The sequence below is a fragment of the Dromiciops gliroides genome, chromosome 6, assembly GCF_019393635.1.
Source record: "Dromiciops gliroides isolate mDroGli1 chromosome 6, mDroGli1.pri, whole genome shotgun sequence".
Classification (NCBI taxonomy): domain Eukaryota; kingdom Metazoa; phylum Chordata; class Mammalia; order Microbiotheria; family Microbiotheriidae; genus Dromiciops; species Dromiciops gliroides.
Genome location: NC_057866.1, coordinates 84,877,464 through 85,438,802, shown reverse-complemented (window position 1 = coordinate 85,438,802; position 561,339 = coordinate 84,877,464). Strand labels below are relative to the sequence as shown.

The 561,339-nt window shown below is 39.9% G+C and overlaps 3 protein-coding genes and 2 pseudogenes across 6 annotated transcripts; 1 reads left to right on the top strand and 4 right to left on the bottom strand.

The window, feature by feature from the left end:
• Nucleotides 1–79,032: 79,032 nt before the first annotated feature.
• Nucleotides 79,033–389,329, bottom strand: SLC2A9 (solute carrier family 2 member 9). Of its 4 annotated transcripts, none has more exons than XM_043972628.1 (13): nucleotides 389,041–389,329; nucleotides 382,548–382,625; nucleotides 358,800–358,898; nucleotides 345,092–345,252; nucleotides 343,980–344,104; nucleotides 340,963–341,108; nucleotides 293,310–293,442; nucleotides 253,836–254,023; nucleotides 234,927–235,037; nucleotides 192,008–192,109; nucleotides 178,673–178,748; nucleotides 115,449–115,576; nucleotides 79,033–80,355 (listed from the first exon to the last, which is right to left on the bottom strand). In XM_043972628.1, the coding sequence occupies exons 2-13, from the start codon at nucleotides 382,608–382,610 to the stop codon at nucleotides 80,101–80,103; spliced, it is 1,587 nt and encodes a 528-aa protein (XP_043828563.1). In that variant the 5' UTR covers nucleotides 382,611–382,625; nucleotides 389,041–389,329; the 3' UTR covers nucleotides 79,033–80,100. The 4 variants fall into 4 exon arrangements, with proteins under 4 accessions (XP_043828563.1, XP_043828562.1, XP_043828564.1 ...); XM_043972627.1 differs by lacking the exon at nucleotides 389,041–389,329 and adding an exon at nucleotides 386,525–386,602; XM_043972629.1 differs by lacking the exon at nucleotides 389,041–389,329 and adding an exon at nucleotides 382,704–382,728.
• Nucleotides 247,746–248,280, top strand: LOC122732464 (annotated as a pseudogene).
• A 65,837-nt stretch (nucleotides 389,330–455,166) lies between the features above and the next one.
• Nucleotides 455,167–508,308, bottom strand: WDR1 (WD repeat domain 1). Its single transcript, XM_043969843.1, has 15 exons — nucleotides 508,039–508,308; nucleotides 507,254–507,375; nucleotides 499,737–499,827; nucleotides 493,903–494,050; nucleotides 491,920–492,100; nucleotides 475,389–475,466; nucleotides 474,689–474,769; nucleotides 473,636–473,869; nucleotides 470,918–471,005; nucleotides 470,316–470,472; nucleotides 467,773–467,860; nucleotides 463,673–463,783; nucleotides 460,728–460,901; nucleotides 458,902–459,046; nucleotides 455,167–455,942 (listed from the first exon to the last, which is right to left on the bottom strand). Exons 1-15 carry the CDS (start codon nucleotides 508,052–508,054, stop codon nucleotides 455,836–455,838), a joined length of 1,821 nt encoding a protein of 606 aa, XP_043825778.1. The 5' UTR covers nucleotides 508,055–508,308; the 3' UTR covers nucleotides 455,167–455,835.
• On the bottom strand, nucleotides 481,920–482,691 carry LOC122730646 (annotated as a pseudogene).
• A 36,613-nt stretch (nucleotides 508,309–544,921) lies between the features above and the next one.
• LOC122730466 (telomere length and silencing protein 1 homolog) lies at nucleotides 544,922–545,780 on the bottom strand. The gene has a single exon (XM_043969603.1). It carries the CDS (start codon nucleotides 545,778–545,780, stop codon nucleotides 544,932–544,934), a length of 849 nt encoding a protein of 282 aa, XP_043825538.1. The 3' UTR covers nucleotides 544,922–544,931.
• Nucleotides 545,781–561,339: the final 15,559 nt, after the last annotated feature.

Here is a 561,339-nt window from a genome sequence, read left to right as displayed (position 1 = left end):
GGCCATGAGAAGAGGAGGAAGGGGGTTGGTGATCTTCCCTCAGATTTGTTGTTCAGTTGGTTTTCAACTGTATCCAACTCTTCATGGTCCTATTTGGAGTTTTCTTGGCAAAGATCCTGGAGTGGGGTTTGTTATTTCCTTTTCCAGTTCATTGTACATATGAGGAAACTGAGGCAAACAGGGTTAAGTGTCTCACCAGGTGTCACACAGCTTGTAAGTTTCTGAGGTCAGATTTGAACTTAGGTGTTCCACACGCCAGGCCCGGCTCTCTGTCTACTGTGCCGCCTGGCTCTCCTCTTTTTTGTCACACCAAATTGCATCATGCTCTCCATCTCTCTTCCTAACCCTTGTGTGGGATACCTGGCCTTTTAGTCACCTCCACACCAGGGAAGCTCATTCCTCCATTGTGGTCATTTAGAAAAAAATTAACTCAGGGAACCATTTCTAGTTAATCGATCAACAAGCATTTTTAAAAGCACCAATCACGTGCCAGGCACTGTGAATACACAGAAATCTGTCAGTCGCCTGATTTCAGGGAGCTCACCGCAGTCTAGTTGTTTTCATGCTGACAGTATCAGCACGGGAAATGACTGGAGGTCAGTAAGGGTCCAGTTCCTATATCTGAGTCCTAGGCTGGAAACAGTTTCGAGGATGATTTCAAAAGAGTGTTTGCCTTGTAAGGTGTCTGCATGGTAAGACAGAGGTCAAAGAAGTGAGAAGGGAAAAGGGGAAGTGCGTAGAGGCCTCACTGTCTTGCAATACTCTGTCTCAAGACTAATCTAGGTTACTTCATAATCCAAACCCCTTATTTTACAGATGAGGAAAAGGAGGCTCCATGAGGTTAGAAGGTTCTTCCAAAAACAGACAAATTGCAAATAAGAGAGTCAGAATTTGAGGGGCAGGTATATGGAAGAGGGTTAAACTTTTTCTGATTGGCCCCAAAGAAGACTTGGAGCAAAGTTCCCACGGGACTCAGTTAGAGGGGAAAAAAGGGAAGTTACAGGGAGGCAGAACACTCAAAGTGGAACCCTTTTGTCAAAGACTGTCCCATGACACGCAGGGCCCAGGTATATTTGGGTGATTTTCTCCCTTTCTTGCTTGTTGTCCCCACCCAGGTAAATGAAAGAAATGGTTTTGCACTTATCACTCACTGCCCTTTCCCCATTTCTCCACAAATCATCTCCTTTCTTGTGAGTGATCAGTTCACACAATTGAGAAAGAAAGGTTTTATTAACAGGTAGAAGAAAGCAAAACCAAAGTTACAATAGGACTTTTGGGAAATAATAGACAATCTCAAGTGAGTAACCCTCTTCCCAAAGTTTATATCAAGCTCTGCCCTTGCATAGACAAGGTTCAGTACTGGGGATTGACCCCAAGGGGATAATTTTCTCTTTTGTTCATGCTCTCACTCTAAAACTCTAGGAGAATCTCTAAAATAATGCATAATTATGGCTCGTGTCTAACTTTCCTCCAAATTGGGTAACAAGGTACCTGACTCTTACACAGGCACTCCCTGTATGATATATATATATATCTAGGGATGGGACAGCCTTTATTTCACTCAGTCCGTGAAGAACAGATAAAGAACTGAGAGGTGGTCAGGAACAAATAGAGGAATATAAGACAATTCAATAGCCTGTTACATTTAGACTCCAACTGTTATTTGTCCTTCGTTCCCAAAGAGGACCAGGACATCAGGGTGATGCCATGACTCAAAAAGCAGGTGAGGAACCTTTGTGGGCTTAGAGATCAAACATTTCCCCTCCATCTTCCATCTGCATAGTCCAAACAACTCACCATTATATCATGAAAGGTCAGCAGAGTCCAAATGTCCTTGCCCCTTTCTGGCCTTTTGTTCCCTATTGAGGTAGCCAGGTGGCACAGTAGATAGAATACCAGGCCTGGAGTTAGGAAGACTCATCTTCCTGAGTTCAAATTCAGCCTCAGACAATGACTAGTTCTATGATCCGGGGCAAGCCATTTAATCCTGTTTGTCTCAGTTCTTCATCTGTAAAATGAGCAGGAGAAGGAAATGGCAAACCATTCCAGTACCTCTTCCAAGATAACCCCAAATGGCATCACAAAGAGTCAGAAATGACTGAATAACAACTTTATACTCTATTAAAGATTCACTCCTCTTTTCCCAAATGCACCACTGTTAAAGAAATCTCACTCTGGAAATCCAGGACCCACTTCTCAAATTCAGAATTGCCCATTAGGTTACCCCCAAGGCTGGAAATGTCCATTCTTAGGATCAAGAGTCTCTGACATGCTCAGAAATAAAAGAAAAGGGAAAAGAAAGAAAAGACTAAAGAAAACCATGAGGAACTGGCAATTCAGATTCTCTAATGTTTGCATTTCCTCAAGGCCATACAACTCATTAAGGTAGGGGTGGGTGGAGAGAGTCCCCTTATGGGCTTCATCAGCATTATGATGGTACATACAAATCAGTTTGGTGAACTTTCATCAAACAATGTTTTTAAGGCAAAAAATCATTTTTTCCCTGAATTTTTCATTTTTTGACAAGTTGTTTTATTACTGTAGTTAGAGTTTGTGCCTTTCTAACATACACTGCATACCACTCATCAAAGGTTTATATTTAGAGGGGTGTATAAGAAATGCTTTTTGATTTTAAAGGAATAATGGGAAGTATAGTATCTCTTTTGATATCACTCAACGCTGTATGTATATCTTCCTCCAGTTTGAAATCAGGTGGCTACATGTTATGCCTTCACTATACAATACTGACATTTATAGTGCCTTATGGTTTACTCAACCATTTCACATCCCTTATCTCTGTATCAGCACAGTATTGTGGTGTGGGGGGATTCATCATCACTCTAATTTTACAAACAGAGAAATTGAGGGTCTGAGAAGGTAATGGTTGGTTCAAGGTCACAAAGTAAATAAAAGGCCAAACTCAAGCTTGGATCTAGACCTCCTGAGTTCTTTCTGTTACATCATACTATCCCCGATCCATTCTTTACATTCCATCTCTTTCAATAAACACTCTTTGCTTCTTAAAAGGAAGCCTTTCCTTTAAAGGTTGAGTTAGCTGGTATATTTGTAGAAGTCCCAAGTGATTAAATACATGACTCTATAAAAAAGAAAGAGAAAGGGATTCAATTCAAGAATATTTTGTGGCCCTGGGCTATTATTATTAGACTTTCACTGTATTGAATATATTTTCATTCACATTCTGCCGTCTTGGCCTTGTATCATATGCCCGTGAGACAAGTGCAGAGAAAATGGGAGTCATGCAAGTCTTCCAAATGCCATGTGGGCTACCAAAGTCAAGTGTTTTCTTTGAATTGTTGCCAGTTAAGGATGATTTTATGTTTGCTAACATTTTTAGTGAATGGTGGTTGAAAAAAGTTGAAACTTTTCCACAAAGAGAAAGTTCATTCATGAGACAGCGAGATGGTGTGGTAGATAGAGTGCTGGACCAGGAGACAGGAAGACCTGAGTTAAAATACAGCCTCAGACTTACTTGCTACATAATCCTGGGCGAGTCACTTGACCTCTATATGCTTTCCTCTGTTTCCTCTACTGTAAAATGGAGATAATAATAGCACTTACCTGCCAGGGTTGTGAAGATTGAATGAGAAGATATTTATAAAGTGCTTCTACAATGTCTGCTATATAGTAGCTACTTAATAAAAGCTCTTTTTCTCTTCCTTCCTCTCTCCCTTCCTCCCTCCCTTCCTTCCTTCTTTCCTTCCTCCCTCCCTCCCTTCTGCTCTCCTTCCCTCCCTTCTTTCCTTCCTTCCTCCCTCCCTTTCTCTGCTCCCTCCCTCCCTCCTTCCTTTCCTTCCTTCCTTCCCTCCTTCCTTCCTTCCTTCCTTCCTTCCTTCCTTCCTTCCTTCCTTCCTTCCTTCCTTCCTTCCTTCCTTCCTTCCTTCCTTCCTTCCTTCCTTCCTTCCTCCCTCCCTCCCTCCCTCCCTCCCTCCCTCCCTCCCTCCCTCCCTTCCTTCCTTCCTTCCTTCCTTCCTTCCTTCCTTCCTTCCTTCCTTCCTTCCTTCCTTCCTTCCTTCCTTCCTTCCTTCCTTCCTCCCTCCCTCCCTTCCTCCCTCCCTCCCTCCCTTCCTTCCTTCCTTCCTTCCTTCCTTCCTTCCTTCCTTCCTTCCTTCCTTCCTTCCTTCCTTCCTTCCTTCCTTCCTTCCTTCCTTCCTTCCTCCCTGCCTGCCTTTCTTCTTTCTATTAATAGATGTTAAAAGCATGCAGTATAAAAATCCCTGGGTTAAATATTGGTGAACAATAGTGAGAAAATCTTATATTTCTATGTCACGTAAAGTTTATAAAGCACTTTCTTCATGACAACCCTGTGAAGTAGGTAGTACAAGTTTTATGATACCCATTTTATAGAGGAGAAGGCTAAAGCTTAGAGGGGTTAGGAGACTTGTCCAAAGTCTCATTGCTAGTAACTGGCAGAGTCATGATTTGAATGTAGTTCTTTTTTTTCTGTTTAGAATTTTATTTTCCAAATTATATGTAAAAACAAATTTTGACATCAATTTTTTAAAACTTTGTGTTCCAACTTCTCTTCCTCCCTCCCTTCCCACCCCCACCCCCAAGAACTCAAGCAATTCAATATAAGTTATACATGAGTAGTCATGGAAAACATCTCCACATTAGCTATGTTGTGAGAGAAAACAGATAAAAACAAAACTTCAGATTAAGGAACTGTCAAAAAAATTATGCTTCAATCTGTTTTCAGATACCATCAGTTCTTTCTCTGTAGATGAATTGCAATTTTCATAAGTCCTTCAGAGTTATATTGGATCATTGCATTGCTGAAAATAACCACCTGCTTCCCAGCAGATCATTTTACACTATTGCTGTTATTTTGTATACAGTACATTTCACTCTGATTCAGTTCATGTAAGTCTTTTCAGGTTTTTCTGATAGCATCCTGTTCATCATAACTTTTATATAGTACCTTAAACTTGACAAAGAATTTTCTTCACAACAGCCCAGCAAAGTAGGTACCATATGTTTTGCCATTATAATCAATCATCATAACTGTTTCCCTCCATACTATTCCCTTCCCATGATATTTACTCTATTTTCTATCATCTTTTACCCTGTTCCTCCTCAAAAGTGTTTTGCTTCTGACTGTCCCCTCCCCCACTCTGCCCTCCCTTCTTTCACCCTTCCCTCCTTATCCTCTTCCCCTCCTACTTTCCTGTAGGGTTAGATAGATTATTCCTCCCAATTGGGTGTGTTATTCCCACCTTGAGCCAACTATGATGAGATTAAGGTCTTTGAGCTAATTCTGTGTTCTAAATTTTCTTCTTCCCTGCCTCCTCAACCCTCCCTATGAAATCAAGTAATTCAATATGTCTTACATGTACAGTTATGCAGAACATCTTCACCTTCCTCAAAAGTGTTTTGCTTTTTATTGCTCCCTCCCCCAATCTGCCCTTCCTTCCCCTCTTCCCCCCACCCCCATCTCCTTCCCCACCCACTTTCCCTCAGGGCAAAATATATTACTATATACCACTTGAGTATGTATATTATTCCCTCTTTGAGCCAATTCTGATCACAGTAAGGTTCATTCACTCCCCCACCCCTTCCCCCTCTTCCCCTTCCCTCCATAAGCTTTTTCTTATTTCTTTTATGTGAATTATTTTCCCCCAGTCTACCTCTCCCTTTACCTTTCTTCAAGTGCATTCCTCTTACCCCTTAACTTTATTTTAAAGATGTCATCATGGGTTACCTAGGTGGCACAGTGGAAAAAGTACCAGCCCTGGACCTAGTGGGCCCCAAGCCCAAATCCGGTCCCAGACATAAGCTACCCCACCCTGTCTGCCCCACAAAAAAACCAAGAATAAAGAAAAAATAAATGCTTTACAGATATCATCATTTCATATTCAGTTCAGACCTATGTCCTCTGTCTAAGTGTATTCCTTTCAGCTGCCCTAATACTGAGAAAGTTATTATGAGTTAGAAGTAGTATCTTCCCATGTAGGAATGTAAACAGTTTAATCTTTTAATATCTGTCATGATTTCTTTTTCCTGTTTATCTTTTAATGCTTCTCTAGGATCTTGTATTTGAAAGTCAAATTTTCTATTCAGTTCAGGTCTTTTCATCACAAATGCCTGAAAGTGCTTTTTTCATTGAAGTCCCATTTTTAACTCTGAACAATTATACTCAGTTTTTCTGGGTACATCATTCTTGGCTGTAGTCCCAGTTTCTTTGCCCTCTGGAATATCATATTCCATGCCCTCCAGTCCTTTAATGTAGATGCTGCTAGATCTTATTTTATCCTTATTGTAGCTCCACAATATTTGAATTCCTTTTTTCTAGCTGCTTGCAATATTTTCTCCTTGACCTGGGAGCTCTGGAATTTGGTTTTAATATTCCTGGAGGTTTTCCTTTTGGGATCTCTTTCAGGAGGTGATAGGTGGATTCTTTTAATATCTGTTTTACCTTCATCTTCTAGAATATCAAGGCAATTTTCCCAGACAATCTCTTGGAAGATGCTGTCTAAACTCTTATTTTGGTCAGGGTTTTCAGGTAGTCCAGTGATTTTTAAATGATCTCTCCTGGATCTATTTTCTAGGTCAGCTGTTTTTACAGGAGATATTTCATATTGCCCTCTATTTTTTTTATTCATTTGGATTTGCTTTACTGTGTCTTGGTTTATCATAAAGTCACGAGCTTCCATTTGTTCAACCCTAATTCTTAGGCAATTATTTTCTTCTGAGAGCTTTTGTATCTCCTTTTCCATTTGGATTTTCAAGCTGTTTACTTTTTTCTCATGACTCTTCTGTATCACTTTCATTTCTCTTTCCATTCTTTCCTCCACCTTTCTAAATCTTCCTTCTATCTCTCCTACTTTCTCTTCAAAGTCCCTTTTGAGTGCGTCCATGGCTTGAGACCAATTCATATTTTTCTTGGAAGCTTTGGATGTAAGGGCTCTGAAGTTATCCTCTTATGAGGGTGCACTTTGATCTACCTTGTCGCTAAAGAAACTTTCTATAGTTCTCGACTTTCTTTGCTTGCTCATCTTGCTGTCTTTTAACTCCTTCTTACAGTGAGGCCCTACTTCCAAGCTACACTGTTCCAAGCTTCAGAGGGTCCCCAGTGTTTCAGTTTGAGGGAGGGCAGGTTTTTCTCTCACCTGGCATGTTCTTTGGTCTGAAAGTAACCTCAAGCCAACCAGTCAGCAAAAGTTTTGTGCTGTGGTTCTTAGCTCCAATGCACCTCCACCCCTCCCCACACCTGGGCCTTCTGCTACTCAAGATTTCTTTCTGGTTCCCTGCTGGGGTGGGATAGCCTAATTCTTCCTTAGGTACTGCAGACACCCCTGTATCCCCACCTCCCCCTCACCCCCCCACCTAGCAGTTCAGCCCTCTCACCCGACCATAAAGTTAGTTCCAGAAGATGCTGGTACTGCAGCTGATTTGGAGGCTCGGGGGTAAGTTTCTCCGGTGCAGCCTGCCTGGTGACTGTGTTGGTGCGATCACAGGGTCAGATTCTGTTTGTAGCCCAGCATGGCCCTTTCTAAACTGTCTTTGACTGGAAAATAATCTCAGCCCATCTTTTTGTGGGTTTTGCTGCTCCAGGGATTGTTTTATTGCTGTTTTGGGGGTAATTGTGTCAGGAGCTCTGTGCATTTCCTCAGCCATCTTGGCTTAGTCACCCAAATGTAGTTCTTCTGATTCCAACTTTATGGTCCATTCTCTCTGTCATAGAAGATATAGTCACTGGCCCATTGGAGCTGGCAATGTAGCAAAGAAGATAAAATATATATATATAAAAGTATAGTACTGTGAGATTCAAAATTGGATATATGGAACATTAAACTCCCTCTTTTAACTTTTCCCTTTTATATATATATATCTCCCACACCACTAAGAAAAAGAAGCCTCTGAGCTTTAATCTGTGAGGGATTAGTTTTTATTGCTTGGGAATTAATTAGACAACAAAAGGTGACACCAATTAGGGAAAATAGGGAAGTAGAAATACAGATGAATGACCTTAGATCTAAACTTAGTTTATTTTCCTTTATGAAACACCAAATTTCAAACTGCCCGCCAGGCCAAGAACCAGCACATCTAAAACCAAACACCAACCACGTGTTTCTGAAATCCTCTTGCCCGTGCACACTGCCACGGCTAAGTTTAACAGCCAGAGAACCCCAACTTCTGTTCCTGCCCTCACTTTTAAGTCCATGTACTGGAAGTTCCTCGCATTCTCCTCCCCAAAAAAGGAGGTCCTTTAAAAGCTGCTTCAGTAGCATATACAATCTCTCAAACGATTCAGCTAAAACTTCCAATAAGCTGGATTCTCTATATCTTTATCACAAATAATTTTTACCACAATACAAAAATCAAACCTGGTAAGGAAACAAGAGAAATATGACAAAATGATATGAGATTTGACATAAATGAGAGTGGAGTATGGAGAAAGGCAGGCAAGAAAGAGGAAAATACAGAAGAACATGGAAGTTTTCAGGGAAAGGGTTCCCACAGGAGGCATGGTAGGTGCCATAGTGGATAAAGAATAGGACTTATAGTAGGAAGACACAAATCTGAATCTTGCCTTATACATTTCCTGGCCGTATGACTCTAGACAAGTTTCTTAACCTCTTTCCATCTTGATTTCCTCATCTTCAAAATGGGGATAATAACAGCTCCTAACTTAATAGGGTTATTGAGAGAAAAAAAAGAAATAATTTTATAAATGAATCTTAAATGACTATATAAGTGTGATGATGATGTCTTAAAACATGGGTAGGCAGTGCTTTAGGAAGATCTTTCCATCTATGTGTCTTTCTTATCCTTTTCCTACCAGCTGCTCTAAGGCATGAAAAACAAGGAGAGGCTGTCACCCTAGTTCCTTCAACTAATCTTATTAAGATCCTTCCCATTCTTGTTAATCCTATCCTGGATACTCTCCATCTTATCCACACCATTCCTAGCCTCACTTCTCCATGATTCTTTCTCACTTATTAAGCCTTTTAGAATCCCTAGGTTCCTTTCAAGACTTTTCCCATACTCCTCCTTATATATGAAACCTTTATAGATCCCCACACTCCCAGCTGTTAGTGCCTCCTGACCCCCTTGAATTTTGTTGTTGTTTAGTTGTTTCAATTATATCTGACTTTTCATGACTCCATTTAGTGTTTTCTTGACAAAGATACTGGAGTGGTTTTGCTATTTTCTTCTCTAGCTCATTATACAGATGAGGAAACTGAAGCAAACAAGGTTAAATGACTTGCCCAGGGTCACACAGCCAGTAAGAATCTGAGGTGGAGTGGGCAGCTAGGTGGCACAATGGATAAAGCACCAGCCCTGGATTCAGGAGGACCTGAGTTCAAATCTGGCCTCAGACACTTGACACTTACTAGCTGTGTGACCCTGGGCAAGTCACTTAACCTTCATTGCCCCAAACAAAAAACCAAAAAACCAAAAAGAATCTGAGGTGTTATTTGAACTCAGTTCTTCCTGACTCCAGGAACCGTATTCGATCCTCCATCCTCTGTGCTACCTAGCTGCCTGCCCTTGAATTACTTTGTATCTATTCTAGGTATGCTTGTGTGTGTGTGTGTGCATGTTGTTTCTCCCTGATGAATTGTAAGCTCCTTAAGGGCAGTGACTGTTTTATTTTTGTTTTTGTATTTCCAGAGCCTGGCATTGGTCCTCTTACATAGTAGGTCCTTAATAAATGCTTCTTGATTGGTTCCTAAAATACATTGCTCAGAACTGAACAGAATATATGCAATCAGACCAAGACTGAATATAACAGGACTATCACTTCCCTAGCCCTGGATGACAAACCTCTCCTAATACAGTCTATGAATGCATTAGTTTCATTGACTTCTTATCAGACCATTGAATCAGACTGAGCTTGTAGCCAATAAAATGACTTTATCTTTTTCAGTCCCTGCCTCCCCCATATTGTGCTTGTGAAGAAGTTGTTTGTTGTTTAGTTGTTCGGCCCATTGTTTTAGCCTGGAGTGACCATTTAAAATCCTTGCTCTGTTATATAGTGTGGTAATTATACTTCCCAGTTTCATGTCATCTGATGACTTGATAAGAAAGTTATGACTTTTCCAGGTCCTTAATCAAAATAATATACTACACAGGGTCAAGCATAGATCCACAGGGCACTCCACTGGAGACCATCTTCCAAAATCAACCATAAACTACCCAGTTTAGGATTGAACTAATTGCATTATTGTCCAGATTGCACCTCTCCATTTTTTCCACAAAAAGAGCAGGCTTAGCTAAAATCTAGGCAAACTATATATGCACAGAATTCCCTGATTTATCATTTTAATATGCAAGTACCCCAAGGATCTGTGATTTTGATAGAATGGGGAAAACTCCTGGTGTGAGAACTGTTGACATTAGTGCAGATCAAAACCCCTCTGTGCCTTCATAGTTAAGTCCTAGGAAATTACTTGAGGTATGTGGAAGGTAAGTGATTTGCTCCCTATTGTAAATATAATAAACATCCAAGGCTGGATTGGAAGCTAAGTCTTTCTGGCACCAAGCTAAGAACTCTTTACACTATACTTTGTTGCCTCTTTACCACTTTATTAACCATGTCAAAAAAGACAACGAGGTGAGTCCCTCATTACCCGCTGTGGTTCAGTGATGCTAGCTCTTTGGGATCACCATTTTCTTATCTGGAATTTTGCTAACTATTTCTCTAATGATATTTTCTAGAACTTTGCCAACAATCAAAGGTACACTGACTTGCCTATAGTTTGAAGAATTGCCATCTTTTCCTGTTTTGAAAATCAGGATATTTTTGTCCTTCTCCAATCTGAGGTACTTCTCCCAGACTCCGTGACCTTTCAGAGTTCACTGATAATGACTCAGCTATCACACCTGTCAGTTCCTTCAGTATCTAAGGATGAAGTTCATCTGGATCAGGTGACTTGGAATTATTAAGGGTAGCTAAATACTCTGCTACTATCTTTACTTATCTTGGTTGTCAACTCCCTTTAGTCATTTTTGTTCTTTCCTTTATCATCCAAAGATCATTTTCCTTGGCAGAGAAACAAGAAAAATGGCCTGAGTAGCTTTACCTTCTCTCTCTTGCCAATTATTATCATCCCATCCCACCCTTAGGTGAGGTACTAACCTTCCTTGATCTCCCTATTTTGATGGTTTTTATTAGAGATATATTAAATCAGAAGGAACAGTGAGAAAACCAGGCAGTAGGTGGCACCATGGATAGAGCACCAGACTGAGTTCAAATCCAGCATCAGACACTTGACACTTACTAGCTGTGTGAGCCATTGCAAGTCACTTAACCCCAATTGCCTTATCAAAAAAACAAAAACAAAAACAAAACAAATGGGCAGCTAGTTGGTGCAGTGGATAGAGCACCAGCCCTGGAGTCAGGAGTACCTGAGTTCAAATCTGTCCTCAGACACTTAACATTTACTAGCTGTGTGACCCTGGGCAAGTCACTTAACCCCAATTGCCTCACTAAAACAAAACAAAACAAAAACCCCCAAAATAAAGCAAACCCCAAGTGGAAATAGCCTGTAGATAGCTGGAAATATGGAAGTTGAGGTCAACATGGCAGATTTTTATTTGGGAGTCATGTTTAAACTATAAAAGCAGATGAATTTTAGGAGATCATATCAAACTTAGATAATGAGGGCAAATGAGCTGGGCATGGCTTCCTCAACACCTTGAGGCAGTGACAGACAGGGCAAAGAGATAATAATGGGATGGATGGAACAGAGGGAGGAGAGAGGGAATTAAGGAAAAAGACATCAGGGAGAACAAAAAAACGATAAGGGAAGGTAGAAGGGAAGGAAGTAAATGTGAGACAGAGCTGAATGATAGCTTCAATAAGGCTCTGGAAAATATTTACTTTTTCTTCTGTTTCAAATGTCATCTGAAATGAAGTGAACATTTATTTCACTTAGGCAGATTTCAGGTCAATATAAGGAAGTGGCACCTAGTCAAAATCCCCTGCTTAATAGCTGAATTCCCTCTATGACATCCCTAGTCATTCAGATACTGAATCACTCTGGGGATGGAGAGCTCATTATCTCATAATAAGCTTGTAGTACCTCAAGGTGATTTTCATGTGAAATTATTGTATAAGTGACATCTCCCCCATTTTTAAAAACCAGTGCAGTTGCTTTTTTGAAACTTACTATATTTATCCATTTAAAATTTCATCTTGAGAAAAATTATTATTTGCTTCTCATATTAATAAAATTGGGGAGTCCCAAGCCATTTCCTCCCTTGTCCTATTTCCTTGTCTGAAGCCTAGTCTCTCAAGGACAGGGCTGATGGAAGAGCCGATTAACATTCTCCTCATTCTGAGTATTGCTACTCCACCCAACTAGATAGGACTTCTAATCAAAAGTGGATTCTTGCCCATTGTGTGCCACTCAAGCTAATTTGGGTAGAGGTAGATCCTCTGTCTAGGTTGCTCAAGGCTATGGGTGGTCTGGCTGTAGAGGTAGTTCCTTTGTCCAAGAGTGACATGATGTGACTCTCCCAGACCCTTATTAGAATAGGTCAACCTATCATTAATTGTTAACCAACCAGAGTTGATTGCCACATTCTGAATACCTACCCTTTTAAGGGCATATAAACTATGAGCCCACTAGCACGACTGGTCTTTGGCATTCAAGAGTGTCACTGACCTTTTTATTAATAAAATGCTAGCATTGTTAATAAAATGATTAATTACCTAGAAATTTTGTCTCTTGAACTTTTAAAATGTCACAGTCTTAATAGATTTTGCCTATTTATTATCTTTCAACTTCTCTTTGAGATCTTTACTTTAATTATCCTTTTGTAGAATATTCCATGAAGATAGAAACTAGGTCATGGCTAACCTTTGCATTGCTCCCAGAACCTAGTATAGTGGAGTGCATACTGTGCTTAATAAATGTTCACTTAATAATTTGTTGTTGAATATTTCCTCCTGGATGTCCCTTTTGCATCTCCATAACAACAGATCTCAAAAAACCTTATTAACTTTCCCCTAAAATCTATTTCTTCTTAACTTTTTTCTTTCTCCCATTTACCTAGACTTGTCACTTTGAAGTCACAATTGATCCTTGCCTCTACTTCCCCTCACAATCCAATGACTAAATCCTACTCAATCTGTCTCTGCTATATCTGTCATATTGGAAGGATATTCATTCCCACTGCAATTGCTCCAGCTCAAGTCCTTATTTTTTAATCATGATTGAGAAATATGCCCAATTCTCTACTCTGATGGTCATACTTCTTCTCAAAGACCTTCATTGGCACCCTAGTGTGTACTGAATAAAGTCTCAAGTACTCATCCTCATGCTTAAAATGGCCTATAACAATCTAGTTCCAATTTACATGCCCAACTTCCATTTTTATTTTCCCTTTCATATACTTTACATTTTAGATACATTGGACCAACTATACTTTGTCTCTAGTTCTTACCATGCCACCTTTGATTCCTGTGCTTTTGCTCATGCAGGTATCCAAGTATTATTTAAATCCTTCTCCGCTGATTGTAAGCTTTTTCTTCTTTCAGGTCCCATTTTGGGTCCTAGTTCCTTCATGAATTTCCCTCCTCCCCTCCATCATGCTGACAGTGATTTATTCTTCCTAAAATTGACTGTAGTGTGTTCCTCAGATCTCTGTCTTGCACTTTATCACATTTTGACTTGTGTATTACTTTTCTATGTGTTCTCCTTCTTTTAAATTGTAAATGAGGGTAGGGTCAATGCCAAATCTATCTTTGTATTATATGTACCATATGCCTTATGTGCTTAATACTTCTTCAGAAAAAAAGGAAAAGGGGGCAGCTAGGTGGCGCAGTGGGTAAAGCACTGGCCCTGGATTCAGGAGGATCTGAGTTCAAATCCAGCCTCAGACACTTGACACTAGCTGTGTGACCCTGGGCAAGTCACTTAACCTTCTTTGCCCCACAAAAACAACAACAAAGAAACCAAAAACAAAAAAAGAAAAGGAAAAGGAAAGGAACCAGATTTTGTGTCATTTTTAGATCTGATTAGCATGCTATACCTTCCGTCAAGTTTTGGTTAAAATTGTTGAGTGGAAACATGCCAAAAACAGATTCCTAGGGTATTCCTTTAGAAACTTCCATGGGAGTTATCATTTCATTAATACCACTTTTTGAGTATGATTATTCAACCAATTCTGAATCCATCAAACTATACTATCAATTAGCTCATATCTCTTTGCCTAGTACGCAAGAATATTGTGAAAGACTGTCAAGTGTTTTGCTGAAATCAAGATAAATTTTCCATGGAATTCCCCATATCTTCTAGTCTAGATATGCTGATGTTAGTTCTTTCAGTATTAAAATATCTTATTTTCATTACCATTATTTGTTTTACACAATCTTCATTTCTGAATTCATCTCTCATTTCATCACCCACCCAGCAAATCGTCCCTTTTAAAGAAGATTAAAAAAGAAAGAGGAAAAAAAAATGCAGTTATACAAACCTACCAAGTCAATCGTTTCTGACAGTATATGCAAGTTTGTGCAATCATAATCTTCCACCTCTGAAAAGCAGGGAGGGTGCATTTCCTTGATTTTTCTTTGGGGCCAAATTTTCTCTTTATAATTACATAGCATTCAGTTTTATTTTTGCTGTTCTTTCCATTTATGTTGCTACTGTCACTGGGCATAGTATTTTCATGTTTTTGTTTCATATTCACTTTACTCTTCATCACTTAATGTGATTCTTTACATGTGTCTCTCTGAATTTGGCATATTTGTAATTTCTTATAATACAATAATATCTTATTAATTTCTCATACCACAATTTACTTAGCCATTCACAATCAGTGAGCATCTACTTTGTTTCTTGTTCTTTGCAACCATAAAAGTATGGTCATGAAAATTTTTTGTGTATATATCACCTTCCTTTCTTTTAATCCCTGTGGCATATGACTAGCAATGAGATTCTGGGTCAAAGGATAAGGGCATTGTAGTCATATTTTTTTGGCAGGGTAATAAGGGTTATTATATCTTTTTGTTTTTGTGGTGAGACAATTGGGGTTAAGTGACTTGCCCAGGTTCACACAGCTAGTAAGTGTCAAGTGTCTGAGGACGGATTTGAACTCAGGTACTTCTGACTCCAGGGTCGGTGCTCTATCCACTGCGCCACCTAGCTGCCCCTTTTAAAAAATATCTTTATTTTCGTTAATAATCTCTTTGGGATATATTGCATTCTGACAGAATTTTTCTTTCCTTCTTTTTTTTTTTTTTTTTGCAGGGCAATGAGGGTTAAGTGACTTGCCCAGGGTCACACAGCTAGTAAGTGTCAAGTGTCTGAGGCTAGATTTGAACTCAGGTCCTCCTGAATCCAGGGCTGGCACTTTATCTACTGCACCACCCAGCTGCCCCTATAGTCATATTTTAAAAGCAAAATTACAATTTGCTTCATAGAATAATTGGACCAACACATAGCTTCATAATCAGTGTATTAATGTGCTTTGTCTTTTTTGGGCCTTCAAATATTGACATTTTTTATCATCTTTGACAGGTTAATGGGTGTGAGTTAAAACTTGTTATTTTTTATTTCTCTTGTTATTAGTGACTTGGAGGAGTTTTTCATGTACAGTTTGAAATTGTTTATTTATATCCTTTGACTGTTTATCCACTGGGAATGGTTTTTGTTCTTTTATGCTTCTGCTAATTTTCTCATACTTTTATCAGAAATAGTTGATGTCCACTCCCTTTCCCAGCCCCACCAAATATATGCTTTCTCTTCTTATCCTGGCTGCACTGATTTCATTTGTGCAAAAGCTTTCCAATTTCATGCAATTTTAATTCTTATATAATTTCTTTTTTTTTGTCTTGTTGAGAGCCCTTCTTTTTCTAAGTGCCCATAAAATAACTCTTTAATTAAAAAGTGCTAGAATTTTATCAGGAATTGAAATCAAGCTCACCAGCCTACAGTTTTTATGATTTCTTCTCTCCCTTTTAAAAGAAAACCTATTTATTCAAAATTTGCCTAGCGGTAGTCCTGTGACATTTCTATTATCCACATTTTTTCCCCAAAGATTACTAACTATGGCTCAGTACTCAGATTAAAACACCTGATATGTAGTTATTCAGGACTAGTTAGATAGAATTCATTGAAGTTATGTTGCCATTTTTTCATTTTTCTTGGATTTTAATTTCCTTTTATTTTTGTTCTGTTATTTCCAGCATGAAGATCATTCTTTTGGCAAGATAAGATTTGAGTAGTTACTGCTTCTCTGTGTTTTTCATTTTTATTATTTCATCCACTTTAAGCCATGGTCTTATGCCTTCTTTGAATTTCTTTTTTTCTCCCATAATGCCTAACAAAACCTTTTATGTTGTTCTTAGTATTTACCAAAAGCCTATTTGGTTGAGGGATTTAGTATGTCTAGCATTATTTTTTTAAAAATAAGTTTGTATTGATATTTTCTGTTTTTTAAATTACTATACTATCTCATGTATCTCTTTCCCTCTGTCTGCCAGAGAACCATCCTGTATGACAAATAGTATTTTGTTAGAGAGAAAGAAAAAAATGTCAGCATCCCTGATCAATACATTGAAAAAAAAATCTGAAAGTCTGAAAACATGTGCAATGTGTAATACCTGTTGACCTACCGTCTCCATGAAGGGGTAAGTTTGGAATGTCTTCTCAAATTTCTTCACTTGAGTTCCATTTAGTCTTTATAATTTTGTAACTTCACTTCTAGTTTTTTGGTGTGCCATTGTGTTTTTCCCCCATTAATGTTGTTATAGTTACTGTGAATATTGTTTTCTTGGCTCTGTTTGCTTCACTTTACATAAGTTTCTTTAGATCTTTCCATGCTTCTCTGTATTCATCCTACATATCATTTTTTATAGCACAGTAGTGTTCTATTACATTCATGTACCACAATTTCCTTAAACATTCCCCAATTGATGGGCATATAACTTTGTTTGCAATTCTTAGTTATTGTAAAAAGTGTTGCTATAAATCTTTTGGAGAATATGGGGACTTTTTTCTTATTGATGGCTTCCTTGTGGTATAAGCGCAGTAATTGTCTTTCATTCAAAGAATATATATTGACACTTTAGTTACTTTATTTGCATAATTCAAAATTTCTTTCCAAAATGCTTATACTACTTCACAGTTCCACCAGCAATGTATTAGTGTGCCTATCTTTCCACAACCCCTCCAACATTGCTGCCATTTTTTGTCATTTAGGCCAATTTCATGGTTTAAGGTAAAACCTCAGGTTTGTTTTAACTTGAATTTCTCTTATCATTAGTTATTTGGAGCATTCTTTTTATGTGGTTGTATTTTGTGAGTTATTTTAAGAACTGTTTATTCATATTATTTGACCATTTATCTATTGGGGAATGACTATTAGTCATATCTATGTTGATTATCTATCTATCTATCTATCTATCTATCTATCTATCTATCTATCTATCTATCTATCTATCTATCTATCTATCTATCTATCTATGATTATTTATCTTGGATACCAAGGGGGCAGTTAGGTGGAGCAGTGGATAAAGCACTGGCTCTGGATTCAGGAGGACCTAAGTTCAAATCTGGGCTCAGACACTTGAAACTTACTAGTTGTGTGACCCTGGGCAAGTCACTTAACCCTCATTGCCCCCCCCCCCACCAAAAATCAATCATATATCTTGGATACCAAACCCTTATCAGACAAATCTGACAAAAAGATTTTCCCCCATTCAACCACTATTCTTTTTTTTTCTAGATGCATTAATGTTGTTGGTACAGAAGCTTTTCAATTTCAGATAACTAAAGTTACCTATTTTATCTTTTGTAACTATGTCTATTTCTTGTTAGATTAAGAATATATCTCTTACCCACAGCTGTGAAAGGTATATGATGTTTCTCCTCTATTTTTTAATGGTATGATCTTTAATATTAAGTCCATGTGTCCATTTAGAATGTATTGTGAAGTGTATTGTAAGATATTGGTCCAAGCCTAATTTCTGCTTTTCAGTTTTACCAGTAGTTTTTATCAAATAGGTATTCTTTCCCTAGGTAATTAATGTTTTCACATTTATCAAGTTATTGAGTTTTATTGTTTCTAAATTTCTCTTGTTTGAGCTATTCCATGGATCAATTTCTCTATTTTTTAACTGATATTAGCTAGTTTTGATGATTGCTGCTTTATAATATAGTTTGAGGTCTGAAAGTGCTATTCCCTCTTTGTTCTTCTTTTTGTAATTTCCCTTGGTATTTTAGATGGTTTGTTTTCCAAATGGATTTTATTTTTATTTTATAAAATTCTAAAAGTATCCCATTGGAAATTTGATTGTTATAGCATTAAAAGTATAAATTAATTTTGGTAGTATTGTTATTTTTATTATATTGGCATGACCTAGTTTTGAGCATTGAATATTCTTCACCTATAACGTTGTTCTTTACTTCTTAAAGGAGCCTTTTGTAATTGGATCTAAGCAAGTCTTTTGTGTGCTTTGGTGGTTTAACCCCCCAGATTAAAAAATTCATTTTGGGGGGCAGCTAGATGGTTCAGTGGATAGAGCACTGGCCCTGGATTCAGGAGGACCTGAGTTCAAATCCAGCCTCAGACACTTGATACTTGCTAGCTGTGTGACCCTGAGCAAGTCACTTGACCCCAATTGCCTCACCAAAAAAAATTCATTTTGTAGTTATTTGGAATGGGATTGCCCTTTCTCTTATTGCTTCCACATCCAGGAGCTGGGGTCTCCATGGCACAGGATGGAAAGAGGGATGTGGAACCAGGGTGCAAGGGTAGGTTTTGATGTAAGCCTATGTTGAATCCTTGGGTCTGCTAGTGCAGCTACTGCCAGTAGCAAAGGAAGTAGGGAATGGATATTGAGTTAGGTAATGGTCAGTGAGCATTAGTTCCTGAGTTTTGATTTGTTTTGTTTTTACCCTCTTTTGAATTCTGGATGTCCTAGACCATGGAAATAGCTGAAGTTGCTCTATGTTCAGTGCGTAATTTCTGTTTTGCAGAAGTTTTAGAGGTTATGAGGTTTGGGAAAAATCTGTAGTCAGCCATCTTCTTTAGTATGATTCTTAAAACAACATGCTATTCTTTATATTTATCCTCTTAACTGATTCTGTTTTTATTTTCTCTATATATCTTCTTAGGTCTGAATTTGTCAGTGAGGTCCCTGTGTGTCTATAGAACTCTGTTTAGTCATCTCTCCCTTCTTGCCTTGATATGGGAATAATTTGTTTTCATATTTTGCAGTAGAATTTCTTTCTTGAGAGTATACTGTTTCTCTTTAGCTTAGACTTCCCTTATAGAATATTGGACTTGGAGAGCCTTCAAAACCCAGTCTTCAAACTTTCTACAAATGGATTGAAGTATCTGACTTAAGTAATCAAACTGAATCATACATTTTGATACTGATCAGGATTATATTCTAAATTGGAACGATATATTTTGCCACAGTCGATTCTCAGTGCAAGGAAGAATATCCATCAGACTGAGCTGTCCTCAATATAAGAGTTATGCTACCTTCATCAACTGAGGGCAAGGCAGGAAAAGAAGACTTCTGTCACATGCTCCTTTCACTCCATTGAAGGAATTTTGGTCATTTGGAATCTCAGCTCTCTGTCATCTCAAAACTACAGCACTCAAATAGAATAAAAGCAGCCACCCACATGTATTTTAGAAAATAAATATTGGTCAATGAATGCTATTGTTGTGTATATTCTATAAAAGACCCTGCAGCCTGATGATGTTCTATTTTATCAGCTGACAGTAAAAAAAAATCTACATAAACCCATTATCCATCCCAAATATCCAATTTATGTAAAGAATTAAGTACTGTTGAATTATAAATGACATCTTCCCAATCATAGGCAGGCAAGATCATTTACAATATTAGCCATTTTCTAACAGCAAAATCCACATAGGGAGCAAACCCAATTTATGGTGTAGGCTATTTATAAAGATCTTAAAATGGAAGCTACAAAGTAAACAAGGGATAAATCTCAAGGATGTAAATTTATTCATGTCAATTAAGAGGTATCCATGGAATGGCAAAAGGAGCTTTGCATTTGAAGTCACAATATCTAGGGGTTGGTTGCTTGGCTCTGTTACTACACCTGTGTGATCTTGAGTGAGAGCCACTTCCTTTTTCTGGGCCTCAGTTCTCCCATTTATAAAAAGAAGTTGGTTTAGACAATCTCCATGTTTCCTTTCCATTTTGACTCCTACAATTTTATAATTAGTCTGAAGTATGAATATGAAGTTGTTAGATGATGAAATAATTCATAGACTATGGAACAGAAATTATTAGAGGTAGAAGAGACTTTACACTGTAGAATGTTAGAGTTTAAGGGAACTTAGATAAGTAGAGGGAACTTTGAGATAACATATTTCAACACCTTCATTTTACAAATGAAGGTAAAGTCTAAAGAAGTAAAGGAACTTTCCCAATGACACGTAATTGGTTATTGGTAGAGTAAGGACTATTTCCCAGCTCTTCTGGCTCTTTTGTCTGTTATTGTTGAGTCATTTCTATTGTCTCTGATGCTTGTGACCCCATTTTGGGGTTTTCTCAGCATAGATACTGCAGTGCTTTGCCATTTCCTTCTTTAGTTCACTTTACAGATGAGGAAATGGAGGCCAGTAGGGTCAAATGACTTGCCCGGAGTCACACAGCTAGTAAGTGTCTGAGGCCATATCTGAACTCATGAACATTAGAGGCCCAGCTCTCTATCCAATGCACCACTATTCCAGCATATTGTACTGTTGTACAGATGTTCCAACATCTGAATTATTATAAGAAACTGTACCTCTAGATAGGAGAGAAGAAAAAAGGCAACAAACTACTCACAGAGAATATAGAATTATTGAGTTATAGAAGATAAAAAACATCCCGTGTTATCCCTGTTCAGATCATTATTTCCCACTTGAAATTTCTAGATGTATAGTCCCTTTCTCTCTTATCTCAAATATGGTCTAACAAAGATATAATGTGGCCATTTTGTCTTGGGGAAAAATCTCAATCAGGGGCTTTTAAACTTTTTTGTGTCATGGATCCCTTTGTTAATTTGGTGAAGCCCACGGACCTTTTCTTGGAATAATATTTTTAATTGCCTAAAATAAAATACCTTGGATTACAAAGGAAATCAATCAAAATGTTTTTTGAAATTTTCACAGTCCCCAGTTTAAAGAACCTTTGTTCTACATCCATGAATACTCCATTTCTCCTTCTTTCTATATAAATCTGGTTCACTCATTCAGTAAATATTTTCTTGGTGCCTCTTGTTGTGTTTGGCCTCAGAAATCTGAACCAGGAAAATAAATAGAAGTTGTAGGAGGAAGATTTAAGAATTCAGTTAGTCAGGGCAGCTAGGTGGCGCAGTGGATAAAGCATCGGCCTTGGATTCAGGAGTACCTGAGTTCAAATCCAGCCTCAGATACTTGACACTTACTAGCTGTGTGACCCTGGGCAAGTCACTTAACCCCCATTGCCCCACAAAAAATAAAAATTAAAATTAAAAAAATAATAAAAAAAAAGAATTCAGTTAGTCAAGAAACATTTTTGAGTACCTACTATGTGCCAAGCACTGTGCTAAGCTCTGGAGATGTAAGGAAAAACTTCCTAATAATTAGCAAAACCCAAAGGTGGGACAAGTTCTGCCTCAAAAGGTAGAAGATAGCCCAAACTTGGAGTTTTTCAAGTCTACAGAGGCTCGATGACCAATTGCTAGGGATGCTGTAGACCAGATTCATGTTCAGGCAGTTAGAGGTTGGATGAGATAGCCAATGAGGTCCTCTCCAACTCTGAGATTCTGGGATATCCTGTGCAGAAGCTTTGGTTAGGCACTGGGGGAAAAAAAAAACCACAGTTAAAATAATTAGCCGCCAACTGGTGTTGATGGTCAAAAATGTAATCATATTTAACAGGAAGGATTAGAAGTTGGTATATCCCCAGTTTGCCCTGGGTGGTTATGGTCCCAGGGCTTGATGGTGAAAGTTCTGGGTACAAGTATTGAGAAAGGACTGATGAACAAGACAATGCCATGGAGGACAATGTCCTGCCCCTCATGGAACTTACAATCTCATAGGATCATGATGCAAACAGTTAGCTAAAATATATCATATAAGATGATATAAATGGATTTAATTAATATTATCAGGGTATGAAGTTAGTCAGGGAGCTAAGAGGTCAGTGATGAATCTGTCATATGTTCTGAGAGTATATTATGTGAGTCGTGATGCAACTGCGATACTCATAGTGCCGAGGTTCTACCTAATAATAATGATAATAATAAATGTAAATAATAATAAAATGAGTACTTACAGAGCACTTGAAGGTTTGCAAGGCTCTGTTCATTTGTTATCTCATTTTGAGCTGAGTGTGTTACATTCCTGGGAGTCTGTGTTTAGATTGAGAGGGGAGTTAGAGTTCATACTCCAGAGCCTGGAGACAATATACACTGTAATGGGTGGCTGGGACTAAGGCTTTAGCCTCAAGCTGCCTATCTGATTGTACTGGCTGAACCCATTCTCTCTCTCCCATACCTAGGCTGGGCATTAAGATCTGCTACTCTAGGATCTGAAGGAGTCCTGGATTTTCCATTTCTTTTCAATGTCACTTCTTGTTAAGATGTGACAAGTTGTGGTTCTGATACCCTGCCTCATGAGGGCAGATTTGATCAGTCAGAGACCATTAGAGAGAGCTCAAAATAGCAGAGTGTGTGTGTGTGTGTGTGTGTGTGTGTGTGTGTGTGTGTGTGTGTGTGTGTGTGTGTGGAGAGAGAGAGAGAGAGAGAGAGAGAGAGAGAGAGAGAGAGGAGGGACCAACAATATACACAACAAAAAAGCTGAAGTGGCAGCAGATGGGCTGTTATACCTATTCTCCAAGGGCTGGGGAAATGGAAATAATTACTTAATACCATTTCTTTTTTCTCATTTTACATTCCCACCTCATTTGTATTCCAATTTTTGCACTTATTAGTATTAGGATGTGCAATTGCAGGTTGAGAGCAAGGAGTCAATAGTGATTCTTAACCAAACAGCTCATTGCTTGTTTCCTGGACGAAAAGAGGCCGATCCTCAATGGCTTCTCCCAGAAGCTGTCTGTGAAACAGGAAGCAGGGCTGTCCACACACACACAGCTCCAAGCTAATTGGCCGGTAGCTTTGATTGACATGACTACAGGTGATTCTATAGATGTAACTTCCAGATGCCAAGTCACATGGTCTCTAAATCACATGCTTTCTCCTCATGGCAGAGCTTCCCTACAGTATCTCTCTAGCAGGGGTGCCATTCCAATTCTCACAGATAATTAATGTTTTTCCTACTAATTAGGTCTGTCTTTGTTTTTGCAATGAGTGTTTTATGGTTTTATTCATATAGTTCTTGGTATATTCAAATAGTTCTTGGTAGATAAACTCCTAAATGTTTCTTCCTAAATCTTCTTTTTGGTTTTTGTTGATAAAATACAGGAATGCTGATGATTTGTATGGATTTTTTAAAAAAAAAATCTGCAACTGTGCTGAATTTAGTGTTTCAATTAATTTTTTTTCTTTTTGCAGGGCAATGGGGGTTAAGTGACTTGCCCAGGGTCACACAGCTAGTAAGTGTCAAGTGTCTGAGGCTGGATTTGAACTCAGGTACTCCTGAATCCAGGGCCAGTGCTCTATCCACTGTACCACCTAGATGCCCCTCAATTAATTTTTGATAAACTCTTTAGGGTTTTGTAAATAAATCATATCATCTGAAAAGTAATAATTTTGTTTTCTCTTTGCCTTTGATTATTCTCTTGATTCCTGTTTCTTGTTTTATTTCTCTGTCTGGCATTTCTAGACCTATATTAAAAAGTAATGGTGATAATGGGTACTGTTGTTCTATCCCTGATTTTATTATGAAAGTCCCTAACTTTTCTCCATTACTTGTAATGTGTGTTTTTAGATTTAGGTAGATATTATTTACTATGTTAAGAAAAGGCCCATTTATTCCTATACGTTCTATCATTTCTAATTTCCAATATTTATTGTTACAAACATATGGTTTTAACTGTTGGAACTAGAAGCAGGGGATCTGGGTTTGTATCTTAGCTCTGCTCCAAACTCTGCAATCTTAGGCAAGGTATTTCACTCTTGTGGGCCTCATAAGTTTCCTTATCTGTAAAAATATTAGTTTAGTCTTGACATCTAAGGTCCTTTCCAGTTTCTAGTCTATGTTTCTATGTTCAGGACTTGGTGTCAGGACACCAGGTTAAAATTGTGCCTCTATTTTCTAACCATATAGTGTCCAGCAAATGTTTTTACCTTTCTGAGCCCCAGTGCTTTCATCTAGAAAACAAGATTGACTGCTTGATTTACTCTTCACCATAGTTTTATTGTGAGCATAAAATGTTTTAAAGCATGTAAACTTTTAACTGCTGTGTAAACAGAAGCTGCTATCATTAGTATTTCCTTTCGAGGCAGACCACTCCATTGCATTTCTTAAGAAGAAACCATATCAAAAAGGAAGCTTCATTGGGGGGCGGCTAGGTGGTGCAGTGGATAAAGCACCGGCCCTGGATTCAGGAGTACCTGAGTTCAAATCCAGCCTCAGACACTTGACACTTACTAGCTGTGTGACCCTGGGCAAGTCACTTAACCCCCATTGCCCCACAAAAAAAAAAAGGAAGCATCATTTATAGAAGTTACTCTGTGCAAAATTCATCCAGCTCTATTCTGACAATCAAGAAACACTTCAATGTGATTGAGTGTATTTGCCAAAAGATGAAATACTATTTTTTCCCCTGTAATTCACAGGTGCTTTCCAGAAGCACCTAGGGATTCCTGGAATGTCAATTAAGAAAGACTTCCAGATATTCCAACTATTATATTCAATCACTATAGTTTCTGGTTTAAAAAATGTGTTTTCTTTGAACAATAGGCCAGGTTCTCTCAACTCTCCTGAATAATACAACCCTCTTGGATAGGTAAAGGAATCAGGATGCCTCACTCTGCCTCTCATCTCACTCCTCTAACATTCTCTTGTTCTCTTGGTGTCTCCCTCTGTGCTTCACTCTTTGGGTAAGAAAACCTTTTAATAAGGAAAAGAATTACTATTAAATTTTTTTATTGATATATCTTGTTTTTATATCACCTACATTTCTTCCATAGAGACATCTTTAATAACACAGAATTAAAAAGGAAAATAAAACAGCTAAGCAAAAGCAAACAACTTTTCTTTCTTTCTTTCTTTCTTTCTTTCTTTCTTTCTTTCTTTCTTTCTTTCTTTCTTTCTTTCTTTCTTTCTTTCTTTCTTTCTTTCTCTTTCTCTCTCTCTCTTTCTTTCTTTCTTTTTGAGGCAATGAGGGTTAAGTGACTTGCCCTGGGTCACACAGCTAGTAAATGTCACATGTCTGAGGCTGGATTTGAACTCAGGTCCTCTTGAATCCAGGACCACCTAGCTGCCCCAAGCAAACTACTTTTCAACCAGGTTTGACATTATTATATGCAATGTTCCATACTTGTAATCCTCTATGTATATAAAGAAGGGACGGGAAGAGAATTATTCTGCTCTTCTCTGTATTATTAAAACTAAATATAAGCCATCAATCATTTTGGTTCAGAAAAGATATGTAGAAGATGAAGTGGGAATGGGCAGCAGAATAAATATATAATATGTATTAATAAATATATAATGATATATGAATCCCTTGTAAAGATGTTGTCAGGAATGAGAGCTTTGAATGAGCTGAGGAATGCTAAGAATAGCAAAGAAGGCTCTTTTTAAATTTTTTTAAGGTTGTGTTGGAAGGTAAGAGAGGCTAATAGAAGGAATAGGAATACTGCTCGGGGTGGAAAATGTAGCCAGGGTAGCACATAGATAGAACCCATTGGCTTGCTTGTATATGACTGCTTGTTATCTCTCTCATTAGATTATGAACTCCTTGAGGGCAGGGACTTTCTTTTGCCTTTCTTGTATTTCCACTGCTCAACATTGTTCCTGGCACGTAGTAGGTGCTTAATAAATGTTTATTGGCTGATTGACTATCGTGACTGCACATGTATAATCTACATCAAGGAAGGAAGAAGGTGGTGGGAGAGGGAATTGGGAACTAAAAATTTTTTTTAAATGTTAAAAATTGTTTGTATATATAACTGAGAAAAATATAAAAATAAAAATAATCTTTAAAATGCAAAATAAAGCTACAATTTGTTACATTAGAAAGACAAAAAAGAGGTCATTAGTGACCTTTGGAAATCAGAAAAATTAAATTGAAATATAAAATATTAAAATAATACAGGAATCAGCTCAAGTGCCATTTCTTCTATTAAGCCTTCCCTGATCCATTCAATGGACTATATTTTTTAATTTCCTCTTAATATAATAGTGTAGTATAGATTAAGATGTAATACTGAATTGTATTTTTTAAATCAATATCAGATGTCATGAAACTGGGAAGCATAATCCGTTGAATGAGAGAATTCTTCTCTCCCCCTCCCCTACCTGATAGGAATGATGAGCTGAATTTTAAAAAATGAGATTACTATGAATAAATGTAAAAGGGTTGGGTTAAAAAATCAATTGCACAAATAGAGGATACAGCAAGCATGACTTCATATAATTCACATGAAAAAGAGCTTAAAGTTTGGCAAACTACAAGTTTAATGAATCAACAGTGGGACATGGCAGGCAAAAAGCTAATGCGATATCAATGTGTCCTAATAAAGGTATAGTGTCCCAGGGTAAGAGTTGTTACAGTCCTTCTCTATTCTAACCTGGACCACATCTGGACATTATGGCTTTTTTTAAGCATCATATTTCATGAAGTACATGGACAAACTAAAGCAAATTCAAAAAAGATGAACCAATAGAGTAAGAGGACTGCCCAAGTGAGTCTTGTTTGTTTTTTTGGTTTTGTTTTGTTTTTTGTTTGTGGGGCAATGAGGGTTAAGTGACCTGCCCAAGGTCAAACAGCTAGTGTCAAGTGTCTGAGGTCTGTTTTGAACTCAGGTCCTCCTGAATTCAGGGCCAGTGCTTTAACCACTGTGCCACCTAGCTGCCCCCCAAGTGAGTCTTGGATGAAGAAATATGATATGTGTAGCTTAGAGGAAATACATGATAATTAACTTTAAGTGCTTAGAGGGCTATGATGTGGAAGATGGCTTAGACTGGTTCTATTTGGCCTTTGTAGGGTGGAAATTAGGAGCCCTGGGTAGAAGTTATAAAGAGAGAGATTTGGGTTTTAATGTAGGAAGAAAATCTATTGACCTCCTTGATCCTGTCTTTGTCATTCTTTGTGTCCTTGGCATATAGCATGGCATTTGGTCCATAGTAAGTACTTAACAAATATTTATTGGCTGCTTGACTAACCCTGGCAGGATAGTACCTTAGCATCAATTATAGTGTTGGTCATTTTTTGATAATTCCACAGTATGTGAAGTCGGGATGGGCATGAAAAGTTCTGCATCCCAGGGATGTTGGAGTAAGCCCTTCTCTCCATAGTCATTACTTTCCCACATGTTCTCCCTTTGAGCTCCTTTGGGCAAAGTAATCTTTCATATCTTGACTGATGAATAAATATTTTCCAGCCACAATCTGGGACTCTTTAACTTTCCTTGTTGTGATTCTTGCTCTATTTGTATGCAAAGCATCAACTCCCCTGCCCAGAAAGTCAGTATCTTATTGATTAACTATAATGGCCTGGTACAAATGGTTTATTAAATGAAGTGATGTTCTTAAAAGCTGACCTGACATTTATGAATAAGGTGATGGGTTCCAAACCGGGGTGAGGTAAAGTGAGAACACATTGCTATGCATAAGGCAGGTGATGGAAAGAGCACTGGACCTAGAACTAGGAAAACTGGGATCAAGTATTTTCATAAGTGAGGAAACTGAGGTCTACAGAGGAATGTTACTTGGCCAAAATCACAAAGGGAGTGGCAGAGTTAGGACTAGAAATAAGCCCTCTTGACTCCCAATCCGATGTTTTTCCCACTACAGAAGAGTTTGCTTTGGTTGGTGGTGAAATCATCATCTCTCTTCTGTTTGGAAAATACTGAGTTGTTTCTTGCAAAAGCAATATTGCTTATTTTTCAGTTAAAATGGCCAGGCTCCCAGAGGAAGCTCCTGAGGCCTACTGTTGGCAGGTTCCTAAAATTAGAGCAGAAATGGGTGGGCCTGTTGCCAGGCTCTGTGCTACTCATTGGGCATTGACTGGACAGTGCCTTGTTGTGTTGTTGGTTCACATGTGCGGGCCTCATGTCCTTGGCGGGACTGTGAGCTCTTTGAAGCCAGAGACTTTATCTGGGTCATCCTGCAGCTTCTAGCACTTAGAGGCTTCCCTGGCCCACTGGCATGGGCATTTTTCAGGAAAGAGAATAACCCCCAAGGAGTGTTTGCCCAGGTATGCAGCAAAGCTGAGTCTAGGACTACTTCATTTACCGCTTCCTTATTTGGCAAGAGCATGGCCAACAGAGGCAGAAGGTGGGGCATATGAGGCATATGGGGTTGCCACTGTGCTGTGGGTAGTGAGCATGGCAGCCACTGGGTAACCCGATGACAAGTGGGCCCTGGGAATGGGAATAGCGAATTCTTTGGAGGAGAAAACAATGGTTTCTACAGTATGAAAAGTGTTTGTATGTGAGAATAGAGTGAAGGAGGATCCAAGGAAAGCTTGGAAGTGCCTGGACAGCACAAATTCTGTGGTCAGGCCAATGGGAATGTCCCATGGATATGTTTATGCACACTCCTGCTTGCCCACATTCTGGGCACAGGGGCAGGGGAGTTGTGGCATTTGTGCCTGGGCTACCTATTTCCTAGGAGCTTATATATCAGTACCAACATCGTGGTGTGATGGTTCAAGAGCTCATTAGCTGCATGATCCTGGCAAGCCACTGACATCTCTTCTCTGGGATCATTTCCTCATCAATAAAGTAGGGGCAATAATACTAAATCGGGTCTAGAACTAGAAGAGTCCTTAGAAATAATCTGGCCTCACCTCATCTTATAGATGAGGAAACTGAGACTCAGAAAGGGATATCACTTATCTAAGGTTATACAGCTAATAAGTATCCAGGTCCAGATTTATCTCCCAACATTCATTCCACTGAACCACATTACATTATCAATCTCATAAGATTATTGGGAGAACACACTGTCAGACTTAAAATATTATAGAAAAGTGGGTTCCCTCTGGGGGAATGTGAGGAAAAATCTGTACAAGACATACCCAGGATTATCTCTTTTTCAGACAAACTGCTGTCCAACCATATTTCCTTCTCCCATCCTATAATTCTAAGAATCTTTAAATCAGCGGTGTCAAATTCAAATAGAAATGAGGTTTGTCATATATAAGGATTCCTGGGGGCCACATATTGACTTGGAAAACCACATATATATCTGTATATACATACATATAAATGTACACACACACACACATATATACATACATACACACACACATATATATATATACATACACACACACACACATATATATATATACACACAAACACATATATAAGGGAAAAGATGGAGTAAGAGAAGGGGGTGTCAGTGCATGGAGAAGGGGAGTCTTGAAGTCTTCCCAAGAAGCCTTGAGAAGAGACTGGAACCAGAATGCTATGATGTGAGAGATTTAATCTACTGGATAGGAGATGCCAGATGCTCTTGGAGGTCAGGAACCCAGAAGATCAACTCCAAATAGAAGAAGCTGATGGGGAAGAGCTGGAGCTGAGGCAAAGGTAGCCCTGGGGGGGTCATGATACACCTCCATGCTGACTGTGGAGTATGCTCAGAGGAAACAGGAAGATGATTGACATTTTCCTAATTCCAACTACTCAGATGCTAAATGATTGTTTCCTTATAGTTTCATAAATTGTCCCTGGGAGATTTCTATCCCATCTACCCCTTTGAGGGGTATAAGAGATGGCACTCATTTGTGAACTGGGGGAGACAATGATTCTCATGATGCCATTTTATTATTTGCATTGATTTATGCCTTGATTTTATGTTGGATTGGTGACTCGAATGGTATATCAATTTAAAGGTTTCACTTATTAGGGGCTTGGTCCACGATTAACAGAATTGGTTATCTCCCAAAGCCACACTGAGCTTGGAAAAAGTCTTCAGAGCAAGAATTCTGAGTTTCCAGGAGGTTCCTGTTACAAGTGGAAGGTGATTTGATTATAAGCACAGATGGTTTTTCTTGTGTTTGTTTGCTGCCCCCCCCTCAACAGAGTAATTACTTTGGAGAATGACACAATACAACAAAGTTTTCATGGGTCCAGGCAGGACAAGAGAGATCTGGAGTATGGGAGGATGCCCAGATAGTCAGGGAGGTCTGGGGTCCTAGGCAGTTGTGAGTGGTGGAAGAAGAGAGGGAGTAAGTCTGGGACTTTTGGAGATGAGGTGGAAGGGGAATTGGAAAACAGATTTCCTCTTTTTATTTTTACCAAGAGAATGCTTCTCTTAATTACTTCACTTATTACTAAAAAGGACAACCAGTTGGGAAGCCCCATATTTAATCTCTCAGGGTTTTAGTTTCCTCATTTATAGAATGAAAACTTGTGACTAGATGACCTCCAAAGTGCCTTCTAGCTATCTGTCTTGTTATTCTGTTATCCTTGTGAACAGAGAAACTAACCAAGCTTCAAGAAGGACTAAAGGTTTTTAGAAAGTAGTTGGTTCAGTAGCTATAGGACATTTATTAGCTATGAGACCATGAACTTGTCTAAACCCAGAGTCCTCTTCTGAATAATTAGAATAATAATATTTTTACTGCCTCCCTCACAGGGTTATTTTGAGGAAAGTATTAAAGATATGTGAGCTATTAGATTTTAAACCTTGTAAATGCAGGAACCACGCCTTAATTGGACTTTTTATCTCCTTTGTTGTTTGTCCTCCATTCTCGAAGGGAACCAGTGACATCAGGAGGCTGATGATGCCTTGGCTTGAGTGTGAATTGGACTTCAGTGAGACAGAGCTGAGCAGAGTCATCAACGTCACTCTTTCCTCCAGAGTCATTGAAGTGCAGGGGCAAGACAGGTCAGGACAAATGGTGATGGCCTGGGATGAAGTGGGTGACCCTGACCAGAGCAATAGCTGTAAGCTCTTTGCATGGTGCCTCACACATAGTAGGTACTTGGTAAATAAATACTTTTGTTGATTGATTGAAAAAAGTTCACCTCAATTCAATAACTAAGCATGCAATATGTAAAACATCCCATACTATGTCTTCAGGTGATAGAGGTATAATGTATACAGGTTAATTGATTAGAATTCTAACTTCCTCTCTCTGGATCATTATAAGATATAATGAAAGTTCAATCCCACAATTTTTTTTAGCCATTTACTTTATTAAATTCTTTGGTGGGCATATTGGGGAAGTCTGAGAATTTCAAAAACCTTAGAGACATCTAGTCCAATCCCATACTTTAAAAATATCAGTTTTATCAGTGCCTTTCATTTTTATGCCATGGGAATTTCCAGATATTAGCAGGTAGGATAAGCGACTTATTCAAGGTCACACTGTTACTTGTTGGTCTAGCCATGGCTAGAATCCAGCTTACTGGCTGCCTGATCCACTGCTCTTTTTTGCTGAGCCACTAAATGGTAATTTAGGCATTTATTAAGTACCTACTATATGTCTGACATTGTGGTCAGTGCTGGGGATACAAAGTCAAGAATGAATGGACCTTGCATTCAGCTGGGGGAAACCGACATATACATAGGTAGCTAAGTATAAAATCCATGCAAAATAAACATGCTGAGGGAGGGAAAGGGAGTTGGCAAAAGTCTCTTGTAAGAGGTAACACCTTAATTAAACTTTACTGGGAACTAGTGATTCCAAAAGATGGAAGAGAGGAGGGAATGCCTTCCTGCCATAGAGGACAGCCTGTGCAAAGTCAGTGATGGAAGGTACTCGGATCAACAAGGAGTCTAGTTTGGCAGGCACACAGAGTACATAAGAGTAAGTAATGAGAAATCAGTCTGAAAAGATAAGTTGGAGTCAGACTTTGAAGGGTTTTCAATGCCAAATGGGGGTTTACATTGTATTCTAAGGGCAATAGGGAGTCACTGGAGTTTTGGCAATGGGATGGGATGGGGGCAAGTCGGGGGGGTGATATGATCAGACCTGTGATTTAGGAACATCAATTTGGCAAATGTGTTCAGGATGGATTGGAAAGGGGAGAAACTGGAGAGAGAGAGAATAATTAGGAGGTTATTTCCTTTGTTCAGCTAAGAAGTGGTGGGGGTTTGAATTGGGGCCATGGCTATGAGAGAAGAGGGAGAAGATTGAGAAAGGCTGTGGGGTAGAATTGACACGGCTGATCAGATACAGAGGAGAGGGCATGGAGATGTAACAATTGGAATGATGCCACCTGCTGGAGAGCTACTGTAGGAAAGCTCCGCCATGAGGAGAAGGCATCTGAGGGCAAGCCATGCTTTCAGGTCCTTGGCGTCAGGAAGTGATGTTTGCTCGAGGGTACTGTCGATCAAAGCTATCAGCCAATTAGCTTGGAGCTGGGGGGGGGGAACGGGACATTTCCAGTTTTCACAGGAGGCTTGTGGGATTGAAGAAGGTGTGTTTAGCTCTATCTTTTGTGAGGACTCTCGTGGAGAGTGGAGCTAAAATGCACTCTCCCTTTGATAGATGAATCTAGGCCTTTTCCCCTCTCTTCACCAAATTCTTATTCTCCTTAATAAATGCTTAGAAGTCTAACTCTTGCTAAAGCTTATAATTTATTGGCGACCACTCATTAGATATTTTAGACAGACGAGCTAGAATTTTAGCCCCTTACAGAGAGTAACTCTTGGTTTATGAACCTGGGTGACTAATGGTCAAGACAGGATCTTAGGATGTGTGTGTAGAGAGAGGACAGAAGACTTGGCTTGGGCAAGTTCCGGAGGTTCTGAGAGGTGAACAGATTTGCCCTTGATCACACATCTTATGAAGTCCAAGTTAGCAGTCAGACTCTAGGTCCGATACTCAGTCAACTACACCAAGCGGCCTCTCAATGGCTACCTGCCCTGGAGGAGCTGATAGCACATAGTGGTTTAAGTGTTTTCACATAAGGGTTAAAGCCCTTTATTTTATATTTATGAAGACCACTGAAATCCAAGGAAGGTGCTAATTACCAATCAAGAAAGCTGAGCAAGAAAAGCAGAAAAGTGAGAAAGCTTCTTTATGAACAAATTATACCATACATAAACTAGTCACTCCCTTCCCTTCCTCCACTGACCCCCTAACCCCAGATAAGGCAACCAGGCAATACTACAAGTGGCCACAAGAAGATCTCACCACAAGCAAGGATAGAAAGAGGAAAGTTTTTAGTGACCAGTAGAGAGTGTTTTATATTCATCTCTCTCTCTCTCTTTTTTTTTTTTTTTGCCAGTACCAAGGAATGTATTTGTAGGTGCAGTGTGTAAGAAGGTGAAAAGACAGAAGGGACATGTCAGCTTGTCATGAATGGAGGAGCCTTTCTTAGACAACTAGAAGAACTTCAAGGAAAGAATAAAGAAAAAAAAGAAGAAACTCAAGACACTTCAAGAGAAAGTGCATCAGAGAGGTTGGAGTTTGGAAGCATGTGACACAGCGAGAGAAGAGAAGGACTACTGACTTACCAATTAGAGCTAAGTAAATGGGGTGAAGCTTCCTCTGTAGAGAAGGGAGCTAGATAGGCTCAGGAGTAAAGAGTATCTCATGCCCTATTGAAGAGAGTTGATCGTTTTTTTTTTTTGGGGGGGGGCAATGAGGGTTAAGTGACTTGCCCAAGGTCACAAGCTAGTAAGTGTCAAGTGTCTGAGGCTGGATTTGAACTCCAGGGCCAGTGATTTATCCACTGTGCCACCTAGTTGCTCCCAAGAGTTGATCTTTTAATGAATAGAGTAGTGGTCTTTGGTGACTTCTTGCCAAAGGGTAGGAAGGGGGCTATTTATTGACTTAACAAAAGAGAAATCTGCTGTCTTTTTCCAGACAGGTATCAGTGATTTGATGGGAGAGGATTTTGGACTCGTCAGACCTGTAAACTACTATCCACTCCTGGTGATTTCCATTAATTCCTGAGATTTCCATGAACTCTAGCAGCATCTTGACTTGTCCTTCATAATATGTCTTGACTGTGTGTCCTCTTGGTGGGAACAAATGGAATCGTCAAAAGGAAACTAGAAAACATTGTTAAGGATCATGAAATCCTGAGTGAGTGACAACTTGGAGACATAAGCATTGTTTTCATCCCAGCTGTAGGATGAGATTAGAATTGTCTTTCTTCATCCCAGAGAGCAGTAGTAGTACTGGGTGGAGATAGTATAGTCTAATGGAAAAAGCACAGCCATTTGTTCTCAGAAAACTTGGATTCGATTGTTACTCGGGTGATCTCGGGTAAGTCGCTTGACCTCTTCGGGACTCAGCTATGTCATCTGTTAAATGAGGATGTTGGAGAAGGTGACCTCTAAATTTAAGGAATACATATATGTATACATGTATACATATACATATGTACACATATACAAATATTCCTAGCGTATATAATGCACATACACACAGACATAAACATATTTAAACACATACATACACATATATGGGTCCTTCCAAATGATTGGTATATCAGGCCCTCCAGGGTGCAGAGTTCATTTCAATAAGCAATCATCACATGTGTGCCTTATGAAATATTCTTTCTATTACTGCTAATAGAAATAATAGCAAAACTCACTCAGATTTATATAGTGTTTTAATGTTGAAAAATGTTATTTGTTTTTTCATAACCGAGGCCTTGGTAATGCTTACCTGCATTATGTATACTAATATTCTTCAGCTTAGAGATATCCTCAATCATCTTGCTTTTGCTATGTACATAGTGTTTGATATTTTCTTTGTCTCAGTCTATCTTCTAAAGGGTCAGGAAGTTGTCTATTCAACTTTCCCTTGCACCACAAGAAAAACCAGTTTGTCTAAAAAAATGGAACGATTTGTTTTATTTGCAACACTAGCAGTGTATGTGGGGGTGATTTCCACTGAGAGCAGAAAAATGAAAATCAGCTCTCTGCCTAAATCTGCTTTACAGACAGGGGTCCTTCAGAAGCCACAATTCAGTACTGAGTGTAATCATCTTGAAGTATTTGAAATGCTTATCCTTCCCCGGGAGAAGATAGATGAATTATTAAAAAGCCCAATAAAACATCCTAGTTCCCCAATTCATATTTTGTCTCCCTGGAAATGAAACTGATTTTTGTCAGAGTTGGAAAAGAAGGATATTTCAGTCACACTTGCTGAATTCTACAATCCACCAGAGAAATGTTGGGGGCGGGGTGGGGGGGAATCTATAGGTCAGAGCTTTGTGGGTAAGATTTGGCAAACTGTACCAAATGCAAATGGTACATCATATTTCCAATGTATTAGGACTTCTTCAGGAGAAATAACTAAGAATTTTGTCTCGATTTAGTTGTGTGCATTCTCATTCCCTTATAAGGATTTCAGGGAAGCAGCATGGTGATTTTCCAAGAGCACTTCCTTGGGAATCAGGAATCTAGGCTTTGAGAACTATATTTTTTACTGCTTTGAAGTTACCCTTCAGCCAATCATTTCCTCTCTGTGGGTCACAATTGCCTCATCTATCTGTTTGGCTTGATTATACATATTTGTAACAAGAGTTTTGTTTTTCTTCCTTCCTTCCTTCCTTCCTTCCTTCCTTCCTTCCTTCCTTCCTTCCTTCCTTCCTTCCTTCCTTCCTTCCTTCCTTCCTTTCTTTCTTTCTTTTTAGTGAGGGAGTTGGGGTTAAGTGACTTGCCCAGGGTCACACAGCTAGTACGCGTTAAGTGTCTGAGGTCGGATTTGAACTCAGGTACTCCTGACTCCAGGGCCGGTGCTCTATCCACCGCGCCACCTAGCTGCCTTTTCTTTCTTTTTTTCTTGGGGAAGGTTGGGGATGGGAGGGGAGAGAAAAAAATGCTTAATTGAATATATATATATATATATATATATATATATATATATATATATAAAATTAAAAAAAAACTTTCTTCTTGTTTTGTTTGTTTTGGGCAGGGCAATGAGGGTTAAGTGACTTGCCTAGGGTCACACAGCTAGACATTTTTTTAAAAAAGTAAAAATAAACAGGAGGGGTTGGATTAGATAATCTCTATGTCATTCTGTGATTCTATGAAATAGGAAAAAAAAACCACCATGAGAGAATAGGAATTTTGCTAAGTGTCCAGTAAAGGCATAAATCACCATCCCCAAGTTTGAGAAAAGGTCAATTGGAGTGGAAGGAATAGGGCCAAACTTCTGTCTAAGCTTTCTTCTTCAGTGGGAGGAGGTCCAGTGCTTAGTTTCAAAGGAATGAGGAATATAGACTTTTGCTTCCCTATTCCTACTCTGTGGCAAGGACCTGAGGGAACGGGGGAAGGAGGCAGAAATATTACCTCACATTCAAGTAGTTCTTCATAGGTTTTTTGTTCAGTTGTTTTCAGTCATGTACGAAAAAATGCCTTATTCACATAAACTTTGTGAGGTAGGTTGGATAAGTATTATCAACTGCACAAAGAAAATTGGGGACTGGAGAGTTGAATTGACCTGATTAAGACCTCGTAGTTTACAAGTAAGTAGGGGACATGGGACCTGAGCCCAGAAAGTCCTTGGAATGTAATAAAAGCTTAATAAATTTCTGTTTATTGATTGCCTTTGACTCCAAGTACAGGGGTCTTCCTGTTGTCCCGGGCTGCAACCTGGTGTTACCTCCTGCCTAGAATTCTCTAAGTTATACTCATAGTTTACTCCAGTCTATGACTCTGCCTGTACCGTGGTGGTAGGGGTGGGGGGTGAGACAAGAGGTTGACTCTCACTAAACTGAATGGGCACAGAGGCAAAGCAGTTTAATAAGCCCTTCAGATAGACCCATCACCTACATACAGGAGGAATACAGCTACAGAAAGGACACAGAGGAAGATTTTTAAAACAGGGGACTTGACCTTAAATGGTTATACAATATTCCAGATGGACCAAATTGTATAATCCTTTGGATCACACTTGGGATTGAGAGGCAGCATGGTATGGGAAAGTCAGAGGACCTGTGGGATAACTGTCCCCCATCATAAATAACCACCCCTAGGCCTGGGAGGTAGAGAGCATCAACATATTTTGTTGGTGTTGGTGACTAAGATGGCTTTGGTGTGACATCAAGAGCTTAAGATCAGAGAGATAGAACTGCAAGGAATGTTAGAAGCCTTTCAATCCAACCCTTTCATTTAACAAATGAGGAAAAGGAGGCTGAGGGAGATCAGGGAACCTGTCCAAAGTCTATTGATAATAAGTGTTAGAAGTAAGATTGGAACCCATTACCTCTGATCCTAGAGACAATACTTTTGCCCTCGTGCCATGGTATCTCTCTGTGGCTTGAATGTGCTTATCATGACAGTGTGTGGTATGTATGATCTGAGTTCAAATTCGACCTCAGACACTTAACACTCACTAGCTGTGTGACCCAGGGCAAGTCACTTAACCCTAATTGCCTCACTAAAAAAAGTGATGGCTCTTTCAAAAACTATCAATAAAATTTTTCTTTTTAACAAATGATACTTTGAGGATCTATAATTTCATTGGCACAAATATTCTCTTATCAATGAAGTTTGCCACTCTTCCATATCTTAGTACATGGTTTTCTTGCGTTGCTTTGGCTGAATAATTTCTGGCCCCATGGCCAGCCTGGTAATAAGTCTCTCTGAGTTTATCTGGGCTGACCTGCAGAAGCAGCCACATGGTGTTTCATGAGGCTGCTCTGGGATTCTTGGCAGTTTAACAGAACCTGAAAGAGCTTTTGCTCAGCAGGCATGAAATTAAGGGTTAAGAACCAAGAGTTGCCTCCATTGCACAATGGAAAGTCACTTTGATGGATAAATAATAATATAGTACTTTCACCCTATATTTGGATAGCATTTATGCTACAAAGAGCTTGGTGGGTACCATAATATGGAAGAAAGACTGTTGGCCTTGGAGTCTGAAAATCTGAGTTGGAATTCTGACTCTGTCACTAGCTTTGTCACTTTTTCCTCTCAAAATCTGTTTCTTGTCCTGAAAATGGAGATACTCAATATGTGAAATAAGAGATTTGTGAATCTCAAAGTGCTATGTTAGTAGTATAACTTCTTATAGCCAGTAGTGGGAGCGCTTGGTCCCAGGGTACAGACATGGTGACTGTGTCTTCTTTGCACAATTCCAAACTGTTTTCTGCAATGGCCAATCCATTGGCTCTGCCAACAATGATTACTATAATCTTTTTGTCTTTTCCAATTTGTGGTGGCAGGGAAGCCTCAGAGGTTTGTTTTTTTTCAATTGCATTTCTCATATTTAGTAATTTGAGGGCATTCTTTCAGATGTTTATTAATAATTTGTATTTCTTTAAAGATTACCATTATAAGGATAGAATTTGAAGAAGTATCTATTGGACTCCCTGGGAGTCCAAACCACAGACCAAGCTTTTCATAATTTGTTCTCATCACCAAAGCCCCTCTTATCCCTTTAATTAAACATGTTTCAGATGTTACAAAGCCGTCTCTAAAACCTGCATGTTCTGCTGGCATCTTTTAACGTACAAGAGGTTTTTATGGGAGTTTATTTTCTAGTTATTTAGTAACAGTATGGAATCAGGCCTAAATGCTCTTGTTACTTCTTCATTTTATGCTTTATACACTCTCTGAAAAATGCTTATAATCAGAACCCACTTTAGTATCAGAGGAAACTCTTGTCAATACAACAGCTTTCCCAGAAATGACTTGTAATAACGATAAAAGTGCCTCATACAAATTTCAAACAAAGATGTGGGGTGAATTTTGTTTCTTTCACATTTGGATAAAACATGGCATCATTTTTTTAGAATGACAGGAAGGGCTTCTTGTTTGTTTTCCACCAAGTGGGCAAAAATAACTATTTTGGTCAATCCAAAAAAAGAGATGAAAAGATGGTTCAAGAGGGAATACAGTAAAGATTTTGAGTTTTTTATGGGCAAAGACTGTGTTCTCTTTTAAAAATATTTGTCTGAGGGGGCAGCTAGGTGGCACAGTGGATAAAGCACCGGCCCTGGATTCAGGAGTACCTGAGTTAAAATCTGGCCTCAGACATTTGACATTTACTAACTGTGTGACCCTGGGCAAGTCACTTAACACCAACTGCCTCACCAAAAAAAAAATTGTCTGAGGGGGCAGCTAGATGACACAGTGGATAAAGCACCGGCCCTGTATTCAGGAGGAACTGAGTTCAAATCCAGCCTCAGACACTTACTAGCTGTATGACCCTGGGCAAGTCACTTAACTCTCATTGCCCCGCAAAAAAAAAAGAAAAGAAATATTTTTCTGATCACATTATAAATCAATCAACAAGAACTTATTAAATTCCTACTGTGTACCAGGCTCTGTGCCAGGTGGTAGAATTGCGAAGACAAAAATTAAACAGTTTCTGCCCAGCAGGAGCTTATACAGGGAATTCCCAAATCTTAATGTTATTAAAACTTTAAAACTGCACTAAGACTTTTGGGAAATCCCATCTTTATTGGGGGGAAATGTACATGATAAATACATTGTTATATATTATAACTCTATTTAAAATTGAATTAATATCTTGAAAGTACACTAAAACTTTTGGGAGATTTTATATATATATATATATATATATATATATATATATAAAATTATTTAAAAAGAGAGGTACTTCCCCCACCCTAGCGATTTGCAGTTTCATGTGTATGATGATGATACTATGTTTTGGAAATGCTTGTTTTATTCCATAAGTAAAAAATAAAACAAATTTTAAAAGGAGGCACTAAAAGCTGTGGAGATCAGAAAAGACCTCAGGTGGGGGTTCTTACTCAGATAAGAACTTTGAAGGAAATGAGGGACTTTATGGTAGCTGTGAAGAAGGAAGGAAGGAAGGAAGGAAGGCCTTCCAAGCCTGAGAAAGTATGCAGTGATGTGAGGTGGATTGTCAAGAGTGTGGGGACCAATTTTTAATTGGGGAGTGCTAACTAAGCGGCTCGCCGCAATACTGGGGCAAGGAAGGAGACCGGCAGCCTCCCTCAAAACAGAACAAGATTTATTTTAACAAGAATGAACTTAAAAAAACAAAACAAAACCACAAACAGTAGGATCAAGGGAAAGGAAGTAAAATGGGGAAAGGGAAATTATAATACCTGAAAAAATATCACCGCCCAGGAATCAGCTGAAAATACGCAACAGAACGCCTGTGGATTTTCAGCTTCCACCTAGAATGCCCAATTCTCCTCCCTCAAACCTAGAAACACCCCACACAGCCCCAGCCAATGGGATAGCCGCTCTGACGGTCACATGACTGCCCTCACTAGGCTTCCAATCATTATAATTTTGCCAGGCCCATGTAGGCATCGGCGAGTGGTGATGAGGTGAGGTGCCAGAGCCTTGGCAACGGCTACAACCAGTGGGTGGAGCACCCTGCGGTTTGTGGAGCCCCAGGCCAGTGCACACCGAGGCATAAAAACCTCAAATAACAATTAATTCTTTACACTAGTCAAGACCAGCAAGGAGCTCTTGACTCTCTAGAGCCACATACATAGAGTACCAACACTTACATTTAAAGTTCAAAGAAGGTATAACGGGATTCCTACTCTTTTCTATTCTGCCAACATCAGAAGTCCAAGAATTCTCCATGGGCATTTTAGTCTGTTCCATGAGTTATTCTGGCCAAACAATTCCTCATTTGGAGGTAAGGAATCTTCGCCCACCTGTACTAGCCATTGGCTGGTAGGCTCAATTTTCCCAGGCTCATACTCAAAATCAGTCAGAGCCCATGTCCCACCAGTTTAGCCCTCAAGACCTCAGGCAAGTTACTGCACTTTTCTAAATCTCAGTTTCCTCTTCTGTAAACTGCGGGGTTGGATTAGATCTCTCTAAGTTCTCTTCTAACTGTAAATGGATGAGCTTTCTGAACCCAAGGTCATCTCCATGCCATAGTGAGGAATGCAAAAGAGTATTTCAGAAGCAGAATAATACCAATAATTCACTTTGCTAACATGTTTTGCATGTTACAAAATGATTCATCTCAAGTATTCTATGAGGGAGGCAGGGAAAATATCCCAATTTTATAGCTGAAGGGTCTTACCCCCAGGTATAATCCCTCTTCCTTTTTCTTTCTGCCTTCTTTAACTAGGATGGCCTTCTCTGTTCCCAAGGGTTTGGTTGTCGTCTCTAGGCAAATCTGTCTCTCTCCCTCTTTTTTGGTGTGCAGGCATTTTTAAATTGTGTTCAACTCTTCATGACCCTATTTGGGGTTTTCTTGGCAAAGATATTAGAGTGGTTTGCCATTTTCTTCTCCAGCTCATTTTACAGATGAGGAAACTGAGACTAACAGGGTAAAGTGACTTTCCCAGGGTCACACAGCTATTAAGTGTCTGAGGACAGATTTGAACTCAGGTCTTCCTGACTCCAGGCCAAGACTCTATCCATTGTACTACCCAGCTGCCCTCTCTCTCACTCTAGTTTCTCTCTCTCTCTCTCTCTCTCTCTCTCTCTCTCTCTCTCTCTCTCTCTCTCTCTCTCTCTCTCTCTTTTTGTTTTTGTTTTTTGGTGAGGCAGTTGGGGTTAAGTGACTTGCCGAGGGTCACTCAGCTAGTAAATGTCAAGCGTTTGAGGCCACATTTGAACTCAGGTCCTCCTGACTCCAGGGCCAGTGCTCTATCTTATCGTTTCACTTTTGACCTCAAATTCTGCATTATTGACCACTGGATATTTCAAAATGGATTTTACATAGGCATTTCATACTCATATCCAAAATGAAACTCATTCTCTTTCTCCTCAAATATACCCCTTTTCTGAATTTTCTTGTTTCTGTTGAGGACAATACTATCTACCTCATCCCTTAGATTCACAATCTTACCATTGTTTTTAATTCCATTGTTTCCAAATCACTATTTCTACTTCCACAACATCTCTCTCATCTGATACCTTTTTTTCCTACTTATGTAGCCTTTCCCTTAGTCCAATCCTTTCCTGTCCCTCATGCCTGGAATTCACCTCTTCCTCATCATTACTGCTTAGAATCTCTCATTTCCTTCAGTATGCAGTCCAAGCCCTGACCTTCCACATAAAGTCTTTGTTAATTCCCAACTCCTAGTGCCTACTCTCCTCAAACTATCTATTTATTTTGCATACTTATTTATGTAAATATTGTCTCTCCGTATAGAATGTTCCTTGAGGGCAGGAGTTGTTTAGGTTTTTTTGGTTTTTTGTTTGTTTTTTGTTTTTTTTTTAGTGAGGCAATTGGGGTTAAGTGACTTGCCCAGGGTCACACAGCTAGTAAGTGTCAAGTGTCTGAGGCCAGATTTGAACTCAGGTCCTCCTGACTCCAGGGCCAGTGCCCTATCCACTGCACCACCTAGCTGCCCCAGGAGTTGTTTAGTTTTTGAATTTGTATCCTTGGCATCTAGAACATCTTTGGTACCTAGAACATAGTAGGCACAGACTTTATGTTTGTTGTTTGAAGAAACTAAGACCAATGAAATGTAAGTGACCTCCTTCCCCTTGTTCCAAAAATGGTCATTGTTAGGGCTGGCATTTGAACCCAGATTTTCTAGTTTTTAAGCCTAGGGCTTTCCCTGCTGAATTAAAGAACCCATTTAGAAGGCAACAAACCACACACAGTGTGTGGGCATAAAATCCTAGATCAACAGAGGAAAATGTGCAGAATCAGAGGATAAGTCTTCCTGAATCTGGCAGCTTTGTGCATCACCCTCTACCGATCTCTTAGTTTCCTGAGCCGCAGCTGCTACTGCAGGTAGCAGAAGATAGAATGCCTAATTTTGGAGTATGGACTCTTCAATGGATAATGGGCCTAGGTGAGGCAAGGCAAGGAAGTCTTCAGGCAACTGCTGGTCAACCTGAGGACCCTGAGGTATTTAGGTTAGGAAAGAAAAGGCACTGGGGAGTTTTCATTGAGTTGTTTTTCAAGCATGTCTGACTCTTCTTTTTTTTTTTTTAATTTTTTTTTTTTAAAGTGAGGCAATTGGGGTTAAGTGACTTGCTCAGGGTCACACAGCTAGTAAGTGTGTGTTAAGTGTCTGAGGCCGAATTTGAACTCAGGTCCTCCTAACTCCAGGGCCGGTGCTCTTTCCACTGCGCCACCTAGCTGCCCCCATGTCTGACTCTTCTTGACTCTATTTGGGGTTTTCCTGACCAAGATACTGGAGTGGTTTGTCATTTCCTTTACCAGCTCATTTTTACAGATGAAGAAACTGAGTCAAAAAAGGTTAAGTGACTTGCCCAGGATTACACAGCTAGTAAACACTGGGGAGTATTGGGGGAACAAAGAAAAGGAGAGACTTGTGCACAAAACAAAAGTCATTCACTCTTTGCCACTGTCAGTGCCCCCAGGCAAAACTGAAATGTTAATAATCATAGCATTTGTTTGGATTTTAAAGTTTGCAGATTACTTTACAGATGTTATCTCATTCCAGGCATGGGAAACATTTTGTGAAATACCTGGTAAAGATAGATTTATGAGGATCCTGACAACTTTAGGAAACTGAAGCTGAGAGGTTAAGTGACTCACCCAGGACAGTAAATATCTGAGGCAGGATTAGAATTTAGATCTTCTTGATTCCAAGTGCACTGATCTATCCACTGTGACACTTGGCTACCTTGGTGATCCTCTGATGCTGCAGAATTATCTTTGATAGTTAAGCAGATAATGATTATCTCTTCTCTTCTGTGGGAGAGATACTATGCTAGGTGCTGGGGATGAAGGTGGGAGTGAAACAAGGGAGACTGAAACACTGTCCCTGATCTCAAAGAGTTTACAGTTTACTAGGGAGGTTAAGAAATATACATGGATAGTGTTTTCTTTCACAACATGACTAATATGGAAATATGTTTTGCACAATTGCATATATATATAACCTATATTAAATTGCTTACTGTTTCAGAGAGGGGGGAGGGGAAGGAAGGAGGGAAAGAATTTGGAACGCAACATTTTTAAAAATTTATTTTTGCGGGGCAATGAGGGTTAAGTGATTTGCCCATGGTCACACAGCTAGTAAGTGTCAAGTGTCTGAGGCTGGATTTGAACTCAGGTCCTCCTGAATCCAGGGCTGGTGCCTTATTTACTGTGCCACCTAGCTGCCCTTGAAACTCAACATTTTAAAAATAAATGTTAAAAATTGTTTTTTATGTGTAATTGTAAAAAATAAAATTTTTTTTAAAAAAAGAAATAAACGGGGCAGCTAGGCAGCACAGTAGATAAAGCACCGGCCCTGGATTCAGGGGGACCTGAGTTCAGATCCAACCTCAGACAGTTGACACATACTAGTTGTGTGACCCTGGGCAAGTCACTTAACCCTCATTGCTCTGCAAAGAAAGAAAGAAAGAAAGAAAGAAAGAAAGAAAGAAAGAAAGAAAGAAAGAAAGAAAGAAAGAAGGAAAGAAGGAAAGAAGGAAAGAAGGAAAGAAGGAAAGAAAGAAAGAAAGAAAGAAAGAAAGAAAGAAAGAGAAAGAAAGAAAGAAAGAAAGAAAGAAAGAAACACAGATTGCTATAATACAAGATAGAATGTGAAAAGAGCTATAGGAGAGGAAGTCATGTTTAATGCTGGTTGAGGGAGGAGAAGAGAGGAAAAGAACTTCTAATTTCCTCCTAATGGACAATCCCCAATGGTGCCAGTAATGTTGGCATCTTTGCAGGCATTCTCCTCTGCCCTACCCCAGACTACTCTTTCTTGCTGACTTCTTCCTGGCTGCCTCATACTAATAATGCACCTTCTTAGGGGGTGACCTGGAGTCAGCTACTATTCTCTCTGTTGCTCTCCATTTTTGAAGGAGCAATAGTTTATGCAGTCTCTTGTTTGATTCTTTCCTTGAAAAACAATGATCATAGCATTGTAGTTTTAGAGCTACAGGGGACCTTTGAAGTAATTGAGTCCAACCCTCTCATTTTACAGATGAAGAAATTGAAGCTTAACTAGAGAGGTTAAAGTGATTTACCCATAGTGTTACAAATGTTAAGTGTCTGAGTCAGCATTTGAACCCAGACCTCTTTGACTGCAAGGCCAGTGATTTATGCCAATAGTGGGGAATCGTTCTGCCTCAGGTAGGAGTCTATGAATCAGGACAACCAACTGTTGGTGGCTTTCTCAGTAAAAGATCACTCCCTAAGTGAAAGATCACTCCCTTAGTGAAAGATCACACCGCACACAGCACAGTGTTGGTTTAATGAAAAGAGCCTTGAACTCTCAGCCAGTCGACTCCTGGTTTTATCATTTATTTGCTAGTTGTGGGACCACATGTTGACACTCCATATTACTTCTTGGAAAGCTTCTCTACCCCTGATGAAGAAGAATTTGGAGCAGAAGGTCAGGGTCTCAGATGTTACCATCATCCATAAAGCTGGTGATCTGTGGAGCTGTGAGGCATCTGCTCTTGTCAATAACAATGACAAGAGAATCAGCCTCTACTTCTCTTTGAGGCCACCAAGGGTCAGGCTATAAAAGCAGACCTCACCTGGGGTTTTAGACAAGTGCTGGAGGTGTTGATACAAGGGCGAGGACAAGAAAGACAGGTGAAACTTCTATGTGAAAGAGCAGGATAGCTCTGAAGCTTCTGATGACTTGGGAGACTTTCCTACAAATCTGGTTTTTCTTTTCTTTTGTGATGTGTATCCTCAGGGAGAGTTTTATTCGGTGGGCTATCCCAAAAGCTGCTAGAGGTATTAAAGGACATTATACACCCGGAGGGGTAAGTGCTGATGGTAACATGTCATTGTCAACACCTTCTGAGCTCTTCCTTATTCTTTCCCAAGAGCTAGAAGTCTCAGAGTCGTAACCTCAGCAAACAACCTGGAAAAACCAACAACCCTGGAGCAGAGTAGCTATGGCTGGCAATGTTTCAGCCTTCATCATAAATGACCACTAATATCACACCCTGATGGTGCCACAAGGGAGTTAAGTAGCTGTTGGGGTTTGGAGCAGCCATTGAAATGTACATTGTAGATCAAATCTCACCCAAAACATTCTGTTCTTGCCTACAATCTTCCTCAATGCCCCAGTCATCTCTTGGGGGCATTGTCTTCAATCATATGTTGTGAGAGCATCCTGTTAACAGAACCACCATCTCTGTGATCCAAGGAAATTGTGCCCTCTTTTGTGACCGTGACTCGCTATGCTATTATCCTCTATTTGCTTCTATTTTGGGAACTGTCTTCCAAGTGCCTGTCTCTTCCCTGAAGTCACCAAAAATGGGTACCAAAAATGGGGGATGATAGAAAAAAGAGCAACCCTCAGGGATGTGACTAATATACAAACACAAAGATGATGAGGGTAGCAACAGTCACACTGGGTTGGCTTCCTATTCTTCAATGTACTAGTAGGCATATTTCCTAGGGACTGGAATGACTTACAAAAGCATTTCTACTTATATTACAGGGGTCAGAGTTTGAAATACTTCTCCCCTGTACTACTTTAACTCTCCTATTTAAAAAATAAACAATTAATTTTGATTTTCAGTTCCAAATTCTCTCCTTTCCTCCATTCTCTGTCTCCCACCCATCAAAAAGTCAAGAAATAGGGGCAGCTAAGTGGCACAGTGGATAGAGAACTGGCCCTGGAGTAAGGAGGACCTGAGTTCAAAGCCGGCCTCAGACACTTAACACTTACTAGCTGTGTGACCCTGGGCAAGTCACTTAACCCCAATTGTCTCACCAAAAAAAAAAAGTTAAGAAATAACCATTGTACTTACAAAGTCATACAAAACATATTTCTACCTTAGCCATATTGAAAAAAAAGAAAAGAAAAAGAAAAAGAAAGGGTGCAAAAATACACTTCATTTTGCACTCAGTTCATCTCTCTTATTATTTCTTTAAAGGAAGGTAGGGTAAAAAAAACCTATATGAGCATACAGGTATACATGCATGTATAGCATCTTCTAGACAAAGCCTAGAGAGAATATGGGAGGATAATTTTTATTGGTGAGTTATGTCTGACTCATCATGACCCCATTGGGGGTTTTCTTGGCAAAGACTGCTATTTCTTTCTCTGGTTCAAGTGTCTGAGCCTAGATTTGAACTCAGGTCCTCCTGAATCCAGGGCCAGGTGCTTTATCCACTGCACCACCTAGCTGTCCCTGGGAAAGAACTTTCTCTTGACAGAGTATATGGTCCAAGGGTCTTCCTCCTTTCCACATTTAATCCCTGCATTTTATGAAATTCAGACCCATAGAGATAAAGCGATTTGCCCCAGGTCACAATGACAGTTAGAGCCACAACAGCATTTGAATTTAGGTCCTGGGACCGTCAATCTCATGTTTTTTCCACAATTCCCCACTGTTTGATTCAACCAGAAGATCTCGGAGGTCCCTTACACCAGTGAGATTCTATGAATCTGTATGCTTACAGCCTCATTTAAAATTAGGTCTGGGAAGGAAACTTAGTTGTCATTCAGTCCAATTCTTTCATCTTCTAGATGAAGAAACTGAGCCCCAGTGATAGACTGAAGTAACAGGCCAAGCAAGCTGAGTGTTCTGACTCCCAGGCTGTTTAACTTTCCACTGAGGGGAGCAGTAAGTAAATTCCTGGATCGCTTGGTCCAGGCTGGGTGTGGGAGTTCAGCTTCAGCCAGTGGCAGAGCTCAGCCTCTCCATCCCACTTCCAGGATCCCTGCTATTCTGTGTCATGCTTCAATTAAATGTCAGCGGCAAACAGGCTGACTTCATCATCCAAAGGAGGACTGCCGAGGGTCCTTCTAGGAGAAAGCAATTTCCATTTGGATTAGGTGCTGAGCAGTTGGACTTTGAAGTTCAATCACTTCTTACAGTTGACTCCTGAGGGGAAGTAATGGTGAACAATGGCTGGGACCCTCCTGACCTCTCTCCGTGTCTGCAGTAAATGTGACAGTATAGGGCTGGCTCTGAAGTTTTACCTTCTTTTTCTCTGTCCTCATACCCCACACACCTCCATCTCCTCCAAACACCCTACTTTAAAATGTCTTTAGGGCAATTAGGTGGCACAGTGGACAGAGTCCTAGGCCTGAAATCAGGAAGACTCATCTTCCTGAGTTAAAATCTGGCCTCAGACACTTACTAGCTGTGTAACTCTGGGCAAGTCATTTTTTTTTTTGCTTCAGTTCTCTCATTTCTTTGTAAAATCTACTGTAAAAGGGGGCAGCTAGGTGGTGCAGTGGATAAAGCACCTGCCCTGGATTCAGGAGGACCTGAGTTCAAATCCGACCTCAGACCCTTGACACTTACTATCTGTGTGACCCTGGGCAAGTCACTTAACCCTCATTGCCCCACCAAAAAACAAAACAAATCTACTGTAAAAATTAATCCCTCATATGTTTGCCTCAGTTTCCTCATCTGTAAAATAAGATGGAGATGGAAATGTCAAACTGCTCCAGTATTTTTGCCCAGAAAACCCTAAATGGGGTCATGAAGTGTTGGACATGACTGAAATGATTCCTCATCAACCACCACCAGAGCAGCAGCAGCAGCAGCAGCAGCAGCAGCAGCAGCAGCAGCAGCAGCAACAACAACAAGAAACTGGTCCAGAGAGGCTGAAAGTTTTGCCTAAAGTGACACAGGCTGCAAAAAACAGGGCAGGATGTTCTGACAGCAAATCCAGCATTCTTCCTACCATATCACACATTATCTTGAGTTTTGGCGGCATTAGCCAAATCCCCCATGATATCCATGCTCCAAATCAGAGGTAGTTTTCTAAGTCAGTAAGGTGGCCTGCATAGTGGTCCCTTTTTCTATTTGAGCTTGACACTTCTACTTCAAAGGATAGTCCCCCTCTGGCAGCTGGTTTTTACTTTTGCTTGGGGTAAGCGATGGTAAGCGGGTGGGTTACATCTCTTGATGGGCTGACGCATACAATTAAAGGCAGTCACCTTATCTGGCTTTATAAACTGACTCAATAAACAATGAGCTGGGCATATTTCTCTCCCGTTCCCACAGAAGTAGGCTGGTGCTTTCCTTCTTCCTTAAACCTTTGATGAATGACTCCTTTTACTGGGGCATATAGAGAGGGAGAAAAAGCTTTGCACCAATGAATAGGCTTTGTTATCCTGAAGAAGAGGGAGGCTACTCTTGCTGAGAACTGAAGGACAAAAGGCAGCTTGAATATGATCATGCTGTCTTTGTTGGGACAATACAGAACAAAATGCACATACATGTATAAATAACCATTTCTGTGAGACTGAGCAAAGTTGTTCTACCTCTTCTCTAAATGCATAATAGCTTTTTCTTTTTTTCTGGATTTCTTCAAGGGGATCCTCCAGTCCATGCAACACATTAAAGAATGTAGCTGCTGCATGTCGTATGTAGAAAGAGTTGGAATGGCTTTAGAAATCATCTGAGCCTGCTTCGCTCATTGTCCAGTTGAAGAAATTGGGGCCCAGAATGGTGAGAATGATGCTTTCAAAATTCCACAGTAGCCCAGGCTAGAATCTCCTGCCTTCCAGTATGGAAGTGGGGATCCTACTGTTAGCTTTTCCCTATGGGCATCCAAAGTATTCTATTTGTCTGCCTGTGTCTTTGCTAGCTGAGAAGGAGAGGGGCAGCAAAAACTTTCCTCCTCACAGAAGTCATGAGGGATGATTTCCAAGTTGTCCTTCTTTGGGCCCCATCAAAAGTGCTCCCATTTACAAAGATTCTGCCATAACTGAACCACAATAACTCCTGGTCACTGTGAATGGATAAAAGGGGCTGCCTCCAAGAAAGGTCAGCTTGAGGGTATGGAGGGGCAGGGCTGTCTTCTCTCTGTAAAAAATACCTCTTGAAATCTCTGTCATTTTGATAGAGAGGTAGCATGGTATGGTGGCTAGAGAACTAGCCTCAAAAACCAGGAAGACCTGAGTTCAAACCCTTCCTCTGATGTTGACTGGTGACCCTGGGAAAGTTACTTAACTTCTCGGTGCACTAGGCAACCTTTCAGAGACTCTGAATTCCATATGGTAGAGTACACATGTCCTTTGAAGGCTGGTAAGGTCATTAAAACAAATTGTGGAGGACCTTCAGCATCAGGCTAAAGCATTTGGACTTTATTTGGTAAACAATGGGATACTAATCAAAGATTTTGATGGGTGGAGCAGGAGTGAAGGGATCCAGTATTTGGGGAGAATCTGGTGCCGGTGTGTTGTTGAGTGGAATGGTTAACGTGGAGGCCAAGGAGATAAAGGAGAAACACCACTGGATTTCAATTTGAAACATCTGTATTTAAATCCTAGCTCAGCCACTTATTAACACTGTAACAATGCTGGACTGAGAGTCAGGAAGACTTGATTTCAAATCTAGTCCTAGCTATTTCCTAGGCATGTGACCCTGGGAAAGTCACTTGACCTCTGTCTGCCTCAGTTTCCTCATCTGTAATGGGGAATAATATAGTGCTTACCTCCCAAGTTTGTTTTGAGGATAAAAGGAGATAATTTTTGTAGAGCACTTTTGCAACCTCAAAGCACCATATGATGATTATTTTATATGGCACTAGGCAAGTCAAAATGGGGATAATAATATCTATACTACCTATATCACAGTATTCCTGCCAGAACCAAATGAGATGGTCTATACAAATTTGTTGTTGTTGTTCAGTCATTTTCAGTTGTGTCTGACTTTGTGACCCCATTTGGGTTGGAAAAGATACTAGAGTGGTTTGCTATTTTCTCCTCCAGCTCATTTTACAGATGAGAAGACTAAGGCAAACAGGGTTAAATGACTTGTCCAGAGTCACACAGCTAGTAAAGTATCTGAAGCTAGATTTTAATTTCAGGTCTCCTGACTCCAGTCCCAGTACTCTATCCACTGCACTAGCTAAGCTATCTATCTATATGTTGTTGGTCAGTTGCTTTCTCTGTGACCGCATTGTGGGTTTTCTTGGCAGAGATACTGGACTGGTTTGCCATTTCCTTTTCAGCTCACTTTGCATATTAGGAAACTGAGGCAATAGGGTTAAGCGCACTTGCCCAAGGTTGCACAGCTCTTCTGAGTCTAGATTTGAACTCAGGACCATGAGTCTTCCTGACTCCAGGCACAGTGCTCTATCCACTGTACCACCTAGCTATCCCTCTATCTATAAAGTACTTTATAAACCATAATGCTATGCAAATTTCAGTTGTATTTCTGAATCATTTAAATTACTTTTTTCGTTGGTGTTTTTGTGGGGCAGTGGGGGTTAGGTGACTTGCCCAGGGTCACACAGCTAGTGTCAAGTGTCTGAGGCCGGATTTGAACTCAGGTTCTCCTGAATCCAGGGCCAGTGCTCTATCCACTGTGCCACCTAGCTGCCCTAAATTACTTTTTAATGCAGATTATAAATTCTTCAAGGGTGGCTGCCCTGTTCCGTAATACATGCTGAAACATCTGGTTATCCTTGGAGGTATTAGTAAATACTAACTTATCAAATCCTCCCTTTCGATGAACCTGGTTTTTCTAGGGACCACTAAATCTACCGCTTTTCCCCCTTCCAAGTTTTTGTTCAAATCTTTCTGCTAAAATACCCTGTCCTCCCCACTGTCCCTCTGGCAATCCAAATCCTATGTTCAAGATCCAGCTCAGATCCCTCCTTCTCTAGGGAGTCCATAGGGATAGCAACCTTTCTATTGGTGCCTCCCCCATTCACTGGCTGTGTGAGACATTGGACGACCACAAACAGCCTGGTGACATCTCCATTGTCTTCATTGAAATCAGACATTTCATGCATATGTTTTATCTACCCAACAAGACTTTAAGGTCCTCGAGGTCAAGGCTTCTGTCTCCCTTTTCCTCTCCACCCTTTACAGTGTCCAGCACAGAGCAATATTTGCCCAAGTATTTGTCGACCAATCAATTGATGCCATAGCCTATTTCTCATTCTTGGAGATGAAAGGACACCTGTCTTCTGAGGACCAGCCTAGCTATGGACAAGAGACTCATCGGAAGAGGATGAATTTTTTTTTTCAGCCAAAGAAAACCAAGATGATCATCCCTGAAAACAAGGAAGGGATCTGTCATCTGCACTTGGTGGGAGGAGGAGGAGGAGGAGGCATGAAGATTAAATCAAGGAGCCTTGAAGTACAGAGAAGGCAGAACAATGTGCCTTAGAAGGACATAAGGGGATAATGGTGTGAGAGCCCCTTTATCTGTTCAACTGCCATTTTTTGCAGCTTCTTTTATGTGCAGCGCAGTATGCCGGCTCAGGGCGAATCACCAAGGACTGACTATGTTTTCTCTTGGTGTCTGTGATCTTGCATTCTCGTGGTCTTTTCCTAGCACTCTATTTTCTTTTCTGCCTCTTCATTCTCTCACTGCTTATTATTATTATTATTATTATTTTTTGACTGGGCAATGAGGGTTAAGTGACTTGCCCAGGGTCACACAGCTAATAAGTGTCAAGTGTCTGAGGCTGGATTTGAACTCAAGTCCTCCTGAATCCAGGGCCCGTGCTTTATCCACTGTGCCACCTAGCTGCCTCCCTGCTTAAATGTTTTGTACCCAAAGTTCTGCTTTAGGCTTTCTTTTCTTTTCTTTCTATTTTCTCCCTTAGTGATTTACTTTACTTTGGTGGCTTCAAAACACATTTCTGTATACCAATTGACAAAAGCATTTATTAAGCACCTACTAAGCGTCACACTATGGATACCAAGACAAAAATGACAAAATGACATTATATTAGGTGATAGAGTATGTACAGAAAAACATATAGAAGATGGAGAGATAGGAATTGAACTTGAATTTCACAGATATAGGGGAACTCCAGATGAAGAGCCCTCCTCTACCAATAGCAATATAGGCCCAACCTCTGCATCATAGTCTTCAAGAATTGCTTAGGGTCAGGTATGTATCAAAGGCAAGATATGTATGTATGTATTGCATGTACAAACACACAATGCAGTAAAAACAAGGCAATTTTGGAGGAGACACTAGTAGCTGAGGATCATGAAAGTCATCCTGTAGGAGGTGACACTTGGAATTTGCTTTGCAGAAAGCTAGGGACCCTACAGAAACAGAAGTGAGAAGCCCGTGAATCTCAGGAATGGGGGGATGTCTGTACAAACATATGGCGATGGGAGGTGGAATGGCAGGGCTAGCCTGTGCCTTTGGGAGGTGCAAATGGCATGTTCAAGGCTAGTTTAACAGGAGCATGAGGGTTTGTAAAGAGTAATAATGTTGTGACAAGCCTGAAAGGAAGGCTGCAGCCAGACTTTGAAGGGCTTTAAATGTCAAATGGGCAGAAAGCACCTAAAATCTTCACCTCCATCCACAGCCTCCCTGGTGAGTTCCAGGCTGGTGTTTTAATTTGCACGTTGGCTCTCTTTGGTAGGTTGTTCTGCCAGCACCTCAAACTCAACATGCCCGGCTGTGGTCCTTATCTGCCCCTCTCCCTGACTTCTCAGTATCTCTTTTATTTATTTATTTATTTAGTGAGGCAGTTGTGGTTAGATGACTTACCCAGGGTCACCAGCTAGTTAGTGTTATGTGTCTGAGGTCAGATTTGAACTCAATTACTCCTGACTCCAGGACCGGTGCTCTATCCACTGCACCATCTAGCTGCCCCCCTTCTCAGTTTCTCTTCATGGCACCACTATCTGCCAGCCTCCCTTGATCATCTTTGATTCTTTCTTCTCCCTTACCCAATGCACCTGATCACTTAACACAGTCCTGTTACTTCTGTCTGCAATATACCTTGCATTAGGACCACTCCTCTCCACTCCCACTGCATTAATTTTAATTTAGGCATTCATCTCTTTTACCTGTATACTACTGTAATAGCCTCAGAACCGACTTGTCTCTAGCCTCTCCCATCTTAATTCCTCCCTAGTTGGTGCCTGAGTCATTTTCCCCTAATGTACCATTCTAATCACATGCTCCTCTACTCAGAAACTTCTAGTGGGCTCTCATTGTTTATAGAATCAAGTATCAAGTGTTCATCCTGGTCTCAAAGGCAGTGGGGTAGCTAGGTGGTGCAGTGGATAGAGGGCTGGGCTGGAGTCGGACGGACTCATCTTCTGAGTTCAAATCTGGCCTTAGCACTTACTAGAGGTGTGACCCTGGGCAAGTCATTAACCCCTGTTTGCCTCAGTACTCCCTAACTGTAAAATGAAGTGGAGAAGGAAATGGCAAACCACTTCCAATACCTTTGCCAAGAAATCCCCAAAATAGATTCACAAAGAGTTGAACGTGGACTGAAAATTGACTCAACAACAAGAGAGTGAAAAGGCATTTATTAAGTATTTATCAAACTGTGTTAAGGACTGGTATACAACTAGAAAAATGGGGAGATGACAAATACGGGAGGTTCGGTGGCAAATCAGAGAAAAGGGCCCTGAGGCAGCAGCAAAGCAGATGGCATGAATCGTCTTCCGTGACATCCCAATGATAAAATCATACATGTTTCTGATGGAACCATTTCACAGTGACAAGGACACTGGTGGCAAGAAACTTTCTTTCCTGGGTCTTTCAGGAGCTGCGGTTGTTGAAAAGGTGGAGGCTTTAGTATCTGCTATAGCATTTGCCAGTTTCACCTCTTTGGGGGTCATTTTCAAGGGTGAGAAGGCTGTGGGGGTTGCTTATTCTGGGGTACACTGGCAGTGCCAGGGCTCTTGGGCTTACCTGCCACTGGGCAGGTTGGTGGTGATTTAGAGGAAGGGAGTTTCTTCTCCATGGGGAGTGTTACCCCTCAATCATGACTATGGAGGCTATATTGGAAACAAGGCTAGTGGTCTGTGGATGGGGCATTGTTAATTTCAGGACTTGGTATCAAAATCTTGGGCCATCTCCATTAGGGTCTAAAGGAAGATGGTGGCAGTGATTTGATTACCTTACCCCCTCCTATTTCTCCCTTTCAGCTTCCTTTTACGCGTTACCTTCTCCAGGGTGTAAGTTTGTTTTGTTTTGTTTTGTTTGTTTGTTTGTTTTTGTGGGGGGCAATAGAGGTTAAGTGACTTGCCCAGGGTCACACAACTAGTAAGTGTCAAATGTCTGAGGCCAGATTTGAACTCAGGTACTCCTGAATCCAGGGCTGGTGCTTTATTCACTGCGTCACCTAGCCGTCCCCCGGGATGTAAGTTTTTTTAAAGCAGGGACTCACTTTTTGCTTGAGTTTGTTTTCCCAGGATTTAGCACAGTGCCTAGCTCAGTAAAATATTTGTTGCCTTGATGAGGGAGGAAGGGGAATAAAAATAAGAAAAGTCTTCTGAGAGGAGATGATGATACTTCATCTGGGCCTTAAAATATGGGTAGGATCTCAGGAGGGAAGAGGGCATTTTAGGAATAAGGAACAAAGGACCAAGGGTAGGAAGGTGTGGGACGTGGTTGGGAGTCGGAGAACAGTCGGCTTTGGGTACAAGACAAAGTAATGTGAGATAGATCTGGAAAAACAGGGTAGTTGCATGATATATTGTGGCCAGCTTGTACCAATTCACAAGATCCAATTTTCAAGGTTTTCAACGTAATGTAAGCCTTCCACCTTGGACGCTGGGAAAATACTACCATCTGGGCTTGATTTATGTGTTTTGTGGATTAATTGACCAGACTTTTAGAAAGTTATAGACCAATGTTGACAATACTGATTGAACTTTAAAGTGTGTCTTGGGTCTTCGTAGAGCTGCTTGTTAAATATTTTCCAGCATAGTCCTGGATATTTCTATACCACAGAGAGTCTCGAATGCATGGCTAAGGAATTGTTTGGATGCAAATGGAATAGTCAGAGAGAAAGCTAAAATGAGTTCAAACTTGGGTGGTGGCGACAGGGGAATGATAAGGAAGAGACAGGAGAGATATTGGGAGGTGGAATCAATAACAGTAGGAAAATTCTCACTCTGGTAGCACAAACTTTATCTACTCCGGGAGGAGTTACATAAGTTGAAAATTAAAGAGCCTAAAAGATTCATAAAAGAACAATTGTAGTCTGCCCAAGGCTTGTGAACATGTCATTATTTCATTTTACATAGGTGGAACCTTTTTTTTTTCATTCTGGGAAGATGTAAAATAGCTCATGAGGATTTTTTTTTCTTCCCCCTTTTTATAGAACATATATTTCTTTGTATAATTTGGGATGATTCATCAGTTGGAAGAATGTCTCCGAGGTATCTTATCACCTCTCAACAAAGTGGTTTGTAGGGCAAAGAATGTTAGAGTTGGAAGGGAAATAGGGATGAGAAGAGATATGAGCCTTACAGATCATTTAGTTTAATGTTATTTCACAGATCAATGAGATATTTTATGTACAAATGCTCTGCAAACTTTAAAAGCTCTTTGCAGATGTACATCCTCCTGCCTCTCCATTTTCAGAAGTGACATGTACAAGGTCACACAGTGATTTGTTTAGAGGATGGGGACAATCCATTGTTTCTAACTCCTGACTTCATATTGGGCTAGTTTTGAAGCAGGTGAGATTTATTTTTAGGGACCCTCTAGTCTACTGTGGGTTATTTCCTCTTAGTTTTTGTGTTCTGTGATCCCTGTGTAATGGCCTGTAGTGTCAAAGGGACAGCTAGGTAGTACAGTGAATAGAGTACCAGGCCTGGAGTCAGAAAGATCTGAATTCAAATCCAGCCTTAGACACTTACTAGCTGTGTGACCTTAGTCAAGTCGCTTAACTCCTATTTGCCTCAGTTCTTCATCTGTAAAATGAGACCACACTGGAGAAGGAAATGGCAGACCACTCCTGTATCTTTGCCAAGAAATGCATGGGGTTATGCAGAGGCAGATATGAGTGAATAACACCCTAGTATCTAAGTTCCTCTACTGCAAAAGCCCTCTAGGGGGCAGCTAGGTGGCACAGTGGATAAAGCACTGGCCCTGGATTCAGGAGTACCTGAGTTCAAACCCGACCTCAGACACTTGACACTTACTAGCTGTGTGACCCTGGGCAAGTCACTTAACCCCTATTACCCTGCCCCCCCCCAAAAAAAGCCCTCTGGACTTGTCATCTCCTTGGGAATTCCCTGACCCTACATCTGACATCCACATTCCTTTCTCAGCCAATCTAACTCAATCTGTCCTTTGCCTCATCCCTAAAGTGACAACTGGCTAAGTAATGTAGAGACTGGCAACCCTAATGGGACAAGAGCCATCCCCCACCCCACCACAAGAATATAACATTTTGAGCTTTGTTGTATTCTCTGTATAAACGTGTGAATATTGTATATAGGCAACACATAAAATATTAGAATACACATGATAGCTGACATTTATAAAGTTCTTTTATATTTGCAAGTGCTTTCCATAGATCATTTAAATAGAGTCTTACAATACCTGGGAGGTAAGCAATTGCCAATCTTATTGCTACTTTTAGAAAAGGAATTTGAGACTCAGAGGGGGTAAGTGCCTTGTCCATGGTCTAGTAGAGGGGCTTCTTTTTTTTAAACCCTTTTTGGGCGGGTCACAGACTCCTTTATCAATCTGGTGAAACCCTTCTCAGAACAATTTTTTTTAACCATGACAAGTACATATTTTACTTTATTCTGCTTGGACTTTTAAATTATTACATATTACCATATATTATAATTATGTTATATATGATAATTCTTACAAATTTTCATCTTTTCCAATGTGCCCAAGACCCTCTCTGCAGAAGGTCACTGCTGAGCTTTGTCTGTTCACCCCATTTAACTACCCTCTTCTTTCTCCTTTATATATTGCTAGGTCCTATGTCAGCTCACCTCCTGTCCAAAACTTTCACATTGGAAGCTATTGACAGATTGTATTATTTATCAATTATTGCCCCCCCACAAATGGCATACAAACTAGGTGAAAAATGAAGGTGACAGTTCATAACATTGATGTTAGAATGTACACTTTTTCCATTTTTTTTTTCAGGGCAGAGTGTTAAGTGACTTGCCTAGGGTCACACAGCTAGTAAGTGTCATGTGTCTGAGGCTACATTTGAACTCAGGTCCTCCTGAATCCAGGGCCAGTGCTTTATCCACTGTACCACCCTAGCTGCCCCCAATTTCAAAGACAACCAATAGTTAATCATCAAAAAGACATTTATTAAGTGCCTACTATGTTCCAGACCCTCTGCTGAGCACTGGTGATACATATATAGAAAAGGACAGTCCTGTCATTCCCAGCTCCTTATTTTGTAAATAAGATAATTGAGTACCAGAGAGGGGAGAGGGGAGTTGCCAGAGCCACATATTATATTTCGCTCATGTAAAAAAAGTCTACTGAGTGTGCTGTGTGTGCCAGAACAAGTGTCGTGTTCCCAGAAGAAAAGTGATTACACAGGGTCTGATGGAGCAGAAATCTAATCTGTAGCAACTGAACATTTTTCTTTTGTAAGAGTGAGGAGGGCCCATCTCCAGGCAGGACTGTCTTAAAGCATGAACACCTTGTTGGTGTCTGAGGCTTTAGGATGAAGTTGGCTCTGAGGGCTAGGGGGCACAGTGTGCTGGATCGCGCATCAGTCACCCTCCCTCAGCAGCCTTCTCAGAATTTGCCATGGCCTAGGAAAGTCTGAAGCATTTCAGAATGAGTAACCTTGGAATTGTGAAAGAGAGAATATTAGAACAGGAAGTAACATTTAAGAGATAAAATATTAAACCTGTAAGGCATCTTAGAGAGCAGGAATTTAGACCTGGAACTGAGGCCCAGAGGAAGGGAAGTGACTTGTCAAGGTCACATAGCTAGAGGAAAGAGTTAGATAGGATTTGCTTGTAGCCTTTAGAGTTATTACTTTTCCCATTATACTATACTGCTTCTAACTAGTGCCCTAACTAGAGTGGAAGCAGGTCATTGGAGCTTGGCACCAGAGGAGAAAATTAGTGTTTATAGTACCATCCAGAAATGTTCCCTAGTGCCTACTTTAGCTCTGGTGGGTGGGGGCAACCTCATCCTAGACTCCACTTCAATGGGTGTATAAAGGCTTCATGTTGTCCCAGAGAGTGCTTTCGCCTATGACAGCTGTTCCTGGGCCTTACTCCATGTCTTGTCCTAGAAACAAAAATTGTTATGGGTCTGTCTCTACCTTCCATGTAAAGTGTGACATGACTTTAAAAAATGTCAGTAAAAAAAAAGGGGGGGGGCAGCTAGGTGGCACAGTGGATAAAGCACCAGCCCTGGATTCAGGAGTACCTGAGTTCAAATCCAACCTCAGACACTTGACACTTACTAGCTGTGTGACCCTGGGCAAGTCACTTAACCCCCATAGCCCTGCAAAAAAAAAAAAAGTCAGTAACTAGGGCTTGAGATAACCTTGAATCTGCCTTGCTTTAGAAAGTTCTGTGTGACTTGCTCCTAATTCACTCATTTATGCCTTCATTTAAATGGCATTTATTTAGTAGGTCACATGTGCTAAGCACTGTGCTAGAATGCATGTCCTCAGGGAGGACAATCTGGGCACTTCAGTTTTTTCATAGGTAAAATGGAGATCATATATTATTTTTTGTTTGTTTTTGTTTTTGTTTTTGCCAGGCAATGAGGGTTAAGTGACTTGCCCAGAGTCACACAGCTAGTAAGTGTCAAGTGTCTGAGGCTGGATTTGAACTCAAGTTCTCCTGAATCCAGGGCTGGTGCTTTATCCACTGTGCCACCTAGCTGCCCCGAGATCATATGTTCTTAAGGGCTATTGTAAACTTCAAATATGATTACAAATATCTAATTAGGTTTACAGATTTTTTCTTTTGTTGTTGTTGCTGAATTGTTTCAGTTGTGTCCAACTCTTTGTGACTCCGTGTGGGGCTTTCTTGGCAAAGACCCTGGAGTGGTTTGCCATTTCCTTCTCCAGCTCATTTTACAGATGAGGAAACTGAGGTGAACAGGGTTAAGTGACTTGCCCAAGATCACACAGATAATAAGTGTCTGAGACCAGATTTGAAGTCAGGAGGAGAACTCCAGGCCAGTTGCTCTATACACTGTGACCAAGTGCCCTACAGATACTTAAATGCTATTTAAATCATAAAACAATGGAATTCAATGTAACCCATGGAGCAGTTTGTTCAAAACTTGAGTTCACATAAACAGGTCTGACCTTTGGGTTCTCCTCCAAAGGGTGATTTTCTCTTTGGTTCTTTTGGGAAAATCTTCAAGTATAACTTAGCTTATGTTTAGATTGCCACAAATATAGGTCAAAGGGTCACCAGCTCCAGCACTCAAGGAAAAAAAAATGTATATTGGGCATAGGGAGCCCTTATTTTCCCCCAGCAGAAAATGCAGAAAACAGAAAGGACTCACAGGAACCCATTCACAGCTTCAGAAAACACATCAGGTATTCAAAGGACTGAAGGAGGCCATAAACACCCCCAGGAAACACATAAAGCATTCACAATAGTCCCCCTCTGAAGGAATTGAGCTCAGGGTTGCTAGTGGGGCAACACTACATCATTTTAATGGATTTCCAACTCTGGCATGGGGTTCTACAGAGTTCCTCTCAGACCTGCAGCGTACCCTAGGCAACTCATAAAGCAAATGTACACTAAGATAGCAGGGGGGTGGCAAGGAGAACAATGTTGACTTATAAGTAAATACGAAATATGTATAAAAGTAACCTTGAGGGGGATGTAGCACACTTCACAATTATCTCTCTCTTGTGCTGGGGACAGAGGAGGGAAGGAAAAAAAAGGAAAAAATTACATGATGTCTATTATATATTTGAGGAATAACAAGGTATACATAATAGATTTGCTGCTTCATGTGTGATCATCTTTTTTATTCTACTACTTTATGGAAATGCTGGTCTTATTTCATAAATTAAAAATAAGAGGGGACAGCTAGGTGGCGCAGTGGATAACGCACCGGCCTGCATTCAGAGTACCTGAGTTCAAATCTGGCCTCAGACACTTGACACTTACTAACTGAGTTGACCCTGGGCAAGTCACTTACCCCAATTGCCTCACCAAAAAAAAAAAAAATTATGGGAATTCAAGGACTTATAGTGAGCATTATGTGGTGCCTTAAGATTTGCAAAATGCTTTACAAATATTGTCTCATTTTATTCTCATAACAACCCCTGGTGATATTCTTTATTCCCATTTTACCGATGACTAAACTGAGGCAGCAGGGGCTAAGTAACTTGTCCATGTTCACACAACCGAGGAAAGGTTTGCACTCAGTTTTTCTGACTCCAGATCTATCACTTTGTCCTTTGAGTTGCCTAGCTGCCTCATGGAGAAGTGGTCGACACTTGAAGAGAATTTCTAAGGGAGTTGGTTCTCTGTAGGCAAGTGAAAATTCCGGGGTCTCATCACCTGAATCGCTTCCCTGAGGATGTGGGATATGTGACAGTCAGCTTGTCTATAGTTTAAAGACCTGACCAGTCTTCACCCAGAACTGGACATCCTTGTTTGGCCAGGGCCAGGGTACCACAGGTACTGGGTTTAAGTCTTATCTCACTCTCATCTGCTGTCTCCCAAACTAGCGTCTCTATTTGGACATGAATGGCTCCACACATCCATCCTTTTTGGTTAGAACGGAGCTTATGAGAAGAGCAGGAAAGGGTAATATATTTGAAGATTAGGCTAAGGCCAAATGCACAGGGCAAGGAATTTGTATTTGATCCTTCTACCTTTTCCCTCCTTGGTTAACAGTTTCAATTCTAATTCTAATCATTCTGATTTTGCTTGAGCACATTTTTCTATTTTATGTAATTGAAATCATCTGATTTATTTTCTCTCTTTTGTGATTATCTCTATCCTTTTTTTTAAAAAAATAGATTTTTGTCATATCCTGTCTCAATTTTCCACTTTGCACACTGGACTCTATTCCCCAAATAGCTAATAATTTCCCTTTCATTCTTTTGATCATTTAAATTGTGTCTGAGTGGGACAAAATCATAGCCATGATGAAAAGGTAAATGTTTTCTTTTGATGCTGTTGTAGAAAGAATTATAGTCTCAGAGTTGGAACAGACTTCATAGATTATCTAGTGTAAACCCTGCCTAAAGCAGTGATCTTCTCCATGACATCTCTGGTGGGTAGGCTTTCTGCTGATTCTTCCATAGCTTCAACAAGGGGGAGCCTGCAGCATCACTAGGCAGACCATGCAATTGTCAGCCAGTTCTAATTAACTCTTACTTCCTCCTTACTCTTTGATACTTCAAAGGCTCTGTGATCTCAATCATGTAGGTGATTCCTTCAGTAATGCAGATTGCAATCCACCCATTCCCTTTTCATCCAGTACAACTCTTGTTCATGTTCTTCTGGAAACCCTCCACAGGGGGATTCACCCAACATGCAGAAAGGCTTCCTCTAGTTCATTAATCAAAACCTGACCAGGACCTCTCGTTTTAAGAGAATGAGTGGATCAGAGAGAAGTCAAGACAAGTTAAGGTCACAAAGGTAAGTGGGATTTGAAATCAGAGCCCCTGGCTCCAGATACAGTGCTCCTGCTACCATACCATGCTGTCTCCTTTGACACTGGGTGAAAACAAAACAAAACAAAACAAAACAAAACAAAACAAAACAAAACAAAACACCAAACAGACACTGGGTGGATACCAAGGAGCATGTGAGTTGTCTTTCAGTTATCCCTTACTCTCTCTCTAATCATTTACTTCACCATTTTTTGCCTGGTAACATTTCTTTCATATTCTCTCTCTCTCTCTCTTTTTTTTTTTTTTTGCGGGGCAATGGGGGTTAAGTGACTTGCCCAGGGTCACACAGCTAGTAAGTGTCAAGTGTCTGAGGCTGGATTTGAACTCAGGTACTCCTGAATCCAGGGCCGGTGCTTTATCCACTGCGCCACCTAGCTGCCCCTCTTTCATATTCTCTTGGACATATGTCTCTTGGAAAATTTTTTGGCTGAAATGTGTTGCTTCCTACTCCCCCCTCTGCCTCTCTGTAATTTCCACCATTTGTTCTAGTTTTGCCCTCTGAGGTCAATAACATTAAGTCTAATTCTTCTTTTAAATGACAGATGGGGTAGCTAGGTGGTACAATGGATAGAGTGCTGACTCATCTTTCTGAGTTCCAATCTGTTCTCAGACACTTACTAGTTGTGTGACCCTGGGCAAGTCACTTAACCCTGTTTGCCTCAATTGATCCTCATCTGTAAAATGAGCTGGAGAAGGAAATGGCAAAACACTCCAGTGTCTTTGCCAAGAAAACCTCAATCAGTCACAAAGAGTTGGATATGACTGAAACACAACAAAATGATAGACTTTTACATATTTGAAGATAGCTGTCTTGTTTCCTACTACCCCCACTATATCTGCCCAAATTGTCTGTTCTCCAGTCAAAGTATCTGTAGTTCAACTTTTCTTTATATGAAAATTTTCTGCTCTTTACTCTCCTGCTTGCTTTCTTTTGTACTCACTATAGCTTATTAATATCCCATTTCTAATGTCTTCTAGAACCTAATACAATACTCCATGTAATGTCATTATTTACAATGCTTCCTTTGGGAGTTATTATATTGATTATTGCTTTGTAATTGTACTCTACCATTTGGTATAAATTGATAGTGCAATGTAATGCAGTCTTTTAGAAGTTCCTTTATTCAGCAATCCATGTTACCAAAGGTGAAGTATGGCTAGATTATATAACATCTATGTGTTTGGCAACAAGAAAAATTGCTTTGTCTGAACTGAAGTCACATTAGTCACTGAATAGAATTTGGAGACCTCACCTTCCAGGCATATGGGCATTGAAAATGAAAGTATTTCAGAGGATGAAATTAAAGTAAGGTCTGTGCTTTTAATGGAAAGAGGAATGAATGAAGGCTTGATGGATGAACAAATCTGCTCTGAGCCACAGTAAAATGCAGAAATATTACTTAGACTAATGAATTGCACCAAAGGGTAGAGCAGTGCCTGGTGAGGTAGTCTTGACTTTCATTTGACTGGTGATGGAGAAAGGAATGTTTGAATTCTTTATGAGAGAAAATTAAACAAGCAAAAGTCTATAGAACTTCCTAGTTCTATAGACGCAACAGGTCAGGGTTTGGTCCATGAATGATAAAGACTGGGCTTCTGTGTATTTTCACTGGCCATATTCCAAGGGTTTGTGATGAGGTGCCCCTTTGGGAGGGGGGGCAAACATGTTTAAAAATAAATGGGGGGGGGCAGCTAGATGGCGCAGTGGATAGAGCACCGGCCCTGGAGTCAGGAGTACCTGAGTTCAAATCCGGCCTCAGACACTTAACACTTACTAGCTGTGTGACCCTGGGCAAGTCACTTAACCCCAATTGCCTCACTAAAAAAAATAAAAATAAAAATAAATGGGGGACAACACGGCCTCAAGCAAACAACTCTGATAATTTGTTCAGCAGCCTCCATTAGTATGAGGATGAGCTCTCCAACTGAGAGGAGGTGGAATTTGTCACTGGCTGCCCATGATGTAGCATAAGAATATACATGGTCCCACAAGTTGCAGTGAGACAACCTGAGCTTATTCTGGTTCTAGTTTGGCACCCTGTTATTTTCCCACACTCTCCTATCGCAAGTGGAAGCCTGGAAGGTGTCTTCTGTTTGTCCCTTTAGAGCCCTTGAGATCCCTTACCTTGACCCTCTTGCTTTGAATGCTGTCTCTCCTTCTGGCCTTTTCAATTCCATGAGCCAGATGCTAGTTCTTCATCTTGATTTCTTCACACTAAAGTTCTGACCCTACTCTGGTTCCAAATTCCAACCTCTCTCTACTGGATTCTAAGTCCAAACAGAGGATTTTGATCCTGGGAGTCACTGCCTTTCCACAGATCCCAAATCTGGTCTATTCCAACCATAACATTTCTCAGAAGTTTTAATAGGCAGGGGCAGAGACTTGTATCTCAAGCAACAGTAACATCCTAGTCTTAGTTTCTATTTGAAATGTTTGTTGGAGCTTCTCCCTTTTGAAACTTCAGTCTACAATCTAATATTAGTGCTGCCACACCCTTCACCTGTGAATCTGCTGCTGCCCATGTCATTCCCTCTTCTGATCTTTGTGTCCTCACAACCAGAAGACACAATACTGGACCACATCTCTCAGAATCCCATACAGGTACTCTCTGGGATCCTTATTCTGTCTACAGGGATCTTTCTCTCTAGCATTCTCTTATCCTTTATTTATTTTTTAAGGTTTGGATGTAAACCAAAAAAGAAAAAAAAATATCAGCCTTGTTATTTAAAACTATTTATAGACTTTAGCAGGGACACATTGAAAATTTCTTTTGTAATGAAAATGTAGTTTACCCAGAGAAACATGTTTTCTTATCAGTGTCATGAGAAAACCCCCCTAAATATAGACTGTCTCAATATGGAGGCCCGAGAACCACTCTTTTCTGGGATGTGCCAGGTCTTAGTCCAACATGGTGAAAGGACTTCCCCAACACTATGGGGAGATCAACTTGAAGGAGTTGGAATATTTCACCTGGGCAAGAAAAGTCTTGGGAGGGGATGCTATGAGAGTGGGTATTGATATGGTAGCTGTTATCAAGTATTTAATGGTTGATTTATAGCAGAGTTCTTAGACTGATCTGTTTGGTGCCAGAAATAAGAAGTAGGAGCAATGGGTGAAAATCATACAGAGGTAGATTTGGCTTGATATAAGGAAAAACCGAATAATTAAGGCTTTCTCAAAGTAGAAGGGGCTTTCTTAGAACATAGAGGGCTTATTCTCCTTAGAGGTCTTCAGGAAAAACAAAACAAAACAAGACAAAAACCCTGGGTATTGAACACGTTGTATTCATTCAAGTATGATTTAAACAACATGATCTCCAGGAACCCTCCCACTCAAAGATCCTCTGATTTTATGATGATGGGATTCAAATCCACTTCTGCCACTAAATGATTGTGATTTAGGAGGCAATCGCATTCCTTTTTCAAAGCCTCAGTTTCCTTATTTGAGACAAGGAAGAGAAAGATGGATAGGTGATATCTATGGCCCCTTTGAAAATCTAACATATATTCCCAATGGCCTCATTTTAAAGATGAAGAAATTGAGGCCAAGAACAGTGAAATGACTTGTCCAAGGTCAAAGAAGTAATAAATAAATAGCATCTTTCAATGAAATAAGATAAGTTACACATTCTCTAAGTGAGAAATGATATTTTATACTGGAGTTTTTCTCTAGGAATTCATTCAACCCCAGGATATTTTTTTTCCTTTTTCTAAATATAAATAACAAGGTGTGAGTATTCTAGACTTTAAAAAAGGGTTTAATATGCAAATGAAACTCACACCATTAGCTTATTTTTAGGACTTAGAATACAATTATGAGTATACCCCTACCCCCATTCTTCTGGCACAAAGTCTATAGTCATCAAGAAAAGATGTGCGCTGTATTTCTAGGATTTAGAAGGATGAAACTGCAAGTACTTAACTTGTAGCCACGTCCATTATTAATACTTTCCTACTAGGCTGTGAGCTCCTGAAGAGAGGGAATTGCCTTCCTTTGTAACCTCAGTACTTAACACAGTGCCTGACACATAGTAGGTGCTTAATAAACAGTAGTTAGCTAATTATTTTTTCTTTCTTTTTTTTTATTTGTCTTTTGTAGGGTAATGAGGGTTAAGTGACTTGCCCAGGGTCACACAGCTAGTAAGTGTCAAGTGTCTGAGGTTGGATTTGAACCCAGGTCCTCCTGAATCCAGGGCCCGTGCTTTATCCACTGCACCACCTAGCTGCCCCTAATTCTTTTTCTTATGTTATACCTGCTGATCTCTCTCAAATCTGGTTTGAAAATATATATATAGGCAGTTGTTTTCTTCTCCTATTTTCATAATAAAGCCATCTTGATATAACTTTTGCGACTCTAGGAAAATATAGGGTATTCTCAACAGTCTTAGTGCATTTATTCCAAGATTTCTCTATTCTTTAGATTGTTTATAATTCCTGATTTTTCTAGTGACTTAAAAGCTGTCTTTCTCTTGATATAAAATTATAACTGTTCATAACTATTTTTTAAAGTGTGTGTCCTTAAGCATGACAAGGTGGCTGGAAGGAGTGAGTGAGTGAATGGCTTGTGTTATACAGAGAACCATTTTGCTTGAAACATCTTAGGGGTAGGATCTTCATTTTTGTCTTTCGATTCCCATCCTGCTTCATAGTTCTTAGCACAAGGGATCAGAGACTTAGAGCTAGAATGGTCCTTAAAGGTAATTTAATACAAGCCTCTAATTTTTACATATGGGGAAATCAAGGCCAAGAGAAGTTAAATGAATTGCCCAAGGTCACACAGGTAGCGGATTAAAGATTTTAACTCAGGTCCTTTAACTGCTAATTGTACACTTTTTTTCATTACACCATTCTGTTTGGGAGAGGCAGTGTGGCGTAGTGTTTAGATTGTCATCCTAGGAGTCAGGATGACCTGCTTCTGACATATCCTGTCTATGTGACCCCTTGTGCCCAGTCAGATCTCAAAGACTGTGCTTTTCAGTACAGCTTTTCATCTGCATTGTTAGAAGGTTTGCCGTCAGGAATTCCCAACACCAATGAAATCACAGGTCTGAACCACTTCCCTGCCCCATGTTCTAGTAGATGGTTAATAAATGCTCATTGAATTGTGATAAATTCCTGTTAAAAACCCAGTTTCCTCTTTCCTTTTGTTACTTCCAATTACTTGGCCAGCTCATGGCTCAGTTAGAGAGCTGTGATTTAAAAAAACAAAATTTGAGCCACTTAATGTGCAAATTCTCTAATGAAAGTACCCTAATTCTAATAAGGATAATTACATCTTGGCCTTGGTGCAGATGATGGTGAATATTTGAAAGCACTCTCTGACAACTGCTGGGCTCTTGTCACCCTGATCCTCTATTTTTCAGGGGTTTAGACAAGTAGTCAATAGCTCATATTTGTAACATACTTCATTTATAATTTACGAGTTACTTTCGTAATTTGTAGGGACAGTTAGGTGGCACAGTGGATAGAGCACTGGCTCTGGAGTCAAGAGGGCCTGAGTTCAGATCTCACCTCAGACACTTACTAACCGTGTGACCCTGAGCAAGTCACTTAACCTCAATTGCCTTAAAAATCTGGGGCCATCTCCAGTCATTCTGATCTATATCTTGCCACTGGACCCAGATGGTTCTGGAGGAGAGAGTGAGGTTGGTGACCTTGCACAGCTCTCCCTAACATAAATCCAATTCGGTTCAAGTCATGACATCACACCAATGTCATGGTCCTCTTTGGGAATGAAGGACTAACAACAACAACAACAAAGAATTCCACCACGTTTCTGTGAGGCTGGGAGATAACAACAACCTGTGATTATAGAGTGCTTTAAGTTTTGCAAGGTACTTTACATAAATTATCAAATTTAATCATCACCACAATGCTCGGAGGTAGATGTGATAGTTATTAATATCCTCATTGTCCATTGGTTCGCACACCCAGCAAGTACTGCAGCCTGGTTCTGAATGCAGCTGTTGTCTGGTTACAAGTCCAGTGTGCTTTTGGACCTCAGAAAACCTCTAGGTCAATCTTCTCTTTCCATTCTATATGAAGAAATTGAGGTCCAAAGAGCAAAAGTTGTTCGTGTCCAAGGGTCACAAAGCTAGTTAGCAGCAGAACTGGACTAGAAGCCATGCTTCCTATGTTTCAATCCAAGGAGAATTCTTGGCTACTTTTTGCATTTAGCGATGAGTATCATAGAATCCAAAGATCACCTACTGCAACATCTCCATCTTGCAGATAGGGAAACTGAAGCCCAGATGGGAAAGGACCTTGCTTAAGGTCACATGGGCACCAAGTAGTTGTGATTTGAAACTAGGTCATTTGATTCCAAATGAAATGTTCTCTCCACTACAGATTACTTTTCATTACTCTCAGTATTATTACCCTACCCTCATTTTATGCAACTTAGCCACTTGTAAATGGCAATGCCTGGATTTCAACCTGGGTTCACGGATCTCAAATCTACCATTTTGCTACACCATGTCATCTTTAGTATGAATGCTCCCATTTTGCAGATGGGGAAAATGAAGCTGGAGATGTTCAAAGGTCTTACTCCTCACTGACCACCTCAGTTTCTACTCAAATGCAGCTCAGTGCTGGGGGAGGAAGTCACATCACCTTCCTGATTGGGTGCCCCACAAATTTACATTATCTAATGGCATTTTGGGCTTCACTGATAAATAGCAGCTCTTTTGCTTTTGTGTGATTGACTCTCAATCAGTGCGTTTTCCAAATTTTCACTTCTCTTTTCAAACCACCTACATCATCTCTTCCCTGTACTTTTCAGAAGATGACTTTGCCTCATACTTTGCTGAAAGAAATTGAGGCCATTCATTATGAACACTCCTCTCTTCATTCATACCTGAAATGCCCCAAGCATCAGCTCTCATCCTCTCTTCTTGTTCTCTAGTCTCTGAGGAAGAGGTGGCCCTTTTCCTTGCTAAGGTCACCCATCTACTTGAGTACTCGATGCTGTCTTCTGTCTCCTCCGGGAGTTCATCCTTTGTTTATCACCGTGCAAACTACTAATGTTTAGTGACCTTTCCCTGCTACCTACAGACATGTCAATAGCTCCCTTATCCTTAAAAATGTAAACCTTCACTTGGCCTTCCCAGCCCCTCAACCTACTGTAATATATGTATATTATACACACAAACACACAGATACACACAGACACACATGCATATGTGTGTGCGTCTCTATCTATGTGGGAATATACATACATATATATGTATATATGTGTCTGTCTGTCTATCTATCTATCTATATCTTTTTTCCCTTTACAGCCAAGTTTCTCCAAAAAAGATGGATAGAGAATTTTAAAATTCTTTCTTCTTTTTCTATTACTTTCTCTTCTGCATTGAAACTCACTAACTGAAAAACTGAATTTTGCCTCTCTTCCCCTGCACCTCTCATCTGAAAACACGCTTTTGAAGGTTACCAAACTGTCTTTTTTTTTTTTTTTAGGGCAATGGGGGTTAAGTGACTTGCCCAGGGTCACACAGTTAGTAAGTGTCAAGTGTCTGAGGCTGGATTTGAACTCAGGTACTCCTGAATCCAGGGCCAGCGCTTTATCCACTGTGCCACCTAGCTGCCCCCCCAAACTGTCTTTTAATGGCTAAATCTGATGGTCCCTTATCAGTCCTCATTCTTCTGTTAATCGAATCCCTCTTTTGGAAACTCTCATCAGTCTTGGTTTTCATGATACATTTCCCTCTGGTCTCTCTTTCTGCTTCTTTGACTTCTGCAGCATGTTCTGGTGAGAGTCAGTTTGCTGTAGTGAATAGAGTGACAGATTTGTAGGAGGGAGCACCTGAATGCAAGTCCCACATTGAACACTTACTCACTGGGCCTCAGTTTCATCATCTGTAAAATGATGGGTTTGGACGCCATGACCTCTGAGGTCCCATCTAGCTATAATATGTGATCTTTTTCTGCATCATCATTCACACTCCTACCAGTAGTCATGTGTATACCAAAGGGCTTTGTCTTGGGTCTGTCTCTCCCATGGGTTCAATGATCATCTCTTTGTCTATATATCTAGTCCTCATTTCTCCTGAACCCAATTCCTAAATCTCCAACTCCCTTCATTTGGGCATTTCAAACGCAACATGTACCAAACAAAGCTCCTTATATTTCTCCCTAAACTCACTTTATTATCTAACATTCTTGTTTCTGTTGAGGGCACTATCATCCTTTTAGTTACCCTGTTTCATAACCTTGGAGTCATCCTTGACTCTACTCTCCCTTACCTCCTAAGTCCTACCCTGCTCCATATCCAACCAGTTGTCAAGTCTAATGACCATCTCTCCTAACGCAGACCTGTCTCTGCATTCACAGAACCATTGCCCAAGTTCAGGCCCTTATTAACTCTTGTCTGGCCTCCTTCAATAGCCTCCTAATTGGTCTCTCTGCATCATGTCTCTGCTTTCTCCAGTCGATCATTCACGTATTGACCAAATTGATTTTCCCAAAGCACAGATCTGATCATGTCATTCCCCTGCTTAAAAATGCTTCAGTGATTCCCTATTGCTTCTAGGCTAAAATACAAACTACTTTGTTTGGTAGTTAAAATGCATCATCATCTGGCTCCAACCAATTTCTCCACACTTATTTTACAGGATCTTCCCCAATCCACTCTATCTTCCAGACAAACTGGCCAGGTTGCTGCTCTTCATGCACAATATCCCATCTCCTCTTGTCTTTGGGCCTTTGAGTAGGTGTCTTTCTTCATTTCTGCCTCAGTGCAGGTTTGACCCCCGTGACCTCTTCAGTCCACCCCCTTCCCCAAATCTCTGTTCATTTGCTTTTTATATATTTTATACTGATTAATCTATGTTCTGGACACACAGAGATTACCTCAATCTATTTCTGCAATTTTTTTTTTGCAATATAATCTGGGTGAATGGGGCTCTTTACCTATTTTCCCTCCTCAGGGCCAAAATTTTAAGTACCACTTAGAAAGAATGACTTTCCTCATTCTGACTCCTCTGGTCCTGGGGATTGTGTTTGAGGAGAAACTCCGTGACTTCTACATTTCTGAAGAAAAGAACTTCAATGAATCTTGGTCTGCTGTGTCCTACTGCAAGTTTGGAAAGTGCTCTTTTTAAACAAATGATGCTTTTTCTTTTGTGAATGCTTATGGTGAGACTTTTATTTTGTAAAGAGAGAGAAAATGAGAAACATTCATATATCAGAGGCCATTAAGTTAAATTCAATAAATATTTACTAATATTTTATATTTTATATAGCGCCTACTATGTGCTAGGCACTTTGTCAAGCATTGGGGATACAATTCCAGTAACCTGAGGAGACTGGAGTTGGAGGTCTGGCTGCTTTTGGAAATGTTCAAAATGAGTCAGATGAGTAAGGGGCAACTAGTTCTGAATGAAAACTCTGGCTTTAGGAGTTGCATAAAAAAAAATTTAAGTGAAAATACCATGCTATACTCTTTTTGAGTTATCATCTCCCAGAGCATATATCATGAACAAATAAATGAGCACTGCGGATAGAGAACTGGACTTGGAATCAGGAAAATATGAATTTCAATTCTGCTTCAGATCCTAGGAAAGCACTGTGACCTTTCTCAGCCTCAGTTTCCTAATCTGTAAAATGGGGATAATAATAATACCTCAAGTGAGAGAGTAATGAAATTAGTATGTTAATCACTACTGCTATTACCACCACCACTACCACTAAATCACTACTGCTATCACCACCACCACTACTACTACTACTACTACCACCACCACCACCACCACCACCACCATCTCTTCCAAACCCTTAGTCAGGTTCTCTTCCTCTTGCATGAATACCCTCTACAACATCTTCTACCTTGCTTCTAATTGGACCCTGCAGAGATGAGGAATCTCTACCTTATGAAACAGCACATTTTATTGTTGAATGGTCTAGTGGGAGAGGCAAAAAGGACAAAGTGAAAATAGAAAGAACCCTCCCCATTGAGCGCCGTAAATGTGGAAACTCCCAGGAATGTGACAGTCAAGCTCCAGAGCTTCCAGGACAAAGAAAAAAATAACACAAACACCCAGAAAAAAAGCACCCAAGAACCAAGGAACCACAGTTAAGAGCATACAAGACTTAGGAGCTACCACTCTAAAGAAGCAGAGGATAGAGTGTGATACTCCAAAGGGCAAAAGATAGAGACCTACAACCAAGAAGAATTTATTCCGCAAAACAGCATATAATCCATGGGATCTGATATATAGTCTTCCTGAACTTTCTGACATCTGACTTACTTAAATCTAGAATATATGTTGGAATATCACACACTCTGGGATGAAGTAGTCACTTCCCTCCAGTGTTCCCATCATTCCATCGGAGCTGAAATAGTTCCTCTCTGTTGGTGAGAATCAGCATCTTCTCTTGTTGTTTCCTCCACCTTAGGAAGGATGATATTACCACCAAATGAAGGAAAGCTGTTTGTAGCTGCTGTACTATTTTTTAGGAAGAGCTCCAGCAGATGTCTGCATAATAGAAGTCTTTCAATACAACCATATTATATATCTGTGAAAGACTCATGACCTGCTTCTTGAGCTTCTCATCTATTATCTTTTTCTATCCAGGTGGGTTGTGGAATATACTGATAACAAAATCATTTCTGTATATCCCTTCAATGATCTGCACATATATGCTTTCCACTATACTGCCTCCTTTATATTCATGGTGGAGGGGTTTAACCTCAGAACACACACAGAATATTGTGTTCAATTCTGGAAAATACATTTTTGAAAGGACGTTGGAAAACTGCACTAGCTCTAGGAGAGGATGGTCAAGATGTTTATGGGATTGGAGGCCATGACAAACCAGGATTATTGAAAGACCTGGGAATTTTTAATCTAGAGAAGAAAAAGTGTGTGTGTGTGTGTGTGTGTGTGTGTGTGTGTGTGTGTGTGTGTGTGAGTATGTTGGGATGTGAAGGGCCTAATAATTATCTTCAAGTTCTTAAAGGGTTTTTATGGGGAAGAGAGATTGGGCTTGTGCCACTTGTTCTCAGAGTCAAGAACCAGAAGACTTGACTGAAAGTTGAAGAGAGACACATTTCAGTTCCATAAAAGGAAAAAAAACCTAACAACTGGAGCCACCCAATAATAAAATGTGATGCCTCTGGAGGGAGGCCGCTGTTGTTCTTTAAATCAAGGCTAGATGATTCCATGCCAAGGATATTGTTGAGTATATGTCTGTGTAGGTAAGGGCTGGAGTAGATGACCAGACTAAGAATGTCTAATTCTATGTTTTAGCTCTTCTTCTTCTAATTCTTCTTCTTTTCCTCCTCCTCCTTCTCTCCCTCTCCCCTTCCTTCCTTCATCTTTCCCTTTCTCTCTCCCTCCCCTTTCATCTTTCTTTCTCTAAATAAGTAAAATATAAGGTAGGACCTAAGTGCCATAAATGTAATATAAACAAAATGCTATCAAAAGCTTAAAAGAGGAAAAAATTACTTCTGGCTCTGACTTTGGTGATTAGCTGTTTCATGCAAGACATAACATCGGTTACGTGGAAGATGAGTAGAAATCTTGTAAGGTTAGAGATAAGGACTTTGGGTGCCTGTCAATATATATGCCATGAAAGCTAATGTGATTTAAAAATAGTTATCTTTTTTGAATTGTTTGTTTGCCTCGTGGCTATCTTACATCATCCTGAGTGTCTTTAATCCAGGTCTTATAATGCTTGAATCCCCCCTGTGAGGATTGGTTGTGATTAGTTATGATCTAGAGTTTTACCCCATGAGGCCATTCTCTAATACTATGAACAGATTGATGGATTTGTTCCAACTCATACTGCTTATTGTTTAAATGTCCCATACCGGCATTTGCCCCTCAGGCTGTCTCATCTGTTACTGGTGGCCCAAAGAAATTTCCTTCTATCTTCTAGATGGCAAGTGATCCAAAATATATCCCAGATGTTGGGGATCCTGGGACTTGGGGGGTGTTTGCTTGGCAGAAAGTGTGCATGGTTCTGCATTTATCCTTCACCTAATGAATAGCTTGAATTGATTTATTAGATTTGTGTGGGAGTATATTCCTGGGCTCAACTCTGATACTTGAGAGACAAATTGGCTTGATCAGTCTTGGGCGTTATACATATGGAGGTGATGAAGCGAAGGGAAGTAGATGAAATTACCATGCCAATAGTTTCATTTTTGTTCCCTACCATCCCCCTTCCCCCCTTCACCAGTTCCCTTGCTTCTCCTCCATATCCTCAATAGAAACATTAAAACATATATAAACAATAATAAAACATTAATTTGTTAACTTAGTTTTTAAAAGCCTATTAATACCTTTAACCATAAAGTAACAAAAAACCCCATTCATTGCTATGTTTCCTTCTGAAATTTTTCTTCATTATTTACCGAGGTGGACCTTGCTTTTACTGATCCTAAACTTCCCATAACAGAGGAATTCCATCCTTTTAAAAAAATTCATTTTTACTTCAACATTCATATTGTAGTTCTGAGTTCGAAAAACCAATTTTCTCTCTCCCTCCAGTCCCTCCCCACCTATCAAGAAGACAAACAGTATGATACCCGTTATACATGTGAAGTCATGCAAAACATTTCCACATTAGCTATTTTGAGGGAAAAAAAAGCAAGAAAAATAAAGCAAATAAAAAATATGCTTCAGTCTGCACTCAGAGTCCATCAGTTCTCTTTCTGGAAGAGGATCGCATTTTTCATCATAAGTCCTTTGGAACTTTCGTGCATCATTATACTGATCAGAGTAGCTAAGTCTTTCATAATTGATTATCATTACAATATTGCTATTATGTGTACAGTGTTCTCCAGGTTCTGCTCGCTTCACTTTGCATTAGTTCATATAAATATTCCCAGGTTGTTTTTTTTTTCCTGAAACCATCCCCTTTGTTGTTTCTTAAAGCACAATAGCATTCCATCACAACCATATAGCACACTGGTTCGGCCATTCCCCAATTGATGAAGGCCCATCTTTTTATAAATAACTTACTGTGTTTCTGCATGTCACTGAGATCTAAAATGCTATGCCTCCAAAGATGAGCATCACATAGAGGGTGATGGTGGCTGTGAGCAGGCTGCAATATACATCTCACCCCATACAAGAACAGGAGTGGAGAATGTCATAAAAGAATCATACGATAGAAGGAGAGATCAGTGGTCAGGTGGTGAGAATGACAGATGACAGGTGCATGGCCAAAGAACTCCCCTGATATGCTTGCAATATCAGAAGAAAGTAACGAGGGTCTCTGGCATGTTGGGTAGATCCCTTGTGGTGAACTTTGGGTAGTACATGGAAAAGAGGTGCACAGGATGAATAGGCATGGATAGTTTTTGATCTGCACAGTTGGAAGGAATTCAATTCAACAAACATTTATTAAGCACCTCCTATATGTCAGGACTTTGCTGAGCACTGGGGATACAAAAAGAGGCAAAAGACAGTTCCTGCCCTCAAGGATCTCACAATCTAATGTGGAGGTGGGGTGGGGAACAACATGCAAACAAATAGATACAAAACAAGCTATATACTGGTTAAATGGGAAATAATTAACAGAGGGAATGCACTGGAATTAAATGGATTTCTCTGATTAGTATAGAACTAGAACTCTCTTGGTGCTCTCCCTCCCCACCTCCACCCCCACCCTGCCAGATAGTTAAGGGTAATATGTGTTTCTTTCATGTGTTGCCACTTGTAACCTTTGACAATTTACTTCTTGGAATAATGGATCTTTCTCATAAATTTGTAGCAGTTTCTTATAGATTTTGGAAATAATATTTTTATTAGAAATATTTATGCCAAAGATTTTTTCCAGTCTATTTGTTGTCTTCTTATTCTGTAAGTATCAGTTTTTGTTGTGTAAATACTTTGTTTTTATATAGTCAAATCCTACAAATCCTTCTATTTGTTGGGTAGGTAGGAATTTCCTCTTTTTAAAAACTGTAACATTTATAGTTCCACTTTCTTCTAAAATTTTATGCTTATATATGTATATATAGATCTATATAGAACATTTATCTATTTGAGATTTATTGTGGCATAGGGAATGACAGATCTAATCAGATTTATTATACTCTTTGCCTATAATGGAACCATTCTTGCGTTTCTGATATAAATCCCAATTAACAATAATAATGAATATTTGGACATATTGCTATATTCCATTTATTAATATTTGGTTATTTGTGAATCAATATTCATCAATAATGTTGATGTATCTCTTTCTATGAGACAAATGTGGTTCTGTTCCACAAACTTTAAAAGAATAATATAAAAAGAACTATATTTAAAAATGTTTTATATATAAATATTAAATTTTTGAATATTTGATATCATTCACTTATGAGACTTAATGCCTTCTTATATGGCGGTTTATTAATGACATGGATTTCTTCTTTTGAGTTGGATTTATTTATGTTATCCTTATTTTGTCACTTTTAGTGTTTTACATTTTTATAACTGTTCATCTATTTCTTTTGCAGGCAGTGAGGGTTAAGTGATTTGCCTAGGGTCACACAGCTAGTGTCAAGTGTCTGAGTTCGGATTTGAACTCAGGTCCTCCTGAGTCCAGGGCATGCTTTATCCACTGTGCCACCTAGCTGCTCCTACATCTCTTTCTTTTGTACTTTCAGTTTCATTGGCATAGTTTTGTATAATGCTCTGAGAGTTGCCTTTATTTCAATTGCATTCCTTATGATCTCTGCCATCTCATTTGTGATTTTGATAACTTGATTTTTCTTCTCTCCTTGTTTTGATTAAATTTGTTAATGGTTTGTTGATTTTGTTGTTTTTCCCCCTAAAACAATCCATATATTTGTACTTATTAATTCCATTTTCCCTTTCTTTCCAATTTTATTTCTATGTCCTTTGGTTTCTTGCTTTGGGCTTAGTTTTGATGTATTAATTTGTTCATTTTAAATTAGTTTATCTGAGAACAATTCATCAATTCTCTAAATAAAGAGTATATGCTTTTTTTCAAGATGCTGGCATCTGGTTCCATACTGCTTAGATGGTCAATATATTTGCCTTGTGTCCCCATCAGCCAGTCATCAAATGAAACACAACTTTCAAAAGCTCAGCTTAATATTTACCACTTTATTTGGTTCCATTTCAAGAAACTGACTACATATATCAATTTATTTGCATATTAGGAAACAAAGTACAGCTTTACTGGCCAAATAGGGTGTGTGTCATGAAGTGGAATGTGTTTGTATGTGAGATAAAGGTAAGCCTATCATCAGAACAGTTTTTTTAAACCTAATACTGACCAGGCAAGAATAATCATCAAATTAATTACTTAGGACTCCAATATTTGAAATTCAGATCCATGGATACTTTTAGTTTTATGAAAAATAATATGGGTACATTTTTCTTTTTTACTTATGGAAATGGAGTTCTGGGGACCTGTCTGTAATTCTAATCAAAGATATAAATCACCACTGCAGGTTTTTAGGACATGGAGATTTCATAAGTGGAGAATTCAGAATGAAATTATTCTTAGTTTCTGGGAAGTCTTTGAAGTCGTTTGCCCTGAACTATTACAAGACCATGCCAAATATGTAGGGCCATCAGGCATCAGGATTGAGGTCAGGGTCAGCATCATTTCTATTAAGGTAATTGAAAGTACATCTTCTTCCTCAGAAAGAACACTCAACTCCACCAAATTGAAGAGTTTGAATCAGAATTTAGAATCTATGGTACAATATTTGCTTGTGCAATCTAAGACTGTATTAATAGGAGCATGATGTCAAGAACAAGGGACACAATAGTCTCTATCCCTGGTCCTGGCTACATCACACTTTGAGTACTGTGATCAGTTCTGGACACCATATTTTAGGAATGTCGTGGATTTGCTGCAATGCCGCCAGATGGGAGCAATAAAAATTTTGATTGTCGTGGAAAGATTGGTCAAAGGAAAGGGGGATGCTTAGCTTTTGGGGGCATGATAGCTGTTGTTAAGAATCTGAAGATCTGTCATGTGGTAGGACAATTAAACTTGTCCTTCTTGACCTTGGTGGACAGAAGTAGGATAAACAGAGGGAAATGGCAGAGTGACAGGCAAATATCAGATAACATATAGAACACTTACTATGTGCCAGGCACTGTGCTAAGTACCCTACAGTTATCTCATTTGAACCTCACAACAACAATGGGAGGGAGGTGCTATTATTATCCTCATTTTACAGATGAGGAAACTGAGGCAAACAGGGTTAAATGACTTGCCCAGGATCACACATCTAGTAAGTATCTGAGGCAGAATTTCAATTCAGCTCTTCCTGACTCCAGGGGTGGCACTCTATGCACTGTTCCACCCAGCTTCCCCTTAATAGATTCTTAACAAGAGGAAATATTTGTTAAGTGCCCACCATGTACTGGGCACTATGCTAAGTACTTAACAAATGTAATCCCATATGATCATCTGAGCTGCCATTTGAGTTAGTCTAGCAGAAACTAGATGATAATTTGCCAGAAATGTAGAAGAAAGGACTCAGGTTCAGGTAGGACACTGGGGGTGCCATCAACTTTGGGTTTTTGAAATTGTGTGAAATAACTTCTCCATTGGAGTCTCTGTCCTGTGGAAGCCCCTTAGAAATGGATGCCTGCTGGGGCAGCTAGGTGGCGCAGTGGATAGACCACTGGCCCTGGATTCAGGAGGACCTGAATTCAAATATGACCTCAGACACTTGACACTCACTAGCTGTGTGACCCTGGGCAGGTCACTTAACCCCCATTGTCCCACAAAAAAAAAAAAAGATAAAAGAAAAAAAGAAATGGATGCCTGCTGATCTTGCTGATTCACAGGGAAAATATTGGGTCAAAACTTATATTGACGAAACCACATGCTGTTAGACACACACATTCACATAAACACTTCTCATTTTTTATTCTAAAACATTCTTGCATATATGCACATGCATATGTTTATACACACATATATATTCACAGAAACATCTTACAAATATCTGCAATAGTACAATTGAAATTTTAGTAATATTTTTACCCCCAACAAAATCATTTTCCTGCCTCTATTTGGGAAAGGTTGGAATGAAAGTGCAGGGTGAGCTAGGCTAGGTGACAAAGCTGGGTTCAGTGGGTCTGATCTAACCACAGCCCATGGGAAAGCTGCCTCCTTTGATTGTCTGCTGTGGGACCTCTATAGGGGATTACTGTGAATCAGCTAATGGAACATGGGATCATCGTTCTTCTATCCACACTTAATTTAACTTTTGTTCCAAGATGTAACACGCTCTTTGCTTTCTTTAAGGTCCAATTTGCCACTTGGCACGGGCGTCTCTGTTTGGACAAGCCCGGGAATAAAAACACAGCTCTCCGAGGTGACTGGAGGGAGCATCGCCCATTCCAGCTTATCCCCAGGAACAAACTGATCACGGAGCATATTTTCTGAAGCTGCTATCAGCTAGCGAGAGAATATTCTCTGTTGACCCAAATTTTATCCTCATTTCACGTGAAGGGGACTTTCTTTAGGAACTGAGTGCCCAGAAGTTGACTTCTTGTTCTTATTCTTATTCTTTGATTCTTATTCTTATTTAGTGTTCATTTTATTCATTTCCTCAATTTTGCTTTGAAACCAAGCAGTTTCCCCAGAATAATTCAAGGAACCTCTGTTTGTGGCAACATGGGGGTGAGAAAAACTACATCAAAGGAATGGACTGTGGTGGGGGGGGGAGAGGATAAGAGTGGAGAGAGATGGAGGACTTGCTTCACTTTCTAGCCTTCACAAATTCAAGGATTAGCAGTCACCATCAAGTAGAAGAGTTTATGGTCATTCTTTCTCTACAGATGAAAATTTTAAAATCTCCAAGAGCAGAGAAGCTTCATTACTTTGAGCATTTGGGGAGGACTTTTTGAACTTTGGAAGGTATTTCCCTTCTAGCCCCACTCCCACCCATGGAGAAACTGTTCAAGTTAAATTATCTTATTTTGGATGCAATTGTTGAGTGTGGAAGAAAATTCTAGCTCAGACTTCCCATTGGCTTGTCCATTGTCTCCAACTTGCTCTATTTTCTCCTCTGGGAGGTTTTCCTTGTTCCTTTTAGCGAACTCCTGGCTGATTTCTGCATAAGTCTTGTTTTTGGTCTCAGGCAGGACAAAATACAAGAAGGTCGCTCCTGCTATGCAGATTGCAGCAAAGACAAGGAAGCAGTATGTTTTCAAACCTTCCTGTAGGCAGATAGAAAGGAAAGTTGCATTGAAAACATCAACATATTCAGCAAGAGATCATCACGATTTTGGATTTAGGAATGGGTGGAGATTCAGCTGGTTTGCAAAGTGACTAACATTAGTTCCAAAGACCATAATGATTTTGAGAATGTCATGGCCAGGAAGCACCATTATTCTCATGACCATTTATGTAAAAAGGCTAAAAAATGCCTTGAAAAGATATTATGAAGTTTCTGTGATTTATTTTCCATATATTCATTCCTGAAAATAAACCTCTATGAAGACAAAATGTAGATTACAACTATAAGCTATCCTCCTGAATGCACACTTGTTACGCACATTCAACAGTTATTAAGCACCTCTTGTGTACAAGGTACCGCAGACCATTGATTAAAAATCACCCAACTCTTGGGGGCAGCTAGGTGCGCAGTGGATAAAGCACTGGCCCTGGATTCGGAGGACCTGAGTTCAAATCCGGTCTCAGACACTTGACACTTCTAGCTGTGTGACCCTGGACAAGTCACTTAACCCCAATTGCCCCGCAAAAAAAAAGAAATCATCCAACCCTTGATCTCAATAAGCTTACCTTCTACTAAAGAGAATATGACACATACACAAATAAGTATAAAAACAAAGTAAGAAGTGATGGGGGCAAAATGGAGATCCAAAGTGTTCTTGAGAAACCTGAGCAGAAGAGAAGAATCACTTTTTTTTGGTGGGGCAATGAGGGTTAAGTGACTTTGCCCAGGGTCACACAGCTAGTAAGTGTAAAGTGTCTGAGGCTGGATTGAACTCAGGTACTCCTGAATCCAGGGCCAGTGCTTCATCTACTGTGCCACCTAGCTGCCCCCTGAGAAGAATCACTTTCAAGGAAATATTTATTAAATGACTATTACATGCAAGGCCTGTTCTAGGTGTATTGGTAATGCAAAAATAAATAAGACATTGTTCCTACCCTGAGAAGTTTATAGAACTATGGGAGATACATTCATTTATTCATTCAACAAATATTTAGTTACTGACTCTTCTGTGCAAAGCACTGTGCTATCAGTCAATCTTTAATCGATCAACATTCTTCAATGTATTATTGGGGGTCAGACACTGTGATTAAATGCTGGATATTCAAAGAAAAATTTAAAATAGTTCCTGTCCTCAAGGAATTTACATTCTTTTAAAAAAATATAGAGAAACAGAGCCCTCGGGGTTACACCTACAGTTAGTGAAAGGGACATGTTTGGAAACAAAGAGACTGGGAAGGAGTGGTCTAGTAGGAGGAGAGCCAGAGAAAGCAGTGTCATGAAAACCCAATGAGGAAAAGGTGTTATATGGTATCAAATGCTGCAGAGAGGCCAAAAAAGTTAACGGGACCACAGGGAACAGCCTGGTGCAGTGGAAAGGGCGCTCAATTTGGAGTTATCAGACCGTGGATTCCACTTACCTAGCTCTGTGTTCTGGGGTCATTCACTTAATCTTAGTGGGCTTCACTTTCCTCACCTATAAAATAAGGGGCATAAGGAATTAATCGTGATTTGAGGTTTCTATGACCCCATCTTTGGCTAAAATTAGAAACCCCAGCATGCACCCATGCGTGCTGACCTCACACCAAACACCCGCATGCCTACATGGGCCTGGCCAAATTATACCATAGGGAAGTCCTGCCATGACAAGAAGCCTGGTGAGGACAAGTCAGGTGGTCTTTGGTGTCCGGAAGCTGCCGGCTTACATTTGTAAGAGCTGCCTGTTAATTCTGTCATTCAGGGGCTGCCAGTCAATTAGCTTGGGGCTGTGTGTGTGGACAGCCCTGTTTCCTGTGGGAGAGGGGGCTTCTGGGAGAGAGAAGGGAGGAGAACACTCACTTTGGTACACAGAGGGAGAGGGACGCTGCACAGCATGTTCTCTTTGGAATTGCAGATTCTGGGTGGTGGTGAGTTTGTGTTGTTGAGCTGAGGTTAGCTGCCTGGGGCATTTTAACCCCAGAGATTCAGATTCTAATCATCATTTCTTTCCCCTATTCTGTTTCTCATTGTCCCTAGTTCTATTAACCTTACTTGTGTTTTAAATTTGTTCCCATTGATAAAACCTGTTTTGTTTTGTTTTTTGAAACATGCTGTTAATCTCCTTTCTTACCCCAATATTACATCAAGCTGCCCAATGAACTTTCCCCATACTAAATTTGGCCATTAAAGGGGATGGTCTACATGATCTCTAACTTCTATCCCAGATCTAATTCTATATTCCAATTGACCATGGGGCGCTCTAAGATATTAAAAGTTAATGGAGTTTCCAAAAAAGACAACCTTACAGTTGGAATAACTTCAATGTTGGGTAAACATTTGAATAGACATTAGCTAGCAGAGGTCCACATTTGCCATACAACATTCTCTAAATGTATCAACATACAAGAAATCCCTTTCTCCTTAGGCCCCATCTAGTAAGTTTATAGATCCAGAGCTGGAAGGGCTCTTAAGTCTATCTCAGATTTATTTAAGTTTATCTAGTTCAACCCCCAATCAAGTCATATCTATTTTTTCTCTATCACATCCCAGAGGAGTGATGAGTGGGACTCTATTTGAAGACTGGAATATATCTCCTCCATGGCAGCCTATCCATTTTTGTGAAGGTCTAATTAAGACTACACTGGGGACTTAATAATGCTTGTTGATTGATTGATTGATTCTGTGATTCTCTTTGGTACTTACAGTCTATTTTATAGGATAGTTATTTGTTTAGCAGCTTAATAAAAGTTTGTTTTCAATTCAGTTATGCACTTATCTTCCTCTAATATATTTAAAGTCCTTAATGGTAGAAATATCATCTAATTTCTCTTTGTATCTTCCCTGCCTTATACAGGTGCAGCTGTCTGAGAGGTAGATAGTGTAACACCACCACCACTATAGCATCTTGTTGAATGATTTCAGCTCTGTCAACTCTCCATGACTACTTTTGGGGTTTTATTGGCAAAGATACTGAGGTATTGGCTATTTCTTTCTCCAGCTCACTTTACAGATGAGGAAACTGGAGGCAAATAGGCAAAGTGACTTGGCCAGGGTCACACAGCTGGTGTCTGAGGAAAGATTTGAACTTGGGTTTTCCTGACTCCAGGGCTTATCCACTACACTATCTAGCTGCCCCCAACAACATCTAGAATTTACAAGATGCTTTAAGGTTTATGAAGCACTTTACATATGTAAATATAAATAGGAAGCCAGCCTCAAAGCCAGCAAGAATTGGGTTCAGGTCACCCCTCTGACTGGTATTCAGTTTTCCACTATGGACAAGCCACTTACTTTCTTAGTTCTCTAGGAATCTTTTGTCTAAGTCTCTGTCTGTCTTTGTCTCTGTCTCTCTGTCGGTCTTTCCTTCTCCCTTTCTGACCCAGTAGTCCTATTTCTACAGAACCAGTCGAATCCTCCTCCAGAGAACAGCTCTTTCCATACTTAAGAGTACACGTTGCTTCAGAAGTCTGTTCTCAGGAACCAAAGTATTTCACAAGAATTGGACACTAGAGTTAACTCAGAAGGGCCTGAGCTCAGTGATGAATCTGGGCCACAGGCTCCTGCAAAATAAGAAAGCTGTTGACTTCCCCCAGTGAACAGGGAAGCCAAACCAGTTTCAATTCAGCATTTACAAGACAACTGCTGTATGCAAGTGCCTGGGTCTTGTGAGGGTGAATACAAAGATTAAAAAATGCTGGTTCCTGCCCTTGAGAAGTTTGCAATCTCTTGGGAGGATACAGAATAGCAGAAACATAAATTTGATAAAGGCAGAAAGGATGTGAGGAGGGCAAAGGGAAGATTCTTAAAACAAAAATACTTTAGGAAAATTAAAGGAGAGTTGCTTTCAGTGAGAACAGTGAAGGTTTAAAAGTGACCCCTTGAGGTGAGCCTTGAAGCAAGCAAAGGGTTCATCAAAGATGACCTGAGGGGTGGGGCTGGAGAAAAAGCACTGGCTTTGGAGTTAGAAGACCTGGGTTCAAATCCCACCTCTGATGTGACCCTGGATAAGTCACTTAACCTCAGAGGACTCAGTTTTCTCATCTGTGAAATGAGAGAGGTTGGTTTACATAGTGGGGGTGGGGGGGGAGGCAGGGAGGAGGACTTAACTGTATGAATGCAAGAAGATGGAAGAAAATGCATGAAGAGATTGGGGGCAAGCTAGACTCTTGCCCCTAGATCCTTGGGTACTCTGTTAGGAAGGTTAGTTTTTCTTCTCTCTCTCCCCATCAAAACCTAGTATCAGGAAAGGATCTGATCACAGTCATTTACACCTCAGTATAAGCATTAGTCACTGTGCTTCCTCTCCCAGTATTTTCAATAGTTTAAGCATTGTCTCATTTTTAGAATGAAAGCTTGTTTCCCGTGAAAGGAATTTCAGGCATCCAGAGTAGTCTGGGTAGGGGATCTGTAGGGAATATCACTGGATGAGGAATCAGAAAGCCTGGGTTCAGATTTTGGCCATGCCACTGATTGACTATTAGATTTCATACAAGTCGGGGCAGCTAGGTGGCACAGTGGATGGAGCACAGGCCCTGGAGTCAGGAGGATCTGAGTTCAAATCCAACCTCAGACACTTAAACACTTACCAGCTGTGTGACCCTGGGCAAGTCACTTAACCCCAATTGTCTCACACCACACAAAAAAGATTACATACAAGTTACTTGATCCCCAGGCTTCAATTCCCCAACTCCTTATAATATCTACCTTTCCCCAACTCCTTATAATATCTACCTCACAGGAGTGTGCTAAAGATCAATGAAATGACAATTGAAAATGTTTTATCATTTGTAAAGAAGTAGGATACAGTAACAGAGGGCTATTGGAAGGAAGCCATAAATGGATGATGATCAGGTTCCCAGGCTTTTTTTCTCTGTCTCTCATGTTGTTTTTCAGTCTCACATCTGTAAAATGGGAATAATGATAACTTCACAGGAATATTGGAACAACCAAATACTCTAATTTTATCAGGTTGTATCATACAGATACTTTCTCCTCCTTGCTAATTTCACTTGCTCTCACCCCTCACCATGCATCTAGACCATTTTAGTAGCCTTCTCTTAGATTTTCCCACTTCCACTCTCACTCCCCATTTTCCAATCCATCCCTTTGGCAAAGGTCTACTCATGTCGCTGCTTAATAATCTTCAGGAGCTCCCTACTACCTGCTTAGTAAAGCACAAACTACCTGGCATTCAGGACTCTCCATAATCGGGTGTCACTTTACCTTTTGGGCATTGTTTGGTATTACTACCCTCCACAGTTGAGCTTTATTATGTATTAATACATTCCACCATAATTGGGCTACTTCCTGCTTCTTCTATCCCTCCTCAGCATATCTAGCATTCTCACATTTCTCTGCCCTTGTTCATGGTTTCCTCTCCCAGGAATGTACACCCCTTACCTCTTTAATTGTTGAATTTCTACTTATTCATTACTTGAATGTTACTTTGTCTGACGTCTTCTCCAATGACCCTGGTGGTTACCAATCTTCCTCCCCCTCCTCACACAGTCCTTCATTTTTCACCCCTTAAATTAATTTAGCATATAAAATTGTACATTATAGGTATCTGCACATATGCATTTTCTTCTTTTACTGTTGTTGTTTAGTTGTGTCCTATTATTTGTGACCCCACGTGGGATTTTCTTGGCAGAGGTACTGGAGTGGTTTGCCATTTCCCTCTTCAGCTCATTTTACAGATGAGGAAACTGAGGCAAACAGATTAAGTGACTTGTCCAGGGTTATACAAGCTAGTCAGTGTCTGAGGCTGGATTTAAACTTAGGAAGATGAATCTTCCTGACTCCAGGCCCAGCACTCTATCCACTGTGCTACCCAGCTGCCCTATTATTTTACTAGCTCATGAGATTTAAGGAAGGCAGGGATTAGGTCTAAACCAAACTCTGTAGCTCCCCTCTGCCCCAGCATGTAGCATAACTTCCAAGTGGATACTATACAAAAGCTGTGCTTGTGTGTGCCATTGTTGATAATGGCAAAGGCAAAACTCATCTCCCTTGAATGATTTAAGTATGGATTTGTCTGGAGGGGAGTGGGCAGAAGATGGGATGTTATTTTGAGTACCTGTAGGATTCTGTGGGACAAGTCTGAGATGGAGCTGACAAAGCTGGATCCAGAAGATCTCAGAGCTAGTCTTGGAAACCTCAGACCTGTCACCTAGTCACCGAAAGAAGCACAGTCACCTTTTCCAATGTCCTTTTACAAACTTACATAAATGCTCTTAGAGGTCTTCACACCACATCTCTAAATATATCTCTGAGAGTTATTAGAAAGGATCATGAAAAGGTTCGGAGGAAAAAACGATTTCTTTTTCAATCCCATAGTAATCCCCAACAAGGCTAAAAATAAAGCTTTTGCTTTGGCAAAGGATCCTTCTCGGGAGAAGCAGTAGGTTCTATTGTCCCTTATGTTTTACTTAGTGATGACAAATTAGTTCAAAGTACAGTTACAAAGTACAGTCAAAGAAGAGCCAAATGCACAGTTTAACTGTTCTGAAAGCAGCTTTTTCCCTCATCTGATCTCATAGGATTCAGTAGTTCCTTATATACTTTGGAGATTTAGAGATAAAAAGGACCATGGAGGCTCTTGTGTTTCATCGTCCTCATTTTAATGATGGGAAAACTGAAGCACGGAGAGGTTTTGGTCACACAGCTAATAAATGTCTGGGACAGGATCTGAACTCAGGTGTTCCTGACTCTAAGGACTGTTATTCCTTCCACATTGTGACTTTCCCCATCACAGTTTCTATATAATATAGGTTGGCATAAGAGATTAAATGGGAATTATTTGGGAGTTTTGTGGAGGCCACAGATGACACACCAGCAGAAAACAGAGAAAAGGTTGAGAGACTCAGAAATGCATGCATATGTGCATAATACTGTATAATACCAACATACTTTATCTTTTAATACCATGATAATTCAGACTTCTGAAAGGAATGAAAGCCTACCCACAACAATGAACCACCCCGGTTTCCTCTTGGGACTGGACCAATGTCTTACATAAGGACCCATGTTTTCAATAAGTGGTCTGTCTTGGCAACAGGAACCTTTAGTGGGGTCCCAACTGATGTGTTTGCTAACTGTCCTCGCTTGTTGTGGACAGATTTTGTTTTCTAACTCTGACAGAACAAAGCACATCCTTGTGAACTTCATGAGATCAGTCGGATGTTTGAGGCTTGACACATCCCAATTACAATGTTTTCACATAACCCCAGGATCCGTGTCCTCAGTCTTCATGCACCCAGTGGCAAACAATTGTTTGAGAAAGTGAACTGGGGAATGTTGATTCCCTGTAGACAAAGTGTACCCAGCTGATGCATATCCCCTTAGACAGCTGTGTCCTAATGTATTCAACAACAAAGAAACGTTTAATGGAATGTTCCCCCTACCCCACACAAGCTGGCATATTGGTTATTTGGCATGGAAGACAGACATAGCAATCTGTCCAATGGAACAGAACAACAACAATTTACTTATATAATTTTCTGCAATATTTTCGACACACTTATTTAATTAGCACAATAGTTCTGGGACGTAGGCATGGAAGTATCATTATTCCCATTCTACAGATGACGAAACAGAGGTTGAGAGGCTAAGATGGCTGAAAAGGTCACAGCACTACTAGAATGCCCACTGTCACACCAGTCCTTCTGTCAGAGAGCTTGTGGGAGAAAGCACTTTGTAAATCTGTTGTTCAATCATTTTAGTAGTTTCTTGACTCTTGGTGACCCCATTTAGGGTTTTTCTTGGCAGAGGTACTGAGGTGGTTGCCAGTTCCTTCTCCAGCTTCATTTACCGATGAGGGGAACTGAGGCAAACAGAGGCTAATGACTTGCCCAGGTCACACCGCTAGTAAGTCTCTGAGAGCCAATTAGAATTCAGAAGATGAGTCTTTCTGACAAACAGGCCCTGCACTCTAGCTACTTCTCCACCTGGTTCCCCCTGTAAACTCATAAAGACCCTATAAATGTGAATTGTAATCAATACTTCAAAAGATAAACAATTTCTTTGGCATCAGTACTGCCTCCACCCTACGTAGACTGCAGCTGTTCCATGCTTTAGTGGAATGTTTCTACAGATCATCATGGCCAGAAAAATCCATCACCTGGTGACCAACCTCTCCAGACTTAGGCTGGTTCTTGGACACGTCACCCAAAGTCCCATACTCAGAGTATGAGCACAAAGTCAAAGCCTTTCCCATTAAAAAAAAAAAAAGTACCTATCAGATCATGCCTCTTTTTTGGGTGTAGCTGTTAAGAACCCAGGGTTACGTCCAGGTCATGATGAAGTATTAAAAAAGACTTTAGGCAGATGATGCCAATGCTGGTATTTAGCGGCAAGGCTACGACATGAGCCAGGCCTTCAAACTCCAAATCATATATTTTTTTTAAGCGATCCATGCTGCAACGCCCAGTGTCCTTAACTGAATAAGGATGTAAAATAATACAGCAAACATTTAGACAGGCACTTTTGGTCTGCAAAGTACTTACCTATTTAATTCATTTGATCTTCCCAACAACTTGGTGAGGCGTGTTTAGTATCTCATTTTATAGATGAGGAAACTGAGACTGAGGGATTTAGTGATTTGGCCTGGGCCCTACAGCTGGTAAGTTTCTGAGGTCAGATTTGAACTCAGGTCTTCTTGGCTCTGAGGTTGTTACTTTGATCTACCCTACCAACCGGCCATCTCTATCATTTAATCAGATACCAAATATAGTTACAGGGCTTCTTGGGAACATACATGATGACCATATGAGTTAATATGAACAATCACAGAAGGAAAAGTCCTCACAAATCATATGGATAAATTCTCTCTACAATATTCCCAACTAATGGTTATCCATGGGTTACCTGAAAGAAGTCCTTTAATGATAGGAAACCCATTTTCTCTGGGACAACTAGCTCATTCCACTTTGAGGCAGTCTAATTATTAATAATTTTTTTCTTATATTGAATTAAAACCCATTTTTTTGCAATGTCCATTCATTGCTCTCTGGTTGCTCTCTGACACCAAGAATAAATCTTCTTTTTTTTTTTTTTTAACATGGCAGCCCTTCCAATTCTTGAAGATACCTCTCATGTCCACCTATAGTCTTCTCTAGATGATGATGTAAGTTGATCCCAGTCCCCATGCCCCACAATCACCTTTTTAGGCTCATGTCTCATAGTGAAAAATAGCTTCGGATGTTTGTCCATGGATTAGAACAATAGATTGACAGTAGTCCTATTGCCTCTCTTCTTGAATATTCTTTTAACTTAGTTTATCATTGGTGAGGGAGCACTTCATGGGACACTGCCTTTTTGACCCTCATCTAAACATCTATTCCTATTTTATGGAGATAAGTTTAAAAAAAGGAATGAATCAGCTAGGTGGTGCAGTGGATAGAGCACCAGGCTTGGAGCCCAGAAGAACTGAGTTCAAATTTGGCCTTAGAATCTTACTAGTTTTGTAACCTTGGGCAATTCACTTACTGCTATTTGCCTCAGTTTCCTCATCTACAAAATGAACTGGAGAAAGGAATAGCAAATCACTCTAGTATCTTTTCCAAGAAAAAAGAAGAGTTGGACGTGACTGAAATGATGAAACAACAGCAACATCGATAACAAAAAGAACACAAAAACATTAATTGCTTTAATATTAAGTTCTCTTAAGACAACAAAGGAGTCAAGGAAGATATCATTGGTTACTATCATTTGACATGAGGAAACAGAGGTTCAGAATGGCTTAAGTGACTGGTACTTGTGCATCTCCCTAGCCTACATCCTTGGTCTTCTTTTTTCTCATGATAGAGCTCCTTCCAAAATTATTTTTCCTAAGTACAGATTTGACTATGGTGCTTCTGTACTTAATAAGTTCCTGTAGCTCCCTCCCTCATCATTAAAATAACAATAGCTGTAATTGTAGTAATTAGAATTTACATAATGCTTTAAGATTGATAAATTTCCTATTCAAATATTATCCATCTGGTCCTCACAACAACCTTGAGAAGTAGGTGCTTTGATTATTCCCATTTCACAGGTGAGGAAACTGAGGCAGACAGAGGTGGTGACTTGCCCAGGGTCTCCCAGTGAATGTCTTTATGCATTACTCCCTATCCCTCACACTATGGTCCAAAATGGGGTTGTGAAGCATTAGACATGACTGAAATCATTCAACAACAACTTTCTTAAATTCTGCTATGTATGATAAACATGTGTGATAGACAGTCTCTGTACTAGATTGTAAACTCCTTGGGGTCAGGGACCTTGGAATTCCTAGTCACTTTCACAGAACTCTGTGTATCGTAGGGAAGTAGGAGATAGGACTGAATGTGTGTTGAGTTTAGGTCACACTCTAGGAAGTGATTTTTAGACTAAATTCATGATAAAAAGACATTTTGTCATCATTTACTTCTCTATCCCTAAAATCAAAGGACAGTCAATTGTTTTGCTTCAGTTTTGGTTAATTGATGCCATCACTCCCCAGGACCACATGGAATTTATTTATTAATGGGCCCCTAAAATAGACATGGGGTACATACAAATAAGTCACTGTACAGTGGAATAATTATAGCTTGGATCCTAACGTCCCCCGAAAGGACAAATACCTTCTTTCCCAAAGCTCTAAGTGTAGAGATGATTTTTTGTAATAGAAGCCTTTTGTGAAGGGAATTGAAGGTTAAGAGATCATAGGAATTAGATTCCTATAATCAAGTTAAAATATGACTCCTTTTGTCTATTTTTAGCATTCACCGACACAGTGGGAGTTGTAGCTCACTGGTGATTCATAAGGAACACTGTGGTGAGTCGATTGGAAGGCTTTGTATTTAAATTATGCATGTGTAATTGGGTACCATATACACTGATGTTTTGTAAGGGAAATGTGTGAAGGATTCTCAAAAGCAGTAAATATTCCATTTTGCTCACTGAAACCAAAACATTGTTGAGGGGGAAGAATAGAAATATACAGAGGGAGGCCCCTCCCTCTAGAAGAAAAAGGGGAAAATTGTTGTTAAAGTAACAAGGTGAATTATTGAATCCCCAAATCTAAACTTCTCTATCTGCCATTGAAGGTCCTTTAAAATCTTGTCCCTCCTTCCTTTTCATCTTAATTCCCCCCATCTAGTCTTATGCATGTTCTCTGTTCCAGCCAGATCAGTCCCCTCACTGTTCAATGTCCTCACCAGTCTCATTTTTCCTTCTGTGTCTTTTCATAAGAAGTCCCCACTGCCTCTGGAAGGACTTCTCTCCCTTCTTTTCATTTATCAAATTCTATCTCTTTTTACGTATCAGATCCTGCCCTCATTCATGGTGGTTTATCCTCTAGCCTGATACCAAGAAGTCTTCCTTGACCATACTATTATTGTTGTTGAGAGAGTTCAGTCCCCAATTCTGCGACTAACTAGGTCTCCTGGAAGTGACGTGGGGGACTCCTGTCACTTCACCTACCTGACATCTCTATAATGGGGTTTAGCATTTGCCCACTTCCTGTCTTGCTGTGGCTTTCTAGAGGAAGAGCTTTGGACACCTTTAAGTACTTTTGAAATGTGAGCTGTCATTACTGATCCAGCTGTGAAGGCACAACTCATAGACACAGAAAGGGGAGAAAAGGGATAAGGAGATGCAGGGAAAGGTAGATAAGAATTTTACTAATATTCAATGTAATTAGGTGATGATTCAATTCCTTCATTGGCAGCTATCTTCCTTATTTGCAGTACCAATAACTAACAATTAATAGTTGCTTTTCAAATATCTCTTATGATCTCAATCTTGTGAGGTAGGTACTATAGATATTATCCTTTTATATGAAGAAATTGAGGTTCAGAGAGGATAGTGACTTGAGCAAGGTCCCATAGCAGCTAAGCAATGCATTGGATAGAGCGCCTGTCAGGCCTGGAGTTGGGAACACCTGAGTTCAAAATCAGCCTCAGACATTTCCAGGCTGTGTGCCTCTGGGCAAGTCACTTAACTACTGTTGCCTCAGTTTCTTCATCTGAAAAATGGAGATGATAATAGCACCTACTTCCCAGGGTTGTTGTAAGGATCGAGATCATATTTGTAAAGCACTTTGTATAGTAGGAGCTATATAAATGTTAGCTATTCTTATACTTCTTCTTCTTATTATTAAATATCAGTGGCGGAATTAGACCTCAGAGTCTTCCTTCCATTGAAAATCCAGCACTCCATCCACTGTGCCCCAAGGCCATATGCCCATTTTAGACACAGTTATTGAATCTGCATGTGCCGAGGGAAGTGACAAAGAAATTCCCTAGATAATTCAGATAAGAAAACAGCTTTATTGGAAATATCCAGATTGGTGAAATGACAGTGGTTCAGTGGTTTAATTTTGTTTCTTTTATAAGATTATCCAAATAATTGCATCGCATCTCCTTTGATTTAATGGAAACACATGGGGTTTCAGCCAAAATTTTGCAATTTAAAAAGAACTTTTTTTCCCCATCCAACCTTTTATTAAATTCAAGCAGAATGTTATGATTCAAGTCAAGGAGAGTGGGAATGAATCACTATGGGTACTGCACTCCAAACTAGCTAACACGAATGGGAAGTTGAGAGTCAGAGACAGCACACATGCTGACCAAATGTTTGAAGGAAGGAAAGAAAGCCAATGGGAAATTGTCAGCTTCCTTTGTACATTTCAGTTTGAGAGCAAAGAATGTGGGACAATATATGGATGAGTGTTCAAATGAACTTCCCAAGAGTTAGGTATTTCCTTTTAAATTTTTTGTTCTTATGCTTTAGGACTTTGTCTAAATTAATACATCTTCACCTAATACCCATGGTTCTAGACTCCTGGTTCTGATGAGATCTCTAGCACCCATAGCTAGGCTGGTCCTTTGAACAAGAAAAACTATCACTAAACTGTTGGTACTATTAATGAAAGTTCACAGCTAGGTGGCACAGTGGAATTCCAGACCTGAAGTCCTGAAGTCAGGAAGACTCATCTTCCTGAGTTCAAATCTGACTTCTGATACTTCCTAACTGTGTGACCCTAGGCAAGTCCCTTAATTCTGTTTGCCTCAGTTTCCTCATTTGTAAAAAGGAAATCGCAAACCCCTCCATTATCTCTGCCAAGAAAACCCTAATTGGAGTCACGAAGAGTCAGCCACAACTGAAAAATGACTGAATGACAAGAAAAATCATTTCTATAAGCACTTTAAAGTTTACATAGCATTCTTTACTTATAGTGACCCTGTGAGGTGGGTTGTAGAAGCATTATTATCTCCATTTACAGGTGAGGAAACTGAGGTTCAGATAAGGGGAAACACTGATAAGAATTGTGCAATAGAGAGGAATAATCACATACTGATGAAATCCTGAACCTGTCAATTCAGTATTATGAAAACAATCAAGATGATTTTTCATCAAGCATTTACTAAGCACCGATGCTACCAGGGAAAACAGCTTCCAGTCCTGTAAGCCAGTCTGGGAAAGAACTCAAATTATAACTGTAAATTATTGAAAGGAGATTTGGGTTCTTTCCCAAACTGGCTACTTTCAACCTATAAGACAATAGGTGTGACTGCCTCAAAAGGCAGTGAGTTCCCTGTCACCAGAAGTCTTCAAGAAGATACCAAATTACTTAATTGGGAGGGATGCTTTTTGGATTAGAGGTTTGAATGACAAGGTCAATGGGGTTCCTTCTAGTCTGAGAATATGATTCTATTCCAATGAAAGCTTCCTTTAGTAAGTGATAACTATCACTGGGGGGGAAAGGTGATGGCAATAATACTAATACTTTAAAAGTTTAAGTATTGTATACTTAATATAGTAGATATACAATTCTATCTAAATATTAATTACAAAATTCATAAATTGACTATTTAAAAATTATAAAAAAACATTATCAGATTTGATCTTCCTACACCTGTGGGATAAAGTACCTATTATTAGCTCCACTTGACAGATAAGGAAACAGGCTGCAAAGTTAAGTGATCTGCTCACTGTCCCACTTTGGTAGAGCTGGGTCACAAATCCTGACCTTTTGATTCCAAGTCCAATGTTCTCCCCACTACTTCTCCCTTCCTCCTTCTCCACTCACCCTTCAAGGACCAACTCAAATCCCACCAGATAAGATCTTTTTCTCCTCAGAGCTCCAATTGCACATATTGTTTATATAGCTCATTTTACACTTAACATGCTTAACTTAGCTACAAAACTGGATACTAAGTTTCTTGATGGCAGGGATAGCGTCTCATTTATAAAAAAGCATAGGTTTCAAACTGGAATGAGGATGAATCTCCCCCAGTGCCTAGCACAGGGCCTTATGCATGCAAAGTAATAGATATTAATAAATATTTGCTGAGCGATTGATCATTAAAAATTACTAAGGCCATACTACTAAGTTAACGATTTAAACTGAGTAAGATTCAGGTGGCTTATTATTAGAAGCCACAAAAAGTGCTTTTCACTTGTCCCTGGCATCCTTGTTAATGTGAAAATACATCTATATTCCTGACATTTAGTACCATTCCTGGATTACATTTAAATTCATTATTGGCACTGGTTTAAAAAGTACTGTCCAGCATTTTTTATTAATTCTAATAATGGATAACATTTACATGGCATTTTACGGTTTAAAAAGTACTTTCCCCGTTGTTATTTCCTGTGTTTTTCTCAACATCCAGGTAGGAATAATTAGTATGAATTCACTTAGCTATATTCACTTTGCTTACAAGGGTAGTACATCTTACTATCCTCGTTTCATCATTGAGGAAACTGAGCTAAGAAACAACAGTGAGAGAGATTTGCTCTCCTTCTGGGGGGTTTCCTTTTCAGGGAGAGGAAAACACCTTGTTTAAGTCCTTTCTTGTATAGAGAAGCTAATGGATCCTGAGGGGTAGTCTTCATCTTCCTTTGTTTCCAGCTTCCACTCAATCATTTTGACTCCCCCACCCCACTCCCATCAGACTCCCACAGGTGTGGTTAATGGGGCTGCACTTGCTGTCTGTCCCTTCCTTGCTGTTCCAATCCCTCAGGGAGCCATGACTGTTCACAAGTGGGTAGGGACTCTGGCATCTCCAACACTCCTTTATCATGTTGACTCCAAGACTGCTTTCCCCTTTTTGCCAGTGCGGAGTCCCCACCCACATCTTGTGTCCTATCTCTGCAGGAGCTCAGGGGCCACTCTAAACTATCAGCATTTTCCTTTTCTTGTTCTTGTGTGTGACTCTACCCTCTCTAGACTGTAAAGCTACTTTTTGCCACGTGTTCCCCAATCCCTTCTTTTCTCTACCCCATGTTGAGCCTGGAATGTGTCCCCACCTCCCTGCTGCCAACAGTAGAACAGGGATTCACTTGAAGGCACATCTCCTAATTCCCACTCCAGTGGGACTGACAATGCAAGTCAAATCCTTTTAAACAGAATAAAGGGCTCAACAGACATAATATTATTAATATTATTATTATTAAGGCTTACTTGATTTCCTTCTATCTGGATGGAAAAACCATATGGATTTGATGACAATACCTATAGGGAGATTCATAGAGTTTTTCCCAACTGGAAAATGAAGATAAGTTCTCTTCCTGATCTCTAGGCTTGTGAGAATCAAATCAAATGAGATAATGGATTTAAAAGCTCTTTGCAAATTGTTTGGGGCTAAAGAAATATTGAGCAATGATATTCAACCTATTGTTCTTTGAAAGTTGAAGTCAATGTCAAAGCATGGGCACTCTCTCCCTCCTTTCTTCCCTCCCTCCCTCCTTCTTCTCTCTCTCTCTCTCTCTCTCTCTCTCTCTCTCTCTCTCTCTCTCTCTTCTGTCTCTGTGCCTCTGTGTCTTTCTCTGTATCTATCTTTGTCTCTGTCTCTGACTCTCTCTCCCAATTAATTTTGTACCTTTTTTTGTACCTCAAGAGTGCATAGACAAGAACATTCAAATGAAAGTCCTAGGTTTAGAGAGACCAGATCACTCAATTCATGGTTTCCCACTTACTGGTTGTCATGTTAGTAAATTTATTTCATATTCTTTGAGCCACTGCATTCTTTTCTATAAAATAGGGAAAAGAATACTTTCATTTCCTATCCTTTCTCTGAGGGCTGCTGTGAAGACTGAAGAAAGACCAGGCATGAAACTGCTTTGGACCATTAAATGTTATATACAAATAAGGTTATGTCATTACTGTTATTAATCTACTAGTTTAATGCCACACTAGAACCAGAATTGTAGAGTCATTCGTGAACTATCACGGACATCTGCATTCTTGCTTCTAATCCTCTGAATGGAACCTAATGACTGCATAATCTGAATGTGGGGAAACCCAGTTGCCAAAGTAGCTCACAGGAAACCTCAGCCTCATACCATTAAAACATCCGTACTGTGTCGTCCTAGCTTAGATTCCTCCTTTTCCATAAAGTCACGCCTAAGTGATACCCTCAGCCTTCACCAATCCCCCGTATTTCTGGGTTACCAAAGCATTTATTGCCTGCATTACACAACTGAGCACTAGGTCATAGATGGCCGCAGTGAATGGAGAGCTGGCCTGGCTTCTTAACACACACCATGGCTTCAGGACCCTATAGACACAGCCTTCTTGTGCTCTAGCGGCTCTTAAAGACTGTCAGAGCTCCCATGCTTCATCCCTTTCACATTTGGGATCTGGTTTAACTGGTCTCCCTGCCTCCTACCCTGAATTATCTTCCCAATTCACATATCTGATTGCATTAAGCTGCCAAGCTTCAGACCATTGCTAGTCTTCAGTCTACCATTTTCAGCCTTATCTAATAGTACTCTTCATGCACTATATTCTATCCTACCTGGAATAAGCTCCATTTCTAGTCTGATTTTGGTATCTCTTACCTCTGTCTTTGCTCACCTCTGGAGACAAATCCCTTCCCATTTCTTCCTGCTGACATACTTCAAGGCCAAGTTCAGGTGACACCTCCCTGAAGCCTTCTCTGATCCCCTCCTCAAGTAGGATGTGATCCAGAGGAATGCAGTTTCCCAAGAGGGATAATTTCCTCCTTAAATATTCCATAACCGGGGGCAGCTAGGTGGCTCAGTGGATAAAGCACCGGCCCTGGATTCAGGATGACCTGAGTTCAAATCCTGCCTCAAACACTTGACACTTACTAGCTGTGTGACCCTAGGCAAATCACTTGACCCTCACTGCCCCGCCCCCCCCCCCCAATTTCATAACCCTTTGTAACTCTCCTGTACACACACCACATACTAAATGATATCAGATTAGTCTTGTTTTATCTCCCTGACTAAACTATAAGCTTCTCTAGGGTAAGGACTATGTTTTATACATGCCTGTAGTCCACCAAAACCTTATACAATGTTCTGCATGTGGTAGGTGCTTTAAAAATATTTGTTGAATAAATCAATGAATAAATATTGACTTTATTGTATTCTCTTTCTCATGTGTATATTGTGCCTCCACTGTAGATGGTAAGCTCTCTGAGGACAGGGACTATACATTATACTGCTTTGTGTCATCCAAATACCCTAAACACCTAGTACAAGACTCAGCATATAGTGGGAATAAAATGAATGCGTCATTCAATTGTCACGCACGTCCATTGGCAGAACACTACTAAGCCCCGGAACAAATAAAAAAAATGTGGGTAGTCTCTGTCTTTATGGAGCATATAAGCTAGTATGAGGATAGGAGACAAACATTAAAAAATACTCTTCTAATACACAGTCCTATGTGATGAGTTTATTACAGAGGTACAAACCAAAGGGCTATGGGCCACTTTCTTGATTGATTAATACCATGGGACCAGAAATTGTATTTTGAACTAGAAATTAGTTTGAGGAGCATTTCAGTCTAAATGTTAAGTCATTCCTTGATGGTGGTATTAAATTGGTAATACAGGCTTGATGTCAGTGAGGTCAGGATCATGACTCATAGGAGAAAATACTTCTCTGCTAGGCTATGCGGTTTGGTGTTTAATAAGTCTGTCAGGAGGGATATGATGTAGAATGCAAACATGACATCTTCCCAGTATCTACCGAGCACAGAGGCAGCAGGAAAAGGTTATACCAGGAGCAAATCCTTTGGTGATCAGAGCTTACTTTTTTAAAGCATTCCTCATTTCTAAACATAGCCTAGGCTGAACTGATCACCTCTCTCAATTGGTAATTCTGGCTCTAGAAATGTAATTAATAAGACTCGTTTTCTTAAGGTTTGGCTTTGGCATGTAACATTTTACAAAACATCAAGATGAAGACACCTCAGCCATCTTTCAAAAAATGCACTTAGCCATGTCTTTCTTGGCTTCACTTAAGGTCAATGTCAGGGTTTTCCACTGTGTGACATAGCAGTAAGAAAAGAGGCATTAAGGGGCAGCTAGGTGGCGTAGTGTATAGAGCACCAGCCCTGGATTCAGAAGTTCAAATCCGGCCTCAGACACTTAACACTTACTAGCTGTGTGACCCTTGCAAGTCACTTAACCCCAATTGCCTCACCAAAAAAAAAAAAAGAGGCATTAAAAGAGGCACAATATCCAGGATGAGAGTGGTCACAGTAGTTCTGGTGTTTTCTGCTCTGGTCACATCATATTGAGAGTATTGTTTCCTGTTCTATGGAAAATAATTTAGGAAGAACATTAGCATACTAGAGTGCCTTTGGAAGAGAGGAATGAGGATGGTGGAAGGGCTGAAGGCCCCGCCATGTAAGGATTGGTTGTAGGAACTTGGGGTGTTTAGCATGGAGAAGACTCAAGGGGACATGATAGTTGTCTTCAACTATCCTATACAGGAGGGATTAGACTTGCTCTGCTTGATCTCAGGGGGCAAAACTAGGAGCAACGGATAAAGGCTGAAGGGAGGCAGGTGTCAGCCTTTTATAAGGGAAAACCTCTTAACAATTTTCCTAATAATTAGAGTCAATGAAAGACAGAATGGGCTGCTTTGGGAAGTAATGGATTTCAAGTCAAGAAGCAATTATGAAGTGCCTAGCATTGTGCTGAGTGCTAGAGATACAAAGAAAGGCAAAAACTATTCCTATTGTCAAGGAACTCACATTCTATTGGGTAAATTGGAGATAATCTCAGCTGCAAGGCTCCAGCGGTGGGGACAGTGGTAGGGAGGAAGTAAATAAAGGCCTCTTACAGAAGGTGGGATTTGAACTGAGCCTTGAAAGAAGCCAGGAGGAAGATATAAAGAAGGAGAGTATTCAAGGCATGCTGGGCAGCCAATGAAAAGGCAATGAGTCAGGAGATGGAGGGTATTAGGAATGGCAAGAAGACCAGTTTTACTGAATACATAGAGAAGTGTTAATGATAAGAAGACTAGAAGGGTAGGAAGACACCAAGTTGTGGGGGCTTTAAAAGCCAAAGGATTTTATATTTGATTCTCCCTAACATGGGAGCCCCATCCCTGGAGTGGGTCGTAGAAGAAATATCTGTTCAGTTACAGGTTGTATTGGAAGAATTCTGAGGCCTCCTGAGAACCCAAGATTCTCTGATTCATAAAGACTTATGAATATGAAATATGAAGATGAAAAATAGCAACATTACACTGGACAGCTCTGTGATGATAGCCCCCAAAACGTTCTTTCTTGATAGACTTTGAAAGAACTGCTTTTCTGACAACTCTCATGATATAATGGAAAGGACACCTGACCTAGCCTCAGGAGGCTCGGCCTTCACTGTACAACTTTGCTACTTCCCAGCTTGGTGACTATACAGGTAAATCATTATCCCTCAGCTCTCGCATCTGTCAAATAAGGATATTACCCATATAAAGCACCATTCAGGGTGATGAGATAAGCTATTCAGAATGGGGCTTGTAAACATAAAATGGGATATACAGCTCAACTAATAAGTGGGAGGTCGGTATGATTGCATGCAAAGAGCACTAGTCTTAGCCTCTGAAGACATATGTTCTAATCCCATTTCTACCACTTAGTAGTGGTGTGGCCTTGGGGAGATCACTTTCCATCTTAGTTTCTTCATCTTCAAAATGTGGAAGACGTCAGAAAAACTTGAATTAGTCTGACTATGAGATTCAAATGAGATCATGTATTGTCAGGAATCACACAAACTTTAAAGTACAATATAAATGTCCCCCGCACTTTGCATAGTGCCTAGCACATGGTAGGTGCTTAATAAATGTTTATTGGCTATTGACTATTATTCAGATGACAGAAAAAAATCCCATTTGGCTCCTGAGTGTAAAGAGAATAGACGCTAATTATATATATGAGATGGGGTTGGAAAGATCCAGTAGCACTAGAATAAGGAGGACTCGGGTTATAGTAGCTACACTGCCCTGGCTTTCAGGGTCATCAGAAAGATGGGATGAGACCACATTTGGAACCATTAAGTACTAAATACAATGTCAGCTATTATGATGATTATTATCCAGTTTCTTTTCAAACTCCAATCTGGATTTGCTTTGAAAATGACTTTAGTAATGACTTTTCCCACAGAAATTTGTGGGCATTATGAACAGTTATGGCAAATCAATACCTAACTCTGTGATTGGTTGGGAGTTTTGGTGTTGAAAATTATGACCATGTGTGCTTAGAAATGGATCAATGTTCCTAGTTTATTCAAGCATGGTGGCATTACAGACTGGCTATTCCCTGAAGAGACGTGACTTGAATAGAATTCAGCAGCCTAACCAGCAATTTCACAGAGAACAAGTCTGAACAGATTGGGGTTGGGAAAATTCACTTGTTTATTTGTTCTTGTGATGATACCTAAATGGGCCCTCTCATCCATTTCTTAGCAAGGTCAGAAACCAAGGCCTGTGGGAGGTAGGGGTGGTAGTGGGCCTAGGGAGAATGATAGGAGATGAAGAGGAGGAGTCTCCATTGCCAGATATGGTAATATTGGCCGCAGCTCAGAACCTATGGTAGGAGTAAGAAAAAGGTGCTATTTAACCCTCTCCATGTCATTCAAGCTGACCAGGTTATATCTAAATCTTGGTCAGTGGGCCATGAGATAGAAGTGCAGTTTAAGTCTTATGGCTAGAAGACACCCTAAAATGTGGAATGTCAGAAAACCCAGAAGAGATCTTGGAATATCAGACCATAGGATACCAGGGCTATAGGGAACCTCAGACATTATTTTGTTCAACCATCTGGTATTATGGATGAGCAAAAGGCCCACATAGCTTACAAGACTCACCCATATGACCATCATTATCCAAATCCCATTCTCTTTTCCCCATGGCTTGCTCTCCTAATTCTCCTTCAGAGTGTCACACACCCATTTAACTCTGCTCCCTGAATGCCTGCTCCACAGGTAACAAACCTGCTTTCCCTTTCAACCTTTTCCTTTCCTACTCCTTCTATCTTTTGACTCACCGAGACCTGGCTCCCTCCAGATGACTCAGCCTCCTTAGTTATATTTTCCAAGGCTAGTTGCATTTTCACTTACTCCCCCTGACTGACTGGTCAAGGTACAGAAGGTTGGAATATGCTTTGCTCCTCTTTGATATTTCTAGATTCTCCCTCTACCACTATTATTCAGTAATTTCTCCTCCTATGAGGTTCACTCAATCTATATCTACCACCTAATTGCCATCTACCACCCAACCAAAATTCTGGAGCTGTTGTCTACAGGCTTCCAGGATTCTCACCTTCTTTCCTCAATGAGTTCAGTGCTCAGCTTACAGCCCTTCTCTCCTTCCCAACCCTTGCCCTCATGATAGGAAACTTCAATGTATGTACCAAGATTCCCTAAAATACCCCAACCTTCCAATCCCTCGACTTCACCCCCTATCAGCTACACACAGAGATGGTCATTGCCACCACTGACAAATGCTCCACTTTCATTTTTGTGAACTTTGACGTTCCCTAATCTGATCACAAACCATTGTCATTCTACCTCTCCCTCTCCCTTGCAACCCTGACCCTGTTCTTTGTCCTAGATGTGACTTCTAATTTCTCTTCCAATTTTCTCTAGGGAAGAGAATGGGGAGGAATGAAAAATATGGATGGGATGATGAGAATAAGGATAAGGATGGAGATGAGGATATGAATGTGGATGAACATGTGGATGGATAGAAGGATGAATTGTGACCCTGGGAAAGTCATTTAACCTCTTTAATAATCAGTTTTCTTATCTGTAAAATGGGAGTCATAATTTCACCTACCTCACAGGGTTGTTGTGAGATAACATATTTAAAGAGCTTCGAAAACCTTAAAGTATCATTTAAATGCCAACTCTTATTACTCTTGGGGCAGCTAGGTGACACAGTAGATAAAATGCTGGGCCTAGAATTGGGAAGACCTGAGTTCAAGTCTAATTTCAGATACTTATTAGCTGTGTGACTCTGGGCAAGTCACTTAACCTTGTTTGCCTTAGTTTCCTCATCTGTAAAATAAGCTAGAGAAGGGAATGGTAAACCACTCTGGTATCTTTGCCAAGAAAACCCCAAATTGGGTCACAAAGAGTTGGACACAACCAAAAAATTATTCAATGACACGATTACTCTTATAATAAGTACTCCATTTGAACAACTGATATTGCAAGAAAGCTGTTTACAATGGGTCAAGATCTATTACTTTGACCAAAGTTAGGTGGGCAAGGTAGGAGTGGCCATTCTACCCTCTTTGTATTGGTGATGGGGGCAGAGAAGGGCCACTTGTATGTGTGCGTGTGAGCAAAGCAGGGAGGGTAACTGACTTTTCTCTCCTCTTCTCTGAAGTCTCTGCCCAGCTCCAGAAATGCAGGTGGCTCCAAAGCTTAGGGCCCAAGGTGATAGGACATGGGCAATTTGGCCTGAAAAACAAGGTAGTGGCACCATGGAATCACTAGAAACTAGAAATGGCAGGAGAAAGAAGGAGATATGGAAGGGGTAGGGAGAGGCAGACAGACACAGAGAGAAATAGAGACAAAGCAAAAGAGAGAAGCAGAGAAATGTGTCTCAGACACATAGACAAACAGAGAGATAAACACAAAGTCAGAGGGAGAAACAGAACTAGAGAGAGGCAGAGAAAGAGAGAGAGGAAGAAAGATGGACTTATGGATAGATAGACATAGAGAAGAGAGAGAGGGAGGGAGGGGGAGGGAGGGAGGGAGAGAGAGAGAGAGAGAGAGAGAGAGAGAGAGAGAGAGAGAGAGAGAGAGAGAGAGAGAAACTGCCTCTACCAATACAGATCAGCAACTACTCTAATTTATAGTCTCAATTGACTTGCTTAAAGATGGGACTTGAACCCAGGTTTTCCTGACTTGAGACCAGGCTTTCTTCTCATAATTCCAGGCTGCCTTTCACACATAATTTTCCCAAAGTCTTAGTGTATCTTTAAGCTTCAAAAGGTGAGGTGTCAAATGCATAGCCAGGGGCCACAGGCTACACAATTCCCCAGTGAGGCCTGGATCATATTAGAAGGGAATCAGGAGATATTTAACAAAATAAAAATACAGTAGAATATAATATTAACATGTGGTTTTCTAAATCAACTCATGGCCCACAGGGAACCTTACATGTGGATTTGTGGTCCTCGTCTGTTTCTGTCCAAATGGGACACTATTGGCTTAAAGTTTCTAAGACATTTGGGACATCCTATGTGGGGAACTGCATTAATATAGCGCTTCCCAGTGAAAAAGCACTACCTCACCCAAGCCTCCAAGTCTGCTTGTGAGCTAGGCAGGAGAAGTTCTATCATGCCAGATGAGAAAACTAAGGTCATCAGAGGATGTGAGCTGTCTGTGCTCACACAGCTACTAGTGAGTAATGACCCTGGGACTCAACCCATATTGATTCTGACTTGAAATTCAGTACAAGTGTTTAATCGATTGGGTCTAGATTTGCCAAGTGATTAAACGTGCATCCTAAGAACCATCTTTGACAAAAGCTGATAATCGTGTAAACACAATCATTGACTGAAAGAACAAATGAGCAAAGGCATCGATTCCTGAAGCATTCCCTTCCCTTCCCTTCCTTTTTTTTTTTTCATTTTGCATGAAATCATTTTAACCTAATTTTTACTCTATGACGTAAATAGCCTGGGGGGATCTCATTCAAAGCTTAATTCTTTTCTGAAATGAATGTTTAAGTAATCTCTAATGGTCCAAAAAAAAAAAAAAAGCCAGGAGCTGGTTAAAAATCAGTCTGATTTCTAACCTATATTTTGTGTCATGTGGAGAACTTACAAAAAAGCAATTACAAAGTATTGAACAACACACGCCCACCGCCTGGCAATGTGCAAAAAGATAGATGAGTCCCATGCTCATGCCTCCACCCCGACAAAATATCGGTCCTCCTCACTTTTTCAAATTGTCATTTCCAAGGGTGGCAGGGTAAACATAGTTTCCAGGAAGAGTGCTGATTCTGGAATGAGAAGACCTGGGTTTATGACCTGCCTCTCATACCCAGTGCCTGTGTAACCTTGGGCAATTTACTAAATCTCCCTGAGCCTTGTTTTCCTCATCTGTGAAAAGAGGGGCCTGCATAGATGAGATCCCTTTCAGCTTTAGATCCATGATCCTATGCTATTTATTGTATTAAGAACTTTTGATCGAAAGTCAGGCTACCTGGGTTCCGGTTTTGGCTCCTCCACTCACCAACTGTTTGGTCTAGGCTGTGTTGGTGGATCTCTTCATCTATAAAGTGAAGAGATTCCATCCTGCTCTAGCATTCAGTGAAAAGCAAGGTGAGATCAAGCAAAGGAAACGAGAGAAAAATCTAGACACTGAATCTGACTCTCTTCCATTTTCTGTGTATGTTTATGATATGGGTGAAGAAAAGGACTTCTCTGGGCCTTGGTTTGTTGCCTTTCTCACCTTCTAAATGGGGATAATAACGCTTGCATTGTCCTCCTCACAGAGCAGTTGTGAGCTAATTTCTATGTACGGTGGCTTGTAATCATCTAACAGTCGGCTCAATTTATCCAACATTTACTAAGCACCTATTATGGGTATTTTTTTGTGTAAAAGACTATTTTACAGTGACCTCACACAAGGCAAGTGCTCATGCGGAGGTCAGAAGAAGTGATACAAGGACACCCTCAAGTCTCTCTGAAGAACTTTGGAATCGACTGTGAGTCATGGGAGACACTGGCACAGGACCACCTGCTATGGTCTGATCAGCCACAGTCAGATGCTCTGTATCGTGCCCAACACACGGTGATGTCATTTTGGTCCTCTCTGAGCATGAAGGACAGCTGCCATTATGTGTAGGAGGGCACTGTACCGGGGGAAAGATACAAAGCTAACAATAGAGGACACTAATTAATATCATACAAAGCAATATGCAATAAGCCCTTTGGGAGAGGTGAGCCTATTGTTAGAGAGCCAACCTTGGGGCCAGGAAAGCCTGGTTCAAACAGATGGGCTGGCCAAGCTCTCAGCCCTCTAGGGAACTCCCTCAGACTCTGAGTCACAGCGTAGGTACTGACCCTCTTGGATAGAAGGCGTTTCTACAACTGAGTTCACTATATTGGTAAAGCCACCAGTGTAGACCTTAGCTCCAAGTACATTAGAGAGACACTAAGGAGGGGCTGTGAGAGAGGTCTAAGGAAAGATTATCAGCTGGATAGGCTAAATAGTATAGTAGATAGAGTAGCAGGTCTGATGTCAAGATCAGACCTGAGTTCAAATCCAGCCTCAGACACTATTGTACCCTGGGCAAGTCACTTAACCTCTGCTTGCCTCAGTTTCCTTATCTGTAAAATGATGATAATAGTGCCTACCGCCTAACGTTGTTGTGAAGTTCAAATGAGATAATACTTAGCACAGTAACTTGCACATAGTAAGTGCTATATAAATACTAGCTATTATTTTTTTTATTATTATTATTTCCTCATCTGTAAAATGGGGGATAATAATAACATCTACTTCTCAGGGTTTTTATGAGGATCAAATGAGAGAATTATTGTAAAATGCTTAGCACAGTGCCTGGCACATAGTAAGCATCATGTAAATGTTTGCTATTATTCCTTATTATTCTTATTATTATCATATGCTACTTTTTATTTTGGGTTGGGGGGCTGGTGGTGGTGGAAAATCAGGGAAAACGTCCATCAAAGGTGCCATTTAACTTCAGCTCTAAAGAATGGGTGGCATTTCATCAACTAGAGAATTGTAGAGAAGAAGAGCTCTTAAATTATTTTTTACTGAACCCTCCTTAGGAATCTTGCATGATCCTCCATCTTGGTGGTCCATCTTTCTGTCCATATGGTGTAGTAGTTAGAGTACAGTGATTCCTTGGAATCAGGAAGACTTGGGTTTTAATCTTGAATCAGGCACTTCCTAACTATGTGACCCCAGACAAGTCACAACCTCTTCCTGCCTCAGTTTTCTCATCTGTAAAATGAGGGGGGGTGTATGGACTCAATGACCTATGAAGTTTCTTCTAGCTTTATTGGCCCTATCATGTTACTTGATGACACTATGATGAAGCTTATTAGTATTTATAGAGTCCTGGTGTTGTGAGCTCAATCAGCATTTATTAAGTGCTTACTGTGTACCAGGAACTATGCTAAGTGCTGGCATTGTCACAGACTTCACTTTGGTCTGTCCCAGCTTGGAGAGCATAGAGAAGAGGTGTCCCCCAACATGTTGCTATAAGAAGCCCTATTTCTGGGGGAGCTGCCAAGATTCATGATGCAGGACAGTGGAAAATCTGTGGGCATAAACTGAGCCCAGGAGCCAGGAAACAGAGTCAAAAGTATATGTCCTGGACTGCCTATCCTATCAATATTGATAAAGGATAATCTTTCTGATAGTAGTTATTCAGTCTTTCTCTACCCTGTCAGCCATGAAGAAGGATCTGCCATCATTTTTTTTTTCCTTTGGTGGGGCAATGGGGGTTAAGTGACTTGCCCAGGGTCAGACAGCTAGTGTCAAGTGTCTGAGGTCAAATTTGAACTCAGGTCCTCCTGAATCCAGGGCCTGTGCTTTCTCCACTGCGCCACCTAGCTGCCCTCTGCCATCATAAAAAAAATTCATTAGGCACTCCTCATGGGGAGCACACCAGCAAGGCTGCCTTTACAGTTACATCACAGATGCTGGAAGCATGGGTGGGGTGGGGGTGGGGGGGGTCAAATCTAAGAGTCTTGCTGAAGGACATGTGATGAGGCATTTCCCTGAGCAGTCAAGTTACCATCCTGTTCTTCAGTGAGTCATATTATATTACTTACTTTCCCAGGACCATTACTGAATGCCAGCTGCAGTTAATGGAGATGTCACATCATCTTGAAGGCTTTCGGAAAACTACTTTGTGTCCTGGCCCACCATCTTCCCAAACTCCTGTTTTTTCCCCCAGACAATTGAGACACCTGAGTATCTCCTATCACATCTTTCTTTGGGAAATTTTGCCAAGTGACTGCAAAGAGAGTGGTAAGTGACATCCTTTTCCCCAACAGACTCCCCGCTCTTGACAAGTCTTGGAGGAAACAGACGAACTTTGCTCATTGCGATGTTCTAAAAATGAATATGAGACATAGCGCATTCCAGGCTTATTTTGGATCTCAACAAAATTATCCTGAATGTTTATTCTCTAAAAGCCCTGTCTGATTCTTGGAGTGTGGCTCCAAGCCTGTCTGAGCTTCTTTCTGAGTTTAACTCCATTTACAAAGGAAAACTCAAGACACTGAGTTATTAAGGATCTACTATCCTTGAAGATCTATCACAAAAATCCTCTCTACAATATCCCAGAGATGTGGTTGTCCTATCTCTGCTTAAATACTTCCTAATGGAGCATCAAAAGCTTTTGTATTACAGATTGAGAATGGACAGTCTAGAAAAGAAATTAGGGGAAAAAAAGTTCTCTGAGTCATCTCACATCCATATGTTTATACTGTTCTAACTTGAGTTGAGAAACCTGAATGAAATGTCCACATAGGTCCATGCTCTCTCTCCTTTTTTCTCTTTCTTCTTCAGATGTTGAGCTCCTTGAGGACAAAGGCTATTTCACTCCTTTTTTTTTTATTCTCAACATCTAGCATAGTGCTTGGCATACTGTAGGAGTTTAATAAATGCTTATTAACTATTGGTTGAGTAACATTCATAGACTCATTGACTGACAGAGGTAGAGGGGATTTGAAGAACTGTCCTGTGGCATCATGGAAACCAGCCAGTGTTGGTTCTGCAGTTAGAGAGCCCATGTTCATATTTTGGGGTCTGTCACTTCCCAGCTGTGTGACCTTGGGGTAAATCCCTTGGTCTCTGTGCTTCTGCTTCTTCAGCTATAAAATGAGGGGTTAGGACTAGACTGGCTCTAAGATCCCTTCCCACTTTAAATCTCTGATCCTATGAACTAATATTCCCAGAAGCCTGCTGAATACAGGTAAATGTCTAAACCAGTAAGTAAAGTTTTTTTTCCTCTTATTGAAATAATCTCAAGACACTGGGTATTCCCAATGAGTAGCCCTTTCCCAGAGGAATTCATCTGAACTATCCCAAAGTTCCAATTTTTGTTGTTAATAAATTGTTTTTCACTTGTGTCTAACTCTTTGCAACCCCTTTGGGGTTTTCTTGGCAAAGATATTGGAATGGCTTTTGTTGTTGTTGTTGTTGTTGTTGTTTTATATTGGAGTGTTTTGTCGTGTCCTTCTCTAGCTCATTTTACAGATGAGGAAACTGAGGTACACAGGGTTAAGTGGCTTGCCCAGGGTCACACAGATAAGTAAGTATCTGAGGCTGGATTTGAACTCATGAAGATGTCTTCTAGACTCTAGGCCTCTGCTCTATCCACTGCACCACTCAGCTGCCCTAACAAAACTCTTCAGCTTCAAATTAAATCTACTGGCCTTCCACAGATAGTCTGCATGACTTCCCTTTATTGAATGGTGCAACAGACTTGGAGTCAGGAGATCTACATTCAAATCCTGCCTCAGATATTTAGTAGCCCCCAATCAATCCATCCTTCCTTCCTTCCTTCCTCCCTCCCTCCCCCCCCCTTTCTGTGGGGCAAAGGGGGTTAAGTGACCTGCCTAGGGTCATACAGCTTACTAAGTATCAAGTGTCTGAGGCCAGATTTGAACTCAGGTCCTCCTGAATCGAGGGCCAGTGCTTTATCCTCTGTACCACCTAGCTGCCCCAGTAGCCCATTTTGGAAAGCTTTAACAGTAAGAAGGGTTTTTTGTTTTGTTTTGTTTTGTTTTAGGTATCTTGCACTAAAATCTCTCTCCACAACTTCCAACCATTGATCTGAGTTCTCCACCTCCCTCACTCCCCTGAAGCTATGTAGAACTAGTTCAGTCTGTCTTCCACATGATTACCCCCTAAATACTAGAAGACAAATATCAGGTCCTTTCCGCAGGCCAAGTCCTCTCCTCCCAAGGCTGAACATCCCGTGTTTCTTCAATTAAATGTTGAGTGGTGTGACTTTTAGCATACTTTTGTTGCCACCCACGTCTGGGTGTGCTGCAATTTGTCAATATTTTTTCAAAACAGGACATTCTAGATATAGGCATACCTTGTTTTATTGTGCTTCACAAATATAGAGAGAGATAGAGATAGAGATAGAGATATATAGATAGTGGGGGGTTTTGTTTCTTTTTTGTTTTGTTTTAAACAAACTGAAGGTTTGTGGCAACCCTGTGTTGAGCAAGTCTATGAGTGCCATTTTTCCAATAGCATGTGCTCACAGCATGTCTCTGTGGCACATTTTGGTCATTCTTGCAATGTTTCTATGTTTTTCATTATTATCACATCTGCTCTGGTGATCTGTGTTCAGTGATCTTCGTATTACTATTGTAATTGCTTTGTGGTACCACAAACTGTAAGACAATGGACTTAATCAACAAATGTTGTGTTTGTTCTAACTGTTTCACTAACCAGTCATTCCCCATCTCTCTCCCTCTCCTTGGGCTTCCCTATTCCTTGAAATACAACAATGTTGAAAGTAGGCAAATTGATAACCCTTCAATGGCCTCCAAGTGTTCAAGTGAAAGGAAGAGTCAATCCATGTGGCAAACTTCACTGTTGTCTTATTTTATGAAATTGCCACAGCCCTGACCAGTCAGCAGTCATCAACACTGAGGCAAAAACACCAGCAAAAAGACCGTGACTCACTGAAGGCTCTAATGATGATTAGCATTTTCTTCTTAGCAATGAAGTATTTTAAAATAAGGGATGCACATTGTGTGTTTTTTTTTAGATATAATACTATTCCACACTTGATAGACTACACTATAGTATAAACATAAATTTCCTTTGTACTAGGAAACCAAAAAATTCATGTGACTTGCTTTATTGTGATATTCATTTTTTTCTTTTGGTTGGGCAATGAGGGTTAAGTGACTTGCCCAAGGTCACACAGTTAGTAAGTGTCAAGTGTCTGAGGCCGGATTTGAACTCAGGTCCTCCTGACTCCAGGGCCAGTGCTTTATCCACTGCACCACCTAGCTGCCCCTGTGATATTCATTTTATTGTGGTGGTCTGGAACTGATTTCACAATATCTCTGAAGTCTGCATGTATCAGATCCACGATAGTGCAGGGGAACCATAATTTCTCTCCTTCTAGAGATTATACTGCTTTTAATACATTAGCTATTTACAATATCATGTCACTCTGTTTCTTCATACTGAGTTTACAGCTGACTAAAACCCTCAGGTATTTTTTTTCATTTTCACCATTGTTTTGCCACATCTCTGCTATGCTCTAGATATGTATAATTGATTTTTTTAACCCATGTATAGGGCTTTACATTTATCCCCAATAAATTTATCCTACTATATTTTTTCCAGCCTTCTAGAGCAGAGAATTTTTTGTGTATATGTTAGAGACTCATTTAACAATCTACTGAAACTTATGAAGTCCTCAAATGTCTTTAAACACAAAAAATAAAATACATATGATTTCAAAGGAAACCAATTATATTGAACTATTATCTATGTATCATATCTATCATATATCACATCAATCTATCATCTGTCTACTATCTATCATCTATTTATCTATTTATCATCTATCTATCTATCTATCTATCTATCTATCTATCTATCTATCTATCTATCTATCTATCTAAATTTCATGGATTCCTCTTAAGAATATCTCTTCTAGAATCAGATAATCCTGTCTCTGACATATACTACTGTGACCATTAGCAAATGTGGTAACATTCCCTAGTTTCAATTTTTTCATCCACAAAATGGAGGTAATAATAACTATTGTACCTACCCAACAAGCTAGTTGTGACAACCAAATGAGTTCATGTATGGAAAGCATTGTGAAAACTTTAAAAAGGTTATATGAATTCAGACTATTATTATAATTTCTAGAATTTGACAGGTATTAGAGTCAATCAATCCCATAGCCAGTAGTCTGAAGCATCTACTTTCCCCCTTATTTGGAATATCAGAATATTTGCTAATATTGTCACTCACCCATTTTTTTCAAAGATCAATGAAAGCAATTATAACCATCAGTTATTTTGTGTTGTTGTTGTTATTGTTGTTTTTAAAGAACACTGGGATATCATTTATAAGGGCTTGGTCATTGGATATCAAAGGGCAATTACATATTCTCTTTTCATTCCCTCATTAATCTTAGACCAATCACTTAAGCTTTTAGAGCCTCAACCCTTTGTCTGTAAAATGGGGATAATATTAAGTGTACCACCTACTTCACAAGATCATTGGATAGAAAGTTCTTTGTAAAAATTAAAGGACTATAGAAATATGAGCATTACTAGTACTATATTGGATTTCAACTGCCTAATAACCACTTTTGGTCCATACTTCCCAACTTCGACATCGTTCTCCTTGAGAGGGCAAACAGAAAAAAAAAATCCAGTATTTCTTCTTTCTTTTTATCCTCCTATCTATCTCCAAGTGATGGTTCAACTTATAAATATGGCATAGTTATAAATAAATGGAAAGAAATGATGGGGGCAAAGGAAAAATCCATAAAAGGAAAATTTAAGGAGAGAGATGTTCTGCTCATACCTACTTATAATAATAGCTAACATTTCTGTAGCATTCTAAAGTTTGCCAAGCTCTTTATTAATATCAGTTCCTTTGAACCTCACAATAACCTCATGAGATTGTTGTTGGTTTTTTGTTTTTTTTTTTAGTGAGGCAATTGGGGTTAAGTGACTTGCCCAGGGTCACACAGCTAGTAGGTGTTAAGTGTCTGAGGCCGGATTTGAACTCAGGTACTCCTGATTCCAGGGCCTGTGCTCTATCCACTGCGCCACCTAGCTGCCCCGAGATTGTTGTTGTTGTTGTTGTTCAGTTGTTTTAGTTGTGTCTGACTCTTTGTGACTCCTTTGGGTATTTTCATGGCAAAGCTACTGGAGTGGTTTGCCATTTACTTCTTTGGCTCATCTTACAGATGAGGAGACTGAGACAAACAGGGTTAAGTAACTTGCCCAGGGTCACACAGTGTCTTAGGTTAGATTTGAATTCAGAAAGAATTTTCTGACAATTCTGGCACTCTATCCACTAGGTCACCTAGCTGCCCCACCCTGTGAGATAGGTGCTATTATTATCCTCACCTACATATAAAAGAACTGAGGCATATAGAAGTTAAATGGCTTGCCTAGGGTCATACTGATAGATAGTAGATGTCTGAGGGAAGATTTGAACTCAAGTCTTTCTGATTCCAGATCCAGTGTTGTGTATGCTATGCCACCCAACAGCTTACTTTCTTCCCCATCCCATCCCTTTATCTACCATGTAGAGAAAAGGAACAGAAGATGTGATAGTAACTTGAGAATGATTTATAACCACTGAGAAGTGAGCACATATTATTACTACTAGTGAAATAAAGACCACAGGGATAATTTTGCTCATCACTCCCCTAGAATTGGTTATAGTTGTGCATGTTTTCAAAAATATCATTTGTGACTGAGGTACATATCTTTAAAATATGGTCTGATTTAAGGTTATATATATATTTTTTGAGGTCTTTTTTTTTTTTTTTGCAGGGCAATGGGGGTTAAGTGACTGGCCCAGGGTCACACAGCTAGTAAGTGTCAAGTGTCTGAGGCCGGATTTGAACTCAGGTACTCCTGAATACAGGGCCGGTGCTTATCCACTGCACCACCTAGCTGCCCCAAGGTTATATATTTTTAAAATTGCCTGATAAACCACTTTAATTCAGAGAATTTTAGAGTTGGAAGGAAATAACCATCTTGTGCAAAGGTGTCCATTTTATAAATAAAGGAAAGTGAGAACTGAAAGGTTAGATGACTTATCCAAAGTCACTTAGCTAGTTGAGCTGGGTTTCAAACCCAGGTGTCTGAGATCATTGTCCAGGATTCCATTACTCTTTCCAATAGAAGACACCTCATTGCCACCCCTCTGGTGAAACATATTGCAAAAATATTATTAAAATCATAGAGGGGGGACGGCTAGGTGACACAGTGGATAAAGCACCGGCCCTGGATTCAGGAGTACCTGAGTTCAAATCCGGCCTCAGACACTTGACACTTACTAGCTGTGTGACCCTGGGCAAGTCACTTAACCCCCATTGCCCCGCAAAAAAAAAAAAAAAATCATAGAGGAACCATAGCATGTTAGAGTGGAAGGAGACCCTAGGAATTATTTAGGAGTCTACCCTTGGCATTTAAGTGACAGACAAGGAAACAAAAGACTTTCTCAGTCTGTCCTCAGCATACTTAAAGACTGGTGATGTTACATGTTGCAGCCAAAGAAAGTGTGGAAGAATGGATTGACATTCAATTTAATTCTTGGGAAATATTTGAAATCTCAGCCTGTAGGTCTCCCTAAGCATTATGGGTATTTTACTGATTCTTGGTTGTATTAAGTTTGTACACAATTTTCAAGCCTGGAAAAGTCATTTAAAGTTTAAATTTGACTGAAAAGACAATGTACCATTTTATGAATTCAGCTCAGAGAATTCGTCTGACTCCTGATAAAATATTAAATGAAATTTGTGACTATCTGATTCCACATTCCAGGCATGTACCTAGATTATATGTGTGTCAGTGATAGGTCCACTTAAAGCCTCTAAAAGAAATTAATTTAAAATCAGAGAATGTCAAAGCTGGCAGGGGCTAAAAAAAATGTAGATTGTTATAATTGGAATTGAATTTAATTCAGCAAAGATTTGTTAAGGGGCTGCTGCTGCTGACAAGGTTATCTGCAAACCACGCTGCCTGCCCTACCGCCATTATCTTCACTGTCCTCATTCCCCTCCCATTAGAATTTTGGACTTTGTCTTGGGATGTTGGGGTATGATAAGGGAGATTTCTCTTGTAGTCTTTGATCCTAAGAATATATTCTCTTTGAGGAAGGAATTATTTTGCTTTCTTGTATTTGCATTCCCAGTGCTCAGCATAGTGCCTGGCATATGGTAAGCCTTAATTAATGCTTTATCAGTCACTCAGTCAATGGCCCTATACCAAGCATGAATGATAAAAAAAAAAATGACAAAAATGGCAGCCCCTTTCCTCAAAGAGTTTATAATTAATTTTTGGTGGGGGGAAAGCATATAGACATTCATATAATAATATATGATTAATACTCAGGCATAGAGCTGCAGAAAATTGGAGGAGGGGGAGAATACTTTTATTGGGAAGGAACCTTAAGACAGGATAGACTGTTAGGAGTCTGAAGGGGGCTTAATATAATTTGAATCTTTCATTTTATAAATAAAAAACCTGAGGCCCAGAGAGATAGTTAATTTCCAATAACAAAATGGGAAGTGAAAAACAGAATCATAGATCTGGAATTGGCCATCTAGTCCAACCCTGTCTTTTTCGGGGGGGGGGGGCAGGCAGGGCAATGAGGGTTAAGTGATTTGCCCAGGGTCACACAGCTAGTAAGTGCCAAATGTCTGAGACTGGATTTGAACTCAGGTCCTCCTGAATCCAGGGCCAGTCCTTTATCCACTGTGCCACCTAGCTGCCTCCTAAAACTGTTATTTTATAGATGAGGAAGTCAAAGCCCAAGGAGGCTGTGATTTATTCAAGGTCATACAAGCAACAATTATCAGAGGTGGAATTCAAACACTGGACCTCTAATTCCAGAGCCAGTGCTCTTTCCACCATAACATGCTAAGAAGAGATTTTTCTCTCTGTATTTAGCATTAAGTTCAAATCACTCTCCTCTTGATATGAGATGAACAATTTGGAAAGATTGATTACCTTTCTCCTAACTTCTTTCATCATTATGTAGAAGGGTTGTTTGTTCCTCACCCCTGCTCTTAGAGTTGCAAAGATCTTTAGTAAAAAAATGGAAGGAAAATAGCAAGCATGATAGAACATACCACAATGTATGGGAAAAGGAGCCCCACTGCAAAATTGGAGAGCCAGTTGACTGTCCCTGCGATCATAAAGGCAGCCGGCCGCTGAGTTTGCTGGAAAAACTCTCCAGTCAAGATGAATGGGATTCCACCTGAAATGGAACAGCCGAGATATCACATTAATAAAAGCCCAGTGGTTGCCATTCCTATAGTATCAACATTCAAATGTCAGTCTTTGGCAAATACTCATGACATGCATAGGATCCTCTTATGACAAGAACCAGGTCTTCATGTTTGAGTGAAAAGGGGATGATGGGAACACTCTGAAGTCCTGTTTCCTTTAAATCACCTTTATGTCCTGAATGTTTAAATAGTGCTTGGTGTGTTCATCACAAATTTCATTGCTGTCCAAATAAAATTTGCAGTGCTCCCTGACATACTGTGGATTTTGCCTAGGGTGTCACCAAATAGATATTAAAAACTTGATGGAAGTTTGACTGAAAAATATATTGGGGGGCTAGGTACAGTGGAATGAGGCAAGAGCTGGGAGACAGGACCCTTGGATTTGAGTCAGTGCCCTGCCAACTATGAAGCCTTAAACATCCCGCAGAGCATCTCGGGGACAGGTTCCTTGTCTGTAGTATTTAGGTGGTCAGATTATCTCTAAAGTCCCTATCAACTCTCACTCTCTGTTATCTCAAAGTAGGGTTCACTGCCTCCTGAATGACAGTATGCTTTATTTGGCCTCTGGAGGGGCAGGTTAAAGCAAATACCTGTGTTCAGGTATTTCTAGGAACACAATCACCAGCTTTTAACTAATAAATATTTTAAGGACCAAATAAACATTCATCAGCTCATGCAGAATGTGTTCTAAATGGCATGCATCAACCTGATTTCTTTAAGTGGTGAATATGGATATTAGATACATAAAGCATTCATAATAGTGATTAAGACATTCTGGAAAATAGGTAAAAATTTCACCATTAAATGAAATTTATGATTAATTTAGGGCTGTTCGTTGTCACAGTGGAAAAATTCCCTGTCCTAGAGTCAGGAAGATGGATCTTTATATCAATGAAATCATAGGTCAAATACCTATTGCATCCCTATCCTACTGTCCAGAACAGGGCCAGTTAGATACACCATGCACACTACAGATATGTTGGGCTTTTTTCTTTTTCTTTTTTTTTTTCTATTTTTTTTTTTTGAGGGGCAATGAGGGTTAAGTGACTTGCACACAGCTAATAAGTATCAAGTGTCTGAGGCTGGGTTTGAACTCAGGTCCACCTGAATACAGGGCCAGTGCTTTATCCACAGTGCCACCTAGCTGCCTCCCCACACCTCTGATATATTGTATCCCATTTTAGGAAGGACAGAGTATGTCCAAAGAAGGGCAAAAAGAAGACCTCAGGGCACTAAGAGATTAAGTGACTTATCCAGGGACATACAGATATGATCAGAGGCAGGACCTGAACCCAAGTCTTACTGACTCCAAGGCCAGCTCCCGGTCTATTATGCCATGACTGCTTCCATGTCCATTCTGGCCATTAAGCTTTTCTTAATGAAAACTAAAATGATATTAGCGTTATTTTTTTCCTGAGGCTATATTATGCTTTTGCTACATACTGAGGTGGTTGTTAAATAAAACCCCAAGATTGTTCCATGTGAAGTTCTTCTAAGCCCCAAATGTTCATGTTGTGCTTGCCATTGATTTTTCCTAAATGTTAATATGCTTTCCACCTTCATGCCTTTGATCAGAATACTCATACTCTCCCTCTGTACCTATTGAATTTATCCCCACCCATGAAGGCTCAACTCAGAGGTTACCTTCATCATGGAGCCCAGTAGAATATTCCTGGCACACTTTTCTCCAAGATCACCCACTGTTAGCAATTATTTAATATACTTATATAATATATAATACCATGTAGGTTTGTATCTTTTTCTCCTACTAACTATAAGCTCTATTAAGTCAGAGACTATGCTTTCTCTAAAATGTATTAATTATCTTTGTCAAATGGGCTTCATTTCAAAGGAATCCTTTCTTACTTTACTATCATACTTTACTTTTAACTATCTCTTACTTTACTTTACTGTTACTATCATATCTCCCATGAGTGGTAATTTTCTCTCTACCAATTGCTCATTCCCCTGGTCTGGTTGCCAAAACCAAAAACCCAACACACACACACACACACACACACACACACACACACACACACACACTCAGCTGGAAGACTAGAGACATGGATTGTAATCCTGACTCTGCTAGTAACTTGTTGGGCAAGTTACTTCACTTGACCTATCTGAAGGTTGTGATCTATAAATGATGGTGGCATTGAATTAAATAACCAGTAAGATCTTCTCTGGCTTTGGCATTCTATGTTTTAAGGCGGATTCTACCTCTGGTAGATGGTTTTAAGAACCTTTTTCAGATCTGGCCTTCTAAAATTCTATGGGCTTGGTTGTTCCTTCTGCAATATGTGTGATAAAACTGAGGTGATGAGAAATCATATTACTTTCCCTAGGATTTTGCAATTTGTACTAGAAATTACATTGTTGGCTCTGTCGCCATGTACATTAATTTATTACTGAGCCATTGTGATGCCATTCATTGTAATAAACTAGATATCTAGAATCAGATAGAGTATCTTCTCTTTCCAGAGTCTGGTCCACTAAATAATTCTCCTGGTGCCAGACAGCCTCATTAGTGAATGACCCCCAGACAAATAGGAGTTTGCTTTTTATTGCAAGAGAAACAATGCCCCCCTGAGATGTGGGAGACCTCAGGAGGCTGTGTGAGGCCAACAGGGAATCTACTGTAGCATCTCACACTCAAATAGCAGCCTGAGGCATGTATTATGTATTGAACTTCCCACTTGGCCAATTAAAAAAAAGGTAGCACAGAAAAACTTTTCAACTCCTATGTTTCAGAACATAAAGAACCTTGGGATTACCTAATCCAGGCCCCTTTTACAGATGAGGAAAGTGAGGTCCAAGGAGTTAAAAATGATATAGCTCTCATCTATATAGAGACCTTCAAGGTCTACAAAGTGTTACAATTACATTATGTTGTTTGGTCTCTGCAACCACCCTGTGAGGTTGGTGTTATTATTATTCTCATTGTATAGGTGAGTAAACAGACTCCCAGAGATTAAGAGACTCCCCCAGGGTCATATAGTCAATAAGGGTCTGAGTCAGGATTTCAAAACAGATGTTCCTGCTTCCAGGTCCAGTTTTTCATGTGTTAAGCACTAATGCTTTTGAAAAATAACTATGGCTAACCAGATTCAGTTAATGGTGAGACTCTCATATACCTTCATTTCATTTGGTTTGGGAAATAGAAATAACCAGTGGCTAATAAGTGAAACTTTTAAGATTAAGTCTTACCAATGGGAGAGAAAACAACATCAGCAACATGTTTTCAGACCAAAAGGATTGAAATGGATCTCAAGTCTGTGTTCCTCCCCACCCACCCCCTTCCCTCTGACAGATAACTGGGTCATCTCACCCTCCTCAGCGAAGAGCATGTAGGGACATTTGTACGGAGGAGAGGAACCTCTTCTAGTTAGGAAGCAGGTTTCATTCAATCAGCAAGTATTAATTTACTCATTACTTTGTGCTCAGTATTCCGTTAGGTGCTGGGAAAAGTGGAGAGATATGCTACAGAGTTCCAAAAAAGATTATGGTCCTGATGGGGAGACGACACAAAATTGAAAAGTTAAAGAACATCAGAACTGTAGAAGAAATGACACAGGAAGCCCAGAGTAGTGGGGCAAGCCTATAATCCCAGCTACCCAGGGGGGCAGAGGCTGGTGGTTCACTTAAGTTTGGGAGTTCTAAGCCAAAGTGGCCTATTCTGATCAGATGAGTGCACTACCTTCAACATTAATATGGGGAGGGAGAAAGTGGAAAGCTCATGATATTAATGTTAGACCAGGACAGAAATGGAAAGAAGGGAGGAAGGAAGGAAGGGAAGGAGGGAGGGAGGAAAGAAAAAAGAAAGGGAGAAAGAAAGAAAGGAAAGAAGGAAGGAAGGAAGGAAGGAAGGAAGGAAGGAAGGAAGGAAGGAAGGAAGGAAGGAAGGAAGGAAGGAAGGAAGGAAGGAAGGAAGGAAGGAAGGAAGGAAGGGGGGGGGGAGAGAGAGAAAAAAAAGAAAGATCACAAGAATCAGCTAAGCACCAAATGAAAGAGACAGTACTAGTTTAGGGGAGAAATCCTTTTAATGGTCTTCCGGGCTCACCTCACAAATACCTTCATATTTACCTATGTTTCTAATGCATATCTCTGGTTTTTGTTTTTGTGAGGCAAACAGGATTAAGTGATTTGCCCAGGGCTACACAGCTAGTAAGTATCAAGTGTCTGAGGCAAGATTTGAATTCAAGTCCTGACTCCAGGCCTCATGTTCTATCCACTGCACCACCCTCATATCTCTGTTCACATCAATCTTCTGCTCAAAAATTTTCAGTGGCTCCCCATTGCCTACTGAATGAACTTCAAACTCCATAGCCTACAAAACCTTCTATAGCTGGTTTACCTTTTCAGCCTTATCTTAACTTCTCTACTGCCATACTTCACCCATATTCTCCTGCCTAGTTTTGCCATGTTCTTCCATTTATCAGGAATGACTTTCTACCCTGCAAACTGTGCTCTGTCCTCAAACCCAGTTTGTTGTCATCCTATCTATTATTTTCCTGCTTTTTAATCTTCATCTTTCCCTCTGTTTATTTTAAATTATTTATTTAGATCACATTTCTAGATAGGTCCCTTGCCCCTTGGAATTGCACCTCCCTTTATAATGAAGGTACAATTAAACAAAAACAACCAATATAGGAATTGTGCCTGAAAATGGAGGAATCATTCTGCCCCTGTCATCCCCTGACTCTCTGGAAGAAACAGAGGGGCAGATAGGTGGTTCAGTGGATAGAGTACTGGTCCTGGAGTCAAGAGGACCTGAATTCAAATCTTACCTTAGACACTTAATAGCTGTGTGACCCTGGGCAAATCAGGTAACCCCAAATGTCTTAAACATCCAGAGCCATTTCCAGTTGTCCTGATAGATGTCTTGCCACTGGACCCAGATGGCTCTGGAGGAGAGAGTGAGGTTGGTGACTTTGCCCAGTCCTCCCTCACTTAAATCCAATACAGTGCAAGTCAGAACATCACCCTGATGTCATGGTCCTCTTGGAGAATGAAGGACAAACAACAACAACAACAAGAGGAGGCATGCTATCTGGTACTATTCTTGGTTTTTCTGTAATTCAGAATCTGGTTTCCCTTTAGTGGTCTTTTCCTTTATATCGTTATAGTCATTGTATAGATATTTTTCCTCTGGCTCCATTTATTTCATTTGGCATCACATCATATAAATGTTCACATATTTTCTGAGTTCTTCATAATTGTCATTTCTTACTGCATAAAAAATATTCAGTTGAATTCATACCAGGATTTATTGTCTGTTTAGTCATTTCCCAACTGACAGACACCCATCCTACTAATTCTTCAATGCTATCTCTTCTGTGATTCCCTGAGATGGAAAAAATTTCTCCTTCATCTGACCTCAAAGCACTTTATATTTATCTTATGAACCTATCATATTCTAATTTGTTTTATATACATCCGTGTATATGTCTTGCTGCCCCTATATCCAACTGCTTAGCAATGTTGTCAATGCTATCTCCACTCTTGTATATAACACCTTCTCTGTATTCATACAGCGACCAGCTTAGTTTAGGGCCTTATTACCTCTCCTCCAATTTGTTATAATAGACTTCTAGTTGTCCTCTCTTCCTTGAGCCTGTGCCTACTTGAATCTATCTTCTCCTTTGTCGTCAAAATGATTTTTCTGACCATCTCTCCCTGATCAGTGAGCTTGAGTAGTTCTTTATTACTGCCAAGACTTAAAAACCAAACCCCGAACTCTTCTATATACCACTTAAAGGTCTTCGTAATGTGGCTCTTTCCTACCTTTCCAGTCTTCCTGAACTTCACTTCCTTCTATGAACTCTGTGGCTCACTGAAGCTGGACTACATGCCTCACACATAAGTGTCCATCTTCTCTCTCCATGCCTTTGACTGCCTTGATGCTCTGCATCTCTACTTCCTAGCTCCCCTGCCTTCCTTCAAGTTTCAGCTCAAAGTTCATCTTCTGTGGGAGTCCTATCCTGGTCTGGCTCAGCTGCTAATACTCTCCTGTATGAGTCTCCATTTGCTTTATACTTACTTATCTTGTATATTTAATGTCTTATTTCCCCCAATGGAATGTGTACTCCTTGAGAGTAGGGACTGTCCCTGCTTTTCTATCCCTGGTACTTAGCACAGTGCTTTATAAACAAAGGAAGAGGAGGGGAAGAATAAGTATTATGTAGATCCTGGGAATTGTGTCTCTCAGTGAAGATCATGACCGCTTCACAATCTCTCATCCTCTTTTTTATGTCTTTCCTTAAGTTCTACCTAGAGGATCCTCCCTACAGAGAGGAGATTCTTTAATTACCTTGGGTTTATCAGTGTGGCATCTGGGCTACCACATAGATATACACAGCATGTTGGCATACTCTTTGCCACTGGTCTTTTCTTTCACCTCAAGTAAAGGAAACACCACCACATGGTATCCTGGCACATTCTATGGATGCCCATAGGCTGTTTGCTTTCATTCTTCCCTCCCTTTAAGATAATTTGGAAATTGATTCCTGAGTGTCTTTAAAATTGTAGATCCTCAAGCATGGATTACTTCCATATGTAGTTGATCAGGTATCAGGTTCTATCCCTATTTTTTTTCTTAAATGCTATCGTCCTTCACATCATCGTTGGTGTTGTTCATCCTTTGTTTCTGAAGAGTAACAACAACAACAACAACAACAGTTCCTCACATAGTGCATTGGGTAATGAAGTGATGAGTTTGAATATGGTGGTTCCACTACTGTCACTTATGATAATGGATCACAAGAGAAACAGCTGATCTGTTCCATTTTGCATCTCTTTTTTGTCCTGTCTTTTGGTTTCTTCCATACATGATTTCTGGATAATCTGATTTAGTTGGATTCCATGATAACCTTTCTGTAGGTCTGTTTTCTTTCTACTGTTTTGTGATGTTTTACTACTTATGATACTCTCTCTCTCTCCTTCATGTTTTCTAAATAAATTTGTATTCTAAAGTTCTTAGCTGCCATGTCTCTCTACTTGGTAAGGAGATTAAGTGTTGATGGCTGAGATGGTTTCTTACCTCTTTTAGACTCCTTGCTGTGGAGATTGATTCAATTCAATAAACATTTATTAAGCACAAACTATGTTCCTAGGCACTGTCCTAAGTGCTGATTATAGGAATTCAACAGAAGTAATAGTAGGAGGAAGGCATTCCAGGTATGGGAAGCAGTCTGCACAAAGGCATGAAGGGTGAAGAGAGTAGTCCAGTTTGCTTTGAAGTATAGGGTACATAGAATGGGGTGTCATGAAATAAAGCTGGAAAAATAGGGATGACCCAGGTTTGTTCAAAGTTTTGAATGCCTTCTATTGATAGTAGGAGCAGTAGCAGAAGCAGTAATAAAAACTAACTTTTATGCAATGCTTTAAGGTTTGCAACATGCTTTATATATGTTAATTCATTCAATAAATATTTATTATCTCAAACTAAATTAACTGTGCCCATGCTTAGGTGAGTATGAAGGAAATGTTCCACTGGATAATATGGATGATACCTGGAGCTTGCTTTGAGGTATTGTTTTTTGTTTTTTTCAGTAGGACAAGAGAAAAGAAAAAACAAAACAAAACAAAAAAACTCATTGCAGTTGGAAGAAAAAAAATCTTGTGTTTCATCTTCTCTCCAAAAGTTATTAGTTCTAATGTGGGGAAATTAATTTAACTTTTTTGGGTTTCAGAAGCCTCATCAAAATGAGCATAATGGTACATTGTGTGCCTGAAGACAAAGGCTAGACTATTGGATCTCTTGAGGTCTCAACTGGCTATAGAATTTATGATTCTGTGAATTCCTTGGAGGAAAGCTTCCTGTAAACATGAAATATTAGTTACTCTGAAGGTTTGGACCAGAGATGTAATGAACAATTTTTTATGCCATAAGCAAGCAGACATAAAATATGTCCCAGGTGACTGGCACAAAATGTGTCCCTGAAATCAATTTTTAAAGAAACTCCTACTGGGGAGAGGGGAACAGTGGGTTGGGAGAAGCTGGGGAGGAGCTCAAATTGGGTCCAACCACTGGGAGAAGGAAGCTGTTGTTAGCTGTGCCTATTTTAACTAACTATTCTTGCTAGCTATTAGCTGCTTAATTATTTAATTAAAGTTTCTTGGGGGTAAAGCTTCAGTTATTCATTCCTAGTTAAGGTTCTAGGCTGAACTAAGTATAGAAAACAGTGGTTTTATTCAAATGGACCCCCAAGACTTGAAATTAGTTTGAATGCTTGTTCTGAAAGCAGGGTTGATAATACTTGTGAGACTCTCACAGTCTGTTTCCAATAGTTCCAGATAAAATTAGGCAATATGTAATTTCAGCACTAAAATAGAGTAGGCAGAAGGAAGTTCTCTTCTGGATATAACCATAGGATTATAGAGTATGAGAGATGAAGAGACCTTAGCACAGAGAATATAGAATGTTAGAGGCAGGAGAGACATTAGAACATGGACCATAGAATATTAGGGTTTTAAGGGACTTCAGAGACATGTAATATTTAGACCTCTAACTTCATAGGGCTGTGATGAGGTAAGTATTAAGCAAACTATGAAATACTATAAAAATATGAGTGATTGTAACAACCTAATTTAATCCCTTCATTTTATAGGTAAAGGAACTGAAGTTCAGAGGAATAAACTGATTGGCCTAATACCCCACAACTAGTTAATAGTAGATCTGTTGTTGTTGTTGTTTGTCCTTCATTCTCAAAGAGGACATGACATCGAGGTGATGTCATGACTTGCAGTGAATTGGATTTAAATGAGGGAGGGCTGTGTAAGGTTACCAACCTCACTCTCTCCTCCAGAGCCATCTGGGTGCAGTGGCAAGATATAGATCAGGACTGCTAGAAATGGCCCTGAATATTTAAGGCAATTGAAGTTAAGTGACTTGCCCAGGGTCACAGAGCTAGTGAGTGTCTGAGGTGAGATTTGAACTGAGGTCCTCCTGACTCCAGGGCCTGTGTTCTATCTCCTGTACCATGTAGCTACCCCAATAGTAGATCTAGGATTCAATTTTCAGACTCTCACCTGAGTCATCTTTTCCTTGCAGCATTTAGTGTGGCATATTGGAAAACATCCCATTCTCGAATTTGAGGCAGGATCAGCGATTTCTTGAGAATGGAGAACTCCCTCCTCTCTTGAAGATTGAAATGCATAAGATTCAGGAGATAAGTCCCAAGGAGTTACCTGAGACACTGAGGAGTTAAATGATTTGCTCAGAGTCATGCAGCTAGTAAAGATGGCAGAGGAAGGGCAGCTAGGTGGTGGAGTGGATAAAGCACTGTCCCTGGATTCAGGAGGACCTGAGTTCAAATCTGACCTCAGGAACTTGACACTTACTAGCTGTGTGACCTTGGGCAAATCACTTAAACCCCATTGCCCTGCAAAAACCAAAACAAAACAAAACAAAAATCCCAGCAGAGGGGAGATTTGAATTTAGCTCTTCCTAATTCCAAATCCAGCATGCTATTCCATCAGTCAGTAAATATGTACTTATTAAGCACCTACTATGTGCCAGGCTTAGTGCATTTATTAAGCACCTATGATGTGCTAGGCTTTGTGTTAAGCACTGGTATAAAAAAGAAGCAAAAAACCAGTCCCTGTCCTCAGACAGCTCACATTATGGTGAGAGAAGCAACTTGCAAAGAATTTTGTACACCCAAGATTGATACCGTGTAAATGGGAAGTAATCTCAGAGGAAAGGCACTAGTGATAGGGGCAGTACCTGGAAAAGCTTCTTGCAGAAGCTGGGATTTTAGCTGAAACATGGGGGAATACAGGGAACCCAGGAAGCAAAGATGAGGAGGGAGGGCATACAGGGAGATCATTTCATGATTTCTCTGTACTCAGGTCATTCAGTGCTGAATCATGGCTGGAAGTCAGCCAGCAAGTCTGTCATCTCTGAGATATCCACATGCTGAAGCACTATGTCTCTGGAGTCTCCAGGAATCTTGATGGAATCTTTGGCACAAGCTTCTTACAATGGCCCTGACAAGACAATTCACCCTATCCTTCATACAGATGAGAAAAGTAAGATTACAAGAGAATAACAGGCTGAGCTAGAACTGATTCCAAATCTAGCATTTGTTGGTTTGTTTTGTTTTCCCCCTGATATCTGAGATATCAGAGACATTGCACCAAATGATTATTATTAAGGTCCCTTCCGGTGAAGCAGTAATAGTCTTCATGGTTTAGTACCATATTTGAAGTCAGAGGTCATGGATTCTAATAATTTGTCTGCATGTTGGCCAAATCTTTTTATATTCTGGTCCCTAGCTTTTTTATCAATGCAAAGAGGAGGTTGATCGTTATGATCCATTGAAGTTCTAGATCCAATAAAGAATTCCATTGTTTTTACTCCAAAGCCTTCCTCCAGGACCCCACAGACAAAGGCACATCTGTACATGGCTAGAGAAAGCATAAAATGCCTCATTTCCCCACACAAGTAATTTGTAACAGCAGTCACGACTGCAACACCAATCAGAAAGCCCATTATGAAGTCTGTTATAAACATTTAAAACAAAAATAATCAGCTGGGGTGCCAAATTGATTGGCGGAACTCATTACCATCTCTGAGCAAACATGTCCCCCATGCAATCGGACGTCAGGTTTGTTTTCCCATCATTACTGAATAAGAGTTGTAGACAAGCAGCTCATTTCTTCCAGTGTATAAGATGAGAAAACGACGAAGCATTGTGTGATAAGGTGTTTAAGAATATGTTAGCAGCAAGGTTCCCCCTGGGATTTCTTTTCACAGTGAGGCAGTGTCATGGATCATCTGGATTTGAAGCCAGAGAGACGGTGAAATAATCGTAGCTTGTATTTATACAGTGCCCTGAGGTTTATCAAGTGCTTTCCTCACGAGAGCCCTGGGGTAGGGGTAATGTAAGCACAATTTTCATTCCTAGCTTTCACATAAGGAAAATGAAGACCAAAAAGATTAGGTGGGAGGGTGAAATGGGCAGACATTTCGTTTATACAAGCACATGGGTAAACCAATTACATTAGTATTAATTGAAACTTTAAATGATTCTCTTCCTGCCCCTCCAGAATGACCCTAGAGTTATGAGGTAGAGGAGTATTATGGAGCAGAGTGGTGGAAGAAAAAAACTAGAAATAACTTCTTTACCAGATATTCTTTTGCTAAGTGGAAAAAGCCCTAAATTTATGGTCAAAGGATCTGGTTTTAGGACTTAGAAACCATTGAGTCATAGTAAATTTCATCTTTTTCCAGATATCGAATAGTTAATTTTTCCTCAAAATAACAAAAGAGATGCTTACAACATAGAATACGTGTAAGCACACACTGACAAATAATTTGGCATACAATAGTAATCTATCACTTTTATTATACTTTCCCAGGAGATGGATACTTAAACATTTAACACTTTGTGGGACTGCTAAACAAGCTTTTCAATTTTGCCTTTGGTTGCTTTGTACAAGTAACTTAATTGGGGTCTGTAACTTCTGACCAGTCAGGGATGCATGATTCATCCTCCTGTCAAAGGTCATCTCATGGGAGAGGCCATAAATACAGGAAGCACCTTCTCCTATTAATGACTTTGAACCTACTGAACTAAGAGGGAAGGGCTAAGGCTAGTAACATCCATTGTAGGATCACTCTTTGGTCACCTCTGCTCTGAGAAAGATAAAACGAAGTGTTAGAGGCAGTCAAGGATGCAAGATCAGTCTCAGGCAAGTGCACATGCTTGCTGCCATGCGCTATCCCCAACCCATTCCACAGAATTCTGAGGGAGAGGATGCCTTTGTAGCAAGCAGTATGATCTGAAGAGAGAATATAGATTTCATTGTTTGAGTTACAGTTTAATGCTTATCATATCCAGTGCCTTCTGACTCTCTCCTTGAAGAAAATAATCTTAGTATATAGGTAAGAGATGTTTCTATGGTGTAGAAGTCTTTGGAATCTTTCTTTTATTAACCTTGACCTATATTTGCCAACATATTCTCACCATTCTTTCCTTTGCTCACTTTTGCATTGAGATTCCTGAGGATTAAGGCACATGCTATTTTAATTTGGAGGATCTCCTCAAGTTCTTCTTAGAATTTCTCTATCTCCTCATCTTCCACAATAGAAGTTTTTTGTTTATGTGCATTAATCACTGCAAGTCTCCCCATAAAGTACATTTTCTTGTTGCCTTCAGTTGTACTATGAAACCAAGTCTTTCAGCTCCTTTATTTGCCTCTCCAAAGGGAATTTCATGAGCCATCCATCCATTTAGCTAGAATTTGCTTATATCTTCTGGCTTCTTTTATGAGAGTGTCAATGTTAATATGGTGGCAAGGTATAGAAGATAGAAAACTGGCTTCATTGTCAGGAAGCCCTGATTTCAAATACTGCCTCTGACACATTCTGGCCACATGACCCTATGTTTGAAACTCAACCTCTAAGTCCCTCGGCTACTTTTAAAGACTCTTAAATCACAGAGCATTTGCCAATCTGCTGGGGTTTCCTCACCAGGAGCTCCCAACACCAGTGAAACCACAGGTCTGGACCTACAAGATACATTGGTTACTGAATAGAGATCTTATATTTAGAGTTCTAACAGTTATATTAGTGTCTGGATGGCTTCTAGTACCTCTGCCTGCTTTTCTTTTCCATTACTACCAATGTGGAATTGGAAGAGAAGGGTTCCCTTCTTTTTATATTTTCCTTGTTTCAGAAGTTGCCTTGACCAATTAATTCAGCAGGGTAGTGATGATGACATGCCTCTTGGCACTTGGTCAGTATCATGCCTGCTGACTATGCAGCTATACAGAAGGAGATACAGCTTGGACTCCTCTGGTACAGGCTTCAAGAGTCCAGGGTAACCTCCCTGCCTTAGAGTAGGGTTCTTGTGAAAGAACCTTTGTAAAGTGCAGATAATCATACTTATACTCTTTACCTCATAGGAATGTGGCATAGAAAGCCCTTTCAAAGTATAATACACTATAGAAATGTGAGCTATTATACGAGAGATTAAACCAGGTGATTTCAAAGGTCTCTTGAAGCTCTAAGGACCTGTTTTGATCTTGGACTCTCAAGTCCTCGTGGCACATTCATTTCAAGTTTGAAAAGGGGCCCTAAATCCAAGAGAAAAGCTTCAGATATGGAACAAAGCTTTGAAAGAAGAACAAACAATTCACAAGGAGTTACGGTACTGACCCAAAACTTGTGACAAAGTTGAATGCAATCAAAGGACTATATACTTTGATGCTTTATGCTGTGGAGAATGCCGTGTTGTTTTCTGATCCCCAGTTTCACAGCTTTGGAGCTGTCAGGGACTTCAGAGGAAGGTCACCTAGTCCAAGCCCTACATTTTACAGATGAGGAAACTGAGGCTGAGAAATGTTAGGTGACTTTTCTAAGGTTGGACAAGGAGAAAGTGACAGAAGCAGGATGTGATCCAAGTCCAAACCATAGACTCTTCCACTACACTAAGTTGCTTTTCTACTTCACTGACAAAACAAAATGTAGAGTGAATGGATAGATGACTCAAAGCACTGTGTTAGCAGAGCCATTCAATTATTCAACAGACGTTTATTAAAAATCTAATGTGTATAAGACACTGTGCTTATAAAAATATAATTAGGACATCATAGACTTTTTGATCCTTCAGGGCTGTAGGATATGACTGTATAGGCTTATAGAGCTGAAACATACCTTAAAGGATATAGCTCAACCCTTTCATTTTTACAGATGAGGCAACTAAGACCCCAAGAAGAGAATGACTTCCTTCTGGTCATCTAAGTAATAAATAGCAGAGCAGGGATTCCAACTAAGGCATAACAACAACAACAAAAAGCTAGACTTAATATGGAGTTTTAAGGTTTGTAATGTGCTTTATATATGTCACCTCATTTGATTCTCACAACAACCCTATGAGGTAGGTGCAATTATTACCGGTGATAGGTGCTATTATTAACCCTGTTTTACAAATGAGGAAACTGAACTTGTTCAGGGTCACACAGCTAGTGTCCAAGGAAAGATTTGAATTTAGGTCTTCCTAAGTCCAGAACTCCATCTACCTAACTATTTAATTGTTCCAAATCCAGTGTTTAAGTGTTTATATCAGGCTATAAAATACACACACACACATACATGAATGCATGTATATGTATGTATGTACATATGTATACATTTATGTGTATGTGTATATCTATATCTCTCTATCATGTCTTTATCATCTATCTAGCATTTACCTACCTACCTATCTCTCTCTCTCTCTCTCTCTCTCTTATTCTAGTCTTTTGAGCCCCTTTGATTTCATCAGTGTGGGCATCCCCTCATCAACCATCTATTCCCTTTAGCTGTAATTCCCTTATATCTTCTGGCTTCATGTATAGTGAGAATGAAGATAATGATATGGCAGATGGAAAGCTGGCTTTGTTGTGAGGAAGACCTGAGTTCAAATATTGCCTCTTACACATTCTGCCTATGACTTTGAAAATTGGGGCAGTCTGAAAACATAAATAGAATTTTTTAAAGTGTCAATAAATTCCTAGATAACAGGCCCAACCTAATTAAGACAAATGAGACTATTTGGTGTCCCTTTCTAATGTCTAAGGTTGACAATGTATAGAATACCACATCATGGTAATTATCATTCACATTTGTGTAGAGCTTAAAGTCTTACAAAATGCTTTTATCACATCAGATCTAAACATAATTCAAGCACCATTATCTTAATTTCACAGATTAGAACACTGAGGTTTAGAGATGTAAAGTCATTTTTTCAGTTATGTAGCCCGGAGGAATGGGAGCTATGGTATGAGCCTGTCTTCTGACTCTGAGTTCAAGTTCTTCCCTCTTAGCTATATTGGCTGGCCAATGACTCTTCCTTATACTGAAAATATCTGAGCTCCTCAAAACTCTTTTGTTCTGATGTCAACCAGCAGTTACCTTTCAGTTCTCTTTATATATCACTGCGTTTAAATAGTCTTATAACCTATCTCCAGAAAAAAAAAGAAAAAGAAAAAAAATTCTATGTTTGTATCTGTGAAGTAGTGCAAATGCACAGAGATAAGTTTGGAGTCATAAAGACCTAGAAGTAAATCCTATCTCTGACAGATACTAATTGTATGATACTAGATAAATTGCTTAACCTTTCATTACTTCAGGTACCTTTCCAAGACTCTAATGTGCAAACTAGGTGCTTAAACAATAGCTGATGGAATTTCTTATGCCAATGTAACCAGAGGTCTTCTGTCTCCCCAAATATCTATATCTATGACTTTTTAAAGCTCTTTGTTTAGCCTTTGTTCTTTTCCCATTTTACCTTACACAGCTTATATATTTGATACTGGACTGTAAGCTCCTTGAGGACAAGAACTATGCTGTTTTTCACCTTCGCATCTTCAGTACTGAACTCAATTCTTTTCACAAGATAAATGCTTAAGTAATAGGGTTATGTAAGATGACCCATTTCCTACAAACGATTCTCATGCGCCTTCGTTTCCAGATTTTTTTATCATTCTGACCACTCTTCCCTAGAAATGCTTTGTTCCTCAACGTCTCTGCTAAATGGAGGTTCCTAGAACTGAACACAATATTCTAGGTGGCCTAGTCAGTAGAATGAACCAAAGGGATTCATTCTCAGCTTAAACTGCTTATCTCTTTGTAGGATCATCTGGATACTGTGAGAAAATAATGATTAATAATGCATTTCTAAGAGAAACCCAGACATTAGTTTAAGTTGCTCTCTTCCCCTCACCCCAGAAAGTTCAATTCTTAGGAGGAAGTTTTAAGCCATACCTGAGATGAGTTCAGGTGAACAATAGGAATTCAGAATGATTCTTTTGTTTAGCTAGGGGAAGACACAACTAGGTGCAGGAACTTATCCTCTCTAAGACCATTGCTCAATTCATGTCAATCAGTGGAGCTAAATGATACTATGATCAATTAGCTTAGGTCAATGTATGGTGACCCGCCTCTATATAAGGGGGATAAAATACCTGGGCAGACCAGGGTCAGTTTCTCTTTTACTCCCCACGTGCCCTCTCTCTCTAGCTTCTCACCCTCTTAGTTCAGAAGGCTGTTTCTTAGGGGTATGTAATTGTTTAGGCCTATAAGCCTATGGCTAGTGAGGAAGTCAGGGAGACATGTGGTCAATATGTTAATAATATGTAATTTTAGTTTATAAGCAGCAATAATTTTAGAAAGTATAGCTTAGCAACAAATAATTTAAGCTAACACATGTAATGATTGGAATGATGCCACCTACTAGAGACTTGCTGTGGGAAAGCTCCACCATGAGGAAAATGCCTCAGAGACATTGTGGCTTTTCCTTGGCATCAGGAAATGACGTTTGCTCATGGGTGCTGTCTATCAAGGCTACCAGCCAATCAACTTGAGGAGCCTCCTATTTTCTGGGAGGAGACAGGAAGGAGGAAAGGGAGCCTGTGGGGAGAGCTCTTGGGGCTTTTTCTACCAAAAGGGCTGTGGCCGCCACTGCTCTAAGGGAAGGTGGCGCTCCAGCCGCTACAGGGTCCAGCTGAGTTGAATAGTAGGCTATAGGGTGTTGGTTAGGCCCCAGTGATTGAGTCAGAACTCCAGAAGCCACCCCCCTTTGTTCATGCACAAAGAGAGTGAAAGGCTTACTATAATCTGGTAGTCCTAGGGCAGGTGCTGATAACAAGGCCCACTTTAATTCTTTTATGGCTGAGAGATGCTGGGGATCCAACTGTAAAATATCTGGGACAGAACTTTTTGTTAGAGCTATGAGAGGTTTAGTAATTTCACCAAAAGAGGGTATCCATTGTCTACAGTACCCAGCTACTCCCAGAATGGCTCTTAATTGCTTCTTAGTAGAGGGGGCAGAAAGTTGTTGAATGGCCTGGACTCGCTTAGAAGAGACAGAGCGAGTTCCAGCAGCCAGAATAAATCCTAAATATTCCACCTGGGGCAAACACCATTGTACCTTTGACTTGGACACTTTGTGGCCTCTCTTGTGCAGCTCTAGTAGTAAGTGACGGCTATCTTCCTGACAAATTTCAGCATTAGGGGAGGCTAAAAGTAAGTCATCAACATATTGTACTAGTGTGGAGCCTTTAAAGGTAAAGGAGGCCAGATCCTGCTGTAAAATTTGGGAAAATAATGTGGGACTGTCTACAAATCCCTGTGGGAGTCTAGTCCAGGTCCACTGTCTATTTTTCCAGGTAAAAGCAAATAAATATTGAAAGTCCTCATGTACTGGTATGGAGAAAAAGGCAGAGCAGAGGTCTACCACTGTGAAGCATGTAGATTCACAGGGAATGGAAGAAATTATGGTAGAAGGGGAAGCCACTATAGCATGTCTAGGGATAACATAATTATTAATTGCTCTAAGATCTTGCACGAAACGATAAACAGGTTTACCATCTGGCCCAGGCTTGGGTTTTTTAACTGGCAAAATGGGAGTATTGCATGGAGAGTGATGACATGGAATAATTTTTCTCATGAGTTCTTTGGAACTATGATTGTTCATTGTGTTGATCAGAGTTTATTATCTTTACAATATTTCTGTTATTATATAAATTGTTCCCATAGTTCTACTCACTTTACTTTGATTATACAGGTCTTCCTAGGTTTTTCTGAAATCCCATTCATTATTTTTTATAGAACAATTGTATTACATCACATTTAAAAACAATAATTTGTTTAGCCATTCCATAATTGATGGGCATCCCCCTCAGTTTCAAATTCTGTTAAGGGCTAAAATTCTAGCTAAACTGTCTAAAATATCTAGTGAGTGGTCGCCAATAAATTATAAGCTTTAGCGAGAGTTAGACTTTTAAGCATTTATTAAGGAGAATAAGAATTTGGTAAAGAGAGAGAGAAAGGCCTAGATTCCTATCTATTAAAGGGAGAGCACATTTCTAGCTCCACTCTCCACCAGAGTCCAAAGGAAAGAGAGTGAGACTGAGCGCCAGTCTCTTCCTTTTCTATATTGTTGTTCGCATATTATTAGTTAGCAATAGTTATATTCTTTTTACTGTTCCGTCAAGGAAACATTTTGTTTCTTGAGGAACAAAAGGGGGGACTGTAATGATTGGAATGATGCCACCTACTAGAGACTTGCTGTGGGAAAGCTCCATCATGAGGAAAATGCCTCAGAGGCATTGTGGCTTTTCCTTGGCGTCAGGAAATGACGTTTGCTCATGGGTGCTGTCTATCAAGGCTACCAGCCAATCAACTTGAGGAGCCTCCTATTTTCTGGGAGGAGACAGGAAGGAGGAAAGGGAGCCTGTGGGGAGAGCTCTTGGGGCTTTTTGGGTTCCTGACTTGATGGTGGTGGCGGCAGAGGACTTCACAGGAAATTTGAGGAAAGATAGGAATGCCAGGCTGTTGGAATTCTGTTCTCAATCTTTTTCTTTCTACTTTTCCAATAAACCCTTAAAAACCTAAACTCGTTTTATCAGTAATTTTAGTCAGTTTCCCCCAAAACTGGGGGAACAGATTAGAATCCACATTTAGAATCTTAAATTACACACACAATACATTCAAAAGGGAAAAATAATCGGCATATGTGTGTATACACATGATATACATATACATACATACATATTATATACATGTCTTTTAGGAACATATATCTCCCAGGAACAGTCATATTCAGGAAATGAATGAGACTATCTGTTGTGGGCCCTCTAGTCCTCTGATTATAAGAAAAGACCGCATGGATGTTTCTGAACTGGACTTCTCTAAATTTGAGTCACCCATGATAAGGCTACCCAAGATATTTTTCTATGAAAAAGCCTTCAAATTCAAATTTTCTTACTAGATTGCCCTCCCCTACGCAGGAGAGTTTCAGATGGAATATCACGATGCTCTGAGGTTGGAATAGTAAGCAAATCATGAAAACTTTATAGATGGTGCAAACAAGAGATCTAGTCCCTGTGATTTGCCAGCAGATCAGTAGCTGAGGTCAGACCAGATTTAGGATCACTCAGCCAATAAGCATTTATTGGATGGTATGTGTTCTATGCTTTGTATACATTTGCTTTACTTCCTATCTAGTGCTGAGGATCCTAAGTGATTCTTACTTAATGGTAAATCATTGTCCCATCTGAAGCACCTTTATATAATGTGTGAGCACCATACTAATCTATCCTCTGGAACTCAGAATGTTTGGACATGGCATAGAGTCTTCCAGGTGAGAGTGTAATCCCTGGTGTCAGTTGTAGGTTACTATTTAAACTTAACCTGGTTTTGAAGACCCTCCACAGTCTGGCCTTAATTTATCCAGGCAACCTCATGTCCTTCTCCGTGTGGTGAAACCTATAGATCCCTTCTTAGCACAGAATGTTTTAAAATACACAATATAAAATACATAGGATTGCAACAGAAATCAAATATATTGAAATACAGTTTTAAAAATATAAAAGAAAGATTGAATTTCTGATATAGTAATTAATATATGGCAGGACAGCTAGGTGCTTTAGTGAATAGAGTTCTGGGCCTAGAGTCAGGAAGACCTGAGTTCAAATCCAACATCAGGCACTTACTAGCTGTGTGACCCTGGACAAGTCACTTAACCCTGTTTGCCTCAGTTTCCTTACCTGTAAAATGAGCCAGAGAAGGAAATGGCAAAGCATTTTAGTATCTTTGCCAAGAAAATCCCAAATGGGGGTCACAAAGAGCTGGACATGACTGAAAACGACTGAAAAATGTATGGCAACGAGAATAATGACTAGAGCTATTTCAGAGTAGTGATAAGTATAAATTATATTTTGAAATAGCTACAACAATTATAAGGTGATATGAAAACACTTGTGATTTCTATTGGTGGTAAAGTCACAAGAACTGCTTATATTGTGTTTTGTTGCCTCATGTTCACAATGAAAGAAAATGCTAAATTTCATTTAGAGATTAGTGAAAAATGAAGATATAATTTTTCTCATCTAAGTTCATAGACCCCCTTGAGGGAAGGAAATGGCATTGGGATCATGGTGAAATATGAATGTCGAGTCGTCAGAGGAAGGAATACAGTTCAGAGACCTTGCTACTCATTCTGCCATTGCCAGTGATTCGCTTCAGGCAAACCACCTGATAGTGCAGGTCCAGTTCCAATTAGAAAGTCTCTGATTCTTCTATCAATCCACCATCTCTGTGTGTGTGACTAGAAAGCTCCTATTTGTCAATAGATAACTCCCTCTCTCTCTTGCTTTTCACTTAAACATATTCTTTTTTCTCTTCTCATCATCCTGCCAGAAAATTACACCTCTAAAAGCATTCCTTTTCTAATACAGAATTGGGCACTTAGGACCATCCAGATCAATGCCAGAAGAATGAGGCTGTAATATAATGCATGATAATAACAATACCCACTTAACAATAACAACTGCTCTTGTAGACTCAGAGCCCTGATAGACTTTCCTAAATCCTGATGTTCTGCCACTAAGGACTGGAGATCATAGAACTTCAGAGTTCTGGAACCTGAGGAAGAATTCTCAGAAGTCACCAAACCCACACACTGAATCATCATGGCCTGAGCCATCAGGTTATTCCCTAAATGGGAATGTAATCGCTAATGATAATAGCAAACATTTACAAAACACGTTAGGGTTTGTGAAGCATTTTACAAATATTACCTGACTTTATCTTCACAACAACCCTGGCAGGTTTGTCCTGTTTTCACCCCCATTTTATAGGTGAGGAAACTGAGATAGATAGAGGTGACAAGTCTTGTCCAGGGCCACACAGCTAGTGAGTGTTGGAGGAAATATTTGCACTCAGTTCTTCCTGACTCCAGGTTTAGAATTATATCCACTGTGCCACCTAGCTTCCTAGATAGTTTCCTTGAATATGAACTTTACTCAGTAGGAAATAGAGAACTATGTAAGAGTTTTGAACAGAAGGGATATGCACATATAGAATACACCTATGTATAATTAGAGGGAAGAAGACATTGTCTTGATATGAGGAAAAAAAATTCTAAAACATTAGTTGCCTAAAATGAAATGGACAACTTCTGAAGTTGCAGACCAGTAAGTAGAAGATGGTAGATTCCTTCTTAATGAAGGTCTTCAAGCAGATCACAAGATGATTACTTTGGGGGCTGTTGTAAGGGGGATTGCTATTCAGGTAAAGGTTGGTTGAGATGCCCAATTCTGACTTTTCCACCTTGGCTTCTATGATTTGGTGATTTGCTCACAGTCATCTGGTAGTAAGTGTCAGAGTGAAGACTTGAATGCAGGTCTTCTGAATTCTGGCGAATCTAGTGATCTGAATTCTGATAGGCTAGAAAGCATTCCTAAGAAAAGCAGTTCTCCTGATGCTGAGAGCATGCATTTGGAGGTTGGGTTGGGGGTGGGGGAGGGATTAGGTGCGGAGAAATATTAGAACAAAATAAAATGAATAATGTTTTGGAGAAAGAGTACAAAGTGAGGTACCATGGGAAAATATTATTATTTTCTATTTTAGCCTATGCTCCTATGTAATTGAGCACTTCGGTAAATGCATATATAATTAAGAATACCAGGGAAAAATGGAAATATTTATGAGAAAAAATTCCTCTCTGCTTCATTAATTAACAAACAGTTAATAACCCACATTTTGTGTATCTAACTTCAATTTGCTCAGGATTAATCATAGCACTTATTTAAATCATCTAAATGAATTCTTCTTCACTGAAGTATAAAGCAATCCCCTTCCTTGAATACTGATTAGCATATTTTGATACATACTGAATTCCAATGTAATTTCTTTGGCTGATGCTTTTAGAATGAGTTTTTTGAACAGTATTATGCTATTTAGACTTTTCCATGCGGTACTTTTTATTTCTTCCCTCCAGAAAAGCAAATGTTTAGAAAGGATAAGAAAAAGAAAGCGATAGTTTGACCCTGCTAATGCCTATTAAAAACAAATTTTCCTTTTGCCTACTGATGGATATGGAAAATAAATGAATGGGGCAGCTAGGTGGTGCAGTGGATAAAGCACTGGCCCTGGATTCAGGAGGACCTGAGTTCAAATCCGGCCCCAGACACTTGACACTTACTAGCTGTGGGCCCTGGGCAAGTCACTTAACCCTCATTGCCCCACAAAAATAAATAAATGGGTTAAAAAAGACAGTTAAAATATGTTAAAGTACATGTATTGGGAATCTGTCCTGTTCATTTGTTTTATTTAGAGGTATTTGCTATAGCATTATATATCAAAGGAAGAGATCAAACATCGCTAGAGTTTGTTCTATAACTTATAGTTCATGAGAGAAGAGAGGCAACGTTGGTGAGATATCACTGTAGACATAGAGCTAGAGTTTTGATTCTTCTCTCACAACATGATAACGTGGAAATGTGTTCAACATGACTGTACACATATAAGCTATATCAGATTGCTTGCTCTCTTGGGAAGGGGGGAGAGAAGGGTGAAAAATTTGGAACTCAAAATCTTACAAAAATGAATTTGAAAACGATCTTTACATGTAATTGGGAAAAACAAAATACTATTAAGATGGGGGAAAAATAAAACAAGAGCCAGGCTGGGTTGGTAGCAGAGCATCTCATAGCACTGAAGTCCTAGGTTCAGAAATGTAGGTACTCAGCCCAGAATTTCTGCTGTACCTTATTAAGTGGAGAAATGTAGGTAGACCTGGGAAGTTGACCATTCATGTCTCAACTTGCCTTCTCCAAAGTACTGATATTTTCTGCTCTGTCTATACCCTGTGCTGACAGTTAGGGATGAAGTTTTCCATGGCTCCTCATCATTCAACTATACTTTTCAGGATTGGGGCCCCAAGGTCCTTGGAGAACAGAGCAAAGAATGCCCTAAGGAGTCAGAAAGCCCTTGTTTTCCAGAAATGCCAGTGAGTAGTTATGACAGTACAAAGTATTAATAGTAAAACAGGTGTCTCTTCTCAAAGCATATATGATATAATATGAATTTTGGGAAATTTGACCAGTTCTGGTCATTTGATCTTGGACTTCAATCTGCTATTCTTATCATTGACAAGTATTTCTTAAGCCCTCAAATCATATCTGTGGGGGATGACAAAGGAAGAATGGCATCTTAGCTACAGAGATACATGGCTACCTGACCTTAGACAAATTGCTTAGCTTCTCTGAGCCTAACCCTAACCCTCACCCTAACCCTAAGCCTAAACCCAACCTTTACTCTAACCTTATTCTCATCTATAAAAATAGGAATAATAACATTTTCCTATCTACTTGACAGAGAGCTTGTCCAGGGGAAAAACTTTATAAAGCTTTAAATACTATATACATGTTAATTATTGTTGTTGTTTTTATTTTTAATTTGTTTGTTTTTTTGTGGGGCAATGAGGTTTAAGTGACTTGCCCAGGGTCACACAGCTAGTAAGTGTCTAGTGTCTGAGTCTGAATTTGAACTCAGGTCCTACTGAATCCAAGGCCAGTGCTTTATCCACTGAGCCACCTAGTTGCCCCCCATGTTGTTGTTTTTATTGTTATTACCAGGTGGAAAATACTGTGCTTAAAACTGTCCATACAGAAATGAAAAAACCAATATATTTTCTACTCTTAAAAGCTTACAATCTGATGGTAGAGAAGGAGAGGTTATGGCAAATGCCCAAATTAAATGATTCATGATCAGAGTATATGTCCCATAGAGGGGCCACAAGAGATAAGTGGCCAACATGTTTGAAAAAGTAGTTCTCAAAAGAAGAATCATAAGCTATTGATGATAAGAAAAAGGCTCAAAATCACCTATGGGAAGAGAAATGAAAATCAAAGCAAGCCTGGGCAGCTAGGTGGCGCGGTGGATAGAGCACCAGCTCTGGAGTCGGGAGGACCTGAGTTCAAATCCGACCTCAGACACTTAATACTTACTGGCTGTGTGACCCTGGGCAAGTCATTTGACCCCAATTGCCTCACCAAAAAATAATAATAATAATAATAATAACAAAGCAAGCCTGAAGTTTCACCTCACACCCAGAAATTTGTCAAAGATGAAAAAAGATGGAAATAGTTTAATGTTGAAGGGTAAGATGGACTCACCAATGCATGCTTAGTAGAACTGTGAATTGGTTCGACGATTAGGATTGTGCATAGATGATTACTAAAATGGCCATACCCTTTGATCCAGAGGTTCCACTGCTAGGCATGTATCACAAAGAGGTTAATGTAAAAAAGGAAGATCCCATATAGACCAAAATGTTTATGGTAATACTTATTGTGTTAACACAGAACTTGAAACAAAATAGATGCGCATCAATTGGGAAATAGCTACACAAGTTGTAGCATATGCATGTAACAGAATATCACTGTGCTGTAAGAAATGATGAACATGAAGAACACAGAAAAGCATGGAAAGACAGCCAAACTGGTGTGAGGTGAAGGAAGCAGAACCAGGAAAATAAAATATGCAAGGACAGCAACAATGTAAATGTAAAAGGGCAAAAACAAAATTGGATGCTTCAAAACTGTAATGACCAAACTTGGCCCCAAAGAAGAAACATAAGATACCTCTCTTCTTTGCAAAGGTGAGGAACTGTGGATGATTGTAGAGTGCTGAATATATAATTTATTACTGTATATAATAAGTATTACCAAATATGTAACATGAGACTTTTTTGATATGTCAGTTAATTTTATTCAATTTTTTTTTCTTCCTTTTTTTCTTATGCGAATAAGCAATAGCTTTCTGGAAGAAGGAGGGGGAGGAATACAATGGGAAATGTAGGTAACATAAAGTCAAAGAGCTTAATTTTTAAATTATTTAAAAACAAAAGAAAGTATAGTGATAGGGGCAATGGAAGGATTCAGACAAAATGCTCCAGAAGGGAGAGATTGCAATGATCCTCTACTTACAAAGTATTTGCTAGATTTTATTGAATGTCATTTAATTGATCCGCTTAGTTCTGCCTTCTGGAACAGAATATAACAAGTCTCTATCTTCTTCTATATATTAACCTTTAACGTAGCTGAAGACCACAGTGATATGGCCCAGCCTCTTTTTCTCTAGGCTCAGACCACCCAGCTCTTTTAATTGTTCATTATCAAACATGGATGAAGAGTAAAAGGAGCCTCGTACCTTTTAGCTTTCTCTGGGCATGTTCCAGCTTATCAATATCATTCTTAGAATTGAACAAAATACCCTAAAAGACAAATTACCAGCATGGAGAAACCTAAAAGGAATTTCAATTCCAGCCCTTCATTTGTCTGTGAGCAATTCCAATATACTCCAAACATAAAAGTAAGGATGCTTTTATAATGGACAAATATTGAAATATAGCCAGATTAGTCATATTTTGCCCGACTATTTGCTAAGGACCTTTTAAACCCTCTGATTCTAAGAAAAGATTCCCATCTACATGATAGAATAGGACACTGATTGCTCTGAAGTAGTTACCCATCTAACAAAAAACACTGGGATTTTTTTTCCTTTGAAAATGCCTTGTATTTAATGTCTTTTGCTAATCACAGAATATGGCATTAAGAGGGGTTTCAGAGATCACAGAGTCTACCCCACACCTGAAAGAGAATCCTTAGTACTATGTCCCTGCAAAGGAATCATTTGGCCTCTCTTGGAAAACCACTAGTGATAAGGAACCAGTGACCTTCTAAGATCAGCCATTATCCTTTGTGTCAACCCTGTTAAGGAGTGTTCTTTATACCTTGCCCAAATCTGCTTCTCTGAAGCATCTCCCCTTTGGCTCTAGTCCTACCTCTGAGATCAAGCAGATTTAAGAGCCTTCAAGTTCATTGTATTGTGTCTGCCTTCAATCTGCCCTTTTCCAGGGTCCTGGTTCATCTGACCTATCCTCATGCAATTGCCATTCTCCGAGCCTGCTTCATTTTCATAATGTCCATTCTAAAATTTAGTCCCTTGAACGGAACATAATGCTCCAGATGTGGTTTGCCTGGGGTAGAGTATAGTCTGGATGTAACTGTTACCTCCCTTGCTCTATTAATGTAGTGTGTGGTAAGGTAATGGGGGTGGAGGGGTAGCCTTTGAAGAATATGTAGACATAACTGTGGGGACCAATTTTTAGAGGCTCACCGCAATATTGGGGCAAGGAAGGAAACCAGCAGCCTCCCTCAAAACAGAACAAGATTTATTTTAACAAGAACGAACTTAAAAAAACAACAACACACAAACAGGATCAGTAGGATCAAGGGAAAGGAAATAAAAATGGGGAAAGGGAAATTATAATCCCTGAAAAATACCACCGCCCAGGAATCAGCTGAAAATATGCAGCAGAACATCTGTCACTTTTCAGCTTCCACCTAGAATGCCCAATTCTCCTCCCCCAAACCTAGAAACAGCCTACACAGTTCCAGCCAATGGGATGGCCGCTCTGACAGTCACATGACTGCCCTCACTAGGCTTCCAATCATTATAATTTTGCCAGGCCCGTGTAGGCCTCGGCGAGTGGTGATGAGGTGAGGTGCCAGAGCCCTGGCAACGGCTACAACCAGTGGGTGGAGCGCCTTGCGGTTTGTGGAGCCCCAGGCCAGTGCGCAGAGAGGCATAAAAACCTCAAATAACAATTAATTCTTTACATTCCCATCATAGTTTCAGTCCAAGTAAAGTGAACCATGATGACTCTGGGTCATCTATGTGGTGATGATTAGTTTTCTAATTGGCTGCTGAAGCCAAAAGAAGTGATGATTCAGTGGTTCCCGACTTAGAAATAGTTGTATGTATCAAAAAGGATCACCTTCGCTTATGTCTATCTGCTCCTTGTTTTGGAAATGGATGGACTATATTGGATTGCCTCTTGAGATACAAAAAAGGGCAAGTATGGCTGCCTGGCCTCCTACTTGGCCTAATGGCAGCCTCAAGCACCAGTCCTGCTGACTGAGATAAGCCTGTAATTAGGGTAAGATTGCTTCTCTTTAATATTTGTTCCTTCCTGATTTGGGGTGAATGAGTATTCCAAGGAGGGAGTGCTCAGATGAGCACATTGGGGAGATCCAGAGGTTCCATTAGATATTCAATTGGTGTTCAGAGCTGAATGGCAGCTGAATGGCAATAGCTACTGTAGCAGGAGAGGCTACTGGTGGTGGAAGTAAGTGCCTACAGTAGAGGTGGTAAGAGTTACTAGAAGATGGTCAGTAGCTATAGGTATCCTGACCTTTTGGGTCAGAAAGAAATGGTGGTTATGGAGTCTAGAAAGGCATTGATCCTTTGATCACAGCAGAGAGCAACAGAGGGCTGTTGTCTACTAAAACAAAACTAAACTAAACAAACAACAGCTTTCCCACACAGTATTTTGGCTTTAATCCAAATGCATGGAGTTTTACCTTTATCCTTACACACACACACACACACACACACACACACACACACACACACACACACACACACACACACACACACGATCAGCTGTTGCTTTTATTAGTAGACTACAGTAGTAGTCTTCCCTGTAGCTCTCTGGCGAGACCCAAAGGTCACTTCTTTATATAAAGGATTCAGAGGGTCCCCAACAAATAGTTCTGCAAAATAGGACTATTTTGGCTATATATTCTGAAATATATATTTCAATATATGTCACTTATAGAAGCATCCTTACTTTTACTATTTGAGTATATCAGAATTGCTCACAGAAAAATAAAAGCTTGGGTTTCTACATGCTGGTTATTTGTCTCTTGGGCTCCTCTGTTCAGTTCTGAGAACAACGCTGGCATACATAATTTATATTTTATTTACAAACAAACAAATTATATTATCTATATATTTCTAGAAACTGTATCATGTATACATATTTATTCATTATTGTTTTATCTGTAAATTTTATAATTTTATCTATAAATTAACTAATTATATGAGGTAATAATAACTAATATTTATAGAGTGCTTTAATATAGAACTTTAAGTTATTATTGTTGTTGCTGTTACCAAGATCACTTATTTTAATTAGTGTCAAGGTAAGCATGTGAACAAAGGCAAGATATCTTGGGTTCATATGACTTCAAGTCTAATATTCTTTTTACTCTGTGACTTATAAATTCTTATCTGACTGTGAGACCTGAATTATAGAGTGAGTTATAGAGTTTGAGAGCTGAAAGAGACCTTGCTGGGCATGGATGGGGGTGGGGGAGGAAGTGCCTCTATGTTTGTTACATCATCACATGAAGAAACGGAACCTACACAAAAGGATATTGGCCACCTCCAGTCTTACTAGAGTTTTCTAGATTTTCACTTGATCTCTGTTGAGTTACTGGGCATCTTTGCTAGTTTCCATATGCCAATTATTACATGTTAGGGACAGACCAGGCCACAGCCATTTTCGCTGCTTCTCTCCCAGCAGTTTTTCTCTCCATTCCATTTCTATCCTTATATTTTCAGGTGTCTTTGGGGTGTCTATCCTCCTGTGTACAATCCAGATCTTGCAAAGCTAAAAACTCCCTCTGGAAGTCTGTTATCACTTTTTTCTCACTGCCAGGTTGTCTCAGCTGGGATTTCATTTTTCAGGCTGAAGGTAACTCACCAATCCTGCCTGGGGCTTAACAATGTTGAAATTAAAAGACTTAGCCCTTTCAGGTTCTGTTCATCAGCCATGCCCTGAGAATGCAAGTGGTGGGAACTTTCATGTAGTTTTTGATTGAGACTCCATCAGAGCTAGCTTTAGGAGCCTTAACTCCTTCCTGCTGGTCTCAATTTTGGTTTCTCCCCTAGAAAAAATGAAGCCTTCAAATCAGAGCACAAAGAGAAAAATAGTCAAGTAACTCATCCATCCACTGCATCCTGGGCCATCGCTAGTCATCTTGACCTTTGTCCTGCCACTGGACCTTGATGACTCTGGAAGAGTCAGTGAAGCTGAGGACTTTGTGCAACTTTATCTCATTTAAATCCAATTCATACACACATCAAGATATCACCACGTAATGTCATTGGTTCACTTTAAAAAACAAAGGATGGGGGGCAGATAGGTGGTGCAGTGGATAAAGCACTGGCCTTGGATTCAGGAGGACCTGAGTTCAAATCCAGCCTCAGATACTTGACACTTACTAGTTGTGTGACCCTGGGCAAGTCACTTAACCCTCAATGCCTTCCAAAAAAAATAAATAAATAAAAAACAAAGGACGAACAACCACAGTTCACATAGGATCATAGTTAGAGCAGAAAAGGGTTATGGTTCATATCATCCTGTTCTCCCTTTTAAAGATAAAATTGCCAGTGCCTGCCCTGCTGGTGATGGACCTCTCTATACTCATCAAGGCTGACCCTCAGAAAGTAGGCTCAAAGTAAACTGAGGTTAAGTGACCTGCCCAAGGTCACATGCATGTAGCAAGCAGCAGAACTGGGATGTGAATTTGTGTTCTCTGACTCTTTCTACCCTACCACCTACTATGTTTGAGTATGGACACCATATTGCTTGTGTCAGACCTCTCATAATGTCCCTCACTGATACACCTCCTCTTCCTGTGCCCACTTTAATTACTCATGGTATTAAAGAATCTCATAATTGGAAAGGACCTCAGAAATAGTTTATTCCAGACCACACCTAAAGAATGACTCTCCTTTACACTACCCCCTTCAAATCAGCAAAGTGATTCAGTGGAAACATTAATAGGATAAGTCTAGCTCTACAATTTACTTTAATGGATATAATGTCCTTGAGCAAGTCAACCTCATTCTTCTGGGTCTTGTTTTCCTTATCTGTAGAATAAAGGGATTGGACTTGATGGCTGAGACCTCTTTCAGCTCCAAATCTATGATCTTATGCTTATCTAATCTCTACATGAGTACCACTGGAGATGGAAGTCATTTTCTTTGTTGGATAGTTTTTGTTAGCATAATTCTTTTCTTTAGATTTCCTTATATCATTTCTTATATATTTATTTCCTGATACAATATTGTGTTTTCCTATAACTTCCATTTATTGGTCCTAGTACTGACCACTGGGGCCAAAGAGCTAGCTTGGTACAATGGAAAGAACCCTGCCTCTTGAGAACGAGAAACAGGCTTCAAATCCTGCCTCAGGTCCTACCTCTGTGACCTTGTGCCATCTTTGTGCCTTATCTTCCTTGACTATAAAATGGAGAATGTGGACCAGGTGACTTATGAGGACCCTTCTAGTGCTTAAACTGTGGCTCCATGACTTCATAGAATTCTCACATTCTTAAAGCATGAATATTTTCTTCCAGAAAAGAATAAGTAGGTGCTGTATATTCTTTCATTAAAGAATAAAACTGATTATATTTGTGCATATGGCTAATGACTCATTACTATTGTGAAGAGTCATCGCTGAATCAGTTCTCTGTGCACAGTCAGAACACTGACCTGTTAGTGTAAAGATCAAAATTTGAAAAATAGAAATGATAAAAAATATGGTCTATAATGAAACAACTCAACCCTGACCTATTCAGATAAGTTACTGATAATAAAAAATGGGTAATGGACAAAAGGAAGAATGTAATTACAAGTTATAATAATTTAAAACAGAAATCTAACTGATGCAAATCAGTTACCATAACAAGGAGTTCAAAAGAGCCAAAAAAGAAAGTTAAGCAGAGAGAGAGAGAAAAAGAAAGAGAGAGAGAGAGAGAGAGAGAGAGAGAGAGAGAGAGAGAGAGAGAGAGGGAGAGAGAGAGAGAGAGAGAGATGGATGCCAAAGGCAATAGCAGTTTAGGGCATAACTGCACATGTAAGATCTTATGGATAAGGTTGATAGATGGTTAGAAACAGTATCAGCTCATAAAGAGAAACTAGAGGGCAAAATAAGTTAAAAGAAAGCTTGGGAAAGTTATGCAGAAGGCATTTAAAGATGAAAATGAGAGCACAACAAAAAGAAGAAAAATGAAAAAGATTTTCAAGGATTTTTAAAGCAAAATGTTTTTCCCACAAAATATAGTAGCGTTACCATACATGGAGTCTAATATGAGAGCCTCATATCTACTTTATAGAGATAGAAATGGCCCTGAAAAGAATGAGGAAAGTAAAACTAGTCAGATATAGAAAAATATACAGAAAAGAGATCCATACTGTAGGTAACACAAGTGGGAGGACATTGATCAATTGAGTGATTTACAAGTTATTGGAAGACACCAAAGAGGGGTGGGGGGCAGTGGCAATGATCTTATTAATATGAAAAAAAGGCAGCTGGGAGAATGATAGCTACCAACCAATATTCAGACTTTATTATCTTTCTAAATTATTATTATTTACTGTGTATTTGTTAGAAGCATCTACACATACATTGAAAACATTTGTGAGGATGTAAGCAGTGTAGTAACCATTTGGGGGGCAGGGTAGGCACATGTTATAGTTGAGAGCAAAACTTCCTAGTTTTTCTCTGGGACAAGCACAACAAACCTCCACCCTTCAGATTAATATAACAGTCCAGGATAGCAGATTTTTGTGAGTGATATTCTATACTAGACCACATCTTCATCACTGTACTCTTCACTGAAAGGTGTAGAGAATTACACAATTGCAATGTTCTTGTTATTGACTATACAAAAGTACTTTATTCAATAAAGCCAAGTATCACATTAAAGGTTCTTTTCCTACAAGGTGATTCCCATTCATATGTCATTCAAGATTACTTGAAAATATAAGAATTATAGATAAACTTGTTCAGTGACTGAAAACATAGGGGAGGTCATAAATAGGGAGATGTATAATAAGGTGATGAAGGAAGTGCAGTAGGGAATCTGAATTGAAATGGGATTCCTTTAAGGATGGTGATGTTCTGGATGATAATGAACTGGTTACATCAAAATCTACAACACTGCAAAGTTTCTTGGGAGAGATTAGAACTATTTAAAAGGGTTTGACCTAACTGTTGACAGAAGAAAATTTGAGTGAATAAAAAAACCCTTAATGTTCATATTATGACATGCAATTAATTGGACAACTTATAGAGCTTCTCTCTCTAAATACACACACACACACACACACACACACACAAATACGTACTTTTTGGTTTTGTTTTGTTTTTGTGGGGCGATGAAGGTTAAGTGACTTGCCCAGGGTCACACAGCTAGTAAGTGTCAAGTGTCTGAGGTTGGATTTGAACTCAGGTCCTCCTGAATCCAGGGTCAGTGCTTTATCCACTGCACCACCTAGCTGCCCACCAAATAAGTACTTTTTGATGTATCTCTCTCTCTTTCTATATATATATACATATATATGTGTGTGTATGTTTCTGTTTCTGTGATCTATGCACATCTGTATGTATAGCTGTATTTAGAAATATATGTGTATGCCATTGTTCAGTCCTTTCAGTTGTGTCTGACTCATCATGACCCCATTTGGGGTTTTCTTGGCAAAGATACTGGAGTGATTTGCCATTTCCTTCTCCAAATCATTTTACAGATGAAGAAACTGAGGCAAAGAGGGTTAAGTGACTTGCCTAGGGTCACACAGCTAGTAAGTGTCTGAGGCAAGATTTGAACTGAGGAAGCTACATTTTCCTGACTTCAGGCCCAGCACTCTGTGTACTGTGCCACCTAGCAGTCCCAAATATGTGTCTGTATATGTATATGCATACATATATACTTATAGACAAGATATGTGTGTGTGTGTGTGTGTGTGAGAGAGAGAGAGAGAGAGAGAGAGAGAGAGAGAGAGAGAGAGAGAGAGAGAGAGACAGAGTCCTATTTATCTGGAATAGACAATACAACTGGTCAACTTGGACCCAGAATTACACAGGAGGAGAACAGACTGCCATCAGGAAATTGCACAGCTCCTTTAGAGACTCAGAATTTCTCTCCGCCCCCAAACAAATACCCATCTTCTTTAACACCACTATTGTACCAGTGTGGTTATGTAGCTGCAAGACATCAAACACAATAGCGGTCTCTGAAGGACTGAAAATACTTATCACACAGAGAGCACTGGAGATTCACATAGCAGGCACAAGCAGGCTGTAGTACCTAATAAATAAGGAATGTTCAGGAAGAGGAGTAAAGGACACCATCAGGGAAATTCATGATTAAAAAAGAAGAGTTTCCCATGTGACAAGGGAAAAGGAAAGCAAGTGCATGGTCTAAGAGCTCTGTGGGCATACTTAGCCAGTACTTTCCCAGATTTCAGGAACCCTGATTCTCTTCTCCACCTCCTCCTTTCTCCTCCTCCCCTCACTCCAAATCTCCTGGCATGGACACTTCCCATTCCTTTCTTAAACAGGGGAAGTTATTCTTGTTTTAAAGTTCTCCTCCCAACTAAGTCAGATAAAGAATTATCAAACAAGTTTCTGAAAAATAGACTTGGCAAGATACAAGCAAAGGCTCTAGACTTCTTTTTCAGTTAAAGCAAATTTTAACAGCTACCTCTCTAAGTTACAGAGAACTTTCAACCTAGGTCACTGAAGAGAAAATCCCCATTGGTGAGCTGAAGAGTACTGCAGTTGGCCTTCCTCCCCAACTAGACTCTAAGTTCCTTGAGGGCAGGAGACATCTGGGCTCTTTTTCACTTAAATTTCTTTTTCTTGGCTCCTTTTCACTTAAATTGCAGAATCAGGCAATGCAGTGCAAGGAAGGCCCTTGGAATTACCCTAGTTCAGTCTCCTCACTTTACAACTTCATAAAGGACACATTTGTCTCAGTGTCACAACAGTAAGTGGCAAAATTGGGACTGGACCCCTGGGTTTTCTGACTCCTGGGAGGGAGCTCTGTTTCCTTGGCTGCATCTTTCTGTCATTCCTCTCTGGTACAACCATTCTAATGTAATAATCACTGGGTCAAAACTTTCTGCCTTACTCTTGCTATGCTGTATCACATATGTCATATCATTCATTTTTAGAATTCTGGCCACTGAAATGAGCCTGGCACATTATGACACTGACATTTGCCTAGAATTAAGGGTATGTGTCAGCTTTTTATACTGTTAAAAGACCATTGTGTAATGGAGAACACACACACACACACACACACACACACACACACACACACACACCCATGGTGCAAGTCTTGATGAGCTTTGACAATTTCTCACTCCTGGAAAAGTGAAGATTTCACACAACGTTGATTTTCAGAAAGCTGTCCCCAGGGAACTTGTTTTAATGTTAGAGTCAGAGCAAAGGGATGCTTTTGATAAAAACCAGTTCCCAGATGAAGTGCAGTGAGGCAGGCGAATTGAAGGACAATTGAAAGCTTCTCAAACCTTTGGCCAAAAGAGGTAAGAATTAGCAGCTCTGCTACTTGCTAGCTGTGTGATTTGGGGTAAGTCATTTCCCCTCTTGGGCCTCAGTTTCTTCAGCTGAAAAAATGAGGAGGCTGGATTCTATAATTTCTAAGTTCCTTTTTTATACCTCCAAACTCTATAACATTATGAATATGACACATTTGGGAGCCATTAACTGGGAATCTGAATCCTAACTCCTAGCTCCATCCCCCCAAAATATACTCAGAAGAAATGGGACATGTATAACCCCTGCCAGTTTGGAAGGAAAGGCAATTTATTCAGACTCTCTCTCTGGATTTCTTGTTTATCCAAGAAATCAAATAGGCAACTCCACAATGGATCTCTTTCTGAGCTTCTATTATTCAATAAATGTGATTTCAAGAAATTCAAATGAAGCATAGGCATTTAAGAAAAAGCGATATTGCCATCTGTGAATACTAATTGTGGAATTTCACATGCTTGCCTTTTTGCTTTAGCTTTATTAGAAAACGTCGAGTAACTCAGGTACCTGCAAGTGTCTATTTCTGGTTCCCTCTTCAGATTTCCTCTATTCTGACTGATGCCTAAACATCCCATCATATGTTGGAATCAGTCAATTTTCTCCAGTTCCCACAATGTAAAAACTACTTAAAAATAGAATACCTTTAGTCAGAGGAGAGCCTTGGAAATATATTATATTCAGATAGACCCATCCCCTCTGCTGCTTCTGGACACTGATACTGGTTTTCCCGCCCTCTGTAAAACTGAGAGTAATTGCAGCCTCTTAGTGTCACCTCTTAATGTCACATATCTGTAACTAAACATATATTTAATAACCTTATAAATACAGAGGCAGCCTGGTGGAGTGGACAGAGAGTTGGCTGGCCTCAGCACCAGAAAATTCTGAGATCGCAGTAGGCAATGAATAAGTATATCTTTATTGAGCAAATGAAAGAAATGAGCTTGACAAGGGGGCCAGCACTATTTTAGATGCTGATGTTCAGATTTGGTTCTCACCTAGCAATGTGTCTGTATCTCTCTAAAGCACTTTTTATATAATATATTCTATTACAGTTGTATATAATTATGCCTTCTCTAATAGACTCTAAGCTCCATGAAGGCAAAGTCCCAGAAAAAAAAAGTGTTTAATAACTGTTTTCTGAACTCAATCATCTAAACTTCGTATCATTCTCTTGTGTCTAGGAAAATACTTTGCATGTAGTAAATGTTTAGTAAGTATTTTTTAAATGAAGTGATAGCTTAGAACAAAAACCACAAAAGGTTAAAGCTAGAAAGGACCATAGAACATTGAATGTTGAAATAAAAGGAACTTTAGAGATTCTTTGTATCCTTAGCATGTAACATGGGTAGTAGGTTCCTAACCTTTTTTTCATTGATTAATGCCTTAAGTGAGAAAACTAAGTATCACAAATAGAAAACAACAGCTTTGCAAAATTGGATTGTTCTGCCTTCCTTCTATTTTCTCCTTCCTGCCTCCCTCTCTTCCTTTCTTCCTCCTTCCCTCCCTCCTTCCTTCCTTCCCTTCTTCCTTTGTACTGACCTGAATGTCTTCAATTACCCTAGCATTGTGTAAGGTACAGTAAAAAATAAATATATATATATGTATATGTATTCATTCCTAAGGGTCCCTGATTCCTAGGAACTTTTAATCAAGTTAGGGTCAATACCTCCATACAAAATAACAGCATTTGTATAAGATGATTTTCTGGGAAGCACATGGTTGTTTTCAGTAGGGTAATGATCCAATATAACTCTAAATAACTTATGAAAATTACAATACACCTACAGAGAAATAACTGATGGTATCTGAAAACAGACTGAAACACATTTTTTTTGACAATTCCTTAATCTGAAGTTTTGTTTTTATCTGTATTCTCTCACAGCCTACCTAATGTAGAGTTGTTTTTCATTACTACTCATGTATAATTTATATTGAATCGCTTGAGTTCTTGGGGTGGGGGTGGAAAGGGAGGGAGGAAGAGAGGTTGCAACACAAAGTTTTAAAAAATTGATGTCAAAATTTGCTTTTACATGTAATTTGGAAAATCAAATTCTAAAACAAACAAACAAAAAACCTCTCACATCTAATGAATTAGTGATATCATCACTGTAAACCTATCCCCTTGGTTCCACTCATATTCCTACTACTAGTTCAGACTCTCCTTACCTTTTTGTAGGATTGTTGGAATGGCTTCCTAACTTGTCTCTCTGTAGCTAGTGTTTCCTCTTACAAATTCATCCTCTACAAGTCTGCCAAAATAATCTTCCTAAGCAACACTTCTGACCATATCACTCCTCTGCTCAAAAACCTTCACTGGCTCCTTATTGATAGTAGGATAAATAGAAGCTCCTCAACTTATCATTTGATGTCCTCCATAGTCTTGCTCTAACCTACCTTTCTGGTTTTATTTCACATTACCCTCCTGTCAATACTCCAAGTTCCAACTAAATTGGACTACTAGTTGCACCTCAAACTTAACATTCCATCTTCTGTCTCCATGCATTCACAGAGTTCTCCTATACCCCAAACCCCACACTGGGAATGTACTTCCTCTGCATTTCTGTTTGGCAGAATCCTTATCTTCCTTCAAAAATCAGTTCACTGGTCCTGGATTCAGGAGGACTTGAGTTCAAATCTGACCTCAAACACTTGACACTTACTAGCTGTGTGACCCTGGGCAAGTCACTTAACCCTCACTGCCCCACAAAAAAAAAAGAAAGAAAGAAAAAAGAAATGATGCCAAAGAATGAAAGGAAGAAATATCAATAAAAATAGTTTGGGAGCAGCTAGGTGGTGCAGTGGATAAAGCACTGACCCTGGATTCAGGAGGACCTGAGTTCAATCTGGCCTCAAACACTTGATACTTACTAGCTGTGTGACCCTGGGCAAGTCACTTAACCATCATTGTCCCTCAAAAAAAAAAATCAGTTCAGTTCAGTTCTCCTCTGCAAAACATTCTATGGCCCACCATTTCTCTTCATGTCACCCCCTACCCCCACCCCCAAACTCTTTGCATTTCATTATCTATATAAACCCTATTTGGGAGCATCTAGGTAGCACAGTGGATAAAGCACTGGCTCTGGATTCAGGAGTACCTGAGTTCAAATCCGGCCTCAGACACTTGACACTTACTAGCTGGTAGCCCTGGGCAAGTCACTTAATCACCATTTCCCTGCCCCCCCCCAAAGTAAACCCTATTCCAGTAGAATGGAAGCTCCTTAAGATGTAGGTCTAATTCCTTTTTCCTTACCAATATCTATCACAGTGCCTTGCACATAGTAGGCATTTAAGTATTTCCTTAATTAAATTCATTCATTCATTTATTAAAAAACAATAGCTAAGCACCTCTTCAGTGCTATCTTATCAATGGTGTTTATTAAAGATGAATATACACAGTAAATAAAGCCTTCCTGTGGCATAGCTGCTTTGTGGGTACAAAACTGTTAGGTCTATATAACCTAAGACAGTTAACTTCTAAGCTTACAGGAGGAAGGCACCCTGAAGAGCACATGGTACCAGCCTTGACTGTATAGGTCAAACAGGGACCATACCCCATTCTAGTGTTATCACCTTGTTTCCTTCGGTAATAGTTGACTCTCCAGATGGAATAGTGTCAGGGGTGAGTGGGAAGGAGTATCAGCTAACCAAGACTTCTTTTTCTAAATGTCCATTCTTGTGTTACTTGAATGTGTAGGATTTAGTCCCTGTCTCTCAGATAAGCCTAAAATAGCCAAGAGCACTCATTCCCACCCTGCCAAACGACATTTGTCTGGGGATTCTCTTGGTTGCAGTTTATATAATAAAGTCTTTTTCTTATAAACTGAGGCACAACAGAATCTTTATGGAGAGAATCCCAGCAACTCTTCCCAACAGCTCTCTGATGCAAGTAGATGATACTTAAAATACACATACACAAAGCTTGGACTTCTCTCTAAAATGTGGGGGTAATGAGAGACAATTATAAAAGTGTGGACAAGGATAAAATAAACTAGAAACACATGGCTAATGTGAACCCATCTTGGCAGATGTATGCCTTAAGTAACAACATACCAAAGAAGGCTATACTATCAATATGCGTTCTACGTCCATATAGTTTGATATCAGTCTGACTGGAGGTAATATGCTTCATCCATGGTGTCTTTCTAATACTGACAGAGATAATTAGAAGAGGCACTGCTCTGGAGTTTTTGAGGGGAGATCAAGAGGTTCTTCTTTGAATAGAAGATTTATGAAATCTTGAAATATACTTAAAGGCTCATCTTAAATGGAGAACATTCTAGGATAAAGAGGTGATTTAAAAAAAATAGATCTTTATAAATTCATTTTCTCTTGTTAAAACAGATATTTTAATCAGTTATACAATATATATTTGATGTATCATCCTAAAAACTGGTGTTCAAAATTGTTTCAGGGCTCTTTTTTTGGGGGGGGGGGCAATGAGAGTTAAGTGACTTGCCCAGGGTCACACAGCTAGTAAGTGTCAAGTGTCTGAGGCCAGATTTGAACTCAGGTCCTCCTGAATCCAAGGCTAGTGCTTTATCCACTGTACCACCTAGCTGCCCCCCAACCTGTTGTTTTGAAAGGAATCTTGAAACCAAGTTATTTATCCTTGATATGGTGGACAGAGCACTTGAACAAAGAAGCATAAAGTCATTAATTTTGAGCTGGAAGACATGTTAGAAGATAAAATCCTGGATTTTTATAACCATATTGCAATATACTTGGTTTCCTATGTAATTTTATATATTTTATGTTATGTATTTAAAACATTCTGAGGAATCCCTAGGTCTTAAAACAATAGCAATAACAACTTGACTGCCAGAGGGGCCAATGACATACAAAAAAATCTCAGTGAAACTTGTGTACTGTTGGTACCAACAAGGGGCATAAGAAGAGGGATTTGATGGAAATCTTGAAGAAATGAAATGTTACTTCTACCATCATTTTCCATCACCACACTCACTCCTATAAGTGTTGTTTTTTTGTTTGTTTGCTTGTTTTTTGCAGGGCAATGAGGGCTAAGTGACTTGCCCAGGGTCACACAGCTAGTGTCAAGTGTCTGAGGCCGGATTTGAACTCAGGTCCTCCTGAATCCACAGCCGGTGCTTTATCCCCCGTGCCACCTAGCTTCCCTACTCCTATAGTGTTGAAATGAAATGTTTTACCTTTTCTCCATCCTCCACAATAAGTTTTCAGGATGATATTTTCGATTCACTGAGAATTGAATTAATTAGTATGCCGGCTCAGTTGACCTGCCCCTTGGGGCCATGGTAAAGGTTAGTTTGACCCATAAATGTTTTGGAAATGGCAAGGAATTAGCATTGTTGAAATTATGTCCTCCACATAATCTGAAACCAGCTGACATGATAATGATCAGCTCTTTCCTAACTAGAAAACAGTTCTGCCTGGACCTGTCAGGCTAACAAGACCTTCTTTCCCAGGTCTATGCCTATTAGAGCTGAGTGGCAATTGAAGGCACATGTGTTTGCTTCTGCCTGGTAGCTGGTACCTTTGTACCATGGACTATTCTTTTCCAAGACATGCTAAGAAATCCTTCAAACTCAAGGCAACTCTCTAATGAGTGGCTTATATGCAGATGATGCATGATATTCACCACCTTTTCAGAGAAAAGCCCAATTTCCTCCTGTTCTAGAAGTCATACACCCTATGCTCCAATGCCACTGGGATTTGCTTAGAACAACTCTGGTTAGTTGAACAATTATGGGGCTCCCACATGGCCTACCAGCATCATTACCCAGATGGATACAGGAGTATGTGAGAGTATTGCAATGTGCAAAAGTTTAACTGCTCAGATAACTTAAGACCATTGCATATTGCCCCATGGTTTTACAAGAGTTGGGGCATCCTTTAGGGGCAGGGCAAAAAGTCCCCATCATCACTGGGAATGTCGAAAGGAAATCTTTTCTTTCCTGCCATGAAAAATGCAAAATAAAATGGCTCTGTTTGAGTACTCTCTAGTGAGACTCTTTTCCAAATTGAATGGAAAATATGTAGCTTATGAAAAAGAAATAACAGACCATCCTTATCATTTCAGTGTTTAGAATCCCATCTCTGACACTACTTGTGTGCACTTGAGCAACTTCTCTGGGCCTCTGTTTCCTTGACTGAAAAATGAAGTTGGACTTGAGAAGTTTTTAGATCCCTTCCAGTTCTCAATCCATGATCCCATCAATTACTCTTTTTTTTTTTTTTTGGTGAGGCAGTTGGGGTTAAGTGACTTGTCCAGGGTCACACAGTTAGTAAGTGTTAAGCGTCTGAGGCCGGATTTGAACTCAGGCCCCCCTGAATCCAGGGCCAGTGCTATATCCACTGCGCCACCTAGCTGCCCCTTATCAATTACTCTTACAAGAAGTGTAGTATCCTAAACAGGGGAAGTAATTCTCCTGATGTTCAGATCACTGCTGGGGTACTGTATTCTGGGAACCACATTTTAAGAAGGATGTTAACAAGCTAGGAAAAGTCCAAAGGACAACAACTAGGATGGCGAGGGCACTGGGCAAAGGGAGTGGGGATATTTCAAGGCTAAAACAACCCTTCAAATTCTTCATAGAGAAGAACTAGACTTACTCTTTTGAGGTTCAGAAGCCATATCTAGAAGCAATGGGTAGATGTTTCAGAGAGGCAGATTTCAGCTTGATTTAAAGAAATGTTTCCCAATAATTAGAGCTATTAGAAATATAATAGTATACCTTGATAGCAATTTTCCTGAAACTGGAAGGTTGGTGAATTCCATATTTAAGTAAGGATTTATGTGTGTGTGTGTGTGTGGGGGGTGGTATTGCTCAGGGTTGAGCTAAATCACCCTTGAAGTACCTACTAATTGAATTTCTATGATACCTTCATATTCTAAATGGAAAGTAGACTTCAAATCAGATCAGAGAATTTCAGACTTGGAAAGTTCCTTTTCTGGGTCATCAGGGATCCCTTTAGCAGTCTCAGAATAATGACTTTAAATGAACCAGATAAAATATTTAGAATTATGAAGGAAACCAATTTATATTGGAAGGCAGTTATTGAAATATCTTTTTATGAAGTTCATAGACCACAGGTTAAGAAATACTAGTTGAGAAACTGTCTTGTCCGAGCCCCTCTCAGAAGCATGAATTGTTTCTGCAGAATCCCTGACAAATAGTTATCCAACTTCTGCTGTTTCCTTTAATTGTTGGGAACTCATTATTCCCTGAAGAATCTCATTTCACTTTTGGATGGTGCCAACTATTTGAAAACTCTTCCTTATATTGAGTTAAATTTTGTCTCCATGAAATAATTTTCTTGTATTGAAAGTAATCATAATCTCTTACTGGGTGCTAATAATAGGTTAGGTCACCGTGAATCATTCCTTTCTTTCTCCAGGCTTCCCTTTTCTTGTTGAGGACAACATGATTTTCCCAGTCCCCATTATTTGAAATCTTAGGGGTATCCTTGACTCTTTTCTTCTCCCTCATCCTCCCTATTCAGTTACCAAATCTTGTCAAGCCTACATCTCCAGCACCTGTGTCCTTCCCTCCACTCATTCATCTGCACCCTTGTTCGGGCTCTCATCTATCACACCAAAAAATGCAATACTTTTGATTGGTGCCCTTGCCTCCAGATTCTGCCGTCTCTGATGTACCCTTCACATAGTCACCAAACTAGTTTCCTAATACAGACATCTGTATAATAATACCATTGAAGTCTGTGAACCAGGCACTTTGCTGAGTGGTGGGAACACAAATACAAATGGAAAGAAAGATGGTCCATGCCCCAAAGGAGCTTCCATTCTAATTGGAGAAGACAAACACATAAAAGGAAGCTGGAAAAGCAAAGAGGGGAAGGTACCCTGCTCTGGGCTATTGTAGAAAAATTGAGGGAGGTAAGTCAGGAGAGCAGCCTGGAGAAAATGGAGATATAAAAAAAAAAGAAAAAAGAAAATGGAGAGAGAGGTGCTCTATATCTGGGTATCCTCCTTGAAATGGAGGTCCTAGAGGGAACTAGATAATCAGAGAGAGGGGCTATTTAATAATGCAATGGCTCCCTGTTCCTTCTAGGATAAAATACAAAATTCTCATGAGGTCTGACATTAAGGCTTTCAGTTACCTGGATCTCACCTAGCTCTCTAGTCATATTTTATGCTACTCCTGGACATTTTCTGTTCCCATCAGGCTAGTTTGCTGCCTATTTTCTATACCTGGCAGTCCAACTTCTACTTTCATGCTTTTATGTGGTCCATGTCTCTGGAATGTATTCCTCACCTCTGCCTGAAGTAGAGTCCCCCCCCCCAACTTGCTTCAAAGCACAGACTAAAGAAACAGATTCTATATGAAGCCTTTCCTAAACACCCCATTCTCCATGTTTTGTATTGTCTCCCATTGAAATACTTCATATTGCTTGCTTATTTCCTTCTAGTATCCCCTTCTGCTAAAATTCCTGAAGGACAGGAATTTTTTTTGCCTATCTCTAGCATCTAGCCCATGACTGACATGTAATAAATGTTATTGTTGTTTAGTTGACTTGGAAACCTTTTAAGGGCACAGTCATAACAAGTAACTACAATGAGTGATAGGGCATTGTGCCAAGAAGCCATATTTAGAGGGTTCTACAGCATTTATAGTTACAGGGATGGAAAAAAATCCCCCAAACAACAGCTCATCTTGGTACCTCCACAGAGTAGCCCCATTTATAGTGATCTCTAGGCCTTTCTTGATCTCCATTGCCCTTACTACTCTCCACACTGTCCCTAAATCTTCTGTAGAGAGAGCAAAAGAAGGAACTGCTATTAAATCACATGGTGTCAACTATGTTGGAGGAGTGGAACAACAGCATCTTACAATGGGTTTATTGGTCCTTATGGGATGAGGATAGTAGGGAGATGGGGGGGGGGTGCTGTGTTTGCTTGTGAACAGAGAAATCTAACACACTTCTCTACTTAGCCACAGCTTCTCCTTTCAACTACTGTTGTCTATGCATGTCTGCAAACTTGGGCACCGATCTCTCACTCTCTACAGTGGTGGTGAATGAAACTTGGTTCCAGGCGGGGGATGAGAAAGGAATGGAATCCTCTGTTGAAGTGTGAAAGTATTTAAAGTGAGAATTTTTTTTTTTTTGCAGGGCAATGGGGGTTAAGTGACTTGCCCAGGGTCACACAGCTAGTAAGTGTCAAGTGTCTGAGGCTGGATTTGAACTCAGGTACTCCTGAATCCAGGGCCAGTGCTCTATCCACTGCGCCACCTAGCTGCCCCAAAGTGAGAATTTTTTAACAGTGTCATCAATCCAGTCTGAGTGTTTCTAACTAGTACTCCTGGGGACACACACACACACACACACACACACACACACACACACATACCTCATCTCACCTGAAAGGGAAAAGAAGTCACCATGATCTTGTCCCCACTCTGTTCATATGTGTATATGGAAAGTGTTAGATATGGGGAGGGGGAATGGTATCTGTCCTTCCCCCTGCCAAAAAACCTTTAGATTTGAGGACACGTTTAACCCTCAATGTTCTACCCGGAATGTGATTTGTCCTGCCCTACATACAAATCTCCTACTCAGTCACCCAAGTATTTATTAACTGCTTACTATTAGCCAGACAGCGGAGATAGTCATTCTCTCCTCCCCACAAAAGGCAAAAAACACTGTCTCAATCCTTAAGGAGTTCACATTCTATCAGGGGAGACAACATGTAAATAAATATGTACATGACAGAGATAGATCAGACAGACAACTGCATACATATCTCCATTTATGGGGAAACATAGTAGATAGAAGGAGACCTCAGAGGGAAAGACATGGGAGTGACCTGGGTACTGGCAAAGGCACCCTGGAGAAGGTGGGATTGGAGGTAAGTCTTGATCCAGGGAAGTTAAGAGACACAAGTGAGGGGGCAGGACATTCCCGGTCTAGGGGAGGGCCAGTGCAAAGGGACATTGTTGTGTGTACATGAAGCCAGGCTAGCTTGGATCATAACATATGTGGAAGGGAATAGAATGTAAGAAGGCAGGAAAAGTAGAGGGGAGCCAGATTGTGAAGAACTTCACACGCTAAACAGATGACCTTATACTTGATCCTGGAAGTAACAGAGAGTTAATTGGAATTTATTGAGTATAAAAGCTACATGGTTATCCTATGCTTTAGAAAATTCATTGGTAGTTGAGTGAAAGACGGGTTAGAGTAGGGAGAGACTTGGGACAGGAAGAATAATATGAAAGTTATTGTGATGGTCTGATGGTCACTAGTCACAGCTTCCTGATGGTGTCAGACTGAGCCTTACACCCCTTAGAGAGCCACAAACCTTCCTCTCATCAGCTTTTTGACCTTGGACAAGGCATTTCATTCTCTGACCAGATTAGATGGCCCCTGAGCTCCCTCCCAGTTTTAGATTTGTGATGCTATGATCCTCCTTCCAATTCTTCATCTGCAAAATGGGCTTTAGCATATTTGCATTACTTATCTCATAGAACTGTTTTGAGGAAAAATGCAAAATGCCAGATAAACATGAGACATTCTCAGTATTTTTTCCCAGACTGTTGGGGATGAGAATTCTATGTGCTGACCTAGCTCCTGTGAGTGAGGGATATTATGCAAACACATACATCCATACAAACATACATGGGATCACACACAAATTACTGACCCCATGTCCAACTAACAAATATTCCTTATATTCTACCTTGGGATACATATAATTGGGGCAGCGAGGTGATGCAGTGGATAGAGTGCTAGACCTAGAGTCAGAAAGACCTGAGTTCAAATCTGACTTCAGACACTTACTAGCTATGTGGCACTGGGCAAGTCACTTAACCTCTATCTGCCTCAGTTTCCTCATCTATAAAATGAGCTGGAGAAGAAAATGGCAGCCCACTCCAGTATCTTTGCCAGAAAAAAAACCTCAAAAGGGATCACAAAGAGTTGGACATGACTGAAAAATGACTCAACAACAACAACAGCAACAACACCACAACAGGTAATGAATAGGCATGGCTTTTTAGTATGAAATGGCTAGACATGACATGTTTGGGGCTGGCCCAATTGCAAATGACTCAGATTCTATAGAGTAGAAGACATTCTAAATGATTATTTAGTTTACTCTCTGTCCTTCAGAGGAGACCACAATTAAAGAATCTTAAACTGATTTAAAATCTCATTTTTTATAGACAGGAAAGGTAAGTCCATATCTCCTTTTGGAAACCCTCTCAATGTCTCTTAATCATAAGCTTTAGGAAGCTTCGACTGACCTGAATTTCTCATTTTGCAATCTGAGACTACTTCTTATAGCATCCTTAGCAGAAGTTTTCAACATTCTTTCATATACCTGAAGGCTAACTTTGATCACAATTGGGCATATGGGTTGAAAGGTTATTCATCTGAGGTAAAATACAATAGCTTCAGACCCCTCCCACTTTTTGCCCCTGCCCCCATGTACACACAGGAATCACCCCACATACAAAAAAAAAAATACCAGTTGGAAAGGAACCAATCTCTTTGAAATCATGTCGATAGAACCTCTCTAAGGGCAGGGAAAGATTTGATTACAGGCTTGAGAAACAATATAGTTACTTTATTTTAAAGTACACTCTTACTGGGGTTATAAAAAAGGTTAATAAAGCACTACTTTCTGAACTTGACATTTTATTTATTTCTTAAAACTTTCTTAGTAACTTAATAAAAGGTTTTTTTAATTATACTTTGAGATATCAATCAGTTAAATGTGTTATTTTAATAAGTCCCAAATCAAGATTTTCTCTGCAGTCTTATTGCAATTTACCCCCTTACAAATGGCTCATCTTCTGCATGTCAACTATAACGTCTATATATTGAAATAGACAGGCAACAATAGTTACCATTCACTTTGTGTCAGGCCCTGTGCTAACTAAGCACTGGAGATATAAAGAAAGGCAAAAAAGTGGCCCCAAATGGCCCTCAAGGAGCTGAAAATATTTTTTAAAAAATAATAAACATTTTTATTTATAGTTTTGAGTTATAAGTTTTATCCTTCCTTCCCCCCTTCCCTCCCCCTTCCCTGAGGTGGTAAGCAATCAGATATGGGTTATACATGTGCAATTATGTAAAACATTACCATATTAGTTATTTTGTATAAGAAAACTTGAATAAAAGAAAAAATGAAACAGTGAAAAATAGCATGCTTCAGTCTGTGTTCAATCAATATCAGTTCTTTCTTTGGATGTGGATAGTATGCTTCATTAGTCCTATGGGACTGTCTTTGAACATTGTATTGCTCAGAAGAGTTAAATCATTCACAGTTCTTCATCAAGTAATATTGCTGTCACTGTGCACAATATTCTCTTGGTTCTGCTCACTTCACTATACATCAGCTTGTTATGGGGTAGGCCTGTTGAAGTTTGACCTGGCCAGCCAACATGGGTCTGCTTCTTGAGACACACCTTGGAGCAGGAGAAATAGGCCCATTGGGTCTGGCTGCTGCCTTTGTGGTATGATGACTCAAGAGATCGTAGCTGCCTACTGCAGAACTCCCAAACACCACCAGTGGTGGACAGTCCTCCCTTGGGTATACCCCCAATAAGGGAACTTTCCACAGTCAGATGATCACCCCATCAGACCACCATTGGTCCTCTATAAAAGTATTTGCCTATCTCCTGCTTCAGGAGATAGGTATCTCAGAGAACCATGCTCCTGTGCCATGCCTTCTCCCCATGAGAAGTCCAGGGACTTCTCTCTTGGTTTCCTTTCTCTAGTGCCCAAATAAAATATTATTTTATTCTAATTGGAATTGTGTGCAAGAGGCTGTAATTCTTTTTTTGTTTGTTTGTTTTTGTGAGGCAACGGGGGTTAAGTGACTTGCCCAGGGTCACACAGCTAGTAAGTACCAAGTGTCTGAGGTCAGATTTGAACTCAGGTACTCCTGAATCCAGGACCAGTGCTTTATCTACTGCGCCACCTAGCTGCCCCCTAAGGCTGTAATTCTTTAAAGAAGAATTCCTAAGAAACCCCAACACCCCAACCCCAACTCCTCATCAATTTCCCCTATAATAAGCTCATACAAATCTTTCTAGGCTTTTCTGAAATCATCCTGCTTGTCATTTCTTATAGCACAATAATATTCCAATACCATCATATACCACAGCTTGTTTAGCCATTCCCCAATTGATGGGCATTCCTTTGATTTCCAATTCTTAGCCACCACAAAAAGAGCTGCTATAAATATTTTTGTACAAATTGGTCTTTTTCTCTTTTTTGGGATGTCTTTGGATTATAAACCTACCAGTGGTATTGCTGGACCAAAGGGTATGCACAGTTCTCCTTTGGGCATAATTCCAAATTGAAGGAGCTGAAATTCTGAAGGGGAAGACAACATGTGAATAATTATGTATAAATAAGATGTATACAAATAGAAACCTAGAATTCCAGGGTTGGAGAGGATCTTATGGGTCATCTTAGTTCAACTTCCAACCAAAACATAAATACTGTCTACAACATCCTAAAAAATACTTTCTACAACATCCTAACAAATGGATCTCCAGGCTCTCTCTAAACACTTCCAGTAATGGCTAACTCACCGCCTTATGAGGCACATCCAGATAACAACTCATTCGGAAGAGAGGGGAAAAATAAGACTGTGGATAGGAGTGTTGTGGGAATTACGAGAGCAAAGTGGGGCTTGTCTTGGAAGATGGATTTCAAGAGGACTTGAGTGATAAGCAGAGTTTTTAATTAGGAAAGATTTTTCAAAAGAAAATGAGCACATAATGTCAGTTAAAGTATACTGCAAATGATTAGGGGGAAAAAAACCCGAATGCTACAATACCAGCAGCAAGAGATTGAGTCTTGTAGCTAGTTTATTAATTGCAAGGAACAACTGAGTGATAACTCTCTGGCTCTTCTATGAGGTATTTCTTAAGTAATTATTAGGAGCATAGCATCTGTTAGCCACTGAAAGGGATCTACAGACTCAGGGCAGTTTGAATTATATTCAGAGAACACAATTAGTCATGTTGTAAAAGAAAACACAAGGGGAAGCTAGGTGGTGCAGTGGATAGAGCACCAGCCCTGGAGTCAGGACCTGAGTTCAAATCCGGCTCAGACACTTAACACTTACTAGCTGTGTGACCCTGGGCAAGTCACTTAACCCCAATTGCCTCACCAAAAACCAACCAAACAAAAAAACCCCACAGACCAAAAAAGCAAGAAAAAGAAAAAAAGGAAAAAAACAAAACAAACACTATGCTTTGATATGCATTCAGATTCTATCAGTTCCTTCCCTACAGGTGGAAAACATTTTTCATCACATAAGTGATAGAATATTTCAATGGCTTTTCCTTTTACATTTATGTCCCTTTAATTAAGTATTATATACTGTTTATATACATATAAACACATTTGATTGATACTCTTTGGTCTGGGTCTCTTGGATGTGGGTGCTCATGCATACTTTCTCCCCTATCTCTCTTTCCCTACCACCACCACTCATTCTATGTCTCTGCCTCCATTTGTCTAACTTTCTTTTAGCCTCTTTTTCTGTTTCTATCTCATCCCAATTTCTGTTGTCCAGTCTGTCTAATTCTGGCTATTTTTCTGTCTCTTATCTATGACATATTGGTTTTAGCCACTGTAGTTTAAATATAAAGTGAAGCTGAGAGAACATTATTGATATACGTATCACACCACCAGCGAGCAGAGTCAACTCAGTGGTGGTATAATGTCCATGTCAATAATGCTTAATTTTCCACTCAACAGTTAAACCAGAATTGTTTGCACTAGCTCAATTCATGCAAATAGATATTCAAGGGGTTCCGCAGTCCATCCGATGATGGATTGGGTGACTAGGATATGCAATCATGAGCCTGATTCCCCAGTCAATGCACTGGTAATCAAGCCAGCATAAATCTAGAAGAACTGACCTCTGCAGGTTCAGGTGACAGACTTAAGTGAAAATTCTAACACAGATTCTGTTTCCTCACTGGTCCAGAGCCTCTAACAAGCCACTTACCTTCCTACGTCCTCTTTTATTTCCTGAAAATTTGATGCAAAAAGTCAGACCTGGAGGGAACAAGAAGAACTACCCAGTTTCAGCATCCTTACTGAAGACCATAGCAATCCTCAGCAATTTGGACCTATGTTGGCAACCCAGGGCTCACACAACTAGATCTAGACTCAGGCTGCATATCTGGCCCTCTCCTGCCACTCCCCATCACATACACTTAACAATTCCACCAAACTGGATTTATTCATCATTTCCTAAACACTCCCCAGGCTTTCCCACCTTTGTTTTTGGCTCACACTTAGTCCCTTCTCTAGCCTCTCTGTACTTCTTTAAAAGCCCTTTCCATTCTTTAAAATTCAATATAAAGGCCAAGAATTCTTCTCTAATCAACCCAGTATTCAAAGATCCTTCCCTTCCCCAATTCTCGGAGCATTTTATAACTTTTTTCATGGTCCTTAACACATAGGATCAGTTAATATGATTGATTAAGCACTTCTAGGCACTGTGCTAAGGGCTGAGGAGGATACAAAGAGAGGCAAAAACACTGTTCCAGTTCTCTAGGAGCTTACATTCTAATGGGAGGGGGGGAACAACATGTAAATAAATACATACATGATTTACATGTATAAATATATACATACACACATGTTTCTATAACTTCATTCTAGGTTAATCTTAAGAGTGCCACATAAATAACAGCTAATAATATGGTCTAAGTTCACTGAAGGAATGAATGAAAAAGCACTTGTTAAGTATTGACTATTTGTAAAGCACCATGCTAAGTGCTGGGGATAGAAATAGAAGAGCAAGACACTCCTTGCCCTCAGGAGGCTCACATTCTAATGGGGATCAATCCATTCTCTTCAGATTCAACAAAACAGCTTTTCATCAAAGACAAGGCAGCTTTTAGAGTCTTGCATATGAAACTCAAGGAATTATCCATAAAGAGGGAGAGGCTAGTCCCATTATACTTTGTCTTAGGCAGCCCTACGCATAGTAAAATACTGTGTTCATTCCAGGTTCCCTGTTTTAGTATAGATATTCAAGAGCTGGAGGAGGTTGACCTGGCAGGGACAAGGCATCTTGTAAGCATGGGGAATGTTTAACCTGGAGAAGCCTTGGGAGTCAGGCTGGGTAACCCTAATAGCTCTCTTGAAGGATCTGAGGTGCTATGCAGAAGATAGAACAGACCTGATCTGCTTGGGCCCAGAAGCTAAAATAGAATAGTGGGTGGATGTTTCAAAGAGACAGATTTAGGTTCATTATAAGGAAAAGCATAACTAAGAATTGGAATTATCCCAGGTTAGACTAGGCTACCTCTCCTTAGGCAGCTAGGTGGCTCAATGAGTGGCCCAAAGTCAGGAAGACTCCTCTTCAAGAGTTCAAATCTGACCTCAGACACTTAACTAGCTGTGTGACCCTTTCCTCATATACAAAATGAGATGAAGAAAGAAATAACAAACTACTCCAGTATCTTTTCCAAGAAACACCCACCACCACCAAAAAAGGGGATCACAAAAAGTTGGACATGACTGAAACTACTAAACAACAACTAGAGGTTGTGGGGACCAATTTTTATTTGGGGAGTGTTAGCTAAGTGGCTCGCCACAATATTGGGGCAAAGAAGGAGACCAGCAGCCTCCCTCAAAACAGAACAGGATTTATTTTAACAAGAACAAACTTTAAAAAAACAACACAAACAGGATCAGTAGGATCAAGGGAAAGGAAATAAAATGGGGAAAGGGAAATTATACAACCTGAAAAAATACCACTGCCCAGGAATCAGCTGAGAATACACAGCAGCACTCCTGTCCCCTTCCAGCTTCCAGCTAGAATGCTGGGGAAAAAAAAAAAACAAAAACAACAACCCCAAAACTTCCTTCCTCCCCACACACTCCACACAGCCCCAGCCAATTGGATGGCCACTCTGACAGTCACATGACTGCCCTCACTAGGCTTCCAATCATTATAATTTTGCCAGGCCCATGTAGGCATTGGCGAACGGGGATAACGTGAGGTGCCAACGCCATGGCAATGACTACAACCAGTGAGTGGGTGGAGCACTGTGCGGTTTTCGGAGCCCCAGGCCAGTTCGAGCTGAGGCATAAAAACCTCAAATGACAATTAATTCTTTACAAGGTCTTTAGAGGGAGATAAGATAACTGGTGGTGGCCATTCTTTTATTGGTCAGTTACAGAGAACACTGAAATCTCTTCAGACTCTCATATTTAGTGCTTCTTCTGTTAGGTTATTTACCCACTCCATGAACTGTCTTTGGCAAATTCACTTTTTTTTTTCTCTCTCAGCAACAGGCGTGTCCTCAACATTCAATAATTGGAAAAGTTACTGCTGTCCAGAGAGACAGTCACATACAGTGGAATGAGAACTTGAAGCCAAAAGACCTGGGTGTGCTTCCCACCTGTATAGTTGCCTGCAATTTAACTGTGAGCAAGAACTTTCACTTTCTTTGATCTTTAGTTTTCATATGCCGTTCCAGGAAAACAATTTGCCCTCGAATAACAACATTGTAAAAAACAAAGAACTTTGAAAGACATGAGAACTCTGATCAATGCAATGACCAACTATGGTTTCAGAGGACCAATGACAAAGAAAGCTACCCATTTCCTAGACAGAATAATGATGATAATAATAATAATGGTTTACATTTATATACTGCTTTAATATTTGCAAAGTATGTTACAAAGATAACCTCATTTTATCCTCACAACTTCATAAGTATTATCCCCATTTAAGTTAAATGACTTGCCAGTGTCACACAGCTCATAACAACATTTAATGTTAACATTCATATAATGCTTACTATATGCCAGGCATTATGCTAAGCACTTTACAATTATTATCTCATATGATTCTCACAATAACTCTGGGAGGTAGGTACTATTATTATGCTCATTTTACAGATAAAGAAACTAAGGCAAGCAGAGGTCAAGTGACTTCCTTAGGGTTATACAGCTAATAAGTATCTAAGGTCACATTTGAACTCAGGTCTTTTTTACTTTAGTGTTTTATCCACTGCATCACCTAGCTGCATTGGTAATTAAATAAATATTTAAAATGAGACATACTTTGAATATGGATAATTCAGGGATTTGTTTGCTTGGCTATGCATATTTGTATGAGGATTTTTTGTTTCTTTTTGTCTTTTCATGGTGGGGGGTGGTATTAGGAAGGAGATAAAATAGACGCTTGTTAATTTAAAAACTACACAAAAATAAATCAGAATCCAAATGGAAATTGGATTGTGACTGGAATATATCCCCTGACTCCTAGAAATACATGACTACAAATGAATTTTTCTACTTTTTCTATAAATGAAGAAGAATGAAACTTTCCTCAGAAAGCATCTAGTTAACACATTTCTTTAGTACAGGGGGAACTGAGTCAGAACCCAGCTGCATTGTGAAGATGGGAAATCTAAATGGACAAAAACTACTGCTTCTAGCTGGTCTGAGCTTTGGGGAGCCAGGTGGCACCATTGTTCTTCATGCAGGGGGAAATGATGGAGAGAACCCAATGGCTATATTGTTAGAAACCTTAAAATGGTCTTGGGACATAAGAAAGCACTGAGTCTATTATTCATCAAGGGATGGAGAATGATAGGGATTGGGAATAATGAAACACAGGGCCAATCATCACTTGTTTGCTTGAGAACACTATTGCTCTCTGACAGCATTTCTTCAGTGCTGTCATTTAGCTGACTTGGGCAGAAGGATTAGAAAGTTAACCATCCAGCTAAGTTATAATGTCACTGCTTATCGTTATCCCCAGGGGAAGAAATGCTACAGATGAAGATGGCATAAGATTCAAATCACATTCAGTCTCAAATGAAGAAATTACTTCAAGTGACTTGCAGATCATCCATAAGCAAAATCCTATGTGTTTGTGTAAGAGGCAATAAAGAATTTGAAGAATACTGAACTTGGAGTCCAAAAAACTTAGAGCTGATCCCTGACTCTGCTGTAGCTTTGGGATCTTGGAGTAGTTACACACACACACACACACACACACACACACACACACACACACATTTACTCTGATGGGGAATATACCAGCTTCTGAACTACCTCATTTCATTTAAAAAATTTCTATAAGTTCTTCCTTATATCAAGCTAAATTCTTTTTCTCTGTAATTCACCCTTTTGCCTCCAACTTCTGTCTTTGTGGCCAAGAAGGAAATAGATATTATGTATGTATGTATGTCTATGTATACATACACACATATATTATATATGTATATATATAATTCATGTACATACTTTATCACTCTCTAAATTTTTGAATTGAGAAAAATCTATTATGTATTCCCCAAATTATCTTTTCTGTAAGATAAATATCCCCAGATCCATCAGTGATTCCTAAGTTTTTCTCAGTCTCAATTTTTCATCTATAAAATGCACTCACAGTGTTGCTATAAGAATTAAATGATTTTATGTGTGAATGGATAGATATGTGTACATGCACACACATATATACACATATGTGTGTATACACATATAGATATGGATATGGGTATAGGTATAGATAGATGATACGGATATAGATATATCTCTGTATTTCTATCCCTCTCTGTCTCTATCTCTGTTTCTGTCTCTGTCTCCATTTCTGTCTCTCTCTATAACAGTGAAATGGCTCAGTGAATAGAGCTCTGGGCCTGGAGTTAGGAAGACATGAGTTCAAATCCAGTTTCAGACACTTAATAGCTATGTGCAGCTAGATGGCTTAGTGCAAAGCTACTTAAACTGTGAGTCGTGACCCCATATGGGGTTATGTAACTGAATGTGGGGGTCATGAAAAATTTGGCAGTAAATATTTGATTCGTATACCTATTTCATACGCCTATATATATGTGTATGTGTCTATGTATACACACACACACAGAATTGCATAAACATTTCTCGGTCAAAAAGGGGTCATGAACGTAAAGTTTAAGAAGCCCTGGATTAGTGGAGAGAGTGCTAGGCCTAGAGTCAGGAAGACCTGAGCTCAAATCTGCCCTCAGACACTTACTAGCTATGTGACTTTGGTCAAGTCACTTAACCTCTGTTTGCCTTAATCCAGGAAGGGGCAAACCACTCTAGCATCTTTGCCAAGAAAACCCCATGGACAGTATGGTCCAGAGAGTTATGAAGAGTTGAGCACAACTGAACAACATACACACACATATACATGTATATATGCTAAGTACTCTATAAAACTTAAAGTTCTATGTAAATGTCAAATATCTGTCTATCATCTACCTTTCTATCTCCCCTCATATCTTTCTATTAAATTGCTTTGTAACCTGCAATGCTTTATACTTCTTTATTCAACGAACAATTAATAAACACTTAGTATGGATCAGAACCTGTGCTAGGTGCTAGAAACACAATAGACCCTGATCTCTAGGAATTTAAAAATTAAGGAGGATATACTTGGGCAAGTATACATTCAACTGTGATATAAGAAAGTATGACATAAAAGTGATAGAGTGTAAGCTTCTTGAGGCAGGGTCTATCTCACTTTTATATTTGTAACTTTAGTCCCCAGCACCATGTTTGAAACATACTCTAGTAGAAGCTTGAAAATAAGCAATGCATGCTTGTTGATTGATTGTTAGTTATATGTAAAAAAGAGGTCCAAACAGCATGATGCAAGAAATTTGAAGAGGGAGAGAAATTTGAGAGAAGAGTTTATAAAATAGTTGTCACCTGAGCTATTAATTATTACTTGTTAAGGGCTAAAATTCTAGCTAAACTGTCTAAAATATCTAATGAGTGGTCGCCAATAAATTATAAGCTTTAGCAAGAGTTAGACTTTTAAGCATTTATTAAGGAGAATAAGAATTTGGTAAAGAGAGAGAGAAAGGCCTAGATTCCTATCTATTAAAGGGAGAGCACATTTCTAGCTCCACTCTCCACCAGAGTCCTCAGGAAAGAGAGCGAGAGTGAGCACCAGTCTCTTCCTTCCTCCTCCCACTAGCCCGTGTCACTTCCTGACGCCAAAGAAATGACTCCTGGTCTTGCCCTCAAAGACCTTCACTTCATGGGCAGAACTCTTCTACAGTAAGTCTCCAGCAAGTGGCATTATTCCAATCGTTACATACTGTAAGGGTGGGTTCAAAAAACCACCCCATCTGATTCTAGTCCCTTGACTAATTGCTTTTTATTAATACTTTTTTATTAATTAAATCAGATTATCAGAACTGAATGTGACCAGGGCCTGTATACCTCTTTGAATCAATCACAGTCACTCTCTGAAAGACTGGGTCATGTCCTAAGGAATTTTTATAGAAGGAGATGCTGTCTCAGAATAAGGGAAGACGAGATTCTGAATATCTGGATTTGAGAGGTTGGAGTAAACATGGAACAAAGAGAGGACTGATCTGTAGCAGAAAAGTAGGCTATCTAGGAGCACCTTTGGCTCTGTGGACAATCTGGAGTGGAGTATCCAGGTTGAGGGAAGACTCAAGAAAAAGGTCGGCTCTTTCTTCAACTTCGCATCCCAATGCCTATCTATCCACACACATTATAATGTTTTCTGCTGTGTAATTACTCAAGTGTTTCCAGTAAATTGAATTTTGCCTGAAGCACAAAGAGTCCAGGTGTTAATTAGAGATATAAATGTATGGTTAGTCAGAGAACTCAACCTCTGTCTAGGTGTTGGGAATTTTTCCTAAATGAGGGCCAAGAGCAATTATGACTGCATTGAGAACTTTTCATCTAAAATAAACTCCCTAAAGCTAAATAGAAAGAAACTAAGTGGACCTTAGGGAACGCTGCATTTTCTCCTGTACTTAAAATGAGATAATTATTATAACATGATGATGTATTACTGTTATCATTTTCTACTTGACTTCTGTGCTAATGCAGTGAGGAATTAAGTCTAACTGCATCTAGGATACAAAGGTGCAGGATTTTGTCCGAATGAATTATTTTAAATAGAGAAGAAACACCAGAAGAGAAATATTTTCTTTCATATTCCTTCAAATAAATCTGACAACCAGATAAAAAGGGAAAATGGTATCTTTTCACTTTGAGATGAACATAATTTATAAATGATCAACAGCAACCTCACTCTCGGTAGCTAAAAATACACACTTCTCTTTCCTAATCTGTTGTGTTTAGGGGGAAAAGTGACTTAACAACTTTTCTTGGTTAAGTTCTTTCTTCTTGTTAATTGCTTTGATCCCTGGAAGCCAGTTTCAAAGTGTGACTAATATCAAGGAAATCCCATCAAATCTGTGAGAGGAGAGGGATTATTTCACTCTTTGCATTTGTATTCTCTACACCATGACTATGATATGGATGCTTATTGATGGACTGATGGATGAATGAGACTAAAAAGCTATGGAATGCAACAGGGTCTGTATGACTGACCAGGAACTCAGGGCAGGGAGTTAGGAGATCTAGGTTGGAATCATTACAATGCTATTTAACCTCCTTAGGCTTCAGCTTGTCAAAATGGGAATCCAAATATCTGTCCTACCCACCTCAAGTTTTGCAGTAGGAATAAATCAGATTATAGACCACAGAATATTGGAGTTGGAAGGGTCCTTAAAGGTCATCTGATACAAGTCCCTCATTTTATAAATGGGGTTATATGCCTCAAAAAAGTAAGTAAGGGGCAGCTAGGTGGTGCAGTGGATAGAGCACCAGCCCTAGAGTCAGGAGTACCTGAGTTCAAATCCGGCCTCAGACACTTAACACTTACTAGCTGTGTGACCCTGGGCAAATCACTTAACCCCAATTGCCTCACTTAAAAAAAAAAAAAGTAAGTGATATGTTAAAATCATCCAGCTAGTAAGTAGCAGAATCTGACCTAAAATATTTACCCAGCCCTGGGCCCTTATAGGCATATATTGACCATGGTTCCTGTCTTCTGGGACCTGCCTTCCCCCATTTCCCTATTGTTCCACAACTTTCCTTACTGCAACCTTCATCCATGCTGTGAGGAGTGCTAGCCACGCTCTAGGAAACAGAAGAAGTGACCCTAAGACCCCTTTTAGCTTTATAATTTAGCTAAAGTGACAGTTATTCATATTAGAATAGTTAGGAGTTAGAATAATAAGGTACCTCAGAAATGATTTAGTCCAACTTCACTTTACAGAATAGAGCACTGGAAACCCAGAGACCTTACGGAAACTCGCCTGACCATAAGTAGTGGAGGCAGGATTTGAACCCAGTTTGTTCAGTTCAAGAATTACTGGTTTGGGGGTTTTTTTCCCCCATTTGTTGTTCAGTCATTTTAGTCATGGCTGACTCTTCATGAACCCGTTTGGGGTTTTCTTAACAAAGCTATTGGAATGGTTTGCCATTTCCTTCACTAGTTCACTTTACAGACGAGGAAACTGAGACAAACAGGGTTAAATGACTTGTCCAGGGTCACACAGCTAGTGTCTAGAGCCAGATTTGAACTCATATCTTCATCCCTCAAGGCCTGGCCCTCTATCCACTGTGCCACCTAGGTGCCCTCTCTTTCTGTCACACCATAATAAAGTTCAAGGGGGCATCAAAAGCACATAATCTAGAACTGGAAATAGAATCTGATCCTCACATTAGATATAAGAAAACTGAGGTCCAGAGAGATTAAAGTAAATTGCCTATGGTCACCCAGGCAATCATCATCAGAGATAGGATTTGAACCCAGGCCTTCTCACTTCATATTCAGTGTTCTTTTCACCGAACCATGCCACCTCCCCAATCTAATGAGAATCTCTAATGAGGCTTCTGAGAACTTTCATACACTTTCACCTTCTGCTTTGTCTTGGAATTTTTATTATTCTTTTTCTACCATACCTTACCTTCTCTACCAGATGGTACTATAGGTAGATGAGGATCTTGTCATATTCAGTCTTGTAGTGCCACCCAGCACCTACCACTGTGTCCTGCACACAGTAGGCACTTAATGACTGTTCAAATTGAAAATTCCTAGATCAGGTGTCAGCACCACCTCTTCAGTCTTCCTCTCAAACCCTACAACAGTGGATCAAAAACATGCATGCCAAGCCCTTCACGTCTGGGTTAGGACTAGTAGCCATTTCTATCTCTTGACCCCTAAACTTGGCAAAGTTGGCTTAGATGGTAGCAATACATAAGAATTTAGATATAAGCTTGAATACAAAGAAGCATTTTAGGCAGCATGTAAAACTCCTTCTGTGTTTAAGAAATATTATCTTTGTATTAGACTACATTATGGAAATGCTTGTGTTATTCCATAAATTAAAAAGAAGATAAATAAAAATTTTAAAAGAAATATATATTCTCTGAGTTGAAGGGGAGAATCAAGTTTATTCATTACTGCATTAGGAATAATAGGTGCTGTGTTGGAATCCCGGCTTTTCCTTTGTCTACCTGTGTATCATTAGGCAAAGCATTTTCTTCCAGTAGGCCTCCCTTTTCCTCTTTTTCCAAATGAAGGAGTTGGAGTAGCTGATGTCTAAGGTCCCTCCCCACTCTAACATCCTGAGATTTCATGAGAAGTGACATCGTGTGTATCTCTGTGATACTAATTAGTCTTTGCCTTAGTTTCACCAAGGAAAAATTTTCACACTGCCAAGAATGTGACAAAAAGAGTCTCCCCCTCAATCCATTGATGGCATGCTTGTAAAAAGTAAGAGAAAAAGGAAAAAAGGCAGATAGAAAGAAGAGGGGAAAGCGGTGTTAAGGGCTAAAATTCTAGCTAGTCTGTCTAAAATATCTAATGAGTGGTCGCCAATAAATTATAAACTTTAGCAAGAGTTAGACTTTTAAGCATTTATTAAGGAGAATAAGAATTTGGTAAAGAGAGAGAAAAAGGCCTAGATTCCTATCTATTAAAGGGAGAGCACATTTCTAGCTCCGCTCTCCACCAGAGTCCAGAGGAAAGAGAGCGAGAGCGAGCGCCAGTCTTTTCCTTCCTCCTCCCACTAGTCCGCGTCACTTCCTGACTCCTGGTCTTGCCCTCAAAGACCTTCGCTTCATGGGCAGAACTCTTCTACAGTAACTCTCCAGCAGGTGGCGTCATTCTAATCGTTACAGTGGGGGAGGGAGCATGTCTGCCAACTTTGGCAAACAACTTTTCTCTAGACCCACTGGGGACAAAAGTTTTCTGGAGCAGCCTGAATAATCTTTCCCTGTTCCACAAAGCCCTACATATTAGGGACCTCTAGGATGATTTATAACACAGGTACTGGTTGTTCCTTATGAATATCTTGAAATATTAAAACAGTTTCTTCTAGGCTCCCAGGTTCATGACCAGTGTTATTTTTGACCCTTCATTCTTCCTCACTCCACAGAGCTGATCAATTGCTAAATCTTACCATTTTTACCTCTTTATCATTATTCATATCCAACCCTTTCTCCCTATTCACACAGCCACCATTCAATTTCAGACTCTCATCACCTCTCGCCTCTACTATTGCAAAATCCTCCTAGTTGGTTTCCTTGTAGATCCAGTAGATTCCAGTAGATCCTCCACATAGCTCCCCAAAATGATTTTCCTTGAGCACAGATCTGACCATGTCACTTTCCTACTCAAACTCCAGTGACTCCCTATTGCCTGGAGGATAAAATACAACCTCCCCTACTTAGATTTTTAAAGCCCTTCATAATTTAGCCCCACCTATCTTTACTATCCCATTTTTCAGTACTCCTTTCCCTATACTTTATGGTCCAGCCAAACTGACTTTCCCCTTGTTCCTCACACACCCACTCTCTTTCATATAGTACTGGCCATCTCCTAGGCCTGGAATGTGCTCCTTCCTCACCTCCATTTCAAAGAATCCCTCTCCTCCTTCAAGACGCAGACACTATTGGACATGAAGCCTTTCCTGATACTCTAACTGCTAGCACTCTGCTAACATCTTCTATTTGTTCTCTTTATATTTATTTCATATATGTATGTATGTATGTATGTATGTATGCATGTATATATATATATATATATAAAAGAATATAATTAAAATGTAAGTTCCTTGGGAAGCTTTATATTTAAATCCCTAGGATATAGCACAGTGCCTAAAACAAAGGAGGTTACTAATTAATGGTGGTTGGTTATTTGATTGAACTTGATGCTTTGGTTTGTTTGTTTGTTGTTTGTTTTTCCTGGGCAATGAGGGTTAAGTGACTTGCCCAGGGTCACACAGCTAGAAAGTGTCAAGTGTCTGAGGCCAGATTTGAACTCAGGTACTCCTGAATCCAGGGCCTGTGCTTTACCCACTGCGCCACCTAGCTATCCCCTGAACTTGATGCTTTGTAGAAAGCACAATATATTAGAGAATAAAAATGGAATGGTCATAGGTCATAGAATATTAGAGCCGGAATAACTATGAGAACATAGAATGTCTAAACTGACAGGGCCCCAAGAGTGTAGGAGACAGAACGGAAGGATGAATGGGACTTTAGAACATAGAAACGTAGAATTGGAAAGCAATTTAGAACATTGAAAATAGAATATTAGAGCTGGACAAGTCCTTCTACATTAAATAATCCAATAACCTCATTTTATGGACCCAAGTCACTTACCCAAAGTCCCTCATTGAGTTCATGGAAGAGCTACGACTAGAACCCAAGGCCCTTGACCCCTACAAGAATTGTGGGAAGATAGCCATGGCACAGTAGTGGCCAGTTTTTCTTGGATGCTGGGTATATCTCATACTTTTCACAAGTAGTGAGGAATGTTTTTTAAAATGCATTGCCTTTTTGAAGTGAATACCTCCTGGGAACCCATCTTAGCTTCATAATCAGAGAATCCTGCTTATTATCTATATCGCCACCTTTGCACAAGGACATTAGTGGAATAAAAAGAAAGGCTTGGAGTCAAATGTGGACAAAAGATGTGATTGAGAAAACTAAGGTAAAGATTTATTAAGTGGATAAAGCACCAGCCCTGGATTCAGGAGGACCTGAGTTCAAATCTGGACTCAGACACTTCACACTTAGTAGCTGTATGATCCTGGGCAAGTCACTTAACCCTCATTGCCCCCCACACAAAAAAAGATTTGCTAAAAGGAGATGTAATTGGTAGATTTTCATTCTATACTTTTTACAGGGGATATAGTTTAAAAAAAACACACACAGGAGTTAAAACTGAAACTGAAACTAAGTATGGACAAAGTTGGCAGGGTATGGGGCAGGAGAAATGAAAGATGTCAATATTTCAATGCTTCAAGAATCTCTTTGAGGGTGTATGTTGGATTTGGGGTCAGTACGGCATTCCCTTCACTGATCAATCAACAAATACTTATTAAGTGCAGGGCACTGCATCAGAAACTACAAAGATAAACTATTTCTTGGCCTCAAGGAACTTATGCTCCATTGGGGAAGATATGTACACATGTAAGAATATACAAAATATGTACCAAGGTAATGTACATTACAACTCCATGATGCCTTTGTGTATGGTCTTTATGAGTTGCTGGGCCCCAAAATGGCCAATGGCCCCAATGGCCAAACTTCTGATGATGAGACAACCTTCACTTCTTTGAACCAGGGCTGATAGATACCCAATCCCTTTATCTGGCCCATACACGAAGCTTTCCCAGCTTAGCAGAACCTGCCATAACTTTTACTTCATAGATTAAAAAGCCTTTGAAAATCCAGTCACCAAGATCAATTTTAAATGGATACATGACTTAGACATAAAAAGTGTTATCTGAGTACCAAGGAAGAAATAACCTTTTAGACCTATAGGCAAAAGAAGAGTTCATGACTAAATAAGTGACAGATAGGATCACATAAATGGACAATTTTGTTTATATGAAAATGAAGTTTTTTTTCCCCAAACAAATTGAAGGTAGTTTACAGACGACTGGGAAAAAATCTTTGTAGCAAGTTTCTCTAATAAAATTCTTATATCCAAGATAATATAAAAAAATGATTAGAATTTATAAGAATACAAGCCATTCCCCAATGGACAAATGAACAGAGGATGTGAATAAGTAATTTTAAAAGAAAGAAAACCAAACTAACAACAACCATATGAAAAAATGGTCCAAATAATTGTTAACTAGAGAAATATAAATTAAAGGAACTCTTATGTTGTACCTCACACTTATGAGATTGGCAAGGATGACAAAAGAAGAAAATGACAGATGTTGAAGAAGTTGTGGGGAAACAGGCATGCTTATGCACTATTGGTGGAACTGTGAATTGGTCCAGCTACTCTGGAAAACAATTTAGATGTATGCCCCCAAAGTTACTAAATTGTATACATCCTTTGACCCAGTGATACCACTACTTGTACTAAAAAAGATCAAAGGACATAGATGTATAAAAATATTTATGGCAGACTTTTTCTAGTAGCCCCAAAGTGGAAACTAAAGGTGTACCCACTGATTGGAAAATGGTAGAATATTTTTGTGCCATAAGAAATGATGAAATGAAGTTTCTGAGGTAACTAAAAAGACCTCTATGAACAAATGCAAAGTGAAGTAAATAAAGGAAGGAGAATAAATTATATGACACCAATATTATAAAGAAAAGTTACTTTAAAAGACTTTACAACTGTAATCAATGTAATGACAAACCATGAGTCCAGAGGACTAAAAGTGAAACATTTCATTGATTTCCTGACAGAAAAATGATGGACTTAAAATAAAGAATGAGATACATTTTTGGACAGGGCAATGCCAAAATTTGTTTTACTAGACTACATATATTTGTTATGAGAGTTTTCTTTTTCTCTGATTATATTGTTCAGTTAATGTGGTAGTGAGAGGGAGAGTTGGTAAATGCTTGGGTAAATAAATAGATGAATGAATAAATGAATACATTTTTTAAAAGAACCCAGGATCCCTTAAGCAAAGCTTTCACTGGTCCTCTCAGTTGTTAGTGAATTTTACACCTCAACTTATTTTACATCGACCTTTCTGTGCACATCTTGTATTCTCTTGTTGACTACAAAGTCCTTGAGGTCAGGAAATTCCTGTCATTTTTGTCATTGTATCCCTAGGACTCAGTATAGTACCCAATATGTCCTAGATAATTAATAAATGTTGGTTGAATTGAATGGACTGCTTCATGCTTTTATGAACTCTGGGGCTGGTGCTGAACAATATCAGGGTTTATCAGGAAGCAAGCAAAGTACCTTACCTGGACCACTGCAGAATGAGGCAATTATACTCAGGATACAGATAATGCTCAGGTAGGGGATCCATGGAGCCTTGTCCTGAAAAGAAGCATTGATAGCATTACCCAATGAGGAACCAATGAGATGAAAGAAGATGCACCTGTTTCTTTTCCCACTATTCTGGCAAGATTTTTACTTAGGTCGTATCTATGTGATGCCAAATTGTTGATTTAATGGAAAAATCACAGCACAAAAATCAGTGAAAAGACTAATGAGTCAAATGGGTGGTTGGCCATCCTATAGACAAGGCATTTCAGATTCTCATTTTTCAACTTAAAGAATATGGTGAAGACTTTCTCCACTCCAAAATTTTCAAAATATTTCACTAAGCTCCTTTGATTAGGTACATTATTACAATAGCTTATATTTCTTTGGAAATCATCATTTTCACAATGTCATTTTGTTACTGGTACAAATCTTGGTCATTCTCCAAGTCCAGCTCATCTTATCTGTTGGAATAAACCTTCCATGCCCAACCCATGACACATTGATCTCCCCTTTCTCTGAATTCTTATTAAATTCAATTTAATATTTTGCTTGGTCAAAGCCCTCAAATACTGGGCTCCACTATGCCTTTCCAGTATAATCATATGTACTCCTTTCCAACACTGTATACTCTGGTCAAACTGGACTTCACTCTATCAAACACCCTGTGTGCCCTCCTGTCTCTATATCCACATGTATACTTTTACTTGTATCTCCTTCTATCTGATTTACATGATGAATTCTCACTCTTCCTGCCTCATACCTCACTGTGATGTTTAAAATCTAAATTGTGGTCGCCTTAAATTAGAAGGTTTAGCACCAGTCCTTGGGCATTAAACATTTATTAAAGCATACAGATATTCCCATGGAGTTAAGAAAAAAAGCCTATTTAGCCTAGAGTTCCAGCCTGGTCTGGTTCTTCCTCAAGTCCTCTGCCACAAGCCTGCTTCAATCACGAACTCTCTCCAGAGAACTAATTGTGGAAGCTTTTTATAGGTGTGGAACAGAGGCGGTCCTTACACACTGCTTCAAGCTGATTGGTTGGCATCATCCAGATCCATTGGTTCTGAAGGTGTTCTCAAGGTGTGATTACAATCCAGTTAACTTGAAGTAGGCTAATCAGCAGTTAATCACTCTCACTTGATTCAATCAGTCTAGATTAATCTCCAGGTGGGTCTTTGAGTATCTGCTAAATCTCATTATTTCATCAAATCACCTAACATTTTGTCATGTACTTCTCTGATGTATAAACCATGTGCTATTGGGTATTATAATTAAATATGATTGTATCTTTATATCCCTCCTAGGCTATAAGCTCCATTAGGACTGGGGCTATATCTCATTATCTCAGTTTCTCCCCTGCATAATACAGTGCCCCAAAGACTGTAAACCCTTAATAAATATCCTAAATTGAATTTTTAATCATAAAAGCATTTTATTATTTTCCAGTTACATGTAAAGATAGTTTTCAATATTTGTTTTCATAAGATTTTTAGTTCTAAATTTTTCTCCCACCCTCCCCAAGACAGAAAGCAATCTGATATAGGTTATACATGTACAATCACATTGAACATATTTCTGCATTAATCATGTTGTGAAAGAAGAATCAGAACAAAATGGAAAAGCCTCAAAAAACAAAAAAACAAAAACAAAAGTAGAAACAATATGGTTAAATCTGCATTCAGAATCCACAGTTCTTTTTTCTGGATGTGAAGAACATTTTTCATCATGAATTCTTTGGAATTGTATTCCTGAAAAGAGCTAAATCAATTACAGTTGATTATCACACAATGTTTCTGTTACTGTGTACAATGTTCTCCTGGTTCTGCTCACTTCACTCAGCATCAGTCCACTTAAGTCTTTCCAGATTTTTCTGAAATTTGCCTGCTCATTATTTCTTACGGTACAATAGTATTCCGTTGCATTCATATACCGCAGCTTGATCAGCCATTCCCCAATTGATGGGCATTCCCTCGATCTCCAATTCTTTGCTACCACACAGAGAGTTGTTGTAAATGTTTTTGTACATATGGGCCCTTTTCCTTTTTTTATGATCTCCTTGGGATACAGACCTAGTAGTGATATTACTGGGTCAAAGGGTATGCACAGTCCCATAGCCCTTTGGGTTTAATTCCAAATTGCTCTCCAGAATGGTTGGATCAGTTGAATTGAATTGTTGAATTGAATGCCTTTTCCTCCTTCCTAGATTATAAACTCTCTGACCAGAGAGATGTCACTTCACATTTCTGTTTTCCTCATAAAGGAGGAATTAATTCAGATCTGGGGACAACTGTCTCCCACTCCCACTCCCACTCCCACCTCAGGTTGTACTGAAGGAACTGGAATATTCTTGCTCCCTGTTGCAACTTCCAGATTCTCCCTCTATCCCCATCACTCAGCAACCTCTACTCCCCAGAAGTTTGTGTTATACAAATTTACTTCCAGGTCAGTTTCTGGCAGATACTACCTATTGCCCTTAGGTCATTCTCTTCCTTCTCTCAATAAATTCAATGCCCATCCTTCTCTATAACCCAAATTCTGCCCTCATGCTGAGGGACTTCAACATATAGATTAATATTTTCTCAAATATGCTAACTTCCCAATTCCTCAATCTACTTAGTTTCCTTGACCAATTCCCTCACTCCACCTCAGTTACATGCCAAGATAGTCATATATTTGTTCTTGCCATCACCCACAATGGTCCACTTCCATGTGAATGAATTCCAAAATTCCTTTATCTGATAATAAATAATCTTTTATCATTCCATATTTTCCTATGCCATTAGATCTTCATTGTCATTCAGACCTCCACCCCTCAATATTTTCCCAGGCCATCACTCCCAAACTAACTACCTCTATTCTCTTACTAGTCTCAACCAACCTCCTAGACTATTGATTTTCTTTTTTTTCCCAGATCCCTTGTCATGCAGTGCTAAATCTCAATCCTGTATTACTTCTTTCATCCATTGCCTTTGTTCCTATTCACATGTTGCTGAACAGAGTGAGAGTCACAAAATCATGCTGATTGGATACGTTAAAAATGTATGTCAGGGGCAGCTAGGTGGCACAGTGGATAGAGCACCAACCCTGGATTCAGGAGGACCTGAGTTCAAATGCAGCCTCAGACCCTTGACACTTACTAGCTGTGTGACCCTGGGCAAGTCACTTAACCCTAATTGCCTCACCAAAAAAACCAAAAAATGTATGTCATCTAGTCTCCCCTGGGAACTCATGGTGTAAAGGAAATCCTTCTGCTCCTTACAGTGTCTGTTCTGAACATTTTCATCATTCTTCAAGTCTCTCACAGGTTTTTCCCCATTCTTTTAACTGAAGATCTCATACTTCACTGAAAAAACTTAGGGCCATTTGCTAAGAACTCTCTCTGCTCCCTTTTTTCTCATCTCACATCCCTCTGACAGTCTCTGATGAAGCCTCGCACATACTTGAGAACCTTCCTTTCTGTCTTCTTCAGAAGATTGCCCTTCTTGTCATTCTCATTCTCTCTCTAATGTTCACTCTCTGTCTCTTGGCTACCCCCTCTTGTCTACAAACACCTTCATGTGTTCCATATTCTTAAAAAGCCCTCATCTACCATCTCTAATAGCTACTGTCCCTTATCTCCACTTCCTTTCTCTGCTAAACTTGAAAAAGTCATTTATAATCAATGCTTCCACTTCCATTTTCTAAATCCATTATAATCTGACTTCTAACCTCATGATAAAATGGAAAATGTTCTCTCCAAAGTTACCAATTGTCAAATCGAATGGTGCTTTCTCAATCCTCATCCTTCTTAAGCAGCATTTGATGGGGTTGATCAGCTTCTCCTACTGGATACTCTCTTCCTCTCTGGGTTTTGGTGCATTGTTCTCTCTTTGTTCTATTTATTTGACTAAACTTTCTCATTCCTTTTTTTTTTTTAAAGTGAGGCAATTGGGGTTAAGTGACTTGCCCAGAGTCACACAGCTAGTAAGTGTTAAGTGTCTGAGGCCGGATTTGAACTCAAGTCCTCCTGACTTCAGGGCCAGTGCTCTATCTACTGCGCCACCTAGTGGCCCCTTTCTCAGTCCCTTTTGCTGGACCTTCAACCTTGTCATGCCCCCTAACTCCAGTTTTCCTCCATGGCTCTCCTAGGGTCTCTTTTCATTTCTCTATAGAGCCTCCCTTGATACTCTCACCAGCTTCCATGGGTTCAATGATCACCATACAAATAGTACCCAGGTCTATATGTTCAGTTCATCTTCCATCCTCATGCCTTTGCTCTGGGCCCTCCTCAATGTTACCTCTTGAGAGCCCAGGCTTCTTTTATGACTCAGCTCAAATGTCACTTTCTGCAGGAAGCTTTCCAGCCTCCCAAAGCATTCGAGCCTTCTCTTCTAGGCTTCCTTTCCTTCTACTATGTTTGTAGCTTACGTGGAACTTTGAATTTCTATGTTTACCTCCCCTATTAGTATGTAAGCTCTTTAATAACAGGAATTGTTTTTGCTTTTCTTTGTATCCTCATCAATTACCACAGTGGCTGACACAGAAAACAATAAAAGCTTTCTGATTAATCCATGTGTTGAATTGGTCTTGGGCCCTGTAAAAGTCACCAACTGTCAGAGATCTTCACTCTATTCTTCCAAGCAAGTCAGGAAGAATGAGGCAGAAGAATGAAAGATGGAGATAGACTCAGAGGAACTAGTTTAAAATCTCAGCTTTATCACTTGGGCAAATGACCTGAGCAAGTCACTGAACTTTCTGGGCCTTGGTTTCCTAATCTATAAAATAACAGGGTGGGATTAAATGATCATGGAGTCTTTTTTTTTTTTTTTTTTAGTGAGGCAATTGGGGTTAAGTGACTTGCCCAGGGTCACACAGCTAGTAAGTGTTAAGTGTCTGAGGCCGGATTTGAACTCAGGTACTCCTGACTCCAGAGCCAGTGCTCTATCCACTGCGCCACCTAGCTGCCCATCATGGAGTCTTTTAAGTTCTAAATCCTATGATTTTAACCTGAATTTAAGGATCAAGGGTATGGCAAAAGATTTAGGCCAATTCCCCATACTCATGTACAACTAACACAAACAAAAATGCCTTATTTTACTGAAGCCTTATTAGTAAATGAAGTCTGAAAAAGTTCCTATTGGACCCTGATGGTGAGAGCAGTTTTGCAAGCAATCATATCATGGTATAAAGGAAAGAATATTTGACTTGGGTTCTAATCCCTTGCTTTCCTCATCTGCAAAATCTGAATGTGGGACTGGATATATTTGAAGTTCTGCACAATCCCACATTCTATGTGAATGTTTGAATTGGAAGTAGCACTGGACTTACAGTCAGTATGAATTTTGACTAGCCAACTTAATAGCCGTGTGACCTTGGAAAAGTCATTCATTTCATTCTCTTTCCTCATCTGCAAAGCTTTACATAAATATAAGCTATTCTTAACACTCAATAATAATTATAATTGCACCAGGTTTGGAAGCCCACAAGAACCACTTCAGCCTTTTAAAACTCATTTTTCAAAGAACTGATTACATGCATCAGAAAAACAAAGTCCCAAGAGATCACCATCTCTTGTTGATTTTAACCTCCCATCTCAAATCCTGTGGGTCACAGCCGCAGGGAAATGAAAATTAACAAAGTTGACCTCAAATCAAACTGTGCTTGATGATAACCTTTTATGTCTAATAAAATCAGATGGTAAATCTGACACATCACATTACTAACAAGCAATAGGTTTCTGCCTCATGCATCCCTGTATTTTTAACTATATGATCACGATGCTTCATGACTTCCATTCATTAAATAGCAATACTATATTTTTTTTCATCAGACTGCTGCATGACTATTGCCTTTTCCTGAAAACATTGAGTACCTGAGGGGCATTCGGCAAATGAGAAATAAACATGACTTTCGTTTTAGGGATTTCTAGCTCAGTTACTGAAATCATATGTAGACTACAGGGATCCTATTGTATATTTTTCTTTTCCCCTACAGTGTCCAGCAAAGGGCAGAGCACACAGTAGGTGCTCCAAAAATACCTTTGGTTCCATTTAATTCCACAAGCATTTATTAGGATTCTACCATGTTCAAGGCATTGTGCTAGGTTCTGAGGATGCAAAGACAAAATGAATAACAACTCAATAATCTCAATAATCAAACAGCAATGCATAAGACATTTTTAAGAGCCACATTTAAGCCATGCAGCAAGGTCATGAGGTAGGTGCTATGGATATTAACATCCCTATTTGGTACATCAGAGAAGCTAAGTGATTTGCTAGGCACACAGGTGGTAAATGTTAAAGACCAGTTCTAAACTCCAATTCAATCTTATCTACTACCACAAGCTGAAGAAGCTTACATTTTACTGGGGAGTAGTGTGGAACCATTTAAAAATTAATTGAATCGAAGGCAGCAAGGTCTTGGTTTCAGTTCGACTTCTGGGCATTCTGAATTCATCTCTTTGTTCTGAGATAGCTTTCAAAGGATTTGACTGGTTTTGACCTTGTTGTATGCACTACTAATAGGCATCATGACTGCCTCTGTCTCATTTTTGAACCTCTGCAAAATTTATGGCCTTTGTGGGGAGATGGCTCTCTCTCTTCTCATTCTTAAATCATTCTCTTTCCTGTAGCTGTCTGAGTATAAATGTTAGCATGGTAATTAGGGAGACCCAGCAGAGAGAGGGAAGTGAGTAATTGCATTGCCAATCGGGCATACGGAGGTGGCAATTAATTGGGATGGTTAAAGAGAAAGTGGGGAGGTTCCTCCTGCTGGTGGATGGAAGACCAGCCACAATCCTGGAAGAGGATGCAAAGCAGTGTTTTTCAAAGAAGGGATGACTTGTATTCCCAGCAGTGTGGTGCAATCAATATGGATTTGGTGTCCGAAGAACTCATTTTGAATCTCAGCTCTGCCTTCTCGGATATGTGTGACCTTGGCCCAATTACTCACCCCTGTGTCTCAGTTTCCCCATTTATACTATGCAGATAAAAATCTCTTCCTTGTTTCCTTGGCAGCCTATTGTGAAGAGAGTGCTTATAAATTATGATACAAGTCTAAGCTGGTATTATGAGATTCATCTTATCCTTCTACCTCATCTTTCTCTCTCTGTCTTATTTCAAACTCTCCCCGATTAATTTTCCTTATGCAAAGACCTGTTCATGCTACTTTAAAGCCTCCAATAGCTAGTTTTTGCCCACAGAGTCAATTTAAAACTCATTAGGCTGCCAATCTACTGCTACCTCACATTTGCAGGCTTCGTTCATTTTGCTACCTCCCAGATGCCCTATACTTTGGCCAAAATGACTGTATCGCATATACATACTCAATTCCTTCCTGATTCTAGACTTTGCCCATATGGTTGGAACTGGTAGGAATGGACCCCCCCATCTCTCCCAATCTCTGCCCTCCTTCCCATATTGAAATGCTTTTTAAAGCCAAAATTTAAATTCACTCCCCAGATAAAACATACATCTTTCTTTACATTTCACAATAGCACTGACTGATATTTGGAGAGTATGAAGGTATTCTAAGTACCCTCCTCACACCCACCCTGTGAAAGAGCTACTGCAAGGATGATTGCTGCTATTTTATAGATGGGGAAACAGATTCAGAAAAAATGAAAGTGATCTGATCAGGATCATGTTTCTGGAGAGTGTTAGAGTTAAGATTTGAACTTAGGTCTCCTGCTTCCAAATTACTTTCTTTTTCTACCACAGTGCTTCTCGATGAACTTACTATGATATAGTTTATGTTATAATTATCTGTGTTTCAAGAATCACAGATAATTGGGTTGGAAATGGACCTGTGGTTTCTCTGGCATAGGAAACTCCAAGGTGAGAAAACTCCTTTTTCCCAACATGTCAGTACTTATTTTACAAAGTATAATGCTGGAAAGTTAGCTGGGGAACTGACTCAGATGTCAAGGACATGTCAGAAGTGGAACCTGAGCTCAGGTCTTCCTGAGAACAGCACTTTGTGCCACACTGATTCTCACAGACAACTATAACACAAAATTATATGATATATTCTTTTTGAAGTTATCTGTGTATGTGTTATAACCCCTTACTAGACTATAACCTCCATGAGGGTAGGACCTATGCCTTTTTTTTTTTTTTGCAGGGCAATGAGGGTTAAGTGACTTGCCCAGGGTCACACAGCTAGCGTCAAGTGTCTCAGGCTGGATTTGAACTCAGTTCCTCCTAAATCCAGGGCTGGTGCTTTATCCACTGTGTCACCTAGTTGCCCCATGGACCTATGTCTTTTTAAACTCTTTCATTTCCCTAGCATCTAGCACAGTGCTATGCACACAAGAGGTGCCTTAATACATGTTCACCAAATCATTCAACTAAATTACTATTATTAATGATAACTCAAAAAACTCATAGCAAGTTGGTGACAAAACGGCCTTTGGCTCCAGGGAAACACGAGACTTCCTTATGTCAGAAACCTTGAATATTTTCCTAAACACAACAAATATCTTCTGTGTGGATAGCATTTGTTCATCATAGCTGAGAAAGAAGCTGTGAAATCAACATTTAAATGACAGGGATTCCCCTGTGCCCTTCCCTCACTCTGAAGAAATCAAAGCACTTGACTGATATTGAGTCAAGTTCTCCTAGCACCTGGGTTACTCCTTGTGAGAGAAAACTCTGTGGCAGGTGGAAATTCCTTGTCTAGGGTTCCTTTCTCCTCACCTTAACCCCCGGGCTCTGGACCACCTCCCATGATGAATCCTGGCCAGCCTGACCAGCAATAAGCACTACCTTCAAAAGCCTTTTGGCTTGGCATCAAGGACTCCTCTTGTTGTTGGGGCCATGTTAGACAGACCTTTCACCTATCTCTTGACCTCATGTTGTCCAAACACAGACGCTGCCTCAGGAAAATTCATGTTTTCTCTCTTAGCAAAAGGTATATGATTCCCATTTTATAACAACAAAAAAGCACTTCAGTCCTCTGGAATAATGATGATCATGGAAAGAATCACAATTATTAAATCTTTCCAAGTTGTTTGCTTTTATAATGTTATTTTATAAGTGTTTTCCTGTTTCCTTTTTCTGAGGGTAGGATTAAAGGGCAGAGGGAGGGAAGATGAGAGGGAGGAGATGAGAGAAAGACAGGGGCAGGGAGGAGAAAGTGCTTGTAAATTGAAAAAATAAAGTTTAATTTGAAAAATAACAAAAGGCACACAAAAGGAAAAGTACCATATTGCTAAGACTCTTTTACTTGAACTCCTGAACACTGACTGTCTAATTTTAGATATCTTTTCCTCCTCACTAATAGACCCTTCACTACAAGGGAGCAAAATGCTTCAGTAGGTGTTCATCTTAAGCTAAGTCTCAGGACCTTTTTTATCAGAGTTTTCTGAGTGAGAGTAGCCTACTCTATCTCTTCCCCAGTCTCCTCTTGAAATTTACAGATAGATAATGTGACTAAGGGTTAGCTTGGAGATCTCTGACATATTCACAGAGAGGCTCATGCCCTAGGATTCCAGTTTCATGAAACAAATCGCCCAAGAGCCATGGGACTCATCCAAAAGGAAAATAAAAGAACAGAACCTGACATCATCAGAAGCTGTGCTCACAAAATTTGGGGGCTGGATCAGCTCCTAATTAATATCTCTAAACAAATTGATGCTTCCTCACGTAGTTGTTCAGTATAACTATTGAGGCTAACCAACAAATCACTAGTGCTAGTGGGCTACTCATGTCACCTTCAATTCAATTCAATACATCAAAAATTCATTGAGTTCCTATTCCTATTATGTCCAAGTTATTTTGCTAGGCACTGAGGACACAGATAAAAGGAAAAAGAGTTCCTTCCCTTAAGAAATTTACATTTAATACTCTGATGGATTCACAATCTAATTGGTCTTCCTATCTCAAATCTCACATCACTCTAGTCCATCCTACACATTAATGGCAAAGTAAATTTTCTTCAAAGCAGATCTGACCCTGTGACTCTCCTCCTAAACTAACCCTCTTGGAATCATTTGACAGTGTGGTCCACTCTTTTTTCCTGGATACTTTCTCTTCTCATGTTTTTATTACAGAAAGCTCTACTGGTTCTCCTCCTATCTGTTAGATTATTCCTTGATAGTCATCTTTTAATGACTCATTACTCAGATCACGCCCTCTAATGGCATGTGAATATAACCCAAAGCTCCCTCTTGGGTCCTCTTCATTTCACTTTCTACACTGTCTTTCTTGGTGAGAGCTATTATGAATTTAATGATCATCTCTATGCATATCATGCCTACATCTCTATATCCAGATCCAGTCTCTCTCCTGAGCTCCACTCCAGTATCAACAACTGTTTACTATACACATTTCAAAGTGCATGTCTCATAGACCTCACCATGTCCAAAACAACTCATTATCTTGTTCCCAAACCATCATGATTCTTCCTAACTTTACTTTTCTAAAATTGAGGGTACCACCATTCTTCCAGTCTTTCAGATTCATTACATTAACAATATACTCAACACCTCATTCTGCTTCACCCCACATATCCAATCAGCTGCCAAATCTTGCCTTTTATTTTTAATGACTACACCTCTTCTATCTGATCTCTGCTTACACAGCCACAATCTATTTTGTCTCTTCATCCCTTTTCTGGACTAATGCAATAGTTTCCTTTTTCTTTTCTTTTCTTTTTTTTTTTTGGCCGGGCAATTAGGGTTAAGTGACTTGCCCAAGGTCACATAGCTAGTACGAGTCAAGTGTCTGAGATCAGATTTGAACTCAGGTCCTCCTGAATCCAGGGCCAGTGTTTTATCCACTGCTCCACCTAGCTGCCCCCCATTTCCTAATTGTTAGCCTGTCTCAAGTCTCTCACAATTCCAATGCATCCCCTATACAGTTGCCAAAGTGATTTTTTTAAGCACAGACCTAACCAAGTCATTCTACTATTTAACAAACTTGATTGGCTCCCTAGAATATCTTGTAGTATAAAATGGAAATTCCTTTGTTTAGTTTTTCAAGCCCTTTACATTTAACCCTGAACATAATAGACAATCATAGCTATGATTGCACCAGGTTTTGAAAACCCCCATGAATGACTTTAGCCCTTTGAAATTCTAATTTTTTTCAAATAAACAATTATATATAATAGTAACAGAAGGATTAAATTACTCAGAAACAGTCTCTTGAGCCTATTTAATCATTCCAAGACACAAAGTCCTAAGAGATCTTCATCCATTGTTGCTTCTAACTTTCCATCTCATATTTTATACAAAATATATTTAAAATATATTTATTGTATAAAACTCATTTTATAACATGTGCATGTAATATGGATATGTATATATGTGATTTAATATTACATATGTGTATGTACATATATGTACATATGTAGTGTGTGCATGTGTTTATATATCATATGCCACCTTTTATATGGGACTTTTCCTAACCTGATTCCAAGTGCTTGAACCCTTTCTCCCTAACCACCTCATATTTCTCTGTGTATATGTATGTAGGGGAATATATTAGAGCAGCTGGGTGGTACAGAGGATAGAATGCAAGGCCCAGAGTCAGGAGGACTCATCTTTCTGAGTTCAAATCCAACCTAAGACACTTACCAGCTGTGTGACCCTGGGCAAGTCACTTCACCCTGTTTGTCTAAGTTTCCTGCTCTGTAAAATGAGTTGGAGAAGGAAATGGCAAATTACTCCAGTATCTCTGCCAAGAAAACCCCAAATGGGGTTATGAAGAATTGGACACAACTGAAATTACTGAACAGCAACAACAAAAATATGTGTGTAAGTATATACAGTTGTCTTCCCTGATAAAACATAGGTTCTTTGGGAACAGTAACTTTCTTTCTTTCTTCCTTCCTCCCTCCCTTCCTTCCTTCCTTCCTTCCTTCCTCCCTCCCTCCCTCCCTCCCTCCCTCCCTTCCTTCCTTCCTTCCTTCCTTCCTTCCTTCCTTCCTTCCTTCCTTCCTTCCTTCCTTCCTTCCTTCCTTCCTTCCTCCCTCCCTCCCTCCCTCCCTCCCTTCCTTCCTTCCTTCCTTCCTTCCTTCCTTCCTTCCTTCCTTCCTTCCTTCTTTCTCTTTCTTTCTTTTGTTTGGTAAATCCATGATCTGATACATATTAAGCACTTAATAAGTGCTTGTTGACTGATTAATATTTATATTCCCCACACGTGGGTTATCTCCCAGGTGTACCCCAGGCCTGATATCTTAGTATATAATTACTGGGTTGCTATCATGTGTGAATTCAGTCTCATTCCTAGAAGCCCAAATACCATACTTAAAATTCTCTGCCACTCCTTCTCCTAGCTCACCAGCATTTGGAGAGAACTAATGACACATTCTCCCAACATGGATGTGAAGGGCCCCAGTCAGCACATGCCTATGACCAGTAAATTCCTCTGATATCAGCAATTCAAAGTTATCATCTCCAAGAGTGAAAGCCCTCTTCCTCTGCTAGCTCTCCCCCTACTCTTATCTCCATCCCATTTAATCTTACCATTCCCCAGTCTATTTCCTCTTTTACCTTCTCTTCCATCGTTAACAAAATTTCCTTTATTTCTGATCTCTACTTTGTACCCTTCCCAGCATCCCCCCACCCCTTCCAGAGATTGTTGTGCATCACAGAATTCAGAACTAGAAATAAATTTACAGGTTATCTAGTTGTAGCCCTTCATCCCACAGTCAAGGAAACTGAAGCCCAAAGAAGGGAAATGACTTACCCAGCATCATTAAGGTACTAGCAGAAGCAGAATTGGGCCAGGGAAAGGAGCTAGCACAGCCCTTGATCTCTACTGCCCCTTTCAGGTGCCTCTGCTGCCATTACTCAGAAGCCTCTCCTTTGAAGTTTACTCCATCTGTTTTATCACCTGGTCCTTTTTGCTATGATCTATCATCCTTCAGGTGACTCTCCCTCCTTTCTCAAATAATCAGTGCCTTGCACAATAACCACCACACCAATCCCATTGGGTTAGTGTCAGTGTTTGGTAAACCTTAAAATGATTTATAAATGTTTATTATTCCTACTGAACATGTAGCTTCAGAAAGCACATTGCTGTGATCTGGAGATGATTAAGCCTGACATTATTATTTTGATTTTTAAGACTCAAATAAAAACACACAGAGTCTATTGTGTGAACTATTAGATTAAAGAGGCCATTGGCAGAGCAAAACAAAACAAAACAAAACAAAACCAACTAAATCCTTTGACTCCAGCCATATAATATAATATAATTTGAGGATGACTGAAACAAGAGTTATGAGTAGGCTGTATATAATAGAACAAGTCTCATATTCCAAAGGGCTAGGGGGAAATTACCAACCCCAGTGTTGATATATAGCCACAAACAATACCTGCATACCTGCAGTGTCAAAGTCACAGTGAGGATTCCAAAGAAGAGCGCCATGAGACCAAAGCCACCAACGAGGAGAGGTCTGCGCCCCAGACGTTCAATGACCAGGCCCTAAAACATATGGGAAAAGAAAGTGATTTTGCTTTAAAGGAATTCATCAAGAAGAGACATTTTCATTGAGGCTGGAGAGGCCAGGCAGCTCCAAGGTCCTAGTTTGTGCCAAATACGGTAGATTCCCAAGGAAGGAAGATTAAAAATCTTGTGTTCTATTACTTACTACCCATGTGATCTTACAAAAAGAAAATCACTATCTCTCTTTAGGCCTCCGTTTATTCATTTAGAAAATGAAGAAATTTCACTGGATAATTTCTAAGGTCTTCTGTTCAAATCTATGACCCCTTGAAAAGAACAAAAGAGTATTAGATCTATAAGGGCTATTTGAGCATTGTAAATAAGATGCTAGTGCTTTTCTTTAAAACACATTCCAATGTGTTTATTGAGAACATTGGAAGGATGGGAGCAGGTGGAGGATGGCAGACTGGTAAGGAAATCCTCTTTATTAATGGTATAGATCAGAATTTTCTCTGCAATTTATAATCTTAGAGAGTTGTCCCAGGGTCACTGAGAAGTTGAGTGATTTGCAAAGGGTCATTTAACTTGTAAGTGTCAGATGAAGGATCTGAACCCAGGTCCTCCTAATGCTAAGGCTGATTCTTTATATAATTCTCAATGATGCCTCTTAGGAATTTCAGTGGTATTAAATTTCAGAATAGTTAATGAAAAGCTACACCATTTTATGTCTCTAGCTAAATAATGAATGATTTCCCTTTCCCTTCCTTCCTTGACCATTGGTAATTAATGCTACTCAACAATACATGACAGTAGAATGATAAAAAGAATGGTTAGCAAATATTCTAGTCTTGACTTACAGTAGGCTGACATACAATTTGATTTATATATATATTTAATAACAAATATTTTTATTTATAGTTTTGAGTTCCAAATTTTATCCCTTCTTCCCTCCCTCCCTTCTCCCTCCTTGAGGTGGTAAGCAATCAGATATGGGTTATACATGTGCAATTATATAAAACACAACCATATTAGTCATTTAGTATGAGAAAGCTTGAATAAGAAAAAAATGAAAGAAAAAGAAAAATCGCATTTTTCAGTCTGTGTGTTCAATCAATATCAGTTCTTTCTTTGAAGGTGGATAGTATGCATCATCATTAGTTCTTTGGGATTGTCTTGGATCATTGGACTGCTGAGAATATTTTAAGTCATTCACAGTTCTCCATCAAACAATATTTCTGTCTCTGTGTATAAAATTCTCTTGGTTCTGCTCACTTCACCATACCTCAATTCACACAAGTCTTTCCAGGCCTTTCTGAAATCATCCTGCTTGTTCTTTCTTTCTTTTTTTTCTTCATTTATTTAGAATTTTATTTTTCCCCAATTAGACATAAATACAATTTTTAATGTCCATTTTTAAAATTTTGTACTCCAAATTCTCTTCCCCCTCCCTTCCCACCCCCTCTTATGAAGGCAAGCAATTCAATATAAGTTATACATGTGTAGTCATGCAAAACATTTCTATATTAGTCAGAGTGCGAAAGAAAACAGACAAAAAAAACTCAAGAAAAATAAACTAAAAAAAATTATGCTTCAATCTGTATTCAGACATCATCAGTTCTTTCTCTGGAGATGGATCACATTTTTCATTATAAGTCCTTCAGAACTGTCTTGGATCATTCTATTGCCAAGAATAGCAAAGTCATTCACAGCTGATCATTTTACAATATTGCTGTTACTTTTTATATAGTACATTTCACTTTGCATCAGCTCATGTAAGTCTTTCCAGGTTTTTCTGAGAACATCCTGTTCATCATTTCTTATAGCATAATAGTGTTCCATAATAATCATATCCCACAATTTGTTCAGCTATTCCCCAACTGATGGGCATTTCCTCAATTTCTAATTCTTTGCACCAGAAAAGAGCTGCCATAAATATCTTTTGTACATATAAGTCCTTTAAATTTTTTGGTTTTTATCTTTTTTTGGATACAGACCTAGTAGTGGTATTACTAGGTCAAAGAGTATGCATGGTTTTATAACCCTTTGACCATAGTTTCAAATTGCTCTATAGAATGTTTGAATCAGTTTACAACTCCAACAACAGTGCATTAATGTCTCATTTCCCCCATATCCCCTACAATATTTATTTTTTCCTCTGCTGTCCTATTATCCAATCCAATAGTTTTGACTTTCATCTTTCTAATCCATAGTGAGTTAGAGCATTTTTATATGACTATACATAGCTTTGAAAAGATATGAAAACTGTTCATATCTTTTTATCATTTATCAATTGGGGCTCTAATAAATTTGACTCAGTTCTCTATATGTTTGAGAAGTGAAGACTTTATCAGACAAACTTGTTTCAAAAATTTTTCACAGTTACTATTGTTAACTGTATTTCTCCCCATCCTATTCCCTCTCCATGACATTTACTCTATTCTCTATCTCCTTTCACCCTCTCCCTCCTCAAAAGTGTTTTGTTTCTGACTTCCCCCTCCCCCAATCTGCCCTCCTTTCTTTCACACACACTCCCTTATCCCCTTCCCCTCCTACTTTCCTTCAAGGTAAGATAGATTTCTATACTCAATTGAGTGTGTAAATTATTCCTTCTTTGAGCCAATTCTGATGAGAGTAAGGTTCACTCACTTCCTGGTACCTTCCCCATCTATCCCTCCACTGTATAAGCTTTTTCTTGCTTTTTTACGTTAAATACTTTACCCCATTCCACCTCTCTCCTTCCCTTTCTCCCAGTTCATTCCTCTCTCACCCCTTAATTTTATTTTTTAAAGATATCATCCTTTCATATTCCAACTCACATCAGTGCCCTCTGTCTAAATATACTCCATCCAGCTGTCCTAATAATGAGAAACTTCTTATGAGTTACAAGCATTATCTTCCCATGTAAGAATGTAAACAGTTTAACCTTTTAATATCCCTTATGATTTCTTTTTCCTGCTTACCTTTGTATGCTTCTCCTGAGTCTTGTATTTGAAAGTTAAATTTTCTATTCAGCTCAGGTCTTTTCATTGAAAATGCCTGAAAGTCCTTTCTTTCAATTAATTCCCATTTTTCACCTTGATGGATTATACTTAGTTTTTCTGGGTAGGTGATTTTTGTTTGTAATTTCAGTTTCTTTGCCTTCTGGAATATCATATTCCATGCTTGCCAATCCTTTAATATAGAAGCTGTTAAATCTTGTCTTATCCTGACTGTGGATCCACAATACTTGAATTGTTTCTTTTTGGCTGCTTGCAGTATTTTCCCCTTGACCTAGGAGCTCTGGAATTTTGCTTTCATTTTGGGATCTTTTTCAGGAGGTGATCAGTAGATTCTTTCAATTTCTATTTTACCTTCTGCTTCTAGAATATCAGGGCAGTTTCCCCTGACAATTTCTTGGAAGATGATGTCTAAGTTCTTTTTTTTTTTTGATCATGGCTTTCAGGTACTCCAGTAACTTTCAAGTTATCTTTCCCGGATCTATTTTCCAGGTCAGTTATTTTTCCAATGAGATATTTCATATTGCCTTCTATTTTTTCATTCTTTTGGTTTTGTTTTATTGTTTCTTGATTTCTCATGAAGTCATTAGCTTCCATTTACTCAATCCTAATTTTTGAGGAGTTGTTTTCTTCAGAGAGCTTTTGTATCTCTTTTACCATTTGGCCTAGTCTGTTTTATAAGGTATTGTTTTCTTCAGTGGTTTTTTTTTTTTTTTTTGGTGTCTCCCTTACCAAGCTGTTGACTTTTTCATGATTTTCTTGCATCACTCATTTCTCTTTCCATTTTTTCCTCTACCTCTCATACTTTATTTTAAAAATCCTTTTTTAGAGCTTCTATGGCCTGAGATAAATACATATTTTTCTTGCAAGTTCTGGATGTAGGAACTTTGACTTTATTTTCTTCTGAATTTTGATATACTTTGTCACCATAGAAACTTTCTATGGTCAGAATTTTTTTCTGTTTGCTCATTTTCCAAGTCTATTTCTTGACTATTAACTCTTTGTTAAAATGGGACTCTGCTTCCAGGGTGGAAGGCACACTGTCCCAAGCTTCAGGGGGTTTGTGCAGCTGTTTTCAGAGCTACTTCTAGGGATTTGTAAATTTTTAATTCTTCCAAGGTGGTGTAATTTAAGGAGAGGTATGTTTACTACTCTCCTGGCCTGTGCTCTAGTCTGCAAGCAACCACAGGCCTGTTTTTCTGCCCTGGAATTGTGAGGAGGGTCCCTGCTTCACTGTGGCTGTAAGTATGGTATGTTTGTGCTCCTCCCTAGCCTGGGATGGCCACAGAAGTCTGTGACCTGGATGATAGTATGGGCAAAACAACAGAGTCCTGCCTCAGTGATAGCAAAGAGACCCCTGCAATCTCCTTCTGGCCAATTGTTTGACCCCTTTCCCATCTGTGGGTTGAGTTCCAGAAGCAGTTGCTGCTGCTGCTGATTCAGAGGCTCCCAAGGCATGCTACTGATTGGCTGAAGCTGGGTCTGTGCTTTGCACAGCCTGTACTGGACTGTTCTCCATTCTGATCCCAGTACAACAGACTTTTCCTGCCAACCTTCTAAGTTGTCTTTGACTGGAAAAGTATTTAACCCTGCCCTTTTGTGGATTCTGCTGCTCCAGGAATTGTCTTATGGAATTATTTGAAGGTATTTGAAGGAGTCTTGGGGGGAGCTCAGGCAAGTCACTGCCTTTCCTCTGCCATCTTGCTTGTCATTTCTTGTAGCACAATAATATCCCATCACTATCATATACCACAGCTTGTTTAGCCATTCCCTAATTGATGGGCATTATTTTGATTTCCAATTCTTAGCCACCACAGAAAGAGCTGCTAAAAATATGTTTTTACAAATAGATCTTTTTCTCTTTTGGGGGACTGACATACTATTTGATCAAGTGCCTCTGATGCCCAAGATGCCAGGTAATAAGAAGTAACACCTGCCATTTTTGTGAACTTGGCAATTCCACAATACCTAATGCAAACTGAGCTCCTAGAAGGCATGTGCCATGGGATGCTGTCTCTTGCATTAACCTTTTGTTTTATCTGGGCTGAGACTGGAATTAGCCAACATTAAAGGGATAACAAATGTTAGTTATTATTATACCATTTTTGTAAGGAGATTAGGTAGTCACAGATAGGGGAAACCTCCATATAAAGAAATACCTGCCATTTTCTTTCTTTCCTTTTTTAAAAAATTTAATTTTTTTGTGGGGCAATGAGGGTTAAGTGACTTGCCCAGGGTCACACAGCTAGTAAGTGTCAAGTGTCTGATTTGAACTCAGGCCTCCTGAATCCAGGGCCAGTGCTTTATCCACTGCACCACCTAGCTGTCCCAATACCTGCCATTTTCAAGAAACACTTGAGAAATACCAGTGAAACCAAACTATTATGACAGCAATATGCTTAGATTTATATAATTCACTTTTCATACTCAGAAGTGGTAGAAATTATAGCAAGGTAGGGTGGTGTAGGGGGAAAAACACTGGCTACTTAATTATTACCCATGGGTTCTAGGTTTGGCTCTGTCACTGTTAATGCAATGGAGCACAACATTTATTAAGCACCTACTGTGTACAAAGCACTCTGCTAGGTGCCAAGAGAGATACAAAGTTTAGATATGCAATGGTTCATGATAGTTTTTATTTACAACCTAGTAATCTAAACTACCTGTGTAACTGTGGACATTTCCTTTCTAAGTCCTAGTTTGCTGACAATATTTTAAAACAGGATCCCAGATTAGGTAATCTCTAATATATCTCATAGCCCTAATGTCTTAAAACTCCATGAGAAACACATGGGGATATAGAAAGAGAATTTAACTTTGAAGACAAGTCTGTAAGTTCGGATCCCAGGTCTGGTTCTACCTATGTGACCAGAGGTAAGTCCCTTACCCTTTCTAGGCCTTAATTTTATTAACTATAAAAGCAGGGATTTGGACTTAAGGTGTCAGACAAGTGAATATATTGAGACAACACTATCTGTGGCTATTGTATAGTATCAGAATATAGGATCTGATACTATTTAATTGTAGGCTACAGCTTTAGAGCTTTAAGGGGACCTTTTGGGTCACCAAGTCCAGTGCCTTCATTCCATTCTGGGTCAATTAGAAGAGCCACACAACTAATACATGTCTGAGAATTTGAACTCTCTTTTTCCTGACTCCAGGCAAACCTTCTCTATCCACTAGGCCACCTATCTGTATCAATAAATCCACCTGTTGACAAATACTGGATGTATGACCTTGAGCAAACTATTTAATCTCTCATTGCTCTAGGCAATTATCTAAGATGCAGATAAGGTGTTGACTGGCATTGGTTAGAGGGAATTTCCTCATCTGAATGTTCCTTATACCAATAAAATCACATGCCTAGGCCCTGTCTTCTATTCCTACTATTTGTAGCATATTGAGTGAAAGTGCTGAGAAGAGAAAGTCAAAAAAATTTTATAAGAAAAAAGGTCCTACTATCATGGAGCCTAGATCCTACTAGAGAGATGTGGTATATAAACATAAGTAAATGTCATGTAATTAAAGGAGGGCAAAAGCTTTAATAGCTGAGGGATGCTGGGTAGAATCAAGAGAGTGTCCTATAGGCAGTGACACCTGAGCTGAAGCTTAGAAGAAGCTAAGGGTAATCCAGTGAAGCAGAGGTGAAATGGGGTAGTTCATCCCAAGCTTGAAAGATAATCTTTGTGAAGGCATGTGGGTAGGAGATGGAATGGGGAATTCAGAGACCAGCCAATAGGCTAGCTGGATAGACCATTGCCCTGGAACATGGAGTGCCCAGAAGGCAGTAATGTGAAATGAGACTGGGAAGATGGCTGGAGACTTTGATTCAAGGGAAGAGTGCAGAAGACATTCCAGGTGCAGGGACAAAGTTTAGAGCATATTCAGAACAGAAAGTAAATTAGTTTGGCTGGAGCAAAGAGTAGATGGAGATGAGGCTGGAAGATAGCATGGTGGTTTTAGATTGTGGATGATATTGCTGAATTTGGGGATTTTGAGAGCTAATAAATGCCTGATTATATCCCATTATTCCACACAAATCTTTTATGTAACTAGGTATTTAAATGTTATCTCCTCCCTTACAGTCTTTGAGGAAAGGAATAATTTTTGCCTTTTTTTTTGTATCCCCAGAGTTTAGCATAGTGCCTGTCACATAGTATTTCATAAATATTTATTGACTGACTGACAGAACTGGGCCAGGACTTTCTCTTGTTCTTGAAGCTATGGATTCAGTAATACTTCAGTATCCTTGGTAGGAGCGCTTGCTCTCGCTCTCTCTCTCTCTCTCCCTCTCTCTCCCCCCTCCCCCCATCCCTTCTTCCTTCAGATGCCAAGGTTATATTCTTGATCCTCTTTTCTCTAGTCCCTTTTCCCTTCCCTAAAACAACTCTTTGGGGGAGTGGCAATATTTGGAGCTAAGATTTTGGGGCATCCTAAACTCTAGTAGAACCCCTGGCAAAATATCATGATGCCTTTTGTTTGGGGAAATTTAATTTATGTGAATGGATAATCAGAATTTTTACCACAGATGAAATTTCCCCATGCAAATAAATTACCTAGTAATTGATAAAATTGTCAAAAATTTCCTATTTTAATTCTGAAAGGCTTAAAAAATACTGCCCTTTATCTAGTTTTTAAAGAAGATCTGTGAATTATAGGGTGAAATGGGGCAAGTGATATATTGCTTCTAAAGTCAAAAGATCCTTGGGTTTACAAGAGAGTTTTGCTAAATAACCTAAGGAGAAGAGTTCATTTTCTCCCTACATAGATCTTTGAAGGCAAAAACTAATTCTTATCTCTCAGCAATTCCTACAAAGTTGGCCATAGAGTAAGCATTCAAAAATACATACTGAGTTGAATGCCTAATAGAAAAAAAGTATCATTATTTTGAAATGCTGGGGACCATTTAAAAATAAAAGACTTTTACATTAATTAGGACTGGATTCTCTAACATTTTTTCATTTGAGGGCAATAAGTCACAGTCACCTAGGAGCAGCAGCAGGGTACTGTGGCAAGACCCCTGAATTATGATTTAGAGGATCTGGTACCTGTGTGACCTGGATCAAATGATTTTCTTTCTCTGAGTCTCAGTTTCCTCAGCTGTAAAATGAAAGGGACTATTATCTAAACTCTAAAGTCCCTTCTATTTATCATTTAAACGATACCATGAAATAGGGGCTGCCTGATTTAATAAACTTTTTTATTGGATTGTTATTGTACATTTTCTTCTGTCTTTGAGACATTTAAATTAACTCTCATTGCCCATTTTCCTGATGACCTGGGATTTCTAAATAAGAAAAGTGAATCTTGCTTCCATCTTTGTGAAGGGATAAGGCAGAGAAGCATTTGCATATCTTCTTCAGGATTGTGTCCCCTATTTTTTAAATTATATTTTTTTCAGTTACTTTCTTTTCCTTTCCCACTGGGGGAGAAAGACACATTGCAACAAACATGCACAGTTAAACAAAACAAATTAGCATATTGACCACATCAAAAAATATGTGTTTCTCTACATATTTAATCCATAAAAGAGCAGAGAGTGTGAAATATAACATTCCAAAAGGCAAAAGACATAGGCTTGCAACCAAGAATAATTTACCCAACAAATAATCCTATGTGGTGAAAAAGCTGTCTCCTATTTGCATTCAACAGAGACTTTGAACCATGCCTAGATGACATATGAATTGACTTATCATAACTTTACTCAAGAGGTGGCAGAGCTTTCCAAAATCCAATGTGAATAAATTTAATGAAATCTCCTCATATTGTACTCTCTCTTTCTCCCTGGTATGTTCTATCCTGGGCCTTGCCTACCCTTCTACACAGCTCTGCTCATTTCATCTCCAGTGAAAAATGCATACTTGAAGGGAAGGACTGTTGGGAGTCTGGCAAAAGCCAGTTAATTATCTGTTTTCTGACAACTTGTCGGACCAAGTTGGACAAAGAAAACTATCTTCAGTTACTGGCATTGGGCTAGAGGGTAGTGAAAAAGACTGTCTAATGGAGGGTCACTATCTGGACCCTTAGGGAACATGGTCCCATCAAAGTCAGTACATGTGAAAGACTGTCAAGGCTTGACATGAAAAATTAGGCATAAGGAGAACCAACCTCATGTGAAGGTCTTTATAAGCCTGTGGGAAAGTAATGGGAAAGAGAGCAGAAGTATCTAGTGGGCAATGAGACTCCTCTAAAGTACCAGAATGGCCAAGATGTACTACACTGGAGATTCACTTCATCAGTGAGCTTTATAGGTATTAAGAACTTACTACAGGGGCAGCTAGGTGGTGCAGTGGATAGAGCACCGGCCCTGGATTCAGGAGGACCTAAGTTCAAATCTGGCCTCAGACACTTGACACTTACTAGCTGTGTGACCTTGGGCAAGTCACTTAACCCCAATTGCCTCACCAAAAACAAAACAAAACAAAACAAAGAACTAATTACATTCCAAATGATTTTTGCATCTATTATCCATTTGACACATATGTCAGCCTTCCAAGGTAAATATGATAGATAGTATCATCATCTATTGACTTATAAAGAAACTGAGGCATGCAGAGGTTAGTTGATTTGTTTAAGGCTAGTTATTTAAAAAGTTGAAAACAGAAATGCGTCTCATGACTCAGAACTCTGTATTAGTTCAATTATGCCATCTTCCCCACCCTCATCCTATGTATGAATTGTTGGTTTTTAAACTAGAAATTTGCACCTCTCCCAAAGTCTCCCATAGTGTCTATCACATAGTAGATTTACATATGTATGTGTATATAAACATACACATATATGTGTATATAAACATACACATATATGTGTATATAAACATACACAATAGATTCATACATATATTTGTAGAAAGAATTAATTCTCTACATCTGAAACAAACCTATCATGTTCAATTGAGAAATGATATGAAGGAGAGTCAGGAACATGAAACCAACAAAAATATTTAAGAAAAAGTAAAATTACGATGTTTAGATCCTCTCCATTTCAATAGGTAATTGCATTATCCTCTAATGAAGCTTTCTCATTCTCCTTGTCATATCAAAGTTTATCATGTCAAAAGGGATTAGAGTAAAGGCCTCATTTCAGTCACTATTGAAATATCGTCACAGACATTAACTCGAGATGAAGGTTATTAATGTAAACTGTAGGCTAAAGTCAGACTCTGTATTTGGTCCAGGAAATCATGGGAAGGGTGCTAGATGTAGAGTTAGAGGACCTAAGTTCAAAATCTCACAAAACATATTGAATTCATAACAATAATAATAATAATTATTATTATTATTTTCACTTTTCTGGGTTTTAGTTTGCTCATTTGTTAAAATAAAGAGTTTGAATTGAAACACCTCTGAGGTTCCTTCTAGTTGAAAAATCTATGATTTTATAATGCCCTAAGTCCATTTACAAACCGGACTTCATCCAGGGGTTAACCAGGATAGAGAGAAGACTGAACTTTATAGCATTTAAGAATAGCTTGAAAGAACTGGGAAGTATTTAGCTTGGAGAGGCGGGCTCCTAGATTTCTCATATGACTAGATCTTCTTGATTACACAAAGCTACCTCCATCATCCCTTTTTATCTATGCTTTTTCTTTTTTAATAAAGTATGGTCTTCCACAGATACATTTTAGTCATGAGTTGCATCCTCAGTGATTCCTTACAGGTTAAATATCTTATTATAGCATGATCTCTCTGCAAACCCTGATTTCCTCTGCTCCAACTACTAACCTCTCTGGCTTCCTTTAAGTCACAACTAAAATCTGACCTTCTACAGGAAATCTTCCCTAAATCCTCTTAATTCCAGTGTCTTCTGTCAGCTGATTTCCTGAGGGACAGACACTTTGAAATAAATGAGAGGCTGATGGAACTTGAATTTGAAGAGGAAGAAGGTCCCCTCTGTTTTATCTGCAGGGATGAGGTCCATATGTCAAACACCATTGACTGTGGGCACACTATTTTCATGGCTTGTCTCAAGAAGAAAGCCTTTCCATCTTCAAACTGCACCATGAGCTGGGAATTTTTCCAGATGAGAACTCTTCAAGATAACATTCTCATGGGGCAGCTAGGTGGTGAAGTGGATAAAGCACTGGCCCTGGATTCAGGAGGACCTGAGTTCAAATCTGACCTCAGACGCTTGACACTTACTAGCTGTATTACCATGGGCAAGTCACTTAACCCTCATTTCTTCACCAAAAAAAAAAAAAGAGATAACATTGTCATGTACCCTGAAAGTAAAGGCATGTGTGAGATGCACCAGGAAGACCAGAAGCTGTTCTGTGATAATAACAAGACCCTCTTTTGTGTGACATTCTCTAAATCAGAGAATCATGAGTACCACCTACATTGGCCCTCTGCAGTGGCTACTCTGCACTAAAGGAAGAAGATCAAAGAAAATCTAGAAATTTTGCACCAAAATGCACAAAAAGTTCAAATGCTTCTAATGTTAGAGAAAGAGAGACCTGTAGGACAGGCTGTGACATGGACTGACCATGAAAATTAATCCACAGAAATATCTGAGAAAGAAAGAAAGAGGGGGCAGCTCAATGGTACAGTGGATAAAGCACAGGCCCTGAACTCACACACCTGATACTTACTAGCTGTGTGGCCCTGGGCAAGTCACTTAACCCTCATTGCCCCACCCAAAAAAAAAAAGAGTAAAAGGTTAAATTCATATACCTTGTTTATATACCTATATACATTTCACATAAAAATTTCTCAGGTGAGGAGGGGTTGTGAGTGGAAAAAGTTTAAGAAGCACCCTGCTCTATATTATGCTGCTATAGTCACTTAACCCTCATTGAAAGAAAAAAAAAGAAGAGAGGGAAGGAGGGAGGGAGAGAGAGAGAGAGAGAGAGAGAGAGAGAGAGAGAGAGAGAGAGAGAGGGAGGATGGATGAAATACAGGAATACCTGTTGAGTAAGAAGGACAAGGCTGAGATAGCACAACCAAGGAGAAACTCATTGTGGGGAAAATGAACAAGAAATTCAGGGAGCTCTATCAGAGGCTGAAGGAGGTTGGGGCCACACAGGAATGTTTGGTAATGGAACAAAAGAAAGAGTTGAATGTCATGATGTCCAGGGAAAGCAGATTTCTAACAGATAAAATCAAAGAGTTGGAAGAAAGGATACAGATACCAAATAGGATTGTAGATACATTGTCAAGGAGTTGCAGACACCAAATTTGAAACCTTTCATTCCCAGATTTTATACTTTGTTTTTAATTGTGGCAATCAAATTTTTACAACTCTTTCAAATGTTTTCTCTCTCTTTAGCATCGGGACTGTGGCACAGCTACCATCTCTGCAATGTGTCTGAAGAAAAGACAATATCTATCATAATTGCCCTTGGCATCTCAGGAAAGACAAATACCACTTATATAACCGGAAGTGTTCAAACTGAGGCCATCAGGCAAACAACCTTCTTTGTGAGGATTTAATGCCTATGGGAGAATGGTTTAAGAGGGATGATGTTGTCAGAAAACTTTGTTTGAATCCATCTCTGGATGGCTGAGAAACCAGACCTGTTGCTTAGAGACCAGATTTGTTTAATGCTTAACTGAGGACCTATGTTATGCTTCCCAGAAACTCAGTCAGATATGAATATTGATGCAAGGAATGTGAAGTGTTTTCTCCCATATTTTCTGTGCTATTGTTAGGTTTCTAATTTTTCTTGTATTGAGATTATTTTGGGGCAAATCATTGAATAAGAAATGCTGCCCATTTGAAAATTGCTACTCAGGGGGTGATACAATTGTATTGTTGGAAAAATTACCTCCCCCTCACCTTGATAGAGACTGTGGTCCATAGAGTTAAAAACAAACAAACCTGTTAAGTATTTAATTGGGTATATTTTACTTAAAATAAAGGATGGAATAATTTAGAATTGGGGAAAGTACTGTAGACTTTGCAAATATCCAAGAAGTTCTTCAGGAATTTGCCAGATTTTAAGTTCACTGGACCTTCAGCCGTGGCAAGGTCATGAATCTTATTAATTTTGTGAGAGCAGTTGCTGAAAGAATGTTGTGATGTTCTAAAATAATGAAGGGGGTTAATGAGAAACTAGGATCTCCTATAATTAAAGTAAAGAAGCTTATGAGTTTATTTTATAGAGTCATTCTCATTTTATAACTTGTTTGACCATTGCTTGTGAAAATTATGAAAATGCATCTCTGATGGTATGTATTGAAATTTCTATATCTTTGAACAAACAGTATCAATATATTTCAGATTTAAAGATTTTATTTTGGCCTTAGGCATTAATATGCAGTACCTTCAGATCTGGATGCCCAAAAGCCTTTCAAGGCTTATTGTAACCTGTATGTTCCCAGGTTTTTTTTATTTGTTGAACAGGGATAGTCATATAATATGAATAATACTTTCTTAATTTTTAATTACTGATGTCCATTCTAGCATGGATTTAAATAAGAAAGGATGAGGAAGATAAGGCTTGTATCTGTTATTATAATAACATGAAAAGATAATAATAACTGTACCTAAATTGTGGTTAGTGATCTGAGAAAAAAATGTCTTGGGCCTATAATTTGATATTGTTCTAAGTTTTGATTTCAGGTATTATTGTCTGAATTATAATTAAGCCAATAATCTACCATTTGAGGGAATTGCCAGGTGCTATTCAGAGGGAATGTAATCTGAGAACTGCGAGAGATGCTTGTCTGTTCTTGGAAAGGTTGAGAGGATGATGCCCTTGTGAAGGGGATAATAGGACCCTTGATTCAATTTCCCCATTGTGTTATTTCCTTCTGAACAGGAAACTTTTCTGCCTGGTTAATTCTGAGTCTGGTTATGGTAGAACTTTACTGAATTCTGTAAAACTGAGCCTGTGGAACTTTGCTATGTGATTGGCTATTTTTTAAAAAAAAGTTTAATTTGGGGGGGGGCAATGACGGTTAAGTGACTTGCTCTGGGTCACACAGCTAGTGTCAAGTGTCTGAGGGAGGATTTGAACTCAGGTCCTCCTGAATCCATGGCTGGTGCTTTTATCCACTGCGCCACCTAGCTCCCCCATGGTGTAAAAGTTTTAAATTTTATTGGAACAATAAACTTCACTGAGAAAATTTAAATCCAAAAACGACAAAAACAAGCCCCCAAACAAAAAACTCCAAGCATTCAAGGATCCTTCTGTTCCTTCTCCGTTTCATATTCTTCCACCCTCTAACCTACTGACAATTCAGAATTCCATTCTGCCTCATCTGATTCTTCCCCTTCTTTGTTTTCTCTCTGAAGCACTTTTCCTTTCAAAGAACATTTCACCATCTCCTCTAGGTGAGACACTAAGCTTCACTTGGTGCATATAAAGTTGTTACTTGCCACTGACAGAAATACAACCATAGCACACTCTCTTACCAATCAGTGCAAGATGCCCCCATACCCAAAGCCATTCTTACTGGAAGCAAGACTGTGTCCTTTGCCATCATTTGTTGTACCTCTTGTGGCCAGCTTTTGTGGGGGGAACTTCTGTGGTGTACAGTTTACTTGCCACCCCTGTTCACAGTGCTAGGGGTTCAGTCACTGGGTTTCCTGCATAAGGCTTTATTCTTTATAGAAAACTTCCTACCTCTCCTTCCAGTGTTTGTTACCTTGCTCAGCTGTCGTTGATTGGCACTTTTCAGATTTCAGCCAAACCCTAATGCAAACAATAGCTGCCCCCACTGCTGTTTTCAGTGAGTTTCAAGTAGAAATCTAATTACCAAGAAGCCTTTATTTTAATCTAATTATCTACCTCTTCATTCAGATACCCTCTTCTCACTCTTCTGGCTGCATACACTGTCTCCTCTCAAGATCTGAAGCTAATAAACTGAATTGCTTTTGATTAGCAATTAGCTGATTCCTAACAAGCCTTAATTCAGCTAGAAGTTGTCTTGAGTTGCTGTGTGCGAGTGGATTCTAAGTAGAAATGTAGTTACTAGCAAGACTTTATATTTATTTAATTCTAATTAACTAACTCTTCTCTCCCTCATAGATACTAACTAGAATCTTCTCTGGCTGTGGTGCCCTCTAACCTGAGAGCAGTGGTCTTATTCCCTTACCCTTTCTCATCCTACTCCCATTTCCCAACTCACCATGAAATTACCTGTCCCTCCCTGGACCTCATATTTGTCATCTGTATGATAAGGACATCAGATGATCACTCAGGTCACTATGAGTTCTACCATTTTTTGTTCTGTATTCTTAGGTCCCTTATAATAGCTCAAAGGTTCTATGATCATTGCTAGCTATAGGGGGACAGTAATGAGACCCCATGCCATCCTGTCAATATCTGTAAGCAAATTCAAATTCAAATTCACCAAACATTCTGCAAGCATCTACTCTGAGAAGGCTGTGAGCTAGATGCTGGAAATACAAAGACAAATAACACAGACACTGCTCTGAAGGAGCTTTCAGTAAAATGGAGGAAAGATTAGCACATAAATAACTGTGATATCAGGCAAAACTGACATAGGTACACAGGAAAGATCCATGAAAAAGGGTATGAGCAATTTGAAGTTAGAGGAATCATTTTTTTTAAAAAAGGCAACTGATTATCCAACTTGATTTCTTTCCTTTTTAAAATATAAAATTTTATGGGCAACTATGATTTTGGTTCTAATTGTACATTGTTAGATGTAATTAAGTCACAGGTTTCATGATTTTTGGAAAAGTTTTCTTCCAAGTTCAAAAATAATCCCCACATTTTTAATGTTTTTGTGTTAATTTCTACAAATGTAAATAATTTTTTACAGAGAAAAATGTATAGTACCTACTAATGGAATAGCAGGTAATAAAGGTAGAAACAAGATAACTAGTGATAGAACATTTTCCAGATAAGTAGATATTATTTTTTCACATTTAATCATATTTCTAGCTCATAATCACTTGTAGTACTCAAAAATATCATTGATTAGTTTTCAAATGGGAAATGCTTGCAGGGACAGTGCAACACTGATTAGCTGAATAAGGCAGTTGCAAATTGCTAAATCAGGCAGCAAATTGGGGACATCATTTGTCCTTTTGTTCCTTGCTCTTGGGCCTGTGAAAATTCCCTCCCAAATTATTCCTTGTGACTCCATGAGGCAGGTGAACTGGCCTGCAGTGGGGCTAGGTCAGTTAGCATAGCCAAACATCATGAAATTCACCAAAATGAAGCAATAAGTTTCTGTTACCAGGAGATCATCGTGCACAATAAGAGAAATGTAATGCTGATCAACTGTGAAAGACTTGGCTACTCTGATCAATACAATGAACCAAGACAATTCCCAAGGACTCATGATGACATAATACTATCAACCTCTAGAGAGAGAACTGATGAAGTCTGGGTTTAAATTGAAGTATAATTTTCTCACTTTCTTTATTTTTCTTGATCTTTTTGAAGTATGGATAATATGGAAATATATTTCCCATGATTTCACATGTTTGCTATATCGCTTGCTTTCTCAATGGGTAGGGGAGGGTTTTGGAGGGAAGAAGAGAATTTGGAATTCAAAATTAAAAAAAAAAGAAAGTTAAAATACATTTCAAAAAAGCTAAATAACAGAGTTTCTTTTTATATATTGGAAATAACAAGAGAGCCATTGAATTTTATTGAGTAGTAGAGTGGCATGCTCATATTCATGCCTAAGCAAAAACACTGGCAATTATGTGGAAGATAGATTAGAGTAGGGAGAAATGAAGTCCTCTGACAGAGGTCACAGAACTAGTAAAGTATCACAAAGCCTCTATTTAAATCTTAGCTTTGATTCCAAGCCAATTCATTTCTAAAGTCCAATCTTTCCTTTGTATTGTTGTTTCTCTATAATAGAGGAATCACTTCTTTTTTTGTGTGTGTGGGACAATTGGGGTTAAGTGACTTGCCCAGGGTCACACAGCTAGTAAGTGTTAAGTGTCTGAGGACGGATTTGAACTCAGGTCCTCCTGACTCCAGGGCTGGTGCTCTATCCACTGCGCCACCTATCTGCCCCAGAGGAATCACTTCTAAGGAAAATACTATTAGCCTTGGAGATGATTGCAGTGACCTAGTGTAATAAAAAGAACTGGAATTAAAAGTTGTTGTTCAGTTGTTTCTGACTCATTGTGACCCTATTTGGGGTTCTCTTAGCAAAGATACTAGAGTGCTTTGCCATTTCCTTCTCCTGCACATTTTACAGATGAGGAAACGAAGGCAAACAAGGTTAAGTGATTTGTCCAGGGTCACACAGCCAGTAAGTGTCTGAGGTCAGATATAAATTCAGGGAGATAAGTCTTCCTGACTCGAGCTGGGTGCTGGATCTGTTGTATTACCTTCTGGGTTCAAGTCCCAACTCTGTCATTTTCCATGCTTATACAAAGCACTTGAGCCCTATGGACTTCAACCCCCCCCCCCGCCCCCGCCCCATCTACAGAATTAGAAGGTTGGACATCTGATCACTCCTTCCAGCTCTCTAAGCCAATGAATCCTTGATAAAAATGCAACACTTTGTATACTGTAGCCATCAAACCGTAGAATTCAGAGTCCAGATGTTCACCAATAGCTTTGGGGGGGCTGTAAGATCTGGGAATTTGGATGGGAAAAAATTACAGCTTTCTTTTCACTAACCTTTGATTTCCTTTGTAATCTTGTATATTTTATGCATTTTGAAACATTATTCTGAAAAGTGGTCCATAGATTTTCCCAGACTGCCAAAGAGTCTAAGACACAGAAAAAAAGGTTAGGAACCCCTGGGTACAAACCATAAGAATATTATAAAATGTGGTAAGGAAATAGTTTATGTAAAAATGCAGCCTTTTTTTATCTAATAGCTAATTTTGCTGAACTTTTCCCCTTCTTTTAAATAATTATTTTGTCATTTTGAATAATTTGTCATTATTAAGGATGACTCTCTGGGAGGTATCTGAAAAGGATTCAATGAGAAATGTAGATGATATAAAAAGAAAAGATACGAATAAAAACATTTTAAAAATAAGCACAAAGTAAGATCACTTCAGCTTAATTTAAGATGATAGACTTAAACATGGATGAAGTTTTGCCTTAAACCAGGCACCCATTAGACATGATAGCAGTGCTTAACTCCTCCGTTGTCCATAGGGAACGCTACTCACTGTTGGCTAAAAATTCTTTTAGTGACTTGGGGCAGCTAGGTGACACAGTGGATAGAGCACTGGCCTTGGAGTCAGGAGGACCTGAGTTCAAATCTGACCTCAGACACTTGACACTCTAGCTGTGTGACCCTGGGCAAGTCACAATTACCTCACCAAAAAAAAATTCTTTTAGTGACTGAAAGACTGAATGTTAGCAATCCCAATTGTGTAAGGGAAGAATGGCATTCAGGCAAAAAGGAGAATCATGGATGTTTTTGGTTTGAGAAGACATAAAAAGAACAAAAGCTAAAAGAGAAAGCCATGGAGCTTTATTTTTCAGGTGACCTCTATTTAGAAACACACTTTTTTCTATTATGAGTGGTAAAGCTCCCTTCTGGGATATCCTAAAGATAAAGGATGTCAACATGATAGAAGCAGGACATGTTTAAATGCATTCGAAATAAAAACATCGATCCTTCCTATTAAAACAAAGCCATATCAGAAAGATTACATGGTCTTCTCTGGAGATTAGATAAGGAAGAAAGAGCAAGTACATGGGCATACATTTTGTGCTATTTTTACAAATGGAATTTATTCATAGACCTCTCTCTGAATCTCCTCTTAGAGGAACCAGATAAAAAAGTTAGTCATTTTCTCTGGGGGAGTGGTGATGATTCAGGTCTATGGAGAAAAGGAGGCATATGCTGGAACCCATTCATAACAACCTGCTATTTGCTTTCATATTTTATAGAGGAGGCAAGGAAGTACAGAAGAAAAAGTGCTAGACTTGAAGTCAGAAGACTTAGATTCAAATACTGGCTCTGCCTCTAATGAGCTATATGACCAGAAGCAAGTCCCTTAACCTCTCTGACCCTTAGCTTCCTCACCTGTACTTCAGTAGGTAGTCCCTCCAATGACATGGATCAGAATCCTCCTATGATGTAGTAGATGACTTTCAAGGGTTCCTGTGGCCAAAAGTGCATTGCTTTAAAGTCAGTTTAGTGATGAGGTTCTCCAGATTTAACTAGGCTGGTCTTTGGATGACCAACATCACTAGAGCTGTCCTTGAAATCTTTGGCACCTGATAGAATCCACAAAAATGTGTGCTCCACTGACATGTTCTTCAAGGATCCAGAGTTAATTCCTCTCCACAAGACGTACTGGTGGGACTTTAGATTTGGAGAGAAAATGGGAGGGGCAGCTAGGTGGTACAGTGGATAGAGCACCAGCCCTGGATTCAGGAGGACCTGAGTTCAATTCTGGCCTCAGACACTTGACACTTAGTAGCTGTGTGACCCTGGGCAAGTCACTTAACCCTCATAGCCCCACCGAAAGAAAGAAAGAAAGAAAGAAAGAAAGAAAGAAAGAAAGAAAGAAAGAAAGAAAGAAAGAAAGAAGGAAAAAAGGAAAAGGAAAAGAAGTATGATAATATCTGCCCTTCTAGTACTTACAGAACACCCTGGTTGGAATCTAGATTCTGCTGATTTTATAAAACTTTAAAAGCTATAGAAATGTAAGCTATTGTTGTTACTGCAGAAGTTGTTATAGGCCAATTGGTTAATAAATCAGAAAATACTAGGAAAATGTGAATTCTATCATTATAGAATAGAATCTGGCTTGTTGTTTGTCCTTCCTTTTCAAAGAGGACAAATGACATCATGGAGTGATGTCTTGATTTGTGCTTGAATTGGATTTAAGTGAGGCAGAGTTGTGCAAAGTTGTCAGTCTCACACTCTCTTTCAGAGTCATCAAGGTCCAATGGCAAGACAAAAATCAAGATGACTCGTGATGCTTGGGATGCAGTAGATGACCTTGGCATCTTCAGTGTCTGACCAAGCTCTAAGCTCTCCACATCTCCTGTTTCAGCTGCCTTTATGGCCACTGGAACAAAGTATTTTCATCCACCCAGTTTGCTTGGGTAAGTTTTCACATGCTTCGGGTAGACATTCTTCTAACTCACCAATGGGTTTGAGGCCTATCAATTACCTTCATCCTGGTTTAGCCCACCTGCTAACACAGTTTTATCAGGTTGTGGCTGCTGGGCATGCTGTAGCTTCTTTGAACCTTAGGTGAGAGTTTGAGAAATCAAGTAGACACCAAAGGTGGATGAGCAGCACTAAAAAGGGCTTGGCAAGCCCTCAGGTTCCAGTCCTCACTTATATACCTTATATACCCATTTAGCCAGAATCTGGGTAGAGAAGGATCAGATCCCTTCTTCAAAAGAGCCTTCCCAACTCAGAATGTTTCCCCTGTTTTCTGAAATAATAATTATATATCATTTATTTGATATTCATATTTCTTATATTTCATATATCATCATATAACATCATATTTCATATAACATAATTATCATCCCATAGATTTTCTTTTTGTTTTTTTTTGGCAGGGCAATGAGGGTTAAGTGACTTGCCCAGGGTCACACAGCTAGTAAGTATCAATTGTCTGAGGCCAGATTTGAACTCAGGTCCTCCTGAATCCAGGGCCAGAGCTCTCTATCCACTGTGCCACCTAGCTGCCCCCATCCCATAGATTTTTACTGGGAGGCAGTGGGTCAAAGCTGACAAAGCCTTGAAACGGGAGTCAGAACACTTGGGTTCCACTTCCAGTTTGTCTATTCATTTTTTGTGTGACCTAGGACAAGGCAATTCTCTTCTCTGGGATACAGTTCCTTTATTTGTTGGATGAAGAGGTTGAATTAAATGATTACTAAGGTATTTTGTAGTCTTAAAATTAAATGTCCATGTGAAGTTTAAAAAAATACTTCCCAATTTAAGAATCACCTTTTCACATACATTGTCTTATTTGACCTTTACAATAATTCTGGGAGGTAGGTGGGGATCATGACTTTGAGGTCAAGGACAGTCAAACCACTTCCCCAATAGTGTTTTACCCAAGACTGAAGCCAGATTCTGGACAGACTCTGTGGCTGTCTTTAGCTCTGCCATTCTGTTATTCTGTGCCTCCAAGAAGGGCCCACTAATCAAATGCTTACCACGTACCACTCATCCCCATAGGAGAAAAACATGAGGAGATGCTCCCCAGGATTTTACAGTGCAACTGGGGGGACAAAAATCGACCACATAAACCAATTAAAATAATCAAAAGAAGAGCTTTTCCTGATCATGAACTCCTACTCCCTTATTTTGCATATGAGAAAACTGATGACCCAGAGCGAAAGAAACTCTTCAAAAGTCACATGGTGATGAATAGCTAGTGGCAAAAATGGGACTAGAACAAGAGTGTCCAGACACCTAATTCAATGAGACCGTGGACAGAACCTGATTAAAATGAACTTGGGAAATATTTAACACAATAAATAAAAATACAATAAAATACAGATAACGTTTATGTGGTTTTCTAATTCACTTGTGTCCTCAGGGATCTTCATGTTGGGCTTAGCAGCCCTGTTTCCATTTGAGTTTGACACCCCTGTTTTAGATCAATGACTCAACATTCCTCTCTTCAGAATTTACCCTCCATCAAGCATTGTGCTAGGTCTTGAGGGGAATTCCAAAGCAAGTCACAGCTCTGACTCCTTGGTAATTGGTCTCATAGCTGCATGCCAAAGAATGCTGCAGAAATGCTTGGCCATAATTGATCTTTTAAAAAAAATTGTAATTATCTTTAAGTAAATTTACACAAACAAATCTTTATTCCTTTTTGTATGATTGTGTATTTGCTTAGCAGTTATTTTTTTCAGCAACTGGTAACCAGTAATCTATTCCTAATTCCTTGTACATTCTGAATGAGTGAATTCTAATTTAATAAGCTTTTATTATATTGCCATTAATTCTCAAAATCTCTCAAGAATTTAACATGGAAAGGGATCATTGACATTCTCCTCACTCTTGAAAAGACCACAGGGCCAGTGTCCACGTGTTCCAGACACTAATGGTCTGGAGAAACGCTCCTTGTCTTTCTCTACTTCTGCTCCTGAGACAATCACAGAGCTCTTGCTGAGAGCTTCCTATTTTATTCTTATCAACTATGTTCAAAGTGTAGTCTATGTTACAGAAGGATTGCACATCCATTATCATATTTTGCTGATGGAGAAAAGGCAATAATGTGCTCTTTAGGCTTTAATGGATAGATTGTCATATTTTGTCCAAGTCTTTGCTTCAGCTTATATTTTAGTTTCTTTAGTTTGTTTGATGAAAAAAATGCCTTTTATGACTGAACATTCAATGAATATTTGATTAAATTTTTAAAATTCACTAGGTATATACTCTCATGAAATATGCTGTGTAGTCTATGGTTAGAACCCTGCAAAGGGGATCTGTCTGACATGTGACTGTGTCAGAGAAAAATGGAATAATGTCCTAGGCTGTCCTCTACATTCTGTCCTCAGCCATGATCACATCCCATGCAATATGAGCTCTGCAGGCCTATGTGCTGCTGAGGAGGAAAGAAGGAAAGAAAGAAGGAAAAAAAGACAAAAAGGAGGAAAGGAGGGAGGGAAGAAAGAAGAAAAGGGAAAAAAGGGAAGGAAGAGAGGAAGGAAGGAAAGAAGGGAAGGAGGAAAAGAAAAAGAGAAAGAAGGAAGAAAAAAGGAAAGAAAGAAAAAAGAAAGAAGCAGTAAAAGAAAGGACCAAGGGGCAGCTAGGTGGCGCAGTGGATAAAGCACTGGCCCTGGATTCAGGAGGTCCTGAGTTCAAGTCCAGCCTCAGACACCTGACACTTACTAGCTGTGTGACCTTGGGCAAGTCACTTAACCCTCATTGCCTCACACAAAAAAAAGAAAGGACCAAAGAAAGAGGACTCATTTTTATAATACTTTATCCATGTCATACAATTTAGTACTGAGTTTTCTATTATCTGAGAGACAGTGGAATGGAAACAACAATGAATGATCAGAAGACCTTAGTTAATTTCCTAGTTATGACACTTCTTAGCTGTAAGCACAAAGAACAAGAATGTCTTACACAAGAATATTTCTCTTATCCAGAAGTTACAGAAATAGGCTCTGAATAGTCAATATAGATGTCACAATGTTCATGCATTTCAATGAAAGGAAAAGCCCAATATTTCTAATTATAGTATCATTTATGTAGTACTTTAAGGTTTTCAAAGGGCTTTGCAAACACTATCTCATTTTATCCTCACAACAACCATGATGAGGAGACTGAGGCAGACAGATTAAATGATTTGCCCAGGGTCAGACAACTGATAGGTATCCAAGCCAGTATTTGATCTCAGGACTTTCTTATTCCAGGGCAGGTAGACAGCTCAGAGGATATAGCACCTGGCCTGGAGTCAGGAAGACCTATGTTCAAATCTCACCTCAGATACTTACTAGCTGTGTGACCCTCAGCAAGCCACTTAACCTTGTTTGTCTCAGTTTCCTCATCTGTAAAATGAGCTAGAGAAGGAAATGGCAAACTACTCCAGGATGTTTGCCAAGAAAACCCCAAATGGGGTCATGAGGAGTCAGACCCTACTAAAACAATTGAACAACACAACTTTTTTTTTTTTTTTACTGAGGGTCAATACTGAAGCTATGTCACCTAGCTAATTGATTGCTATGTTATTCCTGAATCACAAATAAAAGGTTACATTACATAAAAATGTAGGTAAGGGTAGATAAAGATGCTGGGAGGCTTAACAACTGTGTACCTGAGGCTATAGGCTCATACCTCCAAGGTCCTCATCTCCAGGGCTTATTTAAAGGCATCAGAAAGTAACCTTAGTGCTGGTGTTAGGAACTGGTCTAGCTAGGAGAAGGAAAGAGCCTAGTGTGAGAGCTTGGGAGTTCACAAGTACCCAACAGGAAGAATGATTCCCTGCTACTGGGGAGTAAGATGTCATCAATGGAGCTTGGAGAAAGAGAGTGAGTAGACGAAGGAATGACTGTATAAGATGGTGAGTGGCAGGGCCAAGGTAGAGGAAGGGAGCCCTCAGTTATTCCTTGAGCCCTGGTCTGAAAGGGATGGTGAGTGAGAATGTAGGTCATTACCCCCACATCCCTGCCTTACACAGCACTCTGTGCCCCCAGGAGAGAGCAAGGAAGGGGATCAGACCTGGTATCCTACCGCAGATCTGAAACATCTATTTTTGAGATCTTCCCAGTCTGTTTTTAGAAGAGAACTCTGGGCCTAGGAAAAGTCAGGATGAATGAGAATGTGGAGCATATGGGACTATGACAGGAAGCATGTAACATATTTGGAGAAGATTACCATAAAAACTACACACGAATTCAGCTGGTAAGATTCAATTATCTGAAAAATGTAGTTATAAGGAACAGCTTATTCCCTAGCTCGACGGTTGTTGTGTTTATCCTTATCTCTTCTTCCTCTGAACTGTTTTGTCACTTAGAACACAGCTTTTGGAGCTATAAGAAGATTTAGAGATGATCAAATATAATATCCCTTATATCCATATATGGGAACTAAGGGCTGCAAGGGAAATGACTGACCCGGGGGTTCCAATAAATCAACAAATATTTACTAAACCTCTATTTTGTTCCAAGAGCTCATAAAAATGAACCTGTCCCTTCCTCCAGGTAGCTTACAGTCTACTGGAGTATGATATAACATGTAACTAGAAGGAGTAGTCAGAAAAGGGAACATCAATCTAGACTTCCTATCGAGATCACAAATGGAATCATGGGAACCTCATTCAGTAACAATGGTAATACTGATTATTATTTCCTGGACAAAAGGAAGGGGGGTGTTGGGGATATCATGATATCATGCATGTGGTAACAGGGCAGATGGAAGGATCGCCATGCTGGTTAAGTCCTGATGTCATACTGAACTGTATGACGTATGGTGCAAGTGAGGTATAGAGGGCTGAGGTAAGGCTTGGCTTACTTCCCCTCCAATCCAGGGCAATTGAGTTACTAGCAGAGTCCAGATTTGAACCCAGGTCCACTGCCCCTAAAATGAGGGAGTTTGTTAAAACCAAACAGCTGCCTCCACTTGGCAAATGCCTTTTGGTAGTTATTCATCTGGTCTCTCCACTAAGATTGCAAGCTACTGGAAAGCAGGGGTTATTTCTTATACCATTTTATGGAGTATATAGTGCAGGACCCTCCTCAAAACAATAGTTAAATATAGTGTTTTAAGGTTTGCAATGTGTTTTATATATTTATATTCTAGATTATCTTGTTTTATACTCACAACAACCCAAAGAGATAGATATTATCTTTGTTTTATAGATGAAAAAACTTGGGCTGAGAAAGATTAAATGATTTTCTCAGGGTCACACAACTGAGGTGGGATTTGAACTCAGATTTTCCTGACTCCAGATCCAGTGCTTCATTGGCTATGATACCTCAGAGAAGTAAGAGCTCAGTGTTTGTCCATCAGTAGACCCTAAGAGCCTAAGCCTAGTATTGAGTACATAGCACAGTAGGCAATGGAAAAACTTTTGTTGAATGGAATTCGCCATCAAAGGGAAAAGTGAAGAAAAGAATGGAGCCATTTGAGAGTGATGTGCCCACTCCTGAAAAGATTCTTGGCTGACAGGTAGGAGATCTTAATTGTAGACTAGGACTTACCACTAATTTCCTATCTAACTAATTCCATACTAATCATTTCCCCTCTCTAGGTCTCGGGATCTTTCTGAGTAAAATATAGATGGATTAGTTCATCTTTAAGGTCTTTGCATCTCTGATATTTGTTGATTTAAAAACAGTAAACAATTTGAAGGTTGAAATCCTTCCTATTTCATTCTTCAGATAAAAACTCTTTTAGTCCCCCTTCTTCATCTTTCAAACCATATTAGAAGATCTCCCCATTTTCTTTTCCTCTCTGGTCATAAAAGAAAGGAAGAAAAAAGAAAAGAAAGGAAGATGCAGTAAAAGAAAGGAACAAAGAATTCTGGTACATATTTGGCTTTTTTAAAACAAATTTTAATATTTTATTTTCCCAATTACATGTAAAAACCATTTTTAACCTTCTGGTTTTTTTTTACAATTTTGAGTTCCAAATTCTTTCCTACCTTTCCTCTCCCCCTTGTCATTGAGAAAGCAAACAATTTGATAAAGTTTGTACATGTTCAGTCTTGCAAAACTTATTTCCATAAGAGCACATAAATATTTGTAAAGGTCAGCATATTATAAATATCTCACTTGATACTCACAGCAACCTTGGGAAGTAAATGCTATTATTTCCATTTTACATTTGAGAAAAGATAGGCTGCCAGAGGGTAAGTGACTTGCCCAGTGTCACATAAGTGACTGAGGCCACATTTGAACTCAGGTCTTCCTGACTCTAGGCTCAGCAATCTATCTACTGCAACTGCACCACCTAGCTGTCTCATGGCAAAAGGGGAACTTTCTCTTCCTCAAGGGCTAATTTCTCTAGCTTTGCTCTTGGTACTCTTGCCTCTCATCTCCCCTAGGACTTGGTGCCAGTAGTCTTCTCTCTTTTATATATCTCCAGTTATTCCCTCTCTTTGGGCCCCATTCCATGCCTTCAAAGAGTCTTCTCTCCCCTCCTCAAAACAGTCTTTCCTTTACCCTTTTACCCAATGAAGCTGCTGTCTCTTACCTCTCCTCATCCTCAATGCCAAATAAAGCAAAAGCAAAAACAAACAAATAAACAAAAACCTCCAGTCTCAAATCTCTGTTTACTTGATACCTTGAACTGGATTCTTATAGATATCTGAAACTCAACATTTCTTTTTCTTTTTTTATTTTTGTGGGGCAATGAGGGTTAAGCGACTTGCCCAGGGTCACACAGCTGGTGTCAAGTGTCTGAGGCCAGATTTGAACTCAGGTTCTCCTGAATCCAGGGCCAGTGCTTTATCCACTTCACCACCTAACTGCCCCCATTTCCTTTTTAATTCCCAAGGCTTCCATCACACCATAAGACTAGATGCTACATCCTTGGCAAGTTAGAACGAAATTTACCAAAAGTTCATTTTGTTTTGACTGAGTGCTACATGAACAGATTCAATTTGCAAAACCAGCTGTTTTCTCAAGAAGTCAATTATTTAAAGCTGCCAAAAATAATGAATGATGATGATGTCCTGAGTGAAAATTGCATATGGATGAAATTAACAATGCCCTTTCCATTTTTAATTGTATTAAGCCTCAAAGCCATTTTAATGGGCTGTCAAAATCACTGCAGAAATAGGTTTGTGACAAAAGAAACCGGAAAAAAAATTCTTTGTGGTCGGAAGTTGCTGCATGCAGACGTTTTATGGTCGGTGATGCTTTTTCATTTGTTATAAACCTGGTAATAAAGAATTCTTCCACTGAAGTCTGACTTTAATGCCTCGTCAGAGTATGGAGGTGACCCTGAGTGATTGACTTCTATCCAAGAAAAGCATAACCTTGTAAAGCTCCAACCACCTGTATGCCTTGTTCCTAGGAATGGACTAATTGTCATTTGGGGAGGGGAAATCTACGTAAATTTATAGATTCATCACCCTTTTGAATTTTTTAGCCACAGATTCATGAAGGTCACCTATTCATTAGCTTTGTATAAGGCTTGTGATCCATATTGGTGAGGGGAGCCCCCACCTACCAGCATAGGTGATATTTTAAATCCTTGATTTATTGAAACAAGAAGTTATGATTTCACTATTAGCCACAGAATCATAATTCTAGTTCAAGGTTTCTTAACCTGGGGGTCCCTGAATTAAAAAAAAAATGGACAACTGCCTTTCAGTATAATTGGTTTCCTTTTTAATCCTATGAATTTTTATTTTATGCATCTTAAAACCTCATCCAGGGTGCAGCTAAGTGGCACAGTGGATAAAGCACTGCCTTGTATTCAGGAGGACCTGAGTTCAAATTCGGCCTCTTGACCCTTACTAGCTGTGTGACCCTGGGCAAGTCACTTAACCCTCATTGCCCCCCAAACAAAACAAAACAAAATAAACAAAAACAAACAAAACCCCCCACCACCAATAACAACAACAACAAACCACCTCATCCAGAGGAGTCCCTAAGCTTAGCTAGACTGTACAAGGGATCCATGATACAATGAAGATTATGAGCCTCTGTTCCCCAGCTCCAAGAGACCTGAAAGGCCATTTAGTCTATTCTGACCCCTCATATTACAGATAAGGGAACTGAGGCCCCAAAGGTTATGGGATTTGCCCCAGGCCGCACAGGGAGCTGGGGGTGAAGCCAGGCTTTTGGATCAAGTCCCGTTTGCACTGTATCTGCAAGAGCCAAAGGCCTCTGAAGAAGCATTTTCAAGTGACCTTCCTGATCCTGTAATTATATTCAGAGTTTCATTTCTTTTCAAATAAACTTAAACTCAGGGAAACTCGATTATAATGAAAATGTAAAAGCTGTTATCTTGCTGCCTTTGTTTTTTCATGATGTCATAGATTTAAAGAAGGAAGGGACTTTAGTGATCCCTCTCATTAGATGGATGAGGAAGGCAAGAAAGAGGCTTTAAAGGTTATCTTGTCTATACCTCCACTTTGCAGATATGGGGACTGAGACCTAAGAGGCAAAGCAATTTATCCAAGATCACCCAGGGAGGACCAAATCTGAGACGCAAACCCAGACTGGATCCAGGAGTGTTTCCATGACTACATCATGTTGCCTTCCTGTTTTTTTGAAAATAGCTTACATTTCTAGAGCACTTTCTTGTGTATAAAATTCTTTCTTCACAGTAATTCTCTCAGGGAGTATCAATAATCTTATTCTAATTTTACAAATGTTGTCAGTAGGTGGCACAGTGGATAGAGCACCAGGCCTGGAGCCAGGAGGACTCATCTGCCCGAGTTCCAATCTGGCCTCAGATACTTACTAGCTGTGTGACCCTGGGCAAGTCACTTAGCCCTGTTTGCTTCAGTTTCCTCATCTGTAAAATGAGCTGGAGAATGAAATGGCAAACCCCTCCAATATCTTTGCCAAGAAAATCCCAAATGGGGTCATGAAGAGTTGGAAATGACTGAAACGAATGAACAACAACTGAACTATACATACCCATGACTAGAAGTCAAACATAGAAACAAAGGTTCAATATATGTCAAAATATTAATGGTAGAACTCATTGAGGTATTAAAAAAACTACAAGCAAAGTGAGTACACATTGATTGTGTAAAGAATTAATTGTTATTTGCAGTTTTTATGACCCCATCTTTTGGCTAGAATTAAAAAAAAAAAACCTCACGCAAGCACTGGCCTCTGGGGCTCCACAAATGGCACAGTGCTCCACCCACTGTTTGTAGCCCTCACCATGGCGCTGGCACTTCATGTCATCGCCACTGGCAGATGCCTACATGAGCCTGGCAAAATTATAATGACTGGAAGCCTAGTCGGGGCAGTCATGTGACTGTCAAAGCGGCCATCCCATTGGCTGGGGCTGTGTGGGGTTTTTCTGGGATTGGGGGAGGAGAATTGGGCATGCTAGAATGGGGCAGGAAGCTGCTGTGTATTCTCAGCTGATTCCTGGGCGGTGGTGTTATTCAGGTTGTATAATTTCCCTTTCCCCATTTTATTTCCTTTCCCTTGATCCTACTGATCCTGTTTGTGGTTTTTTTTTTTTTTTTAAGTTCATTCTTGTTAAAATAAATCCTGCTCTGTTTTGAGGAAGGCTGCCGGTCTCCTTCTTTGCCCCAATATTGTGGCGAGCCACTTAGCTAACACTCCCCAATTAAAAATTGGTCCCCACAATTGACAAATGGCTGAAAAACTTAAAGTTTATAAATATAATGAAATATTAAAGTGTAGTAAGAAATGTATTCATAGAAAAGAGAAAAAAGTTGTGTGAATTGATATGGAACAAAATAGGCAGAACCAAGCAAACAATTAACAAAATTATTCTGACAATGTAAATTAAAAGATCATCAAAAGGAAGTTCAACTTTGCATGGGGGGGGGGGATCACAATAAAGCCTTAGGGAAGAGATTATGAAGCACATGTCAGGGCAGGGACAATAGAGACTAGCCCTATTATCCTTTGCTCTGATCATATGACGGTTGGGGTGGCAAGTCTAGTTCTGGGCACCCTATTGTAAGAAATAAATTTTTCAGTTTTAATGTGGTCAGAGGAGGGCAGCCAAGATGGGGAGGGGCTTGGCTACAGAATAAATCTTCTGAAGATTGGATGAAGGGATTAGGGATGTTTAACTTTAAAAAGAAAAGTCAATCAGTCAACAAAAAATTATTTAGCACCTACTATGTGCCATGCACTGGCCTGGAGATCCAAAGAAAGGCAAAAATAGTAATCCTCCGAGAGAACAAATCTAATGGGGACAAAATGCAAACAACTCAGTACAAACAAGATATAGAGGGGCAGCTAGGTGGTGCAGTGGATAGAACACCGGCCCTGGAGTCAGGAGTACCTGAGTTCAAATCCGGCCTCAGACACTTAACACTTACTAGCTGTGTGACCTTGGGCAAGTCACTTAACCCCAACTGCCTCACCAAAAAACAAAAAACAAGCAAACAAACAAAAAAACCAAACAAGATATAGAAAGGATAAATTGAAAATACGCTCAGAGGAAAGTCACTAACACTAAGGAAAACTGGGAAAGGCTTCTTGTGAAAGGAAGTATTTTAGCTGAGACTCGAAAGAAGCCAGGAGGTAGAGTTGAGGAGGGAGAGTCTTCCAAGAATAGAGGACAATCACTGAAAATGCACAGATTCAAAAGGTGGATTGTTTTCTGAGTGGAACAGTAAGAATCAAAGAGTATGTTCAGGTAAGTAAGGTGTAGCTAGATTGCAAAGGAAGGAAAAGCCTAGGTTTTAAAGGGTGTTAAAAGCCAAACAGAAGGTTCTATATTTGTTCCTAGAAGCAATAGGGAGCCACGGGAGTTTACTGAATAGGAGAGTGACATGGTCAGAAGTGTGCTTTGGGAGAATTAGGGGTGAAACAGGATCAAAGATTTTGAGGTCCTTAAGAGTCATGTAATGCAGCAGCCTTATTTTCCAGAGCGAGAAACTGAGACCCAGAGAACTAAAGTGATTTGCTCAAAATCACATAGGAAGAACTAGGATTTGAACCCAGTTCCTACTAATTTAGTGCTCTTTCCACTATACCATGTTCAAATTTAAAACGATATCTTCTAGGGGCAGCTAGGTGGCACAGTGGATAGAGCACTGGCCCTGGATTCAGGAGTACAAATCTGGCCTCAGACAACTTACTAGTTGTGTGACTCTGGGCAAGTCACTTAACCCCCATTGCCCCACAAAAAAACCCCAAAACCAAAAAACTATATATTCTACCTTCAAATACTATTTTCTTTCTACTACAACAGTCTGCATATACCATCACAGCACTGGGCTCTGGGGACTGGGAATGTCCTTCCCTACAGTAGTTCACTTAGTTATATGATAAAATTCAAACCAATATTGGAAATGGTGCCCCTTCCCTTTTGTTCACTCAGATGTTTTATATGTGAAACTCTCTTTGGTGTCTGGAATATTCCCCAAGTCTCTTTTAGAGGGAAAGTTAAAGAAATGGGAAACATTAGACATTCCCAGCATCGTAATTCAGGTGCCCCAAAACACAAAGTAGTTCTCTTTGAAAGCCCCAAGAAACCCATCAGTCCTTGGTGAGGAGCCTTTGTCTGCCTAGAGCAGACTTATGGAGAAACAGCAACACAAAGGCAAGCCCAAACAAAATTGTCCCTAATTCTTTTAACCAGAAATTGATCTTTAAAGCCAACTCTTTCCTTCTAAAAGACTCTAATCAGAGATTGCACATTTTTGCCATTATTGCCAATAAGAATGAGTGAATGACTGAATATGCTTTTTTAAAAATGAAGTCCTTATTTGCAAAGTATGGCGCTAAGAATTACAGATACAAAGAGAAAAGCAAGATAGTCCCCGTCCCCAAGGAGCTCGTGTTCTAATAGGAGAAGATAATACACATAGATTTTGGCTGCAAGTCAGATAGAAAGGCTCCACAGTGCCTAGGGTACGGTCGACAGGGAAAATCTTTAATGTCAATTCCACTAATAAAATCACATCTACTTCTGATGTAAATCCGTTTGACAATCACAATATATACTTTGGTGGTGATGATTTTCTTAGCTCACATTAATAAATCTCCTTACTCCCAATAATCCTCTGAATTAGTAAGTGTGAAAGTATTATCATGTCCCTTTGACAGATGAGGAAACTGAGGCTGAGAAAGATTAACTGATTTACCCAAGATCCCACAGCTGGTAAGTAGTAGAACTGGCAAGTGATTTTTTGTCTTTGGGCTCCAGGTAGATTGCTGTTTCCATTACTGCATATTCCTCTCTTTCTCTAGTTGGATGCCTTTTCTAAAGAAACTCATATTGATGGAAGGCAAATAGTAAACTTAATGAATCCTCTACAATAGGTTAATGCAGCATTTTCAATAAATGGTACGTGGCCCGGCACTCCAAGACAATCTATCTGACATTTCATTTCAAAGAACTGGGAGATCACATACATTTGGCTGAGGCCTGAGTGTAAAAGGATCCTCTCTTATCATTGAGGACACCAGGAGTCCTAAATGTCACTGTAATTTTCTCCCTTTGATCACAATCTCAGAAGGGAATACCCTTTCAAACTGTCATTTTCACACTGATGAGGGAAATAATAGGAAGCACCAATGGAAGGCATGGTGATTCTGTGGAAAGGGGAAGGGATTGGGAGTTGGAAGACCTGCCCGTCCCTAGTTCATTACCTTGGGCAGATTACTATATCTCACTCGACTCAATTTCCCAAACTTTAAAAAGAGAAGTTTGGCTTTGTAGAAACTTTGAAATACAAGTACAGGAGTTGAGAGAAACATAAATAGGAAAACATGACTGAAAAATCATAAGGTAATAAACAAGGATAAATTTCTTGCATTCAGAACTCTATCATCATTAAGGATCATAAATAGAGTCTAATTAGACAGTAGGCCTGGCAGTGGTTCTGTTATGTTTTGAGGAAAAAAAGAATGGAAAGAGAGAAGAAGAGGAAAACAGTGGATGGGGGGAAGGGAGAGGGAGGAAGGGGACAATTATATACATAGAATATACAAATAGAAAATTTTATACAAACAAGGAAGAAGGGGTGGGAGAAATGGATCACACTTGAGGCTCACTCTTATCTGAACTGGTCAAAGGAAGGTAGAATAAATGTACATACACAGTTGTTACAGAAATGCATTTGACTTTACAGAAAAACAGGGAACAAAGAGGAAGAAGGAAATGCAAGATATATTAAGGGAGGGATTTGTCCTAAGCAAAAACCTATAAGAATATGCAAAAATATTTATAGCAGCTCTTTTTACAGTAGCAAAGAATTAAAACTTGAGGGGGTGACTATCGGTTGGGGAATGGCTGAACTAATCATGATATATTAATGTCATGGAATGCTATTGTGTTGTAATGAAGAAGGTTATAGTTTCAGAGAAACCTGGAAAGTCTTGTATTAACTAATGAAGAGAAAAGAAAGCAGGAGAATGTTATATACAATATCAACAATACTATAGCAACAAACAGCTCTGAAAGATTTAAGAGCTCTGATCTAACAAACTATTGTTTCAGAGGAGTCATAATGAAACCCACCTCCTGATAGAGAGGTGATGAACTTGGAGTATGGATGGAGACTCTTTTTTTGGCATGTGGCCAATGTGAGAATTTATTTTGCTTGACTATACCTGTGTTATGGGCAGTTAGGTGGCACAGTGGATAGATAGCATACTGGTCTTGAAGACTCATCTTCCTGAGTTCAAATACAGCCTCATATACTTACTATCTGTGTTAGCTGTGTGACCCTGGATAAGTCACTTAACCCTATTTGCATCAGTTTCCTCAACTGTAAAAATGAGCTGGAGAAGGAAATGGCAAACACTCCAGTATCTTTGCCAAGAAAACTGCCAAATGGGGTCACAAAGAGTCAGACATGACTAAAATGACTGAACAACAACACATATGTGTTATAACATGATTTGGTTTTTCTTTCTTAAATTGTTCGGGGGTGAGGAGAGATGGAGGGGAAGAGAAATTGGATCCTTCTAAAAATAGTAGTTTAACTAAAAACAAAACAAAACAAAACAAAAAAGGGAGGCTTAAATGATCTCTAATTCCTTTTCTACTCTTCCATCCTCTATTCTATAATCTAAGGTTGTTCCAGCACTAACATTCTTTATTACAAGTTCTAAGACTTATTATTATATAATGTCAGAGAATCAGAGTTGGAATAACCTTAGACAGCTATTCCAGCCCTCTTACTTTACAGATAAGAAAACAGAGTATTAGATAGTGGAAGCGACTTACGGAAGCCAGGACAGCTGATGTTCATATTCTAAGTTCTAAGTTTTGAGGTTCTTTATATTCTAAGGAATGCTTTCCCCCCACCCCAACTTTAATATCCCATGTTTTATAACAAAGTCTCTTCCAGCTCTGAGTTTATGATTTTGTCTTTTCCTAACCCTTATGATTTCTAGATTGAAATCCTTCATTTTAAATTTAAAAGTTTTCAAGAGATTGTAAAGAGTTTTACAACTTGGTGAGGTTATTTTAAAGCGTATTTCATGACGGTATGGTGCTGAAATATATTTCAAAATGAAAAACATTATTCTCCTCACTGTGAAAGTCTATACTACTGAACCATGAGAGGGTAAAGACAACCACCTTCAGCATTTTTATGATATACATTGGAGGGGAAATGAATTCACCATCTACACCCAATAAGGGCCATGGGGATCAAATCAAGTTTCCAAATTTTTTTTGTTGTTTGTTTGTTTGTTTTTTCTTTTTCTTTTTTTTTTTTCAAGTTTCCAATTTTGAAAAAATACAAAATACAATTTGGAGGCTCTGCCTCTGCTCACTGGCATGACCAGCCCTTCATCTTTAGTCAAAATGAATCATGCTTCATCAAGGTCACAAAATGTCTCCTTCTGGTTTTGTATTTTTTTCCTTTTTCTCTGAAACCCTTTATTCTATATTTCTAATTTTGGGCATTGGACGCCCTCCTGGAAGGGGCTAATACCTTCTATTTTCTTTCTAATTTTTAGTAGTTCTGATTTTTCTCTTCAACTCCTTTCTATTTCTGACACTTGTGACCTGTGTGCCTTTCTGTAAGTGACTAAACCGCCCTGGGTCTCATCCTCTTCATCCTTACAATTGGGAAGTTGGACTGGATGACGTTCAGCTTCCAGCTCTAGAACTATGATCTTATGAATCCTCTCCTCCTCTCTCCAACTCCATCTCATTTTTCTTCTAATAATCTCACCCTGCCCCCCAGAAGCAAGTAGGCTTTTCATAGTGTTTTCACATTCATTAGCTCTCACTTGACCCTCACAACAACCCAGCAAAGCAAACAGGGCAGGTGCCATTATCTCCATTTGACAGATGAGAAAAACTGAGGCTGAAAGAAACTGAGCTGCTTGTTGAAGCTAATGAATAAGAGACATGTAGTAGAAAGAGTCCTGGACTTGGAATGAGAAGATGTGACAATTTGTTGTTCAATAGTTCAGTTGCATCCAACTTTCGGTTGACCTTGTCAACCATAGCACACAATCCTGTTCATGAAGTCTTCATGGAAAAGATACTGGAGTGGTTTGCCATTTCCTGTCCCAGTGGATTAAGGCAAACCGAGGTTAAGTGACTTGTGTAGGGTCACATAGCTAGTGTCTCAGGTCTTCCTGACTCCAGGCCTAGCTCTCTAACCTCTACATCACCTAACTGCCTCCGAGGCAATTACTATCTGTCCAAATCATTTCAGCTCTCTAGCCCTCAGTCTTCTAGCTTGTCAAATAAAGTCAATTATACTAACATTGCACAGATAGATTTCTCTAATCTCCATTTTCATTTTCAAATTCGGCCCTTTTTTAAATCCCTTGCCCTTGACTCCATCCATCACTAGCATGGAAAGGGTACTTCTGAACCACAATATTCCTAGGGGCTCTGCAGGAGGGACACAAGCTCTGCCTTTTATAAAACCAAAGGCACTAGATGAAAACCAGGCATCTCTGTGGTAATAGCCAGGACTAGAATTCATCAGCTGTCCTGATTTCTGATTTCTCCTGATTTGATGCAGTATGTTTCCTAATCCACCATGCCACTCATACACTGGAGTTATTTATAAAATATCATAAATTTTAGAGAGACAGACTGCTGAATGAATTGATTTGTTTGAGTATAGGGAACCATTTAACCACCATCATTAGCCTCACTGCCACCATTATCATCGTCATGATTTATTATTATTATTATTATTATTATTATCAATTTAAATCTTTGAATTGAGGAAAATAGCCTGGAACATATCCATATTCATGAACAAGTATGATATAAGGAACAATATAAAGGGGGGAAAAGAGAAATACAGGTGGAGTGTGCTAAGAAAGTCTGAGAACACATTCAGTTGGGAGAGTAGGGGGAGGAGCTGGGAAAGCTTTATAGAAGAGGTGGCACTTGAGCTGATCCGCGAAATAAAGGAAAGATTTCAACAGGCAGGGGTAACCTGGGGTCAACACCCAGCTTCTCAGCTTCCTAGATGTGTGACTTCCAGCAAATCACTTTACCACTCTGAGACTCAGTTTCCTCATCTGAAAAATGGCAATAATAATGCACCACTTCCCTTACATGGTTGTCATAAGTATAAATAGAGTAATGTAAGGTATTATTATCTTAGCAACTGGCATCATGTATATTTGATAGCAGGAAAAGATATTTGTTCAGCCCTTCTTATGTCAATCAAGTATGTTGGTATTTATACTGAATAGAACGGGTAAGTAATATGAAAAATTTTGGTTCTCAAACCTTTCTTTTTGCAATACCTTCACAATCAAGGAAGGATACCCACCTACCTACCTACCTACCTACATATCTACCTATCTATCTACCTACCTACCTGCCTGCCTACCTAGGTATCTATCATCCATCTATCTATCTATCCATCCATCCATTTTCCTTATTTTTTTTAAAACATACCTGGACTGTTTCTTTATTTCCCTCCTTCGCTCTCCTTCCATAAACATAATCTGCCTCCCACTTGAATCAAAGGGTTGAAGAAGACTGGATTTGGAATCAGAGAATGCACATTCAGATCTTGACTTCACTTACTCCTTGTGTGGAGGAAAGCAAGCTGCAGTCTCTTTGGGCATCATTTTCTGGTAAGTAATGAAAAAAGGGGTTGGTGGATAGATTTCAGGGGATCCATGAACTTGGATGGGAAAAATGAATTTTCACTAAATTTCCATTTCCTTTCTGGTCCTAATGTTATTCATTTACAAACATAATTCTGAGGAGTCCGTAGGCTTCACCAGACTGTCAAAGGAGTCCATTACAGAAAACTAGGTTAAGAACCCCTGGACTAGAGGATAACTAAGGTTCCTTCAAGCTCTAAATGCTATATGATAATTTATCTCTATCAAAGGATATGCAGTGACTTTGCAAACTTTGCAAAGATCATTGAATCCAACCTCCTTGTTATATGTATGTGAATACTGAGGACCAGAAAGAGACCCGAATGGTCTTTGATTACTTCAATCCTGCTCTCACCTACCTCTCTAACCAGTCTGTCCAGCTTTCATTTCTCCATTCTACAGACCAGAGCCATTGTTAAGCTTTTTGCTCTGGTGGTGCTAATTATGTTTGCTGTTCAGTTTGCCTTGACAGCACTAATTTCCCCAAGGACATTGCTGGTTTTTAGGGAGTCTTTTTCTGCTGTCTTACTCTTATACTTATACATAAGTTCCAGCTCTTCAAATTTAATCACCAGATCCTGTAGAATAAAGGTATTTATATGCCAAGCCAAGGAAGTCATAGTAATTTCTTTTTCCCTGAAGGATCCTTCTTTTCCATTAGATGGTAAACAGTGATCTCTTAGCCACACATAGTTTGAATCTCCTGTTCCCCTAAAATTCCTATAGGGCTTCATGTGATATATTTTGGACAAAATCAATGCCCAACAAATGATTCTGGCTTACTGACTTTCAGGCCTGACTTCATTCTATGGAGGTCTTCTGTTTAATGAGCACAACACCTAGAGCTGAATCTCACTCCCTCATTTTATAAATGCATAATTTGAGACCCAGGAAAGTCTCAAAATACTTGCCCATTAAAGAACTGGAGACTAACAGTTTCCAGCAATTAGGGAAGAGATGAACAAATTAGTGTATGAATAAAATGGGATTCTATTGCATTATAAAAAAATGCTGAAAGGGGTAGTTTCAGAAAAATGTAAGACTTGTATGAACTGATGCAGAGGTCAAGGAGCAGAATTAGGAGAAAAGTTTATCCTAAAAAAGCATTGTAAATATGAATAACCTTGATATACTTAAGAACTCTGATAAATGCAATGACCAATAGTGATTTCAGAGGGCCAGTGATCAAGAATATTACCCACCCCAATAATTTTACCAAAGAAGTGATGGACTTAGGGAAGAGACACATTTTTGGATATAGTAAATACAGGAACTTTTTTTTGCTTGACCATATTTTTATTACAAGCATTTTGTTTTTCCTTATTTTTTTCAGTGGGTGGGGAAGTAGGAAGAAGGGAAAATTAAGGATTGTTAATTAAAAAATAAAATTAGTGATTCATAGATGTTTAAAAAAACTGTATTTGCCCAAGCTCACTTAAGTAATAAATAGGATGACAAAAACTTTCTCTCTGAGGTTCTTGGATAAGCTCAGGTACTGGTAAAGCACGCCAACCTTTTTATCATGTTTCTTTTTGGGTAGCAGAAAGTTAACAGTCAGGTAAAATAGATCCCAACCCTTGGTCAGTGGGCCACAAGGCAGATTTAGGAGAAATAAATGGAGGGGGCAGCTAGGTGGTGCAAAGCACCGGCCCTGGATTCAGGAGGACCTGAGTTCAAATCCAGCCTCAGACACTTGACATTTACTAGCTGTGTGACCCTGGGCAAGTCACTTAACCCTCATTGCCCCACCAAAAAAAGAAAGAAATGAAATTTGTAAATAGGCAAATATGGCTTTGTTTTAAGCGGGGGAAATCCTGACTATTAGAATTACCCAAAAATGTATTGCCTTAGAAGGTTATTGGTTCCCCATACAAGAGTACTTCAAGAAAAACTGGATGGACAACATTTAGGTGTGTTGTAGAGAAGATTTATTTCACCCACATATGGGATGGACTAGCTGACCAGTGAATTCCCTTCCAGCTCTGTAATTCTATCAGTATGAAAGAGATAGAGAAAAAGAATCATGAGAAGATGAAATCAAGAATTGGGAAAGCAGAGTACCTTTGCATGAAACTTGGCAGCTAATCAATATCAAAGCAAGGATTTCAATCAAGGTCCTCTGACTCCATTACACTCATTCTTTTCACAATTCCATGTACTCCCTCTTTCATTCATTTGATTGTATCTTGTATCATTCTCTACTTCTATACTCTGTATATTCTCTGTACATTCTATACTTTGTATATCATTGTCTAATTCAGAAGTTCTTAACCTTTTTTGTGTAATGGACCTTTAATAGATAGCCTGGTAAAGCCTATGGATCCTTTCCCAGAATAATGCTTCAAAGTGAATCTCTCTCTCTCTCTCCCTCCCTCCCTCCCTCCTTCCCTCCCTCTTTCTGTGTGTGTGTGTATGTGTGTGTCTTTCTCCCTCCACACACACACACATACACACATACATACATACATATATATATATATTTATAATATATATATGGTTTTTCTTTTGTATTCATATGTACAAATGAATACAAAAGAAACCAATTATATTGAAATATCTTTATCAACTGGCAGATTTCAGAGAAACATGTAAGGACTTATAGGAACTGATGCTGAGTGAAGTGAGCAGAACCAGGAGAACATTGTAAACAGTATCAACAACGTTGTGTGTTGATCAACTGTGATGTACTTGACTCTTCTCAGTAATACAATGGTTCAAGATAGTTCCAAAGGACCCATGATGGAAAATACTCTCCATATCCAGAAAAAAAAGAACTATGGAATCTAGATGCAGATTGAATCATACTATCTCCATTTCTTCTTGTTTTTCTTTTTTGAGGTTTTTCCTTTTTTCTCTAATTCTTCTTGCACAGTATGACTAATGCAGAAATATATTTAATGTGATTGTACATATATTAACCTATATCTGATTGCTGGCTGTCATGGGGAGGGGGGAGTGAAGGGAGGGAGGGAGAAAAATTGAAACTAGAAATCTTATAAAAACAAATGTTGCAAACTATCTCTACATGTAACTGGAAAATAATAAAATGCTTTTATGGAAAAAAGAAATATCTTTATCAAAATATTAAAATAAGCAAATTCATAGACTCCATATTAAGAACCTTTTAGTGCTTTGTAAGTTATGTGTAACTTGCTAAACACAAAATCTTTTGGTTTTCTTAAAATCCTCATTCAATAGCAGTTGATACTGCTAGAAAACTGAACAGAAAAGATCCTAACCTGAAATTAGAATGCAATTAGAATCAGTAAGAAAGTTTTTCTCTGAGTTTAATACAATTTGATTTGGTAGCATTCTAATTTTAACTGCTTAATCCATGAAAGAAAAAGTTTGTGTGCAGAGTGGGAGATATGCAATCTCTTCTAACTCCAAAATCCTTGAACTTGCATTTCCTTGAGTGGAAAAGCATGGGGAGCAGAGAAGATAGGTCATATGGATAGTCACAGTGAAGTTTGGGAACTGGTTCCTATGGTGTGACAGTTCTCCATAGCTTAGAATCTTCTTACAGCTTAGCAGTAAGTGGCCAGGCACTGGACTTGGAGTCAGGAAAACCAAGTTCATATATCATCATTGACACTGACTAGCTGTGTAACAATAGACAAACTCACTTAACTTCTCTGAGACTCAAGATTCCCATCTGCAAAATGGAGCTAATATTTTTACTTTCTGTCTCATGTTGTGAAAGTATTTTGTAAACCTTAGAGTGCTATAAGACATTGTTATAACTGCTATTATCAGTTAGTATAAGCATGACTTATTGACCCTCAAAATTAAAGCAACCCATACTGGGATACTTAGTGATTTCAATGAAAAGGTGGGCATAGGGGACTGTGGCAAATATATGTATGTATTTAAGTATGTATGTATATATGTTATTGTTGTTCATCTTTCATTTTTGAAGAGGGCCAAGGATATCACAAAGGTAATGTCTTGACTTGTGGATTAAATTCAAGTGAGGCAGATTTGCACAAAGTTGTCAGCTTCACTCTCTCTTCCAGAGTCATTGAAGTCCAGTGGCAAGGTAATAATCAAGACAACTGGTGATGGACTGGGATCTCACATTTGTGAGGTCCTTGAGTGTGACAATTGAAGCTAATTGCTATCTAACTCAGGGGTTCTCAAAATGAGGTTTATATACTTCAAGGTAGCACAAGAAGCTTGTCAAAGGGTTATGGGGACTATTTTAGTAAATACCTATCTTATCCTATTATAGATTCCAAAATAAGTAACATTCCTGGGGGGAAAAATACATTTGGAGAAACTATGGTAAGAAGCGGTAGCAGTGGGCCAGCTAGGTGGCACAGTAGATAAAGCACTAGCCCTGGATTCAGGAGGACCTGAGCTCAAATCCAGCCTCAGACACTTGACACTTACTAGCTATGTGACCCTGGGCAAGTCACTTAACTGTCATTGCCCTGTTTTAAAAAAAGTGGTAGCAGGGTAAGAAAGAGAGAGAACACTACAGAATGTCTGAGAATCTTAAAACAATTAGAGAAATAATTCCTGCTGACTTAAATGAATGAGTTTGGGATATGACATCCTTTCCATAATGAGCTAAAAAATATCAACAACAATGACCCAGGGAATACTTATCTAATACAATAACCAGAAACTCCTAATTGATCCAATCAATGTTACTACAAAAAGTTTGGTGTACCCTTGGAGAAGTCTTATTAAATATTCTTTCTTATGAAATGTACTCACCAAATTTTTATTCTCCTGATAACAACTTTTATCTGTGAATCAGGATTCTCAGTCCAGTTCTCAATCAAAGTCAGAAGGGGAAAAAACAAAAAGGAGGTGGAATATGAAATGCTACGATTTCTTTCAAAAACTATATTGAATTGAATAATGATCAAGAGTGAATAACAACTATTCTTAGCAATACAGAGATCCAAGGCAATTCTGAAGGACCTATGATGAAAAATACTATCCACCTCCAGAGGAAGAATTGATGGAATCTGAATGTGGGGTTTTGTTTTTTTGTTTGTTTTTCCTTTGTTTTTTTGCTCTTTTTATTTTTCTGGGTTTGACCAAGATGAAGAGATTCAATGTAATCTTATTTTCAAGGAGAACTGGACCTTAGAGTGGTTTGGAGGTTGGGGGGAAGAAAAGACTAAAAAAGAAGGGGAGAGTCCTGAATTCCCTCCCCCAAGATATTACTTATTAATAATTGTTTCTCACAGAGAATTATGTAAGAAAAGACTCCCCATGATGGACAAAAGCCGATTTGGCATCTACTCTGTATCCCAGTATTTGCTTAACTTGCATATAGTTTATACCAAGAACAAGAGGTAGGTGGAGAAAATCAGTAAGAGAAATAACAAAAGGGGGCAGCTAGGTGGCACGGTGGATAAAGCACCAGCCCTGAATTCAGGAGGACCTGAGTTCAAATCCCACCTCAGACACTTGACACTTACTAGCTGTGTGACCCTGGGCAAGTCACTTAAACCTCAGTGCCCAACCCAAAGAGAGAGAGAGAGAGAGAGAGAGAGAGAAAGAGAAAGAGAAATAACAAAAAAATAATGTGGAACTTATCACATTTATCAATAGGAGCAATCCATTAGGATCTAAAATGATACAAAAGAAATTATTTCCCCAAAAATGATAGAAAAATTATTCTGTCGGTTCTAAATTGCAAGGTCTCTTCTGTATGAAAAAGGCATTTTGACAGAATGCAGTATTTTTTTCTCTATACATATTGACATTTTGTTGTTCTCTGTAAGATTGTTTTTCATCACTTGGCTGTAGCTGGCAACATACTTACTGAAAAGATGGCAGCCAAAATCTCAGTGCCCCCAGTACTCAGGGTTATATATGGAATCTTCTCTGTAGGGATCCCAGCAGTAGAAAAGATGCTGTTTGTGTAGAACCAAATCTATGCCGGAAAAGAAAATAGGGGCTTGTGTAAGAGGCATTTTCTTTCTCTCTTTTTTTTTTTTAGAATTTTATTTTCCAAATTACATGTAAAAACAAATGTTTACATAAATTTTTAAAAAAACTTTGTGTTCCAACTTCTCTTCCTCCCTCCCTTCCCACCCCCACCCCAAGAACTCGCAGTCCATCTACAGAGAAAGAACTGATGGTATCTGAGAACAGACTGAAACACATTTTTTTTTGACAATTCCTTAATCTGAAGTTTTGTTTTTATCTGTTTTCTCTTACAACCTAGCTAATGTAGAGTTGTTTTCCATGACTACTCATATATAATTTATATTGAATTGTAAGAAGCATTTTCAATGCTAAATCCAAGCACAGCAGCATCTCCTTGCAGGCACAGCTGTATGGTAGGAACATCCCTGGAATAGACATCGAGAGATGGGTGTTCTATAGCTGGCCCTGCTGTGTGAAGGTGAGCAACTCATTGCTCTTCACCTTGTTCCTATGTAAAATGAGGGAGGTGGGGGGTTGGACTGGATTATCTCTAAGATCCCTTTCAGGTCCAGGGCTCTGGGATTCTACACTGCATTCTATGCTGATTGGCTGTAAAAATAAAATATACATTGAACATAAACCTATATTTTCCTGCCCTCACTTTCAAAAACTATCATTTGAGCATCACTGGACATTGCTCTCTCTCGCCCATGATCTGCAGTTGAGTCAAACTGGCCTTCTCTCTTCTCTGCACAAAAAACCCCACTTCATCTCGTCTCCCCATGTTTGTACTGGACTTCCCTCATGCCTGGAATCCACAGCCTCTTTATTTTTATGTTAGAGTCCCTCTTCCTTTAGGATGCATCCCAGGCACTGTAATCTGCATAAAACCTTTCCTGATTTCTTCCCTAAATACTATTCTCCATCCCAATACCTTATATTTAAATATATATATGTACATCTATATACATACATAGATGTATGTGTTCATACATAAATATATACATATATTATACATGATTTATTAACTTTACATTTCAGCTGTATTTATTTTTATATGCCTTTGTTGTTTCACCCATTAGAATATAAGCTCATTGTGAACAAAGATTGTTTCATTCTTTCATTCTTGTTTCTATTCCCAATACCTAACACAGTGCCTGGCCCATAGTAGGCATTTAATAAATACTCTTAATCTGATTGACATAAATTTAGAATCATGGATTAAAGAGTATCTTTGACTTCTTCACTCCTGTCTTTTTCTCCTGTACTATAGCAACCCCTATTCTTTGGAGGGTCTTCTATTCAAAGATGTTTTCTTGCACTCTTGCATTTCAACTTTCTCCTCATCAGAACTTGATTTTGGAATATACTTTCTTCCAAACCAATCAAGCAACCTCTACAGCTTTATTTGAACATATCCTGAAATCTTAGTTCTTCATATAATGTGGTAAATGTTCAATAAATGGTTATTGAATGATTGATTGAAAGAATGGTTCAGATGGGGTAAAAAAGATGAATGAGGGAATGGATAAAGCCTTCCTAAATTGCTCAGAAAATAATTGGCTGTTTCCCTGTGAACCAGTTCCTTTGAGGTTGTACTTAAGAAATGTCATTCTAGGTCAGAACTGCACTCCATCTATCCAAACATTTTGTCTCTAGAATCAAGTGGGAGCTTGATAGATAGTTGGTTTTGAGGACCCGGATTCAAGTCCTACTCCTGACACATATTAGCTATGTGATTGGGTAAATCATTTAATTTTTCATGCCCTAGGTATAAGATCCTAAGTTGTGGAGAAGATGCCAACCTGCATTGATGGAGAATTTCCTTACTTTGCAGTTTCCTATTGTAATGAAATCAAAAGTCCAGTCCTTATGTCTGTTACTGAAACCAAGGCTTTTTATGACTCTACTGAAATAGAGTGTGGTAGATGCTAATGACTGTGCACATCTTTCTTCCCCTGATTCAACTCCTTGAAAGTGGAGATGTGGAGAACTCCAAAAATACATTTCACTTCCCAAGGTGCATTAGCCCAATCTGCAGTCACAGTTCATTCTTGTTTGTTTCCTTTAGTAATACGATCTACTCAGCCTGGAGTGCTTCCTGCTGCCCACAGCTGAACCCAAAGCAGGGAGTGCCGACCTAGGGATACCCCTACTTAGGATCAAACCTGTCTGGGTGGCAAAAGGGACATCACACACTTCATATGCTTCATAAAAAACAGGATTCTTAGACTACCCCAGATGGGCATCATCCCAGGAACATCAGCATTACATGAACTTTCATCAGCACGTTCCCACAGCTTCCCTGCTTCACCCCCAAAATAAGAGCTTCAAGGCCAGAACTGTCCCTCCAGATTAAGATTAGATCATGGAAATAGAATTTTGCCACCCTTGGCTTTTCTAGGCTAGGCTGGCAATTTGCAATGGAGAGAAGCTGGTACTTTCTGTTCAGTGAGTCGGTGTGCTTCTCTCCAGTCTTTGACAAGTGACTTTGCCATTTGTATTTCTGATATGGATGTAGCTTCTGTTGTGTGCTGACTGCCCTGCAGTGGTTCCTACTGCAGCTGTGTATGCTGTATATGCTTCCAAGTTATGCGCGTGGCTTCTGGTATGTGATAACAATATCACTTGTTCTTTTCCACACATTTGCATATCTAAAGTGCTGGACTTGGAGTCATGAAGACCTGAGTTTGAATCCTGCCTCAGACATTTGTTAGCTGTGTGAACCTGAGAAAGTCCCTTGATTTCTTTTAGCCTCAGTTTCCTTATCTGTAAAACGGGGACAATAGAAGCAGAAGGAAACTCATAGGTCATCAAACCCAGCCTCATCATTTAATAGATGAAGCAACTCTAGTCACATGGTAGAGCCAGGATTTGAAGAGAATAAGCATTATTAAGTACCTACTATATGACAGGCACTATATGTAGAAATCATCTCATTTGATCCTCACATGGATCCTGTAAGGGAGGAGCTGTTATGATCCCCATTTTATAGTTGAAGAAACTGAGGCAGGGAGAGGTTAAATGACTTGCCAGCTAATAAGTGTCTATGTCTGGATTTGAATTCAGGTCTTCCTGACTCCAGAACCAGTTCCCTAATCTACTGTGTCACTGAGTTGCCTTGGGTTCTGTGATTCCAAGTCCATCACTCTACCACACTCCCTAGAAATCTCTGGAGGTGAGCTCAATACCTCCTCATTCTCCCTTCATCCATTTTGAGATGGGAATTCCTGCAGGAAGAAAAAGGCAAAGGTCGAGTTCTCTTCCTTCTACCTCTATACAGGTTCATTTCACTCTCTTGTGTTCGCCATGAAGGATCTTAAGATATGGACAGGAAGAATCTCCATTGCTCACCAATCTATTCCTTTGCCTCAGGACCTAAGCTCCTCCCAAGTATCCTAGCATCTCTCTGGTTCTTCAGCACAATTATAATAGTTCAGATGCTAAGCTATCTACTCTGTTCCATTCAAATTGGACTACTGGCTGTTCCCTTTATTTATCCTACTTTCTATCAGATATGCGATAAAGATGATAACCTCAGGGCTAGACCTTTGCTGAGAAAATTAGTGCAACAGGGTAAGCAACCATTCAGTGAATTTGAAAAATGGTAAAATCTTCCCTCCAAATACCCCCTTTTCCATAGCAAAATTTTTCGGCATATTCTACCTTTATATCTACTTCAAATTTCTACACTATATGACTTAAGAAGATAGTATCTTCTTCAGTGAATGAATGACTAAATGAATAAGCACTTTATTTGTGCCAAACCCTGGGTTAGAGATTAGATCCCCTAATAGAGACAAAATATAATAAAGAATGGGGTTGGGGGGAGCTAGGTGGTGCAGTGGATAGAGCACAGACCCTGGAGTCAGGAGGACCTGAGTTCATATCCGGCCTCAGATACTTAACACTTACTAGCTGTGTGACCCTAGGCAAGTCACTTAACCCTAATTGCCTCACAAAAAAAAAAAAAAAAGAATGGGGATAAAGAAAGGGGATTTTGAACTAAGTAGCCACAGGCTACAAGGAAATGGGTTTGCACAACCTTTTCAGGAGTATTAGTGGCACTAATTTTATTGCTGTTCCCAGAACCTAGGGTGAAAATCAGTGGTTCAGGTGGGGAAGCAATGGTTAAGAATAGGACAGGACAGATGCTCTGAGCTAGAGCCAGATGATGGTTGGGTGAGATATGCAAAGCATGGTTTGGGGTTGACTAGAAGAAGTGGGTTATGTGAGTTTTCCCTCACTCATCCAGCAGTCAGGATAGCTCAGTCTCAGTGTAGGACACCAGAGCTAAATGGATCAACCCCTATGGGATGAAGAGTTTTGTTCTCTGAAACAGTATCGTTTGCATCTCTATTAAGATTTCAATACCAAAATCAAGACAGTGGACAAGTTTATTTCTAAGGGAGCTTTTCAAGTGAAGGGATAGGCCTGACGGATCACCTTCAGTCATGTTGATGACGGACTAATCAACACTTTTGACCTTGAGTAAGGAGAAGTGACATATCCCAGCCCTCTTTTCTACCTTTTAGTTCAATTCTTGCCTGGAATACCCTCCCAACTGGCCTCCATGCCTCCACTGTCTGCTTCCAATCTATCTTTCATATAGCTACCAAAACATTCTTCCTAATGACTAGATATGTCCCTGTCCATTTTCTCCTCAAAACTTTTCAGTGGTTTCCTGTAGTTTGTGGGCAACAATATAAGTCTTAGTCTGACAAATAAGACCCTCCAGAATCTGGCTCCAATGTATTTTTCAAGCTTTCTTTCATGTATTGGTTTCTTTTTTATGGGCTCTGTTTTCCAGGCAAAATGCATTAGTTGTTTCCTGCCCCCTCTTACCTGCTTGTGTTTGCACAGGTCATGTTCTCCCCCACCCCCATACCTTGTGCCCCTCCATCTCTCCGCCTGTTGAAATCTTTTTTATTCTTCAAATTCATCTCAGAGTCTACTTATTCCATGAATCAAAGAACAAACCTTTTTAAAGAACCTACTATGTGCTAGGGGCAAGAGATTCTTCTATTTCTTTCCCACCAAACTTGTTTTCTTCCTTTCAAACTTTTCTTACATCACCTTAAATCTTTCCTTGGAGCCCATTGTGCTTTATTCTATATTCTATATTCTATGATTTACATGTCATCACACCCACCCCTGGAGACTAGGAACTCCTAAAAAGCAAGGATCGTATCATTTTTTCTTCTTTGTAACCTCATAACTGAGCAGAGAACCTTGTACACAGCAGTTGTTTAATAAAAGCTTAGAGGGGGGCAGCTAGGTGGCACAGTAGATAAAGCACTGGCCCTGGATTCAGGAGGACCTGAGTTCAAATCCAGCTTCAGACACTTGACACTTATTAGCTGTGTGACTCTGGGCAAGTCACTTAACCCCCATTGCCCCACAAAAAAAAAAAAAAAAGCTTAGAAAGAAGAAAACACTGATGCTCAAATCATTTCTATCTGTGGGTGTGTATGGACCTGGGACAGCCCAAAGTTCAGGTTACATAAATGATCTGCCTTTCCCTGCATAACATTTATCATTACCTCTTGAAACAGAAAGGTACCACAGGTCACTGCAGGTGAACCTAAATGAGCCTCTGGAGATTCTTCAGCCAAGCTGATCACTCACTTGAATAACTTGCCAGTGAAATCAGCTGCTATTCAGAGCATCCCTTTTCACCATGGGGAATGATTGCCAACCCAGAAGGAGCTGGGTAGGAAATGTGAGAGGATAAAGGAAAGGAATAACTAAAAAAAAGAAACACAGAGAAAGAGCAACTCCCTTGGGTGTCCATTTCCAAATTGAAATCATATATACAATTCATCTTTCACTTAGTGAAAAATCAATATTTCCTACCTCACCCTGTTCCAGGTCTCTCTTGTGCATATGGTTATTGGAAAACCCTATTGCTTCAATACGCGGTTTCCCTCTTTCCACAGGGATGCAGATCTCAGCCTTACTGTGCCTTGGGAAATGGTTTCATGGATCTTTGTGGCTAAAAAAAATTCCACATCTGGTGACTGGCTATCTGAACAGGGCAAAGGAGAGTGGAACAATCACCTCTTTCGCCTAGGAAACTGTGACTCTCAATACAGCCCAACATGTCATGAATATGTTTGACTATAGTCCCACATCATTTATTGATATTGTACTTGAACAAGTCCACTAACACCCATGAATCTTTTCTTAGATGAATAGCTCTCCCTCATCTTGTGTTTATAAAGTTATTTTTCTGAACCTAAGTGCAAGACTTTACATCTTTCCCTATTAAACTGAGTCTTGTTAGACTGAGGAAATAAAAAAAATTTTTTAAACCCTTCCAAAATGTTGGATCCCTCAAATTTTCAAGATTTACTAAAGGGGCAGCTAGGTGGTGCAGTGGATAAAGCACTGGCCTTGGATTCAGGAGGACCTGAGTTCAAATCCAGCCTCAGACACTTGACACTTACTAGCTGTGTGACCCTGGGCAAGTCACTTAACCCCAATTGCCTCACCAAAAACAAAAACAAAAACAAAAACAAGATTGACTATAAAGGAGATGTAGTGGATGTAATCACTTTATATTAAAGAGTGTGGAGTGTTCACATCCTAAAGGAGTCCAGGAAACAATCTACATAAACCAAGGAAGTACTCAATTGTTTCTTTGTGTTGCTATGTACTGGTATAAAAATGTAATGTTTTCTCACATCAGAGGTTCTTAACTTGGGAGTCTATGAATATGATAGTTATATTTCAGTATAATTATTTTCCTTTGTAATCCTCCCTGTTTTATTTTATGCATTTAAAACATTACTAGAAATCCATAAGGCTTTAGCCAAAGGGGTACCACACACACACACACACACACACACACACACACACACACACACACACACAAGGTTAAGGATGCCTGACAAATATTTTATCTTTTTATCTATGTTTTAGATAAATGTTATCAATATTATCTACATACAAAGGGAGGCAGCATGTCTGCCATTACCTAGATTTGTGACTTTAGACAACTCACTTGATTTCTTTGGGCCTCAATTTCTTTATTTGTAAAATGAAGGAGTTGGGTGAGATTATTAGACACTACTTAGGAATCAGACCCTGGTCAAACTGTGTCCTCAAACAAGGCAGGATTTGGTGAACCATCTATAGCTCTCAAAAAACAAACATAACAAGCAAAATACTTTATCTGCATCCAGAAAAAAACCTGATAAATAGAAGAATGTATAGTATAATTTTACATACACACACAAACATACATATACATATACATATGTGTAGGTGGGAGTGGGGGAGGGAAGGGCGAAAAGAGAGGAAAAGAAAAAAGAGTAATATACATGATGACTGTATTATATATTTAAAAGGAATAGCAAGTACGTAATAGATTTGAAGTTTCACATGAAATCACATTTTTATTTAAAAAAAAACCTAAATATGGTCTCTCAGTTTTATCTTTTTTTAATTTAAAACTTACAAATGTTTATAATAGCAAAGCTGCAGTATTAAACTGAGAGGTTTTTATCCACATTCTCAAGTACAAATTGATAAAGCTGTCTAGTAAACACCGAGTCAATCAAATCATTATATATGGTGTCTTCATAATCTAGTTCATCTGAAACCTGCCCTCAACACTGGCTAGCCTTCCTGGGAGCTGATTCAGCTCAACTCTTAACCTCCCTTAGTAAATTGGCCCCTAAAAATTTTTGAAAACAACAAGTATGGGGCTTGTGGAGTTTAGGGGGGCCTGAGCACCTGAGAGCAGCAAGCAGCAGGAGTTTTGCTGATACTCCAAAGAGCAACGGCTTTTCATGAAATTCAATGCCTGCGTACAGCCCAACCCTTTTGTGAGTCATGGAGCTAGTATGAGAGAGTAAGGGGAATGGGAGAGTAGGTAAAGGTTGGGGAAGCTTGAGATGGCTTGGGAGTGGGGATCTGGGGTTTCCCCTCCCATCTTTCTTGGTGAGAATGGTTGTGGCTAGAACTGTACTACTTTTGGCCCATAGCATAAGACACCTTTGAATGATTCTCATTCAGGGTCCTTCTCTCCATTTTCTCATTTATAGAATGAGGGTATTAGACTAGGTAATGTCTAAAGTCCCTTCAGATCTCACATTTCAGTAAGTCAATCAATAAGCATTTATTAAGAGCCTCCTACTAAGCTAAATGTTTTATGTACATATATTTATATACATACAAACATATATGCATGTAAAGCACTCAACAGTGATTTTTAGATACTACATAAATAACAATTATAATTTATACATACACACACACACACACCTTGTTTCAAGGTTCAAATGAGAACATATATAAGGCACTTTGCAAACCCCAAAGTGCTATATAACAATAATAGCATAGATATAAAGAGATGTATATATCTATATATCTATATATCTTATATCTTTATATGAAGTGCCATGTAACAATTATGCTATAGAACAATAATAGCTAGCATATATATATATATATATATATAAAACTTTATATAGAGCTTTAAGATTTGCAAAGTACTCTACCAATATTATCTCATTTTATCTCATAGTAACCTAGGGTTGTTGTAAGGATCAAACGAGATAATATTGGTAAAGCACTTAGCACAATGCAAGGCACATAGTAGTTGCTTAACAAATGCTCGTTCCCTTTCCCCCTTATCCTCACAACAACCCTAAGAGGTAGGTGCTACTATCATGCCCATTTTTCAGATGAGGCAACCGAGACTGTGAGGTTAAGTGATTTACCCAGGGTCACATGGCTACTAAGTGTCTGATGCCAGATTTTATTAACCTCTTAAAACTGAATCTCCTTTAGTCTCAGAGGCTTCATCTGTAAAATTCAGGTCTTCCTGACTCTAGGTATAGTGTTCTAGCCACTGTTCTTAGCTAGCTGCTATCCTCATCTTCCTCAACAACAACAACTTGAGTGAAGCTTTCCTTGGCTTGGTTGCCAAGATGTTTTCCTTTTTGATAGGGAAGCTCTTCCCTTTCCCACTTAAGATAAAGCACAGCTGGTTTAAGTGAAGCTTATTCAATGGAGCAGTTTCAGGTCAGTCCTGACAATACTGCTCCCTGTAAGTTTTGTATTGTGTTGGCCCCCCCACCTCCTGCCCCCAGGAATTAGGCTCTCCTTCCAGAAATGCTGTTCTCTAAAATTATACTTCTTAAAAGAAGTCTCTGAAGACCCAAGCAATCTAGAAGACTACTGTTCTGGTGGACCTGGCTCTGACTACGCCATCCCCTAACAGTTCTTTTTATGAGAGGTGCTAAACGTGACTCATAGAGGAAATATAGTGACCACCCTCCCCACCTTCCCCAATTTAATTTGGGTGAAGAATAATGGAATCATAAAATTTCAGAGTTGGAAGGGACCTTGATAGTTATGTAGCCCATACTTGAAAAAGGATTTCCCCTTAGAGTACACCTAATGAGTGGTTATGCAGTCTCTGATGAGGGAACCTCCCCATACCCTCACACAAAGAAGGGTGCATTGTAAAGAATGGTAGATTTGGAATCAAAGGACCTGGGTTCAAATCCCGGCTCTGCCCCTTACAACCTGTATCATTTTGGGCGAGTCACTCAGCATCTTTGGGATTAAAGAAGAGATTGGTCTAGCCCCCAAGGGTTTCTTCTAGTTCTGTGACCTCTGGAGGTTCTAAGTGTTAGGAATTTTTTTTTCTACAATGACCCTCTTTGGACCTCAGTTGTCATGGGAAGGGACTTGTTTGCTCTTTCCTTAAAAACATGTAGTTTATTAAAATGTCCTATAAAGGGGACCAGGGGGAGATAAGTAAAGTATAGTACAAATAATTTCTTTTTAAGCACTTAGAAAATGAGCTGTATCACATAAAAATTTAATAGGAATATTGGATCAAATGTCTCCAGGTGGATCCTGGTTCTGCCATTAATTCATTATGTGACTTCAAGGCTTAACCTTCATGGGCTTAATTTCTTTTTCTATAAAATGGGATTAATGCCTTCTGTCATTTAGTCCACAAGCAGTCAACAAGCATTTGTTAATTGCTTACTATTATATGCCAGGAACTGTGATAATTTCTGGTAATTTTTCAATTCAGTAAGTACTTATTAAACACTTTCTATGTGCCAGGTATTATGTTAGGTACTAGGGATACAGACAGGAAAAAGAAAGACAATCTCTGTCCCTCAAGGAGCTTACAATCTAATAGGGGAAGACAACACACAAAAGGAAACTTAAAAGATTGGGGAAAACCAGAGATGTTTGGTGGAGTCCAAACCAACTAGAGATGCTGATGGAAAGAGGATGCACAATAGAGAATAGAAAGCCCTTGCCCTCAAGGAGAATACATTCTATTTTTTTTTAAGTGAGGCAATTGGGGTTAAGTGACTTGCCCAGGGTCACACAGCTAGTAAGTGTTAAGTATCTGAGGCCAGATTTGAACTCAGGTACTCCTGACTCCAGGGCCAGCGCTCTATCCACTGCACCACCTAGCAGTCCCAAGAATACATTCTAACAAGGGAAGACAGCACATAAACAGAATCCATCCTGATTACTGTCCAAGAGTGTTCTGAGCTGGCAAAATGAGGCAATGGATAGAAAATAGACCTCGGTGGTTCCAAAGGTGAGTGTAACTATTGATCCATTTGGTTCCCACATCAGCCCTGTAGGGTAAGCATTGTAGATGGCGTTATCTCAGTTTTACAGAGATACAACTATAGCTCAGAGAGGAGGGTGACCTGCTGGCAGGTGCACAGCTAGGGGATGGTCCAGGAAAGGCCTGAACCCAGATCGTCTGACCCACTTCCCTTTCCATGCTGTCACCAGAGAACATTTTAGTGCAAATTATGTCTGTTTACATATATATGTATATACACTTGTACATATACATACATATGTGTGTGTGCATGTATGGATGGATATACTGTGACACACCATTCTACATTTCAAGCAGTGGAAATGAAAACCCATTTCTTAGGTAAAGTTACCAAAGAAAAGGTCACTGCTCATCATATCCAGGACCTGTTGTTTGCTTGGGAAAGAGACAAGAGGTAGTGAGGTACAGTGAGATGAGCCCTAGAGACTCAGTGAGTTCCCTGTCTGCCATGAAACTCTTTGTTTGACCTTAGACAACTCACATGTGTGACCTTAGACAACTCACACTTTATCTTCTTCTCACCTGTAAAATGAGGGTCAGTGGGGAACCTAACAGTCTGTTTAGATAAGGCCCCTATGGCTCTAAATCTTCAGGCTCAAGACTATCTTTTTAATGCTATCACCATTCCCTATCTCTTGTAAAACCAGAGTTACAAACTCTGGAATGATTGTCTTTTCCACTAATGTAAAAATGAACAAGGACAGGTCTGAAACATGACTTTGGAGCCAAACCAAGACAAAGGGAACCTACCATCAGAAACTGGGCAGATGTGCTGTGGCTTGTAGGCCCCAAACATGGAGCTAAACCCAAACCACATTAAAATTTAATAGAGAAATGTTTAACAAAATAATAAAAATGCAATGCAACATTGATAATTTTAATTTGTGGCGTTTTAAGTCAATGTGAGGCCCACAGGGATCTGTTTCTATTCTGTTTCCAGAGGATGGTTCTTTTTTTATTGGGTTATAGAGAAGGACAGGCACTGAATTCATTGACAGAAGGGAGAAGATGAGAGGGCAGTAGGTAATATCCACCAGAAATTGACTAGATATTGTACTTCTATTAATAGGAGAACCCATGTTCCAGGGACGTCTAGGTAGCTGAGGTTTTACCATACTTATAGTGACTTTCTGTGTCAATCAAATACATTTGGATTCAACAGAGCTCTATTCAACAACACAATCTGGTCCAGGGAGGGGGTGGGGGTGGAGGAAGGTTGTGGGACAGTATGTAGGAACAGCCTCTGGTTTGCTATGTGGTGGGACAAATTAGGGATCTGTCGTTTCAAGGCTTTCAGACCAAGCCTTCTTGCCACTGTGGGTCTAACACTTGGGAAAAGTCAGGATTAATAAAAAAAAAATCCTGAAGCAGACTGGTTCTCATGCAAAGAGTAAGTGACTCGAGGAGAATGCTGAAACATAACGTAAGTAATCCCAAGTGGCAGATCTAATTTTAGGGAAAGGGATGTGGATGCCACTGGAGGGGGTGGGGTGGAGGGAGACAGGAGAAAGCTTAGGCTGCCACATTCTTTCTTATGGTCCCTAGAGGATGTGAAGAGCTAAATGAATAAATGGAGAAATTATTAGAAAAACAAAGGGGAACGCCATGCTCAGCCCGCTTCCTTGATTTTATATGGATCTTCTCCCACTCCAATCCATCCTTTACTCAGCAGCCAAAGTGATTTCTCTAAAACACAGCTCTGATTTGTGCTTTTCCTCCCCTCAATCCTACCAGCCCCATCAGCTCCAGTAACTCCCTTTCTCTTCCATGATTAAATACAGATACCACTATTTAACATTTAAAGTTCTTCACAACCTGCCCCTTCCTACCTTCTCACTTTCCTTATGCTATATTTACTTCCCTTAAAACACTCTCCGGGTGGCGGGTTCTTGCTTCAACAGTGTTTGGATGGAACAGACCCGGGGTTTCCCCCAGTTCCCCTCACCCTACATCATCGTCCTTTTGCAGCCCGCTAGCCCCTGGAACCACCCGACCCCCGCTTTCGAGACCATCCGCCTCCGGGCCCATCCGCCCCTGGCCTCTGAGACCAAACAGCTCCCGGACCAGCCGCCTCCTCCCGTTGCCATCGATGCCATGAGCTCTACCTCTCAGATTCGCCAAAACTTCTCCTCCGAGGCCGAGGATGCGGTCAACCACCGGGCTAACCTCTACCTGCAGGCCTCCTTCTCCTACCTGTCCCTGGGTTTCTATTTCGACCGGGACTGTGTTGCTCTGCCGAGGGTGTCCCATTTTTTCCATGACCTTGCTAAGGACAAATGCGAGGGTGCCGAGCGCCTTATGCGGCTCCAGAACCAACGTGGCGGCCATCCTCCTCCAGGCTGTGCAGAAACCTGGTCAAGATGAGTGGGGCCGCAGCTTGGATGCCATGGAGGCTGCCCTGAGCCTGGAGAAGGGCCTGAACCAGGCCCTACTGAAGCTGCACTCCCTGGGCTCCAGCCAAGGGGATCCACACCTCTGCGATTTCCTGGAGAGCCACTACCTGGGTGAAGAGGTGAGGCTGCTGAAGCGCCTGGGCGACCACCTGACCACCCTGCGCCACGTGCTGGCCGACCCCCAGCCCTGACTGGGAGAACACCTGTTCGAGAGGCTAAGCCTGAAGCACGACTAGGAAGAAGGCCAACGGGGCACATGATAAAGAATAAAGCTGGCTCGATGCTCAAAAGAACCCCCCCAAAACCAAAAAAACCAAAACCAAAAAAAACCCCACTCTCCAGTCTAGCTACACTAGCCTACTCAATGTCTCTAACACATGGAATTACATTGTCCATTTTTAAATGAATTGATCAATTAATAAATATTGATTAAGTGCATACTATGTGCCAAGCATTGTGGGTAAGAAAGAGGCAAAACATGATCCCTGCCCCCATGGAGCTTACAATCTAATTTCTTGCTTTGCCCTGACTGTCCCCAAGTTTGGAATGCTTGACCCCCCTCAACTCTGTCTCTTGCTTTCTTTGTCTTCCTTCTAGCCTCAGCTTAAGTCTCACCTTCAACAGGATGACTCTTCTGGTCTACCCAACTTCTAGTGGTTTCTCCTCTCAGAATACTTTTCATCTTCGCTGTGTAATGAGGCAAATGTCCAATGAGGACCCAGTCCTAGAGGCAGCCTCACTGTGAGCTCCCAAGCTCATGTATGATCTCAGGATCAGGCCCTCATTAGTCAGTCTCTCATTACACATGTATAGAGATAGATAGATAGATAGATAGATAGATAGATAGATAGATAGATAGATAGATAGATAGATAGATAGATAGATGATACAGAGAGAGAAAGAGAACATGTAGGTAACAATACACACAAGACATATATATTGTATGTACTTACGTATAAGTATATACAAGAGATATATCTATGTATGCATATATATGTACATATAAGATATATATGTGCATATATATCTTGTATATAGTTACATATTTTCTCCTTAGTTTCATATAGTATAATCATGTATTATATAGTATATTATATATAATATAATTATATATCTATAAAACTAAGTACATACATGATACAGTTATCTTGTATGTATTTAGTTACTTCCATGTTATCCTCTCCATTAAAGTGGGAGTTCCCTGAGGACAAGGGCTGTTTTTGTCTTTCTTTATGTCCCCAGTGCTTAGTACAATAACTGGCACAAAAGAAACACTTAAATGCTTGTGGACTGACATAGAATCTATCATTGGAAGGGAACTCAGGGGCCTTGAGATCATATGGCTTTAAAATTATAGGGAACTAGAGAGTCCAACACTGCCTGAAGAATAAATTCCCTCTTACAATGGCCAGCCTATGCTTGGAGATTGCCCCAGTGACAAAGAAAACCCTCTCCATTCCATCCATAATTTTCATCCACTGTTCCTATGATTTCTCTCTGGGAACAAGCAGGAAAGGACTGGACCCAAGATTTCATTGATATAGGAAATTCCCAGTAAGGAAATTCTCTCCACCAATATAGGTTGGCACCTCCTCCCCAAACTAGAGAGTTACACAGAGCACTGATAGATTAAGTGACTTGCACAGAGTCACAAAGACAACTGATGTATCAGAGGTGGGATTTCAACTCAGGACCTCCTAGCTGCAAGATCACCTCTCTATCCATCATGCCACATAAATCTAATTCATCTTTCATAGGAAGATAGTTTTTACTCAAGCTTCTTCCTTTTGTTGGATGGTTGTCCATCTTAAGTAAATTTAAAATCAAAAGAATTCAAAGGCAACTTCGTATAGTGAAAAGAGCACAGTACCAAAACTCAGGTTATCTGGGTTCTAATTCTGGGTCTGAAACTAACTGGATTTGTAGTATTGAAATTTACCTTTTCTGGGCCTTAATCTCTTGTCTCGAAAATGAGATTAATTGATTTAAATGGATCTGCCATTTCAATAATGTGGGTATTTCTTCCAGTGATACATAACATAACCCATCTATGCCTTGGAGGCAGTTTATGATACTGAGGATGGAGCACTGGGCCCAGGAAGATCTGAGTTAAAATCCAGCCTTGTTACCCTGGGCAAGTCATTTTATCTCTGTCTCAGTTCCCTCAGTGGTAAAATGAGAATAATAGTACCTACCATAATATTTGTAAAGTATTTAGCACAATGCCTAGTACATAGTAGGCACTTAATAAATGATTGTTTCCTTCCTTCCTTCCTTCTCATTAATGATACTTTCCCAAATATCAATAAAGGAATGATCTAGGGTTAAAATCAGATAATAGGCATAAAATACTTTGAAAAAGTTGATTCAACAAGTAAATAAATACATGGTATCAAGTCAGAAGAACTCAATTCCCACTTAAGTGCATTTCATGGTCACTCTCATTTAGACATACATTATACTGATAAAGAGCTTTCATTTGCATTATTTTATTAAATGCCATAGGGGAAGCTAGGTGGCACAATGGACAGAACACTGACCCTGAAGTTAGGAAGACCTGAGTTCAAATCTTGTCTCGGACCCTTCCTAGCTGTGTGACTTGGGCAAGTCGCCTTGTTTGCCTCAGTTTCCTCATCCATAAAATGAGCTGGAGAAGAAAGTGGCAAACCACTCCAGTATCTTTGCCAAGAAAACCCTCAAAAGGGGATCATAATGAATTGGACATGACTGAAAAATAACTCAAAAACATTAGGAAAAAAAAGAAAGAAGAACTCACCACCACCACCAACAACATTAGGTGCTCATAACAACCCTATGATGTATGAAGACCAAGTATTACAATGTCCATTTTCCAGACGAGGAAACAGAGGTTCTGAGAGGTTTAGGGACTTGCCCGAGGTTACACAATCTCATTAACAGGACCCTGCACTTGCTTAGGCTGTTGTCTTTTCCTTGACTAGTTTTCCTACCTTTCTTAGCCTCTTTAATTCTTAAGCATTGTTAAAAGCCCAACTCAAATGCCCCCTTCTTGATGAAAGCCTTCCCTGATTATATGAGTCAGGCACAACTTTACCCTTCCACCTTCACATCACCCTTAGCAGAGTACTTCAAGGATGCACCAATCATGAAATAACGAGAATTATAGCTGTATGTGACTTATCACACTATTAGACAAACTATAAAACTCCCAGTGACATGAAATTCTAAATACCCTCCTCCGGAGCTTGCCATACTATTCTGAACACATTGATTGGATGGCTCCTCCCAGAGTCTCCATTTAATGAGGCAGCCCAGGGAGCCATATTTTCTCTGCATTGGATTGTCTCTGCTATTTCAGACTTCTCCCTTTTTCCAACTTCCTTTTATCTGTTCTCCTGGCCCCTAATTAGAATATAAACTCCTTCAAGGCACAAGCTGTCTTTCTTGTTGCTTGTATTTGCATTCCCAGCATTCTGCACAATTTTGAACATGGTAAGCACTTAATAAATAAAGGGAAAAAAATAAAATGAATGAATGAATGAATGGAGAGAGAGAGATGATAAAGGAAGGAAGGAAGGAAGGAAGGGAGGGAGGGAGGGAGGGAGGAAGGAAGGAAGGATGTGGGACAATTATGGATTTGAGTCAGATTAAACTCCGAGGATGGAGTCTGAAAGATACCTAGCTCCACCCCCCTCCCCAGAATAGCTAGCCTCTCGCTTTGCCTAAAAGTTAATTGCTTGTCAAATTCTCACTGTCTCCTTTAAGTTTTATTGTTGAGATAATGGACTTGGGACAGTTCTGTAAACTTTGGGCATGGGGTCTGGGAGATATCCAGTCCCCAGTAAGTTTTATTACTTGTCACAGTTCTACCAATTAGCACTATTTACTTTACTTCTGCTTAGTTCCCACATGCTAGCTACACCTTAGTTTATGGCTTGTAATAAACCAGTCAGCTTACTCCTCTCTCACATGTCAAAACCCAAGTCCCTGTCATGGATTAATTGCAGTCAGATAAGGGAGTGATTTCTGCCTCCCTCTTTGACATTCCTCAGATTTGTACCCTTTCCCGTTCTCCCCTTTGTTCTTGGACATGTCTCCATACATGGATCATGAGCTGGGTATGCACCTTAGGTGAGACAGGATTGGATGTTAGATTGTGAGCTCATCCACCTTAGGTGTACATGGGGACAGTCCTTTTCAAGATCACTATAAAAACCTAGAGGATTGGGCCTATCTTTGCAAGACTTCAATGTGTAATTGGGTTTTGCCCGTCCTCGTGAGGATATAATAAATCTGTCTCTGCTTGACTTGGTGGTCTCCTCGAGTTATTTGGGTAAACTGAGGCAGTTTGTCCCAAACAGAAGGAAGGAAGGAAGGAAGGAAGGAAGGAAGGAAGGAAGGAAGGAAGGAAGGAAGGAAGGAAGGAAGGAAGGAAGGAAGGAAGGAAGGAAGGAAGAAAGGGATAGAAAAATAGAACAACATCAAGAGAGAGCAAGAAAGACCATCCAGTGATACTGAGCCCAAGAGACTGAGAGATTGTAAAATGGATGGACCAAGATTGAGAGATCTCAAGGAATGGAAAGAATAAATTCATAGTTCTAGAGAAAGACTCGACTTTTTTATGCCCTGCACCCCTTTGGAAGTTGGGTGAAGCCCAAGGACCCCATCTCATAATAATGTTTTTAAATGCATAAAATAAAATGCAGAGAATTGCAAAATAAACCACTGATATACAATTGTCAAAATACTTACCCAAATTAATGTACTCAAGGTGAAGTATCCCTAGCTTAGACCTTGAAAAGACCACAGAGGGCATCTTGTCAAACCTCCTCATTTTAAAATCACAGAGGCCCTAGGTGGTTAGGTGACCGGCTCAAGACCACACAGGCAATAAACTTTTACAGAAGTATTATTGAAACCCTTTTCCTCCGACTATGTGATAGTTACTTAATATCTCTCAGCCTCAGCTTCCTAATCTCTAAAACAAGGATAATGGTAGCACCTACTTCACAGTGTTGTTTTGAGGATCAAATGAGATTGACGTATGTAAAGTGCTTTGCAAACCTTAAAACACCATATAAATGCGATCATTTTTATTACCATCACCACGTCATTAGCTCGCATTTCAATGGTTCTTGAAGGTTTAACAAGGTGCTTTCCTAATAGCACTTTGGAATTGGTGGCCCAAATAATAGTAAGCCCATTTTACAAAGGAGAAAAAAACAGTGTCAGAGAGGTAGAGTGAGCTGCCAAAGGTCACAAGGTGACAGACCTAGGACTACAATCCTGATATCCTGAATCTATGTTCTTTCCCCTTACACAACATGGCCTAACATGAAACTGTTTTGTCAGATGTAAAGAGACAGAATCCAGTAGTGAGCAAAGGAAGATTCTAACTCCTAAAATGTCATGTGTGCTCTTCCAGATGCACCTGCTCAGCTACCTTACCTTCCACCCCAGAGGATCTCGCTGCTCCCGACAACAGCTTCCCCCAGGGCTTCTAGCTCCCCCTGCCTCCTTTGGCTGATGTCGTAGGATGCCAGATAATAACCAATGAATCAACTCCTTTGCTCTCTTCTAGCCAGGCTTTTGGAGGTCAAATGTTGGGAGGGTACAAAGGGCATGTAGCTCTGCCACAGTCCATTTAGCTCACCGGAGTGCATTTCTCTCGCTAATGTCCCCTTGCATAACTCCTGTGCTGAGTAACATGACATTTAAATACTTTCCAGGATAAAGCTACAAGCCTTCCTCCTCTGAAATACCTATTATCAAGGAATGGTGGCCAAGGGGCAGACAGAAAGTGAGTACTTACCGCATTAAGCCCACAGAGTTGGTAGCAGGCCATGGTGATAATCACTGTAATTATCTGCCAGCGAGCAGAACGCCTTGTCAGAAGTTCCCAGACTGAGACTAAGCGAATATTTCTCTGAACCCGACTCTCTACAAGGGCCTCTTCAATTTCTTGAGAAACATCCATTTTCCCAAGGAAAGTTTGGAAGGCTGCAAAGAGAAAGAGGCATGCTCTAGAACCTTGCTTCTTCAACTGTGGAAGGAACTGAATGTGGGGGTCGGGAAAAAGTTGGCAAAGGGTTATGTACACCTATTTTATATACTTATATACCTGGGTGTTGGAAGTAAAGTAGCTACAAATAATCAGACTTGCAGCAGAGCACGGATGAAGGCTTTTTATTACATTCTCGGGAGAATGGGCATGCACTCTAGGATTCCAAGGTTCTAGTCCAGGTTCTTCCTCTGACTGGCTAGGTGATCTTTGGTGAAGAAAGGAAAGAAGGAAGGAAGGAAGGAAGGAAGGAAGGAAGGAAGGAAGGAAGGAAGGAAGGAAGGAAGGAAGGAAGGAAGGAAGGAAGGAAGGAAGGAAGGAAGGAAAATGTATTTATTAAGAACTTACTATGTTCCCAACAATCTCTCTGGATGTACCTCAGTTTCTTCCTCTATTAAATGAAGATGATGGACTAGCCTATCTCTAAGGTTCCTTCCAACAGTAACATTCTGCAATCTAAAGTCTCTTCTTCACACCCCCCTCCAATCAACAATTTCTTAACTTATTCGTTTCTACGTAAAGATAGTTTTCAACATTAATTTTTTTATAAAATGTTGAGTTCCAAATTTTTCTCCCTCCTTTCCTCCCCTCTCCCCTCCCCAAGATGGTAAACAATCTGATAAAAGTCGTGGATAGCATTTTTCATTATGAGTCTTTTGGAGTTATCTTGGATTACTATATTGCTTAGAAGAACTAAGTTTTTCAAACCATCATATAGTGTTGCTGTTACTGTGTACAATGTTCTCCTGGTTCTGCTTACTTCACTCAATATCAGTCTACCTGTCTTTCCAGGTTTTCTGGTTTGTTTGTTTTGTTTTTGTTTTTGTTTTTTGTTTTTGAAAGGGAATGAGGGTTAAGTGAGTTGCCCAGGGTCACACAGCTAGTAAATGTCAAGTGTTTGAGGCTGGATTTGAACTCAGGTTCTCCTGAATCCAGGACCAGTGTTTTATCCACTGTGCCACCCAGCTAACCCCCTTTCCAGGTTTTTCTGAAAGCAGCCCGTTAGTCATTTCTTATAGCACAATAGTAATCTATCACAATCATATGCTACAACCTGTTCAGTTCTTCCTCAATTGGTGGGCATTCCTTCAATTTCAAATTCTTTTCCACCATAAAAAAGAGCTGCCAAAATATTTCTATACATGTAGATCATTTTCCCATTTTTATGATCTCTTGGGGATATATACCTACTAGTGATATTGCTGGACCAAAGATTTGCACAGTTTTACAGCCCTTTAAACAAAGTTCCAAATTGGTATCCAGAGTGGTTGGATCAGTTCACAACTCCACCAACAAAGCATTAGTGTCCCAATTTTCCCACATCTTCTCCAACATTTAATCACTTTTCTGTCATGTTGGCCAATCTGATAGGTATGAGGTGGTACTTCAGAGTTGTTTTAATTTGCATTTCTCTAAACATGATTTAGAACATTTTTTCATACTATATATTCTTATAAATTTGATTCAATTCTCTATATATTTGAGAAATGAAGCTTTTATCAGAAATACTGGCTATAAAAATTGGTTCCCAGCTTTTTGCTTTCCATCTAATCTTGGTTGCAATGCTTTTGTTTATGCAAAACCTTTTAAATTTAATGTAATAAAAATTATCCATTCTGCATTTCATAATGTTCTCTCTCTCTTGTTTGGTCATAAATTCTTCCCTTCTCCATTGGTCTGCCAGGCAAACTATTCCTAGATCTTCTAATTTGCTTATGGTATCACCCTTTATGTCTAAATCATGTACCCATTTTGATCTTATCTTGGTATACAGTGTAAAATGTTGGCTATTCCTATTTCCTGTCATACTATTTTCCAATTTTTCCAGTAGTTTTCGTCAAATAGCAAGTTTTTATCTCAGAAGCTAGAGTTTTGGGGGTTATCAAACAGTAGATTACTATGGTCATTTACTATTGTGTTTTATGTACCTAATCTATTCCATTGATCTACCACTCTATTTCTTTTGATGATTGCCACTTTATAATATAGTTTTACATCTGGCATGGTTAGACCACCTTCTTTGCATTTTTTTTTTCATTAATTCCCTTGATCTTCTTGACCTTTTGTTCTTCCAGATGAATTTTGTTATTTTTTTTAGCTCAAAAAAATAATTTTTGGTAGTTTGATTGGTATGGCACTGAATAAGTAAATTAACTTAGGTAGATTTGTCATTTTTATTATATTAGCTTGGCCTAACCATGAGAAATTGATATTTTTCCAATTGTTTAGATCTGATTTTGTGTGAAAAGTGTTTTGTAATTGTGTTCATATAGTTCCTGGGTTTGTCTTGGCAGGTAGACTCCCAAATATTTTATATCGTCTACAATTACTTTAAATGGAATTTCTCTTTCCATCTTTTGCTACTGGCCTTTGCTGATAATATATAGAAATACTGATGATTTGTGTGGATTTATTTTATATCCTACAACTTGCTAAAATTGTTAATTATTTCAAGTAGTTTTTAAATTCATATCATTTGCAAAGAATGATAGTTTTATCTCCTTGCTGCTCAATCTAATTCCTTCAATTTCTTTTTCTTCTCTTATTGCTAAAGCTAACATTTCTAGTACAATATTGAATAATAGTCATGATAATGGGCATCTTTGTTTCACCCTGGTCTTATTGGAAAGGCTTCTAGCTTATCCCCATTACAGATAATGCTGACTGATGGTTTTTGATAGATACTGCTATCATTTTAAGGAACACTCCCTTAATTCCTATGCTCTGAAGTGTTTTTAATATGAATGGATGCTGTATTTTCTTAAAAGCTCTTTCTGTATCTATTGAGATAATCATATAATTTCCATTGGTTTTGTTATTGATATGATCAATTATGCTGATAATTCTCCTAATATTGAACCACCCCTGAATTCCTGATATAAATCCCACTTGGTCATAGTGTATTATCCTGGTGATAAATTACTGTAATCTCTTTGTTAATATTTTATTTAGAATTTTTATATCAATATTCATTAGGAAAATTGGCCTATAATTTTCTTTCTCTGTTTTGGCTCTTCCTGGTTTAGGTATCAGCACCCTATATATTTCATAAAAGGAATTTGGTAGGACTCCTTCACCTATTTTCCTAAATAGTTTATATAGTATTGGAATTAATTGTTCTTTAAATATTTAGAAGGATTCACTTGTATATTCATCTGGCCCTGGAGATTTTTTCTTAGATATTTTAAAATCTCTTCTAATACAAATCTTCCAAGATCCCATTTCTCTAGGATTTTGTGCTTTTTTGGGGGTACTAAGATTCATACATAGAGAGTATATTCATTCATTTCCTAAATACTTAATAAATATCTATTATGTGTAACATACTGTGTTAGAGACCAGGAAAGACACAAAGGTAAATTTTACATGGGTCTTGCCCCCAAGGAGTTTAGAATCTAGCAGAGACAAAAATTCATACATTCAAAAACATATACTACCAATCAAAATGGAGAAGAGTATGGGAATGCAAACTGCCATGAGATCAAATAACAGAAATATGGCTTCCAATTGGAAGGCAGCAATGCCATGTTCTTTTTACTAACCCTTGTATTCCTTACTTTGGTTTGATCTGTCTTGGCCCCATTGCTCATTCTGACACTGACTCATTAGACCAAAAAAGTCAGTTCTTTTGGACTGTACCTTTTGAAGGCATGAATATCAGAATGACAATACTATAGAAAAAGCAAGATTTGGGGATCTTTAGAAAATGAAATATAGTATAACTGATATTTAGTTCAATATTCAAATCATTTGTCATTTCATCAGTTTACATACTCACTCCACTGAAACAGATGATAATTCCACCAGTCATCAACAATTAATTAAATAATATTTAAGAGCCTACTGCGTGCTGGGCACAATGCTAAGGACTGGGGAATACAGAAAAAGGTAAAAAGAAACAAGTATTCTTTGCTCTCAGGTAGCTCACAGTCTAATGATAGAGACAACATTAAAATAACTGTAGAAATATGCTACATGCAGAATAAATTGGGAGTGGTCTTAACATGGGGATGCTAAGATTAATTAGGATTAGAAAAGCATTAATAATAATAGTAACAATAACTAATATTTATTAAATGGATCAAAGTTTACAAGGCAGTTTGTATAAATTAAAGTGAGATATCTCATTTTAATTTTCATAAAAACCCCGTGAAGTAGACACTATTATCATCTCTATATGACAAGTGGGAAAACTGAGGCATTCAAAGATTCAAGGGACTTTCCCAGGATCACACAGTTACTAAGTGTCAGAGGTGGGATTCAAATACAAGACTTCTTTACTCCAAGTCCAGTGCTCTATTCACTGTGCCACCTTGCTCCTTCATAAATTGCTTTGGCTTGCCAGAATGTTCTAGAGCTCGCTTTCCACTGACGCAGACCAAAAGAACCCTGGATCATTTCAACACTATAGCAAGGCATCAGAGGATGACTTTAGTGAAAATGCTTAACAGATTAAGTACCTATTATATTTTAAAATATATAGAACATATATACATCATGGGACCAATTAAACTGGAACATTCAGTCCAAATGCTCGTCACACCACATCCCATCCCACTCCGCCCCCTAAAAGAGTAACTTAGAGATATTTTTAAAATTCCTATTAGAGCTTGCATAGACCCTTAGAGGCTATCTGCAGATACCTATGTCTCAAAGGTATTCCTATAAAATGAGAAACAACCCCAATAAAATGACCTCAGCACTGTTGGTGCCTGTAGAATTGGCCCAAACCAAAAAACATATAATTTTAAAATATGATGAGTGATTTTATGGCCAAAACCAACTTGGTTCAAAATAAATGGAAGCAGGGGCAGCTAGGTGGCACAGTGGATAGAGCACCAGCCCCGGATTCAGGAGGACCTGAGTTCAAATCTGGCCTCAGACACTTGACACTTACTAGCTGTGTGACCCTGGGCAAGTCACTCAACCCCAATTGCCTCACAAAAAAAAAAAAAAGAAAAGAAATGGAAGCAAATCTATGGATGTCAATCAATCAAAAGAAATGGAAGCAAATCTATGGATATCAATCAAAGTCTTACTTCTAGAAATACAAGAAGAAAAAGGAAAATGGGTTCCATAGGAGACCAAGTTCGCCTTTCTATTTTTCCTTTTTACCCTTCCTAAGTGTTCTCAAGATTCTTCTGTCTAAATGGCTAGGTCGATCTGTCTTACTTGAAGAAGTAAGGTTTTGTCTCAGTGGACATTCTTATACCAAAACAGACTACGACCTTTCAAGTTTGGTAAATGGTCTTTAAGAGTAGCTGTGGGTGAAAAAAAAAAATTGCATCCTAGTGATGAGTCTCTCCATTTATAGCTAGGTTTGGCCTTGAGTGGCAGAGTCCACCATGAAGTTTTAAAGTCTTTTGGACGATCAGATGTTGTGCTTTTACAGGAATAGCCTTAGAAGACCCTAGATCACCTTCACACCATGAAGAAGCACGAGAAGAAGACATCTGTCAGTGAAAAATACACATGCCAAAGTGTGGAGAGCAGGTTTTTCCTTGATCTGGGAAAGACTAGTATCTATATAGTCAAAAAGTGTATAGTTAACACTTACTATTTTCTAGGAACTATGCTAAGTAAGTAAACACTGGGCATACAAAGAAGGGCAAAACCAATCCCTGCCCTCAGGGGGCTCCAATTCTAATAAGAGACACATGCAAATAAGGAACATACAGATTTGATAGAAGGTAATGCCAGAGAGAAAGTCACTAGTAGTTGGAGGGATTAGCAAACTCCTCCCAGAAAAGATAGTGTTTGAGGTGAATCTTCCAGGAAGCCAGGGAATCTAAGAGGTGAAGATGAAGAGGGAGAGTATTTCAGGTGGGGTGGGGCAGCCAGTGCAAAGGCCAGGAGATGGGAAATGGAGTGTTGTAAAAAGAACAGCAAGTTCTGTGGAGTACAAGGAGAGGAGTAAAGTGTGAGAGGGGGGCATATTGTGAATAAGCTTAAATACCAAATTACTTGTTTTTTATCAAAAGGTAATAGGGGGCAGCTAGGTGGCACAGTGGATAGAGCACCAGCCCTGGGTTCAGGAGGACCTGAGTTCAAATCTGACCTCAGACACTTGACACTTACTAGCTGTGTGACCCTGGGCAAGTTACTTAACCCCAATTGCCTCATCAAAAAAAAAAAGTAATAGAGAATCAGTGGGATTTATAAAGGACAAAGAGAGGGGAGCAGGGAGAGGGAGACAGACAGACAGAGAGACAGAAGGACAGAGGGAGGGAGGGAGAGAGGGAGAGGGAGAGGGAGAGAGGGAGAGAGAAAGAGAATAAGAATCACACCTAGGCTTTAAGAAAATTTCTTTGGCAGCTCTGTAGCCATCTCTAGGGTGAGGTAGGATGAGGGGGAGGGAAGAAAAAGAAAGGATAAAGAAAGAAAAATTATAAGATAACTTTATTATATAATTAAAAGGAATAACAAGTTGTACATAATCGAGTTATAGTTTCATGTACAATCACCTTTTTTATTTTACTATGTTGTGGAAATGCTTGTTTTATTCCATAAATTAAAAGTAAAATAATCTTTTTAAAATGTGTTGGTATAAGTAGAAACAAAGCACAAACACCAGTTAGAAGAGTATTGCATGGGGGCAGCAAGGTGGCGCAGAGGATAAAGCACTGGCCCTGGATTCAGGAGTACCTGAGTTCAAATTTGGCCTCAGACACTTGACACTTAATTAGCTGTGTGGCCCTGGGCAAGTCACTTAACCCCCATACCCCCATTGCCCAGAAAGAAAGAAAGAAAGAAAGAAAGAAAGAAAGAAAGAAAGAAAGAAAGAAAGAAAGAAAGAAAGAAAGAAAGAAAGAAAAGAAAGAAGAGTATTGCATTAGTCCAGGTAAGAGGTGTTAAGGGCTTGAAATAAAGCAATGACTATGTGAGTAGAGAGAAGGGGAAGTATATCAGAGATCTTCCAAAGATAGAAATGACAAGATTTGACAACAGATGAACTAAGTGGGGTGAGCACAAGTGAGGACGACACCAAGTTGTGAGCCCAGGTGATTCAGTGAATGACAGTACCCTTACAAGGGTAAAAGGGAAGTTTGGGAAGCAGGTCAGTTTTTGAATCTGTTGAGTTTGAGATGTTGACTGGACATCTAGTCTGAGATATGCAGAGAGACAGTTACATATGCAGCACTGTCACTCAGGAGAGAGATTAAGGCAGGGTATATAGATCTGGGTGTTATCCACACAGAGATAATGATTGAACCCATGACAGCTAATAAAATCACTCAGTGATAAAGTATTCAGAAAAAAAAAAAAAGATGGCCCAGGATAGATCCTTGGAGTACTCTTCTTGCTCAATACATGAGAAAATTTCCATTTTACAGATGGAAATGACAAGTGAGACTAATGACAAAATTTTTTTAAAAAGACTACAGAATATATTTTCTGTATCTTGAAAGGAAATTTACAAAATGATAGTTTAAAATAATCAAGTTAAGCACTATATTAAGTCCTAGACATCTAGCATAAAATGACAATTAGGAGTTAACTTCAGTTATAGATCACAGAATGTTAGAGCTAAGAATAGCTTTGAAATATAAAACATAGATTGTTGAAGCAGCATAGGACCTGAGTTGTAGGCATGGACTTCAAAAAGATAACATAGTAGAAAGATATCTTGGGATAAAGATGACAGAAAGTTAGAGCTGATCATTGAGTCACATGAATTAAGAATAAAAGGGGTTATCAATGATCATTTATTATAATATCTTATTTTGGCAAGGAAAAAAACTGAAATTCAGAGAGAGCAAGTGATTTTTCTCTGTTCATAGGACACATTTTTTATGTAGTTATCTCTTCCACATCACAACTTTCCCCATCGCAGTTTAGATATATCACCAGTCGGCATAAGAAATTAAATGGAGATTTTAGGGATGTTTTGTAGAAGCTGCAGACGACACTAGAAGGCTAGCAGATGACACAGAAAATGTTAAGAAACTCAGAAATGCATAAAATATTTGCATAGTATCAACATTTAAAAAATCTTTTAATACTATAAACACCCCGTAAGAAAGAAAGAAAAAAATTCAGACTCTTTTTCTGGTACAAAGGGAGAGCAAAAAAATTTTATGCAGATTTTCTAGATTGTGGGTGCACCATACCCTTAATCTTGGTGATGTGGAAGGGATAATTGTAATGAGAGTAAGCTGCAGAAAGTAGAATCTTGTAAATATAAAGTCTCTGCACTGAAACGTTTTTCAAAGAACTGACGCGTACCTACTTCAAATGATTTACTTCTCCTCCAAAATGACAATGTAATCTGTAATTCTCAAAAAGTATTTATAGGCTGTTCCTTAAGATTTACTGAGCACTTAATTGTGAAACAGTCCATGAATGTCCAGCCTATGACTAGCTGTCTGATTAAAGTCTTCCAGAACCTAACAATCCTATCCTGGGAGGCAAGATTTTAAAATGTACATGTAAATATTCACTGCTTTGGTATTAATTCTCCTACAGGGAAATGTGGGTATTGTGAAGGCTCCTGCAGCCAGTCCATTCCCAACACAGTCAGCTTTATCCTTAAAAAGCATTTATTTTCACAACAGGATATATGAAATTGCTCCTTTTAAGCAGTGAAGAGCTGTTAGAAAGCCTCCAGTTTTTGTTTTTGAAGAAGCAGGAAAAGTAGATGTTATTTAGGGCAATACACAGGAAGAAGACTTTACCAATTCCCTTGGAACCCAAATAGTAATAACAAAAACTACTTAACTTATGGGAGCAAAATATTCTTATGGACCAATGCCGAAATTATAGATTGAGGTTGCACTCTATTTGATGAATGAATGAATGAATGAAAAATATTTATTAAGCTCCTACTATGTGCCAGGGATTGTGATAAGTGCTAATGATACAATTACCAAAGTAATACAGTTACTACCTACAAAGAACTTAATATCATTATAGGGGAGTTTGGTGAGTCATAGAAATGATTAGTGGAACCATAGGGTAGGTGATTGTCCTGCCTGGGGGAGGGAAAGGGGGAGGAGGGAAGGAGGAAGACAGACAGAGACAGACAGAGACTGATGATGGACATTAAAAAGAAGCTGGCCAAATAAGTTAGCTGTGACAGGAAATCACAATTTCATATATAATCCTCTTTTTCAGTTCTTTATAATATGATACTATTCATTTTTATTCAAATTTATTAAGTTCATGATAACAACACTTTTTTAAACAACACATTTTTTAATTTTTTTTATTTTTTGGTGGGGCAATGAGGGCTAAGTGACTTGCCCAGCATCACACAGCTAGCAAGTGTCAAGGGTCTGAGGCTGGATTTGAACTCAGGTCCTCCTGAATACAGGGCCAGTGCTTCATCCACTGTGCCGTCTAGCTGCTCCCAGCAACACATTTTTTAAAAGGCAAAAAAACCAAACTGAGCAAGAATCTAGAGGCAGAAAAGTCCCAAATTTGGAGGGAGAAGCAAAACAAATAAAAACCAAAATCTTGGAGGCTATTTTTTTTTTTTTGCAAAATGTTAATGAGCCTTAATATCTCACTGAGGCCTGGACATAACATAGGTTGTTATGTTGTCCAAGCACCAGCACAGTGAAGTACAAAAAGACTCATAAGTCAAATTGGCCAAGAAATAATGGTGGGTTTTATTTTTTGGTTGGGGGGCGGGGCGAGAAGCTTGATCACAGGACCTCTTAAATGTCATCTTCTGAGTGAGAGAGGGGCTGTGGAGGGGGGGCAGTAGTCACACTGATGAAATTACAGTATTTTGCAACTCTTCAAACTATGTAAATACAAGCTATTTTTGTTATTATTGAAATTATTTAAGTAGTATTCAAGTGATCATCAGGTGATATTCAAGAGTCATGGAATGAATCATAGAACCCTAGGGATGGAAAGGATTTTTAAGTTCATCTCATCCAATCTCTAAAGATGAGAGAAGGAAGTCGAACAAAGTAGTAGAACAGAGACTAAGACATAGTTTTTTTCTCCTAGCATTCCCTGTGCTTACCTCTCCATTGCACTGCTCCCCCCTACATACACACACACACACACACACACACACCATAGATTAGAGAGGGCCTGAATTTTACTATGATCCAGTTAGTGAATCTGCCACTCTAAAGGATCCAGGGTGATGGTAGTGAATGTTAAGAACAAAGAATTCAGAAAAGAACCTTTTGCATTTAGCTCTGGCCAGCATTATGTTTCCTTTGTAAATTGCACTACCATCCAATATAAAAAGAATTCATTTGCAAACCCTGACCATGTGCCAGCTGGTCCATGAGAGGAAAAAAACCAAAAGAATCTCTTTCTGATCAGAAAGTGGAGCTCTGATCATGACTTCTCAGACCTAGAGCAGGGAGGAACTTCAGTGGCTACTGAATCCAGTCCTATAGGCTCATAGGCTCACAGACGTATAACCTGAAGGGGTATCAGTGCCCATCTAGTCCAGTGAACTCATTTTACAGATGAGGAAACTGAGTCTAATAGAGGTAACACAGTTAGTAAATAGAGGCAGGATCTGGACTTGGATCTTTTGACCCCACAGCCATTCTTTTACTATTCCAAGCCATTTCGAACTGGCTGGTGAGAGCTGGTTGTTAAATTTTCAGGGTGGTGTATAAATTATATCAAATTGCTTACCATCTCAAGGAGGGGGAGGGGAGGTAGGAAGAGAGAGAAATTGGAACTCAAAATATTTTAAAATGACTGTTTAAAATTGTTTTCACAAGCAACTGGGAAAAAACAAAATATTCAAAAAAAATTTTCAATGTGAGTATGTGCACCTCAGAAATTGGTAAATGCCACAAATCAGGGTCTGATTTAATGTTTTAGGATTTTCTAGACTTAAGAAAGTGATGGAGAAAATATTAATAATGCAGATTAGACTTAAAAGTGTGGCAAGCATACTTTTAGAGAGAGAGAGACAGAGAGACAGAGTTGGGGGGGGGGGTTGTTAAACATTTATTATGGATGCTACAGAGGGAATTCCTGCCCAGTTTTAGGTTGAAGTGGCTACCCTCTAAGGTCTTTTCTGATCCAAAAATTCATGATTCTGTGAAATCCTAGGATTAAAAAATGTTAGAACTCGATCTATTCAAAATTCCTCATTTTATAAATGAAGAAAAAGGAAGCACAGAGAGCTGACACTCATTGTCCAAGGTCACACAGCTAGGTACAGCCTTCCTCTCCTGCCATCCCTTGGGTTTTTTTTTGGTTTGTTTTGTTATTGTTGGGGGGGGGCAATGAGGGTTAAGTGACTTGCCTAGGGTCATACAGCTAGTAAAGTTGTCAAGTGTCTGAGATGGGATTTGAACTCAAGTCCTCCTGAATCCAAGGCCAGTGCTTTATCCACTGCCCCACCTAGCTGTCCCTTCCATCCCTTGTTTTTATACCAAAGTTCTTTCTCTTTTACTACACTGGACTAGCATCCCATGCAGCCCTTACTGCACCACCCTGACTAAAGACAGCCACATTGTATGTGTGTATTGCTGTTGACCCTCCTGGAAGATGAGGGTAGAGCTGGGACTAGAACTAGGTAAGGCAGGTTGTCAACTAGGGTACAAGGAGTCCTCTTAATAAATATGAGGGCTTATTTTATAAAGGCACATGATTTTTAATGACAAAAAATTCTAAGCTCCAAGGCAGATGGATATTCAGTTTGTTATTATTATTTTAGTAGATGTAGGAATTCCCTGATGTAGGGAGCTCCCAGTGAGTGACTTGACTTAGATCAGTTATTTCTCTGCAAATTATAGTCTTAGAGAATTTCCCTGGGGGGCACTGAGAGGGTAAGAGACTTACCCAGAGTCACACAATCAGTATGTGTCAGAGGAAAAGTTTGAACTCTGGTCTTCCTGGCTCCAAGGCCAGATCTCTCTCCACTCCGTTCTGCTACCTCAGTTTTGGATTGTCTATGAAACAAAGACCTAGTGACTCCAGTTTTTTCTTTGCTCTCCTTCCTAATGTTCAGATTACAGATGTGATTTTAGACACTTGAAGCATTCCATAATAATGAAACCCCATCTTCTATAGACACTTATGCAATATACAATAATAACACTTTACCTCTTTCCAGAACCCCTGTTTGAAAATAATTTCCCCCATCAAGTAGTCTGTGAAGGAATTAAGTGCTGAGAAACAAAGATCTTGTATGATATTGTCTTCGATTTAACAAGTATTTTCTGAGACTCTGCTCCTTTCCTAACACTGTGCTAAGTGCTAGAGGGGAGTATATCAGTAAAAAATAAATGTCCTCCTAGATCTTAGGATCTTCTTCATACTATTGCTATAAACCCAACACTGAATTAGGAGATTTTGCCACGGGGTCTCTTAGAAGAGCAATGTTATTTACTAAAGAATTTTTAATTGCCCTATTGTATTCTGTCTGCATCTGCCTTACCTTTGGAGGGTCAGGTTTAAGATTATACATAAATTTTAGGAAACCTAGTCATTTTCGGTCTGTGGTCTTTTGCCTGGAAACTCTTTGCAAGTTTTTGTATGCTCATGAGATTCTCCAGACTGCTTTGGGCCTCCATCAGTCAATATTGAGCACATAGAGCTTTCACACGGTAAAAGAGGATGTAGTGAAGATTCCAGGGGGTGGAGAATCACTTGTTTTCTTCACTTTTTTTTTTTTGTTCAGCGTATTTCCTGGAAATCTTTATTTATTTATTTATTTTTGGTGAGGCAATTGGGGTTAAGTGACTTGCCCGGGGTCACACAGCTAGTAAGTGTTATGTGTCTGAGGCCGGATTTGAACTTAGGTCCTCCTGTACTCCAGGGCTGGTGATCTATCCACTGCGCCACCTAGCTGCCCCTCCTGGAAATCTTTTGATAGTGTGCTAAATAGATCATGGAGTAGGGGCAGCTAGATGGCAGTGGATAGAGCACCAGCCCTGGATTCAGGAGTACCTGAGTTCAAATCCGGCCTCAGACACTTGACACTTACTAGCTGTGTGACCCCGGGCAAGTCACTTAACCCCAATTGCCTTACTAAAAAAAAAAAAAAAAAAAAAAAGATCATGGAGTAGAAAGCATCCTAGATGTGGAGCCAAGAACGAGGCTCAATTATTTCCTCAGATATTTGCTAGCTCTGTGACCATGGGCCCTTTATGAGCCTCAGATTCCTCATCTGTAAAGTGGGGATGCTGTTTCCACTCTCCCTTGAAGTGCTATCATGAGAAAAATGCTTTTGTGAACTATTGAGTGATTTGAATTGGGAGTTATGATAATGCCGTGTAACGTCCAACAACCCATGAGCCAACAGTATTTTTTGAAGTTTTCAGGCACGACACAAATGTAAATCCAAATGACATTACACATCAAAATTGCCCTTTCAAAACCAGATAACCTGTCAAATGAGCCCTGATGTATCTTCTTAAGCAAAGAATTCTCTCTTAAGGAAACTGGCTTTTTTTTTTTAAGCCCTAGTTTCTGAGGTAATGTAAACTTGACCAGACAGGTAAATAGATCTCACATCTTTAGTTATGTGCAAATGGTACATGTACTAATATACGTTACCATACATAGCGGAAGGGGGTGTATATAAGTAACAAACACACATGGATTTCTATGTAGTTGTCATGTGTTGAGCATTGTGCTCTGTACTGTTTAGTTGGAATAACCACCCATGATTAATTTCTGTGCTTGTTTATGTATGGCTTTAAATGCCTATCTACAGATATTTTGTAATACTCCATATAATTTACGTGGACTGAGCTAGAAAACAATAAGGATTTTTCTAACACTAACCTGGATTGTAACAAAAAAAGTCAAGCTACTTCATTGCTGATAGATCTGCGTAATAAAGTCACGAATGTGGATACTACTTACTTCACTCTTCCTGCAATGGCTTCTTTTGCATATTGGTTAGAGAGAATCTAAAGAGAAAAACCTCTTTGCCTCAGCCTTTTACAAACCCCCTGTGGTCGTTGGAGGTTTGGGAAGTAGAGGAGAGACTAAAATAGGTTTGTAGGATGTAAACAATGGAGGTCTTAATAGGAGTTCAAAGTAATTTTCCAATGTCAAGTTAGATAGGTCACTGGTCACAGTTCAATCCTCTGTGACCTATGACCTTGAGTCAGCATTAGACAAAGGCACTCAAAATAAATCAACATTCTCAATTTAGGACATTCTTCAGGCTTTTGTTCATAGCCTGACTGGCTGTGGCGCTCCAAAGGCCTCTCTCTACTACTAAAAGGACTTCAATCTGCTTTTGTGAGAGAAAGACTTTCAAGTCATTACACCTCAATGGATGGTGATAGAGAGTAGCAAATAAATATAGAGAATCTGGAGAGATATTTAGGAAGGCTTATATGAGGTGACACAAAACAAAAAAAAATAATATATACAATGACCAAAACAATATAAAATCAACATAAAGATACCCCCCCAAAAAAACCCCACCTGTTCAATTACAAAAAACAAAGAAAAAACAAAAACAAAAAAACCATGTTAAAGCATGAATGTTAAAAGACACATCCATCACTCCTTTCTTTTAAAAACTGGGGGTTTCATCAGGGTGGCTGCTTGGAGGTTTGTTGGAAATTGCCTATTACATCAAAATAAAATGTATCCAAAATTTAAAAATAAGATAAGTCCTTTGAGAACCTTAAAAGCATAATGTTTCAATATATTGATCAGCTATACTGATTGTTTTCCTCTTCTTTGTAGATCTTCAAAAATAATATTTGTTACATAGGATAGCTCTCTGGGAAAGGGAGAAGAAAGGATACTGGGAATAACTATGATGATATAAAAACAGAATACATGAATAAAAATATTTTAGAAATGTTTTTTTAAATATACATATTTTTAAAAGCATTAAAAATTCACTAACTAGATTTTAAAACCCTTTGAGACCAGAGGATGTTTTATACTTTCTCAGATGTATAATGCCTTAGTTCTCACAGAGTGGGGATCTTAATAAATGTTTACTGAAACTAGGTTATAAATAGAAGAACATATCAGTAAATGTCTCAGAATTTCAGTCTCCAGATTACAGTGTACTAAAAATGGTGCTGGGGTAGATATCAAAAGTTCAGGGTTCTTGGTCCTTTTAGGTCCCTCCCATTCCTAAATCTGTCACAATTCTGGCTCTCATATCAAATCTTGTGTTAAACTTGTCCTAGGGCAAATCACTTAATCTCTCTGTCAATTTTCAAAAATGTGAATAATGACAATAATATTAATTTGATCTACCTTAGAGATTGTTTTGAGAATCAAGCCAAATATGACCATGAATATAAAATTGAAAAATGACATACAAATATAAAAGATTACTATTATTGCTGTTAGCTTTTATCTGGAACAGAATGAGCTAAGTATGGTATAGTACAAAGACAATTAGGCTAAGAACCTAAAAATCTGACTTCCTTTTTCTGGCTTTCCTTCTAATTTGCTATGGGATCTCAGTCAAATCATTCAACGTCTTTGGGACTCAAATTTAGTCATTTATAAAATGAAGGAGTTAAACTAGAGTTTATACATACACACATACATACACACAAAGTCTAAGGGGGTGGGTTTTTTCCTACTTTACCAAATCTTTCTTTGAAGATTCCTTCCAGTTTTCAACTTCAACAGTCTTGTTCAGGTTTGATATTCTATGGTCAGTTTTTTAAGGGTCCTTTTCACTTCTAGCTTAGGTTCAAAGTTTCCCTCCACCACTAACCTTTGGCGGCTTTATGAAAGAGATCTGTCCCTTTTCTTATTTCAATTTAAATCCAAGTTAGTAAAGCAACTAGTCAGCAGTTTTCCTGAGCACTCACCCTAAGTAACTCTCTAGAAACAAATGGCTAAATTGTTTAATAAAAAGCAATCTAGCTATTTTTACAGTCCTGTGGAGGAAATCTAGGCCTGCAATGTACAGCAAGGGCATCAGTACTTATGTATTCTTCCAAGCTCTGGCACAAACATATAGAATCTGGCCTAGTATTAATGTCACAATCTGTTATCCCACAGAATAGATTCTGACTCCCACAACATCCATTCAAGTGCTCCCTGCCAAGCAAAGGGGGATGAGGATACTCATACATGGCAAAACCCACCCATCCTTAATGGATCCAGCATCACTACCAAATCTGGAGTCTCATTCTGAGTTTAAAAGTTGAAGAGGGGTATTGTGAGCAACAATATATGAGTAACCTTGAAATTATTTTTTAAAGCAGAGGTATAGAAATATTTAGAATGACCAGACTATTTCTCAATTTGGTAATGGTTGAAAAAACATAAATGTAATGGAAAATTATTGTATTTTGTCATCTCTGCCAATCTGATGGATGTAAGGTTAAACCTCAGGGCTGTTTGAATAAGCATTTCTCATATGATTAGAGATTTTAAGTATTTGTTCATATGCTTGAATATCTTCAGTGAATGGTACAGCTTTTTAAATATATATATTTAAATCATTTCCCCTTTTAACCTTGTATAGCACATTTTTATCAGAGATATTTGCTATTTCAGGGGCAGCTAGGTGACGCAGTCGATAAAGCAATGGCCCCAGATTCAGGAGGACCTGAGTTCAAATCCAGCCTCAGACACTTGACACTTACTAGCTGCGTGACCCTGGGCAAGTCATTTAACCCTCATTGCCCCCACAAAGAGAGAGAGAGAGAGAGAGAGAGAGAGAGAGAGAGAGAGAGAGAGATATTTGCTATTTCTAAACTGCTTCTCTTTCCTATAGCAGGTGATTTTTACCTGAATTCAAAGGTCTATCATTGAAGTTTTACCCAAATCCCAATCTATCTCACTTAGTCTTATCTAATAAACGTGGGGCACACAATCCTTCTCCCCTGGAAGTGGGAAACCCGGTTGTGTGATATTGCTCATTTGTATTCCTGTCCATGTTATAATGACTATCTGAGGAAGACTTGAAAAAGGAATGAGAATGAAATTAACATTTTCCATCTGAAAAGAGACCCATGGGGGGGGGCAGGGTCTGGCTCACTCCTTTATGTTCTGGATGAAAAGGAATCATTACCTAAATCAGACCTTTCAGAAGAGAAGAGAGAGACATATATCCTAGAGAAGAACAAGAAGGGCATGCTATCACCAAATAAAAAGAACAGACTTTAGGGTTTCTGAGTCCATACATTTAACAATCTTTTATCAAGTGCCTACTATTGGCTGAGTACAGTGTTGGGCAGTGGAGAAGATATACAGTTTAGATAGGCCTCAAGGACCCTTCCCCACAAAGAACTCACAGTCTGATAGGGTTGTAAGTCATAAGCACCAATGACTGATAAGTAAGAAATAGCAAGTTGCACATAATAGATTTGCAGTTTCATGTGTATTCTTTTTTATTATACCAAATTATGGAAATACTTGTTTTATTCCATAAATTAAAAATAAAATAAAATTTTAAAAATAAAATAAATGAGCAATAGAAAAAAGTTTGACTTTAAGTATTATCTAAATCATTTCACCTTTCTTCTATATCTGTCATAATACTTCTTGTAGTGTTCATTTGTTTCTTCTACTTTTCGCAGAGCCTCTTCTTCCAGTCTTCATTTTTTTCTCTAACTGGCCTCTCTCCTGAGCCCTCCACATGAGCTCAGATGCTTCTCTTTAGCATGCACTGTGGAAGAGTAGGCTTTTTTGTATTCATTCTGCTGTTGTATACATGAGAGTTTTGCCTTTTGGAGAGATGCCTCTGACTCTTGCATTTTCTTTTGTTCTCCTTGCCAAAGCCCTTTAATGTCTTTCCTCTGTTTATCCAATTCACTTTTTCTCCCAAAGAGAAGCTAAATACATTTGTTGCCTTGAAGAGCTACTGCTGTTTGTTGTGAAAGCTGTCTTCTGTCAATATCATTATCAAAAGCATTTATGAATAAAGCCTGGAATGTTATAAAGTCCCGGAGTCCAGTAATGGCTTTAGTTGTCCCTGTTATCTTTGTGATGTTTCTAACACATTCCAATTCCCAGCTAATTTTTTTCTCGACCCATGCATCTATATCCTTGGTATATGTTGACCATGTTTTACTATATGACAATGTCAATTCAACTCCATTGTCCTTCTTCAGAAGCATGCCTTCCAGTTCGTTGGGCCACAGAGGTCCTGGAAAATTCTCTTTTTCTTGCCGCTATCCCACTTATTGCAGAAAAATGTTTTCCAAGGACTGATTTTTTTTTGAGACACAGAAAGTTCCAATGATGTGCCACTGCCTACATCTCCCACAAGGAAGTCCGAAGAAATGTAACCAAAAATGAATACCAATGTTTTAATAGAAGAAAATATTTCACTGAAAAGATGTCTCTTATTTTCTTCAGTAATGTCACTGAGGTTCACAGCTTTCACTTTTGCAATAACTGCTCTAGTGGGGAAGCTAGGTTGCAATAGCTTGGACTTCAATGTTTACCTTCTGTACCTACTGCAATGCAATGATGCTCCCCTGGATTTTCATTTTCTGTCACAAGACAGACATTAACTGAAAGGCTTTGAGAACACTGCAATAATTGGGATGTTGTAGCAGAACGGCAGAAGCAACCAGCATGGTTTTATCATTAGCCCGGTCCTCCCTATGTAATCTTTTCACTGGCCTTGAAGTTGGGAGGACCTGAGTTCAAATCTGACCTCAGACACTTAACTAGCTGTGTGACCCTGGGCAAGTCATTTAACCCTAGTTGCCTCAAACATCTGGGGCCATCTGCAGTCATCCTGATGTATATCTTACCACTGGAACCAGATGGCTCTGGGGGAGAGAGTGAGGTTGGTGACCTTACACAGCCCTTCCTCACTTAAATCCAATTCACTACAAGTCATGACATCATCCCATGTCATGGTCCTCTTCCAGAAACAAAGAACAAACAACAACTATTCCAGTAGCACTAAGAATATCAACTAAGCTGAGGGTTTGGTATTTGTTTATTATGAACTAAAGAATTTGCAGCAATCTCCAAGGTGTTCATGAGCTAGGTTATGAAGACAATCTTGACTTTCTTCTGAGAGGACAGCTCCTTTCAAACAGAGCAACACCTTTGCAAACTTCCTGATGTCATTGACTGACTGCTTCACATGTTCCAGATGACTAACAGGGCAGTTAGAGCAATTTGAGTTGCAAGGTAAGAGGCTCAAAGAGTTGCTCTTGGTGCAGTACCCCATCCCCCGGTTTCCAGAGTTAGGAAGAATGAAAAGATTACATAGGGAGGACCAGGCTAATGATAAACCACGCTGGTTGCTTCTGCCGTTCTGCTACAACATCCCAATTATTGCAGTGTTCTCAAAGCCTTTCAGTTAATGTCTGTCTTGTGACAGAAAATGAAAATCTAGGAGAGCATCATTGCATTGCAGTAGGTACGGAAGGTGAACATTGAAGTCCAAGTTGTTGCCAAGTCCTGTTGATTCACCTTTGTACTCTCAAATATGCTTCCTTCTCTCCTCTGACATAGCCACCTCCTAGTGCATCAACTCTCACCTGGATTATTTGCCATAGCCTGCTAATGGGAATGTCTCCCTCCAGTCTCCATTCCAATCCATTCTCCATTCAGCCACTAGAGTAGTTTTCCCAAAATACAGGTACAGTCACGCCACCTGCCTACTCAGTACATCCCAGGGGCTCCCTGTTTCCTCCAGAAGCAAATAAAACATGCTTTGTTTGGCACTCAAAGCCCTTCATGACCTACCCCCCTCCTATCTTTCCATTCTTCTTCTTTTTTTTGTTTTTGTTTTTTGGTGAGGCAATGAGGGTTAAGTGACTTGCCCAGGGTCACATAGTAAGTGTCAAGTGTCTGAGCCAGATTTGAACTGAGGTCCTCCTGAATCCAGGGCTGGTACTTTATCCACTGTGCCACCTAGCTGCCCCCCTTTCCATTCTTCTTAACTTCTTGAGTAACATTGGGGATGGCCCCATTTCCATTTTTTGGGTTTCATTGCCTTCATCTGGAAAATGGAAATGATTATTGTATCCATCCTTACTCAACCTCCCAGGCTCCATTACGGAGATCAACTAGGATGATAAAGATGAAAGTAATTCAAAAGTCAAATGAGTTAAGCAAGTCCAAAAATCAACTGAGTGTATGTATAAGACTGATTCTTCAGGATGAAACTATGGCAAGTTCACATGACTATTTTCTTGGTTGTTTAATAATATTTAGGGAGCACAAGTCAGTGCCCTGATAATACTATTGTCTCAGTAGTGCTCCCTTTGTCCAGCCTTTTCCACATTCACCTATGTTTTTATAGCTTTTTAGCCCATCTCTACCCACGGAAATACTGCCCCTATTTTCAGGATCCACTTCTTCCTCTTAGTGAAGTCTCCTTTGAATGCCCTCCTCTCACTATGAGCTCCCACCCCCGCCAAGAAGGAACCAAAACACTTCATCTTATGTCCTGACCTGACGCTTTCTGGGGCTGTGAATATTTGTGGGTGTGTCACCTCCAGGTCCTCAAGGCTCCAACTTACTGAATTGGAATACTTTCATAATCAGGAGATATTGACTTGGAGTAGGCAATGCCTTCAAAGATTCAGTTTATGAGTTTCAGGGAAGAGAGCATCTAAGGCAACACAGTATGGAGGAATGATTGCTTAATTAAGAGGTTCCAGTGAATAGAGAGATCTGTATCCAAATTCTATTCCAGACACCAAATGAACTGTGGGATTCTAGGCTTATCCCCTCCCAGCCTCCATTTCTTCATCTCTAAAATAAGGACAATTATCGAGCTTACCTTACAATATTTGAAGATCAAATGTAATAAGTATATGTTAAAGTGCTATGTGGATAATGGGTACTATTATTATCTGGTCTATGCCTTTTACTTTACAGATGAAAAAGTGGAGAAGGGCAACAAGTTCCAAAGGTCCCAACAAGGGAGACTCAGCAGAGCAAAGATCCTTAGACTGCAGGTCCAGATACCCCTTGCATCATACCACAGCAAGATTTAGAATGTTCAAGCCGGAAGAGACTTTAAGGATCTTATGACTCAGCTCCTTTCTTTATACAGGTGGGACAACTGAGGCCCCACGGAAGTAATGTGACATGCCCGAAGTCACACAGACACAATGCTGAGTGGGAATGAGAACCTGGCTCTCCTGGCTCCCGGTCTAGCTCTCTCCCCACTCATACTAAGAAGTCTCCCTCAAGGAATTTACCATCTGGTTGGGGTGACAAGATTTATGTTCAATAAACAATTAAGAAAGCTCAAGATTCTATGCATCATCTGAGGACTTGTGTTGTTTAGCATATGGCTTCAACTGTATTTCACAAGTGGAAGTATCAAGATACAGCTTAATGACTATGAAGCCCAAACATGTGGCATTTAAAACCCCCTCATTCTGCTTTCCCTGTGAAGCCTCTGGTGCTGGGTGTTTCATAAAATATTTAAACGGGCATAGTTACTGTTTCATTAAATGCACGATATATGACAAGCTGGTTATGCTATTTCTGCATAAGCTATTCTAAGATCTTTTGTCTCCCCACTGGGCACATTAACATGAGAACTTCAATTTCTCTGTACCCATTAGAGTTTCAGGTTCTCCATCTTATGACCCCAATTGGTGCTAGGGGTGGGAAGAGAGGAGGGAGACAGAGAAAATCAGGTTTTTTGATGCTATATCCTAGAAAGTGGCTGTTCTGGAAGAGCTGAAGACATGACTGACATCTCTGGCACTGTCACCATCCCTTTGGAAAAAACCTGAATGCTTACCTAGAATAAAGCATGTTATCAGTCCTAGGACTTATTTGGTAGATATGGATACAATATGGCTTCTGCCTCAGAGGAATTCAAAATCAAGGGGACAACAGGGCATACAAACATGAAATGAATATAAATCATTCTTCCAGAAACAGTAGAATAATAACTCAATTTCTTTTTTTTTTTTTTGAGGGATGTGAGATCTCTACCCGTGAGTTCATCAGTTTGGGGAATTCCCAGTGTGAAAATTCTCTCCATTAATGCAGATCAGTAACTCCTTTGTAACTTTTAGTCTCAGTGAGTCTCACTCACTGGGAAGTTTCACTTTTTAGGCACTAGGAAGTTGTAACCTTCCCAGAGCCAATTATGATGGAAGACAGCATAGTATGGTGGAAAGAGTACTGTATTTGGAATCAAAGGGTCAAACTCTGCTGCTCCTAGTTACTACATGTAACCTTGGCAAGTCTTCTCTCTGAGGTTTATTTTCCTCCTCTATAAAATGGGGAAGAGTATATGAAGTGGATTGAAAGATATAGGCCCACCCAGTTCCCTTGAATCCAAACCTAGCACTTTTTTCTTAGTTGGTAGAATTTCCACTCTAATGAACCATAATGTTCACATTTCATTCCGATTTAAAAGTGAACAGATTCATATAAAAGATTTGGCCAAAATAAAATTAAACTCAAAGAGATGCCTTGGACTAATTCAAATTCTCTTGCATCTCCTATACCTTCTGCGTTTACATTTATGCCTACACCTAAATCTATACACATTGTGTTAGGGACTTGCCTGTTCTGTCATCTTTGACAATACCACAACTAACAACTGATGCCAAAATACTTTTTAGCTATTTGGAATGGGGTGATGGTAAACCACTTCTCTCTTACTAACCTCCAGCCAAAACAACTGTTGTTTGTCCTTCATTCCTGAAGAGGACCATGACACTGAGGTGATGTCATGACTTGCACTGAATTAACCGTGAAGGAGGGTTGTGCAAGGTCACCAAACTCACTCTCTTCTCAAGAGCCATCTGGGTCCATTGGCAAGATGCATATGAGGATGACTGGAGATGGCTTCAGATGTTTAAAGCAATTGCCCAGGGTCACACAAGTGGTAAGCTTCTGAGGTGAGATTTGAATTCAGGTCCTTGACTCCAGGGCCAGCGCTCTATCCACTGTGACATCTAGCCAGAACAATAAGTCTGCATGGAAAGAATGAGTTACAGATTGAGGGGTTTCCATCCTGCTTGTTAATAGGGTAGGATCTTCTTGATTCAATGCTGTGCTTCCTAACATTCTGTGTTGACTGGACTGCGGAGGCAGCTCTCTTATCGATGGAGCAGGACCTGACAAAGATGGCAGGTTTATGTGTTGAAAGCATTGTTGTTTCTAGTTCTGAAGAGGTAAGAATTGAGTAGGCCTGCATTCTGGAAAGGAGGAAAATCACTAGGAGTATGTGATCTAACGTGACTGGAACAGTAGGAAATTCGAGTCCTGGGTCGTCTGAGGCCTCCATTTTGACTTTACTCATTCTTTCTTTTTCCTTCCTGTTGTCTGCAAGAATATCCCCTTGATTCTGCTTCCTTTTATCATCATTTCAGAAATAACTCTGCCTTCTATATTCAGTATTATTAAGAATGTTATTGTGCTTACTTGGAAATCATTCTGATAGATGTATTTGTACTGATAAAGAAATTGATGGTCCTCGTTTCATAGGTCTCAACTGATATTGACTTGTTCCATCTGTTATTGAGCTATAGGCCACTGTAGCTACAGTTCATGAAATATGCTTTCTCTGTGTGTCCCTGACCTTCTCTCTCTCTCCTCATCCTCCTCTTTCCCATTTTCTCTTCCTTCCCATTTCACTCCCTTTTTGTCTCTTCTTCTCTTTCTTCCTTCCCCTCTTAATGTATCTTTATTTTATGGAATGCAGGTATTATATTGGCCAATACGATAATCATGAGAGCTCTACCCTTAAATTTAAAATATGTCAAGTTCTATTAACAAAGAGTGGTGATGCTCAAGTGATTAAGAAGATACTGGACTAGACATTTTCTCCAATACTTCCAATTCCTCAAATTTCTCTAAAATAGTAATTATGTGCAAGAAATAAAGCAATTTCAGCTTTCTACATGGTCTAGGACAAGAAGACCCAAATAAGTTAACAATACAATGAATTAACAGCAGAGATGGCTAATCACTAATATGCTAACTCAGGACCATCTCCCCACTGCCCACCACCACCACCAGAGCTGCATAAGCCAAACCAAGGATTTGCAACCAAACTCAACTTTATACCTTGCTCTCCTCCAAGTACTAGGGAAACCAAAAATTCAGAAGCTTGCTTAAACTTGATTAGGCTGGGACAGAAGTTCAGAGACATTGTACCACAACAAAGCTCAGCTGAAGAAAGAACCAAGGGACAGAGACAAGTGGAGCTGGTCACATGTCTGCAGCTGTGTGGTACTTCACTAAGCCTGGAAGAAAAAAGAGGCTAGCATCCAACAGGGACCAGTTCTGTCCCCCTCACTCCCCATCCCCTACCCCAGAAGTCACTTGTGGCAGAGATTAAGGGTGATCACCTGTCAATTGATCAGCCTAGCAGGAGGTTGAGACCATTTAGAAAGTCCAGCATTTAAAGAAACCACACTCAAAGGGGAAGGAATCTGAATGTGAGGGGGGGGGCACTAGAAGAAGAAGAAGAAGAAGAAGAAGAAGAAGAAGAAGAAGAAGAAAGACTGAAAATTATCAAAGATCTCAATAGAAAGAAAATTCAATTAAAGACCTTGAACATATGTAGATAAACCAACAGGGAAGATTTTAATAACAGAAGGGAGCCTCCAGATTAGGTGAAAGAGTTCAGACATCTATGAATTAATATTGTAGGACAAAGGAAAATGAACCAACAATTGATGAGGCAAAGGACCCTGTGGATTTCCAAGAGAGCACTGAAGCAAAGTAGGTTGTTCCTGAATGATTTAAAAGATAAATAAGGATTGTAAAAGCGGAATTTATGGCCTGCACAGTAGAAATAATTGGCAGAATCGAAAAACTTGAATCCACAGTGGCAAGTCTCACCAAAGCAACAAAGAATAATTGTTGTCAAAATAAAAAATATATGGAAATGAATGACAAGCAGGAAGAAGATAAGCAATAAGTAATAATAGAGGAAAAACCACAATCTCCATATAAACAAAATACATTGATCATAAAAACAGGATGCATGGAGACAATTTAAGGATTATAGGTCTCTCAGAAGAATATGACAAGTCAAAAAACCTGGATAACAGAAAGAAAGAAGGAAGGAAGGGAGGGAGGAAGAGAGGGAGGAAGAGAGAGAAGAGAGAAAGAGAAAAGGAAAGAAAGAGAAAGAAAGAAGAGAAAAGAAAGAAAAACTGCTCATAACTTCTGACCACAGAAAAGAGAGAATGGGAATAGAATTTGGGAATATAATTTATTAACTATTTCCCTCTCTTCCCTTGTTTTAAACAATCAATACATCTATACTTTGCAAATTACAGATATACCTATAATTAACATCCATATCTATATTTATACTCTTACTCACATATACATCTTATATCTTACATCTACATCTAAATTCTTGAGCAAAAAACAAAATAATTTTTGTAATAGTGACATTGAGGATCTATAAAACTTATAATTATCTAAGATACATTCAAATATATTCTGTGTATTTTAACTACAAAGGACAACTGGGTGGCACAGCAGATAGAGCACTGTGCTTGGAATAAGTAAGATATCTCCCTGAGTTCAAATCTGGTCTCAGACACTTACTAGTTATGTGAACCTGGGCAAATTACTTAACCCTGTTTGCCTCAATTTCTTCTCTATAAATTGAGTTGGAGAAGGAAATGGCAAACCATTCCAATATCTTTGCCAGATGGGGTCATCCTTGCAAATGGGGTTTTGAAACTCATAAGAACTTTCTTAATAAGGAATTCACAGAAAACACAGGTCTGAACTGAATATGAAGGGATGATATCTGTAAAGCATTTATGTTTTGTTCTTTGTGAGGCAAACAGGGTGGGGTGTCTTGTGTCTGGGACTGGATTTAGGCTTGGGGCCTCCTGGGTCCAGGACTGGTGCTTTGTCCACTGTGCCACCTAGCTAATCCGTGATGACATCTTTAAAATAGGGTTAAGGTGTAGGAGGAATAAACTGGGGGAAGAGGAAGGGGAGAGATAGTCTGGGGAGAGGTAGTTCACATGAAGGAAACAAGAAAAAAGCTTATAGAGAGGAGGGGAAGAGGGGGAAGGAGTGGAGGAGTGAGTGAACCTTAATATCATCAGAATTGGCTCAAAGAGGGAATAACATACATACTCAAGTAGGTATATTAATATATTTTTGCACTGAGGGAAGGAAGGGAGATAAAGGGGTGGGGAAGAAAAGGGGAAGGATTGAAGGGCAGATTGGGGGAGAGAGCAGTAAAAAGCAAAACACTTTCGAGTAAGGTAAAGATGTTCTGCATTACTGCACAAGTATGACATATTGAATTGCTAGATTTCATAGGGAGAGTTGAGGAGGGAGGGAGGGAGGAAGAAAATTTAGAACACAGAACTAGCTCAAAGACCTTAATCTCATCAGAGGGAATAACATTCACACCCAATTGGGAGGAGTAATCTATTTAACCCTAAAGGAAAGCAGGAGGGGAAGAGGATAAGAAGGGAAGGGTGAAAAAAGGGAGGGCAGAGTGGGGAGGGGACAGTCAAAAGTAAAACACTTTTGAGGAGGAATAAGTTAAAAGAAGATAGAAAATAGAGTAAATATCATTAGAAGGGAATAGGATGGAGGGAAATAGTTATGATGATTGATTATAATGGCAAAACGTATGGTACCTACTTTGCTGGGCTAATATGAAGAAAATTCTTTGCCAAGTTTAAGGTACTATATACAGGTTATGATGAACAGGATACTATCAGAAAAACCTGGAAAGACCTACATGAACTGAAGCAGAGTGAAATGTACTGTATACAAAATAACAGCAATAGTGTAAGATGATCTGCTGAGAAGCATGTGGTTATTTTCAGCAAGACAATGATCCAATATAACCCTGAAGGACTTATGAAAATTGTAATCCATCTACAGAGAAAGAACTGATGGTATCTGAAAACAGATGGAAACAAATTTTAAAAATTTTTGTTGTTTTTGACAATTCCTTAATCTGAAGTTTTACTTTTTGACTGTTTTCTCTCACAACCTAGCTAATGTGGGAATGTTTTCCACAATTACTTATGTATAACTTATTTGGAATTGCTTGAGTTCTTGTGGGAAGGGAGGGAGGAAGAGAAGTTGGAACACAAAGTTTTAAAAAATTGATGTCAAAATTTGTTTTTACATATATTTTGGAAAATAAAATTCTTTTCAGAAGCAAATGGGGTTTTGAAGAGTTGGTCAATGACTGAAGTGACTGAACAACAACAATTTTAACTATGAAGACAAGATGTTGACCCATATATTATCAATATTTTCAATGATAATAGGTTCAAACAGAAAGGCTTAGGTGCTAACCTTCTGCTAACCAGAAAAAAACCACAATTCTTTTTTTATTCTAATTGGATTTGTATGTGAGAGGGTATAATTCTTTTTTTTTTTTTTTTGGGCAGGGCAATGGGGGTTAAGTGACTTGCCCAGGGTCATACAGCTAGTGTGTGTCAAGTGTCTGAGGTCAGATTTGAACTCAGGTTCTGAATCCAGGGCCAGTGCTTTATCCACTGTGCCACCTAGTGCCCCCCAGGAAAAAAAAATTCAATAGAATCATGTTTCCTAAATATTAAAGGCAATAAAGGATTTACAATATTCATGAACTGGAAAAGTAATTTTGCAAAGCATTTTACAAATAGTATCTCGTTTGCACTTCACAACAATTGCACCTTATATCTTCATTTCACAGATGAGGAAGCTGAGATGGGGTAACTCATTTGCCTATGGTCACAAAGTTAGTAAGTTGGACTGAATTTGCACTTGGGTCTTCCTGATTATGGGTCCAATACTGTCCAACACAGCTAGTAAGTGTTTGAGGTCAGAATTTAATTCAGGGAGATGTTTTACTAATTTCAAGCATAGTGCTCTATCAACTGTATCACCTAGCTGCCCCTGTTATTCCACGTTAACTACCCAATACAGGAGTACAGGAATAAGCAGCAATGATTCTTGGGATATCCTGTCATATCTGCATGTCCTCCTCTTTCTGCTTATCTACTAAATCTGCCCTAGATACCAACATTCCCCGTTACAGTTCTGGTACAGATCATCTATCCCCCTCAAACTGCATCATATCACATACTACATAAGCCACAGAAGGTACCTGACTGAGCCTGAGGCAGGGGTAGTTGTCCCCAAGTACCTCATTGCTGAGGGGTGGCCAGCTTTCAGATTGAAAGTGTTTTTGTGCTGTTATTTACCTCAGGCTGAACAACTCCAAGTTGGGGATGTGGGAGGGAGGGACTGGACTAGGTGACATCTGCAATTCTTTCTAACCTAGAGATTTATGAAAATTCAATTCCACATGCAACCTACAATGGCATGGTCCTTGGCCTTCACACCGTGCTCTGACATTTAACTTTAAAATGAGACAGGTCCTTTTCACCATCCTTCAACCATTCTACCATTCCCTTTGGGCTTATGAACCACATGAAAGATTCAGTGGTCTTGGTTTTGATTCTGCTGTCTTCCTAAGTTCAAAGTAAGGCTTTTCAAACTGCTGCCACATTCCCCTTTTCACATTCCAGTTTAGTATCCCCAGAAGGTCAATCTTGTTGAAAAACACCTTGTTAGGTCTATTGTCTAAGGATTTATCAAATTAATTTAAATCTAAGGGTTTACCCTTAACAGCTCATTCCATCTTGCCCAAGTGCTCTCCCTCCCACCTTCTCATAGATAACTACCAGTCTAAAATGGAACATTCAGCCACTGCTGCTTTTGTTCCATGGTCAGGGAATCCCTTTTATAGCTCACACCATAGAAATAAGAAATTAGCAATAGAGTTATTTTGACTATAAAGGGCAGTTGGAATTTCCATTGATTGAATTATATTTTTAGTTTTAAGTCTTGGAAACTAAACATCAGAGTCCTAAAATAGGAAATGTTGCCCCATTTTACAGATGTGGAACCTGAGGTTCAGAGAAATGAAGTGATTTGACCATGATACACAGCTAATAAGTATCAGAACTGTGACTTGGACCAAGGTTGCATAACTACAAGACTGTTGTCTTTCCACTATATTCCACTGTGGGAGATGGAATTCAAATCAAGGAAGATTTGTACTAGACAGAAAACTAATCATAGGATTTAATGGTAGGGTTTTGAGATCATCTAGTCCAACTCTCTTATCTTATTTTTACAAAATGTTTTATTGATGTCTTTTGTTTTTCTATCACCTTTGGGTTTTGTGTGTGTGGTTTTTTTCAATATATTCCATCCCTTTGCCTATACAGAGAACCATCGCTTTACCATCAAAATAAAGCAGCTAAAGAAAACTACTGACAATATATGCGATGTTTTAATCCCACAGTTCTCCAGATCTGCAAAAAAAGAGACAGAAATCCATTTTCTTCATTCTTCTCTGAAGTAAAATTTAGTCATTACAACTATAGAGCACCCAGCTTCAATTTTGTTGTTCTTTCCATTTCCATTTGAAGCAGTCCTAGCTCTCCTGACTTTACTCCACATCATATTGTATGTCATAACCTCTTTCTCTGAATTCTTCATAGTCATCATTTCTTGGCATACAGTATCTCCGTTGCAATTTTGTGCCATCACCACTTCTGCTAGTCTTCAATAGATAGGCAGCTACCTTGGGTCTAGTTCTTGGTAGCTGTGGATATTCTTGTATATATGGGAATTGTTCTGCCTTTGACCCCCTTCAGCTAACCCTGCTCTATTATAAAGAGAGAAAATCAAGGTGCAGAGTAGGTGAAATGGTTTGCTTAAGGCCGCGTAGTCAGTACTGTGAATAGCAGAGCCAGGATATGAGCTGAGCTCCTTTGCCACCAGATCCAGCATTCTTTCCGCTACACCAGGCTCCCAATTATTTAATGTGTCCATTTTAATTAAAGAACTCCCAGGGGTAGCTAGGTGGTGCAGTAGATAAAGCACCGGACCTGGATTCAGAAGGACCTGAGTTCAAATCCGGTCTCATTCACTTGACACTTATAGCTGTGTGACCTTGGGCAAGTCACTTAACCCTCATTGCCCTGCCAAAAAAAAAAAAAAAGAACTCCCAACCTTCCAACTGTTCTGCTAAAATTAGCAAAGTCACTAACTTCAAAGTGCAAACCTAGAGTTATGACTAAGCTAGTCCTTTAGATTCCAGTGTCAGTGGGTTGTCTTTTCTGTTGCCTTCTTTTGGTGAGGTGAGTGGATGTAGCCTTAGGATAAAGCCTTAAAAACAACACCTTATGAGTTGTTATTGTTGTTCAGTCATTTTCAGTTATGTCTGACTCTTTGTGACCCCATTTGGGTGTTTTGGTTTTTTTTTTGCAAAGATACTGGAGTGGTTGGCCATTTCCTTCTTCACCTCATTTTACATATGAGGAAACTGAGGTAAACAGAGTTAAGTGACTTGTCCAGGGTCACCCAACAAGTATATATCTGAGGCCACCCTAGGAGAGTCTATGTTAAATCTCAATAAAGGCATCCTAATGTGAACCAGTACACTTCTGAAGTTACTCCCTTGCTAATGAGTTTATGGTGGGTCCCTATCATCTTTAGGAGTCTAAATTCATCACTTCGATATTCAAGGACCCCCATAATCCCTCTCCACCCTACTTAGCTTCATATCTGATTACTCCCAACTGGCATTTTCTACTTCATTCAGGTCAATCATTTACTCATTCTCCAAGGCCCCGATCAAATTCCATTTCTTTCATAATCCCTTCCTTGTGGACCAGAGGCTATCTGAACTCTCCTTCTCTGTATAAATATAGCACTCAGATTCTATGCCACATAATACAGCGCTTGACATATATACTCTTTAATCAACTCTGTTATATAAAACTCATCTTGTAGTGCCTTCCTCAGGGGCGGCTAGGTGGTACAGTGAATAGAGTTCCAGGCCTGGAGTCAGGAAGACCGGAGTTGAAATCTGGTCTCAGACATGTATTAGCTGTGTGACCCTGGGAAGTCACTTAGCCCTGTTTACCTTGGTTTCCTCATATATAAAATGAACTAGAGAAGGAAATGGCAAACCACCCCAATATCTTCGCCAAGAATACTCCAAATGGGGATATGACTGAAACAACTGAAATGACTGAACAAAAGCACCTTCCTCACAGGGTCATTATTAGAATCAAATGAATATTTGTAAAGCCCTTACTATGGTACCTGGCACATAGTGTTTAGTAAATGCTTCCTTTAACCCAACTGAACAAACAATTAAACTCTTCAAATGTAGGCATGGATTTCTTATTCTTTGTGTTTTGTGTCAGCTAACACAGTTCTGCACACACAGCAGGCTTTACTTAAATACTTGAGAGACTATGGATGTCAAGTTTACTCTGGTTTCATAATTAGAGTCAGCATATGTGCACATCCATGCATACAACAACATTCCCTGCTGCCTCTTGAAACAAAAGCTAAATTTCGAGGCGCTCCAAAATCTTCCACTTATCACACCCTTTTCCTCCTCTACTTTCCAGCTAAACAAGATGACTTATTATCCTCCCTGCTGGTCCCACATTTTCCTATTTCAGTGTCTTTACTCACACCTTTCCTGATGTCTTTAAAAGATTCCTATCTCCATCTCAATAGTGTTTTCCTGGTTCTGCTTGCTCTTCATTCTTTTTTTTTTTTTTTTAGCGAGACAATTGGGGTTAAGTGACTTTCCCAGGGTCACACAGCTAGTAAGTGTTAAGTGTCTGAGGCCAGATTTGAACTCAGGTCCTCCTGACTCCAGGGCCAGTGCTCTATCTACTGCGCCATCTAGCTACCCCTCTGGTTCTGCTTAGTTCACCATGGATAAGTTCAGATAAGTTGTCATATTCTTCCTTCAGACAGTCTTAAAATGTATATCCATGTAATTTTTTTTACTGTGGTGTTATATTCAAAATTATCATTCTAGGCACAGAGACACAATGGAAATAGCCTTATATTTGGAATCAGAGAACTTGAGTTAAAATCTTGAGTCCCTTATTATCTCTATTCAGTTTAGTCAGATGTTACATGTGAATGTGGAACCAGACGATACCTATTGTTCATACTGAGCAATCACAATCCTGTGATCCTAGCTATTCTCCAAGATCCAGCTCAAACACTGCCTCTTTCGGGAAGCCCTCTCTGATTGCCACAGTCAGAAATTATCTCTCTTCTCGGACCTCAAATAGCTCTTTATACTCCTCTTTTTGTCACTTGCTGTGCTCAACCTCAGGATAGAGATTTTTGTGAACATGTATGTCTCATATTCCATGCTTGATTCTAAGTTTCTTTAATAGCAGAGATGCAATATCAGTTTCTCTTTTTATTACCACCCCTAATCCTTGCCTGGCACAGACCCCTGTACATAGTAGCTACTTAAAGTATTTATTGAATTTAGTTGAAGTAAATTTCAACAGGGAACAAAATGTCTTTATTTTACTATTTTAAATATGCAGTAGAGGAGCTATTACAACTTGACTTTTATTTCCGCCCCTACCTGGTCCTGAAATAAAACTCCAAGTTTTCCCTTATTCCCTCATCCTCTTTTCATTAACATGTGCAGGCTAGTCACTAGGATGGTGTTTAATCCAATAATTTACAGAAAGTTCTTTCATGTCTCTTTCAGACAGGTTAAGAATTATTCTTCCGTGAGAGGCTATAGCATTAGTATCCTTAGCTTCCCAATAACGCTATTCTCTTTTGCTTTCCGGAAATGGTTTCAAGTCACTCAGCTTTCTCATCTCGTTAAAATTTTCCACTGTGCTGTTTCTTAGAGTAGTCCTTCCTCCCCTCCCCCCTTCAGCAAGCTTCAGTTGGCCTGGCAATCAAGCTCTCTGGATTAATTCAAAAGCCTCCTTGTACATCAAGGCAAGTGAGGTTTTATCTTCACTCATTCCTATGTAGCCAACCTTTTTTTTTTTTTTTTTGAAAGCTGAAGTGCAGTGAAGGCCATTAACTCATTGATGTCTTTCCTTTCCTGGTGGTGCCTTAAATTTCTCTCTTCTGTTCCTTCTTCCTTGGCATTTTTGTAGGCACTTAATAAATACTTATTGATCGGGTGATCTGAAGTGCTGCTTCATTTGGTAAATGTTTTAGGATGAACTCAGTTCAAAGTTATATTGTGGAAACAATTGAGTATCAGCTCCTTGAAGGCAAGGACTGTTTTATTTTTATCTCCAGAACCCAGCACGGTGTCTTATGCTTGTTTGATTGATTGAATTACAATCTGCAATGTTCATTGGTAGGGTGAAAATTTGTTTGGATGGGTTGCCACAGTGTAGAAACAAGAACTTAATCAAAATACTTGACTGATGATGATGATGGTGGTGGTGGTGGTGGTGGTGACTTACCCTAAATCACAGAGCTAAGAAATGTTAGAGCTTAAACCCAGATCTCCCAACTCTATGTCCAGGGCTTTCCATGATGCCACATTAACTAGGTTTGACAGTTCTTTAAAGTAATAAAAAATAAACCAAAAGCTGAACAAAAGCCAATTTGTTGCCTCTTTAAAAACATATTCTCATTCTCTAGCAAAACAAGATCTGCCCCCAAAAGTTTCCATTTTGACCTATGTATGTGGAAGATGTTTATGGGATTCCGAAAGCAATCTTTGGGATGCCATGGTAACAGTATGCTTCCGGCCCTATTTTCTGTGTCTGGAGTTCAACAGAAGAGATTTTAAAATGCTACCTATAAAGATAAGCAGGCAACAGGCTGCATGCACTGGGTATGCTGAAATGAGAAAGTGAAGAAATGGGGAATCGTCTGTCAGCCAAGAGGAGAGAACAGTGGGTGCGAGGGTGGCAGTGATACAACCACATCCATGAGAACATTACACATCTTTCCCTGCTTAGAAGGAAAAAGAGTTTAAAGGAACGAGAGGGAGCAATGGAAAGAAGACTAGCCTGGAAGTCTGCTACCCATTCACCTAGTGACCTGAGGAGAACTGATGAAAAGAGAAAAGTCTCTCTTGACCTCAACTTCCTCATCTGTAAAATAAGGAGATCAGACCAGAGGATCTCCACAATTGCTTTCTGCTCTATAAATCCATATATTAGGGTAGCTAGGTGGTGCAGTGGATAAAGCACCGGCCCTGGATTCAGGAGGACCTGAGTTCAAATCCAGCCTCAGACACTTGACACTTACTAGCTGTGTGACCCTGGGCAAGTCACTTAACCCTCATTGCCCCGCAAAATAAAGAAATAAAGAAATAAAATGAATGAATGAATGAATGAAAAACAAAAATTAATAGATTGATAAATGAGTGAATGAATGAACGAATCAATCCATATAGTAAAGGATCTTCCAGCTCAATGACATTCTATGCTCTAAGGTTCCTTCCAGCTTTAACATTTTATGTTCTACATATTAAAGATTATTTCAATTCTGATCTAGCTTCTATGTCTTAGGATCCCTTGAAGAGTTTCTACTTTATATTATGTGTTCTAAGGCACCATAAGGTTCTAATATCTTATATTCTCTGTTTTAAAGTCTCTTGTAGCTATGCCATTCTATATTCTCTTTATCAGTCCCTGCCAGAGCTAACATTCTATGATAGATTGCTCAGGAGGTAGATTTACATCCATGCATGCATGCATAGAGAGGTAGAGGAACATTAAGTGCTTAATATGCATCAGGCATTATACTAACCTATAGAGATACAAATATAAGCAAACAAAGCAGTGCCTGCCCTGGAGGAGTTTCTATTCTAATGGGGGGGGGGGGAACATTTAAAAGGATGATGCTAGAAAGCAAAAGGGATGTACTTGCAAGGTGTGAGGAGCCAAGAAGTGGTCCAGAGGTCTGATCCCCTCACGATGAGGAAAAAGCTCACTTACTAGACCCAGAGGATCCAAGGATGAAGTCCAAGGTTCTGGTGGGAGGGAGACATTCAGTGTTTTCACACCCTTTGTTCTATGTGTTGAGGTCCCTTGCAGCGTTCTAGGTCAAGGTCCCTTTCAGCACTAATATTCAGTGTTCTAGGTACTCTAACATCAAGATCCAGGAGCATACACTTTGCTCCCCCTGGTGGTCTCTTAGAAGCACCATGACTTGCCTGTAAGCCAGGATGTGTCTTGCTGAATCAGATTTGAGCTTGGCATGGTCCCTTTAGTCAAGAGCACTTCTCTACAGGACATGACAGCAGGCCCAGGGCTAAGTTTTGATGAGCACATTAGGCAAACACAAGCTAAGGTGGACAGCTTCAGCCTTTTTTAAGATACAGAGTTCCTGTGAGAAGGGCAAGCTTGAATTTTGCAGAGGTGGGGGTGTCACACTGGATTTCTTTTCTTCTTTGAGCTTTCCCAGGGTACTTTGAAATCAGTGAGGGCACAAAAGCAAGTCGTGTCCACTCACTAATTCTCAATGTTCTCATAATAATAATAGCTCTAGTTTGAGCACCTTTTAGAGGTTTATTATAGTGTTCTTATAATTACTCTGCAAAGGAGTTAGTACAAGTGCTATTGTTCCTATTTTGCAGCTAAGGAAATAGATGCTGGGGGTGGGGAGGGCAGGTTAAGCAACCTGTTCATCGTCACCCAGTTAGCTGATACCAAAGTCTGAATTAAAATCCCATTGTTTGTTCTGTTCTGCCAAGCCATAGTAATTCACCATGGATAAAAACAAACAAACAAACAAAAAACAAAAAAACAAACTTATATGGTCCATTTCAATCAACAGACATTGCGAGCAAGATCTCATGGACAGGGCTGAGCATACTGAAATGAAAAATGACACAGTCCTTGACCTAAGGAACTTATAATTGAAGGGAGAGGACAGAGAGGTTCAATAGAAACACACAAAAGTATGATATGCAAGGAAGATACAACAAGGGGATAAAGGGAGATCCAGACCAAGTAAGTCCTCTAGAAATATTTAAGAAACAAGAAATTGCTTTCCATTGCAGTACCAAGGAAGGCAAAAAAGATGAGGATTAATTGAATATAAGCCTTAAAGGAAAAGCATTTTCCCAGGAGGTAAGGAGGGCATCTGTTTTAGGCATGAAGAAGACCAACATAAAAATGGAGAGGAAAAGAGACAGGGAAAGGCCAGAGGGAAATAGTAACAAGAAGAACAGATTGACTGAAACATAAAAGAATGAATGAAAGAGAAATAAGGTTAAAAAGGGAGATCAGATCTAGAGTATAGAAGGTCCTCATGTCAGGGTAAGGAAGTTGGTACTTTAACCTAGAGGAGATGACACGATCAGACCTTTGCTTTAGGAAGATCATTTTAGCAGCTGGGTGAAGGATAAATGGGAGAGGTCTAATGTGTTAGGGAACCCAATTAGGAGATTCTTGTGATAGTCCAAGGGAAAAATGATTGTGTTGGGAAAGATGAGTGGAAGGAAAAAGATGAAGGCAAATAATGTTTCCAAGCTAAACTCAACAGGACAGTTCCTCTCTAGGCCTTGAAATAAAATTCTGTAATTCTGAGATTATATAGTATAATATCTCTTAATGGAGAATTTATCCTCATCACATTTTCCTTGGATATAATATTCTTGATGTACCTGTTACATCCCTCTGAACTCTCCAGCTTAGTATTTCACTGTCAGGAACATCATTATCAAAGGTAGAAATAATATGGGAGGTACAAGAGTGCAAAACAAGACAGAGATCCATTCCTTGTCACTGTCAATGGGGAACTCTCTCCCTCCCATCCACCCCCAAGATTGCAGCTCCTCAGTCTTCTCAGACTGAATAGGGGTGTCACTTCTTTGTCTAGTCAGGCCTCTTCCTAATGTGAGGACCCATATAGGTGCCTCCCTCACTCTTTGGTGATCAGGTCACCGAGTCCTGGGAGTATGGTCAATCTTTCATATTAGCTTGAGTCCTAGACCATTCAGGACAGGCCAACTCCCAAGATAACAGAATTGTACCCTTCTCCTCAGCCTTAACCACCACCTCACTCACGTTAAGGAGACTAGAACTCTCTCAAGCTCTGCTCTCAGAACATTTTTATTAATAAGTGTCCTCAACGGTGTGAGAATCAGGATGCCACCCCTCTGCTGAGAAAGACATTGTGAGAACCAGGGCAAAGCCCCCCTGAGGAGAAAGCATGTGACTAGCATCCAGAAGTTACATCTATTCATAGAACCTCCTGTAAGTCATGTCAATCAATGCTGCCAGCCAATTAGCTTGGAGTTGTGTGTGGGGACCGCCCTTCTGATGGTCCCAGAGGGGGCTTCCGATCTAGGAGAACGGGATCCTTCTTTCAGTCGGAAGTCTCACTGATGGCAGCTCCAGGGTAGCTAGGCTTTTTCTTTCTGAACTCCACGTATTCTTCCTCTCTCTTTTGCTAACTTCTCATATACTTTAATAAATGCTTAATGCCCAAAGACTGGTGCTATAAGCTTCTAATTTAAGGCGACCATACCTTAGATTTTATTCACACATTTAGATTTTAAATGTAACAAAAGTTTTGTGAATGGAGAGTCTATAATTCTGACTTCTTACAAGCAGAATTAAGATCTTCTATAAACCATGGAAGTAGATTCTTCCTTCATCTCTTCTGCTCTTTTGGGTACAGACATTCAAACAGCTAAGAATCCAGCTGATACAACTTTCTCCATCTTTTCTGTCATTTACATTTACTGTTCTGAGGGCAGGGGGCCATTGGGAACATGGAAGGAGATGGGAGTAAAAAAAAAAATATTTCTCTCCGGTCCTTTCCAGCTCTACCATTGTATGTTGTCTGTTCCAGAGCCCTTTTCACATTGGTCATAAGCACTGTGGCTATGTTTGAAGTGCTTAACAACTTGCTAAAGTGTCACTATCACAAAAATGGACCATTCTCAGGCTCCAGTCAGTCCATCTTCCTAATGACCCTGAAAATGTGGAGGGGGCCAATGGTTTCAATTGTAGTTAAGGATTTGAAATTTAAAACTCATAGCAAACCTAACAATACATTTTAAAACAGCAGACTAAATCAACTTAAGACATTATTGTTGATCTAGGGCAGAAACCAGAGTTAGTTATTGTTGTTGTAGTAACTCCACATATGCTAGTGCATTTATAGAACTGCGAACAAGAGCTCACAGTGTAAGAAGAAAATAAATAAATAAAAGTAGTCCCATGTATATGTAATGCTTACAATTTACAAAGCTCTTTCCATATATATAATTACACTATTATAGAGCCATAGATTTTTTTTGTGTGTGTGGGGCAATGGGGGTTAAGTGACTTGCCCAGGGTCACACAGCTAGTGTCAAGTGTCTGAGGCCGGATTTGAACTCAGGTACTCCTGAATCCAGGGCCGGTGCTTTATCCACTGCGCCACCTAGCCACCCCAGAGCCATAGATTATTAAAGCTGGGAGGGAACTTAGGGGTCATCTAATCAAACCTCTTCATTTAATAGAAGAGGAAACTGAGGCTCAGTGTGAGAAAACCACAAGCTACTTTATCTTTTTTGAACATCACTACCACCCTGTGAGGTAGGTAGTATGGTATAGTGGAAAGAACAGGCTTTATAGGCAGAGATCTGGTTTCAAATTCTGCCTTCTCCATTAACAGTGATGTAAACTTAGAGTTTGAGGGAAGCTAGGTGGCACAGTGGATAGAGTGCCAGGCCTGGAGCTAAGAAGACTCATTTTCCTGAGTTCAAATTAAAATTCAGACACTTACTAGCTGTGTGACCCTGGGCAAGTCACTTTACCCTGTTTGCCTCAGTTTCCTCATCTGTAAAATGAGCTGGAGAAGGAAATGGCAAACCCCTCCAGTATTTTTTTTTTTGGTGAGGCAATTGGGGTTAAGTGACTTGCCCAGGGTCACACAGCTAGTAAGTGTTAAGTGTCTGAGGCCAGATTTAAACTCGGGTACTCCTGAATCCAGGGCCAGTGCTTTATCCACTGTGCCACCTAGCTGCCCCCCTCCAGTATTTTTAACAAGAAAACCCCAAATGGGGTCATGAAGAGTCAGACACAACTGAAAATGACTGAACAACAACAGCAACAAATTTAGGGTAGATACTTTCAGGGTCTCCATTTCCTCACCTGTAAAATGAAGGGGTTGGCGTAGACCACTAAGGTCCTTTCCAGCTCTAACACTTTGCAATTCTCTAATAGTGCGAGCATTCCTATCTCTTATTTTGCAGGTGAGGAAATTGGAATTTAAGTCAAATATGTTGCCCAAAGTCACACAGCCAGACTTCAGATGCTGGGCTCCTGACTTCAAGTCTACTACTCTCTCCATTATGTCACAAAATCACTCAAATAAAAAGAAATTTCTTTCTCTTTCTCTCAAATTTTCCTTGAAGTAGAAAGAAAGCCACAGATTCATGTGCATACATATGTGTGTGTTTAAATGTTATGTGTATTTATATATATGTGTGTGTGTGTGTGTATGTGTGTATGTATGTATGTAAGTATATGTATCCATACAAACACATGCTCCATGCCCTGGCCACACCACATGCCCAGATTCAAGGGCAGGACCCAGCCCTGTGCAGTGTGGGGCAAAACAGGCCCATACCTTTTTTTGCTCCATCCTGATCACGCTTTTCGAAGAGCAGATACCGTGGACTCTCTGGCAGAAAAGGGAGGCCCACAAGTTGGATGAATGCAGGCACGACAATCACACCAAACAAGTAAGGCCATCGCGACTCCTTCAAGCAAAACACAAAGTGGTTAGTGAGGCTTTTCCTTTGGTTACAACTAGAAGAATCATTTTGAGCGAGGGAAATGCCAATACCTATTAGCTCTGAGAGATAACTGTCTCATTATCTTGGACTGCCAAAGTGTTCCACCACCCCCAGCAAAAACCCTTTTGTGTTCTATATTTCCTTTTTTCTTTCTTTTTTTTTTTTTGTGTGTGTGTGGGGGCAATTAGGGTTAAGTGACTTGCCCAGGGTCACACAGCTAGTAAGTGTCAAGTGTCTGAGGCTGGATTTGAACTCAGGTCCTTCTGAATCCAGGGGCAGTGCTCTATCCACTGCACCACCTAGCTGCCCCTTGTTCTATATTTCTTAACCTTCCTTGATCAGTTTCTTCATCTATACAATAGGTATAATAATTATAATTAACATTTACAAAGCACTTTAAGTATTACAATGCACTTTACTCACATGTCTGGGAGGTTGGCACTACAAGTTTCTATCCCTAGTTTACCATTGAGGACACTGCTGTCCTAAGGCATGAAGTAACCTTCTCATGGTCACAGATGGCATGTAGCAGAGTCAGTTCTGAAACCCAAATTGTTTGACTGTAAGTCTATATGCCTGTGTGTCTTTAGACATGGAAGGTGATGTGTGGAATTTATCTTTACCAAGAGAGAAACTCTATGTAGGTGACAGGCAAACCTGTCTCTTGTACCTTGATTGCCCAGATAACTGACTCCATCCTCCATTATATTTTGTTTTTGTTTTTTGGGCGGGGCAATGAGGGTTAAGTGACTTGCCCAGGGTCATACAGCTCGTAAGTATCAAGTGTCTGAGGCTGGATTTGAACTCAGGTTCTCCTGAATTCAGGGCCAGTGCTTTATCTACTGCGCCACCTAGCTGCCCTCTATCCTCCATTATATTTTGCCAATGTAAACCTGACCTCAAACTCACTTAGTATCAGCTTCACATTTATCAAGTTCCCACCACATGTGAGTTAGCACATAGCTGCAATTAGAGTAGACTATAGGGGAATGATGTAGGAAGAATTCTTCCCAGCTGAATACTGCTCATGACTTTGGAACACATGTCTAGAGCACTAAACTCAGAGACAGGAAGACCTGAATTCAAATTCTACAGATGCCTCCCCCTCTGTGGTCTCCTTCTCTGATTGGTGAGTTCCTGCCTTGGACAACCACATAAGGAAGTATCACGCTCACTTCTCTCCCACCTCCAAACTTGACTTTTGACATTTCTGTGGAGCAGAAGAGGACAGTTAGAATGAGATCCGAGAAAGACCACTGGATTTAGCAGTATATCTGCTAATAATAATATGAGGCACCTCTGACTTCCATTGACTATGACGTGAATGTTCAGAATAAATATATCTCAATTCCTCAGCCTTCCCTCTCTAGAGATACACATTGATCTGTTTCAATGATTTCAGGCATCCTGACTTCATGTCTAGAAATTTCCACTTTCACACATTGATTAAACAGAAAGGTCAAGGGTTTTCTATGGGTGAAAGGGACACTAGAACATACAATATAGAAAGTTAGGGTTGGAATGGATTTTAAAACATACCAAAAAAAATCAGTGCTTTAGTCTAAACATAACGTCCTTAGGATTCTATCTTATGTGTGAATATGCCTGTTGTCTCCCCAAAAGGTATATTAACTCCTCCAAGGCAAAAACTCTGCCTGGTGAGGAGAAAATCTAATAATAATTCCTCACTTTTACAAACTGCTTCCCTCAGAAAACCTTTCAGGCCTCATCTCATCTCATTCTGCTCTAGCCATTCTCACCTGCTCTCTGTCCTAGATGAGGCATGTGCTCTTCCTTCCTCTATGTCTAGGCTTTTTAAAATTCAATAATGCTCTTCCTCCCCATCTCTGTCCTTCTTCCCCAACCTATCTTTTAAATCCCAGCTCAAATGCCATCTCTTAAATGAAACCTTCCTTGGTCACCTGGTCACTGTCAGCAACAATTTTTTTCCCTCTCAGTCCCCAGGAAGCACATCATCTTGCATTTCTCTACTTAGCATGTATTATACTCATCTGTTTTTGTCTTATGCCAGTGTTAGACTCGAAGTTCTATGACATACACATTTATATGTATACATGTGTATATGTGTCTGTGTGTGTTTACTGACTGGTCTCTCTCCTGGTGTCCAGCAAAGTGCACTGTTAAATGGGTGAATGAGGTAGAGTATTTCAAAAACCTTAGTACAGCTTTAAGATTTAATATCTAAAATCTGCTACTTTGGGGACAACCTCTATAAGTAAAGACCTGGGTTCTAATCTCAGTCTGATCATTAGTTAAATCTGGTGTGATTCACTTTTCCTTCTCCAGCCTTCAGTTTCCTTCTCTATAAAAAACAAAAAGTTTGTATTACATGGAAGAGACTACAAACTCCTTCTAGCTGTAGCATTTAACGGCTCTGTGGTCCTTCTCTAGTATACCTCACTTTTCCCAGCTTGGCGTTTTGACACCTATTGCTTGCTGAGTGAAATAGAAATATTACTACATTTGGAATCCAAAGATGTGGTTGGTTCAAATGCTAACTTTGTTGCATTCTACCTGTAACCTTACATAATCTATTTACTCCATAGGGAGCTTAATTTTCCTTATCTGTAAAACAAAGGGATGGGATCAATCGCTTAAAGTACCTTCCAGTTCTCATATTCTCTGGCCTATTATTCCACAACCTATATTTCTTGATTATAGTTGGGACCTGCAAGGTGACCTTTAGCCAGCAGAAGGATTGAGGAGGCACAAACAATCTATTCTCTAAGGAAGAGTAACAAAGCCTTCAAGGTCTGTGATGAGACGCAAAGAACACTGTATTTGAAGGGCCCTTAATGATCTGCTGTGAAGCTTCTGCTTAGTGATTTTACTCCCTTCAGACCCCCCTGGCCACCGACCCTGAAAGGGGAAGACAGACATTTGATGGCAGCAGACAACAAATATTTATTCCATGTCTACTCTCTCCTAGACCCTGTGCTAGTGTAGTTTTGGAGGAGGGCGAACAGAAGAATAGAAAACATTCATAAAGTCACTGATTGTTAGAGACAAAACAGACCTTTAGAGATCATCTCGTTCAACAATTCTGCTTGCCCAGGCAAAGAAGCTGAGACACAGTTAATTAAGGGCTGAGCCAGTCCTGTTACCCAGGTCTTCTGCCTGCCTGTCTCACGCTCTTTGAGACATGCCAACACTATCAACAAATGAGATGTCTCTACAGTGCTTTGTAAACTAAGAAAAGTACGATTATAAATAAGCTATCATGCTGGATAATGTCATTATGGTATTTCCTTTGCAGTAAGAAATATATAACCATCATAAAAGAGCTTAAAATATAGGGGCCAAGAAATAAGCAAATAACTATAAAACACAGTGGATCATGGACCATAGATTTTAACTGAAAGGGATCCTGGAGATTATCTAGTTCAATCCCTTTATTTTCCTGATGATGAAACAAATTTCATAGAAGAGGGGTTTTTTGTTTGTTTGTTTTGAGGGGGGAGGGTTGTGGGGAAATTGGGGTTAAGTGACTTGCCCAGAGTCACACAGCCAGTGTCAAGTGTCTGAGGCCAGATTTGAACTCAGGTCCTCCTGAATCCAGTGCCACCTAGCTGCCCCACATAGAAGAGAGGTTTTTTGGTTTTTGTGGGGCAATGGGGGTTAAGTGACTTGCCCAGGGTCACACAGCTAGTAAGTGTTAAGTGTCTGAGGCCAGATTTGAACTCAGGTCCTCCTGACTCCAGGGCCGGTGCTCTATCCACTGCGCCACCTAGCTGCCCCCGCACATAGAAGAGTTTTAAAGTTATCTAAGATAATTCCAAAGGACTTATGATGAAAAATGCTATTCACCTCCAGAAAAAGAACTGATGGAGTCTAAATGCAGATTCTTTAGCTTTCTTTTGCTTTTTCCTTCTTTCCTCCCTTCCTTCCTTTCTTTTTCTTTCATCTGTGTTCTCTTCTGCAACATGTTTAATATGAAAATATGTTTTGTATGACTGCACATGTATAATCTATATCTAAGTTCTTGCTTTTCAATGAGTATGGAGGGGAGAGAGGGAAGGAGGGAACTTAGAACTCAAAAATTATAAAAACTAATGTTAAAGCTGTTTTACATGTTTTGAGGTAAAAATTTTAAAAAATTCTTTTAAAAAATTGAGTGCTCATTTCCTAAGCTGGAGATCAAAGAAGATTTCATGGAAGAGGTTTTTTCTAAGCTGGAGGATGGGTGGAAATTCAATAGGAGGCAATGAAGATAAGTGATATTTCAGGCTTAGGATATGGGGAGTGTTAGGCCACGCAGAGAATGATGGGAGTTATCCAGCTTGGCTATTATGTGTTATAGTACATGGAGAAAAGCATAAGATAAAAACTGTAAAGGTAGGTTCATTCAACTGGTCAAAGTCCTTGAAGGAGAGGTTAAAATATTTAAACCTGCTTCTGCACCCAACCTTATCTGAGTCATTGTTTATCTGTAACAGCGTAGATAATTGAAAGATGACTGTAGATATTTCTTTGTTGGAATAGTAGGAGCGTCACAGGCTAGTGGGTTCTGATTACTTTTGTAACATGGCTTAACTTCTCTGCTGGGTGTGAAGTACAAGCCTTGTTCTTAAAGACAAACTATAGAACATCATCTTAATTCCCTTCTCGCAATGTCCTTCATGCATAATGCAGCTTTAAATATTGTCATAAAACCCTGTGATTATAAAAATTGAGGCATCATTCTTCCTGATCCACTTTCTATAAGAATTACAAATAAGTGAGCTGTGGGGGCTGTCTGCAGAGACTTTCAATTACAATGGCGAACGGAGAAGAAGGAGGCAGGAAGAGAATAGATTAAAAGTGAATAATGCAAGACAAAAACTCTACACATTTTGTCTTTTAAGTAGGAGAAGATGGCAAGGGGGAAAATAAGATATATTTACGTAGAAAAGGGTATTATATAAATTGGAACTTCCTGGTGCTTAGGACATTGCTAGAGGATATAATAATAATGTTTTTTAAAAAAGATTCTCTATAGAGAAAAGGCTAAGGAGTCTAAATTAACTGCTGGGTGAAGCACAAGAGACCCCCAAATCCAAGTGGTCCAGAAATCCAGAAGCCAAGAACATCAAGTGAGGGAAAAAGTATGGGGTCAAGAATTAGGATAGAGGAATTTGGTTAAGTTTTGTATGATTTAACCACAAAGTTCCAGCCCTTTATAACAATTCCATGTGTTCCTCACATTCATACTTTGTTAATGAATTGGAGTGGTCATCCTTCCCTGCCCTGATAGCCATCCCATAAATGCTGTGGTACAGACACCATTACCCACCTTCCTCCATGAATGCTTCCTGCTTGACCTTGAGGTAGTGACATAGTGGGCCTTGGCTGAAGGCTTCTACCAAGTCCAGGGTGAGCCCACTGTACATGGACTTCAATACTCTTTCTCTGTGCTGAACATAGCATACAGCCCACGTACACCTGCCAAATCATCAATGGGAGGCAAGGCCTTGGAGGGTGCAGGTCAGAGTTAGAGAATCTCAAGGCTGGTAGATACTTTAGAGACGGTTTACTCTAACCTGTACCTGGACAGGAACCTCCTCGACAGTAAGTGGTCTTCTAGTCTCTGTTGACTGACTGACTTAGTGCTTGAACATTTCTACTAAGTGGAAGTCCACAAAAAAAAAAATGTCTTTTAAAAAGAAAGAGAAAAAAAAAGAGGATTTGTCTTCTGTGTGGATGTCTGGGGCTTGCTTCTTTGGCTGGGCAATGAGGGTTAAGTGACTTGCCCAGGGTCACACAGCTAGTAAGTGTCAAGTGTCTGAGGCCGGATTTGAACTCAGGTACTCCTGAATCCAGGGCCGGTGCTTTATCCACTGTGCCACCTAGCTGCCCCTGGGGCTTGCTTCTTGATCTGCTCTGTCTGTCCTTTTCTTCCTTTTTCCTTCACAGTTATTGCCTAGTCTCTCTCCCCACCAATTTAGGTTTTATATCAGGCATTCCATGTTCTTGTCTCTTTTTTCACCACCCCATTCCATTCCAAGTCTTGCTCAGTGTCTTATCTCCCTCAATGTCTGTTTTATAGTGCAATAAAATGGGTGTTGTATTTAGAGACTGAAAACCTGGACTCATTCATATCCCAATTATGTTACTCTATCTGTGATCTTAAGCAAGTTGTTCAACTGTCATGACCCTCAAGTTTTGCATCCAGCCAATAAAAAAGAGAGACCATATGGCCTCTATGGTCCTTTCCAGTTCTTAATTAATGGCCCTTTGATTCAATGTGAAGGTTGTTTGTCTGCAATGACAACACTAAAAAAAAAAAATCCCAATAGCCCTGATCTGAAGAATGAGCTATAGATCTCAATAAAGTCTACATCTGTTTTGGGCAATGGATCTGCTAGGGCAAGATGTAGAATCTGAGTCATTTCTACAACTCCCACAGAGGGAGTGAATTATGCAGCAGCAGCCAGACAATCCCCGGCACAATTAAGAAGAGGCAAAATAGGTTATTTTTCAGTCCTGAAACTTCAGTGTTTCCACATTTGAATCCACAGAGGATAGGTTTCTCCGGTCCTTGGTCTAGACCTAAGTGGGTACCATCCATTATCTGAATTACCACCAGGGGCAATACAGTGTCCCTGCAGTGCTCCCCTTTCTCTGTGTGACTTTTAAACCTCTTTAAAACCTGGATCCTGGGGCAGCTAGGGCACAGTGGATAAAGCACTGGCCCTGGATTCAGGAGGACCTGAGTTCAAATCCAGCCTCAGGCGTGACACTTACTAGTTGTGTGACCCTGGGCAATTCACTTAACCCTCATTGCCCCACAAACGTACACACACACACACACACACACACACACACACACACACACACACACAAATACACACACACACACACACACACACAAACCTGAATCCCTCCTATCTTTCCAGTCTTCTTTTACCTTACTCCTTTCCATAAACATGTGACACTGACCTCCTTGCACAAGTTACCCCATCTCCTGACTGCATTGTTGCTGGCTGTACCCTATGCTTGAAATGCTCTTCCTCTTCATCTCTGTGTCCTGGCTTCCTTCATGTCTCAGCTAAAGTCCCAGCTTCTGCAAGATGCCTTTTTTCAACCCTTCTTAAATTCAGTGCTTTCTCTCTGAGGTTATCTCCAATTGATCCTCCATGTGTTGTGTTTGTATATTGCATGTTGTCCCCTCCATTAGACCGTGAACTCCTCGAGAGCACAGACTGCTTGTTCTGTCTTTATTTCTCTAACACTTAGCACAGAACATGGCATATAATGGACATTTAATAAACACTTGTTGACTTGACTTTGAGCCAAAACTGAGTTCATAACGTGTACAATGACACTTGAATGTTCTTTTGCTAGAAATTACTATGTCTGGAAATCTGGAAGGCTGCCCTTGAGGAACAGAAAAGAGATAGGATCTAGCAAATGGTCTGGAGAAAGATGAGGATGGAAGTCCATAGCCATAAGAGGAAGAAAAACTAGTCCATGAAGTAACTCATTGACCAAATGAGAATAGATTCAGCAGTGGTGGTGATGGTGGTACAGTAGAAAAACTTTCTGACACTTATTACTAGTGTGACTGTGGGCATCACAACTTCCTTGAGCCTCATTATTTTCATATATAAAATGAAGGGGTTTGACTAGATGTTTCCTTCTAACTGTAAATTTATAATCCTATGAGATTAACTCTGAGCTATACTAGGCCATGGGGCAGCTAAGTGGCACAATCATTTGGAATCAAGAAGTCAAGAAGACTGCAGTCAGAAAGACTCATATTTATGAGTTCAAATCTGGTTGCAGACAATTCCTAGCTGTGTGACCCTTGGCAAATCATTTAACATGATTTGCCTCAGTTTCCTCATCTGTAAAAAGAGCTGGAGAAGGAAATGAAAAACCACTCCAGGATCTTTGCCAAGAAAACCCCAAATAGAGTCACAAAGAGTCAGAGATGACTGAAATAACTGAACAATAACAACAAGTACTGGGACTTCCCCACTCTAGACACCCTATCAACCATAAAACAGATCACTGGTGGGTGGGCTAGATGATCTATCATATTTGTGGCCATAACTGAAAGTACACTTAAAAGATACAAATAAACTCTCTCTTTGAAGTTTTTATAGATATCTTTTGTTATTGCAACATATTCATTTCCTTCCCTCTAACAAAGATTTAAAAAACCCAGGTTAGCAAAACCAATATACTGACTTTGTTTGACAGTATGTCAAGTGTTCCATTGGCCAACGTCCCCGACTTCTCCATTGAAAGGAAGAAGGTACATTTTCTCACCTTTTCTCCAAAGCCATTCTTGCATATTATAATTACACAGTAGGAGCAACTAGGTGGCACAGTGGATAAAGCACCGGCCCTGGATTCAGGAGGACCTGAGTTCAAATCCAGCCTCAGATACTTGACACTAGCTGTGTGACCCTGGGCAAGTCACTTAACCCTCATTGCCCGGCAAAATAATAATAACAACAACAACAACAACAACACAGTTTTCAGTTTCTTTTTATGTTCATTCCCTTTACACTGCTGCATTCATCATGGAGTTCATTCATCATGTGGGCAGCGAAGTGACTCAGTGGATACAGCACTGGGCCTGGAGTCAGGAAGATCTAAGTTCAAACCTGGCTTCAGACACTTACTAGCTGTGTGACCCCCTTGTTAAGTGACTTCACATATGTTTGTCTCAGTTTCCTCATCTGTAAAATGGGGATAATAATTAAATTCCCTCCTTGGGTTTTTTTGAGGATCAAATGAGATAATAATTGTAATGTGCTCATAAGAGTGCCTGACACATAGTGAATGCTATATTAATGTTAGCTGCTGTTCTTATTATTACCAATTATTTTTGTTGTCTTCCAGGTTCTGCTCACTTTGCTCTGTATCATCATGAACAAACAGAATTGCAAGCAATCAATGACGATATGAAACTTTGATCCCAAATACCAATAAGAAGAGAAATGCACATTTAAACAATTTTAAGGCTTTCCTAAAATTAGCAAGTATGAAAAGATAATAAAATATTAGAAAGGCCAACACTGGAGGGGCAGGCACACAAATACACTAGAGGTTGAGCTATAAATCAGTCCAGCCATTCAGAAAACAATTTGCAATTATGAAAATGGATAAACTATTCCTACTTTTTGAACTAGATAGCTCAGTGCTGGATGTATCCCCCTAACGAGGCTGAAAAAAGAAAGAAAGGCCCAACATACACCAAAATATTCATAGCAACATTGGGGTTTTTTTGTTCGTTTATTTTTGGTAATCACAAATAACTAGAAACCAAGTGATTGAGAATGGCTAAATAAACCGTGGGTTATGAATGGATGATAAAGGGTGCTACTGGCTACATGTCCAATTTTTCTTTTTAAATAGCTCTCTGACAGAAGAGAAGAGATCATAATATCTAATAGAGGAAGAGTTTAACTGATGGCAGCAGGGATGGCCTTAGTCTTTACCAGAGAGATAAGAGAATGTTTGCTCCTTTGGGGACTACAAAGCTCAGAATTTGCAGTTAAGCTTAAAAACTTTATTCTAATCCTTCCTAAGAAGGGGAGAAAACAAACTTGTACTTTTAAAACACAACCCCTCTTCCAATCTCCAGGCCTCTTTTCTTCTGTCTTGTCAAGGGAGAGATAGCAAAGGGTGGTACTTGGGTTTCAACTGTAATGGAATATCATTGTGCCATGAGGAATGACAAAGACGAGACATTCAGATAAACATGAGAAGACTGGTATGAATTGATAATAGTAGTAATTATAAGACTACTAATACTATTTGCCAAGCACTGATACCAAAACAAAAATGAATGCAGAGAGGAAAAGTGCCACAACAGGAAGCAGCTCTGTGAGCTGACTCTTGGTCCGATTCAAACTGTTTCCCCAAAGCCTCAGCCTTATGGTGACAGATTGTGTTCTCCAGCCTCACTAGGAACCATGACCCAGATCAGCTACATCACTTCCTGATTCAGCTGTACCCAGCGAGACTGTAGGCTCTGACATAGGAAATGTTGAATTTCCTATGGATTTCATTCCTCTGTGAACATTTGCTATAAGCCTCTGGGGAGGAAAAAAAAAAACCCTGTTAATCACCTCTTTAGAGAAGGGATGTGAGAATGTCAGAAGTGCAAGGAATCTCAGATGTTATTTAATATAACTTTTTTTTCCTGATTTTTCAATGACTAAATTCAAGATCATTGAATTTAAAAGGTTTTTCCAAGGTTTCAAAGTTAATGGATGAGCTGGGACTTAATGCCAAGCTTCTGGTTGCTGGTCCAGTGTTCTCTGAATTATACCATATCTCTACTGTGCCTAATTTTCTTCATCTCAACTTTCTTGCATAAGGAACCCAGCCCCAGGGGTTATATACTTTTCTTCTCTGACAACCACAAAAAACAGTGAATTACTTCCTCTTATTATGTTCTTGTAGACAGAAATGAACCATTAAACTGAGGGAGACTAGAATACCCTTTGTTCAATCCCAGTAATGTCAGAAGAGGGACATGGCTGCTACAGTTGTCTTAGCTTAGGGCCACTCTCTTAAAAAAATATTGCTCAGAAAACACTATAGGCAAAAGCAAAAGAACAGAAGTTGGCATATGTATCCAGACCAATCTGGCATATTTTCTGAGCTTTGTAAGTGACTGGCTAAGAACACCCATGAATATGGACTAATTGTATTTTAAACTTAGAACAATTCATTCCAACCTCCTTGTTTCCAAAAAAAGCTACACTTCCCTTTTTGGGGTCAAAATTATGAAATTAGGAGATTAAACTAAATGATTTCCAAGATTCCTTGAAAATAACAACATTATGGTCCCATTGATACTGGGAATAAAAGCTCACAGAGGTTGAGCAGCTTGTCGAAGGTCACAATTTCTTAGAAGCAAGGCTGAGAACCATGTCCTCATCTCTTGAATCCCAGTCTGGATTTCACCTACAGGCAACTATTTTCTAGCCTTCAAACATTTGAAGTAACTATTTAGTCTTCAGACATTGTAAAGTAAACTGAAATGTGGGCTTCTGATATGCATGTATATTAATATGCATATAGATTTATGTGTAAGGGAATAAGGATTTGGTCCTCTGTCCCAGTCCCCCAACTCAGTTGATATAGAAGAAATAAGGAAGGAAGAAAGGAAAAAAGGAGGGAAGGGAGAGAGGAAAGGAGAGAAGGCAGAAGGGAGGGAATAAGGGAGGGAAGAAGCAAGGAAGAAATGAGGAAGGAAGGGAGGGAGGGAAAGGAAAAGGGAGAGAGGGAGAAAGGGAGGGAGGGAGAAAAGAAAGAAGGAAAGAAAAAAGGAAGAGAGGAGGAAGACATGAATGAATGAAATTTTGAAGAGTCTAATATATGCTTGAGAATGTGCTGAGCAGTTTACAAATATCATCTCATTTGGTCCTCACAAAAGCCTGGGAGGTAGATGCTATTATTACTCACATTTTATACTTGAGTGAAGTGAAGCAGAGTTTAAGTGACTTGGCCAGGGTCACACAGACAATAAATGTCTAAGACTGGAATTGAACTCAGGTCTTTCTAACTTCAAGCCCAGCACAAGTTCCACTGCACCATATAGCTGCCACACAGGACATAGTAATTATAGATAATGAGGTGTTAATAGGTTAACAAGGTGTTACTCTGTATCCCATTAGGAAGTATTATCTCTTCATGAGTCATAAGGGAGCAACACAGCATGAACAATAATTGGTCATAGCCCCAGGGTGACACTCAAAAGCTATAATCTAGTCAGAGGTAGTACAGGCAAGAGTCTTCAATTAAGGACATACCCAATTCTGCACCTCTTCAGGGAGAGGAGGAGCAAATTTTCCCTCCTCCCCCATCCCCATTAGCCATGGCAAAAATCTCATCCAGTGGCCCGAGAGTCAGTTTGAGAGAATTAGAAATATAAAGGAGGAAGCAGAGACACACATTCTTCAGAGAGAAAAGTCGTTTCTCAAGGCAAGAAGCTTTGGCAGCAAGGAAGAGAGCTAGCTATGGACTCGTGAGAGAATTGGTTTCTGCTATCAGGAGGTGAGCTGTAGAAAAAAAACTAGATCCAGGGAGCCCAGAAGAGTGACCTGCCCTGAGGAGATGCTAGAGCCAGTGGGGATCTTTGTAGGAATTCCACAAAGACAGGAAGGATACCAAGGTTCTGCAGTTCTATAGATGTGACTTGCCTTGGTGACAAGATGACAAACATCAATGCGCTCTAAGTTTGTGTTTCCTTTTTCCCATGGTTGCTATGAGTATTTGTTGGCAAGTGTGCCCCAGGTTTATGGGGATGATGTATAGCTACTGCTTCTTGCTTTGAGCTAATTGTGTTTACAGTCTGACTGTTAACAGGAAGCATACTGGTAGGGACCTTGTGAGCTAAGAGTATTAAGATTACATCCCTACAAAAAAAAAATGCATCCTTACAAACTACTACCCCTAGAACCTGAGGTAGCAGCCACCCTCTACAGTTCCCACTAGTAAGAGTACAAGTTGGAATAATTCCAGAGAAGATGGAATGCTGTTTATATATATATATATATATATATATATATATATATATATACACACACACACACACACATACACACACATGCATGCAAACACATATTCATACATATACATATATATGCCTAAACTTACATATATGTATGCCTTATTCTACATGTATATTTGTGTGTGCACATATATGTACATATACATATAGTAGGCCAGTAATTCGCTTGATGTAGGGAACTTCTGGAAGTTCCCTCTCTACCAATTCAAAGTAACAAATTTTCAGAAATTTAGAGTCTTATAAATTAAATGACTTGCTTGGGGTCATATAGTATATGTGCATTTGTACCAGAGATAGTACTTGAACAGATGTCTTTCTGATAATGAGGCTGGATCTCTATGCACTATGGCACACTGCCTCTGGTGTGTGTGTATGTCTACTTGTGTGTATATCTATTTGTGTGTATATATAGCCATACTCATACATATATTTATGGAGTATTCTTGGTTTGCTTCTATCTACATTAAGCATTTTACTATTTAGCATTCTGCTACCTGAATTTCTATTTAACTATTGATTACCATTTCACCACTGTAATGAAAGCTGATTTCCATAATAACAATCCTCAGCACCCTTCAAGTCAAAGTTGCAGGTGAGCCAGAGGACAATGGAGAGACAGATGCGTAGTGGGTGCAAGCAGGCAGAAGCATATACCAATCATAGCATACACAAAAGAAGTGGAATAAAAGACATCTTCAAGAACAAATGTGGCCCAAAAGATTGCTGGTCAGGCAGTGAGAGATAATAGGGATGGTCAGAGCTCTATGTCAGTCTCCTTGTCTCAATCAAAGAACCAGAGAAAGATCTCTTGTAGTTTGGGTGGTGAGATATGTATAAGTGTAATGGGGGAAAGTGCTGGACCAGGAATCCAGAGCCTAGAGTTCAAAACCTAGCTTGGACAGTTATCAGGCACTTTATCTCTGACAAGTGCCCATACTATGCCTCACAGAGTGGTTCTAAGCTTTAAATCATAGAGTCACAGAATCTCAGAGCTATAAGGATTCTTAGAAAACTTCTTGCCCAATCCCAGTGGGAAGCATGACTCCCTTGTAGAGGCATTCCAAACAACGGTCAAGCTGCCTCAGCTCAAAGGCTTCCAATGACACTGAGCACACAATTGTCTGTCCATACCACAGTTTGGCAGCTCTCATTGTTAGGAAACTGCTTCCTGGCATCAGGTTGAAATATGTTTCCCTGAAACCAGAATATGTGATGAAGCAATAGATTATATTTGCCAGTCTTTCTGGAAATTTATTTGAAAAACTCATATTATTTGTAGGTCATCTCCCAAAGACTTTTCCAGGCAAATGGTGGTGCTTAGCAACTGCCCATTGTGGTCCATTTCTCTATTTTAGTCTCCATATCCTTTTCCCTATTTTCTCTGCCCAAGCTTCCCCTTTCTCCAAGTGTCCTATTCTTTTTCTTTCTCTGCTTTGAGGGACAGCATGGTATGTTGAGGGGAAATGTCACAAAGTGGAGGGCAACGTGACATAGCAAATGTAGTGCTTTTAAATTCTATCATTTACTAGATGTACAACCTTGGGGAAACTACTCAACCACTTTCTCAGCCTTACTTTCTTCATCTGTAAAGTAGGGACTAATAATCTCTGTTGTACCTAATTCATAGCATGGTGGGGAGGACGTTGGTAAAGATTGGTCCCATCATAAATGACAACATCTACTCAAAAGGCTATTATATTTTTATGTCGATATTTTGTCCAGAAGATTGTGAGCAAGATGAAATTAGTTTAGTCATAATAATGGTTTGGATTCGGTATAATTTATTATAGGTAAGTTCTCTGGAGTATGTTGAGGTCTGTAGTTTAGTATGGGGATTTGTCATTAAGCCTGGAGTCAGGAAGACCTGAGTTCAAATCCTTGCTAAGACATCTACTAGCTTTGTGATGCTGGGAAAACTGCATAACCCCTTTCAGACTGTTTTATCACCTATAGAATGAGAATAAAAAAAAATTGTACCTTCTAGAGCTACCTACCACCCATCCTGGGAGGGCCAGATGATATGGCATATATAAAGCACTTGGTAAACCTTAAAATGCTATGTAAATGCTAGTTATTGCTATGCTTAATTATTATTGTCATCTTTCAGTCCCTGAAAATCAGCAACATTTTGATGTATAATTCTTTCTTTCTTTTTTTTTCTTTTTGCAGGACAATGGGGGGTAAGTGACTTGCCCAGGGTCACACAGCTAGTAAGTGTCAAGTGTCTGAGGCTGGATTTGAACTCAGGTCCTCCTGAATCCAGGTCCAGTGCTTCATCCACTGTGCCATCTAGCTGCCCCCAATGTATAATTCTAACTACCAGCTCATGTCTCACTAGAGATTAAGTAGGTGCTGGATTTTTTTAGCCCGCTACAGTGATATCTGATCTCCCTATTCCCTCACATAATCTGCATTGATCATGAAGTCCAGGTCATTAAGCATTCTGTATTTCTTGTGATAATGACCATTTTCAGAAGAAAATCTGCATGGCAGTCACTTGTTCAAACTTCTTTCTGAATATATTATTGGCTGAGTTTATGTAGAGGTCACCAGCAGAAGGCCTTTTGATTCTACTCATGAATCTTGTTCCTTTCATTGGCTTCATCTGGAGGTCAGCCATATAGGTTTACATTTGACAAACACAATGGTGTGTGACTATTATCATGCCTTGATATTCCTTAATGAAGTGATGTCTACTTATTCCAGAAGAATTTCTGTAACACTCTGACCCATTTATCACATACTCTAGTAATAATTATCAACTGTCTTCTTCCTTCTTGGTGTGGAAGTATTCATCTTTCTATAGCTGCTTTCTGATGGCGGGCTCTACATACTGTTAATATTGTATGGCTTTTTGTTAAGGTAGCCTTCATAGACCCTAGCAGTGTTGTGGTATACAAGTTCCCTATTTTACATCACCCTAACTACCAGTTCCTCAGCCTCATGATATGGGTGATGGATTAGGCTCTCAGGACATGCTGACTTCTTGTTGCTATTGTTATTGTTGCTGCTGTTAGTGCCATGGTTTTTATAATCTTCCACTAGTGACAGAGGACAGTAGTACTCAAGATACGCAGGTCAAAAGGACCCAGTTTAGTTCTCATCCCTGGGGGACATAATAGGGTGTTGTTGTGACCTATTTACAGAGACAGTCCTCCACTGGAGAGATGAGAGGAGGTCTCAGCTATTGGCCTAACTAGTCAATACAAACATGCTTGATTGTGGGATATTAGACACGAGGCATTGCAGGTCATTTCTTGGATTTGAGTGCAGGAAAAACCACCAAAGAATGGATCATGCTGAGGAAAGACAGTATTTTTTTTTTAATTTAGAGCTTTTCATGAGAAGTTTCTGAGTTTTCCATGGAAGCTTAACAGTGAGGAGATACATTTCACTAACATATACTTTTTCACCTTGTTTTGTGCCAAGAAAATTGGTTTTTAAAGAAATTAAATGGAATGCAAGTTAAAGTTCTTATCTCACACTATCTGCCTATGAGAAAGAAGGCTCTTCTGCATTAAATGACTCCCTTTTCATGATTACATGTGCAGGTAATGAGGTTTTCAAAACAAATGAGCCCAAAGCATCTATGTTTTCCTGAGGTCCTTGTTTCCCCATGGACTTAGCATGTAAGGTCCCGTGGCCAGGGATAGAAACCACTGAATTGATTTCATTTCTTTGAAATCAGCTAAAAAATAAGAATTCAGGTCAATGCAATGGTCACCCTTGACTCCAGAGGCCTGATAGTGAAGTAGACCTCCCTCCTTTCTGTATAGAGGTGGTAGACTATGGGTGTGGAATGAGACATACATAATAGCACAAGGTCAATTTGATTCTTTGTTTTGCTTAACTGTAATTCTTATTTGGGCAGCTAAATGGTGCAGTAGATAGAGTGCCAGGCCTATAGTCAGGAAGATTCATCTTTGTGAGTTCAAATCTAGCCTCAGACACTTCCTAGCTGTATGACCCTGAACAAGTCACTTAACTGTGTTTGCCTTAGTTTCTCATCTGTAAAAATGATTGGGAGAAGGAAATGGAAAACCACTCATATCTTTGCCAAGAAAACCCTATACAGTGTTGCAAAGAGCCAAATGTGGCTGAAAATGACTGAACAACAATAAACTTCTTATTTACAAGGGAAGGATATCATTGGGAACTGACAGAGCTTTCAAAAAAAAAGAAAAGCAAAAATATCAGTAGAATATTTTTAAAACTGTTTAAAAAAGCCACTTTGTTTTATTTTCATTGTTTGCCCCTTACTCCAGAAACAGCTGTCGTGTACTGGAAAAAGGGACTATATCTGGAGTTTATAGCCATGTAGTTGGGCAATTCATTACACCTTCCTTGGTCTTAGCTTCTTCATCTCAAAAATGGGAATAATAATCCCTGCCCAGCTTTCCTTAGGGGCTTGTGGGGCGAAATAAATGAGATAATGAATAGGAAGTGCTTTGTAAACCATGAAATGCTATATAAATATCAACTGTTATCAATCAGTAGCATGTTATCATGGCATCTTAAGCCTTTGACAACTGTCCATTTGCAAACTGCCTTTTGCAAGGACACCTAAGATATTATCTGGACTGTAAAATCACAATTGTGCCATTTGCTGTAAGTTTCTTCCTTTTTCAAATGAGAAAGTTGGACTATATGATTTCTAAAATCCTTTCCAGCTCTAACATTCTATGGTTCAGTGCTTCCTATTTATGTGATTCAGAGTTCTTATATTTAACTTTACTTAGGATGGAGGGAAAAGAAGGGGAAGAAAGGGAAAGGAAAGAGGAAAAGAAGTGAAGATAGAAGAGAAGGAAGGAGGAAGGAAGGAATAGAGAAAGAGAGAGGAAGGAAGGAAGGAAGGAAAGGGGGGAGGGAGGGAAGAATATTAACAGCTCAACATATTAGCAGTCTGTCCAATTTAGGGAATTTTTCCATCTGACAACTCTATTAAATTGCTCTCATTCTTCAAGTTTCCAATTTATTTCATAATACCTACACTTGAAACATTTTTGAGAGATGTAAAGGATAAGGAGATAAATCATTTCCATAACTGATATCATAGTAAATCATGACAGTACAATTTTTAGAAGTCCCCTCCTATCTAGGTAGGATTTGTTCGTCTCTGTGTTTCTGCCTTGACTAGTTCTGTCATTTATTAAACTACCTTGAGGTAAAGTGCTTATTAGTTATGAAGGTTCCCTATAGTCAGACTTTATATCTTACAATAATAATAGCTCAGATTTATGGACCACTCTATAGTTCATAAATAATTTCCATACACAGTATCTCCTTTAATCTTTACAACTCTAGTCAGGAGAATGCTGTTTGTGAGGAAAATGCTTTTAAAAAATTTTTTTAGCAAAAAGAAGCTCAGAAGGAGGCCAAACAAATAGAGAAATTGCATCATAGTTTTGTTAAATTTAATATATATGCAGCCCATTTTTCGAAGCACAGCAATTCTGGTATACACAGTAAAAAGATGTCTGGGAAAAACTCTGCAGGTGATGTGTGGATGACTGGGATCGGTGTGCAGAGAATTCTGGAAAGAAGAAGGGAGCTTGGTACAGTAGAAGGAATATTAGACTTGGAGTCAGGGTACCTATATTTAAAATCCAGCTCTGTCACTTACTAGTTGTTTGCCCTTGAGCAAGGACCTTAACCTCTCTATGTCTCAAATTTCCTCATTTGTAAATTGAGAAATTTGAACTAGATAGTCTTTCAGGCCCCTTCCAAGTCTCAATCTATGGTCCTAAGATCCTATAATCCATCCACCTCATGTTAGGGCTCAGAGAAATGCAGTACATTGTCGAAGGTCGAAGGCTAGTCAATGCCATCCAGTACTAGAATTTAGGACTCATTCCTCAGGAGTGGGCTTCTTTCTCCATTTTCTTTCTTCCATGCTACTATATCATGCCCCCAGTGGAATACGCCATTGTGTTAATAACCACAGATGTGATCTGAACAAGTAATTCCTAAAATGTTTAGACTTTCTGATTTAGTAATCAACATAATTGCAGCAAAACAGCCTTTTGCTCTCCATAAAGCTGGCACATGCAGTGTTTAATGGATACGCTCACTCTGCTACAGTAGAGTGGACACATAAAACCCAAACAAAACATTCCATTTGACCCCACTTTACAAGACCTCCCTTGCTTTCTCCTTATATTCACAGTACTATTATCTCCTAACTCAGTCCTCTCTTTTCTGAGATGTTCCCCAATAACCATAGAACTTTTTTTAACAAGAGAACAAACCATAAATCTCATCTAATTTAATCCCTTAAATTAATAGATAAGACAACTGACAGAGACTTGATGTTGCTTCCCCAAGTTCACACAGCTGGTTAATTTTAGTCTGAAAGAGGGGGGTGAGGTTCCACTGGGATTTAGTTATTAGTGTTATCTCAACAAAAGGTACATTATGAGCTTTTGACTTGGAAAGGGGTTTTTTAAACATATTTTAAATTTATTTTGTTAAATATTCCCCACCAAAAATTTAACATTCGTTTAAAAAAAAAAATTTTGAGTTGGAAAGAGTCTTAATTTACATACATGGTAATCATTGAGCATACTCTATCTAGTCTCTATTCTTGGTGAATTTAGGAAATCTGGATGTGATGCCTAAGGATTATCAGGGAAATACAGAAGGGCTTCTTGGCATGTCTGCAACCCAGTTCTAAATTTCATGCTATTTGCAACACTTTGGGTAGCCCTCTTTCCATAAAAGATTCTTTGTATTATCTGGCTATCTGGCTCCTCTCAAGAACATATGGAACAGGGGGAAACTAGGTGATGCAGTGGATAAAGCACTGGCCCTGGATTCAGGAGGATCCAAGTTCAAATTTGACCTCAGACACTTGAAACTTACTACTGTGTGACCCTGGGCAAGTCATTTAACCCTCATTGCCCTGGAAAGAAAGAAAGAGAGAAAGAAAGAAAGAAAGAAAGAAAGAAAGAAAGAAAGAAAGAAAGAAAGAAAGAAAGAAAGAAGGAAGGAAGGAAGGAAGGAAGGAAGGAAGGAAGGAAGGAAGGAAGGAAGGAAGGAAGGAAGGAAGGAAGGAAGGAAGGAAGGAAGGAAGGAAGGAAGGAGAAAAGAAAAGAAAAATTTCAAAATGCTATGATTCAGATTTGAAAGATAAGACAAAATCTCTACTGCCATAACTTTGTGACCTTGGACAAGTTTTTATATTTCCTAGCTTTATGAAAGTTTCCTCATCTGTCCCTTTCTCTAAAATCCCATGATCATAATATCATTGATTTAGAGTTGGAAGGGACCTCAGAGGTCATCCAATGGAGCTCCCTCATTTTATAGATGAGGAAACTGAGGTCCACAGGTATTTTCCTGAAGTCAAGTAGGCAGTAAGTGCCAGAGGCAGGATTTGACCTCGGGTCCTTTGTCTTCAGGATCAGTCTCCAAAATCATGTATTACATCAAAAATGTGGCCATTCAATTTCTACTTAAATGAAAAATTCATAATACCCCTTGGGCAGTCCATTAAACTTTTATATATCTCTAATTGTTAGGAAGATTTAGTTACAGTTTTCTTTTTCGAATTCCATCTTTTGTTCCTAGTTCTGCCCTCTGGTACTAAGAACCTCAGATCTCTTTTTTATCTTGTTTATCATAATCCTTGAAATATTTGAAGCCAATTACCACATCCTTCTCCTCCCCTCATTCTTGTCTTCTACTGACCAATTATCTCCAGTTCCTTCAACTAATCATTTATATCAGTTCAAGATCAAATGCGATAACATATGTAAAGTGCTTTGCAAACCTTAAAGTGCAATATGTTGTTGTTCAATGTTTCCCACTCTTTGTAAGGGCTTATATCACAGAAACCAAGCTACAGGACTGTTCAGATCCGGCTGCATTCAATATCACAGCCTAAGGATCGAGGCTTAGAACCACAGCTTTTCAGAATTAGAAGGGAATTATGTCCAATTGTCCATTCTCTTCACAAATAGCCTCTATACTATTGCTGATGAGCAGACAAGAAATCTTTGCTTGGACACTTCCTAAGAAAAGGAACTCACACTTCATGAAACTGTTTGCCTCAGCTTTCTCACTGGTAAAATGGGGATAATAATAGTACCTACCTCTCAGGACTGTTGTAATTATCAAATGACACCATCACTGAAAAGTGCTTAGCACAGTTCCTGGCACATAGTAGGTGCCGTATAAAAATGTTAGCCATCATCGTTGTCACCATTGTCATCGCCACCAGCCCGCATCATTTTGAAATAGCTCTAATTGTTAGAAATTTCTGCTTCATCTTATGTCCTAATCTGTCTCCTCCTTTTTGTTTTGTTTTGTTGGTTTTTCAAATGAGAAAACAAGAACAATCTTGTGGTTCTGACGATTGAGCATGTAAGAAGCCAAGCTGTCTACAATAAATTCAACAAACATTTACTATATGTGACTATAAATTGGACTGATTTTCCCGCATGACACTTAAAAGGAGCCAGCTACATCACACGTATGAAATAACCTGGAAGCCAACATAATCTAGTGCAAAGACTATCAGACTGGAAGTCAGAAGGCCTGGACCTGAGTCCCAGCTTTGGTCCCTGTTAACGGTGTGACCCTGACCAAGACCTTGGACCCCTCTGAATCTCAGTTTCCTCTCCTTTATTCATATCACCCACCTCCCAGGGTGGCTGGGAAAAGAGGGCTGTGTGACCCTTTTGCACTTTATCAATGTGAATTATTACTATTGACATATCTGTGTAGCACACTTAGCTTTCTTACAGGCCCCTCTCCATGGAGCCCCCTGACACCATCATGTCAGTGTAGCTTTCTACAGTCTAGAAAGCAACTTGATCTCATCTCACTGTCGCAGCAGCCCAGACATTTTTATCCCCATTTGACAGATGAGCAGAGGCTCAGAGAGAAGGCTTCTTGTCACAGTCTTCATGCAGCAATTATTTGGCCTGCAGTGATATTGTAACTCACTGTGTGTAGACCTTTGCCCTCTGCCCCTCTGGGTCTTGCTCTAGACAGTGGCTGGACACCTTTACTTAGGGAGTAGTTGTTGTCCCCATCTATAACCATTGCTTATTAGGATGGCAAAACAACAGCTATGTTGTTTCCCCATTGGGAACTACCACATCAGACAGGGTCTAATCCAACTAGCACCTGATGTTAGAATCGGAAGAGACTTTAGGTCCTCTAATCCAGATCCCTCATTTTACAAAGAGGAAACTGAGGCCTGGGGAAGTGAACTACTTTGCTCAAGGTCCAACAGCTAGTAAGCAGCAGAGTTGGGATTTGAACTAAGCTCTCTGCCTCCACATTCAGTACCTTACCACCATGATGCTGCTCCTAAGAATCAAAAAGTACTTTTAGTACTTATTACTATGTGCTCATCATTTTATTACATACCATGAAGAGGAGCATAGGAAAGTATAAGAAAAGTTTTTTGTTGTTCAGTCATTTCAGTCATGTCCAACTCTCCATGACCCCATCTCTTGGCAAAGATACTGGAGTGGTTTGCCATTTCTTTCTCCAGCTTATTTTACAGATGAGGAAACTGAGGCAAACAGGGTGAAGTGACTTGCCCAGGGTCACACAGCTAGTGTCTGAGGCTGGGTTCGAACTCATGAAGATAAGACTTCCTGATTCAATGCCTGGAGCTCTATCCACTGGGTCACCTAGCTGCCCATAAGAAAAATTAGATTCAAGTATCTAAGAATCTAGTTGTCATCAGCAGATCTTACTCCATTTTGCATCTGCTGCTCTGTCTGGTTTCAACCTCGAAGAATAAGATGATCCTCCCAGGATCAGCTCATCACTTCTAAACTTAACACCTTGGAGCTAACTCAAACCTTGACTGATACAACCTCCCTCAGCCTCCTCTCCCCTCTGATTGTAGAGCTGGAGGACAGTGTATCAAACCAATGCCTTCCTTCATAGAAGGCAGGAATTGTGCTCAGCTCACTCTACTTTGTACCAGCTGCTCTGACTGGTTTCATCCTCGTGAAAAAAGATACCCTTAATGTATTAAAAAAAAATACATCTTTTGTGTATTATCTAGCCCTTTAAATTATAAGGGACTGTCATTCTTTTTTTATTAATTGTATCCCCAGTACTTAGCACAGAGCCTAGATGCTCAAGAAATGTTTTGGATTGGATTGGAAAGCAGACCTCTAGAGTAGGGGGTGTTTGTTATTCCTGCCTGATCTCATCTTCAGGTCTGTGAGACCCTTTCACTCTCACCTCAGCCACACCCTGTTTCTGTCCATATCTCATTTCTGATTCTATGTCCTAGTTCCTCAAAATCCCAAATCATGCCACAAAGAAGAATGTGATAAGAGAGACCCTGAGCAAGTCTCCATGACAATGGAGTTGGAAGGTGGTGTGGGGGCAGCTAGGTGGCAGAGTGGATAGAGCACCCACCCTGGAGTCAGGAGGACCTGAGTTCAAATCCGGCCTCAGACACTTAATACTTACTGGCTGTGTGACCCTGGGCAAGTCACTGAACCCCAATTTCCCCACCAAAAAAAAAAACACCACACACACACACAGAAAAAGTAATGGTGTGTATCATTCTTCCTACCTTCTCCTTTCTCATCATTCTGGTTGCTCACTTCTGGACTCACGTCATTCTGTCCATGTCCCCACTTAAAATGTGGCTCTGTATACAATTATATTTCTGGGTAAATCATTCCCATTTCCTTTGTTAATATGATGAAACAATTTCCAAGTTTGCATTTTCAGGAGCTGTTATTGTCTTGAATTTTGGGAAAAATAAATTTGCTTTTCAGTCACGACAAGCTCATTATACATCTCTGTAATATAAAATGCACCTTTTTTTAGGCCTTTTTTTATCAGACTCAAGACAGACTTCTTATCAAGACAATGCACACCTTGAACAAGTCTGCAATCCCTCAAGAAGTTCAACTTTTTCATACAGTCAAACTTTGTTTTTAGAGATTTAAATTGCTGTGAACTATATACCATATTGGTCCAAATACAAGTGGAAATTTCCCCCACAACCTGGCTTACATAAAACCTAAATGTGTTCTAAAATTAATGTTATTTTTCAGTGTATGCCCACACACATTTATTCAGTCAAAAGTATTTATTAATCATTTATTATATTCCAGGCATTTTGCTAAATGCTAGGGATATAAAGAAAGGCATTAGTATGTATATCAGTCTCTACACTCAAGGAGCAGACATTCTTATAGGGAGATAATATATAAATAACTATGCTCCTACAAGATGTGTATGGGGAGAGGGAGGGAGAGAGAGAGAATAGATTAGGGAGGTGGTAGTCTCAGAGAGAAAGGCATTAGAAACTGGAGGGACTGGAAAAAGCCTTCTTCAGAAGGTGGGATGTGAGTTAGGTCTTGAAGGAAATCAGAGGACTCAATAAACAGAGGTGAGGGGGCAGAGCATCCCAGGCATTGGGGATAGTCAAAGAAAAGGCACAGAAATGTATGTCATGGGAGAATACAACATGTAAGCAAATAAGTAAATACATAATAATTTGAGGAATAAGACGGAGAATCATTTATATAGCATTTTACATGTTGCTTTAGATTATCTCACTTAATTTTTTTTTTAGTGAGGCAATTGGGGTTAAGTGACTTACCCAGGGTCACACAGCTAGTAAGTGTTAAGTGTCTGAGGCCGGATTTGAACTCAGGTACTCCTGACTCCAGGGCTGGTGCTCTATCCACTGCACCACCTAGCTGCCCCTCACTTAATTTTTAAAGTGCTATTATCATCTCCCTATATCCAGTATATTCAGAAAAGACTGCTTTAAAGCAAAAGCAATTGAGCAAACTTTACTAAAAAAAATTATTCATACCACCCAAGGGGAAACCTTCTCCATTGCTTCTATGACAGGATCAATTGATGTGATGTCTGCAGTGATATTTGGAGGTGACAGGAAAGATTGTGCCCATGATAACACAGATGGTGGATATAGAGGCTAGTCATGGCATTCTTATATCTCCAGGATGGTGCACGACTGCTGTCACAGCTATCTGTGTCTCTGTGACTTGGAACCTTGGGCTTCTCTGGTACCCCAAATAGCATATACATCAGCAATGAGAAAGCAGTGCTTCTAAAACAAGTCTTTAAGACTGATTTATTATAGCTGATGTCATTCCCAGTTTCTGAAGCCTTTTGTGGGCATCCTGTTCCTTGATCTTATTGGATCTACACAATAGCCCTGTGAGTTCCTTAGTAATCCTCATTTGAAAAATGAAGATGTGAAGCTAGGGGACATGAGTCTTCTTACTCCAAACCTAAAGCTCTTTTTTGCATTTTCTGAATGCCAAATCATTACCTCCCAGTAGATAAAATGTCATCCTGCTCTGAGAAGCATCATCTAAAGAAAAATCTCCTTGACAACAATGATTGTCTCATTTCTGTATTTGCATCTTTAGTGCCTAGCACTGTGTGCCTAGCCAAGTGCAAGCTGGTTTTTAATAAGTGCATGTCGTTTGAATGTTTACAATGCATTTTTGTTTTGTCATTATCATTCAGTTGTTTTCAGTCAAGTCTGAATCTTCATGGCCCCATTTGAGGTTTTCTTGGCAAAGATACTGGAGTGGTTTTCCATTTCCTTCTCCAGCTGATTTTACAGATGAAGAAACTGAGGCAAACTGGGTTAAGTGGTTTGGCCATGATCACACAGCTAGTAAGTGTCTAAGACTAGATTTGAAACCCGGAAAGACCTACATGAGCTGATGAAACATGAAATGTACTGTATGCAAAATAACAGCAATAGTGTAAGATGATCTGCTGTGAATGACTTGCTTATTTTCAGCAATGCAATGATCCAAGACAACTCTGAAGGTCCTATAAAAAATGCAGTCCATCTACTGAGAGAGAACAGATGGTGTCTGAATACAGAATGAAGCATTTTGTTTGTTCGTTTGTTCCTTTATCTGAAGTTTTGTTTTTGTCTGTTTTCTTTCACAACTAAATTGAGGGGAAATCCACTGGCTAATGTGGAGATGTTTTACACGACTGCTCATGCATAGCTTATATTGAATTGCTTGAGTTCTTGGGAGGGAGGAAGAGAATTCGGAACACAAAGTTTTTTTTTTAATTCTGATGTCAAAATTTATATTTACATGTAACTTAGGAAAAGAAAACTTAATGGAAGACTGGATTTGAACTCAGGAAGATGAGTCTTTATGACTCCAGTCCTAGCACTCTATCCACCTCACCACCTAGCTGCATTTTGTTGTGCCATTAAAATATAAATATATAAAAAGAAAATTATAATTAACTCAAAACTTTTGTCATAGTGGCAGTTTGACAGTATTAGTAGAGTGTTGGAAATATAATTCCCTGTCTGCTAGAGATAAAACAGGATAAATAAGATTCACAAGCCAATCCATCCTCAAACTGTGATGGAAGAGTAGGGCTCAGAATGAAACAAGAAAGATTTTTCTTTTTTTTAACTATGAAAGTATTTTATTATTTTCCAGTTGAAAGATTTTTCTATATTTTTGTCCTGCTTGGTATTTGGTGAAGAGTCTGGGGCTTGTTGGGAATTTCGAAATGAGGGGAGTTCAAAAAAGTAAGTACTTTTCCATGACATCTGTCTCTCCCTTCCCCCCTCCCCCCTCAAAAAAAAGTATTGAAAAAAAAGCCCCTATCTTGGTTCTTTCACTGAGAACTATTGAAATCACTAGAGTGGAAACCACACCAGAACTGGAGCCAGAGGATGTGAGTTTGAGTATCAGAGCTAACACTTGCTGGCTGTGTGACCACTCCTAAGTGGTTACCTAACCTCTCTAAGATTGCTTCCACATCTTTTAAATGAGGATAATAATACTTGTGCTAAATGAATCAATCATCGAGCATTTATTAAGTACTTAGTATGTTCCAGGCACTGTACTAAGTACCAGGCATATAAATACAAAGAACAAAACAATCTCTCATAGTTTTATGGAGAGGATGCTTTGCAAAGTTTTAAATAAGTACATTATTATCCTATTATATGAAGTTTATTATTATTATTATTGTGGAGTGATCTTACATGGGCTGGGACTATATAAAGTATGTGTTGTGCTGAATTGTTATAAAATAAGGGTTGTAATCAGATCAATCAGTGGGCTACCTTTGGGGGCATGGAAATGGAACCTTTTGTGATAAGATGTGTGTCAATTAGTGCAAATAATGAATCCTGTGAAGCTATCATTATGCAAACTATAGTCACTGGTTCCAGCCCATTGGAAATAGGCAGTGCAAATTCAAATAATGTAACCATTTCATGGGATTCATTATTTTAATTAATCAAGGCCTAGCTGTAAGGAGACTTTACCAATGTAAGAGCTACTCCTGTGTCTATGAAATGATAAGGCTTTGATATGCTGACACAATACAGTGGACAAAGCTCTGGGTTTAAATTCAGGAACGCTTCAATTCGAATCTGGTCTCAGTTAATTATTAGCTGTATGACCTGGGGTAAGTCAGTTAATCTCTACTTGCCTCAGTTTCTTCATCTGTAAAATGGGAATCATAATAGCACCTACCTCCCAGTATTGACATAAAGATGAAATGATACATGTCGAGTGATTTGCAAACCTTAAAGCATTATATAATCACCAGTTAGCATCATCATTACTGAAGCAATGTAATTCATCATTTTTGTGTATATCTATAGAGATTTATGTTTCTTTTCAAAGAAATCTTGTTTTGAAGTTAATTCTCTAATTACAGATTGTCATACCAGTATGATATTTTTCCATATGCTTTCATTGTTTTACTATTTTTATTTAACACTGGGAAATCTTGTAACCTCTACACCCCAATGTCTACACATGTAGACGGATATATTATTACTGGGTGATGTCAGCCCCACGTTCAGCATTATTCAAACACAAATGGCTCACAATGTTTTGCATTTACAAAATACGTGAAGTCTTTGGAAATCCCTTTTTCTATACAATTTGATCTTCACATAACCTTGATACAGAGAGTCCAAATATTACTCTCCCCATTTTGCATGTGACAAACATGAGCCTCGGTGAGGGTCAGTGATTGGCCCAAGGCCACAGAGGCAGGAATTGGCAGATCTGGGAAAAGAACTCAGGTCTTCTGAGAGCTCTAAATAAATCCAGCTTCTTAAAGAGCTCCATCTTAGATCACTGTCCAAAGGGACAAGAAAACTTCCCACTGTGAGACACCTCCTTCCAAAACTCTCAAATTAGAATTGGGTCATTCAGAATGTTGAACAGATGGGTTCCCCCCTGCCCCAAGACCACTTTGACATGAAAATAATGCTAAAGAACCTGAAAGGACATTTTTATCTATAATTTTAGTTGATGTTATTTCAAGGGTGATTAAATCTTAACTTTAATATTCTTTACCTTTTCTTTTGGTGGTAACACAAAAGGTCCCACTGCCTGGCTAGACATCCCTGGGCACTGGGGGGGCGGGGAGGTCTTTTGACAATGATGGATGGTACTTACCTAGCATATTATGATTGCAAAATGCTTTGAATATGGTCTATGTTGAGGTTGCTAAAATGAATAGAGAGAGGCTACATGATTTATCCAAGGTCCCCTAACTAATGGCAGTGCTAAGACTCAGGTTTAAGGCATTCTGACTCCAAATTTCTCTTTCTAAAACATTACACTGCCCCTTGTTATTAAAACAAGATTATCACTCATTACTGACACCTAGATCAATGGGGGAACCCCCGGAATTCAACCACCTAAGATATTTTTTAAAAGGCGGCTGCATAGAGTGAATCTGAAATGAGCTGGAGCTGCTAAAGAAAGCTGAGGATGAAATGGGGGTGATGGTGATGCTTAAGCCATGTTAAAATTGACAGGACAAAAAAAGGGATAGGACCAGTTCATGGGACAATAACAAGAGATGGCAAAAAGAAGACAATACTGATTTTATTTGCCAAGGAAAATAGTCCTTGAACCAGAAAAGAGAGAACAAAAACCACTAATAAAGAGTTAAAATCTAAGATAAATAAGGAGAGAGCCACTAGCTGTCTTTAATAAACATGTCCAGGGAGCAGCTGGTGGGGGGTGGTGCAGGTAGGTGGTGCAGGGCAGCTAGGTGGTGCAGTGAATAAAGCACCAGCCCTGGAGGACCTGAGTTCAAATCTGGCCTCATACTTGACACTTACTAGCTGTGTGACCCTGGGCAAGTCACTTAAACCTCATTGCCCCCACAAAAATAAATAAATAAACAAATACATACATACATACATACATAGATAAATGAATGGATGGATGGATGGATGGATGGATGGATGGATGGATGGATGGATGGATGGATGGTTGGATGGATAGATGGATAGATAGAGAGATAGAGAGATAGATAAATGAGCATATCCAAAATAACTATATGTTGGGATACTAAGCCAACTTGTAGATATGATTGCTGAATCACCCTCAATGATCTTGAGAAGACCATGGAGAAGGGCAAATATTCCAGCTTTTTAAAAAGGTAATGGCACAGGGTCTAAAAACTCTAGATCCCTGAGTTTACCTTTGATTTCTTGCAAAAAATTCTAAAATGGATTATTAATGATATGGTTAGAGGACAGCTAGAAAGGAAGCAAGTATCGCAAAGAGAGCACCAGCATAGTTTCATCAAAGATCAGGTCATGCCAGGTAACCTTCATTTCCATTTTTTGACTGAGTTACTGCAGCCTAGTAAGGAGAAAGACTCCAAGCCACAAAGGATGAAATGAACATTTATGAAGTGGCTACTATGTGCTAGGCACTGAGTTAAGCACTTTATAAATATCTTATTTGATTCTCCCAACGAACCTAGGAGGGAGGTGCTATTATTCTTCCCACTTTACAATTAAGGAAATTAATTGATTTGCAGGCAGAAATTAATTGATTTGCCCAGGGTCACACAGTTAGTAGGTACCTAAGGCTGGACTGAAGGACTGAACTCAGGGCTTCTGGACAACAGGTGTGGTGCTCTATCCACTTTGGTCAGGAAGAACTGGCTTAACATCCTACCTGTGACACATAATGGCAGTCTGACCCCTGGACCACTTTACCTCTCACTGTTCTAGGTACATCTTATAGCCTATAAATTGCAGAGGAGTTGACAGCCTTCGTTAGTAGAGGTAGTTGCTCTCTCAGGAGTTCCCTATATACCAATGAAATCATCCCTTTTAGACTGCTAGATCAAGTGAATGCTGTAGATATCACTTATTTAAACTTTAAGAAAAGATTTGATAAAGTCTCTCACATTAACCTAATGCGGTAAAGGCCACTGTGAATCAGAACAGTGATCTCCAAATTTTTGTGATTGTGCTCAGATCATGATCAGTAAAAACGTTTTTGAGTAGGCATCTCTAAAGCCTAGCTTCTTAAATTGTGGGTCAAGACCCCATATGGGGTCACATACCTGAATATGGGAGTCACAAAAATTTGGCAACATTAAAAGGTTATATAGACCTCTTTTACATATCTATATAGCTGGAGTCATGTAAAAATTTCTTGGGTGAAAAGGTGCTATGAGTTTCTCAGGTGAAGAGGTGTTGTGAGTAGAAAAATTTTAAGAAACCCTGCTCTAAAATACACATATATTTACAAATTTTATATACATATATAGTGTGTATATGGTTGTATGTTTAGTTTATTTTGATATTTTATTTTAATGAATATCATAGCTAAAATAAGATACCTTACTAGGATATATAACTCCAAACAGAACAAGTATATCATTGCATATACTTATTAAAACATGATCTTTATTTTTCAATCTCATCCACCAATCATAAAAAGATTTTTGTTTAAATTAGGCTAGTAAATATCTATCTTCCCTGATATTATTATAATATATTAGCAATCATTATTATCAATATTATCAACTATTAATATAAATAATGATTGTTATTAGTCATTAATAATGATTTTTACTTATTCTTTCAGAAGGTAATATATGCTTATAATTTCAACAAATGAGTTCAAAATACACCAAAACTCATTGTTTAGAAGGTTTTAAAGCAGCTTAGAAAAATTGTGTTTCCAGGTTTGTTTGTTTTTCAAGTGTGAAGATAGGAGAGTTTTTATAAATGACACACAAATAGTTTTTGGCAACAAAATCATATAATAAGGGAAACATTTCCAAGCAAATTGCTTTCTCTCTCTCTTTCTAGTATATTTCTTTTAAAAATCAGGGTTTAAAAAATCTATTTTAAAACATCACCTTTATCTGACAGTCAAGTTATATAGGGGACTAACATAAATATGTAAGATAAAAAGCCAATTCCAATAGAAAAATGATCTAAGATTATAAAGTCTTCTAAATAATTGGAAACTATTAACAATACTGTGAAAAATTGTTCCAGTTCACTAATAAGAAAGATGTAATCGGGGACAGCTAGGTGGCACAGTAGATAAAGCACCAGCCCTGGATTCAGGGGGACCTGAGTTCAAATCTGATCTCAGACACCTGACACTTACTAGCTGTGTGACCTTGGACAAGTCACTTAACCCTCATTGCCCTGCCAAAAAATAAAGATGTAATGAAAATAATGCTAAGATTTTACCTTTGTAAGTGAATGAGAATAAAGAGTTAAGAGTAACATAAAGGTTATGTGTGATAACAATGGACAAGTTTGGGAATGGATTTGAGGGAAAAGATAATGAAATCTGCAATGAAAATCACAACCCTTTCATGCCAGCTTATCCTGTATGACTCACTGCATCCCATCAAAAATTAAAATGTGGGATAGGGATTTTATTTGTTGATGACAGCCCCGGAATTCAATGGTAGAACCAGTCAAGGGACATATACCATAGGCATAAGGTGATATACAGTGGAAGGTATGAATACATTAGGGAAAGGAAGGGATTTTATCTATAGCACCTATGTAGCTGCTATCACGTGTCTGGGTTGTGGTTAGATTGAAATTACCTAGGAGTTGATGCCTGGTACCTGGGAACTTGTAAATAAACAGTAAAGGGTGGAATGGGAGAGTATTGGGTGATTACAAGAGGACAGACAGAGTAGCTGAGTTGTTTTGGAGACAAGGTCCTTGGTCAACTTTTGAAGGGACCTTTGGATTCAACCCATCTACTTTCTCTATAACTAGTTAGTCATGTACCACTATGAATTATCCCATGACTCCCTGGGAGGGATAAATACATAGCCCTCACTTTGAGAACTACTGCATTAGACCACACTATTTTGGTGGAATTAGAGATGGTTGAACAGTCATATATGAAGAGTAGTTGTTGGATGTCTTCAGTAGTGTGCACTAGGGATCTGTCTTTCTGCCTGTGCCCCAAAACATGGGAAATGTCAAAGAGGCACATTTCAATTTGACATAAAAATTTTTTTCCAAGAATTACAGCTAACAGTGGAATGGGTTGCCTTGGAACATGGGGGACTCCCCTCTCAATGAATTCTTTATGTAATTGCTTTGTGGGGGCAGCTAGGTGGTGCAATGGATAAAGCACCAACCCTGGATCAAGGAGGACCTGAGTTCAAATTTGGCCTCAGGCACTTGACACTTACTAGCTGTGTGACCCTGGGCAAGTCACTTAACCCTCATTGCCCTGTAAAAAAGAAAGAAAGAAAGAAAGAAAGAAAGAAAGGAAGGAAGGAAGGAAGGAAGGAAGGAAGGAAGGAAGGAAGGAAGGAAGGAAGGAAGGAAGGAAGGAAGGAAGGAAGAAAAAAGAAAAGAAAAGTAATTGCTTTATAATTGCTTTTCAAGGATGTTAGATTTGGATGGAATTAGGTGGCCTCTAAGAAACTTTTTTTCGTGTGTTCCTAAGGTTCTGTAATTCTTCCTTAATGTTACTCCCTTCCTTTGGAGATTCCGCAGTTTAGCCTCTACGTATCTTGTTTATGCATAGATGTTGATGTGTGTTGTCTCCCCTAGTAAATTGTGAACTGCTTGAGTAGTAGGGACTGTTTTTGTCTTACCCTGTATTCCCAATGCTTTGCACAGTGCCTGACACATAGTAGGCACTTAATAAATGCTTGATGAGGTTGGCTTCTTAAAAATAATTTATATTTTTGAAGAAGCGAATGTTCTGAATGCCTCACTACCTCCTACACTTCATCACTGAATATAATATGGTTAATATTCTCAGTAAAGAAAAACATTAAGAATATTCAAGAATAAGAATCCTGTTCATAATTCCAATGGTTCAATCATTCAGTGGCTTAAAAGAGTTATTCTTTCTGCCTTCATTAAAATTGTTTGTTATGAATAAATTAAAATGTGCTGGAATTTGAGCAAACATATTTGAAATTTACATTTCATTTCTTTTACATAAGGGGCCAAGGCTAGCCCAACATTTTCTTATGCTGATACATACCTCTACTTCAGGTAGAAAGCCAACTAGAACCAAATGCGTGTATTTTCATATTATTGATCTCTGCTTCTACTATTTTTAATTCCTTTATATCCCTATAACATTATATAATCAGCAGTTCCTCTTTCCCTCACCCTCAGCACAATGGTGTACAATAGTTTTTCTCCTCTCTCCTAATTTCCAAGAGAAAAAAAATCTGCATTCTGAATTACACTTGGACATTTTCCTAGCCAAGATGACAGCAGGGTCATAGTGTGTCATTCTAAATGTCAGGATACTATGACCATTGGTTGCCATGGACCAAAAATTTCTGAGATAGGTACATTTGAGAAAATAAAATCAGGTAGAGAGGACTTTTAAAGGAAGCTACTGTCACTGACTTTGTGACTGAGTTATCTATCTAGATGCTCCAAATCTTACTAGCAGCCTTATGGATAATCTTAGAGGTAAACAGACATGAGGGCTTACTATTGGTGGCTGCCACCTCCTGTTCCCACAATCCAATGACTGTGCCTTCCTGTTTGTGGCAACACTAAAAAGTGAAACCATCTAAAGGCAAAATTCTAATATTTAAAGTATTTAATATTGTTATAACTCAAAGGAAGAATATTTCACTTCAAAGGAAGCTCTCAGGGTTATAGCTCTTGAGTCAGATGAAGCCATGGTTATTTTTCACCATAGAAAAATTGGGTCATGACTAAGAAAGTTGATGGCTAATGCCTTAGGGGGGCAAAACAACTATTCACAAATCACTGAAGTATGAAAATGATTCTTATAGAACAGAAATGATGTTGGACTCTTCAGGGATGATTGCATTTCTTTTTACAGTCTTGACACAAAACAAAACAAAAAAAGTATATTCCTAGGCTAAAATGAATCCAGAGAAATTTCAGACCCAGATGCTCACATGAAATATTGTGTTATATAACACTCTATTTGGACTAGAAGTGCTAAAAACTAGAGAAGTGTTTGATCCATCATTACAAGTTCTAAAGGTTGTAGTCTTCACAGCCTTAGAAAGGAGTAAAGCCTTCATGATATTTGAAGGAGGGGACAGTATTCTCATGGAGCCTGGATCTTGGAAATTACTCTTTGACAGTAGTCAGTAGTCAGTAGAGTAGTCAGTAAAATAGGAAGTCAGAGGAAAGTCAGAATTTGTGGAAGGTTATGATAAATGTTCCAGAGAAATGAGAAACTAGAAGCTGGAGAGCAGCAGAAGCAGTCCAATGGAGGATTATTGGATAGTAGACTAACAATGGGTGTTGAGGTGGAAGGACCTTCTTCCACTCTCTAATTAGTCCATTGAAAAGAACTCAGTGGAGAAGTATAGCTAAACTACTTCTTCCCAAGCAGATGCTGGAACTGGTGATATGTTAAAATTCTCCATTTATCCTCTGTTTCAAACCAACTACAAACGATGGGAATTTTACTGCTAGATTTGCATATTATTCAATTTCTATATTATAACTTTTGGTTTAATTTGTACCTTTAAAAGGGCTTTCCATTTATATAAAGCATGATTTTTCATGGCTAATCTGTGTGGCATTTGTGTATATATTTATTACATTCCAGGAAAAGGGAATTTGTGAAAATCAGTGACTAACTGGGAAAAAATATGTAATCTAAAGAGGACCTCTGTCCAAATGTTAGGAATTTTTCTAACTGGGGACTCTAAGCTATTAAGATTTTAAGAATAAGTTCTGTTGGGGCAGCTAGGTGGCACAGTTGTGGGGCAGCTAGGTGGCACAGTGGATAAAGCACCGGCCCTGGATTCAGGAGTACCTGAGTTCAAATCTGGCCTCAGACACTTGACACTTACTAGCTGTGTGACCCTGGGCAAGTCACTTAACCCTCATTGCCCCACCAAAAAAGAAAAAGAGAATAACTTCTGTCTTAAACTGCTTAGCCTAGCAGAGAAATAACCTAACCATTTTACTCCTAGGCTAAAATAAACTAGTACCTAAACTAAGTCACTTTAAACACTGACTTAGGTACCTTAGGCAAAACTTCATCCTCTAACAGGAAGAGGGAGAGAGTGAGAGAGACTGGAAAGGGGAGGTTATACCTCTGGGTGGGTCAGTGGGAGGAGAAACGCATGGTTTTCTAGGGTTCAGATCCTCCCCCTTTTCCTGTTAGGGAGAGGAGAGGTGTAAAAGAGTAAATGACTGGCAAACTTTGCTCTACAACACCTGCTTGTCATAGTTACAATACATTACAAATTCCAATTCATAAAAGTCAATCAACCGTTCCAGTCTGTTATGATTTTTTAAAAACACAATTCAATAAGTGACCATGGGCTAATCACTTTAATTTTCTGAACCTGACTTTCTTCCCCTTTAAAATAAGAGAGTTGTACAGCAACTCCTTCTTCTCCTTCTCCTTCTCCTTCTCCTTCTCCTTCTCCTTCTCCTTCTCCTTCTCCTTCTCCTCCTTCTCCCTCTTCCCTCTCCCTCTTCCTTGCAGGTCTATGTCAATGTTAGTATGAGCTCATGTTTTTAGTGAGCCTAATAATATGTGGTTCTTTATCATTTTAAAATATTTTAACATAGATGATCACATTTAATTTTCAGAACAAACTTTTAAGATATATAGTGGAAAGCTTTATAAAGAAGGAAAATGTGGCTCAGAGAAGTAATGTGATTTCCCAGGGTCAGATTTTAGTCAATGGTAGATGTCAAATTAGAGTCTTTAAATATTTATTTACCAACAAGCAGAGAGACACGGGGACCCTGGGAGTGGCAGAAACCTCTAGACCACCAGTCCTGCTTCCAGTCCAGTCCTCACAGCTATCATCCAGGGAAACAACTCTAGTAGAGAAGGGACCAGCTGTTGTCACCAAAGACAATGACTGTCATACAGAGCAGGCAAGGCTCCCTGAGAAAATGTCTAGAGGCAGCATGTGGCAGGCAAATCAAATCACACTCCCCCATCTTTGACTACCATCTCCCCTCAGAGGCAGATGGAGAAAACTCAGGATCCTGAACTCAAGAGCCTTAGGAATAGTATTGTTTCCAGCTCAGGACTCTCAGCCATCATCCTGAGAAGCAACATCTATGGAGATGTAGCCTGGTGATTGTACCAGGACAGTTGCTACAGCCAATACTACTGAAGACCCAGAAAAGAGACTTCTTTCCACCAAAGTTTTGGTACTGTCAAATGGTTCAACATGAGAAATGAATATGGTTTTGTTAGTGAAAATGACATTAAGGAGGAGGCATTACAAACATTTTGAGAAGGAATTTATAATTATGTAAATAAATTGACTAAAATATTCATACTCTTTGACCCAGAGATTCCATTACTGGACTTATACTCCAAGAAAGCAATCAAGGGACAGCTAGGTGGTGCAGTAGATAAAGCACTGGCCCTGAATTCAGGAGTACCTGAGTTCAAATCCAGTCTCAGATACTTGACACTTACTAGCTGTGTAACCCTAGACAAGTCACTTAACCCTCACTGCCAAAAGAAGAAGAAAGAAGAAGATGAAGGGGGAGGGGAAGGGGAGAAGGAGAAGGAGGAAGAGGAGGAGGAGGAGGAGGAGGAGGAAGAGGAGGAGGAGGAGGAGGAGGAGGAGAAGGAAGAGAAGGAGAAGAAATGTGTGTGATAAGTGAAATAAGTAGAGCCAAGAAAACAATATACACAAGGATCACAACAATGTAAATGGAATGAACAATCACACACAAATCAAAAGTGAATGTTGAAAAATTATAAAGAAGAATAATTATAAATAAAAAAGAATAAAGGAAGGCTGAAAAAGAAAGGAGATATGAGAAAAGACTCCCACCCCCCCACCCTGTTGCAGAGATATGAGGTCTGCAAGGGTTACACATTCTTCATATTTTCAATTATACTGATTTTTCCTCTTATTTTTTCTTTTTTGCCTTTAAAAATGCTATTTGTCATATGGAATAGTTCTCTGGGAAGGAAAGGGGGTGGAATACTAAGTGAAAGTGTGGTACTGTCAAAAAACAAAACAAAAAAAAAACAATAAAAATCTTTTTAAAGGAAGAGGAAAAGAGGCCCTTCCATCTGCTTTGCTGTCATATCCAAGGACCATGGGACCCTTCCTTCTGACTTGCAGCTGACACTTTCCACATGTTTTGCTTCCACCATTAGAATGGGCACTTTGAAGGCAGAGACTGTCTCACTTTCTTATTTGTATTCCCAGCACTTAGGATGGTGCATTGCACATGGTTTATTTATTCACTTACTTATCCAATTGTAAATTCTATTACTGAGGTGTATATGTGAAAGTGCTTCTTTATAACTTGTAAACTCAAAAAGCAATATCCTTTGGACACCACTGTAAGCATATCTTCTTGTTAATTTCCTTTGCAGGACACTCTCCTCACTGTCAATGCTCACAGCCTCACTGGTACGGCCAACTTTAACCTGTGACCACCCTGACATTTCATATTACAGCAAGAGCACAAAAGACATGCCTCTATCATAAAAGGTTAAAGCTTTGGGAAGGCATTAGACCAATGGTAATTTTGCTAATAATCCTGGATTTCACAAAGCCCTGCTTGGCTTGAAATGTGTTTCTTCCCCCCGCTTGCTTACTTCCATACCAGTCTTAGGATTTTGATGTTCCTGAGAAACTTTGGCTTTTCACCTGGTCTTACCTTTGGTTTGCCCTCTCTTAGACCCCCTCTTATTCCACAGAAGGGACACTTTCCTTTAGGACTAACAATAGCTCTAATCCCCATTACATTCTTGGACCCCCTGATGGAGAAAAGACACTAGCTAGTTCAATACTGATGTATCCCCTAAGGACATAAAGACCTCGAGTCTTTCCCTTTTGTCACATCTCAATCTTTTGTTTAAAAGTTTTATTGATTTTCTTTTTAGTTTTTATCCTCTTGAACTGTACTAGAGAAATGTATAATGAAAATGGTTTTTAAAAGCTTTATGAGCATAGTCTCACATGAATGTTCACCTACTATAATCTGGTTTTTAATTCAAGCCAAAAGCTTTAATTTATACCCTTTTTCTAGTTCATCTTCTCACTAGCATATCCAAAAGGCTGCCTCACTCAGCTTCCTTTATCCATAGAAGTTCTAAGTAATGCTGGAGTCAAGGTTTTGATCTAGTCTCTGCTTCCTTTTTTTTTTTTTAAATATTTTTAAAGCTCAATTGTCTTTCACTTTGAAGATGAAAGACAAATGTGATTGAAACAGAAAATAAAAGCAGCACAATTTTCATCACTTTGGAAGATAAGCATTGTCTCTCAGCAATGGGGCTCAGACATTATAAATCCAAGATGAGTTCAAATGAAAATCTTTCGTTTTATGTTCTACTTGAACCCAGCAGCCTATCACCTACCTTATTGCAACACAAATTTGAAAAAAGCAATTTATCGAAGTTATCCCCACACTACCTTACCAACTTCCCCCGGATCCAAGAAAACTAAATCATTTGGAGAAAGGAAGACTGAGAAAGTTCAATTGTGTAACTTTAAATACACTTCTTCCCACATTTCAGTTCAATACAACATTGATTAAGCCCTCTGATGTGCAAGGCACTGTGGGATACAATGATAAGAACAGACTGTCCCTGCTTGTAAGCTTGAGAGCAGGGAATAAATATGTCAGAGAATAATGAAAGTGTCTTCCCCTTATTGTCAGTGAAAATTATATGCAAAATGAGGTACGGTAGAAAAAACTGAGGAGGTCATCTAGTCTAACCACTCCATAGAGCATGGACAGGTCCAACTGTTAGGAAACTATTTTAAAGGGCTAAAATCTCTCTCTATAACCTGCAACAGATGTTCATGATTCTACCTCTGGGGCTAGGCAGAGAAAATAAGACTCTCTTCTACATACAATAGACACACACATGTGTGTATGTATGTGCATATATGTGTGTGTATATATACATATACACATATGTGCATACATATATCTATGTATATGGAGGAAGCAAAATGGCTCAGTGGTTAGAGTGCCAGGCCTGGAATCAAGAAGACTTGAGTTCAAATCTGGCCTCAGACACTTACTAGTGGTATGACCCTGGGCAAGTCACTTAACCTCTTTTTGTCTTAATCTACTAGAAAAGGAAATGGCAAACTGTTTCAGTATTTTTGCTAAGAAAACCCTACAGATAGTATTGGCCCACTGTGGTCCACAGAGCCACAAAGAGTAGGACACAACTGAACAACAACATGCAATACATATACATGTGTATGTATATATCTGTATGCATAGATAAATAGATGTATATACATGACAAGGCTGTGAGGCTGTCTGCCACATATAACTTGAGGGTTTCATGGTATGGCTCAGAGGGAAGCAGAGTAGACATCTCTAGACTCTTCCTCCCACCCCTCCTTCTCTAAGGGAGATTTAATGCCTGACAGTAGAGGAAATAAGGGACACAGGACAGTTGCCACTTGGCTCTCCTCAAGGAAAGGGGGTACTGGACTAATTATATCTATCTGCTCCCTTAATTATTATTAGTCTAGGAGATAGAGTTTTCAGGTTCAAACTAAACTTCTGAGCTTTATTTATCCAATCCCATGAAAAACTAGTTTCACAATGAACACACAAAACAAAGAGCAGAAAGAGCCCATTTATCCAAGTAGACAGCAAAACAGAAATCAGAAAAAGTATACATATATAGAACATATACAGAGTGAAAGGGCTCTCCCATTGGGAGCGAAGTAACAGCTTCACCAAGAGAATCCTAGCTTTCACCTAAAGAGGAAAAGGTCCTCATGTCTCTGGTGTAGTAAGCTGGGGATGGGTACCTGATGGAGACTGCCATGTCCTTTCATGTAAACTGGTTCTCAGAGTCTTATTCTCCCTTTAGCAACCTGAAGTAGAGTGGGTAGTACCCATCCTCTCTTGAAACTGGAATTCAGAAGTGCCAGAAGAGACTGAGAAAAGGATCTCTCTTCAATCCAGCTCTTGCCAACTTTGCTATACTCCTCACACCAGTGAGGAGCACTAAAATGTGTGTATGCATGTGTAAATGTATATGCACATATATGTTTAAACATACATTTACAAACACATACTTATATGCTTACATACATACACATGGTTGCTTGCTTGCTTGCTTGCTTGCTTGCTTGCTGTCCTTTGTTTTCGAAGAGAAACAAAAGGATATTGCTATGATAGAGTTAACTTACAGCATGTTCGACTGGCTGATCAGACCAATATGAGCTCTGAATACTCTACCACAGGTCAGGCACAAAAATCCATGTGAACATTTGGGTTGGATTCTCTAAATTTGTACATCTCATCTCCTTTGAGCTACTTCATTCTGCTTTGCTCATAGGACACACCCCCTTCTTTGATCAGGGCACACCACGCTGGGCAGTCCTGTGCCATTGTGTCCCATGTGATGCAATCAATTCCAAAGTTCTTAAGGGAAACCTTGAGACTGTCCTTATACTGCTTTTTTGACTATCATGTGTGTACCATGTGAGAAATCTCCATGAAATAGTCTTTTGGGCAAGCATTTGTTTGGCATTCAAACATCATGGCCAGACCATCAGAGTTGTGCTCTCTACCATACAGTTTGAATGCTTGGCAGTTTAGTTTGAGAGAGGACTTCAGTGTCTGGTATCTCACACTGCCAGGTGATCTTCAGAATGTTCCTAAGACAATTCAAATGGAACCATATGTGTATATATTTATATGTATTAATGTTATATACATTGTCTACCTTACATACATATTACATTCATTTATATATATATATGAATGCAATTCATTTATATGTATATATGTTGTATCCCCACTATAGAATATAAGTTCTTTGAGAACATGGACTATTCTCCTGGCACATAGTAAATGATTAACATATGGTTATTGAATGATTGATTATTCCCTGAACTTAAATGCTTATTGACCGACTGACTGGATTGATATTACAAATTTGTGTTTAGATATCTGAGGTCATGGATTTTTTTTACTGGCTACTTTCTTGGACTTTTGTCCCCTTCAGCCTTCTAGTTGTCCCTATCCTCCTATACTGGAGCTATATGCTTTGGCACCTAGATTGGTGAATATACACTGGCAATTTTCTTCTTCCTCCTTTTTTCTCCAGGTCTTATATAATCAATAATAGAATACCTTTTAGCCTATTGCACCACTCATTATCTACCATCTATGGATCAGGGCATGCCTTCCCAGATTCATAATACCCTTTGTGTTCCATAATATAACAAAGAACCTCAGACTGATAGATCTTGAATGTTGACTGGTTAACAGAACCATGGTCAGACTTTATCAGAGGTTGTTTTCCCTGCAGGTGGTGCATAACCTAAGGTTGTGCCTACAATCTACAAAAAAAGAAAAAAAAACCAGATCCCTACTTCATGGTCCCTGTTTTTCTCAGACATAAAGCTATAGAACTATCTCTGTGGGCTTTGAATACTATAAAATGAAACTACCAGTGTTATACAATGACTAAAGCTGGAATCCCAAGACAACAATGGGAACAAGAGCTATCTTGGGTCCATGGCCCTATCCCAACATGCAGAGCAATAATTATATTTCTGTAGTATAATTAATCCTCTAAAGCTTTAAAAAAACTACCTAGATCTAAGTAGGTCAGTTTCAAACAATAACAACAACAACAACAACAACAACAACAACAACTACCCCATCAGCATCAAAGTCTAGGTATGGTCTGGAATGATTCTCCTCTTTTTTTTTTTTGCGGGGCAATGGGGGTTAAGTGACTTGCCCAGGGTCACACAGCTAGTAAGTGTCAAGTGTCTGAGGCCGGATTTGAACTCAGGTACTCCTGAATCCAAGGCCAATGCTTTATCCACTGTGCCACCTAGCTGCCCCGATTCTCCTCTTAATGTGTTGTATTAGTAAGAGATTAAATATAGGTTTTCCCAATAAACCAGCAGTTGCTGCTACTGTATTTGGCCCTAGTGCCCTGTCTTTCAGAGTACTTATACCATTGTATGAAGCATAACTACCCTGCCTCCTCTGATGACCTATGTCAAAGAATGTTCCTTTTGTCAAGAGAGTGTGCTACAGTGAGAAAAAACATACACTGGATTTGGAATCCAATGACTTGAGTTGGAGTTCTGTCTCTGGGACTTACAAATTGTAACTTTAAGCCAAAACACTTAAACTCTGAGGAACAGTTTCCTTACCTAAAATAGGGACAACTGCCTATCTTACAGTATTATTGTGAGAATCAGATGAAAAACTTTCCATAAAAAAATGTTCATTTAATTTTCAAATAAAAACCTTCATAAAAAGCATAAAAACTCTGTTAACTGTGAAGCCACATATAAATATCAACTGTTGTCATTATTGTGTTTATTGTCCTAGGTAAGTAGAAGAAAATGTCTACCACATCTGAGCAACGACCCTTCAATGGATTCTTTCTCTACCATGGAAACTAAAACTGGTGAAATTTCTTTCATTATTTGTCCATTAGGCTCAAAGTACACTCTCCTTACACCAAGTGGGTTGTGCATCAATTCTCATCCAAGCTTTTCCTTCCATGCAGTATCAGAATGTTAGCTTGCGATTGCAGCTTGCTCAGCACCTTTCTCCTGGTTGCCATGGAAAAACTATGCCTTACCCTACCAGCTTTCACACTCTGAATCCAAGTTTCCCATTCTTTTTTTCTTTTTTTCTTCCTTCCTTCCTTTCTTTCCTTCTTCTTCTTCTTCTTTTTTTTTTTTTGCAGGGCAATGAGGGTTAAGTGACTTGCCCAGGGTCACACAGATAGTAAGTGTCAAGTGTCTGAGGATGGATTTGAACTCAGGTCCTCCTGAATCCAGGGCCGGTGCTTTATCCATTGTGCCACTTAGCTGCCCCCAAGTTTCCCATTTCTGATCCCCTAATGCCTCTGTGTTTTGGACCTTATACCATAATTGTTAACATCTTAAAGGTTGTAAATTCTGTCTGTAGGAAGGATTAAAGAGCTCTAAGAGAAGGCCAATGGAAAATAAGAAAAACTTGAGGAATTTTCATCTCCCATTGCTCTTTCCTAAAGTCTTTTGGTTCTGGCTGCATGTGTGTGGATAGATTTTATTTATGTTTACCTATATTCATGGTACTGTAGAACAATAAAATGGAATAGAATTTTCATAACTTGCAGGGGTCCAATTCATAGTTCAGAGAATGTTGGAGCTAAAAGGTCCCTTAGAACATAGAATTTTATTAAGGGAAAGAACCTTGAAACAATATAGAGTGCTTCAGTCAAAAAAGAGATTACAGATATCTAGTCTAACCTACTCACTTATAGATGAAAAATGCGTCACAGAGGGTGAAATGACTAGCCTAGAGTCAGAATAGAGATTAAAGACTGAGAAATCTGACTGAACCTAATAGACAGCTATCCAGATAACATCAGCGGTGAAAGATAGCAAAAGAAAAAAAAATCCTAAGTACAAAACACTCAGGTTTCAAGTCAGAATTTCATAATTTATTCTTGAAGGTGAAAAGTTGTTTTGGCTGACTTTAAAATGTATTTTTATACCAAAGAGGAGGAAAGAAAATTGTTATTTTTGTGTGTGTCACCCAAGTAGTGTTTTTAAAAGGTTTTTTTTAAATTTAAAACAAAGTTTGCAGGTGTTTTTTTCATCAAAACCAAAAGAGATAAACCTGAAGATATTTTTCCTCTGAGTTTCCACTTAGATAAGGCCTACTTTAAAAGTCCAGTAAATTATGGTGTTTATTTTGCACATCAGGTAAAATTACAAACTATTATTTGTTGTTTTTTTAACATTAGCAACTGACTCACTTAATAGAGATAAAAGAATAAAAGACTAGAAAAAAATTCCTCCCAAATCACCTGGAATAAATAAAGATATACTATATGGGGACACAACCTCACAAAGTGGCTAGCATGATGGACTTTGGAATGAGGAAGGAAGCATTCGATCAACAAACACACATTAAGTGTTTACTAAGTGTCAAGTGCCATGCCAAGTGCTAGGGCTGCCAAGATAAAAGTGAAAAAGTTTTCATTCTCAGTGACCTTACATTCTAATGAAGAAGACAATCTATACATGTGTAGGTGTAGCAAGATGTAAACAATTCAAAAACAAAAGGGGGAAAGCTGCTAGGATTATAGGGTACCAAGTGAGACCTCACTTGAAATGATACATGCAGGAGGCACAAGATAGGCAGCAGAGAATTCCAGACAGGGGAGAAAGCATTTGCAAAGGTATGGAAGTGGGAGATGTAGCCACTGTGTTTTAGGAAAAAGAAATAGATCAAAATGGCCAGACAGCAGAAAGAATAGAGGGGGGAAGTATGCATATCAACCAGAAAGGTTGAAAAGGACTATGCTGTGAAGAGCTTTAAATGCAAAACAAGTTTTTAGATTTGATCCTAGAGTTACTAGGAAGCCACTGCAATTTATTGAGTAGGATACTAACATGGTCAGACCTCTGCTTTGGGAAAATCCCTTTCACGGAGATGCAGAGGGTGGACATGAGGGAGGAGAGGTTTGAAGCTGGGAAAGCAGTTAGGAGGCTATTGCAATAGTCCAGAGGAGAGGTGATGAGGGTCTAAACTAGGGAGACCTGGGTTCATGTCTCACCTCTGGAAAATACCAGCTGTGGTGTGAGCCTGGGCAAGTCACTTGACTTCTAAATGTGAATGTCTGTATATATCTATATATACATATCCAACCATCCATTCATCCATTCACACCTTGGGTGTGTATGTGTACCTGAAAGAAATCTCCCAAAGTCGTCTCATGTTTCTATGGTTCTATGCTGTGACTGTCATCAGCTGGCTTGATTTGCCTATCAGTTCTTCACAGAATGATATATGTCCTCAGATTCAACCATCTTAAATTAATTACCAGAGGCAGCTAGGTGGCACAGTGGATAAAGCACTGGCCCTCGATTCAGGAGTGCCTGAGTTCAAATCTGGCCTCAGACACTTGACACTTACTAGCTATGTGACCCTGGGAAAGTCACTTAACCCCCACTGCCCCACAAAAAAAATTAATTACCTTCTTTATGGAGGGCAATGTGCTTGTCACTGAGAAAAATACAACATAGTTTACAAGTTAGAAGCTCTGGTGATCTTTCATAGCTGACGTCAGCAACATTCCAATGTGATATATTAGAACCAAGTTTTGAGCACCAGTTTTAGTGTTATTTAGCTTTAGAATCTTCCTTCTCTTCTCTTCTCTGGGCTGACTATTGCCAGTTCCCTCAATAATTCTCTCTACCCCATGTCTTCTTCTCTACTGCACAATACAGGAACCAAAGTTTACCACATGGCCTGTCTCAAACAATCCATTAGTGATACACTCATACCTCATTTTATTGTACTTGGATTTATTGTGCTTTGCAGTTATTGCATTTTTTTTTACAAATTGAAGGTTTGTGGCAACCCTGCAGAAGAAGAAGAAGAAGGAAGAGGAGGAGGAGGAGGAGGAGGAGCAGGAGGAGAAGGAGGAGAAGAAAGGAGCAGGAGGAGAAGGAGGAGAAGAGAGAGAAGAAGAAGGGAGAAAATGAGGAGGAGGAGGAGAAACCAAAGGCCAGGAGGCAAGCTAGAAAGCTATTACAATGATTCAAATTCAAAATTATGATGATGTAGAGGATTGGTACTAGAGTGAAAGGAAAAGCCGTAGGATCCATGGTTGACAGAACTCTCAGTAGAGGTTGAAGGTAATGATGAAAACTATTTCATCTGACTTCTTTCCCCCTATCTATCCAATTCCTACCCATCTTTCAAGGACCAGTTCAAGTCCCATTCATTATCGGAAGGGTTCCTCTGCAATGCCAGCCCACGTGGATATTCCTTCCTTTTAGTAAGTCACTTTGTCCCCAAACCCTACTGTGTGTCAAGCACTGTGCTGAGTACTGGGGCTACAAAGAAAGGCAAAAACAGTCCCTGTCCTAAAAGAGTTCACAGTCTAATAGGAGAGACAACATGCAAACAACTATGTCCAAACGAGACAGATACAAGATCAATTAGAAATAATCTCAGAGGGAAGGCTCTAGCATTAAAAGCCAGTACTATAAAATACATGAGTAAATAAAGTACTCCTGTGTCTAAATCACTAATTATTTTTGCATGCGTAATCTCCATCTTCCCATCAAAATTGTAAGATCTTTTTAAAAATAAATTTCAAAATTGTATTTATTTTATTCTGAACTTAAGAAATAAAACAAGGGGGCAGCTAGGTGGCACAGTGGTTAGAGCACTGGCCCTGGAGTCAGGAGAACCTGAGTTCAAATCGGGCCTCAGACACTTGACACTTACTAGCTGTGTGACCCTGGGCAAGTCACTTAATCCTCATTGCCCCACAAAAAAAGAAAAAATAAATAAATAAACCTTAAGGTGCTAATAGAAATGGGAGTTATGGTTATTATAGTAGATGCACAATAAATTCTTGCTGGTTTAATTGTCACTTTTAAACAATGTTGGTTGTTCATGTTCTCAAGTTATAAAAGACAAGTAATTTCTTTAGAATCAGTCAAGACTGTCCCTGTTATATAGGGTATACAAAATATCTTTCTGTGCATATATTTCTCCAAGTAAGGCCCTATAAATGGATCCAAATTCTCTTAAGCCAAGCCTGAAAATGTACAAAATTGGAAGTCCATTTGTCCACATAAAAGTTAATGTCTCATATACAACTTGAGTCCATCATCTCTCTATCAGGAGTTGGGTAGCATTCTTCATCATCAACCCCTTGGAATTATTGTTGGTCACTGCATTAATCAGAGTCCTCAAGTCCTTCAAAGCTGTTTGTCTTTACGATGTTGTTTTGCTATTGTATAAATTGTTCTCCTGGTTTTTTGTTCACTTTAATAGACATGAGCTTATACAAGCCTTCCTATGTTTCTCCTAAATCATTTTGTCATCTCTTTTGTCATAATAGTATGCCATTACATTCATATGCCATCATTTATTCATCTATTTCCCTATTTATGGACATCCTCTTTGGTGTCCAATTTAAGAAGAGCTGCTGTAGTTTTGCTTCTATCCTCTTGTTATTTTAATATTTCTTAGGTTATCTGTTATCTCTCCTTCTGCCAGCATGACCAGTGTTTCTCCTTTCAAATTAGAATCATTAAACTTCAGAGCTGAACAGGACCTTAGTGGCTATCTATCTAGTTCAACCTATAATCCACCATGAATACTCTGAAAACAAAGGATGAACAAGAAGCGGAGATTGTGTGAGATATTCAAAGTGACATCACGGGTGATGTCTTGACTTGTGTGAATTGGATTGATATGAGGCAGAGTTGCACAAAGTCATCAGCCTCACTCTCTCTTACATAGTCAGCAAAGTCCAGTGACAAGACAAAAATCAAGAGAACTGTCAGTGGCCTGGCATGAAGTGGATGGCCTTGGCGTCTTAGGCATCTGACCAAGCTCTAAGCACTCCACAATGCTGGCATTCCACCAGTGAAGTTTTCACATGCTTGGGGTAGACATCTGCTAACTCACGGATGGGTTTGAGGCCTTTTGGTTACCCTCAACTTGATCAACCCGCAATCAAGATGGTTTCACCAAGGTGTGGCCGCAGCACACACTACTCCTTCTTGGAGCCATAGGTCATAGTTGGGTGACAAGTTGATAACAAAGGTGGATTTTTCAGGGCTGCACATACAATTTTGGCCTTCATCAATAGGGAGTACCAGTGCCTCCTGAGGTAGCCCTTTGCACTGTTGATATCCAACATGCTATCACACATAACAAAGAAAAGACTTACCTGTCCCAGCATTTCAGGCAGGCCCAAGAGCTGACCAGTAAATACTCCAATGCAAATGAAGATGGCAGTGACCTGTCCCAAAGACCCACGGATCTCTTTGGGTGAGATTTCATTCAAGTACATGGGGAGGGCACTGAGAGCAATGCCTGTGAAAGGAAATCATTGTTAATGAGACTCATCTACTCTCTTCTAGCTACCAGACAGATGAGGGAATAGCCACCTAGATGGAGATTGCGCTGGGCCCCCAGTCATAAAATCACAGAATTTCAGAGTTAGAAGGCACCTCAATAGTCATCTAGTCCAACCCAGACCTGAAGCATGAACCTTTTATAACATTCCTAACAAGTAATCATCCAGCCTCCATATTCTGCTTAACCCCAGGAGGTAAAATTATAGAAAAGGTAGAAGAAAGACTTTCTCCATTCACTATAGGAAAGAGCTTCTTTATGTTTGTTATCATTCAGATTTTTCAGTCATGCTCAACTCTTTGTGGCCCTATTTGGGGTTTTCCAAGCAAATATCCTAGAGTGGATTGCCATTCCCTTCTCAGTTTATTTTACAGATGTTTAGAGTTATCTGAGAATGGAATTGGCTGATCCTCAGATCACTTCATAGGATTCAGTGCTAAGAGACCTTGGAGACCAAGGGTTCCATCTCTTCATTTTACGAAGGAAAAGTAACATCCTCTATGTCACGTGGGCAGTAAGCTGCACAGACAAAATCAGAATTCAAGTTCTTTGACTCCAGATCCAGTTCTCCTTCCATTAGACTACACTTCCTTTTCTCTGTAAAAGTTAAGCAGAGAGGTACCTGTAGAGGGAACTCACAATGCAGGTGGTGGGGATGGGGGTGGTTGAATGGACCACCTCTGTGGTCCCTTCTATTCTGAAATTCTAAGAATCTCTGATTCAGTTATAGTATAGCCCATTAATTTCTAGATCCATTTTCCTAGAATGTGGACAATAATCTCAATGTGTAAAGCTTTAATTTCCTCATTTGTCAGGGGAAAAAATTCTTTCTTCCATTTCACAGAGATTTAGCAAGATTTAACAGCCTGATGTGTAAAGCTATGAATACCTAAGATGTTCTGGAAGTGTAGAAGAGTGATAATTTTGTTTTCTAGTCACTTTCCCCCTCTTTAACGTGTTCTTTATTAATACATCCTTGCATGTCAAGGTATTTGTTTGGAATCTTTGGTTTCATAACCACATCTATCTTTAAGCCAAGCATATTTTTGAAGGAAGAAAGACGGCTACCAGTTTATGTGTGAGAAGCATACAAGTCCCCAGAATAGCTAGGTTTCCAAACAAGACAGCAAAGGCATTATGTAAGATGCTTAATGGGATGCAAAAGGAGGCCATTAACAACAGAAAAGAGAATTACAGAATCAAGGAGGGACCTTAAGGATCATCTAATTGAGATATGTCAAAAACAAAAACAAAAACAAAAATGGGGCTATGGGCCTCAGCCAGCACTCCCTAATGAGGCTGAATCAGATTAAACTTTAATTGGGAAATATTTAACAAAATAAATAAAAATACAATGAAACAAATAGTATTAATATGTAATTTTCTAATTTAATATGTGATCCACAGGGATGCTTATGTATGGTTAAATGGCCCTGTTTCTATTTAAGTTTGATACCACTTATCTAATTAAACTTCCTACCCAATAAAGGAAATTCCTTTATCACATCTAACAGGTGGTCTACCAAAGATAGACTTCTACCCAAAGATGGAGAGCTCACTTCCTCCCTGGGTAGTGTTTTATACCATTCAACAGTTCTAAAGCTAGGAAGTCATTTCTTCTTTATTTTATGCTAAAATCTTCCTCTGTGTGTGTGTCAAATTGATTCTAGTTTAGCCCTGTGGAGCCACATAAAAGAAGTTCACTTCCTTCTTCCACACAGTGTTCTGCAAATATTTAAAAATAAAGGTGATGTCCTGCCTCTCCACCCTTCACCAAGTCCTCTTTTGCTGGTCTGAGCATCCCTCCTTACATTAATGTCCCCAATTTGTAGTCTCTTCAGCCATCCTGGTCACCTGCCTCCAGAGATACTAAAAAGTTTTGTCAGTGACCCTGCCAAAATGTGGCCCTGTCCAACAAAAAGGAAGAATCACACATTTAAACAAGAATGGTGCTTTGAGGGAATTTTCTTTTCATCCTCTCTTTACAATAAATGTTCTGGGAAAGTTATTCAGACAGGAAATAAAACTACCCGCCAGCCCTCTGGGCACTATAGACTATCTAAAAGTTTAAGCTGACTGAAAAGGCTGATAAAGCAGAGGATTTTATAGCTTGAAAAATGCCTGCTCCAAATGACTGACTGCCTCTGGAGACTTCGTCCTAACATTATTGCAGTGTCTCATTTTAGCTTGCAGCTGACCAAGTATTGAACTTTAATAGGTATCCTTTTCATGCCTCTCATGTCCACATCTCAATAATTAGAAGTATACAACTAATAGGGGGAAGGAGGCTGGACTTGAGGGTCAGAAGAGGGGTTCTGAGTTTTGGCTTCACCAATTATTAATGAGTCATCACAAGCAAGTCACTTCACCTAAGTCACAGAAGTCACAGTCATCTGTAAAAGTCATGTATAGGGGTGGCTAGGTGGTGCAGTGGATAGAGCACTGGCCCTGGAGTCAGGAGTACCTGAGTTCAAATCCGGCCTCAGACACTTAACACTTACTAGCTGTGTGACCCTGGGCAAGTCACTTAACCCCAATTGCCTCAGTAAAAAAAAAAAAAGTCATGTATAAAATGAAGAAACTAGACTAGGTGATGTCTGTGGTTGTTTCCAACTTTCAGTCCTATAAAGCCTATTCGCCTTTAAGGTTTATAAAGCATTTTCTTTGTACAAAAGTTCTTTAAGGTAAGTAGCAAAAAGATTCTTAAATTCCATTGTATAGATGAAGAAATGAAAGCTCAGAGGATGCCATGACTCTGCCAATGTCCACACACTCTCCTAAGATACACTGCTAGCAGAATCAATAAAATAGCACAAATAGCCATCTCACCTCCATCAATGCCCATGATGAACCGACCCAGGATTAGCATTTCAAAGGATCCTGCTTGGTGTGAGCAAGCCATGAGTAATGCAGCTAAAATAGCAAATGCATTGTTGACTAATAATGTATATTTCCTAGAAGAAAAAGACAAGTATCACCAGCATAGGGTTGTATCAAGGTATTCTACTTGCCTCTCTGCATTCTATAACTTGCATACATCATATACCCTATAAATCAACAGATCTACTTCTACAAATGCATTAGGAATAATCAGTTTTAATTGGTTTTTATGTTGTTTTCTGCTGGTTCATTTTCTTCTCAACTATTTTTCTCTAATTGTGTGACAATACTTCTTTTAAACTACCTTGTCCCCTTTCAGTAATATTTTGCAAATGAGCTTGTACTCTAAACCAGTGTTACCCTCTTAGCAACTATTTTACACTGATTAGTTACTTCTAAAAAGTGGGATAATCAAAGTTGATCAATGTATCTACTTTTGCCCATTTTCCATTTCCAGAGTCAACAGCTTGCCTCAACAATGTTTCAAAATGACTCTCACATTGTAACTACTTGTTTCCTGTCTGTTAATATGAAGTCATGGGGGAGTATCATTGGTTGTTCACTATATACAATGCCTTCTTACTCACTTTTTGAAAACAGCATTTGGGATGTATAGGTGTGAAGCATCTATGTAGTCAACAAACCTGTAATCTCTCATTTCTTGAATCCTATACTTTATTTTCTAACATAGATTTTTGTGTCTTCCTAAGTAACTATATTCACATGGAAGCCACTGCATACTAAGACATAGACTGACAGTTCAGAGCATCATTTCAATTTTTTAAAGTTATATCTACTTCTTTCTCTGCAGTGGATGTTGGTACAAACCAATGATCATCATGGTTGCATGTTTGTTCTTGCTCAATGTAAGCATGAAAAGACAAGTTACTAAGTATCCATGAAATGATGTTTCCTATTGCCTTTCACCACATGATGAAACCAACTCTGCCAATAATGAGACATCACAGTATGATATTTAGGTTGTCACATGCTATAACTGTATAAGCTGTTTAATGAGTTTATTAGATGAGCAAACAGAGGCAGCTTAGCCGTATTCTTACCTTCCAAGAACCTTTCCAATCGGAGTCACCATCATTGTCCCCACTAGTCCACCAATTGCAAAAATTGACACAGTCACAGACCACAGCAGCATTAGAGTATTATCATTTATTGGGTGACCTTGTCTTTTCCCCCAGGTATCATTGTAGAAAGTCTTGATATACTGGAAATAAATGGCGTAGTGTTATTTCTTTTTCTTGGTCTTAGGAATTAAAACATAACCTATACCCACATCAAAAAAAAATACTTCCCTGATGATGTACAAAAAGTATAGGTAGTCAAATTCTTCAAAGGTCCTCATGGCAACCAGGGAGAGGAAGCAATTTGCTCATCCCTGGGATGCACAATGAAAACATTTAGGCCTCTAAGTTTTTAAGTCAGATTTTTAAAGTTTTTAAATTGAATGTTCCATATATACACTTAAAAACTGAGTAACTTGTTACCCCTGTTAAAGAGAAGAGGTATTCTGCTAAACCAAATGTCATACTAGGGAGATGCCTAAAGACATCAAAATGGAACTGGTTAAAAAAAAAAAAGGCAATGCATATTAGTGAAAACAGTGAATTCATTGACGAACTTTTCTGGCATGGCTGTTATGTTCAAGACGCTGTATCAGGTACTGAAGGAGATGCCATGTGAAGAAGGTGTGATGTTCGACCTCAAGGAACTCCCACTCCAGTAGAAGGGATTTGTATGTAGATAAATATAATATATACTATCATATAGAATATAATAATGATGTGTAGTATCATTAATAAGTAAGAGGAGGGGCAGCTAGGTGGTGCAGTGGATAGAGTCAGGAGGCCCTGAGTTCAAATCTGGCCTCAGACACTTAACACTTACTAGCTGTGTGACCCTGGGCAAGTCACTTAACCCCAATTGCCTTACCGGAAAAAAAAATAAGTAAGAGGAATACAGAGAGATGAGATCAAACAGGGGAAAGATCCTTTCCAATTAAAAGCAACGGGCAAACCTAAGACCCCCCCAAAAAAAATCTAGTGGTTCAGCATTTGAGGGGTAGGTGGGAGAGGAACTCAATGATTGAGAGCTTTATGTCTCAGCATCCTAGGATGAGGCTTCAGGTCTGATGCTAAACATGAATTCAGTCTAGCCTTTAAATAAATGAGAATGCCAACTCTCTGGCACCTACACCTGGCTCTCATCCCTGGCCTCTCTGTGTCTAGAGTGGCTAATGTCACTGCCCCCCAACACACACACACACACACACACATACACACACACCACATCCAATCTTTTCAGGATCCTAGAGGACAGGGACTCTGATCAACTGAATCTTGTGACTCCTTCTCCCTATGATTTGAAGGTGACATCTGAACAGGTGAAAATCTTTCCCCTTTGCTTGCTCTCCCCAATGCACTTAAGCCTATCCTTCGCAAGCACACATCCCCTTCTGTTTTTCCATTTCATCATGTTCTCAGGCAATCTCATTCTATTGCTATCTAACTCCCTTTCATCCTGAATCCTATCACTCCCATTTCTTGCCATCTCCTGGTACTAAGAGAATCTTGTCTCTACCCTGATGATACTGCATTCCTCACCATCCTCCTTTAGGACAAAATGTTCCTTGTCTCATATCCCTTAATACTCTAGGACAGGAGGAGTAGGAAGAATCCTATTATCCTTGATTGTATTATTCTTATTCTCAGACTGCCCCCTTTGTCACCTTTATGCAGAAACTTCATTTCTTAAAGGTTCACTTCATCCAACTATCCTGGGTCTAATTTGTCAATGTCCAGGTCAATTTCTTTTCTTTCTCAAGGAATGAGTCAATACCAGGTTCATAATCTACTTCTCTACCCCAAAGCCTGTCCTCATTTCCTAAGGATGCCAGTATGCAAGTCAATACAACATCAACCATCCTGGCCAACCACCATCTTCTTCAACCATTATTCATTGCATCATTCCACCACAGTCCCCCTCCGTCCCCCTGGGAAGGATCTTACTTCAGACATCATCATTAATAAATCAACCCATGGACATTAGTTATTATACCCTCACTATGCTAACTCCATGATCCAGAACTGTAAAATTCCTCTTTTTAATCATAACCCCCTATTCTTCCCTCTCCTGCCTCATTCCTCCACTCCACATCCTTACCGTGACATCTACCATTCCCTGATCTGTTACCGTGAATAGAGCACTATCTCTGAAATAAGGCCCAGGGTTCAAATCCTATCTCTAATAATAACTGTGTGACCTGGAACAAACCACTGAACCTCCCTAGGTTGCAATGTCCTCATCTATAACTAAGGGAGCTGGACTAGATGATCTCTGAGTTTCCTTATAGCTTCAGATCTCTGATCCTGTGATCTCTGCTCTGGACTCATGTTCCTCCCTTCAAAGTCCTGACTCTATGGTTCTCTAGTTCAACTATAGACTATTTGCCCATCCTCAAATTCCTTGTCTCCTTGTTCTATTGCCACTAACATTTAGGCTTATCCCAACCCTGGATTCCCTCTTTTTCTTATTCCTCACATGGGATTCCATGATACTTCATAGTCTATCTACACCTGTGCACTAGCTTTCCCCATGGCTAGAGTGCATTCCCACCTCATCTCCACCCTTTAGAATCCCTTGTTTCCTTCAAAACTCCTCAAGTGACATCTCCTACGTGAGACCTTTCCCAGTTCCTACAAGGTTCTAGGATCATCCTCTTAAAAAGTTTATCCTGAATTTACTTTAAATATATTTGTTTATGTGCTATTTCCTCTGATAGGATATGTTTTTTGAGTTCAGGGATTGCTTCATTTTTAAATTAATAAAAATCAGTACTGCTAAGAGTTAGAAATGAAGGGGCAGGGACAATTAGGTGGTGCAGTGGTTAAAGCACTGGCCCTGGATTCAGGAATACCTGAGTTCAAATTCGGCCTCAGAAACTTGACACTTACTTACTAGCTGTGTGACCCTGGGCAAGTCACTTAACCCTCATTGTCCCACAAAAAAAAAAAAAGAAGTAAAGGGGAGACTTTGCATTGAGTGCCTTTAATAATAAACTGATATCCAAATTATATAGGGAATTGTTACATATATTTACTAGTGGACAAAGAATAAGAATGGTTCCAAAAGAAGAATTTCAAATCATCAACTTGAACTTATTCACATGAAAAGGCTCTAATTCACTAAAGAGACATGCACATAAAAACAAGCAAGGTTTCACCTCATGGCCATCAAATTATCAAAGATTATAAGAGGCATTCATTGTTCAAGGAACCATAGTAAAAAAACAGACACATAAAATCATTGTAGGTGGAGATAGGAATTGGTTCAACCATTCTGAAAAAAAATTGCATAATTTAAAAAGAAAAATACAGCATAGTTCATGCCTTTGGACCCAGTGATCTCACTACTGGGAATTGCAGTCAAAAACGGGTTAAATAAATAAATAAAAACAGGTTAAATGGAGAATAAAGATAGAAAGAAATGCTCCATATCTACCAAAATATTCAGAACATTACTTTTTTGGTGGTAGAGTCATGGAAACAAGCTACGTGTCCTTCCACTGACTGAAGAATTCGTGGTATATTATGCATTAATATAATAATATAATATAATAATGAAATATGTAATGATACATAAAATGGAATATTATTATATAGTAAGACATTATGAAGATAAAGGATTTAGAGAAGTTGGGTCTCACAAAATCATAGATCTAGAGTTGGAAGGGACCTCAGAGATCATTTAATCCGATTCTCTAATTTTACAGATAAGGAAACAAAGACTCTACTCCAGAGAGATTAAACAACTTGCCCAAAGTCATGCAAGAGGTTCAGATAAGTGGGATTTGAACCCAGCTCCTCTGATTTAAAGCCAGTGATCTTTCCATTGCACCACAGAAGATTTGTATTACTTGATGCAATGATGTAAGCAGAACCCAGACAATCCTGTACACGATGACTACAATAATGCATATGGAAAGAACACCAAAAGGAACCCAAATTCTGAGTAAATGACATGGTTAATCTTAGTTCTATCAAACAGTGAAATATACTTCCCTCTCTCTCCAAGGTTTAGGGGAATACAAAAGCAGAATGTTGTCTACACTGTATCTGCTGACATTATTACAAGGGAGAATTCAATTATGTATGTTTATAAAGGGTGGGAAGAGGGGGGATGTAACTGGAAATGAATATGATATTTAAAAAGACATCAAGAAAACTTACCTTAAAAAATGTGTTACAAGACAATCCATATATTCTAGTCTGATTAACCCTATAGCATGATCCTCACAGCATCCATTCCTAAATTTCTTTCTTCCCGTTTAGTTCCACACTCCTATCACTTAGCCACGGACCTCGATTCCTGCTTGTCAGAAAATTGAAGCCTCTCATCATGAACTTCATCTTTTCCTTACTCTTCTTTGATGCCCCTTCATACTATTCCCCAACCTTATCTACTTTGATCCATCCTGATGAAGATTTTTTTAAGTCCAAGCTATCCCCTCTACTTGGGCCCTTGATCCTAAGCATTCTAATAACCTCTGGGAGCTTTCCTCCTCCATCATTCTCTCTTTTTTTTTTCATCTTCAGTCTCCCCTTATTTACCATCTGCCTCCCCACTGCCTACAACCTTCCCCTTGACATCTCCTCAAGTTATCATCTTATGGGCAGCTAGGTGGCACAGTGGATAGAGCTCCGGCCCTGGAGTCAGGAATACCTGAGTTCAAATCCGGCCTCAGACACTTAACACTTACTGGCTGTGTGACCCTGGGCAAGTCACTTAACCCCAATTGCCTCACTAAAAAAAAAGGTTATCATCTTATATCTAGTCTCATTTTTACAAACCCCTAAAAGAAGTGTTATCTACACGTGAAAATGTATATTTTCTCTGATTTCCTTTCTTCACATTTATTTTTTAGCCTACTGCAATATAATTTCCAACTTAATTACTCTACTGACATTGGCCTCTCCAAGATGACCAATGACCTCTTAAGTGGTAAATCCAATGGCCCTTTCCAGTCCTAATCTTCTTTGACTGCTGTCCAGCTACTGCCACTGTCCTCCATCACCCTTTCCTTGAATAGATTCTCCTCTTGACTTCAATGAGACTATTCCATCTTACTTCTCGTAGCTACCTGACCTTTTCTTCTTAATACATTTTGTTGGATCATTATCCCATCTTCTAAAAGTTAGTGTCCCCCCCAGATTTCAGGCCTTCATCTCTATTCTTTACTTTCTCTTAATCTTCCCATTAGTCTCAATGAGTGTAATTATCATCTCTTCATCTATCTATCTATCTACCTATCATCTACCTTCCTGTTTATATATACACATATTTATAACACAACACGTGAATACATGTATGTGCACGTACATACATGCACACACGTACATAAACATGCATGTACACAAATATGCATGTTGTGTGTATAAAATATGTATCTGCATTGTGTTACAGGTGAAATGAAATCATTAAATTTTTCTCTTTTCCTCTTTTAGTACAGTGACCTACAAATAAAGGGAACTTAATAAATATTTTAAAAATTGAATTAATTAGATTTCATTCCCATCCCATTTCTGCCACTAGCTACATAACTCTCTTTAAGCCTTATTTTTCTGATCTGTTAATGTAGGAAAATGAACCTTTTACTATCAACTTTACAGGGCCATGGTGAGGATCAAATGAATACTATAAAGCCAACGGAAGAGTAGTAAATCTATAAACAGATCAGATCTCAAAAGAAGAATTGGAAACTATTATTCAAGATTAAAAATGTGAACAATTGTTCCAAATCACTAAGAGGAACACAAAACAACTCTGAGATTTCATGTCATGCTTCCCCTCCCCCCACCAAAAAAACCCCCAACCTTACAAAGAGGTTAAAAGATGCAAATGTTGGAGGGGCTATAATTAGAAAGGCACACTAACATAGCATGGGTAGAAGCTGTGAATTGTTCCAACTCTTCTGGAAAGCAATTTGAAATTACATTAAGTGTCTAAAATATCCTTACTCTCTGACCCAGAGATTTCACTACTAGGCATTCCAAGGAGGTGAAGACAGAAATAAAGGTTCCGCGTATACCCAAACATTCATAACAGCTCTCCGCATAGTAGAAGAGAAGAGAAAGCAAAGTGGTTAGGGGGAATGACTAAATAAGTTGTGATATACAGATGTGGTGGGATATTATTATGCAATAAGAAGGCATGGACATGAAAAATTCAGAGACGTATCAGATGACTTGTATGAACTGATGCAGAGCAAAGAAATGAGAAACAGGAAAATAGTATACACAATGACTACAACAATGTAAACAGAAAGAATACAACCACCCAAAACAAAACAAAACTGTAATTACACTGGCCAAGTTCAACATTAAAGGAGAGAAAAAAATAGCTTTCTTCTGCTATACTCTCTTCCAGGTACACACTTCTTTGCAGAGGTGGAGGACTATGGTCATAGAATATTACACATAATATTTGTCTTGATTGATTCATTTTTCTGAAGTGCTTCTTTTCCCCCTTTCTTTTTTATTCTAGTTTAGAAGGTATGGCCTTCAAGGTAAGGAAGAGGGAATATTTAGAAATAAATGTGCGATAAAAGTAAAAGTTATGGAGATAAATTTTAAAAAGACAAAAACTATAAAAGTTTTATCAGTTTTACAGATGAGACAACTCTCAGGTAGTGAAAAGTGAATTGAATTCATTTTTAAAACACTTGAATTTCATCCTGGCTCTGTCACCTACTAACTATAAGACTTTGAGTTTAAGTTTTCTGAGTCTTAGTTTCCTCATTTGTAAATTCACAATAATAGTAACTCATTTCTGTAGCAGCTTGAGATGACAAGTCTCTTTTCTTGAAACAACCCTGTGAGGCAGATGATGCAAATAAGATGAGAGGGTTGGAAGGACTAGATGACCTCTAGGGTCTCTTCTGGCTTGAAATCCTTTAAGCTCCATTGAGTGCAATTGTGTGCGTGGGTTTCTCTGATGGGAGAGTTCACGGTAAGAAGCAATCATCTTGGCCCCCTTGACAATCAAGCTTTGATTGAAGTGCTTATATCTGTCTATTGAAAATAAAAGGGGTGTGTTTGTGTGTGTGTGTGTGTGTGTGAATGTGTGTGTATGTTTGGGGGGAGGAAAGGGATTGTTAAAACCCATTCTGAACAAAGATAAACTAACTGTTAACAACCCCCTGAAATTCCCTTGTCATGCAATGTACCTCAGGAAACAAAGAGATGACATTATGTGGGAAAATAAGAGAAAAAAAAAGGAAAAAGAAAAGAAAAATATACCTTATTTTCCTCATGTCCCACAGTGATTATAGAGATTGGCAGAAGCCTTTCAAATCACTGCTAATTGTTCCTATTTTGACAGGTAGTGTCAAAAATTATTTGGAATATATAGAATTGTCTGCAAGCTTGAAGTGACTAGCGGGTATGAAACATGTGACCTACAAAACCACGTGTGTGATTGTAGGTAGGAAGTGTCTCACATATCCCTTTACAAGTAGTTAGAAGGTGGCATGCTTCATGCTTCAATCTCTACCTGAACCCATCATTGGCCTAGATGAAAACAAGACAGAGAGCACTAGATGCTGACTTCAGTCTGAGTCCCACCTACATCTTTCAATAATGACATTACCTTGAAAAAATCTATAAAATGGGGACAACCTACCTCACAGAGTTATTATGAGAAAAGCACTTTGTGAACTTTAAAACTGTTGCAGAAGGGGGAGTGACCAAAAAGATATCTAAATGTTAGAAAGTATGTATGAAGCTCAATTTAATTATCTTCAAAGATCCTATCATGGCTAGAGCTCTGGATTAAAAATTTTTAAAAGATCTGAATCTAGCTGAATTCTGTTTTAGACACCTGCTAGCTGTGAGAACCTGGTCAAGTCCCTTAATTTCTCTTGGTCTTGAGTTTCTCATCTGTAAAATGGGATAGTGATAGCATCTACCTCACAGGGAATCAAATGAGATAATATATAATAAAGCACTTTGAAAACTTTAAATTGCTATATTAATATTATCTATTATTATTAATAATACTTATATCTACATATTTATTGAGGATAAGTTTGGGCATGTAAAATGCTTTGTAAACTAGTAAATAGTATTCAAATGTCAGCAACCATATATATGTATATGTGTGTGTGTGTATATATATATGAATACACACACTAGAGCATCAGACAAGTCTCTTATCTACTAAATTGTAGATGGACAACCATCTATCACTGCTGAATTGAAGAAATCACAGATCCTTGATGTATACCCACATACACATATTAATATATGGATATAATAATAAAAATATATATTTATACATACCTACAATATATAGAAATAGATCCGGTCTCACCCATAAGTCTCACCCATGTGGCAAAGTTCCATTAACCTTAACCCAAAGGACAACCACGTAGAAAGAATTCAGTGTACTCACATTAGAAAACAAATGTACCTAGATACTTTAGGGAAATGAATCACTGATGACAGAATGTAACCTTTAACTCAAAGAATAAAATAAGGTATCTGAGGTCACTTCTCTGGGCAACTTTTCTCAGACATGGTCATTAACTCCTGAAAGAGCTGATTGGAGTTTTATAACCACTATATGATAAGGGCACTTTAGTAATAGCAGGAGGATGACAGTTAGAAATGGGACCTTTCACAATTACTCTTCCATGAAAACAAATGAGGTTGGCACAAAAGAAAATTACAGTCCTGGAGGGTGGATGGAACCTAACTCTTTCTTTGCGCATTTCCCCAGGACCTAGAAGCAAAATGTCTTAAGAGAGAAGCCTCTGTACTTATTAAGAGCCACGATAGTCCATCTTTTGCAGGTACTAATAGAGCATCCTCCTATACCATTTCATTTACAAAAGACAATTAAGTGGAAATAGTTCATTTATATTGCACCTTACACTGATTTTTCTCATTTAACTCTGCCATGAATCTTTAAAGGTAGGTGGTACAGTGACAGCTATCCCCATTTTGCAAAGGAGAAAACGAGAACTTAACAAAGAGAAGTGGAAAATGGTGCAGCATTTAGAATATCATTAGAATCTCTATGGCTATGGCTGTTATATATTGAGATCCTTTGACATTGAGAATATATCAAAGATAGTCAGCATTGTCCAACTGTGGTGAATTTAGAGGAAGATAAAGGGTAGATGGGGGAAAAAAAAACATAAATGTGTGAAGAGCATTGATCCCAGTTCATTGAGTACTCTATCCAACTTTTACTCCTATGGCTTGTATCAATATTAGCCTGACCCAAGACCATATCTCTTTACTTGACCTCTAAAGTATTGTTGATACAACGTAATATCAGTGATATCATGGTCACAACAAGTGGCATAAGAGATTTCAAGGAAATGTATCGTCAGAAAAGAAGGTAGGAAAACCAGTTATATAGTTGAACAAGGGATAAAAGGTAGAATATGACCCTAACACTTTCATTGGCACCCATGGAATGTGAAGACTCTGAGGAAGGCTTCCAGTTAATGGAGTAGATCTGCCATGGGGAATTTATGGGAGTGCGTAAGTTTCCTTATTTGAAGAAGAGTGTCACTAGCCAAAATTATCATCCAGTTCTAAGATATAGCAAGAGTAAAGACTTTATAGGAACTTAGGAGGACCTACATAAACTGATGCAGAGCATAAAAGCAGAACCAAGAGAACAATAATACACAATGACCAAGATGAAGTAATGGAAAATGGCATTAAAATCATCACAATTCTGGTTAATACACCCATCAATCTTGATTCCAGGGCAGTGATAATGAAGCATCTCCCTTCCTGTAATAGAAATAATAGGTGCTTTTCTATTCAATAGGATGAGGGGAGAAGAGAGACATAGTTGATAGGTCAGTTTATTTTTGTTCTCTTTGTTATAAGGGAGGGTTTTGTTGTTGGGGCTAGAGTAGTGGTATTGGGAACTGACGGTGATATGAGGGGGAAAAAAACCCCAAACAATCCATAAAACATTTTGTAAAAAGTAATTCTTATCTTTCATGATGATTGGATTTAACATTTTATTGTTGGAGATTGCTGCTTTTCCCCCTCATCTCTGTCAGCCTCTGAGGTAAAATTTTAGTTTATTGTTTTAGGGAAGAAAGAACATCAGGCTTTCACACAGCTGAATTAACTTTGTTCACATAGAGTGCTGAACGACATCAAACTGGCACAAATGCTTGCCTAGTCAATTTCACTCAGTGGCCAGCTGAAGACATTTTGTAAAAGATCAGTCCCTAGTGCCATCGGTTAGTCCACTGTGGCTGAGTTGGATGGTGCTGAAATGGAATTTTTTCTTTTCCACCAGACTCTGTATTGCAGGAGTATAAAATTAGCTATACATATGGCATATGCTTATAGCATATATAATAATCATATTGGATGAGTATATCAGTGTTTATTCTAAAGCAGAGGGACACAGACAGAATACTAGATTTGAAGTCAAAATCATCGGATTTAGACCTGGAAAGGACCTTCAGAGCCAACAAGCCCAACTTTCCTATTTTATGGATGAGAACATTGTAACCCAGAAAGATGAACTGTTTTGCTCAGTTAATGACATGTAGCAAGTGTCTGAGATAGGATTTGAACCCATGTCTTCCTTAACTACAAATCCAATATTCTATCCATTACATCAACAGTTTTCAAAATGTGGTCCAGACACCCTTAAGCATTCATAAAGCCTTTCTAAGGGGTTCATTAGATTGAAATAACTTTTCAAAATAATACTAAGATATTTTCATTTTGAATTTGATGAATATCAATAGATATAACCTATATAAACAAAAGCTCTCTGGGGAGTCCTCAATAATACTACATCATAGGAAATAATGAATATGAAGAATTCAGAGAAACATGGGACAACTTGCATAAATTAATGCAGGATGAAGTAAGCAGAGCAGGACTGAAAAGAATTTGAAGGAAAGACTCAGAATATTGACACCTAGAAAGGAATGAGAGAAAACCTGTTATTCCCTGTAAATAAATTGTCTCCCCTCATTTCTGCCAGGGTGAAAGTAGACAAAAATACGACTGCATGAGAACTGGAGTCCAAACAAAGGAATCAACACCCAGTTCAGACTGCTAGAAGAATCAGGCCTGGGCCTTCTTGAAAGTGAGAGACAAAACTGAATAAGAGAGACCAGGGAGATTATATATACAAAAAGTAAGGAGATATCAAAGCAAAGGATATTTGAAAAAGAAAAAGAAAAAGAAAAAAGAGAGAGACCAAAAGTCCTGAATTCTGGAGTCATCTCTACTGGATGGGTGACTTGGTCATGAATAGGAAAAACCAGGCTGGATATCTTACTATATCACTGTAGGAGCACCTACAAAAATGAATTGACTTCCTTCATTTTAGGTTTGTTCACCAAAAGTGGGTTTAGCATGAATCTAAAGAATCTTAAGTGGTCTGGGTAGAGATAGCCACGGTAGGGATATTGATATATTTGACTTTTAGTCATTTCTAATATGATGAAGGAACCCCATACCATCATGACTTTGTAAATGTCCTCCACTGAAATACAGTAGTGATGAGACAAAGGAATAAGTTTAAGTGGAGTATGGATTAAACTATGATCTAATCAGATAAATCTATTCCAAATCCTCGAGTCTAGACTAAGGAAAAAATGGACAGAATTAGGAAGAGATCTCACTCTATTGAAGAATTAGCACTATTTCAAAATGGACTTCATGAGTAGTCTACTGGTGCCCCAAAATAGGGGCACATGGATTGCTGTATTGGGATTTCAGTAGGGTAAATAGTCATTGACATGTTATATTAATGAAAAGTAAGGAAAATTGTAGTGATTTCAAGGATCCAGAGTAACTCATTGAAATGCTATTTGCCTGTGACTTACCATCAAAGAAAAATTAAAGATTTCAAGCTACCCAGAAAGCAAAGTGGCAACACGTTGCCAGTAAAAACAAAACAAACAAAAACTGGAGAAAAAATAATGACTTCAATATGAGAGGTGGCATTATAGGCTACCACAAAGCCATGTATGAACAGAAAAGGCAAGTCATATGCTGAAAATTAATAACAGCAAAGCTATTTTGATGCCCTCAAGGACCAAATAATGGACCCTCACTGAATTTTCTATGGAAGACTTATCAAAGGCTCATAGGTAGTATCAATTTGGGGGGCTCATACAGAGTTAGGAGCATCATTGTTTCTTTTAAAGATTCAAGTTATTTATGTAGTATATATTCTATATTTATTCTCCCAACCTCCATGCTCATTGGCAGGTCAGGTACCCAGAGGTCAGATGGATACTTATTCCCTCTGCATATTGGGATAAACATGAGGGCTTGGAAAGTGACACTGTCAGATACTGTCATTGTGTCCATTGGTTTTGATTAAATATCTTATTTTGTTCTCCTTACTCCAATCCATTCTCCATATAGCTGTCAAAGTGATTTTTCTAAAGCATAGGTCTAACTGTGCTTTAGACTTGTTTGTTAAAAGTTTGATTCTGAAGAAAATCGTGCAGTCTTGGAGGAGATACATTAATGTATTTTATTTTTATTCTTTTCCAATATTATTGAAGAGTCACATATACTATTATGCCTTTGTAAATAGCCTCCATTAAAATACAGTAGGAATGGGACAAAGGAATAAGTTTAAGTGAGGTAGAGGTTAAATTATGATTGAATTACATAAATCTACTCCAAAACACCCCCCTATTCAAAAAAACTCCAATGGTCCCGTATTTAGCATAGTGCCTGACACATAGTAGGAACTTAATAAATGTTTGTTGATTGACTAATTTTTTTTTACTTCTAAATTCTGATGTTTGGAATTTAAAGCCCTACACAACCTGTCCCTAATCTGCCTTTCAAGACTTGTACACATTGTTTCCCTGCTTATATACCCTATTCTAGCTAAACTGATCTTGTTTTTATTCCTTATACCTGATACTTCATTTCCCACCTTCAGCCTTGGTACTGACCATCTCCCATGCCTAAAATACATTCCCTCTATGCCTTTGAACCTCAGAACCCCTTGTTTCCTTCAAGGATCAGCTCAAATGTTACTTTCTATGGAAACTTTTCCTGATCTCCGTAGCTGCAAGTGCTTTCCTCCTCAAAATGAACTTGGATTATTTTTGTATATACGTACTTAGTGTAAACCTATATGTAACTCATTCTCCCCCAGCTAGATAATGAACTCCTTAAAAGCAGGGATTATTTTTGTCTTTGCATCCTAACACCTATACAGTGTCTGGTGCATAAAAAGTATTTAATAGTATTTATTGACTTACTAGTTATAAGGATTCCATTGAGGATGAGGGAGATAAAGGAAAATGACTAAGGTATAAAATCAAATAGCAACAATGATTTTTTTTTTAATTTAAAAATAGGGGCAACTAGGTGGTGCAGTGGATAAAGCACCGGCCCTGGATTCAGGAGGTCCTGAGTTCAAATACAGCCTCAGACACTTGACACTTACTGGCTGTGTGACCTTGGGCAAGTCACCTAACCCTCATTACCCTGTCAAAAAAATAAAATTTAAAAAAATAAAAATAAAGTTAAATGAACTACTCAGTTTGGCTTGTGTGCAATGTTCCTTTCCAGCAGGCATCAGTATGCCTCTTTGGTCTAAAATCAGTTGTCAAAAAGGGAGTTAGAAGATATGGTACAAAATGGTATGGCTTTCCAGCTGAAACTGTGGATAATACAAGGTTGCCCTCTGCTGGGTAGATTATCAAGTCATCTCTTCAGTACTTACCCGAGAAGGAGCATTGACCACAGAAAGATTATAACCATAGAGAAAGGAAGAGCCAAAGGCCCCGACAAGAGATGCCACAATGAGAGAATATGACCAATCCTGAGGAAATAAGAAAAGGTAATTAGGCATCATCAAAATATAAATTTTAACAGAGCCTTTACAGATAGCTACTTACACATAATGTAATTTTAGCTAGGATGACTTCCTTTACTGCTGTGAAAATAATTCTAAAAGAAAATTCATTTTTGGCATAGTATAATATTCAATTACTTTGGTTAATTTCTGCTTTACAGTTCAAATAGGACTTTTTTCTCTTCTCAAAATGAGGGGGTTGGATTAGATATGGAGTTTTCAACATGATGTCTGTGGACTTAAAAAAAAACATTTTGATAACTGTATTTCCATATAATTAGTTTCTTTTGTGAGCCTATGTTCTTTATCTTATGCCCTTCCAAACATTATTCTGAGAAGGATTCAAAGGCTTCCTCAGATGTCAAAAAGGGCACAGGACACAAAAAAATGGTTAAGAACCTCTGAAGTGGATGTTCTGTAAAGTCCTACTTCCAACATTCTAGGTGCTAATTTCAAAGGTCCCTACCAACTCCAAAATTCCTTGTTTTATGTCCTAAGATTTCTACATACTCTGAACCTGGAATGCACCCTCCCCCTTCCACATCTTGGACTCCCTAGTTTCCTTCAAAGCTCAGCTCAAATTCAAATGACCAATGATCTTTTAGTTGGCAAATCCAAAGGCTTTTTCACAATCCTTATTCTTCTTGAACTCTCTTTGACACTGTTGCTCACTATCTCCTCCTTGATAATCAACTATCTCCTCTCTAGGTTTTTAGGGTACCACTCTCTCCTAGTTCTCCTCCTACTTATCTGACCCCTTCTTCTCAGTCTTCTTTGCGGGATCCTCATCCAGATCTTGTCCTCAGACCAGAGTGTCCCACAGAGTTCTGTCCTGAGCCCTCTTCTCCTTTCCCTCCGCACTACTTTGTTTCCTGAACTCATTCATTCTCATGGATTTAACCATCATCTCATTGTTGATGATGTTCAGATTTATATATCCTCTCCAACTTTTCTGCTGACTTCCAATTTCACATCTGCAACTGTCTTTCAGACATCTTGAACTGAATGTGATTTTTTAGAAAAATAATAAGTATTTTTATTTAAAGTTTTGAGTTCCAAATTGTATCCCTCCTTCCCTCTCTTCCCTCCCCCCTCCCTAAGGTGGTAAGCAATCAGATATAGGTTGTACATGTGCAATTATGCAAAACATTACCATATTAGTCATTTTGTATAAGAAAATTGAATAAAGGAAAAAATGAAAGAAAATGAAAAATAGCTTGCTTCAGTCTGTGTTCAATCAATATCAGTTCTTTCTTTGGAGGTGGATAGTATGCTTCATCAACAGTCCTTTGGGATTTTCTTGGATCATTGTATTGCTGAGAATAGTTGTCATTCACAGTTCTTCATCAAACAACATTGCTGTCTCTGTGCACAACATTCTCTTGGTTCTGCTCACTTCACTATACATCAGTTCATACAAGTCTTTCCAGGCCTTTCTGAAATCATCCTGTTTGTCATTTCTTATAGCACAATAAAATTCCACATCATATACCACAGCTCATTTAACCATTCCCTAATTGGTGGGTATTCCTTTGATTTCCAATTCTTAACTACCACAAAAAAAAAAGCTGCTAGAAATATTTTTGTACAAATAGGTCTTTTTCTTTTTTAAGCAGAGACTGTCTTTTACCTTTTTTGTATCTCTGGCACTTAACACAGTGTCTGTCACATAGTGGGTACTTAATAAATGTTTACTGATTAGGTTAATTCTTCCTCCTACAGAACATCTATCATAATCCATCTAGTTGTTGGTAACACCCCAAAAATTACTTTTGATTTACTTCAAATATATTTTATTTACTTTTTTACTTACATGTATTCCATCAAAGGAATGTAAACTCTTCAAAGGCAGGGTCTATTTCATTTTTGGTTTTAGTAGGAGCTTAATAAATTCTTGCTGATTGACTGATTGAAACTGTGTTCTGGACAGCTAGGTGGCACAGTGGATAAAGGGCCAGCCCTGGATTCAGGAGGACCTGAGTTCAAATCTGGCCTCAGACACTTGACACTAGCTATGTGACCCTGGGCAAGTCACTTAACCCTCATTGCCCCACAAAAAGAAACAAACAAAAAAGAAACTATGTTCTAAGATTCCTTCCAGTTCTGAAATTCTATGTTCTGAGTTCTAAGATTCCTTGAATCTCTAATTTTCTATGTTCTACATTATAATGTCCCTACCACCTCTGTCATTTGATTATATGTTGTTCCTAAGTGTCTCTATTATACTGATGACTGAGTATATGCAAGACCAAATTCTATTTTTACATGGCTTAGAGGTAGAAAAGTCTCTTCCCATATGACAGGGGTTCAGTCAATCTGCAAGTTTTTACAGAGCATCTACTATGTATGGTTAGAGATAAGATATATAAAATTTTAAATGAAGAACCAAATATTCCTTTGACTATCGAATTATCCAAAACAGAATCTGGGTTTTCCACTTAACCAGCCTCTCTCTCTTCCTATCTTGGGGCTACATCTTGATTTTAGCCCTAACAGAGAGCATAAAAGCCTGCTAAAGAAAATGTCTTAACCAGCAACTCAGCAATAAATAAACTAGTAAATTTATTTATTGTTCATCTTTGTGATTCAGAATCCAAGGCTGCCCAGGAAAAAATTCCTTCCACTGTTATCACTCTCTGTTACTTCATTTCTGCCTACCTCAGTCTTTCCACATTCAAATCCTTTTTTCCTGCACTGCCTTCCCTTCCATGCTACCCTGTGGTAACCTTGTTCTATTGTTACCAAAATTCCCTGAATATTAGACCTTTTCATATCACACTCCTTCCATCTTCTTGCTGTCATGGAAACCTATGTCCACCTGCACCATTTGTCCCTTCCCATCTTCTCCAGCAAATTGCACCATTATCGTCCCCCCCATCTTCAATATTTCCCTATCTACTGGTTCCTTCCCATGTCTCCTCCATCCCCAACAACCTTCACAAGGTCCCATCATTCCTTCTATCAACTCCTATCCCTTCTAAACACCTTGAAAAACCTACCTATACTACATATCAATCTGTATTAGATGTCTCCACTTCCTTTCCATTCACTGTCTTCTAAACTCTCTTTGTTTCTGCTCTGACCTCATTATTCAAATAAAATCACTTTCTTCAAAGTTACCAATTATCTCTTAATTGAGAAATCCAATGACCTTTTCTCAGTTTTTATACTTCATAACTTCTTGGCAGTATCTGACAGGTGATCATTTTCTCCTGCTGTATAATGTCTCTCCTCTGGATTTTCATGACCCTGCTCTCTCCTGATTCTTCTCCTACCTTCTCTTATTCCAAACTTCAAGAGCAGCACCATCCTTCCAGTCACCCATGCTCATCCTCATCTTCAGATCTCACTTATCCTATATATCCAATCAGTTGCCAATTTCTACCCATCTCTCTCTACTTGTACAGCCATCAAATCTTTATTACTTCTCATGAGGAAGGAAGGAAGGAAGGAAGGAAGGAAGGAAGGAAGGAAGGAAGGAAGGAAGGAAGGAAGGAAGGAAGGAAGGAAGGAAGGAAGGAAGGAAGGAAGGAAGGAAAAAAAGAAAATAAGCAACTTATTAAAATCCTACCATGGGGTAGCTAGGTGGTGCAGTGGATAAAGCACTGGCCCTGGAGTCAGGAGTACCCGAGTTCAAATCCGGCCTCAGACACTTAATACTTACTGGCTGTGTGACCCTGGGCAAGTCACTTAACCCCAATTGCCTCACACACACACAAAAAAATCCTACCATGTCTCAGGAGCACTTAGCACAATGATGCTAAGTAATTTACAAGTATCATCTCATTTGATCTTCACAATAGCCCTGTGAGAAAGGTGCTGCTGGGATTCCCATTTTATAGATGAGGGAAACTGAGCAGATGGTAGTTAAGCAACTTGCCCAAGGTCACACAGTTATTAAGTATCTAAGGTCAAAAATGAATTCACATCTTCTGACTCGAGGCCCAGTGTTCTATCCACTGCAGCCTAGCTGCATGCAATAGCCTGGATTATTGCAATTGTCTTCTAATTGGTCTCCCTGCTCCAGGTTTCTCCCTTTTCTAGTTCATTCTCCACATAGCTGTCAAATTGATTTTCCTAAACTGTAAGCCTAACCATGTCACCTTGTACTAAATCTCTAGGAGCTCCCTATTATCTCTAGGATCAAATATAAACCCCTATGTTTGGTAATTAAAACTCTTAACAACCTGGCCCCGTCCAACCTTTCCAGACTTCTTACGGGTCACTTCTCTCCACACACTCTGCATGCCATGTTGGCCTTCTGGTTCTTCTCTATCTCCATGACTGTGTAATGGCTATACCTCCCCCCACCCCCACGCCTGGACTGTTCTTCCTCCATAATCTGTCTTCCTCTAGGAAGACTCGACTCAAATAGCACCTTCTGTAAATGACTTTTCCTGCTCTTCTCATCTGCTACAGCCTTTCCCTTGAGGATTACCTTCCCATGGTTCTCTGTGGATCTTAAATGCAAATATTTAAATAAATGTTGTCTTGTCTATTCGAATGCAAGCACCTTGAGATCAGAAGTTGTTTTTGCTCTTTTTTTCTTTCCTTTTTCTTTTTAATTCTCAGCTCTTAGTACACAGTGCCTGGAACACACTAAACAAATGTTTATGGATCAGTGGGTTGATTGCATATCCCTAGAATCCTAGGAGTACTTTCTCTGTTGGCTCACAGTAGAGTGGTACACTGAAATGCATACTGTGCTATGCTACTTAATAAATGCTTCTTGATTCTTTTTCCTCTGCCCAGTGCCCTCTTCTCTTCTCTCTGTACACTCTCTGCTGGTGATCTCAGAATTTCCCATGAATTCATCTTTTCTCAGATGACTCTTAAATTTATGGGTTCCAGCCCATAGGCAACTCATATCCCTCCTCAATTCTGATTTCATCTCCCCAATTACTGGACAGTTCCACCTTATTGAATATGTTCAAAATTAAACTCATTTTTCTCCCTAGACCTATTCTTTTTAAACTCCCTATTTCTGTTCAGGGCATTGTAATTTACCTGATTTAAAGCCTCAATCATCTTTTACTTCATTCTCTTTAGCCCCAGATACCAGAACTAGAAAGGACCTTTGATAACATGTTGTCCAGCCCCCTCATTTATGAATGAGAGCATTGATGTTCAAAGAAAGGAAGTGGTTTACATAAGGTTACAGTCGGCCTGTGGAACACACTGAATTGGCCACTAGGTCTACTGACTCCCAGTTCAAGGTTATTTTCATCACAGTATATTGTCTTCAAATGAGATAATATTTATAAAGTTCTTGGCACAGTGTCTGGCACATAGTAGGCTCTTAATAAATGATTGTTCCTATCCTTTGATTTAGTAATACCACTACTAGTTCTGTATCCCAAAGAGATCCAAAAAGGTGGGGCAAGGGGGAGGGGAGAATCTATTTGTACAAAAGTATTTATAGTAGCTCTTTTTGTGTCATCTAAGAATTGGGAATTGAGGGAATCCCTGTCAATTGAGGAATGGCTGAACAAATTGTGGTATATTATTGTAATGAAATATTATTATGCTATAAGAAATGACAAGTGGGATGGTTTCACAAAAACCTGGAAAGACTTACACAAACTGATACAAAGTGAACTAGGCAGAACCAGGAGAACATTGTATACAGTAACAGCAATATTATATGATGAAAAACTGTTAATGACTTTGCTATTCTCAGCAATATAATGACCCAAAATAATCCCAAAGGATTCATGATGAAAAATGCTAACTGCTTCCAGAGAAAGAACTGATATCATCTGAATATAGGTCAAAACATATACAAATATCCTAGAATAATGCCAATCATGGGGTTGTTATCCCCATCATGGCAGTTCAGAATTTTGCAGCCCTACAGAATTTTGTCTCTGGAAAGGCACGTTACACAGTATGTTACATGGTACATGATACATGGTATACAGTAAGTTACACATTACACATTACATGGTACAATACACAGTACACATTAAAGTATGGTACATGGTACACAGTATATAGTATATTACATGTACACAGTACATAGTACATGTTACATTTTCCTTCCCAGGTCCTTTGTATTTATGATAACCAAATCCTTTCTTTTTTTTCTTGTCTTAGATTTCTTAAAAACACAAATGACTATTTTATTTTATTTTACCTGAGCTTATTGATATTATCTTACTGATAATATCCCCTGAAAGGCACATTACACAGAATGGTACATGGTACATGGTCCACGATGTATTACATGGCACATGGCACATTGTACATGGTACATGGACACGATACATGGTACACAGTAAGTTACACATTACCTGGTACAGTAAATGGTACATGTTAAACGTATGGTACACGGTATGTTACATTGTACATTACAGGGTACATGGTGCACAGTACATTACATGGTACACTATACACAGTACATGGTACGTGACATGTTATATGGTACATGGTACACATTACACAGTATATGGTAGATTACACGTACATGGTACACGGTACATGTTACACAGTTCATGGTACATGGTACATTTTCCTTCCCAGGTCCTTTGTATTTATGATAACCAAATCCTTGATTTTTTTCTTGTCTTAGATCTCTTAAAAACATAAATGAATATTTTATTTTATCTGAGCTTATTGATATTATCTTATTGATAATATCCCCTGAAAGGCACATTATACAGAATGGTACATGAACATGATACATGGTACATGATACACACTACACAGTAAGTTACATGTTACACATTACCCGGTATAGTACACATTGAATGTATGGTACACGGTACATAGTATATTACAGGGTACACGGTGCACAGTACATTAAGTTACGCAGTTCATGGTACCATGGGGAAAGGGACCAAAATGTGGAGGTTCAGAGATTGAAGACAACCAGGACTTGATAGTTTTGACTAGGAACAACTTTGTATGGGCCTAAAGGACTTCCTTTCTCCATACCCCTGCCCACTATGATTCTCTTTAATATAGAATTCTTGTACTCTGATGCCATTATAGAATGGTACTTAAATGTGATGTGATAATAATACTAGACAGAGTTAGACCTGCATTCTATAACAACAATATAGCTCTGGGACCTTTGGTCAGTCATCTGACCATTCTAAGCCTCAATTTTCTCATGTCATATGAAGAAAATAAATTTTCCTTGTGTGCCCCTTAGGATTATTGTCAAAATCAAATGAAATGCTTTATACAAAAATATTCTGAAACCATAAGACTATATTAAAAGACTATATTTGAATTACTGGTGTTAGATCATCGTTGTTCTTTTACCAACCTCCTGTTTTTCCTACATGCAGTTTTCCTCCTCTTTGATCATCCCTTCTATATCAGCAATAAGATTCTTCCTAATGCACAAGCATGATCACATCAATGTCTCCATCGAAACAAGACACTGAATCCCTATCACATTTATGATAAAATATCAGCCTTATTTCATATTTTGCTTCCCAGTGCACTCTATATTCCCACCAAACTGGACTAATAACTAATCGCTAACCTGGTTGGGGTACTATATGGTCTCCCCCCAGCTTTCTATTTCTCATTCCTGGAGCCCAATATTTGATACAATTCTTCTCTTCTTTCAAGCCCTAGATCAGGCAAACCTCCTACATTAAGCCTTCCTTGATTGTACAGCCTCCATCCAGCACACAAAGATTTTGCCTTCCTCAAGTTGCTTTTAAGTATTTTGTCTGGATCTCTCCTTTGTTTCTGTCACATTCTGCCTTGTGAAATTGTGTGTATCTGTGCATTTGGCCTCCCCCCCACCATAAGTCAAATCAATGAACAAACTGCTATTAAGCACTGATTAAGTAGGTGCCAGGCACTATGCTAGGTGGGGAAAAGGAAGGGTGGAGAAGATACAAGATATAAATCAGTCCCCTGCCCTCAAAGAGCTTAGCCAGGTAAGTTATAAATCAATTCCCTGTGACTTTTTCTTTTTAAAATAGAGAATGGAGAAAAATCCTTTCTGTCCCAGAATCTTAAGAGGAAAAGCAGCAGTGAGACCTTTGGTCCTTGGGAAAGGGTAGAAGAAGAGGAGGGGGAAGGGGGATTAGAGAAAACTTCAGAGAAATCCTAACTTCCAGGAAAGGGTAATTGAGTTCCCAGCTCCCTCTCACTCCCAGGCTACCAGAAAGTGTTCCAAGAACTGAGGCTCCAGGCTCCAGGCTCCAGGAGCCACACACCTACTAGCACAGCTCCTGAAATCCTGCAGAAGTAGATTTCTTTACCTTTCTTTTTCTCACACTTGGAATTCTTTTCATCAGGTGTTCACATTCAGGCTGCTGCCTATCTGGCATACTGTCTTGTTCCCCTCTGGTGCCAAGTGCAAGTGGAGCTAATCTCTGTGCAGAGTAATCCATGTAGTAAATGTTTGTTTGTTTTAAGAAAGATGGAGGATCGTACCGACTTTAGTAGCTGATTTCTAAACTCAGCAATTATCCCAGAAATACTGCTTCCTGGGACAAGAAATAGAAAGTGACAGCAAAATAAATAAGGCGCTCTCCCACACTTAGCAAGAAGGCAGAGTCCACAGGAAGGGAGGAAGGACCTGAACAGGAAATGTGCACACTCCTGCTGAACAGGATATGGGGCCACTTTTTCTAGAATAATTATATCCAACCAGTTGTAATGACAAGTTAAGACCTCAAGAGGGGAATAGTCATCTCAGGAATCAGAAATCCAAGTACAAGCTCACTCTCAATCAATCAATCTCTCTCTCTCTCTCTCTCTCTCTCTCTCTCTCTCTCTCTCTCTCTCTCTCTCTCTCCCTCCCTCCCTCTCTCCCTCCCTCCTTTTGGTCCTCCCTCCCTCCCTTCTTCCTTTCTTCCTTTCTTTGAGGAAGGTTAGAAGCTTTCTAATCAAACTTTCTAATTTCTCAAATGAGAACTCTGGAGACTGAAAAGGGGAAATGACTTAGGTAAAGTCATACCATCATTTAGTAGGAGCCAAGCAGTCTAGACCAACACCGGTGGTTTTATAGGACAGTGTTCTTATGGAAGCAGTGAACATTAATGTTAAGTTTTTATGGTATGAGTGTGTGTGTGTGTGTGTGCGCGCGCGCACACACACACACACACACACAAGCATGAGCACACCGGGGAAGGGGCAATGCTGTTGGAGAAACTAGAAATGAGTTACTCCTTGACCTGTTATAGATGCTTGAAGCAGCACAACTAGTAGATAGGAATTATACTAGAAGTCAAGAAGATCTGCATTCAATTCCCACACCAAACTGCCTGTGTGATCTGGGGGCAAGTTACTTAAGGTTTCTTTAACTCTGTTTCCCCATCTGCAAAATGAAGAGTTTGGATTGTCTAGCTGCTAAGGTCTAGCTTTCATTCTATGATTTTGCTGTTTGCAGCCATCCTTTGGACACAGAGTTCCTAAAGTATTTCTTATCTGTTTTCCTTTTCCTTTATCTTCTCCTTCTTCTCCTCCTCCTCCTTCATCATCATTATCATCATTATTGTGAAGGAAGAGGTTACTATATGATATTTCCCTCCTTCCAAATATCTAATCTCATGAAAACCTGACCATCAAGTTAAGGCATTTTCTCAGAGATCCCATATTTCTTTTTCTGTATTAAATTTTATTATTTTTCAATTAATGAAAATTTACCTTCTTTCCTTCCTACCTTTCTCCCTTTAAAGAAAAAGGGAAAGGAGATTGGTACCTCTGAGCCACGTGCTTTGTGCCTATCTCCCCATGAGAAGTCCAAGGATTTCTTTCATGGTTTCCCTTCCCTTACCCCTAAATAAACTACCATTTTATTCTTTAAAAAAAGGGGGAAAACAAATGTTTTTATCTTCTATTTCTCATGGGGCATGGACACCTTATAATGCATTACCAAACTTTCACCTAGATAATCAGAGATCACGATCCTGGAGGAATGGGCCTCAGGATAAGGAAGTTTTGATTAACTGGAAAAATAGGTTCCTCCTAGTCATAACATTTTGCAATTACATGATACAAGATTTTAAATGAGCTGTCATTTCACCTCTGTTGGCACATAAAGCAACAGAGATGATAATCTCTTCATATCCTATTAGTGTTTTAATGAGTTGCTCTGGCCAAAAAATTTTATTATCTGGTGAGCAAGGCAGTGATGAAACCATCCACATTTAGCTGGGCCAGGTCCTGGAAGATAGCCACATGATCCATCACTGGATCCATTCATGAAGCCTTCTCAGCATGGTAGGACTTCCTAGAGTTTGCCCTCTATCTTGCTACCATTGCCACTGAGGACCAAAGGTTATCTCCATGAGTACATAATGGATAAATTGACAATGGTCAAGGGATATGAGCAGATGCTATCCAAAAGAGGAAAGACACATTATTCATAATTTGGGAAAAAAAATGCTCATCCTCACCAAGTCAAAGAAACACAAATTTTAAAAGTGTTGCTATACCTCCTCCCAACCTTCAAATGAACAAAAAGAACTAAAAGCAATGAAATTTACTGTTGGCAGGGTTGCAGAGAAATTAATCCATTACTGTTGGGATTATAAACACTTATAATCTTTTTGGAAATTTATCCAGCAGCACAGAGCAAAAGTTGCCAAAATAAACATACCTGTCAAACCAAGCATCCATGGGATAAGAGCTTTAGAGTTAAAGAGAGATCTTAGAGGTTATCTAGTCCAACTACTTGTTTTAGTAACAAGGAAACTGAGGCCCATCAAAGTAGAAATGACTTGTTCAAGGTCACTCAGAAAATAAATGACAATGAAGAGAGATGATCCTCCAACTTCAATTCTCTTGTGGAGAATACATCCTGAAAATATCAGGGGGGAAAACATCTAAAAGAGACAGACATAGATGTGAAGAATGGGGGAGGGTCTAACAGAAAAGTACACAATATGCAAGAGCAAATAAACACAGTATCACAATGTTCTATAAACTCAAAGTGCCCAGTTCCTGGGGGAAGGATTCACTATTCAACAAAACCTGAAAGGAAAATAGTCTGAAAAAATTGAGGTTTAGACTAATACCTTGTAGCATATACCAAGATAAACTCTAAATGGCTACATGACAGGTCATATCATAAACAAATTTAGAAAAGCAAAGAACAAATTACCTTTCAGATCAATGGTTAGGAGAATAGTTTGTGACTAAACAAGATAAAATGGACAATTCTCATTATATAAAATTTAAACACTTTTTTTGAAAAATTAAACACTTTTGCATAATCTAACATAGCTAAAATTAAAAGGGAAGAATAACTTGGAAAAAATTTTTGAAGCAAATTTCTCTGATAAAGGTCTCATGTCCAAGATATATAAGAAATTGAATTAAATCTATAAACCTAAGAATCATTCTTCACTAGGTATGAACAGGCAGTTTTCAAAGGTAGTCTAAGCTATTGACAATCATATGAAAAAGGTTCTAAATTCCTAATATTTAGATAAATGTAAATTAAAATAACTTTGAGGTTCTACATCACAACCATCAGATTGACAAAGATGAAAAAGAGAAAAATGTCAAATGTTGGAAGACATCCAGGCATTCTGGAAAGCATTTTGAAATTATGCTCCCAAAAGTTACTGACTTGTGAAAACCCTTTGATCCAGCTATACCACTACTGGCCTTGCTCATACTTCAAAAAACAACAACAAAAACAACAACATAATAAGAAAAAGATCTATATGTACAAAAAATATCTGTGTGATGGACTGTGTGTGTGTCATCCCAAAACCAGCCTACATAGAGATAGAGGCTCATCACCTGAACTCTGGCCACATAGGATGAATCTTTTTAGTCAGTGACCTAGGATACCATCTACTAAAGGTGGAAAGCAGTGAACAGGGATGCAAGAACTACCTTCTTGATTAAGAAATCATAGATCACTGAAGTATTCAGGGACTGCTGTTATTTATACTATTATTTGTGCCTCTACTTACCCATTCCATTCTCATCCCCACTACTAGCACCACCAATATCTGTGTATATCAGGTTCCAAGAATTGGTGAAGAAGAGAGTGGCCACTCATGGAACCATCTGATCATTGGACATAGATGGGGAAGGGGCCTTCTAAAATAAATTTAACATCCTTATTTTGGAGAGGAGACACCTGATTCCCAGACAGGGGAAGTAACTAAAGTCTTACAAATAAGTAAATATCAAAGCCAGAATTTAACCCCAAGTCTTCAGATTCTCTGTATCCAATGTTATTTTCTCTACACTCTGTAATGATTTTTCTGTTCTCTTTCTCTCTTCTCCTGTCTCCCATCCCATTCCCACAGACCCTTCTGAGATGAGTCAAAATGAAAAGCTGCTCTCTCTTAAAACCCACCAGAAATCAGAAAGGTTTAGAAAGTCACAGGCCAACTCCACGGTCACGTCCCAGCCTCCTTTGGGCTCTGGCAGCCACAATTTATAAAGAAACTGACAGTCAGCCAGCTAGGACTTGGCTGAATCTCCATCTCTGCCTCTGTGTCAGAAGTTGTTGCTTATATAAGAACTCCTTGCTCCCACTGACTGCCCGCCAGCCCTCCAGTGAGTTTGAAAACAGCAGCCCAGTAACTAACTGCTAAGGAGCTGACCTCCCTGCCCACTAAGTTCCTAGCCCCAGCCCAGGGTCTGTTCCTTTTGCAACAGCTCCCAGATGATGAGTCCCGCTGACAGCCCCACGGGCTCTAATGACAACTTTCCCAGGTGGTTTTCTCTTGTCCTCACTTTTCTTTCCTTTCTAATGAGCAGACCCATAGGTGGGACTTATGATGAAAAACTCCTCTTAGTGGCTTGTTCCCTTTTCTCTCTGTACAGTGCTCTCCTGGAACAACCCTCTCTTCCTTCCCCATTTCTTCCCCCACCTACTTGCCCTAAGGAAATATAGACAAGTGATTTTTAAAGGGCCCTGGTGCCTTATTTAGTCTTCAGCCTGTCTCTCTGGGAAAGCAAATAGAATGTACTTAGTGAGTACTCTCCCCTTAGTGAAATCAGTAACCAACAAGCAGGTTATTCTAGAAAAACTGGGCAAAGAACCTCTTCCTTCTTAAATACTGGGGGGAGTAAAAGGCCTATGAGTCTATGCATTTCAGAAGAACTTGTTGTATACATGGGGTTCTTTCTCTTCTCTCCTGGCTCACCCTCCTTGATTTATAGTGGGTTTTAAGAGAGAGAGCTATATAAGAAATTATTTCAGAAAGGACTGGAAAGACTTGTATGAACTGATGTATAGTGAAGTGAGCAGAACCAAGAGAACATTGTGCACAGTGACAGCAATATTGTTTGATAAAGAACTGTGAATGACTCAACTATTCTCAACAATACAATGATTCAAGACCATCCCAAAGGACTATTGATGAAACATACTATCCACCTCCAAAGAAAGGACTGTATTGATAGAACACAGACTGAAACACACTATTTTTCACTTTCTTTCATCTTTTTTCTTTGATTCAAGTCTTTTTTTTAGGTATGAAATGACTAATATGGTAATGTTTTACATATTTGTACATGTATAGCCCATATCTAATTGCTTACTACCTCAGGGAGGGGGTAGGGGAGGGAGGGGGTAGGGGAGGGAGGGAAGGAGGGATGAAGATTAAAACTCAAAACTATAAAGATTGTTAGTATAGATAGAGGGAGGGAGGGAGGGGGAGAGAGAGAGAGAGAAAGAAAGGCACAGAGAGAGAGAGAGCACAGTATTTTTCATTCTTCCTTATCTTAGAATTGTCCCACAGGGTGGGATGGGGGTAACAGGAGAGAGGGGGGAGAGGAGAAAAAAGGAACAGATTCATGATGTTTCTTGATTCAGCTGCCTCAATTTCTTCTTGACTGCCACTGCACCAATTTAAGTTAGCAAGTTTATAGGATAAGCTTAGAACACAATGTCAGGGTCAGAAGAAGCCTTATTTACAACATCAAAGGTTAGCACTGGAAGATACCTTAAAGCATGGAACCGGAAGAGCTGGAAGGAACCTTAGAACATAGAATATTAGAACTGGAAGGACGTTAGAACACAGAATGTCAGAGTTAGAAGGAGAACCTTGGAACGTGGCAGAAATGTAAGGGGAACCTTGTCACATATCACGTCAGAGCTGAAAGGAGAACTTTTAAAAACTATCTAGTCCAAGTCTCTCATTTTAGAATTGGAAAAAAAAAAAACCCTTAGGTCTAAAGGCATGAATTGATTTATTTAAGGTTGCAAAGATAAGTAACAGGAGAACCAGGATGAGAATCCAAGTGTCTTGACTTGTGGTCCAGGGCACTTTTAAATACAACTAGGTATCACTGCTCCTTCTACAGAGAACAACAAAATAAATGTAAAACTTGATTAACTACAGCCCAAGTAATAAAGGCCCTAAATTACTTGGTATTTTATCATTTTAGGAGAGATAACGTTAGCTGGCTTCTAAGTCAGGAAGAACCCGAGTTTTTGTTTTGTTGTTGTTGGGTTTTGTTTTTAGTTTGTTTGGTTTTAGTTTTCAATATTTATTTTTATTCTTTGTTGGGTTTTTTGTTTGTTTTGGGTTTGGGTTTTTTAAATTTTTTATTATAAAAGTATTTTATTATTTTCTAGTTACATGTGGAGATGGTTTTCAACATGTGATTTTATAAGATTTCTAGTTCCAAATTTTTCTCCCTCCCTCTCTTCCCTCCATCCTCCCCAAGACAGCAAGCAATCTGATATGTTATATATACAATCACATTAAACATATTTCTGCATTGGTCATCTTGTGAAAGAAGAATCAGAACAAAAGGGGAAAACCTCAACAACAACAACAAAAAAAAATGAAAAAAGTAGAAACAGCATAGTTTAAACTGCACCCAGATTCCACAGTTCTTTTTTCTGGATGTGGAGAGCATTTTCCATCATGAGTCCTTTGGAATCATCTTGGATCATTGCATTGCTGAGAAGAGCTAAGTATCACAATTGAACATCACACAATGTTGTTGATACTGTGTACAATGTTCCCGTGGTTCTGCTCATTTCACTAAGCATCAATTCATCAGTTTTTCCAGGTTTTTCTGAAATTTGCCTCCTTATTGTTTCTTATACCACAATAGTATCCTATTACATTCATATACCACAACTTGTTTAGCCATTCCCCAATTGATGGGCACCCCCTCAGTTTCCAATTCTTTGTCACCACAAAGAGAGCTGCTATAAATATTTTTGTACATGTGGGCCTTTTCCCTTTTTTATGATCTCTTTGGGATACAGATCTAGTAGTGGTATTGCTGGGTCAAAGAGTATGCACAGTTTTATAACCCCTTGGGCATAGTTCCAAATTGCTCTCCAGAATGGTTGGATCAGTTCACAACTCCATCAACAATGCATTAGTGTTCCAATTTTTTCACAGCTTCTCCAATGTTTATTATCTTCATTTTTTGTCATATTAGCCAATCTGATAGGTGTGAGGTGGTACCTTAGAGTTGGTTTAATTTGCATTTCTCTAATCAATAGTGATTTAGAGCATTTTTTCACATGGCAATGGATAGTTTTGATTTCTTCATCTGAGAACTTCCTGTTCATATCCTTTGACCATTTCTCAATTGGGAAATGACTTGCATTATTATAAATTTGATTTAGTTCCCTATATATTTTTAAAATGAGGCCTTTATCAGAAATACTGGCTGTAAAAATTGTTTCCTAGTTTTCTGCTTCCCTTCCAATTTTGGATGCATTGCTTCTGTTTGTACCAAAACCTTTTAATTTAATGTAATCAAAATGATCTGTTTTGAATTTCATAATATTCTCTATCTCTTGTTTGGTCATAAATTCTTCTCCTTTCCATAGATCTAAAGGGGTAAACTATTCCTTCCTCTCCTAATTGATATATGGTATAACCCTTTATGTCTAAATCATGTACCCATTTTGACCTTATTTTGATATATGGTGTAAGATGTTGGTCTATGCCTAGTTTCTGCCATACCATCTTCCATTTTTCCCAGCAGTTTTTGTCAAATAGTGAGTTTTTATCCCAGAAGCTGGAGTCTTTGTGTTTATCAAACAGCAGATTACTATAGTCATGTACTATATTCCATTGAACCACCACTCTATTTCCTAGCCAGTATCAAATAGTTTTGATGACTGCCACCTTGTAATATAGCTTCAGATTTGGTACAGCTAGCCCACCTTCCTGCACTTTTTTTCATTAGTTCTATTGATATTCTTGACCTTTTGAAGAACTTGGGTTTTGACATCTACTACCTATATAACCCTAGGCAGGTAATAACAACCTTTAGGTGATCAAGGCAACTAAGTCTCTAAGACTTTCAGAGAAGTCACAGAGCCACATTAGGAAGGGAAATTTCCTCATCGTTTTTCCTTTATTAATGAAATCCATTAGATAGGGTCCAGTCCCTATCCCTTTATTATTTTTATTAATTAATTAATTTTCACAAGAAAATGAACTCATATCCAGGGCAAAGTCAAAACAAGTTATGAAATTTATGACCCCGCCACACCTTGTCACTAAAATGGTGTCAATCAAGCATGAAAAAGCAAACATTCAGAAAGCCTGGACTATGGAAACAGAGAGCAAGGAAATGGGCACAACAAAGAACTTTGCCCTATCAGCTGTTTCCATTAATTAATTAAATTCCTAAATCTCTATATTACGTGTGAATGCAAGTGTAAGGCATGTGCCCCACCCCAACCCCACATATGTTTAGCAAAATAACTCTTTTTTTTTTTTTTTGGTGAGACAGTTGGGGTTAAGTGACTTGCCCAGGGTCACACAGCTAGTAAGTGTCAAGTGTCTGAGGTTGGATTTGAACTCAGTTCCTCCTGAATTCAGGGCCAGTCCTTTATCCACTGGGCCACCTAGCTGCCCCAAAATAACTCCTTTTTAAAATAAACATATAAATTAGCATAATCTTATTGTTTATACTCTCTAAAACATAATTTATGTTAATATGGATAAGTTTAGCTAGGCCCCAAGGCATTGGTTAAGCCCATGCCTTCTTAGGCATAACTTTTAGAGAAACTTAGGTGGCCCCAAGGTACTCCACCCCCAGCTTACCCTGTGTGTGTACTGCAAATAAAACTCCTTTCCCTCCCATTACCCTTCTAAAAATTGTATTAAAAGCCCAGACCAGCAGTCTTGGTCACTGAGACTGACTGGCTAGTGGGGCAGGAAAGTCACCAGATTCTGCCTGAGAGGGGCCACAATTGAGGCTTGCTCATAGTAGGGATGATCCTGGGGCATACAGTTTATGGCTTTCTATCCTTAGGAGCAAATCTTCACCCAAGTGGACAAGAGGTGACCAGGCCTTGCCAGCAGCTTTACCTAGTAAATTCAAACAGCTCTGAGTGATCTTACCTGGCCTCAGCATTTATACCTGCTGTTACAATAAACACCCCATGTGGGACATCAATTCTGACTGGATGTGAGTCACTTGGGCACAGGTTCAACAAAGAACTGTCAAGTTGTGGTCTGGGGTCAGCATCCATTCAGTCTAATCTAGGCATGATCACAGGTCTAGAACTAGGAAGGGCCTTAGAGAACAGTTAGTCCAATCCCCTCATGTCCCATGCACTGGGGCCCAAGGAGAGGAAGTGACAGCCTCCTATAGCTTTTACATCTACTGCTCTGTACAATGAGAAATAATGGTTAGAATTGAGAGGAATGATTATGGGGGCAGATAGATGGTGCAGTGGATAAAGCACCTGCCCTGGATTCAAGAGGAGCAGAGTTCAAATCCGACCTCAGACACTTACTAGCTGCGTGACCTTGGGCAAATCACTTAACCCTCATTACCCTGCAAAAAAACCCCAACAAAACAAAACAAAAAAAAGAATGATTAGAGAGGAATTATTATTTTCTATTATTTTAATAACCCATTTTTTTTTAGTGAGGCAATTGGGGTTAAGTGACTTGCCCAGGGTCACACAGCTAGTAAGTGTTAAGTGTCTGAGGCCGGATTTGAACTCAAGTACTCCTGACTCCAGGGCCGGTGCTCTATCCACTGCGCCACCTAGCTGCCCCTTAATAACCCATTATTAATCAGGATCCAGACTCTTTATTTCCTCATGTAGGGCCCAGCTCCTATAGAAGATTAGTCAGTCTCTGAAGGACATGGATGATTGATTAGATGCTCCTCAATCTTGGGTCAGACCCTACCCAGCTAGGAGACCTTACTTTTATTCTGAGTATAAACAGAATCCAGTCTAGGTGATTTCTTGTCCCAAGGAGAACAGCCCCATCCTTGTACCTCTCCATTAGAATTTAGTGTGACCCAGATCATAAAGGAGAAAACCAACCAGAGTGGTCTAGGTGAAAATGGATTCTTCTGTCCATATTGCTGGAGGGGACTGAGTCTCTTTCATAATAAAGCCACATTCTCAGCAGGTGGAGTTAAATATTCCTAGCTCACCTCCCCATTAAACCTCCACCAATATAAGTTGATTTCCTCTTGTCAGGGTCATCCCCTTTTACAAAGGTATTTAAAGAATTCAGTGTCTCCATGGGGGGTCTCTGGTTTCCTGAGAGAAGCCACTGACCATCAATTTAACTGATTATTAGCTAGCCTAATTAATAAATTGATTATTATTTGCCCAGAAACTAACTAACTAACTAACTCTCTCTCTCTCTCTCTCTCTCTCTCTCTCTCTCTCTCTCTCTCTCTCTCTCTCTCTCTCTCGGGTTTTCATTAGTCACAGAATGAAGCCCCTAAGATGCTTAGTTATCAGAAAAAAAAATTATTCATAAGCTCATAGGATCATGTATGGTAATAAGATTAAGATAAGGAAGTGGACTTATATATAAACATTTTGAATAATAAAGATGAACCCAAAAGATTTTCTGGCTAACCCACATTTTTTCGGAAAAGTTTAAGTGGCCAGAATCTCTTTTCCCTGAATATTTTTGGTAGTAGAAGTGATATGAGTATTAATGATAATTGCAATAATAATGATCTACTAGCCAACAAGCAGTTATTAAGTGACTACTATATCCCACATGGTCCGGCTAGGTAGTACAGTGGATAGAGTGCTGGGCTTACTGAATTCAAATCTGACCTCAGACACTTATTAGCTGTGTAACCCTGGGCAAGTCACTTAATCCCATTTGCAGCAGTTTCCTCACCTGTAAAATGAGCTGGAAGGAAATGGTAAACCATTTCAATATCTTTGCCAAGAAAACCCCAAATGGGGTCATGAGGAGTCAGACAATATTGAAATAACTTAGCAACATGTGCTAAGTATTGTGCTAAGCACTAGAGAAAAGGAAGGAAGGAAGGAAGGAAGGAAGGAAGGAAGGAAGGAAGGAAGGAAGGAAGGAAGGAAGGAAGGAAGGAAGGAAGGAAGGAAGGAAGGAAGGAAGGAAGGAAGGAAGGAAGGAAGGAAGGAAGGAAGAAAAACACTCCTCACACTTAAGGAGCTCACAGGCAACTACACCTGTACAATGCTTAGGATTTTACAGAAATTACATTCACATTCATTTATTTCATTTGTCTCTGATACTTCCCTATCTCTGCCAACTAAATTCCTGCTTAGTTCCACTTTGAGGTCCTTTGTGATAAGCTACTTCCTCCATGAAGTATAATTCCCTGATCTCTTAAGTTAAAAATTCCTTTCCTCAGATATCACTTATCAGTTTGTTCTCTTCTCATGTTCTTATTATACTCTATTCTGCATTATACTTACTAGAGTCTGCACTAGAACTCTTATGCTTCTCCAAGAAGACACTGAATCTCCTGACTACAAGCATTTCTCTTGGCTGTCCCCCGCATCATCTTCACCTCCTGGCTTCCCAGGCTCCCTTCAAGTCACAGCTAAAATCCTACCTTCTTTAGGAGACCTTTCTGGATCTCCCTTAATTCTAGTACCTTTTCACAGGAGACACAGTAGTACATGACTATAGTAATGTACTGTTTGATAAACACAAAGACTCCAGCTCCTAGGATAAAAACTCACTATTTGACAAAAACTGCTGGGAAAACTGGAAGATAGTATAGCCGAAACTAACCAACATCTTATACCACATGCCAAAATAAGGTCAAAATGGGTACATGATTTAGACATAAAGGGTGATATCATACATAAATTAGAAGAGGAAGGAATAGTTTACCCCTTTAGATCTATGGAAAGGAGAAGAATTTATGACCAAACAAGAGATAGAGAATATTATAAAATTCAAAATGGATCATTTTGATTACATTAAATTAAATGGTTTTGGTACAAACAGAAGCAATGCATCCAAAATTGGAAGGGAAGCAGAAAGCTAGGAAACAATTTTTACAGCCAGTGTTTCTGATAAAGGTCTCATTTTAAAAATATATAGGGAACTAAATCAAATTTATAATAATGCAAGTCATTCTCCAATTGAGAAATGGTCAAAGGATATGAACAGGCAGTTCTCAGATGAAGAAATCAAAGCTATCTATTGCCATGTGAAAAAATGCTCTAAATCACTATTGATTAGAGAAATGCAAATTAAACCAACTCTAAGGTACCACCTCACACCTATCAGATTGGCTAATATGACAAAAAAGGAAAATAATAAATGTTGGAGAAGCTGTGAAAAAATTGGAATACTAATGCATTGCTGGTGGAGTTGTGAACTGACCTAACCATTCTGGAGAGCAATTTGGAACTATGCCCAAAGGACTATGGGGCTGTGCATACCCTTTGACCCAGTAATACTACTACTAGATCTGTATCCCAAAGAGATCATAAAAAAGGGAAAAGGACCCACATGTACAAAAATATTTATAGCAGCTCTCTTTGTGGTGGCAAAGAATTGAAAATGAAGGGAATGCCTATCAATTGGGGAATGGCTGAACAAGTTGTGGTATATGAATGTAATGGAATGCTATTTTGCTATAAGAAATGATAAGCAGGCAGATTTCAGAAAAACCTGGAAAAACTTTCATGAATTGATGCTTAGTGAAATGAGCAGAACCAGGAGAACATTGTACACAGTATCAACAACACTGTGTGATGATCAGTTGTGATGGACTTAACTCTTCTCAGCAATACAGTGATCCAAGACAATTCCAAAGGACTTATGATGGAAAATGTTCTCCATATCCAGAAAAAAGAACTGTGGAATCTGGATGCAGATTGAACCATACTGTTTCTACGTTTTTTGTTGTTTTTTTCCTTTTTTGAACTTTTTGCCTTTTGTTCTGATTCTTCTTTCACAACATTACTAATGAATGCAGAAATATGTACACATATATAAAAATTATAAATATATGTAAATTATACACACACACACACACACATATATATGTGTATATATATATATATGTATATAACCTATATCAGATTGCTTTCTGTCTAGGGGAGGGGGGAGGGAAGGGAGGGAAAGAGAAAATTTTGGAATTCAAAATCTTATAAAAACACACGTTGAATACTTTCTATACATGTCACTGGAAAACAATAAAATACTTTTATGAATTAAAAAAGAAAGAAAAATTCTAATGCCTTTTCTTCATTATTTCCAATATATGCCATATATAGCTCATTTGTACATAGTCATTTGCATGTTGTTTTCTCCATTAGACTGAGAAGTCTCTGTGAGCAGGGAATGTCTTTTGCCATTTTTTGTGGCCTAGAACTTACCATAGCTCCTGGCACATAATAGTCACTTGATAAATATTTATTGACTGACTATGTATTTCCATTTGGATTCCTGCTAGATTTTGAACACTATGAAGACAAGGGCCATGTCTTTGCATCTCTCCCAGTGTCTCCCAAAATATTTCATGCCTGGTGGATGTTTCACAACAACCAGGTGAGGTAAACAAGTGTGGATAAGTAAATATTAACCTCATTTTGTGAATGAAGGACCTACAGCTCAGAGAAACTAAATTACTAACCAAGATTACACAATAAGCAGGAGAATTAGCATTTAATCCCAGGTCTTCTGAGTACAAAACAATTATATTCCATGTTCACTCAACTCCAAAGTAAAAAGTGAATACTATTTAAAACTAGAACAAGATACCAAGGAAGTTGTAGCCTCCTTAAAAATAGAATCAGAGCCAGAAGCAAAATTGCAAAATAGAATCAGAGCCAGAAGCAAAATTGCAGAATAACTCAGCTTTGCCTTCCCTTTTCTTCCTTACCAAAATGAAGGATCTCTTTTCCATTGGGAGGTGATTTGTTCCTTGAATATTCCCCCACCCCCACCCCCCCATCAGAGTTCCAAAAGAATTTATCTTCCCTGGAACCTGCATAATCCTGACACTCCATTACTTGGAGGGAGATTGTGAGAAGAGTGGACAAAGCCCTGGACCAGGGTCAGGAAATTCATGTTGAAATCTCTGCACAGCTACCATAAGCTGTGGGAGTTTGGGCAATTTATCATATGTCTTCATATATAAGTTTCCTCCATTGTAAAATGGAGGGGGGGGTGGAATAAATGGTCTTATGGTCATTTCTATTTGCAATATTGTTAAAGACTTGGTACCCAATCTACCCTGAGTACTGTGGAAGGAACATTGAACCAGGATTCAGGAGAACTTGTCTGAAGCCCAGCATCTATATCAAACTCTGTGAACTTGGGCAAGATAACTGAACCCTCTGAGATCAGTTTCCTTTTCTGTAAAGTGTGGTTATTGAAATAGGATTGTATCTGAATCCTCCTTATTGTCTTGTTTGATTATATTTATTTGTTACAAAGGTTTCACTTTACTTATCTTCTTTCTCATTTAGAAAAAAAGGGTTGAAGGGGAAATTATTAATTCTTATTAATCAAAAAATATAATTTAAAACAAAATCTACCACAATGTCTGAACGAATGTGAGTCTCCTCTGAAGGAAGACAGCTCGATTTTGAGAGCAGTTGCCTGGAAATAATGGCATGGGATCACAGATTTAATGCCAAGAGGAATTGTAGAGGCCATCACTTGAGGAAACTGAAAGCATGAAGAAGCTAAAGTCGCACAGCTAGAACATATATGAGGTAGTATTTGAACTCGGGTGTTACTGACTCCAAGTCTTAAGCCAAAGGAATGACTCATGTTAGGAAGTAAAGAGAATCACCTTCATTTTTATTTGGAGACAGTTTGGCCTAGTGAAAAGAGAAATAGACTTAGAATTAGGAGACATGGGCTTGGGTCCTTGCTCTGCGGCTCTTACTTGATATGTCAATGTAGAAAAGTTACTTCATTCCACTGGGCCTCAATTTCCTTTTCTGTAAAAATAAAGGTAATCATTCCTGCCCTGCTTTCCTGGCAAGGGTACTGTGAAGGTTAAATAACATCAAAATGTGCCATAAATGTTAAGCCTTATAAAAATGTCCACTATTATTCTCATGGAAATTCCAGTGTGGTTTTGTCTGAAAGGAAGACTGAAAACCCAGACCTTTTCAGGCTTCTATGGTCTGCTCCCTTGACCTCACTTGTATGAGAGTCACTGAGGTTAAAGATAAAGAAAATGGAGCAGCTATGTGGTGCAATGGATAGAGCTCAAGAGCACCTGAGTTCAAATTTGACCTCAGACATTTACTTAGCCCGGTGGGTGACCTTGGGCAAGTTGCTTAACCCAGTTTGCCTCAGTTCCTCAGCTGTAAAATGAGCTGAAGAAGGAAATGACAAACCATGCCAGTATTTTTGCCAAGAAAACCCCAAATGGAGTCCCAAAGAGTCAGACAGGACTGAAACAACTCAACAACAACAACAAACAACAACAACAACAAAATAAACAGGTACTAACCAATTTCTTTTTTACCACCTTAACTTCTTTACAATCGGCTTCATCTTTTCCACTGTCCTTCATGGCTGTCTGGTCGTTCTGTTAAAGAAAAAGAGGATGATATTAGGCTTGTGGTCCCCAATCTTTTAAAAATAAAAATGTTTTTCAGATCCCTACCTGATAACAGTTGTACTGTTTTACTAAATATAGAAAGCTTCTTTGAAGGGGGAAGAGAGGGGAGTAAAAGGGAGGAGAGGGGAGGGATTAAGCATTTATATAGTGCCTACTATGAATCAAGCACTGTGCACTCCTTTGTAAATGTTATCTCATTTGATCCTCACAAAAACCCTGTGAGGTAGGTGTTGTTATTATTTCCATTTTACAGTTAAGTAAACGAAAGCAAAGAGAAGCGAAGTGATTTGCCCAGCATCACATAGATATTAAGTGACTGGGGTCAGATTTGAACTTTGATTTCAGCAGGGCTAAAAAGCAAATATATGTCTTATTAGTCACAACAGCAGTTACAATGATTTTAAAGCAGAAGGAATGAAACATGTGGATCATAGAACCATAAATCTAGAACTAGAAGGCCTAGCTGTGTGACCCTGGTCAAGTCACTTAACTCTCATTGCCCCGCAAAAAAAAAAAAATAGAACTAGAAGGTCTCAGAGGCCATTTAGTCAGATTCCCTTATTTTACAAATGAGGAAACTGAGGTCCACAGAGATCAAGTGACTGCCCTAAGTGCATAAGGCAGGTATATGAAGCTGAGATCTGAACCTCAGTCTTTTGACTCCAGATTCAATACTTATTCCCACCAGATTTTACTGATAGGAAGCCAGACAGCCTCAGGTTCAGGATGATCTGAGTTCAAGTCTCTCCTCTGACATATGTTTTTGCTATGCATAGGTCACTGTGCTGAGCTGGCTAACTCACAGTCCCCACTGTCAAGGAGCTCACATTCTAATAGGGGAGACAACTTACATTACACACATGAACACACACCAATACAAACAGAGAGTAATTACGGAAGGAAAGGTACTAGAAGTATGAGGAACCAAGCAACGTCTCCAGCAGAATATACGATTGGAACTGACTCATGATGGAAGTCAGAAACAGCAAGAAGTCCTGCATAGCTGAAGTGTGGAGTACATGGAGGAGACTAAAGTATGAAAAGACTAGAAAAGTAGGAAGTAGCCAGGTTGAGAAGGACTTTAAAAGACAAGGGATTTTATATTTGACCCTGGAGGTAACAGGAGTTTAATGAATGTGGGTTGGGGTTGGGGTGCATGCGCAATAATTTGTCATGGCTTGTTGATTCTGACTCCACATCTCCCCTTTTCTTTCTACTCCCTCAACCATCAACCCAGTTTAAGCTTTTATTATTGCCTTCAAATTCCTCTTATTACTTATAATTATATCGTGAGAGGGCAAGTAAAAGATATGTTTAATCTTTGTGCTTGTCTAGATTTGCTTATGAATTTTATGCCCTATTATTACATGGTCAATTTTTGTAAAGATGGTGGGCAAAACTGTGAAATTTTCATAATATTAATGACTAGCCTTCAAACCATCAATGATACTTCCAACCTCATGGCTAAGAGGTGATGAGCTACAGATACAGAATCAGGCTTTCATTCTTAGACACGACCAATGTGTTGGTTTGTTTTGCTTGACTATGTATTTACTATGAAAGAAAGTTTCTACTTGGGGAGAGGGAAAGAATTAATGGTTTGTTACAGATATAGAAAAGAACAATTTTTTTTATTAAAGAGAACAAAAGAATAAAGACACAAATAAAGCAATTGTATTCAATTTGATGTTTTTTTTTTAAGTGGACATTTTCATATACAACCTTCTTTATTCCTTGTAGTTTGAAATGAGTATATTTGTCAGATGAGCAGGACAGTTTTAAAAGTGATATATAGGGGGGGTGCAGTGGATAAAGCACTGGCCCTGGATTCAGGAGTACCTGAGTTCAAATCCAGCCTCAGACACTTGACACTTACTAGCTGTGTGACCCTGGGCAAGTCACTTAACTCCCATTGCCCCGCGCAAAAGGAAAAAAAGTCATATATAGAATTTATTATATACTTAAAAAAACAAATAGTATGAAATGGGAGATTCATAGTGTCATATATAATCCTCTTTTTGTTTGCTGCTCTGTATATGGAAATGTCCTTTTTTGTTTTTAAATTCAGAATAAAAAATAAAAATTTAAAAAGAAGTATACATATTAAATTTAACAAAGTAGTGGTAAATTGCCAGATTTTTCATGTCCTCTTCTATAATTCTTTTCGTTTAATTCTGAACATTTTTTTTTAATTGGGGCAATTATCCATTTTGAATCTCCATCATTGTAAGCCTAGCACGTTGCCTGGCACGTGTTGTTATTATTGTTGTTGTTCAGTCATTTCAATCATGTCTAACTCTTTGTGACCCCATTTGGGGTTTTCTTGGCAAAGATACCGGAGTGGTTTGACATTTCCTTCTCTAGCTCATTTTACTGAAAAGGAAATTGAGGCAAACAGGGCCAAGTGATTTTCCCAGAGTCACATAGCTAGAAAATGTCTGAGGCCAGATTTGAACTCAAAAAGATGAGTCTTACTGGCTTCAGGTCCTGTAATTTATTCATTGTGCCATCTAGCTATTTCAGTTGGCACATATCAAGTGCTTAATAAATATTTACTGACTGAATTAAAAAAGAAATATGTGTTTATTCATGATTAAGTTCACAATAAAAATGTAAGTCATTACTGTAACAAAAATTTTTTTGATTGCTGAATTAGACAGGGCTGGGGACTGAAACTTTGATTTCATTGGTATGAGAAAAATTTAAATTGAGGCAACTCCCTGTAACAACGTAGGTCTACCCCTTCTCTGAAACATGTAGTATTGGAGAATTGCTTAGAGTATTGCAAAATTAGTGATTTGCCCAGTTGCCCACAGCCAGTATGTGTTAGAAGTATTACTTGCATTCAGGTTTCCTGAAACCTGCTCTATACACACTATACAAATACCTGGTGCTAATTTCTTTGCCATAACCCCAAAGAACAGATAGAGCAGGTGGAAGCAAAATCGATCATAGATCATAAAAACAGAAGTGGTGTTAGATAAGTTACAGAAGGACCTCAGAAGGTAAAGTGTCTTGTCCTACAAGGTGCCGTACTAAATTAGTGTCAAGGCTGGGACTAAGCCCATGTCTCCTGTCTTTCCGGTCCAGTGCCATGTCCACTTAAGCAAGGGGCATGATGTTGGGAGCCTATGACATCATAAAAGGTACATTCCATTTGCAGCAGGCTGCCCACTTTGGGCACTTTCAAGAGGTTAGTTAAGGATTAATAAAAGGAATTTATAAGTTGTAAGATGATTAATGAGCTTGGACAACCCTAAGAGGTAACACAGATGGAAAATTAAAATAGTTTCCTAAAAGGTATTGATAAATTCATGGATAACGGATATTAACACTTGGTAAATGAATAAATTAAATTCAATACCTGATTTCAAAAAGATTCCGGTTACTTAATCACTTGCTGTATTGTTTTAAAAATGGCTGACTGCATTTCCAATCAATACAGCTGATGATGAAATAGGAAGAGACCTTCGAACTGATCACAATAAAACAGTAGAGCTGGAACAGAGCTTAGAATGTAGAACTTAGAAGGTTACATCAAGAAGGAACTATAGAGACCCTCTAACCCAATACCCTCATTTTATGAGTGAGAAGACAAAAATTTTGGGTAAAAAAACTAAAGAGGCAGTGAGTTCAAACCAAGTCTCAGAAAGTAAATTGTAACAGGATGTCATTTAAAATCTGCTTATATAACATACTTTTTTGAATACTGGAAATCAATTTCTAGGAAGGGAAAAAATCACTTATTTTAGTTCTTTCCCCCAAACATCTCTAATTATTAAATCTATATGTGTGTATATATGGTATTATATATACACAGGCATAGACATATGTACATATCTCCAAAGTAACAAGAGATCACTTACCGCTTATTCTGGGCAGTGTTTTTCTGTCACAGTCTAAAGAATAATCAAGCCAGTTCCCTACATTGAGGAGCTGCCAATATCATGATGTATAAACTTGGGAAATTGAGGGGGAAAAAACAATATTAATGATTAAACCAGTTCTACCCACCGTTTCAAGCTTTCTCTGATAGAAATGTTGATAAGAGATAAATTATTAACGGCCAATATCAATGACCATTTCCACTCATTGTCAACATCACCAGGAGTGTGTTAACTCTTAGTAACAGCAAAACTTTGGTGAAGACTAGATGAAAAGAGGGTAAAGAACTATGAAGAAATCACTGATGGCTCATCTGAATAAAAGCACAGGATCAGCCCACGGACAGTTTATATACATGACTGCCACCTCTCATATAAGTTCTCTTTTCCTCTACTTGACTCTCCCCATTTTTCATCAGTTATCTACCCTTACCTTGTTCCCCAACCAGACCCCCCTATCACTCGCAGGCCTTCAGTAGAAGTTGGATGATCTTTTGTCCAGAAAATTATAAATGACTTTCATGCCTCACTGAATGCTTAAACTAGTGTCCCTCTAAGGTTCCTCCCAAATATAGTGCTCTGTGATCATAAAACCTCTTAGATTCTATGATTTTATTCCTTGTCATGTCCTTGCTCCCGGCTAGATGTCAACTGATCTCTCAAAAAGCATCAACTGATTACTAAGGTGTTAGCTGATAACAGCAAGATGTCACTTACCCTGGGGATCTTGGCCAATTAAAATTTTTTTTTTCTTAAATGTCTGATGAAAAAAAATTCTTAAAATTTAACATTTTAATTCAATAAATATTATTATCATTATTATTATCTAGAGATTTATTAATTAAATGCCTCCCCTATGCAGAACACTGTATGAAACCCTGGGACACCAAAAAGTAGCACCTATTTCTCTACTTTCTGAAAATAAAGGATAATGAATAAAATATGATGTTTTCTTGATCTCGCAAAGTGATTGTTCAGGTTTTATGTTAGGCTAACAGCCTAATATATACAGTGATGTTTTATAGTTATATCCTTAGGAATCATTGAAATGTGTAGAGTTATTTGTTGCTCCATCTCTTATGATCTGTCATAACAGTTAAATTGCTGGCCTTTTCAAATTCTCTGTCTGACTCTTTTGCTTTTATTTTTGTTTTAGTTTTCATCTTCTTCCTCACTCCAGGATGTCTGATATCACTCTCTGATGTCCTTGGAAGGGTTGCCCCTTCTCCCTTTCTGATTTGCGGCCATTCATCTGCTATGAACAGGGAAACCATAGCAAGTTTTTCAGAACTGTTTGTAAAATGAGAGTTTTTTAAGGCCAACTGAGGGCCAAAGACCCCATTCTGAACAGTCACTGTTCAGATGCTGGGATATCCCTTTTGATGTACAGAAGAGTTTTTGCTTATTTGCAATAACTTAAACCTCTGGAACCGAGCCCAACTCCTGCAAGTCTGACCACCTAGAAGTGAGACAGTACTCAATGCTTACATTGTTTTAATGAATTCAAGTGCCTCATCTCTGTCCACTGGCGTCCTTTTCCTCCTTCAAACCTCAATTGAGCTGTAGTCTCCATAAGCCTTATTCTCTGTAAGCCTTCTCTGTTCCCACCAAATGAAACGCTCTCTTGCTGCTTAAATTTCTCTAGAGTACCTGGTATGGACTTCTTAGCACCCATTACATTCTATTTTATGTTGTACTTATTTGTAGGCTATAAGAGGTTACATGTTGGGGGGCAGCTAGGTGGCTCAGTAGATAGAGCACCGGCCCTGTAGTCAGGAGGACCTGAATTCAAATCCAGCCTCAGACACTTAACACTTACTAGCTATGTGACCCTGGGCAAGTCACTTAACCCCAATTGCCTCACAAAAAAAAAAAAAAAAAGAGGTTACATGTTTTACCCAAGGTCAGATAGCCAGTGTGTAACAGAAGCCAGGGATATTCATTGTTTTTGTCATTATTCTTTCATTGGCCTGATTATGCGATCCACTCTGTATCTAAGATGCCATATGCTTCACCTTAACGTGGTGGATCTGAGATGGTTCCTTGGAAGCCCCACATGCTACGATTCTTGTGTTTATAATTATACTGGCTAATGTTCTAATGTTATATATTAGAGGCTGTGGACACACACACACACACACACACACACACACACACACAGAGGAAAGGAATCCCATAGTATTGCAAGAGTGAACCAATTTAGGAATGAATGTCGTAGACTGCGAGCATCTGGAACATGTGGATAACAAATTATTAATGACTCTGCTAAAAGGAATGGAGCCTTTTCCTCCTACATAACAGCAACTGTCTCAATAAATATGAACTCTTCTCTGCTCCTGCTTCCTCTTGCTGAATTTACTGTTTCCTGTCAGTTATGATTACTTTTACGTGGGTTTGACATTCTTACTAGAGTGAAAAACACATTGTGAAGGAAGGAGCGGGGAAAGGAGACCCTCTGATGGGGAGGCAGAGTTTTTGCCCCTTAGGATGCACAGTACCTGTTTTTTCTGATCTATTCAGGGGCTGCCGTCTCCTCTCTTCCTCGGGCCACAGCTGGTAACTTTTACTGTGTAAGCTGAATAGAGAAGCTCCAAGGTCCCAAGAAGAAAAGCCAGCCTCTCCCAACCTCACATGCTCTCTTTGGGGAGATGCCCATTCTCTGAACGGCTTTCTAACCAAGAGCTCTGGATTGAAGCACTGCCTGCAGCAGAGCTGGTGCACTGAGGGGGAAGTTGGGGAGCAGAATCTCCTATGAAGGAATCCTTTGGTCTCAGAGAAGAACAAGACTGAAGTGCTGGAACGTGTCCATGGACAAAAGGCCCTAGTGACGATGAATGGGAGGACCTTAACTGACAGGAGATGAGGAAATGGTCTCAACTCAAGTGAAAGCAAAACTAAGAAAGACTGGGTTCCCAAGGGTCTGACTTAGTGCTGATTTCAATGGAGTGAAAGAAAAATGAGCTGGTTTGTAAAATAGTTAGAAGCAACGTACAACAGCTGAACATTTATTATGATCCTAAAACAAAGAAAATGTGCATTTATTAAGCACCTACTATGTGCTAGGTGCTTAAAAATTTTTTTTTATCTTAGTTGATCCTCATAACAGCCCTGGGAGGAGGTGGGTGTTATTATCTCCATTTTATAGTTGAAGAAACTGAAGCAAATAGCAGTTAAGAGATTTATCCAGGAGGCAGCTAGGTGGTGCAGTAGATAGAGCACCGGCCCTGGAGTCAGGAGGACCTGAGTTCAAATCTGACCTCAGACGCTTAACACTTACTAGCTGTGTGACCCTGGGCAAGTCACTTAACCCTCATTGCCCCACGAGAGAGAGAGAGAGAGAAAGAGAGAGAGAGAGACAGAGAGAGAGAGAGAGACAGAGAGAGAGAGAGAGAGACAGAGAGAGACAGAGAGAGAGACTTATCCAGGATCACACAGTTGGTAAGTGTCCAAGGTCAAATTTGAACTCAGCAGCTAGGTGACAAAGTAGATATAGCACTGGACCTGGAGTCAGGAAGACCTGAGTTCAAACTTAGCCTCAGACCCTTACTTAACTATATGACCCTGGGCAAGTCACTTAACCCTGTTTGCCTCAGTACCTCATCTATAAAACGAACTGGAGAAGGGAAATGGCAAACCACTCTAGTATCTTTGCCAAGAAGACCTGGACACAACTGAAAAATAACAACAGCATAACTTTCTGTTTCCAGGCCCAGCACTCTATCCACTGTGCTGCCTGGCTCCCTTTAAGATAATTATAACATGCTGAGATGAGCCTTAACACGGAATTGGACATCCAATGACACTAATTAGTTGTGTGATGTTAGACGAGTCATTGTACCTGGATGAGGCTGTTTCCTCACTGTAATACAGAGATTATATTTGCTCTCAGTTATTGTAGGGGAAAAGCCCTTACTCCTCATATAGCAATCTGAAGGTGCTTTGTAAGTGAGTTATCCTCATCACAAGTATTAACAGTGACTTCCCTAGGCCTCTGTCTTCTCATCTATTCATTACATATAGAATCTAAGAGTCAGAAGGAATAGTCCCACTCGGACCCAGACCAGGATTCTTTCTACAAGCCCCTGCCTGACGAGTTGTCATCCAGCCTCTCCTTCAGTAGCTTTAGAGACAAGACACACCTCCAAAGGCAGCCGTTTCTCTTTCGGACAGCTCTGATACTGAGGGATTTCTTCCTTGCCACACAGAGTACCAGGGAGGGAGCAGCTTAGCAAAATGTATCCTGGTCTCCCAAACTACCCTGACCAAGAAATGAATTGCCAAGACAGTTGTGGCAAATGTGGTTTTAGAGCCTGGTATTCTAGCTGTTTCTCCACATGCTTAAGCTATGGTCCTGTGAATACTTAATGCTAAATGTAGCTCCCAAAGCCCCAGGAAGATCTGAGGAATAAGGACAGGGATGGTCTAGAGGGAAATTAGGAAATAGAGCATCATTTTCTTCCCTAACCCCAATCCTGCCTCCTTCAATTCTGGCCCATTTTCCCATTATTAGAGTCCCTATTTTTTTTTCTCTCATCCTATTAGGGGACCAGTGTCCTCTCTCGTCCCCAAACTTGCACTCAGAAAGGGTTTGGATGTGTCCTTTACAGCTCAGAGAGGATGTCAGTCACCAGATTCTTCTCCCAGGGGTATCTCCTCGGCATTTATAACCTCATCTCTCACTGTAGAATAAAAGAACCGCCCCCCATAAGTAGATTTTCAGGCTTGATTGTAAGAGGAACATGGGAGGGTTGGGAGTAGAGAGACAATCTTGGTTTCTTTGAGACCTCTCCTGGCAAATAAAATCAGCTTTGAATGGGTCCATCCTGCCTCCCATTTTTCCTGATAATTCTTCCAAGTGTTTTTAACTCTTTTTGGCATAGAAATTGAAAGAGTAAGGGGAGTTCAAAGGCTCTCCTTCCAAATGGAGAAAACAGTATAATCAAATATTTGGAAGCAAGAAAGTGCTTTCTGGTCATGGAAGGAAGGAAATAAGCACTTACTACGTGTGTAGTACTTATTATACCTGGGGTACTTTCTAATTATTATCGCATTTGATCCTTACAACTCTGAAGTAGATGCACCTAGAGCAGATAGGTGGCACCATAGTGTACAAAGCACTGGGCCTGGAGTCAGGAAGACTTGAGCTCAAATTTGTCCTCAGACGCTTAACTAGCTGTGTGACCCTTGGCAAGTCACTTAACCTCTGTTTGCCTCAGTTTCCTCAGCTACAAAATGTGGATAATAATAGCACCTACTTTCCAGGGTTGTTTCGAGGGTCAAATGAGCTAATAATTGTAAAGAGCTAGCACATAGTAAGCATCATATAAATGTTGATGCTCAGTCATGTCCTACTTTTCATGATTCCGTATGGAGTTTTCTTGGCAAAGATACTGGAGTGATTTGCCATTTCCTTCTTTAGTGGATTAGGCAAACAGAGGTTAAGTAAGTTGCCCAGGGTTACACAGCTAACATGAATCTGAGGTCAGATTTGAACTCAGGTCTTCTTGATTCCAAATCCAGTTCTCTATCCACTGGGCCACCATATATGTACACATTGCTTCCCTAGTAGAATTTAAGATTCTTGAAGGCAGGAACTCTTTCTTTTGTTTTTGTATCTCTAGCTCCTAGCAAAGAACTTAGCACATAGTGGTTGCTATTAAAATGCTTGGTGATTGATTGGCCTCAAGTTTATAATAAAGCCACCTGGCTGCCTAGAAAGAATGACAATTCTGTAGTTACAGAATGTGAGAGTTGGAAAGGATTGTGTAGTCAAACCCTTCTTTTTATAGACAAGGAAACAAAATTTGATTCCCCTGTGTGGCTAAAGGATAGAGAACATATAAAGTGGTGAAGACAGAGACACAAGATCAGAAAGGAAGGCTGGATATCCAAGATACATAAGGTCCTATTTTCCAAGATATGTAGGAACTGATTCAAATCTATCTAAGAATAGGAGCCATTCCCCAATTGATAAGTGGTCAAAGTATATGAACAGATAGTTTTTAAAGAAGAAATGCTGCAGTAGTAAATGACACTAGTAATGTAGTGTTTGATAAACCCAAAGACTCCAGCTTCTGGGATAGGAACTCAGTATTTGACAAAAACTGCTGGGAAAACTGGAAGATAGTATGGCAGAAATTAGGCTTAGACCAACATCTTACACCTTATACTAAAATAAGGTCAAAATGGATACATGATTTAGACATAAGAGGTGATACCATAGGTAAATTAGGAGAGAAAGGAATAGTGTATCTATCAGATCTTTGGAAAGGAGAACAGTTTTTGACCAGACATGAGATAGAGTATATTATAAAATGCAAAGTGGATGATTTTGATTATATTAAATTAAAAAATTTTTGTACAAACAGAAGCAATGCATCCAAAATTAGAAGGGAGGCAGAAAGCTGGGAAACAATTTTTGAGGCCAGTGCTTCTGATAAAGGCCTCATCTCTAAAATATATAGGGAATTAAATCAAATTTATAAGAATCCAAGTCATTCCCCAATTGAGAAATGGTCAAAGGATATGAACAGGCAGTTTTCTGATGAAGAAACCAAAGCTATCTATTCCCATATGAAAAAATGCTCTAAATCACTATTGATTAGAGAGATGCAAATTAAAACAACTCTGAGGTACCACCTGACACCTATCAGATTGGCTAAAATGACAAAAAAGGAAATAATAAATGTTGGAGAGGCTGTGGGAAAATTGGAACACTAATGCATTGTTGGTGGAGCTGTGAGCTGATCCAACCATTCTGGAGAGCAATTTGGAATTATGCCCAAAGGGCGATAAAGCTGTGCATACCCTTTGACCCAGCAATCCCACTTTTAGGTCTTTTGCCCAAAGAAATCATGGAAGGGGGAAAGGGACCCACATGTACAAAAATATTTATAGCTGCTCTTTACGTGGTAGCAAGGAATTGGAAGTTGAGGGGGTGCCCATCAATTGGGGAATGGCTGGACAAGTTGTGGTATATGAATACAATGGAATACTATTGTGCTGTAAGAAATGATGAGCAGGAAGAGTTCAGAGAAACCTGGAGGGTCTTACGTGAGCTGATGATGAGTGAGATGAGCAGAACCAGAAGAACAATGTACACAGTATCATCAACATTGAGTTTTGACCTACTGTGATGGACTATATTCTTCTCACCAATGCAATGGTACAGAAGAGTTCCAGGGAACTCATGATAGAAGAGGATCTCCAAATCCAAGAAAAAAAAAGAAAGAAAGAACTGTGGAGTATAGATGCTGATTGAACCATATTATTTCTTTTGTTTTGGGTGCTGTTGTTTTTTTTTTCTATTTTGAGGTTTTGCATCACTGCTCTGATTCTTTCTCTTGTAACAGGATTAATGCAGAAATAGGATTAATGTTATTATGTGTATATATATGTGTGTGTATATATATATCTATATGTATATGTATAGAGACATATAGATATAACCTATATCAGATTACCTGTTGTCTAGGGGAGGGGGGAGGGAGGGGAGGGAGGGAGAAAAATCTGAAATTGTAAAGCATGTATAAACAAAAGTTGAGAACTATCTTTACATGTAACGGAAAAAATAAAATATCTCATAAAAAAAAAAGAAGAAATGCAAATTATCAGCAACCACATGAAAGGATGCTCTAAATAAAAATAAAGAATAAGAGAATGCAAATTACAACTGAGGTTGCTTTATGCTCACAGGGGTAAGAGGGTTGAAAGAGGATTCACTCCTTGTCCTAAAGACCTTCTATTTAATTGGATGCAAAGAAAAAAAAAAAAAGGATGAGGCACTTTTTTGTCTTTCAGGGACTCATAATATGATTAGGGAGATAGATTAGTAAGAATAAATATTTTGAGAGTATAAAAGAATATTCAAGTACTAAATTATGAGGCAAAGATATACTTCAAGTAATTAAAGTAGAGAATCAAATTATAATTTGATGTAAGTATGATTTAATTAAATCAAAGAAGAGTTGGGAGATCATACCCAATCTTCAATATTCTAAGTATTGTGTAGAAGGAATAGTAGACTAATTCTTGGCGGCACCAAAAGGCAGAGGTAGTATGAAAGAGTGGAAATTACAGGAAGGGGGAATTGCAAGGAAGAAGTGAAAGCCTAATGGCTAGAGGTAAGAGTCCAAAGAAGTTAGAGAACCTTAGGCTAGTCACTTAACTTCTCAATGCCCCCAGGTAACAGACTATAAATTGAAAATCAAATGCTAATCCACATTGGTGGAGGAAGTTCCCAACACCTAGGATTTAACAGGTATGTATGACTTAGTTGCCCTCCTCCACCTTTTACATTTGAGTTTGACACCAGTGGACAAGACCATCTCTAAGGTTCTTCCCAATTCTCAGACCATAGTATGATCTACCCTGAGAGTATGATTTCAAATCTGTGGTGTTTATTTGCCAACACACACACACACACACACACACACACACACACACACACACACGAAAAAAGGACTGCATTTGGGATAACTGGGTGGTGCAATGAGCACTGGAGGGGGCCTGGAGTCAGTAGGACCTGAGTTCAATTGCAGCCTTAGACACTTACTAGCTGTGTGACCCTGAGCAAGTCACTTAACCCCAATTGCCTCAAAAAAAAAAAGAAAAAGAAAAAGAAAAAGGATTGTGTTTGTAGGGAATCATGTAGTGGTGGGAATAAGCCCTGAATTTAGGTAGAGTTTGGATGAAGTGGCCTTGGGGAAATCACCTAACCCTTCTGAGCTTCAGTTTTCACCTTCAGAAAATGAGAGGCTTGTCTTTTTTCCAGCTCTAATGTCTTTCATCTGAAGACAGCTCAGAGAACTAAGTCAGTCAACAAACACTTATTAAGTGTTTACTATGTGCCCTGGCACTAAGGATATAAAGAGAGACAAAAACTGCCCCTAGCTTCAAAGAGTTCATAATGTGATGGGAAAGACAACATTTAAATAAGTAGGTATATACAAAATAAATACCAAGTAGGTGGGAGGAGCTAGGTGCTGCAGTGGATAGAGTACCTGGACTGGAGTCAGGAAGACCCGAGTTCAAATTTGACCTCAGATCAAATCAGATTGACTGGTTGTATGACCTTGGACCAGTCAGTTAAGCCTGTTTGCCTCAGTTTTCTCATCTGCAAAATGGGCACATACTGGTGAAGGAAATGGCAAACCACTTCAGTATCTTTGCCAAGAAAACCCAAGGACAGTGTGGTCTTTGGGGTCATGAAGAATCAGACATGACTGAAAATGGCTCAACAACCACCACCACCACCACCACCAGAGAGGGAGAAGCTGAGGAAAGTTTCCTACAAAAAAAAAAATGGTACTTGAGTTGAATCTTGAAAGAAGACAAGCAAACGAAGAGATGGAGGTACCTCAGGTTAAACTCTATCATGCCATAAAGAGGCAACAACTTTTAAGATGTGTTTACAAATAAAAGACAAGCGCAAAAAAATTAAATTGTCTTTTTTCGCCACAGAACTACTTTGTGTGTGTGATTAGGTAACCACTTTGGAAGGAGAATTTATCTGGATTATTAAGGGTTTCCAGTAGATAAAATGGCTTGTTTTTAAAATTGAGTGCAGACTTCATGTAATTAGATTTTAGCAGAAATTAAAGGTCAGCTAAGCAAAAGTTTAAATCATCAAAACAAAAAGCTATTGTTGAAATTCACGTGAAACCTTTTAAGATAATTGAAAGCTTACAGTCTGATTAAATGCTCTTCCTACATCTCAGAGTTACACAGGAGAAAAGGGATCATAAGAATTAACCCCAGTGTTACCTGAAAGGTTAAAAAACAAATGCCCAAAGCTTTTAAGCAGTAATTTTCCAAAGGCCTACACATGACAGAAAACTAGCTATGCCAAGGTGGGAGGTGAGTTTTTCAGAAGGTTCTGAGGACTCATCATTTGGATGAGACTAGCCAGATGATGAGGGGGTTGAGATTTAGACACAATACTTTTAAGAATCTTTACCCAACAACTGCAGGGCACCATATTGATTCCTCTTTTCTGAACACCTACAAACCCACCACCTTTACAGGCATTCCCTTGGGAGGGAAAGGGGAGAGAGGACTTAATTCATGAGTGTGCTGTGAATTCCTGGCATGGAAATTCCCTCCACCAATGCAGATAGGCCATTCTCCTGCAATTCAAGGCCATGAAGAGCTGCCTAGGACACTGAGAGGTAGCATAACTTTAATGGGGGTCACACAGCCAATTTATGTCAGAAGCAGGACCTAAACTTTGGTCTTCCTGACTCCAAATTTAACCCTCAATCCACCATCCTTTGCTGCCCTCCAAGCTGTACAAGAGTCTAACACTTAATTGTGTCTTGTATAACAGAACATCTAATTATAGTCGTAAAGTATTGTCACATGCATTATCTCATTTGTCCTTCACAACCCTATGAGGTAGGCACTACAAGTATTATTTTTTTCTACCATTTTATAGAATAGGAAACGGAGCCTCAGAAAGATTAAGCGACTTTCCTACAATTACACAATTTGGGAAGTATAGGAACTGGGACTCAAACCCAGGAATTCTGACCTTAAGTATATTTCTCTTTTCTACTGCACCCCATTATCTCTAAACATTTCACAAGGTTTTGTAGCTGGTCTTCTTCACAAGTTATCAGGTGACTTTAAGATTGGTGGGCACGGAAATGTTCCCTTAACTAGTGCTAAGTGATAGCTGTAGGGGGCTAAAATTTTAGCTATATTATCTAAAATACCTAATGAGTGGTTGCCAATAAATTATAAGCTTCAGCAAGAGTTAGACTTTTAAGTATTTATTTATTATTATTATTTTTTTTTAGGGCAGTGAGGGTTAAGTGACTTGCCCAGGGTCACACAGCTAGTTAAGTGTCAAGTATCTGAAGTCAGATTTGAACTCAGGTCCTCTTGAATTCAGGGCTGGTGCTTTATCCACTGCACCACCTAGCTGCCTCCCTTTTAAGTATTTATTAAGGAGAATAAGAATTTGGTGAAGAGAGAGAGAAAGAGGCCTAGATTCAGCTATCTATCGCAGGAAGCCCACATTTCTGCTCCACTCTCCAAGAGAGTCCTGACGAAAGAGAGAGAACCACCCCTTCTTCATCCCACAAGCCTCTTGTGAAAACTAGAAACTTCCTGTCCCCACACATACAGCTCCAAGCTAATTGGCTGATAGCTTTGATAGACAGTACCCATGAGTAAATGTCACTTCCTGATACCAAGGAACTGACCACATGGCTTACCCTCAGATGCCTTCTCCTCATGGCAGACCTTTGCTACAGTAACTGTCCAGCAGGTGGCGTCACTCCAATCGTTACATAGCCATCTGCCCCAAAGATCAGTACTCTCTAATCTCCAAATAGACTGAAAATAGGGAATTCTCCCCCACCCCAGGACCCACTTTGAGCCTATGACCTCATTTGGTCATAGTACAGTAGTGGTCAGTTCACAAACTAAGTGATCCAAGAGCACAGAGGGGCCCATGGCTCCTTTGACCCTTATTCTTCCCATCCTATCTCAATCGCGTCAGCATGTACAGAAGAATAAAGCCATTTGTAGTTGCCCCTTTAGTGAGTGCCAAGATGGATCTAAGATGGATGTAGAATTTTCTGCTTTGTCTTGAGCACACAGCAGGTGTCTAATAAATGCTTGCTGAATTGAATTGGACTGGTGAAAGTGAGTTTCAACAACATTCACATCAGGCAAGTGAAAAGGATAGTCTGAAGTTGCCCCCTCCCCCAAAAAAAATTTTTGTTTTGTTCAATAGATGGGCAACACATGCATGCTTTTTTTTTTTTTGAGATATTTTATTTTTTCCGTTACATGTAAAGATAGTTCTCAACTTTTGTTTATACATGCTTTACAATTTCAGATTTTTCTCCCTCCCTCCCCTCTTCTATCATGAGTTCCCTGGAACTCTTCTGTACCATTGCATTGGTGAGAAGAATATAGTCCATCACAGTAGGTCAACACTCAATGTTGATGATACTGTGTACAATGTTCTTCTGGTTCTGCTCATCTCACTCATCATCAGCTCACGTAAGACCCTCCAGGTTTCTCTGAACTCTTCCTGCTCATCATTTCTTACAGCCTCTCCAACATTTATTATCTTCCTTTTTTGTCATTTTAGCCAATCTGATAGGTGTCAGGTGGTACCTCAGAGTTGTTTTAATTTGCATCTCTCTAATCATTAGAGATTTAGAGCATTTTTTCATATGGGAATAGATAGCTTTGGTTTCTTCATCAGAAAACTGCCTGTTCATATCCTTTGACCATTTCTCAATTGGGGAATGACTTGGATTCTTATAAATTTGATTTAATTCCCTATATATTTTAGAGATGAGGCCTTTATCAGAAGCACTGGCCTCAAAAATTGTTTCCCAGCTTTCTGCCTCCCTTCTATTTTGGATGCATTGCTTCTGTTTGTACAAAAATTTTTTAATTTAATATAATCAAAATCATCCACTTTGCATTTTATAATATACTCTATCTCATGTTTGGTCAAAAACTGTTCTCCTTTCCAAAGATCTGATAGGTACACTATTCCTTTCTCTCCTAATTTACCTATGGTATCACCTCTTATGTCTAAATCATGTATCCATTTTGACCTTATTTTAGTATAAGGTGTAAGATGTTGGTCTAAGCCTAATTTCTGCCATACTATCTTCCAGTTTTCCCAGCAGTTTTTGTCAAATACTGAGTTCCTATCCCAGAAGCTGGAGTCTTTGGGTTTATCAAACACTACATTACTAGTATCATTTACTACTGCATTTCCTGAGCCTAGCCTATTCCATTGATCTACCACTCTATTTTTTAGCCAGTACCAGATAGTTTTGATGACTGCCGCTTTATAGTAAAGCTCCAGGTTTGGTACCGCTAACCCACCTTCCTGTGAATTTTTTTTCATTATTTCCCTGGATATTCTTGATTTTTTGTTTTTCCAGATGAATTTTGTTATTATTTTTTCTAGCTGTATAAAATAATTTTTAGGTAGCCTGATTGGTATGGCACTGAATAAGTAAATTAATTTAGGCAGTATTGTCATTTTTACTATATTAGCTCTGCCTATCCATGAGCAATTGATATCTTTCCAATTATTTAGATCTGATTTGATTTGTGTGAAGAGTGTTTGGTAGTTGTGTTCATAGAGTTCCTGGGTTTGTCTTGGCAAGTAGACTCCCAAGTATTTTATATTACCTACCGTTACTTTAAATGGAATTTCTCTTTCTATCTCTTGCTGCTGGACTTTGTTGGTCATGTATAGAAATGCTGATGATTTATGTGGATTTATTTTATATCCTGCTACTTTGCTAAAGTTGTTAATTGTTTCAAGTAATTTTTGACTTGATTCTCGAGGATTCCTTAAGTATACCATCATATCATCTGCAAAGAGTGATAGTTTTGTTTCCTCCTTGCCTATTCTAATTCCTTTAATTCCTTTCTCTTCTCTGATTGCTAAAGCTAACATTTCTAGGACAATATTAAATAATAGGGGTGATAATGGACATCCCTGTTTCACCCCTGATCTTATTGGGAAGGCCTCTAATTTATCTCCATTGCATATAATACTTGCTGATGGCTTTAGGTAGATACTGTTTATTATTCTAAGGAAAGCTCCCCCTATTCCTAAACTCTCTAGTGTTTTTATTAGGAATGGGTGCTGTACTTTGTCAAAAGCTTTCTCTGCATCTATTGAGATAATCATATGATTTTGGTTGGTTTTCTTATTGATGTGGTTGATTATGTTAATAGTTTTCCTAATGTTGAACCAGCCCTACATTCCTGGTATAAATCCCACCTGGTCATAGTGTATTATCCTGGTGATCACTTGCTGTAATCTCCTTGCTAATATCTTATTTAAGATTTTAGCATCAATATTCATTAGGGAGATTGGTCTATAATTTTCTTTCTCTGTTTTTGCTTTGCCTGGTTTTGGTATCACCACCATATTTGTGTCATAAAACGAATTTGGTAGAACTCCTTCTTCACCTATTTTTCCAAATAATTTGTATAATATTGGAATTAATTGTTCTTTAAATGTTTGGTAAAATTCACCCGTAAACCCATCTGGCCCTCGGGATTTTTTCTTAGGGAGTTCATTAATAGCTTGTTCAATTTCTTTTTCTAATACACATGCATGCTTTTAAGCTTGGGTATATGGGACAAGGCAGCCTGTGGTTTCAGAGTACATTCTCAGCTCCCACTGCCCATGTCTTGGTACATAAACAGACTTCCCCTCTTGCTGCTGGCCTTTTCACATACTTTGCTGCAAACCTAGTATTGATCTTCCTTCTTTGCCAACTCTGTTTTGCCAGTACCACAACTAGATATCTTGCCTGGTCCAAGGAGAGTTCCCCTTCCCTATAAAAGGCCCCTTCCTGGCCCACCTAGCACCTAAGATCCCTGGGCGGAGGCAAGGAGAACAGACAGATTCTCTCCAAAAGGACCTTTGCTTGATCTCTACTCTCTCCTGGGGGAAAATGATGTTCATTCCCTTAGACTTTTCATGGTACTTTGCCTGGACCGTGTTACCCTCTATCTTACTCTCCCTTGGACAAGCATAATAATAGTTAAAATTAATGTAGCAATTTAAGGTTTGAAAGGTACTGTACAAATGTTATCCCACTGAGCTCCATAACATCCCTACGAGATTGCTGCTTTATCTATCCTCATTTAACAGATGAGGAAACTGAGGTAGTTAATTATATACTTGTCCTTCCTCTCAGGGAGGGAGGTTGTACAGTGATACAGGACATGCTGGTGGGGCAGGGGAGGTATGAATAATGCCACACAGTCCAGCTTGATGCTTTGGTGTGGTAATAAACTGCTTCTGTCTTATTTCCTGAGTTTGCCTAATCAGCCAGGATTTTCTCTTTACGTCATGGGGGCGAGGGGAGGTAATGGAAAGGCTGCAGCCCAGTTGAAAGGACCAGCAAGTTCCTCCTCTATCCTATTCATAAATTAATTCCATCCTATTTTAGAAGAAAGGGGATGAAGTTTTGCTTTTAGCAGGTAAAATAGGCTTCAGTTATCATCATGAAAGGGTTCACTTGAACTCAAAGATCAGATATTTTTTAATGATTTAAACATTTGCTTAGCCAATATTCTCTTCCCTGACCTTTAATATTTGATAAAACAAAACTAATTACATGAAGTCTTCAGTCAATTTTGAAAATAGTCTCTGTTATTTACTGATCCTATCTAATTAACTCTAATTTATAGTCCATATAAAGTATTGTCATAAGCAGGTGCATTTAAACACTGAGAGTCAGCCCCAACTGTGATAACAGCTGTGTGATCTTAGGAAATCACTCAACTTCTCTGAACCTCATTTTCCTCATCTGCAAAATGGGGATAATAATGCCTGCACTACCTATCTCAAACGATTGCTGTGAGAAATGCCATTTGAAATCTTTAAATCAATATAAATATCTGAGTGATGATAAATTCCCCTTGAAAAAAGTACTGAACAGCTAGTAAATTGTCAGATAGGACAATGGTCCATTAGACTATCTATCTGGGGCCAAGAAAATTTTATCTCCCCTAGTTTTTTTAGGGGACATTATCAAACCAGCCTGAAAGGGACTCACATTTGGAGAAAAGGGCAACAAGAGCAAAATGGGAGGAGAAAACCACAACCAGAATGAGACCACTCCCTCTTTCTCCCAATCCCCCCCTCCCCCACCCCACCAGGATTTCCCACAATTATCTCTGTAGTATTTTGAATTCCTTTTGGTCCCTATTGGCCAAAGTACATACTATGATATGGTCATTTTTTTGCAGTTGAGGGAGCTAAAAAAAGACCATTCATATTAGAACCCCAGGTGAGTGGGGGTTTGGGGGGGGGGCTGGATTTAGAGCTAGAGACTCTATAGACCACTCCTATAAGGAAACTAGGACCCAAAGGGCAACTGACTTGCCCAAGGTCACACAACAATAAGTAGCAGAGCCAGAATGTAAAACTACTCTAATTTCAAATCCATTGTTCTTTCCACTATACAACATTGTCTCCTACAAGTCTCCTACCCAGACTAAATCATACCTGTTAGGATATGGCCTACTGGTACATGGGAGTTTTCAGTGGAAAAAAATGCCAAGTGTACTATATCCTGGTTAAGAATTGCATATTCGTGGGGAAGCTTGGTCTCAGGGATATCTAGGGAGGCACTGCCCCTGGACTAGTACTAACTGGAACAAAGGGTGTCATCTCCAAACAGATGAGCCCCAGATCTTCATAGCCAGCCTCTGTCTTGCCTGAGTTCCATTATCCGCTTCCTGCTAAACATATCCACCTGCATGTTCTCTAGTCATCCCAAACTCACAATGTCCAGAACAGAGCTCCTTTATCAAACCCACTATTCCTCCTGACTTCACTATTTCTGTTGATAGTGTCCCTCTCTTTATAGTGACTCATGTTCTCCGTCTGGGAATCCTCTTCAATTCTCCCTCAGTGCCCACAAACCGTCAGTTGCCAAGTCTTGTTTACAATTTATAGTCTGAGAGGCATGACCTGGATGAAGATCGAGCACAGGAGATGGAGAAGGAGCAGTCAGATAGATACATGAGACATCAGAGAATAGTGTCGAAGGCTGAAGAGAGGCCAAGGATGAAGACAGAGAAAAAGCCCTAAGATTTGGCCATGAAGAGGTCATTGGTAACTTTGGAAGGAGCAGTTTCAATGAGTTATGAGGTCAGAAATCAGACTGGAGAAGGTTAAGAAGAGTGCAAGAGGAGAGGACGTGGGGGCATCTATTGTAGATGGCCTTCTCAAGTATGGCCACAAAAAGGCTAGAGAGATAGAAGATGATAGCTTGAAGGAATGGATGGCTCAAGGGAAGGGTTTTTGTGTTTTGCGGTTGTTGTTGTTATTGTTGTTGTTGTGTTGAGGATGGAGAGATGGGCATTTTGTAGGCAATAGGGAAGGATAAACTGAAAATGAATGAGAGTGGGAATAACAGAAGGGCCAATCTGCTGGAAAGGGATTACTTGTACACATAGAGAGGTTTGCCTTGCAAAGAAGGACCACCTCACCATGTGAGATATGTGAAGGAGGAGAGAAGAGGCAGGTCTAGGCAAATGACCTCAATTTTCTTCAGTAAAATATAAGCCAAAGGGGGCAGCTAGGTGGCACAATGGATAGAGCACTGGCCCTGGATTCAGGAGGACCTAAGTTCAGATCCGGCCTCAGACACTTGACACTTACTAGCTGTGTGACCCTGGGCAAGGCACTTAACCCCAATTGCCTCACCAAATATATATATATATATATATATATATATATATATATATATATGCCAAAGTTTTTAGCTGAGAGACTAGGGGGAGGAAGAGCCATGAGAGGCTTGAGGAGGGATGAAAAGTGTTAGAAGAACCATTATGGTCATGGGGCTAGCAAGCTAATCAGGAAAGTGTAAAAGGATTGTCTTGCAGCACTGAGGAGCCAGTTGAGATTATGTAACATATGGCTCTGTTCAAGTGTCTTCTCTTACAATGAGTCTGTCTTGAGCTTCCCATTGGTTTTGTAACGATTGGAATGAATGACGCCACCTGCTGGATACTTACTGTAGAAGAGTTCTGCCCATGAAGCAAAGGTCTTTGAGGGCAAGACCAGGCTTCAGGAAGTGACGCGGACTAGTGGGAGGAGGAAGGAAGAGACTGGCGCTCGGTCTCACTCTTTTTCCTGGGGACGCTGGCGGAGAAGGGAGCTAAAAATGTGCTCTCCCTTTAATAGATAGAAATCTAGGCCTTTCTCTCTCTCTTTACCAAATTCTTGTTTTCCTTAATAAATGCTTAAAAGTCTAACTCTTGCTAAAGCTTATAATTTATTGGCGACCACTCATTAGATATTTTAGACAGACTAGCTAGAATTTTAGCCCTTAACAGATGGCTGACCACGAAGAGGAAAGCTGAACCTCACTTCTGATCTTCTGGTTGGGTAAGAAATTTCCCCTCCCTCTCCCTTTAACTGCTAAGTACTGGTGTACTGGCTGTGTTTTCCTTTAAATTTTTTCGAATGGACCTTTTAAACTCCCTAATTACCCTATTTTTTATTTTAGTCTGTTTAACCAGACAAATGGGAGATAAGATCATGTTAATGCTTTGTTTTTGTGGATTTTCTATTTTTCTTTTTCTTTTTGTTAAAAGAGCCAGCAACTTACTCACACAAGGAAATATCTCTCCCTCTCCCAACCATGCTTTTTCAGAGAAACCTGAAGAGATTCCTGCAGCTTTTCCCAGTTCTAACAGTAATTGTTGCTTTAATTTTGCATGCCTGGAGGCAATGACCCACCCTCTAGAAGCTTTTAATCCCCTAGCACCTGGAGGCAAGGTGGGGGAAGAGGAATCCAGGCCTGAGTTCAAAATCAAGTGTGATTCAAATTGTGCTGGTCCCTCCCCTCCTCTCCAGACCCCACCCTCTACTCCTCCTATGGCCAAGCCCATTGCTTCCCTGGCCCGGGAAGTCCAAAGATCTAATGCTCATGCTCAACTTTCTCTAACTGCATTTGCAGCTTCAGGCTCAGCCCTTCCCCAGCCTGGCTGTGCTTCTGAGACAACCTTAGAAAACCCTTTAAATTCCAGATATGCTCGTTCTGTTCATAATTTTGCTAACCTGCTTTTGTCTTTAATTAGTAATCTTATAAAGCATTTGTATGGTGAAAAGGCTGACAGACAATATAGAGGGGTTAAAGAAGAAAAACTTAAGCTGAATAAGAATGACAACCATCAACATAGTTCAAGACTCTGCTTCTTTTGCCATGGAAGGGTATATATTTTAGAGAAATGTAGAAGTAAGCAGCAAGGTATTGATATGAGTGTTGGGGATTTTAGATATCGGAATCAAAAGTGTTCTGAATTCACTCAGAGTATTAATGTCAGTTCAGAGGTTACATAGGATTTCTATGCTATTATATATACATTTTGAAATTAATGGTATGGGTTTATTTTCATAGAGATTTTCATGCTTTTGAGATTGTGTCTTATACTTAGTTTTTAAAACAAGGAGAATATTTGTAAAAGCTTTTTATAGTCATGTGATCAAGTTTATATTTTGTAGTACTCTTATTAATATTAAATTCATATTCATTTAGATTTCCCTAGTTTGAATTTCATTGTCTTTTATTATTCCACGTGTATTTTCTTCTATTCGTTTATCTATCTAATTTTGAAAAATTGCAAGATGGTTTTGATTTCATAATACAATGTTAATTCTAGGAGTATTGTGCTCCCATATTCTGAGTTATTTGTTTTTGTTATTTTTCTCAACTGATTATTTGATCAAACTCTTTAAAGCATTTCCCTAGCAAATTGTTTGCCATGGCAAGTGTAAATTGATTCTAGAAGTATTATTTTTGATAAGCATATTCAAAAAAAAAAAAAAGAGGGGAACATTTGTAAAAGTTGTATTTGAGATTGTGTTGTGCTTTAACTTGTATTTAAATATGTTCAGATTTTTCAAAAAAGTAATTGTATACTAAGTTAAAAAAGGGGTATCATTTGAAATTGTTGCATAATTATATATTGTGTTCTGAGTCAAGATGTATTCACATTTTTTGCAATCATTTATTATCCTCAATTTAAAATCCATATGAGACTTGGATTATGGGAACTTATCATTTAAGACATTAATTGCCTTTATTCTGAGTTATCAGATGCCAGTTGGCCAAGATGCCATCCAATCACAAGAGGAATACATGCAAGAGCAGACACTGAACTGTCACATGAGGGGAGACATGCATGAAGTCAAGGTATGGCCGAGGGAACGGCTTTTGACAAATGTTGAGGTTGGATTCTCTTGGTTTAATATTTTATTTTATTTTTCCCCACAATATTGTACAGATGGCTGGAAGTATTCATCCCACCCATCTCACTTCTACACCTGGCTTCTATGCTCCCTCCTATATGCCTGATGCCATGGACATCTCAATCCCATGCATCTGATTAAGTCTGACTCAGTTTCCTCCAATATGTTCGGTGGCATGGACATATATTCCATCCACCTATTTTAAGCCTGGCATACTGCATGGACAGTACATATTGCTCAAGTGTGGGAATGCTCATATCCCATCATTTCTCTGTTCTTTTATGGTAACCCCCATAATTATCTCAGGTGTCATGATAAATAACAGTGTTGAATTTGGCCTTGACACCTGTTACCAATTATATTAGATTTTCTAATTTCTCATAATGGCATGAGGATAATTAGGCAGATGATGCAAAAAGTGATGAAACAAAGATAAAAATTATTTTTAATAATTAATATTGCAGCAATTGTCTTCTCAATTACCCTCCATAAGGGGGGGACTATAGTAATATTATAATTTTAAAGAATGTTTCAATTTTTGTTTTATTATATGTTTCATGTGTAACAACTAAGATTCTGTATTCCCTTAGACATGTTTTTGAGAACTTTCATTGTTTGATTTTATTATTGACAAAGCTATTTTAAAGTTGTGTTAAGCTCAATTTTGTAGGAAATTTCCTGGCTGATTACCAGCATCCACACATCAACCCCTGAAAAGACTTCCATTCCACGACTACACCTAGAGGACATCTGAGAAAAGACTTTCAGAGACTTTAAATGAACAGTTTTGATTTGTTGTTTTTGTTGTTTTTTTCTCTTTCTGTTATAATATACACCATCTGTAACGTGTATTCTCTGCAGAGGCCCTCCCTTTGCAAGACTAATGTCAAAGCGTCGGTTCATGAGGACAAAAAAAAAAAAAATCGCCCCTCTGGACAAAACTTTCCTCTCTTCCTTTTCTATATTGTTGTTCACATATTATTAGTTAGCAATAGTTATTATATTGTTTTTACTGTTCCGTCAAGGAAACATTTTGTTTCTTGAGGAACAACAGGGGGGACTGTAACGATTGGAATGAATGACGCCACCTGCTGGATACTTACTGTAGAAGAGTTCTGCCCATGAAGCAAAGGTCTTTGAGGGCAAGACCAGGCTTCAGGAAGTGACGCGGACTAGTGGGAGGAGGAAGGAAGAGACTGGCGCTCGGTCTCACTCTTTTTCCTGGGGACGCTGGCGGAGAAGGGAGCTAAAAATGTGCTCTCCCTTTAATAGATAGAAATCTAGGCCTTTCTCTCTCTCTTTACCAAATTCTTGTTTTCCTTAATAAATGCTTAAAAGTCTAACTCTTGCTAAAGCTTATAATTTATTGGCGACCACTCATTAGATATTTTAGACAGACTAGCTAGAATTTTAGCCCTTAACAGTTTGTATTCTGCTACTCTTACAACAACAACAATAGGCCATCTCATTTTACAGATCTGAGTCCAATATCAAGTGACTTGATCAGGGTCACACAGCTAGTAAGTGTCTCAGGCCAGATTTGAACTCAATCTTCCTGACTCCAGGCACTGCACTCTATCCTCTGTACCACTTAGCTGCCCAAGATAGGTACTATTATTAATCCCATTTTGTTTGTTTGTTTTTGTTTTTGTTTTTGGGTTTTTTTTTTGGTGGGGCAATGGGGGTTAAGTGACTTGCCTAGGGTCACACAGCTAGTAAGTGTCTAGTGTCTGAGGCCGGATTTGAACTCAGGTTCTCCTGAATCCAGGGCCAGTGCTTTATCTACTTCGCCACCTAGCCACCCCCTAATCCCATTTTTCAGATGAGAAAATCGAGTGATAAAGATTAAACACCCAAAGTACATAGTAAGTAGAATGTGAGCTCAAGTCCCCATATCTAGGACTTTATTACATAGGCTACATGCCTCCACAAAAAAAGTATGTGTACTTTGCACATGTTTTGTATATTCATGTTATATTGCATGTGGTTCCTCCCCCCAGCCCCATCCCAATATAATATAAATTCCTTCCGGGCAGGTAGGGGTTATTTAGTCATCTCTGTAACCCCAGTACCTAAAATAATGGCTGGCACATTGTTGTTCATCCTTCCTTTTTGAAGAGGACTGATGTCTTGATTCTCTGGTAAACTGGATTTAATTGAGGCTGAGTTTCACAAAGTCAACAGCCTCACTATCTCTCTTCCCAAGTCATTGAAGTCCCATGGTAAAACAAAAGTCAAGACAGCTGGTGATGGTCCAGAATGCAGTGGGTGAACCTGTTGTCTTCAATGCCTGACCAAGCTCTAAGTGCTCCACAGTGCCTGCTTCAGCTGCCTTCATGGCCTTTTTTTTTTTTTTTTGCTGGGCAATTGGGGTTAAGTGACTTGCCCAGGGTCACACAGCTAGTAAGTGTTAAGTGTCTGAGGCTGGATTTGAACTCAGGTACTCCTGAATCCAGGGCCAGTGCTCTATCCACTGCACCACCTAGCTGCCCCCTTCATGGCCTTTTAAACAAATTGTTCCCATCTGTCCATCCCACCAGGGGAAGCTTTCATAGGCCCAAGCCCCAAGGTCCCATTAGTTACCCTCAACCTGATTTAGCTTGTCTGCCAAGACAGTTTTTACTGGATGTGGCCTCTGCACATTTTGGAACCTAGGATGAAAGTTGGATAGCATCCACCAAGGTGGATGAACAGCATTGAAAAGGGCTCAGCAAGCCCTCACAGCAGAGGTGCTTGTCTTCCCTGAACACCCCATAGGTACATAGTAGGTGCTTAATAGATGCTTGTTGAATGAAGGTGGAAAGGCCCATTGAGCAAATACAATGAGTTAGAAAGAAATCAAATATCCTCCTAACCCTGGGTGAATCATCAATCTTAAAATAAGGTGATCATATTAAGGGACGACCTATAAATAAGATGGGAGCGAGAGGGAGTAGACTATAATAAAATGAGGGTGGGCTAGGGTAGAGGGAAAGATGAAATGGAATCTGAGTCAATAGGGTCTAAAGTTATATAGCTTCCTATGAGAATTCATAGACCAGGGTCAATTGATACCCACAGGAGCCTTGTCCCACTTGTGAACTTACAGCAAACTTTTATTACCTAAAACATTCAGATAATCCTGAGGGGTGTTTGGTTGGTACTAAGAAAGAAAGCAGAGGTAATGATCCTTTTTCTTTTACCTTTCTTCCCAGGCAGAGCCTCCACAGTTGCTTCAACCACCTCTTGCTCTTGGCAAGAGGCCAGAGGCTAGGTCCTGCAATTACCATTGGGTTTCCTAATCCCCAAATCCTTTTCATGTGCAAGGAAATGCCCCTGAGGTGACAAGGAGCTGGGAAGCAAAATCACTGGCTGACTTTCCAAGATAGCTTCTTTACTTTCTGACACACTCCCCTCCCAGCTTCAAAATGGATCAAGGTGGGGCAGTTTGGTGGTTCAGTGGATAGAGCACAGGTTCTGAAGTCAGGAGGACTTGAATTCAAATCCAGCCTCAGACTCTTACTAGCTTGTTGACATGGGGCTTAGGATAACTCAGAAGAAGTTTCTCCTGTGAGAAACAAAACCAAAGATGACCAGATATGACAGACATATCAAGAATCAAGGAGCTATTGAAGTTTAGATTGACCAACTAGATATCAGGACAGACACACCTAAGAAGTAAGGGGAGATAAAATCCTATAGCAGGAAAGTCACTTAGGTGTGACTACTACTTGACCTGAGCTAGGAGACAGAGATAACCCCAAAGGTCAGGACCATGATTTCAAAAAATTCCCCCTCAATTCTCAGGAATATGACAAGCATCCAGGCTTTCCCCACTCTACCCCCAAAAGGAACTTTCCATTTTCATGTGGACACCCTTTCTATCCTCTATAAAAGCTTTTGTTTTCCTTCTGTTCTGGGAGGAGGATGTTTCTAATTCACCTCCTCCCCAGGGGTGAAGTCTTTAACTGTGCCCTTTGGTCACTTTCTCTAGTGCCAAATAACAGACCATTTTAATACTGATTGGACTGTATGCAACAAGAATGTAATTCTTTACAGAGAAATACCTAAAGACCCCCACCTTTTTCCCATGACATATTTCTGGTGCCTAATGTGGGGCATAGGAAATTTCTCTTTCCTTTCAGCACAAAACCCTGAGGTAAGAACTCCCTTTCCTTTATTTTCTCTCTCATGCCTGACTCTATCCCTTGCCAGCACTCACAGAGAGGAAGAGGTGGGGTCAGCTTTTCCATGTGATGGGCAGTGGCATTTCCCTTGTGAAAAACTCAGCCTAAAGTCTGAACCACATTCAGACCCTCAGATTCCATAGCTCCTTGGACAGGATGGTATCTGGGTAAAGGTTTAAACAGCCTTATGCCCATGGAACAGAGAGAGAATATTCTGAAGGATTCCCCCCTTTAGAGTGCATCCTGAACAATTGGGCTAAATTTGACCTTACAAACTTGAAAAAGAAATGCACGATCTTTTATTGTAATACTGTCTGGCTACAATATCAATTGGAATCCCAAGAAAATTGGCCACTGCACAGGACTTTTATAACTATAATACCATTTTACAATTGGACTCGTTCTGTGGACATGAAAGGAAATGGACAGAAATCCTGTGTATATTGACCATTATGGCCCTAAGCCAAAACTCAAAGGGGAGAGAACTATGAAAGAATGAGGAATAAAGCAGGATATGCTGGGCAAAACTGAGCAAAGCTAAGGAGGCTATAGATAACTTTAAAAAGCCTCCTTCTTTACAGGACCTCAATGATTTCTGAGATGATTTCCTCCTGTTGTTAGCAAGCTGCAAGTCCATGAGATGAGCAAGTCTTTCTGACATCACTTCCTATTCTTCTGTTGCTCTTCAGTCACTCTCCCCCCCCACCCCTCCCTTCACTCCCTCTTCTGCTCCCGCTCCACTATATCCTTCCCTCCCACCAGCTGAACTCAAAACCAATTTCCTGTGCACTCCACAGCCAAGCCCCTGTTACAATTGGGGTAGGCTCCAGTATGATCCTTATTTTCCTGTTTTTCCCCATTCAGCAAAGCCTCCCCCACCCACTTCACCTGCCCCCCCTCCCCCATAGGTGCCTTCAATGACTCCATTGCTTCTACTATGGAAAGTTCCTTTTGGGGGGTAGGAGGGGGCAGAAGCCTGGATTCTTGTCACATTCCTCAGAGCTGAGGAGGAATTTTTTTTTTAATGATGACCCTGACCTTTACCTTTGGGGTTATCTCTGTCTCCTAAGTGACTTTCCCACTATAGGATTTTATCCTCCCTTACTTCTTTTTTTTTTTAAAGTGAGGCAATTGGGGTTAAGTGACTTGCCCAGGGTCACATAGCTAGTAAGGTACTCCTGACTCCAGGGCTGGTGCTCTATCCACTGTGCCACCTAGCTGCCCCTCTCCCCTTACTTCTTAGGTGTGTAGAGTCCTGATATCTAGTTGGTCAATCTAAACTTTAATAGTCTCTTGATTCCTTGATATGTCTGTATGGTTACCTGGTCATCTTTGGTTTTGCTTCTCACAAGAGAAACTTGAGTTATCTTAAGCCCTATGTCACTGATGATCCTGGAAAATCACAACCCCTATTGCCAATGCCCCCCCTAAAATGGATCAGTTAACCAATTACTGACATCAACTTCTCTCTGATTCTCCCATGTTCCTGACATTCCTCACTTATTATGGCCTGGAGAGGAAGACATCTCTACTTCTGCCAATCCCATGGAGAAAAGATAGGATAGTTTCTTCATTTATGAAACAGAAATAATAATGATTTTAATATCTACCTCAGCAGACTACCCAACTTTGGAAAAGCTATTTAATCCCTCTTAGTCTCAGAATTTTCATGTGTAAAATGGGAATGATAATACTAACTACATGCCTATAATAGTTGCTATAAATAAAGCTCTTGATTAACTATGTAATATTACATATTATCATTAATGAATTTTTAGTAAATAAAGCTTTCCCAGGTAACAAGAACAACAAAAACAACTGACATTTAATAACACTTTATAATGCCCAACAATCTCATGAGATAGAAATCATAATCAAGGAATCTCAAAGTTTGAAGAGACCTCGGATTTCATCTAGACCAAACCCACATCTAAATGCAAATCCCCTCTATATGATAGCTGACAAAGGGCCATGCAGCCTTAGTTAGCTTGAAAATTTCCAGAGAGGGGAAATCTACTACCTCCTATAGCTACCTATCTCACAGTGGGTAGTGTGCAGGGCCTAGAGTCAAGAAGACTCATCTCTCTGAGTTCAAATCTGGCCTCAGACTAGCTATGTGAACCTGGACAAGTCACTTCACCCTGTTTGCCTCAGTTTCTTCATCTGGAAAATGAGCTGGAGAAGGAAATGGCAAACCACTCCAGGATCTCTGCCAACAAAATTCTGACTGTGGGCACAGAGTAGATCACAACTGAAAACCGACTGAACAACATGATGGTGGCCATCTGAACATAATATTTGCCTTGTTAGAAGTCAAGGAAGCCGCCTTTGGGCAAAGAACTTAGGTAGTTAAGCAAAAGATGAATCATTAAAGCAAGAAGCCAAGGACAATTTAATCATCAAGAAGTAGGCCAATTACACATTTTAAATGCCAGAGCTTTTAGGCTTCAGTGTCTTTAACTGATCTAGTCCGTTTGTTGGTTTTCTGGATCAGAAAACTCCCTCAACTCATCTCACCTCTAGCCTTCCAAAGTCCTTTCTAAGGAACAAAGAATACCCTTCAATTGAATTTCATTAGGAGGGGCAGCTAGGTGGTACAAAGGATAGAGTACTGGGGGGCTGGAATCAGGAGGACCTGAGTTCAAATCCAACCTCACACACTTACTAGCTATGTGAGCCTGGGCAAGTCACTTGACCCTGATTGTCTCCAAAAAGAAAAAATACGCAGTCGGAAACACATAACTTCTCCATTGATGTCCCAGTTAATAATAATAATAAAAAAATCACTTATTTTGAGTAGAATTGCCATGAAATGTTTAAAGCAATATGAATAGGAGAATCTCATCATTTCCCATCTTCAATTATTTTCTGCAAACCCCAAAGGAAATCCCCAGAATCATTTGGAAAGGGGAACAAGGCATCAGTTCCTTCTACTGCAATTCTCTTCCTACATTGAAGCTGTTTTCTATGTAGTTAGCTCAGTGGAGAACCCCAAATGAGGTCACAGAGAGTCAGACACACTTGAAAAATGACAACAACAAAATATATATACGTGTGTGTGTATACTTATATTGTGTGTATAGGCAGTTTTCTCTCTCTTCTTTTTTATTTTTTCCTTCCTTGATGCCTACTCACAAAAATACAGAACATCAGAGGAGGGAAACATTCCAGATATTATGATTCCATCTGTTCCCAAATAAAAATGTCACTACAACATCTTCAACAAGTGGTCATCCAGGGGCAGCTAGGTGACGCAGTGGATAGAGCACCAGCCCTGGAGTCAGGAGGACCTGAGTTCAAATCCAGCCTCAGATACTTAACACTTACTATCTGTGTGACCCTGGGCAAGTCACTTAACCCCAACTGCCTCACCAAAAAAATTTTAAAAAACAAACAAACAAACAACAACAACAACAACAAAAAAAACCCACAAGTGGTCATCCAGCTTCTCCTTACACATCTTTAAGGAAAGGGAGTTCACTATCCTCTAAATCAGCCTATTCCATTTTTGAATGGTGCTAATTGTAATTAAATGTTTTTTTTTCTTTAAAGGGACATGTATAAGGAACTGAAAAAGAACTAAGTGAACCTCTTCCCAGAAGAGACTTTGAGAATTAACTGTCATGCAGAAAGAATCTGTGAGAGACTTGGAGAGTTAACTTTGATAGAGGCTGGTGAGGTATTCTAAGAACTGATCTGAATTAACTCTTATTCTATAGAAAAGGTACTCTGTGGAGTAGATTTTGGGGGTAAAATTCCCAAAATTGCTATCCTGAAAAAAGGAAATTGCTGGACTTGGAGGGGCCTGTAATTGCAGCAATTAGTGAGTGATGACTCTGGCTATGACTTACTTCATATTGATACTTTGTGCAAATATTTATCTTCATGTTATTTGTGACTATTAGTAAATTAAATGGCCAGTAACACTGATGTTTGTCTAAGCCTATGAGATGGATTTGAAACAAAGAAAAGTTAATTTCATGTGTGTTGATTTTTTTGCTTCATTTATATATATATATATATATATATATATATATATATATATATATATATATATATATATATATATATATATATATATATATATATATATATTTGATACCTCTTCTGGGGAAGGAGAGTGTAAACATGACAAAAAACATCAATGAAACAATTTAAATTCTCAGAAGAAGAAGGTATGGAAGGGGACTCAAATAGATTGATTTAGTTACTACTTTGTTAAATAGAAATACCCACTTTTTTGTATAAGATTAATTGTCTAAGAAATCATGAACTTATTTTACATCATTTTTACAAAGAAGTTATATATATATACATATGTATATATGTAAATATAATTTCTTTACCTGTATCTATTGATATATGTACATTTCTGCATGTATTATATGTGTGTATATAAATCTCTTTTAATATATACATTTCCTTATGCATATCTAGAGACATGTATATTTCTACATATCTAACACACATATATTAATATATATTTCTTTTCAAAACTATGGATGGATATATGGATATATATTTCATTTTTAAAACTATGAAAAAGAAGCTCATCATTTTTTAGGCAACACTCTTCCCTCTTTTTTATATCTTGAAATATTTGTTCACTGGTGATTGTTAAGGTGATAATAAAAAACAAAAATTTTAAATTAAAAAAAAGGGTTTTCATTTTTATTAAGTAGGGTGAGGGTTGGGTTCTATTTGATTAATTAATGGAGATTCCCCAGCTCTACTTTTAGTCATTTAACATGACTGAGAAAATGACTAAATTAGTAAGCTACTAAGAGGCTGAGGCAAGGCTGGGGAAGTAGGGATGGCAAAGTTACAATGTTTGTGTCTAAGAGCAAATAAAAATTATCACTCTCATACCTTGTAACATATACCCACACCTTTATCCATGGAGTTGCTCCCAGTGGAGCTGCAAAAAGCCCTGCCAATACCATTTGGAACCAAATCCTCCTAATGACAACTTCCCATGGAATGATCCTAGTTCTGCCATATCTCCTTCACACTGTATGCCTGAGATTCCTCCTAATGTTGCTGCTTTAAATTCCCTGGACGTTTTCTCTGCTCTCATGTATCTGTCTAGTCCTTACAACGCGGACCATCTTGCCACTTCCCAACTCCCAATTATCCTACATAGTTAAAAAAAAAATAAACCTTTCTCTGATTATAAACTTCTGGCTTATAACTAGACACAGTGAAGGAAATGAGCCATTAAAAATTTAACTTTCCCTTTTAAATTCATCCCTGAGTACAGAAGCAGAAAGATGGTTACTGAGCTGAGTTGGTGGTTACCTTGTTATATAGTAATTTTCAATTGAATCCAATTAACAATTGAAGCCACAAAACAGAATCTAGCTCTTAGCTTTGAGACTGCATAAAGAGTAATATGGATTTAGGAAAGGAACCCCAGAGCAGGGACTGGAAATATGGAGGAAGACTTCTCCCCTCACAGTCACAATCACCTATAATAAATCCCTCATTCCACAGATGGCACCATGGTGAAGACAAGGAAAAGTATACTTAGAATCAGGAAACCTGGGTTTAAACCACAGCTCTGATATGTTGTATCCATGCCACCTTGGGCAAGTGATTTCACTTCTAAGTCGCAGTCTCCTTCTCTCTAAAATGGCGATAACACTGCTTACCTCACATTTGGGGATGGGAGGTGGGGCAGCAGTGGAGAAAAGAAATGGAAGTGCTATATAAAGTGACTTTTTATTTATCCCAGCTACAGTTACATTTCCAATAAGCAAATGGCCATCTGGTTCCTCCTTTGAACCATTCACTTATTAAAGAAAACAACCCAGGCAGCAGCTAGGTGGTGCAGTGGATAGAGCACTGGCCCTGGAGTCAGGAGTACCTGAGTTCAAATCCGGCCTCAGACACTTGACACTTACTAGCTGTGTGACCCTGGGCAAGTCACTTAACCCCAATTGCCTCACCAAAAAAAAAAAAAAAAAAAGAAAGAGAGAAAAAGAAAGAAAACAACCCAAACCAGTGGAGCATCTTACTTTGTGCAATGGCCATGGACAAATTACTCCATTTCTCTGAGATCCAATTTCTTCCTTTACTAGCCAGGGGAGTTGGCAGGATAGGTTGTAAAATAAAAACCAGAGAGATTCACAGATGATTTGTTCAGTAGAAAGAGCACTGGCTCTGGAACCGGAGGACCTGGGTTCAAATCCACCCTAATCTTATTACCTATATGACCTTGGACAAATCATTTAGCCTCCCTGGGCCTCAGTTTCTTCACAAGTAAAATGAAGGGGTTAGACTAGATAGCCTTTGAGGTGCCTTACACACTACAAACAAAATAATGTCTGTAAGTATTTTATAGCCATAAAGTTGTGGGAAAATGTGAATTTTCATTTTGTGTCTTGACAAGGATTGTACATTGTCTACATTTCTATATGGCTTTACTCTAGTACTCTATTTGAATACTTGAATTGAGTATTGAGTAAAGTGATATGCAAATGGGAAGAATTTTTTTTTGGGGGGGGGAAGCAGATGTATGGCATATTCAGGAGGACTAGTACCTCTGCTGTGAGGGCTTGCCAAGCTCTCTATGCACCTTTGGTGTTCCCCTGATTCACTCAACACTCACCTGTGGCTCCAGGAAGCTTTGGCATGCTCAGCAGCCACACCCTGGTAAACCATGGGACTAAACCAGGTTGAAGGTAACTGACAGGCCTCCAAGCATGTGAAGACTTCCCACTGTGGAATAATTTGTTCCAATAGTCATTACAGTGGCTGAACACTTAGAGCTTGGTCAGACATCAAAGATGCCAAGGTCATCCACCGCATCCCATGCCAACTCCAGTCATCTTTTTTTTTGATGAGGCAATTGGGGTTAAGTGACTTGCCCAGGGTCACACAGCTAGTGTCAAGTGTCTGAGGCTGGATTTGAACTCAGGTCCTCCTGAATCCAGGGCCGGTGCTCTATCCACTGCACCGCCTAGCTGCCCCCTCAACTCCAGTCATCTTGACTTGTGTCTTGCCACTGAACTTCAATGACTCAAGAAGAAGAGTGAGGCTGATGATTTTGTGTAACTCTGCCTCACCTAATTACAATTCACACAGAAATCAAGACACCACCCAAAATGTCACTGGTCATCTTTGAAAACAAAGGACAACCAACAACAATGCAAATATGAACTTTCATCTACTAGGCATTCCAGAGTAAGTAGAAAAGCAAGGGCAAAAAAATAAAAAACAAAAACCCCCAAACTGCAAACTGAGGCCTTTAATTTACCCAAAATACAGTATAAGAGGAGTAATAACTGGGCCCTCGCCATAAACCCTAAATATTCAGGGAATGTAGAATCAGAAAAAGAGGTGCACCAGTAATGTAGTGAATGTGAAGGATAACAGACTAACAGGTAAAATGCATGACTGGCGTGCTTGGAATATTAAAAGATATAGAGGAGTAGACCCTCCATGGAGCATATGCACAGAATGACCTGAGATGAAAAGAAAGGGATGGATTGCCCCATAGGAGTACCCATGGGGGCAACTAGGTGGTGCATTAAATAAAGCACCGGCCCTGGATTCAGGAAGACCTGAGTTCAAATCTGACCTCAGATACTTGACACTTACTAGCTGTGTGACCCTGGGCAAGTCACTTAACCCTCATTGCCCCTCCAAAAAACCAACAACAACAAAAAAGGAGTACCCACATTGGTGAATTATCTCATAAAAGCATCAAGTTCCTGAAGCATGACTCAGAAATTGGCCCAACACTAGCAATCTGCTCAGGGCCTTCAGTAGCATTTGAAAGTCTATTGGATCTGGCCTCCCAGCAAGGTGGGTTTAATTATTAGCCAGATCACTCCAATGCAAGGACACAAACTTTCTGCTATGTTTTGAGATTCTCCTGAGGAAGAGAGAAATCCTGCTGCTCATGAACGCTCCACTCTCTTCTTTGGTGTGGGATGTAACTTTGACTGACCCGGAGTAAACCAGTCTTTTTTTTTTTTTTAATTGCAGGGCAATGAGGGTTAAGTGACTTGCCCAGGGTCACACAGCTAGTATCAAGTGTCTGTGGCTGGATTTGAACTCAGGTACTCCTGAATCCAGGGCTGGTGCTTTAACCACTGTGCCATCTAGCTGCCCCTAAACCAGTCTTAAGATCATCCTGTTTTTAAACCTTGGGCCAGGCTTTTTGACAGCAGATTCAAGATTGCTCCTTTTTTATTGATCCACATGGCCCTGACCCATCATTTCCCTGATAGCCTTCTCCTTGGACCATTCAAAGGTATTTCCCTGCCACCTCCTTCTTTCATTGGCTCACAAGGAACCCAGATCTATTTTCTTCTTAAAGGCAAAGTTAGTTTCTCAGTTCCCCATGCTTGATATAGTGTCATAGACTATTCCTCCTTCTGTTTTCTGCTCATCAATCAGAAGCAACTTCATCTATCCAGTCAGTCCCCTGCCAAACTTTTGTATTATCTTTGACCCTTCCCTCTTTTACACACTCCCCCTCCAAACAGTGGCCAAGTTCTACAGATTCTATCTCTAGATTCTCTCTCAAATGAATCCACTTATCGCTATATTCAGGGACCAGGCAATCATTACCTCCTTAGAGCATTTCAACAACTTCCTATTTTTTCTTTCCACTCCTGCTAACTCCCTTCTCTTCTAAGGCAGATAAACAGGAAAGGCCAAGTTTTATTAAAAGGACCTCACTTTATTCTGTAGAAAGCAAATGATCCCCTAAAAGATTAAATCCAAATCTCCAAAAGGAGCTACTTCAAAAGTAGCCAACATCCCTCAGAAAGTAAGGCGCCCAAACATATGAAACATATAAAATATAGTGGTTGTTGGTCCACAAACACAGCATCAGTTGTGGTTCCCAAGATCTCCAGAAGAACTAACCCTAGTAAACCGAAGATCTTGGCACTCCAGTATGAGTCTAGCAGATTGCCATTCCTCCCACCTAGAAACAAATACATTAAGAAGTTTCTAAGGTCCTGTAGTAAGAACCTGTCCTAACCCTAATAGGTCACTTCTTTGCATGGAGAACTTTATCTCCAGTACAAAATCCTCTATGAAAATCTTCCTCTGAGGCCTCATTTTGGCATAGTGGCCTCACTGGGAATGTCAAAGACCTTTCCAGCAGAGCCCCAAATCTGGCTGCCAAATTGGAAAGGATGAGTGCGAGTTGGGCAATGGACTATATGTGTATCAACTCAGGAATGGCTTGCCTAAGTTTGTTAAAATGTTGAGTAATGATTGTTTTGAGTATAGCAACTCAAGAAAACCATTTACTAGGATACAGAAGGGCTGGGATGAATCCATGTCACAGTAGGGAGTCGCCACACTAATAAAATTGCAGTAGAAATACAAAATTCAAATCTTCTATGCACATCTCCCAAAAACACATACAGAAAAGAAAAAAATGGGGGATTAGATCTTTCCAAGAGTCTTGCTAGACCATTTGGGTTTCTAACCTGGGAAACTAGAACTTCCTAGAGTGTGAATACTGTCAACCTCCAAAGGCCTCAGCTCTAAAGACTGTCTCTCCAGTAAGTGAAAAAGAAGAATGCTACCCATATTATTCAACCTTTCTTCCTTCTATCCACTCCCTTCAAGCCTTGGGCATTCCTGGCTCAACAAGGGTCATATTTCTCTCACTATCTTGTGGTATCATCACTGAGAAGATGCAGACAAAAGAAGAGGATGATAACGTCCCTCTTCTATTTTGGGTTATCTCAGATAGCGTCTCTGAGAAAATGAAATAGGGAGAGAGGAGAGTGAGAAGCGATGAGGAACAGATAAATAGTTTTCAATATTCACAAATGTTTATCCAAAATAAATATTTTCAAACCAATAAATATTTTTGCCTTTCTTTGTACCCCTATTGCCTAGCCACAGTGCCTGGTGCATAGCAGGTGCTTAATAAATGCTAATTGACTAGCCTGGTATGGTAGAAAGTATGGTGGACTTATGAGGACTTGAGTTCAAATCCCAGCTCTGCCACTTACTTGAGCATGACACTTAATCGTGGTGCTTTTCAATTTGCTAATCTCTAAAATGAAGAGGATGGGTTAAATGCCCTCTAACGTTCTATTTAGGTCTATATACTATGATCCTTTAACATAAACCTCTAAACCATCATATGATAGTTGAAGATAGTTAAGCCAGCAGAGAACCAGCTGAAAGAAATCACTCCCATTCCATGTGTATGTTCCAGAAGTCAAAAAAAGCCCAAGTGCTCCTACCTTTGTGGGTTCCCAGCTGGAGATGAGTGAGGTTGACTCCTTGAAGGGAATTCTTGAGATTTATAATTAGAATCACATGACTTTACTAATAACAGTTTTCAAGTCAAGGCACGTGTTTCCTTATGCTTTGTCATCAGAGGAATTTTCTGTTAATCAGGCTGAGTTTTGCATCCTAGATAGCCCTCAGCTGTATTTCTTTACCCTGGATTTTCCATTTGTTTGCCTTTTGCTGAAATGGTGGCATGTTTCCTTGGTAAAAATAAACAAAGGTGGGGCAGCTAGATGGTGCAGGGGTTAAAGCACCGGCCCTGGATTCAGGAGTACCTGAGTTCAAATCCAGCCTCAGACACTTGACACTTACTAGCTGTGTGACTGTGGGCAAGTCACTTAATCCCTATTGCCTAAAAAAATAAAATAAAAAAAAATAAACAAAGGTAGGGGCAGCTAGGTGACACAGTGGATAGAGCACCGGCCCTGGAGTCAGGAGTACCTGAGTTCAAATCCGATCTCAGACACTTAACACTTACTAGCTGTGTGACCCTGGGCAAGTCACTTAACCCCAACTGCCTCACTAAAAAAAAAATAAATAAATAAACAAAGGCAGCATACCTGGGTTTACTATTTGGTGAAAAAGTTGCCAGTAGAGTGGAAAACCCAGAAAACCTTTCCTAAAATGTTAATGAGCCTTTCATGGGCTGGGATCCCAGGATTCAGATAAGGAAGACAGATAATAATAATCCTTCAGACTTTATCAATTCAGAGTGATTGAAGAGAAAAGTCAGCTTAAGTTTACAAAAAAGTCTGAATGAACAACTACTTTTAAAAGAAATATGGGGGACAGCTAAGTGGTACAGTAGATAGAGCACTGGCCCTGGAGTCAGGAGTACCTGAGTTCAAATCTGGCCAACACTTACTAGCTGTGTGACCCTGCGCAAGTCACTTAACCCCAATTGCCTCACTAAAAAAAAGAAAAAAGAAAAGAATTATGTGGGGTGGCTAGGTGACACAGTGGATAAAGCACTGACCCTGGATTCAGGAGGACCTGAGTTCAAATACAGCCTCAGATACTTGACACTTAATAGCAGTGTGACCCTGGGCAAGTCACACAGGAAGGGAGGGTATTCTAATCCTCATTGCCCCGAGCAAAAGAAAAGAAAAGAAATATGTGCCCATAGATTGCACTATAGGGAGTTGCCATTACTACTAAAATTGTGGATCTGCCAACTTGGCTCAGAGTCAAAGTTATTCAAACATATTTATTAAACACCTATTTTCTACAGAACTGGGCTGGCCCTCTACCAGATCCTGGCCCTGGGTGTTTGACTAGTCAGGAGAAGCATAAATTAGAAGAAGGGATGGCATTTCTTATATTTGAGAGGAGAGGAGGCTGTTAGTCCAAGCAGGTGGACAAACAGGTGACACTCATGGGTCAAAACTTTGAAGGTCTACAAGTATAGAGGGAGTTCTCAGCCATAGACAGTCCACTAAACAGAAACATGGCTGTTCTCTTCTCCATGCAGGCATTTCAAAAGATAAGCAATCAGTTTGGTTTTTTAGTGTTCTTTTTTATTACATCTTTGTAAGTCAATATGTATAGTTTTCTTTTCCCTTTTGCTTCCTTAACCTTGTATCAGTTTATATATCCATATTTCTCTGAATTTTCCATATTTAACTTTTTATGATTTGATATTATTCCATTGGATTCATATTCTATAATTTGTTCAGCCATTATCCCTCTCAGTGAACTGGAGACAAGAGGAGAGGAAATGACTCTCCCTACTTTCCTTAGGGAAGTGGGAAACTATGGCTGAATAAGATTGAATATATTGCCAAAAAGCAATTATTTTTTCTGTATTACAAGATAAGGCTTACTAAAAGAACATGTGGTAGGGATAAATCTAGAAAGAACTGAAATTAAAAACAAAATAGGTATTAATAAAACTTGTCATTTTAAACATTAAAACAGGCCTATGCCCCAGACCAGAGAGAAGAAATTGATCTAGAGATATCATAATATCAAATTCCTATCTCTCCAAGGACTACCTCAGAACTTTGTATAAAATACGTGATTTAAAATTGCTACTTAATCCAATGACAATAGCAGCATGAGAAGGTTTGATGAATGAATACTCTGACTCAGAGCTAAACCAACTTTACACTTTAAATCAAACAATTCAACAATTCTCCCCCTCCCCAGTTTTCATTATGTGTAAAGGGTCTGTGCAAAATACAAATACTAAAGAGTCAATTCCTGCCATTAAGAAGTTTACAATCTAGTAGAAGGAATAGACACAAGACAAATAGATATAGTATAAAATAAGTGCATGTGTGTAAATAACATGTTCTGCCTGGAAGCAATTACCTTCAAACGGAATAATCAGGAAAGGTTTCATGGAAGAGATGACATTTAAGGTTGAATGAGGAGTGGGATTGTAGAGGGCATTCTAGCATTAGGGAAGGGCTCGAGATATTGATTAGAAAATGTGGGAGTGGGGGGCAGCTAGGTGGCGCAGTGAATAAAGCACCAGCCCTGGATTCAGGAGGACCCGAGTTCAAATCTGACCTCAGACACTTGACACTTACTAGTTGTGTGACCCTGGGCAAGTCACTTAACCCTCACTGCCCCCCCCCAAAAAAAAAAGAAAGAAAGAAAGAAAAGAAAAAAGGAAAGAAAAAGAAAATGTGGGAGTGGGTTAGAAATGGGAGCCATTAGGTGTAGCATGAGAGTACAAGAATTGGAGTCAGAGGCCTTGGTTTAAATCCTAGATCTTTTACTTAGGACCATCTATAAAAATGATATAAACTGGTCAGCTCCTCAGCTTCTCCTTGAAGCAGGAAGGGACACATCAGCGACAGTCACCTGTAACTAGCAGATTCATATGGTTGGAGTCACATAGCATCAAAAATATTATGCCAATCCAAATGAACCATTTCCACAGTTTGCCTGTAATTGTCAGGTTTGTGCCAACATGAGATTTTCCTCATTGCACACTAATAATGCCTCTTAAAATTATGCTGACTTTTCTTCGTCTCCCTCTGAGCTGCTCCAACCTAGCCTTGAGTTTTGGACAGGGATGCTCTCTCGGACACGTGTTATTCCTACAAGAAACTGAACAACTGGGGGCAGCTAGGTGGTGCAGTGGATAAAGCACTGGCCCTGGATTCAGGAATATCTGAGTTCAAATCCAGCCTCAGACAGTTGACACTAGCTATGTGACCCTGGGCAAGTCACTTAACCCCCATTGCCCTGCAAAAAAAAACAAACAAAAAGAAAGAGACTGAAGAACTGGTATCTGGAGTGCAAGATACTGGAAGGGGCATGTGTAGCTTCTGCATTCTTTGACCACAAGAATGGTTCATATGCATAAACTATATTGGGCATCTTCAAATATAAGGGTCTAGATCTAAATCCCATAACTGACCATTTTACTCATCTTTATTCAAGATAAGATGTGAAGGTCAATTAGAATCAGATTTTGGAGGGACCTGAATGTCAGGTTAAGAATTTTGAATTTTACAAAGTAATTATAATAGTTGGCATTAACATAGAGCTTCAAGGTTTGTAGAATGCTTTATAGACTGTGGGAAAATATGGGCCCCCCCTCAAAAGCTGATTGAAGTTGTCTGGGGCATGTCTGGGAGGTGAATTTCAGCTGGGAGAAGGGTGCTTACTAACGGCTCCTTTCCTCCCCCTCCCCAGCAATCAGGATCATATAATGAGAGAGACTCAGGGCTGGTCATGTATGTTGGGGAGAAGTTTAGAGGGCTGCCCCTTTGACTATACTGCATTCCAGTTGGCTAGCATTTGGCGCCAGTGTCTTGGCGCAAAGATTGTAACTGAGGAAGAAGGGCAGAACCAGCCCATTAAGAGATAAAAGGGCTCCCAAGTCCCTCTCTTGCCACCATTTCCATTAGGGAGCTGGCCGATTCATGCATGAATGTACAAAGATCTTTGATACTTCTCCAACACTGAGTCCCAGAAATTTTTAAATGGGGTTTCCCACAATTTGTTTCTCACATATGCGCTGCCATATTATATATGAGAAAACTGACTTGTCCAAGGTTACACAGCTAGTAAGTTACTGAGATAGGATTTTGAACACAGGTTATTCTGACTCCAAGTCCAGTATTCTATCCACTATATCAAGGAATCAACTTGATAAAATGTATGATACTTTACCCAAATATATAGAATTTTTACTCTGAGATACCCTCTTCTCTCTGGGTTTTCATGAAATTACTGCTTCCTGGTTTTCCTCCTACCTGTCTGACTGCTCTAAGTCTCATTTCTTGTATCTTATTCAGGTCACACCCATTAATTGTGAATATCTTCAAGTTATCTGTCCTTGGTCCTCTTCCCTTCTCCATCTCTACACAGTCCTTTGTTTATTTCACTAGATACACACACACACACACACACACACATACACATATGTAAAACCACTCTATACATCTATGTATCGGATCTTTTTCTGGAGGCAGATAACATCTTCCTTTATCAGTCCTTTGTAGTTAATTTGGGTATCTACGATATTCAATGGCTTAGGTGCTGAAAGTTCTTAAAATAATATTGCTGTTACCTTATAGAGTTCTGCTTACTTTGTTTTTCATTATTTCATGCAAATATTTAATGTTTTTTTAAGATCATTGAACTCATCAATTCTTATAGCACAGTAGTATTCCATTACAATCATATGACCCAACTTATTCAGCCATTCCCCAATTGATGGGCATCTCCTCAATTTCCAGTTCTTTGCTAGCACAAAGAGAGCTGCTATGAATATTTTAGAACACAAAGGTTCTTTCCTTTTTCCCTACTCATCTTGGAAAACAGACCTAATAGTTGTATTGATGGGTCAAAGGGTATAGGCAGTTTAATAACTTTATGGTCATAATTCCAGATTGTTCTCCAAAATGATTAGATTAGTTCCCATGCAGTTCTCTAAGTCTGTAAATAACAGATGAGTTGGGGGGCTACTAGGTGGTGCAGTGGATAAAGCACTAGCCCTGGATTCAGGAGGACCCGAGTTCAAATCCAGCCTTTGACACTTACTAGCTGTGTGATCTGTGATCCTGGGCAAGTCACTTAACCCTCATTACCCGCCCCCCCCAGCCCAAAAGTATATAGTTAAATAACAGATGAGCTTGCTTATTTGGCATTAACTCATGTAGAGCAGGTAGTGAGAATTTTATTGTTCTCATCTTGTGGATGAGAACACTGAGGCTCAGTGAGATTAAATAACTTGCTCCAAGGTCACAGAGTTAGTAAATGACAGAACTGGGTGTTCGGATCTTGTAGATACATTTAGTTGCATGTTGTTTCCCCCATTACAATGTGAGTGAGCTCTGTTGGTAAGAACCATTTTGACCTTTCTGTGTATTCCCAGTGTTCAGCACAGTGCCGGGCACATAATAAATGCTTGAGACGTCACTTGTTATTGCTTCTTTCCACCACCCTCAGTGACTCACAGAAAACCCTAAGAGAGGAGATGAAGTATGAAATTCATCACACTGACTTGAAAGAATTGTTTTTGGAGATTCCCTCCAGCTGGATGGAGAGTCAAAGAACCAGGACTCTAATTCTATTTCCATTGCTACTCAGGGGGGCTTTTCTTCTTGGATCTCAGTTTCTTTAGTTTTATATATATATATTTTAAAAACAGCCCACAAAAAAAGTGTTGGACTAAAAGACCTCTAAGCTCTCTTCTACCTCTAACTCAATGCCCCTATTATTTTATGAATACTTATCTAAATTCCATTCTGATTTCTGCTTCCCCTCAATACCCCCAAACAGCCAACACAAAGTGTAATGGCCACCAATTCATCCATTCACTCCTTTCATTAGGTTTGAAAGTTTTTATGGGGAAAGGGACGGGAAGTTTTCTTTGGGAGAATATTCCCATGGTGAGAATGCCAGATAAATCTGGTTCAATTTATAAGACTGGTGCCAGAGCTTCCCTTAATAACATAGTAAAGCTATGAGTCAATCGAAATATAAAATCCAACTCCTTTATTGGACACAGTTTTCTCCCAGTTGTTTTCTTGACCTCTGTCTTAAAAAATATCTGTCTACTGAAAAACCAAGTTTCCAAAGTGAAAATATGTCTCAACTGAAATAAAATTAATTATACAACCAGCTTAAGGTGGGAGCTATTGCAATAGTCGGGAATGAAACTTGTCTTAGAGACAACCTGGAAAATTAACTGGAATCCAATGTGCAGTCCACAAAAAGGAAAATTTAAAGCAGAGCCAATTAAATTTTCAGTCACAAAGGATGTTTAAGACAGCAAAAGCAGAAGGAATAGGGTCACCAGGATGGTTTAGCTTCATTTCTTCCTCCTACAAGAGACATTTCTTTCCCTAGTTGTTAGTGTCCTCCCCCCTCCCATCAAATTACTTTGTAATTTATTGGTATGTCTATGTATTTTTGTGTATACATGTGTGTATAAACCCATGGATATGCATATTCATGTGTGTGTAGTATTTACTCAGTTGACTTGGGTTCAAGTCAAACCCCAGATGACTTGAAGGTAAAAACTATGCTTTTTGGTCTATGTTTAGCTGTTGTTGTTCAGTCATTTCAGTTGTGGGTTCTACATCTATTCAGTTTGTGCTGTGGGCTGTTGAATGATGTCATGGAGAATGGAACAGCAAGAAGCCAACAATCTGGATTTGGGGGAAGCACTGGCCCATTTACTAACTGTGTGACCCTGGACAAGTCACTTCACCCTGTTTACCTCAGTTTTCTCATCTGTAAATGGAGCTAGAGAAGGAAATGGCAAACCACTCTGGTATCTCTGACAAGAAAACACTTGGAAAGACTTGCATGAACTGATTATGAGTGAGATGAGCAGAACCAGGAGAACATTGTACACAGTATCATCAACATTATGTGTTGATCGACTGTGATAGACTTGATTCTTCTCAGCAATACAAGATAGTTCCAAGGGACTCGTGATGGAAAATGCTCTCCAAATCCAGGAAAAAAAAAAAAGAACTATGGAATATGGATGCAGATTGGACCATGCTATTTCTTTTGTTTTTGGTGCTGTTGTTTTTTGTTTTTGAGGTTTTTCCTTTTTGCTCTGATTCTTCTTTTATAACATGACTAATGCAGAATTATGTTTAATGTTATTGTACATATATAACCTATATCAGATTATTTGCTGTCTTGGGGAGGGGGGGAGAGAGGGGAGGGAGGGAAAAATTTCAAACTAGTAATCTTATAGAAACAAATGTTGAAAACTATCTCTACATATAATTGGAAAATAATAAAATACTTTTATAATTAAAAAAAGAAAGAAAGAAAACCCCAAATGGGGTCACGAAGAGTCGGACATGACTGAACTACACCGGCCCATTCAGATTTGCACCAAACACTGACTTTTCTACATACTCACCAGCAGCTATGTGAGGAGGAGCCATGTTTCGCAGAACCTATGGATTTTCATTTTCGGTTTTTAGTAAAAGAACATTCAAATTCCAGCTCTTGTCACTAATTATCTAAGTGACCTTGGGCAATGAGGCAGCATGATACAGCGGAAGGAGTGCTGAATTTGGAATTAGAAACCCTGAATTCAAATCTCAGCTTTGCCTTCTTACTACCTGTATGACCTCAAGTAAGTTATTTAGCCCGTCTTGGCCCCAGGTTTTTCATCTGTAAGATGAGGATGTTGGCTCTGTTAATCTCTAGGATTCCTTATAGTTAGATTGGTGCAATGGCTAGAGCACTGGGCTTGGACTCAGAAAGATACGAGCTCAAATCAAGCCCCAGTCACTCACTAGTTTGGTGATCCTGGACAAGTTATCTAACATGACTGCCTCAATTTCCTCAACTGTAAAGTGGGAATAATAACAGCACCTACCTCCCAGGGTTGTTGTGAGTCTCAAATGAGATCATATTTATAAATCATAGGGCTTTGCACATAGGAGGCCTTCCTTTCCCTTCTCTTCTCTCTCCTTTCCCCTCTTCTCCTTTGGCTGAAATATCAGTCCTCTGCATCCAGGCTTTCCACTTATCTCTAATGATCCTTCTACAATCTTTTTAGGCTTAGTAGCAGATCTTTCCTTGGGGGCCTATTCTCAATTTTCTCCAAAGGGTGGGGCAGGTGATTCCTTTAATGACTAAGTGTTTTCCCTACCTCAGGGTTAACCGAGTTGATAAGACACAAGAAAAGAGTTTCTGGCTCCAGATTCATTCTGCATACTTGATCAAATTTCCATTTTTTATGAGTTTCTTAAGCAAGTGATCTTAAAGTCAATCAATCACACAAAAAATTCATTCAATTCCTCCTATGTTCTTGGAACTGGAGATACCACCAGAAAGATGTCTAGTTTTTGCCCCTAAGGGGTTTATAATTTGTTGTTGTTATTCAGTTACAACTCCCATTTGGGGTTTTCTTGGCTGATACTGGAGTGCTTTGCCATTTGCTGCTTCTTCTTCTTCTTCTTCTTCTTCTTCTTCTTCTTCTTCTTCTTCTTCTTCTTCTTCTTCTTCTTCTCCTTCTTCTCCTTCTTCTCCTTCTTCTCCTTCCAGGGCAATGAAGAAGGTTAAGTGACTTGCCCAAGGTCACACAGCTAGTGTCAAGTGTCTGAGGCTGAATTTGAACTCAGGTCCTCCTGAATCCAGGGCCAGTGCTTCCACTTGGCTGCCCCTGACATTTCCTTCTCTAGCTCATTTTACAGATGCAGAAACAGAGACCAACAGGGTTAAGTGACTTAACCAAAGTCACACAGCTAGTAAAAGTGTCTGAGGCCAAATTTGAACTCAGGTTCTCCTGGCTTTGGGACCAGTGCTCTATCCCCTGCAGCACCACCTAGCTTCTCAATATGTAACATACCTTCCTCCAGCCACCACTTGGCAAGTTTAGAACCATAATCAAACCAACTCTATTGTTGCTTCTAGAAAGGATGTATCAGGGCAGCCCTGCAGAAAAAGAAGGAAAGGAAAGAAAGAAAGGAAAGAAAGGAAAGAAAGGAAAGAAAGGAAGAAAGAAAGAAAGAAAGAAAGAAAGAAAGAAAGAAAGAAAGAAAGAAAGAAAGAAAGAAAGAAAGAAAGAAAGAAAGAAAGAAAGAAAGAAAGAAAGAAAGAAAGAAAGAAAGAAAGAAAGAAAGAAAGAAAGAATCGACCTCACCTTTTCAAACCCATCCCCAAGCTGGTCCAGTCTTCAGTTTGTACTATCTTAGAAGTCCCATGAGGATAGGTCCTATTTTTATAGGCACCTAGGTAACCTAGCCACTTAGCCTAAAGAGCTGGACCTGGAGTCAGGATGATCTAGAGGTTCAAATCCAGCCTCAGACACTTGTTAGCTCTGTGACCCTGGACAAGGCACTCAATTTCTGTTTGCCTCAGTCTCCTCATCTATAAAATGTGGATAATAACAGTACCTTCCTCCCAGGGTTGTTGTGAGCATCAAATAAGATAATCATTGTTAAGTGCTTAGCACAGTGTGGGACACACAGTGAGAGATGTATAAATGATAGCTGGTGTTATTTTCAATTTTATATTTGTATCTCTAGCACTTATCACAGTAACTGCCATGCAGTGGAGGCTTAAGGAATGAACAACTCTGGTAAGTGTCTGAGCAGGATTTGAACTCAGAGAAGTAGATGGAAATACTAAGCATAGAGAGAAGAGAAGGCTTAAGAAACATCCTGTAATATAATTGTAATGTAATTAATGTGTAAAACAAATAAATAAAACTTAAAAAAAAAAACACTGGCAGATGAGAAGCTGCCACCAGCATCTTTCTCTTTAGATAAATTAATTTTTTCTCATTAAATCTTGACAAGTTATTTATAGGGCATGCAGAGTAGGGTCTCTTATTTTCTGACTTTTATGACACTGGTGCAGTGGAGAGAGCCCTGGGCCTGGAGTCAGGAAGATCTGAGTTCAAATTTGTCCTCAAACACTTACTAGGGTCTTTGTTAAAGAAAACCCTAAATGGGGTTATGAAGAATCAGACATGGTTGAAACAACTGAACAGCAATGATGGAAAAAGGATTGGACAAGAGTCAGTGGACCTCACTTCTAGTCCCAGTTCTGTCTCTAGGATCATAGATTTAGAACTGGAAGGCACTTCAGAGACCATCTAGTACAACTTCCTCATTTTACAGATGTGGAAACTGAGGCCCAAGGAGGTCTAAGTTAGGTGACTTGGCTAAAGTCAAAGAGGGAGTAAATTTCAGAGGAATGATTTGAACTCAGGTCCTTGGACTCCAGAGTCAGAGATCTCTGAACAAATTTATTTCTTAAGTCCCTTCCCGCTCTAACTTTCTGTGAAAGGTTTTCAATCTCTGTAACTTTACCAAAGTGCACTGGCCGTCAGTACATCTATCACTTAAAAGGATCTTGGAAGGATTTTAGGTCTGAAGCTAGCAATCGATACATGTCAGTTTGCTAGGTACCTAGGTGCTGGTAGGATTCAGAGAAGCACTTGGAAGATTCAACTTTCCTTGTTTTCTGGGACATTTCGTGCTCCATGGGAATTGAACAAAATCATTCTGAAACTCATCCCCTGTCATTCTGAACATTCACTGATCTTACTCTACAACAGAAAACTGAAAGAGAAACCTCTTGTCTTTTTTCTTATATTAACATAGGTGACATTTATCTTTTACTTTATAGCTCCTAAAGTACTTTTTCATGCCTTACTTCATTTGACCCTTTGGAGAGTTCAGGGAGATGTTGTTTGGTCTGGACCCATGAGGGAGGTAGGGCTTGGAGGGATGGTGGTTAGAGAGAAGGCCTCAGCTTTGAGAAGGGATTTGATTGAATCATGCCTCTGACTCATACTGGCTGTGTGGATTAGGATTGTGACTGGGCCTGTGATTTCATTAATATAGGGGACTCCTGGGTGAGGAGACTCACCTTCCCAATCTAAGTCAGCACCTCCCCTGCAATATAGAGCCTAGAGCAGAGGGGTCAAACATGCAGCCAGCTCACCACATCCCCAAGATTCAAATGTAATTAGGAAATAATTAACAAAACAAATAAAAATACAATAAAGCATTGATAACAGCACATTAAAAACCTAAGTCAAAATGTGACCCACAGGGGATCTTGGTATGTATTGGTGGCCCCCATTTCTATTTGACTTTGACATAACTGATCTAGAGAGTTGCTTAGAGCAGAGAGGTTAAATCATTTGCCCAGGGTCACACAACCAGCTTGTGTTAAGGGAAGGACTTGAACTCAGATCTTCCTGGCTTTGAGGATAGTTCTCAATCTACTACACCCTGCTGCTTTTCCACTAGATGTGTGACCCTGGGCAAATTATTGAACATCCCAGGTGCCTAGGTAAGCAGCTTTCTAAAACTATAAAACATAGACAAGTTGGCACTCTGCATCAGTGGAGGAGGAAAGGAGAAGAGTGGAACAGGAGAGGAGAGGAGAGGAGAGAAGAGGGATCCCTAGTGGGAACGAGGTAGATAGCATAAATAATATTAATCCCAGTTTTACAGATAAGGAAACTGAGGCTCAATTAGGTGAAATGATTTTCCCAGAGGCACAAAGCTAGTAAGTATTAGATGGAGATAGGGATAAATCTAATGGGACATCATTGGCATTGGAGCTCCCAGATGAAGAAACTCCTCTATTGATCAGGATGATATCTGCTCTACCTCTTAAGGAGTTGTTTTGGCCATGAAAGGTTAAGTCCAGCTTCTTTTCAGCTACTATATACTAAACTGTCCCTCACTAAGAAACAGGTTATATGATTCTGGACAGGATGATCTGGACATAACAATTAAGTCTAAGAGTAAAAGGGGGGGGCAGCTAGGTGGCACAGTGGATAAAGCACCAGCCCTGAATTCAGGAGTACCTGAGTTCAAATCCAGCCCCTGACACTTGACACTTACTAGCTGTGTGACTGTGGGCAAGTCACTTAACCCCCATTGCCCTGCAAAAAAAAAAAAAAGGAAAAGGAATTTCTTTAACTAATTCTAATATATTTTTTAATGGATGTAGGATAGTTTATCATCTGTCAGTACAGCAGGTAATTGGACCTTCCCTTCTCTTGGCTTCCCCTGGCTCTCTCCCTTCATCCTCCTCCAATGGGACCTGGCACTTTTCTCTTGAACTTTTGTCAATGATGCATTTTGCCAGTGTTGAGAATGTATTCTTCCCATGGGTCCTCAGGTTGGAGTTAGTTTTGGTCCCAGCCAGTTACTTTTCAACAGTGATCTTCAGCTGCTCTCTGCTGTTTCTGACTGGGCACTGCAAGCAAGGAATTTCCCAAAAGAACCACAGATTTAGAGACAGAAGGAACTTTAGAGATCAGAGAATCCACTCCCTCATTTTCTAAACTAAAGAAAGAGGCTAATTCATCTCCCTGAGGTCACAGGGGTTTATGTGATTTAGCAGAGCTGGGAATTGAGAGGAGATCGGCTTGGCTTTTCCAAGAAGGTAAGGCTGGGGATAGGGGAGGTAAGGGACACCACTAGTGTAAAGGAAAGGCAGGGAGAAGGATTTGCCCTTATATTGAAGAGCTCATTAAAGCATGGAGGGAACTACTTCTCCAGTCCTTTTTCTGTTCCTCAGCTTCTAGTGTCCCAAAATCCCCAGTCTTAGGGGAAGGCTATTGGAGATTTGTCCCAGGACATGGATATTTAAAGGGGGGGGGGGGCAGCTAGGTGGTGTAGTGGATAAAGCACCGGCCCTGGAGTCAGGAGGACCTGAGTTCAAATCTGGCCTCAGATCCTTGACACTTACTAGCTGTATGACCCTGGGCAAGACACGTAACCCCAATTGCCTCACCCCCTCCCCAAAAAAAAGACATTTAAAGGGAGCAATAATTGAACAAATGCACTTTCAGTAGTTGGAAACCACCATAGCTAACTCTCCCTTCTAGTTAGTTAATGTGTCTTAAATTACTTCTTGTATTTTCATATCATGTATTACAAAGTTTCATTCAAGAGCATTACCTGCTTTTGTGTTATTTTTCTGCTTTCTCATTTGAGTCTCCCATCTATAAGGGAGGCAGCTCATGGACTCTTCTGCCTATTTTTCAGATGAGGAAATCAAGGTTCAGAAAGTTGAAGTGATTTGTCCATGGCCCATAGGTCATAAATAACAGATTGAGAAGGTAACAGCATGTCTGGTAAGCTTCTCACAAAGATGAAGAAGGCTGATAATGGAGAGAGGCTTTCTCTTAAGATGAAAAGCTCACACTGCTGGGCTCATGGGGTCTTTGGTAGGAGCAAATATAATCAAATAAAATGTTTTATAAACCTTAAAGCACCATCTAAATGTCAGCTAGTGTTTCTGCTTTTATTATTATAAAAAGCTTTATATCCATTATCTCATTGTCTTACAACAGCATTCTAAGAAAAGTAGACAAGGGATTATAATCCCCATTATACAGATGAGAAAACCAAGGCTCAGAGAGGTTAAAGTCATTGTTGTTATTCAGTCAAGTCCAATTCTTCATGATCCCATTGGGGTCTTCTTCACAAAGACAGTGGAGTGGTTTGCCATTCCTTCTCCAGATCATTTTATAGAGAAGAAACTGAGGCAAACAGGGTTAAATGATTTGCCCAGGGTCACACTGCTAGTAAATGTCTGAGGCCAGATTTGAACTCAGGAAGAGAAGTCTTCCAGACTCCAGACCTGGTACTTTATATACTTATGATGCCACCTACCTTCTATTAATGATTAGTTAGCCACAACTTGGACTCTGGTTTTCTTATTACAACAACTACTACTACTTCCTTCCTTCCTTCCTTCCTTCCTTCCTTCCTCCTTCCTTCCTTCCTTCCTTCCTTCCTTCCTTCCTTCCTTCCTTCCTTCCTTCCTTCCTTCTTTCTTTCTTTCTTTCTTTCTTCTTTCTTTCTTTCTTTCTTTCTTTCTTTCTTTCTTTCTTTCTTTCTTTCTTTCTTTCTTTCTTTCTTTCTTCTTCTTTCTCCTTCTCCTTTCTCCTTCTCCTTCTCCTTCTCCTTCTTCTTCTTCCATCACCACCACTACTACTACTACTGCTGCTGCTGCTGCTGCTGCTGCTGCTGCTGCTACTCCTACTACACTATACTATAACTACTAGTGATCACGATGATAAGACATTTGCATGGTACTTACTGTGTGTCAGGCAGTGTGCTAAGGACTTTATAATTATTTCATTGGATCTTCACAACAACGCTGGGAGGTAGGTACAGTCATTCTTCCCATTTTACAGATGAGGAAACTGATAGAAATCAAAGCTTGGAACAAAAAGTGCTTGAGCATGGAATAGTGGAAAGAATGCCTGACTTGGAGTCAGGAGGGAACTAGCTTTGAATCTGTCACTTAAAAGCACAACTTTTTAAAGCCCTGGCTTCCACAGGTATAAAATGGGGATGATATCAAATAAGATAATGTAGGTAAGAGGTTCAAAAATCTTAGTGACATAAATGCTTGTTATTGTCCTGACTGCAAGTTCACTGCTCTGTTGACTACTCCCTAACACCTCTCTCAACTGTAAGTAGTATTTCCTGGGAGCAGTAATGCATTATTAACATCGTAGCATGAATTAGAATTACAGAACCTTATTAACTGTAAGGCACGTCAGAGGTACCAGAAACAGGAGTCTAATCTCCAATCCAACATGCAGCTATTGTGATGAGTAATGCACTAATATGCAATCTATTCCATTTTGGGAGAGCTCTGATGGTTAGAAAATTGTTCCTTATGTTGTACTCAAATCTGCCTCCCTGGAATTTCCACATCTACAGCTCCTGGTTCTGCTTCCCAAGCATGAATCTTCATTATGAATACAGTGTAAACTTCTTGAGAGAAGGACCATTTTCATTATTGGTTTTGTATCCTTAGTGCCTTAAAATGTCAGTCAGTCAATAAGCATTTATTAAGTGCTTACTGTGTGCACTGTGCTAAGTGTTGGAGATACAAAGAAAGGCAAAAGACATTCCCTGATCTCAAGGAACTTGTGATCTAATGACTGAAACAACATGAAAACAAGCTATATACAACATAAATGGGAAATAATCAACAGAGAAAAAGTACTAGAAATGAGAGGGATCAGGAAAGGCTTCCTGTAGAAGGTAGGATTTTAGCAATTACAAAGTGATATTAAACCCAGTCCCAATATTAGACCAGTTCCAATATTAGACCCATGAAGGACTTTCATTCTAGTTGAGGGGACAGGAAATACACATATGCATATGTAGTGTGTGTATGTTATGTATATACAGACACAGAGAATTAATAATCATTTTTCTTTCCTCTGAATTCTCATAGCACTTAATCTTTGTCCTGCTCATTGAGCATAGAACCTAGGCTGCCTTGTATTGTTAGTTGTTTTTTCATGTATATTAAGTATACATATCTTTTTCTCATCTTTGTGTATGAAGAAACAGATAACCATACAAGACAACCTAGGTAATATGGAGGAAACAAATTAAGTGTTAGAGAAATTCAGGGGATGGAAAGGTCTCTGTGGGTTGAACTGGTTAAGGAAGACTTCATGGATGAGGCTGTGCTTGAGCTGGTCCTTGAACAAAAAAATCAGACAAGGATAGAGTGATCTGATAAATAATTTGCTATTTGGTAGCTGCTGATGCCTCCAATATACCTGCTATGTCACAGTGCTTTTATGATTCAAGGGAAAAAGGTATGGCTCATGCTCATAGAATACTTACCTAGTTATTACTGATATCAAAGTAAAGGATGAAGCAATGCAACCTTGCCATTATGAGTTAGCACAACTCAGCCCCTCCCCACCTTTTTAACCTGATTGTGAGACATGCCAAGGCATACTTGAAGTCCAATCAAGAGATGGCCAACTCTGTCATCTAAAGATTCCATCCTCCCATCCAACTGTTCAGTCAAGACCTTCCCATTCTATTTCTTCAATCAGTCTCTCTGTTTTCCCTTCCTTCCATTACCACTGCCACTACCCTAACACATCATTACCTCTCATCTAGACCATTCTTTTACAATAGATTCCTATTTATCCTCCTTATTTCTCTTTTCCCCCCTATATCCTTCAACGGATCCTATACAGACTGGCAGAGCAATTATTCTAATGTAAAGTTCTGATCACAAATCTCTTCTCTTCAAAAATCTTCAGTGGCTCTCCATTGCCTACCCTTTACTCAAGCTTTTGAGGCCCTTGACAATTTTACTTTAATGCACCTGATCACAACCTCTCCAGAGCTTTCCATCACATGTGACTCTTGTCTGTCTTTTTCTGTAATTTCTCTGTGGAATATGGACTGAGACTACTGAAAGCCATCTTTTGAATCATTGAGTATTTAATTGGTACCATCAAAGCACTCAAGTTATTCCCTATTCTGGCAATATGGCTAGCTCACCTTCTTTCCGCATCATAAGGAGCCTTCATGATATTTTTTATTCCATTTTTGTTGTTGTTGCAAGTCATCACTGATAATGTGCCGCACCCTGCTTAGACCATTGTCTTTCTATTGTCTTTAGGGTCATTTCTGCAACTGTAACATTTTTTTTTCAGACCATGGTGAATTTTAGTTAAACTTGTTTATTATTTAAACAATTATTAAAATATTTAAATAAGAACACAATAAAACAAATAAATCAAGTGAAACAAAAAGGTTTGCAAATGACTGAACATGTATACCTAGAAACTTCTGTTCTTTACAAATTTTAAACACCTCCCCCCAAAAAAGTATACATTGATTATAGCACAATAGCAACAAAAACATTCTGCTTGTTTCCAACTGCATTTGAATGCCTTTTCTTTTTTGATCATTTTCAGTTTTATTGATGTGTTTTGTTTTTATATTATATGCATTTACGGACTACTTACATTTCTTGAAAGAGCTCTTGTAACAAAGAAAAGCATTTAAGTAAAACCAAAAATACAATGATCTCATCTGAAAGTGTGTGTAACATTTCGTATCAGTAGCACCCCTGACCTTTCTATTTTTTCATGAATAGAAATCTATTTTTCCCTTACAACTTCCACCATTGAAAAAAGAAAAGGAAAAACCCCCAAAATTTCTTGTAGGAAATATGAATAGTCAAGCAAAATAAATTCCCACAAGACTGTACATAGAAATATCTCATTCTGCACAGTAAATTCATCACCTCTCTGTAATGGATAGCATATTTCATCATCAGTCCTCTGGAATCATGAATAGTCCATGTACTGATTATAGTTCTTACAGTTGTCAAGGTTTTTTTTTAAACTATTGTCATTGGATAAATTGTCCTGGTTCTTCTCATTTCATTCTTCATCAGTTTATAAAAATCCTCAAAATTATTCATTTTTATAATATTAATGTTAAAGTAGAAATTATTCTTCTGGATCTGCTCTCTTCATCAAGTGTCTTTTGTGAGTGCTTAATTATGTTGTGTTGCTGTTACTGTCTTTAATTACACAGTTCTAGCAAATATATATATATATATATAAAAGATTAAAAATCTAACTGTGATGTCTAAAAATCTAAGGTGTGGTTGCCTTAAATTAGAAGATTTAGCACCAGTCTTTGGGCATTAAGCATTTATTAACGTATATTAGGGGTCCGCAAAGAGAGAGAGGAAAAGCCGCCTTCACCTAGGTATCTCAGAGAGTGAATGTCCTCAGTTCCACCAGAAACCCCCTGTCAAACCAGAAGAGGGCAGTCCACACACACAGCTCCAAGCTAATTGGCTGGTCCATTGATTCACATGACTTACAGGTGGTAGACATAATTTCCAGATGCCAATCTGACCTTCAAAACCTCAGAAAGGTCACCTCATGCTTTCTTCTCAGGGTGGAGCTGCCCTGGTTCTCACAATGTCTTTCTCAAAAGGGTGGTGGCACTCTGATTCTCACAATATACATGCACACACACATACATATACATATATAGTTCTTTTGGTTCATTTTTCTTTACTCTCTATTACTTCATATATAACATATTTCTTGGAATCTTTCACATTTCTCATTTCTTATGAAACTATATTCTGTTAAATTCATATACTATAATTTGTTTAGCCATTCCCCAATTGGTAGGCACATAGTGCAACTTGGGTATCTTTCTTGTGTGCAACATATTTTTAAGCATTTGTCCTTGTAAAATCATCTTATGAGGAAAATAGATCTATTTATTCATTTATTTATTTACAGGGCAATGAGGGTTAAGTGATTTGCCCAGGGTCACACTGCTAGTATCAAGTGTCTGAGGCTAGATTTGAACTCAGGTCCTCCTGAATCCAGGGCAGGTGCTTTATCCACTGTGCCACCTAGCTGCCACTTAGATCCATTTATTTTTTTTAAATTATAATAGTTAAATTTGCTCTTTGCGATTTTGTTTATTTCATCCATTGAGATGGCAATCTCAGTCTTTTTTTGAATATGCAACACATAGTTCCTAAATTTAATTTTTTTTCTTCTTTTTAAAAAATGTTCTACATATTTATTTATTTATTTTTGTTTTTTGTTTTTTTAATAGAATATTTTCCAAAATATATGTAAAAACAAAATTTTAACATCAATTTAAAAAAAACTTTGTGTTCCAACTTCTCTTCCCCCCTCCATTCCCACCCCCCAACCACAAGAACTCAAGCAATTCAAAATAAATTATACATGAGTAGTCATGGAGAAATTCCCATACTAGCTGGTTGTGAGAGAAAACAGTCAAAAAACCCCAAACTTCAGATTAAGGAATTGTCAAAGAGGAAATGAAAAAAAATTTAAAACGTGTTTCCATCTGTTTTTAGATACTATCAGTTCTTTCTCTGCAGATGGGCTGCAATCTTCATAAGTCTTTCAGGGTTATATTGGATCATTGCCTTGCTGAAAATAACCACATGCTTCCCAGCAGATCATCCCCCACTATTGCTGTTATTTTCTATACAGTACATTTCACTCTGCTTCAGTTCATGTAGGTCTTTCCAGGTTTTTCTGATAGTATGCTGTTCATCATAACCTTTATATAGTACCTTAAGCTTGATGGAGAGTTTTCTTCATAAAAGCCGAGGAAAGTAGGTACCATATGTTTTGCCATTATAGTCAATCATCATAACTATTTCCCTCCATCCCACTCCCTTCCCATGACATTTACTCTATCTTCTTTTTACCTATTCCTCCTCAGAGGTGTTTTACTTTTGACTATCCTCTCCCTCACTCTGCACTCCCTTTTTCACCCTTCCTTCTGTGAAGTTTAAAGTCTAAATTGTGGTCACCTTAAATTAGAAGCTTTAGCACCAGTCCTTGGGCATTAAACATTTATTAAAACATACATATATTTCCATGGAGTTCAGAAAGTTAAGAAAAAAGCCTATTTAGCCTAGACTTCCAGCCTGGTCTGGTTCTTCCTCAATCCTCTGCCATGGAAGCTTTTTATAGGTCTGGAACAGAGGCGGTCCTTACACACTGCTTCAAGCTGATTGGTTGGCATCATCCAAATCCATTGGTTCTGCAGGTGTTCTCAAGGTGTGATTACAATCTCGTTAACTTGAAGTAGGCTAATCAGCAGTTAATCACTCTCACTTGATTCAATCAGTCTAGATTAATCTCCAGGTGGGTCTTTGAGTATCTCCTAAATCTCATTATTTCATCACACTTCCTTATCCTCTTCCCCATCTATTTTCCTGCAGGGTTAAATAGATTGCTCCTCCCAATTGGCTATGAAAGCTATCCCCTCCATGAGCCCACTCCAATGAGATCAGGGACCCTGAGCTAATTCTGTGTCCCTAAATTTAATTTTTAAAGGATTCAAACACCTATGCCTCCTCTTTCCTCCCTCATCACCAGCAAGATAGGAGTATTGATTTGGGATTACCTGCTTCCCCACACATTTCTAACATCTTTGTTACTTATTTATTATTTGTGAGTTATCAACAAAAAAAAAAATAATTCATTTTCTGATTCCCCTAAGAAAAATATAAGACCCTTGATGGCAGGGATTGTTTCCTTTCTTTATTTTTGTAATGCTGTCCCCTAGCAAAAAGCCAGACACCTAGTAGGTACTTAAATGCTTGATGAATTAATTTAATTAAATTCCTTCCCTTATTACCTCATTTGTTTTAACTGTTTTATTTTATTTATCTATCCCCACTCTTCCTAAATCTGCTTTTGACTTTTGCCTTTCAAGATAACTTTCCTACTCCCTTTCCCTTCCTCTACTGCAGTTTGGAGCTATTTGTTAATTTACTCAAAATCCAGATCAAATGAAAAAGTAGTCAGTTATGTCACCACTTGTTTTGATTCCCCAGTCTCCTTGTGTCTACAGAATATTGCAGATCACAACTCTGCTGCTTTGTTTTTGTTTTGTCTTTTTTTATTCTAACAAATACTGTGTAACATTTACATTGAATCTCCATTTACAGACATAAAGTTTTTACATTTGTCTACTTTTTTCTTCATTGAAGGACATAGCTGATTTGCATATCAAAGGCCTTAGCCAGTTTCCTTTCCTCTAATTTTTAGAGTTCTCCAGGGTTAATTTGCACATCAAAGACCTTGTTGTAGATTTGCTTTCTCCTACGGAAACCCTGGAAAAAGTTCAGAAGAATGTTTGTTTCTTTCCTAGAGTGTAGATAGTTTAGCAAAATAGTCTGCTCAAAATGTTGCCCAGTTTCTCTTGATGTTTAATGTAGCCTAATCCTGTTTTTCATTTTTGATGAATAAATCTGTGTGATTCTAATCGTTGTGATGTGCAACATTTTTCTTCTTAGTTACTTGTAAGGTTATCCATTGCTCTCATTGCTCTGGAGTTTGATGACACTGTGCATAGGTGGAGTGAATCTGACATTCCCTCCTTCTAGTGTCTTTAGATCTGTAGTCTAGTCCTTAAGCTCAATAATTCTGAATTTTTTTTTGCATGATTGTTAAAATATGGTGGCCAGACTCCTCTTTACTTTTTTTTTTGGGGGGGGGAGGGTCTGATATCTCAAATTATCTGTGTTCTGTCCTTTACTTCTTTCATTTTTTGATGAGCAGGCAGATTTCAGAAAAACTTTGATTTACACGAACTGATGCAAAATGAAGTGAGCAGAACCAGGAGAACACTTGTACACAGTAGCAGCAACATTGTATGATGATTGGGGTGGAGCCAAGATAGCAGAGAAGAGGCAGTGACTTCCTAAGCTGTCCCCGACATCTCTCTGAACACCTTTAAATAATGCCATAAAACAATTCCTGGAGCAGCAGAACTCACAACAGGTGAGACAATTTTTCAGGTTGGCAGGAAAAGCCTGTTGTACCAATATGAAAATGGAGTGCAGTCCAAGTCCAGGGCAGGCTGTACCAGCACAGACCAGGCCCCAGCAAACCAGGAGCAGACCTTGGGAATGACTGAATCAGCAGCAACAGCAGCAGCTGCCTCCAGAGCTCTCAGCCCACAGAGTAAGAGGGTCAAAGTGATCAGAAAGATTATGGAGGGCAGCTACGTGTTGCAGTGCATAAAGCAACAGCTCTGGATTCAGGAGGACCTGAGTTGAAATATGGCCTCAGATACTTGACACTTACTAGCTGTGTGACCCTGGGCAAGTCACTTAACCCTCATTGCACCCCCCCCAAATATTATGGGGTCTCTTTGCTGGCACTGGGGGTACTTGGATTCAGGTTGCAGTCTTGGATGGCAGTCTCAGGGAGAGGACGAATGCTAGCACTCCAGAACTTGTAGCCTCGATGGAGCTGGGACTCTCATCACAGGTCCAGGGCAGAAAAGAGTGCTTGTGGTCTCTCACAGACCAGAGCATGGGCTAGGAGAGTAGTAAACACACCTCTCCTTAGATCAGACCACTGTGTAAGAACGGAGAACTTATAGATCCTTGGAAGTATCTCTGAAAACAAAAACAGGTGCACAGAGCCCCTGAAACTTGGGACAGTGCACCCTCCAGCCTGGAAGCAGAGCCCCACTTTAACAAAGAGTTAAAAGTCAAGATATAGGCTGGAAAAATGAGCAAACAGTAGTAACAAATATCTGATCATAGAAAGTTACTATGGTGACAAGGAAGATCAAAACAAAATCTTCTCAGAAGAAGATAACAGAAATTCTATTATACATTTTGAGTGACCCATTCTTGACTTGATTAAAGAGCATTTCTTTGGTGTTTGTTTTCCTGCTGCAAAGATCTCCATGTTTTCTTTTGTTGATGTTGCCATGGGACAACCTGTATCTAATAAAAGTTATTTTCAGAAGAATTAAATTAAGTGCTGCTCATTGCAGGATATGCATCTCTAGCTGTTTCCTTCCAATAACACTTGGTATTTATTATTTTTTTCCTAGACATGTGGCAGCTAGATGTAAATCTGGAAATCTACTGGCTAGTTCCTTAGTGTGCGTGACAGAGGGTCAAACAAAATTGATTTAGATTGATTTAGGAGGCTGCTGCGTTCCAAGTTCTGGGGGATTGCTACGGGTGTCCACCCTCAAGACTCTCTTTCAGTGGAGAAACTGTGTTCTCCAAATGTATGGATTCCACTGTTCTACCTTATTTGGAATGCTGGAAAAGCCACAGTATAGAAAAGCAGGCAGAAATCTACATTCTGGTTATTATTAGAAGTCCAGCATTCACAGATGAACAACTAAACTCTGTGTCCTACAGTCTCATGCAATTGTTTTTGTTTTAGGTGGTAGTTGGGGAATAGCACAGAGCTGAGAAGGCATAAAGAAAACCACCACACTACACGGAAACTAGACTACAGCCCTGCCAGAAAAAACAATCTTTTCCTTTACTTTTTTTTTTTTTTTTTACAGGGCAATGAGGGTTAAGTAACTTGCCCAGGGTCACACAGCTAGTGTTAAGTGTTTGAGGCCGGATTTGAACTCAGGTCCTCCTGAATCCAGGTCCGGTACTCTATCCACTGTGCCACGTAGCTGCCCCCATATCAGACAGTCTTTTAATGCACCTTTTAGCCACACTTTATAATACGAATTTTCATCAGGACTTGGAATTTTGCCCTTCGAGGCCAAATGTTCATACTTTTCACATCATAGCCCTTCCAACAGTTGCAGATTACTCCCCCTACCCCCCACTCCTCCTCACTAAACTCTCTCTTCTCCTGGATAACACCCCTACTTCCTTCAAGCTAACTTCACTTGTTACAGTTTCTAAGTCACCATCCTCTGAGGGGTTCTTAACCTGGGGGTCTGTAAATTTAAAAATTATTTTCTATAACTACATTCTAGTATAATCCTTGGTAATCCTCTGTATTTATGACTTTAAAAGACTTCATTCTGAGAAGGGCCCCATAGCCTGCCAAAAGGGTCCACCAGACAAAAAGGTTTAAGATGTATTCTAACTTATCAATTACCTTCCCCCAAGGCAGCATCCAGAACTGAACACAAGATTTATGAGACTGTGATCTGTGATCTGGCCGGGGCAAAAGACAACAAAGTAAGTACCTCGATCTACACCTATCACCTCTATTAATGCAGCAAGACCTTGTCTCCGACATGTGTGACCAGCAGCAGATCACTTGAACTGTGAGAATCCCAGGTAACTCAGACTTCAAGTTACAGAATACGTGCCAATTTGCACTGGTAGAGGGAGTCTCCTCACAGGATGCTTCTGCATCAATGAAATCATCGGTCTAGACAAAAATAGACACAGCCTAGGATTAGCTTTATTTTATTTTAGCTTGCTATGTCATCCTACTGACTCATGGTTAGAGATCATTAAACACCCCAAGGGACCTTTCCACTTCTGTCCCATATTATGAAGCTGATTTTTTGAACCTACCTAAGTATAAGAGTTTACGTAATATCCTCATTCCAACAGATCCAGATCCATGATTCCAAAATGATGGGATTTTTTTTTTGAGGGGTGGGGAGGAGGTTCCCGATTGTCACCCGGTTTGTAAAATGAAAATCTTTGTGTGGCATTTAGAGACCTTCATGATTTGGCTCCAATCTAGCCTTCCAGGCTTATTATACATTTCTTCCATGTATGGTGGCCCACTTACTCTTCCTCACGCGACCTTCCATTTTCTGCCTCAAGGGTTTTAGTGCCTCCAAGTGTCTTCCCCTACTCTGTGAAATTATCCTGTAATTTGTATTTAATTTTATGCCTTTAGGAGCAGTGCCTCCAAGATCATCATCCCTGCTTATAGGCCCAGTTCCACAGCCACCATTGAGGGGAGCAATCACTTGGATTAAAGGCTCACTTTCCTTGCCACCACCAATACCAACTGCCACCATTGGGCAGTCAAATCCACAAGCCCCCGGAGTGATAGCATCTTCCAGATTACTGGGGATGTTTCTAGCCCACCGCTATGGCCACTGCTGGCTAGGAAATCAGTCCCTGTGGAGGTGTGCCCTGCTCCTGATTCTGCTGGTGGTGGAGTCAGCAGCCATAGCTACTGAAGACCAAAAAATAAAAGCTCTCCCCAAAGTCCTTGGCATTGCTCAAGACCCAGAACATAAAATTCTCCCCAAGATCCTTGGCATTGCTCAACACCATAAAAAGATATGATTATCTACAGAATGGACAGCAAAGATAATTACCCATCTGCCTTGTCTTTGTACCCCAAGGACCATTGGTCTTTCCCCTCTTACTTGTAGTAGAAACCTATGTCCGGTTTCCATAGATTGTAAGCTTCCTGAAGGTAGACTGGATTTATTATCACCACTTAGCACACGCAGGGTACACAGTAAATACTTACTGTTCATGGACTGATCCAGATCAAGTGACCTGAAATAGCTGAGGACTGTTTAGCACCCTCTTACTTGAAATGGGATGCAATTCCTTGTTAATGGTTTTTTGGTCTTATCTAAGTCTTACCTGATCAGTTTCTTGGGCAGCAGGGAGGTGGGGAAGGGGGAAAACAAACAAGCAAAATAGGATATAGTTGTAGAATTCATCACAAGCCTCAGCTTGTTCTAGGCTTTATTCTTAAATTGTCTGTGTTGGTCTTTTTTCCTGACCAGCCTTGACCCTCTCATCTCCATGTATTGTCTATCATCCTCAAAGTCAAACTCAAAATGTCATTGTCTCCCTTCCAAGAAATGTTCCCTGACAACCTAGTTTTTTTTAATTAAGCCCTTTCCCCTCTGGTCTAAAATAGCAATTTACTGCTTGCATTTCTTATGTAGTACATTAGTACTACAAACTACATGGGTTTCAGTTTATTGTGATTACAAAATAAATGGGAATACACGGATTCTCCTGTGGCAATATGAACAGGATGACCCAGGCCAGAATCACACATCCAAATCATTGAGATCACAGATTAATTTGAGTAACACATTCCATCTCTACACTAGACTGCCAAAGCAAACTTGAGAGGTAAAAGCTTGTTTTATTTGTATTTCCCCTGAGACCTAAAGGGAGAGTATTCAGCATATAGTAGGTGTTTGCTACTATATTTGCTAAAGTCAATTGTGAAGTATTTCTAAAATGGCTCAAGTGCCATCTCCTCTATGGGTTCTTTTTGATCCTATCCACTTCTCTCTCTCTGTCACACCATAAAAGTGCCTTAATTCAGAGGATTTCATTGCAATGGACTTCAGAAGTTATATAATCCTGCCCATACCTGAAAAATGAATCCCTTCCTATGGATGACAAGGGTTTTATACAACCATTGCCTACAGACCTCCAAATGATAGGGGGAAGCTATCATCTCCTTAAACAGGACATTCCATTTCTGTATAACTCTTGCAATTCTCAGGAAGTTATTCTTTATATCAAGTATTAATTTCTGTGCTTTTTAAACTTTGACCCATTTCTTCTAGTTTTGTTTTCTGGAACCAAGCAGATGAAGATCCCTTCAAATACTCATAGACAACTACTGTACTCCCTAAGTCTGCTCTTTTCCAAACGAAACAGTCATGATTTCCAAATGATCCTCCCACGGTTATCGACTCTAGGCACTTCAATATTTTGTGGCTGCTATCCAGGTTATCAATATCCTTCCTAAAATGTGGCACCCAGGTGTGGTCTGACAAGGGTCAGAGCACAGCAGCATTATCACCTTCTTATTCCTGGAAGTTCTGCCTTTCAACAGAGTCCCAGTGTCTCATCAGGTTTTATGGCTTCCTTATCACACTATGGACTCATGTTGGGCAGGCAGTCAACTTTCAAAGCTCCAGATTCTTTTCCTCAGAGGAATTGATGTCAAACCCTGCCTCTCTATTCTTATAAATGTGTGTGTGTGTGTGTTTTTAAACATGAGTGAGATTCTAGCTTTATTCTACTCATTAAATTTTATTAGATTAGACCTTAATGTTCTAATCTGTCAGGGTATTTTAGGATCTTGTCACCTCATGTCATCTACCGCCCACAACTTTGTGTCTGTGAAATTCCTAAGTGTGACAAGTATATCTTTATCTCAATCACTAATAAAAATGTTTAATAGTGCATAGACCCTCTAGGGCACTCAACTAGACGCCTCCCAGGTTAGCATCAAACCATTAATGACTGTTTGGGTATGGCCACTTAACCAGTTCTTTATGTCTTGGTGCAATAATCCATGCAGATATCTTCTGTCTTAGTAAATAAAGCATCAGCTCTACTATTAGGTTGTCCGTGCCTTGGTTGAAAGGGGGGAAAGGGAGGGATCTGATCTCACGCATTTTGATTTCCTCAATAGCATTTAGCACAAGTTATATATGCATGCACATGTGTACATACATGTGTATAAAACACACGTCTATGTGTACAAATGTATAGATTTTCTGAGCCAGTGCAGACCTTTAGGTAAAGTGCAGAGTAGAGAGAAGGTAGAAACTGGATGCAGGCGCTGGAAATGAAGGAAGACAAGCAAAGAGAGGCAGGTTTAATCATCATTATTATTAACAACTCATCGAATGCATGAGAATACTTAACATTTAGTGACAGTCAGCAACATAGCAGGCATTGTGCAATTTTAACAGTAGAAATATCGATCAACAGTGCCACTGGCATGGCCTGAACAAGGTCTAGTCTACGCATCTAATTAAAAGAACAGTTAATTACCTTAAAAGGATTGAATTGCCATTCAGAGAATCAATCTTTTTATAGCTGAAAGGGACCTAGGTCAGGTCAGAAAGTTTAGCAACCTTGGTTGAGGAAACTGAGGCCCCACTTAGTGATAGTCAAGTCTCCTGACTTAGTAGCGCAGTACCTTTTTGATTACACCAATTATGTAAATGCACAGTGCGACAAATCTGATTACAGATTTTGAGTTTGAAGGCATTGTAGTCTAGGATCCTTTCTCCAAACATCAGTTATGTGAATACAGCGTAACAAATCTAGTCACGGATTTGGAGCCTGAAAGACAATATAATCCAAACCCTTCATTTTTATGGATGTGAAAATTGAGGCCCAAATGGGTGTGACTGAAGTCACATAGTTTGAAATCATGGAGATTGTTAATAATAACGATCACGGCTCTTAGAGCCAGGTGAGACCCAATGTGATCAATTTGTCCACATCATCCCTGTTTGGTGGTTCCCAATAATTACTAAGTGAAGTTACCAAATCAACGTTCACGATAAGCAACCACCTTTGAGACGGTGAGCAGACACAGTTACTTCACAGGAGGCTGTCTTTAGGATAGCATTCTATTTTATTAAAGCACAAAACCACTGTACAAGAGAGGCTTCTATATGATTTCCATTAGAATACAAATCTCCATTTTTCAGAAAAAAAAATAGTTTACATCACAGTGACTGTCAAATCATCATCTGACCAAGGCTTTCATGCAGGTCCCACAGAGTGAACTAGAGGAGCCTCCTAGTTCACCTCATGGGGAGATAGTGATGGGTAATATCATTGACTTCACAGAAGATGGGACAATTACTATACAAGAGATGAATCTGTGGAACAAGAACCCAACAAGTAACTATTATCTTAACCAATAAGCACTGGAGAGAGAAACTGGTCACGCATGGCAACAAGACACAACAGATACGAGCCATCCTACCACACGGAAGCTTAAGAGTGGGAGGGGGGCAAGGACCCTCTTGATAAAAAATTATCGTTTCAGAGCCGAAAGAGACATCTAGGTCATCTAGTCCAAAAACTTCCCCATCTAAAGTATGTATGTCCTCTGTAATCTCCCTGCACACGGGCATGCATAAAGCCACTACCTGGAACCCTCCAAGGGATGGGTTCTAGAGCCATCTTGGCATAAGATTTTGTTGGGATGGCCTTGGGCAATGATCTAAAAAAAAAAAATCAGACTTACGAGGGGACACGGTGAAAGGTGGCATTTTTGCCTTAGCTCTTCCACAATGACCTATGGTCAGACTTAAAGAATCCTTTTTTTTTTTTTTTTTTGAGCCACAGTGACAAGAAATTCATCACCTCTGAAGGCAGACGGCTGCACTTTTTGGGTAGTTCTAGTTGTAAAGAAATCATTCCTTTTATCAAGCTGGAATCTGCCTCCTGTTCCTTTCATCCACTGACTCTTGCCCTGTCTGGAATCAAGCAGTCCTCCCAACAGTGAAAAGGGAAGGGAAATGGAAAATTACTGGAAGCAGGGGAACCAAGGAGGGCATTGGAGATATTTGGAAAGCTTGTGAAAATCCATAAGTTCCAATAGTTCTGAGCAAATTCTAGAACATTTTGCAAGCATATGAGATCTTACAAGGCCAGCTCACATCACACAGGTCTCGCTTTGTCCTAAAAGACTCCCCTGTGACTTTGGAAGTGATGATTTTCCTTCTTTGAACCCCTGCTCCATGACAGTGTTGGACTAGATGGTTCTGTTTTAGATCTGGATTTTGGAGCTGGAAGGACCCTTCTAGAGTCTAGCCCACATCATCCCCCATCCCCCAAACATGACAAAATCTAGCATTTGCTCAAGAGGACAATTGAAACAATGGAAGAGCTGAGATTCAAACCCACGTTTCCAGTTCAGGAACCTTTCTACTGCCCCACTATCTTACTGTCTCTGTTGGCTCTAACAGCCCATGCTTGGCTCCAGGGTAAGTAATTTTTAGAAATGTTCTTAATGCTATTAAGTTATAAGGTCAGCAAAATAACAGTTATCTGTGTGAATGTATTTTGTGTGGGAGAGGGATAAAACAAGAGACCAAGTGAGGCAGAATTTGAGACAAAGGGAGATGAGATGGAGAAAGAAATTGAGAGCATGAGAGGAGGTGATGAAGACAACCAGAGATAAAGAGACAGTGAGGCAAAAATCCAAGAGAAGGAGACTGCAAAAGTGAGTGAGCAAACTAGCATGAGAGCTAGCAAGTAAGAGCTAGAAAATTAGTGAGCAAGACAGCTAGCTAGTGAACAAGAGCCAGATAATAAGCACAAGCAAGTGAGCAAGAGCAAATGTGTGAGAGCAAGTGAGAAAGCTAGCAGGTGACCAGGAGCCAGGGAGCAAGTAAGAACTGGCATGTGAGTGAAAGCTTAGCAAATGCAAGTGAATGAAAGCAAGTGAACTAGCAAGTGAGAACAAGAGAACAAATAATAAGCAAGTGAAAGCAAAAGAGCAAGAAAACTATAAAGGGAATGAGCTAGCAGGTAAGCAAAGGCTTAGCAAACATGTAAGCTACCAAGTGAGAGCAAGTGAAAGAGACTGAAAGCAAGCAAGCTAAAGTGAGCAAGTGAAAGCAAGCAAGAGCAAAATCGAGAGCAAGCGCAAAAGCAATCGAGAGCAAGCTAAGGGAAGAAGACTGAAAACAAGTGAGAACGGAAAGCAATGGAAGCAGCAAAACAGACCTCAAAGAAGTAATCTTAAAGTGTTTTTGGTATAAAAGAACCAAGTTAAGGTGAAAATCTAAAGGAGGAAACAAAAAAATACACCTCAGTCAAAACAGTTCCTTAAACACTAGTTCTGACAATCAAGAAAACCAGAGGGAAGATGGTTCAGGAAAAAGGTGGCCCAGTATAAGTGAAAACAAGGATGGCAATGGAGTTGAAGAAGTTTGAGCTCAACGGGTTCAAAATAGAGCTAAGAGAAACATTTCCAGATGTTCACTCACTCACACACGCATGCAGATGCACACACATGCACACACGCCCTAAAGTTGGGCTGTAATCTTGGAATTCAGCTTCTGAGGAATCTTACCAAGCTGGATTCTTTCCATGCTGATCATCTTAGATAATGCCTGCTTGAAACAATACTAACCAACCAGGCTGATTCTCATCCCAGACTGCAGCTGATCAGAAGCCACAAAACAACTCCAAGGGCTTGCAAATAGGACTAACCCCTTATTCCCCATTGGCAAACTGAGAGCCAACACAAGATCACAGATTTAGTGCTGGAAGAGACAAAAAGAATCATGAGCCTAATTCCCTCATTTTACAGATGCAGCTGAGGCCCAGCCAAAGTCATCCTTAGTCAAACCCCAATGTTCTTTCTATCAGACAAGCCTCAAAGTCATCTTCTCTTTACAAAGGAGAAAACGGAAACCCAGAGAATTTAAGTCACTTGCCAGCCCATCATCACACTGTTAATGGACATGGGAGATGGTATTTACTATCCTGTTTGCTACTTTTCCCATCCACCCTCTTTCCACTGACACCAGCTATTGAGGCTTTTGAGCAGGAGCTAGAGGGGTAGTTTCTAACTCACTAGGGACATTTTTTCATCTAAGGAAGTAGTGGCCTGAGGTGGGGGTGTCAACTAGGAAGAGAGGGCCTGTCATTCCACACCGTGAGGGAGGGATGAAAGGGTCAGGATTCCTGTGTTGGGGTAGGATCAAGTGTGGGGAAGGATGGTGGGATGGAGAAAGGAACCATCTTGACCCCACAAATGGGTAGCACCTAGGGGTGGTGATGTTACCCCTTAAAGTCCTAAAAATACCACTTGACATGTAAGTTTATAAAATCTAACTAGCCACTGTCTCTTCATAAAGACACAGTGGAGGAAGGTAGAATAAGTATTAATTCACCCTGTATCCACAGTCAAGGAAATTGAAAGGAGGCTGTGTGGCATGAAGGAGAGCGCTCTGGATTTGGCATCAGGAAGATCTGGGTTCAAATCCTACCATAAGCTATTTACTAGCCCTTTTACCCATGGCAAATCACTTCATCTCTCGGCCTCAGTTTCTTCATCTAAAGAATGAGAACTAGTCCCTTGCAGCTCTAAATCTATGATCCTATGAGCAGTTAAGTAACTTGCCCAGAGTAACCTAGCTAAGATGATATAGAATGAAATATCTAGTCCAATCCTTCTTACTTTATAGAGCAGGAAATGAGACCCATGGGAGGGGAAATGACTTCCCTTTAGGACAAGTAAGTTAAGTTAGCAGCAAAAGACTGCAAACCTAGGCCTAGAGAATCTATGGTTATTTCAGTTTGATCGGGGCTACTTTCCTCAGGACAGGCAATTTGGTAGGGAAGGGATTTCTTAGAAGACCCTGATAAATTCCATGTTCTTATGGCTTAAAACAAAAACCCTCCTCAAGCATGGCAATAGTCTATGAAGCTATTTTTAATAAACATTTATTAAACTACAGGTTCCTCTTAAGACTCTTAATGATAGCAGCTTTGATTGCATTTTTACCAGGTGGGATTAACAAATATGAGCAAGGCCATGCTGGCACCTGCGGCTGGCTCTGAGGAGCCTGCACACTGCCTGCTGGGCAACACAAGACTGGTGTTCTGATTACCTGGCAACTGTAGTGGGTGAATGCAGCTGAATTAGCAGCAGCAGCAACTCACTGCTCTATGGGGGAAAAGGGAAGTGCTGAGGCTGGATGTTTTTAGGAATGTGAACCTCCTCTCTTTTTCCATGATGCTGAAATGGTAAATTTTGACAGCATCCCTTTCAGGAGCACCCTTCCAAAAAAAAAAGGACAGGTAGCGGGGCTTTCATGCAAAGAGAAATGTCTTTTTTCTGCACTGAGGGTTGTTGAAACCTGCCCAGCACCTGTTTGCAAGGACAGCTGTATTTGTTCACCTTGTACCAGGGAGTGGCTCTCAAAAGCAAGCTTGGTTCCGTTCTTAGCAAATGGCATTCCTGTTAAAGAGGACTTCCAAATTCCAAAGAGTCTACCAGGTGAGAAGAGAGTAACAAGGTGACACCTGTGTCTGTTGACATAGTAAATACAAGAGACAAACTCCCTAAATGTCCTGAACTTTAGTCTGAAAGAGAGGATATATTTAGACAAAAGGACCTTTCTTTAGGCTATCCCTTGAGGGTTAGTTTCAGGGCAAACAGATCATAGAATTAACTGGAGGAGACCTTAGAGATAATTTAATCCAATCTTCATTTTACAAAAAAAAAAAAAAACAATAACAAAAGGAGGCCAAGCAGAGGAACTGATTCACCCTTGGTCACAAAAGCTAACATAATTCTATTTGAGAACTATCCACTATGGTGCATTTGTTTTTGGAGGAGCAAAGTGATTTGTAAACCATGAGAAGCCATGGAATTATGAATTATTATTTAAGCAGGTGTCAAATAATCTCTCCTTTATACCATAATGCAGCTTTCCTTACAGACATAATGGAAAGGACCTTAGAGGTTATCTAGCCCCAATCCCCCCTTTTCCCTCCAAAAAGATGAAGAAATCAAGGCACTGAGATGAAATGACTTGCCCAGTCACCCAGTTAATAAACGGCAGGCCTGGGATTCTGACTCCAGTCTTTCTGCTCCAAATGCAATGCCACACCCACATCGATCATCCCAAGGGAGCAGATGCACTTAATAAAGACTTTCAAGTTCTGGCAGGCAGATGAGATGTCTATCTATGAAAATTCACAGGAAACCATGCAAGGCTGCAAAAAAGCAAGACTCACTTTTTTTTTTTTTTGCTGATGCCTTCAAACTAATCCTGCTGCTTGCTAGGGCAGCTTCAATCGAGTGTTGAGGGAAAGGCTTAGTCTGTGCCCTGGATACAGACTTATGGAGAAGAGAGACACTGTTTTCATACAGCACAAAGAATAACAACCTGGGGGAAGAAGAGATCTGGGAGATCTGCCACAAACTCATGCTGTGACCTTGAGCCTTTTAGTATAATGCCTCACATCTAGACAGCATCTTAAACACCTAGAAAGTACTTTCCTTATATCCACTGTGGTATCTAAAACAGGCAGTTCAGAGGGGAGGGTGAACTTAAAGGTCCCTCCTATTTCCGGGACCCCAATATTTAGGTGAGTCACCCAATTACCTCTCCATATATCTAATTTTGGCCCTCACACCACCCTTGGAGCTAGGTGGGAAATGAGACTCGGGAGCCCTGCTTGTGGTTACCTTCTCAAGGTGTCCTGAGTCCAAGGCCAGCACTCATTCTACCATTCTGTATGTGCCGCAAAATAAGGGGGGAGGCAGTCTAAGAGTTCAAGGATAATCTCCAGGTCTCTCTCAGCTCAAATGGTTTACATCCCATGACTCTGAGAGCCTTAAAGAATCAGTTTTCAGAGTTTAAATTTATTAAGGAATCAGAACAGATTATTTGGAGAAAGGAGATGATGGGAAGGTGGACAAAAAGCCTTTGAAACTTCTTGGTGATAAAAGTATAAACATTCTCCATTCATAAGAAACTAGATTCTTACCCTCCCCCCCCCAGGATGGGTGGGTGTTAGAGTGCTACTATAGGACAAATCTTTCTCTTAAGAGTACCTGATCTTACTCACTGAAATACAATTATTCCTAACGGGAAGAGAAAATGAGATGAAGCCAAATTCAGCAGCTGAAAAAGACTCATTTCCCCAAATCCGGGTATTGCCTTTGAACCCTGGGCCTGTTTTACCACACTGTAAGGGGGACACGGAATAATGGAAAGAAAGCTGAACTGGGAGCCAGGAAACCTGGGTTCAAATACTTGGTCAGACACTCCTTAGCTCTGCAACCCTGGGCAACTTATAAGGAGCTTTACCCTCCCATCTATTAAATAGGGACAGTAACTGTCCCACCTAGCTGACCCGCGTGCTGGGAGGACCCAATGAGATTAAAGTGCTACATAGTTAAAACCCTTTTCTTTACAATAAAAAGTCATGGACTGGCCTTACAAAACTACAGCTATGGGGAACTCTAGACAACATCTAATCCGATCCCTCATTTTCCAAATAAGGGACCTCACCACACAGCTAGTTGGGGTCAGAGGTGAGATCGGAACCCCAAGTCTCCTGGGCTCCTTCTGGCCCTTCAATCTGTAACCCTCTGAGAAGAACGGCATCAGGTATGGGTTAGGAAGGCCCAGTCCCATCCTCCATCGCTATCTTGACATGAAACTAGCAACCCACAGTGCAGAAAGTGATTTCAGTTTCTCATTCATTCTCAAGACCAGTCTTAGCTCAAACTTTGCCCTACCAGCTGCAGGAATTCAACTACATTTCACATTTTTGTATTTCTTACACAATTAAAAAAATAAAATAAAATGAAATCCCGAGGCATGGTGCTTTATACTTACTTTAATTTCTGCACTGAAAAAGAAAAAAAAAAGGTGAAAATTACCATGATTAGCTTACAGTGATTTCATCTTTGTGCCCTCAAAGAAAAAGGCAAAGGAAAGACATTGAAATGGGGACCAACACATCGCGCAGTCCAAAAGATAACAAGGTTTCTAAAAATCCAAAGATGGTGCCATTATCATTAACAGGCAACAGTTTAAGTACATAGGGGGAAAAAAATAGCACGTTTGCATCTTTAAAATGAAGCACAAAACCTGATGTGAAATACATAAAACATTTATTAACGTAAATACATTTATTTACGTATGTACCCCATCTGCGAAGGAGGGAGGAATTTTGAGGCAACAGTTAGGTGCAGGCCTTCTCAGCCATAGATAGCACCCTGGCCAAGACTGGATCACAACAAATACTCATGAGGAGAGCGAGTACAGAAACGTTCTGTCAATCAGGGGGGCAGAAATATGAGGAATGCTCTCATGGAGTTGGAGCACCAGCGCGTCCAGCTGGGTAGTTAAAAAGCACTGAGAACGAGTGCTCCCCTTTTCAAAAGTAGGCCTCGCTAGGTTGTTGTTCCTTCTGGAATGTTCAGCACAATCAAGTTTGGGTTTGTTTATTTTTCCCCCAAGCTCCAGATATAATTTAAGTGCTTCTTTTTTTCTTTTCTTTTTTTTTTTTTAAATGTGCAAACTGTTACTGGCTAAAGCTTTCGAAATACATTAAACAGATATGAACACCCTGTAAAGATAGGACAATAATGATTAATTCATATCAACCCCTCCCCTTCCTCTTGTCCCACATCTGGAGGGGGGACCGGGAGGTGGAGGGGGCAGGAAGAGAGGCATTACAGAAATATAGGACATGTCCCACTGTGGTAATTCTAAGTCCCTGATTCGGTCCTTCCAAAGAGAGGGCTTGGTGGCTGGGGGTCCCTAGTAGGAGATTGTCCACTCTTTGACAGAGGCGTCATGGGAGGTTGTGACCAGCGTGTGTTCATCCAGCCAAGCCAAACTGCTGACGTGATGTAACCTATGGGCATCTAGGAAAAGGAGAACCTTGTTTTAGGGAAGGAAGCGCACATCAAGTCCCAACCACTAAACCTAACCTGATTTCGTTCCAGGATAACATTAGCTCACGTTGCTCTGGGTGTAGATTCAAAGTTTAGAAGGCACCTTCTCATAGCAAACCTGGGAGAAAGGTCATATGATGATTTATTATCCCTACAAAACGGGGGATTTAATATATGTAGGGGGCCAGCTAGGTGGCGCAATAGATAGAATGCCAGCCCTGGAATCAGGAGGACCTGAGTTCAAATCCAGCCTCAGACACTTAACACTTACTAGCTGTGTGACCCTGGGCAAGTCACTTAACCCCAATTGCCTCACCAAAAAAAAAAAAAAATATATATATATATATATATGTAGGGATGGATATTTGCACTGCAAGTAAGTCTATTTGTAAAGCACTTTGCAAACTTCCCAGCGCTAGCTATCTAGAGAAATGCTAAGGATTACTATGATGAAGGCATTTCTCTTGGCTGGCAAACATTAAATGGGACTGCAGTCAACACCTGAGAAATCTGGGGTTTCACTGTTTTGACAGGGACTGCAACTCATCTCTTTGAGAGTGGTCTCAGCAATAAATACCATGACCAGGTTCACACAGCATCATATATAATTTGAACCCAGATCTCATTGACTCAAGGACCAGACATTTACCCACCAGGCTTATCATACCTTTAAAATTTTTATGGAAAAGTCACTGGAATTGGAGCAAAGACATATGAGTCCTGGTCCCACTTATGGTTATTCCTAACAAATAACTTTACCTCTCTTTGCTTCAATTTTGTTCTTCTGTAAAATGGGGGCTATGAACTTGTACTACCTATCTCACAAGGTTGTTATGAGCAAAGTGTTTCATACATCTTAAATTGCTATAGAAATGTGAGCTACAATTTTTTATATCTCTGAAAAAAACAAATGGATTCCATTCCGTACCAACCAGCATTTTGTATAACTGCCTAAGTCACATTTCTTTGAGTTAAATTTAGAAGCTTAGTCTTCCTGTAAATCACTGTTCTTCTGTCAAGGACACGTGTATCTCTGTACCACTAGCTGTCTTTGCAAAGATACAGGTAGACACAATCAGCTTGCCCTAGCAACAAGGAAGAGACTTTCATCCCTTCCACCAATAGAAACCAGATGACTTAATCCTCCGTCCGGCCTAGCTGCTCTTCTATTTTTATCCGCTTTCCCTAAATTCTAAGACATCTCACACACCCCACCTTGGGGTCTTTTGGCTTGCTGAGGAGCTAGACAACTTCTATCAGTAACTGCTAACTTTACCAATAAAACTGAACGTGCATAAAACTTTGATGCTTCAGTTTAATTTCAATTTGAATTTAATTAATTTTAAATTAATTACAAGTGTAACAACATGAAAGAAATAATGATTGTTTCTAGACAAGTTGTGATCTGTGAAACTTGCTATTTGGGGTAAAAATCTCAAAACTAATTTGATAATATTTTGAATTCAGGTATGAATATCTGAATTATCATTAATTTATTAATCTGTTCAAGGAAATTGTCATGAGCTGCAAAGACAATGATCTGAGAACTGCTGCAGATGGATGTCTGTTTCTGGGAAAGTTGAGGATATAACCCAGGCAAAGATAGGATCCTCTTGGCTTGGTTTCCATATTGTGTTATTTCATTTTTTGACTGTTTCCCACCTGGTTAATCCTGAGCCTGGCCACGATACCTTGTGAATAAGGTGGAACTTTGCTACACAACTGGCTATTCCAAGTAGAAACTATGACTATTATTTGAAATCAAACAGAACTAAAGATGCTTTTTGCTATTATACCTGTCAAGTCATTCTGTGACCTTAAGCTTAGGCCTACAGGATCTGTCTTGATGTGGTTACACTATGTCCCAGCTTCTTGCTTTCACAGTAATCTCTCTAATCATGGGAGGTAACACTAGAATTATTTTAAGATAAAAATGAATCTTGTTGCTGCAGTACTCCAGCACTTCTGCACTAGTATGATAGGATGTAAGAATAAAAGATCTTACTATTTTCAATCTAAATTGATAGGCAATTTGATAGCCTAAGCAACTAAGTAAATGAGTTCTTGAGTTTTCTACCCCCTCAGTAGTGGTTATGATATGGAGATAACATCCTCTTATGGGGGGAATTAAGACAAAGGACAAAAATCTAATAAAACACAGATATAAAAAATTTAAAAAAAAGTTATAGTAGTAAACTTTGAGAACACAACAGAACGAGACACAGTCTACCCTAGCAACAAGGAAGTAAATCTCATCCCTTCCACCAACTGAAACCAAATGAATTAACCCTATATCTTACCTATGGGCTGTTCTATTTTTATCTACTTTCTCTAAACTCTAAGAAGTCGTGTAAACTCCATCTGGAGATCCGGCTTGCTGAGGAACTAAAGACCCCTTTTATTGGAAACTGCTAGCCTTACCAATAAACTGAACATGCTCTGAACTTTGTTGCCTCAGTTTACTGTGAATTCAATCAATATACCACAGTAAGGGATCAAAAGGCAACTTTTGGAATTGAGAACTTCCTGTAGGATAATAGCCCACTTAGCTTGTTCCTCTCTGTATCACCTGTTATACAAGTTGCTTTTAGACCAAGAATTACTATGCCCTAAATTCAGGGATATGTGAGAATCAGCCTGTATTGACATGAGATCTCCTTGTTCAATGTGAACAATTACACTTCAGAAATCAACAAATGGCAAAACTCAGGGCTTGATGTTTTGTTGACTGCTCAGATATAATCAAGTAATGAAGAAAATGTTAATTATAAAGAATACACTTCTAAAAGTGTTGTGTGTGTGTGTGTGTGTGTGTGTGTGTGTGTAAGTATAAAAATATAATAAGAGAGCTGGTTGTTAAATATTTTCCAGCACACCCCTACACTTGAGAGACTACTGTTGGTTAGCCCTCTTGATAGTAACAAGTTACCTTGGATCTTGACTCTGGTTTCTGGGTCACTCAGGGTCCAAACATAGACCATCATGTCCATGCCCCCTGAAGCAAAATGTTCATTGTCTGGTGACCAGGCGATGCAGACGATTTTTGCGTGATGTCCATAAAAAACATTGTTCTCCTACGTAAGAGAAAACAAAATTACGTGTGCCCGTGTCATAAGTTGATTTCTCTGTGCTTCCCATAAAGGCGCTGGGTCCACACGAGCCTGAACATTCTTAGACAATCAATGTCTTTCTCCAAGCAGGTGCCAACCTTGATAAATACTTATCAATATATTTTTATTTCATCAACTATTTGCCAATTACATGTGAAAAAATCTTTAACATGCATTTTTAAAAATTCTGAGTCCCAAATTCTCCCCCTTGAAAAGGCAAAGCTTGATAATTCTTAAGCACTTTAGCATTTGCCATTCAGCCTGGAGAAGGCATCTTTTTTTTTGGGGGGGGGGTGAGGGAGTTGGGCTTAAGTGACTTGCCCAGGGTCGCACAGCTAGTAAGTGTTAAGTGTCTGAGGCTGAATTTGAACTCAGGTCCTCCTGAATCCAAGGCAGATGCTCTATCCACTGTACCACCTAGCTGCCCCAAAGGCATCTTTTAAGAACCACATTAGAATATCAAAGTGGATGCCGGCTGAGGCAAAGACACTCTGCCTGTAGAAAGAACTCAAGAGATCACAGACAAAGTAGCCAAGGCCCACAGAGGTATGGTGACTTGCCCACAGTCACACAGCTAGTGAGCATCAGGGGCGAAATCTGAACCCTGGTCCTCTGACTTGGAAGACAGGGTCCTTTACATCATGTGACACTGCCTTTTGTACCAAAAAGGTAGTAAGAACTCATGATACCTCACTGTCTATACCAAGATTCAGCACTGACTTTCCCATTGAGGTGACCATCTAGTGAAACTTCCCTCATTTTGAAGATGTAGGAAAGAAAGCCCAGGGATGAAGAAAATTACCACAAGTCATAGACTAGAGTATCAAAAACAAGGTCATGGTTTGTAGTTCAGGGCCCTTTCCATTACTTCCATGATTTTCACACTGCTTCTCTGTCTTTTAATTGTTTCACAACTATACAGTTTAACGCTCCGTTCTTTGAGACAGGGAACTGAGCTCCTATGATTGATTGCTAACATTCATTTACTCAACCAGCAAGACACCTAAGTGCTTTCTATATATGATTCACTGAGCAGGATTCTGAGGGAGAAAGAGAGAAGAAATAATTTCTAAACTCCAAAAGCCATTCATTTACAAAAGTTTCTAAAGGCTTTTTTTTTTAAAACAGAAAATTAAGCAAGGTGCTACAGGGAAAATGAAAGATAAATGAGATATATTCTCTATATTCCAAGGGCTTAAGATCTTGGGGGTTGTGGGGGAGAGGGGAGAGGTGGAAGGGGAAATTATTCATTTAAGAAACATTTCTTAAAAGTCTCTTTTGTGCTGGGGAACTGGGCTAGGTGCTTCGTGGGGGGAAACAACCCTATTCTAGTGAACTCTGGGGGGAGATAAGCAATGTATATATGTCAATATAATGCAAATAAGACTAAGTCCTTATAAAGGAGTACAAAGTGCTAAGGTCAGATGAAACAGAGAGCAGGTGCTCAGTAATTGATAAATTCACTAGACTGTGGGCCCTGGTCAAAGGACGACTGATCCAGTAACCCTGGCTGACCATGGGATGAATCCGTAGGGCATCGTATTTGTCCTCCTGCATTGAAGGAAGAAGCCCATACCAACACCACTCATTCTCAGCACTCAGGACGGGGTAAGGAGAAAGGCCATCCCCCTTGGCTGTCCCTTACCGAGTAACCGTCAGCCACGCTGAAGACTGTGACCACTTTGCTGGCATCGCAGACAGCAAGGAAAGCACCATCATGGGAGTAGGCCAGGTCTGTCACGGGCCCCTTGGCCTCAAGAAGCTTATCTTCATGTTTCAATGTTGTTCCTTGGATCGAGTACAAACGGACATTCCCATCCTAAATATGGGTGAGCAGAGAAGATGGTAATGAACACACCCTATTCAGAAAACGATTCTCTACTTCAGACTTCAATAGGATGAGGGTTCAGGAAGAGGGGAGCAAGGCACAGAAAGAAGGGGCAGGAATCCTAACAGCAGTCAAGTTCAGTGGGACACCAAGGCCTCCAGGACACAGGTCTGCCCTGGGACAGGCCGATAATCAGAGAGCTCAGGGGTCTGTTGTTCTGAAGTTTAAAACATTTTCCTCACAACAACCTGATGAGGTTAAGTCATGGTAGTGCCATTCCTTTTTTAGAGTTAAGGAAGTGACTCCAGGGTCACACTAACAAGAATGAGTGTTTATAGAGCACTTTAGAAATATTATCTAATTAGAACCTCATGACAACCCTGGGGAGGATTATCACCTCCATTGTATGGATGAGGAAACTGAGATAGCAACAAAGGAAGCTGATGTCAGAGCCATTTGCCAAGAGTCATGCATTTAAGTGTCTGAGGCTAGATTTGAACCCAGATCATACAGGTCTTAGTGCTTGATCCATTGTGCCATTTAGATATGTTAATGGTAAAATGGAGACTAGAACCTAGGTACTCCAACTTTCAACATGGTCAGGGACTTAATGGATTCACAGAAGATGAAACTAGGCTTCTGGTGATCAACAATGAAAGAAAGCCAAGTCAAAAACAGACAGGACCTGGTCAAAAAAAGCTGTAGTCCACCTTGCCCCCTCTGGTTTGTGGCAAACATTTTTAAAAATGATTCTCTCCTTAGACATTTAAATAAAAGAAATACGCCAATATCTTTATAGGGAAGGAAAACCAGTCATTCAGAAGAATGGATTTTAGAATTGCCTTAGCTCCAGGTAGGAGGCTTTGAGGACATTATCCATCTTCTCTAAGCATTAGTTCCCATCTGAAAAATGGGAATGTTTTCATCACCTGACTCACAAGGTTTGCCATGTAGCTCAAATGAAAACACAGATGCAGTGTTCTAAAAGTTAAGTTTTCAACTGCCAGACACCATAGCTATTCTCACTTCTGCCCAATGACAAGACCCTTCCCTTGACCTTGAATGCTGCCTCCCCACCTAAGCTCAGTCCCACTCATCCCTCAGGCTCCCATCTTGACAGCCTCTCTCCTTCATGAAGGATTCTTCTAACCCAAGGCTGTTCTTTTCCTAAAACCCTCCTGCATTGGCTGGATCACGCGGTGCTCTAGTTCTGCAGGCTTCCTTCTCCTCATCTGGACAAAGGGCTCTCCAGGTAAGTCTCTGAGCACCCCCTTTCCCTATCACCTTGCATGTAAGTGGTATTCAACTGAAGCTGCTCTGATTAAAGGAAGAAAGGGGAGAGACCAGAGGCGTGGCAAATTACAGTCCAAACTATGTGATGAGCCCAATGGGTCGGAGTAATTAGTTCCAAGGAAGTATGAAATAGAAGACAGATAGGGCGAAGGATGCATAAAGGGGCAACTTCCTATTTTTCCTGTACAAAGGAATACAGCAGAAGCTTATTAAACCCCAGGAATTTGAATTGAGGGCAATGTCCGTTCCTCTGAGCCAGAGGCTTACTTACTTCTACCGAGCATATGAATAGTATAAACAAGACTTCAAGGAGCAGGGGAAGGGACTAACTTGTTTATAACTAATTGTACTTTTAAAAAGGAACCTTAATAGTCTTCCTTTAAAGCATCAGCAGTCAGCCTGCCAGTGTGTGTGTGTGTACTTGATGCTTATCTGTTCATTAACACAAACTTGGGGACATGTCCCCAGCATCTTATTAGCTTTAATTTCTTGCTGGAAATAAAATTGCATTTCTTTAAAAAACAAATTTAAAGTTTTAATTTGTCCTTCCAATTTAATCTGATGGAGTATAGGATTTTACTCCCTTTTCTGAACATAACCTGCACCCACAATGATTCTCTATTTATTTTGCTGCAGAGGTGAGCCTCAGTCCTGAAAGGCTGGGCCAGCCTAACCCAAGCTCTGGCAGAGGAAGCAGGTGGGGGTGCTGTGGCACAAAATGGCCCTAGAAAACATAAAGGCACCGACAACAGTGCACTATGGAGTGGACTGGGAGGACATAGGGGTTCAACCCCCAGATCATTACCTAGAAGTTGTTACTAGATTTCTCTGAGGCCTCAGTTTCTTCATCTGTAAACTTAAGAGACCCAAATAGATAAACTCTAAGTCCCTTCAAGCTCCAGATCTAATGATCAAATTAATCTGCCTGGAGAGAGAGAGAGAGCTAAAAGGGGGTAAATGTTCCAGAGCTAGACGAGGCACCATCTGATTCTCTGATTACTCTGATTCAATTCTATCGCCAAAGGGACACAAGCATCAGAGAGTATACTTGTATAAGGAGCAGCTAAGAAGTAGAGTGGAAAGAATGCTGGTCTTGGGGACAGGAAGACCCAAGTTCAAATCTGACCTGGCTGTGTGACCTCAAGCAGGCCACTTCACCTGTTTGCCTCAGTTTCCTCATCTGTAAAATGGGGATAAGAGGACCCACCTGCCACGCTTGTTGTGAGGATCAAATGAAATAATGAATAGGATGTGCTTAGCACAGTGCCTGGCACATAGTAAATACTATCTAAACACTGGCTATTATCATTATTACCTATAATATCTTTCTTAAAGGTTAGCCAGTCAGTCAACAAGCATTGATTAAGCACTTATCACCTTCCAAGGCACCATGCTAAGCATAGGGGATATCTTAAAAAGGGCAGAAGACTGCAAGGTGATAGATGGCCAAGGTAAACAAAGACTCCTACTGCTCCGCCCACAGCTGCGGTGCTTCCTGATGGGTGGACAGCTACAACTTCTGGTTCATAGCCAGGATCATCGATACTAAAGCACTTCTTCTGATCCTTCATTAAGACAATCTGAAAGGAAGAGAAACATGAAATTAAAGTATTTTCTAATTTTGCTCCAACTGAGTTCAACCACAAGGTCAATGAATCTTAGCCAGAAAAAACTAAACCACCCTTACAAATCTATGACAACCAGCAGAGGTGTGAGTGAACCCGAGTCCCTGCAGCTGTGTTTTCTCCTCCCTCCCCTCCCCTCTGACATCGGCACTGAAGGGGGAGTGACTGGGGTGGCACCACCCGGCAGAGCTCAGGAGGGAGTGAAGGCGGTGGCCGACAGCTGGAAGGGAAACTCCCTTCGACGATCGTCCTCCGTCCCATCTCCTCCTGCCCCCATCGCTGGGGCAGACTGGCATCCCCGGACCCTCCCTCTCGGGGGCTGGGCGCCTGGGCGCCTGTGTGGGTGCAGCACAGGCAGCCGGGGCCGCTCTTCTGCTCGGCTGTCTCGCCTCCATGTGGGACAACCAGAGCTGAAACTCGTCAGGCTCAGAAAGAGGATCCGGAGACCGAGTCCGGGCTGCTGGTTGAGCTCTGTGGGGTCCTGAGCAAGTGGACAAACTACATTCATGGGTGGCAGGATCATTGGGTAGTTTTGAAAAATAACACTCTGAATTACTACAAGTCTGAGGATGAGACAGAGTATGGCTGTAGGGGATCTATCTGTCTTAGCAAGGCTGTTATTACGCCTCATGATTTTGATGAATGCCGATTTGATATTAGTGTAAATGATAGTGTCTGGTATCTTTGAGCTCAGGATCTAGATCATTGACAGCAATGGATAGATGCTATTGAGCAACACAAGATGACAAAAATTGAAGCGAACAGGGTTAAATGACTTGCCCAGGGTCATTCCTTATGAAGATGACCAGAAGATTCTTTGTATTTTCACTTAATCATCTGGATCTAATAAATCTAGGTTTTCTCTGATTTCTTGGGGGAAAAAAAACCAAAACAAAAAAACCAAATCTATGACAACCCTTTTTGTTTTCCCCCAAAGAAAGAATTAGCTCTAGAACCAAGGAAACCTGATTCCAAGTCCAATTATTCCACCGCCCCGCCCCCCATTGATTTTCAAGGAACTGCTCACCAATCGACCAGTACCTGAGTATCTACTGGGGATACAGAGAGACCAAAAAGACAGTTCCTACCCTCAAGGAACTTATAATCAATTGCTCATCAAGCAAATAAGCAGGAGTTTCTTCCACTCTCAAAAAACTAAGGAGTAAAACCTTCAGCATCCCCCAAACCCACAAAGATGCAAGCCAAGAAGCACAGTGGCACACAAAGAGGACTGGGCTGAAAACCAGGTAGCCTGGGCTCAAGTGTTGGTTCTGTTAAGTACTATTTTTGTGACCTAATCAAAGTTATTTCTCCTTTCTGGACCTGCTTCCTCCTCCTCCTCTTCTCAACTACTGACTATATGGAGGACTTCTACATTTTTAAAGCACTTTATATACATGACCTCACCCAAGCCTCACAATAAGTCCAAGGTGGTCACCTCAGGTATTACTAGTCTTTCTTCACAGATGAGGAGATCTGAGGCTCACATAGGTTAAAGCGAGTGGTTTCAAACTCAAACAAAAACAAGGGCTTGTGGCACCTTGAGGGCTTAAGATGACTCAGTTTTAAAATGTAATTATCTTTATTTTATTTTAGTTAAAATGTGATTGGGAAGTATTTCATCTGCATCAGGCCATGCTGGGGAGTGTTGTGCGTGGTAACACCCAGCTAGAGAGGTTCAGATACAAGATTTGAACCCAGCCTTTCCTGATTCTAAGTGTACCACTCAGTCAGCTGCATCGCATAGCTCTGATATCTATATGTAACATGAAAGGTCCAGACTAGCCCAGGCATTCTTAAGTCAGAAAAATTATAACCTTGGCTTCCCTCGTAATCTCCTGTATTTTATTTTATGTATTTAAGTGTTTTTCTGAGGTGGGGTCCTGCCACAAGGGTCCACCACACACAAGACACAGAAGACACAAGATGGACTTGATGATTTCTATGGTAGCCTCACTAGTTCTAATACTCTATTATCCTATTTAAAAAAATACACATGTATAACGTATGCATGATTACAAGCCCTCATCTCCTTAAAAGATAGAACTTGGGCCTAAATATCTCGCCCCAGCTCATCTTAGTGGCATCTTCCCAGAATTTAAACTAGATCCATTACACACATCCAACATTTTATTGGTAGGCATACTGCACTCAACCTATCATTGCATAGGCAATATGAGAATGGGGCCCATGCTACTCTGGACATCTTCCTACTTGGCTTAGTAAGACTCAGCACAGTTCCAGCATAGAGCAGGGTATGTATGTATGTATGTACACACTGAAGAAATACAGTGAAGACCATGCACAAAATGGAGTTAGTGTGACAATCAGATTCTATCTTATGAAGACTGACTCCATTCTTCTTCATTTTGTGTTTTTCTGCTATTCATCCTTAGGAAACTCTTTTAAGCCAATTACCATTTCATGAATAGAAGACCCTGAAGAAGCCTATTTGTCCCCCTCTCAACTCTACCAAAACTCAGTCTTTACCGCCCCCCCCAACTCAGAAAGTCCCTAATTTTCCCTCCAATTAGAAATTAATTACCTAATTTTGTATCCTGGTTAATTGTTTTATTATAATTAACTGGTATTACTTGATTGTTTCTGTGTAAAAAATCTGCTTCACTCTGTATTCAGGGTCTTTGGACTGACTGGGGAGTCCACTGACCCATTTATTCTGACTGTCTAGCTAATAAGTTACTTTTGCTCAGATTGTTGCTTCATTTTTTATTAACTACTACATTATGTACACCCTGCTTTATGATATGATTGTGCTAAATTTACCAAGGCAAGCCTGAAAATGATTAGTGTGTACGTATGTGTACATTCAAGCTCTATGCTATAATGGTGCTAAATACACATATGTGCTATGTATATGTAAAAATATGCTATATATGTATGAGTGAGCATGTGTGCGCACATGCACGCGTGTGCGCACACATACACAGACTTGTATCTCTCTCTTGAATTCACCCTCCTAAAAGCCAGGCACGCAGAAGCAGGTTTATCCTACCAACTATGGAATAGAAACCACTCTCGAATTGCTGTGTATTAATAGGCCCTTTTACTGGGGAGCAGGGACAGGTGCCTTATGACAGGCTGATTCCAGGCTGCTCAATATAAACGACCTCTGAATAGCCAGGCTTTCTAAAACGTCAATGGCTCATTCTGGGGCAATGATGATCAGAAGCCCAGACTAATTAATCAATAAGAGGTTCAATCCTTAGGGGCTTGATAAGATACCAGCTGCGTGCCCTCTTCACTGTGCCCCTCCCCATAGAGAACATTAGAGTTGGAAGAATATTCTAACCCAGAACTAGAAAAAGAATCCCCATCTACAAAACATGACAAGCGTCCAGCCTTTCCTTGAAATTCTTCAGTAAGAGGGAACACAATGGAGCCCACTCCACTTTGGGAGGACTCTAATCTTTAGGAAAGTTTTTCCTTATATCAAGCTTCTGTTTTCCTGCAGTAAGTGGCAGGGCTGAGATGTGAACTCAGGTTGGCTAACTACAGATCCAACCCTCTTTTTCCTACTTCATATTTGCCCTATAACAGTATCTACTACAGAGTGGAAATTCAACCTAAGGCGAGTTACCTTGGGCTCCATTCAAAAGGCCTTAGAGCAGGGTTTCCTAACCTCTTTTTGGTGCTTATACCCCAATAGTTTTCAGTCAACCTTCCATGCCTTCATTTGATATGAAAGGAAGACTTTACTAGGCACATAAGTTAGATTCTTTTTGAACCACTCGTAAGAGCTGTATACATTAAGTGTTTTTTTTGTGCAACTTCACTGACTGAAAATCAATTTTTAGAAATTAAATTAAAAGTTAATTTAAATTTAGTAAAATTTGAATTATATTTATACACACACACACACACACACACACACACGCACGCGCGCGCTCCATTCCAAAGGAGGGAATCCCTGGGTTAAGACTCACCTGTCCAATACATACAACTACTGCGTAGCCTCCAGGCCCAACTGCTACACATTTTGGTTGAATATCCAGCTTTATTACACTCTGTCCACTGTGAAAAACAGGAAGGAGAAAACAGTTATCGGTTTCCATTTTAAAACCACTCAATGTCACCACTTAAAATCTTAGGTTTTTATAGCTGGCACTTTGAAAATTCAAGGAAAACATATTATAGCAAGGCTTCATAATTAACTGAAAAATGGGGGATGATTTAGTTTAATTAGGGTGAGCATGGCGATCCCAGAAAGCATAGGCCTGAATGATAATAGCAGGGGACACCAAGAGAAATTTAATCTATTCATCCATAGCAAAAATCATCACCAAGACTTAATTTTTCAGTAGGAGAACTGTGGCGACAGTAATATGCTTGGAAATCGCCTTGGGTCATCCTGTTAGTGGAGGCAAGTCCTCCCACAGGGAGATAACTAATTCAATGTGTCAGAGGTTTGGAAGCTTTTTCTTTCCCCCCTGGCTCAGATTCCCATTAAAAAAAAAATCTGACCTGCCTTTAAGATAATTAGAGGTACTGCCCCAAGCATGAATCAAAAGGACACAGGGTTAAGGAAAAAACAAAAAACCAACCAAGCAAACCAAACAACCCACATATGCAATTCTGATTTCCTTTCAATGAGGTTAAAATAAAAAGAGCTATTCCGAATAACTTTGTCAGTATCCTTTAAGAAAACAAGAGCCACCCATCTCATGTCTTTTACATCTTTGCCCATGCTATTTCCTTTATCTTGGGGCTCTGTGGAAGAGGTGGCCTTGCTCATTGTGAAGGTCAGACCATCTCCTCAGGTCCTCCCCCATTAACTTGTTCCATCCGATCTTCAAACAATCCCTGCATTGCCTGCTCCTGCCTCCAACCATGCTCAGGTCTTGAAAAAATCAAATTTTGCTCCCATTTTTAAGTATATCCTATACACTTAGACATCTTATATTTTCCTCACAGTAAATCTAAAATCTGCTTCTTTGCAATGTATGGTTTTTTTTACATAACATTCTCTTTAAAAACTTGAATGCAGTCTCCTCCCTATAAAGTTGTTTCTCTAGGTTAAATATCTACTACCACCTGCCTCTTTCAGCGTATCATCATATTGCATGTTTACCAGTTCCCTTCCCACCCCACTTGTCCTTCCTGAAAGCACAGCATGCAAAACTGAACTCCTAATTATAATGGGACTACTTTGTCCCTCGCTCTGGAGTCTAGGCCTCTTATCTTTTCTGGATCTGTGATCCCATCTGTGTAGGGAATTCCCGTTACAGGACTTTCCCAATACAGTTAGGCATCTTTTCTGCAATTTATAGTTTTGGAGAACTGACTGGGGGGCTAAGAAGTTAAGTGATTTGTCCAGGGTGACACCAATAGGTGCCAGAGGTATCCCGACTCCAAGGCCAACTCTATTCTCTCAACCCTCTAAGTCTATCTTCCAACCATGTTCTCTTCTTCTATCACTTAGAACAGGGGTCAGCAAACTATGGTCGGCAATTCTGCTGCCTGCTTCTATAAGAACAGTGAGCTCACAATGTTATTTTGGGGTCTTGTGCATTTTCAAATAAAAATGTGAATTTAAAAAATCAGCCTTAGCTCACTAGCTGTTCAAAAGCAGGCAAGCAGGCCGGATCTGGCTCTCAGGTCATAGTTTGCTGATCCTTGACTCCGTTGGTGGACACTGACCTATCTGTAATTATATTCTTTGTTCCTGGTCATTTAATCAATCATGACAGATGACAGTTCTGAAGTTTCTCCTTTGTTTTATTTATTTATTTATTTTTTTAGTGAGGCAATTGGGGTTAAGTGACTTGCCCAGGGTCACACAGCTAGTAAGTGTTAAGTGTCTGAGGCCGGATTTGAACTCAGGTACTCCCGACTCCAGGGCTGCTGCTCTATCCACTGCGCCACCTAGCTGCCTGAAGTTTCTCCTTTGTTAATGTTCCAAGACCATAATTTTTCCTTGCACTATACATGTGTACAGCTAATGTATAATATGTATGTGTATATGTATGCACCACACATAGGTGCTTAATAAACGTTTGTATGTGTGTATGCGTGCATGTACATGTGGACGTATAAGGGTGCATGTGTGTATACACTCATGTGTATTGTAGTTTCCCCAGCAGAACATAAACTCCTTTAGGTGAGATTTTTCTATTCTGTCTTAATATCCTCCAAACTTAGCACAATTCCTTACACATGCCAAAGAGACCCACACACCCGTGGGTCTAGGTAGAACAGTGGATAGAGTGTTGAGCTTGAAGTCAAGAAGACCTAAGTTCAAATCTGACCTCAGACAGAAGCTGTGTGACTCTGGGCAAGTCACTTATCCCTGTCTGCCTCAGTTTCTTCATCTGCAAAACGAGTTGGACAAGGAAGTGGCAAACTACCCCAGTATCTTTGCCAAGAAAACCCCAAATCCTAGAGGTCATGAAGAGTTGGATAGGACAGAAACAACAACAAAACAGCCCATTTCCTTATACATGGTTCTAGACGCCAGAGACCTGCATACCTGTAGTCCCTCTGGATGAGATTGGTATAACGCACTGTATCATCCATGCTGCAGCTGACAAGCTGATCAGCCTCATCCACAGTCATCCTGGATACCTGATTGGTGTGTCCTTTCCCAGCAAAGGAATCATTCTCGCCAGTTTCAGAATCCCAATAATGTGAAAAGGGTGGTTAAGGGAAAAAACAAGGTTAAACCATGGACTTGGGAGGGGAGTATCAGAGAACGCATTGCATTCCACTCCCTTAACTTTGGGGCTCTTGGAATAGAAGGGAAATTTCTGGCTGACTAAAGGTGAAACTCCGGCATGGGATTTTCAGATCTCCAATTCCCCCCCACACACACACACTTTACAGCTGAACAAGTGAGGTGGGGAGAGAGGAGGCGGCGGCGACAGGTTCAATGACTCCCAAGGTGACTCGGCTACAGCTGACACTGAAAACTAAGCTCTGATTCCAGGTTTGGTGCTTGTTCCATTGGATCACATAACAGCCGACCAGATAACCTGGCAACCTGCTGTGGCCTCGTCACTCTGGGGACACAAAATTCAGACAAAAGAGTAGAGTGTTGGGGCTCAAGAAAACAGCTCATCTTCAAAAGGATATTAATGTGTCCGTCGTGGCTCCCAGAATAGATGTATGATTTACCACCGTTTTTATGAATTGTCAAGCACTGGATTGATTTACTGTGGCCCTGTAAAGGAAGAAATAGGATCAGAATAAGCTGAGCTTATAGGCTCATTATAGGCCAGTCTTCTTTTTCTCCAAATTAAAATTTTTTTTTTTGGGGGGGGGGGAGAGACAGAAGGGGGAAAGAGGAGAAAATGGACACATCCCAGGAAAGCAGTTTCTCCTGAATGTGTTCCAAAACCTACTGCTCTATTCTTGGTATTTTATACCCAGAGGCCTTTAATGTCCATGGCTTAAAGGCATGCCGAGAAGGCAGTTCTACAATGAAACATTGTTTGATTTCAGCAGTCTCCAAAATTGAGCAACTATTGGCCAGAGACCTCACCAGATGGGCCAAATCAGATTTTTATCAGGTCTACTTATCAACTCAAAAGACTCTCATACAAAACCATTAAGTCCCTTAATTTCCATTTACATTCCTGTTTCTGCTCAGTGTTAGAATTCAATTTACTACTATCTGCTGTGTTGGCCAATGGAACTCGATGGATAGTTGGCTTTTTGAGGGGGTCTCAGGGGAGGGAAAAACCATATCATGTATATAGAAATACCCTATGTCCCAAGAGTCAATCAATGTACAACAGCACAAGAGTAGGAAAAAAAAAAGAAAAGAACCAGGACACTAATTTTTACTTTGATAAATTTAAGAGCCCATGAGATTACTAAACTCTGACCTAGGCAAAAAAAAAAAAAAAAAAAAAGATAGTCATACAACACCAGAGCTTGAGCTTGACCATTCTGGTCTCCGTCTCAATAAACAGTGAGTAAAACTGCATTCAGATCATCTGAGCCATCCTTTGTTAGTTAAGCAGAAGTCTGCTGACTCTGGGACCCACATGTCCTCAGTACAACAGCAGTTTTCCTGTGAGGCCACTCAATTGTGTTAAGTCTGGCAACATTGCCAGCAGGGCGGTGGCCAACAACTGGGGTCAGCAATCCTTAATTGACAATTTGGCGCCTAGGGATTTCTTGAGGAATTTCAGCTGTATTTATGAATCATGAGGCTTTTTTAAGAGAAGGGAAGACCTAAGTCCATTTCAATGACCCAGGGAAGCATGATGGATTCTGAGAGTATAGGATGACTGGACATATAAGCTGACTTAAATTTTCTCTAGGACCACACACTATCCCTACCCCTCCAAAATAGATTTTGATTTTGACTGTACAAGTTGACCTTCAATCACATACTGGATGGGGACCAAACATTTTAACCCCATGAAAATCAAGTCTACACCTGTCACTCACTAGCAATCATTTAAACAGTAAGTCAAGGGGAAGATCTGTGGCCCAATGACCTGGAATTTTGTCCAGGGCCCAGATAAGTCCATCCTATTTTTGGAGAAGATATTCCTCAGCTAAAATCGTCACTGGCTCTCCATTCAATGGCCTACCAAAAGGTCACATCCCTTTGCCCTCCACAATCCAGTCCTGCCCTGCCTTTTTAGCACTGCCTCATCCTTCCCTTCCATGTTCTTCACCCCCTCTGGCTACACTAGATTACTCAGCCCTCCCAACAAAATCCCGAGTCTGCCCACCCCTGTGCCTTGACTTAAACTAATCCCTACACCTAGAATCCCTTTCTTGTTGCTTCTTAGCCAAATTAAGATGACTAATTGCAACATCCTACCTCTTCCCAAGCACTGCACTCAAGTCACCCCCGCATATGCCTGAAATGAATTCCTACAGAACTCATCCTGGATGGCTAGAACCATCATCTGATCTGCTTCTGCAACCTAAGGACCCCTGGGCCTTGCTAACTCCATTCTGCTACAACCAGAGAACACCCAACTTTCCCTGCAGCTGAAATTCCTTTTCCGTGTTATCTTCCTCAATTAGATTGAGTTCCTCAAGTGCAAGAAATGTCTCACTTTTCTGTTTGCATCCCCAGTGACTGGTACATAACTTAACACATTCTTTCTTCCAATCATTCATCCATCCATCCAATCCAGCAGACACAATTCCTATTTATTGAAACAGAATGGAAAATTGGCTTGTTGAGAATAATTAATAGTAAGGTTTAGTTAGAAAGGGGAACTAAAACTTCCCAGGACCTAGAATTGCCAAGGTATTCTAGCAAAGTCTTCAGCTCAAGGAATCACAGCTGTTGAAGTCAACCAGGTGTGATGAAAACTCTCATTTCAAAATGTGCCTTACGGACTGCTTTTGGTGAGAATTTCCTATTTCCCCCAACAAGGTTTTGGCTAGAAAAGTACTTAGTCACTAAGGCAGGACTCATCTCCAGATTGCTCACTTGATTCTGCTAAGCCACTTAACCACTGCCTCTCAAGTACTTACAAGAACCAGTCAGTCAATAAACATTTTTGAAGTGCCTACTATGTGCCAGGAGGCACTGGGCTAAGCTCTGGGGATACAAAGAGTCAAAAGGACATTCTTTGCCCTTAAAGGACTGATTGGAGAGCCTAAATATGTACATGTGAACAATAAAGAATAAAAAGGAAATAATTAAAGAGTCATTATAGAGCCTGGGCTGTGGACATGCTTAGTTCAGAGGCTACATGGGTGAGCATCCAGGTTTTCTCTTGGGAGCAGAAGGGGAGAAAAAAGGAATCCTTCTCTATTTTTGGACGCCTCCTTCAGACTGCTTCAAATGCCGCCCTCCCAAAGCGCCTGCTTTACCTTGATAACTCGGAGTGGTTTATTAGGGTTGTTTTTGTCCAGGTAATTGATATATCCCGAGAGGGAAACGCTTATCAAGTGGTCCTTCTGCCACAAGCATCCCAGCTGCTGATCCAACACGTTTGAGCCCATGGTAAATGTATTAACAATGGAGTTAGCACCAACATCCCAAATTTTAGCAGTTTTGTCTCCGGAAGCAGAAAGCAAGTGGCTGCTGTCTGGGCTCCAGCTGATCTACAAAGGCAAGGATGGACATCTTATTAAATTGGTCTTAGAATCTTTTTCACAGCTAAAATCCCAATAGCCCAGAATGAGTCACCTCATTCAACTCATGCCTGAATAGGTCAGTATCCTCTCTAGAGTACCCTTGACAAATGATTATCCAGCCTCTGCATGAGGGACCTCCAGCAACAGGGAACCCAGCCCCAATCCTACTTTGCTCCTCTGCACTAGGTGATTTTTTTCCAAACATTTTGGTCTCAGGATCCCTTAATACACTCAAAAATTAGCGAGGATGGGGGGATAGGGATGGGGCAGCTAGGTGGTGCAGTGGATAGAACACCGGCCCTGGAGTCAGGAGTATCTGAGTTGAAATCCAGCCTCAGACACCTGAAACTTGCTAGCTGTGTGACTCTGGGTAAGCCACTTAACCCTCATTGCCCCGCCCCAAATTAGTGAGGATCCCTAAACTGTTTTTGTGGGTTATATCTACTGATATTACTTTATTAGAAATAAAAAATGATTTATTATTATTAAATTAGTTTTAACCATGTACCCCGCCCCGTGCCAAATCTAAGGGATTCCTAAGACCATGCTTTGAGAAGTGCTAGAGTAAATTCAAGTCCAACTCATTTTAAGCAGAAAGAAATCGAGGCCTGGGCTAATGAAGGGTAAATTGAGCTAGGTCACAGCTAATTAGGTATGGCGCTGCAATTGGAGTCCAGTCATCTTTCCACATGTTACTTGGTTCTCCCAAAGTGTATTCTATTATGAAAATACAGACACCAGAATCTTAAAAACAACAAACAAAAACTGAAAACAGATGGTACTTACAGCATAAATTCCCCCATCGTGAGCCTTGCTTCCTCCTAGTGCACAAATTTTCTCTCCAGTCTTTCCATCGTAGATATAAATCTTGTAAGACAAAACAGAAGTGACATTAACATTTATCAGCGTTCTAAAGTGAGATTCAGACTACTCTTAAAATTCCTTCGCCATCACACTTAGAGATTACCTAATCCACCCCCCCCCATTAAGAAACAACTCCTTCAAATATGTGCATCATGAAAGGATCTGAATTTCACAATTTAGGCAAAATGTAAACATTTATGTTTTTTAAAAAATACGTATACATTTAAATTTATAGTTTTGAGTTCCAAATTATATCCCTCCTTCCCTCCCTGAGGGGGTAAGCAAGCAGATATGGGTTATACATGTGCAATTATGTAAAACATTACCAAATTAGTCATTTTGTACAAGAAAACTTGAGTAAAAGAAAAAAAAATGAAAGAAAGTGAAAAATTGCACCCTTCAGACAAATTTGGGTCTTAAGTATCTCACACACTGAGATACCAGCATTCCATATCAGTGTGGTTTTCCAACAGGCCAAGAAAGAAACAGGTTTTTTTAATTCCTCCATTAAGGAAGACAATCAGAATTTTTTCTCTCACCCTGCAAAAGTTTCATGAAAAGTCATTACAGTTTTTAATAAGTAAGCTACATTTGTTTCAAATAAGAAAGCAAGGGAAGTTACCTGGCCATCAGCACTTGCTGTGGCAAATCTATTTCCATCTGGAGAGAACCGCACACAGTTGACAAATCGGCTGTGATCCTGCAGAAAACATCCAAAGTTAGCTGCCTCATAAACAAGTTAAAATGTAGAAGTTTTAAGTTAGGCATTAAAAAAAGAAGAAGCTAAGCAGTCACCATGCTTCAATCAAAGAGGTTTGAGAGTGGTTTTAATGACACCTGGGCCAAGTTCACCACTAGCTAGAAAATAGCTCTATTTAATCATAATGTTACAAAGGGCCTTCTGTATACAACAGGCTACATAGAAGGATAAGAGTTAGAAAGGACTTTAAAGAGAATCTAATCCAAGACTCTTGTTACACAGGTGAAGAAACTGAGCCCTCAAAGATGATGTTAACTTGTTCAGTATCAGAGTGAGTCAGTAATGGAGAGGGCAGATCTCTTGGCTCCAGACATATTGCTTTTCACCTAACACTCTCCAAACATTTCTACCTAAAGAAGCACTCTTCCCAAGTTCCTCTCATAGCTCCTCCCCACTTCACAAAGTGCTGTCTATAATTAATGGGGGCTGATGCTGGGTGTTTGGTCCAGACTTCAGTAATCCGCCCCCCCCCCCCTTATATCCCAACCACCAAAGCCAGTGGTTAATTCAGCTATAATCAGGGGAGGAAGAAGGCAGGCTTGTTCAAAGTGTTTCCACAGTTCCTTTTAAATATGTTCCACAGAATCCATTTCCCTATAGGTACCAGGTTATCAGTGGGTTTAGATAGTCCCAAGCTAGCCCACAAGAGAGACATGTTAATAACAAAGTACTGGCATGATAAACAATCATCATGGTGAAAGAGGTTTTTGTAGACTAGCCTGGGAACCAAATTACTAGTAATGATGGTAGTAAAAGTCTATTCTGAATTCTAAGGAATTCAAACTTTTTTGGAAAACAAGAGGGTTGGGGGAACCAGACAATAAGATATTTATGTCCAATTGCAAAGAACTTTACATATCCCATCTGAATCTTGCTGTGAGAGAAGCTGTACAGATTTTGTTTATTACCACCAACAGGTTATAAGGGTTGCCCATGGTTCTAAAAATGCTAATAAACGCTAGAGGCATATCTTTTCCGATTCCAAGGGTAGGGTTCTTCTGACTATACCTTGTTGTTTTACCAAGTATCTGTGATGGTTACAAGAGGAAGACTTAGGATTAAAGAGCTACTCAAAAATGAAACAAACTACATGAGTAAATAACAAGTTTTTCACTCTTTAACACTAGAGATCTCTGGGTCACTTGTTGGGGATGCCACCGATGAGACTCATATTGTATGTTAAGAACTGAGACAAGATGACTTCAAAGGTTCCTGCCATCTTGAAGATCCTATGACCTGCAAGAAAGCTTTTGCTTTCTGATTATCTCAATTATCACAGTCATTTCCCACTGGAGACTAAACTCTCCTTGTGGTAAAGAAAACAAAAAATAGACATAAAAATCTTATACAGTAACTTTGACAACTCATGCACTATTTTCCCCCAGGAGTCTTCTATTTCTCTGCCATGAGAGAATGTATTATCTTTTCTTCAAGAACCTCTCTCATTTTTCCATTACTCAGAGCCCTGAGTTAAAATCTGGCCTTAGACACACAATAGCTGTGTGACCCAGGGCAAATCACTTAACCTCTGTCTGCTTCTGCTTTAGAGTTAATAGCACCACCTCCTAGGGTTGTTGTGAGAATCAAATAACTGTAGTAAGCACTGTATAAATGTTAACTATTATTACTATTCTGCTCACTGTGCCAAACAATTTAGCTGTGCTTCTTGAGTAACTCCGAAACATCATGTAGAATGTGGTCCACTTCCCAGCTCCACCAATGCTATATTAGGGTACTCCATCTTCTTACTGCTCCCCTCAAAGACTAACTCTTCCCCTCCTCATTCTTTGCATACTCAATTTACATGAAGTGAGCCAAAACCTCACTTTTCGTTTATATCTTTCTTGGTATTCGAGAGCACACTTCTTGTGGGTCAGTTATAGTTTGCCAATCTTTTGAAAACTGTTATCATCATCTGACCACTTATCTATTGGAAGGGTAATATGTATGTACATGCACAAATGCATTAAGTCCCTGTGCATTTTGGGCAATGGACTTATGAGGATGGCTTACACAATTTTTTTTCTTCATGTAGTTTCTTTTCTAATTCTGTCTTCATTAATTTTAATTGCAAAAAAGGTTAATTTTAATTAAAACTATTTTGTCTCAATCTCCTCTAGCCCTTGGTTTGGCCAACGCTTTTGCCACTAGATCTAATATACCTCAATCTTTTCTTCTAATTTTTTGTTACTTTTTACATTCAAATCACATTCTCCTTTTGAGCATACTATAGTATATAGTGAAGATGTATTCGACTTTGGTCTAATCCTAAATTCTATCGAATTTCTTTCCAGTTTTCCCAATGGTTCTTGTTGAAATTAAGTTATGTTCCTGGGTTTATTAAATACTAGACTGTTTTCAATGACTTATTTACTGATTTTTTAAAAACCAGCACCAAACAGATTTGACTACAGTTTTATAACTGAATTTGAAGTCTGGTAACATATGCCCTTTCCCCTCCCCCAGTAGTATTTTTTTCTCATGCCACTGGAAGTCTATACCTTGTGTCTTTTCTAAAGAAGTTTTAGCATCTTGTGTAGTTCTAAGTATCTCCCCCCTGGGTGATGTGATTAGTACAAGATTAAATTAGTATATTAATCTCAGTAACATTGCCATTTTTGTTACATTGGAACAGCCCACCCATGAACTTAAGTCTCCCTTTGTTCCAATCAAGAGAGCTTTGTCTTTTAATTTATATAAATCTTGCATGGATGTTACAGTAGGGTTAACTTCCAGCTATTTCATTTATTTTTGGTTATTTTGAATGGAAGTTCTCATAGTATTCTGTCAATTAACAAATAAGTGTTTGAAATTTGTCCAAATCATGTTTGAATTGCATAGCAGGGTCTATACATCTATGCCATTAAACTAATAAATTACTCAAACTAGTCTCAAAACCAATCAGGCCTGATCACTTGGGTGTGGTTTTTTTGCCTGGATTTTTTTTCCTTTGCAGGTAAAATCTGGACAGGTAATTCTACTAACTTATAAAATTTTGTCTCATATTTCCACATCTTCCCATAGACTTTTCTCCCCAAGATATATTTGGGGTACACAACTCAGAATGCCTACTTTTCTTCAAATGTTTGATAGAAATCACTTCTAAATGAATTCTCCCCCCCTTCTCCCATTGCAAATTCACTTAAGGCTTGTTCAATATCTTTTTCTGACATTTAATTATTTAAAATAATTATTTCTTGTTCTATTAGTTGGGGCATTTTACATGTTTAAAAGTATTCATTTGCTTCATGCTAAATGTCAGCTTTGGGGGCATATATTTAGGTGAAATTGCTTCTGATAGTTTCCTTTATTTCTCTCATTTGTTATGTAGGCATTTTAGCTTTCCTCATTTTTTCCGTAACATTAGCTCATGGTTTTATCTATTTTATTGTCTCTCCCCAACCAAAGTTCCTAGTTTTATGTATTATGATCCCATGATTAGGCATATGTCCCAGGGTAAGTCTGAAGACAGAAACAAAGATCTTACATCCCAAAATAATAACAGTAGTCTTTTGTAGTACCAAAGGACTAGATCCAAATCTAGAGTTGGAATGGACCTTAACAGGCAAGCCAGTCCTCTCGTTTCACAGATGAGGAACTCAGGTTAAATGACTTGTCCAAGGTCACTCGGGTGGCAACAGAGGTGGGATTTAAACCCAAGTTCTCTGACTCCAGGAGCACCATTTCTTCCATTGTGTTCCATTCCACTTGCCTCCTCATTTGTTAGGAAATTGTTAAAAACACTAGGGTACATAAATGTGATAGATTCTCATCACATCATAACAAATGATGACTAAGAGGAATTTGGAGAAATGTGTAAAGACTAACAAGTACTGACAGAGAGAAAGTGGAATTGAAAATAAACCATAATGATGACATCAAGATAAATGAAAGGATAACAAATAAACAAACTCCTAGTAAACAATGAAACAAACAATGAAGGTTGTCCCAAAAGAAAATGAAACAAAACCTTTCTCCTGCAAAATTCAGGGAGCAAGGAGTGGTAAAGAGAAGAATTGTCAGTTGAGATTGCTATGTTGTTTATTCTTCATTTTTTTTCCTCTGTCACAAGGGTGGGTTCTACATAACAGAAAGGGATGCGGGTTTTTTTCCCTCCCACAAAGAAATAAGGGATGCAGACAAAAGACATCAATATAACACCATAAAAAAGACGATTCTGCATCTTAAGAGTCCTTCAACAGCCTACCCTACTAGCCACTGAAAAGTGCCCTACATACTGAGGAAAACTTATTTGCTGTGGTTAAGAGTTACCTAGACATCTAGTTGGGGGAAAAATATATATTTTCTAGGATTTAGAGGTGGGGAAGGACTAGTAGTGTTCATCTCCTCCAGCTACCCCTTTATTTTACACATGAAAAAACAAATCCAGTCAGATGAAGCGAGTTGCTTTCAAAAGGCAGGGGCAGAAGAGATGGGGTTCTTCCCAGTCCAAATCCAGAGTTCTTTCTATTGTACCACATTGTTCTAGATTGCTTAGCAAGCAGTCAGTAGATCTGGGGCCAATCTCAGTTACTCTTTGGGTCAGAGAGTCAACAAACATTTATTAAATAGCTACCTACTATGTGAAAAGCACTCCAGAAAACTCTGGGAATACAAGGAGTTTGTAACAGAGTCCCTGCTCTCAAGGAGTTTACAATCTAATAGAGGAGACGAGATGCAAATCAATGTGTACAAACAAGCTATATATAGGATAAAGAGGAAATAATTGGCAAAGAAAGGCACCAAAATGGAGAGGGGAAAAGCTTCCTGTAGAAGTTGGGACTTGAACGAAGTCAGGAGGTAAAGATGAGGAGGGGGGACAGCCAGAAAAACCGTCTGCAGTGCTTCACACTCTTTGCAGGCTGATGTGCTACACCACAAAGCTGAGTGAGGCAATCTGCCGTGAAAGGAGATTTAGTTAAGTAGGAAAAGAAAATCGAGAGCTATGAGGAGCAAGGTCTTGAGGTCTACTCCTCACAGGCTAAGCTGGTTTTTTTTTCCTTATAAGTATGAGATTTTCTAGATTTAACTGACTTGGACTACAGCTACAGCCCTGACCCAAGCCTCCTAGTTGCCTAGGTCCTGGAAGGAACCTTTCAGTCCATTTAATCCAACACCCTGATAAAAAGACAAGGGGCGGGGGGAGAGAAAAGACCCACAGAGGTGAAAGGGATTACCCAGTATCTCGCAATGGATTCACACAAATCCTAGGATCAGAACTTGGGTTTTTGCACACCTAGTCGATTAAAAAAAAAAATCATTCCATGCCTCTTCTCCCACTATACCATAACATCCCCATATCTTCCCTTTAATTATCAACTCCATTTTTGCTTTTAACTCTAAGGTATTTCAAATGAAGAGAAGTGTTCCTTACTTAAGCCAAGAAATCGATATGATCTCGGAGGCCAGGGAGAAAATAGCGGCTGCCACCACCACATTAGGGCCAAGCAAGGAAAGGCTTGTTACAAGATTCTAATAGGGCAAAGAAACCTTCCCGGAGAATGTTTTAGTTCTTAGCAAGTCCCAGGATTAGATTAGTCTCTATATCCCTTCTGACTCCTTGGGAAGTTTTCTGTTTGTTGTTCAATCGTTTCAGTCGTGTCCAATTCTTTCTTTCTTTTTTTTTTTTTTGATGGATAGATTTTTCTTTATTTTACATACAGGACAGGTATCCAGATTAATTTCTCTTGGGTCATGGTAAAAGGTAGTGACAAGTAGTCACCATTTCCTGTATATAAGCATAAATAACCTATTCTTGGAATTAAGGAAATATCACTTAGGTTCAGAAACTTTCCTATACAATCCAAGGAAGGAACTCATCAGAACTCTTCTCTAGCAAGGTCAATTTCCTTCAGAATTAAAGAGGAGGTATAATATGCATTTATTAAAATAGCACATACAAATGTGCTAGGAAATGCAGTTTACAAATATTTCATCCTATCCTCACAACAACCTTGTGAGGTAGGTGCTATTATAATCCCCATTTTAGAATTGAAGAAACAAGCAGACAGAGGTTAAGTGACTTACTCCAGGTCACATAGCTAATAAATGTACTGAGGCCATATTTAAACTCAGATTTTAACTACAGGCCCTGTGCCTGGAGACCCAATTGTAGACTCCAGCATATAGTAAATAGGTACATTACACCTAAAAAAGATAAATTAATAGCTTTCATATTATTCAAATTATTAAATATAAATTAATATATTATTTAAATATAAAAATTTAAGTCTATGGTATTAGAAAAACTAGAAACATGGTTTTTCTTTTGTTTCTGAATGAGAATAGAAAAGGGGATTCTGGCTTAAAAACAAATATTGCTTCTCCTTGATACTGTTGCTGCCTCCTCACGCAGTACTTCTCCACCTTCAGAAAGCAAGTCCTTTATTTCGAAATTAAAATCGATCTGCTGCTCTGCTAGCCACAGCTCGAATGTTACCATAGACCTTGGATGGAGGACTTCCAAGGATGAGGTTGCAGATGGCTGTTCTTGCCATTTTAATATTTTTGGAAAGAGCCAAGGATGTGAACTTTCAAATCAGCCAAAACTATCTGTGTCCGTGTCACATTTTCTATGGTAAATTTAGTTTTTCCTCCTTTGCCAGCAATTCTTCCTACTGCCCTAGAAAGGTGGTCTCCTTTGAAAGGCTTTACATCTGTAATTTCCAAAGATTCTAGGAAGAGATCATCTAACCTAATGAGAGCAAGTGCATCCTCCACCTGAAGTCCAAGAATAAAAGCTTTCACAAAATCAACAGCTTTTGTCGGAGCACTTACATCCTTCGTGTCTTTACAAGTCCTGATCTCGACATTCCTTGATTTTAAGTTAAATCGTATCTGAAGTCCCAGGTGTTCTACAACAGGTATAAATATTTTTATCCAGTACTCTTTTAATGGGGTATATCTGTTGGCAGGCACTGGAACTTTCCTCACCTCACCTTGCCCCCCAAGAATGCGTCCCCGGACAAAGAAGGAAAAATGGGCTTCTTGTGGGGCCGGGCTCCCTCAACATCCATCTGGCCACCACCGCTGTCGTGGCTCTCCAGCAACTGCTCTTCTGCCCGCAGTTTTTTGCCCCGTTTTCCAGTTTTTTGCCCTGTTTTCCAGTCGTGTGAGAAATCTTGGTGAAGCCGTCCCCATCCTCCGCCGCGCTCTGCATTTCCATCTGTGTCCAACTCTGACCCCATTTGGAATTTTCTTGGCAAAGATACTGGACCGGTTTACCATTTCCTTCTCTAGCTCATCTGACAGACAAGGAAACTGAGGCAAACAAGGTGAAATGACTTGCTCAGGGTCACACTGCTAGTCTGAAGCCAAATTTGAACTCGGGTCTTCCCAATTCCAGGCCTAATGCTCTATCCATTCTGCCACCCAGGTGCCCTTGGGAAGTTATTTACAGAACACCAAAAAAATTGCACAGAACACAAATTATCAAAAGAAAATGTAAAATTAAATAACAAATAAAATAAAAAATATATAAAAAAAAATAAAGACCCAAGAAGCTAGTCCCTGATGGTTCATAAGGATTGCCTAATATGTTCCTTATCCCTGGTCATTAAATCCAAGCTATAAAGGAGCCAGTCCCATCTGTACCTATAAGGCCAACACTAGCAGCCGCAGACCTCCTGGGATTTGAATTATTTTTGTTCTAGCTTAACTTGGGAAAGGCTCCTAGGAGAATGGGAGGAAAAAAAAAAAACATTCACCTCACTTTCCTTTTATTACAAAAGGGTAAACTTGGGCCCACAATGGTTTGGGATGAGGGGTGGGAGGGAGGGCCATATTTCAAAAAGGCAAAAAAAGGGAGATGGAGCAAAATTTTCTCTTGTGTATATATAAGATGATCGTGATGACAAGAGTCCCTTCTTGGCAAAAAAAAAAAAAAAAAAAGCTTCAAGCTGATGACTACTCGGTCCCTAAAGCAGAAAAAGAAAAAAATGGAGGGACTATGCCCTTTCTTACCCACACTTCTACTTTCAATAAATAAACAACAACAAAGACAATATATAAAGTAGAGCATCATTCTGTAGTGGGAAGAATATAAGATAGAAACATCAGCAGTATCCCAAGACTCAAGTTCAAATCCAGCCTCAGACACCGACTAGCTATAGAACCTTGGGCAAATCACTTAACTTCTTTCTGTCTGCCTCAGTTTCCTCGTGTGCAAAATAGAGGTGACAGAGGGCGGGGTGAGGAGGGACTTATAGGAGACAGCTTCTGAAGTCTCTTCCAGCTTGAGATCTATGATTCCCCCATCTGAAACACAAGCTTACAAATCAATCCAAGCTTCCTGCCATGAAAACAGACACTGGGGGTTCGGATGGCACAGGGTTTCAGACATCCACTTAATAACCATACGGCTGCTCCCAAGGCACCTCCCTTCCAGAGTCTCCTTTCAGGAAACTCTTCCCACTGGCCCAGGGCACAGTCAGTACTAATACTCCAAAGGACCCAAAACTGAGGCAAGCACCCTCGGAATAGTTTATAGCAGACCAAAAAAACCTCGGCTGTCCCAATCACCAAAAAGAGCAAATGCTAAAAATAGCACCACTCCACCAGAAAGGAAGGGTTTCATGCTTCAGAAGGTCAGAACCAGAGGCAGGAGTCTGTCTCCATATGACCGCCCTCCCAAGCCGGTGCAGCCACCCCTTGGCCGGCTGGCTTCCTGATGGACACAGCTCTCTTCCCTTTAAGTCAGTCTGTAATTCTGACACCGCATCTTTTCCATCTGTCACTTTCTGCAAGGCGGGAACATTTTTATCATCCTCCACAACAGTACCTTATAGGACAAAGCTGCCTAGATTAGATCCCCTCAACAGGAAATGGGAGAAAATGGATCATATTTGTCAGGATCACAGATTTAAAAGCTAGAAGGCTACTCTGGCCCAACCTGCTCATTTTACAGATGAGAAAACTGAGGCTTAGATAGGGCTCTAAGGCAGTAGAGGAAGGTCCTTTGCCACGAAATCCAGGGCCCTCTCCACGATACTGTGCTACTTATCCAGTTGTTAGCAATTAACGTAGAATTCTGCACTTGAACAACAGCTTATGTTATGTTATAGGTGTTTTAAGTTAAAAAAAACTGATAACAGACTAAGCTCCTTAAGGAGGCTTTGTCTAAATTCTATCATTTCCCCCTATATCCTCACAAAGTGTTTAATACATGGCAGGTATCTTAAAATGGTTGCCTGAGTCATGAAACATTCATTTAAAATCCCATCGCTGATAATTACAATCTGTGTAATTTCAGCCAAGTTCTTTAATATGAAATGAGGATAAAATTAGTATACTCCATTCTTCATCACAGGGATGTTCTAAAGAAAGATCCCTTAAAATCCTAATGTGTGACAGATACGAGGGGATTTTGTTTTGGAGATGAAGAAAACAAGGTCCAGAAAAGGAGAAGCAGCCTGTTGAAAGATTGTCTGCCTGACCACAGGTTCCCCAATCTTTCTTTTGTTTTTGTTTTTTTTGCAGGCAATGGGGGTTAAGTGACTTGTCCAGGATCACACAGCTAGTAAGTGTCAAGTGTCTGAGGCCGGATTTGAACTCAGGTCCTCCTGAATCCAGGGCCGGTGCTCTATCCACTGCACCATCTAGCTGCACCCCCCCCCCAATCTTTCTTAGAGATGACGTCCAAAGAGAATTACAAGGACCTCAGGGGATCATACGGTCCGGTCCAGTCTCCCACCAGTTTTCACAGGAGAAAAGTGAGGACCAACAGTAAAGTGACTGGCCCAAGGACACACAACCATGGCCTTCATCTGCTTTTCCTCTTTCATTATCCTGCTCCTGAAGAAGCAACCATCAACTAGAAATTCCTTGCTATCACTGGGGAAAGTACAGGGGAGGGGAAAGCTGTCTCTCCTAGGGGGATGCCCAACAGCTCTAACATGATTAGACTGCCTTAAAAAAAAAAAAATCACAGGAGGGAAAAACCCAACCAAAATAACAAAATGAACTTTTCTTTTTTTATGCCCGGGTTATCCCTTGCTACTACTACCCAAAACAAAGACAACTCTGTGCTCGACTGAAAAGCCCGAGTTTAGGTTGTTTATGTAGGAAGGTTGCACCTCTAACAATACTCAATACAGATTTCTGCTTACTTTTACAAGGTGTGACTATTCAGAGCAGTGGAAATCCCCCATTTGGAGAAACCTGCTATCTTAAGACTACCTCCCAGCATTACTCATCGGTTACAAGGGAGTCAGAGTGTGAATGTGCAGAATCCAAACAGAGCAGGTGTATGAGTCAGTTTAATTCAACTGCTCCACCCTTGGTCACAGAAGAGAACATCCAGCTTTTGGGGGGAGGGTGGGCAAAGACTTCAGTTATGTAAAAAAAAGAGATCTGTCCTTCCCTAAGAAGCATGTAAATTAACTGACATCTTTTGCTAATTAGAGCTGTTTTATTAAGATATAAATGGTCCCACAGCAACATCAATCATTAGGAACAGAGACCATTAGCACAAAGGAAGAGAAATGCCAAGTTAAATCCTCACTGGGTACAAGGTCCCATCACCAAGGATGTGTCCCCTTGAAATGTTCTGGAGAAGCTGCCATCTCTACGTGGGCTGATGCTTGGCTGATACAGGAGATGTTTACCCCACAGCAACTGGCACAGGCTCAATGCAAATTCATTTATTCAACAAAAATAATTTGTGGGGATACCTTGTTTCTGTAACAACTTTATTTCCAAACATCCTTCCTCACTCCCCTAACGACCCTACAAACAAGCTCCCTCTAATATATTATGGTCTTTTAAAAAATATATTTAGGGGAAAAAAAAACACAACAAAATTAACTTTAAAAATAAAAATAATAAAATAATAGAAATAAATAATAATAGAAAATAAAGAGTATAAAAAGCAAAACCACATCCCACAGAAGGAAAGTATAGCAATATTCTACATCTTTAGGCCCCCACCTCTACAAGAAAGGGAAAAGGGTGGCTTCTCTCAATTCTTTTCCAAGGCTGAATGTTGTAATAATTACCCAGCATTCAGCTTTGTTTCTGTACTAAGTTTTAGATAAGATGTGTTGCCTGAATTCAGAGTTTGCTTTCCTCCTAGTCTAAATAAAGAAACCATCCAAGAGAAGCTTGGTAAGAAGACTTACCACTCTGGCCTTGAGGTCAATGGGGCTAGGCCAGAAACCCACACCATCTGTTTGACCTTGAGAAATTCTCCAAGGAGGCCCTATCCTCCTCTTTAAAATAAAAGATCAGCAGCTAGTTCAACTCCTAAGGTTCCATCTAGCTCTATTTCAATCATTAGTAGGGACCTTAAATTAGCAATGGCAGAATTAAAGCTACTGTAAATAACTGTAGACACCTAAATAGCCCTTTAGAGGTATTATCTCATTCGGATCCTGCCACTGAAGTGTTACTTGTACTACAAGGCAGGGAAAAAATGTGGGATATGATTTGCGTAGGATCATACGGCTGGATTTGAATCCAGGACATCCTGACTCCAAACAGGAGCCTCTATCCCACTCTACCATACTCGGTCCTCTTCATTTCAAGGCAGAATTTGAAATGCCAGAAAGATAATTGAAAAATGTTCCAGGTCAGGAGTCCAGGTTCCTTTTCCAGTACATATTAACTCTTCTATGACCTGAGAAAAGTTGTTCAAGATAACCCAGAGGAGGTGATCCCCAGAAGAGGATTTCTTTCAATTCAAACTCAGTCCACAACTGTCCAGACGACTTCTTCAGCGCCATCCTTCTCGGGCCCGCCCCTCCTGTCTCTTCTGAGAATCCCATGGGTTCTTCCTCCTTCCTGGAAGTCCCATGTGATGAAGACCAATGGCAGCTCAGCCCATGACGCTCCAGAGGACTTCCATTAAAATGGAAACTTCTTGAGAGCAGGGCTTATCTTTTTTTCCTTGCACCTGCATTTTCAGCACTAAGCACAGTGACAGGCACGCATTAGGTGCTTTAACAAATGCTTTGCCTATCTAGCTTTCAGATGCAAAAAGGTCTTGTCTGTATTCTAAAAATCACCCCCAACTGTGGAGATGCACAGAATAGGCTGGGAGATGCTGATGACAAACAAACCTCAATTAAGTACCCAGGTCCAGCCTGTCCCAAGCAGACACATTAAACAGGGGTTTGCACAGCACTTATCTGAGGGCTGAAAGGTTTGGGTTCCTCTGATTACTGACACTGACTCCTACAGTTACATTTGGAGCCCCAGAGCCTAAATGGAGGGAAACAAAGGTCAAACTAGTCTGGACAAGGGGAACCAGGACTCCATCAGCAGAAAGACAACTATCCTAGCCAAAGGGTGCTACGTTCAGGGCCAACTATGCAACCTGAAACCAAGAATCTGTCTCTCCCTGGGGAGTGGGGCAAAAATGCTGAGGAAAACTTCTCCTTAGCTTCAGGAAGAGCTCATTTCCCCAGCTACAAGGTAGGAAAGAGACTGAATTTTTTCCTCCTTAAATGCCACTTCCTTTCCGTAGGGGGCTAGGGGAGCCTTTTCTAAAATTCCGCAAATTTACTCATTTTCACACACAGCCTACACAGTCCCTTCCCACACAACCTTTGCTGTGATTTTCAGTACAACCAATGAATGTCTGGTGAACCAATGGAAGGTTTGCAGGAGGATGGGGTTGTTCCAGAAGCCTTTTTTTTTTTTTTTAAAGCACCTGTTTACTCCAAACTCCTTTCCTTTCACAGGACCAGATTAAGAGCTAGAAGGGATCTTAGAAGCCATTTTTACAAAAGGCTGGGGGATAGGGGTGGGGTTTAAGGTCTTAACTGAGGTCACATGGCTAAATAAATGGCAGAGAAGTATTCAAAACCAGATAAACTAGGTTTTTTGGCAGGGCAATAAGGGTTAAGTGACTTGCCCAGGGTCACATAGCTAGCAAGTGTCAAGTGTCTGAGGCTGGATTTGAACTCGGGTCCTCCTGAATCCAGGGCTGGTGCTGTATCTACTGCGCCACCTAGCTGCAGCCCCCCAGTAAACATTTATTAAGCATCTACTATGTGTCAGGTACTGTGCTAACTGCTGGGGATACCAATAAAAAGGACAAATGACAGATCTTGCCCCCAGGGAGTTTATAGTTAATGATTTCCCATCTCCCAATGTTGTGGCTAAAGCGGTAATTACACAGGCATAGCTCCTGGAGAGGAATTTCCCCTACAACAGATTGGCACCACCAAGGTTATCTAGTAGTACATCTAGAAATCAAACCCAGGCCTTTTGACTCCAAATACACAAATATTCCAATGAATTTTTGATCTCACAAATGTTCCCTCCAATTCTTCTACGTCTGTCTATCCTGTAACAACTCTTGTCTTTGTTCTCTTTCCGTTCACATAAGACACCCACCCGTTATTGGAGACATTCCCCCTCTTGTCCTTTTGGGGCTAGCTGGCACAGAGAGCATGCTGGGCCTTGACTCAGGGAGACGAGGGTTCAAATCCAGTCTCAGATACTTTCTACCTCTAAGGTCCTTGGCGAGTCCCTTGACCTGTCTGCTTAACAGGGATGACAACAATAAGCAATGGGCAAGGAGTCTAGAAGGGTAGAGGTAGACCACCATCATGGATCCACTTAAGAAACAGTTTACAGGGCAGCTAGGTGGCGCAGTGGATAAAGCACCAACCCTGGATTCAGAAGGACCCGAGTTCAAATCCAGCCTCAGACACTTGACACTAGCTGTGTGACCCTGGGCAAGTCACTTGACCAGCACTGCCCCGCAAAAAAAAAAAAAAAAGAAAAGAAAAAAAAAGAAAGTTTATGATTTCCCCTGCTAGGCTGCAAGTTTCTTGAGTCAGTCAAACATTAAGTACCTAGTATGTGCCAGGCACATAATTTTTTTTTGGGGGGGGGGGTGGGTTGGGCTGCTTTTCCTGGAGTTCAGTCTGACAAGGGATGCAGAATACCCACAACTACATAAAGAAGTATACACAAGATGAACTGGAGACCACGAAGAGATGGAAAGCACCAGCACTAGGGGATACAAGGAAAAGCCTTCTGGAGATTTTCTGAGGAAAACCAGGAGGCAGAGAAGGGGAGGGAGGGTCAGCTGCCTGTCTTCTGTTGTATCTCCCCTGGATCCTAGTGTAGTGCTTAATGTTTAACAAATATGTGTTAAATGAGAGCATGTCTGAGGGGGGAGGGGCCCCAGAAGACAGCCCATCTCATTTGTGCTTGAGCAGGAATCCCTGCTAGAACATCCTGCCCGACGCTTTACCCAGCCATGACTCGCTTTACCCAGCCATGACTCGAAGACATCCAGTGATGGAAAACTCGATGGCTCCCACACAAGGAAAATGACACCTCCTATAGAGGGTCATCCTCCACTGTGGATGGCACGAAGTGGAAAACACTGGTAGAAGAATGAATGTCTGAGCTTTTTTAAACTATTGTGCAAAGGGAAGAAGAACCGGCAGACAGCCCCGAGTTCCTCTGAAAACCTATAATTTCCTTCCCTTTGTGGGTTCAGATCAGTGGACTTAATTACTATACTCAGCTGTGCTCAAAAAACAAGGAAAAAGAATCTCTCTCTACAATCCCTGCACATGTATCACAGAAGGGTGACCTTTAACAAGAGTGCTCCCAAAATAACCAGGCTTCTACATGCCAATTAACCGATAGCCACAGGAGATGCTCCACCCAAAGGCATCTGAGGGCATCTAGTCTAATGTACTCAGTTCAGGGACTTCCCTCAAAAGAATCTCATGGGCCACACAGCTTGTTAGGACTCTCCCTACCAAAGGGGAACTCACTATTTCTAAGACAACTTGATCCATTTTAGGGCAACTAGAATTAGTTCCTCCTCCCTTAAATGGAGCCAAAAATCTAAGTCCAGCATTGTATTATATACCACCCTTCTCTTGAGCAAATGACAACCTTATAAAAACACAAGAGGAGCGTGGCCCTGACATGTCAGTGTAGGGACCAAGAGCCAGAGAGCTAGAGAGTGAGGGAGCAGCTCCTGGCGTTGCACCGCTGCGCTCTTTTGCGCCTGGGCTGAGGAGCTGCTGGCGGCAGCCAGCCTGGTCAGCACACACTGCTGCAGCCCCGGGAGTTTTGTCTGCCCGACGACTCGCCTGGACTCGACCTGACCCAAAACAACTGACTACACTGTGAAGCTCAGCCATGCCTGCCATGGAAGCAGTAAGAATACTACTAGCCGGCTGCCCAAGGGGCACGGTGACTTTTTGTGTTGGAATTGTTTTAAGTGCGGCCGAGTGATGCTTTATGAAATAGGATGCAGCTCGATCTGCGCCCCCATCATGCCCAGTGGCCCCCTGGCGGGACGAGAAGCCAAGGGCCGAGGGGCCAAGGAGCTGAGGAGCCACCAGCAGCAGCCAGCCTGGCCAGCACACACTGCTGCAGCCCTAGGAGTCTGAGCAGAGGGGCCCTGGAGAGAAGGATGATGGAGGAAAGAAAACATTTTGCATCTTGACCTCTGGAGCATCCCAAATGCCGCCCCCCCCAAACTAAAAGTCCTCCTTTTTTATATAATAAATTTTTATAGAAAAATAAATAAATAAATAAAAACACATGAAGGAAGCCTCTGCATTTTCCCTCGAGGTCCCATGCTATGTAATGCAAAGAAAAATGAATCAGCACTCCATAGACCCAGGGAGAGTCCCAGCTTTCCTACTAGCATGGATGATCCTAAAAATTCACTTAACGGCTTTGGGTCTCAGTTTCCTTCTTTGTAAAAAAGGAGGTTGGCCAAATGAGCTTTGAAATCCCACTCTAATATTAGGGGGGGAAATCCTACCCTAAGTCCTATGATCTTGTAATCATCTAATATAATCTTTCATTTTTATATAGAAGCAAACAGAAGCCAGGGTGGGTGAAGGAACTTGTCTGAAGTCATACAGGTGCTAAGCAGCAGAAATGAGATTTAAACCTGGGTCTTGCTCATTCAGTGCTCTTTCTATTGTCCTTCACTGCTTTTTCCCCATTGACTTTTTTGGGGGTTTTTTGGGCAGGGCAATGAGGGTTAAGTGACTTGCCCAGGGTCGCACAGCTAGTAAGTATCAAGTGTCTGAGGTCGGATTTGAATTCAGGTCCTCCTTAATCCAGGGCCGGTGCTTTATCCAATGTGCCACCTAGCTGCCCCCCCCCTTCACTGCTTTTTAAAACATTCATTCTGGAGGGCAGCTAAGTGGTACAGTAGAGCACCAGCCTATCAGAAGGACCAGAGTTCAAATCCAACCTCAGATACTTACTAGCTTTGTGTGCCAGGGCAAGTCACTCAACCTTCATTACCTCAAAACAACAAGAAACTTACAAAACCAAAACAGTTCCTTCTATCAAATGATTTCCTCGACTTTTTCCATCCTGGTCAGGTCCCCCAAAAAGTGTTATGACGACACCCAAAGTTTAATATAACCAACCACAAAGGAAAAAGCTTACTCACGCCAATCGTGAACTTGAATTTGAAGGGTGGTCCCTCAAAGAAGGCCGCACAGTTATCATCGCTGGCTGTTGCGAGTCGGTAAGGCCTAGTCTGTTTAATATCAACACTATTGATTACTTTGTTATGTCCAGTTACCTCCCCAACGGAGGAGCCAGTATCCCAAAGAAAGACTGCTCCAAACCTTCAAAGATAAAAACACATGGTCAAAACACAGGAGAACCAGACAGATAAGAAACGTTAACACTATGTCGTAAACAGTTTTAACTTGGCCAACCTGAGCTGATCCATTTAACAGAGAGGGAAAATGCTGACCACTTTCTTTCGGCTACTCTCCAGTATCTTTGCTGAGGCCAGAAATCAATCCTTAAAACGACACTTAAATCATTTTATTTCCATCCGAAGGAACATTTGTCTCAAGACAAGGGTTTCAGGCTTTTAAAAATTCCAGATATCTATCTATCTATATCTCAATCAGACCAAACTAGAATTCAGTGAACATTTAGGCCAGCTCCCTAATTTTAAAAGCTAGAAAACCAAGGCTAAAGAGAAATGATTTTCCTAAGGTTACAGCTAAATACAGCATCAATGAAACTTGGACAGAGGTTTTGATTACCAGAAGAGGGAATAGGGTAGAAATGAGAAACAACTACAGAAAAAGGGGACTGCTATTTGTTCAAATCCATACTTTACAAAGGTCATACAAAAGGGGCTTCTCCTTTGAACAGGGAAGGCAAAAACATTCTCAGAGGCAGTACGTCGTAACGGTAAAGGGTCAGAACGTATTTGGATATGAACCCTGGTCTTGCCACCAGCTAGCCATGCTGGAAGTCATTTCCCTTCTAAGATTCAGTTCTGTCATCTGAAAGATGAAGGAGGAGGAGGATGCACATGTTTATATAGCACTTTAAGGTTTTATTCTCACAACAACCTTTAAGAAGGTGGGTGCTATTATCATCATCCCCTTTTTGCAGATGGGGAAAACTGAGGCAAGGATTGAGTGACTTGCCTTGGGTCACACAGCTATTAAGGGTCCAAAGCACGATTCTGAACCTAGAGAGGAGGACTAGGGAGTTGGGAAGACTAATCTAATCTACTATACCACTCAGAATACTACTTAGACTACCACCACAAAGGGCTTTAAGGGAGAAAGTGTCACGTATAATTATGACACAAAGTTCATACTGGAGTGCATCCAAAACCAGACTGAAATGTTAACTGGAAAATGCTGAAATAAATAAGAATACAAGACAATAGACAAAGTTAATTTGTGGTTTTCTAAGTCAGTCAACATGAGTTTGATTGAGTTTATTTGAGTTTGATGTTACTACTGTTATTGGAAGCAGGGTGGGGCAGGGACACACAGGTAACACCACACACTCCAAAGACTAGAGTTCCAGTCCTGCCTGTTTATGTGCCAGACTTAGGCCAGGTAATTCCTCTTCCTGAGCCTCAGCTGAACTTGATAATCACCAGGGTCTCCTTCTTCTCTGACATTTGATGATTCTGTGGCTTGTACTTTATAATCACTAGCCAGCAGTAATACTCTACAGATAGAACTTTGATCAATACAGAAAGTGAAAACATATCAAAAGAATAAAATACTTCACCTTCTATGGTGGCTTGCTGCTCTAGAGACACAAAGGGGAAACATGCTCACATACATAGAAGTTAATTAAATTTAAGAGACGTGGATCAAACCTGAAAAGTGGTGGGCAAAAGTCACTTTCACCGCTGAATGCAAGATTTAAAAAAATATAACAAACCAAAAAGGGATTAAATCTCTAAGCACCCTTCCAGCACTCAAGGCTACAACCCTCCAATTCTCTGAGGGCCTAGTCTTGTAAGGGACACCAATGGATCCTATAGTACTAAGTAAGTACTGACACTTAAGGATTTTTTATTTAATATTTAATAGGTCTTAAGAACAAGACCTACACACTTAAAAGAACAAGACAAGGAGGGTGCATACAACTAGTCACTCACTTCTCTCTTCCTTCTCCAACAACTGCGATCCTCTTGCTATCTTCGGTCCAGGCAACATCCTTAATCTTGCCGGCAAAAGGCTGATATTCATATTTGAGGAGATGCTCCTTCTGTGTGGTATCCCAGATTCTAAGTTTTCCAGAGACATCTGCCATGAGAAGAAATTGGGAGTTGCAGGGTAGGAAAGGAAAAATAATTATTATTTTACCAAGGATCAACTCCACAATCTGCCCCAGTCACTTAGAGGCACCCTGGAAACTAGTTCAAGACCAGTCTTCTGAGACCCATCTTTGCACAAAACAATTACACTGGACACTTTAAGGTTGAAGCCTGCCTACAGAAAAGGGATGGACCTATCTTTTGATACACAAATTCTTCGAATTAACACACTAACTCACATTTATGGCATTTGCAAAGGGCTTTACATATACGTAGTTTGGTACTTACATCAATCGTGGAAGGTAGGCAGTACAATCATTATCATCATTTTACCCGACAAAGACACAAACCCAGGGGTTACTCAGTTGGTCCATCCATGGACATTCATCACCTGTGGAAGGGTTTGGGTGCAAAATTCCCTGACCAAGTCCCACTAGCACTGAGCCATTCTGACTCAAAGGAATTAAAAAAAAAAACTATTCAGGGAGCTCGGAATAACCAGGTTTCCCTCCCTCTTTTTGAGTCATCCTTCCTAGTTTAAATCAACTGAAAAAATACAAGAAAGGGGTTATGTGATATGGCCTGTGCAGATAAGGAAAGAGCAGGAAGCAATAAAATGATTAAGTTTAATGCCATGTATCAGCCCAACTTCAGGAAAACAGTGCTTGTTAAAGTCTGCAAAAATTCCAAATCTGATCTCCTGACTTCAATGTAGGAAGCACTTGTCTCAGTATAAAGACAACATCATTGTATTCTGAAGTCAGAAAACTCAGGGGGTGAATCTCAAACTCCCCATGTAATAGCCACCCCTTCTGCTGTAAAAAAAGGGAGGGGCTTCTCTTAATCTTGTAGCATTTATTAAACAAGAGCCCAGTACTACGTGGATGGCACCAGGCATATAAAGAACAGCAAAAGACCTTGAGAAGCTCACAATCTAAGGGGGCAGGGAGGGGAGGGGGGAGATATGCAAGCAATTCTGCACAAACAAGATCTATACAGATAAAGTGGAAATACTTTCAGAGGAGAGGCTTTCTTGCAAGAGTAGACTTTAGCTGGGATTTGAAGGAGAAAGAGAATTCCAGGCACAAGGGACAGCCAATGAAAATGCAGATCTGAGAGATAAGAGAATCACCAGGGAATTCATGACAAGGAAAGCAGTAGTCCTGGATTATAGAGGAGTAAGGTGTGAGAAGACTGGAAAAGCAGGAAGGAGGGGGTTTAAAAGCCAAAAAGGCTTCTCTAGGCAGAGTCTCTTTCAGGAATTCTCCCCTGACAGTGAACTCATTGCTGGAGGTAATAGGGAACCACTGGAATTTCATTAACTGGGGAATTAGCAGATCCTAAAATCCCAGCTCCACCATTCTTCATTTTAAGGTTCCTCCCTTGAGCACCGAAATCCTGTTCTTTTCTAAAAGACTGTAAACCAAGAACAATATCAGACAATTACAATTTAGATTCTCAAGTAGGTTCTTTTGAGAGAAAGGAAAAAAAACCTGGAAAGGCATCCCATAGCCAATGTTTTACAGTGGTCCCCTCTCCAAGGGCTGCATTTTCAACCTAACAGATTGCAGATTAAGAAAAGCGAGACCCACAGGCTTCTCCTCTCTCTCTGCCAGAATCCTGTCAACAAGTATTGACTACCAATAGTCCCATCTTCACAAATTAGCATGGTTACTGGCAACAGGGGAGAGAGAGCATGTGGATTTGAGACTGCCATTTTTTCACACCATTAATGAAAGCTACATTGCACGTAAAACACCTAAAATGGTGCTTTTATTGGGGAGAATTGAAGCTTCTACCAACGTAAGCCTTTGGTCTGCACTAGGCTATGGAAGGAAAAAACTCCCACATCTTTTGTTCCTTTATTTCTTCCAAGTCAAGGCACATGATAATACCCAACAGAGATCTGCGGGCCCGAGTTCACCGTCAGGGGAGAATTGCTGGAAGAGACTCTCCCAAGAGAAGAGCACTTTAGGAAGAGGTAACAGAGTTGGAGTAATGGCCGATCGGAAGAGTGAGCTCTCTCAAGTACGTCCAAATGCCTTACCTGATTTCAGGCCAATAAGGTTTCAGCTATGGATCAACAATGACTACAGAAGAAGAAAAAAATCCCACCCAAAAGAATGACTAAACAGAGGCACAGCTAGGTGATGTAAAGCGGATGGGCACTAGCCTTGGAGTAGGGTTTCAAGGCTCTTACTAGCTGTCTGAACCTGGGCACATCACTTACTGCCATTCTCCCCCTACACCCTAAAAAAGAGCGACTATGGGGGAAAAGAAGAGAAATCCCAACTCTCTCAGTCTGAGGTTCTAAGAACCTTGCAGGGCATTGGTCAAACTCTAACTCACAACAGTGACCTGACCTCCTATACTAAGGTTCAGAGATCTGGATCTGGAAGGGACCTTGAGGTCTAATCTAACCACTTCATTTCTCTCTGTCTGTGTCTCTCTCTCTCTCTCATTCATACACACACACACACACACCACACACGTATATATGCATATATATGTATGCATATGTATATATGTGTGTGTTATGTCTATACACACCCTTTAGGAAACTAAGGTATTTTAATTCCCTGATCATGCCAAGTCAAAGAGATCAGTAGTAGGCTCAGAAAAACTAGCTTCTTATTCAAGTCCCTCATCTCAGGGACTCCAACCTCGGCTGCTCATCACTAAGGCCCCAATGGTTGAAATAGCTTCCTCCAGATCAGTTTCCTTCAAGAATGCTACAAATACTTCCTTATGTACATGCCCCATTCTGCCCTCAAGTTTAGGAAAGCTTTTCTGTATCTGACATAACTACAAGGGCTGCCAGACGGCACGATGGATAGAGTGCTGGACTTTGAGTCAGAAAGACCAAGTTCAAATCCAGTCTCAGATATTGACCATCTGTGTGACCCTGGACAAGTCATTCCACTTCAATTTGCCTCAGTTTCTTTAACTGTAAAACAGGGAATATAACAGCACTTACCTTTTAGGATTGTTTTGGGGATGAATTGAGATATTTGTAAAGGGTTTTACAAATGTTCAAGTGCTATATAACCATTAGCTATCATTAAAGGCAAAGCACCATTTAGAAGATATTGCCTGTCCCCTAGGAAAAAGATGTACACAATCAGGCGATACACAACTGTAAAGAGCTGGCTTGTCTGGCATATGGGGAGGGGAGGGCATCCTACCTTGCTCTCTGTATTAGAGAAGAGAAGAGGCTCTGTAAAGACCATGACAGTCTAGGCTATATATGTATTTTTATTTTTTAAGAAGTAACAAATTTCAAAACAAGAAGTAACAAATTTCAAGAGCTCAAGGAGTCAAAGTAAAAGCATTACCTTTGGAAACAAGACACCTATATTAAAATTCTACCTCTGATATTACCCGAGAGACCTTGGGCAAGTCCCTAACCTCTGTGGGCCTCAGTTTCTTTATCTGTAAAATGAAAAAGTGTTGGGCTACATGGTGGTAGTGGGGGGGGCGGGGGTTGGGGGGAGGTTTGCAGCCATGTAGATCTATGAATTACTTTGGGTTTCTATGCATTTTTATGGGTAAGGAGAAATCTCACCACCACAGAAAATGCCATGAAGCCCTAACTGGAGACTAATGAGTAGGGGGCAGACACAGATCCTCAGAAGACTTATGGATCTTCAGCACCCACAAAGTCGACTTCACATCATACGTTGGCGTTTGACTACACAGGCCTGGGAGGTATAATTCCTGGGGAGCTGAGTTGGCAGAAGATGAGTGCCAACAAAGGCAGCCACAAATTATCCTCACCAGGCTGTGAAAATGCATCCTTCAACAAACCAATGACAAAAGTATGTGGATGGTGATGGTACCAGGCTTAGGGTTTGAGGAAGCCCACTGTCTTCCTACTGGGCAGACCTCAAAGATGAGGACTCATCACCTGCTCACCCTGGCAAGGTTTGACATCTTACTTGCCCATCATCCAAGTGTCATAAATTAAGATTTTCCATTGTTCCCAAATACACAGCATGCCAGAACTTAGTCAAAGTTTCCCATGCCTATCTGTATTGAACCTCAGGAAGCAAGTGGTACATAAATGAAGCCTCATAAGAGTCAGAAAGGGCTAAGGAAAAAAAGCCTAAGGTCCAAATGGTTCTTTCTATTCAGCATGAGGTCAGCTGCTAAAGATACACCTAATGCCTTCTTGGAAGACCAGCTCCCAGGGCAACCTACTTTGTCAATGTTGTGCCTTCCCTGACTCCCTCATCACTCTGAGATCTGGACACGGCACTATTTATAGACTTGTGGCCCTTTCAGAGCTGTACTGATCTCCAGAGCCACACTTAATCATTACCTTTTAAGATCTAAAACTCATTTCCATCTGGAAATGGAAGTGTACTCTATGTACTGGAAAACATACATCCCTCCCTACTCTCCCCAAACAATCAGAAGAGAGGGTAGTCACTATTTATATTTACTCTCCATTGTACACATCTCTTGAAACTGCTTTTCCAATTGATTCTGCTGTCTTCTTTGAAGGCCATAAGACTTGCAGAACAAGTATCTAAAATCTCCTGCTCCCCTCTGCCTCCAACACAAGAGTTATTGACCTTTTGTGGGGCCTGGACCCCTTTGGCAGTCCAACAAAGCATATAGATTCCTTCTCAGAATAAGGTTTTTATTTTATTTATTTATTTTTGTGGGGGGAATGGGGGTTAAGTGACTTGCCCAGGGTCACACAGCTAGTAACTGTCAAGTGTCTGAGGCTACATTTGAACTCAGGTCCTTCTGAATCCTGGGCCTGTGCTTTATCCAGAACGCAAAACAAATATACAGAATTACAAAGGAAACTGTTAAAATAATTATCGAGATATTTAAAAAGAAAACAAACAAAAACAGTTAACAGGACCCTGGGAAAAGAAGCCCTACTGTAATGGATTTTGGGGGGGCAAGTCCCACTTACCCCTTTATTGGCTCACCAGTATCAGCAGGGACCCCAGGAATTGAATTTACTGCCGTGGGTGCCAGGACTACACAGTATATAAATCACTTTTTATAAGGTGTTAAATACCATGCACCCAATACTAAGGCAAAGGTTTGGGAAAAAAAGGAAAAAAAGAGAGCTGAAAACGACAAACACTTGGGAGAAGTCACAGGTACCAATCCAACTATAAAACTTAATTCAGTGCAAGGGCTGACTGCACAAGCAGCATTAGCTTGTTGTGAAAGGCCCTCTCCACATCTTTGCCTGGGAGGCAACAAGCCTAAAAAGGGGGTGAAAAAGGCACTGTGACACAAAACTAAGAGTTACTAAAAATAAAAACCAAGTCTTATGGGTCGGGAAACTAGTTCAACTATTTCACAAGAGACACACCCCCACAAAGGAGAAGAGAGAGCTGGCTCCATAGAAAAAACTGGCTTTTATCTATGGAAGGCATTCTAGATGGAGACTGTGACTGGAAACCAGCTGAAAGGTGGCAACCAGATGGCTCGGCACCCACTGAATAAGCTTTGATTCTGGTGTCTTTTCAGCTTTTCTCAACCTGCCAATTTTACCCAAACCAAAGCTAATTAGATTGGTTCTCCCACCCCTCTAATTTTCCTATACTGCCTGATACCCAAAGTCGGCAACTGTTCCTGGAATCACCATCTAATCCCCAGCCTGGGCCCCAGAGGACATGAATACACACACAAGTGGGATACCCTACCTCCAGATGCGATGTAGAATCCGCTAGGCGCATACTTGGCCACCACAACCTGATGGGCGTGTTCCGTGTAAATGTCTGCAATGGCAGGATTCTGTAGAACGGGGAACCCAAGAGAAGCTGGAGTCAGTTTACATACAATGAATGGATGAAAAGCAACTGCTCCTCTTATAATGAAAGGGTGCTATCTTAGGAGTCAAAAGACCTGGGTTCAAGTCTCAGTTGTGAGTAATTAGCTCAGTAAGAGTGAACAGGTCAATTCCGTTTCCTAGACCTTTATTTCCATTGTTAAACTAAGAGGGTTAGACTAGATTATTTAAGGTCCCTTAGTATTTACGCTTTTAAATATATCTACCCTTCCAATTGTAAAATTGGAATTATTCCTGGGATGTATCTTTTTTTTAAAATGAAAAATAAAAGGATAAAATCCAGTTTGGGGAAATTGGAAATTCAGTCTAAAAATTGCTCCTGTGAATGAGCTCCACCACTGGCAGCTCATCTATACCCAACGGGGCTGTGTGAAACACTGAGGGTCATTCCTAATAAGAGTTTGGCATCAGCACACAATAGATATGCAGCTCCTGCTTTTATTCTGGACAAAACTGGGTCAGATAGCATATGCTCAGACACTCCCAATTAAACCTAATGACTTACAGCTGAGTCAGTGGGACTAGGCGGCGTAGGGTGAATGGAGAGAGTGGTGGAGTTGGAAACCAAACCCCTCTCAGACTGTACACTGTACTCCAACTGGCCACTTCCTCAGACATGATGCTGCATCTTCTGCCTCTGTCTTTTGCTGGGCATCCCAACTTCCCTCTCGCCTCTGCCTTGATGAATCCCTAGCTTCTTTTAAAAGCTTGTTCAGCTGCATGTAACCCCCCCCCCCATCCCCAACTAAAATGTGAGACCCTCCAGGAGAGAATGTTTTCTTTTGGCTTTAGCTCCACCAATTAATTAGCAAAGTGCCTGAAACGTAGGAAATGCTTAATAAAAACTCCCTGACTTCATTTCAAGTGTTAACCACCATTCTGACCAATTATCTCTCCCCTCCCCCATAACTGCCCTTTCTTCTTAATGAAATACTTTTGTATTCACTTATCAGTCATCCCCACCAAATATAAGTCACCAGAGGGCAGGAACTTTTCACTTTTCACTGCATGCTTAGCACACTATCGAGGCCATAGTTAAAAACAACAAAAACAAAACTAAATGAAGTTCCATGAGCCCAGGCAAATGAGGAAGATAAAGTTTGTCCTGACAGGGTTATTGGGAGGTTCAAATTGGATCATGATGAAGTACTTTGTAGTCATAAATGCCCAAGAGAAACACAAGCTGCCACTTTTTGGCTAGCTCCCTAATGCCAAGCTCATTATGCCACTGTACGTCCTTACAAATGAGACTATTTCCTGTCTCCAATGTGTCACAGCATGTCAGGTTTGTCACCGAGGAGCCACATGACAATTAGAGTACATTGCGGATAACAGCCTGTTCTCAGCAAAAAGGATCTAATAATACTTTTCTTCATGCTGGGCTCTTTGCTTCTGAAATAGGTCAGAGCACTTGGTAGAAAATATTAAAGATGAAAGAGCTCAAGGAACTGTGAAGTTAATGAAATCGCCCAAGCCCAGAAGCCCAGAGAGAGCTGGCTAGCAGGGGCAAAGAGCGTTCTCCCAGGGTACAAACAGCAGGCGACCAAACAAAACCCCAGAATTTAGAGGGAGGCATTCTTTAGTTAGCTATGCCCTCCACAGCGCCACTCCTAAGCAGATAAGTCCAACTGAGGCAATATGGCAGAACTGTCACCTTCCATGTTTGCTATCATCAGGATGTGAAGGGAGATGGAGAGAGGGAGGGCTGGTTCTGATTTCACTGGTGCTCACCCCTAGCTCCTTCCACTCATGCAGGTGACCAACCTGACGACAAGTGAAGAGCGTTGCTTAGTGGCATTAAGAGGTTGCCCAGACTCACTTGACTATAGGGTCAGAAGAAAGATTTGAACCTAGGTCCTCCTGACTCTCAGGCGGGCCCCCAATCCATCAGCAGTCTCTCAGGGACAGAACACCCTGTATCTCTGCTACATTAGAAGATCTTTAGCTTTCTTCTTCAAGCCACACTCAGCCTGCTTCTTAATCTGTGCCCTCAAATCTCAAAAGTCTTTACCCTCCAGGCCCTTCTCCTGAAGGCGTTCCTCCCCAACAGTTACAAGTTAATAACACCAGGCAACCATGAAGCTCTTTACTGGTGAGTGTGGTGTCAAGGAAAGAGCACCTCACTTGGGAGTTAGGAGAGAGCTGGGTTAGACCCCCAGATCTGACATTTACTAGCCACATGATCTTTCAGCCTCAGTTTCCATAACTGTCAAAAGGGAATAATACAATCAGAATCCTAACATCAGAGAATCTGTTATTTGGCATCATGGAGAGAGCTGAGGCCGTGGAAGCGCCCAATGAGGCCAGCTCTTCCATCAGCTCACTCCCCCTCAAGTCCCCAAACAGCTGTTGTTTCTATGCAACACAGTGACCCTGCTATGGGGCCCAGGAGCGCTGCCCCTCTGAGGCAAAGGATGCAAAAGGCTGCTGCAGTCCGGCCTTGGTAAGGAACCGTTGCTGGTATTGCCAGCTCTCCTTCCCAGTTTCTCTGGGGAGGACAAGAGCCTTGCAGATAAAATGGCAGCCACCTGTTATCTCGGCCATCAGCTCACATTCCAACCAGAGTTACAGCCCTGAGCTAAAAAGGAGCCAGCCCATTACCTGCCATTAGGCAGGCTCACTTTCCCAGGCAAGACTTTGACAAAAAATCTTTGAAGCTCAGGAAGACCTATATATCTAGACAGTAACAAAATGCTGGGAGTCAGGGGGCTCCTACTTTACCAACAATTCCCACTGCTACGTGCAGGGAACAGACTTTTGCATGGAATGTTTGGGGGGGTACTACATTTTTAAGCAAGAACACGTGGGTTGATATTCTACCTCTCACTTAGATGTGACCTCAGCCAAGTCACTTCACCTCTCTGCCCCGGTGTCCTCATCTGTAAAATGGGCATACTACCTGAACGCCCTACCTCACAAGCCTACTGTGGGTGACCAGAGATCACACATGCCAAAGGTACTTTCTAAAGTTATAAAAGTCTGTATGTGACATTAACCCTCTCATCATTCCAGGCACAAGACACACCATCTCCCAATTCTGGGCATTTTCACAGGTTGTCCCCTATTCCTAGAATTCTCTTTCTCCTGGTCACTGCCTTCTGGCTTTCTTCAAGTCCCAGGTAAAAGCCCATCTCCCACTGAGAAGTCTTTCCTGATGCCTCTTAAGATTTCCTGCATGTAGCTTGTTAATACTGGCAACTAGGAAGCATAGTGGATAGAGCACTGGGCTCAGGATCAGAGACATCTTCCGAGTTCAAATCTCATCTCACACACTTAGTAGCTATGACTCTGGGGCAAGTCACTTAACCCTATATGCCTCAGTTCCTCTTCTCTTAAATGAGCTGGAAAAGGAAATGGCTAACCACTCCAGTATCTTTACCAAGAAAGCCCCACATGGAGTCACAAAGAATCAGATGTGACTGAAAAATGATTTAGCCACGTCTTGTTAGCACCCAGTCATTTGTATGTTCTCTCCCACCTGTGAGCTTCTTGAGGGTAGGGGCTGGTTTTGTTTGTTCTTTAAACTAGATCAGAAATCAGGGAGACCCTAGTTGAAATCCAGCCTAAGGCACTAGTTGTGTCTGACCCTGGACAAGTTCATTGAACTTGTTGACTTTGGTTTCTTCATTTGCAAAATGAGGGTGATGATTACATAGCACTTATCTCCCTGAGTTATAAGGAAAAAACAAGGTTTTTAAGATGGTCCATAAACCTTAAGGAGCTACATGAATGCTCTTTGTAGCCCCAGCATTTTGTATCTTGCACTCAGTAAGGCATTTAATGTTTTTATTAATTGACAAGAAGGCATTTCTTACATTACTGATCCTTGGGACAAACTTCTGTGGTTGGTACTTTAAGCATCCGCTCCATCATACAATCTCAGGGCTTGTCATTGCAATTCCAACAAGTCCCTGTCATGTTCTTTCCAAGACATGACGTTCCTACCCATCATTGACGTCTGCATCCTGTCCACAAGCAGCACTCAGTGCCCAGGCCATCTTAGATGCCTATAATAGTTTATCTGGTTTTCCCATGTCTTACAAAGTAAGCACTATTCTCCGACATGAAGGTTTTGAGAAGGTGGTAAAAACTGTGGCAAGTGCCTTGAGCTCCAACAAGGAGTGCTGTGTAAATTCAAAGCTGCCCAGGTGGCATCATCTCACATTTTTAGCTCCAGGTTAAGAGTTTCCACTGCAGGGGCGTCTCCCTGGCTGCCAATGCCAGGTTCTTAATATAGTGCTTTGACTCCCCTATTGAACAAGGATTTGGGGTGATTAAGACAGAATTTAAGAATTGAGATTAACCTGGGCTTTGGATAAACTTTCCACACCGACAGCTGGACAATTTGTCTATGAACAGATGAGGTAAGGATACTCTGGTATACAAGTGTATTTAAAATGAGACTCCACTGATAAAGGCTTTCATAGGATATTACAGCTAGAAGGGACTTTTAGCTCATCTAGTCTAATCTAGATTTTATAGGAAAGAATACCGAGGTTTGGATAAAGCTAAAAAGATTGTGGAACCCTAACCTTCTGACTAGGATGCCAATGCTTTTTCTACTGGTCCAAATTGCTTCCCCTTTCTATCATTCCTCCCACTAGAGATTAAATTCAACCTCCTTTCCCTGGTCACACAGCTAGTAAGTGTTAAGTGTCTGAGGCTGCATTTGAACTCAGGTACTCCTGACTCCAGGGCCGGTGCTCTATCCACTGCACCACCTAGCTGCCCCTGGTAGCTAAATCTTGAGGGAAACCAGACTCCAGGTGGAGAGATGAGGAGACCACACAGGAATGGAGAGCAGATAGAATCTCATGTGAGTTTGGTCTTAGTTTTAAAGCCAGACTGATTTACTCACGGTCCCCTAAATATAACATGAGAATTTCTACCTCATGAACATTTTCAGACACTTTTGTGACTTTTGGCTGGGGGGGGGTAGAGATTGGGGCAAAATATTCCTTTTACAGGGGTCATTGTAAAAATATGACTTATAGGAGAGAAGAGAAGACTTTACAGAGTCAGGAAAGCCCGAGTATGAATAGTGTCTCAGTAACTGAGACAAAAACAAATATTTATTAAGAGTTCTACTATATGCTGGGCTCTGGGGATAATGCTGGAAATAAAAACAGAAACAATCGCTACCCTCAAGGGGCTTACATTCTAATGAAGGAAGACAAGTACATATTTAAAAAAATAGAGAATAAATATGAAGTTGTTCATTGGGAGGGGAGGGGCTAAAAAAAAACAACTCCAGGAGGAGGACTTTGGGTCTTCATCTTCTCCTCTAAGAGATCTCTCTTTTCAAGATTCAAAAAAGTCCCAACTCCTCCATATCAGTTAACATCAGGCTTTACAATACACAAAGCTCAAATATACCAATGGAACACAAGTGATGTCCACTAATGATCCCTTGCTCTTAACATACAGCTAGCATGCCTCCTTTTTATAAAGGAAGCAAACCAAGGCCCTGAGCACAAGTGATTTGCCCAAAGTCACAATGCTATTAAGTAGCAGAATTTAGACTACAAATTTACTTTTCTTCCCATCATATTCACTCATCTGAGAGCACCATCATACTGGTGGCTCCCACCAATTGGTGTTTACAATTTAGGCCCTAGTCGCCAAGCAAAGGCTTTATATTTAGTTCTCAGTCTTCAGTTTCGAGAGGCAGGAAACAGGAAGATTCCCATCCAAAATGTTTAAACAAAAAATTATGGTGCTAGGCAGGGTAATTTTCTCAGCTACCTAGACACTTTGAGAAGGTATTACACCTTGCTGTGATAAATCAAATGAGATAACAGATAGGAAGGCGCTTTCAGACCTGTGAAATAGGTGGTAATAATCTCCCTCCAAGAATCCTTAGTTTTTTGTCAATGAGGGTACTCCCCAGATCAATGCATTCCTGGCAAAGGCCATAATTAAATATATGGTCTCCAAGAGTTGCTGTGGACAAAAAGATATTCATCATCTGTGATTTACCTAGTGATGAGCCTCTTAATTTTGCAAGTTTTTCCCCCTCTCATAACAGAAGTATGATTCCCACCAGCTGGGTTCTTGCTTATGTAAATTTAAGTGGTCATTAATTTAACTGGTTTATGCCGATTTAGTTAGCAAAATGCCCAATACAGGTTTATTGAATTGTCATCAACAGTTCACACTTGACCATTACAAAAGTACCACCCTCTCCAGTCTCATTTGAGCTCTCATAACCCCATGAAAAAGGTTGCTGATCTAGTGGGTAACAGAGGCCAAGAGGGGGGGCGATTTGCTTGTGCTCATTATTTAGATGCAAGGCACATCAGATCAATTAACCCCTTAAGGACCTCTCATGTGCCCAGCATGGTGCCAAGGGTTGGGGATACAGAAGTTTACGGGACTGAGAAAAAAATGGAATTGTACAGGAGAAAGAGCCTCATTTCCTCCTTGGTAAAGAAAGTCATGCTACAACTTGTCTCACTAACTTCAGAGAGAAAGGTCCTTTGTAAATTACAAAACCAACCAACAAACAAATGGTATAACAACATCAGTTATTGGCTACTATTCTCACACTCCTGGTTACTGAAGAGCATTACCTTCATACCATTTCACTCCAAGAGTCAGAGCAAGAAGCATCTTTACTAATAGCTTAGTGAGAAATAATTCATGTAGACACAGTTATATCTGCTGAGAACGGACAGCCAATTCGAGTGAATGGAAAACATTAAGGGAGTGGGAAACATTTTCAAATGCAGTTTTGGAGAAAGCCAGAGAAGAAACAATCTCCGTTATTTCAATAATTACAGAGTAATGACAATATTTCAAAAAGCCTTTCCAATTAGTTGGCCCTGTAACTGCTTTTCATCCTGGGTACAGGGTTCCTGCAGCAAGTGATTTACTTGAAATAAATTCATTAGTGTTTCTGTGCTGTGACTCATAAGGGTTCTAAGGGCGGGCCAAAGGGAACACTTCATTTCCTCCTCCAGCTCATTTTTAAGGCTCAGGGAAAATGTCCTTTTCAAAAGGAAAGAAAACACCGAAGACCACAAACACTCAATGAGGAATATGGTGCAGCGGAATCATGGAGCCAGCTAGGAGACCCCGGATCTGATTGTTACACACTGGCCTTACATAACCTCGCTGCTCCTCGGTTTCCCCAACTATAAAAACCTACAAGGTGGCCAAGATTATCTCCAAACTCCCTTTCCATGTTAAGACCTGGCTTAGGCCCCACTTGGGAGGAAGGGAGGAGAGGGGTGTGGCCACCTGCCTCACCTTCCTCTCCCTCACTACTCCACATCCCGACCGCAGGAGTCTGGGCGGGGAAAGAGGTGGACGATTAACCCAGCCGAAAGGAAAGGGGAAATCATGAGGTGGGAAAGAGGGATACTTTACATCGATGTTCCTTATGATGACGCATTTTCCGTTGGTGTAGAGAAAATTGTTGCCTTTCGGGTCTCCTCCGATGATTTTGGAAACCCCTCTTTCAACCTGTGGCAGGCTGGCAAACACTTTCTCTGCAGAGAGAGGTAGAGACGGACACATACAGACCCCGCAGCCACGTCCTAGTGGTCCAGCCGGGGATCCACGCTAGGGAGAACGGGGTGGGGGTGGGGGTGGGGACGGGCCGGGCTGGAGAGAAGAAGGTGAGCCACATCCCACGCCAGTCTCCAGTCTCCTTAGCACCTGTTGCAAGGAGCCAGGAGCATACCAGGCTCCCCATAACTCCAGAAGCAAGGGGGGGGGGCTGCCCCTCCGTTTGAAGGATGGGCAGGGGGGAGGCTCCAGGTGATTGTTCCCTATGGGTACACTTCCCGGGGGGAGGGAAAGGGACAGCAAACTGCTCTCCCAGCACACCTGGCGGCCCCAGGAGACTTCTGTACATGTAGAAAGGGAGGAAGGAGCAAGCTACAGGGAGAGGGGGGGATGCGTTTCCGCATTGCAAGCTAGAGCGACTTCCCATTCAAACCACCCCACCCCCAATCTCGGGGCAGGGCCCGGGCATTGCGCCCCCTCCTGCCCACCCCGGCTCTCCAGTCTTTTCCCCCTCCCCCCCCCACCGGGTCGGGGAAGGCTAGACGAGGTGGTCAGGCTACGAGACCTCCTGAGCTTGGGAGAAGGGGGTATCGGTAGCAGGGATGGGGAGCCCCCAGCACCCGAGGAGCACTGCCAGGACTTACTGATCTCGTAAGGCATCTTCGCCCACTTGTTACCGCGGCCGCCGGGTCCCGCCGCCCAAGCCAAGCGCCCTTGCCACCCCCAAACCGCAGAGCGCCCCGTGCACGGCAGGACACGGCTATTACTGTCGCTCCTGCTCTGAGGCCGCTCGGGTCCCGGTCTTGCAGCTCCAGCGGGTGCAGGCGGCGGCCAAGCCTTCCACAACCCGGAAGCAAGAGCCTAGCGAGCAGCCCTCGCCGAGCTTTGACCATATATAGTCAACTGCACAGCTTCGAGCCTGCGCGGACCCGGGGCCCTTCCCCCTCGCGGCCCCTCCCCCTTTCATTCCTTCCCCCTGGAAGTGACGCGACACCGCCCGCCTCCCGCGGACCCGTGAAATAGGCAAGGGGAGGGGATGGGCTCAGAATGTTCCCGGGAGGAAACTGGGAAGGCTGTAGGGCTGGAGTTTGACCGGTGGGAGGGCTAGGGGGAGGATACTGCGGCTTGTTCCTTCTCTTTTTTTCACTCTTCCTCTCACTACTGAAATCCTAAGGCGAGGTCAGAGAGGGGCACGAAAAAGAAGCCCCACGACCCTGGAGGAAGGAGACTTTGTCGGGGTGGCGTGCCCTGGACCAAGGGTGGTGCTCCGGTTGCTTAGGAGCGGGGCGTAGGGAGGAAGCTTCCCAGCCTTTTCTGGGCTTCGGCCAGTGTCGGGGCTCCCAGGTGACGAGCATCCACCTCCTTTAAGGGATTGCTGAGCTGTGAAGGACTCATAGGCTTACTTGCTCTCTTTGCTCCTGATCCTTTTTTTTCTCCCCATTTTTCTTTTCTTTTCTTTTTTTTTAATTTAAGGGGAGGAGTTTCAAGAACGCGAGGAGCTAGGGGAGTGCCTCCCAGTTGAGCGCTCCCCGTTATTTAAAGGACTGAAGAACTGATAGGTTTTCTTGCTCTTTTTTACCCCTGTTTCTCAACGCCCCACCCCACTCCCATTTGGTGGGGGGAGGGAAACTCAAGCCCCTCTTAGTCTGTGTTTAGTGGGGGGGCTCTTAGGTCACAGCTCTGATCTTTCCTCCGGCTTTTCTTTTTCTTTGCTCTCTTTTTGGTAGGGAGGGAGAGGGCTTTCCTTCAGGAAAAGGGGGAGGGGAATTTCCCCTAAAATTGAAGTAGTCATTACATAAAGTGAAGTACGTCTGTTTGGCGGCCTGTCGGCAAGACTTATAGGGTTTGTGGAAAGAGTAGAATAGGCCGAGAGGAAAAAGAGGACAATTTGATGTACCTGTTTAATTAGACGTGCCAGGCCCTTTCCCTGGGTAGTGGAAGGGGTTGGGGTGGGATGAAGTGTAATGGGTGATGACTTAAATGTAGTATTTCCTATGTTAGGCAAGACGCTAAAGCTGGGGATGCAGATAGGACCACATAGGAGCTTACTTATTATTCCAATTTACAGTTAAATCTTGGGTTCTTTTAGTCTGGGATCCCATGGATAAACTTCATATTGACCTTATGTTTGAATGGGAAGAAGCTACAGTTTGATTTTGTGCTAACCTCCAACTGCAGTTGAGCATTTCATAAAATTACTTAAAAATGGGAGTTTGGGAAGGGGTGGTGTTTGTAGGCTTCACTGAAGTGCTCACGGGCCCTTTTTTTGTGGGGGGGAGGCGTAGTTTAAGAATAAAAAGCATATTTTGTGAGTGAAAGGGAAATAGCTCACAACAGAGGGGGAACGTCAGGAGAAAATGCCTTGTATAGCAGTTATACCACTTGAGGATTGGTCTGACCTTGAAATAGGTTGGAGGTCAGGCACAGGTGGTATCCTTTGCTAGAGTGTAGTCAGGTGAAACAACTTGAAATAAATACTGAAAGTAGCAAAACTGCCCTGCAGAAATGTAGATGTTTTGCGTACAAATACCCCTTTGATTAAAGAGTGGTATTCAGTGGCAAATGCTTTATGTCTTTGAATCTACTAGTGGTCAAAAAACCCCCAACACTCCACACTCTAAGGCATCTACTAGCTCTTAAAAGGCAACGAGGTATACAGCCCGGGCCTGGAGTGAGGAAAAAGACCTAAGTTCAAGTAACAAATGAGACCCTGGGCAAGTCACTTAATCCATACCTACCTCAGTTTCCTCAACTGTAAAATGGGCATAATAGCTATGTCCCAGGGTGATTGTGAGGATTGAATGAGAATATTTGTAAAGCACACAGTTCCTTGGCACCAAGGAATAATGTGCTTAATTCTTGTTTCCTTTTTTTGCTGTTCTTCACCATAATGTGACCATAAAACTGTACCCTTGTTCCTGGTATGAGTGGGCAAGTAATTGGTGTGGGATTTGGATTTCTTAGAAATGAAAAGAGAAAGGCATAGTTGACATAATGGATATTAAACTGGCCAGTCTGAGGTCCAGTTCTGTCATGATGAAAAACATTTAAAGCAGAGACACTTGTGTAAAAAAAAAAAAAAGACTAAGGAGAAACCAAGAGTTTCATAGAGTATTAGTTATACCTTGGGAGGGGTTTCTAGACCCTTTAGTGAAGTCTGCAAGGCCTCAACTATTTTCATATTACTAAGATGTTACTTGTCTTTCAAAATACTTTCTCCAACTACATATCGGTGTGAGGCCAGATTTTCTTCATATGCTCCAAAGTATACTTTGGAAGTATACTTCATATGCTACCAAAACAACATATTGCAACAGATTGAATGCAAAGGCAGATAGGAGAATCCAGCTGTCCTCTATTAAGCCAGACATTAGAGATTTAATAAAGACATGTAAAACAAAGCAGCTTTTCTCACTAATTTTTTTTGTTTTGGAAAATAGTTATTTTTCATAAAAAGGTTTAACATGCAACAAACTTACTATGGTAACTTTAAAATGAATTAATATTTATTTTAAATTTGTGTTTTCTAATATAATTAAATGTCAATAGATAAAACATAAGCAAAGGCTCTTTGGGGTCCTCGGTGTAAATGTGGCCACCGTCCAAAAACTACAAAAACCCTATGGCCACAATAAAGGGAATGATTGAAAGACATCAGTACTCAATGTTGACTTTTGAATAGATTTTATAGTTCTCCGTGATCCCTCCTTGTCTTTATCATGCTGGGGCAATAGCTAATTAATATTTGGGGGAAAAAACCCTGAGATCACAAGTCTGAGAAGTTAATTTTGCCAAATATGTGCAAGAGATCCCCCTTCCCTCTTTTGTGTGTTGGAAAGGAATCATAAAAAAGTAAAAAAAAAAACAAAACACAAAACCAAGGTATCTCTTGCTAAAGGCATGAGTAAAATGACCCTGCCAATCACTATCAGGCAGTGAGTGTGATGGAACGAATGCCTCTTGTTCTGAAATATCTAGCTGTTCTGATCTGCTGAGGAAACTGGCTATGAGGAAATATTAATGATGATCTCTCTGGTACTTCTCTCTTCCTTCCCCCCCCCCATTTTGAAATATCTCTAGGGGGACCCTGCCAGTGTGGTATAATGGGTACTTTTTACTTCCAGAAGCAAATACAAAATTCTGTTGGACCCTTAAAGTCCTTTACAACTAGACCTTTTTCTTCCCTTGTAAAGTGTTTACACTGGTATCTGTCAACTCCAAGAAACCAGTTAAATTGGTCCTGCTCCTAACAGACTACCATCTATCTCTCAGTTCCCACGCTGTTGCACTGGCTATTGTTTGCCTGGAATACTTTCTCCTCTCCTCTGCCTCCTGGCTTCTGACCTGCTTCTAGACTGGTCTAATTCCACCAACTGCCAAAGGCCTTTGGTCTGTGTAGTAGGGCTTGGCAGATAGTTAAATTCTTACCTGCTTTAAATGCTGCAAATGGTCAACACCTGAAATACTAGGTGATTGATTAACTAGAACATAATCATTTTAGGGAACTCTGATTTGAATATCTTGGAAGTTCTCTCAGCTCTATAAGGGTAGATAATCTCAAAGCTGTGTGACAGCTAGTAAGTCATTTAACCTCTCTGCCTCAGTTTTTTTAACTGTAAAATGGGGTAGTTGTGATAAAGAGCAGGTGCTTATTCACAAATTCTTCTCTCTTCCCTCTCTTCATTCTGCATAGAAATAGTCCTTTACCCTCCAAGAGTAGGCATTGCTAGCATCTAATTTTTTTTTTGAGGCAATTGGGGTTAAGTGAACTTGCCCAGGGTCACACAGCTAGTGAGTGTCAAGTGTCTGAGGCTGGATTTGAACCCAGGTACTCCTGACTCCAGGGCCGGTGCTCTATCCACTGTGCCATCTAGCTGCCCCTAGCATCTAATCTTGTAGATGTTGGTGATGAGGCCAAATGTGTTAGGGGGTGGCCATGATACAACTGGGAAAATGCCACAATCCCCATTAAAGCCCATTTTAGGATAATGACCTACCACAGGTTTTGAGCATGGGAATACATTGTACCTTTCTCAGGATAAATTGCCTCAGGCACAGAATTGGCTACTCTCTGTTTTGAAACACTGTTGGATTGTTTTGGAGTGTTTGTCTTACCATGAGTATCTTGTCACTTTTCAACCACAATGACATGTTCTTATGCTTATAAGCTCTCATCATTTACTTTCTTGTGCCATGTACTAGAGAATTACTGGGTGTCCTAGAAGTGTCTTTTCCCCTCTAAAAAGGAAGCAGTCAAGTGATGACTTAGCAACATGATGTGACATAGAATAAACCTAATTTGGGTGGAAAAATTAGACTAGCAAAAACGTTTGCAGCCAAGCTCAGGCTAGTGGGTTCCCTCCATATTATATTACCTTGATCCTCATGCCCTTAAGTCACCATGGGACATGGTTGAGCTGCCATCTTAAATGAAGAGATGAAACCATCTTGACCTGCTGCCAGACTCCCATTCTCCCTTCCCCTGAAGATCTTTTACCTGTTTGCCGGATAATACCTTGATGAATATGTTAATATTATGGACTCTTAGATCTGTAACTTCATTAAAGTGGGTACAGATGAGCCCCCAAAGTGATCCTTTCTTTGAGGCAGTTTCCCAAGAGAAGACTAGGAAAAGCAGCCGTGACTATCAATATCTTGGTACCTGATATGCAGTTGTCCTTGCCAAGTTCTATAGTTGCTCTGAGTGCTCCCATGTCAGTAGGAGTCTTCTGGCTATTTCATAGTTACAGATAGAGTTGGAAAGGGATTTTAAAGGACATCTAATTGAACACTTTCATCAAATCCCATGCTCTTTCCACTGCAGTGTACTGTCTCAATTTGAGACACTAGGAGATTTCAAGCTCTGGTCTATTATGCCTGGTATACTAGGAAAGAGTTTCAAATAATCGGAAACTTTTCAAAACGGGAGCTGCTCCCAGAAGACATACCTGACTCGGGCTTTCCTTCTCTGCATCTAGGGACATCTATATTGTTCTCAAGAGGGGTTTCTAAGAGGGGAGATTGATCATAGAGAAACCTGCCTTCCTGGTCTTCTCTCATACTATGTGACCTTGATAAGTCAACTTAGCTTCTTTGAGCCTTAGTGTGCAAAATGTAGGTGTCACTTCTGTGGGACTCGGTCTTGCTGGGATCCCTTGAAAATGTTGGCATGTCTCATTTTTTCATCTGGACTGTCTTTAACTCCCTTTCTAGCAGCCACTATGTGAGAAATAGATGTCACCTTTTTTTTTTTTAATCAACCTGAGATCTCCTGACTGTAGACATCTATCCTATGATGCAGAAGGAAGCCCATATTGTGCATTTCTTGTCTAGGTCCTCACAAGTTCGCTACGAGCCATCCTCGGTTTCTCCTGACATTTCAGATACCAATGGAGCACACTGGATGTCCACTGGTTATCTTTGACTTGCCTCATCACCTGTTGATCTTTTTGTATCCTGTTCACATACTGTATCCTGTTCATACTTAGCATGTGCCTCTCACCAGCTGTCCTATGATTCTCACACAAATTGGTGTTAAAAAGATGAATATCAGGGCTGCTAGGTGGTGCAGTGGATAGAGCACTGGCCCTGGAGTCAGGAGGACCTGAGTTCAAATCTGTCCTCAGACACTTGACACTTACTAGCTGTGTGACCCTGGGCAAGTCACTTAACCCCCATTGCCTCACTTAAAAAAAAAAAGGAAAAGAAAAAAGAAAAGATGAGTATCTGTTTAAATGAAAAATGAGGAGTCATGAATGGACATTGCCTGATTCCAAAAGGCAATAGTCTTCCTCCTGTCTATACAAGTGATATACACTTAGGAGCTTTATAGGTTACTCCTCTCTCATCATCTGGACAATAAGTATTTTATAGCCATGTGTCTGTCCTCTTTTGTGAAAGCCTAGTGTTGACCCTCAAGGGGCTACAGATCTCATCCAGGAAGCATTGCAGTGTACTGGGGTTAAAGCAATCAGCTACAACTTCTTGGTTTTTTTGTAGGGCAATGAGGGTTAAGTGACTTGCCCCAGGGTCACAGCTAGTAAGTGTCAAGTGTCTGAGGACAGATTTGAACTCAGGTCCTCCTGAATCCAGGGTCGGTGCTTTATCCACTGCACCACCTAACTGCCCCCTCAGCTACAATTTATTAACATCCCTGTCTCTAGGGAATCTCTCTGACTTTGATTCTATTCTGTTGAGCACCTTAGGTAAGTGACCCTGAAGGAAGGGAACAGCAAAGGTGAACATGGATTTAGAATATTAACTTTTTCGTATAATCTTCACCAAAAATATGGTGGAACGGGGCAGCTAGGTGGCTCAGTGGATAGAGCATCGGCCCTGGAGTCAGGAGTAGAATACCTGAGTTCAAATCTGGCCTCAGACACTTAACACTTACTAGCTGTGTGACCCTGGGCAAGTCACTTAACCCCAATTGCCTCACTAAAAAAAAATTTTTTTTAAATGGTGGAACAAAATAACTGATAAGGAAATGCCTTAGATAATTGCATATGTAACCTAGATCAGATTTTTTTACCCTCTCGGAGGAAGGGACAGAATTGGGAACTCAGAACTTTAACAATGTTAATTGTTTTTACATGTAATTGGGCAAAAATAAAATATTAAAGTAAATTATACCATTTATACTAAAAAAAAAAGATGGAAGATGAAGAGTAGCACTTCAGAAAGAACATAAGCTACGAGGGCGAAATAAATTTGGACAGCTTGGAGAGACCCACATAAGGGAACCAGGAGGGAATTTTAGCATGAAAACGAAAGGAAGATAACAGATGAGAAGAGATGACTTGACTTGTTTGAAACATAATGAAAGTTGTATCAAGGAGCATGGACTCATACTATAAGTCTTTATGCTTATACATAGAAATGAATAAAACTAGGAAAGCTGCTGAAAGACTAAGTATATACTCAGGAGCTCCTCTCTGGGCAACGACTGAAGGCACGAAGGGATCAATTCACAAAGTATCTGAAAGAAGGGACGGTACTAACGAATCAAAGAAGTTTGGAGCCACCCAGTTCTGGGAAGTGTATGTGGAAGGCTTGAATTTTAATATTTAACTTATGTAGCTTTGGTGCCCTCTGGTGGCTTTAGGTAATTTCATGCTAATTCTCAATACTCCCCTCATTTATTAGGGTTTTCCCTATGGGACTTAAACCTAAATCTTTCGTTTAAAAAAACAAAACAAAAACAAAAACAAATAAAATCAGAACAAAGCCCCCAAACTGGTTTCAATAATATTCACTCAGTCATTTCATTGGTTTGGTTGGTTTGTTAACTGCATGCCCCCTGGGTTCCATGTTCTATATGTCTAGTGGTACCTTTTCTTGGCCCAAATTAGAAACCTCAGTCCACATCTAAGTAAGAAGCAATTGAAGGGGCAGCTAGGTGGCACAGTGGATGAAGCACTGGCCCTGGATTCAGGAAGACCTGAGTTCAAATCCCGCCTCAGACACTTGATACTTACCAGCTGTGTGACCCTGGGCAAGTCACTTTACCCCTGTGCAAAAAAAAAAGGCAATTGAATCTGATACAACATTTAACCCACCCATGTTTCCAGATTTATGGCAGTGAGTACCTATTGAAGCCTGGCTTCCCATTAGATGGATTTGGCTCTTCCCAAAATATTACTAAGGATGTGTCACATGTGAAGAGCCACATTTGGCCTTTGAGTCATTTTATCAGCCGAAATGATTTGTTAGGATTACGTAGGTTTCCAAGATTCTATTTTGGCGTAAAAGCTAGATCCTCTTGGGTCTGGTAAAGGATTAATGAGGTAGGGGTCAGAGGCAGTCTTTTTTGTCTCTTCCAATAAGGAAATGGGGATTTAATATCCACAGACAATTAGCTGAATGGATGAAGGTAAATCCCTGAGATTACCTAAAAGATTTTGCCACATTCTACTATGGTCTGGTGGATGGTAGTGTAGTTATGAGCTAAACCAGATGGGTTTATATTATTTGACTGTCTACTGGGCTGAAGCTTTTCTTGATGAGAAGGGCAGAGGGGGCTCAGCCTCTGGCTTTGCATTCTTGGAGATTCAGAGTGGACCTCGGTACTTCTGCAGAGACAAAAAAGAATTGAGGGAGATGGAGCTCTGTCTTTTTTCAGAGAATGCTTGTTCTCTTCCTATAAACTTCCCAAAGGAACTTTTGGGATAATCCGAGAGAAATGATTATTAATAATTAATGATTTGAGGAGATTTGAGTTCCTTCTTTTCTTGATCCTCATTTCAAGACCTTGGTCTCTGAACAACAGCTAAACATTGCCTTTATCTGACCCATGTAGAACGATTTTGAACTAACTAGCTGGGCCTCATTTGGAGACTCATCTAACTGAGGTACTTAATCTGAGACTGTTGACTAACTGGCTATCTGACTGCTATTAACTTAGCATGAGCCGTTTATAAAGTTCCACCACACTGTTCCACACCCAAATTGATAAGCAAAATATTAAGAAGCCTCTTAACTAAATAATCCAAGCAGAGTTTAGTTATGAGATACTATTTAAAACTAAGAATACAAGGAAATAAAATGTACAACCTGACTGCGTTCCTTCTGTGCTTCCACCTGTTGCCCCTGGAACTTTTTTAATACGATAAGGGCCGTTGCCACCTCTTGCCTTAGGGTATGTTGCACTTTCCTTGCTCTTCTCCTAATCTTCACTTTCTCCAACCTGTACCCTGTGTTGACCACTTCTGTGCTCTCCACTGCTTCCTGTTCTGTCTGTCTGCTCCGTCAGTCGGCTCTCAATCTCGTCAGCCTCTCCCAAACTGTCAGTCCAGCCTCCTAATCTTGTCCTTCAGCCTCCTCCTCTTGTCTGTCCCGTCTCTTCTGCCGGCCCCCAGTCTTCTTGTCCCCACCCCTTGCTGTCTCACTCCCAGGTCTATATATAGATCTTTCTTATCGCCACTCAAATCTCGGGGCCTTTTTGGGCCCCCACAGACCAAACTAATCAGCCAGCCAGGGCTGGGGCTGAGGGACACTCGAACATCACGTGCCTCGGCACAGGCTATGCCAGAGCCCAGCCTGGACGAGCCTGGCATCTCTGGGATCACTCAGCTCAGGGTGAAGGGAGCTGGGGGCTTCCCCCCCCCAACTGTCTGATCTGGCATCTCATACAGCCCATGGGGCTTTTTGGCTCTGCTGAAGCAGAAAGGGAGGGGCACCAGCACCTCTCACACAGAAGAGACCCTGAAGGCCTAAGGCTTTCTAATCTCGGCCTAAAGGTAGGGTCCCCAAATCAAAATGAATTTCTACACCCAACATATGCAACCTTATAAGGAATGTCTAGTCTAAGGTAAATTCCATATAATCAACCTTGGATGGTGACAGATCCTTCTGTTTTAATTGCCTAAGACTGGGGGTGATCTAGGTATAGATAAGTTTGTCAAGGGTAACATGATGTCACTCAGCCCCTCATTGGAGATTGCTATTTGATGAAGCTCCTCTTTTCCAAAGGCATATTAACCTAAAAAAACAGCCATGCAGTCTCTCCACAGAATGAGAGAAGGAGCCTTTTTTGTCAATCATCTGCTGGCTTTGGTTGATAAAATTGATTACCATTTACCCTACAACTTTGTCTCTTGAAGTTATTTTAATCACCACAAGCCCCTTCTGGGCCAAGTCTCTACTTACTGCTCACAAGCAGGTTGGTTTTCCAGGTACCCCAGTCCTTATTCAGACTGTGGCTGCAGCCCTTACTAGGAAGTTCACAAAACTTTGCTTTTAGGAATTTCTTTTCTCCAGATGACCTGCCAACTCATGATTAAAACTTGTGCTACAGCTCTAGTAGCAAGCTCCGCCTTGTGTTTTGGGTACTTGTCCCAGGCGATCCTAATGAATCCAAGAAATTCTCTCCCCCTGCCCCCAAAAGATGAGGTCACAGGAGAATAGGCTAGAGACCACCTCCTCGGGCTATTGTGGGGGGTCCTGATTTGGGTGTTCTGTCCAGCAGGGTTAATCCTACAACTTAACTGGACTGAGCCAGGCTATCATCAATCGTGGCTCATGAACAAGTTTCAGTCCTGTTTCTCCCTGGTTTGGGAAAAGCCTCAGTACCTAAGACTGGCCTCTTCCCTAAAGCAATACCCATTGCAAAAAGATTTCAATTATCTCCAAGAAAAGAAATCTTTAAGATTTAATTTTGTTCTAGGTATAAAAGGTCTGTCTGTGGAGGGCAGCTAGATGGTGCAGTGGTTAAAGTGCTGGCCCTGGATTCAGGAATACCTGAGTTCAAATCCAGCCTCAGACACTTGACACTTACTAGCTGTGTGACTCTGGGCAAGTCACTTAACCTCCATTGCCTGCAAAAAAAAAAAAAAGAAAAGAAAAGAAAAAAGGTCTGTCTGTTGCAATCAAGTTTTTTCCTTTGTCTTAGCCCATAGAGCCTTCTCCTGAAGGCATCTATCTCTTCTCAGTTTGCCATTGTAGTCCTGTGTCTGGTCTTTCCCTTGTGAGTCAGCCCTTAAATTTCATGCTCCAGCCTGGCTTTGGAAATACTCTTGTTTTTCCTCTTCTCCTTGGGCAGGGCAGGCAATGAACAAGCTTTCTTCTGGGTTCTAGTACCTAATGATCTAATTTTCTACTTAGTTTCTCTTTCTCTCAAAAGAGATTTATGTAATGCCTTGCAGGATGTGGAACCAAACCAGTTTCACTGTCAATGATTATAACTTGATAGGGATCTGTCCTGGGACATCTTTAATGTAAGAAATTATTAATCATCATTATCAAGGAGAACTTCAGATCCCCATTTGTGTTCAATGCTGTCAGCCAGACTCCCTGTCCCACTCAAGACAGCACCCAGATAGAAGCAAGCATGCTGACTTATTCTGAGTAGAGTCTAAATTCTTCAGATTGATTACCATAGAGATATGGTCCTGAATCAAAAGGACTTCATTCTGATCTGATGTATTAAATCTGACCTTTACTTACATGATTTGATGTATAATCTGCCTCTTTTTAAAAGGTATAAAAACCTGAAATCAGCCATGGCCTTTTTGGACCAGAAAGGCTAAGGAGCCACTTTGTCAATACATTACTGGTTGGAGATTGGTAAATTGATAATAAGCTTGACCAAAATATTGTCCAAATGGTCTCATGATTATTTAAACTGTCACAATGAGCTTGTATAGCTTGGGTGGTGAGGTGGAGTTTCTGGGGGGTCTGTGGAGGGATTGGTAGTATGGGGCAGGATGAAGCCAGAATGGGTGAGGCAGAAGGTGGGGAGTACCTTGCAGTCAAACCAGTCAGTATTTATAGTAGGAGCACTAGATCCAAGAGTAAGAAATGGCAATGCCAGGTCTCTAAAGTTGGACATTAGTTATGCCTTTTGTAGTTTAGATGTTACATAACTTGTCCATTGTTGCTCTAGAGGACCATAATCGGAGGAGGAGGAGGGTAGTTGCTGTGTAGCAATAAATCCATTTCATTCCCTGGGGTAGGTGGGTTTTACCTGAGTTTCTTTGATAAATGTAGTTTTCTTTTATATACAGAAAACTAAAAGTACTTGAGGTGGGGAGAAGGAATCGGGATTCCTTCCTTTGTGAATGAACTATCTGTCTTTAGCCCTCGATTTTTCACCATCCATTTGTCAATAGCACAGAATTGTGTGTTCAATGGGGCCTTTCTGCCTTTAGGGTGTCAACCTCAAGTTGTAGATTTAAACCTTGGTTTTTACTATAATCTTTTCTTTCTTCCTTCCCTTGTTAGGAAGTCTCGAATAGCCTTAATGTTTTTCATCTTAACAATTTTGTTGGCCTAGGGTAGTTCCTGCTATATGTCTGATTATAATCTGATTATAATGAGAACTTGGGGCAACTGTAGCTTGTCATCTCTGCTACAGTTGTCAGATACCCTGCAAGTGTCGAGGTCCGATTTGAACTCGGGTCCTCCTGAATCTAGGGCCAGTGCTCTATCTGCTGCGCCACCTAACTGCCTCCTGTAGTAGCTCATTTGAGAGTGATCTGGCTGCTTTTTGTCTGCTTTCTTCAGATGGGATATAGCACACGTTAATCAGGTTATTCTGCCAATGCTCCAGGGGTGTATAAAAGTTGTACAAGGTGTTCGCTAACAGCCTTTGCTGCCCAAGTTATCAATAGGGCAATGGTCTGTTGAGCATTATCTGCTTGAGAGTCTGTTCAAACTGATGTGAAGTCCCCTCGCGTCTGGGACATGGCTTTCTAACATGTCCTAAAGTAACATAGGAATCATGAACAAGGAAATGTCAGAATATGATACAATGGTTTTAGGTAAATTGTTCTACTTCATTTAATAAAACAGGCAAGTTCTCTGGATACAGTTGCTTTTCAGATAACGGCAAGATCATTGTAGTCAGGAAAAAGACTAAGGTATACTAAGGTAGTAAGCCTACTCTCTATTCATAGCTTCTCCCATTATGAGACATGAGCCAAATTCCCAGGCTACATTGGCCATACTTGGCTCTATCTGGGAATGACTTCTCATTTCCATCCCATGACCTATGAGTTTATTTTTCTCCTCCTGTATTTCTCTTCATACTATTATCTCTGGGCCCCTGTGTCATCGGATTGACCTTGCTCCATAAGAAATACAATCGAGTTTCTCCAACAGACTTGGGCTTGAATGTGGATGGCCTGCTGCCAATACTGACATAATGCCATCTTGGGGAGGTTGTGGTTGGCTATGAGTAGAGAGCTTGAAGTTGACCTCAACCAATTTTAGATGTTATTTGACACTTTTCTAAATTTGTTCTTGGACTTCCTACTCTTGTATTGGGGCATAGAATGGAAGCAATGCTGAAATTATCAGTAGTGTCTAGTTGAGTACCTCAATCTGTCTAGATTGAGGTGTAAGGAGTACAGTCTGGTCCCAGTGAAGAGACCTGCATCTCCCTGATGCTGTCTCTAGCCTAATTTGTCTAATCTTCATAGGTCCACAGGATCCATTAGATGTTTTATTAGGATGAATTTGATATTAAGGTGACTTTGTTAGTCATTGTCATGTCTGACTGTTCACAACCCCATGGACCCTATTGCACATCAAATCCTGTTTTCTACCATCTCCTGAAGTCTGTCCAACATGATTCTATGATGCTACCCATCTCATCCTCTGCTGGGAAAGATTGAAAGCAAAAAAAGGACAGTCTTTTCTAATGAGTTATTTCTCCTCATGTGGCCAAAGTATTTTTCAGCTTTGGGATTTGTCCTTTAAATGAATAGTCGGAATTAATTTCTTTAAATCTCATTTTTTTTAATCTCCCTGCTATCTAAGGAACACTTAAAGTCTTCAACACTGCAACTAGAAATTTCAACTCTCATAGCCATACAAAACCACTGGAAAAACTATAGCTTTATACAGATCTTTGTCAGCAAGGTAATATCCCTGCTTTTTTTGTATTGTGACAATTAAAATATGAGTTTCTGGATAATTTAATCATTTTCTGAGTAGGTGGGTTATTAATAAAAGATCTATTGGTCATCTCTCTTGGACCAAAGACCTCTCATGGCATGACCTTGCTGGTGTGTGAAATGAATGCAATTGTTTGATAGTTTGAATATTCTTTGGCATTGTTTTTTAGGATTGGATGTAAACTGATCTTTTCCAATCCAGTAGCCACAGTTGAGTTTTCAATGCAGTAGTCTGACAGCATCATCTTTTAGTATTTTAAATAGTTCAGCTGGAATGATCACTTCTCTAGCCTTAGTATTAGCCATGCTCCCTAAGGTCCACTTGACTTCACTTTGTAGGATATCTGGATCTAGGTCAGTAACAATACTGCTGTGCTTATAAGAGATTAAGATTTTTCTGATATAGTTCTTCTGTGTAATCTTGTTACCCCTTTTTAATCTCTCCTACTTCTGTTAAGTCGCAACCACTTTTAGCTCTTAGGATGCCCGTTTTTGCATGAAACATTCCCTTTATCTCTAATTTTCCTGAAGAGATATCGTCTTTCCTATTCTATTGTTTTCTATTTCTTTGCATTGCTCAATTAAGAAAATTCATCTTTTTGCTGTTTTCTGGAATTCAGCATTCACTTTCCCTTTCTCTTTTGCTTTCCTGTCTTCAGTCATTTATAAAGCCTCATGAGACGGCCATTTTGTTTCCTTGCTCTTTTTCTTTGGGATATTTTTTTGTCCCTGCCTCCTGTACAATATTGTGATCCTCAGTACCTAGTTCTTCAGCTCATAATCTGAATCATGGTGAGCTCCACGTCTCGTTTTAACTGACTGTATAGAGCTTCTCCACCTTTGGCTGAAGACTATACAATCAGTCTGATTATAGTATTAACCATCTGGTGACGTCTATGTGCAAAAGTCACCTTTTGGGTTGTTGAAAATGAGTATTGGCTCTGACCAGTGAGTTATTTTGACTAAACTATTATTCTCTGCCTTGCTTCATTTTGTACTCCAAGGCCAAATTTGCTTGTTATTCCTATTCTTTTGATTGCCTATGTCAGCATTCCAATCTCCTACCATAGAGGACATCTTTTTCATCTAATTTCTAGAAGGTGTTCTAAGTCTGCATAGCACTGGTCCACTTTAGCCACTTTGGCATCAATGGGTGGAGAATAGACTTATGTTACTGTGATGTTGGTTTGCCTGGGATTTAAATAAATATTGACAATTTTGAGATTGTACCCCAGTAATGCTTTTCTTCTCACCCTCTTATTGGCTGTAAGGACTACTCCAGTTCTTGTAAAAGATTCTTTCCCATGGTAGTAGATGTAACAATCACCTGAACTGAATTCACCCATTCCTATCCATTTAAGTTCACTGACACAAGATGTTTAAACTTTCCATCTCCTGTTTGACCACACCCAGCTTACTTTGGTTCATAGATCTTACATTCCGGGTTTCTATGCAATTTTGATCTTGCATCTCTTGCATCAGACAGACAGCTATTTGTAATTTCTTTGCTCTTCCCCCAGAAATGCGTTGGATGACTTCCAATCTGAGGGGCTTATCTTTAGCATTGTAATATTGCCCATGGGGTTTTCTTGGCAAAGATGTTGGAGTGGTTTGCCACTTCCTTCTCTAGTGGATCACCTTTGGTCAGACCTCTTCACTATAACCTGTCTTGTATAACCCTTCACCACATAGTGTGATGTTTAGAATCTAAATTGTGTGATAGCCTTAAATTAGAAGCTTTAGCACCAGTCTTTGGGCATTGAACATACAGGTATTCACATGGAGTTCAGAAAGTTAAGAAAAGGCCTATCTAGCCTAGAGTTCCAGCCTGGTTGGGTTCTTCCTCAAGTCCTCCATCACGAACTCCCTAGCAAACTGATTATGGAAGCTTTTTATAGGTTTGGAACAGAGGTGGTCCTTACACACTGCTTCAAACTGATTGGTTGGTGTCATCCAAATCCATTGGTTTTGAAGGTGATCTCAAGTTGAGTTCACAGTCTAGCTTCTGAGAACAATACCTTCTTAAGGGATAGCCAGGTGTGATTACAATCTAGTTAACTCGAAGTACGCTAATCAGCAGTCAATCACTCTCACTTAATTCAATCAGGTGGGCCTTTGAGTATCTGCTAAATCCCATTATTTTATCACAATAGCTTATAGTTTCATGGAGCCATGCAAGTCACTCCACTATGACAAGGCAGTGATTCAGGAGATGGAAGACAACACTAATGAGTAAGTAGGCTAGCTTGTGGAATTGGTTTAATTACCATATATCTGGTATATAATTCTTAGCATTGATGAAACTCTTACCTTAGAACTGTCATGTGGGATCACTGTAATTACCCTGTATCTGGCATATGTAGTCCTCTTCTTTTGAGGATTTAAGGATTACTTGCTTTGTAGAAGGTAACGCTAGCCATTTCAAGGCCTCATTCTTTTTTCAGAAGGCATTCTCAGCATAGACCTGAGCCCACTCCATATTTTTTTCCCTCAAGAGCCTTCTTGATCTTGGCTCTCTCTCAGCCTTGGATTCCTTCTCAACCTTCTTGGGCAAACTTCTCCAGTTGTTTCATTGTGTGTTTTAACTGAAACGGGGTATGTGTGAAGTCTTAAAGGGGAAGACCTGGGGTAAAGACTGTGGAGCAAAAAGTCCAGAGGTCCAGTCTCTACTGCTCCTCTGTCATGGGGTTTGCACAACCATGTTTATAGTTCCTGTATATATGAAGTGGCAGTGGTATCTCCTCCCAGTAAGGGGGAAAAGGTCTTGCTTGGCTAGTGTGAGGTCAATAATGGGTTTGGGGGTCGCAGAGGGCCTGCCACTCAAGGGAGTCTTGTCTGACCTTTTTTAAGGCCAGCCCAGAGTCAGTGGAATTGCAAACATTGACCTTCCTGACTCCTTAAGGGAAGCTAACTCACCTCGACCACCCTCAAGTCATGCCAATCAATGGACTTGAATGTTACTGTCCAATTAGCTTGGATCAATGTGCAGTTGACCCACTTCTGCTTGAAGATTAAAACTCTTGGAGAAGAGGGTCCCCCCCCCCTCTCTCTCTGGTGCTCTCTTCTCTCTGCCACACTGGCCTGTGGCTCTTGCTCTCTATCCTAGGTATGTAGGGCTTCTGAACTTTTGGAGCCATGTGCTCTTTATTAACATTTAATATGCATTAATAAATGCTTAATGCCCAAAACTGGTGCAGTAGCTTCTAATTTATAAGTAGCAATATATTAGAAACCCCAGCTAAGTTCCCTAAAACCTAGAACAGAGATGGGCACCCCCATATAATTTCAAATGACACACTAGGGAGGTGCCTGAAAAGCATTTCAAAAGTAGATATGTAATTCCCCACCTTGGTCTACTGTGTAGATGGAACAAGGCCAAGGGAAGGACCTCAGGCCATATCAGAAGGGTCTTGGTAGACAATTTGTCAACCATAGTTTGTCCATCAATAATGTCTGTTATAGTCAATCCCTAGACATATATTTGACCTGGCCTAAGCTCTGAGAGTGGTAGGGAGTATGAAATCCAGGAACCACCCCAAACGGAGGAAATCTGGGATAGGAGTTGGTAAAGTGTGGGTACCTTTTTCAGAATCAATACTTGCTGAAGCAGGGAACAATTTCTTTAAGAATATCATAGCAACAAATCCCAAAGTGTCTGGAGAACCAATCCATTCAAAAGCCCTATAAGCCAGGGGATTCTCTCTATGCCCCAAAAGGCATAAAAGACTTAGGGAAAAGTAGTTTGCTGTCCTCAGTCACCCCAGACCCCAGCAACCTGTTTAGCCTTAAACCATTGTTTTCACTTCTCAGTTTGTCATCATAGGAAAAAGATATATCACTATCATGAGAAGGAGAGAATAAATGTTTATGGCCTTCTAGGGCAGCAAGTCTTGCAGTGCTGTCAGGATGGTAGTTTCAGGATCAGTTCCAGTAGCATGGGTCTGATAATGGCGAGGGCACTGGGAAGGTTCTATAGGGGCCAAATTTTAATTGGGGAGTGTTAGCTAGACAGCTTGCCACAATATTGGGGCAAGGAAGGAAACCAACAGCCTCCCTCAAAAACAACAGGGTTTATTAACAAGAATGAACTTAAAAACACAAGCAAGATCGGGGCAGCTAGGTGGTGCAGTGGATAGAGCACTGGCCCTGGAGTCAGGAGTACCTGAGTTCAAATCCCGCCTCAGACGCTTAACACTTACTAGCTGTGTGACCCTGGGCAAGTCACTTAACCCCAATTGCCTCACTAAAAAAAAAAAAAAAGAAAACACAAGCAAGATCAGTAGAATTAAAGGAAAGGGAAAAAAATGGGGGAAGGGAAACAATACGACCTGAATAACACCACCACCCAGGAATCAGCTGAGAATACACAGCTGCGTCCTGTAGCTTTCTAGCTTCAAGCTAGAATGGCAAAACTCCCCCTTCTCCTTCCCAGCAGACCCCAGCCTGACCACACACAGCCTCAAGCCAATTGGCTGGCAGTCCTGACAGTCACATGACTGCCCTCACTGGTCTTCCAGTCATAATTTTGCCAGGCCCATAGCAATGGCTACAACCAGTGGGTGGAGCACCGTGCCATTGCAGAGGTGTGGCGCCTGAGCCCCAGGCCAGTGTGCGCGCCAGGGTTTTAAAAATTCTAGCCAAAAGATGGAGTCATAAAAACCTCAAATAACAATTCTTTACAGTTCAGAGCAAATAAGATCTTTGAACTCTGCATTAGCAATGTCAGTGGCAGATGTCAAAAAACCCCTCTGTAGCCAGAGCATGCCAACAGTAGACACTCGATGCTTAGTTTGAGTCAGTATGAGTTGTGATTCTTTGGCTAGGTGACAAACCTAGGTATTATGGGCCACAAACTCGGCAGCTTGGGTACTGAGGTTAGAGGGCTGATAGTCTGCCCAGATGGGGTTATGGTTAGAAACTACAGGTGTGCTGGTATAGTGAGCACCATCTCTTATAAAAGAGGACGTGTCGTCATACAAAACTTCAGGATTTTGTGAAGGGATGTCTGAAAGGTCATCCTGGGATCTTTCAACCATGTCTGCCACTATGGCACAGGCATGCAGAGGCTCCCTAGAAACTGGCAAGATCAGGGAGCAATGTAGCAGGATTTAGGATGGTATGATGTAAGAGGTGTTTTTCTTTACCAAGCAAGGTTGCTTCATGTGGGCAAGACTGATCCGAAAAGGCCTGAGTTTGGTGGTATGGTAAAAGGACCTCGATTTCATTGGGAGCACTGCACTATTAAGTGGGCACCCAAAACTAAATCACAAGCCTTCTCTACCAAAAGTGTGGACGTTGCCATGGTCCGTAGATAGGGTGGAGCTCCAGCAGTCACAGCATCAAGATAAGCAGAATAATAAGCTACTTCACACAGAGCAGGTACAAATGTTTGGGTCAGAACACCAGAAGCCACCCTCTCCCCCCACCCCCCATCTTTCTTATATAAGAAAAGAAGACTTATTACTGTAATCTGGGAGTCCTGGTCCAGGTGCTGATAAAAAGACCCTTTTGAGATCTGACTTGGGCAGAGAGGTATTGATGGTTGCACTGCAAAGGTTCTGGAATAGTCTTTAGGAAAATAAGGAACTTGATAATCTTACTAAATGAAGGGATGCACTGTCTGTAGTATCCAGCCACTCTGAGGACTACACGAAGTTGCCTTTTGGTGGTAGGTTTAGAGTTGCTGGATGGCCTGTGAATGCATTTAGAAGGGACAGATTGAGTCCTGGCAGCCACAACAAACCCCAGATATTTCACCTGTGGAAGACACCACTGGACTTTTGACTTAGAGACTTTATGACCCTTTTGGAGAATGATGGTTCTAGTCCTCCAAACAAACCTCAGCACTTGGAGCAGCCAGAGGCTGGTCATCTACATACTGGACTACGGTGGCACAGACCCTGAAGGCAGAGGAGTCTATGCAATTGTATAGAGACAAGGTTTCTAGGATGTTCTGCTAGGGTTTTAATTGTTCCAAAGGAGTACTTTGCCCAAGGGGTCTTGTGGTTCACCTGAGTAGCTTAGTCACAGACCTGATCCTTGGTTCATAGAGCTAGATGAAGTCCAGGAAATTCTTTTAAAAATTTTTTATTAAGTTTTTTTTTTCTAGGAAATGTTAACAAGGAATTTCTCCTGATGGCCTATGGCATTCCATTTGGCAGCCTTTGCTTTTGATATGACCAGCACCGTGCCATGCCAGGGGACTGCTGCCAGTCATGGTGCCAGAATGGATAGCTAGGTTATATTTAAGGAAAAGCCCATAGGTTATTCAGAGATTTTCTGGCACAAGGGAATCTCCCCCTGGGAGCATGTAAAGTTCCTCTAGTGACCCTTGGACTTCTATAACTCCCCCAGTGTTGGGTGTAGCTGTCAACACATAATGCTAATTCTCAGTAAGTTTTTGTGTAGGTGCCATGCACTGCTGAGAAAAAGGTATATTCTTTTCTATTCCCAATCAGTTTTCTCCAGGGGTCTGTCATATCTAACTCTTATGAAATTCACCTCCTTAATTTATTGTTGCAATTTTGGCTGAATTTCTCAGAGTCTTAGAGGAGACAGTTGAGGTCCCCCTACTAGTATAGTTTTGCTATTTCTTTCTGTAGCTCACTTGAACTTTAAGAATTTGGATGCTATACCATTTGGTGCATCTCTGTTTAGTATTGATATTACTTCATTGTCTATGGTCCATTTTAGCAAGATGTAGTTCCCCTCCTTATCTCTTAATTAGATCTATTTTGGCTTTTGCTTTGAGATAAGGATTGCTACCCCTCTTTTTTTTTAACTTCTGCTGAAGCATAATAGATTGTGCTCCAACCCTTTAACTTTACTCTGTGTGTGTCTCCGCTTCTTATGTTTCTTGTAAACAACATATTGTAGGATCCCATTTTTTGATTCACTATATTTGCTTCCGTTTTATGGGAGAGTTCGTCCCATTCATATTCAGTTTTGATTACAAACTGTATTTCCCTCCATCCTATTTTTCCTCCTTTGTCCTCTCTCCTTTCACTCTTTACCCCCTCACTAGTGTTTTGCTTCTGACCACTATTTGTCTGCTTTTCTGGCAGTCATCCTCCCTTTACTTAACCCATCCTACTTTCCTGTAGGATAAGATAGGTTTCTATACAAAACTGATTGTGTATGTTATTCCTCTTTGAGCCAATTCCAATGAGAGTAAGGTTCAAGTGATGCCCATTGCCCACCTTCCCATTTCCCCTTCATCATAATAGATTTTTTATCCTCTTCATGTGAGATAATTTACCGCATCCTACCTCTCTCTGCTCCGAGTAATCCTTTCTCACCCCTTAATTTTTTATATCATCCCCTCAAATTCACTTTATACCTGTATCATTTTTTCTATGCTCCTAATTGTACAATTAGTGATAAAATTCTTAAGAATTACTAGTATCATTTTTCCATGTGGGATGTAAACAATTTAATCTTATTAAATCCAATATGTTTTTTTCTTTCCTTTTTAGGCTTCTCTTGTCTTTATTGAATATCAAACTTTTTGTTCAGCTCTGGCTTTATCATTAAAGTTTGAAAGCTTTCTATTTCATTAAATAACTATTTTTTCCCTTCAAGGATTATACTCGGTTTCACTGACCTCCAGTTCATGACCTCCAGTCTTTTAACGTTGTAGCTGCTAAGTCCTGTGCAGTACTTACTGTGGCTCCCCAATATTTGAAGTTTCTTTCTGGTTTCTTGGAATATTTTTTTTCCTTGACCTGGGAGTCCTGGAATTTTCCTGGGAGTTTTCCTTTGGGGATCTATTTACAGAGGTGATTGGTGGATTCTTTGAATGTCTTTTTTTTTTTTAACTTTCTGGTTTTAGAATATTGGGGCAGTTTTCTTTGATAATTTCTTGAAGTATGATTTCCAGGTCTTTTTGATTATGGCTCTCAGGTAGTCCAATGATTCTTAAGTTATCTTTCCTGGATCTATTTTTTTCCAGGTCAGTAGTTTTTTCAATGAGGTATTTTACGCTTTCTTCTTTTTGTTTTCATTTTGTTTGATTCTTAATGTGTCAGTCATTAGCTTTAACTTGCCTGATTATAATTTTAATTAGGTTTGTACTTTTCCATTTGGCCAATTCTACTTTTTAAGAAGTTATTTTCTTTTTTCCAAGCTATTGACTTTCATGATTCTCTTGCACCATTTGTTTATTCCCAATTTTTTTTACCTCATTTGATTTTTAAACGTCTTTTGAGCTCTTCCAATGAGTTCTTTCTAGGCTCGAGTCCAATTGCCATTTTTCTTTGGGAGCTTTTGGTAGGCATTTTGACATTGTTGTCCTAAGTTTGTGTCTTGATCTTCCCTTACCATAGTAACTTTACATGGCGAGGAGTTGTTTGGTTTTGCTCATCTTTTCCAGCCTTTTTCTTTTTAAAATTTTAGGTGTACTCCTGGGGTGGGAGGGGCACTGTCTCAAGCTTCTTGTATTGGGGGTTGCAGGCCCTGGCTATTTGCACTGATGTTGCCATGAGGCTTATGGGGGACCCCTCATGCTTGGTGCTGGGGTGAGGGGGCATGACCAACACTGCTGGAGGCCACAGGGGTTTGGCAACTTACCTAGTGCTGCACTGAGGCACGTGGGGGGAGGGTTCTGGTACTGTCATGTGTTGGCCTGGTGCCAGACTGGGGCTTAGGGCCTCCCACTGGCTTCCCATCCTGGACAGCTCCCCTTTTGCCCAAGTGAGATGGACCTTTCCTGCCACCCTTCCGAGTATCTTAGGCTAGAAGACTCTCACCCTGTCTTTGCCAATTCTGCCATTCCAGAATTTGTTTTGGGATGCTGTTTTATAGGTGAATATGGGAGAGTTCAGACGATTTCCTGCATACTCTGCCATCTTGGCTCCCAGAAGTACACATCAATTTTTAATATTTAACTTTCTACCTGTACCCTCCATGCCAACTTTGCAGGTTATGATCACTGCAAGCCTCTCCTAAGAATCTTATTCACCGTTACTTAGAGATTTCTCCACAGCAAAGCTTAGAACAAGAATTTTTCCCTTTCTCAGAATTGGAGTAAGCCTGTGCTGACTGTTCGGATTAAACCAAAGTCATCTGTACCAGCCTTCCCTCTGTTTTCATTTGGGAGTCATAGAATAGTCAATGTAATAACAACTAAGAGCTGCCAAGATGGTTTATGGGGGTATGACCACTGTGCATACTCTAGCTTCTTGAAGCCACAAGTGAGAGTTGAGTGCCTAGTGAAAACCAAAGGTAGATGAGCAAACCCTCACACCAGAGGTGCTAGTCCTCAAACACCTATTAGGACTTCCTGAATTCCCATTGTGGGAAGATAGATTATTGCCACTTTTTGGCGTAAGTTGCACTGCTATAGTAGATGATGAAGGAAGGGTGGTCCATCTTTTGGATTGTGAACTTGGACTTGATTTCAGTTCTTGATTCCCAGCAGATCACATTCATGGAACACCCTCACAAAATCCAACGTTTATTATAGAAATCACTAGGGCTTAAACATAGTTTATCAGACTTTGCTTCCCCTGGGAAGTCTCCTGATGCCCATTTGTCACTTCACATTACTATTACCTATGAAATTTGTAAGTTATATGGGGGGGGGATATGTACAGCTCTACTATTCATTAGGGGTCTTTGATATCATTACCAGGACTGCACACAGTCTATGTTCTTAATCTCTTTAGCTACTAAGCTATAGTCATCTCCTGATGAGCATAACAGCCCTTGGGAAACATGACTTTGCATATTTAGGCTCTCCTTGTTTAACAACTGTCAGAGCCTTCAATTTGAGAAGAAAAAAGAACCCTTAATAAAATGTGCTAATGACTCAGAGGATACCTCTAAGTGGCCAGTGGATAATACTTTATTGGGAGGTAGGAAGAGCTGAGTTTGTCTTTGCCACTTCTCTGTGTGATCTTGGGCAAGTTACTTAATCTTTCTAAGCTTAGTTTTTTTCATCTGTAAAGTAGGGATGCTACCCACTTTACCAATTTATCTAATTTGGTCTTCACAACCACCCTGTAAAGTGCTTTGTGAACAGCTATTCATTATATAAAATTATGTAAATGCTAGCTAATGGTAATAACTTTAAAAAATTGATTTTGAGGCTCTGAATTTGAGATAAAGATGCTACTGCCACAAGAGTCCTAGTTATAACTGCTGTTGTCATTGTTGTACTTATTGTAGCTAGGGCCATTGGCACCATGATGACTGCTACACCTATGGCGCAACTTCTGAAAATCCCTCGACTACTTGGCTATATAAGAAAACTGGCATCCTAACTATGCATCTGCATGCATGTTTTGACATCCCATACACACAGACCCACACATACCCCTCCATTTGCTATAGGGAAGCTCCTTAACCAGTAACTCTTGCCTTTCTTTATTTTGAAAGAGAGGTCAAGACGAGTGAAAGAAGATTAGGAATGGTACTTTAATCCATATTCCCTGGACAGCGCCATGGTTTATTTTTAGCAGCCTAGTGACCCCTGTGGGATGACACAAGTCTTAATAATGTCTTTAAGACAGTGATTTTTTTTTCTACACATGACTTCTTTACCTATGATCATCAACTAAAGATGACAGTATAGAAGTGAGAATTTTCACTGAAAGGAGCATATCTTTGCCTACCTACCACATCCCTGGCAAATGTGTAAAAGCCCTATACAATAAGCTCCACGACCTAGAGCTTGCCCAGAGAACTGGAGTTGGGGCTGGATGGTCCCGTCTTAAGGCGGCAGATCTCCAAACCCATAGCCTGTTGTAATGCTAATGCCTTACTGGAAAGTTAATTTGAAGGTAATATGGCCAAATACAATTTTGTAATGGAGAGGATTTTTTTATTAAGATGATGGTATAAAAGGTTCTTAGGAAAAAAACCCAGCTTCCTCACATAAACCCAAGTAAATGTGTGAAAAGGACTCCAGGAAGACCAATGATGAAGAAAAAAAAACTGTAACGGGTTTCTCCATGTTGTAGTTCAGAACCACACAACAAGACTGCTAGAAGGCAGCGGGAATTTAGAAGTCAGGAGAGGTAGAGAAACAAGCCAGAGTGTTCTGTTAAATGTGGCTTCAAAACTTCGAGGTGGGAAAAAGAGCATACACAGTACTCGAAATCAAAATTCCTGGAATGAGAACAATAAGAGTGGCTAAGGAAGTCAAAGCCCCAGTGGTGAAACAGATTCTTACCACTATTTCTTCCTCAACATCCCTGATTGTCTTAAAAACAAATGTCATTGGACATTTACTGATACATCAGGATATAAAGTCTCGTCTTGAATTTTTACTTAGCTTTTAGCTACTTCTCTAGTACTTTAGCCCCTTGTTAAAGTGGTGACACTGGTTCTGCCTTGGGCTTGAAGTGGTAAGGACCAAGTTGCTGTAGCTAAATGAACGAAGTTTCCCTGGGGATATCTTGGATATTGGTACCATTCCCTGTAGGGGTCAGTATTGTAGAAATGGAAGCTGATTCCTCCCCAAATGGTCTTACTTCAGAATAAGCAAGAGGTTAGCCAGTCAGATCTCTCACTGAATGAGTACACCCAGGAGGTCTGGCTCATCAAGCAATGACTTGCAAAGGGTATCTTGTGAGACTCAAATGGGGGGGAGAAATGAAGCCCTCCCTCCCCTTTTCTTACCATAGCGCTTCCAAGTCAAGTGTTTGACACTCAAGAAATGTTCAGGAACCCTTTCCAGCATTTCTTTTCTTTTCTTTTTTTTTTGGCAGGGCAATTGGGGTTAAGTGACTTGCCCAGGTCACACAACTAGTAAGTATCAAGTGTCTGAGGCCAGATTTAAACTCTGGTCCTCCTGAATCCAGGGCCGGTGCTTTATCCACTGCGCCACCTAGCTGCCCACCCTTTCCAGTATTTAACAATTTTTTAATCCAAATTCCAGACATCATCATTCAGAAGATGGAAAATATAAAAAGCCTAGATCTCTAAAGATGTTTCTGCCAAGATCTTTGACTTTCTTCTCCCATCTGCCTTTCATGGTCCTCTGGCTCCATTTTTCTAGAATGAGTGAGTTTTAGATTTCTTCACAGGAAGAACAAGTCCAATGGAGTGAGAATCACCACATGAATGACAATTGAACACCAGAGTAAGGAACTCAACAGCTGGAAAGCCTGGATGCAGGACATGATCATTATAATAAGTTTGGATTAGTCTGACCCCAGTTCATTTTCTTCAGTTTTCCCTATTTCATGCCTCTGATTTCTGAATAGTATATTCAGCCAAATTCAAAGACCTATGTGACCTGTAGTGGCCAAAGGTAAGGGGCAGGGGAAGAAGGAACTAATTGTAGAATGTAGCTAGTAGACTAGCCATGTACCAATGGTATAGTCAGGAAAGGGATGAAGAGTGGACGATGCAGCAAGCTGTCATGGCTCCACCCCAGATGGTAGTTCTGATAACCATGTCTGACCCTGAAGGATTTTAGCTAACAGCTCCTTCAATGACCTGGTCTACAACAAGGTCTGAAAAACAATTCTGAAACCTCACTTTATGATCTCCCATTGCTCTCACTTTCTATGTGTAAAGTGGTAGGGATCTTGTGTCCTGATATCATTGTTCCTGATGTAAGGGGGAGTTAAACCTCACAGTGAAATCCTGAGCACCATTGAGGAAAGTTATGCTGTATTATCTAGTCACGAATATGACTCATCCTATTCCTCATTTTGTCAAACCCCATTTCTCAAGTCTGGCTTACGAGACAGTCTCCCAGTCTGAACTAAAAGGTTTGGTTGCATAATATGATCACTCCTAGACTGCCAGCACTCAATATCTAGCCAATTAAGTAGGAACCTTGTCTCTGTTTACAGATAAACAGAACTAGCTCAAACTTCTACCTCCACCCATCCCCAGGAGACAAACTCTCCTGTTCTTCTGTCTCTTTGACAAAATTAGGGGTGATTTGATCTCGGAGTAGGGGGATGACACCTGTTTGGGATGGTTTTGTTTTTCTAGCCAAGATTGCTAGAGGTAGCTGGGGCCCATAAAGCAATTAACAGTCCTTAATTGCCAGGGAGGGGCCTGATCATCCACCCCTGAAAGCCAACCCGCCTTTCCTAGCTGTAGCCAATTCTCCAATGGCCCAGAACTCCTTTTCTTGTTTGCTTTCTTGTACTTTCAGGGTCCCCGGCCTTTGCTGAGGTGGTTGAAGCGATCCAATTTATTAAGTGATGTATATAACTATCTTTTCCAGAAATCTTGCCTCAGTTTACCTTGGCTTCACTTTTACTTGACACACCATATGTTCCTTTCCCTGCCCAGTCCTTGGAACCCCTCAATTGCCAATTCTTTGCCACCACTAAGTGCTATTATAAATATTCTCATACATATAGGTCCTTTTTTATCTCTGAGATACCCTCATAGTAGGGGAATTACTTGGTCAAAAGGTTTGCATGGTTTATGTAGTTCTTTGCACATAGTTTCAAATTGCTCTGTAGAATGGTTGAATCAATATCCCACTTCATCAACAATGCATTAGTGTCTTATTTTTCCCTCCTTTTCTGTCATATTAACTAACCTGATAGGTATGGAGTGGTAGCTGTGAGTTGTTATAATTTGCATTTTTCTAATCAATAGTTAGAGCATTTTTTCATGACTATAGATAGTTTTGATTATTTTGTCTGAAAATGCCTGTTCATATCCTTTGAGCATTTATCAATTGAGGAATGGCTCATTTCTATAAATCTGACTCAGTTCTCTCTATATCTGAGAAATTAGGTCTTTATCAGAGAAACTTGCTGCAAATTTTTTTCAGTTACTATTTCCCTCAATTCTGTTGTCTACTGTTTATCCTATTCCGTCTTTCCTTTCACCCTGTCCATTCTTCAAAGTGTTTTGCTTCTGACTTTGATCTCCCCCAATCAACTGTCCCTTCTATATGGCCCCCCCTTCCTCTTTCTCTTGTTCACTCTCCCTCCTACTTTCCTATATGGTAAGTTAGATTTCTATACCCAATGAAGCGTACGTGTTCTGTCTTTGAGCCAATTCTGAGAGCAAGATTCATATGTTCTTTCTTCCCCTCCAGTCTTTCTTTTCACTGTAAAAGCTCTCATTTATGTCAGATGATTTACCCCATTCTAACTCTTTCCCCTTCTCCAAGTGCATTCCTCTTAATTTTATCCACATCAGTTGTTTTTCCAATGAGTTCACATTTTCTTGGGTTTTTTTTTGATGTCTCAAAGTCATTAGTTTCCACTAACCAATTCTAATTTTTGAGGAATTATTTTCTTCAGTGAGCTTTTGTACCTCCTTTTCCATCTGGCCAGTTCTGCTTTTTAAGGAGTTCTTCTCTTCAATGAATTTTTATATATCATTTTCCATTTGGCCAGTTCTTCTTTTCAAGGCATTTTTCTACATTGGATTTTTGTGCATCTTTTACCATTTGGCCTATTCTCCTTTTAAGGTATTATTGTCTTCACTATTTTTTGTGCCTTGTTTAACAAGCTGACTTTTTTTTCCCTCATGATTTTGTTGCATCAATCTCATTTCTCTTCCCAATCCCAATCATCTTTCAAATCGATGTTGGGGCAGGTAAAAAGGTGAACTTTGAAAGCCTGGAGATTTCTTTAGGAAGGTGGTGTTTGGGATATTAGTCCAACTACTGAAAGTTACCCCATAAAGGACTGAATACCCATTGCTCTGCTTTCTAGCAGAGTTCCCCCAGACTTGGAATGGGTTGAACTTCATGCCTGTTGGGCAGCAGTAATCGTCCCTTTTATTCTTTCTAGCTTAGTAGGCTTCCGCCAGTCACAGACAACCATGTATCAGCACCTTGAAGAGCCATAGGCCACAGTGTAGCTGTGCAGTCTGATACAGGAGCCTGCCACAATGAGGACATTGGAAAACTGCGCTCTCTTGCCGTTGGTTCCTGTGTCATTCGTTTTTCTTCCTCCAGAGCTTGGAAGCCCATCTCAGCTGTGCGCAAGCTGCTCCTGGGCTCTGAACTCCATCGGGTGCGGTCCTTGGCCATCTCCTCCCAGCTGCTGGTGTCTATTCCTAGAGCCCTCAAGTCTCTCTTGCATACATCTCTGTAGTGAAGCTGGGCACGGCCAGCAGGTCTCTGGCCTGGGGCTAACTCGCCATAGAGCAGGTCTTTAGGAATGCGCCCGTCTTGCATGAGGTACATGTGACCGAGCCAGCATAGCCGTCTGTTTCAGTAGCATGTAGATGCTCGGAAGTTGCACTCGTTGGAGCACTTATGTGTTGGTGATCCTATCTGACCAAGATACACCAAGGATGTGCCAAAGGTAGCACATGTGGAAGCTGTTAAGCTTCTTCTGTCTAGTGTATGTAGTCCATGTTTGGCTGCCATACGGTAAGGTACTCGGGATGCATGCTCTATAGATGGCAAATTTGGTTCGTCTTGTCAGTTTACTGTTTCCTCAGACACGCTTGGCAAGCTTAGACATGTTTGAAGTAGCTTTCCCAATCGTGACTTAGCAAATGTGGAAAAGTTGCCATTTCTGGAACCAGTCTAGGGAGGAATAATCCACAAAGATATTTGTGGAACTTGGTGGAAAATGCTTACCTTCCTAGGTCTTGGTGTGACATTATTTACACCTTTCCTCCCCCAAAATTCCTCAAAAAGCATCATGAAGCCAAGTCCTTTTAGCTTACAGTCTAAAGAAGCAATAGCAAGGCACCAGTTTAGTACTCACATAATTAAAATCTACAAGATAAAGTGACATACACTAACTTTGATCATGTAGCTATAAGTGACTCATTTTTACTTTCTACTCTTGACCCCACTCCTTATATAATTAGTGCTAAGTCCTTGGGAGGGGCTGATAGCTTGAGCCTCTGACAAGCCTCAGAAACCCTTGGCCTTTTGTGAGAAGAGAGGAATATGTGGACCTGTATTGCCCAAGCATGGCCATACAAAATCATAGGGGCATATGTGAGAATCGAGGTGCCACCCTCTGCTGAGAGAGACATTGTGGGAGCCAGGACAGCTCTGCCCTGAGGAGAAAGCATGTGACTTGGCATTCTGAAGTTAAGTCTATGGAACTGCCTATAGTCATGTCGATCAAAGCTACCAGCCAATTAGCTTGGAGGGGTGTGTGTGTGGGGGGGGTGGGTGGGTGGGTGGGTGTACATGGCCCTGTTTCCTGTTTTACTAAGGGCTTCTGGGAGAAACTGCAGAGGATCTCTCTTTTCATCCAGTGGGCTTCGAGGTAAAGGGAGGTCTGCTCTTTGGCTATCCAGCATAGATCTAAGCTAGGGTTTTCCACCCCTATCTCTCTTCACTAACTTCTAATACAGTTCAATATATACTTAAAAGCCTAAACTCTTGCTGAATTTATCAGTAAATCTTAGCTAGTTTTTCCCCCACACTGGGGTCAGGTCAGGAGACAACACAGATTTTAAACATCACAGTTAAGTCTAAAATTCTAACACATAAGTGTCAAAAATGTGAATAATCAGAACAAGTTAATATTTAATACCAATTTGAAGCACAGAAAAGAGGGACTGTTAAAAAAATGTATATTGGGGAACGGGGATGAGGTAGGGAGAGATCAACTGTTAGAAAGAAAGGAAAAAAGGTAGGGAGAGAAGAATTCCTCCCTGGATCACTGGCTCATCGTGGTGTAGCTTAATGATACTATTGTGGAAATTTATTTTGATTTGGGGACCCTACCTTTAGGCTGAGATTAGAAAGCCTTAGACCCTCAGGGTCTCTTCTGTGTGGGAGGTACTGATGCCCCTCCCCCTCTGCTTCAGCTTAGCCAAAAAGCCCCGTGGGCTGTACAAGACCCCAGGTCAGATAGCTGTGGGGAGGGAGCCCCAGCTCCCTCCACCCTGAGCAGAACTATCCCAGAGATTCCGGGCTCATCCAGGCCGGGGCTCTGGCATAGCTTGTGCTGAGGCACGGGATGCTCCGGCATCCCCCCAGCCCCAGCTGCAGCCCTGGCTGGTGGATTAGTTTGGTGGATGTGGGGGCACAAAAAGCCCCAAGATTTAAGTGGAGAAAAGAAAGATATCTATATATAGACCAGGGGGGTAGACTCAGGAGAGGGGCAGACAAGAGGACTGGGGGCCAGCAGAGGAGAAGGAATGGTGACAGAGAAAATAGAAGCTGAAGGGCAGACTGATAGAGCAGACAGACAGAACAGGAGGCAGCAGAGAGCACAGAAGCGGGTCAGCACAGGGGACAGGTTGGAGAAAGTGAAGATTAAGAGGAGTTAGAAGAAATTAGCTGAGCAGGGAAAGTGTAACATACCCTAAGGCAAGAGGCAGCTAAGGGCCTTGTATTAAAAAAGTTCCAGGCCCAGCAGGTGGAAAGAGAAGCAGTGGAAAGAGACCTGCTGCAATGTAGTCAGGTTGTACGATTTATTTTCCTGTATTCTTAATTTAAATTGTACCTCATAAATAAACTCTGCTTTGATTATTTAGTTAAGAGGCTTCCTAATCTTTTTTTTTTTTTTTTTTAGTGAGGCAATTGGGGTTAAGTGACTTGCCCAGGGTCACACAGCTAGTAAATGTTAAGTGTCTGAGGCCGGATTTGAACTCAGGTACTCCCGACTCCAGGGCCGGTGTTCTATCCACTGCGCCACCTAGCTGCCCCCCTAATCTTTTGCTTATCAATTTGGGAGTGGAGCAGTATGGTGGAACTTTATAAACGGCCCATGCTAAATTAACAGCAGTCAGTTAGTCAAAAGTCCCAAGATTAGTCCTCTAGTCAGATTAGCCCCCAAATTAGGCCCAGTCAATTTAAAATATTTCTACATTTGAATGGCCACCCAGATGGGACTTACGGCCCAATTATAATTTTTCTAAACCTATAATTTTTCATATAGTTATAATTTTTCATAAATCCAATTACATAATTTTTCCAGGTTAGGTTAGCTCATTTTTTTTTTTTACACTATGAACTATGCCTTTCAGGTTTATGTAAAATGGACAGGTCATGGTGGATGCAGCCAACACTGGTACTACTTGGGTATTCTGAAACCCCAGCAGTGCTGCTATTTGGCTAGAAAAACCTACAGTCTTTCTGGGAATGCATTTTCTGTTTCTGTGATAGCTGCTAGAATGATTGTCTTTAGGCAAACTTGTGGCAAGCCAGGTGCTGGCCTAGGGGCTCACCTGGTCTAGCTCTTCCTATTTATGTTCTCTGAACATTTGTCAATGCCACAACATTTTGTGGCAGTTCTGAGGGGAGAACTGATAGAAGGGAGAGTCTTGATTTTTCTGCAGAGATCACAGCAATGGACATATAGGTGAGACAATTCCAAGGGTTTTGCACTCTTCCTACCCACAATAACCATCACGAAAGTTGGTTGCCATAAGTGCTTGTATAGGAACCAATTTCCAATACCTTATGATGCCTCCTTCCTTAGTGATATTGTATTGTTAAGGATAATGTTCAGATTCAGTCCTACAAAATGACACTCCAACACCAGGTGAAGAAAATTAAATTTAATGAATATTATAGTACAGGAAGAGATTAGTTTTGCAACAGCAATAAAGTAAGTAGCCTAGCAATGTAAATCTCTACATAGTGGCCACTCTTGCTTTAATAGTTAAAGAAAAATATATCACCAAATTGGGGAATCACCAACTCCTGGGTCCAATTGGCTGGGGGTCCCGGTACAGCTTCCCAGAGTCCTGATAGGGAACATCCCGGGCAAAGCGTCCTCTCCACGGGTTAGACTAGAAAGAGGGTGGGGGCTTACTTTGATTTATATAGTACCTTAAACAAAAGTGGCTTGAAGCCACCAATAGCAGCTTGTATGATGAGCTAATTTTATGATTGACACCAAGTGAGTTCATGCAGGATCACTGCCAGAGAAGTTGGAATAAACTTTTAGTTTCTCAGGACATACTCCCGAGGGGGAGCCAAACCCCCAGGACTACCCCTGGAATTGTTTATAGTTCCTAGGAATGGCTAGTTCCTGGGAACCTTGGGTAGTTAATCAGTGAGATTTCCCTAGAAGGGACCTGGCCAAAGATCCCAGCAGGGTATCCTCCTTCACGTTCCCACTCTTGGTCAAAACAGGGGCAATTTGGGGCGGCTAGGTGGCTCAGTGGATAGAGCACCGGCCCTGGAGTAAGGAGTACCTGAGTTCAAATCCTGCCTCAGACACTTAACACTAGCTGTGTGACCCTGGGCAAGTCACTTAACCCCAATTGCCTCACTTAAAAAAAAAAAAAACAGGGGCAATTTCCCACATGAAGCTATAGCTAGAGTTCACAGAAAACATCTGGGAGTTCATAGAGGGGGCAAACGCAGGTTTGTGAGCTAGGCCTATGCCTGGATGATCTTCTAATATTCATTTACCTTTCAGATATGCCCACCAAGATTGCCTGTGGAAACTGGGGTGCTCACATCTCCCTAATTTGGAGACCCTGGGATAAGAGGATACTGTATACTATCAGCTAGATTAAGTGGGGAAGAGGGGTCTTAGAGGGTGTCTTAAGCCTAGAAGGTGCTCCCCTTTTTCCTGAGTAAGAAAGACCTTTCCTGCTGACCTTCCAAGTTTCTTGGGCTGAAAGATTTTTTTTTACCCTGTCATTTTTGCTGATTCTGTTATTTCAGGATTTGTTTGGGGGTTCTATTTTATGGTTGTTCAGAGGTGAATATAGGAGAGTTATGGCCATTTCTTGCTTACTCTGCTATCTTGGCTCCTAGAAGTCCTCCAAAACCCAACACTTAAATTATTGTAGATGACACATTAAATTCCACTGAAAGTTGGAAATTTCTGAAGACTATTGGGACTGGTTATAACCACTAAACTGGATTCCCATCTGTACTGATAATGTCATAAATGACAAAAGCAAAAGGGCAAATTGCCTATTGGATAACCTGTAAATACCTTCTTCAGTTCCAAGTTGTGGTAATGTTTAATTTGGCTGAACAGGAATAAGTACCAAGGGGATAATGGAGCTGGTGAGAGACCCATGAGACCCAATGTCTTTGGCTTTGAGTAAAGTGCATCCTACCTGATTATGCGGTCTATTAAATGTTTATCTTTTGTTCAGTCATAAGAGAATAATGATAAAGGAGAAGACCACAGGTAATAATTCTGAGATCAAAATGACACCAAAGACTAGCATATGCTCAAATGAAGCAGCAGTTCTAAGCTTCTTTGGGTGTCTGTTAGCTATGAATGATGTTGAATAACTAGAGTTTAAAAAAAGGAGCCTTATGTATCAGAAAATGGTACCAGTTTTATTGGGAACACTGAATCCAAGAGTTTTTTTCTTTGATGGAAGAATGGTCAGCAACATCTGGAATGGTCCTTCCCAAGTCAGCTGAGTCTCAATGGCCTGCTGAAAGTTTTTGACATACCTGTCTCCTGGGTGTAAGTCATGCACTGAAGTCTGGAGGACCAGCTTGCACTGCTGCTCCTCCTCTATAGTCTGACCTATAACTCCTGTATATAGGAAGCAACAGAAGTAGCTTCTCCTTATAATGGTATATATCCTGAGGAAAGGTTTTATTTGGATGGGGGGGTGCCCAAAAAGCATTTCAAAAGGTGGCATCTTATAGTTCTCCTGGTTGACTGTGCAGTTAGAACAATGCCAAGGGGAAGACCATCAGGCCATTTCAAATGAGTCTTGGCACACGATTTCCAATCGTGACTTTAAGTTCCATATTCATATGTTCAACTTGGGCTGAACTTTGTGGAGAGTAAGGCATGTGGAATTTGAGTCACCCCAAGATAGGAATAAATGGGGGAAAAGATAGTGAAATATATGCCTTTGTCAGTCAGTTTGTGCTGGTAGGCCAAAGCGAGGGACAGTCTTCAGGAATATCTTATCAGCAAATGTAACGGTGGCACGAGAGCTAGGAAAAGCCTTTACCCACTGGGTGTTCCCCCCTCCTTCGTCAAGGAGAACCCATCTGTATAAAAGAAGTCAGAGTTCTCTAAAGGTACACCAGAGAGATCATCATGGGACTTTTCAGCCATGTTGACTACAGAGGCACAGACATACACAGGCTTTCTTGAGAATGGAAAATCGAGGGGAAATGTTGCAGGATTAAGGACTATAGGACATTTTAGGGTGGTGTTGCCATTCCCTAGCAGTCACTTTATATTTAGTGAGTCTTTGATCTGAAAAGGCCCTTGTGCAGTGACAGGGCAAGAGGGCCTCAACTTGGCATGGGATTTGATACTCAAACATGTAGAAGAGTCATGGGAGAATACAGAATCTCATTGGTTGAGAGTTCTTCTACATTTTGACCCTCCAGGAGGGCCAGAAATGATGCATCTGCATGGGTGGTCACAAGGTAGACTAGGCCTGGGCCATCTCTGGTGACTAAGTGGTCATAAGATAGTCATCTGCTCTTGTTGGACAAGAGAGGATGGTCTGGCAGCACAAATTGAGGGACTTTCCATATCACACCAGCCATGCTAGGTTGGGACATGGACTTTGAGTAAAACAGGGTGAAGATATCTTTGTCAGTGTTCTTGTGATTGTGCAAATGAGCTTCATAACTGATAAACAAGTAGTGAACATTGGAGTAAAATGTCAGGCTTACAATAAAGGATGGGGGTATCTAATTAGCCCTAAATGATTTATGTAAAAAAAATCTTAGCCATCTAACAATAGTACAAGTGTAAACATGCACTAACTGCATATTACTAGATGAGCATATAGGTAACAATTGCTGATAATAATTACCCCTTGTGCAATCACACCAAACTGATTAATACTGATTGGAATGGAATAGGGGTCCAAAGGAATCACTTCTCACCTTTGTGCCTCCTTTATGAGGCCTTAGAGCATACCATGCTGGACACTGAATGGGTTAAGTTCCACTAAGCCAAACCTCAGACTGAAGTTGAAATTCCTTTTATTGCTCAGTTTCTTCACAGCAGAATACTGGTGTCTGACTTTTCATCTGAAAAGATTTCAGAATCTGTGGCCTTATCATGGAGTACAGATACCTCTAGGGACGTAATAGAGATCTTCAATCTCTGAGAGCTCCCCACAAACTCGGTACTTAACACTTGTAGGGTATTTGCATGTTGGACTCGGATTGCTGTTCTTGATTGTTGAAATTTCTTGAACCCTTATAGTTGGGAGTTTGAACCAAATAGATCATTTGCCTTACTGAGTAGAAGTATATATCTCCATCCTGACTGAAGAGAATTCTTGTTTGGGGGGCATGTGTTACACAGCTAGCTTTCAGACTAGAAAATTGGAGTACCACCATTTAATGTTCTTTTTAAAGTGTGGAACTTTACCATGTAATACAAGGAGCAGTTCCATATAAGAATAAAACAGAAAGAAGGAAACTAATATTTTAGGCATAGCTTGCTTTGCTTTCTAAATATATAATGTATAATATATATGTATGTATATTTTTCCTTGTGAGGCAAGGTCACACAGCTAGTAAAAGTCTGAGGCTGCTGTTTGTGAAGTTTAAAAAAAGACACGAATTTTTAAAAAATCATTGCATTGAAATATTTTTATTTTTTGGCTGAGGGTGGGGCAGGAGCGGGGAAGGCAACCTTATTCCTAGTGTCCCTCTCTCTCCCATTCCTTCCTTTTGTTGAAAGGAAGTATGATGTTTAAAAATCTAAATTGTGGTCGCCTTAAATTAGAAGCTTTAGCACCAGTCTTTACGCATTAAGCATTTATTAAAGCATACCAGATATTCAAGTGCAGTTCAGAAAGTTAAGAAAAGGCCTATTTAGCCTAGAGCTCCAGCCTGGTCTGGTTCCTCCTTAAGTCCTCTGCCATGAGTCTGCTTCTTCAACCATGAACTCCCTTTAAACTGAGTGTGGAAGCTTTTTTATAGGTCCAGAGCATAGGAGGTCCTTACACACTGCTTCAAGCTGATTGGCTAGCGTCAACCAAATCCATTGGTTCACTAGACTTGAAGGTGGTCTGAAGTTGAGTTAGCTTCTGAGAACAATACCTTTTTTTTTAGCTTAATGAGGATATCAATCTATTGCTTAAGAAAACCTGTCAGGTAACATGCAAGATCATTATAGTTGATGTTCATATGGCCACATTCATAAACAGATACATGCCTATTTGCAAAAATACCCCAAAATACCCCAAACCAAACAAAAACCAAATAGGTTGTAAAACAAACTTTTATTTCTGTGATATATACATTGCATCTTGTAGTTGATAAAAAAAAATCTCTGCAAAAAACCCTTCCCCCACCTACTCCCACTGAGCTGATATCAATAGCGTCTGTTCATCTTCTTAAACTTCTCATAATGATAATCATCGGTTGCCTTTTCATTGGGGAGGCGCTTTCGATTTGGAGGAGACCTCTCAGGTTCTGGTTTCTCAGTATCTCCCACCCTGAGGGGACGGATTTTGGGCTCCTCCTTGTGCCTCCGAACTGGGGCATTGAGTTCTTCATGATAAAATCGGTTATGCTGCACATAGTTCACAGCCATGTTAGTTGGAGCAAAAGAGGTTTCACTGTCTTTCTTTTTGTTCTGTTGCTCTGCTAGTAGGCGTGCCTTGGCATCTTCTGTCGAAATGACATTTTTAATTTTTGCATCGATACCTAAGTCCACCTCAGGGATGCCGCTCAGCATCTGGTTGGACAGCATCTCTTCTGTTTTCTTGGCTGAAGAGATTCTGATGTTCTCAGGGAGCTCATAGAGACAGTCTTCAGCGTTCTTCAACTTTACCTTCTGCTCCTCATTTTCCACAATTCCTTTCCTCTTCTTTAGCTCAGTCTCAATGTATTTCATCATGTCAGCATCTTCGTCCCTTCGGTTGGTTTCTGCTGAAAATGAGGTGCCTAAATTGAGGTCTTCCTCTTTAATGCTGTCCTTGTTTCTCTCCTTAAGTTTCTTCATGTCCACCATTCCACCCTTCTTGATCTTAAAGGGATCATCCACTAGAGTTGTTTCTTCCTGTACTTTCTCCCCAACCAGGAGGGCTACAGCGCTCACCCCCTTAGGTCGTTTCCTCAAGCTCTGAACTTCTTTGGTTTCCTCCAATTTCAACCAGACCTCTTCACTGTCCTCATCTGACTCTGTACGGCGCTTGCGGAAGGTCTTGCGGGCCGGCATGGTCCCCTGCACCCGGGCTCCCCCAGGGACAGCCGCTGGGTACTCCCAATGCAGCTTCCCAGCCTGGACCTGCCCAACTGCTTGGGATCGACTCCGGAACAATGCCTTCTTAAGGGCTAGCCAAGTGTGTTTACAATCTAGTTAACTTGAAGTCCAATCACAAACTCACCAGCAAGCTGATTGTGGAAGCTTTTTATAGGTCTGGAACAGAGGCGGTCCTTACACACTGCTTCAAGCTGATTGGCTGGCATCATCCAAGTCCATTGGTTTTGAAGGTGTTCTCAAGTTGAGTTCACAGTCTAGCTTCTGAGAACAATACCTTATTAAGGGCTAGCCAGGTGTGATTACAATCTAGTTAACTTGAAGTAGGCTAATCAGCAGTCAATCACTCTCACTTGATTCAATCAGTCTAGATTAATCTCCAGGTGGGTCTTTGAGTATCTGCTAAATCCCATTTTTTTTTATCACATTACTATGGTGCTTTTGAATATCTGGAGTTTCCTATCATTAGAATTGTCTTGTGTGTCCATGGATATATCGATGTGTCCTTAGGGATTGATTATTATTAATGGAGTCTCCATGATTAGAATAGATTGTACAGTAAATTACCCTAGATTAGTCTCTTCCATTTTTTTATCTTGTAAAAAAAAAAATTGAGTGCCTACTCTGTGCCAGGTACAGTGCTAAATGCTTCACAAATATCTCACTTGATCCTCAAAACAACCATGGGAGATACATGCAATTATTCCCATTTTATAGTTGAGGTAACTGAAGGAAGGCTGATCAAGTGACTTGCCCAGGGTCCTACAAGCTCTGAGGTAGAATTTGAACTTGGGTCTTCCCAACTCTTGGCCCAGCACTCCACTACTTGTGCTACTTAGGGGCCTCTGATTACTTTGTAATTCTCTAGTAATGTAAGTATGAACTGAAGCTCACCCTCCTATGCAAAAGCATTAAGCCTGCTGCCCCTAATTCTCAGCACCAAGACTTGAAAATGACAGCACTGTCACTGTTAGAGTATATGAGAGGGTTTTGGAAGGGATTCTGGAGCTTCATTGCCAGGGTTGGACACCATCCATGTTGTCGAGTATTGTTATTCGGAAACAAAGTCTCATTCACTGACCTGAAATTTCTCAGAAAAAAATGTGATGTTTCTCAGTCAGTTCTCCCAAGCTAGCAATCTTAGGACCTGGTGCAACAGTGAGGCCTGTTCTAGTAACCAAAAGTTTCTGAGGGTGTGTGTGTAAGAGTGTGCTGGGTGTGGGGCAAAGCCAGTTGTATTTAGTTCTTCTCACAATGCTCTAACTCAGCATTGGTTTTGCCTTGTAATAGCAGCTAGAATTTATATAGCACTTTAAGGTTTACAAAGAGCCCTACAACATTATTTGATTATCACAACCCTGAGAAAGGGAGGTCCCATATTCCTATTTTATAATTGAGGAAACTGAGTCAGCAATTAAGTGACTTGCCTTGGGATCACATAGCTAGTGTCAGAAGCTGCATCTGAACTTGGGTCTTCTGACTCCTGTGTTCTAGACACTGTACCACTTCTGATTCACTTTCTCCTGTCCCAAAATCATTCGCATTAGGGGTCCAGGAATGCTGCTCTATCTTCAGCAGTGGATAGTACAGCTACATCTAACTCAATACAATATCTCCTTTATGAGAACAGAGATATGGGGGTAACCTGTATGGCCCCCCCACCCATAGCCTCATTGCCTTTGGGGCACCCTTGAAGAGTCACAGTGGAGATTATAAATGAATAGTCGCCAAGGGCCTGAATGAAGGGCCTTACCGTGGGCAGCTGGATAAATTGAAATTCATCATAGTTCTCAGTGAGTTGGCCAAACTTTCCAAACTCTTGAGAGATTTAGGCCTTCATCTGAGGGGTGTGATGGGGGGAAGGAAGCCTGTGTCTCTTGAGATGTTTGTGGTGGGGAGCCCTCAAACTCTTGATTACTTTTGTGGGATATTTAGGACAAGGAAGGAGGGTCTTTATGTCCAGGTGATAAATGGCATACTCTCCATCAATCTTGCATTTCTGCATCTTTTTAAACCTAAATGCTTTTTGCCATGGTAATTCTAGGGTTTTCTCATGTGACTGTCTTCATAATTTTCAATTATGCTTCATTCCCCCGTTAATATATACCATTCCTTCTTGAGTACAACATCAAAGCCTAGTCAGTTGCTATTCAACCAATCCTGTCAGTGGTCAGGGCATATTACCTTGTTGAATGAGGATTTCTTGTTCATTAGGTTATCTGCATTTGGTGCACATGTGAGACTGAGGCAGCAGATATTGCTTTGGGTCTCAGTGTTCCTGTAACTGTTCTAACATAGGTGTGGAAGGAATTTTTAAAGTAGGGTGTCCAAAATAAATTCTATCTTACTCAAGCTAAATTAAAAAATCCTTTCAAATTAAATTCAGAATCTATTTAAGATTGATAAAATCAAGACCATGCCTGGCTGGCCCTGAGTGGGGTGTTCTCAGAGGCTGTGGACTACAACATTGAAAGGAGACTACCCTCAACCAATCGGCTTGAAGGACCTCCCCTTTTGGGGAGGGAGACAGGAAATAGGAAGGGGAGGGTGACTCACTGGATTGGACTCTTTTCATCCAGGACCTCAGCGTGGTGGCAGAACTTCACATGGGCTGCTAGGGAAAGGCAAGGTTTTTCTCTCTGCCTATACCAAATAGATCTAAGCTAGGGTTTTCCATTCTATGAGAGATCTGTTCTCACCCTCTCTCTTCACTAACTTCGAATATACTTTAATAAATATCTAAAAGCCTAAACTCTTACTGAATTTATCAGTAAATCTTAGCTAGTTTCCCCTCCAAAACTAGGGGGGTGGGGGTAAGGGGAAAGACAGGTAAGGAACCACATTAGATTTTAAACATCACACTTGAGTAAATGTTATCCACAAAGCATAAGGGAAGGACTAGGTTTCGCTTCCCTGCCAATAATTCCCTTGATTTCTTCAATTTTCAGTGGATCTATAATTTTGTCAGTGGCTACAACCAATCCATCCCTGCCTGCCCATACTGTACAATTCTTGTCTATATTCTCCAGTAAATCTGTAAATCTACCAAAGGGTTCAGGGAGGGAAATAATCAACCCAATGTGCTAAGTGCCTTCCTCTAGTTCTCATGCCAATGCATGAAAACCAGAGTTGGGGAAAGAATCCTCCTACAGAATTGGGTAGGCTCTGATACCCAAGCCAATAATCTGTTTTATATTCTAATGTTTCGAGATGTGATTAAATCTGTGATAACAATAAAAATAAAAAGGCCCTGCTGGGAGCTACTGTCCTCTGAGTCTAGCTTGAACTCAAGCTTTGAACCTGGATTCTATAAATCCATGAATCTCCTGTGAATTCAGAATACAATTATATATTTATTCTTATTCTGTGGGAAGAAATTACTTCAGGCTTAGTCCTGGATCCCTGTTTACTGATGGACCTTCGGGGATAGGTCTAATTAAAAATTAAACCAGGAGGAGGGAGTGAAACCTTCACCATTCTCATGAGTTGTGTATCAGAATTTAATTTTAGAGAAGTACAAGAACTTTGCTTTGGACTCAAAGCTTCCAGATCAAATGTGATTTACCAGATAGATAACAGGGAAGCTCCTTGGATGCAGGATGAGGAAGTGCAAAGAAACAGCCCTGAAGAATTCATAGTGATTTGGTAGTACTTTCCATTGATGAAAGGCAAAAAGGTGGGAAGGCTCTCCACAGGTCTCCCCATAGGCTGGCTCAGAAGGAAGAATTTCTCAGGTTATACCCATGTACAGGCCCTCTGCTTATGTTTTTTTTTGGTCCCTGCTTAGCCCTCTGCTGGTTTTTCCACAGGTACTTTGCTGAAGTTTTTAGATCGTTTTTGCTGTGGACAACTTGGGTTTGCTAGATCTTTGTAGATGATTAAACTATTCCTTAACGAATGTACAGCATTAACCAGTTGAAAAAGAAAACAATCTTTAAAAGATCTTTTCCTATTGATTTCGGCTTAGGGGCAATAATCCTGCATGAAGTTGTTCTCTATATTTTGGTAAGTTATTTGGAAAGACTTGCAACCCAAGGTTGTTTTGACCTCCCATACTTAAATTTTAGTAGTGTGAGCTGTGTTTGACCTTCTAGCTACCCAATTAGGCCTGGAAAGGATTATGTTTAGGATGGGGAGCAGCAGCACCGCTGGCTGTTGCTATATGAAGATGTAAGTCATATAAGGAAGTAGGAGTTCTATAGCTTGGTCCCTGGACAGCCAAATGTCTTGTCACTGGGGATTCTGGAGGAGATGGCCACAATACAGCATGGCTTCAGGCAACTCAGTATATGAGGTCAGATCTTGGCTCAATGGGTGACCAAGAGAATCTGATACATTGAGCTTAGTATGTTCCATGAAGGGGTATCAACCCAAGAAACCCAACCCAAGAGTAATTATCTCTTCCTCCTTGATGGTGTAGTATTGCAGAATATAGGGTGTGGTACAGCAACCTGCCTTTTTATTTCCCTATTACACATCATTGGGCAGGAATCAGACCAGGACAATTTTGACTGCATGGAAGCTACTTATAGGTATGAGATCTGGATTGGGGCTTCTTAAACTTTTTCCACTTATGACCCCCTTTTCACCCAAGACATGGTCACTCAACTCCAGGTATATAGGTATATAAAATAGGTATACAAATTAAACATTACTGTGAAATTTTTTACCACGCCCACATGTGGCCCCATATGGGATTGCAACCCACAGTTTAAGAAGCTTGATTTAGATCACCTTGGGGGTTTTCCCATGAATACCATTTGAGCAGATTTGTGCCAGAAAATATGTTCTTTCTTATTTTTCTTGGTTACAGATCATTGGACCATGACTAGAATGCCCCATTCTATTGGATCTATTCCAGCCCCCACTTCTTCCCCTTGGCTTTAGTTCTCATAAAGTCTCCAATCTCCTTTTAGACACTTAGAAAGTCCAAGTTCTCTACAGACAAAACTACCCCAGGGCTAAAACATGTCCTTGGGCTATGAGCAGCCTCCTCTCCCCTCCCAACAAATGCCTCTTGGTCCATTCTGAAGTTGTTAAAATGGTTTGGTGTCTAAAAGGGGGACATCATTTCTAAATGGGAAAAAACAGGACCAGCTTGTCTGTTGCACTGATGCACCAAGAGCATACCAATGCTTGAATTAATAACAGGCCCTAGTTCCTCAATGATTGAGGCTTGGATTAGTCAGCACAGATAAAAATTTTCTATATAAATTTTTTAAACAAAATACAGATTTTAAATGTATATTACTTTAGTGGAGGACTTGAATAGCTTTTCGGGGGCACTTTGATTTCCAGGGCCTCTTCACTGGCAGAAGAGGCTGGCCTAGGCTCCCGGGCCACCCGCATGCCCCCCCCCCTCCCCCTACCGCGGCACCCCTCGGCCGCCCGGGGTTCCTTGGCGCCCCTCCGTTCCCGGGCCCCCTGGGGCTCCTGGGTCACCCGAGGCTTCTGGGCCCCCCCGCAGCTCCTCGGCTCTCCTCAGGCCCCTGGGCCCCCAGCGGCTCCCCTTGACCGCCTGCGGGCTGAGTGCGGCTCCTGGGGCCCTGGGACCCCGGCGGCTCGCTTGGGCCGCCTGTGGGCTGGGCTCTGCTCCGCAGTCCCGCCCCCCCCCCCCCCCCCCCCCCGCAGCTGCTGGGCTCCTTGCGGCTCCCCTCGATGGCCCGCGGGCCGGGCGCTGGGCTCCCCAGGGTTCCCCTCGACCGCCCGCAGTTCCTCGGCGCCTCTCGGGTCCTGGGCCCCACCGCGGCTCCCCTCAACTGCCTGCGGGCTGAGCATGGCTCCTCAGGCCCTGTGCCCCGTCGCGGGTCCTTGGCAGTACCTAGGTCCCCCGCGGCCGTTCTCGGGGGGGGGGGGGGGCCCACAGTGGCTCCTCGGCCAGTCGGTGGCCCCTGGGCATTACAGAGGTCGAATAGAGCTGCACTGGATCCTGTGTTGAGCAGCACACCTTCGGTGGTGCACGCAGTGATTCTGCGGCCGCCGGCCTGGCCACCCATGGGACAGCTGGCCAGCAGTGTGTTCATGGCCTCTATGGCCACTTCTCTTGCTGCAGCCCGCGGCCAGACAGGGATGAGCGCAGCCGGGTCGTGGAGGCCAGAGCACACAAAGCGGCATGGCCCCAGGGGTGCAATGCCAAGTGCCCTCCCCCATGGGCAGGGGCCGTGCACCTCCTAATTATTTTTAAAATTAGATGTTGTTTTTTATGTTACTTTATAATACAGATATCACATCCTGAAAAATCTAGCTTTATTTGGCATAAGCTCTTACTTTAAGGTCTTCTAACTTGAGTAGATATAACGAGAGTTAGACTATTTTTTCATATCTCCACAATGGGAAGGTCTTTTACCTTCTTTTTATAACTTCACTTGCAATTATTTTTTTCTATTAGATTAGTTCTTTTCAGAGGTGGTTTCCATACCTTCATTTGGAAGGTTCAATTAGGTAAAACCTGTAGTACTACAGCTCTTCCTAGAATTGCTTTCATGGCTTCTCTGTATACTCATGATACCTCAACGAAATGCAACTGTGACAGAGGTTAAATGGCTGTTGCTGGTCCCCTAGCTAGTTTCCCTGGAACTCCCAGTAAATAATATTAAGCTCTGTAGATCAAGCAGGATTCCCACTTCTGACGACATCAGTGATAAGGGGACCAAGTCTGAGCCCACCTAACCAGCTGAGCCTGCACTTAGACACTGCAGTAAAAGAAGGCCATTGGACTTACCAGAATGAACTCTCTGGCTGTAGCAGCAAGAGGTACAACTAGTTAGAGTATCAACTGCTGGAGCTGGCAAAGCAGTAGTTTTTGTTGGGGATTGCCCATCAAGCCTGGGGTCTACCCTGGAGGTCTGGCTCTGGCCCCTGCTTCGTTGGGGCATCTTGCCTCATGGGGGCAGAAGGTTGAGGGAGGAATGGTAGAAGGGAACAGCTGTGGCTCTTCTCCACAGCTCTTCTTCTGGGTCCCCTTTGGGGTATGGGATACTGTAGATGCCATACTGGCTTCTGAAAGCCTGCTCTAGAAAACCTTGTAGAAAATTTGAGAAATCAAGACTCCAGAGTACCTGGTTTTATCAAAGAAGCAAGACAAGATCTCATGGTAACTGACAAGTAGAAAAGGAGGACTTAGATGATGCTGAGGTTTGAAGTTTGCCTCTGGTTTGTGTTTTCCTTTGGCTAGCTGAAGCCTTCTGTCATTCCTGTCCATCAGACTCGCCCATCCCCAATCTGGGTCCCTGGTCCTTCTACCACCTAAATCACAGACTTGGCTGTTCCTCTTGCACTCCCAAAAAGGACTATTGGGGAAGTGGCCATGTAGAATGGGAGCTGGTCCTACGAACTGATGAGAATGGCCCCTTATTCCTTGAGGGGACCTTGGTCTGAGGAGGAAATGAGTTCTGTAGTAAGAATGCTGTTTTTTGATAACTCTCAGAGGCACCCAGTAGTGTCACGATAAGTGTAACGACCCCTACCTCCTAGGATGGTCACGAAGATCAAATGCGATTCTGTGCATCAGGCACAAGTGCTTTACGATGAGGAAAATGCTATATAAATGATATCATCATTGTCCTCATAGTTGTAGTAGAGGGAACAGGACATAAATAAATGGGTCTTGAGCCCCAACCTTGAGTCTAGTAGTCCCAGAATGCCACTGAAACTGTTAACAATGCTACCCCTGCCCCCATGATTTCTGAAGGTCATCGAATGGATTTATTCAATGCACAAAATCAGTGCTGCCCCCATTTTACCACAGCTGTATTTTGTAACTACCCCCCAACAAACAGAAAATGCTCTCATTTTCTGGGATGGCTATAGAGCTCCTCCTCAGATAATTACAATTTCCCTTTCTTCTGAAGGAAGAGTTGGGGAGATATGAATAGCTAATATTTACATAGAACTTTGAAAATTGGCAGAGTGCTTTACACATGCTCTCCTTTGATCCTCACAAAAACACTACAAGGTAGGTGCTATGAGCCCCATTTTACAAATGAAGCAGTGTAAGCTGAGGAAGGTTATTGTTTTGTCTAGTATCACACAACCAATTGATACAGGTATGAGGAAGATAGTGTGACAAATGAAAATCCTGAGAGACAGCCTCTGGGAAGTTAATAATTTATTAATTTGATTATTATTGAGACCAACAATGATCAGTTTATTAATAACGTAAGACAACCATGGAGATCCCTGAATGCTTAAATACCTTTAGAATAGAGGGTGACTCTTACAGGTAAAAAACAACCCTGATCGGTGAACAATTAATGAGGGGGTGGGCTTTCATGTGAGGGGGAGGGCTAAAAATCTTCAGCTCCTGATCATAACATGATTTGATTATGAGACTCGGCTGCCTGTGGCAATCTGGACAAAGGAATTCATCTCTGTCCAGACCACTCTGGTTAGTTTTCTTCTTCACAAGCTGGATTCCCCTAGACTTTAATAGAGGGGTACAATGACATGAGCCCAATGATCTAGGGCTGGAACGTATGTAGATTGGATACTGCTTAGACTCTAAACAAAAGTAAGATCCCCTAGTTTGGTAGGGCCCACCCAAGACTGAAGCATGTCCCCTGAAGGTTAGGCCAATTTCATAAATCAGCCTTGTCCTTTAGAGACTGCCTGAATGATCTACAAGGGCTGGTCCCTGCATGAGGAAATAGAAAGAAAAAACATTAATCTTCATGTAATGATTGATTACTAGTATAATAGAAAAATAATAATTTCGCTCATTTTCCCCCTCTCCTCCCCCCTTTGATTCTTGAGAGATGCAGGTTCTTCAGTCAATCACTAACTGATATGACAATTCCTTCAAGGGTTTTTTTGTTTTATTGTTTTTTAAAATAAAAGTATTTTATTATTTTCCAGTTACATGTAGAGTTTTCAACATTTGTTACATAAGAGTTGCAATTTCAAATTTTTCTCTCTCCCTTCCCTCCCTCCCCTCCCCTAGACAGCAGGTAATTTGATATAGGTTTTATATATATATATATATATATATATATATATATATATATATATATAATGTATATATGTATGTATACATATATAATAACATCAAACATTTCTGCATTAGTCATGTTATAAGAGAAGAATCAGAGCAAAAAAGGAAAAACCTCAAAACAAAAACAGCACCAAAAGCAAAAGAAATAATATGGTTCAATCAGCATCTATACTCCACAGTTTGGTGTTTGTTTTTTTTTTCCCCCCTGGATTTGGAGATCCCCTTCCATCATGAGTATCCTGGAACTCTCCTGTACCATTGCATTGGTGAGAAGAATCCAGTCCATCACAGTAGATAAACACACAATGTTGATAACACTGTGTACAATGTTCTTCTGGTTCTGTTCTGCTCATCTCACTCATCAGTTCATGCAAGTCCTTCCAGGTTTCTCTGAATTCCTCCTGCTCATTGTTTCTTTCTTTTCTATTTTTTTTTTTGGGCAGGGCAATGGGGGTTAAGTGACTTGCCCAGGGTCACACAGCTAGTAAGTGTCAAGTGTCTGAGGCCGGATTTGAACTCTGGTACTCCTGAATCCAGGGCGGTGCTTTATCCACTGCACCACCTAGCTCACCCCTTTTTTTCTCCTGCTCATTGTTTCTTACAGCACAATAGAATTCTGTTATTTTCATATACCACAACTTGTTCAGCCATTCCCCAATTGATGGGCAACCCCTCAATTTCCAATTCCTTGCCACCACAAAAAGAGCAGCTATAAATATTTTTGTGCATGTAGGTCCTTTTCCCTTTTTTATCATCTCTTTGGGAAAAAGACCCAAAAGTGGTATTGCTGAGTCAAAGGGTATGCACAGCTTTATAGCCCTTTGGGCATAATTCCATATTGCTCTCCAGAATAGTTGGATTAGTTCACAGCTCCACCAACAATGCATTAGTGTTCCAATTTTCCCACAGCTTTTCCAACATTTATTATTTTCCTTTCTTTGTCATATTAGCCAATCTGATAGGTGTCAGGTGGTACCTCAGAGTTGTTTTAATTTGTATTTCTCTAATCAATAGTGATTTAGAGCATTTTTTCATATGGGAACAGATAGCTTTGATTTCTTCATCAGAAAACTTCCTGTTCATATCCTTTGACCATTTCTCAATTGGGGAATGACTTGGACTCATATAAATTTGATTTAGTTCCCTATATATTTTAGAAATGAGATCTTTATCAGAAATACTGGCCATAAAAATTGTTTCCCAGCTTTCTGCCTCCCTTCTAATTTTGGATGCATTGCTTCTGTTTGTATAAAGCCTTTTTAATTTAATGTAACCAAAACCATCCATTTTGCATTTCATAATATTCTCTGTCTCTATCTGAAAGGTAAACTATTCTTTCCTCTCCTAATTTACCTATAGAATCACCTCTTATGTCTAAATCATGTACCCATTTTGACCTTATTTTAGTATAAGGTGTAAGATGTTGGTCTATGCCTAATTTCTGCCATACTATCTTCCAGTTTTCCCAGCAGTTTTTGTCAAATACTGAATTCCTATCCAAGAAGCTGGAGTCTTTGGGTTTATCAAACACTACATTACTAATGTCATTTACTACTGTGTCTCCAGTGCCTAGCCTATTCCATTGATCCTCCACTCTATTTTTTAGCCAGTACCAGATAGTTTTGATGATTGCTGTTTTATAGTAAAGCTCCAGATTCAATTTCCCCTAAGCACTGCTTTGGCTGCATCCCATAGATTTTGGTATGTTGTCTCATTATTGTCATTCTCTTGGATAAAGTTATTGATTGTTTCTATGATTTGTTGTTTGACCCATTCAACTTTTCTAGTATTCTATTCACCTCTTTCACTTCTTTCTTATTTATTTTTCGGCAAGATTTATCTAATTCTGAGAGGGGAAGATTCAGATCCCCCACTAGTATAGTATTACTGTCTAATTCCTCTTGTAACTCATTTAACTTCTCCTCTAAGAATTTGGATGCTACACCACTTGGCACATACATATTTAATATTGATATTGCTTCCTTATCTATAGTGCCTTTTATCAAGATGTAGTTTCCTTCCTTATCTCTTTTAATGAGATCTATTTTTGCCTGTGCTTTGTCTGAGATAAGGATTGCTACCCCTGCTTTTTTTTTTTTTTTTACTTTAGCTGAAGCATAATGTATTCTGCTCCAGCCTTTTACCTTTATTGTGTGTGTATCTCTCTGCTTCAAATGTGTTTCTTGTAAACAGCATATTGTAGGATTCTGGTTTTTAATCCACTCTGCAGTTTGCTTCTGTTTTATAGCAGAGTTCATTCCATTCACATTCACAGTTATTACTGTCTATTCCCCTCCATTCTATTTACCCTCTTTGTACTCCCCCTCCCTTCTTTCACCCTATTCCTCCTCACCAACATTTTGCTTCTTGCCCCTGCCTCTCCCAATCTGCCCTCCCTTTTTATCACCCCCCTCCTTTTTCTTTACCCCTTTCTCCCTTGCTTTTGCTCTCCCTTCTATCAGTGCCCCCCTTCCCCTTCCCCTTTTATTTCCCTAAAGAATAAGCTGTTTGTTTATCCAAATGAACGTATATGCTATTCCCTCTCTGTATGCTATTCCCTCTCTGTATGCTATTCCCTCTCTGTATGCTATTCCCTCTCTGTATGCTATTCCCTCTCTGTATGCTATTCCCTCTCTGTATGCTATTCCCTCTCTGTATGCTATTCCCTCTCTGTATGCTATTCCCTCTCTGTATGCTATTCCCTCTCTGTATGCTATTCCCTCTCTGTATGCTATTCCCTCTCTATATGAGCTCTGGGATCAGTAGACCTGGCCCTGGACTTCATGTCAGAGCACACTGGGATCAGTAGGCCTTCAGGCGCCTGTCCTGTGTGTGGACCTACAGCTGATATCCTGCCCTCTTGGCTGGTGCAGGTAGGTTTTGCCACTGTTCTGCTGTGCCACCAGCTTGTTGTGCCAGGATCCAAGGGCTAAGCCTCCCTTTTGCCTGAGTGAGACCGACCTTTCCTGAAATCTTCTAAATTATCTCTGGTTGGAAGACTGTGTCTCTCTGTCTCTTTGCAGGTTCTGTAGTTTCAGAATCCGTCTAGAGGTTTGATTTAATGTCCTTTTGAGGGAACAGAAGGAGAGCTCACGTGATTTGCTGATTACTCTCTGCCATCTTGGCTCCGCCCCCTCCTTCAAGGGTTTTTAATTATGGGGCTTATGATGGATAACAGTGTGATTAGGAGAGATTTACCCATTCCTTGACATGAGCTACTGAGGGGCAGTCCACTTTGGCAAGCAGACCCTACAGATAAAAGGTACACATTGGATGACCGTTTTTTCCCCCTTGATGTATTTTGCTTAATTTTGTTAGGTAAGTGATTCTTGGTTGTAGTCCTAGCTCCTTTGTCTCCTGGAGTTCCATGATCCTGCAGTCCTTTAATGTTGCCACTGTTAAGTCCTTTGTAATCTTGATTGTGGCTCCCTGATATTTGAATTGTTCCTTTCTGGACACTTGTATTTTTTCCTTGACCTGATAGTTCTGAAATTTGGCTATAGTATTCCTTTGGGCTCTTTTTCCTGATGTGATAGGTAGATTCTTTCAATGCCTATTTTGCTCTCTGGTTTCAGACTATCAGGGCAGTTATCTTTGATTTCTTGAAAGATACTGCCCAGGTCTTCCTTTTGATTCTAGTTTTCAGGTCATCTGATTCTGAGATTGTCTCTCCTAGATCTGTTTTCCAGGTCAGTTGTTTTTGCAGTGAGGTATTTTACATTTTCTTTTTCTTCATTCTTTTGAATTTGTTTGATTTTTGATGTCTCAGTTTTTAGATTCTACTGACCCAATTCTAATTCTAACTTTAAGGCATTTTCCTCAGCTTTTGTATGTCCTTTTCCATTCAGTTAATTGTACGTTTTAAGGAGTTCTTTTCATCAGTGGATTTTTGTATTTCCTTTTCTATTTGGCCAATTTTACTTTTTAAGCAGTTGTTTTCTTTTTCTAAGCTGTTGACTCTACCCCCCCCCCACACACACATAATTCTCTAGTATCACTCATTTCTTTTCCTCATTTTTTTCTACCACTTATTTGACTTTTAATCTCCTTTTTGAGCTCTTCCATGAGTACTTTCTGGGCTTGAGATCACTTCCCATTTTCCTTTGGGATTTTGCCTGTATGTGTTTTGACATTGTCCTTTTCTGAATTTGTCTTATTCTTTGTCACCATAATAACTTCCTATGGTCAGACTATTATATATATATATATATATATATATATATATATATATATATATATATTTTTTTTTTTTTTTTCCTTTGGTTTTTGCTCATCTTTTCCAGCCTTTTTCATTTCTTTTAAACTCGGGCTATGCTCCTGAGGTGGAAGGTACACTGTCTCGGGCTTCTTGTACCAGGGGCTGCAGGTCCTGGCTGTTTACCTAGTACTGCCCTGATGTGACCCTGAGGCCCACAGGGAAACCTCATGTCTGGTATTGCTCTGATGGATTGGGTTGGGAATAGCTGGTGCTGCTGAAGGTCGTAGGGGTCTGGCAGCTTATGTGATGCTAAGCCAGGGTCCCAATGCTGCTGCCTGGTGTATGAGGCTGTTGAGATTTCGCTGCATTGGCATCTGCCTATTTTCCTGGAGCTATGCTGAAGCACATGGTGGTTCTCAGAACTGGTGTCTGCCCATTCCCCTGACTATGGTGAGGCATGTGAATGGTCCTGGTGTTGGCATTTGCCTTTTCTTCTGTGCTGGGGCTCGGGATCTGCCCCTGGTTTTTTGAGGCAGGGCTTGTTGCTAAGTTGTTGGGATGCTTCCTGTTCTGTAATATGCTCCCCTTTTACCTGAGTGAGACAGACCTTTCCTGCTGACCTTCCAAGTTTCTTGGACTAAAAGATAGTTTCACCCTGTCTTTGCTGGTCCTGTTAGAGGTTTTGTTTTGGGGCCCTATTTCATAGTTGTTTGGAGATGAATATGGGAGAATTATGACCATTCCTGATTACTCTGCCATCTTGCCTACTGGAAGTCTTCCTCTGAAACACAATACTTAAGTCATTGTAGATTACACTAAATTTCACAAAATTGGACATTGATGAAATGTTTGAAAGCTACTGGGACTGGTCATGGCCACTTAAATGGGTTCCAATCTTTACTGGTAATTTCACAAATGACAAAAGCAAAAGGGGAAGATGGCCTCTTTGGTAACCTAGAACCACCATCTTCAATTGCAAGTTGTGGTAATGTTTAATTTGGCTGAATGGGAATAGGTCCCCAGTAGTGATAGAGCTTTGGAACCGGTGACAGATCCATGCAATCCAATGTCTTTGTCTTCATATAAGATGTGTAAAGAATTAATTGTTATTTGAGGTTTTTGTGCCTCGGCATGCACTGGCCTGGGGTTCCACAAACAGCATGGTGCTCCACCCACTGGTTGTAGCAGTTGCCAGGGCTCTGGCACCTCACATTAGCACCACTCACTGACGCCTACATGGGCCTGGAAAAATTATAATGATTGGAAGCCTAGTGAGGGCAATCATGTGACTATCAGAGCGGCCATCCCATTGGCTGGGGCTGTGTGGGGTGTTTCTAGGTTTGGGGGAGGAGAATTGAGCATTCTGGGTGGAAGCTGGAAAGCAACAGGCGTTCAGCTGCGTGTTTTCAGCTGATTCCTGGGCGGTGGTATTCTTTCAGGTATTATAATTTCCCTTTCCCTATTTTATTTCCTTTCCCTTGATCCCACTGATCCTGTTTGTGGTTTGTTTTTTTTTAAGTTCGTTCTTGTTAAAATAAATCTTTTTCTGTTTTGAGGGAGGCTGCCAGTCTCCTTCCTTACCCCAATATTGCGGTGAGCTGCTTAGGTAGCACTTCCCAATTAAAAATTGGTCCCCACAGATGGTGTAGTCTAACGAGTTATCTTTTGTCCATTCATAAGAAAAGGAAGATAAAGACTATAGGTAGTAATGCTGAGATCAAAATGACACCAAAAGACTGTAGCATATTCTCAAATAAGGAAGCAATTCTAAGCTTCCTTGAGTGTCTGTTAGCTATAAATGATACTGAATAACTAGAATTAAAAAGGATCATTATGGGGGCAGCTAGGTGGCACAGTGGATAAAGCACTGGCCCTGGAATCAGGAGGACCTGAGTTCAAATCTGGCCTCACACTTAACAATTACTAGCTGTGTGACCCTAGGCAAGTCACTTAACCCCAATTGCCTCACCAAAACAAACCAACAAAAAAGATTCATTATGTATCAGAAAATGGTAGTAGTTTTATTGGGAACACTGAATCTTTCTCTGATATTAATGGCGGAGTGGTCAGAAATGCCTGGAATGGTCCTTCCTAAGCAGGCTGAGTCTCAGTAGTTGGCTGAAGGTGAAGGAAAGCAAATGTTGGGAATCTGGAAGTATGGATATGGAAAAAAAAATGCAGAACAGAGACCTTTCATTGTGAATCAAATTGGTTCACGTAGGATTGAGGAGATGATAGTGGCAGGACTTGGTACCACTAGATTCCTAGGTATGACATAAATTTAGCATTTTGTTCAAGATCTGTGTGCAATTATTTGCCATCAGACTCTG

Coding starts and splice junctions, on each gene's coding strand:
- SLC2A9 (XM_043972626.1), bottom strand. CDS start 367,291: ATGGATTACTCTGCACAGAGATTAGCTCCACTTGCACTTGGCACCAGA. Junction 358,899..367,159: donor CAAGTGTGAGAAAAAGAAAG/GTAAAGAAATCT, acceptor TTATTTCCTCAG/GATTGGTCATATTCTCTCAT. Junction 293,443..340,962: donor TGCCTGAAATGCTGGGACAG/GTAAGTCTTTTC, acceptor TTTTGCTTGAAG/GAGTCGCGATGGCCTTACTT.
- WDR1 (XM_043969843.1), bottom strand. Junction 494,051..499,736: donor ATTCTACATCGCATCTGGAG/GTAGGGTATCCC, acceptor TTCTCATGGCAG/ATGTCTCTGGAAAACTTAGA. Junction 475,467..491,919: donor AATTCAAGTTCACGATTGGC/GTGAGTAAGCTT, acceptor TGTTTTCTGCAG/GATCACAGCCGATTTGTCAA.
- LOC122730466 (XM_043969603.1), bottom strand. CDS start 545,780: ATGCCGGCCCGCAAGACCTTCCGCAAGCGCCGTACAGAGTCAGATGAG.